The sequence below is a fragment of the Mytilus californianus genome, unplaced genomic scaffold (genome assembly GCF_021869535.1).
Source record: "Mytilus californianus isolate M0D057914Y unplaced genomic scaffold, xbMytCali1.0.p SCAF_9, whole genome shotgun sequence".
NCBI lineage: Eukaryota > Metazoa > Mollusca > Bivalvia > Mytilida > Mytilidae > Mytilus > Mytilus californianus.
In genome coordinates, this window is record NW_026262745.1 from 66,732,434 (window position 1) to 67,309,149 (window position 576,716).

At 31.8% G+C, this 576,716-nt stretch overlaps 7 protein-coding genes and 5 long non-coding RNA genes across 14 annotated transcripts; 4 read left to right on the top strand and 8 right to left on the bottom strand.

The window, feature by feature from the left end:
- Nucleotides 1-61,151: 61,151 nt before the first annotated feature.
- On the bottom strand, nucleotides 61,152-292,273 carry LOC127714687 (uncharacterized). The gene is made up of 11 exons (XM_052220754.1): nucleotides 291,758-292,273; nucleotides 281,386-281,447; nucleotides 77,102-77,164; nucleotides 75,028-75,155; nucleotides 72,111-72,162; nucleotides 70,961-71,041; nucleotides 69,848-69,941; nucleotides 67,318-67,415; nucleotides 66,607-66,691; nucleotides 62,765-62,855; nucleotides 61,152-61,619 (listed from the first exon to the last, which is right to left on the bottom strand). Exons 1-11 carry the CDS (start codon nucleotides 292,197-292,199, stop codon nucleotides 61,580-61,582), a joined length of 1,236 nt encoding a protein of 411 aa, XP_052076714.1. The 5' UTR covers nucleotides 292,200-292,273; the 3' UTR covers nucleotides 61,152-61,579.
- On the bottom strand, nucleotides 113,832-125,177 carry LOC127714682 (uncharacterized). The gene is made up of 8 exons (XM_052220745.1): nucleotides 124,876-125,177; nucleotides 122,472-122,538; nucleotides 121,495-121,562; nucleotides 119,986-120,054; nucleotides 119,602-119,658; nucleotides 119,228-119,305; nucleotides 118,095-118,199; nucleotides 113,832-117,666 (listed from the first exon to the last, which is right to left on the bottom strand). The coding sequence occupies exons 3-8, from the start codon at nucleotides 121,559-121,561 to the stop codon at nucleotides 114,803-114,805; spliced, it is 3,240 nt and encodes a 1,079-aa protein (XP_052076705.1). The 5' UTR covers nucleotide 121,562; nucleotides 122,472-122,538; nucleotides 124,876-125,177; the 3' UTR covers nucleotides 113,832-114,802.
- LOC127714696 (uncharacterized) lies at nucleotides 146,770-152,101 on the top strand. Its single transcript, XM_052220764.1, has 6 exons — nucleotides 146,770-146,934; nucleotides 148,821-148,897; nucleotides 149,125-149,233; nucleotides 150,599-150,675; nucleotides 151,118-151,183; nucleotides 151,875-152,101. Exons 1-6 carry the CDS (start codon nucleotides 146,840-146,842, stop codon nucleotides 152,054-152,056), a joined length of 606 nt encoding a protein of 201 aa, XP_052076724.1. The 5' UTR covers nucleotides 146,770-146,839; the 3' UTR covers nucleotides 152,057-152,101.
- On the bottom strand, nucleotides 195,502-210,767 carry LOC127714693 (uncharacterized). Its single transcript, XM_052220762.1, has 7 exons — nucleotides 210,627-210,767; nucleotides 205,237-205,420; nucleotides 203,136-203,441; nucleotides 201,837-201,959; nucleotides 200,635-200,706; nucleotides 197,342-197,388; nucleotides 195,502-196,851 (listed from the first exon to the last, which is right to left on the bottom strand). Exons 1-7 carry the CDS (start codon nucleotides 210,645-210,647, stop codon nucleotides 196,825-196,827), a joined length of 780 nt encoding a protein of 259 aa, XP_052076722.1. The 5' UTR covers nucleotides 210,648-210,767; the 3' UTR covers nucleotides 195,502-196,824.
- LOC127714703 (uncharacterized) lies at nucleotides 242,598-371,802 on the top strand. The gene is made up of 4 exons (XR_007987875.1): nucleotides 242,598-243,363; nucleotides 366,989-367,066; nucleotides 369,318-369,380; nucleotides 371,292-371,802. It is a non-coding gene; the product is annotated as an uncharacterized LOC127714703 (long non-coding RNA).
- LOC127714702 (uncharacterized) lies at nucleotides 255,709-268,046 on the bottom strand. Its single transcript, XR_007987874.1, has 5 exons — nucleotides 267,953-268,046; nucleotides 267,109-267,212; nucleotides 266,334-266,418; nucleotides 260,244-260,334; nucleotides 255,709-259,067 (listed from the first exon to the last, which is right to left on the bottom strand). It is a non-coding gene; the product is annotated as an uncharacterized LOC127714702 (long non-coding RNA).
- On the bottom strand, nucleotides 269,087-272,773 carry LOC127714707 (uncharacterized). The gene is made up of 3 exons (XR_007987878.1): nucleotides 272,248-272,773; nucleotides 270,017-270,097; nucleotides 269,087-269,161 (listed from the first exon to the last, which is right to left on the bottom strand). It is a non-coding gene; the product is annotated as an uncharacterized LOC127714707 (long non-coding RNA).
- Nucleotides 340,083-441,945, bottom strand: LOC127714692 (uncharacterized). Of its 3 annotated transcripts, none has more exons than XM_052220759.1 (7): nucleotides 441,838-441,945; nucleotides 437,199-437,376; nucleotides 349,079-349,381; nucleotides 345,532-345,598; nucleotides 344,023-344,078; nucleotides 342,881-342,955; nucleotides 340,083-341,814 (listed from the first exon to the last, which is right to left on the bottom strand). In XM_052220759.1, exons 1-7 carry the CDS (start codon nucleotides 441,871-441,873, stop codon nucleotides 341,738-341,740), a joined length of 792 nt encoding a protein of 263 aa, XP_052076719.1. In that variant the 5' UTR covers nucleotides 441,874-441,945; the 3' UTR covers nucleotides 340,083-341,737. The 3 variants fall into 3 exon arrangements, with proteins under 3 accessions (XP_052076719.1, XP_052076720.1, XP_052076721.1); XM_052220760.1 differs by lacking the exon at nucleotides 349,079-349,381 and adding an exon at nucleotides 435,964-436,266; XM_052220761.1 differs by lacking the exons at nucleotides 437,199-437,376; nucleotides 441,838-441,945 and adding exons at nucleotides 350,596-350,773; nucleotides 354,395-354,452.
- LOC127714697 (uncharacterized) lies at nucleotides 405,704-411,489 on the top strand. Its single transcript, XM_052220765.1, has 6 exons — nucleotides 405,704-405,856; nucleotides 406,312-406,465; nucleotides 408,017-408,073; nucleotides 408,790-408,974; nucleotides 410,036-410,187; nucleotides 410,875-411,489. Exons 1-5 carry the CDS (start codon nucleotides 405,793-405,795, stop codon nucleotides 410,161-410,163), a joined length of 588 nt encoding a protein of 195 aa, XP_052076725.1. The 5' UTR covers nucleotides 405,704-405,792; the 3' UTR covers nucleotides 410,164-410,187; nucleotides 410,875-411,489.
- A 23,112-nt stretch (nucleotides 441,946-465,057) lies between the features above and the next one.
- LOC127714701 (uncharacterized) lies at nucleotides 465,058-471,809 on the top strand. The gene is made up of 2 exons (XR_007987873.1): nucleotides 465,058-465,230; nucleotides 470,973-471,809. It is a non-coding gene; the product is annotated as an uncharacterized LOC127714701 (long non-coding RNA).
- A 20,860-nt stretch (nucleotides 471,810-492,669) lies between these two features.
- On the bottom strand, nucleotides 492,670-505,752 carry LOC127714681 (uncharacterized). Its single transcript, XM_052220744.1, has 8 exons — nucleotides 505,692-505,752; nucleotides 505,299-505,357; nucleotides 504,209-504,280; nucleotides 502,603-502,665; nucleotides 499,655-499,717; nucleotides 499,239-499,514; nucleotides 497,027-497,107; nucleotides 492,670-496,458 (listed from the first exon to the last, which is right to left on the bottom strand). The coding sequence occupies exons 2-8, from the start codon at nucleotides 505,354-505,356 to the stop codon at nucleotides 493,700-493,702; spliced, it is 3,372 nt and encodes a 1,123-aa protein (XP_052076704.1). The 5' UTR covers nucleotide 505,357; nucleotides 505,692-505,752; the 3' UTR covers nucleotides 492,670-493,699.
- A 1,162-nt stretch (nucleotides 505,753-506,914) lies between these two features.
- Nucleotides 506,915-513,713, bottom strand: LOC127714709 (uncharacterized). The gene is made up of 3 exons (XR_007987880.1): nucleotides 513,582-513,713; nucleotides 508,409-508,592; nucleotides 506,915-507,211 (listed from the first exon to the last, which is right to left on the bottom strand). It is a non-coding gene; the product is annotated as an uncharacterized LOC127714709 (long non-coding RNA).
- Nucleotides 513,714-576,716: the final 63,003 nt, after the last annotated feature.

Below are 576,716 nucleotides of genomic sequence, written 5' to 3' on the forward strand. Positions count from 1 at the left end.
ATATATATATATATATATATTATTGTTGTTATGATTTTTTTGTACAGATAATTGTTTATTACAACATAAAGAAAAGAAAAAATTTCATGCAGCGATTCCAATTACTATCCTCATTGCATTGGTTGTATCACTAGGTATAGTATTTTCAAATGTACATGAGGAGTTATCTCGGTTTAGCGTCGTGATTTGCTTAATTGTGAAACAGTGGGGTTCAGTCTAAATGACAATTATTTTGTGTAGTGTGGACATGTTCCAGTTCCAGTTCATTTTCGCAGGCAAAATCAGATAATCCCTTCATTGCTAGTGCTTAACATCAATGTACATTTTTATTCTTCTATTTGGTTTGTAAATACGACAGAAACACATGAGGGACAGAAAACTACCCTCCTTTAAGAGTAGACTAGTCCAACAGGTAACCAATCTATTTTTCTGTAGGATTAGGCTACTTCGAAAGGAGGGTAGTATACATAACTTAATAATGACTTCACGGCTCAGCTAGCAAGCAAGCTAACCAAAGATACTACCTTTGCCTACACACTCAATGCAATCGGCTGTAATTTTTTTTTCAATTATTAATTATAATAAGAACATGAAGAATAACGGTCCTGTAGTTTGCGTAGGATATATCATTTTTGTCCGTCAGTCAGTCCGTGAGTCCTTGTTTTTTTTTGGGATCGCAACTCCTCTGAAACTACATACCAGAATGTACCAGAATTTTTCAAACGTTGTAGATTATAAGGACAACCTATGTACATGTAGATGAGCATATCGACGGAAAATTGATTCAATGTTGTTAGGTTAAACGCCCTTTTAACTTATTATTTGAACTAAAAATACTACTGAAACTATTTATCAGCGCAACACTTGGAAACCACTCGACCGAATGTCAAGAGAGTTTATAGTTAATGAATAAATCACATGTAGATGTGAAATTGTTCACGAGAATTGTTTTACAGTTGACTTTTTACTTATGTAGGAGCAATGAGTATTTGAGATTTTGATTGTTCAATGAACATGTGTGTGTGGGTGTGTGTGTCTGAAATATGTGAACATGCTCACAAATGTTCTTTTATTTATAAATTCAAAATTATACATATTGTTTTTCTAAATTTCATAGGGCTACAGCATAGATTTTACTTTTGCTAACATACATTGTACAGCTTATTTATTTGCCTAACTAGTTTGCAAGTTTTGAAGTTACATTAATAATTTAGATTAAAATAACTTATGACATACATTCTCAATAATAATAACTTTTTATTAGGTACATTCTATGCATTATGTGGCGGCAAGTTATGGAGTGTGTCACGTAAGTTGATTTGATTATGTTATTTATCATTGTACGTATTGTTGAAGGAAGTACGAATTTCCGATATCCTGAGTTCATTCAATTTGTATATTCTTCACATGTTTTATTTACACTTATGCTCGATATTGTTGTAGTCGTTGAATACACGTTTAATTCCGCAAATAGTTTTTACACAATAATAAAAAAATTGGAATAGAAAACTTGCATAAGTTTTATCATAAAAAGTATCATAAAAATAAATATTTTCCTTTCCTTATTATTTCAAAACCATTAAAAAGTCAAACATCTACCAAGTAATTTTGGATCAGGGATGGCGTTATCGTTATCTGTAATCGTTATCGATTGTAATTGAGTACATGTTTTTAAGTAATCGACAACAATTTTCGATTACATGTAAGAGTAATCTAATCAATAGGGGTACAAATTGTGATATAATCATCATTTTTGTTCGATTATATTTCGATTACTTTAGCATGTTTAGTGAAATGATTTGATAACATATGACCTAGATTAAATGAAAATAGACTACCACATTGATGCATCATTTTTTTTATGAGTTGTGATTTTTATCGCAAGCATGCCTTTTACATATATTTTGTCTTAAGCAATACATTATGATCAACCATATCTTCTCACAAATTTTACTGTACATCTAGCGTTTGAAACAAATGATTTTCATATCGAAAGATTTTTAGTACAGCAAGACCTTTTACATTAAAAAAAGAAATCAGATTGAAAATAGAATAGATAATCATTTGATTCATTATAATGTTATAATTAAAAAAAAGGAAAGGGTAAAAAATTGACAATGAACAAATGCATTGGAATTTTTTATCACTTATAGATACATGAGATGTATGTATCTAATTTTGACACTTAAACTATGTATTGTTTATTAACCTGAATAGAGAATAAGGAATACCCAAATGCCATCTTGTCCTGACAAATCAGATGATCAAATACTCCTCATCAATAAGATACAGACTGTGTTTTGATTTTAAATATGTTTAATTAGGTCTTAGATTTACATTAGTTTGCCCTATGTTATACATTTTACCAAATTGTCAGTTTTAACTTGTAATTAGGAAGATTATCAAAACAAAATGATTAATTAATGCATGTTATAATATATTTTAAAATTCCATCGCTAAAATTAGCTGAACTAATCTTTCTTCAAAGAAAACTTCCAACATAGATATGACTTATATTTACATATAGTATTTGGAATGAAAACGGGGAATTTGTCAAATAGACAACAACTGATAAAAAACCAAGTCAAACGCCACCAATGTGTTTTAGACACAGCGAAGGCGAAGCACTTGGAGGCGAACTTCAGCTGGCCTCTAACCAAAAATTTGTAACAGTTCAGTAAAAATTGACTTCTTAATATCTCCTAAACATATAACATTTATAAATGAACTGAAATTATAAAAAAAAATACAAGATTTGAAAAGTGCAGAGGCTCCTGACTTAGGACAGGCGCTACAAAAAAGGCAGCGGGTTGAAACATATTTAGTGAGATCTCAACCCTCTAAAAACGTCACCATATAAAAGAGAAAAAACTCAGTATTACAACAAAAGCATTCAAAACATAGAGTGAACGACCTTTGAAAGAACATTATCATGATTATTAACCGCCCATTTAAGCTGAAAACCTAAATTTTGTGACTATTTTGATCTGAGCGTCACTGATGAGTCTCATGTAGACGAAACGCGCGTCTGGCGTATTAAATTAAAACCTGGTACCTTTGATAACTATTTACACCACTGGGTCGATGCCACTGCTGGTGGACGTTTCGTCCCCGAGGGTATCACCAGCCCAGTAGTCAGCACTTCGGTGTTGACATGAATATCAATTATATGGTCATTTTAATAAATTTCCTGTTGTCAAAACTTTAATTTTTCCGAAAAACTAAGGATTTTCTTATCCCAGGAATAGATAACCTTAGTCGTATATGGCACAACTTTTTGTAATTTTGGGTCCTCAATGCTCTTCAACTTTGTACTTGTTTGGCTTTACAACTATTTTGATCTGAGCGTCACTGATGAGTCTTATGTAGACGAAACGCGCGTCTGGCGTATTAAATTATAATCCTGGTACCTTTGATATCTATTTACACCACTGGGTCGATGCCACTGCTGGTGGACGTTTCGTCCGCGAGGGTATCACAAGCCCAGTAGTCAGCACTTCGGTGTTGACATGCATATCAATTATATGGTCATTTTAATAAATTTCCTGTTGTCAAAACTTTAATTTTTCCGAAAAACTAAGGATTTTCTTATCCCAGGAATAGATTACCTTAGTCGTATTTGGCACAACTTTTTGGAATTTTGGGTCCTCAATGCTCTTCAACTTTGTACTTGTTTGGCTTTACAACTATTTTGATCTGAGCGTCACTGATGAGACTTATGTAGACGAAACGCGCGTCTGGCGTATTAAATTATAATCCTGGTACCTTTGATAATTATTTCAAGGTTTTTTTTTAATATTCTGGATTTTCGGTAAAAGCTTCTATAAAAAACAAAACAGTTGTCAACATTGTATTAGGAAACTATGTTTTAAATGTAATTTTTGTAAAGTTGATAACTTTCAAGTAAAAATACACTAAACAACACCTTGATTTCATGTTGAATCTATTTAATTATTTTCCTCAAAAATTGTGTAGCATGTAATTGACAGTTACTGAAAAGTAATGCTATTACTTTTGATGACAAAAAGTAATTGATTACATACAAAAATCAGAATATCGATACACAGAAGTCCTTCGCATAATCAGTAATTGTGTCCATTCCTGCCATGGCTTAACATTATTTATGATTTAAAAAAATTGTCTTTCGCTCAATTGAATTTGAAATTAACAAATGTCTGAATATCTTTTTCAGGGAATTTCATCGAAACCAAGGTTACCAAGAAAGTAGATGCAATTATTACCTCCAACAAGAATGGTATGTTTTGAAAATAGAATATGCGTTAACTGGAATATATAAACATCTATCTTTTGTATCCAGATATTATATCTTGATTGATCTTATGTGTAAGTGTTACATATATTTCGAGACATTGTATCTTCGTTTTTTTTTATTAAACTTCGCGTTATATGCCAGATTTGAGGAAAACGATTGTCTCAATCCCGTGAAAACACCATGTCTACTCCGGCAAAAATGTATGGATTCAATGATATCCAATATCCGGTACGGTGACGGACGATTAACAGACAGAAAAAAATGTAGGATTTCTGTTTATTTCTTTGATATTTTTGTGTTATTGAAGAATATAAATACAAATATAACTTTTTTCGACTGTGCGTTGTAATAATATCGACAATCGTTTTAGATTAACAGAGAAATTTTGAAAAAGGCACGTCAAAATGATGATTATGTAAACCTAGTCTCAAATTTTATGAATTTTTCGTTTCTCGAATTTGCACATGGTACTGGAAGGAAGTACGAACAAAAACCAGATATCAACATGAAGACTGCAAGACTAGTCACGTTGAGCACTTCAGTATTTGTATTTCTGTGCAGGGAACGAAGAAAATGGGTCGTGTCAAAATATAAAGGCCCCAATGTTGTCATTGTGTTCGATCCGGTTTCGGGGCCTCGGTGGCCGAGTGGTCTAGGTAGTTACTACTATAATCACTAGCTCGTCAACACCGAGGTTGTGAGTTCGAACCCCGCTCGTGCGGGTGCACTCGACTCCAATCTTAATTGACTAGGATTGTCAGTTTTTCTATCGAAGGTCGGTGGTTTTCTCCGGGCACTCTGACTTCCTCCACCAATAAAAACTGGCTGCCACGAAATAGCCTAAATGTGGTGCTTAAAAGTGGCGTTAAAACACCAAAAATGTAAAAAAAAATCAATCGATACGGTTTCTTCATAACATCAAGTGCAAAGTGAGCTTTTATCATCTCTTGGCCTCCGTCGTCCCTCGGCGTGTTTTTACTTTTACAAAAATCTTCTCCTCTGAAATTACTTTGCCGAATTTAACAAAACTTGTCCACAATATTAAGTTGGTTTTTAAAGCTTTAAATATATGGAAAATACATAATTGTCTGACACAAACTGAAAAAACGAATCAGATATTTGAAAGCAAAATGAAGATTATTTTTTACGATCACTACACCAATTTGAAACGATGTATCTCTGTGCGCAATACCGATACGGGTGAGGGCAATACCAATAGGCGAAGATACAAGTTTTATCCATAACAATCATTTCAAATTTCAACATAGAGTTTCATTGCAATTTGACCTGTGGATATGATCTGGAAAAACATGCGTTAAAAGGCCCATACAATCAAATGTGCTTTACTGAAAAATGGAGAAAAGCTGTAAATCCCACAGGTATGTTAGGTGCGTGCTCAAGTGTAAAAACTCGCGTAAGGTATTAGATACAAAACAAAAGTAACAAAAAACAGGCTGGTAAAAATCGTTTCCGTTTTGTTTTTTTCTGCACGAGTAGTCAGGTTGATGTCAGTATTAAAACAAATGACAATGCACACTCAAATAAAAGAATATAAGAAACATATTTCAATGAAACAAAAACCCAAATACCCATATTCTTGAAATTGAAATAGTTTTACAACTGTATAGTATTTTCTATGAAACAAAAGTGTAATATTTTTTTCTGTTATAGAATCGGAAAGAGCTAAACTGTGTCTGCAAGTGAACTACCAAGACATTGTTACAACTGTTAAGAACGATGAGATAGTTGATGTCTTAAAAGATCAAAACAATTATTTGAAAAAAAATCAAATAGAACAAATACAGTCATGCCTTGGAAAGGTCAAGAAAAATATGAAACTTCTTGAAATCATATGGAATGATGGCATTAGAGGTTTTGATTCATTTATATCAGCTTTAGAGTATGCAGGATCGTATCAGACTTTGATAGACAAAATAAAACGAACAAAAGGTATGTCCAAATTTTCTTGATAAGTGAAAAGATCTTATTCAGTTTTAAGATAATGATACTATTTAAGCAAATGCAAATGCAGCCTTTTAAAACATTTACATTTTATTCGAAATTGATGCCTCAATAACCATCAAAAGATATAAACGTATGAGTAAGAAGACAGCATATGGTATTGCACGGATATTAGTAACCATTGATTAGAATTTATTATGATCTAGTTTGAAAATGCAATATATATTCTGCGATCATCATGATGATGGTAAACACTCCTTAACATTCATTGTTCAATTACCCTATTACTATACATCTACGTTTCAAAATTAAATGAACCTTAAGATCACTACACCAATTTGAAACGATCTATCTCTGTGTGTTACCAATAAGAGTGAGAGCCATACCAATAGGAGAAGATGCAAGTTTTTTTCTTTAACATTTCAAATGTACAACCACACATGCGCAGTAACGTTTTTTTTCTATTTCTATAATTAATTCCAGATCAAAAGGCACAAAAAAATTAAACAAAACCCATATTATGTTAAATGTGATTATGAGAATATAAAAAAGCTACATTTTTGGCGTGAATGACATGAAATAAGAAATCATGTTCATTAAATTGTGTTAAATCATGCAAAACGCTACTATTGTTTTAATGTATCGAAATAGTTGCTAAAACACGATGCAAATATGATTTTGACTGACTTATCTTATTTAATTCTACTTATCGGTAGTCGAGTGGTAAATTTAGGCAACAGTAGTATACCGCTGTTTCAAAGTCGAATTTCGATTAAGCCAAAAAAAAAAGAAAAAAATAATGCGGGTAAGAAACAAAATGCGAGGGAACACATCAATTATAACAGAAATCAACGGAGCAACAGAAAAGCCGACCTACAACAAAAACAAACGCAAAAATACATATAAATGGACTTAAGATAACATTCCTGGCTTGGTACAGGACATTTTAAGAAAAAAAATGGTGGGTTTAACCTGGTTTTATGGCTTGTCACCCCCCTTTATATGGCAATGTTAAAGATATCTCTACAATGACAATGACAACACTACGTGACAGGAATACAGAAAAAAAAACAACACAAGAGCACTCAGATACACAGATCAGAGAAATACATCAATAAATAATGCAATAGTACATTGTCACATGTGAACCGTATGTTTTGTGACGTTTATATTATCACAGGTAAATTTCTAAAATTTCTAAAATTAAATATGTTTGTCTTTTTTATAGACACGAACAAGAATATTAGATTGGGATTGAGTTTGTAAATGTGTCATTTTATGATTTTTTTAACCATGACCAAGAATACTGAAATTGAATTGTGTTTGTAATGGTGTTAATATATTTGTATTTTCAAACCATGTAAACAAAGATGTGGTATAATTGCCAACGAGACATCTTTCCACAAGAGACTAAATGTCACAGAAATTAACAAATATAGGTAACCGCACGGACTTCAACAATAAAGAAAACCGATACCATGTCGGGTTTTCTTCTAAATCAAAACTGTGTATAAACTAAAACATCCTGTGCATATAATTTAAACTTGTAAATCATATAAATAAATGATTTTTTATCTGAACTTTTACATAAATATAGAAAATAAAAATAAAATAACTGTAATATAATGTTAGATCATGTTAGACCAAACAGTAAATATACAAAAATACATACAAAATAAAGCAAAGACCCTGTAGACGAACTACGAGTAAATCGACTTTACTGACAAATGAGACATCTGTGAAATGAACCGAAAATACAGTATTCAAAACAAGAACGAAATCAACAGTAAAATGAAGTGTTTGTTGGCGCCATACCGTTTTAATAATGTATTAAGTTACTATTTTGAAAACGTGAAGAAACTCTGATGGATAACCAAAACGCGAATCAATAAATACATACATGGTATGTCAACGGGTATAATATAAGTTTGAAAACGAGATAAAAAAAATATTTTGGGAGGTCACAATTAGAAAAGTTAAAAAAGTAGTTTTATCTATACTCAACCCTAATATGAAACATAGTTTTTATGCTAGCACTATGCTATAGTCCTTATGGGTCATAGCATGGCCTTGAACAACGATCAAGTCCGATACTAAGAAATGTAAAACAAATCAATTAAATCAAAATTAAAACCAATGATATGAATCAATGATAAAACCATATATATATAAATAGACAATCGAGAACAGGCTTAAGTCCATTATGAAATGGCCAAATCAAAAGCTCAAACGCATCACACGAATGGAACACAACTGTCATATTCCTGACTTGGTACAGGTATTTCCTGATGTAGAAAATGTTTATTTCTATTATGAATAATTGTGTTGTAAAGCATTATTAGTACAACCTGTTCACAGACAAAATCAATGATTAATACCAGACTGTTTTTTTATGATTTGTTAAAGAAGTTATTGAGCTTAAATTGCAATTTTGACAAATTTGTGTAATTTCGCAAATTATGTGGAAAACATTAGAAGTGTGGAAATATTTAGCTCATTTTTTTCAGCCATACGAGATATACTAAACTAATGATTATGACAAAATATTGTATAGCTTCTTAAATATTTACTTCCTTTAAGACTGCTTGCTATGCATTTTCTGCGTTGTTGTCAAACTCTTTATTGGATAGATAAACCGTATAATAAGTTATAATCGGCGTTGACAATCAACACACATGTTCATTTTAGTCATCAAATATATTCTTATCTATACTGTTGGAGAGTGAGCAATTTTGAAGATTCACAAAGTCCGATGTGAACTACACAGGTCTTGTAAAGTCGTTACCATTTATGGATGATATACAAATTAACCATATTAAAATGGGTTCTTAAAATAAACCTCGAAGGAAAACTCGTCATCATGCAACGTAATCAAACTGTCCTTGGTCATAACATTTTTTCCCTTTACTGCTATCTTTTTAGAAGACGCGACTATAAACCTTGATGCACTTGATACTGACATTGAAGGTTTGTTTAATGAAAAAATGTCTAAAGCAAAAAGAGGTAAGTGTTCTTGTAGTTCTACCATTTCTACCTAAATATTTTATATACTTGTTGAAAACATACCAATAAGAGCATGCCCTCACATTTTTCAAACAATTATATATACGATATAATTTAACACGTTACTTTAGTTATCTGTATGCATAGCCTTTTATATTTTTGTTGCATCCCTTACTATATACATTCACGTGTTTTATAACCAAATGGGATTTCGTATAACTAAGAAGCTTAAACTGAAGCACGCTTGTATAAGTCAAAAATTTCAAATTCTACAAATACATTCTCGCAGTTCTTGTTGTAGATACTTAATCTGCGTCATCTATTACATTTTAAAATTGTACAAGTACATTCCGCAGCGCAGTATTCATTTTGGAAGCATACGTACGCAATGAGAGAAACAAGATATTGTATGATTGCCAATGAGATAACTCGACACAAGAGACCAAATGACACAAAACTTAACATCTTTAAGTCACCGTACGACCTTCAAAAAATGAGCCAAGCCCATACCCCATAGTCAGCTATAAAAAGTCCCGAAATGACAAGGGTAAAATAATTCAAACGAGAAAACTAACGGCATATTTTATGTGCAAAATAATGAACGAAAAACAAAAAGTTTACATTGGAACAAACGACAATCATTGAATAACAGGCTCTTGACTTGGGATAGGCACATACCGAATATGGCGAGGTTAAACTCTTTTGAAGACCTTAACTCACTTCCTTACCTGGAACAGTGGTGTAATAGAACAACATAAGAACAATCTACAAAAGTTAGTAGAAAACAGCTTAACTCATCTAAAAAAAATAAATAAGAAATACATCTTACAAAAACACAGAGTTGATATAGACGGGTACTTACATGTATAAATCACTACAACAAAAAGACACGAAGTACAGATCTGAAATTACAATAGCAACTGATAAAAAATCATGCATCTGTGGCTACATATCAATCAGTACAAATCCAATATTCAAATGGATTTGGTGTAAAGATGTCATAAACAGTCAGAGAAAACATGACCTTGAGCAATGCCAAGATACAGGTATCAATAGATTGTAGAGTCTTGAATGTGCATATGTATATGAAAATTATATTTAGTTTGATTTTAATTGACTGATAACTACATCAATACTAATACAACTAAAACAATCTTCAAAGATATTATCATAATGTTGAAATGGAAACCTTTTACCTTTTAGAAGTTTATTGAAATGATCGATAACAACCAAACTTCATAACCAAATCTTCATATCTATAGAGGAATTTAGTAAATGTTTAAAGCAAGTTTTGAAAACAAAATAATTTATCAATATAAGAATTGAGAATGGAAATGGGGAATGTGTCAAAGTCAAAGAGACAACAACCCGACCAATGAGCAAAAGACAGCCTAAGGTCACCAATGGATTTTCAACACAGCGAGAAAATCCAGCACCCAGAGGCAAGCTTCAGCTGGCTCCTCAAAGAAAATGTGTACTAGTTCAACAATAATGGACTTTCTAAATATAAAAATATACAAACAAAAGCCAGAGGTTCATACTAAGGTAGGCACATAAAGGCGGCGGAGTTAAACATGTTTTTATGAAATCTCAACCCTACCCCTATACCTATAGCCAATGTAGAAGAAACAAACACACAGTAATACGCCCATTAAAACTCAGTTTAAAAGAAGTCCGAGTCCGATGTTAGAATATGCAACAAAAAAAACCAAGCAAAATACCTGTGATACATCATTTCAAAAAGACTACTTTTAGTTACTGACATGCCAGCTCCAGACCTCAATTAAACTGATTGAAAGAAGATGTCTCCAACATATGAACATCAGGCGAAATCCCTCCCGTTAGCGGTTTATTATCATACCATCATAAAATATGATAGAAGAACATAACCCGTATCATGACAACTGTTATAAAAATAAAAGTGTATATTTTCAACCAGGGTTTCCCCTGGATTGATTATTTTTTTCGCCACCTCTTTCGCCAAAACAATATATTTTTCGCCACTTTTTTCGCTAAGTAACATACATATATTTGGTTTCGTTTTAAATTTTCCTTCTCTCCTCCGCCCCCGCCCCCCAAAAATAAGATTAGGTAGCCCCGTTGTTCTCTATGATCATTCTCTCAAACTTATCTGTTTGTCTACATTGTAATGCATAAACACTAAACATTTACTTTAAAAAAAAAACAAAATTCTTGGACAATGTTTTGACCATATAATACCAGATAGATGTTTCGTTCTTTGGGAAACATTTCTTCAAATAACATAAATATGTGCCTTTTGTACTAAGAAGTGGTTTTCACAACAAATTTTGTTTATCACTTGACATTGATCCCTCATTTAAGGGATAGTCATTACATTGAAAGTTAATCCCTAATTTGAGGGTTTTTCCCAACCTGTTGAATATATTTCTTCATAACGACAGTTTTCTCTTCTGGACCATCGTAAATGAAAACGTTAAGACGTAAAACTATGCTTTAAACACGTGCGTCGCCTAAACGACTTTAAAATACCTTCTCAAATCAATTTTCTATATTAAAGTCAAAGGCTAAAGTTTTAAGTTGGAGATTTTTCTTGCTGTTGAACATTTTTTGTCAAAACAACAGTTTTCCTTTCCAGACATTAGTTAAAAGAAGGAGAGGAGACGTAAAACATTTGTTTCAAACACGTGCGTCGCAAAGTGGTAAAGAAATCCTTTATGTGACATGTGACGGACGCCATTTAACCATATCATTCTTTTGTTCCCTACAGCTATAAAATGCAATCAGCTAATTATTGATTTTCTGTCAAAATCTTAACGAGTTTAAGGTAAATTCCGAGTGTCTGATAAGGAAAAGTCCGAGAAACCCGAAAAAAAAAAATAAACAGGATGGATGAAACTAAATCGTCATGTATATTTCTTTCGCCAATTTCTTTCGCAAATGATGAATTTTCTTCGCCACAATTATCTTTTTGACGCAAAATGCAACATGGCGACCGCCAGCGAAAACCCTGCTTTCAGCAAAAAGACCATATGAGGGAATCAATATTAATTCTAAAAAATGGCATCTACAATGACCTGACAACAGTTTCGTTACTATGTCCTTTATAAATAAGTCTGTCTAAATATTGTTTAGCTATTGGGGTGAATTACGACATGTGTGTGCTTTGTATAGAATATTATCATTAAAGATTGTATATGAAATACCTTAACGTATAAGATGTAAACACGTCGATTTATATTTACGAATGATGTTCTTGTACTAAAATAAAATAAATATTTTGACGAGTTTGTGATATCTTAAACTGTTGTGTAATAATTTTTCAGTAATACAGCGATTTCTTTTTTTAGAATCAAATAGGTTGTTACAAAAACGAGCCAATCGAACAAGTTGAGATACATAAACACCATACGATTGTGAAAAAGGAACCTCACCATCCAAAAATGGAAAATTACCAATAGGAAATGAACAATCATTTATTTGATCGTAAATATTGGTATGAAGCTTCCCGTTAAATATGTTACATATAGATATATTAAAATCAAGGAAAGGGGAGCGTTCATAGTTAGTATTAGCTTTGTTTAAATTCAGTTCTGCGAGATACATCGTTTAGTGTACATACTGAAGTCGTCATTACTGAGAGCCAATATATCATCCAAATATCTAAATGTATAATAATTTTTTGTATTCGATGTTTCGATGGGCTTTTGCTGATTGTAGTCATAAATTGTAACTTATAACAAAACATAAACAGGTCCGCAATAAGTGGTGTATAGTAAGTCCACTTTAAAATTCCAATAATTTGACTATACACGGAATCTCCATAGCGAAAACAAATGTTTTCTAGTACCAATTCAAGTGAAGTTATCGAATCAAAGCAGGTCAAATTGACATAGAAACCTCTGTATTCAAACATTCTTCTTTAAACGACGCATTTTCATGGTCCAAAGAAATGCCTATCCTTGCAGAACACAAACCTCAGTATTCCAACACCCTGCTTAATTCGACATTTTTTCTGGTCCGCCAGTGTGGCAGATAACAGAGGTTACACTGTTTTTGCATTCTGATATTTTTAATGACAATTACATTAGGTGTGTTCTTAATGAGATTATCAGGCAAAGTGGTATATAGGGGAGACCAATCAAAACTTAGAATAGATTCGAAATCACCAATATGAGCATGCAAGTTATCCAGTACTTATAGCAAATTTTTGTCACTCCAAAAGAAGTTAATTCCATTATTTTCAATGGCTTATTTGAACAATTTATTATCAGATTTTTGATTGTACTAAGTGTACTAGTAGGTAGAAGGAAAGTTTATTTGTAGAATAATGGCTTGAAGACGAAATATATCTATATTTGTAAGTTGTTTTGTGCTGCTTCGGAAGCCGGTACACAGTTTGAACTTTTATGTTATTCGGTTCTGCTTGTAAGGAGGTATGTAAAAGTTTATGTTTGCCTTATTTCCGAAAAAGGAGTCAGTTGGAATGTTGGTGAATTCGTGATTATCTTTTGCAGAAGCTCAATGTTAAATTCACGTCAAACAGTAATGATATATCTGGCTGCCTTATCAGCCGGGACAAAAAAAAAAAACAAATTCCTTGGCGAGTTCTTTTAATTTATGTTTGATACGAGAAATGTGACTATTATGGTTGTCATTAGGATTAAAATGTTCTTTAAAATGTTAAATACAAATATCAACTATGTTGATAACTGAATTAATAAAAAAAAATATAAGGTTTTTTGTCAGCTTTTTCTTGTTGTATCTACTGCTTGCAGTAAGTACAGAGTAAGTCGTGGATGATGATATAACACTCACTCAAATATATCAATTACTTTCTTTGAGATCCAAATTGTTACAACAGACACGGACTTTAGTTGTTATGTACACACCAGAAGATGGAGATAAAAACATCAGCGTCTAAAAACGTCAAAAAAAATAACAATAGGTTACGAAAAAACTTACCTTTTGTCGTAAATTTTGGAATTGAGTTTCTAGTGTAAAACTGAAATATATCAGCCAAGGAAAACTCTTTCAAATTGAATATCATTGGCCATGTTGAATTGGTGAAATTCTAAGATGGCGCAGGTTAAGTATTTTCAAAGTTTAAAATTTTTGAATTATACAAGCGTGCTTCTGTTTTTGCATCTTAGTAGAACGAAAATTGTGGTAAATACTAACATGCATTATCTTTGAAATTGTATAATTATACGGACTCAGGTTCAAATCGCGCAATGCTATTCATTTAAGATGCACACGTATGCAGTTTCGTTTGTAGTAACTTAACCATGATAACATTCCGCAACTTTAAAATTTTATAATTATACAAGTTAAGATTGCACAGTGCTATTTATTATTGAAGCATAAGTAGACATTTCATAAATGTCTCCCTTAAAGTTTACTGTTTGCTTCTCTCTTTGCTATTTATTGGCGGTTCTCTTTATATATAATGAATTATTTGCGATAACAAAAAACGCAATGAAACACAAATTATTACATCGGGACACACGCATTTTTAAAACTACATTTACCTTAAAGCTATATATACACATTCTTACTTCCAAACGTAATTTTTAATACAGTATCACAGTTTTTCGTTTTAATTAAAGAACCGGAATTTTTTATTGATTTTTTTTTTAAATTGAATTTATAAAACTATAAAACTTATTTTTACCAGAGACGAAGCATAGGTAGAGTTCGAATTATCTTGTTTCTAAAGTTTGTAAAACGCATAACTTCTTTTCCGACAATGAACCTGATATTTCTTCATTCCTAATAAATATTGTCCCCGTAGTATATACAATGTACATTTGAATTTGACCAATTGTTCTCATTTTTGATATGGATCTAGTCTCCTTGTGTATTTTAGAAACATAATTTATTCATAGACAAACACTATATTTGTGATATTATTTTGCAAACATGCCGTAGTTTTGCCGGATTTTGACTGATTAAAGGCGGGTATTAGACAATTTGTATTTATATCAAGCCGATGCAGCCATGACGAGGTGCAATACGACAGTATGAATATATGAGCTTTCAAAGAGCAGACGGTTCTGGTCAACAGAAGTCATCCATGTAGATACTATAGGAAAGCAATGTTTACACATATGAATTATTCGACATACTAAGGATTTTCTTATCCCAGGCATATATTACCTTAGCCGTATTTGACACAATTTTTTGAACGTTTTGGTCCTCAATGCTCTTCAACTTTGTAACTGTTTTGGCTTTCGAACTTTTTTTATCAGAACGTCACTGATGAGTCTTATGTAGACAAAACGCGCATCTGGCGTATAAAATTATAAGCCTGGTACCTTTGATAATTTATTACCATATCGAAACAACATAAAGATAGTATCTGTTATCATCTGTTAATTATTGGGTATGTTGCATGAGACATGTATGTGTCTCCATGATGTGGACACTTCAATGCAAAACTTGAAGGTTAAAACGTTTGTATCAATTCAATTCTTAAATTGTAATAACATTTTTCATAACCTGAAATAACGAAAAGTATCGTGTATTGTGAAATGTTGTCTCTTTGTATCTAGAAATGGAAAATGTTTAAAAATAAAGACTTTAGATAAAAGACCCTTTTCATCCTGTTCTCTCTTCGTTTGGAGTTTATCAAATTCCATCAATTTGTTTTGCATGTTCTCAATGATATTTGGACATCGGAAGACTGTGTAAGCCTTAGTTACATGCATTATATCACCTGATATACTATAAATTTCAGATTATTTTGAGCTGCATTTAACAGACTGGCAAGAACATGATAAAGTGTTCGTGGAGACTGAAGCTGCAAAACACACTGCAGATCTATTGAAAACTTACAATTATGTTGTTGTTTTTGGTGGTCTTGGATTTGGAAAGACTGCAATACTAAGACACATAGCGTTAACACTACTCAATGAAGAGAACTTTGATATCATTCCGAAAGTCACGAGTCCTGTAGATATACTAGAAGATTTACATCCTAACAGAAAGCAGGTTTTCGTGGTAGATGATATCAACAACGAACCGGCTAACTCTTGGTCTTTACAAACTAACGAAATACTAAAAAAACTTAAGGCCAAGAATGGAAGTACGAAACTACTTATGTCTTGCGAAAAACAGGTGTATACCCATCTTTTAAAGGATAAGTTTAAGTACTTTTGTGATTTAAGTCAGTTTCCATTGAACGAAGAGGAAATTAGAAATGTTTTAGCTGTGTACATAGGGGGACAGCAAATATCAGATGTTCATGAGTTCCAGCCGCATGGTGAGTTTGGAGTTCCATTTCTCTGTAAATTATCTAAGGGGAGGGAAATTGGTACTATTAGAGAGGTGTTTACAGATCCCTTAAAGTATATAGAACACGATTTAACGGAATTGCGTGATAAGAATAGTCTAGAATTATGTGTTATGACATTGATCACACTATGTGATAATTGTTTTTATACACAATGGTTGAACAAGAATAAAGCTTTGCCGGAAGATCTCCAAATAGCAATAGAAGAAGTTTGCGATGATTTTGACTTAGATTTCAAAAATGAATCCACGAAAGCCAATATTAAGGAAAGATTTGAACAACCAGATACAGTATATATTAATAAAACTGGTGAAAAGTATCACTTATTACATCAAAAAGTATTGGAAATCATGGCCATGTTATGTAGCAAACATTTCATGAGCACATTCATTCAGCGTGCATCAGTCTCTTTTATAAGTACTAGATGCCTTTTTGCATCTATTACAGAAACCTCAGAAAGAAAAATATTCCGTATTGACAAGAAAAATGAAAATGTTTATTTTGACCGATTGTTCCGGGACCTAAAACATGGAGAAATGTTAAGTACATTTCATAACTCTCAATTAGCTATTAAACTTTACAGACAAAAATTTATTGATTACTGTCAGCAGCCAGAAATTAATTTTAAAAACATTGTGTCAAAGTTACAAACCTTTGCAGACGAAAAAAAACGAGATTCTGAAGATGTTGTGGATGATTACGAACACCTGAAATGGAAAGCACAGGCGAAAACGTGTTATCCGCCTATAATTGAATCAGTATGGGAAGGGTTTATAGATATAGTTCAATTATTAATAGATATGAAATGTAATGTTCAGGCAACCGACAGACTTCACAGGTCAGCCTTATTTTTTGCTGCCTTATTTGGTCATTCTGAAATAGTAGAACTATTAGCCGAAAACAGTGGAGATATATCAACATGTGACGTGGTTGGTCGTTCGCCATTATATGTTGCGTGTGATAGCGGACATGCTGATGTTGTGAAATTTTTATTGAATTTGGAAGTGGACGTTTCAAAATGTGATAATGGAGGTCGCTCTCCACTTTTCATAGCTTGTGCAACAGGCCATAGAGACATTGTTGAGACACTTTTAACGAAATCTGGATGTAATATTTCTAAAGCAGATGATTTAGAGCAATCATCCTTGTTTGTTGCTTCCACGTACGGAAGAACAGATATAGTAAAGATTTTATTGGAACATCATGCGAAGATTGAACAATGCGATATAAGAGGATATACCCCACTCTTTGCTGCAACCATTAACGGGACATCTCAACATGTTAAGGTAATCAAGACCTTACTTGACAATAAGGTTAACATTTCTCATTGTGACAATAGAGGACGAACAGCATTGTTAATTGCATGCGAGAAAGGTTTTTATAAAGTTGTAGAAATATTAATGAGTCAGAGTGAAGACATTATATTAATATGTGACAAAGAAAAAAAGTCTCCTTTATTCGTTGCATGTGAAAATGGTCATGCTTACATTGTAGACATGCTCGTCAAAAAGACAAAACATGCAGGTATAGACCAATGTGACGCAAAAGGAAGATCGCCTTTATTCATCGCTTGTTTTATGGGACATAAAGAAGTTGTTGATGCTTTACTTGCGATTAATGCTAAAGTTGACCTTTGTGATAAAGACGGTCGATCTCCGTTCTATATATCAAGCAGAGGCGGAAATGTAGAAATTATGAAAAAACTTTTTAACAAAAATGCAAACATTCATATCTGCAATAGATGGGGTGGATCTGTTTTGAATGTAACATGCAGAGAAGGTCATTTGAAAGCCGTTCAATTCTTAATACAACACAAAGTAGACATATTCAAAGCTGATAATAATGGATATACAGCTTTATATGTGGCATCAGATCAAGGTCACTCAGAAATTGTAGACATTTTATTGAAAAATGGAGCGATCGTAAATGTACAGACTAATGATAAAATGACGCCACTTCATACGGCATGTGCACGCGGACATCTTGAAATTGCACGGTTGCTACTTGATTCCAAAGCCGACAAAGATTTAAGAAACAATTCCGATGCAACATCGAACGATTTAGCGAAGCAGAAAAATAATGTTGCCATAATGAATTTACTTTCCGATAGAGCATAATTTATGAACAAGAAACTCTTATCTGAATATCAATATCGGTCATTATGCTTGTGATGACGGATTATATACAGCCTAATAGGACGGTGGATAATTATCTAAATGAGTGCATCGAAGAATATCAAATTCAATATCTTAAAAAAAAAATGGTATTGCCCATCCTTTGACATTATGTTGATTAGTTATATCATGCTATGTATTGCTCTGTTATATAGATACAATGGATAAGCGTGGATTCTTGAAAAAGAAACCATGATCCCAAAGGGCGAATGGTTTGTTTTTCATGAATCTACGCTTGTCCATTGTATCTATAACTTAAACTATTGTGTTAATTTCTTTTCAAAATTAAAGCCTTTTCTTAATTAGAAGGTATTGTAAGTGAGTTCAAATAACTATGTTATCGTGTCCAACGATGCATTTATAAATCTCAGATCACAATTAATTGGTTAACAAAATACAAAGATAACACTTCTACCTTTAAAGAATTTTAAATTACCAGGCATATGAATATTATCTGTTTATACAAAATAAGACTTATTCGAAATTATTTCTAATAAAATTGAAAATGGAAATGGGGAACGTGCCAAAGAGACAACAACCCGACCAAAAAGCATATATAAAGTATATATAATAAGTATGTTATCAAAATTTTTCTAGCACTCTAGGCACATCACGATTTTCTCACATAGGAATTTGCGAACAAACCTTTGTAAAATTATGTAGTAAAACAAATGAAATCATACTATATTTATAAAACAAAAATTGACAAATAGAATGTAATCATTTTTGTTTCAAACATGTGAAATAGCCAATAATAATAAAAAAAAACCCGGTAAAACTCGCTATTATTACGAAAATATCCACTATAACTTGCAAAATTAGAAAAAAAAACTAGGATAACTTAAGAATTGGTACAACAAAGAGAATACAGGGATTCGAACCTAAACCGACAAATCCCGATCTTTAACTCATTGATTTTAACCATGCTAACCTCGCGGCTACCAACTCATACTATACGACTGCCTATTGTGTCTATATAAAGGTACAAGCCCTGTGTGTCTGATGAACCGATGTATATCAGATGTTCATTTAAATATATATAATAAACATCTATAGTGTAACCCATTGGTAGCCGAGAAGTTTCGTCGGTGTGTTGATGTCAGTCACACATAACAGATTTCAAGGAAGGGTTCGATTCCCAGTGAAGGCATATAAAAATTACAAAAATTAAAGGTAAGTTTTTAAATTAATTCCATTAGTGAACAGAAATCAGTAAATTAGCCTATTCAAACTTAATGAAATTAGGCACACAAAGGAAACAATTGAATATAATTTGGTGAGTCAATTTCAGCGGCAGATTTAGGAAGCGTTGATTCTAGAAAAAGAATCCACGGTAAATGAATAGGCTGACGTCACCACAATGGTTTAAAAAAGAGAGATTATCCGACTATAAACGAACCAAATCATTCTTGGTAATTTACTTTTCATTTTGAAGGTATTATTTTACATATATTAACGATGTTAAAAGTATTATATATTTGCATGTATTTTGATTGATAAACTTGCCAAAATAAAAAGAAGTGTTAGTAAAATACAAATATAACTAATTGAAGTGTGTGATATGCTTAACCAGTGACAATCTTTATGCCAAGAAATGTTTTTTTACATTTAGCCACAGTGCAGATCACTTCTAACCTCTCATTAGAACTGTAAGAATAATTTGTCATAGAACTTTTCTTAACTGTCCTAGAACAGTTATACCTAGAACTGTTCTTTCCTAGAACTATTCTTTCCTAGAACTATTCTAAGTAGAACTTTTCTAAGTAGAACTGTCAGAATCAGTTCTAGGTAGAACTGACAAAATCAATTCTAGGTAGAACTGTCAGGATCAGTTCTAGGTAGAACTGTCAGGATTAGTTCTCGGGTAGAACTGTCTAAAACTGTTCTAGGTAGAACTGTCCAAATTAGTTCCAGTCGTAGAACTGTCAGCAGAACTGACCAAATCAGTTCTAACAGTAGAACTGGCAGCAGAACTGACTAAATCAGTTCTAACCGTAGAACTGGCAGCAGAACTGTCTAAAACTGTTCTAGTCTTAGAACTGACCAAACCTGTCAGGATTGTAGAACAGTTCTTAATGACATCACTACAGTTGGGGCATCTCACTGGTCACCATTCAGTGTTAGTATTATCGTTGATGAAGCCATTGATGAAAATTGTTTAATATATATTATATTCTTTTGTCGTATTTATACCTAAGACGAAGAGTTCTAAAAACTGTTCTATGGGTAGAACTGACTAAATCTATTCTAACCAAATCGTAGAATTGTTCTAGTCGTAGAACTGTTCTAGCCGTGGATTTGGTCAGTTCTAGGTAAAACTGTCTAAAACTGTTCTAGGGTAGAACTGTTTTAGCTAGAACTGGTCTATGGTAGAACTGATTTAGCTAGAACTGTCTAAAAGGTTTCAGGATGAGAGTTCTATATTTTGTCCTAGAACAGTTCTCCTGACAGATTCTGACAGATTTGATGAGAGGTTAGAAATGAATTCCACTGTACATGCTTGTTTTTTAATGGATCGAAATTTCATTTCTGCAATATTTTTATGAAAAATAAGCAACTTGGTATGCTTGCAAAATAACGGCAACAGTAGTATACCGCTGTTCAAATGTCATTAATCGATTGAGATAAAAACAAATCCGAGTTACAAACTAAAACCGAGAGAAACACATCAACTATAGGAGGACAACAACAAAATAACAGAACACAGAAAGCAAACGGCAATGTAACATTCATAGATACGGTCTTTTAGATAACAACTGTCATATTCCTGATTTGGTACAGAACATTCTAAGTAAAAATGGTTGGTTGTGATGACAGATTGTATAGAGCCTAAGGGGTCGGTGGATATTCATCTAAATAAGTGCATCGGGGAATATCAATTCAATATCTTAAAAAAAAGTATTGCCCATCCTTTGACATTATGTTGATTAGTAATACCATGCTATGTATTGCTCAAAAAGAGAGATTGTCTGACCATAAATGAACAAAGTCATTATATAATCCGTCATCACAAGCAAATGAGACAACATTACACCAAAGTTTAAAAGAAGTGGATGTAAGCATATGTAGACAATCAAATGGCTTTCGTTAAAGGCAAATCGGTTTTCATTGGTGATTTGCGTATTATTGGTAAATTGTACATTTGAGGCATGATTTGACGTTTACATTGGTAACATCCTTCGGCAAAAGTATTATTTTTTTCTCCATTTTATATTACTTATTGTTATCAAATAAACCACCAAAACAGAAGTTTTCTTCATTACTTTGAATTTCAAAATTCATCAAAACTTTAAGAAATGTTTTAATCACTAATTAATCTTGTCTGGTTTTATATCAATATATTTTTTGATACCCGTCTTCGAGAAATACATTAATATTATCTATATGCTGAAATTAATTGTCCCTGAAACACAGAATATATAATTATTAATTAATTTACTGTTATACAAAATAATTGATCTACAGATGAAGACTGAATATTCAATAACACAAGACACAATAAACAAAGAACAAGAAAATGCATAGAGATAATATAAACGTACCTGCGTATAATTTAGTAAGCTATTAATACATGTAATATATTGTAAATGTTTCAGTTTCACTGTATTTTGCCTGTAATTGTGTTATTTGCTATACTATCAGAACTAAGACGTAAATCTTTTTTTATATAGATATATGAAGATAGATATATTGTAGTTGTCTCCATTCATGCATGTTAACCTGTTCTGTATTTTCCTGTTACATGTTTTTTTTTTTACTTTTACCACATACAGTAACACATAAAAAAACTTAATCATAAGTTCATTCTTCAAAAGTCTATGTTATTTTATGGTAAATGTATAAGACATGCAGGTGTGAAATAAGAGGCAACCGTGTTTTGTTTAATACATGCTTTTGTCATAGCTGAAGAGAATGAATGACGGTTGTTCATCGGTTATCATGAATCAGTCATTTACAAAGCTTGATAATGCAGACAACTTGATAGCTGAACCCGATAAATTACATCTATGGCTAGTCCTACGTGAATATTTAACATGTAATCTTGTGATTTTTTGGGCATTTAGACTTTCCTTATGCAGGTGGATACAGATGTCCGATTCGGACTCATGAGGTTTCTACAGTGTAGTTTTCAATTTGTATACTCTTGTTTTTATATTTTATTTACTTTATCCTCTGTCGAGAAAGTGCATATGTCATTAAGTTTTACTATACATAATGTACTATGAACTACAAGCACTTTGTTGTTGGCGTCTTTTTTTATAGATTTTATGCATGTTTGTTTGAACTTTAAAGTCAGTTGCGTTGTAAATCTTTAATAAGTTCACACTGATTTGGCTGCTGGATCACAATTATTGTCGTTGAATGAAGATGTCTTGTCATAGCTGAAGAGAATGAATGACGGTTGTTCATCGGTTATCATGAATCAGTTATTTACAAAGCTTGATAATGCAGACAACTTGATAGCTGAACCCGATAAATAACTTCTATGGCTAGTCCTACGTGAATATTCAACATGTAATCTTGAAATGATTATATCAATAAGTCACACCGTTTACAATTTTGTTTTTCTCTCCTAAAAATTTCTGGCGATCAAAAATTCTTGGTACGATAGATTTTCCCTGCTAACGTTTGTGATAGTTATAGTGTCCAAATGGTGTTTATCTACATTTATAATACTTCACGTCTGAAAACCGGATTTTGATTGGTAAATACGAGGGAGACAATAAACTATATCCCATGGCTCAGCGGAAGACATTTCGTAACATGTTTAACGTCACCTTCTCGTGCAGACCAACCATTAATTGTCAATCTTAGGAACAATGATTAATTTTAAATACAATGCTTAAGTTCTACGTTTCATTTTCAAACCTTTTTCATAGACTGTCCATTTGATATATTAATATCTTGATTTTCTAATCGTGATACATGAAAGGTGAATACCCCGGTATAATAAAATTTATAAAAAACGGGAATATTTTTCCTTTCTGATCATTCATTGTCCATTTGTTGATTTGATGTTCCTTTTCTTCTTCGTGTGGCGTGTACATTTTGCAGTAACATCGTTAAGCAAGTGGTGAAACTAACGACTTGTATTCAATTGAACGTAGCACGTAATAGATTTAACAAACTTTGTACATGTTGTATTTGGAGTAATTATCTCGTTTTACGAGATTCCAGAGCTTGCGTTTTCTACCATAATTTCCTTCATATTTGGTTGCTGCTTACAAGAAGGCTATTGAACCAAGGATTCAAAAAGGGTAAAGTTGAAGTTGAATCCCTTCGAAAACTTGCCAAAATTGGGCGTACGGTTGGCTGTGCGGGATCTACAAGCTTAAATTCAGAGCCATGTTTGGTCAGATTGAGGACGTTAAATATTGCCCTATCACTATAACATTGCTTTTGATTTCAACGTGGCTCGGTATATGTGTATCTAGCTCTTGATTTATTTGGCATTTAGACTTTCCTTATGCAGGTGGATACAGAGGTCCGATTCGGACCCATGAGGTTTCTACAGTGTAGTTTTCAATTTGTATACCCTTGTCTTTATATTTTATTTACTTTATCCTCTGTCGGGAAAGTGCATAATTATGTCATTAAGTTTTACTATACATAATGTACTATGAACTACAAGCACTTTGTTGTTGGCGTCTTTTTTTATAGATTTTATGCATGTTTGTTTGAACTTTAAAGTCAGTTGCGTTGTAAATCTTTGATAAGTTTACACTGATTTGGCTGCTGGATCCCAATTATTATCGTTGAATGAAGATGTCTCTTCAGGTTACTCATCAAATTATGTCAATATAAAGGAACCATACACAACTGCCAAAGAAAACAAAAAGACTTGTCAATTGATTTTTATAGGTTTGATTTAGGTTGTACTGATACAACACTCAGACACAGGTTTGGTGGAGGGTGTGGCGCCAGCTCAAATGTTAAACCCCGCTACGTACTGTATGTGCCTGTCCCAAGTCAGGAGCATCTAATCTAGTGGTTATCGTTTGTTGATGTATGTCATTTATTTTTTCGTTTATTGTTTTGCACAGACATCAGACCGTGAGTTTTCTCGTTGGAGTTGTTTTTACATTAATTTTGTCTTTATGAGCCTCTTATAGCTTACCATCTTTGCGGTACGAGTTTTGCCAACTGTTAAAGGCCTTATGGTGACCTATAGTTGTCAGCTTCTACGTCATTTGGTCTCTGGTGGAGAGGTGTCTCATTAGCGACCATAACACATCTACTTATTTTTATTTATAATAGCCCACAACATCTTCGGAAAATGCCTGTACCAAGTCAGAAATATGACTGTTGTTTTCCATTTGTTTTGATGATTGATATAGTCGAGTGTTTGATTTTGTCAGGTTTTATGGGCTTATTCTTTTTGAATTTACCGTGTAGTTCGGTACCATTCTTATGCTTCCATAATCTTCAGCTATCACACAATGTATCATGAGAGTATGCTATAAACATAATTATGATTAATTTGCTGTGAGTGTGGCAAATTGTTATAATTTTAAGTTTATTTTAAGACAGTAGTAAAATACAACACAGAACGTGGATCTTCACTGCTTCATCCTAAATTACATACAATAAACATAGGGCGGCACCACTTCTGTTAACACAATAAAACCGAGAGTAGGATTCCATGCATCATTGGTTTTGAGATATATCGAAGGCAAAAAAGTATAAACAAACATACCGAACTCCAAAGATAAACAATTAAGGAATTAAGTCCATGAAACCTGAAAAATTCAAACGCTTGACTAAATCAACCAAAGTAACGAATATAAACAAGCGTCATATTCATGAAATAAACAGGTATTTTCTTGAAAAAAGAGTAATTTTTAGTTAATGAAATCTAAAGGATTAAATGCCTTTTTTCTTTATTCTTATATTTGTTAACTAGTCCGACGGACCCGCTCTCTTCACATAATTCGGATAAATTTTCGTTTGTCCAATTTACATACAGATAAATGCAGAAACAACAACGTTTAAATAAAAAAAACAGATGGTTCTCTGCTGCAAATACTGAAAGTCCGTTGCCATCAAAATTGTAGAAAACTGATATGATACCACCAAATATTATGGATAACAGTATTTCAATGTTAGGGAAAATTTCTTTGTGTGATCATTTGTCTATAACGAGACAAAATATACTAGAATTCTTTAGATTTTCCCAATAATAAGTTTCAACAAACAAGGGCAGTATTTTCATTCATGGTGTTTTATTAGCGAAGATGATTTAAAAACAAATAGACCTGCTCAAGCAAATTTACTAAAGACTTTTAAATACCGTAAGATAAACCAATCATTGCATTCGTTGACCATTAAAGAATAATAAACCTTATAAAGCAAGAAAGGGATATACCCACCTTATAAATAAAAGACACGAAAGTCCGTTGCTGGCAATGTTCAGTCAGAAAACGGAAAGAAAATCCCAAAAATTCTGTTAACACACCGAACTGTGAAGAGATCCTTTATCAAAGAAGTTATTGTTGTATGTATAATTCGATATTTATATTTTTTTTTGGCAAAAAATGTTTGACTCGGTTGAACAATTACGCTACTGAACCTATACCTGCTTGGTAATTGAAAGGGAAGCGATAAGAAACATGAAGCGACAATTCAAAGTTAAGGAAAAAAACTCCTTTAAGAATTATATAAAATATATCAAAATGAATTGTTTTACAGAACAAATGACCTTCGTCGTGGGTTCAGTTGATACATATCCGGTCTACATCGTGCTTTTATTGTACTGTTATATTAATTAACATCTTTTGATATTAAATTATACATACTTATTATTACACGATAGCATGCTATGTTTTATTACGGGAAGTACATCGTTCCATTGTATTCGTTTGTGAAACTTGAGTAATCAGGAAACTAATGAAATATTCGTAGAAATACAATTGTACAATGAAATATTTCATTTAAGAATACTTAAATATGGCTGCCTATTCACACCTCATGCTTGTATGAATTGTTGCATGCTGTTTAAAAAATATTAAATTTTGTCAATGGAAAAAGTAAATTAAGTATTTGTAATACATGCATATTAATAATTGCGGTATGTATTTACCGGAATGCATAATATGGATTAACTGCTTTTTTCACAAATGTTGCACTGAGTGAAATATCTTCTTCTTTTTTTTTGGTAGATGAATATTTTTTTTTGTATGATATGATTTTCTTTGAATTTTACATTTGTTAGAGATACATAAAGTACCGGTACCTTATTCCGGCCTCGTTAACGTTAGTATATAGCATATCAGTGGTAAGGTTAGTACGTGTAAGAGCACAATATATATAATAATTCAGCTAATAATAATATGCAACTGAATAAAAAGAAGATAATATGATATATTATAAATATTAGTTAAACATGTTAAAGAAGATAAATTATTTTTTTCTGCAACCAAATTATGGAAGTTTTCACATTTGCCTCCTTTATTTATCAATATTTCGTAATGTTGAAGAAATTCCTTTTTGAAAATTTCAAATAAATTAAAAGAGGGACGAAAGATACCAGAGGGACAGTCAAACTCATAGATCATGTAGATCGAAAACAAACTTACAACGCCATGGCCAAAAATAAAAAGACAAACAGACAAATAATAGTACAGATGACACAACATAGAAAACTAAAGACTAAGCAACACGAACCCCACCAAAAACTGGGGGTGATCTCAGGTGCTCCGGAAGATCCTGCTCCACATGTGGCACCCGTCGTGTTGCTTATGTTATTACAAATCAGGTAAGTAGTCTAATTCGGTAGGTCACATTCCTGAAAAGGGAAGGGTATTGTAGTTACGACATAAGGAACATATCCAATATCATCTGTGAAACGGTTATTCCATAACGGTCAACCAACTCGTGATGGCGTCCGTAAAATTTACGAAGTGATGACTTCAACTTCACCATTTGGAACTCTTGGTTTAATAGCTTCCTTGTGAGCAGCAATCCTCTATCAAGGAAATCATGATTGGAAATCAAAGCCCGGGATTATCGTATCAATTAGGAGATATATAAAATTGAGAATGGAAATGGGGAATGTGTCAAAGAGACAACAACCCGACCATAGAGCAGACAACAGCCGAAGGCCACCAATGGGTCTTCAATGCAGCGAGAAACTCCCGCACCCGGAGGCGTCCTTCAGCTGGCCCCTAAACAAATATGTATACTAGTTCAGTGATAATGGAAGTCATACTAAACTCCAAATTATACACAAGAAACTAAAATTAAAAATGATACAAGACTAACAAAGGCCAGAGGCTCCTGACTTGGGACAAGCGCAAAAATGCGGCGGAGTTAAACATGTTTTTTGAGATCTCAACCCTTCCCCTATACCTCTAGCCAATGTAAAAAAACAAACGTACAACAGTACGCACGGTAAAACTCAGTTTAAGAGAAGTCCGAGTCCGATGTCAGAATAGGAAACAAAAGGAAATAAAAACAAAATGACACTAATACATAAATAACAACAGACTACTAGCAGTTACTGACATGCCACCTCCAGACCTCAATTAAACTGATTGAAAGATTATGTCTTCATCATATGAATATCAGGCACAATCCCTCCTGTTAGGGGTTTAGTATTATACCGTCATAAAATATATGAGAGGAACATAACCCGTGTCATGCCAACAACTGGTTTTAGAATAAATATGTTTTAATTCCGATGCAAAGACCCTATAAGTGAATCAATATTAAAGCCAAAATATGCAATTTTTAATGACCTGACAACAGTATCGTAACTCTATCCCTTCTTAATAAGTCTGTTTGAAGGTTTGTATGCAGGCGCTGCTGGAATGATGCTACATAGAAATGGAAAGTTCAATTAACTTGTTTTGTTTTTTGCTTGGATATATAATATCCTTTGTATACAGTGAACAGTTTAATTGTTAGTAAATCATTGATACTGTAATAATGTGTATCGTTTATCTTGTATCCATACAAAAGTAATCCAAATGATATAAAATGAAGTCCTATTTTAAGTTTATCGAGGAATAGTTTTATTATATCCCAAAATGATTTCAGAAATTTGCATGTCAAAAAATAATGTTGATACTCTTCAATGACATTACATATATTACAAAACGGAGTTTTAGTTATTTTCCAAGAAAAAAGTAATTGTTTGGCTGGTAAAATGTAGTTAAGAAATTTCCATCTGAACATTTTCAATTTATTGTCTTGTATATAGTTAAAGATAAATTACAGCATTTGTTCTCTCTTGCTTGTGTTGTTTTCTAAATTAAACATTTGGTCCCATTTTTAAAACCTATTGGTTTTTCATAATATCTATTTGGGAGGGAAATGTAAATGTGCTTGGAGGAAATTTTTTAATTCATACCATTTTCTTTTTCTATCTATAAATTTGAACAAGGTCAGTAGCAACTTTTGTTTTAATTGATTCTTCTTTAGTTAGCTCTTGTTAACACGGTTTTGGTAATGCTTTTATCAATTTAAAATATTCCGAAAACCAAATAGCATGGCAAGATAGTTTATCTAAAATCATGTTTTGATTAATTTTTTCTTTATTATCAACTATGTCATTTACAAATAACATGTTACTGTTTATCCAGTTTTTGAAAATGAGACATTTACCGTTTAATTTTATATTTTTATTGCCCCGTATAATTTGCTGTCTAATCTGTTTATATGATTGTTGATCTGGGGCCAGTTTCACGAAGCTGTCATAGGACTAACACATGTCTTAGGATGGTATTACGACATATCTTAGTCCTAAGTGGGTTTCACAAAGTGATCATAACTTAGGACATCTCTTAAAGTTGGTCATAAAGTTAGGACTACACGAGAGTTGTCATATGATGGTCTTAGGAGAGACATAAGTTTAGACATCGTTATGATGTCTTAACATGAGTTGTAAACAAATATGGCTGCTGTAGTTTTCATGCACCTCAGACGACAAGAACTAAACATACGCAAAAATAGAATATTCCCAGACCCTGACAATCCTTTGGATTACTTAGATGACGCAGAAATAGAATATTCCGAGACCCTGACAATCCTTTGGATTACTCAGATGACGCAGACATAGTAAGAAAATACAGACTATCACGTCCTATGATTATAGATATTTGCAGAATGTTTGAATTTGATCTTCAAAGACCAACGAAGAGATATCGCGCTTTCCCTGTGTCTTTACAAGTTGTGGTTGCTTTGAGATTTTTCGAAACAGGAAGTTTTCAGCTCGTCAATACCGACGTACACAACATTTCCATCTCGAGTGTTTCAAGAATTACCCGTGATATGACAGTGTGTTTGAAAAGAGTATGCAACCATTATATCAAGATGCCAACTGATCGAGCACAACTGCATAACATGATGAAAGGCTTTTATAGAATTGATGACTTCCCAAATATCGTCAGAGCAATAGACGGGACGCTCATTAGGATAAAATCTCCACTAGAAGATGAACATTTATCATGTTTATATATGAACAGAAAAAACTATCACTCTATTAATGTTCAAGGAGTTTGTGACTCTAACATGAAATTTCTGATCATTGTAGCTAAATGGCCAGGTGCAACTCACGACGCCTTCATTTAGGCTAATTTATCTTAATTGAAATGTTTGAGGACGGAACAATTGATCATGGTTGGCTGATAGAAGATAGTGGGTATCCACTTAGACCATGGCTTCTCACTTCTGTGATGAACCCAACAACGAAAAATCAACAAAGATATAATGCAACCCACATAAAGACGAGGGGAGCGTTTTCGAAAGGAGTTTTGGAGTTTTAAAATCAAGTTTTCGTTGCATAGATGCAATTGCTGGCACACTGCTTTACAAACCATTAAGATGATGTGACATTTGTATTGCTGTGGCTGTTTTACATATGTGTATAGCAAATAGAATCCCACTGCCGGCAGGACACATAAACAGACAACAGTATGTTGGCCATTTGAATGATGGTGCAAATTGTCGAAACAGGCTGATAAATTGAAGATTTGAACATTGCATACATTGTATCATCTAAATACTTTTTAATTTTGTATTTTTTACTACTTTTTGTGCAGAAAGATTATTAATGGTTCATGCAAAGGTTGACAGCTTTGAAAAAAAACTTGACTCATTAATAATTCAAAGAAATAAAGAGTAACAAACAAGGTGTATCAAATTATAATCCTGGTACATTTGATAAATAATATAACATTATGCGAGTTTTATAAAGTTTAAATCTAGCTTTAATGTTCATTTGTGCCAAATACAGTTGGCGTTTCTGTTGTTCAACGTTAAATCGCTGTCTTTCTACACCAAGTCTTTCCGACTCGATAGTCAATCTCTGATTTTTCAGCACAAAGCCTTTCTTCTGTTTTTAGTCGTCTCTCTTCGGTGGCAATCCAACTCTGTGTTGTTTTGTCCTCAAGCATGTCAAGTGTCTTGTTATATTTCATTGTCGATTTGGCGATTGGTGCCTCTCCTGTCATACACGAATCCTTTGGTGCTCTCTGTCCAGAATGAGCAGCTTGGTTCTGAAATAGAATAATTGATTAATATTCATGGTTTTTACATTGTTATAGATTGAAAGTACCAGACAAAGAGCAATGCGAGTCTGAAAGATACAATTAATTTACCGCTTGATGTTAACCAGCTATTCATCATCATTCATCCCTGTTATACATTTATAGTTTAACGAGATGATGTTAAAACAAACGAGTTATCGTACCACATGTGAAAAAGTGCACATGGTGCAGTAACTTTGACATTTGGAACACACGTCTAGTTTGTTTTTTCCATTGGAACTTTTTTCTTTAATAAGCACTTAAGGTAGAACACTTAAACTGTATTAATCATAAACATTAAGGCACCGGAATTTGTATTGCATATTAATGGAGTAAAAAAAGGGGGTGGTACTAGTGTATACGTTTAACGGTTTAAACGCTTATTTGTTATGTAGTTGTCTCAAGTCACACGTCATTTTGTGGCCCTTTATAGATTGTTGTTAAATGTGAACCTGAACTCCGCGTTAACGGTCGTACCGTAACCTATATTTGCGTACATTTTTGACATCTTGTATTGCATGGAGAGTTTTCTCATTTGCTATCCAGGGGGTGGATCCAGCCATTTTAAAAAGGGGTTGCAACACATGCAAGTCATATAAAAAGTGGGGTTACAACCATATGTCTCCATACAAAAGCATCAGGTGTCCAACAAAAGGGGGGTCCAACACCCAGAACTTTCGCCCTTTGAATTGGATCCGCCACTGTCCTCTTACCACATTTTTTATAAAGAAACTGATCGTTTTTCATAGACGAATTTGAACTCTTTCTAGAATTCGGACAGGTAGAGAAAGTGAAGTCCAAGACATCTGTTTCACTTCCATCACCAGATGTTACAGATCCTGTGTCAGTTCCTCCTTCTATGCCTTCTATTGGAGTTTCTCCAATGGTAACGACGACTTTATCTTCAAGCGGAGTCAATTCCTCTGGTGGAGGTCCGCCGCCCGTCTTCCGTGCCTCGCGACGGTTATTTAAAGCAGCCTTCTTTACTCTGATCATGTATGTCGTCCAATTCTTCCTTATCTCCTCTACCGTACGTTTATGGTCAGCGTGGTTTCAAATTGTTGCATTAATTTTACTGCATATTTTCTCCCAAATCATCTATTTAGCACTATTTGTAATTACATTTGACAGTTTACTGAATAGTACTGACTTGTTCTTTTCCACGGCATCCAGAAGAGTTTGAAGCTCCGATTCTGTGTAATTGGGACTCCTTTTCCTGCTCATAACTTAATCTTTATAGGTTGACGGATTATCAGAATGATTTATCAACAATGAACATTCGATGTATTTATAGCAAGCATGCACGATTTTATCCCTTAACCTTATTATAACCGATACAGTGACAAATTGGATTCAACTTACTTGTACAAAAAAAAATTGTCATCATTTTATTCTTTTTTTTCTCAATTTTGTATTTAAATTTTCATAGGTATATTGGTGTATTATTTTTAAACATTACACTTATTTTTTATATTAATTTTGCAAATTATCTAATTATGGAATATTAATCAATACGTTTAGTAATTTATGGGAAACACATCCTACATTTACATGAATTTTCGCATAAATCCTTGTTTATATTGAAAAATGTAAAAGAACTTGCGACAGGTTTAGGATATATTTGCTAAGATCATCATAAGACAGCTTAGAGACGAGGTCTGAGATATGTCCTAAGACAGTCAAAAGAGGATCATAAGACATTTCCTAAGATATGTCTATGACAGGTCGTAGGATAGCTTCTTGAAACCGGCCCCTGATTCTTTTTCAGATTTTGAATTTATCCATGATATTATTATTTTTAAGTAAAATTGTGGAATTATTTCTTTTAGTTTATTAATCAAATTAATATTGTTTAGGTTCATTTTAAATATAAGGGAATTCTTGCCCAAATTTATAAGACTTTCGAGTTGGGTGATTTGTCTTCGTTATCAATGAGTTTTTTTTTTACCCAATTAATATTTATCGCTTCTATATATTTATCTATATTTATCATTTTAAGCCTGCCAGCATGGTAATTTTTACTTATTATAGCTCTTTTAACTTTTTTTGGTTTATTATTCCATATAGAACTATGTATTATTATTTTTTAATATAAGTTTGCTAAGTATTCTTTATCAATTTCGGTTACTGATGAAACATAAATGATATTCGGTAGGATAAATGATTTAACAAGAGTTATCTTACCTAACATAGTTAAATTTCTTTTATTCCAGTCTTAAATTATTTTTTCAGATTTTTCGCGTTTTAATTTTTTACACTCATTTTTATTAAGTCCAAAATATAATTCCAAAACTTTTATCGGTTCTTGTGTCCACTTAATGTTTTCAACTTTATCTTTGCAGGACTATTAATTGTCGAGCCATATTCCCTCTGTTTTATTTCGATTAAGCTTTAGGTCTGAAAGTGATCCGAAAATTTTGATAATATGCAAAGTTAATGAAACTTCCTGTTTTGAATTTAAAAATAAAGTGGTGTCATCTGCAAGCTGTCTTAACTTTAAAGAATGGGTTTTGTTATCTTGGATAATTTGAAAACCTATACATTTTTTATCTTGTCTTATTCTACATGCCAAAATTTCAACAGCAATAACGAAAATTATAGAACTCGCGGGACACCCTTGACGGACCACGCGCTCAATGCTGAAGGGTCTTGAAATTCAGCCATTACTTAATATGCAACCCTTTATACACAATGTATCTGTACATAAAGTATTTATCCACATCAATAAAGATTTGTGAAAGCCAAATTTCTTTACAATACATAAATTCCCATTCTAGCGAGTCGAACCGAATGCCTTTGTGAAATCTAAAAAAAGGATTGCTCCATCTACATTGATTTTTTTCTGAATAAGCTATAGTATCTTTGATTTGTCTAATATTAAATCCAATATATCCTGTTTTTTACATACCCGTTTTGATCACTGTGAATAATTTTATGCTATATTGGTTTTAGACTTTGTGCAAAAGAATATGCTATAATTGCGGTGTCTACATTTAATAATCGGTCTATTTTTTTATCTAAATTTAATGGGTCGTTTTTCTTGCAAATAAGGGTAATTAATCCTAGTTTCTGCGTATTTGTCAATTCTTTATTCTCATAGCAATGATTAAAGGCATTTAAAGCAAAGTATTGTGAGTTGGACCAGAAAAATCTTTAAAATTCAATTGGAAGACCATCATTACCCGATGATTTATTAAGTTTCATTTTAAAGACATATTTTGTGCATTCCACTATTGTCAGCTTTCCTTCAATTGCATTACCTTCATGTGTAGTTAGTTTGTAATTCATTTTTTGTATTTTCAATATAATTTTCAATTTCTCTGAATTCTAGCTTGGTTGACGTATATAGATTTACATAATAATTTCGACCCGTTTCTAATATTTTGCTTTGATCTTCGGTTATTTCCCCTTTACTGTCCACAATAGCAGTAATGTTTGCCTTGTTTGTCTAGATTTCTCTAATCCCAAGAAATATTTTGTATTTTTTTCGCCCTCTTCTATCCATTTAACTCGTGATCTTATTTGTGTCCCTTTTATCTTATCCGAATATATAAAGTTTGTAGCATTTCTTCGGTTTTCTTATTGAATCTATTATGTTTGGCAAATTATTATTTTTCTCATCAAGGTTGTTATCCTGAATTTCATACAAAAGTTCTAGTTCTTGTTCTAATTTTTCAATTTCATCTCTTTTATGTTTAGCTTTTATTTTACAATGTTTAATAGTTTTCTCTCTCTTACCTCTATTTTAAACAGATCCCACACGATTACTAAGCTTTCTCTGTTTCATAATTTTTCATATTTATCTATTAAAATAATAGTAAAATATCTTGCGGTTACCCATGGTCCGAATTTTCAAAACAATCAGTAGATATGATTCAGTTGGGGGTTATTGCTTCTTTCTTTGCTAATAGAAAAGCACCCGCTTGGTAATCACGGATGCATTTAGAAATTACAATATCCTTCTAGGTACCAATGAGATAATAGCAATAAAAATAAAAACAACATACAGAACAGACATTTTCTTTTCAGCAACACAGAAAGACTCTATTCAATATACAATAAGGTGTACTTTTGCTGTGACAATTCTGAACGTTTAAATGCTGGATGCAGAGGTAATGCTATGATGGATTGAATCACGTTAACGGTTAAACATGTTAAAAAAAAACGAAATGTGTGGCATACATACATCACTAAATGACAAACCGAATAACAATACTAAATGTTATATGTTCGTTCTTTTTTTGGCCTGTTTGACCTTTTTTGAATCGAGCGTCACACGCTTCTTGGCGTACACAATTTTAATCTTGGTATCTTTTATGTGCCTATTTGTTCTTATATGAATGCATACAACCAACAACATCTGTATGTGTACATGCATGTAAAATCTGTTAACGGTTCAGTAAATGCACACTATTTCATACTAAATGTAATGTCATATCTTTATTGCATCTTGTTGAAAAATATTTATTTAAAAAATATAGAGATTGTACTTCTTTCTTTCAAAGAGCTAATATCGGAAAGTAGATACTTCAAATGTATGCTGTTACTTAATGCCAAACGTTTTTCAAATATTCTTGGCTTGTGTGATTTTGTTTTGCATTGAAGGACATCTGAGTCACAAATCAACTGTTACCAAAAACAATACACATGTTTACTTCCATGATTAGAATGTGATATACAGTACTAATTATGATTCTCAAACTTTGTCAAATTGCAGTTATTTACCATTTATAAGAAATTTATTTAATACGATGAAATGTCATCAGATCTTATCCTTTTTGTAGATTGTCGAACAGGTTTTTTGTCGTCGCATGGAGAACTATGTAAGCCCTGTAATTCTTATTGGTTTGGTAGGAGGTGTTCAGAATCTTGCATTTGTGAAAAGTATGAAAGGTTTCTGATCGAAATAATTTTTCACATTTGGTGACATATTGATATGCTGTTGATAAATACTACAGTTGCATTTGCTCAGAGAGCATGACTTCTTAATCTAAACTCGAAGTCTATCTATTTTAACTGGTTGTTGGTTAGTGTTATATGTTCAATCTATTATGTTTGCCAATTTCTGTTTGTTTTTCATTTTTCTGCTTTACTATCATGAAGGGACGAAAGACCAAAGTAAAATTTTGGTTTGTTGAATTTGATTCAGTTGATGCACTTCTTATGTTATTCTAAAACCCGATGAAACTAAGTCCTTTCTTTTTTTTCTTTGTTGAAATTCTGTATCACTCATTATATTCCTGAAGTGATGCTTTCCGGTCAATTCACTGTATAAAATATTTCGGCTCGGAACCCCCATAGCCGCCGATATTACAATATAAAACGAAATGATCCCGGGCTACGAGTGGCCTTCGGTTACATTTTCACATATGCGAATAATATTCCTTGACCACCATTTACTATGTATAGTCGTTTATTATTAAATGAGTGTTTGCGATTATCACCACTTGTGACTTCATTAAATGTATCGTGGCAGTCAATTGTTATTGGTGGAGGAACTGGAATACATTAAGAGAACCATTGACCATCGGAAAGAAAACTAACAATACTAGTTAATTAAAATTAGAGTCGAACATCCTGCCACGTACGGTTTTAACCTCACAACATCAGTGTTGACAGCCTAGCAATACAGTAGATGACGTACATAAACCGCTCGGCCACTGAGGTCCCTTGTATACGTCGAACAAATGAGACATATTGCTTTAGTGTTATTTCCTCTCTCTCTTCTGATTCATCTTCTTAAGCAAACGCGGTATTTTCATTATCAGTGTGCCCCCTACAGATGTAGGGAAGACATGCGTCGTGTTCAACGTAACAATTTTCTACTGCATGTAGATTAGTAAATTAAATGTTTAACTTAAGTCTGTGTCAATAATATATATATATATATATACCAATTTAAGAGAGTCCTTTGTCTGAAGCATTGTCAATTATGCTGAGATGGAGAAATCGTTTTTATATATTTTTTTTCGGATTCTGTCTTATGAAAACTAGCGTCTACTCAATTCTCCTGAAAATAATCAATGTCATATTACCCAAGAAAGTATATGATTTGAAAAACAATTAACCACATACTGCATATAAATATTCCGACATACATGTCAGAAGGAAAATGTGATTTTTTTTGGTGCAAAACACCGCGTGAGTTCTGATTAAGTTAAACAAATCAAATATTGCATATTATGAGATTTTTAAGCTATCTTTTTTGTCAAACGAATTATGGTTTAGTTGGTATATATATATATTCTTACTGAAACAATTAGCAAAGAGTACTAATATGCTTGTCCTGTTTTAAAATGAAAAATAACATCACAAAGTCTTATTCCAAAAAGATATATTTTATTGAGAAGATTCGATTCGCACATCCTTCTTGTATCAATTGTTTGTTGACCTTTTTTTATCAAATTAGTTGTGTTATTCTAAACTGATATGTATACTATCTAAGCTTTTGATGTTGAAGTGAACAAAGTTTGTTTCGACTGACAATAAGCAAAAAAAAAAAATTGATTAAAACATCATGTATAAAACAGATATTCTTTTTCCTGTGTGTAAATATAGGGAAAACTATCTGATTTTTTTTTTATTTAAAATAAAACAAAATATATGTCCCATGCGAGACCATGTCCCTCTTTTGAATGGTCTGCGGCTTTGAGAATTGACTAAAATAGTTTTAGAATTGAACTTTTTATATTAGACAATTTTGATGACACCATTTTCATACAGTATTAAAAGGATCGATAGTTTATTTTAATACTATACACACCACAATATTCCTGAAATTTAGTCTGCATTAATGACAAAATCATATATTCTTTTGATATATGAGACACAGTTGGGATTGTTTTTTAGAGTGTGAACATGTCTGTCAAAAAATCAAACCAAATCAAAAACTTATATCACTACTTTCTCTATCTTGTAATGTCAACGTCATCGTCTGTATGCTTTAAATAATAATGCGTCAAATATTTTATCCAAACGAGTGCGGCGTCACAGTTTATTCCGTAAAACAATTCTTTAAATTAACAGTTTCTTGACCTATGATAAAGTTTACGGCTTTTGATAAATATGAGATATATTTTACAAAATATTAAATTTTCCAATGTGTAAATATGAGGTTTACTGCTGAAAATTTGTAATATATTTCAGTTGCCATAACGTATTTGGATGCATTTCCGTGAGCACAATGAAAGATTAAACAGAGAAAACCGTGACAAAAATTAAAGATCAAACAGAAAAAGCTGTGACAACAATTGAAAATGTACATACAAAGATGGAATTGAAGGTTGATTTACAATCTACATGATCTATATACATGTATACAACACACCGTTTATCCATGTCCTAAGAAAAGAGAATACTCTAATCATCAAAATATATTATCTGAAACTGTATTGCAACTTGTCAGAAATCCCAACACAACTTTATATATGAAGGATTTTGACAAAAATGCCTTGCAATAAACATTAACATTTGCATATATTTAAATAAATGTTTAATCTTAAGTAAACTTACCATGAGAAAACATATAATTTTTTAGAGTAAATGAATCGTAAATAATTGAGGCAAAAACTTACGATACACCATTAGAAAACAGCAAAGAAATCAGAAATATATATACACTAGGTGTTTTGACAATAGCTGCAATGACGTCCTTATCTATATGCATGTTGTTCGATTGATATATTCTAGCACTGAATCCATTGAAAGAAAATATCAACTGAGCGTGTATACTCAGTTGAATAATAGTCGAACAGGAAATCAAATGACTGATCAATGCACATGAAGAAGGGGCAAATAGTTTTGAATGTTGCTCACATAAAGAAGTCACCCTGTCGGTTTTTTTCAAAACAGCTAATAGATCAATAGCACAAGGAAAAGTTTCTCTGATATATTATTAAAGCAAGTGCCTAATTCTAACACTTATTAAAGGGATTTTAAATGCTGAATACTCTGATCGAGTTTTTAAGGTTAGACATCTTAAATGTGATAATTTGTAACGAAAACAAATTTTACTTTTTGATATACATGATACACAATGAAATAAAAATGTAAGCCACCATAATTAAGCGTAAATACACCCGTGTATTCGTGTTATACATGTATTTATAGGAGAGTTAGTAACAATGTTGCCTGGTAAAGCTACAACGGTCAGTTGCCGAATTTGCAGTTTCTGCACACGTCTTTTTTCTATTGAATAAGTTGAAATCTTTTTAAAAGGTGATTGCGCACCTAGCTAGTAACATACAGTTTCTATGCCAATAACAACATCTGTGGCAGTCTTAAAATAGATCTAAATGTGTTGTCCTCTCAAAAAATCTATACCTAAAGACACATTTAATAGTTCATAATAAATGTATTCGTTACGTTTATATACCCAGGTAATAATCATCATGTTATACCTACATTTTATCTCTTGAGCATATGTTGTTATATTCAACCACTTGACTGTTATTGACCTCTTGAATACTCGAGTATTTTGTACAAAGGCTGTTATGCTATTGACCCTTTGAGTACTTGATGATTATTCTTATAGTGATACTTGTACCCTTTCGACGTTTTAAGTGCCTGAAGTTATTTTTACAAACACGTTCTCTCTGTCGATATTATTTCATCTACACGAGTGAACCAAAACCATCTAACGGTACAGGCAGGTAGAGTTTTGTTTATATTATTGCTTAATTGCCGTTTTCATTAGTATATTAGTATTGTAATTTATTTCATGTGGTGTTGAAGCAATGATTCAATCGAATGTCTTTTAGGAAACGATTCCTGGATAAGAATAATTGTTTATCGCATTCTTTGGGTTTTTTCCAATCATTACACTTCATGTAAAAATCAACCACAATGATCACAATAGTATACGGTAGCAAATTTGGATAACCTCCTCCTACTCTAATGAGATGATGTGGTGATATTATACTGACACTTGTGGGACCTACGATTATGCATCATACGAGAAACAATTCCAAAGTGAGAAATGATAATACCATAACTGACCAAAATTTTCCAAAAAAGACCTTGCAAAGTTGATTAGTAAATTCTTCACAACTTCATACAGCGTCAGCCATTGAGTGCTATTTTTTTCTACTTGCCATATTTCTATAAAAAATGATTATTTTGAAGAAAAAAAAAACAATATTGACGCCAATACATCCAATTAAAGTTCTTGAAATATTGATTTCTTGTTTATTTCTATGTTTCAGACAAAGTGAACAATTTTTTTCTGTACGATCTGTGCACTGGATCACTGGCACTTATTTTTGTATTGGCTTCTACATTGAAAATTTGTAGGAGAGAAAACGCAAAAGAAATACCTCACAAAAGGATATACAAGGTGGGGACAATAAAGGAAGATCAACTATTATGATTGTTAAACAATCTGTTATCGCAACACACAGGTTGCATAAAAAGTTCAATTTTGTAGAGTGACACATCATGATGATACTTCTTTATCTCTGTATCCTTTCCAGTATAAACATTAAAAAGATGAATCCGTTTATATGATACAAAATTAAAATGAGGTTTTTATTAGCATGTAACGTTGAAGTACGCCCAGATTTCAGTATTAACCAAAAGACAGTATCAATTCTAAAAAAAATATTCCAACTTGCGCGTTCCTGATGATGGGTAATCCAGAAAAGTTCATCGGACGCACACCATTTATAATGTTTTAGTTTAATTTTTTTTAGTGTAACACAGTCTGTCTAATGCCAAAATATAAGTTTTGACAGGTTGTCGGACCGTTTATGTGCATAACTGCTCAGCAATACATTTAAAGTTATAATTTAATATATCAGTAATCAAACATATGTAAGAGCCACAGACTCAATTAGTTTGGATGAATCGTATCTGAGTTTACGGCTCTATAAATAACACTACCGTAACAATAAGTATCTTTAATTACGTACGTTATAATATGTTTCTCCAGGTACGATAAACTAGTTAGGGAATACAAAACCGTAGAAAAACAAACAATTGAACATCACATTCAGAAACGGAAATATTTTAAATAAGATACACATAATCGTTTCTTTTATCATTCATGTTTGAAAATATTTTCTAGTATGAAACTGAAATAACTGATTTAGAAAAGTAGATTTATTGCAGTCTATATTAGAATTTGTGGAATTAAATTTCTATTTGCAGAGAGCTAGATTTTTTATAGCGAATATATCATCAACTTAACTGTAATAGTTGTTAACTTTGTCAATTAAAGAAGGTTTATACTGGGTTCGACTGTGATTCATAATAAAACAGCTATCAAAGAGGGACATTTCACTATTTCTTCAATGTGTAGAAAACTATAACTTATTTTTTATTCATTTGTAGTTATAGGTGTAATACCTCCAAATCATAGAACGTCACATCCGGTTGCATGTAAAAATATAGCCTTGAATTTGACAGTTGTATGAAATTATTCCTACATTTCATTGTAGTAAACAAATTCTGAGTCATAAACATATGTCTTGGGTATTTCAAAGAACAAAAGCAGAAAAAAGGGTGAAAATGTGATTGGTTAACCCCGAGTGATGGTTATTATCTTATATGCAATGACATTTTATGTAAAATTTCGTCTATAGTACAGGACAGGATAAAACTTTACTCATGCCAAGTATTTCTTTATTTGAAACAAGGATACATTCTGCACATTTTTTTTAAAAGTGCAAATTTAACAAAGACTAATAGGGGAAAATCAATGGTGGTATTAAACATATAAACAAAATGTAGGTATGACTAACATTTTTTATATATGAAAAATAAGAACATATCTTAATAAATCAAAAGTGTTTATATATATATAAAAAATACATTTACAATGCCAATTATTGAGCACATGATACAGTGTATTGTTTATTTACTGTTACATTTTATATTCATTTTATATTTAGATTCAATTTTAGAAAACGTTATTACATGTAAGCTTTTTGAACTAAAATGAACACTGTTTATAGCAATCAACACTTATAAAAAAATAACAAACAAAAAAGCCAACTTTAAAGACAATTTAAAACGGAAAGTACTATATAAAAACATTTCAATATATCAATAAATTATAAAAAAAAATGTTTATTACTTCACGGGCAAGATATAATGTATAAGTTTTCTATAAACTGTTTATTATATATGTGATACAAGTTTTGCGAATAAAGGGTTTATTATGAAATCAATACTGTTTGGTATGAAAGACCGACAGGTTATCAGAATAGGCACGTACTGATGTTTTTTGTTGTTGTACTACACCAATGCTATATGCTTTTATACATCTGTATACCAATATATCCAATCGTTGAACTAAATATCATAGAAACATGAATTAAATTCATATAAATATATATATATATATATATTAGTGTTGTCAAATCGAACAGTTTTGACTAACCGGTTACTCGGATAATCTTTCGACCGATTAACCGGTTAACCGGTAGTTAAGTTGATGTGTAAAAGCCTTATCTATACTACCCTACAAATGTACGTTTTTATAATCCTTGGGCATTATAAACCTAGGCTTTGAGCATTCCTGGTGAAGTTTTACTTTTAATAATTCGATTCTTCAGTATCTACTATGAAGTTTGTAATACTAGTAACTTCAGATTGAGAAGAAGAAAATAATGTGAAGTGTTTCAATTTGAGATGATTAAGCGTGTTACTTGTACCATCAAATATACATTATTTCCATTCACATGAAACCTTGGACGATGAAGGTGGCATATTTACTTGTAGGTCTACGCAATATTAAATAAAAAATGAAATAATGAAGTAAATCGTAAAATCACGGTAATCAACTTTTCAAAATACATGTATGCTAATTATGTTTACTTTAGATCTTGCCCCAAGCTGTCTTTGTGCTAATTATTTTTGTAAAATTAGAATGTTTTCAAGGTTATCAATAGCAATCAATAACTGGACAATTGATCTGTCAAATTAATTACCACGATGATCATTTTAAAATTCAACAAAATGTATAAATCAATACACATTTATATCAAATCTATTAAAATTGAAAAAAAAGGTCCGGTTAACCGGTTAGCGTGTTTGGTGTTCGTAATTCGGTCCTTCCGACGGTTAACTTAACCGGTTAACTTAACCGGTTAACCGTTGACAACACTAATATATATAATCATCGTCTAAAGTGTGATATATTAAAAGGTTTAAATGTTAACTTATGTTGATGCTTCCTTCAGATTGTTCTCGTTATATTTCATCTGACCTATAAGAATACATCTTAAATTAAACCAGTTGAAATCGAAAATCTATATAAAATAAAGCAGTTTAATAAAAAGAAAAGTGCTAATATTTCTCTATTTTCTGTTTATTGAATACGCAACTTCAAAAGCGTATAATCAAACATCACTAACCATTTACCTGAGAATATTTTGGGGACCATTTCTCAAATAAGTCTGCATGGGATCAAGCAAAACCGTCTTTATCGTGTTAGTGGTTGTCACAAAAAAGTGGTGACCACATTTTTTAATATCAATAATTTAATAGTTATATAAGTTCAAATTGTAAGTACATAGCGGCCACAAGATCGCTAATACACAGGAACTGGCTTCAATATCCTTCTAACAACTTACACAGTACTTTAACAATTGGTTATTTACAACATGCAACTTGATAGCAATACTTTACATGTTTAAAAAAATGAAACCAACACGTTATAATAAAGGCAACAATAGTATACCGTTGTTCGAAACTCATAAATCGATAGAGATAAAAACAAATCCGGGTTACAACTAAAATTGAGGGAAACGCATCAAATACAAGAGGAGAACAACGACACAACAAACACACAACATTAAAACGTAACACACAGAAACTAACTATAATATAACAATGGCCATTTTCCTGACTTGGTACAGGACATTTTAAGAAAAAAATTGGTGGGTTGAACCTGGTTTTGTGGCATGCCAAACCTCCCGCTTTTATGGCAACGTCAAACACAACACCAAAACGACAACATCACATGACAGGACCACAATACAAATAAATGGGAGAACATATAGGACAAAGAAACACACGAATAATAGCTAACAAAAGGTACTAGGCTTAAAATTCAATACGCCAGACGTGCGTCTCGTCCACACAAGACCAACCAGTGACGCTCAGATGAAAAATGTTTGAAAGCCAAAACAAGCACAAAGCCGAAGAGCACCGAGGACCAAAACTTCCAAAAAGTTGCACCTAACACGGCCAGGGTTTTCTGCCTGGGACAAGAACATCCTTATTATTAAGAAAAATTTATAATTTAGCAAACAGTAAATTTTATAAAATGACTATATAATAGATATACATGATAAAACCGAAGTGGGGACTAACTACAGAATAAAAATGGATACATTACATAAAACAACTTAATCCAACACATAAAAATACACAGCCGAGTTAGCCAAAGCCTTAACGCACAAAGTGACGTTACATTTGAAATTCTAAAAAAAAAACACACAAAGTGACGTCACATTTGAATTGTAAAAATATTTCCCAAAAAAAAGATAGGATAAATTTCATGCGTTCGAAGCGCTTTTCTGGATTTACCTTTATCAGGAACGCCCAAAGAAGAAATCCAAGGATGTATAAGAACCGAAACTATTGCAGAGCTATATATCAAAAGGACCGAAATCAATAGCCAATTTCTTTTAAATTTCAAAATTTATAATGGACAGTTGTAGAAATGTTTGTTATAAATCATATCAGTACCGTAGTATTGACCATGTTGACTACCGAGCTGATGATGCCGTCGTTGAATGTCTGTTTGGCATCATTCGCCTCTCTGTTACACTGGTTATTTAAAATATAACCCTAATATAATTTTTGACAAATATATAACAATTAAAAAGTAATTGAATAGAATGGCATTCAATTTTATACTGACCATTTACTCATTTTTCTAAATTCCGTCATTTGTTATCCTTTTGTCACCTGAAGAAGACTTCAGAATTAAAATCAATTGCAATACAGCAAAGATGTCGATACCCATTGACTGACTTAAATCTGGGAAACATTTGTTAGTTATTCCCGCTGATTGGGTTGTATCTACTATAGACATTCAAGTTAATGGGGTCAAAAATATAAAGGTTCATAAACGCCGATTAGCGAAAATATTTCGAAATAGGCTCTATTTATATATAACAGCAATCCTTGTGTTTTGATGAATACAAGGTTAGGTTTTGGTATAAACATAAAATAGGACGATGAATATACCCCATTTTTATAAAGAACAATATATAAAGATTTTACCACCCTTCTTTCTCCAGGAGAAGATGGCCTTCAGAAATATTGTGATGAGGTATATTCAACCAGTGATTTCAATCAGATGTGGATTCTTACAAATTCTAAACATCAATTCCAGGATCTAATACAACATTATATGTAATTTGCATTCTGACATTTTAATTTCATATATATCTCAAAAAGTTCGTACTTAGTATATAAATGAAAAACATTTTGATCAAATCAACAGAAAAAGAGAATCATGTACAACATTGTTAGCATTTGTTTAAATCAATGAAATGTTATAACATCATCTCCGTTTTTGCTAATCTCGGAACAATATAATTCGAGAGACTTAAAAATATAACTAAAATCGTATATAACAAAGCCCATTTTTAGAGCAGATTAATCTTAGGTAACAAAATATACGAAACTTCAGCTTATCATGCATTTTCTTATTTGTATTTATTCATGTATGTCCTTTACCGAGACACTGACTATAAAATAGATCACCAATATTCCTTTAGCAATGGTTCATGTACATAATGTACACGAGGAGATCATTTTACATTAAAAATTGAAATATAAGTTACCTTATTGGAGATTTAAAAAAATAAAAAAAGTACGGTTTAACAGATTATGATTATATGTTGCTATATAAGTCAGATGCAATCGTTATGGCAAAAACAAATATCTTGTTATTACATAAACATCTTAATTCAAGTGTATGTCAATGAGAGAACAACCAAAATTCATAAACGAAAACTCCAATGTTGAATAAATATTCCGTAACAATGTATAGGTTTATATATTTTATGTTTAATCTAAATCACTTACATTTGCTTGCCGATTTGAACTGAAATATCGCATGAGACCTGCCGAAATGACCAGACAAAGAAGGCCTGTAAAAAGCAATACAAAAGGCATACAAGTGCACTTTATATATATCTGTCTGATGTACAAATAAAGTATCCTGCTATGTTGATCGAATGTATTGTTAAATTATTTGATTTCACCGTAGTTATTTGTCTAGTCACATTTTATATATTGGCATTTCAGTTAATTTAATAATGGTAAAGGATTGAGATCTAAACACTAGCATAACACCGCTACACGTGGCTGTGTTTGTCCTAAGCCAGAAATCTCGTTAACGAGAGCTAAATGTTTTTGTAATTAGATAAATTTGACGTTAAACCTAATCACGTTAATGATATATCAATGATAGTCTCTATAAAATCTATTCACATATTTTGAAAACTCGGGACTATTTTGAATGGCACATCGCATAAACACTTGTCTAGTATTGCAAATGTGTTGATGACTATAGTTGACCTGTAGCAGGTTTAAGGTTTTCTCGTTTGCTAACACTTTGAAGTAAACCCTACACATGTAGTAATCTTATTAAATACGTTATTTTAATAAATACCAAATTGGATTCCAACTACAAAAATATCTTATCATTGCATTCTGTTCCCTCTGTATTGAACATAGACCTATAAAATATATTATAGGCATAGACACCATAATGTAAGAGTACAAAATCTAACAACACTGGGAATTTGCTCAAAACAGGGAAATAAACATAAGCTTTAAAAAGAATAGCGGATTTGTTTCAGAAAAACATTTTTTTTACATTTTTTTATTTTTTTCAAAGGTTCTATAAAGGATTGGAAGGTAGGAAGGCAATTCCTAATATATTACTTTTCCCTTCTATGATATATTAGTTTTTCCTTTCATAAAAAGTTTATTCGGATGAAATGTGTTTGACAAAGTCTGTAATTAGTAACGAAAATGTTTATAGTTTGCAATTAACACCTGTGTATAACAAATGTTAACATTCAATATTTTCCTCAAGAACAATTTTGTCAGATGAAAAAAGGGGAAAACAAGAAAGGAAAATCGATCAAATGCATTCCATTGGAAATTGATTTAAACTTTTGAGGTTCATAAATCCTTGCTATAGAATACGATTTTAAATTTGAACATGCACGTCATTGAAAAGTGAATCGATTTGTTAAGTAAGTATAGGGTTAGCTCTATCCATTTGTGTCTGGAGTATTATGATTACAGTGGCTTTTACGTCCATGTTCACGTGTTCGAACCTTGACCTGTAATTCCGGAATAAATGTCTGTCTAAAATTTTCATATTCTGTATAGTAGAAATATTGAAATGTTACCTTCGTCATATTTGTTAATAACTTTTTTCTCTTCGGTTTTAATTGACTTCGATTCATTCATGAATGGACACTTGAAGTGTCCTGTAATATTAGCCGGATTCATGAAAACATAGTCTAAAAAACAACAACAACAATAGCAATGATAACAATATTAATGATAAAATTCGTTCAATCTAATCAAAAAATAGAGATATAGAGATACGAGATATAACCATGATGCGTATATAGTTTCACTTCTGAGTTCTTTATTTCAATTAGATTGAAATTCAGGAACAAATAAATCAAATTGTACGGTCGACATGCAACTGCTTGTTAAATGGTATGTCAGTAATCTGCACAATGCGTATATTTCCCCGGGCACTACGGTTTCTTCTACAACTAAAACTGATCCCGTTTGATAAACTGATATGTATATAGTTAAGCTTGAAACTACCTCAATCAATGTAATGTAGTATCAATAAAACATTGTATAAATATATGGGACAAAATATATTTGACATAACGTTTTGAAAAATTTATCAAATAATATACAAATGTATTAAACATTTCCAGTAAACAAACAATCCTATGGTTCATTAAAGTTTTTAACATGAATATCAACTTAGAGTTGCCTAAGTGACATATGGAATTTGGGACCGATATTTAGCAAAAAAAGCATTTGGTTTATATAAACATAGTAAGTTTGGCATAAATTTATGACCCTTCACATCTTTAGAATTGCTATATAAATTTTAGTTCGATCTGATTCGCTTGTTTCGAAACCCTTTAATCAATAGTTAAAGCCGAACAGTAAAATACAAACAGCTTATAAAACCCACATGTTTTTAGGAAAAAAAAGAATAAGTTTATGTGTGCAAATGAAGACAAAAGAAAAGATTAATCTTTACCTGGTGACAGTACTTGATCTTTATCACACTCCTTATAATAAAAAGAACAATCTTCCTCTGAAGGCACACAGAAACACAATGTCTTTGGCTTTGATACAAAACTATAGCCAAATCTGTAATCACACTGACAAGTTCTATCCGATGTTGTCCGTCTATCAGTGCTTTCAATTTGACCTACTTCGTTGCAAACAGATTTAAGAAAAACACACGTAACTCCATAAGAAGAACTGTATTTGAACGGCTGATAATGGCTCTCGTCACATGGCACACCATCAAAACTTCCTCTGACAACAGTCAAACTAAATATTTTAGATTAATATGTCACTTTTCATATATATGCAGAACATAAACATATGTGTTATGAAGTTACGTACATACATGGGATGAATATATATTTATGGTTTGCCGAGGCACCAGTCGAATCACAATTCGAGTTCTAATAATAAATTGATCCGTGTTTCTTATATAAAATGTTAAGTTACGACATGACGATTTAATCTAAATGTTAGGCATTCCATTTACATTTACAAAACTTTGCTTAAATGGTAACCAAATACTAACATCGATAACATTCAACTTTTTACATACCGGAGCGTTTTATCGAATTTATATTTGTAATTAAAACTGTGTGTTTGATAACATTATCTCCAATCGTATCTTGATGTACATGACAATCAACTACAGAAAAAACTTTACTATGAGTATATAGTTTTCCAGCTTGAAGTTATGGTTGATCAAGTGAATAAAGGCAACAGTAGTATACCGGTGTTCGAAAGTCATACATCGATTGAGAGAAAACAAATACTGGTTACAAACTAAAACCGAAGGAAACGCATCAACTATAAAAGGAAAACAAAGGAACAACAGGAACACTGAAGTGCAACAAAACAAACTCCAACATACATAGAAACGAACTGCCATATTCCTGACTTAGTACAGGACATTTTAAGAAAAAATGGTGGATTGAACCTAGTATAATGGCTAGCCAAACCTCCAGCGAACGCGAACGCATTTATTTCCACCAATGCGTCGAAAAAATACTGTGAACAAAAAAATGTAAAAATGGCTTCACTTTACAGATTAGTCTCGAAAACACGTGAACGGAAGTATATCGTCTCGCTTGATAAAAAGACTACCAAATGAATAGTGTTAATTTTAATTAATTTCATTACATTATTTAACAGTTCATTCTAGTATTTTCAAATCATGCATTTTTTTATTACCTTCTTGTTGAATTTCATCCGTTTTGTTGCAGAATTCCGTATATGATTTTATATTTATATCAAAGAAACACATATATTTTGATGAGTCTACACACATCTTCGCCCTGAACTTCGCCTGGGAAACGTCGGGACACACATTTTCAAAACTAAAACACCGCGAGAACAGTAAGCATTACACCTGAAATGAGACATTTGTTGCAAATAATTATTCTATTTCGGTGGTCAATAATGTTGCATGTGATCCGTAGTATGTCGAAAAACATTTGACAAAGCTGAGTTCTAAATGAGTTGGCTAGTGACTTTAATATGACAATAGGACATAAGGTATGATTTTCAGTGAGACAACTTTCCAGCGGACACCAAAGACGTGCATGTCACCAAATATAGAGCACCGTACGGATTTCAACAATGAGCAGAACCCATGTTGTGTAGTAACATTAATCCTGGTTTGACAAAATGCGAAAAAGTTCAAACAAAATAACCATAAATTTAGCAGTTGAAGACAAAGAAGTAATAACTTAATATCGTCTTATACTAAAATATATGTACAGGCCTTACTTGTACTGGGATTTTTAGATGACAAACAGCAATTGCAAACTATTACATGGTGTTTAAAATGTATTATGCGCGTGAAGCTAAGATTTTGTGTCTAATGAATACTCATAATCCATCATGCAATCGTCTATTGGTATTCATAACCACAGAAAAATTAACTGCGTACCTATAATAGGAAAGATACCAGAAATTCCATTCATGGAGTAGACAAACGCGTCCCGAATTGAGACTCTAAAATTTTTAATTCAATTTGATGTTCTTCTTTGTTTGGCTTTAAATTTTCTTACATTTCTTCATAAACGACCAAAGCACCAGCGCCGACTATTATCTCACAGCAAAGTTCTCCTGGGTTTATATTTGTATATATAATCAATCTATATCTAAATAGCAAGATGAAATTGTGAAAACAAATTAAAATCAATGGCTAGTAATATTACGATTTATTATATAATCAATCATTTATAATCAAGTTTACAATGTTTTACTTGGTCCTTCGTTTTTTTTCAATAAAAAGAAAACAATTTTACTTACCCCACATACACAAATCTTCATCTTTCAACAGATGTGTTCATCTGTTTTACAATGGTGTATTAATACGTTCAATATGTAAACAAATAGTAAAAACCGTATCTATTTTTGATTTGATTCAATTACGCATAACCAGGTTTAAAAATAGCAATGATTGAAAAATTTAAATAGAAACACAATAAACAAAAGCTCGTTAAAACTGTTATATGAGGGTATGGAAAGGGGGTTCCTTCATTTCTGTATTCTTTATTTTTTTCGCTCATTATTCGTCATCTACAAAATAATGGCTATTCTGTATTATGGATATCACTTTTTTCTGATATCAGTATTGTTTTACCCAATTTTTTATTTTTTGGATTTATTCTTTATATTTTAGCACCCTATTATTCTCTTTTCTTAAACTTTTTGCCCATTTTTCTCTTTTCTTTATTTTTTTACCCATTATTCTCTATTCTGTTGACCCCATCTATACCCTCTTTTTATGAAATAATATTAATTTACCATACTATGTTCTCATTTGAACATTGCGACAGAACAAATTGATAAAAATGGACACAGAAGCTGGAAACAATCCCCACCCCTTCCCTTTTACCTACACTTAAATATATGAAAACAACACTGCAACAATTGTATGCTCTTTTCGGTATTTAACTACACAAGGAACGCGTATAGCCGAATATTTGAAATCTAATGATGTATAAAAAGCAAAACTCGCGACGAGCTATGATTAAATGAACCTTTAAATAATCGTCAGACTTTGATTGAGGGAGTTGGAACCTTATTTTCCTAAAATGTTCTAATAAAATTGAGAATGGTATTGGGGAATGTGTCAAAGAGACAACAACCTTACAAAAGAGCAGAAAAAAGCCAAAGGCCACCGGTCTTTGAATCTATACACTGACGATTTAAGAAATGTTATAACTCATGTCAGTACTAAAAAGGATGGTGAAATAAATGCGTTAAAATAATCTTTAATATCCAATATCTTAAACACAAACTCGTACCAAAATAACATCATTTGCGTTTAAAAGGTAGAATCATATAAACGTACTTTGCATGAGGCCCTATCAATGTAAAAGAACAATTGTAGATACAGCTACACAACAATGTGAGACATAACTAAAACGATAAAACTCATAAAGATACAGCACTGCGACAAAAGGAAACTGTTGAAAAGACAAACATGACAAGATGTGTTCAGAACGTACATATATTTCTACAGTGTTAAATCACCAATGCAATAGGTAGGGGCAAAATCAATTTGAGTGTGATTCTTGGGGTGGCGCTCATGATGATAGTTTGAACGATGAGGCTAGCATAGAGAAATATCATGCATGTTCATTTATCACACTCCATTTATCAATCAATCCAAAATGTTATAGGGCAAATGTCTCAATGTTTTCTCAATCAGATGATTAAAAAGACTTTCCATCTACACCAACTAATTAAGTATGCGAAAAAAAGATGCTTAAGGTAAAACATTCAAATTTGTCAAAACGGATAGTTATGAAAATCAAATCGCATTTTTAGTACATGACACGCAATTCGACACACAAGCACGGGAAATAACATCGGCATATCGATGAGCGTATAGTACAGTGATTTTGTCATAGTTTGGTTAGGTTGGACATGATAGTTATAAGTGTTTAAATGACAAACAATGACAGAATATTAACATTTAGATTTTTTGCTAAAGGAAATTCTGAACATAAATACAAGCTGGTAAGTATCCTTGTTTATAGCTTATTTGTTAGTACATTACAATTTGTATCATATAGTTTAACTTACTAATTTGACACAGAATAACGCTTGCGTTTGTCAAAATTTAAAAAGTTGCTTAATTCGTTTTTCGAGCAGTAAATAGTTATTTGTTAATTGTCTGTTACATTACATTTTTCGTTATAAAATAGAACTGCCGTCAAATATTCCGAAAAATAGCTACATTTGCACACACATTAAGATTACTGAAAATTCAGTGTCATGGTATGAACCAATAGTGACATTGGTCAGTTCTGTGATTCATATCGTGTATTACGAAAGAGTAAATTTAAGATAGTATCCTTATATAATCCTTATAGTTATAGAACACGCATGTATTAAGAAATCACGAAGAATATATATCAATGCATTTTGATGGCAATTTTCTTTAAAAGTAGTTTTATTTGGAATACAAGTAGACATAAGAAAGTACATAGTCATATAATTATAATAAGAAGACTCTGAACATGGGACAGGTACTTACAGAATATGGCGGGGTTTAACAGGTTTGCAGGTTCCAAATCCTCGCCATAACCTAGGCAGTAGTGTAACAGCACAACAAAGAACAACAACGTATAAAAATCAGTTGAACTGGACTTGCCTCATCAGATATATATATAAAGCAAACTAATCAAGTCACGTAAACACCAAAGACACTTAGAACCGACCTGTGAGTACTGGCATTTACTGGAAGTTAGTTCAAAGTGTCAATAACAAATAATTTAATTTTGGATGTAACGCGTCTTCTGATTGGCTGACGTTGTTTTGTTTATCAGCTCATAGACATAATTTTGTCATGTGACCGTGACGTCATCAACGTTTTTTTCATGGTTTACTCCGGTTTAAAATGGAATTTAGAATTAAATTATAAGAAATGACTATAATATTTTCTCTGTCTATTCGAAATAACATAAAAAATGTGGTGCACACTTTAATAACCCGCTACGCGTGTTATTCAGTGTGCACTACATTTTTGATGTTATTTCTTCATAGACAGAAAAAATATTACAGTCATTCCTTAAGTAATGAAAAAAAATATGAATCCAAGACAAAACGTTACTTTTTATTTCTTTCCGATTCGAAATTTCTGCAAATATTCATCTTCGTCCATCAGCTTATTCTTTGCTATTAAGAACGATGATTATTCTAGTCAAAAATAAGGTCGTGCACAGTTTAAATGTACTTTTACCAAACAAAATAGCATGTGTATCTTGGATTTTAAATCATATTTTTCAATCACATTTAATAATGTACAATTTCTCATAATAAATACTAGATCAACAGAGCATTTTCTGATATTATCGAAACTTTTTTGAATACAAGAAAAAAAGCTGAACATGTTTAAGTGATACTACACAATACATTTATACAATATGGCATTTTTTTACCTCGATCGTTATAATAATTGAAAAAAATGGACAGTGTACATTGTATAGACCTAATTCAAATTCGAAATTGTGATCTTTCATATATTTAAATTTGGAACTTTGTGAGTCTTCTTCATGGTAATTTTATTTTTAGTTTATTAAAAAAAATAAGTGTTATGGATGTATGCTTCTGACGTTTCAGTCTCTTTGAAACCTCGGTCTGGAATTATTTCTAAAACATGTGATACAGGTAGAAAATAACAAGGGATATAAACAATATTATTATTAAACTAAACTCTGTGAAAAAATTGTGTACTTACAAAAATCAGTTTTTGAGAAATAAAATTTTCAAATTTTATAACCAGTCCGGTCAATGTCATTAGCCAAAATGTTGAGAAAATGGGTAAGATATACAAAGAAATTATTTTACCAAAAATATGTACATCACATAACATTTTTGTTTTTTTCAAAATTCTTAGATATGTATTCTTTCATCATTTATAACAAATAAGTTGAAATAATATGCCTTTTGTTTTAAAAAAGAGAAAAATCCCAAGTTGACAAAATTGACAGCATGGTCAATTTGATACGAAAAGAAACAAAAGTTTATCAAACTTTCTTATATTAAAACCAACCTATATTTTTTTTCAGGTAAATCTTTTCAGATTGGTCCATTTCATCTCTAGTGAAAGTATGACAAAAAGTTAAATTGTGAATCTCTGATTTTTTTCATGATAATAGCCCAAAAATGGGTAAAAATTGATGAAAAATGGGGAAATCATTAAAAAATGGTACTTTCAAATGGCCGTAGCAAAAAAGAAGTGCACCCCATATGATTTTTCTTCATCAGTTACTTTCTTTCAGTGATATAAACCATAAAATCAGGTTAAGAAAAAAAGTTTAATTCTAGAAATTTTTGGCTCTTCAGAATTGTACATCATAAACTGTTGTCCATGTTAACATTTTTTTCCGTGGAGGGCTGACGACTTTATGGTGCCCTCTCGATATCGTTTCGCTAGTTTTTTATTTTCGTTACTGTTTCATGGCCGTACACCCCCACATCTTCTCATAGACATAATTTGGTTCAAAATAAAAACAACAGATGTATACTAAACGCTCCTCAAAATGATGACGTTACTACCCATGAAAAGGGTTTAACAAAAGATCCATGTACATGTAAACCACAAAATAAAACTTTATTGTAATTATTCAAACCAAAATAAAATAATTTAAATCTACTATTTCAGACAGTTTGTCATAAGATTTATCATATTGATAACTATAAATAAAGTACTTTAGGTTTTTTAACAGTCAAGATTAGCCATCAGCTGAAAATAGAATTGTATTTCATTTGTCATAACAAGGCCTTTTACAGCTGACAATGCGGCATGGGTTTTACTCATTGTTGAAGGCCATACAGATACAATATCAGACATAAAAGATAACAGCAAACTCACTATTTATAAACATGTAATACTGAATAATACAGAAGTAAAATATTTAACTTGCTCAAAATTTGAATTTAGAAAATAGATAACAAAATTTAGAATAAGTGACCACTATTTATTAATAGAAAAGGGAAGATATCATAAAATACCAAGAGAAGAATGATTATGCAAATACTGCAAACAAACTGAAGATGAAATTCATTTCTTTTTATATTGTGATAGTAACAGTACTAATAGAAAAGTTTATTTTGAATTTTGATAAATAAGAATATGCACTTTACAGTTTTAAATGATATAGATAAAATTTAATGTATACTCACCCAAAGATCACACACTTAAGCAAATCAGCTAGGACCCTTTTTAAAATAGTCAATAGAACTGAGGACATGGGACTCTTGAAATATCTACTTTTATTATGTATATTAATGATCTTGTTGATATTGTTTATTTTTATTTTGTTATGTTATGTCAAATGCTAAAAATATATAGTGGTATGGCAATAAAGATTTGATATGCATTGAATCTAACGCACAGAAAGAACAACATTCACCCTAAACGAGGCATCGGATAAGATGTTCCAATACGGACTGACATGGCTGTGTATATAGTCCGCATAGCCAAATGGACGCCCGTCTTTAGAAAAGGTTCTACACCGAAGCAGAAGAGGTCCAGGTGACCATATTTCTATACCCCAGTAAAACAGAGTTGCGTTTTAATAATAAAATATCATTACATTTTATTTGAAATAAAACTCACATAATTGGACTCTCACCTATAATTACAAATAAAACAAAAGCATGACAAACCCAAAATTTAAAATATGGGAGCACCAAATTACGAGTTTAATCAATTAAATCATTTCGTATTTTTGTGTTTTCTATGCATTGCTTGACCATTGTTAGGGATAGTATGTACAGTCATTGATGTTGCGTTTAATACGGAAATAAAATATAAGTGTGTGAATAAGAAACGAAAGATACCAGAGGGACATTCAAACTCATAAGTCGAAAATAAACTGCTAACGCCATGGCTAAAAAAGAAAAAGATCAACAGACAAACAATAGTACACAAACACAACATAGAAAACTAAAGACTGAGTTAAACGAACCCCACCATAAACTGGGGGTTATCTCATGTGCTCTGGAAGGGTAGGAAAATCCTGCTCCACATGTGGCACCCGTCGTGTTACTCACTTAGTTCAAACCCGGTACTAAGTTTAATTCGGAAGATCGCATTCGGGAAAATTTGACAGGATTGAAGTTACTACATTATGAACATATCCGCTATCATCTGTGAAACGGAACTTACATAACGGTCAACCAACGCGTGATCGCGTCCGTAAAATTTACGAAGGGATGATTTCAACTTCACCACTTTGAACTCTTGGTTTAATAGCTTCCTTGTGAGCATCAACCTCTATGAAACTTACATCTGATGTTAAAAGTACCATTGGAATGGAAACGCTTGTTTATTATTACCTTATTAAAATTAAATAACTCGAGTTATTATCAAGCGACAATCAATTTTCACTCTTTTTGAAACCATTAAATATTGTATATATTCAGAAAGAAGTCTAATTTATACTCCGCAAATCCAAGACAGCGATACATTAACAATTCAGTTTAATATTTTATGGTTGGTAACACAGATTAGTATAGGATTGAACAAATTTTTTCTAGAGGTTATAGATGTGTAAACTGGGGCGATTAACTCACAAACTAAATAAAAGTCCGAAGGACTTTTATGTAAAATTTGTGAGTCAGCGATCCAGTTTACACATCGATAACCTCTAGAAAAAATGTGTTTAATCCTTATAATTCTTAACCGAATCATTTGCAATTTTTAATTAACATTTTTCGGTACATTGGCTGCTATTTACCATCAAATGCACAATTGACATTTCGTAACTAAGGAGTAAGCCGCCATATTGACTTTCTGAAATCCACTAATATTCGATTAATGCAATAGAATCTAAAATAAAATAATACCTACCTCAAAAACTTCATTTTAATGAGATATTATTTAAGTTTGAAGCGTACAAGAAACGGAATAAATAATCTTCACCTAGTCTTGAAAGTTTTCATTCGTATGACGTCAAGTTTTCCACTGAAGATAAAGCGCAAAGCTCATTCATGATTTTTCGCGGAATTTTATTTTATTGTAAATTTATACATTTTCCAAGCTTTAATGAATTAATTATTGTCTTTTTATTATTCATTAGAATAAAAATAACAGATATGTATTTTTTTTTTTCAATCTCATTGCTTGAACCCCTTGATACATGCATCTGTTTCGTGCATGAATAAATCACAATGAAGGTTACGGATATAGTTTCGGCAACATGGTTTATCGAAGTGTAAACCAAGGGAAAAATGCTATCGGACCAATCCAATTCAAGTATTTGTAGATATGCAAATCATATAAGAATTATAAAAGGATAATTCAAAGTAAACAAAGTTAACTTGATATTGTGTTAAAATTTGTAATGCAATATTTGCAATGGTAGTATCAATCATTCAATTTTATCCTTAAATTCCGTCCTGGTAACTACACATCATATGTTCGTCCTTTCAGAAAGATCGACTTTATCTTTAATAAATAATGTAACAATAGTCAGATATTTAAATTGTTTTACTATTGTACATTGTACTTTAAAATGTTAATTTAATAAATGATTTTTTTCGAAAACAATTACGTTCATCCATACTATTTAAAATTAACGTTAACTCTTACCTAATACAATTCAACCATTACACAACTAGACAATGAAACAATAATACAATTTAAAAATAGTTAGAAGATTTTGAAATTAACCCTTGAACTTAATGCGGATAGAGACTAACTGTCTACCACGAGCGCTTCGACAAGTGCATGATTCTTTTGAGAAATACATTTTGTATTTCAAACAATTAAACATATTTGAAACTATCTGTTATATTCAACTTTCCATTGAATAAATCAATCTCTAATGATGACTACTTTCCGTACATCACTATTATTCTACAGCAAAGAATAGTACATTAAATTGTAACATGCAGCCGTACATTGTATTTCGAATTCCCAGATTTACAGATATCCTTACAGGAAAAACAATTTTGTTTTGGATTATAAAAAAAAATATATGTCCTTGTATTTGTTTATTTACTGATTCAATTAGTTAGTACACATTTACTGTCAAACTGGTAATATGAGGCTGGCATTACCTGTGAAAGGGGACGAAGTCTATATAAATTATTTTTTTTTAATTCAAACATATTTTAAGTTCTAAATCTGTTAAAAAAGAAACGGAAATACCGTAACGTTTCCGATTTTGGTTCTGTTGTTAGGGATTTTAGTTGTGACGTTATTTTAATTATGAAGTCATATTCAATGTAAACAAAGAAACGCTATCATCATGTAACGTTTTTTTCATATCAAAGATTAATTAGAAATGAAATTGTTATTGTGTTCCTTCCTATATTTTACTGGACTGATAAATATATATTTCACTCAAAGTCTCATGACAAACGAGACCGGAAGAAGGAAGTAGATTTCTGCGCAAATGCGGGAATTAAAAAAAGTTACAAAAAAAAGTTAACGATTTTTAGTTCATTAGTACAATGAAAATTTCGGGAAATTTTTCCCGTTTTTTTTTTTTTTTTTTTTTTTTTATTGATTTTTCTATTGTAATAGGGGACTTCGTCCCCTTATTAACAGAACGCTTAAATTGCAGATTTTTGTGCTTGCTTTCATTTGTTCCAAAGGTTTCTCAGATCAAGGACAGGCAATTTGTTCAACAATAAAAAGGTATGTTTAAGTTTATGTCTCAATATAACTTTGTATACATGTTCTGACCTGCTATGACATACATATTATGTATTTGGGTTGACTTGGGAATATAGAAATACGTTTAATTTTGTTTTCTTCTAAAAGGAAGTCAAACTGTTGTCATAGTAGGTCGTCCTTTTTGCAGTACGGGATGTATAAACACGGAGTTACGTCCGGTAGGAATGAGGACGTTAAATCCAATGCCTCGTTCGGAAAGGTTGTCACACTCTTTCATAAAAGAAAAACAACTAGTTGAGGAGTGTTTAGATGGCCCAAGGATTTGTAAAGAAACTTGTTATTACACAAATCCTTGGATGGCCTGTTACAAGGCACAAGTTTTACCCCAATCTAACATGGCAGTGTTTTCCAGTGACAGTCCATTTTTCCCGCCGTTCACCCTTGTCATTCTACCTTGCAGAAACCACCTTTTGTATAAATTTTTTATATAGTTTCTCGTCCTGAATATACAGTAAATAATTGCCACTTGACGTTAAGCAAGCAACAATCCCTAACATATTCTTCTATAGCAAATTTATTTGATAAAAACAATTTTAAGTAATTAACCAACTGAAATAAACGAATTGATCCCCCCCCCCCCTTTCTGCAAAACATTACGAACACAACTATACATTGATACCAGACTGCATCTTTTTTATTAAATACATTTATTTCTCTTACTTGCGGGAGATATGATGATTTGTTCTCCAAAGAAAATCAGACTTCCGGAGGGCATTACCAGGGCAAATATATATGACTTTTCAAGGTTGAACAAAAGAGGGACGAAAGATACCTGAGGGACAGTCAAACTCATAGATCGAAAACAAATCTTCATATCTCCTCGTTTCGTTTCAATATCATGGAGATTATATGTCCCCACTCCTTTAGTCATGGTTCATTGGATTTGGATTTTTGTATAGTTTACAAGTTAACGTTAGTGATTAGGTCAATTAAAGAGGAACCACTTTTGATAAGTCAATGATATTTGGTAAGAAATTTAATCAGTGTTCCAACTGTCTGTATTACTCTGCTCAGCGCTTTATAAACTTGCATATCACGGCTTTGTGGCGTCAAATACGTTAACATTGCCCTAATAATGTTGACCCGGACATATCGCCGACGTCATAACGAATGAACCTACGTTGATAAGTTTGACCCGAACTTATCAAGTCATCTTCCGGTTTGCTGGTGAATCAGAGAAAAACTCTTGTTTCTATCATGCAAAATACACAAATACAATCCGATAAATCGATTATCAGATTTCCACCATACATGTATTTGTATTGTTAAATATCAACTGCAAGTCACAATATGAAGCTTTTTGCCGAGGTTTTGGTAATTATTAAATTGAGGCAATTATTAAACCAATGCATGTATATGTATTAAACTGTCCTCTGCGCACGTTTTCAACATTTACTACAGTATAATGGACAAAAAATATGTCGTCTTGTGATTGTTGATCGAAAATTTTACTTGTAATTTAACTTTGTTAAAACACGGATTTTGGTGTTGAAGTTTACCGATCGTTTTCTATTGATAAACAATTATTACAGAATCATGGAACACGTGGAAAGTATAAAGTGAGACTATAGATCGATACATATTTGTAGTTTTGTTTTTAAACCGTTCCCATTTGTTAATTTAACTTTGTTATGACAGATCTTAAATTATTTGGTGTATTAAGTTTCTTTATTTCTGAATCGGTTAATACTATTTTCTTTCCACGTTTGTTAAACTTTTCTTTCATTACGCACTTGCGCTGTGCGATTATCGTAATTTTAACGAAAGATGGCATGGTTAAGTTCACTGCATACGTAAAAAATTTCGGCGAATTTGAGTACGGGAAGACAATAATTCAAATGCAGTACATTTATGAAGAGTTTCATAAAATATAAGATTGTCTTTAATAAAAAAGTCTTTAGTACCCGTTGTATCAAAGTGAACCTTAGTCATTAAAGAAAATAAAACATTTTAACTTTTTTTTAATTGAATTTGATGTATCATATGACTTTAAAGGTAATCAATTTAACACAGTGGTAAAATATTTAGATATTGCTTCTATCGATACTAATATTGATTCTGATTTTGAAAAAAAAATAAACATTACTGAAATAGATATTGCTATAAATGTACAGTTATGAGAACTTATGATCCTACATCCAGTCGATGTTGTTTGCTTTTATTTCGGAATTGCACAAGGTCATGCGTTTCTAAGACTGTGTATGACGTCTTTACGCTTAGTCTGTAAGTGCACACGCAGCAATGCCAATCAGTGTAACACGCAATATTTCACATCGATGCTAGGTGTCTTGTAAATCCAGCTTTGAAGCTCAGTGTGATTCTTGAGAGCTGCTCTTATCTTAAATGTGTGTTGATAATCGTCAATGGGTAACTGGGTAAAACATAAACAGCTTACAAAGTTTTCGGTCTTAGTGAAACACATCTTGGGTCACTGAAATGATAACAATGGAATAGAAAATAGAACACAAAAAAAAAAAACAAACCCGCCATACATTTGAACGGTATAAACGTTACTGCACTACTGTGAATGCAAAAAAATGAAAACAAAACTTTATAAATTCCATGCGTCCGAAGTTCTTTTCTGGATTTGTCTTCATCAGGAACGCTCAAAGCCGAATATTTGAAAACCAAGCATATATAAGAACCGAAACACTAGAAGAGCTAAATGACCAAAAGGACATAATAGTTTAGCCAATTTATTAGGTCAACTATTCCTGAGCGAGTTGAAACCTTGGTTTCTTTATAATTTATTTCTTTATAATTTATAAAATTATAAACTGCCAATATTAGAAAGGTCTTTTATAAATCATGTCAGTGTCGAGGAACTGACTACTGAGCTGATGATACTCTCGGGAATTGATTGTCCACCAGCAGCGGTATCGCCCAATTGACGAAAAATGAAAACAAAACTTTAATTTCATGCGTCCGAAGCGCTACGCCAATGGTGAAATGTTATCAGTCCAGATAGCTGATAAACTACTTAGTAACGATCAGTTTCATATCAGAAAGTATTAATCCGTTTCATATATCTTTCTGTATATTTTGACCATTAATACGAAATAACATTTTAACATGTTGTTAGCTTCAACTATTAGTAATATGAGGAATTATGAAGAGAACGTACAAAATCTCATTTGTTAAAAACGCACTGAAAAAAAATTCAAATTGATCAAAACTTTTAGCATTGTACATAATTGAAACCAGTCAAAATTGAAGGATTGAGTCGATTTGAATCACACACAGCGTAAAATTAAATATTCTAACATCGATGTAATAGCTAATCAAATAAGACTTGATTAACAAAAACAAATTTCATCTGTACTTTGAATCGGTTTTCATCAAATCATGGGAGGAGTGATGTTTAAGTAAAGGTCAATTGAAACCTGAGCTTTCTTCTATAATCACCAAAGTCACTTTTAAAGTTTAAAAAATAAGATGTATGGCTATTTATTTATTTAGCGAGTTCAACTATATAGATTTAATCATCCTTAGTTCCTAATATTTTTGGTTAGAACATTCCCGATTAGACACTATTACCAAAGTAATTCACTACCGTTTATAAAGAACACACATTACCTAATTTGCTTTAGACCCTCTTGTTTTCGTGGTCCAATATCGCTGCGGATTCGTAGATCACTTCGAACCCCTTGCATAGTCAATCCTTTGCCTAAGAAATACATGTAAAGTTATCATTCAAATTTTTAGTTTTGTGCTTTGGGGATATGTCTTACATTTTGTTTCTGGAATATCAAGTGCCTTTAATATTTGGATTAAATACGAATGAGCAAGCAATCTTGAGCCATTATTAACAAAAGAACTCTTACGTATATAAATCAACTCAACTTTGATCCAATAAGAAGTCTTAATGATAACACCGACAGTATCCACGACCAATGAGCTGATAGTATACTGATGTATTGTCATAGTACTGCAAGCACTTTAACAAGCAATTTTACGGAATGGTGAAAGTTATAAGCGCCTGTCCTAAACGTACCTGTAGGCTTTCATATCGTCAGGATTATTGGTGTATGTAATCAATCGAGAGTTCAGATGTTAAAAAAGGATTGAAGAGGTATTTTGATTGAAAATGAGAGTTTGAATCGAAATGATACCAAAATCTTCCCATGCTGTTTAAGATTGGCAACAACTTTTACTGTTAGTACTATCGTGTTGGATTTAAAGCAACCCAGTTCTTAAACTTTTTCAGGTTTAATATGTTTAATTACGTCCCCATTTGTTTTTCGGCTGTATTGTTGTCTTGCCTCGACGATACTGTAATTTAAGACACTTAAAAAAGAAACAAAAACGTAATGCAAGTTTTTCTACTGTTACATCATGTACATCTAACAAAAAAAAAAAACAAATGTTAGAAAATACACTACAGAATATTGTTCGATAAGTGCACAGGTAGTACAAAGCGAGACTTACGCCAATGTACGCCTGCCGTTTTTGTGCTCCGGCGTCGGCAGTGTCAGAGGCGCTAACAATTTATTAGTTGTTGATAAGGTCAGCTTAAGAAAACAACTAATGATATGTCAATGAATTTAACTATGCAGTTAGCGAAGAAATGGTACAACTCTATGGAAAGCAAACGAGGTCAAAATTCTTAATTCGTAAATTGTCAATTTGTAAATTGTAATGTAACTGTGTTATTTCAAAATTCTTAATTCGTAAATTGTCAATTTGTAACTTGTAACTGTGTAATTTCAAAATTCTCAATTCGTTAATTGTCAATTTGCCACTTTTTGAAACCGAAGCATGCTATGTGTATTTCGGTCATTCTGTGGTAAAATAACGCTCCCTATTCCACATCTCCTTGTTTTATACTAGTTAAACGATCATTCAAAGATCACCATTGCGAATAGGTTACCTGTTGCGATGTGTGACTGTCTGTGGCTTAACAAACTATCAATATATTTGCGGGGTCTCGATAAAAGTCGTCTAATAAATAATGGAATATTTCTAGCTGAATTTTCAAAATAAAGACTGATTGAACATTAAAGAATCAAATTAGTTTTTTTTTTTTTTTTAATTTTTCTGCCTTTATCTTTATAACGTACACATATATTATGCCAGAGAGTAGTTTTGTAGAACTTTTTTTCAACTTTTTTTCATTTATAGATATATTTTCTTATGAAATTTCCTCCACTTTTTTTCCAAAGTTTACAAATAGCGTAAGTTAACATAACATTACATTTTAAATAATATTTTTAAACAATATGTTGAGTTATATATTAAAGTAACAGGTAAAATGTATGGAAAATACCAGTTTCGTTTTTGCTGTCCTGTAAATTTAAACCTTCCCATTTCGTGACGTCACAAATATAACCTATTTTGACTCGAAGTTCAAAGAAAAAATATCAATTTCCATGGGATGATAGGACTGGAAACATATACAACGCATACGAAGACATAAAAGATCGTCTGACATTATGCTCGTTTTATCAAATTACATATCTGACTTGAATCGTTTAAAAAATTGATGGAGCCTATGCTCTGTGTTTGCTAGGCCTGAATCTGGACACTTTTGTCAACTTTTTACAAAAAACTAGATTCTTGTCCTATTTTTGGTCAACATGTCTTAATAAGAAAAGCTTGACAAGAATAGTTCTATTTCACTTTCTGTCATGTCAATTCCTCAGCTTAAGATTCGTTTTATCTTGAAACAATAAAGTAAATATTCGGGACAAACAAGGGCCCTTACCAATCTTACTCCTTAACTCATGTTAACGCGTGTGTTCTATTCCCTATAATGCGACATTTTGACTGAGTGAGGATTTGCAAGGAGGATGATGCATCCATACCAGGAGACGCTTATCCTGTCGACGTACCCGGTCTCGCTCAAGTTGAAGTTAATGTGATGTTCTTTAATGTTTTGTATATTGATATCTGAATGATATTAGGAAATTTGAACATCCATAGGTTAACTACATGTACTATAACCTCTTATTCGATTTATTTTATCATCTCGTTTCAGGTAAAACCTTTGCAATTTCACGGACATACTCATGTTTTACAATGGAATGTGAGTGTTATAGTAATGATACGTATACTTGTATCCGATTTTATCGCGTTAAACGTTGCACATTTGGCTTTTTAAAGATTTTCTTTACACTCATCATCTTTGCTTTTAAGCCTATTTGGTGGCAAAGGTATGCAGAAAATCTGTTGATGTCATCCGGAAGTTAACTTTGATATTGATTGTACTTATAATTAGATATGAATTAAACGAAACGAGGAATGTTTTACTTCATCAGCATCCAAACGACACTAAAACCAACTTAATGATACCCCAAACAGTATTCATAAATTTCTCAGCAATAGGCAAATGTATTTATATGTCAAGCTCTACACTTATTGATCATATAAAATAATCCGTCTAAGATAGAGAGTATTGATCCATCGTTATTTATTTCAACTTTTTATGAGGGGGGCAATACCTTTTTCTGTTGACCTGTTTTGGGATATTTCAAGATTTCAAGGTGTTGTTAACTGTTTTTTTAAATATATATAAACTGTTAACTGTCTGTTATCTGTTCTGTTAAAATTGGCAATGGTGTTAACTGTTTTATATGAAAATGGGATTCCTGTTATCTGTTACTTGACACTTAAAGTGTTCACTGTTTTTGACATAATCTATTCTGTTAATCGTTATTTACAAGAATTTTCAAGATTCACACTAATCACATTAATAATAATACATTTGCTGTTAATCTCTTTCTTTACGGTGCTCCCTCAAAGGAGTAACAAAAACAGCATGTATGTAAATGTCTTTAGAGATCTTTAAGTTTATTTCCGTCCCCTAATTAATTTAACCCAACTTTTTTTTAATAAATCGTTGTCAAATCCTAAACCAGCACCCCAACTCCATAGATCACAAGGTGTTTGGAACATCTTTTATTTTGTAGATTATTGGATTTTTCGTCGCATTATATGTATAATTTTTCCTTCAATATGTTTTATAACTTGTTGAACGGTTTTATGGTGTCTCACTGCCTTGAAGTCATGCTTTATTTCACATAGTCATTCAATTATTGATTGTTCTTTGAGATCAAGCAGCTGTTTACATTTCATTGTTCATGCGTGTCATATAAAGTAGACAAAAAAGAAACTGAAGATCAAGATAACTTAATTCGAAACAGATTCCAATATAATTAACTCATCATAGATACCAAGATTAAACTTGTGTACGCCAGATGCGCGTATTCTATACAAACGACCCATTAGTGACGCTCGAATAAAAAAGTTTATAAAAGGCCAAATACAATACAGAGATGTAAAGCATTGAGGACCCGAAATTCCGAAAGGTTTTGCCAACTACAACTGCCCTATTCCTTGGGTAGAAAATCTTTAGTATTTCGAAAAATTCTAATTCTATTACATATATTATTTACAAAAACACTAAATATTATTCAAACCTCTATTTTTATTCTGTTCTGGGAATTCTTGCAACTGTGACTTAGGTGACTTGGATTCTGATAATGGCGGTAGTTTTCTCCTGTACTAAAACAAAATAAAACTCTTGTATTGAACTCACATAGAAATAGTACAAACGAAAACGGGTTACTTGAATTTGCTTTTAGAAAAGATTATCGTACAGTTTTCATACTCAAGAGCTATATGCTAAAAGACGGAAAATTCATGACGGTTTATGACAGACCCGTGTTTCGTCATATGGCAACAATAAAAAATATCTCTAGTAGCACATATAAGAAATTTTTTTTGAACACCAGTAAATATCCACAGAATTAGTAGGTATTGATTCCTATTAGTGATTTCATAATTTGGTCACAAATATTAGAAGGTATTGTCATAATTACTAGGGTTTATTGCGTAAGTTGAATTGTTTTGCAGGCTTTTGACTTATTGTGTTTTAGACTTGTGACAGGCAGATGAAAATGTGACGGGGTTACAATTTATTTTTTGATCTTTGTATAATCATTCATACATAGTCACAAATTAACAATTTGTCCTTCTAATCGTTCTTTCGCACACATGAATTTCATGATAACTATTATATTTATATATCGATGTTTACACTTATGCCTAGTAAGAAGTTTTAAAATGATAGCCATTCCCGTTAACAGTTTGAAACAAATTGGTTATAGATGTGATCAGTTGCTATCTACATTTCCGATCATTCTCTGTGAGCTTGTGGTACCAGGTCTATCACCAGACAACATTTCAAAGCTTCTAGATGGTATTCTGTTTCCAACTATAAAAATGGCTACAAAATTTAAGTCAACATTTAACTTTATTTTTAACTACCTTGAAAACAACAAATCTAAAATGTTTAAATGGAAAATAATACATTAAATATTAGCCTGTAATGAATTACTTTATAAATGGAAAATAGTACCAAGTAGGTCGTGCTTCCGTTGTAAGCAACATGATGATTATAAACACATTTATTTCCCTGTTCATATAATGTTAATTATTGGCATACAATTAGCGAACTATTAGCATTTTTAAGAATTGATAAGCCTGTACTAAGTCTTGAAAGTTTAGTAACAGGCTATAAAATTGAAGATGAAGCTTGTTTTGATATGAAATATCTATTAACTAAAATTTTCTTTTCCATCTATAAAGCATAGTATATGTCTAACAAGAAGGAGAAGGTCATTGACATCTTTAAAATCTTCAAAAATGAAATCTGGGACATAATTAACATAAATAAAATCAGAAGCAAAAAACAAAAAAAAAAAACAACAAGAGAATAATACTTAAAACATGGGAATATTTTGAATTCCTTTAGTGTAATGAAGTGATAGTTTTTGGATACATGTAAATATGCGACTTCGTTCATACACGACTGCACATGTGTCCAGTCAGTTGCGTGTGCATTAACTGAAATTCGCAATTTTATTGTGGTCTCTTTTACAATTTATTACAGCTACACTGAATTAGTATTGTATTAAATATGTGTACCCGATTCACGATGGAAAATTATTATGAGCAGGAGATCAAGCAGATTACACAACATGATGCAACGCTACTGCATACATGTATAATTTGATGACCACGTGTATTTGCGATCCTTGGTCATAGAAATTAGCATTTACTAATTAAAAAATAAAGAAGCACACATAATGTGTGAAAACAAAAACATTATTACCTTTTCAACTAAGACTCCTTACAATTAAGTCGTGTAAACAAAACCAAAAAAGTTCAAAATTAGCTATTGTTGACAAAATTCAACTGATGAAGAGTCATGCTCCAAAAATCATCATCATTTTTGCGGTTCAGTGAAGCTTTGATAAAATCATATACAATATAGGTGAAGAAACGAACCGTATTCCGGTAAACATTTTATTATGTAAAACTGTCCAATGTATTAATATACCTAACTTTATTAATTATTGAATACTTTCCCTAGATATTCAATAACTTTTGTTACAGGGATACTTAATTGAAGCTGTAGATTAAGTCAATTGTTAACAGCAAAGGTGCATTAAGATTGATTAATTAAAAAAAAAAAGAAGATGTATCTTAAATGGGACTAAATGTCGATGTGATTTTATATTAGATCGTCCATTGATTTACTTATAGTTTGATCAAATCGGGCGTTTAAGACGTTTGTCAATTTTAGAATAATTTTTGATGTCGCTCCTGATTAACTTTAATGTCTCATCTCATTTTATTAACAAATTAACAAATGATAATTAAAAAAATGTGAATAAGTTCCTACTGATTTGAATTGTAGAAAAAAATCATTGATTATCCTACACTTTATTACAAATATAGAGAACTTTTGCTGTTAAAATACCTTCATGAAGTACAGCATTCATATAAAGTGTTGGAACGCATGATTTCATATGAGAAAGTTAAGCACTGTATTTCTGCTTTTAGTAACCGTGATAACTGTTTATTACTTTATTGCTGAATAACTTGTGGACTTTTTTGCTTTTTGTTATGTTAATTATTTAACCTATCTGTTTAAATTAAACAATGTAAAAATTTAATATAATGTGCTGTGTTCTTTTCATCAGGCAAGTAAAATAACATATTTGTTTTTTCAAATGAAAAATATTTAAGCTGAACATTATATATGCAATATATGCATATGTACTTGATTTTATTTCTGTGACCTTTTGTTTATTCTATAGTACAAACTTTGTGCATGGTCTTTAAACATATTAAAAAAAGAAATAATCTTGAATATATACCTGACACAACAGTTTCTAGTTGTTTGAATAATTTTCTCTCTTTATTTAAAAGTTTGTGAGAGGTTTAACTGACGAGAAAAAACACAATTTTCATATTTTAATTGTTCATAATTGTACCGATAATAACTGATAGAAATATCACCGATGTGATGATTGAGTGACAGAGTATTAACTGCAGTTCTTTATGTTTTTTTTTTTAGAATTTGACTGATTTAATCATTTCAACACATAAAGGAAAAAGATATTGGTTCATAAAATGTGCCAACGTTTTGTGTCAATGGACTGAGATAAATGTGTATTTTTCATGAACGATCAGTTTATTTGTATGACAATATATTGTATTTTGTATTTTTTTCCTCAGAAAATTATTATGCATCACGAATTGTTTTTTAGGTGCTCTTGTCATGATTTAGAGGATTTCGACGTTTACTGCTACATTTACGTCAAGTTATAAAATTCTACATGATATGTTATAATATAGATAATAACTTACGTTTAATAGGACTGTTTGAGGGTATGGGATTTAATGGTTTTCCATTAGCAGAAGCTGAACATCTAGAATTGGCGCTTCTTTTATCTGTTCTCGACTAAAACATAAACTGAACACGATAACAAAGGGTTCATAAGCCTGAATGTGTGCATTTCAAGGGATGGCATTTTTAGTTTTAATTGGTCTCTTTTGTGATCCAAAGATGTTTAAGTTGACCAATTCGAATGTTAAGCTACACATAGTCAGCCTCCGGTTCATAATGTAAATCAACGTAAAAATCAGCCAGAATGTAAAAAAAGAAGACAAGTTACAAACGTTCTATCTAACATTCACCAACAGATATTCAAAATACCATTCATTAATCAGTCAGTTCAAAATAGTCTTTCTGTCGGTTATTCCCTTCAATAAATTAACCCTTCAAGTTGGTGAACAAATCATTCTGTTACAAAAGTCCACAGAATAAATTGGATGCATTTCAAGCAGATATTAATTTTTAAGCATTTCGCAATGCCAGGTTTTCCAAATGCATGTCCAGACCAAAACATGTGAATCCATTATGAGGATTAACCATGCCTTGCACTAAAATTAACGCGCTGAGCCGGATTTTTAATCTGCTAGTTCACAAGGTAAAAGTCTACAGGAAGACATGTCTGCCTACCCTTACATAGTATTATGACTCCGAGCCGACCAGTCTTAGCTCTTAATCCTTATTTCCGCGTGCAAAACGGAGAAGTAGCTATTGTCAATCATAAAGTCTTTGATTTGACCTTGCCATGGCCGAACACACAACCTCCCTCACTCAGGTCGAACACGCTACCAAGACACCACCGATGCGGCTAACCTTGAGTAGTATTCTGTGGTGTCAGAATAACTGTTCATTGCTTGAATACATTTTTATCTCTGTTTAAATATAAGGTTTCATGAGGAATTTGGTATGTGTATTTGCTTTGATTAACCTTTCACTTCTCCATGGTATAAAGAAAACAAATGACCGCAGATTTTTTTAGAGACTTTGCTCATGTTGATATATTTAATCATTTATTTTCAAAAGGGTAAAACCCACAAAGTTTTTATTCCGAAAGTTGAAAAAAGTATCATTATTTTAATTACAATTACCGTTGGTCTAATATCATTTATAACACCAATGTTATCCCTTTTCAGTGATTTGATGCTTTTTACAGCTTGACTGTCCCTTCTCTGTTGATATGAAAAAAAACCATTATCAAGGTATACCAAAGCAAACTGTCAGACCTATACTATGACAAAAGTAAATTTTCATCTAATAGACAACATCATGCAGTATACAACGTAGTAAATAAATGAAAGACAATGCAATATTATATTCTTTATAATAAATTGTGAATGATAAACAGTTACTGCTGTTACATCGAGAAAAGGCAGCAAATTACCTGCCTACGCTTATGAGTTACTGTTAATTGCATTTATTTTTTTAAGCACAAAATAATACAAATTCCCCAAACGGCTAAATGGCATATTAAAGCATTATTCATGTTATTTCTATAGCTTATTATCAAATAAATCTTGTATATTATACGATTTTTTCAGTCTTAAACGTGAGTTTTTCAGGGTCACAGGTTTCTAGGATCAGTGAGAGATGCAGTTGTTGCTAACTAGGATTAATTAATGAATTTATCTTATCCATCAAAATTGAATTTATTAATCATCAAAGTCCACCAATAGCGTTACACTTTTAAATATTTGTATTATTGCAACTTAATCAGTAGATATATATTGCATTTGAAGAAAACATCAGGATAGGAAACACTTTTCGAGCATCTTCTCTTCCATTCGTTTTTTAAGCTTTATAAACTATGCAATTATGCATAATGTCTGAAGCTCGGCCACTGTCTGGACGGTATCCATAGGGACTAATAGCCCATAATAACGCTGCAGATATAGTAGTAGTAAAATATTTATTTTTGAAAGCTTGACATTTGTTACTGCTTTTTTTTTGGAAGTTCAAGGGTGGTCAAATTCATGTAATATGAACGTAAATCTCATTTCCAGTTTGCTCTGGTCATTTAGAGTATACGTAAAATCACAAAAAGATAATAAAAGAAACTGCATAAATTCAGAAACATTTTTGAAATAAATAAATAGACAAAAAATACATACAATTATCAAAGGGGTACGAATAAAAGAACGGTGATATTCCCTTGTTAATATATATTTGCAACGAAAACGATGAGTGTTAAATAGCAATGAAATTAAATTGACCATGGCAATTTCGTCTTTTATAAGTTACCTGTAGCAGCTTAGAACATTGTCCACAGAATACAGATTTTAAAGGAAAATTTCTACAAAATAGAATATAATGTTTTAAATGTATAAGATTCCCTTGTGATAGATCGTTTCAAACAGATGAATAACAGCTACGATATTAAACTATTCTAAAAGCACGAAGGAAAATCCCTAGAGAATGCATTATGATTAGTTTATTGGTATATACGAAGCTTGCATTGATATCAACGATTACCTTATTTGTTCATAAAATTCACTGAACATTTGAATATTCTACTGTAATATTGTTCAAACCAATAAGCAAGAGCTGTCATACATCAATGTTGACGACTAGATTGCATAACGATAGGTAAAATTGAACAAACTCTTAACAACTGTGTCAGTTCCTTCATTCGTTATTATTCATTATTGTTGTTTGAGCTTATCTTGTGTTTTAATAATCTGTTATTAATACCGTTATTAAAAGTTTTATTTCTTGCATGTTCTTTTATGTTCTTTTTGTACACTAACGGTGTCAGACCACCAATTCATCCACTCCAATTTAGAACGTATGTAAAAGTAGCCCTTCCCTAACAAAAATAGTGCTTTTGATGTTATTGTTTACTTAAATTAATCAACAAATTTGCAGAAATGAAACTTTTGTTGAAAGAGAAATATCTGTAGACCATTTTGAGTCACAAATTGCATGCCCAAGAGTTTGCATTAAAAATTGAGGATTAATGTGCTCCATTGTATACTTTTTTTAAAGATTTTTAGAAAACCAGGGGTTATTTTTAGCAGTACTTGTCTTCTGGAGGTTAGTAATTTGCTACAAGACTACAAAACATTGGTTGAAAATTGGCGTTTAGAAAGGTGATACATGTACAATTCAGGTTATACCTTGTTTCTATGAAATTAAACTTAAGGTAAAACATTTAGAAAGCTGTGAAAGTTGGAAAATTTGGTTGAATAGAAAGGGATTTTGAATTGGTGGTCTGACACCCAATGAAACTAAAAATTGCAGGGTTTATATATAGAAAAACCTCGTTAAATTGTGCCCCATCAACAATGAATCATCAAAATAAGGTCAGGATGAGCTAAACCAATAAAAGATATCAGGCTCATAATTTTGTAAAGCATATGAGCGTTTCGGATACACAGGACTTATCAAATGCGCTTGATTGAAAAGAACACTATGATAGGTGTGACTGACCGAAAATTATTGCCAAAAACCTTTTACAATTGAGAAAATGATCTAATCGTGCAAAATTACTGTTTACTAATGAAACCAGAGAATAAGATCAATGTTAGTTTTATAGATTAGATAATACTTGGTCATGTTTTATGAATATTGAAAGCACGAGGCGTAGACGAGGGTTTTAAATGACATAACAAAATTAGCCTCTCATTGTAATAATCAAACTTTGATATTAGTTCAGTTTAAGTGTTAACATGTTTAGTAAAAGGGATGTAAATCATTCAATGATTACAAATAAAATCAAAACTTAAACGCTTTTGTAGTTTTCTTTTGCTTTTCCCTTGGACATTGTCTTGGCCGGTTGTACACTTCTTAAGTGCAATTTTTAAGAGTTCACTTTCATGATTAATCTACAATGAAAAGTCACTCATGTGTAGCATTTTATAGTGCATGGAAAGCCATGTACTATGAAAAATAGAAGGGAAAATACTGATTTTCCATTGGACGAGAATGGGTGAGAATGTTCTAAGATACCTGTAAAATTGGCAATGAAAGCTTTAATCATGCAATTATAATAATAAAACGCATAAAGGGATAAGATGACATTAAATAATGAAAGGTTTGTTGCTAGATAAACCGTATCAATTTGAATTGTCCACCTTAAAACCTTTCTTTACAGAAAATATAATTGACTAATTACAAACAGTAGCGTGGAAGGTGACGTACACATAAAAAGAGAGGCGAAAGATACCAAAGAGGTATTCAAACTCATAAGTCGATCAACACGGCGGGTGCAACATGTGGAACAGGATCTGCTTATTCTTCTGGAGCACATAAGATCACACCTGATTTTTAATGAGATTCGTGTTGCTCAGTCTTTAGTTTTCTATGTTATCAAATAGCCCTTATCTGACGGATATGGCTGTTAATATTATGACCACATCCAATTGGCACATACAGTGGCATTATTAAAATACTTGTGACTCAGATGAACTCCTTTTCCTCACAGTTAACCCATATTGTATAAAACTGTGAGTTAAACACCTGACCAGCTGGCGCCTTGGTCGATTCATTTACTCCTTTACATACAAATTACTGGTTTATAAGTTTTCAATATTTGTTTAATAGGCAATATTTCAATATTCTTTCGCTTGTCAAAAAATCAGATTTCGAATTTTGATTCCTTTCAAACGTATAGTTTATGTCTAAGGATTCATTGGACTCAAACGAACTATAATCATTAATATATTAACCAACGATTATAATATAAGGTTTTGTACTACAAAACGAAAAGTTAGGAATGCAATTATGATCTTCTAACTAGCCCTCAGGAAATCACCTCCTACAAACTCTGTATGTTCACCAAAATCTGGATGTTCATCAACTAATATGGCAACAATCGTTTTATCAATAAAAAGAAAAGAAAATATTTGTAAATCACCTACCTAGAACTGTTACATTTATCAGATAAATGAAATAAAATATGTTTTTAATCGACAACCAGTCCAGTGACAATAAATTTTCCATCAAATGCACACGACTTCCGCGATAGTCACAGGGTTGAGGAAATTTAAGATATCACGGATGATATTACTATACTTATTTCATGTAGATGGGTTTGTGAGAATGTTAATTGAATCTTAAGGCTGTCACCGTCAAAAGTTCGTAATTTTGACTAATCAGAAATCTTATTTAATTGTAATGTTAAAATTATAAATCTACAATCAAATTATTGGATACTTACCTATAAAAATCGTCGATACAATATACATCGTCTTCAATCAGCATAAATGATTTACCTTCTAGACATTTGTTGCATGTACAACATCTGAAGCAGTTAGAATGATAGGACATGCTTATGCCTAGCATTAACTGAAAAAATAAAAAGTTCAGAATTTATCTCTACATCTTCCTAAAGGCAAGTCTAAATCTGACATTCATCAGTTGCCTTTAGAATTACATCATTAAACATGTTAAACATTTAAAGTTTTACCGTATAAATATGTAGATTCACAGCGAAAAGTGTTAAAAGTTGTAAATACATTTACCTAATTGTTATTGAGAGGTATAAATTATGTAAATTGATAAAAATAATTAAAAAAATACAGTTGGTAGGAAAACCAATTGTAAAGAAATGTATTTTGAAGGAATAATGACTAGAATCATGCGATAAATAAAATTATTTGCATGTAAATATCGTAAAATTCAAGTGATCTACCAAATGTGAAGCCCATCTAGCTCGTTAGCCTATAAAATTTCAAATTGTAACTGGCGGCTGATCTTTTTTTCCATTTTAATGTGCAGCATAGCGAAACAATCTATACTCTTGCCACCTTGCACCCCCATACTTGCTGATGAATTATAAGTAGATTTAATAATTGTAGATGACAACAAAAATATTGAAACCGAACTAGATATAAATTCAAGGCCCATACAATTGTACCTATAACTGAGAATTAAAGCTAATGCAATGTGATATCATCTAAAGGTTACGTTTCATACAATAGTGTATTACTTGTAAATTATATTAAGTCAGGGATTTCGTTACCACAAATTACTTTTAACTTTTACTAAATTCTTCCATAGATATAAAGATTTGGTTTTGAAGTTTGGTTGTATCTGTAGAAAACCTATTTCAAACGGGATAGACCATCCTCATCTTTACGGAGATGTTGTTTACCGAGCCCGGAAATCAGAAACAGTCCGGGTAAACTTATCGATCCTATAAATAAATTTATTCTGAAAGTTCACCCATTCAACACTGTTATTTGAATATTGTTTTTATTGGTATTTATATTGATTTTGTTATCAGTAAATCAAAATCAAACTAAATGATATTTTTATATACATATGCACATTCATGGCTCTACAATCTGTCAATACCTGTATCTTAGCGTTGAAGATGGTCATGTTTTTCACTGACTGTTTATGACGTCTTTAAACTAAATCCATTGGATGTTGGATGTGCACTGATTGATATTTTAGTCTAAGATGCATGATTTTTTCATTTACTATTTATTATTGGCTTTAAACTAGCTGTCCATAACTGCGAGTACTCTCAAATCTGAACTAAGTGTCTTTTTGCATTGGGGATGTATAATTTCCACTCCACGTCCACTCTGTTTTTGTTTTTTGTTAGATGTATTTCTATTTGTATCCATCTGATGAGTTAAGCCTTTTCGACTGATTTTTATAGTTTGATTTTATGTTACACCACTGTCCTAGGTTAGGAGGAGGGTTGGCGCCTTCAAACGAGTTTAACCCCGTTACAATCTGTATGTGCCTGTCCTAAGTCAGAAGCTTGTAATTCAGTGGTTGTTGTTTGTTGCTGTGTAACATATTTGCTTTTCGTTCATTATTTTGTACATAAATTAGGTCGTTAGTTTTCTCGTTTGAATTGTTTTACATTTTTCATTTCAGGGCCTTTTATAGCTGACTATGCGGTTAGGGCTTTGTTCATTGAAGAAGGTCGTACGGTGACCTATAGTTGTTAATTTCTGTGTCATTTGGACTCTTGTGGAGAATTGTCTCATTGGCAATCATACCACATCTTCGTATTTTTGTATTGAATGTATCGCTGAAACTAAGAGAACGTTAATTCATACTATTTATGCCACGTAAAGATGAAATCAAGTGTATGCGATAATTTGCATGTATCTGAATAATCTATTTTACGGAAATCAAAGTAGTAGTGAACTAAAACATCTATGTGGTTTGTGTTATTGAGAAATAGAGATTTTGTTACTCTAGAAAAGTAACAACTCCTTAGCACAAGGGAAATAAAAGTATAATATTTAAATGTCATCTTAAAAACTTACCCTGTTTTCTTGTATCATGTCATTACAGATGTAGCATTTAACGGGCTTTTGAATTTCAGATAACTGAAAAAAAGACCACCTTATTATAGTTCTGTAGTATAATCATAGCTAATAGTTATTCAGAAATGAATTAAAAACTTGATAAAACATAAAATATGCGATTTGTTTTTGCCCCACTGAAAACAAATGAAAAGCTGGAACAACGGCTCCCGAACTGTAAATTGATTGAGGAAAAACATTATTATTTAAATTGTTCAAATTACAAGTAAGTATGATTGGATGCTCTCAAAAAATTGTACTAGAATTGATAATTTATCTCCTGTAAAACTGTTTTAAAATGTTCATAATCGGATACTCGAACTATCATAAAAAATCAATACGACTAGTATAAGGAAGCAAAATAGGCGACATGTGCAGGGAGTATATAAAGTCAGGTATGTATCTGGAAACCAACACTGTTACCAATACTCTCTCTAGAATCTCAATATAGGTGTTGGGCTAAACATTCGAAATAAACAATTGATCAATTGATTGATTGGTGCTTAACGTTACTTTGAGCACTATTAGCTATTTCGTGGCGGTCAGGTTAAGGAAGTCGGAATGCCTGGAGAGAACCACCGACCTTAAGCAGGAAAACAAACAAACCTAGACAATTAAAAATGGAACCAAGCTCGAAACATACAAGGCAGGAGTTCCGCTGACCATAGCTTACTTGCAAGGTATGGAAATAATAGGACATAATACTTATAAGAGAGAGGTGAAAGATACCAAAGGAATATACAAACTCATTAGTCAAAAACAAACTGATAATGCCATGGCAAAAACAAAAACCGTTGAAAAGACAAACAGTACACAAAACATAACAAAGAAAACTAAAGACTGCGTAACATGAACCCCATCAACAACTGGGGATGATCTCAGGTGGTCCGGACGGATAAGCAAATTCTGCTTTACATGTGGTATTTAAACATTGCAAAAAAATAAAACAGATGTTTCTTTTGAAGAGATTTCCCTCACAGTTAAAAAACTTGGAAAGAAGTAAAAAAAAAAGTTTCATTTCCTGAGTTTTAATCAACCTTTCAAAATAGAGTAAAAAGTCCCTGAAAAAGAAAAATAGAGGTTGTTTTTAAGACATTTAATCCCTCTTTGAAAAACTGGGCACGGGGTTTCTGACCCTGGCTTCTCTGTTTGTCCAGAGGGCCAATGTCAACTAATAGTACTAAAATTAAAAAAATATATATATTTTAGCAGAATGCATATGCCAATTCTTATACAATAGAAAAGAAAAGATATGGAGTATCATTCCATGACACAAAATCATAACATGCACAGCAAAAAAAAAAAAAGTAATAATACAGCATGTTCTTCATCTCAAAGTCACAGTGAGGCCTTTAACACGGATAAAAAACTCTCACCTCACTGCAAGTTTAAGACGGCCCCTAGCATACCTGTATATAGCTGTCATATAATTTCATGCTGCAAAGGGTTGATATAAAGAAACTCTTTCTCTGTCATTGATTATTTAAGCCAGGAGGTCCCATTGACCTGTATATCCCACAAGTTCGAAAAACACATGCCCAGTATAATAAATTCGTAAAATATGAATAAATATTCAAGACATTTTCTACTTTCAATCACCAGTATACGTTTTGTTAAAATCAAATAAGTACCTATCAAACCTTTACCCAGTAGAATGAAATTAACCCTTGACCTTCTGACTTATATATTGTTATAATCAATTGGATTATGTTCCTTCCCTGGATATGTCATCTATACAAACTTCGTTTATCAACCATTAAAGGAAACCAAACTGATCATCGTAAAATCAACCAAAAAAGAATTATATTTTGATAATTTGTGATTTTGATCTTCAACTTGACCATTTAAATAAATCATTGACCCCAAAATCAATAGGCTGCTTTAACTGTTCTTGCGTATTTGTAGAGTACTTAAAAAGTGTACATATTTCTTTACATCCTACCTTTTGATTTTCTACATGGTAAAATCTTCCAATCACATCATGATGTTCTGTGAAATTTTGAACTGTAATAGAGAAATTAAAGTCAAAACTGAGCAAGAGTCACAATACTTTATCATTTGTGAATTAAATTCTTAAATATTTAACTTTTCTTGCTCTTCCTTCCACAGTATTTTGAATCAGTACCGGTTTTGTGGAAATTCGTTTGGTTAAAAAAGTTTCACTTCTTTATAAACAAATTGTATTTATATTTATTTGCCTTATTCGTTTATGTGAGGTGCTTTGGTTTCGTCTGTTCATTATTTATTGATAAAAAGGTTCTAAAGGATCTTTATCAAAACCAGCATTGAATAGTTTTTTTGTTTTTGTTTTGGATAAAGGTAACCCTGGCGTCATTGATTTTTAAAATTAAGTGGTGTATCTATGCACGTGTTAAACCATAATATTTTAGTAAAAAAAGGGAGGGAAAAGATACCCAAGGGACATTTAAACTCAAAAGTAGAAAACAAAAACTGACAACGCAGGACCAAAAGAAACAACAACAAATTACAAAACGAAACATAGAAAAAAAATGAAAAACACAAACCCCTCCAAAAACCGGGGGTGATCTCAGGTGATCTGGAAAGGTAACTAGCTCCTGCTAGCAAAGCTAGTAAAAATATACAGTAGCTGTCTTTTCTTGCAATGTTCAATTCAAAATTGAAGGTGCATTGTTTTTGAAATGGAGGAAAACAATATAAGTTCAGAGATTTTAAAGATACTCAGAATATTTAAAATAAAACAAAATATTTTTAAATTATTTTAGTTAGTTACGTTATATAACATTGTTTTATAAAGTGAACGCAAATTGATGATGAGAAACAAAGCAGACACCACCGACTTTATTGAATCCGGAATTATTTTTATCTAACTATAAATTACTAGGAAAAGGAAATTCCTACTCCACCGGCAAAGTATATATAGATAGATTTGAATATTATTCTATATTCATTTTGGTCATATATAGCGCTTTTCATGGTTTGATACGCATACATTCTTGGCTTATAAATATTTGGCTTTGAGCGTTCATAATAAAGGTAAAATAAGAATAACACATATGATATGTATGATTCGTAAAGTGCGAAAGATGGTATACCGCAAACAAAAGGGGCAAAGGTTTTTGTAAACCATATCCGGATTTTGACAATTAATGTCTCTTTAGTGATGTTAGGAATCGAAACGGTGTTTGGAAAGCCATACAATTTACCTCAATTTAGGATAGATTCTTGAATTTTGAGGAGTCAAAATAGGATGAACGGATCATATAAACCCGAAGGCAAATATAATACAAGCCCAAACGAAAAAATATAAACAAGTCTAAATTGAAAACAACGTTCAAACCTATGATTGCGTTGGATAAAAACCGCAATTTTTATACGTGTGCATGCAAAACAAATTTCTTGTAAGAGGGGTCTAAATACAGCACAAACAACATTTTCCCAAAGACCAAAAAAGTGAAAAAGTATATTTTAACAAAACGCATTTGACTAACAGGTCTAACAACAAATGTTCTTAAACCCTGCTAACTGCCATTGGTGATTGCCAAAAAAACGGATCACCGATGTAATAAATGGATCTTAATTATAAATTAAATACTAAACAAAAAACAATAAACTTGCGTAAAAGATGGTATACCGCAAACAAAAGGTGCAAAGGTTTTTGTACACCATATCCGGATATCGACAATTAATGTCTCTTCAGTGATGTTAGGAATCGAAACGGTATTTGGAAAGCCATACAATTTACCTCAATTTAGGATAGACTCTTTAGTTTTGAGGAGTCAAAATAGGATGAACGGATCATATAAACCCGAAGGCAAATATAATACAAGCCCAAACGAAAAAATATAAACAAGTCTAAATTGAAAACAACGTTCAAACCTATGCGTTGGATAAAAACCGCAATTTTTATACGTGTGCATGTAAAACAAATTTCTTGTTAGTGGGGTCTAAATACAGCACAAACAATATTTTCCAAAAGACCAAAAAAGTGAAAAAGTGTATATATATATATATATATGTATATAAAACGTCTAGATATTAATCAAGGCGCTGGACTCTGACCCTACCCATCAATTCAGCAAAGAGGTCACCACAAACTTTAAAATCATGTGTGAACAGGGTCATATTGATGAAGACACATTTAAATATCTAAAACCTGAAAAATCAAAACCAGGGCGTTTTATATCTTCTGCCCAAAATACACAAAGTCAATAATCTAGGTAGACCAATTGTTTCTGCCAATCACCACCCTACAGAGAAAACATATCAGAATTTATTGACTTTCATTCAAGACCACATGTAGAAAATTTACCATCATATATACAAGATACAACACACTATCTTTAGAACTTGGAATCTTTGAATCATCTCCCACATTAAAACAATCTTTGTCTCGCTTGATGTTACCTCTCTCTATACTTACAGCAACCATGACGATGGTATTGAAGCCTGTAGGGAAGTCTTACTCTCACAACACCTTACACCAACCGACTTAATGTCTAGTCCAGCTTATAACTTTGGTTTTGAAATGCAATAACTTCATATGAAGTGGGATAATACTGAACAAAAACTCATAGTGTTCATTCAACATGCCAACGATGCTTATCCCTCAATAAAAATAACTTATGAAATCTCTGACTCTAAGATCACATTTCTTGACACTGCTACGAAAGTAAAGGATGGAATCAAATTTACAGATCTGTATTGCAAGCCCACAGACAAACATCAATATCTTTCTCCTTTGAGTTGTCATTCCTAAACATTGCACCAAGAGCATTCCCTATAGCCAGGCCATACGAATAAAACGGATTTACTCCACCAATGATACTGCAAAAAAAGGCGACTTCAAGAACTTTGCGGTCCCCTAAATTCTCCTCTGAGTTGTCATCCTAAACATAGCACCAAGAGCATTTCCTATAGCCAGGCCATACGAATAAAACGGATTTGCTTCACCAATGATACTGCATAAAGGCGACTACAAGAACTTCGCGGTCCCCTAAAAAATCGGGTCTACTGAAGAAAAGACATTGATAAAGGTTTCTCTCGTGCTAACAACATCAGCCGAGATGAATTTTTACAATATAAAGACAAAAAGGTCAACAAAAGAGTGCCGTTTGTGCTGACTTACCATCCCAAATTTGAAAAGTTATCACACCTTATCCGCAAAATTGGAAAGAAATCGAAAAACATCATAAACTATCCAAATGAGATCAATGAAAAGATGTAGTTTTAATTCGCACAGTGCTTTTTATTTAGGTTATATTTCATATTACTACGCAGTCTCTGTTGCTATTCCTTTACCTTTGTCAACTCTAAAATTCTAGAATTATACCAGTTCAAACCGCAGGGTGCTTTTCATTCTATTCATTTGAGATGTATAAGTACGCAGCCACGTTCAATTACTAAACCTTTTTCAAAATTGTTTTTCTTTTAATCATTATCAAACTGCTATTTATTTGGGATGTGTAAATACGTAGCATATGTTGTAACTACTTTACCGTCGTCAAATTTGAAATTTGAGTACTAGACCAGCTCAAATCGGTCAGTGCTGTTCATTGGGAATGTATTTCTACGCAGTCTTTGTTTTAATATCTTAACTTTCGTCACCTGTGAAATTTTAGAAATGTACCAGTTCATATCGCACATTACTATTTTTGTTAATAGCATATCTATGCAGTCTCTGTTGTAAATACCTAACTTACGTCATTGATGATGCAATTTTAGAATTGTACAAGCGTTGTTGTGTTCGGTTTGAATTGTATAAATTTCAAGATTGTTATAGTTAAATCAGAATAGATTGATATGATTCATTTTACATCATAATCATACTGATGAAGGATATCTGTTATCCGTAATATTTATAGATAATTACGTTTAATGATTCCTTTTTTAATATTGGTGTTGGTTTGTACACTTTTTAGGCGTTTATATATATATATATGCATATATATATTTTGAAAAATATTGACATTGACGAAGGCTATTTGTTCAGTCGAAATATTTGTAAATACGATTTTATAATATCATCTTCGTATATTACCATCATATATTAGTATCGTTGCGGAAATCATAATTCATAATAATTTTTTCCTTTTTTTATCTGCGCAGTATCGCCTTTTCTAGACGATCAAGTACATATTAAATTTGCGGGTTGGTCCCGTTTACAGACTTTATGATATATATAATATATATACAAAAAATATCAAAATGTGATTGACCAAGTTTTCTTTCAATTTACACATGAAAAGTGATTAAGTCAATACAGCAAAAGCATTATTTTAACATCATGTGTTAATCAATTTTCCTATCCAAAGTTCATATTCAAAACGAAATTGTATCTTCAAATTTTGGAAATATATAAAGCATTAATATCAACCTGTGACAGTGAATTACATGGTCACCTGGATGAAAACTTGCTACTAACCCCTGGTTGTGTAATTTAATATCATCTAACTATACTTAAATTTTTACTTATACATGTATTTGCTTGTATTACTGAGACTTGTTTTCCAGGAATGTTTCCGTGTTTGCTGTAAATTGGTTCTTGTTGTCACGCTGTATTTTGCCAATCAAGCAATAAAGTTGTTATGAATACAGTTTTTATAGGTGATATTTTAAGGTAAAATCGGAAGCACTGTACACATTAAAACACAGAATTGACAATGACATATTAATAGTATTACCTTCTGTCAGTGTTTGGTAATTTGTAGGAAGAATGTCACATGAAACTTCGTTCGAACATTCTCCGTAGTTACACAATTCATCGATTTTACGACTGTGTTTATTCATTGCTTCTTTCATTGTTTTTACACCATCTTTCAGTAATATAACAGCTTGTGTTAAAATTTCTTCAGACTCTTTCAGTTGACCTTTAGCTGCAGAGATATCATTGTGAGTTTGCTCCTCAAGAATCATCACAGGCTTTACTATCAATTCTTCCATTGTGTCTTTATACATATGAAACGTTCTCTGTAGTTCTTTAACTGCGTTCCTCAACGACCGATTCCTACCTAGTATTGTATGTGTATCCGTCGAAGAAGTGTCTACAGTGCTTTTTTCACTACTTGCAGTCTCGTCATGAACATTATGTTCTACGTCTTCCTGTGAAGCTCCCCAAGCTGCCATGTTGTCAAATTGCTTCTTCCGTATTCACCTGGGGATTTTAGGCCAATTCTTAACTTCGAATAATCTACTTTCACAAGTATCATATATATCACGTATTAAGAATATCAATATTGTAAACGTTACTGTATTTTTAACGATACTAATCTACATTTTAAACAATAAATACTCAATATAGCTAAACTATAGAATTCTTTGATAATTAGAAATTTAAACACTTTACCTGTTTGTTTTTAAATAGATATAGACAGGAAAGGATCGGCAAAATATATTTTATGAATATGTTTTATTCGTACCGGATCGTCTTGGTGATACATGTACAATGCAGATAATGAAACAGTTATAAAAGTGTTTAGATTTGTGCAACGGTACTTATATAAGATGGTACTATACGAAGATGATGTTATAAAATCGTGTTGACAAATACTAAGGTTGAACAACTAGTTTTTGTCATTGTCAATATTTTTTATCAAATTAAAACAAAAGTAGTTGTTTATGTTTGAAAATTAGCTCAGTAATACAGACACATTTTTAATTATTGATAAAAGGTCATAGTTAACAAAATGAATATAGAACTGTCAATTGTATTATTCAACGACAAATGTAATACATAGTATACAGGTATACCTGAGGGCACAATGCTACATTTAAATTGTTTACTAATAATTAGGTCTTTCTACTTTTCCGTGGAAAGACGTTTTGTTTTTGTTCTGATTATTATTTGTTTTTCTTCCGCCTAAATTTTTTTTCTTGCGCAGTATTGTTTTTTCACAAGGTGTTGCTTAGATATTTGGTATAGGATATCCAACAGTTTATACGCTTTTGAAACTGACCCTGTTTAACCGAACACTTTTTCTTGTAAGAGTTATCTCCCCAAACACTGTTTTTGTTGTGTCCACTACTCCTTCGCAACCTTAAAATATTAGGATGATCATTTGGACCGAAGCTATCCGGAGACTCCATATGAGAGTTATTTCCCCTTATGCATTTGATATAAGTGATTTGCATTTGTAACTGGTAAACCATAAGTGACAGAGACCTAAGGTTTTGAGGTCCTTTGTCGAGAAAATAAGGTCAAGGTCAAATGTCAAGGTCATGTTCTAAATTTTTTTTTTAACACATATAAACGTTTTATTCCTAAATATTTCCTGCATACACTTACCTTAGTCGTCCAGGTAACAGACTAAGGGTCCCTGTTTACAAAATAAGCCATCTATCCAGGGGTAATAGAAGGCCAAGAATGTAGTCCACTTTTAGCCTTGTATTTACAATTAGTTTCAAAAATCTATTCACATGATGTTAGAAGCATCTAATTCTCTACCTGAACATAGTAAGTAATTAATGAGATATCCATACAAAAGATGTCCATTGAACGCAGCACACATACGGCTAACACTTTTAAATCATTTATATATATATGTATGTATAGATAAGATCTATAGTCTTATATAATAAAGCATAAATAACTTCGTTTAAAGCTTATAATATATTTTTTGTTGTCTAAATTTTCATTATCACTGACTTCAATTTTGTCTCATCGATGATGTCTATGCCTTTTAATTGAAGAACAAGTTTCAAATTAATTTTGAAGTTATATTTCCAAATACTATAAATATATTGTGGTTCTTTAGGCGTTTTGTTGTATTTTATTGACTTCCTTGTTTTCCATAGAGTCCATTTATAATATGTAATAATTGTGTTTAGAAAATTGTGATATTTGAATATTCCTGTGTTTATTCCTAATATCATGTCCTTTTTAACAATAGGATTATTTATTCCTATGTTTGATTGGATAAGTATTTCTTGAAGCTTGTTAACAATTAACTTTTATGTACTACAACTAAAAAATAAGTGTTGCAGGGTTTCTATGTTTCCATTTGATAGTTTCATTTTTTGTAATCTACATTCTATTTAAAAGCGTACGAATATTTTTGAGTTTTAACTTTGACAGTTTTATCATTTGGTTGTTAAAGTTCATAATCTCAAGGTCATTTGGTATCTTTAATTTCATTTCATTATGCAGATTCTGGTTTCTGCAAGATTTCAAAATTTGCACGAAATCTATAGGAAATTGCCTGTTTATTTCTAAAAAATTTGGAAATACAATTTCTCCGATCAATGAGCTTCCTATACATTTCATTGCAGCTGATAAAATCAGTATTTGCTGAATTTCAAATGGCCTTGATAGTTTTGATATCGCTTTTAAAAATAAAGGGTATAACAATGGTTTATTTTTGAACAAAACAGAAGAGTTCCCAAATATTCTCGTATTTAAAAATCTCTTTTATTGAATGGTATATCTATATTTTGTATGAAACCTGACCAAGTATTTATAATTTTCTAATAATTTGTGGTAGTTTGTTCATATTTAAACCATTCAAAGTTAAACATTTGCATACAAAAAAGGTATCATTATATTTTTCATCAAATTTCCGTAGCCAATACTTACCAATCGCATTCTAGCTTTCCAATGGTTCCTGCAGTAAGCGATATAAAAGTTTTATTTGCTTACTTTTTATGTTCTAAATTTTGATTTTGGCTTATTATCACTTCTTTTCAAAAACTATATAAGATATCGACAACATATTTTTACTAAATTGTTAGTTGCGACATTTCGTAAAACATAAATGTTGGTTGAAAGGATACGTTGACATTAAATAAGAGTTTTCTCCTCTCTTATATTTGATATTACGCGTATGATGATATAACTCATTAACCATATATAATAAAGACCTAGGGTCTTTTGATTTGAGGTCCTTGGTTGAAAACCTTCAAATTGAGGTCAAGGTCATAGGTAAATTTGATGTTTGAAGCCATGGGACTTTGTGCATTCGGTTGCAAGCCTTATGACCTATAAAAGCCAACTGGAAGTGACCATGTGTAAACCGGAAGTAGTTACTTTTTGTATTTTTCTAAAGTAGAAGTATATAGAACCATATATTTTTGGAATCAGTGTCAAGTAAACGTTCAATTAATACTGGAAGTGGCATTTTTTTAAACCAGAAGTAACAAATTATCTCCTTTATTTCAAACAAAAGTGTATAGAAACCATATATTTTTTGGAATCCGCGTACAATAAGCTAACATTTGACACTGGAAATGACATTTTAAACCGAATTTTTATATTCTTGTATCAAAATTTATCGTTTCGGGTGGAAAGACCTTCAATTGTTTTCTGAACCATTGGTTTTTAATGATCTATTTGAATTAGTTTACCTTTAAATGCACGAACGTTTTTTTTAAGCATATTTTATTTACTTAAATCTGACCGCAACTTGTCTGGTTTAAGTTCCTTATTTCCCCACTATTGAGCTTTAAATACGTAACTATACGATATTGGTTTTGCTCATCATTTAGGTCGGACTAGTATTCATAGTTGTTTTCATCATTGTTTTTTGTGCAAAGATGGATAATTATCAGGCAGTTATATAACATGTCGTTATCTTCATTCCTAACAAATAGGTTTTCTTTTACTTAGAAAAGAAATATTTTACTGGTTTATTTGTAGTTTATAATAAAACTAAGAAGTTGCACCAGTTCATACAATATATATTTCGTTTCATACATCAAAAGTTCTTAAAGGAGATCGTAACAATAAGATTTAACAGTTTAAACATGGTCAATTAAGAAGAGATTTAAACATCTGAAAACCACTGCTGTCTCTAAATTGTACGTTGTACTGAGAGTTTACGTATCACTCGAAAGTATGAAAAGCCATGACGCTATACTTTCAGCATGTTCAGGGGGTGGGTTGAGATCTCACAAAACATGTTTAAGCCCGCCGCATGTATGCGCCTGTCGGAAGTCAGGAGCCTCTGGCCTTTGTTAGTCTTGTATGTTTTTTAATTTTTGTTCATTTATATGTTTTGGAATTTAGTGTGACGTCCATATTCCCTGAACTAGTACACATATTTGTTTAGAGGCCAGCTGAAGTGCAGGATTTTCTCGCTGTGTTGAAGACCCATTGGTAGCCTTCGGCTGTTTTCTGCTCTTTGGTCGAGTTGTTGTCTCTTTGACACATTCCCAATTTCCATTCTCAATTTTATCTACTACAAAAACGTTTTTGTTGTTTACTATCAAATACAAAAAAAAAATTATTGACGTCTTTATCAAATTTATTATCAACTATAACAAGGGATTTGATGGTGTCTTTGTTATATTTATTTTTATCTTTTATACTGTGCGTGAAAAGTGATTTTATTTGTCAACAAAACGATGCCCAGCAATATAGCCTTTTTTCCAAAAATTGAGTCTATTTAGAATTTGGTTTTTCTCCAAAACTGTGTAATTTTAGGCGATTAGGTAAACCGTGGACCAATTGTTGAACACTTAATAAGACGTTTGAAACATTTAGGATTGACGAAAATTTGTGGAGACATCCAGGACACGAACTTCAAATTGTTAAATTGCGCGGGATAAGTGGAGAATTTGACAATTAAACATATTCTACTCATATCATTCAATGTATATATTTTGGCCGTAAAAAAAACGTAAAAAAAGACATTTCTAAATCATTTTTTAAACTTTTTTTGCACTCCTATATCAAACAAATACAAATCAACATAGTATGCAATGTCCATGCACGTATTAAAAGGAGTATGGCCAAGAAGGCCTTAAATTGGTCCTAAAAATAAAAACCTTGTAATACCATATGTAAAATCCCTTACCTATAATGATCTTAGATACATACAAATTTAGATAAATTATACGCTTTTGTTGTCTGCTGTTCGTTTTAACAGTGTTTGCTACTTTAAAGTTTGATATTTTATCAAAGAATTGTTGTTTTACTACTGAAGTTATATTTCACTGAATTTTAGAGCTAATACGGACCCTTTGTGAGTCGATGTTAACTGTTCAAACACATCAATAAGATAAACTATCCTGCTGGTTACTTTTCTATACAATTGTATTTTGAGAAAGTTTACACTTAAATATTGTATCGGTAGTATTATTTAACATCAGCGCAGTATTTAAAGCCCTTACCGAAATTGTTGAACTAATTCCTTTATGCACGATTTTTAAAACCTTTATTACGAATCCATAACATATAATCGACAACCATATTTCATTCAGTGAAACTTTGTTAACCATCAGCGTTTGTTTATTCTTTTCTTTCATCACGGTGTTTTTATCGCACTTGCGCTGTGCGATTGTCGAAAAACTAACGAGACGTATCGTGGTTAATGTTACTGCATACTAGAAAGCTATCTGTAAATTAAATTACATGGAGACAATAATTAGACAACAGTACATTGATAAAGATTATGATGAGATGATGGATTTGTTTTTAGAAGAAAGCTCATGAACATGTGTTGTATAATAAAACTTAGCCATTCAAGTATATAAAACATGTTAAACTTTCCAAAAATTTGAAGTATTATTTGATTTTAATGATTTCTGTATGATATAATCTTAAGAGTAATGCAACAGTATACGTTTATTATTTCAAGTACATTTGGAGATTACCTGCACCATTTGTCGTAATTCTAACCATGTTCTGTTTGTCTCGATTGTGACATTGCTAAATGGGACTTATATGCTTTCTTACAATGAGTAACACGACTTCAGCCACAGTGGAGAAGGAACGAATTCCCCTACCAGAGACTAAGATGTCATTCTTTAGTTTTGTTTTGCAATGCGTTGATAAACCTTATAATTATTTACTATTGTTGAGTGTAGTTTGGATAACTTTTCTTTCGGAGCCTAGGTATATTCTGTTTTTATTGGACAGATAATTTTTGAATGCACCCTTAGAATCTTTTCTCTCGGCCTGTCCGACAACAAAATGCCAGAAAAACCAAACACATACAATTTATAAGCATCTAAAACTTCCTAAAATATATGGATATATTTTTCAACAGTTACATGATATCTACTGTAAAACTGATCAATTTCATACCACAAGTACACACCTGACGAAATAAATTATAAACACAAAATTTCTACATTTGACTTGATATCATTTATATCACATACACTGTATTACATTCAAACCCCTATGAAGACAACTTACGATACAGTTCTTTTTGAAAATAAAGAGAAATGTCTATTTTTTGTATTTCTTTTATTCATACATATACAACTACAACAGAAAGCCGAAGCAACTAATTTTAATATTAGATATGCTTATATTTTACGCACAAGATTTTCAACATTTCCACATTTATGTATATCTGTATAATTATGCAATTATTCAACGCCTTTAATTGTTGTTTAAGAAAATGTTGATATCAAATTGGATGTTTTGTGCACTTAGGTAAAGTTTTTCAGTTAAAGGTATATGGATCCAAAAAAATATTATAATTACATTAAAAACAATAAACCACCTTATTTCCGATAACATTTTGATTCAGGTTTCTAATTTAACCACTGAAACATTGCTACATGCATTTTAATTGATGCGATGGAACATTATCAAGAATTGCCTTTAAAATAGTTTTGAGGAATTAGTTCAGGTTTTTTAGCAGCACAGAGGGGAGAACCATGTAAACCCTGTTCTACTAATAAGTATGGCGATAGGTGCGTTGACACTTGCAATATAAACTGTTCGAAAGGCTTTTTATTGATATTATTTTGAAATGCCTTTTTTAAAATGTATACTGTTGATAATATACTTACTCTTGGAATATAACTGAGAGGGCTTCGTGTAATAAATTCAAACCAAAATCCATTTGCACTAATTGGTATATGACTTTGGTATGCTCTGTCTATTACTGTATTATGTTTGGTAAATCGAATTCCAATTTACTATCACTTACAATACATTTTTTGTTAGCCTCTTTGTCAAAATTACTACGAAATACCACACCTTTTGCTTACGTCTTTGTTAGATTCATTTGTATGTGTGTTTGATTTTTAAGGCAGTTGTGTTGTATATCTGTTTTGTATGTTAACACATTTATGACTGCTGGATCCCAATTGTTGTCGCACTAACCTATTATTACTATTATTGCTCACCCAATTTTGTCAATATAACGGAAATATAAAGAAGTGTCATACAAGTTGGAGGTTTGGATAGCTATAAAACCAGGATTAATTCACCATTTTTTTCGAAAGTCAGGAATATGGCAGTTGTTTTTCACTCGCTCCGTTAGTTGATAACGTTTTATTTTGTCAGTTTTTATGGACTTCCAACTTCTGAATATACCTTGTAGTTCGGTATTTTTGATATACTTTTGTATTCGAAAGTACAAGCATGAAATGTGAAGTCTTTGGTATTTTGAAATTATTCAGAATTCCAAATTTTATTTTAAAACGCGGTGTTTTGTAAACACTACAAAACTGTTTTTTGTGTTATTGTTGTATTGTTGTATTGTATAACATATTGTTACAATTTCAATTCGGTCATCCAACAAACTGCTGTTTGCAATCTCTTCTGATATAAGAATGAAGGACGACACGATGCGTGTATCAGGTTTTAAGTAATATAAGCTTGGTGTCATTTAATGCTAGTATTAAATTGTTTTGACTACGTTTGGTATCACTACACATCCTCTTCCAAAAAGGGAGACCTATTTTTCAAAGCCATTTCTCCCTCTACCTGTTCTTCTTCTCATGCAAACTATGTCTTTACATATCAATTACAAAAGATCAATCATAGGTTGTTCTATGTTCCTTGGCTGGATTTCAATCTCTTAAATATATTTGAATAAACAGCTAGCCTTATTCAAAACCAAAGTTTGGAATTTTTGCCATCTGTACAAATATGCGAGTGATAGCAGCAAACGTATCATACCTGTATTACAGATGCCAGTTCTACAGAATCGAAATAGCACTTGATGTTCTGAATTTTCCTTTATCAGGTACGATGAAAGCTAAATTCAAATATTTGCAAGACTTATGCATAAGTACCGTAGCACATGAAGACTAACATGACAAAAATAGACCTAAAACAATAGCCAAATCCAGTCATAGTTGAAAGTTTGAATAAAGTCTAGTTGTAGTCTATAAAATCTGAAAAAAAAAACGCTACTGAAAGTTGCAAATGTATTATATATTGCAGATGCCATAACGTGATGGGATGCATTCCTTTTACTTCATCAAATTCGAAAAATCCTAACAAGAACACTTTATAATAGAATAAAGAAATATAAAAACAATAAAATTAGTAAATGTGAAATTTAGGTAAAATAAAATATTTACTTTTTAAGGTCAGTAAGAAAAACATGATATTGCCACAAATGTCAGGAAAAACACAAAGGTAAATAAATAAACTAATAACAAGCATGAACATACGCAATTATTGGTATACTAATTATAATGAAATTGGGAAATTGTCATTTTTTTAATTGGTAAAAATTTGTAATTTATCACAGAAAATGTCTTGAAATGACAAACAGCATCGTGTAAAATGTTTTGCAACTTTCAGTAAATTAGATGCTTTAATCCGTCTGTCAAATATATCTATCAATTTGAAAAGCATTAGATGATAATCTTTTTACATGTACAAGATATCAATTTCCGTAATAAAAAGGCTCACATAAGGGGCGTGACTCAACATTTGTATTTATATCAGAAATTACAACATGTACTTAGCTTGAGATTCATACATCATTATTATGTATCTAAGACTCAAATATTAATCAGTATACATTTAGGTTTTAATTTTAGTTTCGTTTTGATCATAGATTGTACTTTTACAAACTTCAAACTTGGTTCTTTGTCTATTTTCAATTGTGTGCAAGTATTAATTATCATTGTGAATATTTTAATCATCAGTTGCATTTTTTTTAATCTCTGCATCTCAGTGTGAGTTTTTTAAATGTTTAAATCTTTTAACTATGACGATCTTTTAAATGATTTTATTTGTGAATATATTTTACAATAACTATTCAGTTATATACATTTTGCACATTACCTAACAACAAGTATCGAACAATAAACCACACGTGTATTTTCAATAAATAATCCACCGTTTAACTAAATTAAATAATCTGTATTGCACTATATGCTGTGTTGTAACAATTTACTGTTGTTAAACTAATGGGCTGGTGATACCATTGGGGAGGAAACGTCCACCAGTAGTGGCATCGACCCAATGGTTGTAAATAAACTTATCATAGATTCCAGGATTAGAATTGTGTACGCCAGACGCTCGAATCAGAAAAGATAAAAAGGACAAATTGAGTACGAAGTTCAATGGCATTAAGTACCCAAAATTCCGAACTGTTTTGTTTTGACAGCTACTTCTAAGGTAACCTATTCCTGGGTTCGAAAATCCTGGGGACAATTCCTCCACTAGCATTGGCATATATGACAGTTGCTATTTATTTTATTTGCAAGAAAAAATAAAGGCAAAGAGTTGTGAATATCATTTCAAATATGTCTGTAGGTACACAGATCCACGACATTCTGAGTTATGCTATTTGTTTCGGATCAGTCACTTTGATATCATAATGGGTATCTCAATCATGATTTACTCCAGAAAACGTTTTAAGAAACACAATAACCAAAAAGAAAGACATGCCGATTTGGTGGAACAGGCTGAAATATATGTAAGAGTCATATGCCTAGCCTGAAATATGTGTCCTGTTATCAAACCAAGGTCCTATATAAGGATAAATAGCATTTATAGTTCACCGTACGGCATTCAAAATTGAACAAACCCAAACCGTATAGTCAGTTATAAGAGCTGTTAAAAATATAACAATTTAAACGTAGAACCCAAACGTAAAACAAATATAACATGCACCAACTTCTAAATTACAAGCTCCAGATTTGGAACAACCACATATACACTACAAACCAGTAAAAGTCTGAAATGGCCTATATCTGTACTCGACTGTACTGATTTGTACTCGACCAGTCTGAATTGGTCTGAATTTTACTCGACATTACTCGACCCCAGTCTTAACCATACTCGACCGTACTAATTTGTACTTGACCCTTATCTTTGCCATTGAAAATAGTCTGAACAATTACTTGACCAGTCTGAAACAGTCTTAACCCATTCTCGACCTGTACTCGACCTTTTTTTTCAGTCTAAACCATACTCGACCAAAGGTCTGAACAATACTCGACCAGTCTGAACCATACTTGACCAACAAACCTATACTTTTTTTTAAGTTTAGCTGTTAAAATTAATTTCTTTTTTCTGACATGACAACAGCCACAACAAAATAAGGATATATATAAAAACATATTTTTACATCCTTACATGATTCTCAGATTTATCAAATAGAGATAGTTAAATTAAATTATCTTGTATAATAATTTAATTATATTAATTTTAAAGTTTTAGAGTTTTGTTAAAAAAAAGATTTTCTTTTAACTAAAAACCACACCTTTATTGAGGGTAATAAAACCTTATAAAGGTGCTTCTTGTTTGGTATGTGTTTTTTTTTAAACTTAATTTTCCTAAATTCTTAAAGAAAAACTATATAAGTTTCATGGTTACATAGAATAGTTATATAACTATCGTTTTAATGAGGAAACACCAGCCAAAAAATCACTGAAATTGTTAAAACCTTATTTTAGAAATATATCTATTCTTATTATAATTTGGGATATATTATATATAATATATATCAAAAAGAGATAAAAAAAAGTTAAAGAAATAGATAAAATTTTTCTTCTGATTAGTGGTAAAGTATAAAGTAATACCTCCTGCTTGGGGCAAACTCTTTAAAAAGATCATACCTGGTCAGAGAGTATTAATTTCTAATTAGCATTCATTAAAAATTGCAACATCCTGTAAAACTTAAATCGCAAGGCCTTTTGAATTCACTAGATAAGTAACACACGAGTTAAAGAAAAAAAGGGCTTTCTTTTTACCTGTAAAACACACATGTACTGAGGTAATTAAACCTTATTAAAGTGCTTCTTGTATGCCATGTCTTTAATTTTGATAAAAGTTTTTTAAATCTAATTGAAATAAATTTTTTCTGCAACTTTGGAACACATTTCCTTTTTTAAATGTTTATCAAGGATTGCTATGGAAGTTCTATTATCATGATTATATTAAATTCTTAGTTTTACAAAACAAAAGTGTGATTTTTAAAATTTATTAAGTTGCTTTGTATACTATTTTAAATATATTATAATAAAAAAAATGTTCACTGCATTATTAACTAAACTCAACTGACACCATAAATATATACAAGGCTTAAGTAAATGGTGAAAATTGTCCAGTAACCATAAAATATATCTGAAACATTCAAAAAAATTTGAATAACATTCAAAATATTAGTCACAATTCAGTGTTGAGATTATTTGATCAGCTTGTTTTATTTTTGTTTTAAAGGTGATATCTATATATATGTAAGTGTTGATAAATATGGTGTTGAATTTATATTATGTTTATTGTGAAAATTTGGTTTCAATGCCATATTGAATACATTTTAAATTTCAAATTGTTGTTCAAATTTCTAGCCAGGGGAAATAGCTGTTAAAAACAGTTCCTAAATTGATTAAATTCAATAGATAGATACAAAAATTAGGTCTAGGTTGGTTAAGACTTAGTCGAGTATGGTTCAGACTAGGTCGAGTATGGTTCAGACTAGGTCGAGTATGGTTCAGACTAGGTCGAGCATGTTTCAGACTAGGTCAAGCATGGTTCAGACGAAAATAAAAATGGTTAAGTACTGGTCGAGTAAAGGTCGAGTACAAGTTCAGACTGTTAAGTATGGTTCAGACTACAGTCGAGTATTATCAAGTAAATCTCAGACCAATTCAGATTGGTCGAGTAAAAATCAGTACAGTCGAGTACAAATATAGGCCATTTCAGACTTTTACTGGTTTGTAGTGATAGTATATGACATAGGACAAGCACAGATGCAATTAATTGATTGGAACTGCTATATTATAACTGAGCAAAAGGAAGTGAACTGTTTAAAAATAACGAAAATATAATTTCCAATGGGACTTTATATTTTAACCTCATAAGTCATAGCAGGCTTAATATTCACACAGGTTGTCATATAATTTTGACATGTTCTTAATGGCAGATAATTTTTTGTCAAAATAGAAATAATTCATGTACGAAACTGAGATCTATACATAATACAAATCAACAGCGAACCCAGTATCTAACGTAGGTAAACGCATTGAGTGTATCAAAATTAACGTGACAAGAAATATATAATTTCAAATGAACATGGTGGTTTAAACACATTTGGCTGTAAAACAGCTATCCTTATTGTGTCATGAAACTGTTATATTAAATTTGAAGCTACGAAACACCAGAATTATCCTTTATATCTTTTTTATGACTCAATATTTTATAATTGTAATGTACACTTTTATTTCAAGTTCGTTTTTTTAAAGATAGGTGTTTCCTGTACTGATTATGTTAGCACAACGAACTTAAGAATTGATATTTCAAAAAAATATTGATGGGTTGATAGTCTCATTGAAAATCATACCACATCTCCTTTTTTTTGTATTCATATGTCAGAACTGTGTTTTATCTTTGTTATTTTTGTATTATTTGAGAATGCTTTGTTGAATGCAGATCTATGATATATACTGTTTAATTCCTTAAACATCTTTTTCCACTCGGGATACTTAAGAACTTGACATGTTGTATACACCTCAATTCCGTTTTTAAACTGTATTTTGACTTTGTACTTATTGCTTTGCTGGGTACTTGTCTAACGATATGCATCTTCTTCTATTCTAAATGGAACTACATAAAATGTTAAGCGGGTTACATTTGCCTCAGAAATAGTTTTCAAAGGATTTACCATATTTGCAATATTAGAATTCAAATTCATAAACAAAAGTTGTAACAATGAATGGGGAGCGGATTTCCTATCAATCTTGTCTAACAACAATAATAGATTGTTTTCAACATAAATTGATTATGTTTGAAATATAGCAAATGTGTATATATCGTACGTTTTAAATTGAGGAAGTTTATAATGAATTGTAAAATGAAAAATATGGATCAAACACTTAAATGATCACATATTGTTAGGTCGTTTTTTATGAAGATTGTATATTTAAGTCACTTACTTCACTCTACTGACTCCAGCATTTACATATATTTTGAAAAGCAAAACGAGACTGAAAACATCTGTAGAACTGACAATAACTAATAAATCACCCTTCAGACAAGAACTTAAGATAAAAAGAAGGAGAAAAATAACACAAACACATAGTGTATGTATGTTTGTCTTCTGTGTGCTTGTTTTCTTTGTTATTTCGTTCTAACTTCTGTTTGTTTGTCCTTAATTCTTCTGCATTCATGTGTTTCTACTTAAGTTATGGGTCATTCTCAAAACTGGTCCAAATTCATGTGCATGAAAAAATCCAATAAAAATAAACAATATATATAAGTACATGTACTGTACTAAGATTGCTGTCTCAAATGAGATTCGGAAATAAATTTAAAATATTTGTGTGTATGATTATTATAAAAATATATTCTCAAATACCTCCAGACTATTCTTATTTCACATGTGATTTCGCCATTTAAAACACTTACTGTAATGAATTCAACTTTCTTGTGCAGTAATATGCATAGTTATGAGGAGGAAATATTTAAAAATGACACTCCGTAAAGTTTACTGACACCATCACGAATTGACTGATCTATACGATGTGTCTGTGTCTAAACTAACTAACGACATTTTTACCACGTCTTAGATTGTGGATTACAATCTACGTCGTCTGGTCTGCTAAGTACCGAACGTGACCTATTCCCGAATATGACTGTTTTCCCGAGTGTGAATTCGCATTGCTATTAGACGTGTCTCGGTATTTATACATCCAACATTCATGTATTTAGTTATGATGTTTCGTTTGTAATTCTGGTTAGATATTGTGTTATGTCTTATCGTTTGTGGTTTGAAGTCTATTTTTATTTTCTACATGTATGTAAAAGTTAAGATAATTTATCAGCTAGTTCATTGATATGATTTTTAGTTTAAAGCTACTTTATGCACAAGATTAATTTGTTTTTACAGCTTTGATTTAGAAGAAAAACCAACATGGTTAGAAAATACAAATAATTACACCATTACTAACATAATTCTATATTAGTATTCTTCTCAATGAGGGTCGGTTGAAAACAAAACTTTTCGACAAAAGAGATGATTTCAGCTTCCCAATTGTAAAGTTTCCGTTTCTATGTAGCAACATTCCCACAGCGCCTGCATACGGAGTATATATCTCCCAATTGATACGATATTCCCGGGCTTGTATTTCCTATCATGATTTCCTTGATAGAGGGTTGCTGCTCACAAGGAAGCTATTAAACCAAGAGTTCCAAATGGTGAAGTTTAAATCATCCCTTCGTAAATTTTACGGACGCCATCACGAGTTGGTTGACCGTTATGGAATATCCGTTTCACAGATGATAGCGGATATGTTCCTAATGTCGTAACTACAATACCCTTCCCTTTTTCACGAATGCGACCTACCGAATTAGACTATTAACCGGGTTTGTACTAACAAGAGCAACACGACGGGTGCCACATGTGGAGCAGGATCTGCCTACCCTTCCGGAGCACCTGAGATCACCCCCAGGTTTTATTGGGGTTCGTGTTGCTTAGTCTTTAGTTTTCTATGTTGTGTTTTGTGTACTATTGTGTGTTTGTTTGTCTTTTTCTTTTGTAGCCATGGCGTTGTCAGTTTATTTTCGATTTATGAGTTTGAATGTCCCTCTGGTATCTTTCGCCCCTCTTTTGTAATGGTTAGAAAATAAGTAAAATAACACCATTACAAACTTAATCCCAATTTTATATTCTATATTTAGAAGTTTACCTGTGACGTCACTTTTTGTGTCGTTGATACATTCGTGTGACGCACAGTTCATAATTCTATTGTGGTGTAAATGAGAGGTGGCCGTTGTTATTTTGTGGTTTACATGTTGTAATGTACTATTATATTATTTATTTATGTATGTCTCTGTCCTGAGTGTTCTTGAGTTTAGTTGTAATGTAATCCTGTCACGTAATGTTGTCGTTTTAGCGGTATTTTTAACATCGCCATATAAGCGGGAGGTTTGGCTAGCCATAAAACCAGGTTCAACCCACCATTGTTTCTTAAAATGTCCTGTACCAAGTCACGAATATGGCGGTTGTTATCAAATAGTCCGTTTCTATGTATATTGGCGTATGTTTTTGTAGCAGTTTAGGGTTTATGTTGTTCCGTTGTTTTCCTCTAATAGTTGATGTGTTTCCCTCGGTTTTGGTTTGTGACCCGTATTTGTTTCAGTTAAATCGATGTATGACTATTGAACAGCGGTATACTACTGTTGCCTTTATTTATTCGAGTCTGGTAAGGAGGAACACATAAAAAATAGTAGATATTTCTTTTAAAATAGTTCCTGCGCAAACATATTGCTATGACAAAGGACAAAGTAATAAAATGGAATATTGCAATAATCTTTTTGTAATAAGATACATTCATAATGTCAGAACATCGTTTTTTGGGAGGGATGTGTTACTAATAATCCCTGTAAATCGAAAACCTGAAAAGATTACTGCGTAATTGCAAATGACAGAAAAAAGAAAATAAACATTTTAAATTACTTAGTGTTATTTTTTTTTATTTGTCTGTTGTACTATTGACCTCATCCTCTATATTTTCCGGATTTTCAATCATATCTAGCAATTAATTTTCACATCATCTATACAATATAAATGTATTGTTTTTAGTGATAAATACTTTGACTGGTTCATGGATTTCGTTCTATTTTTGTACTTCTATGCTTCTTTCGGGACATGTTTTTCTTCCAGTGTATGCAGCAAGCAAGCTAGGTATTCATTATTATTGTTATTTAATGCTATGAACATGCTACGGTGTCATTTATACAATACATTTATAAATTTTAGTTCCTTTTTTGTCATATTGTCTCCTTATATTGCAAATAATTTCAAATAAATGCACCACTTGTCTGCACTTGCTTCCAATCGCTACTGATATTCTTTCCACTTTCAGTGCATATTAAGATGTGATCAATATATATTTTAATACTTCATCGTTCTAAGTAGATCATAGATATAGGAAGATGTGGTATGAGTGCCAATGAGACAACTCTCCATCCAAGTTACAATTTATAAAAGTAAACCATTATAGGTCAAGGTACGGCCTTCAACACGGAGCATTGGCTCACACCGAACAGCAAGCTATAAAGGGCCCCAAAAAAAAATACTAGTGTAAAACCATTCAAACGGAAAAACCAACGGTCTTATCTATATAAAAACGAGAAACGAGAAACACGTATGAACTACATAAACAGACGACAACTACTGTAATCAGATTCCTCACTTAGGACAGGTGCAAACATTTGCAGCGGGATTAAACGTTTTAATGGTACCAAACTTTCTCCCTTTTCTGAAACAATAGTATAACATCACAACATAGAAAAACACACTATAAAATATCAATTGGAAGGCTTACCTCAATCAAAAAAAGTAAATCAACACACAATGAACGAATAAATCTGACGCATATATTTCAAAGACATTTACTAAGTAATCTTTACAAGGTATTGTTAGTCAGTGTCAAAGATTACGTAATTTTATTACAGTTATATAATTTTAAAGCAGGTTTCACATCTAAAAACAATAAGTTATCATTCCCCCTTGGTATCTTCTGCCTCTTTAGGGCTCACTTAGCCCAAAGGGCCAATGTGAGTTATTGCTCTATCTTGGCGTTCATCGTCTTTCGTCCGTTGTCGACTATTAACTTTTATAAAAATCTTCTCCGAAACTATTCAGCCAATCTTTACCAGAATCATCCTTGTGATATCGAGGTGAGAAAATGTGTGTCAATAATCCAGTCCAGTCTGTCGTCTAACATAGCCGATAGATCTAAAAATATAACATAGGGATAAAATTAATATATTGTTTATTGTCTTGATATGTTTTAATTTTGGCTAGACTTGCAGAAAACTTATATTTAACGAGATAGCACATCCTAATTTTTACGGAGCTGTTGTTTACCAATCCTTGAAATTTAGATATAACCCGGTTAAACTAATCGGTCCTTTAAACAAACTTATTATAAAAGGTCACCAATTCAACACTATAATTAGATCTTTAATATTGTTTTATTGGTATACATAATGATTTTGTTATCAGTAGATTAAAACAAAACTAATATTATTGTTATATCCATATACATATGCACATTCACGGCTCTACAATCTGTCAATACCTGTATTTTGAAATTGCACAATGTCATGTTTTTCCCTGACTGTTAATGACGTCTTAACACTTGAATGTGTGCTGATTGATACTTTAGTTTTAGATACATGATTTTTTCATTAGTTGTTACTGGCGTTAAACTAGCCGTCAGTAACTGCAAGTACTCACAGATCTAGGAATGTATAAATACCCTACCACGTCCGGTCTGTGTTTTTCTGCTTTGTATCGATATGACATGTATGATGAGTTTAGTTTTTATCAACTAATTTTTAAAGTTTGTTCATATGTTGTACTGTTACATCACTGTCCAAGGTTAGAGGAGGTTTAATCCCGCCACATTCTATATGTGCATGTTCTTAGTCAGGAACCTGTAAATCAGTGATTGTCGTCGTTCAATGCAGTATATCATATTTGTATTTTGTTCATTGTTTTATACTTAAATCAGGCCGTTAGTTTTCTTGTTTGATTTGTTTTACATTTGTCATTTCGGGCCCTTTTATAGCTGACTATGCAGTATGGGTTTTGCTCATTTTTGCCGTACGGTGAACTATAGTTGTTAACTTCTATGTCATTTGGTGTCTAGTGAAAGGTTGTCTCAGTGTCAATTATAACCCATCTTCTTTTTTTATAAGACACTATCTACAAATATGTAGGACATATACTTCCTGTTTGCATTTACTTTGAGTTTTTCAGCATGTTGAAAGAAAACAAATATTTTTTCTGAAAAGAAACTACTGAAGAGAATGACTTCATATTTGGTCAGCAGCTGGACAGTGATGAGTTGTAGTGTTTGAGTTCTTTTTGGATCTATCAGACATCTACTTCCTTTTAAGCTCACTTGGCCCGAACTGCCAGTGTGAGCTTTTGCCATCACTTGGCGTCTGTCTTCAACCATTAAGTTTTAACCAAACTTGGCCACAATCATCAATGGCTTATCTTGTTTAAAGAAAATTTCTGATGACCCCACCTGCCAACAAACATGGCAGACATGGCTAAAAATAGAACATATGGTAAAACGCAAGTTTTGTCTATTATTTTGAAAACTGCTATAGATAGAAAAACTTCGACAGGACAAAAATGTTCAAAATGATGAGATCTACATAATGTCTACGACATCAAAATTGTCAGATGACTTTTTAAAGGAGTTTTTGCACTTAAACAAGTTTTTCCATTTTTTTTTTCATTTTTCTCTTACAAATTATAATAGATTGACAGAAACTTTAAATAGCAATTTTTTTTGCATTCATGCCTATTATCTTGAAAACATAGTAGATAAATAGAAACTTTACTTAGCAAAAATGATCAGCAGACAAGATCTATTTATAGGTGAAATGGCCGTAATCTTATGTCAACTCGGTATTGGAGTTATTGCCCTGAAATGATAATTTTTACCATTTGTTTTGGTATTTTTTGCCTATTATCTTGAAAACTGTAAATAAATAGAAACTCTGAAAGGAAAATAGATCAGCAGGATATGATCTACAAATACGTCAACATGACTGAAATTGTCAGTTAACTCTTTATCATTTTTAATAGAGATATTCCATTTAAATGATGATTTTTACTTAAAAGGGGCTATTGTTGATGATCAAGTTGAGCGACACAGGCTCATGAGAGCCCTTAGTTTTTGATACTTTGAATTACCAGTTGTGGTATGCTTAGCACAACCGATAAGAGCATTCTTGTTTAATTACAATTACAGCTAGATTTCAGTGGTATGATAAATCTACACCACAATTAATAAACTGGGACAAAGGACAACCGTCAAGGAAAACTCAGAGAGGGAACCAGGAGAACTGATCATGGAATGGGAAATGGAATGATTTAGATTGTTCAGAGACATGTAGATACATTTGTGAAAAAATGCAAGGTATATTGAATCATAAAATGTTTTTATATTTGTGCAGCAATTGTTTTCATAGGAGTTGGAAACACATGATTCTAGAAAATAAAGGGATACAGCTGCAGAATGTAAACGATGAAAGTGCATGTATTGAAATAAGTGTGTACACAGTATTGTGCTTGATAAACTGTGATAGATGCCTTCTATCACAGAAATTATATAAGCTATAGAATATATAAGATGAAAACAAAACCAAAAAGGCTAAAGCATGATTTTCTAAATTGAATATTATGATACATATCTAATTCATGATTATACCTGGTATTATATATAGTGTGCAAGAAAAAACGTGAACCAACTTTCCAGCGATAAATGAATTGAAGTTTTGACAAATTATGTCTGAAGTAGCTAGTTAGAGACAAAATGGACACCATTTTTATGCCCCGCCTAAGCGGAGGGGGCATTAAGTGGTACCCTTGTCCGTCCGTACGTATGTCCTGAAATTAGTTTCCGTTCTTTAATTTTAGTTCGCCTCAACCAAATGTTATGAAACTTATACACAATGCTTATTACCACACATCACTGATCAAGTTTGAATTTGTCATTTTTTACCGTTCTGAAGAGTTATGCCCCTTTACAAATGGAAAAATTGCTAATTTTTCAATTCATTTCTCTAAGTGAAGTTTGCCTTAACCAAATGCCACGAAACGTATATGGTTTTTACCACAAAAACTCAGATCAAGTTCGAATTTGGGTGGCGTCACTTTTGCAGTTCTTGAGTTATGTCCCTTTATAACGTTATATCCAAGCGGGGCATCATCTGTGTCCCATTGACACATTCTGCATTTATTTACATAATAGATAATTAAGATTTCTGATTTTAATAGAATATATCTGGACAGATCATATGAAACAATGAGAGTTGTTACTGATCAAAATTAAATTTAAAAAAATCAGAAAAATTAAAAATAAAATGAACAACAAATAAAAAAACGTGGTAATTGTCTTTTATGGAATAAAAGTTCATAAAACATAACTGGCTTTTATCTTGTACACAAGAAGCACCTTTCATCTACATAATATTCACCAGCGTTGCTTAAACTAAAAACGTTTTAAGGTCAAATATATTATGATGTTGAAAATCACTGGAATCCAAAATTTTAAAAGCTTAAACAAATCTATGCCTGAGGGTAGAAAACCTGAGTGTTTTGAAGAATTCAACATTTAACAAACATGCTGTAGATTTTACAGTTAATGACCATAACAATGATATACAGATGATACAGTTGAAATTACTTTTTTTTTCAGTGGTAGAGACAGCAGACAATACCATACCAGGACCGCAGAAGTCAACGATAGCTACGCCTACAAAAACACTAACAATAGTTCCCCATCAGGGAAACATACAGCAGGAACACTTGTAAGACCAACAGGAACAACACCTGCACCACCAAGTAGACAAACTCAGAAAACAGATACTCCAATGCCAACTGTTCCTCAAATATCTCCATACACAGGCACACCTCAGTCTGTGCATCAAGGTATGGGAGTTAATTTTTTGATGCCAGGCTTATGTTATATAAGGGGAAAGGGATGCAATATTTTTTTCTGGTCTTTTTGTCTGTCCAAAAATTCATTCTTCCTGTATCAGGATTTATTTTTGTTTTAAAGTAGTTTATCATGAAACTGTTATTCATTATAATAGAAACGTTGACAAATACATTACAAATTAGGATTTTTGCATAGATTGTGTGGTTCACTGAACATGGAAATTTGATAGTGATAACAGGGCAGGGTGTCTGTTAGACAAATTCTTGTCTTCTTTTGGAAATATTTTAGTTTTACAGCTGATATCAATCAATTTTATTGCAACTGATCAATTTTTATTTAAATCTTATTAAGTCATCTTAAGGGCTTGATTAAGATTATCTAAAATAATACTAGTTCTGCAGGAGTATTTTTGGTTTCATTTATTTAGTTGTAAACAGTAAAAGGTAGCATACAAAGAGATGGATAAAATCAGAATTATTCATATTATTTTAAGTAGATCTGTCCACCTTATCCCAATCAACAATATAATTAGAACCGCAGATTGACAAAAACATAATTACAATTTAATTAAAGGATGTTCGCTACTCTTGTTTTTTACTTTTTGTCAGATTTTCAGAATCCTCTAGTTTTGTCCATGTTGTGCCAATAAAAATTTTGCCTGCTAACCCCTATTTTTCTTTTCATAATTTTATTACATTTAGTTTAAAAAGCAATTTTTGAAAATCTTATAAAATCCTTGTTTTTTTTTATTAATTTTTAAAAGAAAAAAGGTGTCAATGTTGAATGTATGAAAAGTCTAGAGATTCATTTCCAGGCAAATTTTCAGTTGATCATATCTTAAAAACAAGCACGCGGACCTGTCATTTTTTTGTCGAGCCTGCGACTTTTGTCCATTGTCATTGACCTCATTTTCATGGTTCAGTGACTACTTGAAAAAAAGTTCAGAATTTTGGTAATGTTAATTTCTCTCTTGTTATGAGTAATAGGATAACTATATTTTGTATGTGCGTACCTTGCAAGGTCCTCATGCCTGTCAGACAGTTTTCACTTGACCTCGACCTCATTTCTTGGATCAGTGAACAAGGTTTTCGTGGTCAAGTCCATATCTCAGATACTATAAACAATAGGTCTACTATATTTGGTGTATGTAATGATTGTAAGGTGTACATGTCCAATTGATAAGTGTTATCTGACCACGACCTCATTTTTTATTGTTCATTGGTAATAGTTTAGTTTTTTTGTTTTGGTCTGTTTTTTTCTAATACTGTATGCAGTTGGTCAACTATATTTGGTGTATGGAAATGTTTTACTATGTACATGTCAGTCTGGCAGGTTTTATTTTACCATGACCTCATTTTCATGGCTCATTGCTCAATGTTAAGTTTTTGTGTTTTGGTCTGTTTTTCTAATACTGTGTGCAGTAGGTCAACTATATTTGGTGTATGGAAATATTTTACGATGTACATGTCAGTCTGGCAGGTTTTATTTTACCTTGACCTCCTTTTCACGGTTCATTGCTTAATGTTTAGTTTTTGTGTTTTGGTCTGTCTTTTCTAATACTGTATGCAAAAGGTAACTATATTTGGTGTATGGAAATATTTTACGATGTACATGTCAGTCTGGCAGGTTTTATTTGACCTTGACCTCATTTGCATGGCTCATTGTTGATGTAAAGTTTTTGTGTTTTGGTCTGTTTTTTTTTAAAACTTCAAGCAATAGGTCAACTATATTTGGTGTATGGAATGATTGTAAGGTGTATATGTCTGTCTGGCAGGTATCATTTTACCTTCACCTCATTTACATGGTTCACTGGTCAATGTTCAGTTTTCCTGGTTAACTTTGTTTCTTAGATACTATAAGCAATAGGTCAACTATATTTGATACAGGGAATGATTTTAAGGTGTACATGTCAGTCTGGCAGGGTTCATCTGACTTCATTTTCATGGTTCATTGGTCAATAAAGAATTTCTAGGTTTGGTCTTTTTCTTTTATACTATAAGCAATAGGTCATCTATGTTCTGTGTATGGAATGATTGTATTAAAGATGTATATGTATTTCTGGCTTGGTTTATCTGACCTTGACCTCATTTTCTTGGATTATAAATGGTAATGTGATACTTGTAGTAAAACTTTATATGTAGGACTATCAACATAAAATCAATGGTCAGTATAGTAGGCGAGACATTTCAGCGTGTGCACTCTTGTTCTACTTTTTAAGATCCATCGTTTATATACTATCAATTTATAATAATCTGTTATACTGTTTGTTATTTTGAAACAGAGGAGCAAACATCCTTAATTTGATTTAACACTTAACTACACATAGATTTCTTGCACTAACCAGTTTAAATTGATTTACCTTTGTAGGGCCTCCTAGCAAGAATGGAATAAGTTCAGGTGCAATAATAGGAATAATCATTGGTATAATTGTGGCACTAGCGCTCCCTACAGTTGGACTTGTTTTATGGATAGACGACAGCCACATACAAACCAGAATGGGACCCCTGGTGGTTTTAAAAATTCTACATATCAACTAGACACTAAACACGAGACAGAAACCAGTGATCAAAACAGTGGAGAAACAGACTCTTAATGATATTTAGAGATTATTGATTGTTATTTTGTTACTTAGCAACAGTGTTAAATTGAGATCACTGCTGATCATAAGACTGGAAGGTTATTGAACCATTGAGTTGTTAATATTGATGAACTGTTCAGTAAGACACGATTCTATTACAAGGCCACTTTTTAGTGGGTCGCTGTTGTTGTTATTCTGCTTTTGTCCATTATGATTTCTGTACTAGTGTGGGTTCATAAATATTCATTGGATATCATTTTGTTTGGGGAGAGGGGGTATGGAATCAACAAGTTTGAAACTTTATTAAAAATGATATAACTATGAAATTAAGTACGCTCTGAAAAGGAAATTTTTCAATAACCACAGAAATTGATAACTTCTAAAATAATGAATGCATAGAATCATAATAATTGGCTTCCATTTTTATTTTTGATTAGCAAAATCATCTCTGTAAAATGATAATTTTTAGGAGTTTTATCATATGTGACAGATTTATACCAAGATTCATATATATATATATATGTGTGTGTATCTGGTATAAATGTAGAAAAATATGGAAATAATAGAATGTTACAAATTTGTTTTACCAGCAACAGACTGTGTTCAAAGCCAAATACAAGAATGGCTTAAAACAAGCCTAATGATGTATATTCTTGTCTTGTACAGTTTTCAATCATTTACAAAAACAATGTTTATTTATTTTAAGCATTATCATTTTTTCTGATGTAAATACTTCATTTTTATTTTTCATCACATTTTAGCTCACATGTTAAAAAAATGCCAAATTGAGTCATTGACACCCAAGATATTCTTTGTTTATCACTTACTTTTGCATATTTTACTATTTCTGGAAAACTGCATACCTGATAAATAAAAAAATAAAAACATTGGACAGAACTTCCGTTAAATGTCTGAATTAGCTCATTTGCTTTGATATCAGTCAGTAATTCATGATTTTACTTTTTGTCCAATTATTACAGACACGACCAAGAATTTACTTTATAGTTTATTATACAGTAGTTTTTTTTGATTTACAAAAAAATCTGATGAATTTTGTTTAAAAGAATTGTTCAACTTGAGACTTAAAGCTGTTTGATGAATTTAGTAATGATACTTGTTATCTAAATACTGGGAGTTGTTAAATTTTAGTGTTTGTTTAAGTATGACTGTAGGTGATGGAACAGAAAGGATATCAATATATGAATTAAAAAAAAGATTATCAGTAAAAAGAAGTGGGGCAAAAATCAAGCAACTTAAGTTTACTAAGCTACGACTGGAAAAGCTGAAACCAAATATAAAGAAATAATAATGCAAGTTGAAGAAAGAGGAAAACAAACAGAATGTATACACATTGCTTTACTTTAGAAAAAACTTGTCACATTTCATCATCATTCTTTAACATGTCAGCAGCTAGAAGTTCCTCAGTGATAAATCAAACAGACTACAAATTACAAATTCAACAGAGAATCTTTCACTGGAATATAATTCTTTCTTAACCTCTTCATATGCATTTGTTTAGTAACAAAATAAAATTGAAATAAATTTGCATTTGACGCATTTACTGTCATGACTGTATTAACTTTGAAATCGGTAGACCATTTCAGAATTGCATTTAAATTAGAGATAGCAATTTTTTGATAGTGTATTTATGTTGTAATAAGGATATTTATTTATGAATACATCACACAAAAACTACAAGCTGATATAATCAGTGTCTTGCCTGTGTCTAATGTATACTTGCATCTTACAATCATCACTGGCCTGTCAACACTGAGGTTACCGTTGTGATCAAATTTCATTGAGTTGTCATATGTTCATTACTAAGACATTGAACAAATTAATGTCCATATTGTGATGTAATATTTTGTTTATTCAACAAGAATTGCTAACAGCCTAAAGCTGCAAGTTACTGAGCACTCCTGCACGAACTATACTACACACACATACTAGATGTAAATTTGTAAAATACAATATATGTACTTCATTACTTTTCAATAGTAAACATTTTTCTGCAATAAATGCGTTAATGTTAGTTTACTTTTTCGGTCCTAAAAAACAATATTTCATTGAATTTGCTTAAAAGTTGGAATAAAAGCTAAAAAAGGATGCATTTTTCATTGTGTCATTTTTATTTCATCTATGAAATTGTACTATGCAACTACAAAGTAGATACTTAAATGAAAGATGTGACTTGTTTTTATTTTTATACGCCCGTTTACCGTTATTACGGTATACCGTTGTCTGGCTGTCCGTCTGTCCATCTGTCCTTTCGTTGTCAACATGTCGGACAATAACTCAAAAACGCTTTAACCAATTTGCATGAAACCTCGATGAATTGTTTATATCTATTGACCTGAGCTCCCTTTCGATTTTATAAATTTTAGATTTTACGTTTCCGAGTTATGGGGTTGTATTCATTAAAAAAGGGGGATTTTCCAGTTTTCGGACATTAAGAGCAGTTTTCATGAAACTTTGGTGAATTGTTTGTATCTATTGACGTAAGCTCCCTTCCGATTTTTATAAATTTTAGATATTTCGTTTCCGAGTTTCGGGATTTTATTCATAAAAAGGGGGGATTTTCCAGTTTTCCGACAATAACTCAAAAGTGTTTTGAGCAGTTTTCATGAAACGTTGGTGACTGGTTTATATCTATTAAAATAACCTCCCTTAAGTTTTTTTTTATAAATTTCTGTTATAACACTGAGGAGTTATGGAACTTTATTCTCTGTAAATGCGACTGGATTATCATGCGCTCATGGGGCAGCTCTTTACTGAATTACAGTACAAACATAAATGAATATTCACCTCAAGGAAAGTTATTAGGAGTATTTGAGTGTTAGTGGCGTCAATGACTGTTGTGCGTTAAACAGTCAGTTCTTAGGAATTGAAATATATATACCCGTGTTTATTGGCAGGAGGGTGTTTTTATGTTTTCTTTTAATGAAAATCAGAATATCCCTACCAACATACCGTGCCTGTTTGAATTTTAAGTTATTGTCCAACTTCAGCTTTTCATACGAAATTAAAACACAAAAATACACAAAGAACAAATATGTCAATGTGAGCTATAATGATTCAGATACTTGAATCTCTATCACATGCAGTTGAAAGATATATACCCGTGTATATTGGCAGGAGGGTGTTTTTATGTTTTCTTTTAATGAAAATCAGAATATCCTTACCAACATACCGTGCCTGTTTGAATTTTAAGTTATTATCCAACTTCAGCTTTTCATACGAAATTAAAGCACAAAAATACACAAAGAACAAATATGTCAATGTGAGCTATAATGATTCAGATACTTAAATCCCTATCACATGCAGTTGAAAGTGCACATTGTTATGCCATTACTTGTTATTTGTTGTCGTAAACCTGTTTGATATTCCTCCTCTGAAACCAACAAATCAATTTCAACCAAAGGACAAGTTATGAGGCCCCTTGAATTCAAAAATCATAAAGTATTATATAAATATATCAAATTACAACCTTCAGTCATTCAAAAGACATTTGTTTCATCTCTAATCCAGCTTGACACAAACAGGAATTTTGCTTCAAGATGTCTTATGAAAGGGTTAAAATTGTTTAATATCTTTTGAAATGCAAGTTGTTTATTTTGAGACTCACCCAAATGCATTATTAGCATAAATAAAAACCTCACAATAATTTGTGAATTAACATTAAATAATTTTACTAAAAACTATGTGTAAAATGTTAATTTAATGTCAATATGTCAATAGCAACTTGTTTAAGACAATAATTGACAACAAAACTGACTTTTCGGAAATGAAGTTATGTTCCTTATTCATTTAACGGTTAAATTGTCAAAAATTTTGAAAGAATTGAAAATGTTTACTATTTTTGCGAATACAGGGGTCATATAATGGCTCTTATCATACCTCCTCTGGGCTGAATGATCCCAAGGGTATCTAGTAAAAAGATTATTTTTTTCTGGTGTTGATAATAAAAGAATATACATGTAAGAGTAAAATAATAAATTGAGTTAAATCTTGTAACCATAATAGAAAAAATACCAATATAACCAAAACAGATTTTGAAACCCTTTTTAATAGCAATGACTCATCTCATTTCCAGGGAGATTACTTATTAGATACACCCCTTAGTCATAGTCTATTAACATCAACAATTTTGTGTATTAGTTAACATGTAAAAATTGTGATAAGGTCGGTTTAAAGTGAACCACTAATGGTTAATCAATGATATATGAGATGCAGTGGTATAAGCATTTGCACGTCTCATTTCAATAGAGATTACAAGTATATGGTAATGTTCCTTCATCATGGTGCATTGACTTTGAAATCTTTGCATGATTTACATGTTTAAGTTTGAGTTTTGGTCAGTTTAAAGGGAACTACTTATGATAAATCTATGATATTTGGTATGCAGTTGTATTTCTAGGAAGGTTACATTGTATTACGCCCTGCACCTTCAGTCATGGTAAATTTGCTGAAGATTTTGTATATAATTATAGTTGACATGTTAAAGTATTGCACTTTTTATTTCAATATTTGCCTTAAACTATCAGACTTTCATAAAGACTATACATCCCTGTATCTACAGCTTATTTACTTTGATTTGCTTTTTTTTTATGAAAATTACTAAGATCGATTACTGTTGGATTTATTACCAATTAATGACAAAACTGAAAACGGTATACATTATCAGCTAGATAAGATTTACTAAAAAGTCAAATAGTCGAAATCCTAAATCGATTCCTTTAAGCAGTTGTTTGCCCATATACATGACGATATTTCTGCGTTACCTTTAGGAAAACCTTTAGTATATAGAAAGAAGCTATTAACTGACAATTGGATCAATAATAAAGTCAACGTCACCAAAATCAACAAAAGTCTGCAGCTTTTAGGAATTACTAAAAATCTTTTTGACCAGCAAACTAATATGAAAATAAAAAGATGTGATATGATTTCCAATGAGACAACTTCTCCACCAGAGACCAAATGATGTAAAAGTAAGCAACAACTATAGTTCACCGTACGGCCTTCAACAATTAGTATAACCAATACCGCATAGCAAGCTATAAAAGAACCCGAATTGAAAAAAATGTAAAACAATTGAAACGAAACAAGTAATGACCTGGTTTATGAACAAAATCGAAAAACAGAACAGATGACAAACACTCCACTACAGGCCCCTGACTTGAAAGAACGACATATCGAATGTGGCGGGATTAAACAAGTTTACGGGTGCCCAATCATTCCCTAACTAGGGACATCACAACATAAGAACAAACTATAAAAATCAGAAGGTTTGAGTGTTCCTGATGAAGGTGAATCCAGAAAAGCGCTTCAGACTCGTGTAATTAATGCAGTATTGTTTTAATTTTTTTTAAAGGACTTTACTCATAAGATAGATACAAATAGCAAACACAAAAGACACTAAGGACACATCGCAGAGAATGCAGTTACTGACAGCAAGTTCAAAGCCGATCACAATTCATAAAAAAATATGTATCTAAGACTGAAATATCAATCAGTACACATCCAACATCTAATGGATTTAGTTTAAAGACGTCATTAAAAGTCAGAGAAAAAAACATGACCTTGTACAATGTCAAAATATATATATCGACAGAATGTAGGACCGTGAATGTACTGAAATATTTGTATAGCAATTACCATTTTTGTCTTCATTTTTAGCTATTATCTGGAAAATTATTATACACAAAGAGAAATGTACATACTAAAAATACTAGATAGACTAGATGTACAAAGTTCATTGCCATAATCTTCTGGATGTATCTTCCATTTTTGCATTTTGGCTGTTATGATATAATAAAACCAAAAATAAATATGGGAAATACATGTAGATAAAATTTGGCCCTAATAGTCCTAGAAGATATGTCCTATTTTCGGTGCAAAATATAGTTAGCATGCATTTTGTGTCCGGGGATACAGGGACACGTATGTGTGGCTGAAACAAATCAGTACTTATCTGAACACAACGTTATATTTATATATAAGAATTAAATAAATAGTGAACACAAGTGGATTCAGTGCTATTTCCTATATAAAACTTAAAGAAACAGGGGATACAGGCGGACACAACTGAACACAGTGCTATTTCTATGTGAAAATATAAAAACTGGTGATTACAGGCGGACACAGTGCTATTTTTATATAAAACTTTAAGAAACAGGGGGCTACATGCATTGTGTCCGTGTGTCCGGCTACAAAATGCATGCCAACTATTTTTTGCACCGGAACCTTGCCACTAATGAATCCAAGGTCACTCAGCGATTTGACACAACTTCAGGCTCTTGGCGATTAAGACTTTAGATCTTGTATATAGACTGTCTATTGTAGAAAACAGTATGCTGACCATTAAATGCCTATTGATGTTTGTGTCATTGAAAGGCTGTTTTATTAAAGCTCTATCCCACAACGACTTTATACTCATATAAACAGAAGGTGATGGGGAACTTACATTAATAAAACATATGGCATTTAAGAAAAATGAAAAGAAAAAAAAAAAATATAAGAGGGTTTCAATAGACAAATGTTTTGTTTTCCAAATGTCATGCTCTAAATCGTTTCTAGCCCAGGTAATATATTTAACAGATCATACCAAAGATCTCCTTTAAGAAACAAAAAAACAAAACAAAGATAAAGACACGGATAAACGCTGATGGCATTCTGACTTGCCATAGGACCATTTACGTGTAGTGGTTTGTTAGTATGCGACACTCATTCTGTTTTTTTCGATCAAGTTTAAAAACAACATGTACATACAAGATTACACAGTAAAAAACATCATCATGGTTATGTCCTTTGTATGTAAAGAACCAGTTGAATGTAATATACTGCTATACTTGGAAACTCGATGTATTCAAATGCTGGACAGGATTAAGAAATGCAAAGCCTTCAGGAATATTTGGCCATACAATTTTCATTGACGACTGTAGTGTCAAGATTTACATTATTGCAATCTTTGATTCTGACTATTATGAAAGAAGTGTGCCAATTTTGTCTGTTTTTGTCTTCCTATGGGTGCTTTTCGGGAAAAAATTCGATGTTAACCTAGTATAGTCAACGGTGGAATCCAGTAATCGTCACATCAATATCAAGTCTCAGACATGGGCTGAACTTAGTCCCTTTATTGGTATGACGATCAAAGGTAAAACTGCAGTATGACGCAAGTATTTTATTTCATATGCACCATAAAATGAAGCTCAAGTCTTGTATCCAATATATTTCATTTTCATTCCATTTGCACTTCTTTATAACAGTAAACGGTATCAATTCTATTGCACCAGATCGGAATTTCGACAAAATAACAATTTTGCTGCCATGAATGAATTATAGATAAAAACATAAGGAAAAAAAACATCATTATTGCTCAACGTGCCTTTCATTCTCAATATATACTTCAGCTGAAACAAAAATAGCTTTGAGAAGGTATGAAAAAAACACTTTTTGATCATCAAATGAAACTAAAAATAACCTTATTCCGTCTTTTAAAGTTCAGAAATCCCATGATAACCCATTTTTGTAGCTATTTCGCTAGGCGTTTGACCATAATTATCTTTTTTTTGTGCTAGACTAGGAGATTTTTCCAGCAATATTCGTATTATGTCTTTATGTCCACTCTTACAAGCAGCATGTAAAGGGGATCGTAGTTCATCATCGCAAAGAGATGTATTAGCATCGTACATTAAGAGCAACTTGACTATTTCTGTATTGCCATCTTCACTAGCAATATATAAAGATGAAGCTCCAAGATTGTCAGTTTCATCAATGTTTGCATTTTTCTGTAGAAGAAGGGATACAATTGCAATATTTCCGTCTCTACAGGCAGCGTGCAATGGCGATCTGCCCCATTTGTTACGAACTGATATATTAGCCCCATTTTCAAGAAGCATACTTACAACTTCTTTATAACCTTTAAGGCAAGAAATGTACAGGGGAGAATACTTGTTCCTGTCATTTCGCATATTGATATTCAGTTTTTTTGTTTTCAGCAATTCTTTCGCAGTCTTAGTTTGTCCCTCTTTGCAACACAGGTATAAAGCAGACCGACCATATATGTCAACACTATTTACATCGGCTTCGTTGCACAGTAAAGCACGAACAATGTTAGTATATCCATTTTCGCTTGCTACATGTAATGGTGATTTGCCATTTTCGCCGCATTGATTCACTGTTCTTTTAATTTTCAAAAGTGACTTTACTACGTCGTCGAATCCTCCTTTGCAACCCATGTACAAAGGTGACCGTCCATTCCAATCAACTTTTCCAACATCTGCGCCATTTCGCATCAAGTTTAAGACTATTGAATTATACCCTTGACTTGCAGAGATTAAAATCGGTGATCTTCCTTCATTGTCGCATTTGTTAACAAGTGCTCCCTTTTTTATTAACAACTTGACAACATTTATTTGATTAGAATCACAAGCTGCATAAAGAGGTGTCCGTCCTTGTTTATCACTTATCTCGAAGTCTGCGCCATTCTCGATTAAAATTTTCACTCCTGTCATACTACCCTTAGCGGCGGCTACGAATAAAGGAGTCCTTCCTAAATTGTCGAGCTTGTTCATTTCTTCATTTGTTTCACCCTGTTTATGTGTGTTGATATCTATTTCCAACAATTCTTTCAAAGTGCTTGTATGACGTCCTTCTGATGCAACATGAAGCGGTGTTATTCCATCCTTGTCACAAAGTGTACGGTCAATTTTTTCGCGAAGAAGTTTTATGATAGTAAAATTTCCCTCTTGACACGCGGCATGCAACGCAGAACGTCCTTTATGGTCACAAATGGATGGATCAATATTTTCATCGTCTAGAATGCGTTTAACAATCTTAACATTATCAAATAAAGCGGCCACATATAAAGCTGACCTGCCTGAAAAATCCCTTTCGTTGATATCACAGTTCATTTCAAGCAACAAATTAACTATATCATCATGACCTTCTAAAATGGATTCAATGAGTGGAATTTTCACCGACGTAATTGTATAACTATGCTTCTTTTGAAGGTTAATGTAATACATATCATCACCAGTTACTTTATCCATCAATCTATGTTCTCGTAATTCAACAATAGTTACATCTTGATCCATATTTTTGGATACTTTCGTTAAAAGATCCGTTATTTTTGGCTTTCTGTCGTTACAATATTCGATAAACAATAATCGATACTTTTCGCTGTGGAGTTGTTTGTTATGGAGGAAACTGTAAGTGTCACCTGCTTCCAAATCTTTGATTAATCTATCAAAATATCTCTTCTGTTTATCTGGGTTTATGTAGATAACGTTGCTTTGTGATTTAAATTCATCTGACTCTAACTGGTATCTGTCAGCTATAAACTCACTGGAAGCATGGTTGAGGAAACAATCAAAGAAACACTGGCCACACAATGATGCAGCTACATCATATATTTTAGGATGAATGATATTATATTTGTTCCCAGTTTTCGAAAGATATGTTCTCTCTAAAATGGAAATAGTTTCTTTAATGCGCTTTCTGGAAGAATCTTTTAGGAAGTCAATACTAAACTCAGAACAAACATTAATTACTGCCTTAGAGACTTCACCCTGGAAGTTTTCAATGTTTAAATCAAGCCAGTCTTCTTTCATGCAATTGTGTAACAAAATAAGTAAAGTCATTACGCAAAATTGTGTAGTATGTTGATCTCTCATCTTTATGAGATCGTCTCTTATGCTCTGTATTGGATCTTCAACAAATTTTAATAATTGATCTGCTGATTTCCCATGTGACAGTTTGCACATTAAAGGAAAACTAAACTCATCCGAAATTGTACTTTCAGTGTCAGGCAAAACATATTTTTTCATTATCAGACTCCTGTCTTCTTCTGATAATGGATAGTCACATAAAAAACATGAATATTTTTTATATGACTCGAGTCGTGAAAAAGAAGGCTCTTCGAAGATGTTTGCATTGCATGCCATTAATACCTTTACAGGTCCTTTTCTTGTTTTCCAATTTCTACTTTGTTTATTAGATTGAATTAATTTTTCAAAGAAATTAACATGTTCTTGCAATGACCATAAATCGATGTATGGCTGGCATATTTTATCTCTGCCGCAAAAGTCGTCAATAACAAAAACCTGGTGTTGTTTTTGACAAAATGAAGTTTTGAGGGTTGCAGGTTCTAAAACAACGGGAACAATTGTGTATCCCTCATCTTTCTTTAGCTTCAATGCAATATGTCTGATAATGGATGATTTTCCCTCACCGGTACCTCCCACTAAAAGTATACAATTTGATTTTTTAATCTTTTCCATTACATGCTTGGAAGTATTTGTTTCAACGAAATATTTGTTATCACGACTCCATTCTTGTATGTATTTGTTGATCAGGTCTGCAAAAAAAGTGTACACATTATATATTTTCATGTATATAATATAATGTCAGTACGTAAAAACTTGTGTTATAGAAATGAATTATATTTGAATAATGATGCGTGATGATAAATTAATGCACATTCAGAAATTAATTTTCACACTGTAGGCCATTATTTCAGAGACTTTTGACATACAAAACATTAGACAAGTGAAATATTTTGTTTCAATCTTTGATCTTATCGTTTGTTAGGCTTAACGTTGAATACCTACCATTTCTAATTCATAGTACTAGACATTTTATGGAAAAGAAGTTGTTATAAAATCTATCTTTTCTTTACTACTCCCTTGTTAACTTTTTGTTAATATAGTAAGCCTTAGTAAACGTACACAAAATAATTTTCAGTTGTAAAAAGTGTCAAGAAAATGAACTAAGATAAATACTTACCCTTGTCGTCTTGGGGAGTATAATCGTTGTCTGTACTTTCTGCTTTACTACTTGCAGTGGACGTTGTGTCATTTCCGTCGCGTACTGGTACCGCTAATGTCATTCCTATAAGAAAAGACACAAAATCCATTTAAGTGTAATTCAATTACAGTTCATTTGTTGTAAAAAGCTTTGATATTAGATAATGTCTAGAATCTTGATGATAACTAAACTATGACGATAAGGATAAAGATATGTGTTTACACTTTTTATTTTTATCCAAACTTTGACAGGAAAACCCAAACATTACCAAAATATCGGTTAGAAATTCGCACTAACATACTGATCTTCTTTTTTTGATATTCCTTAAGTGGCGATTTGAATCTCAAAAAATGCAATGGACACTTATATTTTATTCAATGCATTAATAAATGCTAAAATACAAATCGTTAGTGAAGATTTTGAATAATGGAGAAACTATACATAATAGTTTTCATATCTAGAAAGACGTAAGTTTACATGGTTATAGACCTGTATACATGAACAAGTCATATCGTTAACAATTTGTCAAATGGTGTAACAGTACAATATAATAAAGAACTGTAAAAGTCATCAGATCGGTTCAGAACACAAAAGCAAGAAACATAAAGACTAAAGGCACAAAGTAATGATCTAGGAGTACTCGCAGTTACTGTAAGCTAGACTTAATACGAAGTCATTAAAAACTCATAAATGAAAATTTTATCTCAGACTACAGCATCAATCAGTACCGGTACACATCCAACGTATTTAATATAAAGATGTCATAAAAGGTCTACGAAAAGCATGATTTTGTGCAATGCCAGAATGTAAGTACATAATAGCAAGTCCTTTCTTAATCTAGTAGTTTTAACATTGCTTCACGAGGTTGTGGTTACTCCTTATGCGATCTATAACAGTGATCATCTCAAATTTGTTAAGTTTCATGTGCATGACTTTTGGACATATAAAGCCCGACTGACAAAGACTTTTTTTTTTTTTTTTAATTGTGTAACACTTTCCGAATCGAAAAAAAGTATTCATTCAATCTGCAATGAACAATTTATTCGGATTCAGTTGTCACTTATTACACACTCAGTTTACATAAAGTATAATTCTATAGCCACTGAAGTCACCTTTCATTGAAGTGTCGTCACATTTTTTTTCAGTAGTGTCATCTGTTTTGTCCATCATTTCATATTCTAAAAATCTTCCTGTAAATGTAAATGAAATTAAAAACTTGTTTAAATGATATCGGAATATTATATAAAACGTATCGCTTCGTAATAAGAGAAAGAGCCCAAAAATGCCAAGTGGAAAAGATATGTGTTTTTCCATACCAACTAACAGTGACAGTAGACAGAGCTGTCTAAAATTGAATATATGAAAATAAGAATGTATTGTGTGATTGCCAATGAGACAACTCTCCACCAGTTTTCATGATACAATATTCATTTTCAAATTTCAAAAAAATCATCAAATTTATAATAAAAGGTTTACATGTACTTACTGCAATAGTCACGTAAGGTAATGCAACATTTTTCCATAAAATAGGAAATTAATGCACCTAAAACATTAAAAAAATATAAAATGATAAAATGTATATTGAAATTAATTTTAAAAGTCACATAACCATGTTTTGTCAATCCAAAACTGTTGAAAATACATAATAACAATAAAGGGTATCTTACTTTTACAGAAGGTTATCAGCACATGGTGGATGGATATAAAGAATCGTAATAAAAATATAGTTGAAACACCTTTTTACTCATCCAAAGGTGTGGCCGTGAATGGAAATAACAAACAAATCATAGGGAATGCGCAATAAATAAAATATCATTGATTGTAAAAACTATGATATGAAAATCATGTTCTTAACTGTTACAAAACATACCCAAGACACTCAGAACAATTGCCCCAACAATGAGATATGCCTTGTTTTTCATGGCATCCGCCCAAATGTCTGAAATTGAAAAAAAACGCATTCTTTCTACAAAATTTAAACCTAAATGTTTAGGCATTTGCCTTTAATATAATTTGATATAGGCATACTCCGTCTGAACAAAATATGCCTGATACGAAAAGAGAAAAAAAGTCAATGAGAATAGGAGGCTCATCATGCATAGCATATGTAACTTCTCTCCATAATAGAGATTTATAAACATAGAGCAGGACCCTGTATTATATCTGCATTTTACGAATAAAGGAACAAATCGGTCGCCCAAAACATATTGTCAATTTAAACACCAAGATGTTAGTCATTTTGAAAAAAAATTGTTAAATAAGAGGGCTGTTAAAGTAATACATGTACTATGACCTTCCCGATATCATAACAAGATGTCTTAAGAAAAAAACCGATCTAAAAATTTGATTGTCAAAAAATATACATCTACATTACTGAACACAAATACACAAATGCGTATAGCTGGGAAATGATAGTATTGATTGTAACCATTATAATTGATTTATTATATTACATGCATGTAATTTACTTAGGATTTTAATATGAAACACAATTAATAGACTGTGTTTTTTTTTAATTTGTCTCAAAGTTAAGAACAAAAAAAATAATTGTTCAAATGAAGAAGAAATACACGTTTAAATACCAAAATGATTACATTTGAGTATATGTGTTCTAACAAATTGTGCTATTTTTTAACAATGCAAATCTGATTCAAATAAGCCCTAAAATAGCTATTTTATGTTATTCGTGTTCCCGGTTTTTACGATTCATATATGTAAGGAATTTTGTTGAAAGAAGTTGCATTGTTCCTTTGATAGACTGGGCAATAAACGTTGTTTTTAAGAACACTTATACAGTTAGAAGCATTTTAGCAAGCAGTGAACAGTGAGCTATTTTTTGTGTTTAATTCTAAAAGAACATAGAAAAAGCATGCAGATAATCCGAAATTCCTTCTTTATTGCTTTTCTTTTGTTATACATAATTTCAAATGGTTGAATACCCGATTCCTTTTTCATGAAAAATCCGATTCCTTTATGCCTCTTGACATTTGAATGTCTAGTGTGTCTACTTTTAAGCTTTTACCTGATCATACTACTAGCATTAATTCTTTTAACTGACTCATTGATTTACATCGAATTATTCATTTAGTATATTTTTTCTTTCTTTGGTATCGGTATATTGTTGTTTTACGAACGTTGCAATCACTCATTGAAATAGGTCTTGATTTGAAAAGTTGCTACAACTGAAACATCTTTATATGAAAGCACATGTTAGGGACTTAAACTTTGCGTAACTAAACATCAATGTTTTTCATCAGTCAATATTTCTTATATATTTCATAGCATAATACGTTTGTCATAATGGATAGAAACTGAATACAAATAGACTCAGTTAATACTGTCTATAAACTTTTATTTCATTTTTCCCTACATTAATTACCTTTCACAGTTGTTCTTTCTTCAGACATCATTTTTATATCAAGATCCGTCCTTTGTAAATGTACCATTCTACACAAGTGTACAAAAAAGTAAAACTTAAATCATTTTAAAAACCTCTTAGATGATATGATTTGTATGCGCACATATAAAAATATCATTATGTTATGACGCACTGAAAAACTCTGTATTAGAGGGAAGTCGCTATTTTTCTGTGGCGTGGGTGTTAAGAGGCGTGGGCGTTTTATTTCTTTTTTTTTCCTTCTTTGTGTTTTCCTTTTTTCTATTATTCTTTTTATTGTCTTTTTTATTCATGTCTAATGTTTGTCGTCTTTTTATAAAAAAAACCGGATATGCAGTATCCATCCATGACACAAAATCAATATATGCACAGTAAAAATGCAAAGGAAGAGCGCTTTTATTGCTGTTCTCCATCTCCAAGTCACAGTGAGGTATTCAACACAGAGCAAAAAAAAAAAAACAACGAAAAACTCTTACCTCACTGCAAGTTTAAGACGGCCCCTAGCACTGGTTTGAGCGGAATTCTTTGCAAAATGATTCGGATAGACTTTGTAAGATTTAACAAGATTTGTTTGTTTATATCAAGTGTCGGTTTAAGACAAGCCAGATAAATATGAAGATTAAAAGCTCATGTATTCTCTTAATTGATTTTCTTCAGCTTTGTCATTGTTAAATTTCATATCATGAGAAAGCCACATAATTCGAAATTATGATATCCCCGTTTTCCCCGTCTCAAACAAAAGTTAGAAAAGCCTTAATTTCATGATATCATACCAAACACTCATTTCATTTGAGGCATGTTTGACGTAATCTTAACATGTGTTTGTAGCATGAAAAATCTCTCCAAAGCCATATAAACAAACTTACATCGCAATATAAACTGAGGAGACACGTCACAGCCCCTGACAGCGAATAAATAAAATTAACAGTATTAATAGTATTTTCGTTAGATTTGCTTACATTGACGTGTTAATCACTGGACAGTGAAAGTTTCCAGTCCAGTCAGATCTGCCAATACAATTGTAATCTGGAAAAAAAAAGACATAATTTTGATATTTTGCCTTTTGTATGTGTGAACAAAATGATAAATATTGAATTCATGTGGAGCAGGATCTGCTTACCATTCCGGAGCACATGAGATCACCCCAAGTGTTTAGTGGGGTTCGTGTTGCTCAGTCTTTTGTTTTCTATGTTGTGTTTTGTGTACTATTGTTTGCCTGTTGGTCTTTTCTTTTTAGCCATGGCGTTGTCAGTTTATTTTCGACTTATGAGTTTGAATGTCCTTCTGGTATCTTTCGCCTCTCTTTTAAAAAGAAAACCTAAATATTATAAATCAACAGTACAACTCTATCGATTAATTCCTTTTCCCTTTTTCTATAGCACTCTCCCTACTAAATAAGTACAACACATTATCCATCATACTTTATATACTCGTGAATAAAAAAAAGCATTAAAAATTGTCAAATGCATTTGAATTCCCGAAATGTTACAGACACTAATGGCACATTTTAAGAAATGTTTGAAATATCAACACATTTAAACAAACTTTAAAAACAATACATATACCATGTATACTATGAGTAACTTTAAGTAGACTGTCACATTTCAAAATTTTAACATTCTAATGCCATATAAGCGTATCTAAATTGCATGATTTTCATGCGAAAATTATGTGTTTTTTAAATAACTTGCATCAAGTACGCGCTTGGCTAAGAGTTTAGAATACCAAAAGAATAATTTTAACACGATGAAACGTTTGACGGCATAAAAACCAAAAGGGCCTAAATACAACAACCAAAATCGGATACGGTCAATTTGGGAAAAGGAGACGCGACACTAGCTTTAGGTCACGAACTGGAAATTTAGAAAGAAAAAAAAACAAACAATTTGACAATATCATAGCAATGGGTACTCGCGAAGTGTATTCTTACAGATTAAGGATCCACCCTCAGTGTAACGACCAAGTGGTATTAAAATAATTGATATGATTTCTAAACGCACAGCATATGTTTTCTAGAACAACCTTCACCACGTAATCTCGTGACTAAAGTGTAAATCACCATCAATATAAAACGTTGAAACATAAAGATCCTATTAATACCATCCTCATCCGTCCTTGTAAATGCAAAACTCTGGATTCTCTTTGATATTTACCTGAGAGATCATAAAAGACAAATCTAACAAGACTTTCAAGACTTTCAAAGGTGTTTGCGAAAAATGAAACAAAATAAAAGATTTTTTATGTAGACGAGTAACAAATTGAATTTGGAAATTTGACCGAATGAATGAAAAATCAGTGCACATCTGTCTAGTGGCGAAAAACACGCATATCGAGTTACTTAGATGAAAAAGAATAAGTATATTAATAACATGAATAATAATTATGATGTCAATTTCATAAATTCAAGGATTATAACTAGAAAACAACCTTAAACATGATTCGTGATTTCCCATGTATATAAATTAAAACAGATTTAATAATCTTTATCCTTAAATTAAATTCTTAAATACACAGACATGGCTCTGATCCTTGGCGGTTCAGCGAACAATAATACATGAAATGCACAATGCTATTAATCGAAAACAAAGGTGAAAGATTCAAATTGTAAAATCAGTCGTTGGACGTTAAATAGTAACCAATCAATAAACGACGATATAATACAATCAATGTGTTTCTATCAATCATTTAATGATAATAAAAGACTTTTGAATGTAAAAGTATGATAGAAATACCTTTAATTTATTGTAATTACATATTTTTTTTATCAAATGATAATTTTTATAAAGTGCTCCTAGTTATTAGTAACCGTCAGTTCATTGCGATATTTCATTGCTCTTTTACATATCCGAAAAAAATAATAAAGGAAAAATAAATGTTCCCATGGGAAAAATATATGTTCCCATGGGAAGAATAAATGTTCCAAGGGGAAAAAGATGTTCCCATGGGAAGAAACTATTTACTAATGTTCCCATGGGAAATTGTAGTTCCGTTGGGAACTTTAAAATTCTCATTGGAATAGAACTTTTTCCCATGGGAATTTTTTAATTTCCCATGGAAAATGTACTTTTAATCAGCCTTAGTGACAACGGTGACACCAGTGACAACAATGACATGCATATGTTGGGACATATGGGGAAATTATTTTTTTTTAATTATCTATCACTTGGCCAAAAAGTGTTTTTGTTATCTCGTAAAACAACAAAGTCAGATTTGCCAATTCTGGAATGGCAAATTTGTCCCGCACAGTGTTCTAATCAAACAAAACTTAAGTAAGCATTACTGTTTGCAGAGTTCAGTTATGAATCTATAGGATTTTTTCATTTTTAATTGTATCTATATAAACGCTTTGTGTGTTCTACATACCTGGTGATAAGTGAAACCCGATTTTACATAATTTGTAGTAACACGAACAGTCTTCGTATTCAGGGTTACATAAACACCCCTGACTTGGTTTATGTACAAAATCATAACCTTTTGTATAGTCACATCGACAACTGCTGTCAGATGTAGAGTTACCATTGAAAACAACGACTTGTCCTTCTCCATTACAACTTGATTTTACAAATACACATTCGCTACTTCCGTTTGGCCAAAACTTGAAAGGCTGAAAATATTTTGGGTCGCATGGTTTTCTATTTAGTGCTCCTTCTATTACAAACTTAAATCCTAAAATCAAAAAGGAGGAACAGTAAATACATGTTAAAGTTTTTAAAATCCTTTAAAATTAGCATATAATTTTCTCCTAGAAAACCCCGATTACAAAATATATCTTTTAAAAACGTAAACTCAATATACATGTACACATGTACAATATTGGGTATGGCCTATATATGATGTTCCTGGTACTTCTTCGTAAATAAAATTTTAAAACATCAGGATGATTGTGTTAAATCTTTGTAAATGATCAGACATGTGTATCAAAAAGGATGTAAAAGAGACGGTTGATTGATTGTTGGTTGCTTAAAGTACAGGACAAATATTTTGTGCACATTTAAGACGAAAACAAATTACCAACTAAATTACAATAGGTAGGTTCTACAAAGTGAGTACCGCAATCAAGAGCGCGGGATAGCCGTTAAAAATTATAGTATGTTAAATAGACTCACTGGCTTTTATCAGAAATTTTGCTTTCTACGAACAATCAAGGAGTTGTTCACACAACGGTTCTTAAACTGTGCAGAGCGTGGCACAATATCCGGCGCAGAGCTCACATTCGTTCATTACTTATTCGTATAACTACACTGAATTTAGCGAGTATACGAAACGGAAAAGAGCGCTGTACATAGATTGAGCGTGTCACTTACACGACACAAGACATCCGATTCAACATCCCCATTCCGGTCAGACGTTACTACATATCCATACATCCTTCAAGCTAAATGGACGCCAGACTTTAGCATAGATGTCCATATTTCTATACTCCAGTTATTCCTTGAGGTTACCAATTGAAGGAATGGTTCTTTTATAATTATCGTAAAACGTTTAATACCGATGATCGATCACATGCCACATTTATCTGGTAATATGGATGTCGGGTAAGCTCGATGCAAAATGTTTTGGGAACCATTCGTCAATAAGAAACCTGTTTTTGATTGTTAGTTTGTTTGGGTTTTTTTTTTCTTTATCATGACAAGCTTGGTTACAATTTTTGTTAAATCTGAACATATCATTTCTCTGAAAACAAAAACAAAGTTTGCTTTCATTATTAATTTTCTGTTTGCACAAATTTTGTGTAAAAAGCCAAAATAATACTAAAATAATGTGTGTTGTGTAACATTACCAATTTTTGAACACATGTTCATGTTTGAGGTTTTTGAGACGTTTAGATTCAAAAACATACAATACCGAAAATCAAATTATCATATATATGTTGGTTTGTAGCCGCCTTGGAACTCAAACCAAACATATATCATTTTAGCTAGCCTTTGCAAAGGGTAATTATTCTAAACTGAAAGTTTTATATAGATATAATAGTATCTTTCTTTGACTATAACATATATTCAATAGAACCTTAACAACCTTACATTCAATTTATTAATATTTACAAGAATGCACTAATACGTCAAATAGGATTAATATACATTAATAAGTTAATCAGTTTAATGTACAAAGTGTAATTTAGACAATTAGTTTTCTAAAATTAAATACAAAATAAACCTGGTCTTTCAGCTTCTATGTCTTCTCTGCAATTTTCCACATATTTTTTACTGTTGTCATCTAGTAGACAGTAGTAGTGTAAAGTCTTATTGCAGAACTGGTTTCCTTTGAACTTCCATTGTGATAAATGCGGGCACATCATATTGTATGACACACTACGTCTTATCATCACTAGAGTCTATGAAAATAAGGAGGGTAGTAAAACATATTGTGATACTATAAAAGATTCTTGCCTCTGATATGATAAGAGAAAAATAAATCGAAGGGCACCAAAAAAAAAATATGAAAAACAATACTGTCAAATCTTAAACAAGTTATCTTTATGTGATTTGAAAGCATTTTTGTCTTTAGAATTTCCCCTTTCCCATTAAGTTAGCCATTAATTATATCATAATGATCTTTTAGTGATGAATCTACTAAATTTTGAACTCTTAACATTTGATAACTTTTTCATTTAAATACATATATATAAGAATAAGAAGATGGGATATAATTTCTAATGAGACAACTCTCCACCAGAGACCAAATGATATGATAGTAGTGAACATCTACAGGTCACCGTATGGCCTTTAACAATGGGCAAAACCTATATCGCATTGTTAGCTATAAAAAGCCCCATAATGACCACCGTTTTTAACAATTCAAACAAGAAAATTAACGGTCTGATCGATGGACAAAACAATGAACGATATTTTAGAATTAAATTTACAGTTCCAGTCTAAAATATCAACATACCCTATATATCTCAAATAACTTACGTGTATAGATATTATCCACAGAAGCATGGTGGATAAGATAACCAAATTAATTAGCTCGACCACAAAACCGTATTTATATTTCAAATGGGTGTGTTGTAAATAGCTCTCCAATAAACTTTCAATTTAAAACTACAATGTGCGGTATACTGCTTTTGTTATTTCATTTTTATGCATGAGGACCATTGAACACATTCAAACAAAACTTAATAAATACAAATAAAACAAAAGTCATGTCAGTCAAACGCAGTGACTATGCGCCTTTCTTTTTACAATGTTATTTTTTAAAACTAAATATACTAGTTAAATACTGCATTCAATTAAAGGTCTTGCACGCAAATGTAATTAAGTGCATGTGTATATTATGTCTATAAATATGCATTATGAGAACCTTTTTAAATTAATATAAAATGAAACTTGAAATAATTTATAATTGTCATAAGGCGTGATACTTTTCCAAATAAATTGCTAGTATTCAAAAGGTTTGTAGTCTCACGTGTGGAAATAAGTATGTTGTTTGTATAACTGAAGTATTGAAATATATTAGGAAACTTATCAATAAAAACAGCTTTGCTTATGGGACATTAATTCATTGATAAATTAGATTTAATAATATGAAATTTCTCAACACTGTGAACAAGGAAACTTTTTCGTGGGTCCCATTGAAGGGAATGATTTTAATATTTGGTCTAGGAATGATCAGTTATGCTCCGGTATACATGCTGCCGCAATCAATTGCATGCAACGACGCAGGTTCAGACCCGGTATTGGTCTTGTTAAATAATATATCATGAGTCCTAATACGTTAATCTTACGGTATTGGCATTAAGCTAGCAAGTGAGTAAACCTACGGGTAGGGAACTTGGTATTCATCATCAGTGATTGTATATAAGGCACTGTAATGTATCTGGTAAAGAAAGCAATGTATGACTTTGTAATGAAGAAAATGAACGTATATAGAAAAGATGGGACACACTTATCAAAGCTTGCCAAAAAAAATATACATATATATTCAAACAATTTACAAGGTGCACACGAAAGGTTCCTGACACCCGGTGGACAACTTATTGTCCCGTTTCTAGAATTTTAAAAGCCATTGTAAACTGATAAGCAAGTGAGACTCGATAAAGGTGGTACGAATAAGTTTCAATCAGGTTTCGGGAGGAATTATTTGGCAGTGAGTGGGTGTGCCCCAGTGATTCGGTTGGATATGGCAAGATGAAAATGGAACATGTCCCCACATTGTACGCCAGCTTATATTTAGGGTTATCATCTTCTATGTTCCCACATAGATTAGCTTGGGTTTTCTTTGATTGTACCAACGAAACCGTTTCCTGAATTGGTCACTGTTCGGAGCTCATGTGTTCTCTTTAAGTTGCAAATGTAAACCAAAAAGTTCTTGGAGGAAGGGGGGGGGGGGGGGGGTGGGGGGATTACCTACGTATCATTGCTTATTTTCCATACGATCTTTTTATTATAATTTTGCAATGAACGTAGAGGATTGTAGCTTTTATTACCTACTAGTGAAGCACAAGCTTGCAAAATAAATATTGGTTCGGCGGTTTGCACGTTCATCTGACCTTATTTTGTCTGCAAATAAAATTCATACTGTGGCAATATCCGTCCATAATATTTGTTGTTTGTCTTTAGCCTTGACTTAACAAAAAAAAAACGAATATTATATTGTTCACAAACTATAAACATGGGTCAGAATATGGATTGACCGTACGTGAAACTTCTGCATAATTGACAGAACAGAATTAAATATATTGTGTATCAATAAATGACACGAAATAACTTCACGCACATGGGGAAACCTAAATCAAAGGAACTACGCCCTACTCATGTTCTTCATCTCAAAATCACATTGAGGTCTGACGATAGACATTGTGAATCTTTGATTAAATTAGATTTATACCAAATTATGATACTCAAATACACGATATGATAAGAATGCGGTTGAGGGACACGTTAGCGAAAAAATTGAGTTACTAGGGGACATTTTAGCGCAGACATTATAGCCCATTTTAGTACAGGATTAATCTGTTCACCTGTATTTTCGATAGCCCATTTTAGCGCAAACCTACAATGTACCAGCTTGAATAATACTCACCGTACTAAAACCATGAAGTTAGAACAGAAATTTATGCTGGCTTAGTGTTAAATTAAGTTGTTTGCATTTACTCTTTGCACTTGGTTCATCATGGATATTAATGTTGTTGAAAACAATCAGAGGAAAGAAAAGTATTATATGTGATGGCTACCGTTATAGGATAGACAGAATATCTGACCGAATACTATGTAACTGAAGATTCTATGTTTTCAACTTAGCTTTGGGCAGAGGTTCCATGTGATTCAAAGCGAACAAGTAATGGACCAAAGTTGTTCCATGCCCATTATAATGAGTAATTTATAGTTGTCACCTAGCATTTACGATTTTCTGGATACTATCATCAAACAGCAAACAACAACATATATCAAAATAAAGAAGTATAAATGGATGTGCACCTAAATCTAGACAAGTGAAAGAGAAGGAACAGTTCCTATTGCATTTTTTTTAGCAGTATTGCACAAGAGTATATCAAGAGCCTAATACTGGTACATACGTTCTCTAGGATATAAATTCCAGGCTGAAACGGACTTTATAGACATTTAGTGCTGTATTGTAATGGAGAAATTTTTTATATTGTGCTTTTTTGATTTTTTAAAAATTTATTAATTATTATATTTATAATTTCTGTCGCTAAAATGGGCATTGATAATTTCAGTTTTCGCAAAAAAAAGAGCTTGAAATAATACGCTAAAATGGGCATTGCTCATTTGAATTTTCGCTAATATGGGTTAAAAATCTTACGTTAACATTGGTTATACTTTGGCGCTAAAACGTCCGATTTTTTTCGCTAAAATATCCTGTCAATGCGCTAAAATGTCCTCCTCCGAAGAAGGCAGTCGAGTGAGTATCAGCGTCATAAACAGTTACTGTCATCCTTGTTATGATAAGTTTTTACTTAAATTTGATAACTAGTACCTGAAAGTTTTTGTTGTTTTTTTTTGTTTTTTGTTTTTTGTTTTTTCTATATTACGGGCCCTTAGCATAGAGGGGCGTCCTCTTTCTGAACCAATTTCTACTTCTTTTTACGTTCTTCTGAGGAGCTTGTGATAAAATCCGATGATTGAGATGCTAGTCTAGCTTGTAATAAGGTATTACTTAAAGTTGTATACTAGTACCGTTTTGGGTCGTTTGTTTGTTTGTGTGTGTGTGTGTATATAGTACCTATATTATACATTTAAGTGCTGTTTCTGAATCAATTTCTACTTCTTTTCAGGTTCTTCTGGGAAGTTTTTGATAAAAGGGGAAGGTTGAAAAAATCTAGATCAATTTCGACCATATAAAATCAACTTTTAAACGAAACAAAATTAAATAGACAATATACAATGTGTATTTGCAAAACCCCATTTACATTAAATGGTTATTGCATGATCAAATACCAACAATTAAACTGACAATTTTATAATTATATGGAATTGACAGTATAGCTTTCATATGAGAATAAAATAAAATAGATATTAATAAATTACTGCAAATATTCATATTACTATATTTAAAGAAAATAATTAATGACTACAAGAAGAATTGTTTGACCCCGCCACATGCTATTTGTGCCTTTCCAAAGCCTGGAGCCCGTATTTTAGTGGTATGTTGCCGTTGTCATTATATTTGCATATTTTTTCTAATTATTGTTTTTTTCCGATGATAAATCAGGCTGTTAGTTTTTCGTTAGTTTATTTTCATTTTTGTTCACGTCACAGCCTTTTATAGCTGACAATACGGTCATATTCCTGAAACCAATGGCAAGACTGTACATTGCCTACCTAGATACATACACAATCGTGTAAAGTGGGCACCAGGCGAGAGAAAGACTATATCTATATTCAACTACACTCATGCCAGCACATGCATGTTTCAGTTAGTTAGCTGACGTGAGTGTTTTATTATTTCATTACAAATTCCTATAAATGACTACCTTAAAAAGTGTCATTAATGTAATAAGTTACGAGCGAAGAAAAAATGATGAATACTTATATGTTTCCAATACAGAAGTTAGTCACTGTGACTCACATCTGATGCAAAATTCGAGAAACAGCGTTATATTATAATCGCTCTCTCTCTCTCTCTCTCTCTCTCTCTCTCTCTCTCTCTCTCTGGATTCAAGTGTCATTGTTTGCCAGTCAATCAGAAAAGGTATTACCGAACTACTCGCATCACTAATATAATTTCCGGTTTTTTAAATTATTTTCAATTATTCATGTTAATATTGGGATTATATATTTTTGTATTATTTCACAGTTTAGACGGATCATGGATTTCGTTTTATTTGTGTATTTACATGCTTGTTTCGGGATATGTATTTCATCCGAAGTATGCAGCAAGAAGGCAAGGTATAATTAGCTATAACTGATGTTTAGCAACAGATAAATATATGACAATTCACAAAAGATTTTTTTTTGTTTACTTGTTTGTGCCTTGTCACATTATAATGCCCACATAAAATTTCCATTTCTTTCGGCGCGGAATCACATTCATTTGATGTAAAACAAATTTTAAGTACAATGAATTCCATATAAACGTTAAAATATGTTAGAAAATATTGAATTGGTATCGATACGAACATGTTAAATAAATGGGAAAAATTCTAGTTATAAGTGGTAATTTTTCAAATAAAGATAATGACATCATGCCTATTATGCATAGTCGGTGCATACTGAACTCAGTTCCGTATGATTGTTAAGATGGAAATCGTTATCATTTTCAATTGATGCTTATATTTATATGTGCACAGGGCTACATCTCAAGCTGGGACATTTTATTATACGAAGTACTTCTGTTGTAGTCATCACAAACAGCATGGCATGGGATGTAAAAGTAAGTTTTCCGTTTAAAAAAAATATAAATCATCTTTCCAAATGCACATTGATATCAAGAAAGAGCCAATTTTCCTTGATTCGTTATTTACTAGACCAATTTTTAACAATTAACTAATATAACGGTTTCTTCTTGAGCTTGTAGTATCAATATGCCGTCGTATATCTAGGCAATATACACATCTTCTTATATCAATATAAGTACACACTATCCTGGAGGAAGTTACAAAAGGGAGAATCAAAACTCATCTGCCAAAAAGAGACCGACATCATATTATGGGAAAACAAATTAATGAAAATAAAAGACAAAACACTGCAGAAAAAACTAAAGACTAAGCAACACGAAGCTCATCAAATTCGGGGGTGATTTCAGGTGGTACGGAAGGGTAAGCATATCCTACCTCACATAGATATCATCTAAACAAGTGAATTAGAAAGAAATATCAACTATACTTGTGAAATGACTGTGCTACAAATGGCCACTGCTATGATCCACTTTTCTGTGCAACAATCCTGTCTTTTAATTATCGTTTATGCTATCACAGAATTTGACTTGTCACATGATTTTTTTTTATTTGCGCAATATGAAACACGAAGGGTGCCACTATGGGAGCAGAAACTGCTTAGCCTTTTGGATCTCCTGATTTTAACCCGTTTTCATTGTTTGTGTTGGTAATTTTTTGGTTTTCTGTTTAGTATAGTGTATTGTCTGTTTCAATTGTATGTTCGTATATTTGATCTTTTAGCCCTGGTACTATTTTTAACTTATGATGTTTTATTTTTTTTTGTAGCCCCCCCCCACCCCCCCCCACCCCCCCCCCCCCCCCCCCCCTTTTCATTTGCTGTCCACTCTCACTATTATAAGTTTTGGTTTTGGATATCCTTAATGTAAAATATTAACAAAACATGTAAACTTTGCAATACAATATAGAAACTTTCTTCAACAACAATGCAGAGCGTTGAAAAAAACACCCAACTTTCTTTCTATTTAAGATATAATGTATCTGAAATTGTTGAGAAGCTTATTAGTATATTATCTATTTAGACTATTTTCATTTTGAGCCAGGGTGTGAAACAAACTCAGGGGAATTTGATCATACAATTTTAAGAACTGTTTGAATTGTTATAATTTTTTAACGCGTAAAAATCCATGTGGTGCGGAAGGATGTTCCAATTTCACTGGCGTCAGATTAATTTGAATTGAATTTTAGGACAGGAAATACATTGGCGATTTTGAAATACGAATAGACGAAAGTCTGAATGTCAATGACAAATTTAAAAGCATCCTCTCGAAATATTTTTTGTCCAATAGTCATTCATTCATAATGAACTAATTATAATACATATATGGCAGCTTGGGACATTTATAGGAGAGAACGTGATCACAAATTAATTGAACAAATTAACACTTTTCAAATTTGCATTCACATTTATTTAATTTAGAATGTCCGGTTGGTTTCACATCTACTGCTGGGTCGCAATGTGTTCCATGTTCAGGAGGTACATTCGGAAACCGATGTGTTGATAAATGTAGTTGTAAACGAAATCAGAGGTATTATCTTTAAGATTGCCAGGCTACAACGAACATACATTATTTATACAATAAACTCAAAACATGTATCAACTAGAGGCTCCAAGGAGCCTGTATCGCTCACCTGATATTTTTGTTTACGATTTATGCATGAAATAATGCAACCATTATACTATAAGCCAAAAACTGCATTTTACTCCTATGTTCTATTTTTAGCAATGTCGGCCATGTTGGTTGGTAGGCCGAGTCATCGGGCACATGTTTTTAACTAGATATCCTAATGATGATTTTGGCCAAGTTTTGTTAAATTTGTCTCAGTAGTTTTAGGAGGAGATGTTTGTAAAAGATTACAAAAATTTACGAAAAATTGTTTAAATTGACTTTAAAGGGCAATAGCTCCTTAAGGTGTCAATAGACACGTATGGTAATGTTGACTTATTTGTAGATCTTATTTTGCTGTACATTATTGCTGTATACAGTTTATCTCTATCTATAATAATATTCAAGATAATAACCAAAAACAAAAAAGTACCAATTCAGGGGCAGCAACCAAAACTGGGTTGTCGGATTTGTCAAAAAAAATTTCAGGGCAGATAAATCTTGACCTGATGAACAATTGACCCCATGTCAGATTGGCTCTAAATGCTTTGGTTTCAGAGATATAAGCCAAAATCTACATTTTACCCCTATGTTTTTTTGTAGCCATGGCGGCCATCTTGGTTGGCGGGCCGGGTCATCGGACACATTTCTTAAACTAGATACCCCAATGATGATTGTGGCCAAGTTTGGTTAAATTTGTTCCAGTAGTTTCAGATGAGAAGATTTTTGTAAAAGTTAACGACAGACGACGAACGACGGACGCCAAGTGATGAGAAAAGCTCACTTGGTCCTGTGGGCCAGGTGAGCTAAAAATGAGCTCTGCTTTGTGAGAGTAGCTTACTTTTATTATCGAACGTATAAAAGTTCCAGAATATCAGTTCATTGTATTGCTTGAAAACATTACGGCTCATTCTCAACCGAGATATATAAAACAGTCATACATGTATATACAGTCTCAATCGCAGTCATTCAGTCAAACATACACATATACTTCAATCTACAAAACAAGAAATTTAATGTTAATATAAAGCATTATAAATAACTATTACTTTTCACATAAGAACAAAAGACTGTCTAGATGAGGGATGGTGGGTGTGGGTGTGGGTAAGAGGATGTCTTAATACAAGCAAGGCTGTTGTACATAGTATGCTTCTCAGCGTAAGGCAGAGCTTTGAATAATTACAATATGTAAATTTGATTTAATTTATAGGAAATGGAAAGCATACGAGAAACACGAGGCAAATCTTAAGATACCTAGAATATCTGTATGATTCGGAGATACATACTGTACAACTGCAATGCGACAAATTACATCAACTGGAAAACCATTAAATACGTTCAATGTATTTATTATAAAACACGTGTTGATGAAACAAACACTCGTGTTTTACCAAAACAAATACATGTGTTTAATTCCGTACTATTAATACATATATTTCTTCTTCTATTAAATATGAACAGTTTAATGGATAACAAATACGATGTAATTGTTTATTTGTTTATTATATCTTTTAATACATTTAAAGAAGGTACTACACAATGATGATTAAGGTCATTAGGTGTAGAACAAGCAAACGAGACAAGACAAAAAAGATAAACAAAGGTCGCAAAAAGCTACACATGGAAATAAAGTTAAAGAACTACCAACCCGTAACGTCCACTAAACCGGTATAAACTGAGATTTGTTTTCAACAAAATGACTAAAATCTGATCCTTGATGTTCTATTTACAAATCTAACGGAAGTGAAAGATCTGATTTTAATCAGATTGTTTTTCAAAAGTGTAACAAAAAAGAAATACTTGATTGAAGAACTGATCGGAAGATAAAACTATTACAATACAAAATACATGAATGTAAAGAGGTTTAAATTTATAAAATACAAAGTGTAATCCAAGTATTGTTCTTACTTGTGATTTGATAAAATTGAGTGTGCTTTGACTGTCTAGATATACAAACACGTATGATAATTTCTATAGAATGCACATATAGTTGGTGAAATCAGTTTTGAATATGTCTTCCATGTATTTTAAGTAATGTTACGTTCACAATTAATGTTCACCTGTTCCATGTGATGTCTTCTAAGAAACGGTTATCTGTACACCACTTTTTACAAATGTTCAGTAGCGTTTTGTGCTTATATGTAATATTTTTTTTGTAGATGCGATAATGTATATGGTTGCGTATCTATGATAAAAACTCATGTGATAAACCAAGTTACAGAAGCTAATTTTAAAAGCACTTTTAAAAGTAAGTGTATTAGACAGAGCTACAACTTTTTTGTGACATTTTGTTTCATTACAAATTTTTATACATGCAGACATGAATCGTTGATTCAAAATATTCTTCTTTTATACATGTGGACTTGCTATATATTTGTCCGTTCCTTGACAATGAGTATATATATATATATTTCAAAAAAAAGAGTACTTGGATCCCTAAACCGAGCAAAAATGCCACCTTGGAATCATTTATTGACAATTTTAAGTCGGACATTATTAGAAATACAAGAAATAACAATAAACCTTTTGACAATCTTACCAATGAAGAACGAACTGCACTGAAAAACTTACGATCTAACGACAATATCGTCATTAAACCTGCAGACAAAGGCAGTGCAGTGGTTGTCATGGATAAATCTGCCTATATTCAAGAGGCTGAACGACAACTTGGCGATGCAAGGTTCTACCAAAAACTAGACTCTGATCCTACAACATCTTTTAGCAGAGAAATAACTGATAGTTTGGTAGAAATGCACAACGATGGTTTCATCGATGAAAAGACTCTAGAATATTTGAAACCAGAAAATCCAAAACCGGGCAGATTTTATCTTTTACCTAAAATTCATAAGACCAATAACCCAGGAAGACCTATAGTTTCAGCGAACGGTCATCCGACGGAAAAAATATCGGAATTCGTTGACTTCCATCTTCGTCAACATGTTGAGGACTTACCATCTCACATCAAAGATACTACCGATTATCTTAAAAAATTCCAGGCCTTAAATCCACTCCCCTCCGACACGACACTTGTCTCTATGGACGTCACCTCCCTCTACACGAATATTCCACATGCAGATGGCATTGATGCATGTAAAGAAGTTTGAAATTCCCGACCAGTGAAATATCCACCTACTGAATGCCTGGTCAAAATGCTCACGCTGGTACTCAAAAACAACAACTTTACTTTTGATGGAGACCATTATCTGCAAGTTAATGGAACTGCTATGGGCACCGAAATGGCTCCATCATATGCCAACATATTTATGGGCAAATTAGAAAAACAACTCCTTGAATCTTCCATCGAAAAACCGCTTTCCTGGTTTAGATTTATAGATGATGTGGATATGAAATGGAATAAAAGTGACGAGGATTTAGATACATTCATCACTCATGCCAACAACATACATCCAAGTATCAAATTTACTCATGAGAAATCTAAATCCAAAATCACCTTCCTCGATACCTCCAGCTCGCTCACAGATGGCATCATATCCACTGATCTATATTCTAAGCCTACTGACACTCACCAATATCTGTCCCCTAAAAGTTGCCATCCTGCTCATTGTACTAAGAGCATCCCGTACAGTCAGGCACTCAGAGTCAAGCGAATATGTTCCAACTCAGAAACAACTAAAAAACAACTACGTCAACTCGAAACCCGCTTGAAGAGAAGGGGCTACAAACACAAAACTATCCAAAAAGGCTTTCAGAAAGCGGAAACTATCCCAAGGAGTAAACTGTTAGAATACAAATATAAAAAGAAAAATAAAAGGACTCCATGTGTTCTTACTTACCACCCATTTCTCAAAAACAGCTTCGGTGTCATTCGTGAGCATTGGAAAACAGTTGAAAAGAATTCCAAACTATCCAAGATTTTTCCCGAGCCTCCCATGATAGCTTTTAGGCAACCCAATAGTCTGCGTAACCTGCTGGTGCGGGCTGAAGTGTCTGATAATAGAAGTACTTCTGGAGAATGTCGTTCGTGTGATGAAAAACGCTGCAAATGCTGCCTACAGATGCATCACTCATCAACTTTTCACAGTAAGGCAACCGAAAATAACTATAAGATATTTTGCAATGTTAACTGCAAAAGTATGAATGTTATTTACATTCTAGAATGTTCGGTTTGTGGCCTCCAATATGTTGGTGAGTCAAAGCAGCCTTTCCACAAACGCCTCAATGGCCATAGGAGTGATATCTCTAAGAAGCCACTTCTCCCAGTTTCTCAGCATTTCAGACAGTCTGGTCACACACTTGATGACTTTAACCGCATGAAGATCCTAGTGATTGAACAGAACATTCACTGGAGTGATGCCCAGCGACAGGTTCGGGAAAGCTTTTGGATAAAGGAACTAAATGTGCATCATCCAAACGGCATCAATAAAAAATACTAAGTTTTATTTTTCACTCATTTTGGGTTGTAAATATACACAGTCACGTATATTTGAGTATTGAGTTTTGTTTTATATTATGATGTTCAGGATTTTGGATTAAATCAATAGACCAAAACTTACCTGTATTATTGAGCTATTTTTATACATATTATCAGTATTGTTAAAATAATTGACACCGAAGAAGGCTATTTGTTAAGCCGAAATATTTGTCAACACGATTTATTAACAACATCTTCGTATAATACCATCTTATATTAGTATCGTTGTGCAAATCTCTAGACTTATATATATATATATATATATATATATATATATATATATATATATATATGTATATAAAGTGCCTAGAAAATCAACCTAACAATATTAGAGATCTGATTCTTTACTTCCTCTCCGACCTGGACTAGAACCTACTAGTATACTTTTCACTTCTCATTTCTATGGCAACACCGCCTAGCATTGAGCAGACGCCTATCCCCCTCCTCCAATTAGAGCACTTTTCGGATCTGATGGATACCTACTTACTTTTTGCCGATCCTTTGAAAATTTTGATATGTTAAATGCTCATAACAAAATTTGTCACGCATTTCTCTAATACTACTGAAGAAAATGACTTTATATTTGGTCAGCAGATCAACAGTTTGGAGTGGTAGCAAGTGTTCGGATCTATAAGACACCCACACCTTTTTTTTCTGGTACTTTGGTTCACGAATTGGGTATGCTTATCATGGCAACGCTTGCATTCTTGTTGTTTAATGTTCGTTTTCTCTTTTATTCTCAATTTTCATACATAACAGGAAATCGGAAAAAAACCACTTTGTGAGTAAGGATCCTAGTATACCTGTCAATAAAACCAGAAAGACATTAAGTATATAATTTTATTCCATACAGCTAGCACACAATTATTACATGGAAGTATCACTAGGAAATATAATCTGAGACAGACAAATTAAATATCAGATTCTTAAAATCCGCAGCTAATGTTTGAAAGACATTATTTACAAGCGAAATAATCCGTATACCTGCGTTTGGAATGTGATTTTGAAACTGGATAATATCTAGTCAAATTATTTAAAAGATCATACAAAACATTGTAGCATCAACTTATATCACGTCAGCTGCAGCAACAGTATCTGGGAATTTCCTTACATCGGTTGAAGAGCAAAATGTAACAGAGTATGCGGTATTTACACAAGTTCGCCCAAAAGGTAAATTAACTGTAAAAGACCGCGAAATAATATAAAAACTCTTCATAAATTTTAAAACAGTAATAAACCCTACATGCATATGTTTTGAAAAGCCAAGAGTATTTCATTTAAAAAAAATATATATATTATTATATGTGGTTAAATATTTCGAATAATCTTATTAGTTATCATTTATTCCAGAATAACGCTTACTTTTTAAGGTAGCAAACCTTTAGATCATCACAAGAAAACATTATTCTGGATCGAAAGCTGGTAAATAAGTAAGACTTTTAAATGATCTTAAGTTGGATTTTGATTCCTGTACGTGCTTATGATTATAATAAAAAAGCAATTACTTGCCACGACATATTTGACAGCTGACATTATCATAATGTAATACTTGCTTTTATGATGTCACTATCACGTTATTTACAAATGTAACACGATTGCTATGTTCTAATGTATGATTTAAAGGAGACGCATGAACTTCAATGAATATCCAATGCTAGAGACTAATTAATTTTGGAAGCTCTAAAATTCGTCCCAAAAAATCATTGTGAATGAATTAAACAGAGTCCGTATAATCAACATCAACTTCTAAACAACAGTTTATATATATATATATATATATATATATATATATGCATGACATAAATGTTAAACAAAACGAAAGACAACCACTTACGAGGTGTATGAGAACTTTGTGAATCTCACTATGTCGTAAGTACGTGTATTACTCCTATAACTTTAATCACTTTTCTATTGTAGATGGTTCAAATCATCATATATTCAGGATTTATGTACTTGGAGTTATATTCGTAATAATATGCCTGGTCGTTCTTGGTGCATTATTGTATTGGAAACGTCTTAAAACATACAGCCAGATGATAAACAGCTCAATCCAAATGAATTCAAATTTGAATGTTCAAGCAAACAATACCGTATCTGAAAATCTTGATAATTACAATGAAGGCAACGAAATGACTGATTATGAAGAAATTGAAGAAATGCTTGATGGAAATTCTTTTGTTCTGTCATCTAATACGACAGACCGTAGTTCTAGTGAATCGTCAGAAACAAACGTCACTTCAAACGATGGTTATATTCATCCCTACCAGCAATTAATTCTGACAGTTGATGATGTCCAACCTAAGCAAAATTTCGAATATTCAAAGCTATTATTTCCAGTCTGTAATAAAACAGACAATTCAGAAGACATTTTTGTGGGTTGCAGGGAAGTAGAATATTTGGATCTGGAATATTTTTCAAAGGTTTATTCTCAGAGAAAAAGAAATTCAAAGATGACTATTGTCATTGACAAAGTTGTCAGTATACAGGATAAAAAAAGACCAAACACATTTTGAGTTAGAATTTGATATACGAGGGGACTGGCGTATTTTTTTTTCTCTCTCAGGAAATTATGTAGGCCTAACTCGTCGACTCTTAATAATCTTCTCTTGTTTTACAGGAGTGGTTGATTGTTGTTCTCTTGACGGCCAAACAACAAATATTTCATTGGCTGTCAATTTCGTGGTCACGAACTAAAGCTCTCAAATTTAATTTATAAAATACATAAACGTATCAAACGTTGCATAGATGCAATAAATAAGGCATGTGTTCGTTTTAAAGTATTAAGATTCAGTGCGTATTTTTGAATTCAATACCTTCTAACCAACCATCGATATACTAGTACATCGAATTATAGATAGACATATGGAAAACACATGCAATAGTATAATGACGATTGGCTTAGGTCTGCAATAGGTCTTGCACGATCCATTCAAAGATCAGGAATTATAGTCGTATTTCTTATAACCCATAGACAGCATGGTATTTTCTTACACAGAGCATTGAATTTAAAGTCCATATTCGTATGTGCGATTTTGGACAACCAGCTAATTTTAATGGATGACCCACACCTCAAATGTAAGCACTGGTCTAACTGTTGGATGGGACATCCAATGATTATATATTCATATTTCAATTCAAATCCTTGGTGTAAAGTCTTAGGGTATATGTGCAGACAGTATTTGATCTATCAGTGACTTTAATCTTACCACGATTTTTTACAAATAACATCATTTAGAATATAGCAAAGTGCTCTCGACCAATGAAAGTGTAGAATTTGGTGTTCCTTAATTGTGAAGAATGAATGTAAATCATGTTCTTAGTAAGGGATTATCCTTTTGTTTAGTCCTATTTACAGTTCAAAACAAAGACTTTCTATAAATGAGTTACAACTGCCCGGAGCACATTTATTAGGATTATTGCAGAGGTGGGTTATTGATTGAAGGTTGAATTTTGAAACAAAAAAAAAAAAAAAATTAAAATAAGTTTGAAGTTTACTTGTGCGGTACAATTGATACCGTTTGTGTTATTATGCGAATATTTATAACTTTCAAATTACAAAAAAATAAGCATTTGCTAAAGAGAAGAAAAAGAAAAAACTTTAAATAAATTAAACCAACTTTTGAATTTCCCATTAAAAGCATTTTCATTGAACATTTAAACTCTGACTAGTTAATTAAGTAGTATTTGATGTAAAGAGCTGGAATAAAATTGGCTGTGCAATACAATTTGATTTTGAATTTATTAAATTGAACTGTAAATAAACAAAAAGATAATTCCTCACTGAAATATTACATAATTTACACACATAGTCACAATTTCTACCATTTCATTGTAACGTTGTGTCATCTAACGTCTAAAACACAAATTATAAAAATTTCCCAATATAAAAGTTAGTCCTTACATCACTAAGATCACTACATAAATGAAATGCCTAAAAGGGAAGTCATCCATTAATTATAAACTTTGCACTGACAATGAAACAAATTCTTGAATAAAAGCAATCAGGAGATCTTTTAAGCCTTGAGCACTTTACAATATTCTAAGTTTGTAAGAGAATGATAATCCCTTTCATCATGATAAGTACTCGCTTACGCTCGTACTTAATCATGAAGAAAGGGATTATCATTCTCTTACATATACTAAGTATGCAATGAACGTCCATAATATTCATTGACAACTTGTTAAAACCACTCTCAAAAATATATACATTTAAATAAAAGATGTTACATCTTGACATGATCAATTATCTTGAGAGATTACCTTACCAGAAATGGTTTAAATGTTTTCTCTTTTACACACATTTTCAAAATGATACTTAAGATAAATATATATCTAATTTACCTATAAATGTATATCCACAGTTTGAATTATTTATTTAGTCCCTCCTATCCTCCTCAAACGAAAAAGAAAGACAATCTTTTTTATGTCAATGGAAATCACTGGAGATGTTATATGAGACAGCAACCCAAAGACACAAAAATTCAGAAGAACACCTTGTGTGTGTTGAAAATCAATCATTGACCTTTGCCCGTAATAAACATGGGGCTTCAAAAATAATTTGAATTCTAATTTTTACGTTGGTGTTGTTTATAGAGCACGTTAACTTAGATATGACCATTCATGTGAACTCATTGATCTTTCAAATAAACTTATTCTTAAAGGTTAATAGATTTAACATCGTAGTAAGATCTTTGAACATTGCATTACCTGTACTAACATTGATTTTGTTTTGCTACATTAAAGCATATTACCTAAATATGAGCATTATATTGTTATACAGTTATAAAAACTTAAGGTCCTATATCCCGTCAATACTTTTAATTTATATCTTGGCATTGCAAATGGTCATGATTTTCTAAAACTATGTTTTTGTTTTTCGTTCGAATATGTTAAGTAAAGCAATACTATCAAGTTAAATTTATTTTTACAATTTGTTCTGATGTTGTACTGTTACGCCATTGTCCAAGGTGAGATGATGTATTGAGCACTTACAAATATACTTGACCCCTACATATTCTTTATATGCCAGTCCCAAATTAGGCGTCTCTAATTGATTGGTTGTTTTTGGTTGCTATCTGTTAATTGTTCTGTCAGACTGTTGGTTATCTCGTTTGACAATTTATTTTTGAGAACTGTTCAAGTTGATCAAAATATTTATTTCTTCAAAGTTGGGAATCTTTTTATAGAAAAAAAATCATAACCCTCTCCAGAGTTAAATGGATATTTCCCTTACATCAATGTCAATTGGACTCTGGTTGATAGATGTCTTATTGGCAATCATACCGCATCTCCTATATTCATATTTAATTTATTCCTGTCCGAAAACTGAAATAGCATGTCCTTCTCCTTTTCGTTATTGAAAAATAATGCTATAAAAACTTTAGAATAGACTAAAAAGGCAAACTTGAAAAAGACTTCTAGATTACGAAATATGATGAATATTGAAATTCTGTATGTAAAATACTACAAAATGGTGATAAAAAATACACGTATTTTTAAAATTTGTTTTAATGCATTCAAATAGATATAAGAAGATGTTGTATGAGTGCATGGATAGAAACCATAAGAGTACCGAAGTAATTTTCATCATAGAAGATTACGACAATATGTGAAAATCTATAGAACGATGCAAAAACTCTACATCCGAAAAGAAGACAGACGACCCACTACAAAGCAATACATGTACATGATACAAGTCTACAAAGCGTTACATGGTATAGATGATATCAACCGGATGAACCTTTTTACTTTAGCACCATCTAATAATACTAGAGGTCACTCTTTAAAACTATTTAAGAAACAGTGTAAGACGACACATATATTAAATACTGTCTTGTTCAATTAGAGTAGTGGATCAGTGGAATAACCTGTCAGATTTAACAGTGACGGCAAAGACTTTCAATAATTTTAAGTCAGCTTTAAATGGCGAAAATTGGAACCCGTATAAATTTATATTTTCGTGTTAATTGTTAAGCTACGCACACATAAATAAGTTTTATTTTTTGATAAGTATAATATATATAAATATATTATTATGCGATGAGAAATTGCATTACGACATTCAAAGATGAAGGGGTCAGTAGAAGCAATTCGCTTATCTAAGGACCCGAAGATAAAGATATAAGGTATAGACAACAATTGAAACTATTTAAAAAAAATCATAAATGATAAAAGTATAAAAGTATAAAACGAGCATTTGTTCAGCATGTCATGTCAGGCCGTTATGTTATCAAATAAGATACTGAGGTCACGAAAACAGAATTTGAGATTAATTTGAAAGTTAAAGTTGAAAAAATGGACAGAAATAACAAAAGTTTACAAAATGAAGCTGAGACGTGATATTTTTAATTGGAAAGTCAGAATTCCTTGGGTTTCTGAATATTCAGTTTACGATGAAACTAATCCAGAAGAGCACTTCAGTAGGTTTGATTTACATATAATCGGCGGAATAGAAATAGAGCCATACATGATAACAACTAAGTATAATAGATTAGATTCCAATAAAATCGTTTGATTTCTGTGTACTATTTGTTGACTACTAGTGTAACTATTGTTCGTAATTTGGTCGATATCTTTGGTTACGAGGTAGTCTTTCTTTCCCTAATGTCTTACTTTTAATTCCTCACCAACCCGCTTTTTAATTTCTAAAAAGAAAAAATTAAAAACATAAAGTATATTTGTTTTACTACCACTGTGCCAGAACCCCTAGTAGTGAACGGTTAGTATCGTTTACCACCCCTCCCGTTTTTAAAAGGGTTCGTGTTGCTCAGTCTTTATTTTTTCTATGTGATTGTTATTGTGGTTTTCATTTCGTCGTTTTTGGTCATGGAATTGCTGTTTTTACAATATCGGACTTATGATATTTAATGCTTGCTAGGACACTTCTGTTTATTTGCATCCGATCAATACTACAGCAAATTATTCGGTACATGCAAACTTTTAAAGATGAAATTGTAATAAAATTGAGAATGGAAATGGGGAATGTGTCAAAGAGACAACAACCCGACCACAGAACAGACAACAGCAGAAGGCCACCAACAGGTCTTCAATGCAGCGAGAAATTCCCGCACCCGGAGGCGTCCTTCAGCTGGCCCCTAAACAAATATATATACTAGTTCAGTGATAATGAACGCCATACTAAACTCCAAATTGTACACAAGAAACTAAAATTAAAAATAACACAAGACTAACAAAGGCTAGAGGCTCCTGACTTGGGACAGGCGCAAAAATGCGGCGGGGTTAAACATGTTTATGAGATCTCAACCCTCCCCCTATACCTCTAGCCAATGTAGAAAAGTAAACGCATAACAATACGCACATTAAAATTCAGTTCAAGAGAAGTCCGAGTCTGATGTCAGAAGATGTAACCAAAGAAAATAAACAAAATGACAATAATACATAAATAACAACAAACTACTAGCAGTTAACTGACATGCCAGCTCCAGACTTCAATTAAACTGATTGAAAGATTATGTCTTCATCATATGAATATCAGGCACAATCCTTCCCGTTAGGGGTTAAGTATCATACCATCATAACATATATGAGAAGAACATAACCCGTGTCATGCCAACAACTGGTTTTTAAATAAATGTGTTTAGTGTCGATGCAAAGACCCTATAAGTGATTCAATATTAACGCCAAAATATGCAATCTTTAATGACCTGACAACTTTATCGTAACTATATCCCTTCTTAATAAGTCTATTTAAAGGTTTTGTTAGTTTCAGAGGTGAATACTGACATTTTTGTGCTTTATAAAGAATATTTCCATAAAAAATTGGATGTGAAATACCTGAACGTATAAGAAGTCTGCATGTTGAGCTATATTTACGAATGATGTCCTTATACCGATGATAAAATTTAGTAAATGTTTTGACTAGTTTGTGATATCGAAAACCCTGGTGTAATAATTTTTCAGTAATACATAAATTTCTCTCGTTAAAATCTAAAACATTGTTACATAATGTATATGTATATGACCCTTACCAATCATCTGTACAATTCTATACACTCAATTTCAAAACATAAACTCTTGTGTTTGACTGATAAGTCTTTGGGATTTCAACTTGGTTTTTTTTATTTGCTTTTATTCTCGGATGAATATAAAAAATTAAAAATAAGGAGATGTGGAATTATTGCCAATGAGACTTTTTACCATAGTTCAAATGATATGGATATAACAAATTATAGGTCACAAAGTCTTCAACAAATTAATTTTCACAAAACCAAATTATGTTTTTGTCGGAAATAAGTTTTATTAACTTTGTACATATTTACTGAGTTCAATTTTAATTATTCTAATTGTCCTCCATACAATGGACTGTTATGTTCCGGATTAAATAAGATACTTCCTTATACATGTAAAACATGATGGATAAAATAGAAACATAACCTTTACTTTGAAAAACTTCCTGTTAACTCTGTAATTATGGTGTTAGATAGTCGTTCGCTTTTACTTCTTTTTGATATCTTTATTTACACCGTATGTAAAGATGGTAGATGTTTCCGGGAAAACAATAAAACGTAAGTGTTTCAGGGTAATTTGTAAAATTCATAGAATCACACATTTCGATTTAAGAGTTTAATTGCTCTGTAGTTATCTGTACATTTTATATTTTTATCGTGTTGCGAAGATAGTACCAAAGAGACGAAGGTCGATCGCTAAGTCTACTATGAAACTACGTATATGTAAGAGAATGATAATCCCTTTCTTCATGATTAAGTACGAGCGTAAGCGAGTACTTATCATGATGAAAGGGATTATCATTCTCTTACAAACTTAGAATATTGTAAAGTGCTCAAGGCTTAAAAGATCTCCTGATTGCTTTTATTCAAGAATTTGTTTCATTGTCAGTGCAAAGTTTATAATTAATGGATGACTTCCCTTTTAGGCATTTCATTTATGTAGTGATCTTAGTGATGTAAGGACTAACTTTTATATTGGGAAATTTTAATAATTTGTGTTTTAGACGTTAGATGACACAACGTTACAATGAAATGGTAGAAATTGTGACTATGTGTGTAAATTATGTAATATTTCAGTGAGGAATTATCTTTTTGTTTATTTACAGTTCAATTTAATAAATTCAAAATCAAATTGTATTGCACAGCCAATTTTATTCCAGCTCTTTACATCAAATACTACTTAATTAACTAGTCAGAGTTTAAATGTTCAATGAAAATGCTTTTAATGGGAAATTCAAAAGTTGGTTTAATTTATTTAAAAGTTTTTTCTTTTTCTTCTCTTTAGCAAATGCTTATTTTTTTGTAATTTGAAAGTTATAAATATTCGCATAATAACACAAACGGTATCAATTGTACTGCACAAGTAAACTTCAAACTTATTTTATATTTTTTTTTTGTTTGTTTCAAAATTCAACCTTCAATCAATAACCCACCTCTGCAATAATCCTAATAAATGTGCTCCGGGCAGTTGTAACTCATTTATAGAAATTCTTTGTTTTGAACTGTAAATAGGACTAAACAAAAGGATAATCCCTTACTAAGAACATGATTTACATTCATTCTTCACAATTAAGGAACACCAAATTCTACACTTTCATTGGTCGAGAGCACTTTGCTATATTCTAAATGTACATATGCATGTACTTTTATGATAGTTGTTTTTTATAATTACGCTCCATTGGTCAGAACTACTTCTGACGAGTAGTTAGTAAGCAGACCATGTCACAGTCCGCGAAGTAGGTATTTATTTAGTTAATTTATTCATTATTTGTTGAATGATTTTCTACAATTGCAATTGATTAATTGATTTTGAATCGATTTGACATGTGTATTGAACATTAGAATATTTTGAATCTTATAAATTTTAGTAGGTACGCGTGAACCACAACAATGTCCAATCGTATAGATCTTTCAACGTGAAAACGGGAAATTAATAACTCCAAACAAATTTTAGCATAGAGATCAACATACGTTCTGAAAAAAAATACGAAGTTCCAATTCAGGATAATACAGCTCTAAACCTCATTGAATCTAGAAATGTTGCTATCCATTCTAATAGAGACTGAGATATCTGTCATAAGCACTTTGAAGACAACGAGATTGCTATATCTAAATAAAACCGCCTCCGATGTTCTCGATTTGTCACGAACATTGCATTATTATCATATTTATTAAATTTACTAATGAATGCTTAGATATTGTGTCTTAGAAAAATCACCAAACAATGGGAAGCCATTGGGAAAGAAACAAACTCACATCATACATGAAGAAAAGTGTTTTACAAAAAGAAGAATATTGTGAACCTAATGTAAGATGTAATCAAACGCCCTTATTTGAACAACGGAAATGTTTTATTTGTTTATCATACAGGGAGTTCAGTTTCATTGTTCTTTCAATACAGTATTTGCTGTTTCTTTTTTTTTTTAATTTCTTTTATTTTACAGAGGACACATCTCACCTATACACGATATTGATTTCTTTTGTTGTGCCAATTACGAACACAGCGACGGAAAGTGTGTGGGTAAGTTTTAAGATACACTGGTGTTTTCCCTATTTATAAACAATTCAAAAATTTGATGAAACTGTTTGTACAACATGGTAAACAACCAGAAATTGTTGGTAATTTCGCGAGGAACAGTTCAGTTTCAAGAGCATTGCATCAAGACATATTCAGATTCACTATTCATATTTTTTGTGTGCATCATTTTCTTAAATTACATTTATCGTATTATATTTTTAATTTACCAGAATGCCAAACTGGATTAACATCTACAAAAAATAAACCTTGCAAACCATGCCAAGACAATTCGTACGGACAACGATGTACAGAGAAATGCAAATGTACAGAAACACAGAGGTACATGTAACTGTATAAAACATGAAGATCAACAACAATGCATAGTACCCTTCTATAATACCTATTAGGTGGTAGCAACCACATGCTATACAATTGCAACTGTATTTACAGTTTGTACTTATGTGGTGCTGTTACGCCACTGTCCCAGGTCAATGGGAGGTTTAAACGCTTAGAACATGTTTGAACCCACTATATTCTTTATGTGCCTGCCCCAAATCAGGAGCCCGTAATTTAGTGATTGTCGTAGGTTCATGTCTGTCATATTTGTTTTTCGTAAATGAAGGATGTAGTAAGGTGAAATTAAAAAAATCTAGAATTTAAAATTGATACTATATGTCAGAAGAGGATTAGTTAAGGAACAAAATAAACTAAAAATATTGATAGGTTACGGAACTCCTTTTTGAGATATTTGATTTATTTAAAATGGCGGGAAAAGGCTGACTCGGACTTTTACCTTATATTTAGCATTGGCATTATTTGGGTCTCAAATCGTAAGATAAAAAATCTAGAATCGGCTTAAATTTTGGTAATGACCCTTTTATGAGCTGTTGAAGTCTTCTCTGAAAAGAAAAGAGGGAGATATGGGGCAAAATATTTTACCCTGTATCGTAGGAAAAAACCCAAGGAGTCCGAATATATGACAAAAATTCCTAAACCTAACCTATGTACATCCTTAAATTAATATAAATTAGTCCGTTAGTTTTCTTGTTTTCTTGTTTCCTATTTTTCATGCATGGGCCTTTTATAGCGGACTATACGGTATGGATTTTTTCTCATTGTTGCAGGCCGTAAAGAACCTAATAGTATGATTGCTGTCATCTACGTCATTTGTGGATGATATAGTTGTCTCATTGGAAATCATACCACATCTCATTTCCACAATAGTTCACACCAAGTCCTTATTTTTTCTGTGATATCAAATAGTCTATTCTATGATTGCAACTAAATTTGTCAGACGTAAGTCGGAATGATAAGATGGTTCAATGAGTTACTAAGCTCCTTGGTTAAGTGACATTAATTCAAAAACCTATACTTGTTGACAGTTTGCTTGTTATTATGATTAATAATTATTAAATGAAAAAGGGGAGATGTAGTATGCATAACATAATAAATGACATCGCAGGGGCGGATCCAGCCATTTTTAAAAGGGGGGGGGGGGGGGGGGGGTTCCCAACCCAAGATAAAAGGGGGGTTCCAACTATATGTCCCCATTCAAATGCATTGATCGTAAAAAAAAGGGGATGGGGGGGGGGGGGGGGGTTCCAACCCCCTCCCCCCTGGATCCGCCACTGCATCGTTTGTCGATATTGTATGTTTTATACAGATTTCTGTTAAAAATGTTGTGTTCTTTTCTTTTCACTAAAGGTGTGATAATGTGATAGGATGCGTGATGTATTTGAGCACATCTAGTCATATTTCTGAATATGTATACCAAAGTGAAGGTAAATTAATGCAGCTCGACATAAAATTCAAATGTCTAAAATGTATTTATAGCAGAAGAGAAACTTACACAACGCACACAAATATTTCCAAAACTCTATATTTTTATTTTTGGTTTACCAATATTAAGTTGCAATCTCATATATTATACATTTATATCACTCTCCTTTTATCGAACGTTAGAAAAGTAAAATAGGCAAATCAGGAAACAGATAATCGAATAGAATAACAAAGAACCTAAGCACTCAAACTAAAAAGCAAAAAAAAAAAAAAAAATATCAATGATAAAAAAACCCAACAATAACCACTTTTCAAAGAGATGAATTTAAAATGAACTTGAAAAAAATTTAAGCCTTAAAAAAAATTAACAATGCTAGCTATACAACTTCATGAAAATTAAAATTAACTTCTCCAAACATTAACCGATTTTTTACTTATTACTAGCAAGTTCGTTACCATTGACATACCCAAAGACAACAGTTCAAAGTCCAAAAAATGACACACTGGAAGGTAAGTTTTATTGTGTTTCTCAGAACTGTTAATTTTCACAACTTTATGTTCACAGTATTTTTTCCAATTCTTTATCTAACACCTTACGAGCACGAAGTTCTTTTTCAACAAGATCTTAATAAAAATACAATAAGATAAGGATAGAATTATATACACACATAAATCAGTATTATATATTTATTTATATTACTACCACTTGAATGGTACCGTTCCCTGTTGACTATTGTGAACGGAGGATAACAAAATAATGCTCTCGGTTTTGACAGAAATAAATGCTACGTTCATTTTGACTATATACATTTTTAGTCGATAAATTCTATTCATTTTAAATTATACTAAAACTGATTTTTTTGTCTTATGGTTGCTTCACACTGACACATACCTCAATTCTCAATTTATGCACACGATTGTTTTGTATTTTTGTCATACAAATACAAATGTAGGGTAGCCAACGTAGTTAAAACCCTACATTTTAAAACTTTGCTTTAGGTCGTGTGCAAATATTTTATACATATTCAGGATGATATCGTAATGCGTTACTTGCAAAGCTTCATAGAGAAAACTAAGATACTAAACCTTTCAATGTTATAATTTTCAAACAAATTATTTTCAGGTATAGCACATCTTTTTGTTTTCTGATTTATTAATAGATAAACTGTTTGTAAATCTTATAGAATATTCGTTATTTTAGGTATGCAGATCAAGGCTGTTCTTATTTATATTATATGTGCAGGATTAGTAACATTAATAGTGACAGTTGGTGTTGTACGTTTAATTTACCGCAGCAAAAGAAGATGCAAGAAGAATATAAGAGTCCAACAAATTCAAAACACTCAAAACTTTCAAAGCGAGCAATACATAACAGTTTTATAATCAAGATGCAAATATATGCATGCAAGAATAAATAATCTAACACTATTTGTTGATTCTTTGCCTGATAAAAGTCTGTAAATAGATGATATTATACCGTGTCAATCTTTTTCAGCGCAACAATCAAGCGGGGTTGACATCTAGCATACTCTGACGAAATTTGCGATAAGGGCTCGTTTTAGCCTTGCGTGGAGGTGTGTAGTTTTGCTTCGGGGGTCTTGATGTGACTTCGGGATAAGGATAGCAATACAAACAAAAAGTAAAATCACAAAAATACTGAACTCCGAATACAATGTTCCTTAACTTTGTATTTTTCAAGTGCATGAAGAGATTTTATGTCTTTTCCGTTACATAAAATTTTACCGAATCTCGACAATTTGCCTCTTTGAAATCCAAAAGGACTATGGGTGATCTCACCAAAATGAAAATAACGTTACGTCATTGGTTGAATTTCCATTGTTTAGTACGTTTTAAACCAATCACAATGTTTTGGTGTAATTGCTATAACAATTAGATAAAGAGCGTTCATATTGATCGATATCAAATTGTTTTTTTTTCACATTACTCCAACATTCGAAAAATCCATCTCACGTTTATCCAACAAGTGTCAAACACTTAATGGGCTTTGTTTTTAGACAGCAATTAAAATTGTTGTATTTAGGAAGTTATGGTGAGACCTTTATACAATGTATAGTACATGTTTCATATTAGACTTTTTAATAAAAGATGTAAAATAATAAATGAATTCAGAAAAATCTAAAATAAACGAGATATTTTTATAGAAATTCTTTTCATACTGTTCCACTTTTGATTAATATCAAACAAAAATATTCATGACAGCTTGAAAAAGGTTTTCGTTTGAAAATTTTAGAGTTACATTAAAAAATAACAGTATAGTTCTGCATCTCCTGTTGAACTCTATTTTCTTATTTTATAAGGTGGATCACCCATTGTTGCTTGGCCCGGTAAGGATTTCAAAGAATCCGATCTCATTTTGCCTGAGTTTGAATGTTATTTAAACATTTTTTTAGTTGAATTTCACAACCATTACCAGTTTTTAATCCAATCGAAGATAAACATTTCTGTAAGTGTATGGCTGGTTGCCCCCATCTGGTTCTTGTAAGTAATTTCATATTTAATTGTATGGAATTACTAACAAGATCCAGATGAGTCGCAACCAACCGTACTTTCAGAAAAAGTACTTAAGCACTTAGTTTGAATATGTTAATGCAAAGTTTAGTTCTAGTAAAAAATTAATCCTAAACAGATGAGGATCCAGAATTTTGACAAAGGGGGACCAGGGGTCCCAAAGGAAGCACCGATTGGAGTGGGACATCTAAAAGTCTATGCATCAACCATACATGAAGCTCCACAAGGGGAGACTGGACCACTCCCTCCCCTTGCTAAAACTATTTCCAGTATATGATTATATCAAAGTTATTAAGTTGTTACATTTTTCTTTCTCATAAATATCACAACTACAGTTTTTCTTGGAGAAATTCCCAATAACCCAATGAAGAGTGCAATTCTCAGTATGTTCAACTCTACACAATACAAGGAATGGTCTAGGAAGCCATGTATCAACTCATCTTTAGTTTACTCCCCAATTAAAGTGAGTACGACTGATTATTCAACATGATGAAGACACCAACTCCAACTAGCACCACATATTTTTTTTTAGACAGCTATCCGTTATACCACCCAAAGAGCATTCGTCACCATTACCTAGAGAAGCTGATTTTTGCACTACATTCAATAAATGTTTATCGGATACCATATTTAAGCAATAGACTAACAATATTAAGTGTATGGTATGATTGTAAAGTGTACATGTCTGTCTTGCAAGGTTTATCAGACCTTAACCTCATTTACATTTTACTTGTTGGGCTTAATTTAAAGATTATACTTTTTTCTATTGACGTATCAGCAATTTACAGCACGGTGTTGTGCATAATTTCAAGATTATGTAGTGTATTTGTCCATCATTGATGGGAATAGTAATATTAAGTCCCAGACCAGCGATAATATTGTTGATAATTTTAAACTACCGAAAACAAGTTTCGTTGTTGATCACTGTTTTGTATATTAGTGCTCTTTGGTGATTTTTTTTCTTCAAATTTTGACTCAGTTTTTTTCAATAATCAATCCGTCAAATTTTAAAAGTTAGTTTGAGCTGGACTCACTGTTACTCTATTGGTTGGTAAGTTTTATTAATCCCTATTTCCAAAAAAAATCACGTTTCTATAATTATTTACATGTATACAAAAAATCAAATGTTGTAGAAACGTGAACGAAATGAACATCGTCCTAACCTTTTAAAGTATTAAATGACCCAACGAATAGCAAATGGAAATGTCGTTATATCATCCCATGAAACTAGATAAGCTAATGAAATTATCGCATTTTTGTATCACTTTTTCGAAATATCTCTTCATGCAAGAAATAGACAACAGGTTACTACCATAAGAGACATTATTATAAAATTATAATTAACAAATGCTCCACGTTACTGACGTCTACTGTCTACTGATACAGTTTACCTTTTATAATGGATAGGTGGATGGATGGATTGTAGATATACCCGATATGTCTTTCACAGCAATAATATGTATGATTTCGTTGCACTTTGTGGCAAATTACGCCATGACGTTTACAGAGGGGCCAAGGGCTTTATTACAATCAGTTTATCGTTATAACATTTTAGATATGAATTATTCGCTTTTTTGTCCATGTTGTGCTATCTTTCATTATTTGAAAGTCATGAGCTCCCTTTTCAATGCCCCAAAACAAAATGCTGAGTCACTAAATTCGAGAAAACCTTAAAATGTGTACTTGCATAGGTCCATTAATTGTACTTGTTTTATCTTATGCATTGTGATCAAATGTTGCAAAGACAATTCATTAGCCAAACAAAATCAGTTTTTGTTATTTTTTGTGGTGATATACCAATAAGTCATCAATGACGCCTGTTCGTATAAATTTTGATATTTGGGTAATGTACATTAAATGAATTGTTATGATCAAATGATACATTCAATAAACAAATAAAGGATACAAAAAAAGGTTAATGAATAAAGTTAAGAATGTCTATGATAAAATTTTGTTTTAGGTTTATTTTGATGTTGTGTGATCAGTTAAAATATTTTATTAATATTTTCGATGCATGGTCAGTCTTACATTTAATTAAATTTCCAAATTTCCTTACAAGTGATAATACTATGATTTTCATTCTAAAATGTATAAAGATATATCGTTAAATGCATTGACGTGATATGAATATACCACTTCTAAAGATCCAATTGACTGAAAAAAATTTAGTCGAATATTACTCAAAAGATGATAACTATTTAACTGCCTTAAGTGTCCACTTAAAATGTGTGTATGTTTAAGAGGTGTTTAAAGTGAAAAGTAAGATAGGATCAAATATATGAAAATAAACTCCCGTAAATTGTTAGGATAATGTTGAAACAAAACTTTCCATTTTTAAAGTCAATGTTACAATTGTAATCGGTTTGGGACATTTAATGTGTCATGATTTGTACGAGGATATCTTACAAAATATGTTTCAACGAGTATTGAACGAGAGCTGACCAAATTAACGTGAATACAAATAAACAAATAGAAATAAGTGTCCGACAGAACTTAAATCTACAGATTAGACTTTTTATTCTAATGCGATTCGTTTAGAACGATGATGTTCATTGTACCTTGACAAATATTTTGAAGAGTTAGATTTGGTGTTCTACCAATCCATAACTAAGGAAAGCCACCATTCTGAATTCCGAATTTTTTAGGCATTTAATTTCTCAAAATATAAAAAAAAAAAGATTGTGTGCCTTAAAATCTTCTATTTGTCAAAGTTCAAACCATTGTGTAGCGTGCGAAAAGTATGAATACGTCTATTGTTTATGTTTTACATCGGAAGTATACCTATGATGTCACATTGTTTAAATGCCAAAGTTTTGCAGACTTTTTATTTCATGGCACTTTATAGCCAAATTATTTTCCAACATGGGATTTATCTTAATATGTGGCATTAGTATGGAAATAATTGTATTGTATTTTAAGCTTTGCCTTTATAACTTACGCGTCGCTAGAAAAATTCAATTTGCGACAGTAAAATGTACGTTTTACGAAGGTTAAGTTTAAATACAATACAGTTATCTTCTAATTTGAAATTTAAAGGATAAAAAAAATCGATGTCTTGATAATGATGAAAAAAAACATCCACCAGAGACGTCATGACGTAGATGAAATCAACTATAGGTCACCCTACGGCCTTTATAAATGCCTAACACCTGTACCTTATAGTAAGATATGAACTGTCACGAAATGACAAAATGTAAGATAATTCAAGTGAAAAAACAAAAATATTAAACCTGCTTTCACAGTTATTGTCCATTCGTCATGTTCGTTAATATAGTCGAGCGTTTTGTGTTGTCAGTTTATTTTTGACTTATGAGCTTGAATGTCCCTTTGGGATCCTTAGCCTCTCTTTTTTTTGTCAGGTTTATAGACTTCGTCCTTTTTGACTTTACCAAGGACATGCTGGAGTTGACTGATAATGTATATTTCAAAACCCTTTGCAATTGAGTAAAGAGATTTTTAAATTATGAATTAAACGTTTACAACCCTATGTTAACTCATTCGATGAACTGCATTTAAATGTAATTGATTTTCTCTCTTACTATACGACGTTCAGCTACATTGAATGGACAACTATCAACAAGTTTCGCTCATGAGGGTACGCTATTCTCTCAGTACAAACGCTGCGATTGTCTACTTGGTATATCTCCTTTTTATTCAATGATTAATACTCTTAAATACAAATAAAGGTGGGTAGTTGCGTTTTTTTAGTTATCATACATATAGTCTCTGATGCATGATGCTTTATTATTAATTGTTTTTGGCTTTCAACTAGCTTTCAGTTTAATATAATTGAATTTGATGCGACTCTCATACAAGTGAGAGGTTTAGCTAGCTGTAAAACCAGGTTTAATCCACCATTTTCTACATAAGAAAATGCCTGTACCAAGTCAGAAATATGACAGTTGTTATCCATTCGTTTGATGTGTTTTAGCTTTTGATTTTGCCATTTGATTAGGGACTTTCCGTTTTGAATTTTCCTCGGAGTTCAGTATTTTTGTGATTTTACTTTTTCAGTAACTGCGAGTACTCTCAAATCGTACTTTCGTGTTAATTTGATCTGTTGATACAATTTGAAATGCGTTTTTTGTATTTAATGTTTACTTATTTTGTGTTATATCTTGTATCACTATTTTCAATATATACAACCTTTGATAAGTATTTATTATGACGATAAATTTTCACTTCTGTTGTCGTATTATGAATAACAAATTTATTTATTTTGCAAAAAATATTTCCGTACTCCATGTACTCCTTAAATTTTTTTTTTATTTACCTGTATACGTTATTATATTTAACGGCATTTTGTCCAAGGTTATAGTTGGCTTTCTGATATTGTTTTACATCTCACTCCCTTCTTTATTAATTTTGTATTTACATTGTGTCACAGATCGAATTTATTCGTTCAGTGTATATCTACTTGTTTTTGTTAATATATCTATTGATTGAGTCAAGCCATTTCAATTGATATTTTATAGTGTGTCTTTCTATGTTGTGATGTTTCACTATTATTTCAGGTTAAGGTGAAGGTTGGCGCCTGTTAAAAAAAAATAAAAATGATTGCATGCTGTATTTAAATTTTGAGGTATTGAGACAATATTACATCCCAACATAGAAAGACACACTATTTACAATCAATTGAAATGGCTTAACTCAATCAAAAGACATATAGACAAAAACAAGTTAACATACACTGAACAATTAAATTTGATCTATGACAAAATGCAAATGCAATATTAATCAAAAAGGAGGTGAGAGGTAAAACAATATCAGAAAGACAAATATAACCTTGGACAAAATGGCGTTTAAAAGAATAATGTACACAGATAAATATATATATCTTTGTAAGGAGTACATGGAGTACGGAAAGATTTTTTACAAAATAAATAAAGTACGAGAAGAGAAGTGAAAAGATATCGTAATACTAAATACTTATCGATTGTGATATATGTTAAAAATAGTGATACGAGATATTACACAAAATAAGTAAACATTGAATAACAAATATGCATTACAAATTGTACCAACAGGTCAAATTAACACGAAAGTGCGATCTGAGAGTACTCGCAGTTACTGAGAGCTGTTTAAACGCCAAAAATATTAATAATAAAAAATCATGCATCAGAGATTAAAATTAACTAAGACACATCCCAGGGATTTAGTGTTTAACGTCATGGACAGTCAAAGAAAACAGGACTTGTGTAATGCCAAAATAAAAGTATCGACAGGCAGAAGAACAGTTAGTCCTTATAATAATAATGTATAATGTTATAGATAAAGCAATCTCTATATAGAAAATGAACGTGGATGTGTATTTATACAAAATCGATATTTTTGCCCATGAAAACAAGATTCAAAGATCTGATTACAACATTGATAAGATAACCTTTACTAATAAGTATGTTTAAAGGTTCGATGATTTTACACGGATCACAATATGATTTCCGCGCATTTAATACAATATTACCGTAAAATTTAGGATGTGAAATACCGTTTTTAATAAGTTTTCTACAGGTACAACCAAATTCAATAATCAAATCCTTGTATCTATGAAAGAATTTAGTAAAAATTTTAAGTAATTTATGGTAACAAAATCCCTGACTTAATAATTTACCAGTGATGCATTGATTACGTTTGTTAAAATCTATTACATCAATGAACACACGGGCATAAACAACGAGTTGGGATATATAAAATCCGTATGATGGCGACAAAGGAACATCGTCGTCTAAAAAAGGAAATTAACAATAGGGAATGAAAAATCGTCTCTTTTTACGTAAATTTTAGCATGTTTAGTATGGAGTTTCCCTTTAGAAATTGAAATGTCTAAATCTAGAAAAGGACAACTACTGCTGTTTATGTTAGATTTATTTAAAGTAAGTTCTTTTGGGGAAATTTTGGTAGTTTATTTAGAGAACTCTGGATTATTTAACGAAAAAATATCATCAAGATAACGGTAGGTGTTGTTGAATGTATCAACCAAATGCAACAATGACGTGCATTTACTGAGTTTGGTCATAAACTGAGATTCATAGCAATACAGGAATAAATCTGCTATTAAAGGGGTGCAATTAGTACCCATTGGAATAAATTCTACCTGTCGATACACTTTATCGCCGAAACGTACATATATGTTGTCCAGGAGAAAATTAAAAGCTTCAATCATATCTTCACATTTCCAGTAAGTGTATCTAGCATACTTTCCTATTTCATTACATTAAAAGGCTTTAAACGAGTTACAACAAATAAATTTGCAATGAGATTTTTCAAAAGACCATTTAATCAAATATGAAAATATGAGTGTAGTGTAGAGAGTAGAAAAATCATAACTGTCAACAGATTTAAAAGGACCCTCTAAAACACGTATTTTATATAAAACCTCTAAAGAGTTTTGCACATTCCAAAAATATTTAATACCATTATTTTCATAAGCTTTATTATAATAGTAAATAACATGTTCTTCGCTAGTAGTAAGGGAGGAAGTTTTTTATGGTTGTTTATGTAATTTAGGTAACCAGTACATAGTCGGCACTTTAAAATGTTCGGAAGGGGCTTTAAGCTGGGTAGTTGCAGTGATATGCTTGTTTACAATTTGACTCTCTGTGGAGCGTACGGACTTGAATGTAGAAAAATTGATAATTTCGTTTTGAAGATCTTCCGTGTAGCATATGCGTCATAGCACCATTACATTATTGGCTGATTTGTCTGCAGGTACGAACACAAACCGCTTTGTAAGTACTTGGAGTTTATTTTCTATTCTAGAAATGGGTAAATCATGGACCCTATTATTAATTTCAGAATTGTTTTCAAAATGAAATATAAGAATATCAACAGTATTCATAATTTTATTCAAATGACTGTCTAGAGATTTTTTATCAGATTTTTCACGTTTACACCAATTTTTAAAGTAGGCAGACAGAGCGTCTATAATGAATTAACGACACTGTTTCCAATCTATAATATATGAATGACGATATTTAGGTCCTCACAATTGAGAATGTTGATGAAGCGTACACATAAATGAAAGCTACTGGAAAATTTGAATATACTGAACATAGACTGGACAGATCTTAATTGACTAGAAGCGGATTGCCTGAACAGCACTGCATTTACTGCAGTGGTACAGTCAAAAATAAATCCAAAGGCTGAAAATGATCTAATATATTTTTTGTTAAGTATTGAAAGAGCTGTTCAGATCATAATAAGCGTTTTAGATTCAAATTGATTTACTAGTGGATGTAATAAGAAAAGTGGGTTTGCCAAAAAGTTTTATAAAAAGTGTATTTATATCAAGTTCGATAGTATGGATGTGTTAAACATAGTTTCCAAACTTTTAATACTTTAGCGAGAGGACATCATCTATATAATGGAAAGTGATGATAAAGATTAGGCTAGCATCTTCAAATTCTTCCTGGTAAGATCCTATAAGAAGTGTGCAGAAAAGCCTCATTCATCTAAGGTCAATGTTTTCTTAGAGAGTAAGCACTTAATGATTTCTTCGTATATGAACGTGGAATTTTAACGGTTAAACATTGTGGACAATCAGGTAAACATTTACGTGTAAAAGGTGTATGTTTCTCTGCGCTCAAACCGTCCTCTTTCTAAAAATTATATTTCCCCCCTTTTTGACCTATAGTATAATTGTCCATCATCTCTGAAATTGAAGGATTTCAAACAAATTGTTGTTTATCCACTAATGTATTTACGAATATAAAATAAACATTGAGTTCCGTTTTAAATGAAATAAGCAGATATTGTATGATTATAAATAAGAGAACTAGCGACTTGAAAATGTTGGTGTTAGCAGCTACAGGTTACCGTACGACCGTCAACAATCAGTCAAATTCAAACTACAATGCAAATTATAAAAGGCCCAGACATGACAAAATTAAAAGCAATTAAAGAAGGAAAAAACAAAAAGCAGATTTATGACAAAAAAAACCCATACAAACAAAATACAAATATGATTAACAGCACTGAACTACAGGCTCCTGACTATAGATAGATAGACATATGATATGGCGGTGTTAATATGCTTCTTTGCGAGAGCCCAACCCTGTCTCTAACTGGGATCAGTGGATAAACATTACAACATAAGAACAATTTATAGAAATCAGGTGTAAATGGCTGGACTCATTAGATCCATGTACAACACATAAAAAAAAAAAAACAAACAAAGACCCAAAAAGTTCCAACCTGTAAGTAATCGAAGTTACTGAAATCTTGTTCAAAGTCAACGAAAACAAATACACAATCATGTATCAAGACATGAGTCTTTTTCTTGAAAGTGATAATTAGTATATCGAAACCATAAGTGATTTAATGTTAGGGCATTTATCACGAAATTTTAGAAAAAAAACCCCAAAACATTTAAAAATATTTAAAAAAAAAAAAAAAATTGGGAACGGTAAAACTACCAAAAATCAACATCATGTTTTTGACATACCAACATATTATGTCGCATAAGAGTTAGACAGAAAGAACAACAGATACCAAAGGGACATTCGAAATCATATGCCGAAAATAAACTGGCAACACAAAAAAAAAAAAAAAAAAAAAAACAAACAAAACACCACATAGAAAACTAAAGACTGAGCAAAACATTCCTTACCAAAAACTGGGGATTATATCTGGTGCTCTAGAAGTGTAAGCAGATCCTTCTCCACACGTAACACTCGTCGTGCTGCTCATGTAAGTACAATTCCGTTGGAAAGACCAAAGGAGTTATTTTGACAACATAACTATATAAAACATGTACATCAATTTTAACCATATATATATTGTAATTATAGAGGATTACACTGTAATTTTATATCAGCTCGGAAAACTTATCAACATAAATGTATGGTTCCGTTCTAACGTCAATACATAAACAACTGCTATAAATGATAACTATGTTGTCATGTTCGTATACAATTTTCCGTTATCCTTTTTAAAACTAATATGCAATAATAAGGGATAAAAATACCATTTATACCGATAGTATACTAAACTATCTTGGAAACGTAATCATTTCGTGGTATTCATATGAGAAAAAAACATATATATTGCAACATACACCTGTGAACATAATTTGTCAGGAAGTGTTTACCCTAGTCTTAGTTTGCAAATTAATTTCGACCACATGCAGTCAATAAAAATAATGATATTCATCGAAAAAGGTTAACAAAACTTAAAAAAAACCCAAAAACATCAAAATGAAATACTTTTTTATTTCGAATTCAACATTAAATAAACTTAATGCATTATACAATTGGTCTGTTTTTGATGATTAGGTATTGGTTGATACTTGTAATTTCATAGAGAAATAATTTAATGTAAGGTCCTAATGGTATCATGAGCTCTTCTACAATTTTTTTTTCTAGATTTCAAATGTTTTGGCCTCAATGATCACTAACGAGACATAACTTGTACAAATTCGTATCTGATGCATTGTACGATAAAATTAGTTGGGATTACATTAATTATCTTTCTTTTTCAACTTGAATTTGTTAATTTTTGTACGGAAATATTGATTTAAAACAATATTGTTCGACAATTATCAGTTCCTTCCTTAATGAATTTTAAATAGCATGCTGGTACCAGGTGTTGAAAGGACAAAACTATATAATACCTGGAAATAAAACAATTAGAAAAAATTAAAATACCAGCTATTTAGAGTAATTGTGAATACATGTAAACGTTCGATTCAATATTTCATCAGTGTGTGACGAGATGAATACGCTGCGATATTTATTTTAGTGTCATGTACTTATCCTAATTATTATTACACCTTAATGATTCTTCAATATAATGCAGAAACATTTTCGTGTACTTCTAAGTGACTTAAAAGCAAATTAACGGGATATTAGCTAAATATAAGACAAACAATTAAAATATGACATTTTTTTTCAAACATTTATAAAATCTGAATATAGAAAAAATATTTCACTATTAACAGTCAGTTTTGATAAAATTATTCAAACAGCGCTGATGCATTATTGGCTTGCAAGTCAATCAGAAAAGATAGACTTCATCGAAACAATACCATATCATTTGACCTTGCAGATTATAAAAGGAAACTCAGATTTGGGCAATTCGATTTCAATGAAAAAATGTTAAAATCTTGTGAAAAGAAATAGAACACAAAAAAAAAAAATAAAACAAAAATAAAACAACGGGTAAACATTAGTTAATTAATAAAGATATCATTACGTGGCCTTGTTATTGATTGTCGGTCAGCTGCATTGGCTTTACGCTTCGCCTCAGGCCTCACAACCTATAAAGAAATAAGGGCAATGCAACAGATATTAATGAACCTAAATGTAGAAAAATAAATAAATAAATATATATATATATATATATATATATATATAAGATGCAAAGTGGAAAAGATAAACAAGAGGATCAATGAGAGAATTTAGTTTGTCTGGCCTATTAATTTTGCACCTTTCTTTCTAGACCAATTATATACCACCCTGTCTAAAAGTAATGCAAAGTATAAGGATATTTTGTTATTCATATTCCAATATAAGTCTAGATGTAGATTTGTCTATTTTTATTATTTCCAGAAAAAATATGCACAATAGTCTAGTTTGTTAAATGTATACGACCTCAATCAATGAATATGGAATGCCATCCCTCAAAAAATTTTACGAACAAACAAAACCATGACAATGAATATATATTTGATATGGCTTTTGCAAATTCTCCATACAATTCTTCAGATTAAACTCTGCACATTATATGAACACTCTTTTAGCCCAAAAATCATCTTTAGTTTGCAGATTTTGTAGAATTTAATCTTAATAAGAAGCTAAGAGGTTTGCTATTTTTGACAGGAAATGATAACTTAAAATAATACTTATCAGTTCCTTCCTGCATACATTTTAATTCTTGTACAAGGAGTGGACGTGAAAGTCCTATGCAAAATGCCATGACATGCATACAAACTGAACATCAGCATCTGTACTTTATGTCTTTTGTGTTATTGTCAGTTGTTGAAGTGCTTTATTTCGATCAGATTCAATGATTCTTATAGTTTGTTCTTATGTTATGCTGTTACACAACTGTTACAGGTTAGGGGGAGTGATGGGCGCCCGCAAAAAAATGTTTAACCCCGCAACTTTCGGCATGGGTATGTCCCTAGTCAGGAGCCAGTAGTTCAGTGGTAGTCGTTTCATGCTGTTTATCAGATTTATTTTTCGTTCATTCTTTTGTACTTTAATCAGGCCGTTAGTTTTCTCTTTTGAATTGTTTTACATTTGTCATTTCGGGGCCTTTTATAGCTTTCAATATGATGGTTTTGTTCATTGTTAGAGGGCTTATAGTGACTTCATCGTCATTTGGTCTCTGATAAAAGAGGGGAGAAAGATACCTGGACATTCTAACTCATAGGTCAAAAATAAACTGACAACTCCGTTGCGAAAAAAAAAGAAGACGAAAGGACAAACAGTTTACAAAACACAATATAGACAACTGAGCAACTAATACTTAAATTGTTATGAAATTTTGATAAAGTCCCTGAATGGTGTAAACTGTCCAATGCACAATACACCATGATAGCACGCACCATACACCATTACATTTAAACAGCATACATAATTATGCCTTTTGCAAAAATAGTAAACGAATTAAAGCCATATATCATAATTTAATTGTATTAATTAATGAACTATGAAAAATTACGTATATGACCTAAAATGACGATTTCTTGCATAGTGTTTAGTCAAGATACATACTAGTTCTACTAATAGAAAGTTTCCTAAATTGTTTTACTTTTTTTGGGGGTGAATACTACTTTCTGGTCATATGTAATCAATTACGCCATCTAACTCATTACTTCGTACATGTCATTCTTTGTATGCATTGTTATAACTAAGCCATGTGCAAAATATTGTTAAAATTGTGACTTTCAATCTTGACCCCTTCCCTCTCATTTTGCGCACAAGGCAGTTGTCTGAAATATGACCAACACGATTATAATACTTTCGAATACACAAACGGGTTACGATTAAGGAAACACAAACTTGTAAGATAAATCTATATTTTGTTTTTCTTTTTTTTTCAGGCAGAAGTTGCGTTGCTAAATGTTTCGTGTAGTATATACCATGAGAAAAAGCGGTATCCAAGAATATCTTTTACACACACCAAGATATTTGATAAAAAAAACATTATATATCATTATTTCAATTGGCTAAATCCCATACAGTTTTAAATGTTTTGAAGTAAGTGCAAGATGTTTGAAACGCCAATTTCAATACGTAATGGATACTTTAAAAATATGAACAGTCAAGTATGTCACACTAATGTTTTAAGATTATATCTGAAGAATGTAATTTACCAAGTGTTATTTTCAATGTTTAGCACTGGGTCGATACTGTCGGTGTAGACTCCCTTTTGATCATATAGCTCTTCATGTGTTTCGGAACTTTTCAATCATTGGCTTTAAATTGTTTAACTTTGACCGTTCCGGCTGAAAGCTAATTCAGAAGAGCGCTTCGGATGCATACAGGTATTATTTTCATTTAGTAGAATTAGAATCCTTTATTCATGTTTGAATTAAAGGGTCTAAAATGTAGCCTTATCAAACCTCCTCCTTATAAATTCGCGTTTTAAAATGCAGCTGAATTACGTTTTTATTTTATAAAATACAGTATCAAATTTTATGGTGTATTTACAGTATTAGCAATTAAATGAAACATGCATAAGATATATACACAATGTTATATCTGACATACATGTAGATATTAGTTAACAAAGAACAGTGCAAGTATAAGTTTCTCAAATAAATATTCAAATAAAAAAACTAACAACAGATATAAAAGATAGGATATACGGGATGCATGTACATACGAAAAACAAAACATACTGGTAAATACAAATTAAATATTTGTTTAATATAACAACTATTAGCATGGTAAATGGTAATTTAAAAAAAACTGTTCTACAAATCGGGCTTTTTGAAAACCAATATTAAACGTAAACTGTATTATGATACAGCAGCACTTTTTAGATCGCTGTTCAACATGTTTAACACAAAAACATTCCTTTTTGTCTCGTTTTCGTGAACATTCTTAAAATTTTAATTTGTCAGCCCGTTCAGGCTTGATGTTTATTTTCAGTTAGCTGGTCATTGCTTTTTTATGATATATGTGAATACGCTATTCGCCTATGACATCATATGGACCTTCAAATCTCTGCATGTTTTCACGCTGCGGGAAAATCTGTAATTCTCTATTCGATGTGCCTCTGGTTTTCATTGAATATCTTTTTGCAGTTGGATTTGTTATTTTGTTTTTGCGTTTCACACAAACAACACCAGATCCAATGACAACAGTTAATACACAACAGCACACAATATAGATCATTATATACGTGTTTCCATAATTTAGCTCGGAAATAAACACAATGATATTGTATTCTAAATTATACAACTTTCGGCATCTCATTTGCAAAACAGGCAATTTTGATAAACACTAATTTCACTTACATCAATTGGTTTTTTACATCGTGTTTCAAAGTTCTAGTTTTGTTATTCTAAAGTGCACCTATATTTCAATTGTATGTTTATTTTGTACTCAATATTAATGAAATGATAAAAGTCTCACGAAAAAAACTTTATCTGTCTATCTTGATTTTCAAATTGTGTTAATTTTCGAGAATTCACACCGTGTTTAGTAAAAATCAAAACCCAATTTATTTAACCAATTTAAATCAAAATGAACGAAACAAAGTTTGAAGATCAAATACACAATAACACTTGACGCCTTTTAAAAGATAATTAGATTTTCCCATACACTAGTAAACCAGTTTTATTCTGAAACGGTCATTTAAATCTGAACAGCTCATGAAAGAAGACTGAACAATGAATTATTATATATTTTTCAGTCTTTCAGTCAATTTTAAGACTTCCGATGCGATAGATTGAGTACAGTTCATATGAAATGCTTGCAGTCAATTAAATTATGTTCAGTCTATGTCAAGACGTTCCAGTAGTTGGTATTTACCTGTACACATCAACATTATACTGAATTATCTGAAAAGCTACTGAACAGTACTGAATTGACTGCAAGCGAATTGGTTGAACAGTACTGTATTTATCTCAGTCGATAAGTCTGAAAATTGATTGAACGACTGAACATGTCTGAATCATTTATTGGTCAGACTTTTCAAATCATATTAAAATCAAAATGACATTTATGACTAAATTTCATTTACTAGTACGATGATTTCCATTTAGCATATGTCCTTGATTAGAGACTTATGATTTGTTCTGAGATTATTCGGGGATCAATGTTTACATGACAGGAAGATACGATTACAATTTGACAAAGACATGTGTTTGTAAACGACTAATCACATTTTTATATTCTAAAATTGAATTTATTCAATCTGATTAATAATATTATAAAATAGTCTATTTTACATAATTCATTCAAATATTTCCATTGATTCAAATTGAAAATGGTTTCCAAGTCCATTTTAAAACTTAAAGTTTTTCTTGCACAGAAATAATAAAAACGAACAAAAGTTTATGGTCAATCAAAGATATACTCCGTAAACAGTTGCAATTCACAAAATCAATTTTTGATTTCTGATGATTGTTCTTGATAATTGTATCATCTATTTTAAAATTGAAAGAGACGCATCGGCAGTTATCATCATTACATGTACAAGTGTATTACAATGTTTCTATATCAATTGTGTGATTATATCTATATTCGTGCCAAAATTTGGATGCAGTTGACGGTGTTTGACAGGTTTCCATGAGTCTACAATCATGGCAATTAATTAATTAATCTGTTGGTTTTTATACTAGCTTGTTCAAGTTAGTATAAACGGTTTACTGGATCGAATTGTCGACTTACATACACCACCAATTTGAAAGATTGAGGTTCCATTAGATGCAAAAAAGTCAGATGATAAGTAAACCGAAGGGAGGCAACATAATACTATTATGTATACGGACACATGATATGCATGTGGAAATTACATAATCATACATTAGAACGAACTAAAAGTTGAAATATAATTTAAAGTGCAGAGCTCTGATGTTAATAATTAGCTGCATTTAGTAAAAATATACGTTAACTAAAATGAAAGTTGGAGCAGCATGATTATCACAGTTTATAAATGAAATTATAATACGACGTCCTTATTTCGCTTTTTAAACAAAGCCGTCTTTTAATTAGCACAAAATATATTTGACACACGAGCACAAAAACATATATTTACCCAGCAATTAGTTTTCAAACTTATCAAACATGAAAATGTAATGCACATACTTCATGTGGTGGAAAAGGGAACAGCCAAACATTTGTAAGGTATTTTTGTACGCTTCGACGTATGAAAGTATCGTTTATGTCCTATTAGAATAGAAGTAATTCCTTCATGTTATGATCTATGGTGATTTTAACATGGGTAGGCATTATATTTGACCAAATTTAATAACTCGCTAACGCTCATTTAAGTATAAACTAACGTACGTAATGGCAGTTTGTCGAAATTAACTCTGGAATTACATAACAATTGAATTCCTTCAGATGTTTTTATAACATTATTCTGCCTATCTCGTATTTTTGAATTTGCCACCCAACATATTTCATTCGAACCAAACTAATGTTCTTTATGTAGACAAAACACTCATCTGGCATACCAAACTCTTAGCCTGGTATGCCAAGCTTTATAACAGCTTGGTCGATGTCACTGCTGATAGATGTTTCGTTTCCAAGGATATCACCAACCTGGTCATGTTGGTAGTTCGCACATTTTTTTGGGAAAGTTTTTAAATGTTGAATTCATCGAAATGATAAGGTTTCTACCGCAGTCATAGTTTATCAGTCGTACATGGCACACCTTTTCTGGATTTTTAAAATTTTGAATGCTCTTTAAGTTCGTATCTAATTTGGCCTTACAATTGTCTAATTCGTTCCTCACTAATGAGTCTAATGTAGACGAAACGGTCCTCCGGCGAACTAAATTCTAAACCTGAACTCTTTTTTATATTGTGTAAAGATTTAAATGTGTATAAGCTATCTAAATATCTTTTAGATCCTGGCTCATATATATTTTTGTTACCAAAACTATGTCTCAACGGCCATTTTATGTCCAATATAACAATTATGGCATATTTTTCAATGTTTAGGATGTCATACTGACATCACATGTCGCCGTTCTATTTTTGTCAGCTTTAAATAAAGTATCAATAGTATTGATATTTCAGGTTTGATTGCAGTTTTAATTTGCTTTATTTTTTTTTCTAACACGAGCGTTGTGGTGCTGATTTAACCGAAATGTTTAGAAATGCAAAAAAAAAAATAAATCGTTCAAAACAAATTAACAATACATTAAATATTGTGATGAAAAATAATCCATCAGTGGGGTCATTCAGATGCAGTGCTTTATGTTTTTCATATTGTGCAGTGGCTTTTACATGCCATTATACAGTATATCTTCATAGTTGAAAATCACTAAACACACAGTAAATGAAAACTAGATACTACTTACTTTGACTTATAATATTTATAGTTTCAACAGCTGTTTTTTTTTTAATTTTGAAATCTAAATGTTGGATTATCTTTTTTGGATTTGTTTTCTATTAAAGTCAATTTTCATATCCTGCAGCTCCCAACGAACTGATCGAAGTCAATTGATCATGATCAATGATAAATTGTGCATATCAAGGCGAACACATATAATTGAATCTACTTTTGAATTTGTATAATCTTTCAGATAAAAAGTAAAAATTCCAGTTTATGATGATTTTTAATCAATCGTTGTCTTTTGTCAATAACTACAATTTATTTTGTGAATATCATCTGGCCTTAAACATATATTGTTTTACATCAATTACTGTAAATCAACTAATTTTCGAGAGAGAATTAATTTCTTCGAGACTTTCACAAGTAGAAAAATTAGACGAATATAAATCGTTTCAAATATGTAAAACTTGGATGTTACCTTTTATACACACACAAAGAAAATGAAAAAATTGGAAAAATAAAGCAAAGTTGGCTATCAAAGCGTTTTGTGTTCGTACCGGCCGACAAGGCAACCAACAATGTTGTAATGACATGACGTTAATACAGAAGTCCTTAAGAATGAAATTATACATTCAACTACACTCAAGGCCGTAAGCTCTACAGAGAGTCATATAGTAAATAATCATGTCACTACCACAGCTCAGCTTAATGCCTCCTCGGAACATTTGAGGGTCCCCACTTTGTATTGGTTATCTACATTACACAAAAACCCGTAATGTCGTTTAATCGGCCTCTAGTAAATGTTCTACGACTAATCTTTCGGTGCTTTTAACGAGTTCCTTAACTACTTAAAAAGAACTTATCGTTATTTTTTGTAATAAAACATATGAAAACAGTGGAATTAACCATTTTTGGAGTGTAAAAAATTCTTTGGATGGTGTAGATAAATTACGTGCATTTGATGGTCCTTTTGTTTCGGTTGACAGTTTGACTTTCCCACTATTTATACTACACTTCCACACAATCTTATCAAACAAAAGTTTTCCTATCTAATTAAATGGTCGTTTAATAAATCTGGTTTCAATTTATTTGCTGTAACTCATATAAAGCCTTTTTCTCTAATGTGAAAGGTACACATGCTAGATATACCTACTGGAGCTGTGAGGAGATGATTAAAACACTAAATTTTCTCCTTGACAACACTTATGTACGTTTCGGCAATTAAGTTTATCGACAGATTGTAGGTATTCCTATGGGCACCAATTATGCCCCTTTAATAGCAGACTTGTTCCTTTACTGTTATAAATCACAGTGAATGGCCAAACTCAGCAAAGAAACGTCTAAATTCCATTTAATTGATAAATTCAACAACATTTACCGTTATCTGGATGACATTTTTTCGTTAAAAAATCAATAATTCTCATTCTCTAACTATACTGCTGCAATTTACCAAAAATGAACTTACTTTAAGTACATCTAATATCAACAGCAATAACTGTCCTTCCCTAGATTTAGATATTTCAGTATTACACCAGAAACTGTAACAAACATTTACGACAAAAGGGATGATTGGTCTTTCCCTATTGTTAATTTTCCCTTTTTGGACGGTGATGTTCTCTTGGCACCATCTTACGGTGTCTATATATCCCAACTCGTTCGCTATGATCGTGTCTGTTGTGACGTTTTAGATTTTAATGAGCGTAATAAATGTATTACGTATAGATTATCGAGGTTTTCTACACATTGATATTGTAAAATATCAGCCGCGAGCCACAATGTGAACTTGTTGGCGAATAAGCGCAGCGAACGAGCTAAAAAGCTTCACATAGTGTCGAGCGACTGATATTTTACGATATCTATACGAAGAAAACCCGATTATCTGTTAATCGTTCTATTACTGGTCTTTTCCCCCTCCCTTTGACAGTTTTACGCTTGACGAAAGCAAGCTTGATAACGTCTCCTCACACATTGTGACGTCGCTGATAATGCCTGTTTTCGTCTTAAAGCTGTGATACGAGAATTGCGGAGCGACTGAGCAGGGTGATATAGGCGTAGGGAAGGACGATAATAGTAAATTAATAAATCAGGGATTTCGTTAACACAAATTACGTAAAACTTACTAAAGTCTTTCACAGATACAAATATACAAATATTTGGTCTGCAAGTTTGGATGTACCTATAGAAAAGTTATTTTAAACGGAATAGCACATCCTTAATTTTACGGTGATGTTGTAAGTCGAGCCCGGAAATTTAAATACTATCCGGGTAAACTTCTCAATCCTTTAAATAAACTTATTCTAAAAGGTTACCTATTCAACCCTGTTAAATCTTTCAATATAGTTTTTTTGGGGGTAAATATTGATTTTTGTTATCAATAAACTAAACCATACTAAATATTACACATATGTACTTTCACGGTACTACAATCTGTCGATACTTTTAGTTTTGCATTGCACACGGTCATGTTTTTCTCTGACTGTTAATGACGTCTTTACACTAAATCCATTGGATGTTGGATGTGCACTGATTTATGCTTTACTCTTAGATACATGATTTTTTTCAACAGTAAATATTGGCTTTGAACTAGCTGTCAGTTAGTGCGAGTATTCTCAGATCGATACTTAGTGTCTTTTTGTTTTTTGGAATGTATAAGCACCCGTCCACGTCTACTTTGTATTTCTATTTGTATCCATCTGATGATTTAAGCCTTTTTCAACTGATTTTTATAGTTTGTTCCTATGTTGTACTGTTACACCACTGTCCCAGGTTAGGGGAGGGTTGAGCGCACACAAACATCTTTAACCCCGCCACAATCTTTGTGTGCCTGTCCAAAGTCAGGAGCCTGTAGTTCAGTGGTTGTCGTTTGTTCATGTTTGTCTTATTTGTTTTTCGTAAACTGTTTTGTTATAAATTAGGCCGTTAGTTTTCTCAATTGAATTATTTCAAATTTTTACTTGTCGGGGCCTTTTATAGCCGACCATATGATATGGGTTTTTCTCATTGTTGAAGGCCGTGCGGTTGCCTAAAATTGTTAACATCCACTTAATTTGAACTTTGGTCGATAGTTGTTTCATTGGAAATCATACCACATCTCCTTATTTGTATTAAAAACAGGTGTTATGATATTGTAACAATCATGTTTATTTATTTTAGCCTTATTTGTTTTGTGTGGCCTTATAAGATGCTTATACTCATTTACAAAATAATGTTATAGGTGTGTAGTTAAGAAATCACTGGAACAATCACTGATACTGATTGGAATGATTAGAACTTTCTTTTTGACTTGCATAATAATTCCGGAATGATCATAATCTACAATTCGTAATTTAAACTTCGACAATATTCTAGAAGTTTCCCTTCTACAGTTTTCTAGGAGTTTCCCTTCTACAGTGGTCTAAAAAATTCCGTCATAACTATATATACAGACACCGAAATAAGACAGATCAGACAATAACACACCTGTATTCTCAGAAGTTCTCCGGAGTTGTTGGATTGACATTTTTATTTACGAAAAACATCATAATAGATTGTAAACTTGTTGGACATATATATTCCTTTGGATTCGGTTACAGTTTAGAGAAGAATTCCGAATAAAGAAAAGACAAAGGATCGGACATATACTTTAACAGTTAAGTTGACATTTGAATTTGTATAATATTTCCTGTAAAATTGAATAATTAATCTTGTTAAATTAATTATTGATTTTTGTCTTTTGTTTGCCACAATTTAAATGTGATTTATGGCCGTAAAACAGGGTTGACGTGAAATAAAGTGAGAATGAAAATAAATTAGTTGACAGCATGTTAACATATTTATGTGGTACACACCATAATCTCTTTTGTATGATAAATGAAATACTATTTATTTGATTTTGCTGTCGATAATTTATTTTTGTGCGCCAATGGTTTTAATAATACATGCTACATGAAAGTAAAACAAAATAACTTACCTGTTGTTGATTTTTTGTCTAAAATATATTCAATATTGATAGATAATAAGTCTGCTACAAGTTTTCATCACTCCCTTAATGTCTTTTACATTCATGTCTATATAAGTTAACATAAGTACAACTGATGAACCTAAGATTTGTTAGATATTAGCTTAGTAAAAGAAGACACTGTCATTCCACTTGCAATATATATGGAAAAGTATATTTATCCTTGCAATCAACGTATTGTTGTGTGAGCAAGGATATACACATGCCTTTAAAATGATAAAGTTTAACCATTATAATTTTTAATGCATAACTTGAAGGCACATAACTCGTCGGTGATACTTAAATCAAAACAGTTTAAAGGCTAAATCAAATACGAAGTTTAGACCATTAAAACAAAAAGATCTATGTATACAAAGCGTTTCATTTTCTGAATAATGTAATATATACTTTGGTTAGAAAATCTTATAGTTTCGATTAATTTATCATTCACGTTTATTTCTATTTATCTGGCCATATAGAAAAACAAACTATGTTAAAAGCATTTAAAATTTTTCTGGAGTACTCGATCACAAAGTATCTTTGATTGTATTGAACTATGATGGTACTTCATCAAACAACATAGATTTAAGGTTGACCCATTAATTTATACCAATTTCATTCAATTTATCAATGCATTCACTGTGCTCATCTTTGTTATGCAGACTCATATAGTTTAAGAAAGAAAATGTATTCATTTTGATTAAAAGAAAAAGGAAATCGAACAGAAGTGAATGACACCACAGTGAATGATGGAAAATATATACTGTAGTACTGTCATATCATTTTGTAAAATGTTGCGTTCCGTGTTTTATATTGAAACTTAGTTCAACTTATTAACAACAAACATTTGAAGTTTCTTAAATGTCGTTGTCATGACAAAGATGTACAAAAAAAAAAACCAAATATGTGTCGTTAATTGAACAATATTTGTCGTTATAGAAAGTCATCAAAGAGCACCATAACTCCTTTTTCATTAGAGTATTGTACTACAGATGCATTTGTAACAAAAAAAAGGTATAAATATACTAACGTTTTGAGACCATTAAGTTAGAACTCCATACTTTTTCTTTTATTGATAATCATGTGCATTATTTCGAAATGAGTCTTCTTAAAATCTCAAGAAAGAATGTGTTTTTATAAGATTGGAGACTCTGATTATTAGACCTGCCTTCCAATCCGGAACACCTAAGACCACTCCGGTTGATATGGTTCATGATGCTTAGTGTTTAGTGTTCTATATAATGTGTTGTAGACTGTTTTTTTTTTATAGCGCCCCTTCATACAAAATGTGCTTCGGTCTACGTTCGTACACTCCAATACAATTACAAAAAAAAGTTCAATTCGTTGATAAAAACATTGCATCAAAAGCCTTTATGAAGATAAACTGCAACGTATGTAACTGCTTGGACACATCGTTGAGTAATTTTACTGACCGAGTTAAATAAAAAAAAACATCGTTTTTAACCGGATTTACGAAGTCAAACTCGGTTATTGATTTGAGGATGTACAGCGGGAGGGCGGGCATCCAGGCGGGTTGGCATCCGGGCGGGCGGCTGCCAAAAAGTGTCCGTGCATTTACTCATGAACCGTTCAACCAAAGCTTTTCAAAATTTAATATGTTGTTACTGATGACAAAATGGAGGTCAAGATCAATGTTGACGATTTTCACTTTCACCGTCCTGGAGTTATTGTTCTTGAAAGATTGAAAAATGGTGTTTCCAGTCGTGTCCGTGCTGTAACTCATGAACCGTTTAACCAAAGCTTTTCAAATTTTAATATGTTGTTACTGATGACAAAATGGAGGTCAAGTTCGATATTGACGATTTTCACTTTCACCGTTTCAGAGTTATGGTTCTTGAAAGATTGAAAAATGGTGTTTTCAGTCGTGTTCGTGTTGTAACTTATGAACCGTTTAACCAAAGCTTTTCAAAATTTAATATGTTGTTACTGATGACAAAATGGAGGTCAAGTTCAATATTGACGATTTGCACTTTCACCGTCCTGGAGTTATGGTTCTTGAAAGATTGAAAAATTGTGTTTCCAGTCGTGTTCATGCTGTAACTCATGAACCGTTTAACCAAAGCTTTTCAAATTTTAATATGTTGTTACTGATGACAAAATGGAGGTCAAGTTCGATATTGACGACTTTCACTTTCATCGTTCAGGAGTTATGGTTCTTGAAAGATTGAAAATGGTGTTTCCAGTCGTGTTCGTGCTGTAACTCATGAACCGTTTAACCAAAGCTTTTCAAATTTTAATATGTTGTTACTGATGGCATAATGGAGGTCAAGTTCGATATTGACGATTTTCACTTTCACCGTTTCAGAGTTATGGTTCTTGAAAGATTGGAAAATGGTGTTTTCAGTCGTGTTCGTGCTGTAACTTATGAACCGTTTAACCAAAGCTTTTCAAAATTTAATATGTTGTTACTGATGACAAAATGGAGGTCAAGTTCAATATTGACGATTTGCACTTTCACCGTCCTGGAGTTATGGTTCTTGAAAGATTGAAAAATTGTGTTTCCAGTCGTGTTCGTGCTGTAACTCATGAACCGTTTAACCAAAGCTTTTCAAATTTTAATATGTTGTTACTGATGACAAAATGGAGGTCAAGTTCGATATTGACGACTTTCACTTTCATCGTTCAGGAGTTATGGTTCTTGAAAGATTGAAAATGGTGTTTCCAGTCGTGTTCGTGCTGTAACTTATGAATCGTTTAACCAAAGCTTTTCAAATTTTAATATGTTGTTACTGATGACAAAATGGAGGTCAAGTTTTTTCAATATTGATGATTGTCACTTTTACTTTTCAGGAGTTATGGTCCTTGTGATATTGAAAAATGCCAGGACACAAATAAATGTTAAAAAATCCGGTTTGCTGTCACTCTGACAGCCTCTTGTTTATCTATCAAATACATTTTTTTCATGCCAAAGTATTGTAGAAAATTAAAATCTGTGGATTGACTTTGAATAGTGAAACACAAAGACTTAAAAATAATGTAACTAGCTTCGATTATTCTTTCTTTATACATTTTCGTCATGCTTGTCTGTGAAAAATTTACGAGTAACGAATTTCATCTCTTGTTGAAATGCATGCTTGCGTCAGAAAATGCGGAGGAATCCCGATAGTATCACGATCAATGCAACTGAACGAAGTATATATATCAATGTGATATAAATAATGCATTTTCAAACGTAATATTGATATATCTTGTTTTAAAATGATAGAATAAAAAAAAACCGTTAATATAAAACAAAGTCGCGACGAATAGGTCTTGTATGAATGTAAAATTTCAACATCATAACCAGTAAAAGAAGGCCCATTTTCAGGACTGGTTTAAGCATATCTGGTCACAAACCTGGTCTTCCAACGATAAATTTAACCTGCTTTACTGCTCCAGATTTATCAATTCAGCAGGTAAAGCAGAAATAAATTATTAAATTGATATTGCACGGGCTATATTGTATCGTCACTTTCGAAACTGGTACGAGGAAAATTAATTTCTAGGAATACTAAGCTGAAAATAAGTAACTGACAATAATATTAAAAGACGAAATTATTTCTGACGTGTGGCGTTTGGTAAATAATTTGTAGAAACGTACAGACAGTCAAGAACACAATTTCAGCAAATAATCCTTTCAATCACACATGCAGTTAGACAACACATTGCTTATATGGAGCGATGGCATTCAAAAACAATAAAACATAAATATAGATATCTTTATGTCAGAATCCTTTGTACATGTGGAGTTTGACCTGGATTTAGCTTTCTTACAGCGCTACGAATAATGTTCAATGAATGTCGTATCATTGCAACAGATTTTGCTTGCTCAGGAAACAGAGGTAGAAGGGCAGACACTGCTAGTAATTTATTCCCATCTGGCAGTACTGCGGCATGATAGGCGGACCATGAAATATTTGTACCCACTTTAGCCTCAACACTTGAATTTTCTGCAACATGTTTCAGTCATTTGAATACCCCTTTTAATGCAGCTGGGAATGAGGACACATCAATTGAAAGTTCTCCTTCAGCTAATGGGATATCTGGTTCACTGAATCTTAGTACAGCTGGTGGAAGATTTAAATAACTCTCTGGTAGAAGAGAAACTCTCTTTGACTGGCATTTCAACATAGGTTCAGATTGGTCAAATGTTTGAACAACGCCTTGAACATCCTCTGCAATATGTTGGAATAAAGATATACCTGTACCATGGAATGAATCTTTTTACGATATACTGCTTGGATTGTGATCAATGTTGTCTACAGCATATGAAGTAAATACATTTTGTAGTAGATTGGTAGGGCAAATAATACCTTCTTGGACATAACGACGACAAGCATCATTGGCCATAGAAGTAGAAATTTCTAACACTCGGTCGTAGGAGATAGATAGTCCAGGTTTGAAGAAAGTATTCACTAGATCACGTTTTCTAGTCTTACAGTGGATCATGATTCCGAAATAAGCACAAACTAGAGGTTCATGATCTTTCATGTGACGGTTGGATAGTTTCTTTGTACAACTATACATCAGAAGCTGTGCTATTGTTAATGGCGACTAAGAATATGAACGATCCTGAATGTTGGGTCCAAACTCAATCATACTGACTAAAGAAAGCAATGACTGGGGTACAGAAGCTTCCTGACATTCCTTTTGGAAGGTTCCTTTAAGTTCTGAATTTAATGCGAAAATATCTTTAAGAACAAACGTAGCTGCTTTTGATATGTTGACAACCTCATTATCAAAGTCTTCTAAGCAGACTCTCTTCAATGCAGGACCTATGTCATCTTTGAAAGCAAGAATGTTTTCACGGCCTTGTTTTTAAGCATCTAAGTCAGGGAAATTAGATACAATTCTCTCTTTTAGTCGAGAACTATTAACTCGAGATGAAACATCTGCACCTAGACATGTTATTTTTTCCATATAAAGTTTACAAAGATCTGACAACTTGTAAACACTTATGGTCTCATCGCATGACCTTGTTTCATTTATATAAGAGACTAGTTCTGAAAATGCAAATACCATGGATTTGCCTTTCCTTCTTAGATTCAACATTATAATTTTTTATTTCAATTCGAGATGCATGATTATATAAGGAAACTAAACATATAGAGTGGTACTTTGCTTCCTGTGCAATAAGGTCACCAGCGCTTAACTTTGCAAGTAACAACGTGTCATTTAATTTTACTGCACATTCTCTCACACGTGTATCTTGTCCAAACGTTGAGGACTCATGAAGAGCTTCTTGGCCATTTCCATTACAGAAAAAGCACCAAGACGGGTTACTGGTGGACTGAACGGAAAAGCTATGTCTAGTTTTCTTTTTAGGTGTGGTTGCTTTATCATCTATTCTCTCATGTGAGGTTCGTTTTTCTGCTCTTTTCAACTTTTTCCTGTTCAGTTTTAAGTTGCAAGATTTGTACCAACATGCCTTGTGGTCAATGAAAGACTGTGCTATTCCAGATCCCTCATCTAAGTTTTCAATGCACACATTAAAGCCTTCAGGCATCAATCGTAATTCATGAAACTTCTTAATATTGTCAGCTAAAGATTGATAACCAGCCCCAACATTGAGACGTTTAGAATCAAAAGGACATATTAGTCTGTAATTTCTTGGCATAGGATGCAATTTGCCCAATCAAAGTTATTTGAATTAGTCGGTTTGTCATATTCTACACTTGATACCCTGAACGTCTTTTCAGTAGCCATGTTGTAAGAACTATGATCGTAAATTGGTTTATATATTCCTTGTGGATAACTTCTGTATGCCAGACGCGTGTTTCGTCTACAAATGACGTATTAGTGACGCTTGAATCGAAAAAGTGAAAAAGACAAACAAAAAGTATGTAATTCAAGATTTGATGACGTGAAATCCTGAAAGTTTTGCAAAGCACAAATATTTGTTGATTGTTAATAGCTTTCTAGATATACACGATATAGTTTCTGATAACAAAACTTTTGGCGGCCATTTTGAATTTGTCGGCCATGATGGAATTATTTTTTATTGTTCTATATTCAGAAAAGATTAATTAGCATCATAACTAGCAATATGCAATGTTTTGTGCTTTTATTTTTAAATGATAAATTATACCATTTTTTTTGGACTCTGCCTCATGACTGTTGGCGGCCATTTTGAATTTGTCGGCCATTATGGAATTATTTTTGATTGTTTCATATTCAGAAAAGATTAATTAGCATCATAACTAGCAATGTGCAAAGTTTTGTGCTTTTATTTTCAAATGATCTATTAATTTTTTTTGGACCCTGCCTCATGACTGTTGGCGGCCATTTTGAAATTGGCGGCCATTATGGAATTATTTTTTATTGTTCCATATTCAGAAAAGATTAATTAGCATCATCACTAGCAATATGCAAAGTTTTGTATTTTTTTTTTCAAATGATCAATTATACCATATTTTTGGACTCATGACTGTTAGCGGCCATTGTGGAATTTTTTTTTGAGGCTCCATATCCAAAAATGTTTATAAGCATCATAACTAACACTGTGCAAAGTTTCATGCTTTTACCATAAAGTGATCAATTGTCTCAAAATATTGGACTTAGCTGCTGGACTAAACGATATGTGCACTAAATAAACAAATGCAATGGGTAAAAATGTAAAAAAAAAAAACAGGGCTACAGCAGTCAAAGTTGTGTCACAATCTCAATCACCATAAACACAAACAAATATGTATTCACCACCGTCGACTTATTGTTTCATACATCAAATGAAATAAATATATAAAAAAGGTTCGCCCTAAACGTGTTGAACTTTAATGATAATTGATCGCGTATATGAAATGAATTTATACTGTTTTAGATATAAATGACTATTTTTTATATTTTAAAATGTCAATTAAGGAAGTTTCAAATGGTTGCAATTGAAAACCTGAATTGTTTGATCACAGAAGGAATAATTGAATAATAATTCACCAACTTTAATTTTGGCATTAGTCCGTGTATTTAAATGTGTGCATGGCAACACGATAGATTTGTATAGTAGAAGGCTTTTGTTATGAGTTCCATCTCTATAAAGAATAACAATCGCTTGCTATCAATTCGAGTTTTGATTTGTTTTCTGACTGAATTTACGAGAGTTGATATGCAACGACTTCTAATCGTCCTATTCTTTCAAAGATATGTTTCTCTGGATAAACATATTTGTGTCAGGCATAACCGAATTATCAAGACGGAAGTTTGAAAGATTATTTGTTTTTCTATCCTGTTATACAATTGCATATGGCCATACGGACTACGTTACGCACGTTTTCGTCCATGATATATCTGGTTTACACAATGCAGACGATAATCAACAATCTTAAAATTAATAAATGGATGACCAGAGGAAACAAAGTCCGTCGTCGCCATTGCTCTCGATCACTGACCTCTCAAACACAATGTTTTATCGAAATTTCATATTGCATTGCAGAATACTGAAACCAAAAACATGCTTAAGGTGTCATGTTTTCGTTGACTTTTAAATGTAAGACGATATTTATTAACTGACAAGAACACAACTATTTAAAATAATCGTAATACTTTTGAACATTTGCTGTCGAAGCTGAACTTCATTTTCATCGTTTACAGTTTTTGGTAAATTGATGTGTTAACTAATACTCATGCAGTTATGAAGGTTCGAATGGCATTATTAAAAGTTTTAAAAGAACAGATGATCACCATTTTTTTTACAAGTATAAAAATGTCCAGTTGGTGAAAATTTCAATGAATGTTCTAATGATAACTACCAAACATGTACAGCAATACACATATATCACAAATAGGCCAAAGTGTCTTTACAATGATTTCCTATAAAATTATTATTCTACATGCAACAATTTAATAACAAGTGGCATTTAAAATCTTGCTTTTTTTCGTTGACATATTGAAATTTATTTATAGTTCATGAAACAAACTAGTTGAATTATTTGCCCTAGCATATTTCGTTTTGGTATATACGACTTGTTGACAAAGGTTATTAATAAGCTGTTGTTGTTCAACCTCAATGTTGTTTAGCATTCGAGAATTAACGTCAGTTAGTTGTATGAATGAATGCTTAACTGTATCTTTTGTTTCAATGTTTTGACATTTTATAGAGTTTTTTCTTGGTTTTGTACAGTCTGCGCGTGAACTACGTTGTAGGACATTTTCAAGTAGCACTGCAGTTACCACGATACCAATATGGTGTAGGTAGAAATAAGTAAAATTGTTTTCTGCTAATTACTCCGTTTAATCCTGTTGCTGTTTAGAATTACTCAACTACCAGAATGATCTGAATGGTTTTATTGTGTGCGTTATAAATATCAATCATGTTCTCGTTACCGACAAAATAGATATCCAAAATTTTAAGAAGATAATAACTCCAGATAAAGATAATGGTAACTTGTGGACCAATCACTTGATAGATAATCGTAACTGCAGAACATTTCAATGATAATAGTTGCCGATTTTGATAGTGCTGCATCATTGTTTTTGTAAACCACCATACCTCAATAGACGACTAAACTATGGTATGAAATTATTAATCACACCACTTTTCCAATCTTTCCAACACAGAGTGCATCACTTTATAAGCCTGCATTTATATTGCTTACACATTTATGCATAGAAATTAATCAGAAACTAATAGTTGTGTAACTTTCAAAATAAAAATGAGAAGATGCGGTATGTTTGCCATTAAAACAACTATTATTATCCACTAGAGACCAAAAAGACGTAGATGTAAGCAGCTACAGGTCATTGAACAGCCTTCAACGATGAGTAAAACTCATAGAGAAAGCTGTCGACAACCACTAGACTACAGTTTCCTGATTCAGGACAAGCGCATACAAAATGTAGTAGGGTGAAACATGCTTGCGGGCATCCTTCTTTTTACGAAGAAGCATCTTTTTTTTTCCTAGATGTCCTATTCTTACTCTATGATCTCTTCTATGTTTTTATTAACCTACTTATATCTGCCCCTCACCATCATCACAAGGATGACTAAGGATTAGAGTTTTGACACCCTTGGTCTTCTTCCAACCGACAGTAAAAAACCCTTGCCAAAATTGGGTGTCCGTTTTGGATGCGGGATGTATAAATACGCAGCCACGTCTGATGTTTGCAAGGAAAATAGTCCCTTCCCATCTTATCACCATTTTCCAGTGACGGTCTAAATTTCGCGACCTTCATCCCGGCACCTTTTACAGGGTATAACCATTGATTATTTGTTCTAATCCTGAACGAGCATGAAATATTTGCCACTGGACTTTAAACAACCAACAATTAATCAATCTCATATGACTGTCACAGAAGGCGTACATTTTTTTCTGGTTCAGCATTTAGAGGAAATCGCATCTTTAGCAGAACAATAGTTAACGTCAATGTTATATAAACCTAAACCTTTATTACTGGACAAACAGTCCCCGAGTATATAACTTGCGCATTAGCCACAAATTAGGTACTAGCATTGAAATTAGGACATTTTGATCATTGCTCATATGAAAGTTGAGAAATCATTTAAATAAAGGAATTAACTCCTTCGTGCAAAACTCCAATTCCTTGTCCTGATTAGGGTATACTTTAGGTCCTCGATGGTTTTATCAGCTCTACAACGTTTTTGGTTTTTTTTGCCTCGAGAATTACTGAAGAAACATAATATGAGTTGTCGAATCACAATCTGTTGCAGTACAGGTACATTGGTACAGTTGATATTATAGCTACTACCGGGTCGACATCTCTGTTAGTGAGCCAAGTTGCTAGTACTTTGGGCCCGCAAAAATGGTTATTGATTCTTATAAAACATTCAAATCATTTAAATTAAGGAAAACAAGTACATGTTCTTCTTTTTTAAGTATACCAATCAATATTTACCGAAATTGTAACTTTATGAAACATATAGATTATATATCTACAAAGCAAAAAGTAAACTAGTGTAAGATAACTATTTATTCACTAATTCTGGTAGCACTATAAAACGTTAAAGCAATATTTGGATCCATTCGCCGTCCCTATGAACAGATAAACTTACGATTATCACTGATAAATTACTATTATCATGCCCAAATTACGACTATCTGATAGTCCAGTTACGATCATCATATCCAAAAACTTTCCTGGAATTACGATTATCTTCCGTGAATTTTCGATGGCTTTTAATTATGTAACGAGGCCATATATGACACTAAGAACGACACACCAAATTGAACCTTGCAACTGAGTAATACTTGTAAACAACACGTTTACACAGAGAAATTAGCAGAAAACGATGTTACTCATTTCTACCCCCGCCATATTGATATTGTTGTAATTGCAGTTATCATGATCACTTAACACAAGTGAATAGATATGTTGACATAAATAAAAATAAGCATGTAAAATATTTTTGAATTGTGTCCAGTTATTTTATATAAGATTCGTTGTGATTTTGTTTCAAGTATCTAATTTATAAAAAGTATGATAAAATTCATGGAAGGAATGACTCCAAAAATTGTAATGAAATGATGATAGCAAAACTAAGAACAGTAAGCCTTTCATGTTTAAAAATTGTACCCCTAAACAAACTGTAAGCAGAAAACAACAAATACATTTTATTTTTAATATGAAAACATTTCCTTGCACCGGTACAGAGTTTGCATAGAATAACAGAACATGCATTTGGTGTGGTTTATGTTTCTCTCGTTTGGAATTGGTCTTCAGATAAACAAGAAAAATGTATGTTTTAAAATATATAAAACAGAGTAAGTATCTAATTTTATATCATGTATTTTGAATATTTTCGTTTATGAGCACAATTTTTATTATTTCAGAGATTTATTACTTTTGAATGTCAACTTGACTACAAACGCTACTGAAATGCCTTAAGCTGTCATGCAATACACCAGTACTATTTCAAAAGACCTATCAAATAATCAAAATTGCTTATCTTTAAATCAAATGTATATTTTACTGAAAATGTAGCCCTTTATTGATAATATTAAATGCAAATAGCTGTATAAGGTTTATTCAGGTTTTCTTAACAAAAAATATTCATTTATTTTTGTTTTTTAAGTATTCAAATCCGGTGGAACAAGCTAAATGTCGAAATGGTTTATATAATAAGCTGAATGCTTGATTTTGAAAGCCTCATCTTTATCAAACAGATAAGACAAAAAAAAATAGCCATCTATCTGATTTATAATTTTCTAAATTCGTACTTCAGATTCATAGCAAAAGTTTATCAAAAGCGTTGCAGACATATTTGGCAAAATTATTTTAAGCTAGACTCAATAGAATATGTAGAGTAGAAAAAAAAGGCAACCATCGAACAATTTTCAGATCAAACCATTATTTTGGTGTCCTATGAACTAGGCCCGCATAAACGGTAAAAAATCCTTTACAGACATGAACAAGGTCATCTTCAGCCCTTGGATATTGTAAACGTCCCAACAAAAAACGTGTATGGTGTAAAGGTGTATAGCATATGGTGCAATGGCAGAAGGTGTATGGTGCTATGGTGTATGGTGTGAATGAATGGTGTACGTCACTTAAACTATGCAAAATAGCGATAAGAATTGACTTTTTTTTATTTTATTCATTAATTTACAATATTGTGATTAAATTCGTTTTTAAAATAAATAAACAATTTTGTAGTCGCACGCTTTCTTTAAAATTAAATCGCATTATGGTGTAATGTGTAAGTTGTATGGTGCAACGATGTAACGTGTATGGTGTAATGGCACAGGGTGTATGGTGTAATGGTTTATGGTTTATGGTGTAATGGTGTATGGTGTTAGTGGGAAGTTTACACCATCCAAGAACTGTAGTATACTAAAAGTCGGCCTCATTAAATATACAACATGCTAGAGCTCACGGAATGTGTGCTTTTTAGCGATAAGACATCAACAACTTAATTTTCCGTGACACGAAATAACATTACTGTATGAGACTTTACCCAAAATAAGTATTCACCATGATTACCACGACAGGGGACGCTAATGGAGTAGAATATGCTAACATTTACAGAAAACTCAGTTTTTAATGGGCTTATGTTGTTAAGTCTTTGGTCTTGTATGTAGTGTTATGTTTCTTGTTTGTTTTTTCGCAGTCTTTTGCTTTTTGCATGATGTTGTCAGTTCAATTTGACTAATTAGTCATTGACACTAATGAATGTCTCCTTGGTATCTTGTTTTACTACAATAACAACATACAGCAATTAATAGGTATGATACTTAAGATGCAGCAATTTCTGAAATAGCTACTTTTTTAATCATGTTAATAGTATAATAAAACAACAAGTCAGACTATGTTGACATATAAGTTGTATCACTCAATAGAAAAGTATGGTTTTAGATAAAGTCCCAGACAATTAAGTGTTGATTTTATAGTTAACTTTTGTGAAACTTTAAACCACTGTTTGAGGGTATTGGCGGCTTAATAGTTTTATAAAATGAATGGTGGAAACAGTTGTGAGTAAGTGACTTATGTTGTCGTGATACTTGTGCGTGTTTTTAACCTCATTTACCTTAAAACCTTACCATTAGGGGTTTCGTTCTCAGTTCAGTATATTAATGTGCAAAAAATCTAATAAAGTTGATCATACGGTATGTATTTTTCCAATCTTGAATGGCCGTTATGTGACTTGTTAAACAGTTCCGTCACGTCCCAATTTATGCCATTCGTTATTGCTATTGATAATGTCTCTGCGTTTTGTGTACAATAATGGCAAAAAAACAGCTTTAACTTAGTTAACAAAGGTTGGTTTAACAAAGTTTAATGATAAATTTTAACAAATATTCCATCTATGTGTATCAACGTAATTAAGCTTAACTATGCATTGTCTAAATTCAAATACATGTTTTAGTATTGATAAACAGTATTAGCAATAATATCGAACTCAAAAGTGTATTAAAAAAGTGGGAATTCCATAAAACCTGACCGAATCAAACGTTTGGCTTAATCAACCAACGGAAAGAAATATACCCTTTGCTGAATATAACCTGACACTTCAACCACTGTTTATAGAACCTGTGTACATGTATATGATTCTGTTAGGTCTTGTTACGTGGTTTTAATATATGCAGGTTCAACCAACAAAAAAAAAGGAACACTCGACTTTATAAGATATTTAGTGAAGCAATTACCTCAATTAACGCATCTGAACTGTTTACATATTCAGGCAGGATAAAGTAACGGCATCAAATACAAAAAGTGAAATGTAGAAATCATTATTGAACAGAAGAAATGTTTTTGAACTAAATACCATACGATATCTAATAACAATCGAAGCAAAAGGCCTTTGTCCTTGTTGAAATTCTACAATGTTCTGAACCATGTGATAACAATTTATCTACTTTTATATAAATTAAACATGTTTAACTGACCTATTATTAAACGATTAAAGTACATAATTGTTGACCGGATGTATATAGTTCCATTGTAATTATTGGAATAACACGAACTTAACATCAGGAAACTATAGAGAAATTCGTAGAATTACAACTACACAGTGATATTATTCTTTTTACATTTTGACCATGACTTTCTATTCTATCCCCATGTTGTTTGCATTGATTAGTTTATGTTGTTTTTTTAATTTGGTCGATTGGAAAATATGTTACACTTCAATTTGAAAACAGATAAACTAAGTTGCTGTTCTGCATGTATTTGATTAATCACTGTCTATATTTGCCATGACCATTCATGTGTATGTATTGAATATATACTTAATAAACTCTAAACAGTGTAAAATATAAGGTGAACATTCGTAGTGACAAATTTTATGCAAATCCATAGAGATGAATCAAGAGAGGATTATTGCTTCGATTAGCTCTCATACAAATGTTGAACAACATTCCTTCATTCATTACTGTTGAGAACAAAAATGAAAACATACTACTATGTTAATATTGATTTTGTAAATATTGCCGGTATTTTTAACGATCATTCTGTTAAAGAATAGTTCCTGGATATTTTGATAATACTGAACTCCCTCTTATTTGTTATATTTACAAGAAATCTACTAGAAAATTTTTGTTTAATTATAGCCAAGTCTGTAAAGATTTGAATATCAGTGAAAATACACCTACGTCATGTAATTGTAGTAATTCAGAATACACTTATGGCCCCATGTCCCATGTTATAACAGGATACCTTAACATCGTTCGCGACCGAGAGTTAAAATCATTCCTCAGTAAAGGACCTTAATATCGTCCCTCGTCAATTATTAATTGGTATGAGTGTCGTAATATCATCCTCGACTCACTTCGTGCTTACTGTTTGAAATGGATAAAACGGGAAAAAGCTGACAAAAAATCTTTGGACTCTTTTTTATATTCAGTAATGAAGATAGTTGAGATACGTATACAACATTTTAAAGAACATTTTACTCTTAACAACAACCATAAAAATCCTATTTCTCGTATCAAACATAAACTAAAAGAATTAGCCGAGGAATTTGTTTTTGTCCCGGCTGATAAAGCTGCTAATAATATTATTATAGCATGTTTAGTTTGACGTAAATTTTACATTGAGGTTCTACAAAAGGAAATCACGAATTCACCAACATTCCAACTGACTTCATTTTCAGAAAACGATATCTGTAACAAACATAAGCTATTAGCTACTTCTTTACAAGCAGAACCAAATACAATGAAAGTCCCAACTATGGACTGGCTTCCGAAGCTACACAAATCACCTTACAAATATAGATTTATTTCGTCTTCAAGTCATTGTTCCACTACTAAATTGTCTATTCTACTTACTAGTACACTTGGTACAGTAAAACACCTGATAATAAATTGTTCAAATAAAGCCTTTGAAAATAGTGGAATTAACTACTTTTGGAGTGTCAAAAACTCGTTGGAAGTACTTGATAAATTGCATGCATATATTGGTGATTTTGAATCTGTTCAAAGTTTTGATTTTTCTACCCTATATACCACTTTGCCTCATATTCTTATTAAGAGAAAATTCGAGATTCCGTATATCGTCAAGTTATCGGAATTCCAATGGGGACAAACTGTGCACCACTTATTGCGGACCTGTTTTTGTATTGTTATGAGTTACAATTTATGACTAAAATCAGCAAAGACCCATCGAAACAACATCTGATACAAAAATTTAACAATATTTTTAGATATTTGGATGATATATTGGCTCTCAATAATGACGACTTCAGTATGTATACTAAAGAAATTTGTCCTGTTGAACTTACTTTAAATAAAGCTAATACTAACAATGACCACTGTCCTTTCCTCGATCTTGATATCTATATAGCTTAATACAAAAATTTATGATAAAAGAGATGATTTTTCATTTCCTATCGTTAATTATCCATTTTTAGATGGTGACGTTCCCTTGTCACCAACTTATGGTATTTATATATCTCAACTTGTACGATTCGCTCGTGTATGTAACAACGTATTAGATTTTAGCGAGAGAAATTTATGTATTACTGAAAAATTATTACACCAGGGTTTTCGATATCATAAACTAGTCAAAACATTTACTAAATTTTATCATCGGTATAAGGACATCATTCGTAAATATAACTCAACATGCAGACATCTTATACGTTCGGGTATTTCACATCCAATCTTTTATGGTAATATTCTTTACAAAGCACAAAAGTGTCAGTATTCGCCTCAAAAGCTAACAAAACCTTTAAACAGACTTATTAAAAAGGGATATGTTTACGATACTGCTGTCAGGTCATTAAAGATAACATATCTTGGCTTTAGTATTGATTCACTTATAGGGTCTTTGCATCGGAATTAAACATATTTATTCTAAAACCAGTTGTTGGCATGACACGGGTTATGTTCTTCTCATATATTTTATGATGGTATAATACTAAACCCCTAACAGGAGGGATTGTGCCTGATGAAGACATAATCTTTCAATCAGTTTAATTGAGGTCTGGAGCTGGCATGTCAGTAACTGCTAGTAGTCTGTTGTTATTTATGTATTATTGTCATTTTGTTTATTTTCTTTTGTTTCCTATTCTGACATCGGACTCGGACTTCTCTTAAACTGAGTTTTACTGTGCGTACTGTTGTGTGTTTTTTTTCTACATTTTTCTACATTGGCTAGAGGTATAGGGGGAGGGTTGAGATCTCAAAAAACATGTTTAACCCCGCCGCATTTTTGCGCCTGTCCCAAGTCAGGAGCCTCTAGCCTTTGTTAGTCTTGTATCATTTTTAATTTTAGTTTCTTGTGTAAAATTTGGAGTTTAGTATGACGACCATTATCACTGAACTAGTATACATATTTGTTTAGGGGCCAGCTGAAGGAAGCCTCCGGGTGCGGGAGTTTCTCGCTGCATTGAAGACCCATTGGTGGCCTTCGGCTGTCTGCTCTATGGTCGGGTTGTTGTCTCTTTGACACATTCCCCATTTCCATTCTCAATTTTTACTAGGAGAAACTGGAATATAAAAAAACGAATTCATAAGAAAATTTAAAACGATAAGTCCCTAATCTAATGACTAAACCAAAAGCTCAAACACGAGTGGTTAACAACTCTCAAATTTCTGATTTGGTTCAGGTATTTTTTGTATATAGAAAACGGTGTATAACACCTGGTTTTATAGCAAGCTAAATTTCGAACTTGTATGACAGTCGCATACTATTCCATTATATTTATAACAATGTGTGAACAAAACAAACAGACATAATAGGTAAAAATGTCAAAAATAGGGGCATAGCATTCAGCAGATGAGTTCAATTGAACAGTGAGAATAGTCGAGCTCGTTGACATATATTCTTTGCAGTGATAGTCTTCCGAGATAAATTCAAATAACAGAAAAAAAAAAAACAACAATAGGATTTTATAGCTTTAAAAGTCACAACACTGTCTAAGGGTTTGGGGAGCGGTTGGCGCCATCAAACATATTCAACTCCGCCGCGTTCTGTATGCACTAGCTTGTAATTTAGTGCTTGTCGTCTGTTGCTGTACATGTACATCATATTTGCTTTTCGTTTATTGTCTTGCACATTAATCAGTATTCTCGTTTGAATTATTTCATATTTTGTCTTTTCGGAACAGTGTATAGCTTACTTCGCAGTATGTGTTTGTGTATTGTTGACGGCCGTACGGTGACCTTTAAATGTTTACATCTATGTCATGTTGTCTCTAGTTGAGAGTTGTATCATTGGTAATGATTCCACATAATCTAATTTTTTATTTTTTAAGGAAAGAACACACAAGATTGAATTTTCTTTTCAGCAAGGGGCACTATTCCATATACCGCAACAGGTATTATTGCTGTAATAATTCCGAGGAAAAAAGTGATGAATGCATAGGTAAGAAATGGTATAATGTAGCACTTCTTAAATGTATTTGAGGTATATGTCAAAATGACAGCTTCAAATGAATATAGGTGTAATGAGAGTAGACGACAAATATATGGAATGATAATCATAATTCGTTCAAATAAATTAAAAAAAAAACACACACACACAAGGTAAATAACGGCCAGATGCTCCTGACTTGGGACTGGCGCAAAGATGAAGCGGGGTTTAACATGTTTTGTGAGATCTCAACCCTCCACTTATACCTCTAGCCAATGTAGAATAAAGAAACACACAGCAATACGCATAGTAAAACTATTTGTACATATTGCACGTAACTATCAATTTCGATCCAAATGACTGAAGTTGTCTGGACAAAAACAATGCAATCATATAGAGAAATTTAAAAGGCTTCTTAAATGTATGAATGCGCAAATCAATCCACAACTCCATATGCAGGTAATGTTTCCTGTCAGCTCTCATACCAAAAGTACTTATTTGCATATTATAGTTATATACATAATATGAATACAACTTTTGATAATATCTATTTTGAAAAATATGGAGATATGTCTAATCTTCAGTATTTCTTTAATTCATAGAGATTTTAAGTCAGAAAGCTGCAAAAATTCTTCTTTGTGAAATAAATAACATGAAATTTAATGAACAGAATTTTGCACCAATGTTAGTTTCTTTGGGTATAAAAGCAACATTGTTTTAGCCATTTTTAGGTGTAATACCACTATTGATTTCCCCTATTAGTCTTTGTTAAATTTGTACTTTTAAAAAAAATTGCGCAGCATTTATCTTTGTTACAAATATAAAAAAAATCTTAGCATGAGTAAAGTTTTATCCTGTCCAGTACTTTAGAAAATATTTCACGTAACATTTCATTGCATATAAAAAAAAAAAATAACCATCACTGGAAGTTAACCAATCAAATGTTTACCTCTTTTTACCTGTGTGCAAGCTTTAGTAACCATGCAACCTCAAGTTTCCAAAATATTCTATAGAAACACAAAATAAAAATGTAATGGTGAATAGAAACACCTAAGATATATGTTTATGACCCAGAAATATTTTACTGCAATGAAATGTAAGATTAATTTCCTACAACTGTCAAATCCGACCCTTGTTCGTAGTCAACCGGATGTGACGATCTATGGTTTGGTGGTATTACACCTCTATGCAAGTACATGTAAATTAATATAAAAACACTATCTATCAACGAAATAATTGTTGTTTGATAAAACTTTCCATAACAAAGATTTTCTGTTTATACAAGGAAAATCAAAAGCCGATAACTGGGTCCTCGGAACAGGATTTCTTTTGCATTTATCCATTTAAAATGTATCAACACTGCAGTGATTATTTATTAATCGGGAAATTAAGCAATACGATGTAACTCTATAGAATCGTTTATCTTTTCGTAGAATGTAAAACAGGTTTTTTATCAGGACATGGAGAACCATGTAAGCACTGTCCAACTGGTAGTTTTGGTAGGAAATGTTCTGTATATTGCAAGTCTAAAATGTATGAAAGGTTTGTAATTAATAATTTTGTGAATGTATTTGTTGAAACTATGATAAATACATTAGTGCCATTGGCTAAGACAACAGTATTCACTAATATCAAACACAACGCCATCATTTGGAACTTGTTTTATGTTGTTTTGCCTATAACATGTATAATGCTTGCTGATTCTTGTGTTTACTTTTGTGTTCAATTATAATGAAAGGACGAACGTGCACAGTAAAATCTTTCTTGCACAATGTATAGTTAAGTCAATTATATCTGTGACGACGACGAGGGGAGATTTTAACGACCTTTTCTACTCATGAAAGACTCGTATGGTTGAATATGTCTTTGTCAATATTACAAGTGACTTTTATTTAATTCTTTTTCGTTCAGTTGCTGTCTAATGGACACTGACGTCTACTCTAAATGCCACATGTGAGTGTGAGAAGAAAAATGCGATTACTTTAGTGCAAAAAAAAAAAAAAAAAAAAAAAAAACCCAACAACATGGCATTTGAATAAATTAAACAAATTAAATTTTGCATGAATTAATAATTTTACCTTGAAGTCTCAAATGAATTCGGTTTTGTTTGGTTAATTGGTACAGTACAAATTGAAATCCAGTATTCATTAAGTACAAATCGGAACTTCAATATCTACTAGCAGAAACTAGAGTTCTGATTTTATACTCATCAAAATTTAGTACAAATGATCAGAAGTCCAATATCCACGGGTAGAAAATTCAATCGGCGAATCATCTATACACAAAGAAAAGAATTGTTTTTCTTTATAATGAAATAAGCTTTTATAATAACACTTGTAATATAAAGTACTTTAAGGTTTGATTAACTATTTAGTGTACATGTATTACAGAACGCAACTTTTTAAGACATTCTTAACCAAAATCAAAATTGTATTTGAAGTATTCAGATTAAGAATAGTTCATTTATGTTAATGATGTCTTTCTTACAAAATTTTACAAAACCATGTATCAAAATTAATAGTCAAGACAACTTTGTTATTTATGCAGAACTATGTTCATATTGTTAAGTCAAAATAGATTCGTATCAGAATATAATAAATTAAATTATGGAAAATATAATTATAACTGAAAAGAATTTCACGAAGGTTTATATATTTTACCATATTTTGTTTGCAACAAGGTATTGAAAGTTGCGTTATTCACTAATCAAAATGTTTTTTTTGGGGTTATTTTTCATGGTAAAAATAATAAGAGGTAATCTAAAAAATCCAGTAGAATCCATAATAATACTATCTATATTTCAATAATATCATGTATTCTACTTTAAATACAGAATCATCACATTACAAGTCTGAGTATCCCAGTTTTGCTAGACACTATTGGAGTTCTGATTTAAACTGCTTCGCCCTTGATAACGTACATTTTTATTTGGTTAACATCCGTGTTTGTAAACATAAAATAGGGTTGACGGCTTTCGATAAATATAGAACACACTTTCTTCAAAAGCGATAAAAAGTAACACCTGTTAAAATGTGGTTTACATGTGAGAAAATATTATATGTTTCAGTTAACGTATGGTGATGCATTCCTGTAAACATGAATGACCAAACAGAGAAAATCGTGACAAAAATAAAAGATCACACAGAAAAAGTCGTGACAACAATTCAAAATGGTACACACAAAGATGCGGTTGAAGGTAAATACAATATCTAGCACACTGTAACTAAGTCCATATCCTGGGGGTACTTAAATATCAAAATATGTCTATTTAACTGTATCGAAATATGCATTAGCAATGTTTTCTGGACTTATCTGAAATCCAAACACTCCTTAAGAAAATGCAGTTATTCATACCACATGAATGACTCAAAATAAATGAAAAGACTTGCATTATATTTATTCGTTTGATTTCAAATTTACTAGCAGACAACGGATTAGATAAAAAATTGAGATAGTTTTGACCGTCATTAAACAGAATATAGCATTCAGGAATGAATATTTGTTCATATACTATCTGGACTTAGTTTTTGATTCAGAGTGACTTTAAATCAAAGTCTTCATGTATCAGTCCAATTTCTCATATTGAATGCATGATAGTCAAAATAAGAAAAAAAGATATTGTTATACTTTAGATGTTTTTTTTTAATTTCATAATCTACGGAATACTGAAGTCCATTACCCAATTTTAAAAGTTGTAAAGGGCAAACCTAAACAATTGCCCTTTCAGAACTTGATGCTTATTCTATAGTGACCCTTGAACCATTTAAACGCCGTGTTTATTCATACAAACAATTGGCCTCTGTTGACCTATTTTTAAAGTACTGAGATTATTGTTTGACTGACGCTTACATTGAATATTAAAACTGTTTTGTTTTCATGCGGTGTTGAAACACTATTTTACATGGACTGTTCTCTGAAAATCTCGTATTGATATTCAATTTGTCAGATCTTTATTATTTCCAGGATAATTGCCTATCTTATTCCTCTGTGTTCTAAGCATCATTGAATGTAACAATCTACCACACTTAAATACCACAGCAAAATTATATCAACCCTTTTTATAACGTGATGATGTTCTCGTTTTATACTGACACGATTATGCGTTATACGAGTAATTCCAAAGAGAGAAATGTTGTTACCATAACTGACCAAAATTTTCTAACAAGTTCCTTGCTAAGCGAATAAGTTAATGATTCACAACTTCATACAACGTCAGTTCATGAGTACTATTTTTTCTACTTGTCATATTTCAAAAAAATGAATGACACCAAAACATCCAATTATAGTTCTTGTAAAACTTCATTTCTGGTTTATGTCTTTGTTTCAGACAAAGTGAACAATGTTTTTCTGTATACTGTGTGCACTGGATCACTGGCACTTATTATGGTATTGGCTTCGTCTACATTGATATATTATAGGAGAGAAATAAGCAAAGGAAATAACTCACAAAAGGATATACACGGCGGGCACAATCAAGGAAGATCAACACATATTATAATTGTTTAAAAATCTGTAATCGCAACGTAAAGGTTGCATACAAACTTGAATTGTGTAGTTCGAAACAGCATGTTTATACTTGTTTATTTTTGGATAAGTTCCAATAAATTCATTAAAGAGATAACTCCAACTTTTTAATGTTTTATTATTCAAAACAGAAAACACTTTTTATTGACAAGTAACGTTATAGTACAACTAGAATACCAGTATCAATTCTAAAAAATACGCCGAAATATGCGTTCCTGGTGATGGTTAATTTAGAAAGATCATCGGACGCACATAATGTATAATGTCTTATCTTAATTCTCTTAGTATAACCAAGTCTATGCAATGCAAAATATAACTTATGAGAGGTAGTCGACCCATTCGTGTTCTTAGCTGCTGAGGAATGCACATAGAGTTATGATTTAATATATCCGTTACCAAACCAATGTAAGTGACGACGAATATTTATTATTAAAAACCAAACTACAATCTTTTATTGATAACCTCTAAGATTATACATTGAATCAATTAGTTTAAAAGAATTGTATCTGAGTTCACGACTCTATAACATTATGCTATTACTTTTGTGATAATATATTTCTGCAGGAACTATTAAACTAATTAGTTTATTTAAAAACCGTAAAGAATCATCACAATCCGAAAAGGAAATAATAACAATAACATACATAATCGTCTCTTTCATCGTTCATGCCTGAAAATAGTTTCTTTTATAAAACTGAAATAACTGATTTAAAAAAAGGAGATTTATTGCAGTATATATTAGATTTTGTGAAAGTACATTTACAATTGTCGAGAGCTAGATGATTGAAAGCAAAAAAATCAACAACTTAATTGTACTAGTTGTTAACTTTGTCAATTAAATGAATAAGAAAGTTTTTACTGATTTTGACTGACTCATAATAAAACAGCTTTCAAAGAGAGACATTTTATTAATTTTTTCTAAACTATTTTTTCAGTCTTGAATGTGTAGCAAACCATAACTTATTTTTGAAATAATTGTAGTAATAAACACAATACAGGTACATGTATGACTAACATTTACATATATAAAAAAATAATAACATATCTCAATAAATCAAAGGTGTTTATAGATAAAAAAGAATACATTTGTTATGCCAACTATTTGAGAACATGATACAGCGTATTGTTTATTAATTATTAAATTTCACATTTAAACAATACATGTTTGAGTACTAAAATATATCAATAAACTATAAAAAAACAAAAAACAAAAAGAAACAACACAATTGTTTATTACTTCACAGGCAAAATACAATTGTTTACGTTTCCTATAAGGTGTTTAACGAGTACATAGCGGCCACAAAAGCGGTTTAGCCAAAACATATTTTATTTCGTCCGTTTTAAGTCAGTTTTACTTGGCGGCATATTCAACGTCCATTTACAACAGTACTTGAACAATTGGTTATTTACACAGCACATGATTAGGTAACTGCACACATACATTTAAACTAAAAAAAAAGATAAACAAGTTATTCTTTTTGCTGATAGTAAATCAAAAAGAGCACTCATATAACACGAAGGAAAATGATAGCTATACTTTAAATGTTAAAAACAAAATGAAACATCGCATTTTAAATTTCATGCGTTTAAACCACTTTTTTGGATTTACTTTAATCAGGAACACCCAAAAAGGAAAGGTTAGGATGTATAAAAACCGAAAATATTGAAGAGTTCTACAACCAAAAGGACCTCAAACACTTGTCAATTAGTTTAAATTTATAAATTCATAAACGGAAAAATAAGAAAGGTTTGTTCTAGGTCATATCAGTACCGTGGTATTGACTACTGAGCTGATGGAACGATCTTTTGAATGTCGATTGTCGGTATAATTTGCCTCTCTTTAACAGTACCCATTCAAAACATAACCCTAATACATTTTTGACAAATAATTAAAAATTAACGAGTAATTGAATAGAATGACATACTATTTATACTGACCATTTCCTCATTTTTCTGACTTCCGCCATTTGTTATCCTTTTTTTATCTGAAGAAGAAATTAAAATTATAATCAATTGCAGTAAAGCATAGATACATACTGACCGACTTAAAGAAGTGAAACACTTGTTAGTTGTGTCTGCTAATTAATTTATATTCAAGATATATATTCAAGTTAATGGGATCACAAATATGAAGCCTCATAGACGACTTTTAGCGAAAATATCACAAAATATGCTCTCTATATATATAACATCAATCCTTGCGTTTTGATGTATAGTTGTCTCAGTTGGAAACAACTGTGACGGTCTGACTCTTCTGTTCATTGTTCTTAGTTAGGTTATGGTAATAACATAAAATGGGACAATGAATATATCCCATATTAATAAAGAACAGCATATACAATTTTTACCACTCTTTGTTCTTCAATAGGAGATGGCTTTCAGGGATATTGTGATCAGGTATGTTCAATCAGTGATTCCAATCAGATGTGAATTCTTACACATTCTAAAGATCAATCATTATTACATATCTTATACAAATAACATGTTATTTGCATTACGACATTTTCATACCATATATTTCTCAAGTTCGTAGTGAAAATATAAAAACATACAAGACTAACAAAGGCCAAGATCGAGATTTAAAATTATTCAGAAGTTCTTAAAGTTTTTTAAGAATCCACATATGATTAATACCACTACGCGAGTAAACAGTTGCGTAGTATTCTGAAGACCCTCTTTCACTGAGGACAAAATTTTGGCAATCTCATGGAAACTTTATTAGTCGAACATGCAGATGAGCCGGCAATGTACCGTTGTTTTTACAATAATTGTGAAGTTTAGGAATACAATACAAACAAGGTAAGTCCTCCGATTTGTTGTTCAATGAATGTTCATTTACATGTAAGCCATGAAGGATAAAATGTCTGCATATTGATTTATATTTCCAAATGAAGTCATTGTACCGATGATACAATTTAATCGATGTTTTAACTAGTTTGTGATATCAAAAACTCTGGTGTACTAAGCTTTCAGTAATACAGACGTTTGTTTCTGCGTTAAAATCTAATACGTTGTTTCATACACGAGCAAATCGAACAAGTTGAGATATATAAACACCATAAGATGGTGACAAGGGAACAACACCATCTAAAAATGGAACATTTATAGTAGAAAATTCGAAATCATCTCTTTTTTTCATGAATTGTGGTATTAAGCTTCCCTTTAAAGATATAGATATCAAGATCAAGGACAGGCGGTGTTCATTGTTAGTATTAGTTTTATTTAAAGTCAGTTCAGCAGGATAACTGTCTTAAGTGTACATACTGAAGTCGTCATTACTGAGAGCAAATATATCATCCAAATATCTAGAAGTGTTTTTTACATTTTTGTATCATATATTGTTTTGATGGGTCTTTGTTAATTTTGGTCATAAATTATAACTCATAACAAAACAGAACAAGGTCTCAATAAGTGGTGCACAGTTATTCTGCATTGGAATTCCGATAACTTGACGAAGCAATATTCATAGCGAACAAAAAATTTACGTAGTAAAAATTCAAGGGCAGTTATAGTATCAAAGCAGGTCCAATTGCATGTGGCTCATAAATATGTACTAGTTCAATGAAAATATACTAAACACAAAAACATATAAATGAACTAAAAGTAAAAAAAAAACAAAACATACAAGACTACATACTAGGCTTAAGGCGAAAGGATGCGGTAGGTTCAAACATGTTTTGTGAGATCTCCACCCTCTCCCCTATACATGTACCTCTAGCCAATGTAGAATAAATAAACACACAGCATACGCACAGTGAAACTCAATTTAAAAAAAAGGCCGAGTCAACTGTCAATACATGTAACAAAAGAAATTAAGCAAAATGACAATGATAAATAAATTAACAAGCGACTACTAGCAGTTACTGACAAACCAGTTACAGACATCATCTATACTGATTGAAATATTGTGTCTTCATGATATGTCAGCATGCAATTTATCAAGTACTTCCAACGAATTTTTGACACTCAAAAAGTTTAATTCCCCTATTTTCATTGGCCTCATTTAAGCAGTTTATTACCAGGTTTTTGATTGTACCAAGTGAACTAGTAAGTAGAATAGACACTTTAGTTTATTAATGGCTTGAAGACAAAGTAATCTATATTTGTAAGGTGTTTTATGCAGCTTCGGAAGCCAGTACATAGTGTATGCCAATTACTGAAACACTTACTATAAAACAGATGACCCATTTAACGTTTAGCATGCTGCGTGTTTCAGTGTACACGTGATAATATCTTAAATATAAAAAAGATGCCTAGTCCATTGGAGATTTTACGAAATAAACAAATACGGTTTAACAAATGAAGCATCAGTTAGTCAAATGCAATTATCTTGTTATCACAGACAAACAGATTAATGCGAGTATATGTCGATGAGAGAACACCCAATCTACACAAACAAACAATAAATACTTAATAAATATCCCGTAACAGTTGATTAGTTAAATATACATTTTGTCAAATCTATATGTCTTATATTTTCTTGCCGATTAGAATTAAAATATCTATCGTATGAGACCTACCGAAAGACAGAGTATGCCTAAAAAAACAGCAGAAAAAGGAGGCATTCAAGTACACTTTATATATACCTCTATGTTTTTATGATGTACAAATAAAATTTTCTGAGAACTCCCTTCTAAGATGGAGAATGTAAATTCATTTCGGGTCATCTTCGTGGTCAGTGTTTGAGGAAATCGATTTTTATATTTTGAAAAAGCAATGTCTACGGTTGGTAATTTAAAAACAAAGTATTAAAGCCCCACAACTAAATTGTTGGATAAAACAATTGTATACAACGTAGGACAATAGAAAAACGCGACAGCCTTGGTATCATTCAACATCTTTCATATATTGCCATTCCAATTAATCTAACAATTGATTGGGGTTGATATCTAACTATATGCCACATTTGCTTATCCACATCTTCAAAATCTCGTTATTGGTTGTTTTGTTTTGATATCTTAATATTTTTGAAATGAGGTAAAATTGAATTAACCTAAACGATAGATTCGTGATAGTCTGTACTTAATATATTCACATGCCTTCACGACATGGGGATTCGTATTTGCTATAATAAATAACCACTTGTATACAATTGATTGAAAATGTATTGATTACTATCAGCTATATATAGTTGACCTGTACATGTGTTTTGGTTTTCCCCGTTTTTTACTTTGTGACGTAAAACTTATACCTGAAATGGTCATATTAAAGTGCCTTATTGAAATACATACCAAATAGGATTCCAACTACAAACATCAATACTATGATCAATGCATTCTGTTCTTTCTGTCGTTGACATATATCTAAAGAAATACAGTTATATGTACAGACACCATAATGTAAGAGTACAAAATCACTAGAATATGTATAGAGAAATAACACAACTTTACAAAAAAAAAAAAAAAAAAAAACAGCTTTGTTCGAGGCAAGGTCCTGTTTCCTTTCCGCTTTCTTTTTGAACGTTTTTTGTAGGGTTATAAGATAGGAATATAATTCACATTATATTAGTTTTCACAAACATGAAATATTTACTTTTTCTTTCATAAAACTTTATTGACAATGTATTTTGCATGAAATAATAAGCAGGGGGACGAAATAACATGTTAAAACATGTGGGTGCTGAATCTTTATGTTAAGTTTTTGCATTCTCAATTTTATTTAATTCTTTGTCAATGAGGATTTCTTTTCTTGCCTGCGACTTTTGTCGCAGTAAAAAAAAAGTCACAGTATATAAAACAGAGGTACTACTATCTTGTGGCGTAAACTATGATTAAAGCTTTATATTTCAGAAGGTAGAAGACCTTGATGCCTCATATCATTTATGCAGATACCATATGTTATGAAGTTTCCGTCTGCCATATGTCAAAAAATAAGTATGTCTGAAACTGTCAAAATGAATTTAAGACTCCCTTAATATAGAATTGGCAATATTTTGAGTTAGACCTGGAAGATTGTTCTATCATTTTGATATTATTTGTCCCAATAGTAGTACACTACACTATAAAAATCTTTTAGAGCAGATTTTTCTATTTTGAATTTATTGTCTAATAGAAATGCACTTCGAAATAGCTGTGTTCTCGGGTCAAGCGTTAACATGAAATTGTTTCCTTAAGAACAAACAAAAGGGGAAACAGCAAAGGAAAAATTGTTCAAATGCATGCCATTGGAAACTGATTGAACCTTATTAGTTTTATTTTGGTTTAAATATCCGTTGCGATTGAAGAGGACTTTCAATGTGAATATGCACAACAAGAACAGGTGAATCTATAAATAAAGATATGGTAAGCTCTATCAACTGTTCGTTGTTAATGTGTTATAGCCTTTTGTGTACCTTTACTTCCAGGTTTGCCTATTTGAACCTGGACATGTAATTCCTCCAAATGTGTCGGTCTAAACCTTTCACATTTGAATATTAGAAATATTGAAATCTTACCTTCGTCAGATTTATTGATAACGTAATTCTTTTTGGTTTTAGTTGACTTCGATTCATTTATCAATGGACACTCGAACATGTTAAAGTGTGCTGTAATGTTATCTGGATGCATGCAAACATAATCTAAAACAACAAAAAACTACAATAATATTATTGATACACATTTTCATAATAAAATTCGTTCATTTGTGCACAATAAAAAAAAATGTAAGCTTGACTGTCATGTGCATAATCTTTAGTATGTCAATAATTTGTGCAATGCGTCGATTTCTGTAATGCACTCCGGCTCAACTAAAATGGTTCCCATGATTTACTAGCATGAAAGAAAATGTATTCGAAAAACAAATGAATTAAATCAATGTAATTTAGTATTAACAAAACATTGTATCAATATATGACACAATATACATTTGACACATTTGTTTTTAATAAGGCGTTAGTTAATTTCTTTTCGATTAGTAACTTAAAATCGATTAACAAATTTTGCATCAATCATTTACATTAATTAAACAATCATATTGCCCTTTACGTTTTTACCATGACTAGCAACATAAAACTGACAAAGAAACCTATGGCATTTAGAACAACGTATTTAGCAAAAAAGTATGTATACAATAACAATTTTCTTGTGAATATTTTCAGTTATTACTCGCTGAATTTTCGTCAGAAAAATGATAATAAAAAAAAGATGTAACTACATGTAATGCAATTTAACGTATTGACCATAATCATAATAATTTCTTATTCTAAAATCTCTAGAAATTCTATTTCATTTCTATTTCAATCTAATTAACTAGATTTTAAAGCCGTAGGTCATAGGTGGGTCCATATGACAATAACTAAAACTGATCAGTCAAATGTCTTTTAACATGTTTAGTGATATCTAAAATACTGCAATGTTGATATTTTACGTATCATTATCAATAAATAATCTTTATTATCTATTTTTAGAAAACAAGCTACATTGTATGTCTTATATTTATATTAATTTTATAATTAGTGTATTAAAAAATTTTGACTGCTGTTACTTGATCTTTATTTTTTAATTTAATCATGTATATTTATGGGTCAGGACGATCCCGACCTGTGTACAACATTGCTAGATATGTAGCATTCGGGTACAGGCATTGTTATTAGCCTGTACACATTAAATATAATTGGCAGTACTTTCCACCAATTGCTTCAAATCTAAAAACATGTGCTCATTATACATACAGATAATTTAACCGCCACAGTTTCAGAACACCATAATTGTTTGATTCGTATATAAATGAAAAAAAAAGTCTGATTTATCTTTACCTGGTGTAAGTACTTGATCTTTACCACAATCGTTATAATAACAAGAACAATCTTCTTCATAAGGCACACATACACATGGTTTATTTGGCTGTGATACGAAACTATAACCAAATCTGTAATCACAACGACAAGTTATATCTGATGTCGTCGGCCATCTGTCAGTGCTTTCAATCTGACCTTCTTCGTTGCAAACAGATTTGAGAAAAACACACGAGTCTCCATTAACAGAACTGTATTTGAACGGCTGGTAATGGTTCTTATCACACGGTACACCATCGAAACTTCCTCTTACAACAGTCTTTAAACCTTAAAAATTATTAACTGTTATGTATATATAAAGACGATACAATAACAAATAAAACATATTTTAGTGTAGGAATCAACAGTTAGTATACGGTCATGTATTATATTTCCATAGAAAAACAAATATGTTATCGAGATAACAATCTTAAAAATACATTAACACTTTTTTATCGAATGTATGTAATTATGCAAACGATACTGTGTTTTAAATATATTATCTGAAATCTTAATGCACATGTACAATATTTATCAAATACAGAAAAAATACTATATGGAAAGTTAGGTTTAATGTTTTAAATGTAAAATATCAAATATGGAGATGCTGCCAATGACACAACTAATCAAAAGAGTACGAATTTAAAGGAAAACTGCAGGAAATAGTGCGGACTTAAACAACGATAATAAGCAATACATACACTCAGATATAAAAAGCTTCGAAATGATAAAAAAAAAAATATGAAACAAGCCAAACAAATAAAAACAAAACGGCCTGATATATGACAAAACAAAAAACGACAAGCTGCTTTGACAAACAACAACCAGTGTCTGGACACTTCGCACTCGCCATTAAACTGGACAGTGATTTCAAAGCATAGCAAAGAACCCAAAAAGCTCTAAAGATCCTGTGTCTCTCCGCTATGCCTTTCTGTATTTTCATCAATGGACACTGTAGGCGGACAGAATAAAACATTTTGTAAGCCTTGTATTACTATTACATTTGTTTCTATTTACAATTTCTGTCTATTTTCTTTGGCTTTTTGTTCAAAACACAAAAACAGGTGAAACTCGTCATGTAACTGCAATTACTGACCTATAATGAGACAACTGACAATTTCATCTTTGATGACATACAAATAGAGGTTGTCTTGTTGGTATTTTTGCTTTCTAAAGTCTTTTTAAAGATAATAGGCAAAACACACAAATTTGAAAGATATTGTTTTAAATAGCAATTTGTCCAAATTATAATCGACTGACGATTTTTGCCTTGTTGGTTTATTTGCAGTTCATGATGTATTGATCGTTATTGCAATGTATTCCGATTGCAATCTGTAACATTAGTTGTATTCTTTAAATCAGTTTTCAAAATAATAGACAAAACTTGCATTTTATTATCATAATTTATTCAATGCCACGTCGACTATATTATATGGTACGGTGGGTTGTCGGACAATTTTTTTTAAACTCAAAACCCATTGATTATTTCGGCCAAGTATGGTTAAATTCTGTACAGTAGTATTTTTGTAAAAGTAAACGAACGATGATCATGACGATGAATGTCTACCGACGATTGATACCAAGTGATGCCAATAGGTCACAATGGTCATTGGCGCAAAGTGAGCTAGAATATGTCTGAAATAGCTCGACTCACATGGTACCGAATTTTAATTCATAGCCAATATCAACAAATAATAAACAAATCATGATCTCTAAGACAAAAGCTTATATTATCCGCTCCCTGTTCCAAAAGTTAGTGTACGCAAGTTTAAGAAAAAAGGATAACACTCAAACCATGAAAAGAAATTTAGTTACATAACTTACATTCTAACATTTTGTCAGTAAACTGTTGAGTTAAGAAGCACATTCTTACTTAATAACAAAAACATTAACGTTTGAGTACATTAATCAAGGGGAAGTCTATAGATCCTGACACAAACGAACGCTCCTCTACATTAACCAACATACAAAAACAAATATAGCTTCTCCTTTTGAAAAGAGAATTTCAAATGTATAGTATGTATTTTAATTGTTTTCATTTACATTAAATATTTTCAAAGCATTACGTTAAAGTTACACGTACCTTCTTGTTGAATTTCGTCTGTTTTGTTGCAAAATTCTGTATACGTTTGTTTATTCATATCATAGAAACACATATACTTTGATGAGTTTTTACAGATCTCCGCTCTTAATGTCATCTGAGAAACGTCTTTAGGACAAAGAAATTCAAAACTAGAACAATGTGAAAACAGTAAACTTATTGACATCTGAAATGAAACATGTATTCTAGTTATTTTTTGTGGTTTTGATCGTCAGCATAATTGATGTATGTTACTTACTTTCGACAAGATTTACTTTAATATGAACCAACGAAAATGTTGAGACTTTTTTTCAACAAACGTCGTGTATTCAAAAACTAAAGGTCAACATATAAGCAAAACCAATAACGAATAGTTTGGTAGTAAATTATTATCGGATGTAAACAAAGTACAAACGAGAAAGACCTGAGTTTTGTTAAAATATGTAACACAAACAAATATGACAAACATTAGCCGATTAAAATAACTAAGAAATACCGGAACTCAAAGGTAAATTCAAAAAGGGGATACATATATCCATACAAACTGACAAAATCAAATGTTATCAGAACGAGTGAAAATTCCTGTCATATAGATGACTTGGGAGAGGCATTTACTTTTGAAAACAGTGAGTAAACCTGTTTTTTTTTATCTATTTAAACGGTATTAAATACAAATTGGTAAGCAATTTAAACAGATATATTAAGAAAATGTTTCAATAATTGGGATATAGTAGCCACAATTGTGTAAACATACATCGCAAATGGCTGATAAAATCAGACAAACATACAAAAAAGACGCAAACAAAAAAGGTGTCGTAGTATAAGTAAATTTGACACATATGGCAACATAATTGTAGTTTATTGTATATTGACAAGGGCGCTGATAAAACCATTTTTTGTAGTTCTCGCATGCAAATCGCTCTTCAGGACCCAGCTGCATCAATCACGTCCTCATTGTAAAACCCCGAAATGTCGATTTACCTCAAAAGAAACCAAAAAACCACGAAGACAAACTAAGGGAAACTGTAAAGCAAATAAAGTGACACATAATTTTAGCACACAAGATCTATAACTTTTGGCCATTAGGTAGTTGTTGAGCATTAGCCACTAAATATATACCTATCATGTCTTGCTACTTTCTGATATGTATTTGGAAAAAAAGGACGAGACGTTCATTGGTAAAACCCTGTCTGATTAATGTTTTGTTTAGACACCGTTGACGTTTTAAAAAGTGAGAGTTACAGCTGTAAGCTCTTGAATATCTTATGAGTTGCGAATGTTATACTCCATATGTAAGTGATGTTGATATATTGCTACTAAGGTGAGGAAATTTTCAATTTCAAAATTGAAATCGAAGGTCTTCGATTTTTGTACTGACAGTTGTTGTTCGAGGTCAATGTTTAGAATTGAAGCGACGGAAACTGAATCAACGTGTAAAATTTTTAATATATACATCTTAAATATATACATTTTTAATATATACATGACGACTTCAGTATGTATACTAAAGAAATTTATCCTGTTGAACTTACTTTAAATAAAGCTATTACTAACAATTACCACTGCCCTTTCCTCGCTCTTGATATCTATATCATTAACGGAAAGCTTAATACTAAAATATATGATAAAAGAGATGATTTTTCATTTCCTATCGTTAATTATCCATTTTTAGATGGTGACGTTCCCTTGTCACCATCTTACGGTGTTTATATATCTCAACTTGTACGATTCGCTCGTGTATGTAACAATGTTTTAGATTTTAACGAAAGAAATTTATGTATTACTGAAAAATTATTACACCAGGGTTTTCGATATCACAAACTAGTCAAAACATTTACTAAATTTTATCATCGGTATAAGGACACCATTCGTAAATATAGCTCAACATGCAGACTTCTTATACGTTCAGGTATTTCACATCCAATTTTTTATGGAAATATTCTTTATAAAGCACAAAAATGTCAGTATTCACCTCTGAAGCTAACAAAACCTTTAAATAGACTTATTAAGAAGGGATATAGTTACGATACTGTTGTCAGGTCATTAAAGATTGCATATTTTGGCGTTAATATTGATTCACTTATAGGGTCTTTGCATCGGCACTTAACACATTTATTTAAAAACCAGTTGTTGGCATGACACGGGTTATGTTCTTCTCATATATGTTATGATGGTATGATACTAAACCCCTAACGGGAAGGATTGTGCCTGATATTCATATGATGAAGACATAATCGTTCAATCAGTTTAATTGAAGTCTGGAGCTGGCATGTCAGTTAACTGCTAGTAGTCTGTTGTTATTTATGTATTATTGTTATTTTGTTTATTTTCTTTGGTTACATCTTCTGACATCAGACTCGGACTTCTCTTGAACTGAATTTTAATATGCGTATTGTTATGCGTTTACTTTTCTACATTGGCTAGAGGTATAGGGGGAGGGTTGAGATCTCATAAACATGTTTTACCCCGCCGCATTGTTGCGCCTGTCCCAAGTCAGGAGCCTCTAGCCTTTGTAAGTCTTGTATTATTTTTAATTTTAGTTTCTTGTGTACAATTTGGAGTTTAGTATGGCGTTCATTATCACTGAACTAGTATATATATTTGTTTAGGGGCCAGCTGAAGGACGCCTCCGGGTGCGGGAATTTCTCGCTGCATTGAAGACCTGTTGGTGACCTTCTGCTGTTGTCTGTTCTATGGTCGGGTTGTTGTCTCTTTGACACATTCCCCATTTCCATTCTCAATTTTATGTATATAATAAAACCGAGGAAATTAGTCAAACGTCGTCTGTACGGTCAATAATGCGTTAGGGAGTTCTCTGCCATATACAAATATTTGTGATCTTGCATAAATGTGTAGCTTATTATTTTGCTAAAAACTGTTTGGACCATTCTAATATAGTTTTTGATTAAATAGGAAAACACATCGGCATAAGCTAAAAGTCGTATAAGGGTCTTATCCCTTTAAGAGTAACTTGGTTACTTTGGTGCAAACAGATTGTAGATTGTGAAAACGTAAGTAGTTTAGCGCCAGTCTATATCATTTTTATAAACTCTAAGATATGCATGTAAAACAATTGAGAATGGAAATGGAAAATGTGTCAAAGAGACAACAACTTGACCAAAGAACTAGTACATAGAACTAGTACATGCATCATTATCAACAAACAATTCAGATCTTTGCAATTACGCCAACAAAAGACAAGCTTTTACAGCGATTCATATTGCCATACAAAAGCAGTGATCAGGCATTATTTTGATCGTAAAGAGAAAAGATTGACCAAAAGTTTTATTTCCAATTCATAACTATAAAATCTCTTCTAAATCATTTTAAATGTTACAACATCTGCAAAATTTGAGATAATGACACTTTTCCTATTTTATCAAAACAAGTTGCTCTTTTTAGAACTAGAGAAACGAATAACATATTTATTTTTTCATCTATGTAAACAGGAGTTTTCATCTCAGATGTAAGAAGATTAATCTGATACATAGTATAAACCAAATACTAGTGTTTAAGTCAGTGTTTTTTAAACTTATACCAATTTTAACCTTAACTTTTTCTTAATATATCTTTAATTCATGAACATAATTTCTATTTTTATCTTCTTATTGAAGGATGACGCAAAGTAGATTGGAGACTTCATACGTTATTCCAACACTTTTAAATTGAGAATGGAAATGTGAAATATGTCAATGAGACAACAACCCGACCAAAGAGCAGACAACAGCCGAAGGCCACCAATGGCAGCGAGAAAATCCCTAACCCGGAGATGGTCCTCATCTGGCCCCTAAACAAATTATGTACTAGTTCAGTGAAAATCGATGTCACACTAAACTCCAAAACATATAAATGAACTAAAAATGGGGAAAAAAAACATGCAAGACTTACAAAGGCCAGAGGCTCCTGACTTGGGACAGGCACAAAAAAGCGGCGGGGTTAAACATGTTTTGTGAGATCTCAATCCTCCCCCTTTACCTCAAACCAATGTAAAATAAAACAAAACACTTTGTTTTCATGTCATTGACTAACAATAACAATTATTAAATCAATGTATATATCGAAAACGATCATTTAAACTGTTAAGTCATAATAGTGACTAATATATCCATGAAAAGTGACTAAACACTAAATAAAACTTCGTAAACATAATGATAAAATAGATTGACTTTAAAATCTCTATTTTTCTTATCAGTTTCACGTCTAACATACATATAAGTTTAAACATGTGAATCTCATACATCAATGTGATGGGATAACTACATAATTCATTGTTAATCTTGTTCATTGATTAAAATCATGATGAAAATACCTAAATATAAATAAGAAGATGTGATTTGATTGCTAATGAGACAACTCTCCACAAGAGAATAAATGACACAGAAATTAACAACTATAGGTCACAATACGGTCTTCAACAATGAACAAAGCCCATAGCGCATAATCAGTTATAAAACGCCCCGAAATGACACATGTAAAACAATTACGCATATTTTTATACTAAGTTAACTCATCTAATTAATCTGTTCACGCAAAGATTTTTAAAGAAAATATCCTAAGTAAGGAGGACATTACTAATTGAAATAATATAAAAAGAAATAAAATATATTATGGAGCAAGTAAAAAAAGATTGTAAGGAAAACAGCACCAAAACAAGTGTATGAATTATCGCAAATAAAGACTTTGAACACTTTATTGAAAATATAAACGACCTTATATTAGCAAGATAATTAACATTAACAGATAACGCATAATTCCGCCACTCCACCAACAAGGAGAAAAATAGAAAATAAAACTGGAGGAAATTACGATTGGTATCTTTGGTTATCATTCATAACATGTACCACAACACTATCAAACTCCGAATGGAATATCAAAATATTGAATTTAAAAACAAATTTAAAAATGAAGTTTAGCTGATTAATTACTTTTAATTAATTGATTTTGTTTTGAAAGATGTGGAAAGGGGGAGGGGTGAATATTAGGGGAATACTATAGGAACTTTTAATTTCCTCAATATTTTACTAACCCTTGATAACACTTAAATCACATTGTGTTGGATTTAATCAAACACGTCTCGGTGTAACAAAAATCAGTTTTGAAATCGTTTGATATCATGTGTTTTTTGGACGGCCTTATCATTATTCAAAGAGATTTGTTTTTACAGACATTTTTACTCATTGTAACGTACGTCAAAATCTTGAGCTCATAGGTGTGTAATACATATATTCAAAGGAAAACTGCAATCATTTTTAAATTAAAAGAACAGTTGAGATAACACAATTAATTTGAACAATCAATGAAATGACGGATATATATATTTTTTAAGTTGTCAAGATCAATTCAAACAAATATCTTTTATATTAGTTTGAATTATTTTTTTTTATTATACTTACTCCGAAGACGAAGGTTTCCATCTTTTCCAAATTAATTATTTACCTTCGCCCGTCACATCATATTATATCTCGAATAATGAAAACAACATTGTAGCTATGATATAGACAATAGACTGATTTAAAAATTCCTGCCTGAAATAAATTAGGGAAAAATCATGACTAAAATTAGAAATAGTGTCAGGGGTCATTTAAGACCCTCTTCCATCGTATTGTAAAAATGTATGTAAATTCCATGTGTAGTACTCAAAGTGCAATCTCACACAACAACGTGTTTGAAAAAAAGGTTCATGAACTAGTAAACAACAAAATAAAACATCACTGTTTACTTAAAATACATTACTTTTAAATCATCTATTTCATATAGTTTGTAATAAACAAAGGCTAATGACATATTGTATTTAAATAACTTGAATATTTTCCCGTCCAAATTAATCACCAGATGAAAATAGAAAACAAAAATAGACCAATAAAGAAAAAAGAACAATATGATGTGTACAAAGTAAAAAGCACGGGAGTATAGAAACTATGATTTTTATGATTTTTCTTAATTGACAAGTGTATTCATCAAATTATTATAACAGTGTACATATAGACGGTTCGAAATCATTGATTGTTTTAATATATATATTATATTTTAATGTATATTGCTGGAAATTTAAGAATGATTGTTATTGGCCTTTCATCAAATGACAAACATTTCAAGCATACGCAAGACGAGGACAAATATAATGTATGTCAAAAGAGATGAATGGCAGCCACTTAAAGTACGTAAATTATGTTAGGAGAATACATGTTTCAGCCTGGGCTTGCATAATGCCTGCTAAATTATGATGCTTTCTTGTTAGTGTTCTTTACGTGCACAGAGAGTTGTACTCACCAAAAACGGTTCATCGAATGATATGTCCCAATATTTACTGACATGGCTGCGTATATATATAGTCCACATAGCCAACTGCTCATCTTTCTTTAGCAAGTGTTTTACAGCCAGACCAGAAGAAGTCCAGCTGAACATATGTCTACAAGAACATCCCAGTCAATCACCGAACATAAATTATAAGGACATGTATTATGTTTCCATGTATGAGTTGTATTTACCCTTAAGTATTAAAATACCTTGATTAAGTAGTTGAAATGAAACTCATATAAATGGACTTTCCCAAATTACAAATAGAACAAAAGCACGAGCAACCCAAAATTAAATTATTTGGTGACATATAAAGACAGAAATCAATACAAAGAAATTTATTTCGACAACCATTATTACAAATCATGACTGAAATTAATCTTATTTGTTTGTTTTTTTATAATTAACCAGCCATATTTATTGGTGTATTCAGGATGGATGTAAATTGAGGTTTAGACTAATCAAAGCCGAGAATTAGTGTTCTTACTACATATATTGGTAGTTTTACTGCCGCCCTTCCTGGTTAAGCATGTCATTTCCGGTGGGCACTTTTGTCCCGTTTTGGAAACCCATGATCCGCCACTGTGATTTTATGAATATTGAATTTCATTGTATGATTATTATGGACGGATAATTTATGGACGGATAATTAGGGTCCCGCCGAATGGCGGACGCCCTATAGTGATCAGTCTGTCCGTCCGTCCGTCCGTCTGTCCGTCCGTCTGTCCGTCCGACTGTCCGTCCGACCGTCCGTCTTATATCTGTTTTTTTCACAAAGTCTAGATTAAGGCCCACTTTATCCTAAAAAGAGACAATTTAAAACATATGGTAATAACGAAAAGAGTAGGGATGGACTTATAGTTGGAAAGACGATATGGATTATATAATTTCATATATTGACGGAAGAAAATAAACACAAATAAAAAGTAAAAACAAATCCTCAAAACCAAAAGAAAAAACTGGTCAACGATTTGAAAAATCTAATAAAAAAAAAAAAAAAAAAAAAAAATGGATAGACAATTTGAATCGTAAAGAGAGACATTTTGCTTTAACAAACTATATGTATTTGACATTTTGCTTTTAGTATGTTCTTCTCCTTTGTGGTTGTAGCCTGTTGTATATTTCCCTCATGAGGAGATATTTCTTTGATCACACTGAATAAATGAAACGAAAAAAGGCGTTAAGTTGGTCATGTAGGTTGGCTTGTACTGCATTGTGTACCGACGTATAGATATTTCAATTGGGTATTCGCTAGGTCAATGATAACTTGCAAAGTTTAGATCGAACTCGTTTTATTGCCGTGACAACGGAGATTTATGATGTCATCAATAGAAATTGTGTGTCTTAGGAGATAACTGGGGTTCTATAAAGAAACAGACTAATCCATTAGTTGTAAAGAGACTATATTTTTATACTTTAATGGTGTTAACTATTTAAGCTAGTTCACAACTTAGTTTAGGGGCTAGCTGAAGTCCCTGATGAAGGATTTTCTCGCTGTGTTGAAGACCCATTGGTGGTCTTAGACTGTGTTATGACTGTTTATTTTGTTCACACATTGTTGTCAATATAAAGGAATTTGATGCGAATGTCATACAAGTGAGAGGTTTAGCTAGCTATAAAATCAGGTTTAATCCACCATGTTCTACATAAGACAATTCCTTTACCATGTCTGGAATATGACAGTTGTTATCCATTCGTTTGATGTGTTTGAGCTTTTAATTTTGCAATTTGATTAGGGACTTTTCGTTTTGAGTTTTCCTTGGAGTTCAGTATTTATGTGATATTACTTTCTACTTATTGGTCGTTGTATTTTTTATTTTTACACAACCCCCATGTCTATTCTCAATTTTATTTATCATTTATTTCTCATCATGTGATATCAGTTTGATCATTACAAAAATATCTTAAAATTAACTGCGGTTTTCAAACAAGAGTATCACTCTCTGAATATTCAAAGAAAATTAAAGAAATAAATAAAATAAATAATTATTTTTAGTCGTATCTAAAAAAAAGAAATTGTCAAAGGTGAAATCACAAAACAAAAATCAGTAAAAGATCAGTAGTTATCAATTACATTTTTCAGTCAAAACCAATATTATGATTATTTCCTTGGAAATTATATAAATCCTTTTCAGCCAATAGTAAAATTTAAGTACATGAGTTTCTGTAAATTTAGGAAACGGAAACACAGTAAAAAAACCAAAATGTTCCCTCTAAACAAAATTAATATAAAGTTCAAAATATTACGCTTAATACATAGATAATAACATGTCAACAAAGTACAGCAAGTTTTCCACATGAGACGTCTAAACACGTACTATATTCATGATATATGTAAATATATGTAAAGATTACACTACGTACGCTGGTTATTCCTGTGTCTAAAAATAACACAGGGTTTTTCTATACTAATCACCGATGATTCAAACATGTAAACAACAATAAAATAAAAATACAAACAATTAATTATGTTTTAACTTCTACGATCAGTAAATATGTTTTGAGGCATCTTATATACATATTGTTGACATTTTTCATTCAAATATTGATACTCTATGCCAGAATTATTTGTAGAGTCAAAATAAGATAATTCACTTGCTAATACCAAATAAATCTAAATTTGTTCTATCTTATTAAAACTTTTCATAACTACTTTCATTCTGAGGGGTATGAATTCAAGACACATTATTCACACCCTGGGGTATTTCAATACATCAACCAAAGTAGGAGGGGTCTTCGTAGCATATATAGGGCTCTGTGGCATCTACATTCGGGGGAGGTTCATTGACCTATGGCCACCATGCCATCAAACGTGATGTTTCAAACGGTTGACATAAATATCGTTCTAGAATAGATTTCCATCTAATTTACAACGGATTTTAAAATGCACATGATACATTTTTGACAATTTTTTATATAACATAGAGCGGTCCAATCTACAGTCGCATGAATTGTCGATGCTTCCTTGGAGTTCTGGTCGATACATGTACACAGAATCACCGACGGTTTCGTTACAGTTTGTTGATTTCTTTCTTTGAGAATTTCACGGCTACTTTGCGGATTTTCTAAGATTTCCCAATAAACGAATTATATTATTTGGGCAAGTAACGGGTAAATAAAAATAATCAAAAGCAATATCTAACAATGATCCCGGATAGCGTTCGTGTAAGAGAAAACAAGGTGTTTATTGATGCACGAACATTAAAAAAACGGGGTAAATCTTTCCCAATTGTTTTCGTCATCATCAATACGCTTAGCAATATAATTAACTACAGTTGACACCATTCGCTCTCTTTGACCGTTACACTGTTGATAAAATCTAGTTGTCTTTACATCTAAAATACGACAACTTTTGCAAACAATGTTCGATAGACAGTTTGTTCCGCTGTCAGTGTGTTTGGTTTTACAAATACCATGACGGTAAATTACATTTTTTTAAAAAGGCGTCTGCTTCAGACAAAGCGGCAATGTCTTTATCAAATTTAAAAATAGAGGTAAACTGACAACACTACGTGACAGAAAAACAGCACAAAAAAACGCAAGAACACCCAGCACAGAGAAACGCACACATAAATAATATAATAGTCGTTACAAGAAGTAAACTGTAGAATAACAAGAAACATCTGCCGTTAACGATAGCACAGATCATCACACACAGTGACCTATTTTTTTAACGAATATTTACTCTTGAAATACATTCAATTATACTGACCGACTTTAGAAACGCAACACTAGATTATTCTTTTTAGTTTCCATTTTCAAATATTCATTTTTTTATAAACAAACTTATGAACAGAAATTTCTTTCATTTCTTCATTGTTTAAAAAAAATAGGCAGTTCGAAAGTTGAATTTATTACGTCATTTTCAATGTTCAAATCATGTGATATACACTAAAATCCTGGCTTTATCCCTAACAATGAATGTGTCACCGTTAAAAACAATGAATGCCTGTAACAAACACCAAAATGATTGTCAGAACGGTCAACCAACTCTTATCGGTGGGTTTTTGGTTCTTTTTTGCACCGTCTGATTTTGCCGGTGTTCCATCCATTAGGGCTTTAAATGTTTTTATACAGTCGCTCCTTAGGCAATTCAGTTTATGAGAAACATTTATGGCATGAATCTGGTCGCAATGGCATTCGGCAATTTGATTAGCAGTTGACGTTGCGGCCGCAAACATGTCTCGCAAATGACGTTTCGTAATCAAGTTCTATTGACCTTGCATAGTCACTACTTGTTGATCTGGCCAGATGGTCTTCAACAAATCCCGTCTACCGGTATCGTTGTCGAAAGGACAGCATGACGAGTTTCTGACGTCAAATTGTCTGGTTGCAGCACGTTCACGTTTTCCTGCTTGCAATATTCTTATGGGCTGATTCTGTTTTTATTCCTCAGTCTTGGCAATAAAGATATGCAACATTTTGTAACTGCTTAAGTGTGGCCAAGGATTATAAAAACTGTTTCACAAAGAAAAAACACCGAAAAAATCTTTTATGGGTTCCAAATTTCGCTTTCAGAATTTAGTTCGACTTCAATAACCCGGTATGTTCAATAACCAGAGGTAAGTCAGATGTTGATTTTTTCTTAAAAGTAAAGAAGTATGATAAGCTTGAATAGTAGTTGTATGAGGATCAAACTTGATTTGGTAAAAAAAATCTACAAAATGAGTGTTGCGTTTTTAAAGTCAGTATGTATATTTTCACAATACTAGTCCAAACAATTATCATGATTATGACGTTGTTGAAAGTTTATTTTAAAGAAATGATGTGACGACGTCAAAATAAAATGGACTTACACAATACTTTATCCATTGAAAATGGAAATTATTTCGACTATACTGACACAAATGACATATGAGAAATATATCGAAAATATAGGATGCAAACCACAAACGATAAGACACAAGATAAAATCGAACCAAAAGAAGAACTGAGACTAACTTAATAAAAATATGAACTTTTGATGCACAAACAACGAGAAACGTCGTATAGCAATGCAAATGCACACTCGGAAAAAGGTATATTCGAGAATAGGTCAAGTTCAGTACATGGAAAACAGAAAACATACTAGCAGATGTTAAACCGCAATATAAGACGTGGTTAAAATGTCATTAGTTAGTTTACACATAGACACATCTTATGGATTAACCAATTCGTGATGGTGTCCATAAATTTAAGGAGTGTCATTATTAATCTTTTCTCTTGATAATTCTGTTGAGCACACTCCTTTATATAAAGTCCGCATACTGTGAATATGCACAAGCATAACGTATCAATTGAGATATGTAAACACCATACGACGGGACATTTTGAACTTCCATTAACACAGCTCCAAGCGTAAACAAATTAGCATCGGTATAGAGACGGGACGGGTGGTCGTAATAAGGGTATCAACAGCTGTTAAGGACTTCCAGTCCACACACACATCCTATATCTTTTCTCGTTAACGGATGAAAAGGTGACGAAATGTCCGAAAGGTTCTTAATCAAACGGCAATAATAGTAGAAGATTGCTGTAAATAGTTATTGTTGCAGAAGTTCTAAGGGCGGTTACTTTTTTCGGGATCTGTTAAGAGTCTTTTAACTTAAATTAGCTATTGAAAATTTGTCCAAGAAAGCGTATCTCCCGTTTTCAATATTGAAATAATCAATTTCCCCCATCTTAGTAGTAATATACCAACATCACCTGCATATGGGATATACATTTCCCAACTCATTCGATATTCAAGAACTTACAACTGCTACTTAAGACTTCTAAACGTCATCAATGACTGAGCAGAATTTAATGAACCAGGGTCATGTCAAAAGGACGGCTCATTCTTTTAAAGTATATTCATTGCACGATGTTTTATCGATATTGCCAGCATAACGATGTCTACTAAATCGTGGCATTAGTGTGCTTACATTGCTTTGTATCTTTACTTTATGTTTAAATGTATACATGGGAGACATTGCAATATTGAAAATAGCGAGTCGACATCATTTTTATTTCTTATAAGTCTAGACCTTTGTGTTAACATCATGCACATCGCAGACATCTGGATGTTGACAATAGCGAAGCATTATCGTGTTTATATATTATAACGAGTCTTTACCCTTTTGTTGATATGGTTGACATCGTAAACATCGAGATGTTGACAATATCGTGTCAACACCGTGTTTATATTGTATATCGAGTCTTAACCTTCGTGTTTACATTGTAGACATCACGATGTTGTCAATATTGTGTCAACATCATGTTGATCTGAGCGTCACTGATGAGTATTACGTAGACGAAACGCGCGTCTGGCGTATTAAATTATAAATCTTGTACCTTTGATAACTAATTATATTGTATACCGAGTCTTTACTTTTGTGTTTACATCGTTCAAATCGTAGACATCGATCGCGATGTTGACGATATCGTGTCAATATCGTGTTTTTGCTACTGCGTTCTTACATCATTCACATAGCAAACATCGCATTGTTTACAATATTGTGTCAACATACTGTTGTCTGATATTTGGGCGGGTTGTTATCATTTTGACATATTCCCCATTTCCATTCTCAATTTTATACTGGTTACGTTGTTAACCGAATTTTTACCTTTGTGTTTACATGGAAGACATAGCGATTTAGAAACTATCGCGTCAATCTCATTTCCATATTGTATACCTTTGTGTTTATATCTTTAACATCGTCATCATCGATATGTTGACAAAATCATGTTAACATCGTTCATATTGTATACCGATTCAATACATTTTTGTTTACATAGTTCACATCGTCAACATTGTGTTTATAATGCAAACTGAATATTTAGTTTTGTTGTTACATCGTTTACATCGTCAGCATTGCAATCAGAAATTATGTGTCGGCATCGTGTACATATTTGATACCGAGTCTTTACCTTTGTGTTTACATCGTTTGGAAACCAACTTGTAAAAAAAAGAAAGAAAGTCCAAGTTTTAGTCCCCTGTTGAAGCTTATGTTAATGACAATACCTTAAAAAATAATGAGTAACTAAAAAATATATATATATAATTATTATTAATTTTGCTTGTAGTGTAGTACTTATTCATTTGCTATTTATCTGTAAAATTTTATGAATACAAAATACTAAAACAAGAAGTGCATTTGATTAAGATACTTATATTCCTGTACTTACTATGTTAGCAACATTGATAAAAAACGCAATGCTACCACATTTATTCTAAAACCAGTTGTTGGCATGACACGGGTTCTATTCTTCTCACCTATGTTATGATGATATGATCATTATCCACTAACGTGAGGGATTGTGCTTGATTTTAATATGTTGAAGACATAATCTTTCAATTTGTTTAGTTGATGTCTGAAGCTGGCATGTCAGTAACTGCTAGTAGCTCTTTGTTAATTTGTGTATCATTCTCATTTTGCTTAGTTTCTTGTGTTACCTATTCTGACATCTGACTTTACACTTAGCATTTGGCCTTCAGGTGTACGGTTTTATTTGGGTAGAATTTTAACGGACGTGTGTACTTATCTAGCCGTTCAAAATTATTCCTGCAAATCTCGATGATTCCTTTAAATGACAAAAGTTGCTGCTATTCCACAAATAAAGCACATCATTTTGTTATTTCACTTTTCTGTAGCAGGATACAACGTTTTTCTATGTCGTTTTGCATAGTCTTCGAGATTCTTATCTTCAGGCACATTCGTTGATCGTATAATTTCTGTTCTAAACGCAATAATCGATTAATGTTCTGACTCCACATTTTCTGTATAGCTAACATTCGGTTATTTAACCCATCAAAGAGAGCTCCCAACAGCCGGCAAGGCTCTATCTCATTGCATGTAATATCTATGTAGGGTCCTACCGATTCATGTCTACCAAGGCGCGCAAACGGTTTTGATATATAATATTGGATTTTCTGTTATCTGCAAAAAAGGGATATAATAACCTGTATATATAACTAGAACTCCCACTTTTTTTTGGTTACTTTTTAGGTATCATATAACGGATTGAATCATGGTAAAATGTTTCATTCATTTGAACTGTTTCTTAGTTCTTAGTACGATACATGAAACATCCGCCAAATTTTTGGTCATTAAATTATTTTGGCATTCCTGTAATAACACTTAGAAATCGTTCACTTTTGGTTGATCAATGTCCAAATCCACCACCAGATATTGCGTGGCAAATTTACGAGTAAACTTGGTACACGACAATGGTTCCAAAAGAAACCTTAAATAAAACCAGACTTTGTATAGAGACTTCAATTTATTAATTTTAACTATTCAAGTCAAATATTATAACTAAACTACATGTCATTGAAAACAACAGGTGCAATGATACAACGGGTTGAAAATGTTGACATATTCATATTGCTCACGAATAACGTAAACAGATACCGGAATCATAAATACTTGTGTTCAAGCCTCTCACTAGCTTTAATTTCAATTCCAAATGTCTGATAGAGACAGTAGCCTTTGTAATTTCTCAAACTATGATATCAATTGTACGTGAAATAGATGATCTTAACATTTATATTAAATTTTTACCTGAAATTGTTGATTTTATCAAATGTGACATCAATCGGAATCAAACACAAGCTTCTGGTTTTAAAATGTCTAACATCAAAGGCGAATATGTCTTTTTTTACATAAGGGTTATATGTACAAAAAGAGAAAATGTTTCATTGTTATTTTATTACGGTGTAAACACATTGATCGAATCGCTTCATACCTAAAATTTGCACACGAAATTACGAGTTAAATTTATCCTTTCGCCTGTATTTTCTATGCATTGTTTGATCATTGTTTTGAGTAGCACGTGCAATCATTGATGTTGAATTTAATGCGGACATAAAATGCAAGTGCATGAAACTTACATGTGATGTTATATTTAAAATGGAAAGGTTTGTTTATTTTCAATACATGTATACAAATTAAATAACTCGATTTAATATCAAGCGACATTCAATATTCACTTTTTTTAAACCTATAAATATTGTATATATTGTATATAGATAGAAAGAAGTTTATTTTCTACAATGAAAATACCAGACAGCAATTCATTCACGATTCAGTTAAAGATTTTTGTGTTTTCAAAAAGTGTGTTACCGTATTTTAAAACAGGATAATTCATAGTAAACAAAGTTAACATAAGATTGTGCTAAAAGTTTTAAAGCGATCTTAAAAAAATGGAAGTGTAAATCATTCAAACTGTCCGTATATTCTGTCCCGGTAAATACACACCATTTTTCCCGTTCTTTTAGAAGGATAAACAACATCTTTAATAAATGTAAAACTAATCAGGTATTCAAATTGCTATACTATTGCAAATTATACTTTGAAATGTTTATTTATTCATTATTTTAGAATTATTCTCGGAGCGTTATGTCCTATAAATTAATTCTCGCATGAACAAATATTTTTCGTGTCACACTCCTAGGAGTTATGACATTTACACCAAAAACGATCACGTTGGAACTTCATTCATTCCTAAAATAACATTAAACTCTTAACTAATACAATGGAACAATTGAACAACTAAACAATGTAGCAAATAAATAATTAAAACAAAATTGGAATTCCGAAATAAACCCTTGGACTTGATGCGGATATAGACTAACTGTCTACCACGAGCGATTTGGCAAGTGCATGCTTCTTTTTTAGAAATATTTTATTTTTTGGTATTTTAAACTATTAAACATATTTGAAACTATCTGTTATATTCGCCATTCCATTGAATAACTAAATCTCTAATGATGACTACTTTCCGTACATCACGATTATTCTACAGCAAAGAATAATACATTAAATTATAACATGCAGCCGTATATTGTATTTCGAATTCCCAGATTTACAGACATCCTTTCGGGAAAAACAGTTTTGTTTTGGATGATCAAAATATATTTCCTTATATTTCTCCATTTGCTCGCTCTATAAATTAGTAAGTACACATTCACTGTCAAACTGGTATTAACAAAATGCGTAAATTGCAGATTTTTGTGCTTGCTGTAATTAGTTCCAAAGGTTTCTGAGATCCAGGACAGCCAATTTGTTCAACAATAAAAATGTATGATTAAGTTTATGTCTCTATATAACTTTGTATGCATGTTCTGACCTGCTATAACATACATATTATGCATTTGGGTTGTCTTGGGTATATAAAAATACGTTAAATTTGGTTTTCTTCAAATAGGAAGTCAAACTGTTGTCATAGTGGGTCGTCCGTTTTGCAGTACGGGATGTATAAATACGGAGTTACGTCCGGTAGGAATGAGGACGTTAAATCCAATGCCTCGCTCGGAAAGGTTGTCACACTCTTTCGTAATAGAAAAACAACTATGTAAGGAGTGTTTAGATGGTCCAAAGATTTTTATAGTAAGTTCTTAATATACAAATCCTTGGATGGCCTGTTGCAAGGCACAAGTTTTACCCCAATCTAACATGGCAGCGTTTGCAGAGACAGTATATTTTTCCCGTCGTTACTTCTACAGCAAGATTATTTGAAAAAAACAATTTTAAGTAATCAACCAACTGAAATAATCGAATTTATGTCCCCCTTTTTCTGCTAATCATTACGAACACAACTATACATTGATATTAGACTGCGTTTGATTAAATACACTTATTTCTATTACCTGCGGGAGATATGACGATTTGTTCTCCCAAGAAAATCAGAGTTCTTGAGGGCATTACCCGGGGGAAATATGACTTTTCAAGATTGAACAAATCTTCGCATCTCCTAAAGCAGAACGGAAATAAATGTATTATTTCACTGCCTATAATTTTTGTACTTCATAAACATAAAATACCATTTTTTTTTTTATTACAATTTGTCATATCGGCTTGGTTTTATAATTAAACATGGCATCAACATTGATAAACAATACCAAACATAAGTTACTTATCTATTTTATGACAATTATTTTTTTCTACTTTGTTTAATTTGAAAACGATGATGACTATTGGTGAATATGAAGTTTTGTTTAATGTCATCTTGGATAGTCTCAATCAGTCATATGTTGATATTTCGCTATCAGTAAAATAACAAAAATTCTAAACGGAAAGCCCCTAAGCAAATGGCAAAATCAAAAGCTCAAACACATCAAACGAATGGATAACAACTGACTTGGTATTTGCATTTTTCTTATGTAGAAAATGGTGGATTAAACCTGGTTTTATAAATAGCTAAACCTCTCACGTGTATGATAGTCAGTGGAAAAATAACAACCTTATTTCGGTATTACAAACAATTTTCAGACATGTATGCTTTATGATCAACATGCCGTAAAAATTTGGATGTCACACTTAGTTTCAATTTTTATTTCAAATGGACATTAGCTTTATTAGAACCTCATGAAATAGATACAATTGTGGAAAAAACGTTTTGATAAACGAATCAGATAACCAAGATGAGCACATTATGAATTACGCGTGCAAAGATGCACATGTAATCACTATGTCATTTGAACAGAACAAAATGAAAAATGGCGTATGGAAGCCTGAAGCGGCCAGTTTCTCGTTTTTGTGTTATCGAATTGAAAATACAAAGGATAAAACGAGAAAATCGGAAAACGCGAAATTGGCCACATTCGGCTTCCATAAAAAAGTTAATGATTTGTAAAATTTTCTTTCAAAAAAATTATTTATAACACATTTTTATTATCTTTTAAAGTGCATCGTTTTTTTTTTAAAACAACATATATGGAACATTTCTGTTGCTGAAATTTCGGAAAGAAGAATGGGAAATGCTTTGGTGCTTACACAGTAGGAAACTATGTGTAAAAAATAATTTGATATTTTTTATAGATTCAGATTCAATATTTTATTATAGTTTCACCACATACAAACAAAAAATGAGATTCACAGAAATAAACATAAAACATTAAAACATTTGCATTGTATGCATCAATCTTAAACAGACGTATGAGAGACTTTTAAGACACAATAAACATGATATATACATATAAACATATTTTTACACATTTACATTTAAAATTTACAGTGTCCATCTTTACTGAATGAAAGTAAAACATTTGTTTCGTTAAGAAATAGTGAAATAAAATACTGTTTCTTCTCAATAAAATATTGTTGCAGGTTTTGGCAACTATAGCAGCAACATTGTCGTTATTAAACATGTTAAATAAAAATATTAATTTTTCGCTATCTGATCATAGGTTAAAACATTCATTAAAACGTATAGCTTCATATATCATGATTTGTCTTAAATCTACATATAATGGGCATTTTTAAAATGGCATGAACCTCATCTTCAATAGTAGGGCTACAGTGAAAACATGTCCTCTCGTTTCCTCTCTTTTCTTTCATACCTTCCAGTTTCTATTTTAGTGGAGTTACCCCACATCGAAATCTTGCAAAAGCACTTCGGTTTTTAATTGACATAATATTTTTCAAATCATTTTCAGTACAAAAATTATGTTTAAACAATTTGTAAGTCCTCCGTTTACTTCCCTCTGCAAACGCAGCAACTCTTGTACACCAGTTTGGTTTAAACTTATTAAATCATCTTTCTCAATTTGTTTAATACTATTTTTGTTCAATACATTTAATTCAAAATTACAATATTGTTCATACTTATACAATTGTAACATCTCTATAACTCTAAAGCTTCAATTCTTAATTTTAGTATTGCATTTTCGTGTGAACCATTTCAAAATTTAAAAATTTATCCTGTGTGGGTCCATTATGGAACACCTAGCCCAATGTCTCACGACACTAGACCATTCTTTAACGCATGGTGGTTTTCAGCCCATATCACCAGCTATGGCATCACTTGGTCGATTTGCCAACTCCCATGAAAAATCTCATGGCCCTGTTTTGGACTGCATTTATGCAGGAAAAGTCCCTGGTTCCCCAAATACCTGCACCATAACTAATAACCGACCATACCATGGTATCGTACAGTTTTGAAAAAAAAAATTGTGCTGGAAACCACCGAGTGTTTTACTCTCACAATTAACAATCCTAATGCTCTACTGGCTGACTTTGTTACTGCTTTAGCTATTAACTGATAATCTAAAAATTCCGTCAGTAGCAAGCCTAAGTATTGATAACTTTTTACACATTATATGAGTACGCTGTTACTACGGAACAATAACATTGTGCATGCTTATTATTTTGTATTTGCTGTCGGGTGCAGTGAATAAGAATATTTATTATAAATATGACTCGGGACATATGGTATAATTGTCAATGAAACAACTATTCACAAGTGCTAAAATGATATGGTTGTATTGTTTATGTTGCAAGAATATATGTACAGTGTATTTAATGTGCGAATCCTGAAATGTCATTTTTACTGTATCCGTCATGAATTTCTGATGTAGAATGATAAATAAACAGACGATAAATTCATGATTTTTGAATAAAATAAGAAATAATATATAATGTGTACTTTTTTTATAAACTCATGACATAGGTATGAGATGCGGACGGGTTTTCATCGCGCCTACACCCATCCAGGTGCAAAATTGATACACAAATAGATAAATATTAAGAATAGTTCACGAACAGAGCGTGCAAGAGATTTGATAGTAGGAGTTAAGTTTCATTTGCAGAAAAATGTAACTTTTAACATAATGATTAATGTTGTATAACTTAAAACAGGTTTTGTTATTCAGCTTTTTTGATATTGAACCAAATTCCACTATGCGTTTTCGTTATGCGATTCATGTTTACTGTCGAATAATGATAACTAGACTTTCATTTTCACTGTGGGGCAATTCATTTCTATTGTAAATGAGATTCATTTTCACAGAAAAAAATTAATTAATTTTCATTATATAAAGTCTTAATTCAGCCGAAACTCTAACAAAATTATGAAGTCAGAAGGATTGATTATATATGCATACTTAGTGAGTGAAAGTCTGAGGTAATATATCAATAAATTCCTTAAAAATGGCGTGTATTGCTAATATAGTCAATTCTATTGTCTCTAATAACTTGTTCAGATCCAGATCTATATGTAGGATAAAATTTATCTTTTCCTATGACACGCCATCATTGAATACATATATCTTGGACAGTTAAGCCAATCCACGTCACCGAAAAAGCAAAGTTTCTGTTTCGGTCTAAATCTACATAGCATACTAATGAATTAAACGTTATTAAAGGTATTTTCTTAATGCTTGTAGTTTAAAGGTGTGGTTGGCTTGCTTGCTTCGTTTGTATAACTGTTTGCTTATGTATTGTAATTAAGATTCAGCAAACATTTATACGAACAAAGCAAGCCAACCAACCAAACCATTAAACTACAAGCATTAGGAAAAAAGCTCTAATGGATGCATTTTAGATAACAAAGAGCATTCACAAAACGATCTTCATTTCACGATTGATTAATTGGAAACGTTTTCATCTTGCACAAACAATTGACGCTTGGATAACTGGATAATTTATATTTATCATGCCATTGTGTATACATCTAATTCAGTAAAGAAAGATCGAGCAACAGTCGAGTCACCTTAATTTATGTTTTAGTTTCTTATAAGTCGGTGTTACAAATAAGCAAATACGCAATTGTAAGAATACAAGGAAATATTGAAAACAGTTTATTGTTACATGTTTAAATGGTTCTATACCACGGGGTATAACCACCGTAGAGTTGATTCCGGACGTGAATCGCTACACCGCGAAGCGATGTTGGTAGATAAACCGTTCTTATATGTTCACCAAAGACTTATTGACGCACTGTTCAGTTAAGTATTCAATGTTTAAGAAAACAAGGTTTACTGCATTGTATATCATTTATATTACATGAACACCATGTGACTATTGTAAATAGACAGGTCTGTGAATTACTTGTAAACATCGCGAAACAAACACTCTGTGTAACTCAAACTTGATTAAACTACAAATAGAGCATATTTGGTTGGCTCTTACACTAAATGCGAGCGTGTATTTTGTGATTTGTTGTTGTAAAAAATACATAATGCGAATGAGAAACCCGTTGGTTTAATTATTTTTTAAGACATTTACTTAAAAAAACTGACCTCATAATTTTGGAACTGTACGATTCATTTTTTTTTGTAGTTTGTTTACTTTCTTTAGTACCGTTCGTTGTACATTCCTGTACTGTTCATTGTGCCAAAGCCTATCAATATGGTAGAAATATGTATGACACGGCGTGACAAATTTTCAAAGCTTTTTTAAGCGAGTTCTTAAACTTTTAAAGGAAAATTCGCCGTAGAAATACGTTATATTCATGGATGTTCTACTCCAGTAAATTTTCGGATCCATGACAAGCTAAAAGCAAACTCACCAACAATATTTGAATATAAATGATATGAACGTGGTTATACCCGTGTATATTCAAGTAGACATCTACAACTAGCTTGCATTTCAATTTGTAGATATCATCAATATCAACGTCATTAAACAACTATTTTCAGATGTTGCATGTCGAATTAACATATAAAACAACAATGAAAATTCATTGCATCTCCAAAAATTCCACATCAGAAATGATTGCACCTACAATGATAATTCATCGCATTTATAGTTAAAATGAATCGCAGTCAGTAATTAATATTATGGATTCTGCTGCTTTAATTACACTTTTTGGACTTTAATCCTGTGATTTTCATTAAAAAGTAATATTCATATGAAATTTTGTTAAAACATTCATTCAAATCAATTATTTCGTATTTTCAAAAAGTATATAAACAAAGTTATTCATATTCGCAAGAAATTTTCCGACGACTGAAATTCTAATGGATGGTTGCCATATTCCTAAATAAATGTGTGTCTAATCCTTTATGAGTAAACCTAGTGATAACAGCTTATAATATTGATAAAAAACCAGTTGTTTAAATAGTCGCGTTCGTCTTCAAACACAACTGCTTTAGACGATATTAAGAATCAGATTTGATCACTTTACATGTACTTTATTGAATGATATTTTGTCTCAGTTCGGGAAGCCTTACATTTAAAAGTTTGAAAATAAAATGGCATGTGAATCACTATCTATTCTTAACATAGGAATAAAATCGCGATTAAAGGTCAAAAACTCAGATATGGAGTCTACTGATGACTTGCTATAACAGTTTCTCTCCACTATCGTTTCAAAAAAAAAGCAAAATAGTGTAAAAACCGTCATCCAAGACCAATAACTACTTTAGGCAGTCGACGATACTGTTTGCCATGTTGACTTATTTATAGATTATATTTTGTTGACAAATTTTACTATTGAAATGTTTGTCTATTTACTAAAATGAAATAAATGTCAATGTGTCTATGGGACACAGTTGATGCCCCCGATTGCATATAACGTTATAAAGGGACATACCTCAAGAACAGTACAAGTAACGCTACCCAAATTCGTACTTGATCTGAGTTTTGTGGTAATAAGCATTGTGCATAATTTTCATAACATTTGGTTGAGGCAAACTTAAGTTAGAGAATGGAAACGAAAAATTCAGCAATTTTCAATTTGTAAAGGGGGCATAACTCTAAAAATATAAAAGTGACGTCACCAAAATTCAAACGTGATCTGTGTTGTGTGGTAATAATCATTATGTATAAGTTTCATAACATTTGGTTGAGGCAAACTACAGTTAGAGAACGGAAACCAGATTCGGGACGTACGGACGGACGGACGGGCGTACAGACGGACAAGGGTTAAACTTAATGCCCCCTCCGCTACGGCACATTCTAAACATTTCTGCATCTGCCAGATCATCTTTATCAAAACCATTTTAAATAAAAGACATGCATTTTCCCAAAGTTATGTTCCTTGCAGTTAGTTAAGTTGTTTGGCTGGTGGATCATTTGGTACATCACTTAAATAAGATTTCCTAGGAAAGATTGTGACCAAGTAGGATCTAAATTGGGATGTGGTTTAAAGGAGAAAATTTATGTAAAAGTCAACGGACGACACACGCCAACTGACGATAATAGCTCACATGATCCTTTCGAGTAGGTAACTAGTAAACGGGTTGTCGTGTCTAGGTAGTAATTAATATCGATCCTTACATACTTATTGGGATTCATCTATCAATGGACATTTAAAATTTCCTGGTTTATTAGCCTGATGCATGCAAACGTAGTCTTAAATAAAACAAAATGTAAGAACAAAAGCAGCAACAACAACGAAAACAACAGCAGAAGTACCACAATACTAATTAGTTTTTATTTGCAAAAATCCCAAAACGGATCGTTCGACTTGCACTTGCACGTTTTATGTATGTCAGTAGTCAATGCGGGGATTTACACCGGTCGTTCAAGCGTCTACCACAACTAAAACTGAAGTTCTTATTTTTGAAAAGTAACAATCTGATTTAAATACAGATTCTGTGCCCACGCTTCGCTTACAATGACCTGACAATGCTCTTCTGTCTGTTCTGAATCTCATTACATCAGCAAATTTCATTTCAATCTTTAAACTTTTTATGGTATATATCATAACGACACAACCCGAAGTTCCCAAAAGGTCGTTTCAACATAAATCTATATGGAGACTTGTCAGATCCTTGTAAGCGAATCGTTGAAAACAGAACAGTATTTTAATCAGATTGTGAAATTGAAGTTAAAAAAAACAACCCTCGATTAGTATTTTAATCGTACACATGTATCTATATATTTCTGAGTTGCGTATGGCACACAGTTACTGTAATTAATAGCAAAATTCGTCATTTATACCTAAAATCTATGCTAAACTTGATATTAAATATAAATATATTATTTTAATTTAGAAAATGATGGGAAGTATTTTGATTTATTGATACTTAAAAAATCATGAAAGATTTAATGCTGAACAGAACACTGACACGTATGCTTTATTCTCATGCATTTACGAATGCATAAACCAAAATTAATTGTATTTCAGTCATTTCTATCTAATATGAACATTCATCTGAAAGTTTCAATTCTATGTTTGTTTTTACATTAATTTCATTATCAATTTCTAAAATTTGTAAGAAGTCGATTGGTATTGAACTTTTAACTCTTGAAAATTCCGATATACAGTTTCTTTTATCCACAAGTTTTTCAAATATAGAACAACAACTGTAAAATTCGTTGGTTTCTTCATTCCATATGTCTTTGATATATTTCATGTTACTTTTTAGAAAGGAAGAAAAAAACAATGGCTTATTTTGGAATAAAATTTTTGAATTACCAAATAGTCTCATATTAAGTACCTCGTGCTTTGTTTTGGGATTATCTCCAATTTTTAGAAAATTAGACCATGTATAGACCATTTTCTGATAAAATAAAGGAATATTTTTAAGATTTAGTCCATTAATATTTGAACATTTACATAAAAAATATTGATCATTATACTTATTGTCAAATTGTCGAAGCCAATACTTGCCAATCGCATTCCAGCTTTCTAATGGTTCATGAAGAATGCGATAAAGAGACTTTATATGCTTACTTCTAATGAATAATTCTATACTAATCATGCCCATTCCACCCTTTTTTATATCAAGACAACAAACCTGTCTTTCTATTTGGTTAACTTTCCCATCCCATATAAAATTCCAAATAATATTGTTTATTTCTTTTGAATATTTTTCAAGAATTCCCCGCATTTCAATTTCATAACTGCACATGGGCAATATGAAATTTTTTACTATTAAGGTTTTACCACTAAATGAAAGTTTCCTGCTTTTCCACACGTGGACAGTTTTTAATCTTTTCTATAATGCTTTGCCATATAGCATCATTATCAATTTCATATCCGTGATTTACTCCGAGGGTTTTTACATTACCTGTAATCCATTTGATTTTATTAAATTTTAGTTTTTTCCTTCTAAGAGATCCTATAAGTAAACCTTTGGTTTTATCATAATTAATTTTAGATCCCGAAGCTTTTTCATATAGCGTTAGGACATCAAAAGATTTTTCTACTGATTTCTCATTTTTGTTAAAAAGCTGAGTGTCGTCAGCAAACATGCATAATTTAGTTTCTATACTTTTACCCCCCTCACCAGGTATCTTAATCCCTTCAATTTCCTTGTTACCTCGTATTGCACATGCCATTGGTTCTGCTTGCAAAATGTATATAAGGGGTGCTATTGGACAGCCCTGTCTGGCCGAACGAGTTATCGAAAAAATATTTTGAAACATGTCCATTTGTTTTTATACAAGTTATAGCATCATAAAGTAACATTTTGATCCATTGTCTAAATTTTCCCCCAAAATTAAACTTTTCTAATACAAAATCCACCCAATCCCATTCAACTCTATCAAAGGCTTTTTGTTGATCAAGAAATATTATTATTCCATCTTCGTCTTCGTTGTCAATATAGTCTATTATATCTTGAATTAATCTGTTAGCATCACTAATGTTTCTTCCTTTAACAAATCCTTTTTGATCTGGATGTATTATTTTTGGTAAGACTTTTTTCAATCTCATTGCAAGAAGTTTTGCTATGATTTTATAATCGGTGTTAAGTAATGTAAGAGGTCTCCAGTTTTTAATATTTTCTCTTTCACCACCCTTATGTAATAACGTAAGAACCCCTTTATGTTGTGATTTACTTAAGGCATTTTTATCAAATATTTCTTGAAGGAGTGTAAAAAAATCATATTTTATTATATCCCAATAAAAAATGTAAAATTCAGATATAATGCCATCCTCACCTGGCGATTTGTTAGTCTTTAGATCTTTGAGCACTTTTTCTAGTTCTTCCATATTTATTTTACTTTCAAGCACCTCCTTAACGTCGGAACTTACCTTATTTTCAATAAATTGGCAAAGCTTTTCACCGCACAGTTTGTCCCACCCTTCAGAAGTAAAAAGTGTGGAATAAAATTGTACTTGTTCTGTTAATATCGAATCAATATCATATTTATACTCACCCGTTTTTGTTTTTATACGATTCCACAATTTGTTTTGACCATTTTTCTTTTCTAAATTAAAAAAATACTTCGTAGATTTTTCACCTTCCTCTGCCCATTTAATTTTTGCTCTAATTTTCGCAGATTCTGTCAAATTTGTATAAATATCCTTAATTTCGCGTTCAATTTCGGTTATTCTAGAATTGATGATATTTTTTTTTCTCTACCAATTTTAATGCTTCAAGTCGTTTTTCTAGTTGTTTAATGTGATTGTTATTATATAAGCGATTTAGTGTTTTACTAACATCAATTGTTAGAAATTTTATTTTACTTTTGGTTATATCCCACCATTCTTGTATATCATTATATTTGTCTTTACTATTTTTCCATCCTTCCCAAAAGACTTTAAAGGCATTTGAAAACTGTTCAGATTTAATTGTATTTAAATTCATAATCCACATACCCGGCCCTCTTTCTATATCATCTAGCTTAATTTTTGATGTAACTATTTCGTGATCACTAAACGGGAAATGTGATATACGAGTGTTAAATATTTTACTATTCAAAGATTTGCTGCAGAAAATAAAATCAATACGAGACTTCGAGTTTCCTCTCTGAAACGTATAACGTTTTGTATCTGGAAATCGAGATCTCCATACATCATCTAATTCATATCTCAACAAAAGATTTTTTAATTCTGTTGTACCGACGTCATTATTTTGATGTGATGGCAAAAAAATCAAACCTAAAGAATTGAAACTCAAATATATTCGAGACACGATTAATCAGAAAATATATCCAAAATGTCAAAACAAATGGCAAGAAATTTTTGGGCACGAAATTAATTGGAAAATAGTATGGGACAATTTGAAAAAAGTTAATATCACCAATAAAATAAAAGAATTTCATTGGAAATGCATTCACAATATCATATATACGGAAAGTAGACTTAAAAAAATGCAATTGTCAAACGGAAAATGTCATATTTGCCAAACGGTCAATAATACTGAAAATTTGCAACATTTATTTTTCGATTGCAATACAACCAAAATAATCATTAGTAAAATCAAAGATATTTTCACATTTTGGAATGTTCAATTAGATGATGAAAATTTAAAACATTTTATGCTTTTGGGAGATAGCAGTGGTCAATCGAACCACACTTTACTTGTAAATCTCTTTTTTATTTTGACAAAATGGTCCTTGTGGAAAATAAGAAACAAAATCAAATATGATGGGATAAAAATGTCATCTACAGATATTTTGAATCTTTGGAAATCATACATGATAACCCATCTGAAATCTGTACCCTGTTATTTATCTAATAATACAATAGACAAAGAAAAAATAAACACATTAATTAATTTTATATGATGTTACAAACCTTGTAGGAGATAACAGTCACGATGTTATGTGGTCTGCCTTTTATGTCTCTTTAATTTGTATTAGGTAATCCATGGTTTAGAGGTGCACTCGATTATGTTATAATGTTATATTATTTATTACTAGTATTACATTCTAGAAAGATGTTCTTTTTCATTCATTGTCATATAATAGAATAATAAGTATTATTATGCATGTACTACTTTTTCTGGTAATACAGTGCACTTTTTTCAGCCTCCTGCTTCCCGGACAGTTGGTTTTAAATGTAAACGGGAATCCCCAGTTTGCATCCTGGGCAACTGAGGAAAATGTAAACAGGAAATGTTTTGGAATAAACAAGTATCTATTTAAAAAAAAAAAAAAAAAAAACATTGTCAACATGGCTAAATAGAACATGAGAGTAAAAAAAAAAAAAAATTGTATTTCAGTAAAACATTCGCATATCAATATATGGAACAATTATTCAAAATGTCATAAATTGAGTTCTGGGTGATTTGGGAGTCTTGGTATGATACCAGGACCTACATGGAAAAGAAGCCTGGAACAGATATTTGTCAAGGAATGACGAAGTTTGGTTATAATAAGAATGACAAAATACAAAATTACAAAAACAATGACAAACAGAACCCCAAACACACACACACCAAACGTTGTTTCAGCAATATGAAATATAAAAAATCCCATAAAAAACCTGAAAGATTCTTGCCTTTCATATGTATATGCAACATCCATCGAATTGATCATGTCTGTAAATCTGATCAATATAAAATTCAGAATTAGTTGCAATAAACGAACAAACTTGAAGCTCATCCTTGTGAGATATACATTGCGTATTTGCTTGAGTATAGCTTTCGATAATTCTTAAAGGTCTTTCTAAGTAAGACATGTATAATGAGAAAATATTTTTTATTACTGAAAACAAAAAAGATATGATAAAGAACTTCAATGATGTTTTTTTTTCAAAAATCAAACAAGTATTTGGTCCAACAAAGTTCTTAATTTAAAAACATGAATCATCATCAAATTGTCAAATTAACCTCCTTGCATGCTATTTTGGGACATAGAATTCGGCAGATGAAGCAAAGGGTGTATATTTACATAATTAGGAATATCGTCTTGTTTATATACATTTTCTCAGTTGTTTATTTGCTGAATTTTCTGTTTCTATAAGAAAACAAAAATTTGAACAGATTTTGAATTAACAAAAAAGAAAGAAAGGAATGGCATGATAAAGTAAAGAGTAGGGATCTAATAGTGGGGAAGATGATATGGAATAAATGATTTCATACTTTGACAGGACAAAACCTAACATAAATAAAAAGTTGAAACAGAAAAAAAAAACTGGTCAACAATTTGAAAAATATAGCCGAAACACAAAATTTGATAGACAATTGGAAACGTTATGAGAGACGGACATTTTGCTTTACAAAAAAATAGTTATATGTATGGGACATTTTTTTATTGAGTACGTTCTTTTCTCCTATGGTTAATTGTTGACGTTTGTTGTCTAGTTTCCTCATGATGAGACATTACTCGGATCACACTGAACGGGGTGTTATATGAATAAGTGAAACGAAAAATTCGTTAATGTGGTTGGCCTATTCTGCATTGTGTACCGAATGTGCTATTCGTTAGGCCAATGATGACTAACAACCAAAGTTTACAACGGACTCCTATTATTGCCGTGACAACGGAGATTTGTGATATCTTCAATTATATACAAAACACCCATGTATTTCACCTGAAAGTATTAATGTTATCAAATTTGAGTGCAATCCGAAGCATTCACAAGCTTCTGATGTTTTAAAATATTTGACATCGAAAGCGGATATTTTTTTTTACACAAGGATTAATTTTACCAAAAGAGAAAAGTTTAAAAAACTCGTTCACAATTTGGTATCCTTTTTTGTTGTTGTTTTATTAGGGTGTACAAGCGCTTTAACCTAAAATGTGGAATCGAAATAACAAGTTAGATTAAGCCTTTCGTTTTTTTTCTGTGCATTGTCTCATCATTGTCATGGATAGCACGTGCATTCATTTTGATGTTAAATTTTATACGGAAATACAATATAAGCGTATGAAACTAAGATGTATTCTTATTAATGAAATGGAAAGGCTTGATTATTGTTCATTTTGAAATTAAATAACTCGAGTTGATATCAAGCGATATCTAATTTTCACTCTTTTTGAAACCTATAAATATTGTATATATATATTCAGAAAATAGTCTAATTTACAGTGGAGATAATTTCTAACCTCTCATTAAATCTGTCAGAATCTGTCAGGAGAACTGTTCTGGGACAGTATGTGGAACTGTCAGCCTGACACCTTTTAGACAGTTCTAGCTAGAACAGTTCTAACCTAGAACTGATTTGGAAAATTCTACCTAGAACTGATCCTGACAGTTCTACCATAGAACAGTTTTAGACAGTTCTACCTAGAACTAGAACAGTTGTACTTCTAGAACAGTTCTACGACTAGAACAGTTCTACGGTTAGAATTGATTTATAAATTCTACGACTAGAAATGATTTATAAATTCTACGGCTAGAATTGATTTATAAATTCTACGGCTAGAATTGAGTTATAAATTCTACGGCTAGAATTGATTTATAAATTCTACGGCTAGAATTGATTTATAAGTTTAAGAACTCTTTGTTTTAAATATAAGGCTTCGGCAAAATAGCGATTTATATAGAGTTTTGCTATTTTGCCGGTCTTATTTCAGATTTTTAATCAAGACAACATATTTAAACCCGCCATATTCTGCATGAATGTGCCTATTCCAAGTCAGGAGTCTGTAATTCAGTGATTTTCTTTTGTTGATGTGTTACATAAATTATTTGTTTTTCGTTCATTTTTTGTACATAAATTAGGCCGTTAGTTTTATCATTTGAATTGTTTTACATTTGTCATTCCGGGAGTCAGGATGACTCGTATAACAAAATTATTTGACCTCATTAACCAAATGTAATAACTTGTTTCCCAATCCACTATTATAAATAAATATGTTTTTAACTTAAACTTAAACTGACCATATTTGCTCTTTATCATGTAAATTTATATACATGTAGCTGCACACTGCAGAAATAGTTATATTTTTAGGCAAGGATGGATTGTACAAATGACAGCATTTATATTGGAAAACAATGACTTCAAATTTTGTTTCATCAATTTATAGTACCAGCATGTCCTCTTTTTATTCAAAATATTGAATCGTAAACAAATATGATATCTGTTTACGAGTAGTTTTCATACCTTGGACGGACCCGTTTAACAAAAATCTTTTGACCGCATCAAACTAAACTGACATTATTTGCTCTTTTTTTTTCTGCAAATCTATATAGCTGCACAGTAATTCAGTTCTAATTTTAGGTCAAGAGGGACTGTAATATACAAGTTACAGCAATATCGGAAAACAATGACCACAACATTTTGTTTGCATAAATTTATAGTGCCAGCATGTCCTCTTTTTATTCAAAATATTGAATCGTAAACAAATATCAGTAGTTTTCATACCTCAGACTGACTCGTGTAATAAAATCTTTTGACCGCATCAACCAAAACTGACCATATTTGATTTTTTTTATGTAAATCTATGTAGCTGCACAGTAATTCAGTTATAATTTTAGGTCAAGAGGGAGTGTAGTATAAAAATAACCGCAATATTGGAAATCAATGACCACACCTTTTTTTTCGCATCAATTGAGAGTGCCAGCATTTCCTCTTTTTATTCAAAATATTGCATCGGAAACAAATACCAGTACTCAGACTGACTCGTGTAACAAAATTATTTGTCCGCATCAACCAAAACTGACCATATGTGACAGCATCAACCAAAACTGACCATATTTAACCGAATCAACCAAAACTAACCATATTTGCTCTTTTTTATGTGATATCTTTATGTAAGGATGGATTGTATAATACAAATGATAGCAATATTGGAACACAATGACTACCACATTTTGTTTGCATCAATTTAAAGTGCCAGCATGTCCTCTTTTTATTCAAAATATTGCATCATAAACAAATATCAGCAGTTTTCATACCTCAGACAGACTGGTATAACAAAATTATTTGTCCGCATCAACCAAAACTGACCATATTTGCACGTTATTATGTAAATCTTAATAGCCGCAAAGTAAATCACCTATATTTTTATATCAGGATTGATTGTATAATACAAATGACATAATATTGGAAAACACTGACTACAAAATTATGCTTGCATCAGTTTATAGTGCCAGCATGTCCTCTTTTTATTCAAAATTTTGAATCGTAAACTAATTTCAGTAATTTCGATATCTCAGACTGAGACTGACTCATATAGCAAAATTATTTGTCCGCATCAACCAAAACTGACCATATTTGACAGCATCAACCAAAACTAACCATATTTGCACTTTATTATGTAAATCTTAATATATTTATATATAGCCGCATAGTAAATCACTTATAGTTACATATCACGATGAATTGTATAATTCAAATGACAGCAATATTGGAACACATTGACTACAAAAAAAATTCCACATCAATTTAGAGTACCAGCATGTCCAATTTTTATTCAAAGTATTGAATCGTAAACACATTACAGTACTTTCGATATATCAGACTGAGTCGTTTTAACAAAAGTATTTGACCGCATCAACCAAAACTGAACATGTTTACACTTTATCATGTAAATATATATGGCCTCATTGTAAACCAATAATATTTCTATGTCAGGACGGATCGTATGATAAAGATGACACCAACTTTGGAACACAATGACTACCATGACTACAAAAGTTTGTCCACATCAATTTAGAGTGCCATTATTTCCTCTCTGTACATGCTGTATCCATAATAATGAACCGTCACTAAAGTCAGTGGTTCGTGATGGTTTTTTGTTTTAAACAAAATTATTTAACGGCATCATCCAACACTCACATGACTCTGGGAACAGTATATATGTTCCTGCATGACTGATTCATATACTTTAAAATGAAAAGTACATGTATGAGAAGTTTTCTTCTTGGAATAGTATACTGTTAATATATTTTGAAGAAGGCAAAGAAGAATGATTGATTTTGTGTGTAGCCTATTTTCGTCCAGGGGCAAATGTTTCATTCATGTTCAGATCGAGTATATTTTTCTGACGTCCCAGACTCACAGATATCATTTATAATCGTTATGGATTAGTCTGTCTAAATTGACGAGATGGTGCAAATGTACATACTTATACAACACGTATTACATTAATATCCCATAATTCATCCACTGTACAATTTTCGTTTGAACATTTGTCAAAAAAGAATCTTAAATCATGAATGTAAATCCAAGGCAAACAAGGTAAATCACGATTAAAAATCCGTGAATTAAATGCAGAGTTATATTTAGGAAGAGACTGTTAAAAACGGGGAACGAAGTAAGGTAAACCATGATGTTTATATGCAATCATATAAAAATATTTCTCCGATGAGTTGAATAACCTTTCTATCCGCTTCGATATTTGTAACGTTACATGTAACGTTTGATCAGTAAAAATACAGAAAATCTGATATTATACAGTGAAGTAATTGGAACTGATTTTTTGTTCTAAATTCTAAGATGCCCTTACTGCAGTGACGTCATTTAGAACTGTTTTAGGTAGAACTGTTCTAGGACAGTTTAGAACAGTTCTATGACAGATTATTCTGACAGTTCTAATGAGAGGTTAGAAGTGATCTTCACTGTATACTCCGGATACACCAGGCAGAAATCCATCAACAATTCAGTTTACGATTGTTTTTTTTTTAAAGCTTGGCTACGCATTTTTTAACAGGATAATTTAGAGTAAACAAAGTTAACTTGAGACTGTGTTAAAAGATTTAATGCGATTTTGGCAATGACAGTCTAAATCATTCAATTGTGTCCGTCATGTGTCCGTCCTTTCAGAAAGATATATCTCATCTTTACTAAATGTAACAATAGTCTGATATCTAAATTGCTATACTATTATAAATTGTACTGTAAAATGTTTATTTATACATAATTTAAGATTCATTCTCTTGATGTTGTGGTCTCTTATTAATTTCTCGCACGAAGAGCTATTTCTCGTGTCACACTGCTGGAAGTGTGATATGTACTCCAAAACAATCACGTTCATCCATACTTAAATTAACATTAAACTCTGAACTAATACAATTAAACAATTGAACAACTAGACAATGAAACAATCAAACAAATTAAAAAAAAAATGAATATTTCTAAATTAACCCTTGAACTTGATGCGGATAGAGACTAGCTGTCTACCACGAGCGATTCGGCAAGTGCATAATTCTTTTTTAGAAATAAATTTTTTTTACAACAAACTATTAAACATATTTGAAACTGTTGAATCTGTTATATATAACTTTCCTTCGGATAAATAAATCTTTAATGATGTTCTTTTTTCCGTAAATCACGATTATTCTACATCAAAGACTAGACTAAGCACATTAAATTGTATGATGCAGCCGTACATTGTATTATGAATCCCCAGATTTACAGACATCCTTCCGGGAAAAACAGTTCTTTTCGGATTATAAAAAAAAACATTTCCTTGTATTTGATCACTTGATCTATCAGTTAATTAATAATTATACATTCACTGTCAAACTGGTGTTAACAGAATGCTTAAATTGCAGATTTCTGTGCTTGCTGTCTTTTGTTCAAAAGGTTTTTCAGAACCAGGACAGACAAAGTGTTCAACAGTAAAAAGGTATGATCAAGTTTGCGCCTCAAAATAATTTTGTATACATGTACTGGCCTGTTATAATAAACAAATTCTGTATATTACTGTTTTAACATAGGGTTGACTTGGGTCAATTTAGTCAATTTGGTTTTCTTTCGACAGGAGGTAAAACCATTGTTAAGTGTGACGTTCGTTTGACATTGCGAGATGCATAGATACGCAGTTACGTTCGGTCCGAAATGGTACTTAAAATCCGATGCCTCAAGTGGAAAGATTGTCACACTGTTTTCACGTTAATGAAAACCTAGCAACAACTCTCTGAGGGATGCTTTGGTAATCTATTACAAGGGACAATTACTGTACCTATTTAACATACCAGTGTTTTCAGTGACAGTCCATATCTACCGTCCTTCATCCTTGTCGTTTCACCTTATAAAACCTACCTATTGTATTTATTGTAAAATATAGTTTCTCGTCTTGAATATACATTAAATAATTGCTACTGGGCGTTATACAAACAACAATCAATAAAATATTACTTCTATAGCACAAATTTTTCCTTTTAGAACTTTACCAGCCGAAATAAAATCCCGCCTATCGTGATATTGAGCAATACACAAATACTCCTGATCTTGACCAATGTCAACAAAAATAGCATACAAATTCATACATTAACACGAAAAAAAAACCCCAACTTTACTATTGCTTCAAACTTTTAATTAACAAATTAATGTTTACCCCCCAACCCCTTTTTTCTAAAAATAAATGAAAAATACACGACACAGAGATTGATTTATATAAGACTACATTTGATTAATACGTTTATCCATAACCATGTTTTGCTATATAATAAAAGAATTGAAAAAAAAAATCTTCAACATGTAATTTTTATAAATTTCATGCTGTGAAATGCTGAACAATGCTGAATGTGAGATACACTAAGTTTTTTTAATTTATTTTCTTCAAATTATTATTAAGTTAATTAAAGCCTTATAAATGAGGTAAGAGTGTGGAAAACACGTTTTGATGATCGAATAAGAGAGCCACGATGAGCATTTTGGCATTTTGGCAATGGTGCACAGGGTATCACTAATCTTGTAATTTGATTAGAAGAAAATAAATCAAAATTTTATGGAAGCCAGATTCTGCCAAATTCGTGTTATCTTTTTTAACGCGTTGTCGCCTTAAATAAAAAGACGACATTGCAAAATTGGCCGTATCCGGCTTCAATACAATGCATATGGAAATGATTTGTTAAAATATTTTTTGAACATTTAATAATGATTCAATTTATATCTCTTTTTAAGTGCACAGTTTTATGGGAAAACAACATATTATATGAACTATTTCTGTTGCCGGAATTTTGAAGAGAAAAATAAAAAATGCGTTGGTACGTTCAAATAAAATTAAGAATGGAAACGGGAAATGGGTCAAAGGGACATCAACCCAAGACTACCAAGGGGTCTTCAACACACCGAGAAAAACTCGCACCCGGAGTTTGGCACAAACAAAGTATCTAATGAAAATAATTCACTTTTTTAGGTCAAAGCATTTTAAATAAAGGCAATAGTAGTATACCGCTGTTCAATAGTCAAAAATCGATTTAGCTGAAACAAATCCGGGTCACAAATCAAAACTGAGGTAAACACATCAACTATAAAAAGAAAGAAAACGGAACAACAGAAACACTGAACTGCTATAAAAACAAACGCCAACATACATAGAAACGGACTATGTGATAACAATTGCCATATTCCTGACTTGGTACAGGACATTTTAAGAAAAAATGGTGGGTTGAACCTGGTTTTATGGATAGCCAAACCTCCAGCTTATATGGCAATGTTAAAAATACCGCTAAAATGACAACATTACGTGACAGGAATACAATACAAATAAATGCAAGAACATTCCGGACAGAGAAATACATAAATAAATAATATAATAGTACATTTCAACATGTAAACCACAGAATAACAACGAACACCTTACATTAAATAAACATTGTTTATGCAATTACAAGGGAAAATAATCCAGTGCATGCTAATTATTTTGTATTTCCTTTCGGTTGCAGTGAACATGTTTATGTTTTTTGACGAAATATTTATGGCGAAACAATAACAGAAATGATGTTTAAACTGTTTTAATCCTTTTCGTAGATATACATGTATATATGACCATATACAAGTCGATAACTCAGAAATCATCATTCGGCATATATGTTTTACATGCCTAAAACTCGATCAGTGTTTGAGTTTATCGTTAAATTATGCGAAACTTCTTAAAGAAAATAAGAAAAAAAACCTGTTCGTAGTATCAATCATTTGTTTTCTGGATTTGAATCGTTTATTGTCTATTTGAATAATAAGGAAAAAGCCATGATTATGATTATATATAAAGTAAAAAACTTAGACGAGTACAAACAAAATCATATTGGAGATCCTGATTAGTTACCATCAACAATATACTACTATAGTATTTGAACCGAATGCTTCTTTGTGTAATGTTATTGAAGTTGGTAAAGCGTTGAATGATGCACATGTTGTACAAGACTTAGTGTGAAACGCGGAAGATCTTCATACTACAACTGAGTGCACGATCAGCCCCATTACAACCCTATAAAATTACGAAAATAATCATGCAATTCTTATAAGTACATGTCTTCTTATGCTTCGAGTTATATCAAGCTTTTGATTTGTTTACTTATGCATTGTTGTGACGTTGTCGTGAGAATCACGTATATGTAATTTTGGAAAGCGTCGCGATTTTCATGATTGTTGTCTACTTATCAAAATAAAAGTTTTAATGAAACAAACATGTCCATAAAACAACATCTAAAGGGATATAAGTAGTATGCATAGTTAATCTTTATAGAATGTCAAAGAGGGTTTACAACTTCAAATGGAAAACCTTGTAAACCATGTACGGCAAATAAATTCGGGAACAAATGTGCGCATACATGTCACTGTACAGAAGATGAAAGGTATGTACTATATTCAAATATTACTTACTATTTTTCAAACGCCTTCTTTTTTCAGAAAAAAAAAAAAAAAATGAACTGTTTCTTTTTTAGGACTGATATAAAACACGGCGAAATAGATAAAACTTAGACGAGTACAACAAAAAATGATATTGGAGATCCTGACTAGTTACTATCAGCAATATACTATTTAGAACTGAATGCTTCTTTGTGTAATGTTACTGGAGTTGGCAAAGCGTTGACTGATGTACATTTTGTACATGTATGAAACGCAGAAGATCTTCATACAAGTGCATGATTCTTTTTTAGAAATACATTTTCTTTACATCAAACTATTAAAAATGTTCACAATCGTAATAAGAATCCAAGGGACAATCAAAAACTCAAAATCGCAGAAAGCGACAAATACATATTATTTCTTAGAATTTCAAATGTAATGGTTTAAAATAGAGTAAATCCATGGACAAACAGTTAAAAGTAACGTGTACAATGTGTTTACACAAAACTAAAATAATTCGAACTACATGTACATAATATATTATATAGTCAGTAACGTGGTGAACATTGAAGTCCATTGGCTTCAAAATTTTATTACCGTTTAGTTAACGTTCACATCCTTATTTTGTACCGCCTTGGTTGTCTTGTGGTGGCGTGCTCGAGGTGAGCACGGCAGGTCATAGGTTCTATTCTATGTCATGGTCAAACAAAATAGTTTGCAAGTAGTATATGCTGCTTCTCCGCTCAGCATGTGCATTAAAAAGTTTGAGCAAATATTGGTCAGCTCGGAGTCCAGAAAGGATTACATGTCTTCATGTGGACTGCTGCTTTGTAATATAGTACGTTAAAAAATCCGGCTCAGCATGTCGGTCTTGTACAAAGTACGGTGTGAAACCAAGTGTGTTTAAATGTTGACGAACTACATTGTTATATGTGTCGTGCGTTTCAGGTGTGATAGTAGACAAGGATGCGTGCCATTGCACCCAGAAATGTCGACTGAAAAACGTAGGTATTGTTTTTATATGTATACTCATCATTGTAAATGTTATAACTGCATATAGTTTTTGCACTTTTAGTTTTAAAAAAATATCACATTTATTTCAGAAATTGAAAAGAATAAAACTATAAATCCGTACATTTTGTAGAACACTTAACTGAATAAGACGGTTCCTGGGACAAGTCGAAAGTACTCACATAAACAAACACAATCAAACTGAGATGACTGTGTGAAATCAGCATGCAGTTCATAGAAGACGTCATCATTGAAAATGTATTAAATTTGATTGTCAACCATTCTAACAGAGTTAATTAAAATCAACAAAATATTGAGGGAGAGTGACAAGGTCCCGGCACATTAACGAATGATTAAAACAATTGATTGGGGAGTCAGTAGACGGTCTATTGCAAGGCAAACGTTCTAATCATATCCAAGCTACCTCAATTTACCAATGAAAGCGACGAAATTCCTTATTTCATCCTGCTAGACCTACCTGCAGATTTATTCGCTGAATTAAATGTGTATGTAATATAAACCTTAATATGTATACACTATTTGCCACTGGACGTTGAGTAAAAAAACAATCAATCAAGCAGTTAGTTATAACATATTATTGAACCTTTCATCTAATGATACGACAGTTGCTCAAGTTCATATTTATTCGTAAATTGAATGATCAATTGCAGAAAAAAATATCATGCTTGTGGATTAGAATCTGCTCCTTGAGTATGACACTCACATGAGAACACAATACCGTAAATTGCAGGAAATTTAATATAAAAATCATCCCTTATATCTCTGGAGCCGGTTTCACAAAAAAAAAAACTTACGACTAGGATTGATCGTAATTATACTGAATTGACTTACAATCAATCTTAGTCGTAACTTTTTTTTGAAACCGACTCCTGATTGTTAATTTCTTATGTATTTGAAGACAAACAAAAATCATTTGAAACTTTTTTTCATTTATACATGTACGCATTGTGTTCTTTGTTTTAAGTTTCTACATTGATGTATGACAACCAGCAAACAACCTTTCCCATGAATGTTTCGGGGCATACTATGAATATTGTTTACAGTAAGCTATATTGTTCATATATATATATATAATTTCTTATTTATGCAATTCGAAATATCAGGTTTACGATTCTGATGTCTTGAAATCTGCTAGATGATATAATTTCTGGAGCTACAATACACACGATTGTGCTATGAACAATAAATACTTTTTTTTAATTTATAATTTTTCTGGTTTGATAGCGTTCTGTCGGTCAAAAGTAGTGAGGTCTTGCACAAGTACGAACATGGCATCAGTTACATTGTTTAATTTTGTGAATGTTGTATTGTTCAAGTAAATGAAAGTTCGATTGTTTCTTTATTTAACGATTTGTATAACTGTAAACAAATATTCTACAGAAAAATATATTACACTATTAGGTATTGAACGTAAGTTTGGTAAGTCTCGTATGTATATATGTGTCACTTAAAACTATTTCACAATTGATTGCATATATATACATGTACATATCTGTCCCACAGAGTTAAGTTAGTTGCACTGTAACGTCTTATTCACAAAATATAGTTCGTAATGCTTATAAATCTAGTTGAATTGCTATGATCTCAAAGCAAACTAATTAAACAATAACAATGTTGCTAATCCTTCCTTGTAACTGCCAAGGACAATGTGGATAAAATATATTGCAAATTGTTCATGCTTTTGTAAAATATTGTTTAAATGGGCATACATCTACGCGTTTAGCATTAATTGATTTTTCTCTAAATTACAATACGACATTTGTAGTGTGCTAAAAAGCCCTCTTCTGATTTAAAAAAACCCAAACTTTTACGAACTTTATATGGGCGAATTAAATATGTTCCCCTTTGAGTAGTGATCGGTATCAAACATTGGAATTTCCAGGTTCATTCCTAAAGAACTGTCAAAGAGACTCGTTTAAATTGCAAATCAATTGTCGAAAATCGGTAGGCAATAATTTAAATCAAGCTTTTTTAACCTCATAAATCGATTAAGAATACAAATAATAATCATTCCGTCACCAACAAACAGCTCCTTACATGCAGAGAATACACACGATTTCAGATTTGAAAAAAAGTTTTTCACACTGAAAAAAAAAAACGTGAAAGAAGCGGTATTGCGCATGAACTAACAACGCAAAACTTTTTATGAACTTGACTATAAACACATATCATAGAAACCGCGCTGTTACTAGTCTTCGTCTCAAAAGATGTCATGAGGTGTTTCAACTTGGAAAAAGCTCACACATCAGTGCAAATTTAAAACAGCCATTAGTACTTTTATGTTATTTATATAACGGCCAGTTGAACTTCTCCCATTGACAGTAAAATGTAGGCCAAAGAGGACATGCATCTCATTCGCTGTTCGGGATGTATAAATATACAGGCACGTCAAGTCATAATACAGAAATACATATGATTCCTCGTGTCAGGAGTGTGCCACAATCTCTGCAAGTTAAGATACAGTGAGACCACTAGAAGTCCGTAATGTGGTCATTTTAGCCTTAGGCAAAATATCCACCCTATCCAACATATCCTATGGTGTAAAAGTAGTCTAACAATGTCAGCACCTCTTTATAATGGAGCAATTTTGCAGAGCCTGCATGATATATTATGTGTTAACAACAAAACAATTTCAAAATCAATCAATGAATCTTCCTATTTTGATTAATATCTAAATTTGAACAAGATTTTTGCCTACTCCTTATACACCACTGATGTGTCAGATTTTAAGTTTGATACATTTGTATATTGTATCTCAAATACTTCGATTGGTGTTTGTTGCTGGCTGTTATTTTCAGTTCGTTGTTTTCCTTTTCTGCAATTGTATTGTTTGTTTGTTTTTACTATGTTTTGTGTTTACCGCATTGGTATAACACCTCCCGTATGCTGCACATAAATATAAACAGTAAATACAATTGTAAAGTTTCATACTTCAGATCAGTACAATTTGGGTTAATCCCTTGATAGCATGTTAGATCCGTTAAATTGAAATTGTGCGTATATCATCTCACGAAGAAACGAAGAAGGAGTTCGTATAAATATTTGAAATGTAAATTATAACGAGTGTTACAAAACATTTCTACGCCTAACTACGTGTATGATATGAAGACATGCAGTTACTTAAAAAAATTATACCAAAAAAAAAAAAAAATAAAAAACAAATACAAAAATTATAAAAACATAAAATTTTATAAGTCCTGTTGTAGTATTACGTTTTCTTATAACTGTAAATACCGTTTTATATTATATCACGTTACTGTTTTAGACGAAAGCCATCACACACCAACTGATGTATATGAAAATAAAACGAATAGTACAGAAGGAAATGGTAAGAAGAATAGTTATCATTTAGATGATATCAACATGATCAAGGTCGATGTTGTACCATTTTGTCATTTGTAGTACAAATTTCCATCTTACCATATATGATCTTATAAAGAATAAAGTTATTTACTCATCAATGTACTTATTGAATAATTTCAGAACTTACATGAAAAATCTGCTTTAGGTTTCTGCTTTGCCTATATAGAATAATATTCCCAGCGTAGTGTAATTGTTTTCAAAACATTAATATTATAAGGGAAACACATTCTGTTGAAATATGTATAATATAGAAAATCAATATTTCCGGAAAAGCGTGCCATTGCCTGGAAGTCAGGACAGCTGTTGTTTATTATATGCATAAAATCGTATAATATAAGCATTCGTCTTTGTTACATTTGTTTGTTTTTATAGTGATTAAGATGATAACACAATGTTGACTGCTGTACCCCTATTTTAGACATTTATACCTATTATGTCTGTTTGTTTTGTTCACGCATCGTTGTCAATATAATGGAATTTGATGCAACTGTCATGCAAGTGAGAGGTTAAGCTAGCTATAAAACCAGTTTCAATCCACTATTTTCTACATAAGAAAATGCCTGTACCAAGTCAGGAATATGACAGTTGTTATCCGTTCGTTTGGTGTGTTTGAGCTTTTGATTTTGCCATTTAATTAGGGACTTTCCTTTTTGAATTTTCCTCGGAGTTCAGTATTTTTGTGATTTTTCTTTCTAATGAGTTTAAACGCCATACGATGGCCCAGAATGTATGCCATAACTGAAAATTGGAAGTTGATAATTTAAAGGTTGATATCATTAAGTTTGTCATAGATTTTAGTTTGAGGTCGTCAATCTTTGTCAATTTGAATACGATATAACCAACATATGTAGGATCAATGCACGTTTGCTAGAAAATAATGGTTATATACATTTAAGTGGAATTATTGATTTTTTTCATGGTGATATGACTACACAAACAAAATCTGTTAAAGAAGTAATCCTCATTTTGATATATGTTGTGTGACCGAGATACAAATGGACAATTAAACTCATAAGACGAAGACAAAATGACATCACCATGACCAATCAAAGACAAAAAGACGAAAAAGTTCACAGAACACTAGATAGAAAACAAAAGGGTAAGCGGCTGTAAACTATTTTAAAATTGTATGTTTAGTATTACAAAGGTTTATGATCTGTTCTTGTATGAAGTCGTGTTTTTCTTTGTTCTTACTTGTTAAACACTCTGTGTAAATGTTCTTTGTTGTAGGCGAACGTATAAATGACAGTGATTATATAAACTACGTCATCTGGACTGGATGTATTCTATTCATAATCCTGATTGTCGTAAGCAGTAGTATATGCTATATCTTGAATAACAATCTACTACTGAAACATTCCGCAAATGTTAATAGTATACTACAAGAAAAAGGAATAACTGCAGGTGTTCATAATCGGCCTGAAAGCGTCAAAGGACCTTGTGACACAATAAATGAGCAAACTTTGTCTCTAGATCATGCAATTGAGATACAAGTGGTAACCGGAGAAGCTTAAGGCAAAAATAGCAACGAGGATTGATATCTAAAATCGCAACATTCCGCAATAATAAAAAAAATAACAGGTGGTTCAACAAATGACCAGAAAACTATGCTGTGCATGGGTATTACACGGTTGCACTACCTCAACTAGCGACTGCACACAGTATTAGATACTGTGAGCCCCTAGACCAACGATCAATAAGACAGATGGTGTTAATTCTCATGAGACTTAATGTTTTACTTTGCAGTTGCAGTTTTTTCATTATATAGTTTTTTGCAAAATGTTTAATTATTTAGCTTACAAAGTAAAGTGAATATTATATATATATATATATATATATATATATATATATATATATATATATATATATATATATGTGTCTATAGTTTGTATAGAATCGCTTATAGTAGTAAGTCAATGCTATCTTGTATATAGTTGTATCTTGGAGATAATATGCCCCAACTCCTTCAGTCATGGTTCATTCAAGTCAAGTGAACGTTAGTGATTAGTCAATTAAATTGACGTTAGTGATAAGTAAATTAAATTTTAACTTTTGATAAGTCAATAAAGTTTGGTATGCAGTTTAATCAGTGTTCCAACTGTCTTTTTTACTCTACTTAGCACTTTATAAACTTGATGATATCACGGCTTTATGGCGTCAAAACGTTAACCCAGCCCTAATAATGTCGACCTGGACTCTGCGCCGACGTCACAACGATAGACCGACATTGATAAGTTTGACAACTTATCAAGTCATCTTCCGGTTTGTTGGTGAATCAGAGAAAAACTTTTGTCCTCATCTTTCATGCAATGTACACAAATATAATCTGATAAATCGATTATCAGATTTCAAGCATACACTCGGGTATTTATATGGTGAAATAGCAGCTGTATGTCACAATATGAAGCTTTTTGTCGAGTTTTTGAAAAATATTCAACTAAGGCATTTAATTATTGAATTAATGCATGCATATATATTAAACTGTCATTTGCACACGTTTTAAACATTTATTATGTTCAAATGCTTGACATACATAATTATCAACAACAAAAATGTCGTCTTGTGATTGTTGATCGAAAATTTTACTTGCAATTTATCTTTGTTAAAACACGGGTTTTGGTGTCGAAGTTTACCGATCGTTGTCTATTGATAAACAATCATCACAGAATCACTGGACACGTGGAAAGTATAAAGTGAGACTATGGATCGATACATATTTGTTGTTTTGTTTTTGATTCGTACCCATTTGTTAATTAAATGGAATAAAAAATGAATGGAGTAGACTGCATATATTAAAATTCACCACCCTTTGTACTCATTGCAAAGTTATATGCTTTCAGTGTTTAGTACAAAAAAAAGTCATATTATGAGATAATAAAGAGCCGGATAATACATGTTTATATATATTACAAAGAAAATAGATTAAAATGAAGTTATACCGACAAAAAAAAAAATACCCTGCTAATGTAGCCAAATTTGAATATACTTCCAAAGTAAGCGCTCGTTTGTGCATTGTGCAAGATTGGTTAGATTCAAACAAGCTACCCTTTTCCAGTAAATGTATAAGATTGAGATGTTTTATTATTATGATTATGTTCTCTGCATTCAAATTGCTACCCTAGATTAAAATTCATGACTTTTCATCAAAGAATCTTTATCATTTTCTGAGATTTCAACAAACGATTTCTTACATCAAAATTTAAAAATATAAAATTGTTTTTTTATTCTGAATAACTCATTATAAAGCTTTCATTCATTCATTCATATCTTTAATTCCTCATAAATGAGATTCAATGAACATATAATTAATGAATATAAGTAAACGTCATAATTACACACAAAATATTAGTATAAGAGCAAAATATAAAGTAAATACACAAAAGATAAATGTCTGTTTATACAGGCAATATTTAAAATACTGATGCAGTGACACATCATGTATTGGCACATCTAATAACACTGTCTAAGAGATCGACTATATTCTGCTACACACTGGATAACATGTGCATGATACAGCTTGAGAAACTGAACCGATTCATCTATGTTTGAAAAAATTGTCAGTGGTTTTCGGCCGAGTAACATTTGAAACAGGATTTCGTCGTCATACATGCTTAATTCATAGTAGAGCTGCACTGGAAAATTGTCACCTAAAATGTCCCACCAGACTTCGCGCTGTGCATTAGTACTTCCCAATGGGCAATTGCAACAAGCGTGTACATAAACATCTTTAAAATTTCTTGTACATATATCACATGTATTATTTGTTGTATTTGGTATTTCAGTTAGTAATTTAGTGATTAAAAAGGAATTTTTAATCTCCTTAAAAGAATTTGAGTGTTTCCAAAATTCCGTAATAGTCACTGCCGTGTGAATATTCCTGAAACGTGTGAAATTGTCATCGAACACGGTTTAACCAATTATTTAACTGTATACTATCAACTGCGCTATAAACGATAGATTTCCAAATTTGTTTTGATGGGAATGTTCCATCTTCAGTATAGTCAAGAAGGTAACTAATAAGTCCATACTGTTTTAAAATGTCAATGATTTCAGGAATAAATCCGTAGTGTTTCCTTTGAGAGTCTACAAAGAAAGTTAACAATCTGGTGAGAAATATTCTCTTACAAAGAGAGAAAATGTCTAAGATACACAGTTTTTGTAGGAATATGAGTTTTCTTTTGTCAATATATCCTGTTATTGGATGAATACCAAGAATACTTTCGCACATATCAGATCGAGTCGACGTTTTCAAGTTGAGAATATGTTTCACTATAAAATGTTGAAACCGGTTTAAAGTAGCTTTGTCATAAGATTTCATGTTATTCCACATCACACACCCGTATAAAACACTGGGTAGTATCACAGTTTTATATAGTTTGAGTAATACACACGGATTCGTTGCGTTTGTCTTTATACCATTCAACGCAAAGTATGCGTTTCTGCCTTTCCAGCATGAACTTTCAGTTCTTTGATTTTATTTAAATCGAGAGTTTAGTTCTATGCCTAAGTGCAGATAGTTATTTGCTATCGGGATACGTTCATTACCAATAAACCATGGAAAATTGACATTAATCTCTATGGTATTTACAGAAAATTGAATAATACACGACTTATTTGCATTGAAACGAAAACGCCATTTCTTTGAATATTGGTTACACACATTAAGCATACGTTGTAAGGATACTGGAGATGTGGCAATACATGATATGTCATCTGCAAGAGCTGGTGCACAACAATTGATATTGAAAATACCTGTTTTTGGATTAAATTTTTCCAAATCACAAATTAAATCATTTATAAAAACTAAATAGTTTACAATAAACCTGAGAGCAGATCTCCTTGTCGTACACCTTCTAATACAGAGAAAAAATATGATTGACATTGATTGATAACAACTGCACTTTTCGTATTATAATGGCATTCATTAATTATTAACCATAGCTTGCCATTTACACCAAGTTTAAACAGTTTGTACATTAAACCTAGCCTCCATACCGTATCAAATGCTTTCCTGCTATCCAGGAATGCTACAAAAATTTTACTAAATAATTCATTATTATGAAATATAGTTTCATGTAAATTAAAGGATGCAGTAAGACATCCGAGATATTTCAAAAAACCTTGCTGCTGAGGGTTCGGAAAGACACTTTCATCAAAGACATATAACAACAATCTTGACTTAATAACATGCTCAAACACTTTGAGTACACATGGGAGTAAGGTGATTGGTCGGTAACTGTCTGGTGAAGTCTTAGGTTTATTGTTGCCTTTACATAATGGAACAAGAAGACCTAGTTTCCAGCCATTAGGGACACGACCTTTACTCACAACTAGATTGAATAACGATGTTAAGCATCGAACTAAAGTATTTCCACCATACAACAGATGTTCATGTTGAATTTGTCATGACCACTAGCTTTTCTACGCTTTGAGAGTTTAATTATACCATCGTCCTCACTTTCTTGGATAATACCACCTGGTAAATACTCGTTTTGTTCATAACAAGATTTTAATATTTTATTGTAATCAAGTTCAATCTGTTGTTTCGTGTCATTATCATACACTTCATCACTGTCAGGATGGTAGCGTTTCGAAAAGTAGTTCATAAACGCATTAGCGATGCTTTTGGGAGTGTTGCATATATTGCCATCTTGGATTATTTCAGGATAAATTGTGGACGAGACAGTTTTATTACGTTTAATGAGTTTCCAAAAAAGACGGATATCGCATACAGCTGCCTTATTAATGTCATCGTTAGTTTGTTGTATATATTGTTTATACGCAGCCTGTTGTATATTTCGGAATTCATGTTTTGCTCTCTTGTATCACCTATATGAATCGTGATGCATACCTCTAGGGCGACCAACAATAACCCAGGCTTTTCGTAATGATCGTTCCTTCTCGTGGGCAATCTTAACACCATATGTCCAATACGGTTTAGTAAAAGGATTAAATCCACACTTCGGGACTGTTTTATCTGCTGCAAAATGTAAAATAGTCACCATATCGTTGTATATAGTATCAATATCTGCATCATCCGAATCCATTTTCTTTATCAAAATCTGTAAAGGTTCGTGTAAAAATTGTTTATACAGTTCGATTTGATCGTCCGTTATTTTGTGCCATGCTGGTAGCTTACTAAATGAATTCAATATTTGATGAGGATTTTTTTGCAACACTATTTCGGCTAAAACTGGTAAATGATCGGATGTACTACTAACCAAATCCTCGCTAAGTATTTCATAAGACTTAAGCTGCCTATATATACTATCATTCATAAGAATATAATTAATCATTGATGTCTTATTAATAAATGGATAATCTGGCCCTTTATGTTTAATTTTTCCACCTGAAAACAGCAATTGATATCTTTTAACAAATTTCGTTAGCTCCGCAGATTTGTACCTGTTTGAACATAATTTATCTTTCTCAGGACAGCTGGCATTTTCATCAGACGGTAAATATGCACCAAAAATAAATAATGACCCCTTAGATGGGGTTTTGATCTCAACACCAACTATTCTTTCTGAGTTCGTATCATGAATTTCATTAATAGAAAATTGTAGTGTGCTCGTATACAGGGTGGCAATACCACCTTTACCATGATATACGTTATAACAATTAGGCAAGGAATCAGCTTTACATACACATTTATATCCTTGTTCGATACTTGACAACTAATTTGAGGATCTGGTTTTAGGTTTATGTTCAGAGATAATACAAACATCGCAGTCAGTACTTCTTAATAAATTACTCAAACATACAGTAGAAGACATAATACCTCTTACATTCCATGCTAAAAGTTTAAGACTAGACATTATAAGAACCAAGGTAACCAAGGTAACAAGGGAAAATGATATTTTACACTGCATTTTGATTGTTTATTATGAGTCTGGTTCTTGTTGAGCATCATCCGTAAGGCGTTGATTCCATTCACGGTTGCTTAACTATTTTCTACATAACACGCCTTTCGGCAAAAGTTTTCTGTTTCGACAATTTCTGCACAATTTTCTGCGATGTTAAGCTTTGCAGATATCCGACGATCATTGTTCCTTGTGCTAAACAAACGTAAGTATGTCACATGCACATTTTTATTTTCTAAGTAATTTAAAATTCCAGCTCGCGTAGATTTTGAGTCAATTCCTGACAGGTAATACCTAGCCGTTCTGTTCTTTATAACACCCGTAAAAAAAAGTTTTCATTTGTCGTTTCCACATTGCTAGTGAATCCTTTAAGTCGAACAGGAATTTTATAAGTAATGTCATTGTTTTCCGTTTTTGATTTCGAAATGTCTCTGTTTTCTTCGCTTTGCGTTTTGTGCGTCCTGTACGGCAAACCTGTAACATTATCATTATCGTTATTACCGTTAGATTTTTTTTCTATGTTTTGTTTACAAGTTACGGGTGATCGCCTGTCTGGTATTTCTATAGGTGATAACTGACCACTTCTCGTACTAGAGTTCATCTGTATACCGGTAGTATGCGGACTATCTGAGGTTCTCGGTGGGGTTGCTTTAGAGGCATAAGATTGTTTTGAATTCCATTTTAAATCGCTAATATTCTTTTGTAGACTAAAGCATAATTTACTATGTCGCTCAAGTTCGGAGTCAAATCGTTTTACATTAGCTATATACGAATTAAAGTCAAATTCCCCAATAGCTTTGGATTGTTGGTTTATTAGCTTGTTGTTTGCGTCATACTGTGTAAATTTGCGTTCGCAATTGATTAGGTGTTGGTTTAATCGCTCATTCGTGCTCGAAAGTTATGTTTTTAATTTGTCGTTTTCAGTTTTTATGTTTTTGATAATTCTTTTATTTTCGATTTCGTTTTTCTCTTATAGTACTACTCTTTCAAGGAGAGTTCGTACAGTTACCCTCATTTCGATTATATTACATTCTTGGGTCACAGTTTTACTTTGGTCACTAATTGATTTATGGTCATCTTTTCTGAAAATATCATCAATGCTCGAATCATCACCGTTGATGAACATATATATTATGTAGCAGTCTTTTGCATATTTTTGTGTAGAGGAACTTTTGTTAGTGCTTTTTCGGGTAGAAAGATTTCCCGTCGGACACCTCTGAATGGATGTCGCTCTGCTCGCTAAGATAGTACGATACCAAGTTATCGTATTCTCAGAATCATAGGTCAAATCAATGAGTTTTAATACATATAAATCTCTTGGAAGATCAGAGAGTTCTTGTTCTAACAAGGAAATAAATTCTTGATCCGGTACAAAATCGGCTATCTGAGTTTCTGAGTATCCGTCATTGGCGTCATTGTTGTTTACTTATGAACGACTTGGGGTGTTTATCTCGGTCAAAATTTGGAAAATTTGGCTGTTTTGGTGTAAATACTCCCTGAAAGTATCATCGTGTACTTCTTGTAAACTATCGGGCTCATTTTCAATGTTTGTAGTTTGATTTAACTCAGATAATTCACTGTTGAAATCACTAGACGATACAACACGACCATAAACGTCGGCAGCCATCATTTTTTTTTATGTAAAATGTAAATCAAATATAGTTTTTGATCATAATATATACAAAACTTGATGAATGATTGAAATCAAAAAGTTTGCGTTATGACGCAAAACGCAAAGGTTTACGTTATATCCCGCAAAACGCAAAATATTGCGTTATTTCGCAAAGGTTTGCGTTATAATAATAATAATAAAAACAATAAAAATATCTTTATTTAGAGAGAGTAACTCATTTGGAATACACCAATTTTCCATAAAGCTCTCTTATACACTAATAATTGCATTAAAAAACCCAATACAAATTCAATAATAATGATAAAAATGCAGTACAATTTAAATACAAAAAAAACCTATTATATGGCAGATTCAAATTCAATATTTTATTAAAGTCTAACTACTTGTATAACATTATACATTCCAATATATATACAAAACATTGTGTTTAACATAAAACATTGGAATACATATAAAACATATTGTATATTAAAACTCAGTAACAGTAAAATATCATTAGCTTAAATACTAAAACATATACAAGCGCCATTATATTAAGAATTATGAGAGACTATTAAATGATTAATTATATACAATATTTTACATAATTTTAAACTATAGATTTAAAGTACATCATTAGCTATATACAAATAAGAAATTTGTTCTTCTACATAAAATATTAAAGCAGGTTTCAGCAATTATCTGACATAGTTCTTCATTTCTGAATAAAAATATAAACTTTTCGTCAATAGACAATTTATAAAATTTATCATTAATCTTTTACTGCTTCACTATACAATATCCTTCGAAGGTCTGCATATAAAGGACATACAGTAAATACATGTTTTTCATCTTCAATTTCATTTTTACACATAAAACAAGAACTTTCATGTATTGGTTTATTCTCATATCGTCCTGTTTCTATTCTAAGTGGCGCAACGCCACATCTTAATTTTGCATAAGCACGTCTAAATTTAATAGACATATTTTGTTTCAAATATAACTCTGTACAATATTGTGATTTATATAGCTTATAAGTACGAAGCTTGTTACCATTACTCTGTGACAAAATTTACGTTTGCCATTCTGCAATATATTTATTAAATAAAACATTTTCAAGTAATAGAACAATATTCTTATGTAGCACACTATTAATACTAGTATACAAATCAAAATCACAATCTTTAAGTTTTTTCATGACTCTATTACACCAGTTTTTCATATTATTTACAGTAATTTTATGTGACCATTTGAAATAATTTATTCTGTCATTATTCATGAGACTACATCTTGCCCAGTGCCTAAAGACACATATCCATTGTTTTACACTAGATGGTCTTCAGCTCATGTCACCGTTAACAGTATCATTTGGCGTATACTTGCGAACATGAATAACAAACCTGATAGCTCTGTTCTGGACAGCGTTTATACAAGAAAAAAAAACGAGTGCCCTAAATGAATTTACCATAGCTTATGATTGACCAGACCAGAGTATCAAATAATGTTGTAAAGGTACAGTGGTTGAAACCACCATGTGCTTTACTTTTAACAATAAAAAAACTTAGAGCTCGACTTGCAGACCTTACTACAGCTTTAGCCATCTCATTATAATCGAGATATTCTGTCGAAAGTAGACCCAGATATTGGTAACAAGATACTATTTGTACTGTATTTTTATTTAACAAAAATGGTTTAGATGTTTGTTGAACCGAAGGGTTCCTAAAATGAACAATTTTAGTTTTATCTAAGTTCACATTCATACAATTGGTAACACACCAACCACCTCATACATCTAATAGAGCCTGTACATTATTTTCATTTTTAGGAATAAATACAATGTCATCAGCATATAAAAGTATACCAACTTTTTCACCACCAATGTCTTCACCAATGTCTAGTGCTTTTATTACATCAACTAAACTATTAATAAAATTATTGAACATAACAGACGATAATACACATCCTTGTTTTAAACCTGAATTAACGCTAAACCAGTCTGTCATATTGCCATTAAGTTTGATACAATATTCTACATGTGAATGTATAGCTTCCAATGTACATATAAAATGTGTACTAATTCCTAAATCATCCAATTTAGTAAACAATAATTTTCTACTAACAGTAACATACGCTTTTTTAAAATCTATGAAAGCTGCGAATATTGATAACTTTTTCAGTTTTCTAGTTTCAATAATGGAAGTTAATGTACTTAGATGATCAATGGTACTTCTACCTTTACGGAAGCCAATTTGCTCATCATGAATCATATCTCTTTGTTCTAACCAATACACTAACCTATCATTTAGTATACTGCAATATAATTTATATGCACAGGGGGCTAAAGTTATGCCCCTGTATGATAAAGGATCTCGTGGATCTGAAGTTGAAGACCTAGGAATTGGAGTTATAATACTTTTACCCCATACAGAAGGAATTTTTCCATACTTGAAACATATATTAAATAACTTCTGCAAAATTAACATCAATGCATTATTTCTAAGTTATTCTACTGACAACTGATCAATACCTGGTGACTTGCCATTTTTACTTTTAGCAACAGCATTTACTACTTCTTCAAACAATATTTCCCTATCTAAAAAATCATCTGGTTTATAAATATTAACAGTAGTGTCAATGGTCTGATTATTACAATTCAATAATTTATCAAAACAGATTTCCATTTATTTAACACAGTGTTTGTATCTGTACTAGTTGTCCCATCGTCTAGTGTCACTTCCTTCGGTATAGATTTCCGGCATTACAGTGCAAATATCATGGTAATGTCCAAGGTACATAGATTTGTATTTATGTTTAAATTCTAAAACTGTGTTTGATGATTTTTCAATTGTATTGTGTAGAGCATTCCATACTTTTGGTCCACTGTACGAGAAACTAAACTTACACAACTCTGTATTAGTATTTCGAATTATAAGATTATCTGAAGGCGAAAATCTCGTATTGTATTTTTGGTTTGTTGAAGCTGATAAAATAATGTTTGCGTTATTTTGCAACGTTTTGCGTTATAACGCAAAGGTTAGCGTTATTTCGCAAAAGTTAAATAACGCAAACCTTGGAAGGAATATAAATAAAAAAAAATGTGTGGCGTTAATACGCTTCCGTAACTATTTGCTTTCCAGGTTTGTTTAATTTTTCTTTCATCACGCCTTAATATTAACGATAGACGGCATGGTTTAGGTAACTGTACGTAAAAGAATTTGAGTACGGGAAAACATTAATTAAATAGCAGTACATTTATAAATAGTTTGATAAAATATAAGAATGTTTTTTATAAGGAAGTCTTTAGTACCAGTTTTTTTTCTTCAAGTGAACCTTAGTTATTAAAGAACACACTTTAAGATTAAAAACACATTTGAATATGATATATCATATGATCATGATGACTTTAAAGGAAATCAATTTAACAGAGTGGTAAACTATTTAGATATAGCTTATATCGATACAAACATTGATTCGGATTTTTAAAAAAAAATACACATAACTGAAATAAATATTGGTATAAATGTACAGCTATGAGAACTCATGATTCTACAACCAGTCGATGCTGTTTACTTTTAGTTCGGCATTGCACAAGGTCACGCGTTACTAAGACTATTACAGTGTTTACACTTAGTAGGTAAGCACACATGCAGTAATGTCAAGCAGTGTAACACTATATTCCACATAGATGATTGATGTTTTGTAAATCCAGTTTGAAGTCTCAATATGAGTTGATAGCTACTCTAATCTTAAATGTGTGTTGATAATCGTCAATGGGTAACAGGGTTAGTCTTCAATAGCTTACAAAGTTTTCTGCCGTCGTGAAAAACATCTTGGCTCACTGAAATGATTAAAAAGGAAATAGAAAATTAATACACAAAAAAAAAAACCCAAACCACCCATACATTTGAACGTTATAAACGTTACCGCACAATGTTGAAAATCCCCTACTTTTTATGAACGAAATCCCAAAACTCAGAAACGTAAAATAAAATTTAAAAAGATCGAAAGGGATCTTACGCCATTAGATATAAAAATATAAAAACAAAACCATATAAATTCCATGCGTGCCTGCATCAAGAACGCTCAAAGCCGAATATTTAAAAACCAAGGATGTATAAGAACCGATACACTAAAATTTATAGCCAAATTATAAGGTCAACTATTCCTGAGCGAGTTGAAATCTTAGTTTCTTTATAATTTATAAATTTATAAACTGCCAATGTTAGAAAGGCCTTTTGTAAATCATGTCAGTGTCGAGAAACTCACTACTGTAATACCTCGGAAATTGGTAGTCCATCAGAAGCGGTATCGCCCAAGTGATGTAAAAATAAAAAACAAAACTTAAATTTTATGCGACCGAAGCGCTACGCCAATGGTGAAATGTTATCAGTTCAGATAGCTAATAAACCACTTACTTCATTAAGTAATTATCAGTTTCATATCAGAAAGTATTTATCCGTTTCATATAACTGTCTGTATATTTTGACCGTTTGCACGAAATAATATTTTAACATGTTGTTAGCTTCAGCTGTTAGAATTATGAGAAATAATTCAAAGAACGTACAAAATATAATTTCTATAATACACATTAAAAAACAAATAATTTCAAATCGATCAAAATTTTTAGGATTGCAAATACAGGGACCAGCCAAAAGAGAAAGATTGAGTCAATTTGACTCACATACAGCGTAAAATTAAATCTTTTAACATCGATGCAATAGCAAATAGAAAGCGAACCGATTAACAAAAACAAATTTAATTTTTACTTTTAATTGGTTTTCATCAAATCATTATAGGAGTGATGTATAAGTTAAGGTCAATTGAAACCTGAGCTTTTTTCATTTAATCACCAAAGTCAGTTTTAAAGTTAAAATATTAGATTTATGGCTATTTATTTAGAGTTCAACGTTATGGATTTAATAATACTTGGTTCATAATATTTTGGTTAGAACATTCCCGATTAGACAGTATTCCCAACAGTAATTCACTACTGTTGATCAAGAACACACATTACCTTATTTGCTTTATATCCTCTTGTTTTCGTGGTCCAGTATCGCTGCGGGATCGAAGATCACTTCGAACCCCTTGCATAATCATGCCTTTGCCTAAGGAATACATGTAAAGTTATCATTAAGATTTTTAGTTTTGTGATTTGGGGATATGTCGTACATTTCGTTTATGTAATATCAAGTGGCTATAATATTTGGATTGACAACGAATGAGCAAGCAATCTTTAGCCATTATTCACAAACAACTCGTACGTACATGAATCAACTCAATTTTGATCCTATAAGAAGTCTTAATGATAGCACCAACATATTCACGACCAATAAGTTGATAGTATACTGATGTATTGTTACAGTAATGCAAACACTTAAACAAGTGATTTTACGGAATGGTGAAAATTATATGCTCCTGCCCAAAACGTACGTGTAGGCTTTCATGTCGTAACGATTATTGGTGTATGTAATCAATCGAGAGCTCAGATGTTAGAAAGGGATTCAAGAGGTAGTATGCGTTAGCTTATATGCTGATTGAAAATGAAAAGGTGATTCGAAATGATACCAAAATCTTCCTTTGCTCTTTGAAATTGACAACAACTGTTAGTACTTTCGTGTTGATTTAAAGCACCTCAGTTCTTATACTTTTTCATGTTAAATATGTTTAATTACGTCCTCGGCTTGCCTCTACGATAATTTAATGTAAGGTACTTTCAAAAAACAAACTAGTTATGCAAGTTTTTCTGCTATAACATCATGTTCATAAAAAAAATAAAAGAAAGATGAGAGAAAATACACTACAGAAGTACATAGACAGTACAAACCGAGATTTACACCAATGTAGGCCTGCCAATTTAGTGCTTTTTCGTCGGCGGTGCCAGAGGCGCTATGAATTTATTAGTTTGTGATAAGTAAAGGCAACAGTAGGATACCGCAGTTCGAAAGTCATCAATCGATTGAGAGAATTAGCGCTTACTTTCTACTTTTCTCAAAATTCAAAGAAAAAAGGTCAATTTCCTTGGGATTTTAGGACCGGAAACATATAACGCATACATCGACATAAAAGATCGTTTGACATTATGCTTATTTTATCAAATTACATATTTATCTGAATTGTATATTTTTAAAACATTGTTGAAGGCTGTGCTCCGTGTTTGTTGGGCCTGAATCTGGACACTATTGTCAACATTTGACAAAAACCTCGATTCTTGGCCTATTTCAATGAGAAAAGCTTGACAACAAGTATAGTCTTATTTCACTTTCTTTCATGTCAAAGTCATCAGCTTATAACTCGTTTTATCTTGAAACAATGAAGTAAAAAAGGGCCTTCACCGAAGTTACTACTCCATCCATGTTGACGCGTGTGTCCTATTCTCTAATTGCGACATTTTGATTGAATGGGGATTTTCATGGCGGTTTATGCATCCATAGCAGGAGACGCTTACCCTGTCGACATACCCGGTCTCGCTCCTGTTGAAGTTAATGTGACGTTCTTGTATGTTTTGCATATTGATTTGTATGTCTGAATTATATTACAGATTTCCAATAAAATGACATTACCAACCTATCTAACCGTTTCTCGGCCTATTACATTGAAAGATGACGGAGGGGAGCATACTAAGACGGCATGAATTTTTGATGATATTTTTATTTTGATCTATACGTTATAAAATTAAAACATGAGTTTCGAACGGAATGTACTAGGTGTACACGACTTGCTTCTTCTATAATTTATTTCAAGATATTTTTGTCAGAGGTCAAAATTCAGATCACTGTTGCATCTTTCTGCTAGTACTTTGTCACCTTTCCGTAGAATTTTGTCAAATGGAATTTGGAGGACGCATCTTTAAGAAAAAAATATGATTACACTTCACTGAATCAATTAAAGTTTTTACTTTTCGTTTTTTCTAAAAAAATGGCGTTTAAATTGTGCAAATATGTACATGTATTAAAACAAACATGTACGGAACTTGATTTAAGTTATGTAAAGTTAGATGATCATTTTAGTTAACATTAGGATATAATATTAACTGGTCTGTGCATCCGACCGTTCTTCCGTTCCGTTCCAAAAATAAAACCTTTGAAATTATATACCAAATTAGATAACTATGAAAATATGATCACGTGAAGGGGCACTGTGTCTGAAGGTCACATATTCTTTTTGTAAATGTTTTAACTAATACATGTACATGTATATGTATCTTCCATATTCATAACTGTCTCTTTAGTCTTATGGTAGTGTGGTCGATTTGACAGTTATCTCTCAAGGGTGACCTTGGATAGAAATATGTTAACTATTGGTCTTGTTCCGAACGGCAGTTAAACCATTGCCAAAGTGGGGCGTCATTTTGGATGTGCAAGATGTACAAGTACGCAGTCATGTACGGTCATAGTATGCCTCTTGTAGGTTGCATTTCTGTAAATATAGACAATGCAATTTTCCATAGGCACTCCTTATGCGGCTAAAACACTTGTACTATGAAGTTCCGTGAAAAATTATATCCTAGAATGGAAAGTTGATATGTACTATTATTACATTGGTAGCATTGAATTACATTGATTTCCCAGTCAAATAAAAACCGATAATTTCACATGTGAAATAAACGTGGTTATTTCACTCTCTGACGTCATACAACAGTAGGCGTTGTCAAGACGTCGATAACGTCGGATCAAAACAAATTGTGAATGCGTAGAAAAAAGATTAATTCCTTACATTTTCTACATTAATTTCATTAAAAAAGCCATTTGCCAATGTAATAAAAAGAATAACTAATCAAAGAATTCAAATATCGAAAAATACTCAACTCGTGACCGAACAACACTGATAATTAACTCATGCGCTACGCGCATTCGTGAATTAATGTGTTGTTCGGTCACTCGTTGACTATTTTTCTCTATTTGAATTGTTCGATTAGTTATTGTATAACTGTTTTATTTAAAGGTCAAAATATAGGGCTGTGCGGCATATTTTCAACATTTATATGCCCTGAACTTCCAAGAGTTTAAACTTAAACTAAAACTCTATACTACCCCAAACTTTACTTTTTGCCTACTTCAGAATTCATTTTTCATCGCAATAGTATATTTTTATACTGGTAACAGTCCCAAGTTATGTCTCTATGAGATGAAACATAGATATCATATCTAGGAACCAGGATGTCAACAAATCAAATTATCAATGAATATTATATATCTCCCCAAAAGAGGCGTGGTTTGAGAAAGAGCTGTATTTACAAAGTGCAACCTGTAGAGAGCATGCTGCTCTCTCTGCGTTCGTTAAATATGCATGAAATATTAGTTATTTAACGTTAAACAACCAATCAATCGTCAGTAGAATAACATGAATTGTATTTTAGGTGAAGCAAATGATTTGCATCTTGACTGTAGAAAGTAAACAGTTGATTGAAAATCTGAATTGAAAACTAGTTTTCAGCATTTACAAATGCAAGAAAAAATCACGCTTTATTGATTAAGTAATTGATTGTTGTTGCCTGACATTAAAATACGAAAACTGCATGCGTATTTAGGTCAAGTAAAACAAAATAATACCATAGATATGTATACTTGGTCGACCATATTAACAGCACAAAATTCAATCGTACCAGGAAAGAGAGAGCAGGTTACAAAGTTTGTCTTTCAACAGCCCCCCCCCCTTTTTCATCGATCTCGGGTTCTGTTCTGTGTAGAACAAATGGAACCACCTATATTAGATTTAATTAGAGTGCTAACGCTCCCACTCCTACTCGGCGTGGTTGTGTATAATTATATACCGCGGACAACAAAACGGCCCACCCTTCTAAGCATTTTATATACAATATTGTATAGAGTACATACTGGTACATCCCGCAACGCCAAGGAAACATCTAAAAAGGGGGATGCATGATGGGTGACCATACTCTTGATAAGTCACACACTAGAACAAAGATCTTGTCTATGAAATATAAATCCAGATTTGAGGAATTTTAACATGAAATAATAATTTGAATGCGCATTAATCAATATATTTCAATGAAATTGTTGGTTAAAGGTTTTATTCTTAGTATTAATTAAAAACAGGTCCTGATCAAAATAAAAATGATTGACAGAGTTATATGTATGACCTCCTCTTAAACGCTTTTTTACAGATTTGGGGATATTAAAGTTTACGTTCCACTATGTCTTTTAACTTTACATGTTTAGAGTTGCGTAAAAGGGTAATATTCTACACTGCATTGGAAATTAAACGTCAAAAGAGAGCAGATTTGACAGCATAGCGAAGTCAATGGGAGAATTGAGGTGAGGGTGGCGTGTCCCTTTTTTAACGTTGTCTAGATCCCACCCTTTTCAAAATTCAATCTGGATCCGCATCTAGCAACAAAATCTTGTAATCTTATGTTGTTCTATGTTTTTTACCAAGTATATTTTAGTTAATGATGTATGCCGTAAAACGAATTTGGTGACCCCCCATTAATTGTTTATTAATAACAAGGATAAAATACTATAGTTTAATTTACTCCAATTGATATTAACAAAAATTGCCTGGAAATGTCTCCGATAGCTTTTTCGTGAAACAAAACAGCACACCTTCTAAAATACAACCTATGTAAGGTTTTATTTATCAATGCATTTTATAATAAAAGAAAAATACATTTCTTTAGAAATTAAATGAAAGCGATAGTTTCATCTGAATTTTCAACACTTTTAAAGAGACAGATTCGGACAAACACTTTTTGCGATATTTCTGAAATTGTGAGAAAAATATCCTGCTTAATGTTTTCCCCGCAACAAATATAATCGAATGATGGATAAAATAAAAGAAAAGAAAGAAAGAAAGAAAAAACATCGGATAACGAAAAAGAGGCATAAAGGGTCTTCTGCAAAAAATATTAAGAAATGATTGTCATTTTCAAACACAATAAAAGATAACTCAAATCGATCGTATAAAAGGTATGGGATACGTGTTTTTAGACTTGGTCTTATGTCAGTGAAAAAAAGGCGGGAATCTGTAGAACCCTGTGATAAATGCAAGATTCCTATCATTTTTCGTCATGAAAAAATGGTTTTATATGGACCAAAATTCCTGTGTGTGATTTCAAAACTCTTGGAAATTTTCGTATACACTTGGGCGATGTATTCAATTAAATTCTATGATTGTCAATAACCAGCCCCATTAGGCCCATTCGTCGAGTTTCGCACGTATGTCATTTTATTTGAAATCTCTGTTAGGTGATTTTTAAATCATCACTAGGCAACTTACATGTTATATTATCTCATATTTGATTTATTTTATCATCTCGTTTCAGATAAAACATTTGCAATTTTGTGTACATACTAATGTTTTACAATAAACTCATCATGAATACAAGGATTGAAATTTTGTTTTGACGCCAGACGTTTATTTTTTCTACATAAGACTCATCAGTGACGCTCGAATAGAAAAAAAGTTAAAAAGGCCAAAAAAAGTACGAAGTTGAAGAGCATTGGGGACCAAAATTTCTAAAGGTTTTGACAAATACAGCTAAGGTAATATATTCCTGAAGAATGCAAGTGTTATAGTAATAATGCATACACTTGTATTCGATTTTATAGCATTAAACATTGCACATTTGGCTTTTTAACCTTTCTCTTTCTCTTTGGTTTTAAGCCTATTGGATGGCAAAGATATGCAGACAATCTATTGATTCCATCTGAAAGTTTCCTTTGATATTTATTGGACTTGTGTGATTAGATATGAATAACATGATACGAGGAATGTTTCACTCCATCGCCATCCAAACGACATTAAAAACCTACAAAATGATACCCCAGACAGTATTCATACATTTTTTTTCAGCAATAGGCAGATGTATTTATATGTCAAGAAACTCATTATAGATACCAAGACTAAACATGTGTACGTCAGGCGAGAGTTCTGTATACAAACGACCCACTACTGACGCTCGAATAAAACAAGTTTAAAAGATCAAATACAATAGAGAGATGTAAAGCATTTAGGATTCCGAAAGGTTTTGCCAACTACAACTGCCCTATTCCTTGGGTAGAAAATCCTTAGTATTTTGAAAAATTCGAATTTTATTACATATATTATCATGATTAAATGCAAAAACACTAAATATTATTCAAACCTCTTTTTTTATTCTGTACTCCGAATTCTTGCAACTGGGACTTCGATGATTTGGATTTTGATAATGGCGAAAGCTGTCTCCTGTACTAAAACAAATTAAACTCTTGTATTGAACATACATAAAGATAGTGAAAACAAAAACGGGTTACTTGAATTTGTTTTTAGAAAAGATAGAGCAGTTATCGTACCGTTTGCATACTCAGAAGCTATGTGCTAAACGATGGAAAGGTTATAACGGTTTTTGACAGGCTTGTGTTTCATCATATGGCCATGGTATAAAATATGTGCAGTAGCACGTATAAGAAATTTGTTGAACACCAGAAAATATCCATAGGTATTGATACCCATTAGTAAATTCATAATTAGATCTCATATATAAGAAGGTATTATAAAACAAACTTGGGTTTATTGCGTATGTTGCATGGTTTTCAATTAAGGATATATAAAGATGTGACACAAGCCATACACTTATTTTGTTCTAGACTTTTGACAGGCACATGCATATGTGACGGGGCTAAAATCTATTGTTTGGTCTTCCCATTTAATATTTGCACAAAAACGTTGCTTCCAATTGTCTTTCTATAATCAATCATACATAAACACACATTAACAAGTTGTCCTTCTAATCGTTATTCATCACACATGATCCTCATGATAACTATTATACTTATATATTGATGTATAAACTTATGCCTAGTAAGAAGTTTTAAAATGACAACCATTCCCGTTAACAGTTTTAAACAAATGGGTTATAGATGTGAGCAGTTGTTATCTACATTTCCGATCATTTTCTGTGAGCTAGTGGTACCAGGTCTATCATCAGAGAACATTACAAAGCTGCTAGATTGCATTCTTTTTCCAACCATAAACCTAATCGAACCTGAAAATAAAAAAAGCGTTAGCAAAATTCTGTCGCATATTTAGAAATATAATTGAAAAAATAGTTAATGTGACTTCATGGTAAATAAATCATCATCATTCACAGTAAACAAAAACAGCTGATCTCTTCGATATATTATCTATTTGCCAAAATACATCATATACTGCATTATAACGGTAGATAAAGCTAATAAGGAAAAGTATTACGGAACTGACGAAAAATATCCTTTTTTGAGTCTAGTTTGCCAACATTTGTAGGTCAGAAAAAGTTGTGGTAAATTTCAGACAAAAATTTAATAAATTAGTGGAGACAGAAATGTTGTCGTTAAGTTGTCATATATGTAGACGTAAATGATACGTTTACATAAATAACAACGATATTTCCCCTTAGAACTTTAATTGGAACTGAATTTATAGTTTGAATTTGAGTCAAATCGATGAACATGAATTTGACAGCTAGTGCCCCTTTAAATCATTTAAACACATGAAGGAAAATATATTGGTTTATAAAATGTGCCAATGGTTTTTGTCAATGGACTGAGATAAATGTGTATTTTTCATGAACCTTCAGTATATTTGTATGGCAGTATTTTGCATTTTTTCCACAGAAAAAAAATTATGCATTACGAATTGTTTCTTTGGGGCTCTTGTCTTGTTTTAGAGTATTTCGCCGTTGACTGTTACAATTACATCAAGTTATAACATTTTACATGATGTATTATACTATAGATAATAACTTACTTTTATTAGGACTGTCTGAGGGTATGGGATTTAATGGTTTTCCATTAGCAGAAGCTGAACATCTCGAATTGGTGCTTCTTTTAACTGCTCTCGACTAAAACATAAACTGAACACGATAACAAAGGGTTCATAAGCCTGATGAATGTATATCAAGGGATGGCATTTTCAGTTTTATTTTGATCTCTTTTGTGATCCAAAGATGTTTCATTTGACCAATAATTCGAATGTTTAGTAACACATATACAGCTTCTGGGTTATAATGTTGATCAACGCAAAAATCAGCTAGAATTTGAAAGAAGAAGACAAGTTACAAATGTTCTTTTAAACGTTCACCAACAGACATTCAAATAACCATCTATCAATCAATCAGTCCTATTTGATTTTCTGTCAGTTTTCCCGTCAAGAAATTAACACTTCAATTTGGTGAACAAATCACGATTACAGGCAATTACTGTTACACAAGTCCACTGAATGAATTTGATGTATTTATAGTAGATTTGTAAGCATTTCTCAATGCCAGGTTTTTCAAATGCATATCAAGACCAAACATGTTAATCCATAATGAAAATTGTCCCTGCCTTGCACTAGATGGACACTCTTAGCCGGATTTTAAACCTGCTAGTTTACAAGGTAACAATCTGCAGGAAGACATGCCCCTCCTACCCGAACATTGTATAATGACTCCGAGCCTATCAATCTTTGCTCTTTATCGTTATTGCCGCGTGCAAGGAGGAGAAGTAGCTATTGTCAATCTTAAAATCTTAGATTTGGCCTTGCCGGGGCAGACATCACAACCTCCCGCTCTCGGGTCAAACACGCTACCTAGACACCATCAATGCAGCTAACCTAGAGTAGTATTCTGTGTTGTTAGATTAACTGTTCATTGTATGAATACATGTTTATCTCTGTATAAATATAAGATTTCCATGAAGAAGTTGGTGTGTGTATTTTTTTTTATTAACCTTTCTCTTTTCTGTTGTAAAAAGAAAACAAATGATCGTAGATTTTTAGAGACTTCTTTGCTCATGTTCATGTTGATATATCAATTTTTCTATAATTGAAAGAGGAAAACCCAAAAAGTTTTTATTCCGGAAGTTAACATAGTATCTTTATTCTAATTATACTTGCAGTTGGTCTAATATCATTTATAGTACCAATGTCTTCCCTTTTCAGTGCATTGTTGTTTTTTACAGATTGACTGTTCTTTCTCTGTTGATATAAAAACAACAATACTTAGGTATACCAGAGCAAACTGTCAGACCTGTACTGTGACAAAAAGGAAATTTTCATATAATAGTCAGCATCAATGTACAACGCTTTGACTTTCTGTCGGTTTTTCCCGTCAAGAAATTAACACTTCAAGTTGGTGAACAAATCATGATTACAAGCAATTACTGTTACACAAGTCCACTGAAAGAATTTGATGTATTTATAGTAGATTTGTAAGCATTTCTCAATGCCAGATTTTTCAAATGCATATCAAGACCAAACATGTGAGTCCATAATGAATATTAACCCTGCCTTGCACTAGATTGACATGCTGAGCCGGAATTCAAATCTGCTTGTTTACAAGGTAACAATCTGCAGGAAGACATGTCCCCCTACCCAAACATAGTATTATGACTTAGAGCCTACCAGTCTTTGCTCTTAATCCTTATTTCCGCGTGCAAAGAGGAGAAATAGCTACTGTTAATCATAGAGTCTTTGATTTGACCTTGCCGGGCCCGAAATAACAACCTCTCGCACTCGAGTCAAACACGCTACCAAGACACATTCAATGCAGCTAACCTAGACTAGTATTCTGTGTTGTTAGAATAACTGTTCATTGCATGAATACATGTTTATCTCTGTATAACTATAAGGTCTCCATGAAGAAGTTGGTGTGTGTATTTGTTTTGATTAACCTTTCCCTTCTCTGTGGTTAAAAGAAAACAAAGGATCGCAGATTTCTTAGAGACTTCTTTGCTGATTTGATATACTATTTTTCTTATTATTAATAGAGGAAAACCCACAAAGTTTTTAATCCGACATTTAACAAAGTATCTTTATTCTAATTACACTTACCGTTGGTCGAATATCATTTATAATACCAATGTCTTCCCTGTTCAGTGCATTGATGTTTTTTACAGCTCGACGGTTCCTTCTCTGTTGGTATAAAAAAAAACACATTATTTAGATATACCAGTGCAAACTGTCACACTGTGACAAAAAGTAAATGTTCATATAAAAGACATCATCAGTGTACAACACAGTAAAGATACAATACAAAAACCGATAACGGCTTAATGATCTGTTTTTGCATTATTTATGTTATTTCTATCGCATACCATTAAATAACGCAAGTATATACGGATTTGTTAGTCTTAAATGTGAATTTTTCAGGGGAAACAGGTTTCTAAGATCAGTGAGAGACATGCACTTGTTACTTACAATGATTGTTTAGTGAATTTATCTTATCAATCAAAATTAAATTCGTTAATCACCCATACCATCGATAGCGTTGCACTTTTAAATATTTGAATTTTTGCAACTTAATCAGTAGATATATATTGCATATGAAGAAAACATCAAGATAGGAAACACTCTTCGAGCATCTTCTCTTCCATTTGTTTTAAGCTTTATAAACCTTGCAATTATGCATAATGTTTGAAGCTCGGCTACTGTGTGCACGGTATGCATATGGACTCATAGCCCAAAATAACGGTGCAGATATATTTATGTGTGTAAGCTTGACATTTGTATCGGCTTTTTTTTTAATTTTAAGGGTAGTCAAATTCATGAAATATGAACGTAAATCTCATTTCCAATTTGCTGCGGTCATTTAGAGTAGACGTAAAATTACAAAAAGATAATAAATGGAACTGCATAAATTCAGAAACAGTTTTGGAATAAATAGATAGACAAAAACAATTACCAAAGAGGTACGAATAAAAGAACGGGGATATTCCCTTGTAAATATAGCTGTATTTGGCAAAACATTTAGGGAATTTTGGTCCTTAATGCTCTTCAACTACGTACTTTATTTGGCTTTTTTTACATTTTTTAATTCGAGTGTCACTGATGAGTCTTTTGTAGACGAAACGAGCGTCTGGCGCAAATATAAAATTTCAATCCTTATATCTATGATGAGTTTATTAACAACCACTGGGTCGATGCCAATGCTGGTGGAGTTTTAATTCCCCGAGGGTATCACCAGCCCAGTAGTCAGCACTTCTGTGTTGACTTGAGTTATCATTGATATGTTCATAATTATAAATCAACTGTTAACAAAACTTTGAATTTTTGAAATACAAAGGCTTTTCTACCTCAGGAATAGATTACCTTAGCTGTGTTTGGCAAAACTTTTAGGAGTTTTGGTCCTTAATGCTCCTCAACTTCGTACTTTATTTGGCCTTTTTAACATTTTTTTATTCGAGCGTCACTGTAGAGCTTTTTGTAGACGAAACGTGCATCTTGCGCAAATATAAAATTTCAATCCTGGTATCTTTGATGAGTCAATTTACAACCACTGGGTCGATGCAAATGCTGGTGGAGTTTTAATTCCCCGAGGGTATCACCAGCTCAGTGGTCAGCACTTCTGTGTTGACTTGAGTTATCATTGATATGTTCATAATTATAAATTAACTGTTTACAAAACTTTGAATTTTTGAAATACTAAGGCTCTTCTACCTCAGGAATATATTACCTTAGCTGTTTTTGGCAAAACTTTTTGGAAATTTTGGTCCTTGATGCTCTTCAACTTCGTACTTTAACTTTATTTGGCCTTTTAAACATTTTTTTATTCGAGCATCATTGATGAGTCTTTTGTAGACTAGCGCAAATATAAAATTTCAATCCTGGTATCTATAATGAGTTTATTTACAACCACCGGGTCGATGCCACTGCTGGTGGAGTTTTAATTCCCCGAGGGTATCACCAGCACAGTAGTCAGCACTTTTGTGTTGACTTGTGTTCATAATTATAAATTAACTGTTTACAAAATTTAGAATTTTGAAATACTAATAAAGGCTTTTCTACCTCAGGAATAAATTACCTTAGCTGTATTTCACAAAACCTTTAGGAAAGTATGGTCCTTAAAGTGCTTCAACTGCGTACTTTATTTGGCCCTTTTAACATCTTTTTATTCGAGCGTCACTGATGAGTCTTTTTTAGACGAAACGCGCGTCTGGCGAAAATATAAAATGTCAATCCTGGTATCTTTGATGAGTTCATTTATCTATTTTCTACGAAAATGATGAGTGTTAAGTAGCAATGAAATTACATTGACCATGGCAATTTAGTCTTTTATAAGTTACCTGTAGTAGCTTTGAACCTTGTCCACAGAAAACAGATTTTAAAGGAAAATTTCTACAAAAAAGAATAAAGTGTGTTAAATGCGTAAGATTTCCTTTTGATAGATCGTTTCAAACACATTTATAACAGTTTCGATATTGAACTATTCTGAAAGTACAAACTTGAAGGAAAATCAATAGAGAATGCATTATAATTTAGGCTATTAGTACATACGAAGCTTGGATTTATATCTGACCGATTTAATTATTTGTTCATAACATTCAAATAACATTTGAACATTCTACTGTAACATTGTTCATGCTGTTCAAGAGTTGTCATACAGAAATGTTCTGTGTGCTTTATCGATTTCGATTTATCAAATTCGGACAATACATTTACCTACCAACGCAATGTATAGACCATGAATACACAAGAGTCATTCTGACAACCGGTGATTAATGAAATTATCAGATTATAACGTGGCATTTTTCTTATCAGATATATTATCAGCCCAAGAGCCGAAGGCTCGAGGGCTGATACTGACCGTGGGCTGATAATACATCTGATATAAAAAATGACATGTTATGATTTTTTCATCATATGCTAAAACAATGGAGAAAAATAACAGTGTAATATCCTTTAAAGTGGTTCTCAAGTATACGTAGAAGTTCAAAGAGTGAAAAGTTTACAGACGTCGGATGTCAAATGTAATACATTCAATATGAAATCTTTCTATCATATGCATCAACAGAGGCGAAAAACAACAGTATAATATTATAAGTTATCTACGTTTTTATCCATATACGTATATGAACGTAGATAGCGAATGTATCCCCGGTCTTAGTCTAAGTCTGGCGAATTATAGAGAAATACGACCACAAAGTGTAACGTGAAAGCAACGTTTATTTATTATCTAAAAGAATTTTATTGAAATTTGTGAATTTGATATATTTTTAACGGGATGTACAAACGATGTAGGGTACTACCTTTGGAAAAACCCTACAGGTAGTCACATATAAGAAGTTTTTAATCCAGAGACAGAGAAACGTGAAATGGTCGAATTTAGCGCTCAGTGTTGTGAGAGTTACATCATAGACGGTGTAACGTCAACGTGGGTCGTTTGCATAGCTAGGTCAGTGGTCCCATTCATCAGTATGAGTGAGTTTACTAAAATGAGTGCAATTTATCGACATAATAATGATAAGATAAAATCGTTGGTGGATTAAATATTTTAAATTTCAGACATCATGGATAAACTATAGAACTCAATATTTCACAAGGAACAACGATGAAACTAAGGGAAACGCGCGTGAAGTTCCCCAATGTAATGGGTAGCAACGTACAAGTATATTGATTAGCAATAATCATGGGCTATGTGTTGTGTAACGACGTGCGTAAACCAACCAAAATCCTAGAAATATACTAAGCCGGGGATAAATTTTTATATTGACAATAAAAAAAAAAACATTATGTACACTCTTTTGAAAAGACATCATTTGTAAAGTAACTTTCCAATTTATGCTTGAAACTTTGAAAAATCCATTTATTTGATCATTATTTTGTTTTTTGATTTTGAATATTTAGTACATTTTCCTGTTGCCCAATAATTGTTTTGTATCCTACTTTGTTATGTATTTCACGTCTGAAATAGTACTATTGAGATGTATTTTACGAAATTTGCCGAGTAACTCCGGAAAGCAATGTGATAACGTTACGGAAAGGCATGTGATAGCTGGAGGCATGTGATAAATTTTTCATATTAGTTCGCTAAACACTATTTCCGGAAATATGGAATTCACGTCAATTTAGTGCTATTATCATACTGTAAAAATTGTAAGTTATTTGCTCTAGGTATATAATAAATTACATTTAGGTCATAGTCAAATGCACCCCATCACACCTGAAGGTATATCTTACTCTGATTTATCTACAACATGCACAGTTGCCCTTCAAGCGATATTAACTGATATGTCAAAACCCACTGTTAATTTATTAACAACACAAATCTTCAAAGTCCATATGGATCATGTCAGTCAGATATTTGTTTCAGTTCCTTTATTCATTATTTTTTATTATTGTTTTTTGAGCTTATCTTTTGTTTTAATAATCTGTTATTAATACCGTTATAAGTTTTATTTCTTGCATGGTCTCTTATATTTTTTTGGTACACTAATGGTATCAGACCATCAATTCACCGAAATCCAATTTAGAACGTATGTACAAAAAAACCTTCCCTTACAAAAAATAGTGCTTTTGGTGTCATTGATCACTTAAACTAATCAACAAATGTACAGAAATGAAACTTTTGTTGAAAGAGAAATATATGCAGACCTTTTGGAGTCAAAAATTTCAAGTCCATGAGTTTGCATTATAAATTAAGGAATAATGCGCTCCTTTGTATACTTTTTTCCATAAAACCAAGGATGAGTTTTTTTAGTACTTGTTTTCTGAAGGTTAGTAACTCGCTATTAGACTTTAAACGATGTTTCAAAATTGGCGTGTGGAAAGGTGATATATGTACAGTTCTGGATATATCTGGTTTCGATGAAGTTAAACTTAAGGTTAAATATTTAGAAAGCTGTGAATATTGCAAACTTTGGTTGAATAGAATACGATTTTGAAATGGTGGTCTGACATGTAATGAAACTAAAATTTGCATAGTTTATATATAGAAAAACCTCCTTTAATCATTGAAATAAGGCCAAGATGAGCTTAACACATAAAAGGTACCAGGCTAATAGTTTGGTAAAGGAAACGAGCGATTCGGCTACAAAGGTCACATTAGTTGCGGTTGATTCAAAACAAAACTATGTTTGATGTGATTGACCGAAAAAATATTGGTATACAACCTATTACAATTGAGAAAATGACATCGTCCTGCAAAATGACCGTTCACAAATTAACCAGAAAATAAGATCAATGTTAGTTGAAACCTGTAAAATTGGCATTGAAAGCAAAGAATCATTCAATTATAATACATTGTAATGAAACGGATCGAAAAAGAAAAAAATGACGTTAAATAATGAAAGGTTTGTTGCTATATGAACCGTATAAATTTGAATTGTCCACCTAATAACCTTTCTAAACACAACACATAATTGACTAATAACACTTAGTAGCGTAAGAAAAAGAGGCGAACGTTACCAAAGAGATATTTAAACTCATAAATGAAAACAAACTGACAATACTGTGGCAAAAACATAAAACGATCAAAAGACAAACAATAGAATACAAAATATTATATAGAAAACATACGATTGAGTAACACAACCCACGCTAAAATCTAGGGATGATCTCAAGCTTCAAGTTGATCAATTAAATCATGAAGAAATTCACGCCTTATGCCCATTCACGTTTCTGTACACTTAACTGAATATAATTGAGATATTACACACAGAAGCAAGAAGGGTGACATACACATAACGTTTCAAGTTGATCCGTTATAACAATGAAGAGGCCAAAACGAACTATGTAAGGAGGATATGTACGCGACAAATTTTTAGATTCAACATATAATTGTCTAGTTAACCTTTTGCTTGACAATTAGAAATTCACCTTATCCAGACATAATAGCATTGTTTATGAAAATAAAAAGGTTTAACGTTTAAAAAATCTCGTAAGATAATACCGTTTATCCCGTCTTCTTTCCTCCAAATGTGACCTACCAAATGAGATTTACCACCGAACTGGTACATTCATGATAAACACGACGGATGTACAATGTGAATCAGGATCTGTTTATTCTTCTGGAACACATGAGACCACACCGGATATTTTGGTGAGGTTGGTGTTGCTCAGTCATCAATTTTATATGTTCTGTGTTTTGTATAATGTTTTTTGTCTTTGGTCCTTTTCCTTTTGGTAAAGTCGTTGTCAGTATATTTTCTACTTACGAGTTTAACAAATGTCCCTTCGGTATCTTTCGCCTCTCTTTTCATTTTCAGTTAGTCATTGAACAACGAAATGTTGCCATGATCAAATAGCCCTTATCTGATAAATATGTCTGTTAATGTTATGACCACATCTAATTGGAACATACAATGGCATTATTAAAATACTTGTCACTCAGATGAACTACTTCTTCTTTCATTTGACTCATGAATATATTGAATAAAACTGTGATTTAAACGCCTAACCAGCTGTTGCCTGAGTCAATTCATTTACTCCTAATATACGAATTACCTGGCTTATAAGTCGATAATATTTGTATAATACACAATATTTCAATATTCATTTCGTTGTCAACATTTCAGATCTCGAATTTGAATTCATTTGACTCAAACAAACTGTATATTAATTAATATATTAAACAAAGATTTTGTTCTAAAAAACGATAAATTAGGAATGATGGCCTTATGCAATTATGATCTTCTAACTAACTTCGGGAAAGCACTTCCTACAAACTCAAAGCCTGGATGTCCATCAACTAATTTTGCACTAATTGTTTTATAAATAGAATATAAAAAGAAAATAGTTCAAAACAATCTAGAAATGTGACATTTATTAGACAAATGAAATTAAATGATTTGTTTTGAATCGACAAGCTATCCAGAGACAATACGACTTCCGCGATAGTCACAGGGTTGAGGAAATTTAAGATATCAGGGATGATAATAATATGCAAATACCATGTAAATGGGTATGTAATAATGTTAATTGAATCTTAAGGCTGTCAACGTCGAAGGTTCGTAATTTTGATTGTTTAGAAATCTTCTTTTATTGTAATGTTTTTAAAATTGTAAATCTACTTATGGATTCTTACCTAAAAAAATCGTCGATACAATATACATCGCCTTCAAACAGCGTAAATGGTTTACCGTCCAGACATTTATTGCATGTACAACATCTGAAGCAGTTAGAATGATAAGACATGCTTATACCTAGCGTTAACTGAAAAAAAGTTCAGAATTAATCACTACATCTTCCTGAAGGTAATAGGTCTATATCTGAAATTCATCAACTGCCAATAAAACATTTTAAAGCGTCGTATAGTTATGTAGAATGACAGAGAAAGTGTTAAACATTGTATATGCATACCTATTTGTTATTGAGAAGTATAAATTATTTAGATTGATAAATGTAATAAAAAATACGGTAGGTAGGTCAACTAATTGTAAAGAATTTGATTTTGAAGGAATAATGACAGGAATCAAACGACAATTATATTATTTGCATGAACATGTTGTAGAATATCAAGTGTCTATCAAATGTTGAGCCCGACTAGATCGGTAGCCGACAAAATTTGACATTGTAACTGGCGGCTGGTCTTTTTATCCATTTCAATGTGCAGCATACCGAAACAATCTATACTCGTGCCTCCTTGTACCGCCATTTTTGCTAAAGAATTTCATTAAATTTAATAATTCTAGATGACAAACAAAATATTAAAACCGAACCAGATATGCATTCGGTGGCCATACACTTGTACCTATAACTGAGAATAAAAGCTAATTCAGTGTGATATCATTTGAAGGTTACGTTTGAAGAAATAGTGTAAAACTGGTAAATTATTAATTAAAGGATTTTGTTACCATAAATTACTTAAAACCTTTATTAATTTGTCCATAGATATTGAAATTTTGGTTTTGAATAGCACATCCATATTTTATTTATGGATAGCTCCGATATTTAGAAATGATCTGGGTAAACTTATCGATCCTTAAAATAAACTTCTTCTAAAAGGTTACCTATTCAACAGTATTTGAATATTAATTATATTGGGATTAGTATGGATTTTGTTATCAATAAATAAAAATCAAACTGAGTATTATGTTTATATGTATATGCACATGCATGTCTCTACAATCTGTCTATACTTGTATCTCGGCAATACACAAGGTCGTGTTGTTCTCTGACTGTTTATGACATCTTTAAACTAAATCCATTGGAAGTTGCATGTCTACTGATTGATATCTAAGTTTTAGATGCAAGATTTTTATTTTAGTTGTTTTTTACTTTAAACTAGCTGTCAGTGTCCGCGAGTTAATCTTTTAGAATGAGTTTATTAAAAGGATCCACAAGTTTATCCGGATCGTTTCTAAATTTCCGGGCTCGGTAAACAACATCTCCGTAAAAATGAGGATGTGCTATCCCGTTTGAAATAGGGTTTCTACATGAACAACAAATCGTCAAATTTTTTTTGTATCTATGGGAGAATTTAGTAAAGGTTTAAGTAATTTGTGGTAACGGAATTCTTGACTTAATAATTTACTGGTTATACATAGATTACGTTCGTTAAAATCTAAAACGTCACAACAGACACAGCCATAGCAAACACATTGTGATATATACATGATATAAACACCGTAAGAAGGTGCCAAAGGAACATCACCATCCAAAAAAAGAAAATTAACAATAGAGAACAAAAAATCGTCCTTTTTTGTAAATGAAAGCCCGTAAACAATTGTTACCACACAAGCTTGGTTTCACCAAGAAAGGAACACGGAACTTACAAATAATGATTTCTTGACAAGTTACAACCTCAATGCAAAGTTTGGTGGCCTTAAAACCTGTATATCCCCAATTTTGTTATCTATCTGTTTTGACACAAGGTATACAAGAGATTGATGATCATAATTGAACGTATTAATTTCAATCAAAACCATGGGCTGTAAGAAATTGTATCTTTATTCAGACTTTCCGATAACGTTTATTTTCTACTAACATTTGCATTATCCAAATAAATTAAAGCATTTTGAATACTTCGGTATTTCAGTAGCATCATACATACAGGCTAATTTTATATACTACATCGAATGGATAACATCAACGGTACTAACTTGTATTGCATAAAATGTAAAACATTACATGTTTAACCCACGTCAAATTCTGTATGTGCCTTTCCCAAGTCATGAGTCTGTTATTTAGTTGGTGTCGTTTGTTGATGTACACAATGTATATCATATTTGTTTTTCGTTCGTTTTTTTTTCTTCATATAAATCAAGCCTTTAGTTTTCTCGTTGGACTTGTTTTATAGTAAGTGTTGTCATTTCAAAGCCAATTTATAGCTGACTATGTCAGTATGAGTTTCACTCATAGCTGAAAGCCGTAATGTGACTAATAGTTGTTAAACTCTATTTGTTATCAGATTGAAAGTTGTCTCATTGGCAATCGTTTTACATAAGGGTAAATAAGATTTTTTTATCAACTGCAAGTTACTACTGATTTGAAGCATGATTAAAAGAAAAAAGACATATGGTAAAATTCAATTATTAATTATACTATGTATGCTACGTAAACGTGAAATCAAGTGTTCGATGATTTGCATGTATCTGAATAATCTATTTTATGAAAATCAAAGTAAGTAGTGAACTAAAACATCTAGTGGTTTGTGTGAGTTCGAAATAAAGATTTTGTTACTCTAGAAAAGTAACATTTCTCTAGACGCAAGGGCAATACAAGTGTAATATATAAATTTTATCTTAAAAACTTACCCTGTTTTCCCGTATTATTCCATTACAAATGTAGCATTTAACGGGCTTTTGAATTCCAAAAAACTGAAACAAAGACCACCTCATTTTAGTTATGTAGTGTAATCATAACTAATAGCTATTCAAAAATTAAATACAAACTTGATAAACCACAAAAAAAATTTTTTTGGGACAATCTTAAAATTAAATTTATTGATGGAAAACATTCTTATTTAAATTGTTCAACATACAAGTTAGTATGCTTGAATGCTCTCATAAAATTTGTACTAGAATTGTAAATTCATCTTATGTAAAACATTTTTACAAATGTTCATAATCTTATACTAGAACTATTATAAAAAATCAATACGACTAATATAGGGAACCACAAAAAGTGACATGTGCAGGGAGTATTTAAAGTGAAGTATGTATCTGGATACCAACACTGTTAACAATACTCTCTCTAGAATCTCAATATATATAACAATGTTGTTAAGCTAAACATTCGAAAAAAAAAAGGCAGTCGATCAATTGATTTATTGGTGCTTAAAGCTACCTTCAACACTATTAACTGTTTTGTGGCGGTCAGGTTAAGGAAGTCGGAGTGCCCGGAGAGAATCACCGACTTTAAGCAGGAAAACAAACTAACAAACCTGGACAATTAAGAGAGGAATCAAGGCAGGGGTTCCGCTGACCATAGCTCACTTGCAAGGTATGTATATATCAACGGACAATAAAGACTGCGCAACATGAACTTCGCCAAAAACTGGGGATGATCTTAGGTACTCCGGAAGGATAAGCAAATTCTGCTCCACATGTTGTATTTAAACAATGCAAAAAATAAAACAGATGTTTAATTTGAAGAGATTTCATTCACAATTGAAACATTTGGAAAGGAGTCTCTACCAAAAGATGTTTAATTTCCTGAGGTTTAATCAACCTTTTAATCTGGAATAAGGGGTCCCTGAAAAAAAAAAATAGAGGTTGCTATTAAAATTATTAATCCCTCTATGAGAAACTTGGATCGGGTTTTCTAAACCAGGTTTCCTGTTTGTCCAGAGGGGCTTATGTCAACAAATAGAACAATGCTTTTTGAAATATGTTTTAACAGAATGTATATACCAATTATTTTTCAATAGAAAAGAAAAGATATGAAGTATGACATGACACAAAATCATAACATGCACAGCAAAAAAAAATTCTTCCATTAATCTTTCATCTATACAAACATCATTATTAACCATAAACCAAACTTATCAACTTAAAATCAACTCAAAAAGAATGATACTACAATAATTGTGATTTTGATTTTCAACTTGACCCTTTAACCAAATTGTGGTCCCCAAAATCAAAAGGCTGCTTTAATTTCCCTTTATATTACATCTGTACATGTTTATTCTAGCGAATCCAGAACAAAATCAAGTTAACATCATGATTACAGTTTTAGACACACAAATGAAAGGACAGACGGACGACATGACCTGTAGACAAAGAGATGACAAAATGCTTCAAAAATATTTTCATTGTGCTTATACCATGAATAAACAAAGTAACTATATGTATTTGGTACAGTAAATAGAGGAAAAAGCGTAAACAAATATACCAGGTCTGCAGTTATATTGACTATAAAACTTACTTAAACAAACATGTATTTCACATCTTAAACGCTATAACTATTTAATTCCAATGCTAAATACCTGTTCTTGCTTATTTGTATTACTTAAAAAGTGTACATTTTTCTTAACATCCTACCTTTTGATTTTCTACATGGTAAAATCTTCCAATCTCATTATGATGATCTGTGAAATTTTGAACTGAAATAGAGAAATTAAACTCAAAACTAAGGAAAAGTCACAATACTTTATCATTTGTAAAATGAATACTAAAAAATGTAACATTTTTTTTGCTCATCCGCCCAGAGTACTTAAAATCACTACCATTTTTGTGGAGATTCGTTTGGATTAGAAATGTCTCACTCCTTTATAATCCATTTGTATTTATATCGATTTGCCTTGTTCATGTTATTCGTTTATTTGAGGTGCTTTGGGTTCGTGTGTTCCTAATTTTTTTTTATAAAAAGGTGTTAAAAGAATCCTAATCAAAACCAGTATTGAGGTTTTTTTTATAAAGGTACCCCTGACGTCACTGATTTTTGAAATTAAGTGGTGTATCAATGCACATGTAAAACCCTGATATATTTGATATATTTGTAAAAACAGACGGAAAAAGAAACAAAGGGACATTCAAACTTAAAAGTAGAAAACAAAAACTGACAAAGCTATGACAAAAAAAAGGAAAGGACAAACAGACAAAAACAACAAATTTCAGAACGAAACATAGAAATCAAAAAGAATGAGAAACACAAAGCCCACCAAAAACTGGAGGTCATCTCAGGTGATCCGAAAAGGTAACTAGATCCTGCTAACAAACCAGTTAAAATATGCAGCAGCTGTTTTTTCTTGCAAAGTTCAGCAATTTGAAATTGAAGGTGCATTGTTTTTGAAATAGAGAAAAACAATATAAGTTCAGAGATTTTAAAGATATTCAAAATATTTAAAAAAAAGAATAAATGTTTTCAAATAATTTAGTTAGTTCCGTTCTATACCATTGTTTAGCTAAACTATAAATTACTAGGAAACCGAGATTCCAACAACACCGTCAAAGTTTATATAGATAGATTTGAATATTATTCTATATTTATTTTGGTCACATAACAAGATGTATAGCTCTTTTCGTGTTTTGATACGTATACAGTCTTGGCTTATAAATATTCGGCTTTGAGCGTTCATGATAAAGGTAAACTAAGAATAACACACATGGCATGTATGATTGGTAAAGTGTTTTCCCCCATTTTTATAGCAAATTACATGTGTTGATACGGCTGCTGTTGGAAAATTAATCCCCGAGGAACCATAGGTTCATAAGTTGGTGTTTCGGCTTAAAACAGTTCTTGCTATTCAAAATTTAGTTATATAATTATGTACAATGTTTCATAAACATTTTAGTATACATATATATATATATACAAGTCTAAATTGAAAACAACGTTCAAACCTATGATTGCGTTGGATAAAAACCGCAATTTTTATACGTGTGCATGCAAAACAAATTTTGTTGTTAGAGGGGTCTAAAACAGCACAAACAACATTTTCAAAAAGACCAAAAAAGTGAAAAAGTATATTTTAACAAAACGCATTTGACTAACAGGGCGAACAACAAATGTTCTTAAACCCTGCTGACTGCCATTGGCGATTGCCAAATAAACGGATCACCGATGTAATAAATGGATCTTAATTATAAATTTAATACTAAACGGAAAACAATAAACTTGCGGAAAAGATGGTATACCGCACACAAAAGGTGCAAAGGTTTTTGTACACCATATCCGGATTTCAACAATTAATGTCTCTTCAGTGATGTTAGGAATCGAAACGGTATTTGGAAAGCCATACAATTTACCTCAATTTAGGATAGACTCTTGAATTTTTGAGGAGTCAAAATAGGATGAACGGATCATATAAACCCGAAGGCAAATATAATACAAGCCCAAACGAAAAAATATAAACAAGTCTAAAGTATATATATAATGTATATAAAACGTCTAGAGATTAGTCAACGATCTTTCTTGCGAGGGCTCTGAACTCTGACCCAACCCCTCAATTCAACAACGAGGTCACCACAAACTTTATAATCATGTGTGAACAGTGTCATATTGATGAAGACACATTAACATGAAAAATCAAAACCGGGGCTTTTCTATCTTTTGCCAAAAACACACAAAGTCAATAATCCAGGGAGACCAATTGTTTCTGCCAATGACCACCCTACAGAGAAAATATCAGAATTTATTGACTTTCATTTAAGACCACATGTAGACAATCTACCATCATATACAAGATACAACACATTATCTTAAGAAAATAGGATCTTTGAACCCTCCCTCACCTGAAACAATCCTTGTATCGCTTGATGTTACCTCTCTCTATACTTACATCCCCAATGACGATGGTATTGCCTGTAAGGAAGTCTGGAACTTTCGCAACTCCTTTCACCAACCAATTAAATGTTTAGTTCCGCTTCTAACTTTGGGTGTGATTGCAATAACTGCACATTCAATGGTGAACATTTTCTCCAGGTTAATGGAACAGCAACGGGAACAAAGATGGCCACGTCGTATGCCAATATTTTTCTGTTTGTCTTTATCTTCTTTAACAATGGCGTGGTCAGTTTATGTTTGATCTATGAATTTGAATGTCCCTGTGGTATCTTTCGCCCCTCTTTCATGGGAAAATTAGAACAGCAAATTCTTTATCAACCTCTCTCTTAGTTCCGATTCATCGACGATATTGACATGTAGTGGGATGATACTGACAAGAACTCAATGTGTTCATTCAGTGAAAGATGGAATCATATTTACAGATCTGTATTGCAATCCCAAAGACAAACATCAATATCTTTTTCCTATGAGTTGTCATTCTAAACATTTTTTTTAACATACAAATAAATATTCTTTATTCTTCAGATTGCTTGTTACAATAGATATAAGAAGATGTGGTATGAGTGCCAATGAGACAACTCTCCATCCAAGTCAAAATTTATAAAAGTAAACCATTATAGGTCACAGTACGGTCTTCAACACGGAGCCTTGGCTCACACCGAACAGTAAGCTATAAAGGGCCTAAAAAAACTACTAGTGTAAAACCATTCAAACGGGAAAACCAACGGTCTAATCTATATAAAAAACGAGAAACGAAAAACACTTATGAACCACATTAACACATTAACAAACGACAACTACTGAACATCAGATTCCTGACTTAGGACAGGTGCAAACAAATGCAGCGGGTTTAAACGTTTTAATGGTGCCAAACCTTCACCCTTTTTCTGAAACAATAGTGTAACATCACAACATAGAAAGACACACTATAAAATATCAACTGAAATAGCTTAATTCAATCAAAGGAATAATGAACACCATTGAACATACACTGAACAAATAAATTTGATCTATGACACAATGTAAACAAGTTTACTTCACTGACCAAGCTCCAATAAAGTATCCCTGTGAAATACTTTCTGAGTATCTAGGAAAATATTCAGAATATAATAAAATATATTTTTTTTTCTATTATATCAGTCTTTTTAAATTAATGCAAAAAACATTTTGAGATACTGTTTTGTTCTCATGCATGACCCTTCGTATTTCTTTTATAAACATATTGTACACATCTAAGAATTTCAATTTTTGCTCGGAGACATAATATGACTAGTAAATACAAAACATAAAACTGTCATAAATTGTTAAAACCATAATACCCCTGATCTGATATTTTGTATCCAAATACTATATGTTTTGTTCATACATTGTAATGAAAAGATAATGTACCTTCTCACAAAAAACTTTAAAAAAAAATGAACATTAAAAAAAAAAAATGCAAGTAATCTTCTTCTTCTGTTTTACTAAAATTGCATTTATCATTCTCAGATATTTTCCATCTTAATAGTAACTGTAGGAATAATATACTGAAATAGTTTCCATCTGAAAAAAATTCAACTTGTTTTCTATTAACATTTTAAATATAAAATCGTATACAAATGGCATATGTGGTGTTTATTCGAAGTTTAAATATCTTGTCCAAATATTAAAACTGATTGGCTTTGTATATTTTTGATCTACTAAAGTATTATAGAGTACGTTTTGATATTTTTTGCTTCAATTTGTTTATTTCGTCATCTTTATTTATTCTTACATATATTGGTTTTACTCTTAACGGAGTTTTCTTTTCTTTTTTCAATTTGCAGCCATTCTTTTGGAATGCAAGAGTTTAACACCTTAAACTCTGCAATCCAGTTTGATTTATAAATTAACTTTTCTAGAATAAATCTTTCGGATATTTTTCCCTCACTTTCCAATATGTCGTTAATATACACCAATCCACATTAATCCAGTTCGGGAAGATCAAGCGATTTTTAATATATTTTTTTCTCCAAATAATCTGTTTTCCGATACCCGAAAAGTGGTCAGAACATTTTGCTAAATCTCCTCTTGTTTTCAACCAACTTAAAATAACTTGTAAATAAAAATGAGGTGTGTTGCCAAGTTCATTTAGTGATTTTATGTTAAAGACAAGAAAGTTTTTACCAAGAGTGTTACAATATATAGTAGGAATAATCTTCCAGTTCGGCAGATCGGTTGTTGCTAATTTTGAGACCCATGAAGCTTTCAGTGCTGTAAAAATAACTGTTAAAATTAATCATTCTTAATCCCCCTTTTTGGTATTCGCCGATAAGTATGTTTCTTTTTCCTTTCACATGTTTTCCCTCCAAAATACATTTGAAACAGCAGCTTTCAATTTCTTTTAGGTAAATATCTGGAACATTGAACGAAGTAGCCAAACATGTAAATTTTGGTAATATTAAAGATTTTATGATCAATATTTTCCCAACCATTGTTAATTTTCTTTTTTCCCACGTTTTACTTAATGATTTCATATCATCTATTTTAGGTTCCCAATTTAACTTTACACATTGGTGTTTGTCGTGACCAAAATTAATGCATAAAGCTTTAACGGGTTTGTCTGTCCAGCGTTTGTCTTCAATTTCATCTATGCTATTTTTAACCGCTCCAATCCAAATTCCTTCTGATGTATTACGGTTTAACTTCAGACCTAAGAAAGAACCAAATGTTTCAATTATATTCATAGCTTTCTTCCGTCATTATAAACTAATAAATGACCTCAATTTCTGCATATTTGTTAATACCGACACCCCCCCCCCCCCCCCCCCTCCACACACACACACACACACACACACACACATTTGCCGTAGTTCCGTTATTGCAGTAAACAATTTAATCAGTATCCTTTTCAAGACTAGCCTTTGATTCTTCATTGAGATGTGTTTCTTGTAAAAGGGCAATGGAACACATATTGCGTTTAACCTAATCTATAACTCTTAATCCTTTTTCTTTATTTTGCATACCATTAACATTAAGTGTACATAAATTAATACTTATAAAGCATTAAATTTTGCTAAATAAATCTACTGCTATTGATTTAGTTGGAATATATAGCAGTTCACTAAAAACTAGGTGTAATACAAATAATGTGTATATTAGACTTTCTAAACAAATGAATTAAGTATTTTCGCAATTGAAAAGTGCACTTGTATATGTGGCAGACTATAGTTAAGTTTAAATGTAGAAAGGATTTAAAAACTAATTTAGAATTCATACGTAAATGGATTTTTGGAATACTTTTACGATTTTCTGAAGGAGAATACATTTCTAAAAAGGTAAGTCATTTTGGATATCTGTTCAATATTGTTTTTACTTGTTTGTTTATAAATTTCTTTGTTATCACTTACAACAAGCGATTTGTTTTTGTAATCAACTAACGGTAAGTTCCTAAAAGCATCTCCTTTATAATGTACATGCATATTTGAATCACATTCACTCCTAATAACATTATAAAAATACGTGTACACTGTAAGTAATGACTGCCTCATATACATACGTTTACAGGTTTTAAAAATGACAATATGTAATCTACCTTTTTTGTTTGTTTACAGGTAGTGTCACAATTTTATACGCTATAACATTTTTCTAAAAATAGCCCTGGGAAAAACCAGTATCGCAAATAAGCACAACATTGCTTAAAATTAATATATAACGTCATCGACAATGTACATGTAATCATCTGTATACAATAGAATTTGATTAAGTACTCATCCACTATCTTATAGCAACTGTGTATAGTCTCAACGTCACATGTTGATCTTTGTGTTATAAAACCATAATTGTTGTTCATTGTTTTCACTTTAGATATAAACATTTCAAATGTAATTAATACATGGCAAATAAAAGAAAGATAGGTATGCATACCCATGTCCATAATAATATTGGTGCAGAACTAACAGCTAAATAAATTTGATTAAAATTTATAAAGCGACAAAACAGTGTATACTATCAACTATGGTTTTCGGTCAATGAATAACTGTTAGTATCCGATAGATTTTCACTGTGGTGTGAAGTTGCTTAATATAGCATAGGGAAAACCAAGTTTTATAAAAACAGCTGATTAATTTTTTTTCTAAACAATGATAGTTCGTAAACAAATGTTTATACAAAATCTGATTGTTCATGATTTTGAAAATTTATATAGCTTTTGACCTGCTTAATCGTATATATAATACACCATATCTTTGTTTCTAATATCATCAATTGACATTTGATAACGACAAACCTTTGTATAGTAATACATATGTACATAGTACATATTAAGAGCGTTTTCAACACCATATTAACCTTTATCTACCATATCTTTTTTGAAAACATTCCAATATTTTTAAATATTTCATTATTTCTTAGATTAAACTCTATATTTCAGCTTGATTTTTTTTTCATTTATATGCTGTTTTTTTTTTTTTGTTTTTTTTTTTAGATAATATAAAAATATATTTGAAAATATTTAGTACAATTTGTCTTCAAATGTCTTTTTTTTTGTTGATAAGTTATCTAAATACAATATTTGAAGTATGATACAGATACAACAGTAATTTTGACAAGATAGTGATAAAATATTCTATGTTTTTGATTTCTTAGGTCCAATGTTTTCAGTAGGAGGTTGAGTATGACTTCTTGCTGTTGTTCTTCTTGGATTTTTTTGTGTTTTATCAATTGATTGTTGTGATTTGCCATTACCTGTGTTGCTGAATTCGGTATTTGCACATTCTTTGCTGAACCTGTTCTTGTATCACTAGATTTTCTGGATATGTTGCTATGATGTGATGGTTTCAGTATTGGTGTATTAGATGTTTTGTCAGATTTTTCAGAAATGTGTTCTTTTGTCTGAGCTTCAATGGACTGTAGATTTACATCTGCACTTTCATTTTCATTGACATTAACCTCTGAGTTCTTTTCATTCATATGTTTACTTTGGAAGTCAGTAGGGCAATTCATCATTTGGTGCCCACTTTTGTTGCATGTTTTACAAACCCAGTCATTTGGGCATTCATATATCAAGTGTTTATGGCAAGTTTTTACATTGTTTTCACAATTAATGTTTCTGTTGAACTCTGGTTGTCCAGCATGGAAAACCCTAGTCATGTATTTACCTATCTGCATAATTCTTGGTATGGTCTTGTCTAGTACCTTTCTGATTATCACTCTGTCAAAAGTCTTTGCCATTGACTCTCAAACATTCTCGGGAAAGGCTTTGAATCTCACACCCTTGTAGAGTTAGAGCTCTGGTGATTTGTCCATCGTCAGCGAAAGAGGGACATTTTTCACCTTAATACGAATGGTATTCTCTTGCAGCCTTCCAGGAGTTCGAGGATTTTGCAAGTACATGGGCACCTGCCCGCCAGGCAGGTAAAGCCCTGTCCCTAACAAAGACAGTATGTCCTCCTCGTTGTCCATATAAAGGCGCCACATTTCTCTTATCCGTTGAATACATTTTGTACATTCCGCAAGGTCTTTGGTACCTATAGCATTGTATATCTCTACATTTGTGATCCAAGAGATCTTTGGGGTTTCACCGAACAACGTACATCTTCGTCCTTAAGAAAAAAAGGTTTAACGAAGTTTCCGGGATCATTTACATTGCTTTGAGGTGTCTCAGTTTGATGGTGTTGAGTTTTACCAGTTACTACTTCAGAAAAAGATATCTTTTTACTTTGTTTTGATTTTGTTCACTTACTACATCTCTGTCAGATTCACTTTCTTCATTTTGTAGAACACTCAGGAGGCGTTTCATTCGATCAGCCGTCATACGCGTACATCTTACCATGTTACCTTTTTTTACTAATTATTAATTTTTTGAACGGAGTGCTATCTTAACAAGCCGTAGCAACAAAGGACATCACATCCTAAACATTGCATCAAGAGCATTCCCTATAACCAGGCCATACGAATAAAACGGATTTGCTACACCAATGATACTGCAAAAAAGCACCTACAAGAACTTTGCGGTTCCATAACAATTAAGACTACAGAAGAAAAGACATTGATAAAGGTTTCTCTCTTGCTAACAACATATGCCGAGATGAACGTTTACAATATAAAGACAAAAAAGTCAACAAAAAGGTGCTGTTTGTGCTGACTTACCATCCCAAATTTGACAAGTTATCATACCCTTTCCGTGAAAATTGGAAAAAAATCGAAAAACATCATTAACTATCCCAATGGGATCAATGAAAAGTAGTTGTTCGAATTGACGCAGTGCTTTTCATTTGGGTTATATTTAATATTAGTACGCAGTCTCTGTTGCTTTTCATTTACCTATGTCAACTCTACAATTCTAGAATTATACCTGTTTAACTAAAGTACGCAAACACATTCAATTACTAAGCCCTTTTCAATTAAAAAAAAATCATAATCAAATTGGTATTTATTTAGGATGTATAAAAAATAGCCTATTTTGTACATGTTGTAATCACTTTACCGTCGTCAAATTTGAAATTTGAGTACTAGACAAGCTCAAATCGGTCAGTTCTGTACATTGGGAAAGTATTTCTCTGCAGTCTTTGCTTGAATATCTTAACTTTCGTCATCTGTGAAATGTACCAGTTTATACCGTACATTACTATTGTAGTTAGAAACATATCTATGTAGTCTCTGTTCTGAATATCTAACCTACGTCATTTTTGAAGTTTTAGAATTGAACAAGAGTTGTTGTGTACGGTTTTAATAGTATAAATTTGAAGATTGTTATAGTTGAATCAGAATAGATTGATAAGATTCATTTTACATCATAAACATACCAATGAAGGATATCTGTTTATTACAGATAATAACATTTAAAGTTTCCTTTCTTTTAATATTGGTGTTGTTTTGTACACTTTCTAGGCGTTTATATATATATGTATATATATTGTAAAAAATATCGACGAAGGCTATTTGTTCAGTCGAAATATTTGTTAATTCGATTTTACAACATAATCTTCGTATATTACTATCTTATAGTAGTATCGTTGCCCAAATCATAATTCATAATTATATTTTTTTTCTTATCTGCGCAGTATCGCTTGTTCGAGTCGATCGAGTACATATCAAATTTGAGTGTTGGTCCCTTTTACCGACTTCTATGATATATACATAATATATATACATAATATACATACAACATATATAAAAATATGATTGACCAAGTTTACCCTTATTTTATACATGAAAAGTGAATTAGTCAATACACCAAAACATTATTTCAACATCCTGTGTTATTCAATTTTCCTATACAAAGTTCATATTCAAAGCAAAATTGTATCTTTAAATTTTGAAAATATATAGCATTAATATCAACCTGTGACAGTGAATAATATGGTCATCTTAAGGAACACTTGCTTATAACCCCTGTGTTGTGTAATTTAATATCATCTTACTATACTTATATTTTTACTTATAGATATAAGAAGATGTGGTATGAGTGCCAATGAGACAGCACTCCATCCAAGTCACAATTCATAAAAGTAAATCATTAAAGGGCAAAGTACGGTCTTCAACACGGAGCATTGGCTTACACAGAACAGCAAGCTATAAAGGGCCTCAAAAAAATACTAGTATAAAACTATTCAAACTGGAAAACCAACGGTCTAATCTATATAAAAAACAAGAAACGAGAAACACTTATAAAACCACAACAACAAACGACAACTGCTGAACATCAGATTCCTGACTTAGGACAGGTGCAAACAATTGCAGGGGGTATTAACGTTTTAATGGTACCAAATTTGCACCCTTATCTGAAACAATAGTGTAACATCATAACAAAAAAAGACACACTATAAAATATCAATTGAAATGGCTTAACTCAATCAAAAGACATATTAACACAAGTGGACATACACTGAACGAAGAAATTAGATCTATGATACAATGTAAATACAAAATCAATAAAATAAGGGATGAATAATTAAAGTAGCAGTAGGTGCTTGTATTATTGAGACTTGTTTTCCATGAATGTTTCCGTGTTTGCTGTAAATTGGTTCTTGTTGTCACGCTGTATTTAGCCAATCAAGCAATACAGTTGTTATAAACACAGATTTTAGAGGTGCTATTTTAGGTAAAAGCGGGAACACTATACACATTAAAACACAGAATTGACAATGACATATTTATAGTATTTACCTTCTGTCGGTATTTGGAAGTCTGTAGGAAGAATGTCACATGAAAATTCGCTCGAACATTCTTCATAGTTACACAATTCATCGATTTTACGGCTGTGTTTATTCATTGCTTCCTTCATTGTTTCAACACCATCTTTCAGTAATATAACAGCTTGTGTTAAAAATTTTTCAGACTCTTTCAGTTGACCTTTGGCTGCAGAGATATCATTGTGAGTTTGCTCCTCAAGAATCATCACAGGCTTTACTATCAATTCTTCCATTGTGTCTTTATACATATGAAATGTTCTCTGTAGTTCTTTAACTACGTTCCTCAACGACCGATTCCTACCTAGTATTGTATGTGTATCCGTCGAAGAAGTGTCCACAGTGCTTTTTTCACTACTTGCAGTATCGTCATGAACATTATGTTCTACGTCTTCCTGTGAAGCTCCCCAAGCTGCCATGTTGTCAAATGGCTACTTCCGTATTCACCCGTGGATTTTAGGCTTATTTATAACTTCCAGTAATCTACTTTCACAAGTACCATATGGCTAACTTATGAAAAATATCAATATTGTACACGTAACTGTAATTTTAACGATAAGAATCTGCATTTCAAACAATAAATACTCGATATTGATAAACTATCTAATTCCTTTATTTACAAATTAGAAATTTAAACACCTTACCTGAGTGTTTTTTCAATAGATATAGACAGGAACGGATCTGCAAAAAATCTTTTATGAATGTGTTTTATTCGTACCGGATCGTTATGGATAGGTGACATATGTAAAGTACAGATAATGAAATAGTTATAGAGATATTGAGATTTATGCAACAGTACTTATATAAGATGTAAATATACGAAGATGATGTTATTAAATCGTGTTGACAATTATTTCGGTTGAGCAAAAAGTCTTTGTTGTGTCAATATTTTTTATCAAATTAAAACAAAACTAGTTGTTCATGTTTAAAAACTAGATCATTAATACAGGTATTTTTTTTACTATTGATTAAACGTCATAGTTAGCAAAATAAATATAGAACTGTCAATTGTATTATTCAACGACGAATGTTGTACATGTAGATCTGACGGTGCAATGCTACATTTTATTTTACTAAAATTAATCTATTTGAATTCGTTCACATTTAAATGAACGAACATCTTTATTAACCATATCTTATTTACTTAAATCCGATCGTAACTTGTCTGGTTTAAATTCCTTGTTTTCCTACTATGGCGATTGTTAAACGTAACTCACGGTATTGGTTTTACTCAATATTATGGTCGAACTATCATTCTAGTTGTTTTCGTCATTGTTGTGCAAAGCTGAATAACTCTCTGGCAATCATATATCATGCCCTTATCATCATTCTGAATAAATCGTTTTTCTATCAATTATTATAGACGTTTATTCTTTTACTGGTTTATTTGTAGTTTATAATACAACTAACAATTTGCACCTGATCATACAATATGAATTTTGTTTCAGCCATCAAAATGGCTTAACAGGAATTATAACAATAATATTTAACTGTTTAAACTTTGTCAATTTAGAAGAGATTTAAACATTAACAAGAAAGTGGAATTCTTTGCGTGATAAATATAATGCACACATAAAAAACAGTATTTTTAAAGCAAATAGTGGATTTAAATTTTTAAAAATAATAGTAGTAGCACAATCATGTATACACTCGTTAGATTAAATTCAGCCGGCCGGATATCGCTTAGCGTTAAGCGTTTTAAAAGTTATATTGTTTTAAAAGATAAAATACTTTCACTGAGAACTGTTTGTCGACAGTTTTGCTAATACGGTTATCACAGTGAACCTAAATAAAAGATAACACAATTTGATAAACACAACAGATTCCATCTATAAAACAGGCTGCTACATTTTGTTCAAATATCCTAAAAACAAGTATTCATGTTGCAGTATTTCAGTACCACATCGCTCAGTTGATATTATATTCCATATCTCTAACAATAGGTGAAACTTGTATACGAGTTTAATGCAGTAATTTTAGTTATGACGTATCATGCGTGCAGTCAATCTCAATTGAATTCTGGTACGTGCAAATATATGAAAATGAAAACAAGTACTACTAGGTAAAAATGCATTCAAACAAACGTCTGTAATACATATCGAAATCTGATTATGATATGTCGCTCTTCGATAGTTTTAAATTGTTCCAGATCCAATACAATACGGGGTAATGGTTTATACATTTAAATTTGTCTAACGACCCCGGACATCAGAATCGACATTTATCTTGATATTAATCGACGGGGAATCTATTTAAATCATTAACAAGTAAGTCTACGTGTATTGGTACACGTTAAAGAATATTTAGTTTTCTTAAGCGCCATTGTGTCCTCAATGAACATTGCGCTGTGTAAAGATAATGACATATATATCGTACACGTATTTTCAATATTGCCATATTAGCGAGAGGTTTCTCTAGGCATTAAAACAGGTTCAACGCACCATTTTTCTTCATATGACTCTACAAAATTTGTAATAAAGCATACAACAGTTGTTATCACATTTTCCGTTTCTATCTACGTTGACATTAGATTTTGTAGTAGTTCAGTGTTTCTGTTGTTCTTTTATTTTTCTCCAATAGTTGATTTGTTTCCCTCGGTTTTGGTTTGTGACCCGGATTTGTTTTCGCTTAATCGGTTAATCACTATTGAACAGCAGTATTCTACTGTTGCCTATATTTAGGAAAACCTGATATTGCCACAAGTGTCAGTAAAAACACAAAGGAAAAAAAGTAAAAACAAGCATTAACAAACGCAATTATTAATATAAGGACACGAATGAAATTGTCTTTTTTACATTGGGAAAATTTGAAATTTTCACAAAAAAATGTTTTGACATACACGTAACATACAGCTTAGTGTAAAACATTTAGCAACTGATTTACTTTCAATATACATGTACTTGATGTCACAACATCTTTTTTTTTACTCAATATTTTATAATTGTCAATGCACATTTTTTTCATTTTTTAGCGCACCGATCTAGAGAATAAAGATTATAAAAAAAATATTTAAACCCTGCAAATATTTATATGCCAGGATAATCATCAGTGCTTTTCCCGTGTTTTAACTTTGTTTTTTTTTGTACTATTTGAGAATTATTTGTTGAATGCAGATCTTTGATATCTACTTTTGATTCAGTTTGTAGACTCGGTATGAATTAGAACTGGACATTTTCATATTTCATGCGTTTTTTCGACTGTATTTGACTTCATTGTTATTGTCTTGTAAGGTTCTTATCTAACAATGAGCATCTGCCTTTATTTTCAAAGGAACTACAAAAAAGGTTCAGCGGGATAACGTTTGCGTTAGAAATTGTTTTCAAAGGGTATATCATATTTCCAATATTGCAAAGTATGTATCTGTAAAACCATAATAGTTTTTAAATTTATAAAACAATACTCGTAACAATGAATGGGAATCGGATTTCCTATTGATCTTGACTAACAACAATAATCGATCGCTTTTATCGTAAATTGATTATGTTTGAAATATAACAAAAGTATTCATATCGTATATTTTCAATTGAGGAAGTTTTTAATGAATTGCAAAATGAAAAACAATAATGACTTAAATGATGACATATTGCTAGGTCGTTCTTCATGAAGACAAACTCTATATGTGTGTCACTTACTACATACTTCTAACTCCAGCATTCACATGTATTTAGAAAAAAAACAAACAGAGAATGAAAACATCTGTAAATTCAGCATAAATAAAGAATCACACAAAGGACAAAAACTTAAGACCAAAAAGTAAGAAAATAAAATCAAACTGATGGTGCATGTATGTCTGTCGGCCTTTTCTCAGTTTAATATCTGAAGTCCTGTCTGTTTGTATATCACAAATTCTTCTTCATTCTCGTATCCCCAAGTTATATGACCCCTTTTTCGAGTCTGGTAAGGAGGAGTATCTACAAAGTAGTAGACTTTGTTTTTCAATAAATCTCCTACGCATACATGTTGTTGTGATAAAGGAAAAAGTAATGAAATGTTGTATTGACATCATTGCAATCAGATACATTTATAGTGTCCAGACATCGTTATGTTAGTGGATGTTTTTACGATTGATTTTAGTAAATTGAAAATACAAAAAGATTACAACGTATATGGAAAAGACAGAAAAAAGAAATTAATAATTCAGATTACTTTAAGTATCATTTTTGTATCGACTTATCTGCTATACTGAGGACCTCATCCTATATAATTTCCGGTTTTTAAAATTATATTCATCAAAAATTATCCACGTCATCTGTACACTAATATTGTAATGTTTATATTGAACAATACTTTGACTGCATCATGGATTTCATTCAATTTTTGTCCTTATGTGCTTCCTTCGGGATATGCATTTCTTCTGGAGTATGCAGCAATCAAGCTATGTATTCATTGTTATTGGTATTCAATGTTATGAAAATGTTACGCTGTCATTTATACAAAACATTTATAAATTTGTGTCTCCTTATATCGCAACTAATTTCAATTAAATAAGTATTTTTTCTGCACATGCTGCAAATCATTATTGGTTAAAGAAAATATTAAAACTTCATCGTTCTAAGTATATCATGCATATGTTTTCAAATACATTATCTAAGTAATCTTTACAAGGTTCGTTATTTAAATACATTTCAATGATCTTACGAACACAATTCACATAGAATATGAATTAGTTATCATTCCCCTTTGATATCTTTCGCCCCTTTAGGCCAAACTTTCTCCCAATTGATACGATATTCCCGGGCTTGTATTTCCTATCATGATTTCCTTGATAGAGGGTTGCTGCTCACAAGAAAGCTATTAAACCCAGAGGTCCAAATGGTGAAGTTAAAATCATCCCTTTGTAGATTTTACGGACGCCATCACGAGTTTAGTTGACCGTTATGGAATAACCGTTTCACAGATGATATAGGATATGTTCCTTATGTTCGAACTACAATCCCCTTCCCTTTTCACGAATGTGACCTATCGAATAAGACTATTTACCGAATTTGTAATAACATGAGCAACACGACGGGTGCCACATATGGAGCAGGATCTGCTTACCCTTCCAGAGCACTTGAGATCACCCCCAGTTTTTGTTGGGGTTGGTGTTGCTCAGTCTTTAGTTTTCTATGTTGTTTCCTCTGTACTATTATTTGTCTGTTTGTCTTATTCTTTTTTTAAGCCATGGCTTTGTCAGTTTATTTTCGATCTATGAGCTTGATTGTCCCTCTGGTATCTTTCGCCCCTCTTTAAGGAACGATTTTCATCATTGTTTTCGTTTTGCCTTTCAACTTGGAAACTATATAGGACAGAGAATAAATAGTAAAATAAGCAAGACACAATCTATAAATATTTTACACGGACAATATTAGTTGTTAATGAAACAACTATTAATCAAAGCTCAAATGAAGTGGATGTAAGCAAATAAAAACAACAATACGGCCTTCAACAATGACAAAACCGGTACCATATAGTCGGTTATTAAGGCCCCGACATGAAAAACCTGAAACAGAAAGCAACCGCCTAAGTTATAATTATACAATATACGAAAACAAAATTGGAGAGACATGAACAAACGACAACCTCGAAACTACATATCCAAGCTTGGGACAGGCTCATTGATTACCGTAGCCGTATTTTGTCAACTTCATACTTGCTTGGCTTTCTAACTATTTTGATTTGAGCGTCACTGATGAGTCTTATGAGGACGAAGCGCGAATCTGGCGTATCAAATTTTAAGCCTGGTACCTTTGATAACTATTTACACCACTGGGTCGATGCGACTGCTGGTTGACGTTTCGTCTCCGAGAGTATCACCAGCCCAGTAGTCAGCACTCCGGTGTTGACATGAATATCAATTATATGGTCATTTATATAAAGGTACTGTTTGCAAAAGAACAAAATAATCAAAATACTAAGGATTTTCTTATCCCAGGCATAGATTAATTTAGCCGTATTTGGCACAACTTTTTGGAATTTTTGGTCTCAATGCTCTTCAACTTTATACTTGCTTGGCTTTCTAACTATTTTGATCTGAGCGTCACTGATGAGTCATATGAATACGAAAAGCGCGTCTGGCGTATCAAATTATAAGCCTGGTACCTTTGATAACTATCAAAAAGAATGTGAACCCAAGATCTGCGTGTTTTGCCTATGTAAATCATGTTTACCAATATTTACATTTTCCGGTCTCACTAATTAGTGATAAGGAGACGTTTATCGACGAGAAGCGACAAAGCGTCACAAGAAGCAACTAGAAAAAATAATTTTTTGTGATTTTACTTTTTAGGTCTTATTGTCCTTACATGACAATATTTAGGTTTTTGACGTTTTGTTCATAATTTATAGAAGATAGAGAGAAACAGTAAACTTCGAAAATAATACTTAAGATAAAACCTATGAACAGCCAGACAATATCTCAACATAAATCAACATGCCAGAAGTTTTCAGTCGATTCCTCATATCAAATTTATTGTATCTGATACAGTGATACATGGTACAATCCGAATCCTAGGATTTTTGATATAGTACAAATCAAAATTTTACTAAATTTTAATATCAACATTTTAGGGTTCTATGAAAGTTAAAGATAAAATATATAAAATATGGTGGTCCTACTGTAAATTCCTTCATTTCGGATCTAAGATGCAAAATGTTAAACCTCATAAAAATGGACCAAGATTTTAGAAAAAAAAAAAAAATTCTTCAAAAAATGTTAGTGTGGGAATATACAACTAGTACTGGAACCCCTCTGCATAGGTCACTGATAAGTGGTAATGGTGTAAAGCCGTGTACATATGTGTGTATATTTTATGTGTTTATGTTTATTTGAATGTAAATGTGTTTTTGCACTTTAAATGTCATTGCAATTGTATTTATGGAAATGTTATCATCATTCTTAATCAAGGGATTTGATACCGTTTTACCATATCGTGCTTATTTATTTCACTTGTTTGATTATTGTGCCACATGGTAAACGTATCAAAAATCTCTGTAAATTTACGTATAAATGAAAAATATTGTTTCCATCTTTTTGTTCTTGCCGTAAAAAAAAACCACATTAGACGTATCAGCAATACAAGATCAAACAAAATATAATATTTATGATGCATTAAACTCTTGTCTGCAATATTTGAAAATGACCATTGAGGAAGATTTATATAATTCCAGTTGAGAGACACATGCTTTTTCGAGCCTCTACCTTAAATCATAATAACTGGTTACAAATCACCGTTATTAAATTGATGTAACCTGTATAGACTTATTGTGTTATCGGCACACACGAATACACAATGTAATATATAATCATTTGAATTTAAATTCAGAATACATTAAATGTGATGCAAGCATTAGTACATTGACATTGGCAGACATGTTGTAAACATGCATGTTTTCAATTTGTTTTGTTTTGTTTTGTCTTTTCTTAATTGATTAATTGAAATAGGAAGATGTGGTATGAGTGCCAATAAGACAACTCTCCATCCAAGTCAAAATTTATAAAAGTAAACCATTTTAGGTCAAGGTACGGACTTCAACACGGAGCCTAGGCTCACACCGAACAGTAAGCTATAAAGGGTTCCAAAAATTACTAGTGTAAAACCATTCAAACGGGAAAACCAACGGTCTAATCTATATAAAAAACGAGAAACGAGAAACACTTATGAACCACATAAACAGACGACAACCACTGAACATCAGATTCCTGACTAAGGACAGGTGCAAACAATTGCAGCAAGTACGAATTCAGTGCAATGACTGAGGGCAGAGTTTTTGAAATTTAATCTCTCTACCGGAAACACACCTATACAACATATCATTTGAAAGAGGAAACCTTGTTCTATAACAATATGCCTGTCTTGGACCTGATTTTATCATATTTTTTTCAAATTGAGATCGAAGGTCATCTTTACAAATCTGAAAATTTTGAATGGGTTCAATTTTGACATTTTTTTCGATTTATATTCTATACCTAAATACAAACGGTACTCATTCGGCTTTAGTTATTTTTGTTTTGACCTTAATCATAAATATGTTGTCATGAAACATTTCTCAGAACGCCGTTTTACAAACAAAACTATATAAGTCAAGTATTTAGACCGAAAAATGTTTAGAGCTCCATAACCATATAAATGGTTTTAATTTCAGGTAAAGATTAAGTGGCATGAAGGACAATACTTCATAATTATTTTTTAAAGTATCATATATTGGGTGAGGTATCAAGCCAGAAGCAGAAGTACACTACAGTCAAATATTACCTAAAATTGAATTTTTTGAATTTTATGTTTTATAGACTACTCGTTGCTTCAGGTATTTTCTTTTTCACAATATTGCTGCTTCCATAGCATTATCTACTGTTGTGTATTTAACCCTGGTTAATATATGTATTACATGATGAGTTTTACACCCATATCCCCCTTTATTTCCCTTGCAACGTACACATACTTCAAAAGGTATGCACTTTAAAGATAAGAAGATGTAATATAATTGATGACGAGACAACTCTCCACAAGAGACCATCTGACACAGAACTTATCAACTATAGGTCATGTTACGACCTTCAACAATGAGGAAAAGCCATACCGCATAATCAGCTCTAAAAGTCCTCAAAATGAAAAAAAATAGTGTATAAACAATTCAAACAAAAAATTTAAAGGCCTGAATAAAATAATGAACTAAAACACATATGATATAGGATGATCTTGTCCAATAGACTTGGTAATGTCTAAGCACTGTTTATGTTATAAATCGTGATGACATATCAATTGGCCTCGAGTAAATGATGGGTAGGAATGAAACAACTGAAGATTCTGGTCTGACATCTGAAAGAGTGCTTTTGTACCTGTTCCAGACCATATGAGTATTAGGACCGTATGCGTACTTTTTTCAATATACCATACGGTCGGAATGTACGCGCACAGTCTGCCTGATTTTACGAAGTTGGTCAAGTTTAGTAGATACAAATGTATATTACAGATCAACATAACTGAAATCTTACATTAATTCAAAAAGTTCAATTGTAATTGAAATAAAAAGATAAAATTCTTACTATTTTAAAAAGTCACGTTAATTTAATATATACAATGTAATCTCCTGTATTTAGCATGTCAGTAATACATGAAATTAAATTATGCTCGCTGAAATTGAAGTTATTGGAAGTAACAACAAAGTGCAAATAGAAAGGAATATGCATGAAGAAAACATGTAAGTGTAAAAAATCTGATGTTCCTTGATGGCGAGATTGCCAAAAAGAATTCATATAGACAATACATAATTCATTTTAATTGATTGAATGTTCGCCTATACACTTTATTCATCTATAATTGTAGATTATAATAATATTAATTTAAGATTTTGATAAATGCCTGTTAGTGCGGTGACAGAGGGCAGATATTTTTGAATTTAATCTCCCGACCGAACACACTTATATAATATATCATTCGAAAGAGGCAACCTTGTACTTTAACAATATGCCTGTCGTAAGGACCTTATATGGTCACATTTTTTAATTGAAGTCAAGTGTCATCTTAACAAATCTGCGAAAATTTTAAAGGGTTTCAATTTTGATACTATACTGCCTATATTTCTTCAAATTCACAACTATCAAATGAAACAAATTCATCTATAACTTACATTGATATGCATTTCATTCAACATTTTATTCATTCCAAATACAAAAGTTGACTTCCTTTAACAAGTGAATTGATTCAAACTTTCAGTTGATTGTTTGGGGCATATTATGCAATGCATAGAATAAACAACTGTCGTGTTTTCTTTGGACTTGAATGAGCATGTTTCAACGGACTTGAAGAATCGTACATATCGCAGAATTTTAACTAAAACTATCCACCAATTAGTTTGATTTTATGCAATAAGACTTTTCTAACAAAGTGTATTTGATGGATTATAACCAAAAAAGAAAATATAAACACACACAATTTTTGTACATATTTTAGTGCACTAAATTGAAACAATTGTCCATAATAGCGAATAAGATAGTAATTTCATATACATGATATAGGTTTAATACTATACAAAATTTGATAAAAGGGAAGTGATTCTGTTCCGTGATGAAATTGTAGTTTACATTATTCTTGTTCCATTGATATTTTCGGGTTTTTCTATATTTAGGTTCTGAAATTTTTATCAGTAACAAATTTTATGAAGTACTATATGCTTAAACTATTATGGGATAGATTTGACTACTACTATGAAAGAGAAACTTAAGTGTATGTCTGAATTTGCTCCCCAAAAAATGACTTCGCTTTTAAACAATCAAAAATTTGCTAATTTCATAGATTAGAATAAAATAGAATACCGAATTAAATATTTTGACAATTAATAATAGCTAGTTAAAAATACATTTATTAAATTTTCATTGTGAAAAAGGGGGTTGTAAACATTAAAATATATATATAACTAGTCATTAAAACGATTTTTTAGAAAAATATGACCATACGAAATTCTTACGACAATGTGGAAAATAAAGAAGATATATTTGTCTTCAAGAAAATATTTAGCAGTGTGTTATTAAAGAAGATTATACTGAATTTAGCCGACTTTTTACACTTCTGTCACCGCACTATATTGAAACACGAGAGAGATTTAAAAAAAAACCCATCCCAATGAATTGACAAGGTCTCAAGGTCTCAAATTTATCCAACGAATATTCAAACGTATTTTATTGATTGTGTATAATGTTGACCTTCAGACGTATTTTGTATATCACTGTGTTGCTGTTAAATTACCGTAGTAGAGGATTATTCTATTTACATGATTTAGCCATATTTCAGTCTCTCGGGTTCGAACAATATTTCAGTAAAATGTATCCACAATCTATTACACACAGTACTTCTGTTGCAGTCATTATGAACAGCATTCCATTGGATGTAAAAGTAAGCTTTTTTATTTGTCAATTCAAATTGTAAATATTAATCAAAAATTACTTTATCTATTGTGCTATTTCCAATATGAATCACCTGAATATATACAGTTGTGTTTATTTTTTCGTATATGGAAATAAATTAAGCGTACATGTCGGAAACCTTAAGATATCCGGTACAAATATTTTTTGAAGTAAAAAGACCTTATTTTGTATTGCAATGACAAGACGCATTTCCTATTCTGATCTATAAATACATCACATTTTACTGCTTCTAAATGGTCAAATTTTATTTTTCAAATGCAACGATGAAATGCATGTAACCTCTCGTTAAACAAACCATCTAAAAAATGTTTTGGTTGTGATTTACATTGATACAATTCGGATAGAAAATATTTTTTAACATTGATATGTTTGTTCAGAAACTAAATATGCCTTCAAATTATTGCTGTTATGGAAAGGACACAAAGCGCGTCTCTAACTGATGGTTTCCATGATTTTTATATTGGTATGCTAAGATATTGTGTAGGATTTGTACCATCGATTTAGCAAAACGGTAACTTAAACTTAATACCGATAGAAATGTACTATTAAAAGTGAAATATTACCCCCCCCCCCCCCCCCCCCCTACCGAATGTATGAAAGCATTTTGTCTATATATTTACGGAAATATTTTTTACAAAGCTATATATATATATATATATATATATATGAAGTTGAGGAATTGTCGTAAATGAAACGTGAAAAAAACAAAGCGACATTGAAACTATTAAGTCGAGAAACACTTATGAATAACAACCAAGCACAACAAAAATATTTCTCTGCCTAAAACAACCAAAACAAACATAATTACCTGTGTATGATATGAAGTAATTTTTTTTTCAAAGTTAATATTTTTCTAAAAATTGTTTAACATTTCACAGCGGTTTTATACTTTTACATTAGATTAAACCTATTTATTTACTTTTTACCTTAATTATTCATCTCTTATTTGTATTAACTACATGTATGTATTTGCATTATATCACAGTTCAAATTTAATCGTTCATTGTGTGTAAATTTGTGTTACTACGTTTTTTGATTGCGTTAAGCCTTCCAATTGATATTTTATAGTGTGTCTTTCTATGTTGTGATGTTATACTATTGTTTCAGAAAAGGGAGAAGGTTTGGTACCATTAAAACGTTTAATCCCGCTGCAATTGTTTGCACCTGTCCTAAGTCAGGAATCTGATGTTCAGTGGTTGTCGTCTGTTTATGTGGTTCATAAGTGTTTCTCGTTTCTCGTTTTTTATATAGATTAGACCGTTGGTTTTCCCGTTTGAATGGTTTTACACTAGTAATTTTTGGAACCCTTTATAGCTTGCTGTTCGGTGTGAGCCAAGGCTCCGTGTTGAAGGCCATACCTTGACCTATAATGGTTTGATTTTATAAATTGTGTCTTGGATGGAGAGTTGTCTCATTGGCACTCATACCACATCTTCCTATATCTATATAAAATAATTGTCATATATTGGTGAATCTGGTGATTTACTTCGTCGTAGAATGTCCAACTGGTTTCTTCTCTGCTGCTGGATCGTCATGTGTTCCATGTTTAGAAGGTACATTCGGTAAACGATGTGCAGAAATATATGCTTGTTAACCAGACCAATGGTATATTTTAAATTAAAGTACAAATTAAAAAAAATACAAGCACTTACACATGTTACATTTTATTTAGAACAAAAAGTAATACGAAAAAACAAAATATTACAAATGAAACTAAAGAGTAAAAGTACGCACATCATGCAGAAAAAAAAAGTGTGTGTTGATGACCACGAATGATACGTTGTTCCTTTCCTTTGTAGTCCCCGTTGTGTTTTTCATTAAACTAATCTGATATATGTATGGATGGTTGCTAAGTCGTGTAAATCATAAATAATGACAGATAAGTATTGGATAGATGTATATACACTGACTACTAGTATGTGAATGATGTGTGCCTTCATAAGTTTTAATGAAAACGACAGTGTGCAACTATGCCGAGTGTTTTGCTAGAAAGCTAGATAACCAAATATTTGTACGATTCGATCGTGTATGTAACAATGTTTTAGATTTTAACGAGAGAAATTTATGTATTACTGAAAAATTATTACACCAGGGTTTTCGATATCACAAACTAGTCAAAACATTTACTAAATTTTATCATCGGTATAAGGACATCATTCGTAAATATAGCTCAACATGCAGACTTCTTATACGTTCAGGTATTTCACATCCAATTTTTTATGGAAATACACTGAACTGCGGTCAAGCTTAACGAAAGGTCGTGCAACATAATCAGTCAAACAAACTTTATTAGATTAACTCGTTAAGGAACGATCGTTTTCATTGGTCAATTCAAACCTTCGACCTCACACCTGCGAAAATAGAACACGCGTACTATAAAGCTGAATGAACTGATCAGTATTCACGTAGCCGGTCAAGGTCGTTAAAAACTTCCATCGTCGTATTCCCGAACATGATTGTGTTCTTGATTATCGCATGGCAATTCTAGCTTTTATACATGTGCATGTAAAATTTTAAACTTTAATCTCAACAGTCACGTCGAAATATTTAATTCAACTGTCTCCTCTCAATTGGTCCTGGATTAAGGGAGCTACCATTTTATTTTGATTGGGGGTGAAGGACTTGGATGAAACATTTTGTCCTGCATTTTTTTTAGTTGTTATCTCTGTCCTGTCTTTCTATTTTTCAGTCTGTTAGGTCCTGACTATATTTATTCGTTTATCCTGATTTTTTACATAAATCGTCATCCTGCCTTTTTTTGTCAAGTTGCTCACCCTGCCTTATCTTTTATTCAATGGACTTGATGAATTAACGTTGTACTTGAAATGAAACCGTACTTAACTACAAAAATAACCAAATTACATACTAAAGATATTGCTCGATTTTTATAGTAAATGGGTTTGTGTTATAAACTGTCATGTTCATTATTCATATTCTTTCATAAGTTTTAGGATAGTGTGATTTTTTTTCTGATTTAGTTTACTTGATTTTGAAAAAAAAATCCCGAAATTCTAAGTAAATTCAGAACATGTAACCAGCCATGCTTTGTTTAGAGAAAAAAATGGAGATGGCAAACCATGGCACAGTGGAAGGAAATGTACTTTATAAACTCTAGCGATATACTTTCTTAATTTATAATTAACTGTTTTGCTATCCTCGGTTGAAAATTATATATTGTAAATATTTAAATAGTTGCATAGAAAACAATCAGTTTTAAAAAGTGTGGTTATTCACTAAATGTATTGATAAAAGGTGACTCCATTTTTGTACATACTTTTACAGTAGTCATCCTTAATTTCTTAATATTTCGTTTATAAGTTTATCATACATGTATGATTTTGTATTTCATTTTAATACGCACGCACGCCACACTTTACTTTGGCGGATTGTTCAACAGTGTTATGCAAAGCTCTATTCTTACGGTATGAAATTAAAGGATAAATTTTCAACCAATCAAAATCGAAAACAGTACATTTATATAGTTCCTTATAAACTACGACATTTCTCACAAGTATTTATTTATTTTTTAGTTCCACACATGCAAAAATAAAATCTTCGCCGATGAAACATTTCAAACCTTTTTACACCAACATGCCTTCACTGAATTCATTTGAATTTCGTGGTGACCATGATAGTACATTGCATAGTACATCTATATTCACGTGCACACATGGTACGATCTTTCGGGGACAATTTGCTCGTTTATGACACGTCATTTCTGAATGACCAAACGCTTAGCTTCTTTATTTTCGTTTTATAGCATGAAAACAATAAAAGAGGAATGTGCAACCCATCATAAATTTGAAATGGATCAGTATTATGAGATCCTTATTATAAGTAACTACGACATTGTCAGGATAATAACCTAGCGTCAATATGAAAGAAATTAAAGTGGTTCATACATTCATCCGTATAAAAGCGGCACATGTATTTTATTTTATCCTTATATTTTTCATAGTGCGGTACAAGTGCTGCATGCATAAAGAATATTACTTAACACAAATTATTAGTATAATATTTCGACCCCACTATTTGAAATTCACAAAATACTTATTTAATTATTTCGACCAAAATTCATTGTTTTTTACGTTCGTAGTAACGTAGTACATTCCATTGTCGGTCACCTGTGTCAATTCACGTGCACACAACAATTGTTGTTGTATTTAAATCTTTCGGCCAATGAAGTGAGACGTTACAAGTTGTTTGTTTGTGATACGCTAGAATGTTGTCAATGAATTATCAATCGCTAAACTTGACTGCATTTCAGTGTATTCTTTATAAAGCACAAAAATGTCAGTATTCACCTCTGAAGCTAACAAAACCTTTAAATAGACTTATTAAGAAGGGATATAGTTACGATACTGTTGTCAGGTCATTAAAGATTGCATATTTTGGCGTTAATATTGATTCACTTATAGGGTCTTTGCATCGGCACTAAACACATTTATTTAAAAACCAGTTGTTGGCATGACACGGATTATGTTCTTCCCATATATGTTATGATGGTATGATACTAAACCCCTAACGGGAAGGATTGTGCCTGATATTCATATGATGAAGACATAATCTTTCAATCAGTTTAATTGAAGTCTGGAGCTGGCATGTCAGTTAACTGCTAGTAGTCTGTTGTTATTTATGTATTATTGTCATTTTGTTTATTTTCTTTGGTTACATCTTCTGACATCAGACTCGGACTTCTCTTGAACTGAATTTTAATGTGCGTATTGTTATGCGTTTACTTTTCTACATTGGCTAGAGGTATAGGGGGAGGGTTGAGATCTCATAAACATGTTTAACCCCGCCGCATTTTTGCGCCTGTCCCAAGTCAGGAGCCTCTAGCCTTTGTTAGTCTTGTATTATTTATAATTTTAGTTTCTTGTGTACAATTTGGAGTTTAGTATGGCGTTCATTATCACTGAACTAGTATATATATTTGTTTAGGGGCCAGCTGAAGGACGCCTCCGGGTGCGGGAATTTCTCGCTGCATTGAAGACCTGTTGACGACCTTCTGCTGTTGTCTGTTCTATGGTCGGGTTGTTGTCTCTTTGACACATTCCCCATTTCCATTCTCAATTTTATTTATATTTATTTTGAATCAGGCCATCAAACTTATTATAACTATGATTACATGTATATATTTGCGTTAGAATTAATACATCATATTCATACATTTAAACAAACAATTGCTAGAAAAAAGAGGCGGAAGATACCGAAGGTATCTCGTAAGTCGGAAACAAACTAACAACGTAATTGCCAACAACCAAAAACGATCAAAAGACCAACAACAGAATACAAAAGACAACATAGAAAACTAAGTACTGAGCAAAACAAACCCCGGTGATCTCATGTGCTCCGGTGGGTAATCGGATCCTATTCTACATGTCACCCATTGTGTTGACCATTAAGTTACACATTCGATGATATGTGTTAATCGATCATGTCAAATTCTACGAAAAAGAAACGGATATTGTTTACAACAAATTTAATATATTCGCCGTCGCTGGTGTTTCATGAAAGGAAGTTGATACGGATAATCTTTATTCCTTCATTCATATTACATTTTGTTTCACATTTCATGAAAGGGGTAGCCAAAAAAGTATTACGCCGGCAGTGCGTCGATCGGTCTATTGTTGAATATCTTACAGTTTGGTTAATTGAATGTGTGTATTTCAGATATATAATTCAAACTTCTCGGTTAATATTTGTATATAATTGTAAAGGGAATAAAACATGTAAAACACCTTATTCTTCTTTTATGCCGACATCTAAAAATGTTTGTTTTATTAGCTCCTGAGGATTATTCGCTGCTATAGATAGTGTGTAACTAAGAGGTATAAAGTTAACAGAACCTATAGTTGAAAAATAATTTAGTCACTAAAATACAGACTGATCTGCCCTTATTTATTGATTGAATTTTGTTTGGTTAATGCTAAAAAGCTTCATTTTCGGGTAAAAAAAATGTTGATCTGTTAACAATCTTTTTCAAACTATTTTGTTTTTTTTATTTACCGTGGGACCGGTGTGATCACGTAAAAGGATGCATGATGTCAATTAATATTTCCAGCATTAGCCATGTTAGTCCTGCATATCCATTTGAAAAAGAAGGTAACAGTTTTTTTACTTTGGAGTTTTGTGTTTTAGTAATTGCAAACATGAATTGTAGTACGCTACCATTTTACACTGGTTTATTTCTACTCATAGTTATTTATCTAGATCGGTTTTAATAGTTGTAATATAATAATAACTATCTTACATTGTATGAAAACATAAACGTTATTTGTTTTCGGTTCGAAACAGGATACACAGTTTAATATCCAGAACCACTTTGCTTTCTACCTGTTTTCAAGTCTTGTGCACCAGTATAATATATTTTTTTACCAATGTATCGAATCATCTACTTAATAGAATACACAGTTACATATCTTATACACTATATTGTGAACAGATATACACAAATTTGTATGATTACCAAAAGCATATTCGTCATTACTCAAATTCTTAATACTTAATATATAAATATATATAATCTTATCATTAGCAAACTGGACTTTAATATCGAACTGAAACTCAACAAATAGTACGCCAAGACAGACAAAGCTTAATGGTGAGGTTTTTTAAATTCATGTTTCTGCATGTCGTTATATTCAGAAAAAAGTACAAAATTTTACAAACTGGTTTTTTGGCTCTTCGATAATAGAGTGATGTATAAAGTAATAATCATAGGACTGCATCGGTATTTATATGAGTTGTTAAAATAACGCACCCTCAGATAGTGTGCCTTACATTTTATCACCATGGATTCGATTGTGTTGCTCGATTGCAGTCGTCTGGATTGTAATACCGGATATTGCATTTTAATACTGCAATGAAAAGAAAGAAAAAAAAAACGGCTGACAATTATTAATTGATACATTTTAATATACTAGATATATGTTTTATCGTTAACAAATGCATTAGTTAGTACATGTTTTGCTGCATTCTGCTTATTAATTTTGAATTCAACTATACCATTGAAAATTACTAAAGCAGCACTAATTGATCAAACGATATTTTTCAATTTGGAGGTAGAAAGATCCGAGCGATAATGATTTATGTTATATGTACAGCAACAATTAAAATTGAGAATGGAAATGGGGAATGTGTCAAAGAGACAACAACCCAACCATAGAACAGACAACAGCAGAAGGTCACCAACAGGTCTTCAATGCAGCGAGAAATTCCCGCACCCGGAGGCGTCCTTCAGCTGGCCCCTAAACAAATATATATACTAGTTCAGTGATAGTGACAATAGGGATATTTCTTTTAATCGGCCGTAAGGAATGAAGTTTCAAGAAAAACTCTAAAAGACAAAAGAAAGATCGGAGAAAGCTGTTCGAATGAAAGGTATACCACAATTTTATGAATATCACCAGGACAAGCAGGCTGACAGCGCACACCTTTTCATGATATGTCAGTATATCTTTTTTGTATCTAAGCAAACCACAACATGAGCTGAATATGCTTAACATGGATAATATGGACAATATGCTATTAAACATGTCAAACTATATATATATATATATATATATAAACAAGTCTAAATTGAAAACAACGTTCAAACCTATGATTGCGTTGGATAAAACCCCCAATTTTTATACGTGTGCATGCAAAACAAATTTCTTGGTAGAGGAGTCTAAATACAGCACAAACAACATTTTCCAAAAGACCAAAAAAGTGAAAAAGTATATTTTAACAAAACGCATTTGACTAGCAGGTCGAACAATTGATGTTCTTAAACCCTGCTGACTGCCATTGGCGATTGCCAAATAAACGGATCACCAGATGTAACAAAATGGATCTTAAAATAATTTATTACCAAACAGAAAACAATAAACTTGCGGAAAAGATGGTATACCGCAACATGAGGTGCAAAAATGTGTACACCATATCAGGATTTCGACAATTAATGTCTCTTCAGTGATGTTAGGAATTGAAACGGTATTTGGAAGGCCATATAATTTACCTCAATTTAGGATAGACTCTTGAATTTTGAAAGAGTCGAAATAGGATGAACGGATCATATAAACCCGAAGGCAAATATAATACAAGCCCAAACGAACAATTATAAACAAGTCTAAATTGAAAACAACGTTCAAACCTATGATTGTGTTGGATAAAAACCGCAATTTTTTATACGTGTGCATGCAAAACAAATTTCTTGGTAGAGGAGTCTAAATACAGCACAAACAACATTTTCCAAAAAATGAAAAAGTATATTTTAACAATACGCATTTGACTAGCAGGTCGAACAACTGATAATCTTAAACCCTGCTGACTGCCATTGGCGATTGCCAAATAAACAGATCACCAGATGTAACAAAATGGATCTTATAATAATTTATTACCAAACAGAAAACAATAAATTTGCGGAAAAGATGGTATACCGCAAACATGAGGTGCAAAAAATTGTACACCATATCAGGATTTCGACAATTAATGTCTCTTCAGTGATGTTAGGAATTGAAACGGTATTTGGAAGGCCAAATAATTTACCTAAATTTAGGATAGACTCTTGAATTTTGAAAGAGTCGAAATAGGATAAACGAATCATATAAACCCGAAGGCAAATATAATACAAGCCCAAACGAAAAAATAGAAACAAGTCTAAATTGAAAACAACGTTCAAACCTATGATTGCGTTGGATAAAAACCGCACTTTTTATACGTGTTCATGCAAAACAAATTTCTTGGTAGAGGAGTCTAAATACAGCACAAACAACATTTTCCAAAAGACCAAAAAAGTGAAAAAGTATATTTTACCAAAACGCATTTGACTAGCAGGTCGAACAACTGATGTTCTTAAACCCTGCTGACTGCCATTGACGATTTCCAAATAAACGGATCACCAGATGTAACAAAATGGATCTTATAATGATTTATTACCAAACAGAAAACAATAAACTTGCGGAAAAGATGGTATACCGCAAACATGAGGTGCAAAAAATTGTACACCATATCCGGATTTCGAAAATTAATGTCTCTTCAGTGATGTTAGGAATCGAAACGGTATTTGGAAGTCTATTTAATTTACCTCAATTTAGGATAGACTCTTGAATTTTGAAAGAGTCGAAATAGGATGAACGGATCATATAAACCCGAAGGCAAATATAATACAAGCCAAAACAAAAAAATATAAACAAGTCTAAATTGAAGACAACGTTCAAACCTATGATTGCGTTGGATAAAAACCGCAATTTTTATACGTGTGCATGCAAAACAAATTTCTTGGTAGATGAGTCTTAATACAGCACAAACAACATTTTCCAAAAGACCAAAAAAGTGAAAAAGTATATTTTAACAAAACGCATTTGACTAGCAGGTCGAACAACTGATGTTTTTAAACCCTGGTGACTCCCATTGGCGATTGCCAAATAAACGGATCACCAGATGTAACAAAATGGATCTTATAACAATTTATTACCAAACAGAAAACACTAAACTTGCGGAAAAGATGGTATACCGCAAACATGAGGTGCAAATAATTGTACACCATATCCGGATTTCGACAATTAATGTCTCTTCAGTGATGTTAGGAATCGAAACGGTATTTGGAAGGCCATATAATTTACCTCAGTTTAGGATAGACTCTTAAATTTTGAAAGAGTCGAAATAGGATGAACGGATCATATAAACCCGAAGGCAAATATAATACAAGCCCAAACGAACAATTATAAACAAGTCTAAATTGAAAACAACGTTCAAACCTATGATTGTGTTGGATAAAAACCGCAATTTTTATACGTGTGCATGCAAAACAAATTTCTTGGTAGAGGAGTCTAAATACAGCACAAACAACATTTTCCAAGAGACCAAAAAGTGAAAAAGTATATTTTAACAAAACGCATTTGACTAGCAGGTCGAACAACTGATGTTCTTAAACCCTGCTGACTGCCATTGGCGATTGCCGAATAAACGGATCACCAGATGTAACAAAATGGATCTTATAATAATTTATTACCAAACAGAAAACAATAAACTTGCGGAAAAGATGGTATACCGCAAACATGAGGTGCAAAAATTTGTACACCATATCCGGATTTCGACAATTAAATGTCTCTTCAGTGATGTTAGGAATCGAAACGGTATTTGGAAGGCCATATAATTTACCTCAATTTAGGATAGACTCTTGAATTTTGAAAGAGTCGAAATAGGATAAACGGATCATATAAACCCGAAGGCAAATATAATACAAGCCCAAACGAAAAAATATAAACAAGTCTAAATTGAAAACAACGTTCAAACCTATGATTGCGTTGGATAAAAACCGCAATTTTTATACGTGTGCATGCAAAACAAATTTCTTGGTAGAGGAGTCTAAATACAGCACAAACAACATTTCCAAAAGACCAAAAAAAGTGAAAAAGTATATTTTAACAAAACGCATTTGACTAGCAGGTCGAACAACTGATGTTCTTAAACCTTGCTGACTGCCATTGGCGATTGCCAAATAAACGGATCACCAGATGTAACAAAATGGATCTTATAACAATTTATTACCAAACAGAAAACACTAAACTTGCGGAAAAGATGGTATACCGCAAACATGAGGTGCAAATAATTGTACACCATATCCGGATTTCGACAATTAATGTCTCTTCAGTGATGTTAGGAATCGAAACGGTATTTGGAAGGCCATATAATTTACCTCAGTTTAGGATAGACTCTTAAATTTTGAAAGAGTCGAAATAGGATGAACGGATCATATAAACCCGAAGGCAAATATAATACAAGCCCAAACGAACAATTATAAACAAGTCTAAATTGAAAACAACGTTCAAACCTATGATTGTGTTGGATAAAAACCGCAATTTTTATACGTGTGCATGCAAAACAAATTTCTTGGTAGAGGAGTCTAAATACAGCACAAACAACATTTTCCAAGAGACCAAAAAGTGAAAAAGTATATTTTAACAAAACGCATTTGACTAGCAGGTCGAACAACTGATGTTCTTAAACCCTGCTGACTGCCATTGGCGATTGCCGAATAAACGGATCACCAGGTGTAACAAAATGGATCTTATAATAATTTATTACCAAACAGAAAACAATAAACTTGCGGAAAAGATGGTATACCGCAAACATGAGGTGCAAAAATTTGTACACCATATCCGGATTTCGACAATTAAATGTCTCTTCAGTGATGTTAGGAATCGAAACGGTATTTGGAAGGCCATATAATTTACCTCAATTTAGGATAGACTCTTGAATTTTGAAAGAGTCGAAATAGGATAAACGGATCATATAAACCCGAAGGCAAATATAATACAAGCCCAAACGAAAAAATATAAACAAGTCTAAATTGAAAACAACGTTCAAACCTATGATTGCGTTGGATAAAAACCGCAATTTTTATACGTGTGCATGCAAAACAAATTTCTTGGTAGAGGAGTCTAAATACAGCACAAACAACATTTTCCAAAAGACCAAAAAAAGTGAAAAAGTATATTTTAACAAAACGCATTTGACTAGCAGGTCGAACAACTGATGTTCTTAAACCTTGCTGACTGCCATTGGCGATTGCCAAATAAACGGATCACCAGATGTAACAAAATGGATCTTATAATAATTTATTACCAAACAGAAAACAATAAATATAAATATATATATCACTATCTATTTACACGCCCACATCACCTGATATCACACTTGTTTGTGCTGTTCTCATAGATTGTTCTTGGCATGCAGATTTCATAAAAACTGTTGTTTGTCATTTGGTCATTTTTTATTTCCCCATAGTTTTGTCGGTTTCTCTTCTATGTTTGATTGTCTCAACTCTTTTGAGAAATAATAAAACACGCCTTTTATAAATGCAATTATAAACATTATTTCTGATATTATTTTGACTTATATTAAAAAAAAGAAGATGTGGTAAGATTGTCAATGATACAACTCTCCACAAGAGACCAAATGACACAGAAATTAACAACTATAGGTCACCGTACGGCTTGAACAATGATCAAAGCCCATACCGCATAGTCAGCCATAAACGGCCCCGAAATGAAAAATGTAAAACAATTCAAACGAGAAAACTAACGGCCTAATTTATATACAAAAAATGAACGAACAACAAATATGTAACACACTAACAAACGACAACCACTGAATTACAGGCTCCTGAATTGGGACAGGCACATACATACAGAATGTGGCGGGGTTAAACATGTTAGCGGGATCCCAACCCTCCCCTCACTTGGGACAGTTGTGTAACAGTACAACATAAGAACGAACGATAAAAATCAGTTGAAAAAGGTTTAACTCATCAGATGGATACAAATAACATACATCTAAAATACACACATAGTGGACGTGGCCGGGTACTTGTATATCCTAACAACAAAAAGACACTGAAGTACAGATCTGAGAGTACTCGAAGCTACTGACAGCTAGTTGAAAGCCCCTAACAACTAATCAAAATAATCATGTATCAAAGACTAAATTATCAATCAGTACACATCCAACATCCAATGAATTTAGTGTAAAGACGTCATAAGTATATATAAGTATATTAAAAGAGCATCGCTTCAAGTGCTATTCTTTATCAGAGCGATTTTAATTTAAAACACCCACCACCCCACTCCTCAAAAATCCATTGCAATAATTTTGTTTTCGGTGACGTATACTAGTTTTATTGATTTATATGTTGTAATGAAAACGTCCTCGTCTATAATATAAGGATGTTTTGATCATATTTGATAATATGTATCAACATGGTTTTTACCTCCCCAAAAATGCAGTTTGTTTTATTTATTCATTGTTATTAACACTTCGACCGATTTTGTTAGTTTTTCTTTTCTATGCTTGTTTCTGAATAAAATAATGTTTTTCTGTCGCAGTGAGAATGAAAGATAGTTTTTATTTTGGTTAATGATTTGCCATTAACAATGATTAATACAATCAATTTATCTTTTGTGTTCTCTTTTTTGCAAATCGCATTCTTCAATCGCACTTAGTCTCAAATATATCACGCACTCTTCAAATCGTTATTAAAGTGCATTTCAAAATAAATTTAAAAAGAATAATAACAGTGCTGCATAATCCAGATTATTATCAGACTTCAAACTGTAAAAACTATTTAGTTATTATCTCACCTTGCTCAAAAGCCTTGTGTAAGAATTTACCATCAAATGGTGTGTAGTCGTTGTCGTCGGTCATCTGCTATGAATAATAGTTTCGAAAATATGAAACTACTGAATGCATTTCAAACCAATTACAACCAAACGTTGTCACACTTTTTCAATAGAGTATGTCATTATAGAACAACGTACAAGCTACACTATATGGCAGTTATGGATAAATATATCACATGATAAAAAAACCAAATGAAAATCTGATTTTCATAAACCCATTATAGATGCAGAAAATGACGGCGCATTAATTTTCAGAAAGCTATAAGTAAAATATTCTAAGATTGTAATACCGGATATTGTATTTTTATACTGCAATGTCTTAATTCGACTAAAGTGGTCAAATGTCTCCTGATAGGAGATATAGGACATAATGAACGTTTATATCAAAAATGAACAAACGAAATTTCGCAAAAACATAACTCGAATATATATCATCAATAATATGTAAATCATGGCATCTCCTTGTAGATAAGACTAATCAAGAAATTTAGAAAATATCGAAAATAAATAGGGATGAAGTAGTTAGAAAGGGCAAAGTGCAAAAAAGTGTGCGCAATTTATGGTTGGTTTACAATATTAACTTGCTTTAAGGTCACCATTTTGAAAGTTATAGAACACGTCGAAGAAGGAGAAACAGTTTGAATTGCGACAACGATCAGCAAAATTCGATCTTAAAACAGGTCAAAATGGGTGAAATGATCCGTCGAGTCCTTAAAGAAAATATTGCCCTAAAAAAAGGTACCCATTTTGCGTTCTTTTACTTTAACTTTTTTTTAGAAGAATCAGTAAATATTGTCCCTTTTTGTGCCTAATACATAATATCCAGCTAACTATGTAAAAAAAAAACATGGACTTCTTAAAAGCGGTGTAATTCTTAGTAAGTCATAACAACGATGGACGCATTCATAATGACGTCAAATAACGTTTCCGATGAAAATCAAAGATTAAGATGTTCTCGATATGTCGTTCGATAAGGAAGCTGATATTAGCCTTATACCAGTATTTGAGAATTTTAATATAAGATAAAGATCTAATTCATGATGATGACAAGGAACATTGCATACTATCGAAGATTGCAACCAATTACTGTTTTTGATATCGAATTCGATTTGTCTTTTTCCGATTTTGAAAACTTTAATTATTGGGACAATTTTATATGGATAGGATACTTTATATGACCAACTATAGTCAAATTCCTTTATGTCGAAATATTACATTGTGGTATAAAGGAACAATCATAGGGCTGTGTCTGTAGTGTAAGGGGTTGTAGAAAGCAAGGGATAATGGCTAACGATGATGTTCGAAAATGATTCCTTTGTATACAATTTTTAAAAAAATGACGTGTAAACTTTGTTTTGTAGTATTGCCTTATGAGTTAAAACACTGGCATGTTATAAAATGAAATTTAGAAATATTGATGTTTTGTCGACTCTGAATCCTTTCATTTAATCGCAAGCAAAAGGACACACGGTCTATGCTTCAATTCTCTCCATGATCGATCTGGTTGAATAGGTAGAGACGACATCTCAACGTCCAGCCGACGCAACGGAGAAAATGTGGTTCGTCGTTATTGTTGCCAATCATCATTGATCTTACGAAAGTAAGATTCTTAATGTATCAACATTTTATTTTGTTTTACATAATAAGGCAACCACATTTATGTTTTGGAGTATTACGTGTTACATGTAATTGACTACTCTGTGTAATTTGATACTAAAAACATCCTTTCACATGGTAATTAGATAAAAGGATACCATCATAGGACAACATTGTTTCATTGATAGGAAATAGACGTTAACGTTAGCACCAACAACACACTATATTGTGTTGCTCCCATTCTTTATTAACAGTTCCGGTTTATTCGTATTTCCGAAGAATTTTCGAATTTCATCACTAAAATATTTTAAAGCAAAGAACTATATATCATAAACTGATCCATTGGTTTATTAAGTGTATTGCCAATGTGTATGTTTACTGACAAGTACACATTCCACCTACAGCAACTTCAGTTTTTTACGTTATTATTCATAAAACTAAAAAAAGACCATTTTTCATTTAATAATTCTGTTTTGGTTTATTAGACTGTTTGGTAAAGGTTATGACTTTGAGTTCACTCAATTGTTTTGTGAATATAAAAGAAAAACGTCAATGTGCTGTCTGAAAAAGAACTAATATTTCTCTTTTGTTACAATGCATTCGTAGTTTGTAATACATTGTTAAAACCTATGGCAAACTAAAACGATGATGTTCGAACATGATTGCCTTCGGCTGATGTCTGGTCCTTGGTCGGATTGTTGTCTCTTTGACATGTTCCCCAATTCCATTCTCAAATTTATTTAACGTCTGTAGAATTTTCTTCTTTGTTTTGTATACGATCGTGCCATCGTCCAATACATTTGTCATTATGACGTGTAAAAGTGAAATTATGTTTGAAGCACATCTTTCAATATTGTTACGGCCAGAAATCACCTTAACATTGTAGCCAACAAAAGATAAAAACCTCTGAAAAAAGTTAGATCATACAATTTTCATCTACCGTGTGCAGAAAAAAAACTACCAAATTATATTGGCAAATTGGAAAAGATTAACAAAAGTTTTATATCCGTACTAAAAATCTTCTGCAATTATTTGAAATCAAACAAAAATATGTTTCTCTCCGCCTGAATGCAATCGAAAACAAATTTTCATTTTATTCTTCATCTATTTGTAAAAGACGAAGAGTGCTCCTTGAAACTGTAAATTATTGAAAGACAGACTAACATTTTACCTGAGAGATAAATGTTTCTTTTTGTAGACAAGTAGCAAATTGAATAAGGAAATTTTGTTGAAAGAAAAATTAAATTACATGCACATCTTTCTAAGTAAAGTGGCAAACACACGCATATAGTGTAACGTAGATGCGAAAGAATAATTATATTAATGGTAATTTACCACTATTTTATAGATGAAAAGATTATCGGTCGAACACTTCACACCGTATTCATAATTTCCAATGTACATAATCTAATACAAGGTTTATTTATTTTTTTCTATAGACTGCATTCCGATCGAAGTGCACATGATTTGCTATGACCGTTGAATGTTCAGCGAACAATATTACATGATATGCAGGATGTTATCAATCGAAAGCAAAAGAGAAAGATTTAATTTTTTAAATCAGAGCATTCATTAAATTCAACATTTAAAACAGTTTTTTTTAGGCACCAGCATGTATATTTTGATAATATAAATATAAAATTGAGAATGACTGGTGTACTTATTATTCTATCTAACAATTAGCATTGGTAGTACCGGCAGCTTTCTCTCCCTGAGTGTTCCCCAAGGGTGACTTGGGAATAGAAATATGGTCACTACAGGTCTTCTTCCGACCGGCAGTAAAACCCTTGCCAAAGTGGGGCGTCCGTTTGGCTGTGCGGGATGTTTCAAGTACGCAGCCACGTCCGGGACATTAAATCCAATGCCTCATGTAGAGAGAGTGTCACGCTCTCTGCACTTTAAAACATGTGAGGGGTTCTTAGGTGGCCTGTTACAAGGCTAAATTTTTGTCCCTATCCAATATACCCTCATTTTCACGTGGCAGTCCAAATTTTCCCGACCTGAAACCAAGTTGATCCCTATTACCGGATCTACCTATTGTATTTATTGTTAATTTGTTCTCGTCCTGAACATGCATGAAATATTTGCCACTGGACGTTACGCAACCATCAATCAATCAATCTCCCTGAGTGCGGGAAGTCCTGTTTTAACGGCAAGCGGTAGGAAGTCACAGGACATAAAAGTCACATGATAGAAAGTCACAAATTTGATAGGACAAAAAATCACTAATAATTTGTTGACAAATGTTTGAATATATAAGAGAAAGATCTTGAAGTAATTACTTTTTATTACATATATAGTTTTTTACAATTTAGGAACTTGTTCATGAGCCTTGATAATTAAATATTTATTAAATTGTAATCATGCAAAAGGATATATTTTTTAGCACCATGAAGCCGTTTAGGTTCCAAGCCACTTTTTTTTTTAAATAAGTATTTTCCTATTCAAAGAAAATAATCTCAAAAATTGAATTGTGACTTTTTGTCCTGTGACTATTTGTCCGTGACTTATTGTCCTGTGACCTTCTGTTCTACATTCGTTCCAACTTTATTCATACATAATGCGTGCTTGTGGAAAAGAAGTAAATATCAATCTCGAATGAGTATGTTGGGTTGTTGAACAGAATGTAGGACAGAAAGTCACGGGACAAAAAGTCACAGACAAAAAGTCACGGACAAAAAGTCACAGGAAAAAGGGTTGTTGAACAGAATGTAGGACAAAAAGTCACGGACAAAACGTCAAAGAACAAAAAGTCAAAATTCATTTTTTATGATTATTTTCCACAATGTCATCTGTGTCTTTTTCTCGACATGAATGTTTAAAGAATATAAATAATGGAATCAATTGTAGCGTAATGAACTGCATTTGAACCTAACTTTAATTTTCTGTTGAATCAGTTGAACATCTAAGTGGTCATCGAAGTGTAATACTGGACATTACTTTTACGATCGATACAATACAATCAATGCATTTCTATCAATCATTTACTTTAGTTAAAGACTTTTGAATGTAACAATATGGTATACATTTACTTAATTTGTGTATTTTTTTATCGAAATGAAATGTTATAAACTACTGCCGGTTATTAGTACACATCAGTTCGTTACGTACGTTTTTTCATAGCTTTTTGGTCGATTGCGAAAAATAAAGTAAGCGTCTCACTGTTTTAAAAATGAGAAGTTTAAAACACTGCTGCTATGAAAAAGACAAATCTGCTACGTAACAGAAATATATACCGTATACTAGATTTATAATTATGTACATTTTCTTTTTACCAATCGTTTCTTAACTTGTGCCATTTTATATTTGTCTGTAATATAATTTATTCTTTTATTAGTTCTTGCTAAAAAAACTTGATGGAAAAAATGTCAGAGAAGTATCAAAATCGGGCTTTATAAGTACCTAATGGTAAATATAAACTGTAAACTAATTGATTAAAATATGCTTGTATTCTTGTTGCATTTATTTTGAAAAAAAAATGTTTTATAATTTTACCCTGTATATCCTTATATATGATAAAACATGGAAACATATTTCATTTTACTTTCATGGATAAAACAGCCACAGCGTTTCATGGGTATTTATAATTATTTAGATAGTGTGTGACAATCCGTTTCGGTTGACTGCTCAGATAATCCGTTTATTGAAATGTAAATAACTTTCACCAAACATCTGTCATCTGTCAAAAATTTAAAAAAAAATAAAGTAAATCAGATGGTAGTACTCAGACTATATCTTCCCTGACAAATTTTGTAAGGCTAAGAACAATTATTTTACATTACAGACGAAAATTTGTTTAAGAACAATTTTGAGATATATTGCTAATCATTATATCTTTACAGACGGAATGAATAAATACAGGATTACTTAATGCCAGAAAGCACGACTGCAAAGTTTTTATTACTTGCACACTTTTCCGGTTACAACAATTTTTCTTTCCTTAAATAACCAATTAAATGTGAAAAATTCTATCGGAAAAAAAATGAATTATAAGTTTGTATACGTTATTTAATGAAATAGACATACAATATTACATTAAAAGACCGCAAAAGAATATCCTCCAAGCTTTTCCGATTTTATTCATAAAGGGGGAGCAACCCCTGATAAACATAGAGAACGTGTCGCCCGTTTTACATCCGAATATTTAAAATCTTAACACGACTAACACGATCTTACAAAATCTAAACAGCATTTTTACCTTTGGTCTGATTTGATCTGAACGGGTGTTTTATAATAACAAAAGGTACAACGCTTATGCTGCTGTTCGTCTTTACAAAGTCACAGTTAGCGATTATTCACGACAATATATTTCATTGGTATGATATGAAGTCACCCAGATTTGTAAGGACCGACACTTTATCAGTAATTCACGTACTTCTTAAACTTTAACCTGGTCATGTTAGACATGTCGAAAAAAAACCCTTCACAGATACACAAATCGACGTTCATACCGTACTCTAACTAAATGATCAAGGGGCGTATCAAAAGGTCAAAATATTCTGAACTTTTATTGTAAAAATAAATGGATTGCATCTCGTTTTATATCTTGTCAGAAAAGAAAAAGTTGCAAAAAACTGGTCTTATATATTCAAAACCTACTTTTCTATTGCGTGAGTGAAAACGGCTACTTTGAAATGGTAAAATGGTTGATTCCGTATTTGAAATTGAATTCTTTTTAAATACGGCATCACTTTGTTTTCAGGTTTATTATTATTTTCTTACAAGTATCGTCTTATATATTTTCTTTCTTTTTTCTGCCTGCTTATACCGAAACAATTTAATCGCAATTGATACTAGTAACTAACAGCCTGCCGTACAAGTTTTTGATAAACCACGGATTTTTTAACCATGGCTTTACTACGTTCAAACATGCAACACATGTTGGTAGAAAATTAAGAAAACCGTCTTGTATGTTTGTGTGAAAACCAATAAGATCATTGCGTTCAACCTTCAAATAAAGTTTATTGATAAGAATGTATATTGTTGTCAAGTTGCATTTCCCTATTTAAAGGGGAGAAGTGTGAATTCTTCAAAAAGAGACTATAAACCCCTAAAACGTAAATGTTTACACATGTTGTATTGGTCATGAACAATGAGATTGTCGGGCAATTTATTACAGTAATTATAAGATTGCTTTGCCAAATATATTTCATAATTTTATGATATTATCTTTATTACCCGGGACCTTAGTAGCTTGTTTGACATCTAGCAGAAAACAAAACTTAACTTACGTAGAGCTAACATGTGAAAAATACTTGCTTACATTGACAATAAGGATCTTTATTTTTTGAATATTATCTTTCAGAGAACTGCCTTCTATCATGTAACATTCGGTCGGTCATGCTACCTTTGTAATAGTATAATAAAAAAAAAAGCAGAATAATATAAATGACGTATCACTCAAATCAAAAGTAAGTTTGACAAGAAACGACAAACAATTAAGCTTTTGCATAAACATGATATATCGAAAAGCATTAATACAGAATTTTTAAAGTTAATTTCAGGAAATTTTACATTTTGCTCTTGTTTTGCTGTTACATGTTTAAGATGGCTGACGCGCTCACAAGCTCATTTGACCTTGCAAATTTCCGGATGCACCTGTTGACCAGATTTAAATGAATAGTTGTGAGTGCAGGTGTCAGTGATAGTTATAGGTTGTTTTCTGTCATATTTGCGTTTCTTGTCAAATTATTTTTGTTTTATTTTTTAGTTGATCCAAATTTGTTTCATGAGAAAGAATGGCCAACGTAGATATAATTATATTTTTTTTAGGGAGGGATAAATCGTATTTTGTAAAAAAAAAAATACTCTGATTCAAACTAAACGATTCCTGAAACTGACATTATCAAGATGCTTGATTTTTCGTTTGGAGAACGTGTTTTTCAACAAACAATCGGCATTCCCATTGGAATCAACTGTGCTCCTCTTCTTACCGACTTGTTTCTGTATTTATTTGAGGCTGAATTCACACAAAAGGAAGAAATTAAGAATTAAGCATTATCCTTTAACTTCATTTTCCATCATATATATGGTGTTCTCTCACTAAATAATTCAATGTTAGGTGACCATGTTCCCATCGAACCTGGGGTAAAGGAAACAACAGATACAGTTAAATTTGCCTCATATTTTGACTTGTATTAAGAAATGGACTATGAGGGTCGGTTGAAAATAAAGAAATGATTTCAGCTTCCCAATTGTAAATTTTCCATTTCTATGTAGTAACATTTCAGCAGCGCCTGTCTACAAAGGAAATGTCTCCCAGTAGATACGATATTACAGGGCTTGCATTTCCTATCATGAGAGTTGCTGCTCACAAGAGTAAACTAGTAAATCAAGAGTTTGAAGTGGTAAAGTTGAAATCATTCTTTCGTAAATTTTACGGATGCCATCACGAGTTGGTTGATCATTATTGAATAACGATTTACAGATGACGACGCATATGTCCCAATTGTCGTAACCACAATCCCGTCCTCTTTTCCCCGAATGTGAATTACCGAATTATACTTTTCACTAGGTTTGTACTTGCATTAGCACACAACGGGTGCCACACGTGGTGCAGGATCTGTTAAGCCTTCCGGAGCACCTGAGGTTTACCCCAATTGTTTTTTTTTGGGGGGTGGGGGGGCTTGTTTCTTAGTCTTTAGTTTTCTATGTACTATGTGTTTTGTTTTAAGTAACATTACAAAATTACCGAACTCCAAGGAAAATTCAAAACGGAAAGTCCTTTATCAAATGGCAAAATCCAAAGCTCAAACACATCAAACGAATAAAAAACAACTGTCATATTCCTGACTTGGTACAGGCACTTCCTTAGTAGAACATGGTGTATTAAACCTGGCTGTATAGCTAGCTAAACCTCACACTTGTATGACAGTCGCAGAGAATTCCTTTGTATGCTGTTGTTTGTCTTTTGGTCTTTTTCTGTTTCTGTCATTGCGTTGTTAGTTTATTTTCGACTTATGAGTTTGAATGTCACTTTCGCCGTAAATCCCACTGTCAGTTATTCTTTTTTAATTTTTCTCATTAAGCTTGTGTTTGATTCGATAGACTTGTAAAGCTAACCATACGGTATGGACTTGGCTAAGTATTGAAGGAGGTAAGATTACTTTTAATCATTTACGTAGGAGTTCTTGATTTAAAGGTTTAAAGTGCCAATTATATTCTTATTCCGATATTCAATTTTTTGTTTACTTTCTTCTTCGTCATTATAAAGTACACGTATGACTGGTTAACTTAATTTTTGACTAAATAATCATTAATGATAGGAGTGAAATAATAAGGATTGATTCCGTTTAGAGTTATGTTTCAAATGGGAAAGCATGAAAGAGTTCGTAAAATGTTACACAGGTCGAGGCATTAAACATTATATTCGTTTCGAACCGTATTAAAGTCTGCACGAAAGGGCTCTTGAACAAAACATATACATGTTTAAAGGAAACCACAACTCAAACATTTATGCAATATATAATGCATATTTTAAGGTTTGTATTGTCGTATAACACACCGAGGGGTGTCAGGGGAAATCCTGACATCCCGAGGTGTGTTATACGACAAGAATAACCTTAAAATATATATATATGCATTATCTGACTTATATACCGCTAAAATAATATCATTTCTGCAAAGATTTGCAGGATTTGCATCCTATTGTACCAACCACACTAAAGTGGGATATTCTTTTTTGATGCGTTCAGGTTTTAAAACGCCGTACGGCTTATTCATAATGTGAACATACAACTCACTAATTTTAACCAGATATAAACTTTATAAATCATTATCTAGTTACAATAACAATATTACTGTAACTGCATGAAGCAATACACATATAAATTGTTATGGTGTATGAAAAATACAAGTCACTTTGAAAGTAATTTATTGTATCAACTTAATTTATGAAAGGGGGATGGTATTATTTTTTTTCATAACGTTTTATCGCGCAAAGCAGATTATTTTTTCAACAATTTTCAAACGAACTATTGCAAATAATTGTTTTCTATCTTTTGTTTGGCAATACATTTGTATAAATTGAGAATCATGATTAAATCGTATACCCCCACACTCCCAATTAAAAAGTACGTGGTTGTATTTCTATAGGAAATAAGAATATTTGGCCATTTGATCATTTGATGGAGTAAAAGGTATTATGGAAAGATATAAAAAGTTAAGAACTGCGGCTTGAAGATAGCACGAAATTGGGATATGTGTACATATAACAAGAAAAATGAAAATCCATAGGTTACAGTATGATTTTCAATACATTGTGAATCAATAACATTTCAAAAACCTTCACAGGAATGTTTTGAATATGGCTTGTTTTAAAGGTGTAATGAACAGTTTTGCATTTTTTTTTTTAATTTATCTCGCATAATGTTCCTTTACTGTAGTAATAAATTAACAAAACTTCGCATAATTTATTTCAAAAGTTAAAATGTGCGTCAACGACGATTTTGGTTATTTCAGTCTAATAAACACTGGAAAATTAAGGATTGTTTCTAGCTTAAACCTGTCAAAGTTGGAAAATTAAAAAGTAAAACCCCAATTGGCAACAACACACAATACCAATCAAACGAATTACATGTTTAGTACATTATAGTTTGCATTTTAATCAGGGAAAATAATGACCTAACACAGGTCATTATTGTATGCCTTGAAGCAAATTTCTTTAAAACTTGGTATCGTCCGGGTTGATTCTTCAAAAGAAAGACCCATCGTTCTGAAAGAAAATAACTCCATATAGGTATATAAATTTTAATATTAAACTCCGAATAAAATAGTGATAGTTACAGGATCAACTTTCACTGTTAATTCCTTATTTCAATGTACCAATCTCATTGCTAAGTATTATGTCAAAATGCATAGACCGATAAGCTATGAACATGCACTCACATTCTTAATTAAAAAATTGGATAAACGACCCCAAATCAATCAGGTGTCATCAAAGGTGATTCTGTCATTATTCAATTCTGTAGCGCTTTAGAAAGGACTTTAATTCAAACTTTAACAATATTAAATTTCTTGAAATTTATTTAATTAGTTTTGTGATTATCTTATTTATTTTATTAGTTTTGTGATTATCTAATTTATTTAATTAGTTTTGTGATTATCTAATTATTGTATCAGTTTTGTGATTATCTAATTTATTTAATTAGTTTTGTGATTATGAAACAACTCGACGGTTGGTTTAAAATGGAGGGGAATTCAGCAAAGAGTGAGATACATATACATGCAAAGGCATTGCTCAATTGTATGTTCTCTACCTGTAACAACGACACGATCACTGATTTTAAATCAGATTTAATCAGACGTGTATACTAAAACATGTAAAAGATCTGTAAGATACATTAGATTGATATTTCCTCTCGCAATAAAATTAAAACATTTGACTTTTCTTCCCTTAATAAACATATTCCTGATACCAAACTAAAAGACAAATTGAAAGTATAGGTCATGTTTATTTTTACATAAAAAAGAATGGCCAACGTAGATAAAAATATCATGTTTTTGGAAGAGATAAGTCGTACTTTGTAAAAAAAAAACAAAAACAAAACAAAAACAAACCCTAGCTTGTTTTTCCTGTCATGATTTCCTTAGTAGAGGGTTCCTGTTTACAATGAAGTTATTAAACCAAGAGTTTCGAGTAGTGAAGTTAGATCGACATTTACATTATTCTGTACAAACTAAGTATAAGTTTACAGAGAAGCAACCAATATCAATAAACAAAAAATACAACAAATGCAGTGTTCTAATGTAAAATGAAGTATAACATAATGTTGTATATACATGTATAATCAACTGTTAAAGAAATATAAAGAAAATTAAGAATGACAATAAACATTTTCAAGGAGATACTTATCTTTTCATTAATACACTTTATGATTAAACATAATTTTCTTCAATCTGATGTTTTTCATTTCTAAACAATGAACTAATTGACATAATGTTTGGTATATGTAAACATTTGATTTGAAAATATATTTTCCGTTCTTTTTTCAATTGAAAACAACAAAACCAATATTGGAATTCATCATCTACTTTTGTATATCGCCGGAGTAACTTTAAATACATTTCCCTTTCCTGTGGAAAATTTTCTATAGGCACAGTAATGTTACCTGCTGTGAATTAGTTTACAATTAAAATATTTTTGTCATCGAGAATATTTAGGTGAGTCATTCCTACGAAAACTGTATGGATACCATCGCGAGTTGGTTGACCGTTGTTTAACATATGACGACTGATATGTTCGAATCGTCGTAACTACAAACATGTCCTCCTTTTTCCCGAATGTGACATACCGAATTAGACTTATCACCGGGTTCGTACTTACATGAGTAACACGACTGTTACCACATATGAAGCAGGATCTACTTACTCTTCCGGAGCACCCAAGATCACCTCCGGTTTTGGGAGGGGATCGTGTTGCTCAGTCTTTAGTTTTCTATGCAATATTTTGTATACTGTTGTTTGTCTGTTTGGTCCTAGCAAATTGTTAGTTTAAACATTCTTATTCGTCACCATAACAAATATAATGACATACAACAATAATGTTATGTAATTTTTGAAGGGATGATTTCAAATTAACCAGTTGGAACTCTTGGTTTAATAGCTTCATTGTGAGCAGCAACCCTGTATGTTGCTACAAAGAATTCAAAGTTCACAGTTTGGAAGCTGAAATCATCTTTTGTATCGTACAGTTTATGTCTCAACATAAGAATACAGTGTAGTAGTTGTTTGTTACAACGGTACAACAAATCATAAATAATCAATTTTAACAAAAAGGTAAATACTAACAAATTGACCTTACTGATGATGTTGTACATTGTATCTAGTATATTTCTATATACAATGTATACATTTTCTTCGGACAAAATAGTAAGGCAGTTGTCTGGACGGAAATATCACGCTACTGAACGAACCTATACCCTCAGGATACTTTGAAGGCAAGCAAATATGGAAAATGAAATGCGAAATTAAAAGAAAATTTGAGAGAAAATTATTTGAGAAATGAAATGTGTGTGCAGATAAAATGACCTCTGTTGTTGATTGAATTGATATATTACTGGTCTGTACCATGTTTTCAAAGCAATATTATATAGATTGATCTACATTGATATGAGATTAAAACGACTTATACAACAAGAATAACATTATATGTTTTATTACCGGACGGACATCGTTTAATAGTATTCGATTGTGTAAATGGCCTTTACATCAGGAAACTAATGGAAAATTCCTAGAAATACAATTGCACAGTGACATATTTCCTTTTAGAAAATTAACTATGGCTGCCTATGCATACCTCATGTTGCTTGTATGGATTAGTGTTTGCTGCTTTAACATATTAAATTTGGTCAATGGAAAGATATGTTTTACAGCAAGAAAAGAAGGGTAAACTGAGTAACTGTTTTGCGTGTATACGATCAATAACTGTAGGTATTTTTCATGGTAATCAATATGTATGTATTTACTACACACTTCATAAATGTTGCACAGAAGAAAATATAAAACGAAAACCCGTAGTCTGTAATTCAATGGAACCAATAGAGAGGATTTGGTTTAAGTTCATTATAGTGTCAATGGTTTTTTAATTGAAAAATATTTACTTGGTAATCACTTTTTTTATGAAAGGAACAAAACATACTACTAGGAATAAATGAGTTTATTTGAATAATGATAACAGATAAAAAAAAATCGTTGAAACGTTTCTTTGCAATAATAGTATTCCAAGATCAATGCGTTTAAGAATAACTTCGGATAACACAAAAACAACATACACATGTAATGTTCTTTTCTTAAATACAAACAACATAGTACACAATTTTAATGTTCTTTTCAGCAAAGGACACCATTCCGTATACAATAAAATGTTTTTTTGCTGTGATAATTTTGAGAATAAAAATGGTGAATGTATAGGTAAGAACTGATGAAGTGTATCACTGCCAAAGTGTAAAACAAAAGTGGATTTGAGATAAATGTCAAAAAGACAGCTTTAAATAAATATTTTTTGCTACCATAACTTGTGTTGTTGTATACATTATACGTATAATATCGATTTCAATGCATTCGACAAAAGGGTTCTGGAGAAGCTCCTCTCTACTTTAGAGAGTTTTTGAGACGCTTCTAAAATTTACGAAATCGTACATTTATCCACAGCTGTATGTACATGTAAGATCTTCTAACGACTTTCGAACCAAAAGCACATTCTACTGGGTATAGGTATATCCATTACATTTCAACATTGCCAAACATGCATTCAACTTTTGATGATAGCTCCTTTGAAAACATATAGATATGTGTAATCTTATTGTATTTCTTTATAACAGTTATATCGGACAGCAATTTTTATACACTGAATATGCTGATATTTAATGCAGACTATAATGCAACGTTTTTAGTTTATTTGCAAATGTATCGCACAATTGTTTCAACAATTCCACATGTTCCATATGCATGGATATGTATATAAGAATACTATTTCTAAACGACATTATTGTATACTAGTTATTTGATATACAGATTGATACAATGTTGTAACATGTATGACATTTTGTAAAGTGTTCACTGAAGGACACCTGTATCCCAAATGAAATTTTGATTATATCAATAATAATACACATCTTTAATTCCAATAAATGTATTTCAATTGAAGTTGTTAGCAATTCATAAGAAAATTAATAAATACGATGTAACGTTCTCAATTCTTATCGTTTTGTAGAATGTAAGACAGGGTTTTTATCAGCTCAAGGAAAACCATGTAGTCCCTGTTCTTCTAATATGTTTGGCAGGAAGTGTTCTGAAATTTGCAATTGTCAAATGAATGAAAGGTTTGTAATTATTATTAATTTGAATGCATGTGGTGACACTTGCATATGCAGTTGATAAGTAAAATGTCATTGGCCAAAAGATCACCATATCCTAATTTCAAACCAAAATTTTCCCATTTGAAGTATTTGTTGTGCATTCTTTCTTTGTTTTTTTATGCAGTACTCTAATAAAAGCATGAGCGACCAAAGTTCAACGTTGGTTTGTTGAATTTAAAAAAAGTCTCGAACATCATTTGTAATTTTATAGCACTGATTATACTTAAAACACCACTAGTCCTTTCTTTTTTATATTAAAAATTGGGCATTGTTGGAGTCGTGCTCTTCCTAGAACTACAACCGTCGATATAATAAGTTCTACGTTCATATACTTATATATGGCTATTTAAACACATCCTGTGGTTAAATCAAAGGGTGTATAGGGTACCAAAAAGTGTTAAAATACCCATTTTGACGGATAGGAACGTAGATAACGAATGAATTCTCGGTTTCAGTATGAATTGGCCAATATTCCAGGGAAAAGCGACGCACAGTGTCTCGTGAAAGTAATGTTTTTTTTATTACTTAAAAACGTTTTTCTGAAATTTGGAAATTTGACATATTTGCGTTTAATGATAAAAGCGTTACGTCGTAGACGGTATGACGTCACCGAGAGCCATTTGCAAAACTTTGTCAGTAGTCCCGTTCTTTGAAGAACTGGTAGCTAACAGTAAAATAACGAAAATACCGAACTCAAAGCGAAATTCAAAACGGAAAGTCATGAACAAATGGCAAAATCAAAAGCTCAAACACATCAAACGAATAGAAAACAACTGTCATATTCATGGTTTGGTACAGGCATTTCCTTATGAAGAAAATAGTAGATTAACCCTGGTTTAATACCTAGCTAAGCCTATCACTTGTATGACAACAATGTGTGAGCTAAACAAACAGACATAATAGGTAAAAATGTGAAAGATTGGGGTACAGCAGTCAACATTGTGTTATAATCTTAATCACTGTAAAAACAAAACAAAAAACTATGTCAACAAAGAAAATCAATAGGATTTAATCGTTATTAGATTACATATTTTAATTAGAGGCATCATGGAAAATCTACAGAATTAAATTTTCACTGGTAAATGGCAAATAGCGTAGAAACGCGCGTGAAGTTTCCCGGGGTAATTGTAAGCAACAAACGGGTATATGGGTTAGCAAAACCGAGGGCTATGGTTTTTTTTAACGACCTGCTATTAGCCGATCGAAATCCGAGAAATATACTAAGCCGGGGGTAATAGAACGTATGACGACATGAGTTTGAGATACCAATCGACTTTCACTTACTGAGAACAAATTTTTTGATTACCTTGTATTACATGTATGTATATCCTAAGAACAAAGAAGGCATATTGTAACAGTGTTATTTCCTATCTCTATATTCTAGTTAATCGGAGGCAAATTTACTTTCCATTACCACGATGACTTCTTAGATGTAGAGAAGACATGTGTTTTATTTTATGCAACATGTCCATACTAGTCTAGTAAATTTGAACTTATGTCTTTGTAAATAGTACCTTTTATATACAAATTAGAGAGTGGTTAATCAGAACTGATTTATATTGAAAGTTCTCATGCAATTCTATTGAATTTAAAATACTGCTTTAAATCCGACCCCATCACATGTCTGTCTCAAGTGATGTGCATCATACGTGATCGTAAGTGCCAGTCTTAAGATGCATTTTTTAACATTTGTTTGGCAATGTTTTGTTGGAAACAGACTTTATTAATTGCTTTCTTTTTTGTCTAGCGGCGGATAAGAGCTTGATATAAATATTACATTGACAATTGTGCATAGTCAGTAAATTGTGCTGACCTCAAGATGGCTTTTATATTTAAGTTTAGTCCGGTTCTGTCTAATGAACACTGACATCTACTCTAAATATCCTTTTAATTATGCTTTATTTGATATAACCAATGAAAATATATGAATTAAAAAATAATTTAACCACATACTATACATAAATTATTGACATACTTGTATCATTATTTCGATGTGAACCAACACATTGTTTTTCACTTAATTGAACGAATTATATCTTGCATATTTATACATTTCATTTTTTTATGGCAAATGAATTCAACTGGTAAACATATATATAGTTATATGACACAAAAAGCACATACGTGTTTACTCAAGAAAACACATAAGGCTATGAACATGTACAGTGCATCATTTTATTCATTTTACCATTTTAGGATTTGACATTTTTTCCAAGCTTGACTTAACATTTTAATGGTTTAAATGACATTCAAAGAACAAAAGTTTGCATGGCCTATTTGCATACCTTAATTAAGGAATGAATACTAAAGAAAAGTCATTACTCAGATATTATTTTTGGAGTGATAAACAAAGTTAAACAGACGAATTGCTAATTTACAGTTTTATTTAATTTTTTCTTGACGAAATTCTATTATCAAATGATACATAATTTATCGTTTGTTTATAGATCTTATTTCTTTAAATGTACCAAAATATTAGATCCTTAAATTCTTGGAATCATATATTTTTTTAAGGAGGGATTCGAAATAAACAAATATTGTTGCTTATAAAAAAAAAAGGCTAACACACAAAAAAAATAAAATGTATTTTATAGCAACACTTATTTTAAAGACATTTCTCTATCTATTTCATGTGTTTATGTTACTAAAACAAAAATACTTGGTTTTATATATCATGTATATGTTAAAACAAAGAAATGTGGAACAAATTTCGAAAAAAAGTGACAAATTTTACCAAACCTTAAATATGCAGTTTATAGCTTTGAATGTATCATATATTTCAGTTGCAATAATGTATTAGGGTGCATCTCTATGAACAAAATGCAAGATCAAACAGAGAAAGCCGTGACCACAATAACAGAGCATGCAGAAACATATAAGGTGGAAGGTAAATTTATATTATTATCAAAAATAACTGAATCGTAGTCTACATCTTCGAAAAACAACATACTTCAAACATCAAAATATATATATGAAGTAAAGTATTGAAATGCCCACTGCTTTTCTGGACTTGTCAAATGACCGAACACAACTATCTCTGATAAATGTAATATTGTTAACCAACAAAAGCCTAAAAACAACATTACAATCTAAATGCATTAGTTTGAAATCAAATTTACCAGAACACACCAATTCTTGTTAGGGCTAACATTGTGATCGATTGATATTTACTTGCATTGGATCAATAAATAGAAAATATTAACTGACAGTCTGCAATCAGTTATCATAAAGTCGAACAAGAAATAACATGACCAACATAAGTCATTTCTAGAATGGACAGATCGTTTTAACTGTCGCTAAAAAAAGAATATAACATTCAGAATTATAACAATATATATTAGCACGTTTTTAAACAGGACATCGACTAGTCATTCACCGAAGAAATTCTTTGGTATTCCAAAAAATAAGTACCCAATAGTCTGTCGTGATTAAGTCTTTGGATAAGTTGGAGAATTCGCTACGAAAACGTTTTCAAGGATTTTTGTTTATACAAAAAAGACATGTTATCTAATATAGTTAAGCGTAAATACACTTATAAATGTTATACATATATTTATAGGTGAGTTACTAACACTGTTGTCTGATAATGCTACAACAGCCAGTGGAATAAACAAATGTGAATGCAAGTATCAAATGCATGGAAAAATGAAACTATTGATTTAATAGTAATTAAACAAATCATAATGTGAAATGTTTACATTTTGTCTTTGTATACTGCAAAAAGGATACACAGAAGTTCTGGTCAATCATAAACGAAATGACAAAACAAAAATGCAGCTTTTTGATAAAGTTTTTTTTTGTTGACAAAATTGCATTTAAATTATACATGTTACATGTCGGGTTTAAAGGACTACGATTGCATTCAGTTCCATATTGCTGCTGAAGAAATTGAATTCAAATTTGGATTTTGTTATTAAAATATTGTTTGTCATTTGAATCTTTACAACACTTTCTTTCTTGCGACACGTTTGGTTTTGCGTGAAGCTGTGGGATATTAACAGGATGTTTTACTAAAACATTGATCGGCATTGAACAGCTGATGCAGAGACACAATCCAGGTAATTACGAAGGGTAGAAAAAGATGGTCTCTAGGTTACAAGTAGGCCATTTCCGTGACATAAGAGGGTCAATACAAAAAACGAATTCAGCTATTTGGGTTGTATCCTTTTTAATCAGACTTAAGTATTTGCTTCAGATCAAATTAAATTAAATTCTTCCTATATCTGTTCAATTTGTCATATTGATTGCATGATACTCAGAATAAAAAAAGATATTGTTATATTTCAGATATTTGTTTATTTCATACCATAAATAATATTGATTGACACACAACACAACCGTAAGATTATTCCTTTACCCATAATAAATATCAAATGTTGAAAAGGGCAAACATGAATACCTTTAAAGATTTTGCCTTAAGCTGTGTTATTCGGAAGTCTGTTCTGTGATCAGTGATGTAATTACTTGCCTCTAACTAATAAAGTTTTACCGACTCTTTTTCCGAATGAATTTAATATTTGTATTCCTCTTTTATGTCATAAAGATCATCGTTGGCTGTCTTAACATTTTTTTGTCCTCTAAAAATATATATAACTGCAATAATTATTGGAAAACTCATGTTTTGTGTAAACACTACTTAAGTAGACAGGTAATTAATAACTCAGGTTATGTGTAAACGCTACTTAAGTAGACAGGTAATTAATAACCTATTATCATAATCATGCTGTACCTACATTTGATCTCTTGAGAATATGCAGTTTTATGAAACCACTTGACTGTTGTTGAACTCTTGAGTACTTGAATAGTTTATACATACTTATCTGTGATTGACATTTTAGTAATTGATATTTATTGTATAATGTTATCGTTACACTTGTACCTTCCTGAAGTTTTAAGTGCCTGATATTTTATTTTTAGACACTTGGCCTTTGTCGACCTTTTGAGTACTTGAGATTATTGTTTGATTGGCGTTTGTATTTGTACATTGGTATTGTAATTCATTTCGTGTCTTGTTGAAGCAGTGTTTCAATGGAATTGTCTCTAGAAATTTAATATTCGAATAGAATTTGTCAAACCTTTACCGTTTCTGAGATATGAACAAATATTTCTGGAATTTGTCTATGTTCAAAGAATTACGGCTTATACCAAATTACAAAGAAAACACTCATCCAATATGACAACGATTTGAATAACCTTTGCTCCTTCGTTGGGATCATGTGGTAGTATGATGCTGACATTGCCAGAACCTTTGATCATGCGTCATAAAAGAAATGTTTTCACAACTGGCCCCAAAATTTACCAGGTTTATCGAAAACTTGATTTGTTAAATCATCTACAACACCAAACGTCTGCCCCTGAGTACTATCTTTCAGCTTGTTTCGTTTCCGAAAAAATGATTTTTTTTAGAAAAAAAGTAATGACGACAAAAAAAGGCAACACTAGTATAACGCTATTCAATAGTCATAAATAGATTAAGCGAAAATACATCTGGGTTAAAACTAAAACCGAGGGAAACACTTCAACTATAAGAGGAAAATAACGGAACAACAGACTCAAAAACAAACACCAACAAACATAGAAACGGATTATTTAAAAACTGCCATATTCCTGACTTGGTACAGGACATTTTAGGGAAAAGTGGTGGGTTGAACCTGGTTTTATGGCTAGCCAAAGCTCCAGCTCATATGGCAATGTTAAAAATACCGCTAAAATGACAACACTTCGTGACGGGAATACAGTACAAATAAACACAAGAACACTCAGGACAGAGAAGTAAATAAATAAATAATAGTACATTACAACATGTAAACCGCAGGAAAACAACGGACAATACACCCGACTACCGCTTTTGTAATTTTATTGTTTCTATATTTCAGACACAGTGAACAGTGTTTTTCTGTATACTGTTTGCACTGGATCACTGGCATTTGTTATGGTATTGATCTCGGCTACATTGTCATATTGTAGAAGAGAAAAATACAGAAGAAACAAGTCAAAAAAGGATATCCAAGGAACGTACAATATAGAAACAGACAGAACAACGATAATAATTGTATAAACAATTTGTTTTCGCAAGACAGATACTGCATACATAGATTGATTATGTAAATTGACATATCATGCTGATGCTTCTTTATCTCTATTTCCTTTCAATATACATTGTGGTTATTAAAGAAAATAATATATTGTCTAGAAAAATAAAATTAGCTTTTATTGGTACGTAAAGTTTACATACAATTTATGAGGCAATTGAGTAGTCATTTTTTGATTTCAGTGATATAAACAATACATGTTTTAAAGTCCGTGTAGCAATTCAGTTTATCATTCAAACAATTATATTTAAGAACCGAATGTTGTGGATTTCCTAAGTATAGATGAACCACAAATTGCATTGTTCAAATAAATATAATTGGGCGACCGCTTACATGTTTAACCCCACCCCATTATGTATGTGCCTGTCCCTGGTCAAGAGCCTGTAACTCAGTGGTTGTCGTTTGTTTATGTGTATCATATTTGTTTTTCGTTCATTATTTTGTACATAAATTAGCCGTTAGATTTCTCGTTTGAATTGTTTTACATTTGTCATTTCGAGGCCTGTTATAGCTGGCTATGGTTTTTCACATTGTTGAAGTCCGTACGGTGGTCACTTTCTGTGTCGTTTGGTCTCTTGTGGAGAGTTGTCTCATTGGCAATTATACCACATCTTCTCATTTTTATATAAAAATGCAATAGGCTTGTATACAGATTTTGGCAATACCACGAAAATAAAATATCATCAACAATGCATTTTTTAATCCGGTATTATTCGAAGGACAATATCAATTATCACTGAAATACAAAACAGTATATAAATTGTGTATTAAATGTTTATTATGCAAAGGAACGCGATATTTCAATCAAATAGTTTGTAAGAACATTCACCCTCAACTTTGTAATAGGTTTCGTATTATTAAGTCTTTAGTTTTCTATGCAGTAATTTGTTAAATTTTCGTCGTTATTTATTGCCATGGTGTTGTCATTATCTTAACTTTTGCGTTTTAAATGTCACGTTGTCCTCAGATGTAAAACAGATTTGTAGCAATGTATATATTTAGGTCGCGCCATACAAACATGTACATAGTCAACAGATCAAGATAACGTAATCTCCAAATATATAAAAACAATTCAAAAATAGCAATTGTAATTAAAAATATGTCCTTTATAGTGAAGCAGCATACAGAGAAAAAAAAATAAAATAAAACAAAACATTAAACATACACAGTTCCACATATTACTAGAATTAATGTGAAACATATTTTCGCATGAAATGCAGGAAAACAAAGGTAGTCATATAAAATATGTTTAAAATAAAATCAAGCGTAATAGTATGCATACAATACTCATAATTTATACGTTAACACCATGCGTTTTGTACCATTTGTAAACCAATGTTGACCTGAAACTTAGTGACGTGTAGAGGGAGAATATGAAATAGAAAGAATTGATCGCAGTTATCGAACAAAAAATGAATAGAGGTTTATCTTTTACTCGATGATAATTTCCTAATACGCGTACAGCCAGTTGATTCACAAACAATCGTCAAATTAGGTGTAAGACAAAATCGTTAAAGAACCTGTTAACAATAACAGACAAAAGACCAGGGTTTACTAATGGGTTCTGTACGCTTTCATCATAATGCTAGAACCAAGACATATGTATCGAGTTTTATCTATTGTGGTTGTTTTGCTTTAAACCGACAGCTTTACTTGTTCATGATCTTGATTCACCAACTGTGATCCAATTGTATTAGATGTCCAGTACTTGTCGTCAAGTCATTCAGATGCCACCTTATTTAGATGTTGCTTTGCATTCCAGTAACCATGTTGAAGTTATGTAATTCAGTCAATTCCTTCCCACGGAAAATAAGGACAAAACGTTACGTAAATGAATTGTTTACAGAGGTAGATGGATAATAAGTAGTACATAAGGAGTAAAACATCTTGTAGATGCTACTAACTACATTTTGCTCTGTGGTAACTACGTTTAAGTTTTTGTTTGTCATTCAATGGTACCGGTGTAAACAAAGACAATAATTCAATTGTTTTGGGCTGTGAATGCATTGCATATATACATGTCAGTCAATTTGTATGACGGGAGCTATTTGAACTTAACATCAATTAATGTGGATTTTATGTTTGCAAATAACAGCACAAATTGTATTAAGATTTAAGTGTGTGGTGTGCATTTCTAAACTCATACGAAAGTCGAGAGCTTGCAGCTGCTACTTACACTTTGTTAAACGCCGTCGTTCAAATAATGAAAATAATAAGCCAGAGTTTTTGTCAAAGAACGTCACCGTCCTTTTTCTCGAAAAATTCATGGAAAATTTTCAAGACCTATTCGATAAATAGTCAGTGTCTCCTTCGCAAAAATTACTAGAAGGCCTTGAGTTATGGATTCGAGGCACTGATGTCGTGTATCTTTTTATTTTACTTTAGTTTCCCCGTTATTTGTCTTCATGCTATTTAATTTCTTTTGCTTGTATGACTTTTGACGTTACTCGGTATTTAAACATCCCGTCATTGGGTTTTTGACTTTTTAACTTTGGGCATTCCTGGTGCTGGTGTGTTCTGATGTACGATTCGTACACAGAGGGTTTTTAAAGTGTTGTTTCTATTTTGTTTATCCTCGTATTTATATTTTCTTTATTTTCACTTCATCCAGAAAGTCAGTATACTATACACGGTATATGCTGACGTCATTGGCAAATTTGAAATTTACTATATACTACACTTTTTTTGTATGCGTCTTTGTAAGATTAATTTGGATGATTGAAATTTTTTTGGTAGGTTGTGTTATATGCCTGTGATGTGTGTTTACACACATTTGGCTGCTGGGTCCAAACAATTATTATGTTAACCTATTATGTCTATTTGGGTTACCTGGCCAATTTGGTCAATATAACTAAACTATAAACAACTCTCATACAACTGTGATGTTTAGCCAGCTTTACAACCAGGTTTAACACACCATTTCCTTTGGTAAATGCCTGTACCAAGTCAGGAATATGGCAGTTGTATTAACTTGTTCCATTGAATGATAGCCTTTAGTTTTGTCAGTTTTTTTTAATTTTCCTTGGTAGTTCGGTATTTTTTTATACTTTTTTTTTATGTGAAAGTTGATTTATGGAAAATATTCACCTGTATGAGGGAAATGAAACAATGCATACACCTTGTATTGACAATTATCTAAACTAAGTTATCATATTAGTTAAAATAATGGTAGGATGGTTGAAAAAAATATTATCTTTTTAAAGATCAAACAACAAGATCATATTAACCACAATTTAAATTCATTTTTTTCAAGAACATAGATAAACACGTGTTTCTTAATGGAATCACAAAAAAACAATCTTTATTTTCGCTTTATCAAGAATTATAAACAATGTTTTTTAAAAACAGCAAATTCCAACAGCATGATTGTTAGCAATTTGATTGTCTATCTTTTACTATTTCCTTTTTGATAAAAATACGTCAAAGAAATTTGTTTACATGAACAAAATCAGCTTATATATGCCTAGTGTTTGAATTCGTTTGCATAATGTTAACGAATTGACCAATGAGTAACTTAATGTCAGTAACTCCTATTTGATTTATTAATTATGCTATACCCTCATCATCGCCGCGATATAGCCTTTTTGTGCAAATGCGGCGTAAAACAAACATTAATTAATATACCCTCATCTTTTCTTTTCTTAAATAACTTAAGGGTTTTGGGATAGAATTTTCACAAGCAAAAACATTTAATAAAAAAATATATATTACATTTGTTCAATCAATCGCATAAGAGATATGTATCTAACTCGGGTAAATTATAATAATGAAACATGTTTTTTTGATCATTTAACATGTTTAGGTAGGAAGGATTATGGAAATTTGTATAATTTGACTATAATTTTCTGTTGATCATAATATCTTAACTTGAATATTTACAAAATAAACAGATCCAATTTATAATCTGATATTTTTTTATTGGTATAAAAAATGAAAGACAATATTAAAACAACGTGCATGTATAATTCACATTCATGCTTTAGGTTTCCCTAAATGCCCTCTCATGATAAATACTTGAATTAGTAAAGTACAAAACCATATATTTGTATAAACAAAAACACACATAAAACATTTATTTTTAATGTGGACCCTACACAAAATGAGGATAGGCATTATAAGTTTTTATAATATAAATCAATCAAAAAATGTTAACTCATTGAATATCAGCCAAATAACCTGAGAGGGAAAATGTGAATTACTGCAACTGGGTAGAGCATGAGAGTACAGTAAAGACCACAACATAAATATAATGAACATGAATCAATCAATATTTCATTTTGACAATTATTGAACTTTATGTCATAACAATAGACTAATAAGGCTATCATAATAGTATTTCATATGAAAATCGGACAGATACAAGTTCAATAATTTATAAACATGGTAATATATAGCCTATGAGATTCTGCAATAATGTGACACTAAATAACCAAAAAAATATATCAGTTACGATACCAAGACAATTTAACAATTTTATTGGCAAGAGTTTACATGAGATCACAAATTACCTTGTTTATAAATTCAATACAACTATTCTGAATAAGACAGAACATTTCAATACATCAAATGCCGTTACCCCTAACATACACACTAAATTATATCTTTCTACAAGTTAAACATATTGTACTGTGATCTATTGCTCATGAGTGATACATACTCTGCCGCTTTTTTGAGAATAAAGAGGTTAAAAACGATAAATGGAAATGCATCCCGCGGTAATAAATGCTCTATAAAGCTCGATACCAAATTGTAGGAATCTTTCAACAAATGTCAATGGCAAACGGGCATGCGGACGAATTGACAGAAGTTAAGTAGTATATCGCCTCCCTTGGGGCGAGGTTACATAAAGATAAATACAATGATTTTAGCTTAATGTTTACAAAAATATGTGTTATACTTAATGGTCATTACCAAACATTGACTCTCTTACATATTTATCCAGTGATTTGTATATATACGTGTCAAAATATTGCTAACCTGGTAGTAAGGGTTACGTGTTCGCTGTACGAAATGACAAATGCAGGAAATCAAAAGGAGAAAATAGAGGGTAAAGACGTTAAACGTATATAATTAAGTCAATTGTAAATAAAAGTGATTAAGTGCTTTTTTGAGTTTAGGTCAAAACAAATATTTTCAGTAAGAATAAAAAAAAAGGAATGCAGTATTTGTCATAATGCAACAGGATCCTAATTATAAAAAAATTGTACCAAGAGGTAAATAAGTAGTTTTTAACCATTGATAGTGTATATGTATATATTGTATGTCAACTCTATTAATGTAACAGTTATAAGTAACTTATAACTTATCAATTATAAATTACTTATACATTAATGTATAAGTAACTTATAACTTACATTTTGAACTACAAGTACGACTGAGGTGTCGCACAAGACAACTGAGTATAACCAGATAGATCAATCCTGCAAAAGACGTACTTGATTACATTATTAAAATTAAATACCGCCTGAAAATAAGAACAACATGATATTTAGAATGTTTCATTTATAGAACCATGACTACATTTATAAACTGACGCGAGTGTTTCTTTTGAGAAATCATATCCTCCTAGGCAATTTGAAAATCCTTCTCAAGAGAATACACGACTAGTATATGAAATGGGGTTTGAAAATACGCCAAGCTCGTGTCCATTTTGATAGATATTAACATAGATATTGCCATTGTAGGCAATCTCTTGTGATTCCTTGATTCAAATGCTGCATATTCATATAATCAAGCTGTTCATGTGTAAGATCATTAATTCAATATAATAGTATTTATAATATGCAAGTCATCACTTAAAATTATCCGGCTTTGGCTGTAATTTTTATCCTTCTTGGTTTAAAAGTTCTTTATCATTTGAATATTTTGGAATTTCAAATATTTTGGCTTCGAGCATGACTGAAGATACATTTATTGTCGAAGTGCGCATCTGGTGCAGAAAAATTGGTTCCGTTAATGTTATTTAAATCAGCTTTCAGGTAAGTCAATTATCGTTTACTAGCACGGTTGCTGGTGGAATGCTAAAGTATCATCAGTTCAGTAGTCCATGCCTAGGCATAAGACGATTTAAAAATATTTTCCGTTGATAAATTCAGAAAATAATAAAAAAAAAAAATCAAAGGTCTGAACTCCAGCAGGCAAAGTCGACCTTATATGAATTGACTATTTCTTGTTGGTTATATATAGCTCCCAAAGTGCGTCCGAAACGCTTTTACTGAATTTACCTTCGTTTAGTACACTGAAGCAAATAAAACGAAAGCTCATAATGTAAAAATACGTTATAAGTTAATTTATCCATATCTGTTTAGACTCGGGCCGATTTAAATCCTGACATATTGTAGAGACGCTTGTCTATTTCTGAAGACCTAAAGTTGTATTCTAAAAGTTTTTTTTTTTATTTTTTGTCGTGAAGTTAGTGTCTCTTTTGCTTATACTATACTCTTAGCTTTTTTTCTTATTCTCAAGTGACCATATTTAAATAAGTACCTATTGGAGTTCCAATAACAACCATCAATACGCTTGTTTTAATTACATCCAGTTCTATCTGTTGATGACAGGAATCTGGGAAAGTGCGTTATAGAGGTTATATTAAAAAAACAACAATGTAAGAGGTCCTTATTCAATACATTATAAAAAAAGGAAAGGAAATATAAAGACGTTTTGGAAAAGTCAACAGATTTATTCGATACGAGTTTCATTCTCTTCCTCTTTGTAATGTTTAAATCTTTTAGGGAAGGTCAGGATAACTATAACGTGCTATGCATTCCTCCCTCACTTTAATGAGTACCAATGCTCATCAAATGCGTATTGTTGATACTTGTTTTTGTATATTTAAACACATTCTACTACATATACCAGCATATAGGAAACATGTATTTAATTAAAAATTTGAAAGTCCAACTTTGTCCTCAAAACCTGCGCAAACTATAACCCAGCAGATGAAAACAAATCAAAGTTATGTTATTTCAATGCCAAGCACTTCTCACTATCCTTTTATACAAGGTTTATTCAATTGAATAGTTGATCTGTTAAAAATTTTGTTTTCCAAATTAATGAATTATCTTGTTTGTGTAACATGTGTTTTGAAGGAAAATATAACGTCAAATTCGTTTGAATTGAAAACAAACTTGATAACTAAATTGACTGAATTTCGTTAATTTGGATAACATCGTATTATTTTTTTTAAGATACATTGAACAGACTGGAGAATGTTTACATCTGTCAGTTAACCAAATAATTGTATATCAACATTTCTATACACCAAATTGTCTTGCTTTTGTTCTGCATATCGGACATCTGGTTTTACCTATTTTCAAAACTCTGTCATACATATCTATTCTCCATGTCTCGCATTTTATTTAGTTTTCAAGTTTGGGTCTGTAGCATTTTGATTGCAGTCGTTATTAATTCAGTCTTTGCCTTTTTGTATCTGAACATGTGATGCTTAAACGGATGTCAGTCTAATATTCTTATGTTTTGTATTTAGAAATAACACTTTATAAAGTATATGTGTCCAAAGCGCTTTTGTGAATTAACCTTCATTGGGAACGCTCAAAGTAAAATAAAATGAAAGTCTAGCTTATATAAGAAACGAAACATTTGAAAAAAATGTATGACCAATAAGTTACCTTCTTCATACGTTTTGGCGACTTTCTCCTCGTTGATTTTAGTTAACGTCTCTAAACTAAAGCAATATAACAAATCATATTATCTACGAAACTATGAATTGAGCTATATAATTGGAAACTTAAATCAACCTACTGATGTCAGTGGTTAGTATCTAAGTTACTCGTTACTCTTTCTTTTTCGTGTTATAAATCTTGAAGTGTCTGTCTACAGTTATTTATATACTTTATTAATCTATTTTTGTATTGAAACCTTAGGGTTGATTGCCTGATTTCGACCTGTAATCTTGATTGGATAATTCATGTTTTATTTCTACTAGATGTTACAACTCTGGCTTTTATAATGGCACTCGTGTACGTGTCTCTCATTCGTTCATTTAAAAACAATAGCCATATCCAGTTTACTAAGGCTCATATAGTGGGCTGATCATTCTGATGTTCGTTTTTTCGAAATTGTCGGTACACTAAAGCCTGTAAAACTGTAAGATACCTATGTGTTGAGTTTTTTTTTTTTTTTTTTTTTTTTTTTTTTTTGTGTTTTATGGCTTTAGTTTATCTTACAACATTTTATTTTCAAATATTTGTGTTAATTGTAAACCAATATTTTATCATTTGTGTATGGAGCGCACTAGATATAAAAAATGTAAAGTATATATCAATATTCCGACAACTGAAATTCGAATAGATGGCTATCATATTTCTAAACAACGTTTGTCTAATTCCTGATGACTGAAAACCAGTACTAACCATATGTTGATTAAAAAGTCGCTTTCGTCTTCACACATTATTTCGCTAGAAGATATATAAAATCAAATTTGATCACTTTACGTGTACTTTATTAAATGATATTTTGTTCTGTTTCGGGAAGCCTTGCATTTGGAGTTTTGAAATCAACGACATGTGGATCAATATCTTATCATTCGAGTGGATTAAAATCGCCATGAAAGGCCAATAACTCATATTCGGAGCCTATTGATGACTGATCATATTCGCTGTCACAGTTTCTCTGTTATTGTTTTTACAACAAACGTAAACATGGGTAAACAATCGTCATCCTAGAACAATAACTTCATTAAGCAGTAGACTGATAATTTCAGTCATATTGACTTATTTGTAGATCCTTTTTGTTGATTATTTTTATCTGTCTATTTTCTAAAATAAATGAAAAAAAACATATTCTGAACATTTCTGTATCTGACAGATTATCTTTACCAATAACTATTTTCAAACAACAGAAAATGCATGCATTTTTTTCCAATGTCTTTTCTCTGAAATTACAGTAAAGTTGGCCAGATCATTTCACACATTGTAAGATAAAAGATTCCGCCTGGAAGATTGTGGCCAAGAAGGTTCCAAATGGGTATGTGGTTCAAAGGAGAAGATTTATGTAAAAGTTTACGAACGACGGACGCCAACTGACGACAATAGGTCAGAATAGCCTTTATGGAAGGCAACTAATAAACGAGTTATCGTGGATAGGTAATAATCTAATATCAATTATAACATACTTACTTAGATTCGTCTATCAATGGACACCTAAACTTTCCTGTTATATTAGCCTGATTCATGCAAACATAGTCTATAATAAAACTAAATGTAACATCAAAATACACAACAAAAACGAGAACAACAACAGCAATACCAAAACAATAATTCGTTTTTATTTGCAGAAATCCCGTAAACGAAGAGTTCGACATGCACGTGCACGTTTTAAGTATATCAGTAGTTAATGCAGGGATTAACTCCGGGCACACAGGCGTCTACCACAACTAAAACTGATTTTTATGACTACCTGACTAATTAAAAAAAAAGTAACACTCTGATTAAAATACAGATTATGTGCCCAAGCTTCGCTTATAATGAACTGACAATGCTCCATACTACTGTCTGTTCTGATAATTATAACATCAGCTAATAGCATTTCAGCATTTAAAGCATTGATTGTATGTATTATAACGACAAAACCCGAGTATCCCGAAATGTTGTTTAAAGAGAAAGAAATATGGAGCGTTGTCAGATCCTTGTAAGCGAAGCGTGGACACCGGATAATTAATTTGAATCAGATTGTGAATTTGACGTTCAGAAAACAACCCTCGATTAGCACTTTAATCATGTTAATCGTACGTACGTATATATATTTTTTTAAGTTGCGTATGACACACAGTTACTGTAATTTATAGCAAATTTCGTTTATGATACATAAAATCTTTATTAAACTTAATTTTTAATATAAATATATATCAGTTTTAATTTAGAACATGACGGGAAGTATTTCGATTTATGTATAACTAAAAAACATGAAAGATTTAATACTGAACAGAAAACTGACACGTATGTTTTATTCTTATGCATTTTCAAATGCAAACATCGAATTTTAAAAAAAAAGAGAGACGGAAGATACCAGAGGGACATTCAAACTCATAAGTCGAAAATAAACTGACAACGCCATGGCTAAGAAAGAAAAAGACCAACAGACAAACAGACAAACAATAGTACACAACACACAACATAGAAAACTAAAGACTGAGCAACACGAACCCCACCAAAAGCTGGGGTGATCTCAGGTGCTCCGGAAGGTGAGCAGATCCTGCTCCACATGTGGCACCCGTCGTGTTGCTCATGTTAGTACAAACCCGATAATAAGTCTTATTCGGTAGGGCACGTTCGGGAAAAGGGGACAGGATTGTAGTTACGACATTAGGAACATATTCGCTATCATCTGTGAAACGGATATTCTATAACGGTCAACCAACTCGTGATGGCGTTCGTAAACCTTACGAAGGGATGATTTCAACTTCAACACTTGGAACTCATGGTTTTAAAGATTCCTTGTGAGTAGCACCCCTTTCTGAAGGAAATCATGATAGGAAAAACAAGCCCTGGAATATCGTATCAACTTGGAGATATATACGCTGTAGGCAGGCGCTGCTCGAATGTTGCTACATAGAAATGGAAAGTTAACAATTGGGAAGCTAAAATCATCTCTTTTGTCGTAAAGTTTTGTTTTCAACCGACCCTCATTGTCAATTTCTAGATTTAAATCAAGATATGAGGCAGACTTAACTGTATCTGTTGTATCCTTTATCATAAGTTCGATGGGACAGATGCGTTCAACATAGTCACCAAATTTTACATTACTTTTAGTGAGAGAACATCATCTATATAGCGGAAAGTAAAGTTAAAGGATACTGCTAACTTCTTTTCTTTCTTCCTAAGAAGTTCCTGTATGAAGTCAGCCTCATATGAATAAAGGAACAATTCGGCAAGAAGAGAGGCACAGTTTGTTCCCATGAGAATGCCGATTGTTTGTTGAAAAACACGTCCTCCAAATATAACAAATATGTTGTCAATCAAGAAATCAAGCATCTCGATAATGTCAGTTTCAGGGATTTTTTAGTTTGAATCAGAGTGATTTTTTACAAAGCAGGATTTATCCCTCCCTAAGACAAGATACTTGTATCTACGTTGGCCATTCTTTTATATGAAACAAAGCAGGACAAACTCTTTCAGATTGTTTTTTAGTGTGGAATAGGGAATACTTGTGTAAAGTGTAGAAAAGTCAAATGTTTTAATATTATAAGTAAATGTGTTTTCAGTAAAACATTCGCATACCAATATATGAAACAATTATGTAAAGTGTCATAAATTGCGTTCTGGGTGATTTTGGAGTCTCGGGATGATACCAAAGAGGACAAATATTGGTAAAGGGATGACAAAGCATGGTTAAAATAAGAATGGCAAAATACAAAATTACAAAAAATGTTAAAATGCAAATAACGATAAGGAAACGACTAATCAATTATGTTGAAAGGAATTGAAATATCTATACACGAACAGCACCAACCAAAATGACAAAAAATATGTAAAAATAATAAAAACAAACAATTACAAACAGAACCCCCCCCCCCCCCCCCCCCCCCACACACACACCCTCAAACACACACACACCTTGGGTTGTTTCAGCAATATGAAATTAAAAAAAAATGAGAATCATCCGATCAAAAACCTAAAAGATTCTTGCCTTTCATATGTATATGCAACATCCATTGCATTGATCATGCCTTTAAATCTGATTATGATTCAAATTCAGTAATGGTTTCAATAAACGAACACACTTGAAGCTCGTCCTTGTGAGATATACATTGCGTATCTGCTTGAGTATAACTTGCTAGAATTCTTAGAGGTCTTTCTAAGTAAGACATGTATGATGTGAAAATACTTTCCATTACTTTTAAAAAGAAAACAAATGATGTGATAAAGAACTTCAATGATGTTTTTCAAAAATCAAACAAGTATTTGGTCCAACAAAGTTCTTAATTTGAAAACATGAATCATCATAAAATTGTCAAATTAACCTACTTGCATGCTATTTGGGACATATAATTCGGCAGATGAAGCCAAGGATTTATATTTACATAATTAGGATATATCATCTTGTTTATATACATTTTCTCAGTTGTTTATTTGCTGAATTTTCTGTAGAAAAAAAAAAAAAAAAAAAAAAAAATTTGAAAGCAAATTTTGAATTAAAAAAAAAGAGGAAAGGAATGGCATTAAGGAAGAACTATAACTTATGCAATAAAACGTATCAGACCTAGCATTCTGACTTTAACCATATTTGGAAATATATTATATTATGTTTATTAAGAAAGTTGGGTTGTTATTGCAAAAAAGGTCGCCATATAGACTCTTGTTCAATCTAGGCCGCAAGATGCAAACCCTTTTATTCACAGGTAAGTCCATAATAAAATCAAATTAAGTTTGATCTTATTTTTCAACAATTGTATAACTCGAAATGTATGTTTTATTTAATTAATGTTTTTAAGTATGTTTCACATTAGGAATTGGTTTTGTATCATATATTGATCTTATTTAACATGTTTATCAAAAGATACGATTATCCTATAGACAAGTGTATGATATATAGCCGGCTTTAGATAGCTATAAATCTAGAAACACGTTCTCAAACTACACACAGCTCATATAACCCATCAAGTTTTAAGGGTTACATTACTGTTTATTTATGTGCAAATGAAGACAAAAAATGATTAATCTTTACCTGGTGTGAGTACTTGATCTTTACCGCACTCCTTATAATAACAAGAACAATCTTCTTCAGAAGGCACACAGAAACAAAATTTATTCGGATTTGATACGAAACTAAAGCCATATCTGTAATCACAGCGACAAGTTCTATCCGTTGTTGTTTGCCTATCAGTGCTTTCAATTTGACCCTCTTCATTGCAAGCAGATTTGAGAAAAACACACGTGTCTCCATTGGAAGAACTGTATTTGAACGGCTGATAATGGTTCTCGTCACAAGGTACACCATCAAAACTTCCTCTAAAAACAGTCTTGAAACCTTAAAAATGTTATTCAATCATTATATTTGTGTATATAGTTTTACATATACAGTATATAAAGTCAAAAAATATGTGTTATGAAGTTACTTACAGGAAGTATACGGTCATGCATAGGGTTAATATATTTATTTGTTTGCCGAGGCACTAGTTGAGTTTCCATCACAGTTTTACCCTTATTTCCAGTATATAACCTTTAAATCACTACATGCCGAATGTAGCGAAATGATTAATTTTTTGGGCCATTCCGATTTTTATTTTATTAATTTTCCTGATATTGTAATTCGGCAAGCTAGGTAATGTCATTGACAATATTCAACTTTTAAAATTACTGACCTTTTTATCTAATGTACATTTGCAAAGACAATCAATCAAAAAAATAAAACCCATGTGTAAATGGTTTTGGACTTTAAAGATGCATCCTCGAAAATTGCGGAAAGGTAGGATTAATCAAGTAAGCGTAAACTATAAAAAAGAAGATATGGTGTGATTGCCAATGAAAAAACTCTTCACAAGAGACCAAATGACACAGAAATTAACAACTATAGGTCACCGTACGGCCTTCAACAATGAGCAAATCCCATACCGCAGAGTCAGCTATAAAAGGCCCCGAAATGACAAATGTAAAACAATTTAAACGAGAAAACTAATGGCCTAATTTATGTACTAAAAAATAAACGAAAAACAAATATGTAACACAGCAACAAACGACAACCCCTGAATTGCAGGCTCCTGACTTGGGATAGGCACATACATACAGAATGTGGCGGGGTTAAACATGTAAGCGGGATCCCAACCCTCCCCCTAACCTGGAACAGTGGTGTAACAGTACAACATAAGAACGAATTATAAAAATCAGTTGAAAAAGGCTTAGCTCATCAGATGGATTCAAATAGAAATACATCTAACAAAAACACTCAGTAGACGTGGCCGGGTAAAGCATATATTTCCATCTTTATGTCGAAATAGTACTGTAAACAAAAACAGTAAAACAGTAAAAATGGGTAATAATTCAACCATGAAGAGGAAATAAAGGTACATCTTCATTATTCAGTTGTCTTTTAGTTTACTGTTTAGTCCTGAAAACTCGTTAAAGGGAGTTAACCATCTCGCTTGATAAAACGACTACTAAATTAATAGTGGTAAGTTTAATTAATTTCATTTAATTCATTGGCTGTTAATACTAGTAGTTTCAAAGCATGTACTTTTACATTACCTTCTTGTTGAATTTCATCAGTTGTTTTGCAGTATTCCGTATACGTTTGTTTATTTATATCAAGGAAGCACATATACTTTGATGAGTCTTTACAGATCTTCGCCCTAAAATTCGCCTGAGAAATGTGGGGACATACATTGTCAAAACTAGAACACTGCGTGAACAGTAAGTACAACACCTGAAATGAGACGTTAAATGCAATGAATTATTCTTTTTCACTTGTCAGTAGTGCTGTATGTGATCCGAAGTATGTCCATTACCTCTGACAAAACTGAGTTTAAAAGGATTTGGCTATTACGTTTAATATAACAGTACGGATATCAGGTTGGATTGTCAATAAGACAACCTTCCAATGGTGTAACAGTGCATACAAACACACTATACAGATCTGTTTGAAAGGTTTTGAATCGTCAGATCGACAGAGATACAAATCACAAATGATTTTTATCTAAGAGTACTCGCAGTTTCTGAAAGCTAGTTCAAAGCCAATTACAACTAATGAATAATTTTCAAGACTAAACCTTTTCTGATTCTACAAGATTTATACACTTCACTCCCTAACTTTCGTATTTCCATTAACATAGAAGTTTACTCAATATAATCGATAGTTTTGACTTTACTTTTTGAATAAATATAAATTTAGCATAGCATCTTATAATGAGGTATCTATACAAGCCTCACTTGTATTGTGACTTTGAGATGACAAACATCAATGGCAGTCTGTTTCTTTGCTTTGAAATATAATATGAAACATGACCTAGGATTTTGTGTCTCATAAATTCACATAATCAAGCCATAGATGCAATCGTTTAAAAGTATTTACTACCACGGCGTACCTACGAGACCAGTAGTTTCATTCATAGAGTAGACAAACGAGTCCCGAATCGAGACATCAGTGTGCCATGTCTTAAAAGTAGTACGGGTGCGATATCAAACTAAAGACTCAACCATGGACACTCTCCAACATTGTAGACAAGAATATAATTCATTACACAAATTTTAGTTTTTGCTCAAAACACAAAAGAGGGTAAATAAATCCTCATTTATAGGCAATCACTCCTATGAAGAGTGAAAGTCTACTAACTAAATCGGCAAAATTTGACCTGTTTGTGGATCTTGCCTTGCTGGTCATTTTTTTATTCAAAGTTTCTGTTTATCTTTTATAATTTTTATAATATAAGGCAAAACGCAAAAAATGGTAAATATCGTCATTAAAGGGCAATAACTCCAATAAGGAGTCGTCGGAAAATTTCCTCCAAATTGTCTTAAATGTAGATCTTGTCTTGCTAATTATTTTGCTTAGTTAAGTTTCTATCTATGATCTATTATAATGTTTAAGATATTAGGCAAAAACGCAAAAAATTGGTTAAAATCGTCATTAAATGGCAATAACTCTAATAAGGAGTCGTCGACTAATGATCTCGACCATCATCTTTATTCGTAGATCTTGCCTTGCTGATCATTTTTGCAACTTAAAGTTTCTCTCTATCTATTATACTTTCAAGATTATAGGTAAAATTGAAAAAAGGTAAATTTTGTCATTTATGTGCAATAACTCCTATAAGAAGTCGCCTGACAGGGTTGACGTCAATGAACAATTGGTGAGGCTCAACATTCGTTACATAATTGTTTTGTCAGATTTTCTCTTTTCGTAACGGTTTTCAAAATAATGGACATTTCCATTTTACCCCTATGCTCTATTATTAGCCATGTCGGCCATCTTGTTTGACAGGCTGGGTCATCGGACACAAAGTTTTAACTAGATATCCCAATGATGATTGTGGCCAACTTTGGTTAAATTTGGTCCTATATTTTCGGAGTAGAAAGTTTTTGTAAAAGTTAATGGACGACGACGACGAACGAAAGACGCAAAGTGATGAGAAAAGCTCATTTGGCCCTTTGGGCCAGGTGAGCTAAAAAAAAACCCGGTCGTGGTCTTAAATGAATGGCAAGTGTAGAGGATACCACTTTTCGAGTCCGTTCAAGAATCGTTTGTTTGTGTTCTAGAATACGCAAAATGTATAGGCGAATGTTGCCGTTTTACATTTTGACCTTACCTAGCTCTCCATATATTGTTTGTTACAGTCACAAACTATGCCATGCTCCTGTCACAACTTATATATCTCCTTTTTTGTTAATTTGATTTAATGTTCTTCCTTGTATGGCTTTCCTTTTATCATTGTTTTCATTTGAGTGCAAACTCTTTCAGTGATCCGTATGTGGCCTGTCGAAAGGTAAAATTACTTTCTATGTCCAATCTACCCTCTGTTTCCAATCGCTGTGCAAATTTCGAGACCTTCATCCCGGGCGATCCTTTGAATGGACATACCTATTGTATCTATTGTCAATTCACTGTCGTCCTGAACATGCATGAAATATTAGACACTAGACTTTAAGCAAACAACATATATGCTTATACATTTACTGCATTTGAACTCTGGCGGATAGTTGTCTCATTGACGATCATACCACATCTCCTTATGTTTATAACAAGAAATCAACAAGAGACCTCGCCAGTAGTTGTTGTATGTCATATTTTTTTTATTCGAAGAAATAATTGCCTATTTTATTCCTAATGGCCAATCTTGCAATGTTTCTGTTATATATATGTATACAGCATTTTCAGACTCAAGAAGATTTAAGGCTTGACAAACTGTATCGACACCTGTCTATTTCTGAAGATTGATTGTTGCTCTTAATACATTTATTTTTTTATATTTGTTTGTGCTGTATTTAGACCCCTCTAACAAGAAATTTATTTTGCATGCACACGTATAAAAAATTGCGGTTTTTATCCAACGCAATCATAGGTTTGAACGTTGTTTTCAATTTAGACCCCTCTAACAAGAAATTTGTTTTGCAAGCACACGTATAAAAATTGCGGTTTTTATCCAACGCAATCATAGGTTTGAACGTTGTTTTCAATTTAGACCCCTCTAACAAGAAATTTGTTTTGCAAGCACACGTATAAAAATTGCGGTTTTTAACCAACGCAATCATAGGTTTGAACGTTGTTTTCAATTTAGACTTGTATATATATACATATATATGTCATTACGATACGTTAAGATATCTATAAATAGTTAAGAGGATTTAATGAGGACATATATATACACACGTCACTGAGTCACAATAACATGTATAATTGACAACATGCTGTATATAAAAATTCAGTAAAACTGATATCATAATCTTGATATCATAGATCAGGTTTCCTTATACACAAAACAGCAATATAAAGTCATTACGATACAATCACGGCAATAGCAAGATCAGTATTTAAATGTTGATCAGTTTTACACATAACATACATGTATAATTAAAAAAAAATCTTAATTCATCAAGGTCGTAGAGTAACCGATTCATTGTTGTCTGATAAAAGTCAAGTTGCGAAAACATATTCCAAGTGTGTATTTTTCTAACATAACATCTCAAGTAACCTCACGCTTATAATGTAATGAAAACAGCACAGCCGGAAATAATTTACCACCTCGAGTTACTACTATGATGACCAACCTACTTGTAAAATAACAATTCAAACTAAATTCCTTTACAAAGCCCCACATTAAAGTTCTCGCTAGTTTTTATTATATATATCAAGCAATCTTTATTATAAATCTCAAGATGTATTCATTGACAAATTAAGATCAAACAAAAAATAGTGTAAGTATTGAAGTACTATATATTTATATTACATTTATATTATATTATAAAATTAATTACATAATCAAGTTTGCAATGTAAACGTGGTCCACCGTTTCTTCTCAATATTGATAACAATAATACTAATTATACTTACTACACAGACACTAATCTTCATTTATAAGCTACAGGTTTACAGTCATTGTTAACCATTTCGTCATATGTTAATATAAAATCGACAGAATGTTGGTAAAACCGTACCTATTTTTATTTTGAAAGATTCAATTATATATTTTTAAACATTATCTGGTTTAAAATAGCAAGGATAAATCAATCTTACCTTACCAGGAAATCTTTCTCCGTCCACTTTGGGACAACCTCATCTAGAGCAGTTAAATGTAGATCCACCACCATATATTATATGTATATACATTATATTACAGGTATAATAATTATTCTGGGCAAATCACTGAAATACGGGAATAGCAATGTTCCATATATCAATATATCACATATCACTGAATTAACCACATTTTTATTCATCTTGCTAAATGTAACGCATACGACTATATACATTATATTACAGGTATATTCTCGGCAATTAACCGGAATACGGGAATATCAATGTTCCATATATATATCAACATATCACATCACTGTGTTTGCTGAAGTTTTGTAACATTAGATAGACGTTAGGGGTCTCATTGCTACAGCGAATTGCATGTGTTTAAGCTCAAACAAATAGTTAATTGAATTTTCTAGAAAAATGTTTATGTGCTAGCTTTAAAAGTGTTGACACCTTTAGTAAATATAAATCGTATAGAAATACTGATACAAAACCAACATGGGGGGACACTTGTGAACAGAGTAAGCACTATTTTTCTCTTTTATCATATATTATTAAACTTTTAATTGTACACCTACGATTTTACAAACACCAAATACAAACAACAATTATGATGGTGATGATGGTTAGCCTGTTGTTATACTTGAAATGGGTCTTCTGGTATTTGATTACACTTTAAAAAATATATGTCCGGGTATAGTGATTTGAAAGGTTAAATCATTATGATGAATGGCTGCTTAACGCCCAGCGGCAAATTAATATGCATATTCAGGACGGGAAAATGTTATTGTAATACGACTTTTAACCTTAATTTGTACTAGACCGAAACACTGATTCGGATTCTTAACTTGCTAGTTTACAGGGTAACAGTCTTTGCTCTTACTCCTAAATGCTGCGTGCTTAGCGGAGAAGCAGCATATAACCATTTTAAAGTCTTTGGTTTCATCCGGTCGGGGTTCGAACAAATGTCATCCCGCATCCCGCACTCAAGGCGAACACGCTACCACAAGACCACCGAGGCGGTTGGAAAGGGTAGAGGGGTAAGGGGTAATTTAAAGATTGATATCGATACAAAGACAGAGTAAGAATCATTCATAACATCTGGGGTTATAATTTGAAATCAATGCATTTGTATATATATTTGAAATTAAAGGTACGTGTTAAAAAAAAAAAACTTTTATCGCTTTAATATCATAATGTGAAATATGTACAATACTTTTTGGAGAATGTGATCCAATTGCCAAATTAATGATTGCTTCATTAAAACCTTACCAGGTCAATCTTGTATAATACATTTATTTCTACAGTGTTATATCTCCAAAGAAATAAGTAGGAGTCAAAGGTAATTTGAGCGTGATTCTGAGGGTGTCGTACACAACGATTGTTTAAACGGCGAAGTTAACATTATATAAATAACACATAGCTGAGAGGGTGATAGAGCAGATTGTTACCCCGAGAAAACATTGTCAACTGAGGCGAAGCCAAGGTTGACAATGTCTTTTCGGGGGGTAACAATCTGCTCTATCACCCTCTCAGATATGTGTTATTTAATTTATTATGCTGAATGCTCTGTTATTACTGTCGATTAAATTTCAAATTCAAAGTAATAAACTATGACGTCTTGTACATAACAACCATCCGTATTTAATAAAGCGCACACTTGATCAAGCGTCTTCGTGAAGGGTAATAGAGTATTTGCCATAGGATAGAGTCGTATTTAATAAAGCGCACACTTGAACAAGCGTCTCCGTGAAGGGTAATAGAGTATTTACCATAGAATAGAGTAAATTGTCTCCCTCGTATTAACCAATCAAAATCTGGCATTTTGACATGAAGTATGATAAAAAGGAATATCACGTATAGGCAGAAATCACACTTCATAAATCAAACGACCAAAAATTGAAATTGGCCTTATATCCCTCTATTCTCAACTAGACAAAGTTTGTAATTGAATAAATAAAAAATCTAGATAAACCATACATGTAGCTCCACAATATATATGTTGTGTTCAAAGTAAAATGCACCTTAATGTATAATATAATGCATAGGAACTATCTATTTAACCATTAATGTTACTTAATTGACAAGTTTGTTTACAATATGTTTTATAACAATGTATATATATTGGCGGTTCGAGAAAATTTATTTTTAATATATGTAACTATGTTATATTTTAATGTATATTGAGGGAGATTTAAGCATGATAATTGTTGTTGGCGTAACATCAAGTGACAAATATTTCATGCATATTTTTTAGGACCAAAACAAATTCAAAATTGGTCGAAAGAGATGAATGGCAGGTTTCGGCTGCCACTTGAAAAGGAGTGAATTATGTTAGGAGCAAAAATTCTGCCTTTGCATTACATCCTGTCTGCTAAAGATCCTGATGCTTTGCTATAAGAGTTTTATAACGTGCAGAGATAGTGGCACTCACGGTGAACGATTCATCGGATGAAATGTCCCAATATTGACTGATATTGATGGATAAAAATACGTACAGAAAGAAAAGCACTCACTCTAATCGAGACTTCGGATAAAGTGTCCCAATACTATACTGACCACCTATACGGTATGGGTTTTTCTCATTGCTGAAGGCCGTACGGTTGCCTATAATTGCTTACATCCACTTTATTTGAACTTTGGTGGATAGTTGTCTCATTGGCAATCTAACCACATCTCCTTTTTTTATATGGCTGTGTATATAGTCTGCACAGACAACTAGACGCCTATCTTTAAAAAAGGTAATTCAGTGGTTGTCGTTTGTTTATGTGTTACATATTTGTTTTTCGTTCATTTTTGTACATAAATTAGGCCGTTTGTTTTCTCGTTTGAATTGTTTTACATTGTCATTTCGGGGCGTTTTATAGCTGACTGTGCGGTATGGGCTTTGCTCATTGTTGAAGGCCGTACGGTGACCTATAGTTATTAATTTCTGTGTCATTTGGTCTCTTGTGGAGAGTTGTCTCATTGGCAATCATACTACATCTTCTTTTTTATATTAACATCTATATTATGAAGACATGTATTATGTTTACATGTCTGAGTTGCATTAACTCTTAAATAATATAATACCTTTAAATTTTAAGTAAAATAAAACTCACATAATTGGGTTATCAACAGTTGCAAACATAAGCAACACAAAATTTAAATACATTGGTGACATATAAAGAAAAAAAAGAATACTTAGAAAGTGTATTTGGATATAAATTATTACAAATCATGACTGAAATTATTCTTATTTTTTTATAATTGAACAACTAAAATTAATTTTGATCGATGGATTCAGGATGGATGCACATGGAAGTTGGGGTCATTATTGTGTACACTCAGTGTTCTTACTACATATTTGGTAGTTTAACTGCTGCCCTTCGCCTTTCAGCGTACCATTTCCGGTCTGCCCCTTTGCGCCATTGTGAAAATTCCATGATCCACCACTGTAATTGTTATGATAACTATGGGCGGATGATTTAAATAGCTGAAGCCTTTGCACATAGATAAGATGTAATCCCAAATTTATCATAACACAGAAATTTCAAAGATATAATGATAAAGTAAAGAGTAGGGATTGTCTAATAGTGGGGAAGACGATATGGAATACATGATTTCATACTTTGACAGGAAAAAACCTAACACAAATAAAAAGTTGAAAAAGAAAAAAAAAAACTGGTCAACAATTTGAAAAATATAGCCAAAACACAAAATGTGATAGACAATTGGAAACGTTATGAGAGACGGACATTTTGCTTTAAAAAGAAATAGTAATATGTATGGGACATTTTTTTATTGAGTACGTTCTTTTCTCTTATGGTTAATTGTTGACGCCTGTTATCTAGTTTCCTCATGATGAGACATTTCTCGGATCACACTGAACGGGGTGTTATATGAATAAGTGAAACGAAAAATTCGTTAATTTGGTTGGCCTATTCTGCATTGTGTACCGAATATGCTATTCGTTAGGCCAATGATGACTTTCAAAGTTTACAACGGACTCCTATGTTTGCCGTGTCTACAGAGATTTGTGATGTTTTCAATTATATACAAAACACTCATGTGTTTCACCTGAAAGTATTAATGCTATCAAATTTGAGGTAGGGCCATTTTCCCATAAGTTTTTTTTCATTTGATTAACTAGATAAATCATATTTTTAAATAGCCCGATAGATACTAATTATAGTATATGAAAACACGTCACATCATCTTTTTTCATACCTTGAACAGGTCTTCCTACAATAATCAAGGCCAAGACTATTGATTGTTTTTGTTTATCAAAACCAATATTGATTTTGTTTGTAAATGCCCCTGAGGAGCATTAAAATATGAATTATCAACTAATAGATATTTAAAATTAGTTTTGTATTAAAAAAAAACATGGTGCTTCAGTTAGCGTGTTAATGTTGGTAGGTGTTTTGTAGCGTACATGTATTTCACAGCTTTGTTTAACTTAAAACTAACAAAATATTAAACAAGAATGTGTCCATAGTACACGGATGCCCCACTCGTACTATCATTTTCTATGTTCAGTGAACCGTGAAATTGGGATAAAAACTGTAATTTAGCATTAAAATGAGAAAGATCATATCATAGGGATCATGTGTACCAAGTTTCAAGTTGGTTGGACTTCCACTTCATCAAAAACTACCTTGACCAAAAACTTTAACCTGAAACGGGACAGACGGATAAACGAACAGACGTACGAACGAAGGGACGGACGGACGGACGGACGGACGGACGAACGAACGAACGGACGGACGCACAGACCAAAAAACTGTATGCCCCTAAGTGGCGCCTAAAAAAGGGGGTTAAATATAAATACAAGAAACATTTAATAATCTAATTATATGATATAAATCAGCTAATCTGATTCAAGATCGGTCTCTGTTTTAATGCCAAGAAGCCAAAAAATATCGGACGCAATTAACTGGGATGTTGTTTTCCTCAACATGGATGTATCTATATCTGTACACTGTTCCAGCTTTTAAGGTTTACCGTCTATATGAACCGGACAACAGCTTACACCAGTTGGTACTAGGACGGCTTGCGTAACAAACACTTGCAATCTGGTCTTTTCTGCATGGCATTGTACCAAATGGATCGACCCTATGTTGTGATACAGATTCAACACTTTCTTGATGTTTTACCTACAGTCACGATTGGTAGTGTAATTGATTTTTTCTGTGGTGTTTTTTTTTTTCATTTTCTAATGACTTAGGTTCCGATGTAGGGACAATGAAATAATGCCAGTAGTAGTATCTACACAGTTGGTGGATTGGCGATAAAATTACTGTCTGCATTTGTTACATATCATACCATTTTCTAAAACGTTCTTGTTCAAGATTTAGAAAAACAAATTTTGTTGTTTTGAAATTTTTCTGCTATGGCCTTTTTTCGTTATGTGTATAACACACACAACATTTGGGCTTCATTGCAATATAATCAATTCTCGTGTTATTGATTATGTACAAGCAACTACTTCAGTGTGACTCTTTGAATTAAACAAACATCCGAAAAAATGTGATAGAAACATAACACTTTAATATTTCAACATAAAAAATCAGAAAAATTAGCGTGAGATTTGAACCCCATCTTAAAAACAATCCAGTATTTACAGTTTTAAGCGCTACCGATGGAGCCACGGCGACTCTTGAAAACATAGTCGATATTAAGCAGCTGTATAGATAAAATTTAGTGATGTTCCACTTTTTATTAAATGAGATGTTTTTTAGGTATTAACGACACACTAAACCAATTTCATTTTTGAGGGGAAAAGTTGTATAAATTACAACAACAACAAAAAACATAACTTTGTTTTGGTTTGAAATGTCCTTCTCGGGGGGTTCCCTGTTTTTCCAACCTAAAAACACGGTAAATTCCGCATATTTGACTTGAATCCTCCTTTTTTGGAGGTTAAATTAACTATTTTCCAGTCATAACATAATACATAAAAATCGAGATATTGACCAAAAAAACATTTTTAAATTTGGCCCTACCTCTTTAAGTGCAATCCGAAGCATTCACAAGCTTCTGATGTTTTAAAATATTTGACATCGGAAGCGGATATTTTTTTTTTTACACAAGGATTAATTTTACCAAAAGAGAAAAGTTTTAAAAACTCGTTAACAATTTGATATCGTTTTTTTTGTTGTTGTTTTATTAGGGTGTACAAGCGCTTCATACCTAAAATGTGGAATCAAAATAACAAGTTAGATTAAGCCTTTCGTTTTTTTTTCTGTGCATTGTCTCATCATTGTCATGGATAGCACGTGCATTCATTGATGTTGAATTTTATACGGAAATACAATATAAGCGTATGAAACTTAGATGTATAATTCTTATTATTGAAATGGAAAGGCTTGTTTATTGTTTATTTTGGAATTAAATAACTCGATTTAATATCAAGCGATACCTAATTTTCACTCTTTTTGAAACCTATAAATATTGTATATATATGCAGAAAATAGTCTAATTTATACTCCGCATACATCAGGCAGAAATCTATCAACGATTCAGTTAAAGATTGTTTTTTTGAAAAAGCTTGGCTACGTATTTTATAACAGGATAATTTAGAGTAAACAAAGTTAACTTGAGATTGTGTTAAAAGTTTTAATGCGATTTTGGCAATGATAGTCTAAATCATTCAATTGTGTCCGTCATGTGTCCGGCCTTTCAGAAAGATATACCTCATCTTTACTAAATGTAACAATAGTCAGATATTGAAATTGCTTTACTATTGTAAATTGTACTGTAAAATGTTTATTTATAAATAATTTAAGATTCATTCTCTTGATGTTGTGGTCTCTTATTAATTTCTCGCATGAAGAGATATTTCTCGAGTCAATATGCTAGAAGTGTGATATGTACTCCAAAACAATCACCTTCATCCATACTTAAACTAACATTAAACTCTGAAATAATACAATTAAACAATTGAACAACTAGACAATGAAACAATCAAACAATTAAAAAAAAAAATGAAAATTTCTAAATTAACACTTGAACTTGATGCGGATAGAGACTAATTGTCTGCCACGAGCGATTCGGCAAGTGCATAATTCTTTTTTAGAAATGCATTTTCTTTACAACAAACTTTTAAACATATTTGAAACTGTTGAATCTGTTATATATAACTTTCCTTTGGATAGATAAATCTTTAATGCTGGTTACTTTCCGTAAATCACGATTATTCTACATCAAAAACTAGACTAAGTACATTAAATGGTATGATGCAGCCGTACATTGTATTATGAATTCCCAGATTTACAGACATCCTTCCGGGAAAAACAATTCTTTTCGGATTATAAAAAAAAACCATTTCCTTGTATTTGATCATGTGCTCTATCAGTTTATTAATAATTATACATTCACTGTCAAACTGGTGTTAACCGAATGCTTAATTTGCAGATGTTTGTGCTTGCTGTCTTTTGTTCAAAAGGTTTTTCAGAACCAGGACAGGCAAGGTGTTCAACAGTTAAAAGGTATGATCAAGTTTGCGTCGTAAAATAATTTTATATACATGTACTGACCTGTTATAATATACAAATTCTGTATATTACTGTTTTAACATAGTGTTGACTTGGGTCAATGTAGTCAATATGGTTTTGTTCCGACAGGAGGTAAATCCATTGACAAGTGTGACGTTCGTTTGACATTGCGAGATGTATAGATACGCAGTTACGTTCGGCCTGAAAGGGTACTTAAAATCCGATGCCTCAAGTGGAAAGATTGTCACACTGTTTTCACGTTAATGAAAGCCTATCAACAACTCTCTGAGGGATGCTTTGGTAATCTATTGCAAGGGACAATTACTGTACCTATCTAACATACCAGTGTTTTCAGTGACAGTCCATATCTCCCGCCCTTCATCCTTGTCGTTTCACCTTATAGAACATACCTCTTGTATTTATTGTAAAATATAGTTTCTCGTCTTGAATATACATTAAGTAATTGCTACTTGGCGTTATACAAACAAAAATCAATAAAATATTACTTCTATAGCACAAATTTTTCCTTTTAGAACTTTACCAGCCGAAATAAAATCCCGCCTATCGTGATATTGAGCAATACACAAATACTCCTGATCTTGACCAATGTCAACAAAAATAGTATACAAATTCATACATTAACACGAAAAAAAAAACCCACTTTACTATTGCTTCAATCTTTTAATTAACGAATTGATATTTACCCCCCAACCCCTTTTTTCTAAAAATAAATGAAAAATACACGACACAGAGATTGAATTATATTAGACTACATTTGATTAATACGTTTATCCATAACCCTGTTTTGCTATAAAATAAAAGAATGGAAAAAAAAATCTTCAATATGTAATTTTTATAAATTACATGCTCTAAAATGCTGAACACTGCTGAATGCGAGTTACACTAAGTTTTTAAACTTATTTTCTTCAAATTAATATTAGGTTTATTAAAGCCTTAACAAGGAGGCAAGAGTGTGGAAAACACGTTTTGGTGATCAAATAAGAGAGCCACGATGAGCATTTTGGCGTTTTGGCAATGGTGCAGAGGGTATCACTAATCTTGTAATTTGATTAGAAGATAATAAATCAAAATTTTTTGGAAGCCAGATTCTGCCTAACTCGTGTTATCTATTTAACCGCGTTGTCTCCTTTAAAAAAATAAAGACGACATTGCAAAATTGGCCGCATCCGGCTTCAATACAATGCATATGGAAATGATTTGTAAAATATTTTTTGGACACTTAATTATGATTCAGTTTATATCTCTTTTTAAGTGCACAGTTTTATGGGAAAACAACATATTATATGAACTATTTCTGTTGCCGGAATTTCGAAGAGAGAAATAGGAAATGCATTGGTACGTACAAATAAAATTGAGAATGGAAACGGGAAATGGGTAAAAAAAAACAGCAACCCAAGGCCACCAAGGGGTCTTCAACACATCGAGAAAAACCCGCACCCGGAGTTTGGCACATACAAAGTATCTAATGAAAATAATTCATACTTTTAGGTAAAAACATTTTAAATAAAGGCAATAGTAGTATAGCGCTGTTCAATAGTCATACATCGATTTAACTGAAACAAATCCGGGTCACAAATCAAAACTGAGGGAAACACATCAACTATAAGAAGAAAGAAAACGGAACATCAGAAACATTGAACTGCTACAAAAACAAACGCCAACATACATCGAAACGGACTATGTGATTACAACTACCATATTCCTGACTTGGTACAGGACATTTTAAGAAAAAAATGGTGGGTTGAACCTGGTTTTATGGCTAGCCAAACCTCCCGCTCATATGGCAATGTTAAAAATACCGCTAAAATGACAACATTACGTGACAGGAATACAGCACAAATAAATGCAAGAACATTCAGGACAGAGAAATACATAAATAAATAATATAATAGTACATTTCAACATGTAAACCACAGAATAACAACGAACACCTTACATTAAATAAACATTGTTTATGCAATTACAAGGGAAAATAATCCAGTGCATTCTAATTATTTTGTTTTCTGTTGATGGTAAAACCGTTTTAATCCTTTTCGTAGATGTACATGTATATATGACAATATACAAGTCGATAACGCAGTAATCATCATTCGGCATATATGTTTTACAGGCTTAAAACTCGATCAGTGTTTGAGTTTATCGTTAAATTATGCGAATGTGTTAGCGAAAGCTGGAAACATAGCGTCTATGGTTTAAACAACGCTTTAGAGATCCCTTAGAATATATAAAACTTCTTCAAAGAAAATAAGGAAAAAAGACAGTTCTTAGTATTATTCATTTGTTTTCTGGATGTAAATCATTTAATGTCTATTTGAATAATAAGGAAAAAGCCATGATTATGATTATATATAAAGTAAAAAACTTAGACGAGTACAAACAAAATCATATTGGAGATCCTGATTAGTTACCATCAACAATATACTATTTAGAACTGAATGCTTCTTTGTGTAATGTTACTGGAGTTGGTAAAGCGCTGACTGATGTACATGTTGTACAAGTGTGAAACGCGGAAGATCTTCATACTACAACTGAGTGCACGATCAGCGCCTTTACAACCCTATAAAATTACGAAAATAATCATGCAATTCTTATAAGTACATGTATTCTTATGCTTCGAGTTATATCAAGCTTTTGATTTGTTTACTTATGCATTGTTGTGACTTTGTCGTGAGAATCACGTATATATAATATTGGAAAGTTTCGTGATTGTTGTCTACTAATCAATATTAAAGATTCTAATGAAACAAACATGTCCATAAAACAACATCTAAAGGGAAATAAGTAGTATGCATAGTTAATCTTTATAGAATGTCAAAGAGGGTTTACAACTTCAAATGGAGAACCTTGTAAACCATGTACGACAAATAAATTCGGGAACAAATGTGCGCATACATGTCACTGTACAAAAAAGGAAAGGTATGTACTGAATTCAATCTTTCTAACGCCTTCTTTTTCAGATCTTCTTTTTCAGAGAAAAAGAAACTGAACTGTTTCTTTTTTTAGGACTGATATAAATCACAGCGAAATGAATAAAATATTTGAGGCTCATGTGTCTGCCTATTTCAATGGCGTTCACATAACATCTAGTTTTTGCCATTCTTAAAACATGTAAATTTAATCGCTGATATTTTTATCATTATTACGTGAAAGTAAAACAGTTTTTTTGTCATTGTTCTGGCTAATAACTTAAATTTTGTATTGTCTCTCTTTAATATGCATACCCAGCAGATATACCGTACACAAATGTAAACAGAATCCAAGGGACAATCAAAACCTACAAATCGAGGAAAAACGACAAATACATATTATTTCATATAATGTCAAATGTAATGGTTTAAAATAGAGTAAATCCATGGACAGACAGTTAACAATAACGTGTACAATGTGTTTACACAAAACTAAAATAATTCGAAATACATGTTCATAATATATTATATAGTCAGTAATACTTTACGTGGTGAACAATGAAGTCCATTGGCTTCAAAATTTTATAACCGTTTAGTTAACGTTCACATCCTTATTTTGTACCGCCTTGGTTGTCTTGTGGTGGCGAGCTCGAGGTGAGCACGGCAAGTCATAGGTTCTATTCCATGTCATGGTCAAACAAAATAGTTTGCAAGTAGTATTTGCTGCTTCTCCGCTCAGCATGTGCATTAAAAAGTTTGAGCAAATATTGGTCAGCTCGGAGTCCAGAAAGGATTATATGTCTTTATGTGGACTGTTGCCCTGTAATATAGTACGTTAAAAAATCCGGCTCAGCGTGTCGGTCTTGTACACAGTAGGGTGTGAAACCAAGTGTGTTTAAATGTTGACGAACTACATTGTAATTTGTTTCGTACGTTTTAGGTGTGATAGTAGACAAGGATGCGTGCCATTGCACCCAGAAATTTCGACTAAAAAATGAAGGTATTGTTTTATGTGTATACTCATCATTGTTAATGTTATAATTGCATATAGTTTTTGCACATTTTGTTTTTAAAAGAATGTCACATTTATTTCAGAAATTGAAAAGAATAAAACTATAAATCCATACATTTTGTAGAACACTTACAAGTAACTGAATAAGACAGATTCCTGGGACAAGTCGAAAGTACTTACATAAACAAACAAAATCAAACTAAGATGAATGTGTGAAATCAGCATGCAGTTCATAGAAGACGTCATCATTGAAAATGTATTAAATTTGATTGTCAACCACTCTAACAGAGTTAATTCAAATCAATAACAAATTTAGGGAGAGTGACAAGGTCCCGGCACATTAACGAATGATTAAAACAATTTATTGGGGAGTCAGTAGACGGTCTATTGCAAGGCAAACGTTCTAATCATATCCAAGCTACCTCAATTTACCAATGAAAGCGACGAAATTCCTTATTTCATCCTGCTAGACCTACCTGCAGATTTATTCGCTGAATTAAATGTGTATGTAATATAAACCTTAATATGTATATAATATTTGCCACTGGACGTTGAGTAAAAAAACAATCAATCAAGCAGTTAGTTATAACATATTATTGAACCTTTCATCTAATGATACGACAGTTGCACAAGTTCATATTTATTCGTAAATTGAATGGTCAATTGCAGAAAAAAATATCATGCTTGTGGATTAGAATCTGCTCCTTGAGTATGACACTCACATGAGAACACAATACCGTAAATTGCAGGAAAGTTAATATGGAAATCATCCCTTATATCTTTGGAGTCGGTTCCACAAAAAAAAACTTACGACTAAGATTGATCGTAATTATACTGAATTGTTCATCACTTACAATCAATCTTAGTCGTAAGTTTTTTTGTGAAACCGACTCCTGATTGTTAATTTCTTATGTATTTAAAGACAAACAAAAATCATTTTGAACTTTTTTTCATTTATACATGTATGCATTGTGTTCTTTGTTTTAAGTTTCTACATTGATGTATGATAACCAGCAAACAACCTTACCCATAAATGTTTCGGGATATACTATGAATATTGTTTACAGTAAGCTATATTGTTCAAATATATATAATTTCTTATTTATGCAATTCGGTATATCAGGTGTAGGATTCTAATGCTTTGAAATCTGCTAGATGATATAATTTCTTGAGCTATAATACACACGATTGTGCTATGAACTATAAATATATTTCTTTAATTTTTAATTTTTCTGGTTTGATAGCGTTCTGTCGGTCAAAAGTAGTGAGGTCTTGCACAAGTACGAACATGGCATCAGTTACATTGTTTAATTTTGTGAATGTTGTATTCTTCAAGTAAATGAAAGTTCGATTGTTTCTTTATTTAACGATTTGTATAACTGTAAACAAATATTCTACAGAAAAATATATTACACTATTAGGTATTGAACGTAAGTTTGGTAAGTCTCGTATGTATATATGTGTCACTTAAAACTATTTCACAATTGAATGCATATATATACATGTACATATCTGTCCCACAGAGTTAAGTTAGTTGCACTGTAATGTCTTATTCACAAAATATAGTTCGTAATGCTTATAAATCTAGTTGAATTGCTATGATCTCAAAACAAACTAATTAAACAATAACAATGTTGCTAATCCTTCCTTGTAACTGCCAAGGACAATGTGGATAAAATATATTGCAAATTGTTCATGCTTTTGTAAAATATTGTTTAAATGGACATACATCTACGCGTTTAGCATTAATTGATTTTTCTCTAAATTACAATACGACATTTGTAGTGTGCTAAAAAGCCCTCTTCTGATTTAAAAAAAAACAAACTTTTACGAACTTTATATGGCGAATTAAATATGTTCCCCTTTAAGTAGTGATCGGTGTCAAACATTGGAATTTCCAGATTCATCCCTCAAGAACTGTCAAAGCGACTCGTTTAAATTGCAAATCAATTGTCGAAAATCGGTAGGCAATAATTTAAATCAAGTTTTTTTAACCTCATAAATTGATTAAGAATACAAATAATAATAATTCCGTCACCAACAAACAGCTCCTTAATGCAGAGAAAACACACGACTTCAGATTTGAAAAAAAGTTGTTCACACTGAAAAAAAACGTGAAAGAAGCGGTATTGCGCATGAACTAACAACGCAAAACTTTCTATGAACTTGACTAAACACATATCATAGAAACCGCGCTGTTACTAGTCTTCGTCTCAAAAGATGTCATGAGGTGTTTCAACTTGGAAAAAGCTCACACATCAGTGCAAATTTAAGACAGCCATTAGTACTTTTGTGTTATTTATATAACGGCCAGTTGAACTTCTCCCATTGACAGTAAAATGTAGGCCAAAGAGGACATGCATCTCATTCGCTGTTCGGGATGTATAAATATACAGGCACGTCAAGTCATAATACAGAAATACATATGATTCCTCGTGTCAGGAGTGTGCCACAATCTCTGCAAGTTAAGATACAGTGAGACCACTAGAGGTCCGTAATGTGGTCATTTTAGCCTTAGGCAAAATATCCACCCTATCCAACATATCCTATGGTGTAAAAGTAGTCTAACAATGTCAGCACCTCTTTATAATGGAGCAATTGTGCAGAGCCTGCATGATATATTATGTGTTATTTTTTTTTAATATGAACTATTTGCTACTGGCTGTTATCAAAACAATTTCAAAATCAATCAATCAATCTTCCTATTTTTATATCTAAATTTGAACAAGATTTTTGTCCGCCTACTCCTTATACACCACTGATGTGTCAGATTTTAAGTTTGATACATTTGTATATTGTATCTCAAATACTTCGATTGGTGTTTGTTGTTGGCTGTTATTTTCAGTTCGTTGTTTTCATTTTCTGCAATTGTATTGTTTGTTTGTTTTTTTACTATGTTTTGTTTTTACCGCATTGGTATAACACCTCCCTTATGCTGCACATAAATATAAACAGTAAATACAATTGTAAAGTTTCATACTTCAGATCAGTCCAATTTGGGTTAATCCCTTGATAGCATGTTAGATCCGTTAAATTGAAATTGTGCGTATAGCATCTCACGAAGAAACGAAGAAGGAGTTCGTATAAATGTTTGAAATGTAAAATATAACGAGTGTTACAAAACATTTCTACGCCTAACTACGTGTATGATATGAGGACATGCAGTAACTTAAAATAAATATACAAAAAAAAAAAAAAACAAACAAACAAACAAATACAAAAATTGTAAAAACATAAGATTTTAAAGTCCTGTTGTAGTATTACGTTTTCTTATAACTGTAAATACCGTTTTATACTATATAACATTACTCTTTTAGACGAAAGCCATCACACACCAACTGATGTATATGAAAATAAAACGGATAGTACAGAGGGAAATGGTAAGAAGAATAGTTATCATTTAGATGATATCAACATGATCAAGGTCGATGTTGTACCATTTTTGTCATTTGTAGTACAAATTTCCATCTTACCATATATGATCTTATAAAGAATAAAGTTATTTACTCATCAATGTACTTATTGAATAATTTCAGAACTTACATGAAAAATCTGCTTTAGGTTTCTGCTTTGCCTATATAGAATAATATTCCCAGCGTAGTGTAATTGTTTTCAAAACATTAATATTATAAGGGAAACACGTTCTGTTGAAATATGTATAATATAGAAAATCAATATTTCCGGAAAAGCGTGCCATTGCCTGGAAGTCAGGACAGCTGTTGTTTATTATATGCATAAAATCGTATAATATAAGCATTCGTCTTTGTTACATTTGTTTGTTTTTATAGTGATTAAGATGATAACACAATGTTGACTGCTGTACCCCTATTTTAGACATTTATACCTATTATGTCTGTTTGTTTTGTTCACGCATCGTTGTCAATATAATGGAATTTGATGCAACTGTCATACAAGTGAGAGGTTAAGCTAGCTATAAAACCAGGTTCAATCCACTATTTTCTACATAAGAAAATACCTGTACCAAGTCAGGAATATGACAGTTGTTATCCATTCGTTTGATGTGTTTGTGCTTTTGATTTTGCCATTTGATTAGGGACTTTCCTTTTTGAATTTTCCTCGGAGTTCAGTAGTTTTGTGATTTTACATTTGACCCATAGGTAAAATAATGATCACTATATTGTGCAAACAATGATTACTCATACATCAAATCGCGTAAACTGCAAATACAAATACATTGGTAACAAAAAATAACCTATTATACTTGATTAAGTTTTCTCCAGTATGATTTTTATTTTTCATTTTGTGTAGTGTCTCTCAAAAACTTCACACGGAAACCTCACAATCTAGACTTTTTCCCGAGAATCAAGTACAAAATTTCGTCTAAAGTTATCTTAGAAACGGTTAAAAAAATATCTGTGAATTTGGAGTCATGAACACTCCATAAAAAATCAAGTTCATCAGGAACAATTATTTTAGTAATCATTCAATTTCTATAACCATCGAATTTTGTACTTCAACTTCAAGCCATAACTATTTCTCTGGAAGGTAGATGTTAAAATGACAAAAATCATATTTAACTGCTGAAAAAAAATCAAATTAATTATCAGACCAGTTTGTCTAATAGTTCTATACTTATCACACGCAAAACAGAAAATCTTATTTTCTGCAATGATCAAAGACCAACACTTAGGAATGGCTAGAACGAAAATTTAAATTGTGTTGGGTCAGTTTTTGTGTACCCCAGCACATATAGTATGAACATGCACGAGCGTTACGTATACGTATCAATTGAGATACTAGTATGTAAACGCCATACGATGGTCCAGAAGGTATGCCATAACTAAAAATTGGAAGTTGACAATTTAAAGGTTGATATCATTAAGTTTGTCATAGATTTTAGTTTAAGGTCGTCAATCTTTATCAATTTCGTTGAATACGATATAACCAGCATATGTAGGATCAATGCACGTTTGCTAGAAAATAATGGTTATATACATTTTAGTGGAATTATTGATTTTTTTTCATGGTGATATGTCTACACAAACAAAATCTGTTATAGAAGTAATCCTCATTTTGATATATGTTGTGTGACCGAGATACAAATGGACAATTCAACTCATAAGACGAAGACAAAATGACATCACCATGACCATGACCAATCAAAGACAAAAAGACGAAAAAGTTCAAAGAACACTAGATAGAAAACAAAAGGGTAAGCGGCTGTAAACTATTTTATAATTGTATGCTTGGTATTACAAAGGTTTATGATCTGTTCTTGTATGAAGTTGTGTTTTCTTTGTTTTTACTTGTGTAAATGTTCTTTGTTGTAGGTGAACGTATAAATGACAGTGATTATATAAACTACGTGATCTGGATTGGATGTATTCTATTCATAATCCTGATTGTCGTAAGCAGTAGTATATGCTATATCTTGAATAACAATCTACTACTGAAACATTCCGCAAATGTCAAAAGTATACTACAAGACAAAGAAACAACTGCAGGTGTTCTTAATCGGCCTGAAAGCGTCACAGGACCATGTGACATAATAAATGAGCAAACTTTGTATCTAGATCATGCAATTGAGATACAAGTGGTAACCGGAGAAGCTTTAGGCAAAAATAGCAATGAGGATTGATATAAAAAATTGCAACATTCCACAATAATAAAAAAATAACAGGTGGTTCAACAAATGACCAGAAAACTATGATGTGCATGGGTATTACACGGTTGCACTACCTCAACCAGCGACTGCACACATTATCAGATACTGTGAGCCCCTAGACCAACGATCAATAAGACAGATGGTGTTAATTCTCATGAGACTTAATGTTTTACTTTATGCAGTTGTAGTCTTTTCATTATATAGTTTTGTGCAAAATGTTTAATTATTTAGCTTACAAATTAAAGTGAATATTATAGATATATATATATATATCTTTAATAATAAAATATTGAATTCCACATTGAAGCTATGATGATAAAGGTTACTCACACAGCACAGGATAAGAGTTATAGTGTATGAAATTGAGTATTAGTAAATTAGAAGACCATTACCAAATCTTTAGTTCCGTGTATATAAAAAAGAAGATGTGGTATGATTGCCAATGAGACAACTCTCCACAAGAGACCAAATGACACAGAAATTAACAACTATAGGTCACCGTACGGCCTTCAACAATGAGCAAAGCCCATACCGCATAGTCAGCTAAAAAAGGCACCGAAATAACAAATGTAAAATAACTCAAACGAGAAAACTAACGGTCTAATTTATGTACAAAAAATGAACGAAAAACAAATATGTAACACATCAACAAACGACAACCACTGAATTACAGGCTCCTGACTTGGGACAGGCACATACATACAGAATGTGGCGGGATTTAACATGTTAGGGGGTCCCAACCCTCCCCTAACCTGGGACAGTGGTGTAACAGTACAACATACGAACGAACTATAAAAATCAGTTGAAAAAGGCTTAACTCATCAGATTGCTACAAATAGAAATACATCTAACAAAAACACAGAGTGGACGTGGCCGGGTACTTGTATATCCGAACAACAAAATGACACTAAGTACTGATCTGAGAGTACTCGCAGTTACTTACAGCTAGTTCAAAGCCACTAACAACTAATACAAAAAAATCATGCATCAAAGACTAGATTATCAATCAGTACACATCCAACTTCCAATGGATTTAGTGTAAAGACGTCTTAAACAGTCCGAGAAAAACATGACCTTGTGCAATGCCAAGATACAGGTATCGACAGATTGTAGGTCCACGAATGTGTATATGTATATAACAATAATATTTAGTTTGCTTTTAATTTACTGATAACAAAACTAATATTAATACCAATAAAACAATATTCAATGATCTAATTACAGTGTTGAATTGGTAACCTTTTAGAATAATTTTATTTCAAGGATCGATAAGTTTACCAGGATCGTTTCTAAATTTCCGGGCACGGTAAACACCATTTTCGTAAAAATGAGAATGTGCTATCCCGTTTGAAATAAGTTTTCTACAGGTACAACCAAACTTCAAAACCAAATCTGTATATCTATGGAAGAATTTAGTAAAGGTTTTAAGTAATTTGTGGTAACGAAATCCCTGGCTTATGTCTGTTGTGACGTTGAAATAAAAAAACGTCACAACAGACACGAGCATAGCGAACTAGTTTTGAAATATAAACACAGTAAGATGGTGCCAGAGGAACATCACCATCCAAAAAGGTTAAATTAACAATAAGGAACGAAAAATCTTCCCTTTTGTCGTAAATTTTAGTGTGGAATTTCCTGTGTAAAACCCAAATATTTAAATCTAGGAAAGGACAGTTATTACCGTTTAAATTTGATTATTTTAAGTAAGTACCTTTTGGGTAAATTTCGGCAGTATATTTAGAAAATTCTTGATTATTTAACAAAAAAATATCATCAAGATACTTTTTTGCCTTGTGATTTGTTGTGTGAACTGTTTTTGTGTATATCCGTTACCTTTTACCATGACATTGGCTGTCTTTCATCATCATAATATTATTATGTTGCCATGGATGGTACTGCTCATTTGAGTTTATTCTAGTTATTTTCAGTTTTCCTAATATAACTACATTTGTAATTCCATTGAACATTATAAAAGAGAAGCGAAATATCTCAAAGGGACTTTCAAACTCACATGGGAATAAACAAGCATTGCCATGGCAAAAACGAAAAAAAGACCAACAGTAAACGGATAATTAACTAAACTAAATATTAGGACCTTATGTCATGTATGTCGAGCATTTTGTGATAAATTGTGCAACGGTTAGATTGAATAACAGAACCGTATTTAGTTGTACAGATATTGTTAAGACGAGAATCGCAGCATTTAATGGACTCGTAATTTAATTTGGCGTATATTACATTACATACGGAACATCAATAAAAAAAAAAATTATTATTTACATTTAAACCATACATAAAAAGACACATACTATTATTAGTTAAATGCTTACATCGATCATGTATACTAACTGTAAACATAAAGAATACCGATAAGTATGGGACATTTCTTGTTTCGTAGTTTTTTTGTTGATAAACCATGATAAGAACTCATAACGTATCAAAAAAAAAAACAAAAAAAAAAAACATGCTGATTTGAATTCTCCTTATCTTATGACATGTAACAATTTAGAGTTAAAAGTACACTTTTAATAATTTTTTGTTGTTGTTTGGACTGTTCATTTGTACTTGGTTCATCTACACTTAACCTAAGGATGTTTGCTTTTTCTGTTTTTTGACCTTTTGTCAGATATTCGTAATCCTCCAGTTTTATCCGTGCAGTGCCAATATAAATTTTATCCGCTAGCCCCAACAAGTCTTTTAATAATCTTATAACATATAATTTAAATAGCCATTTGTGAAAATCTTACAAAATCCTTGTTATTTTTTCATAGTTTTTGAAAGAAAAAAAGGTGACAATGTTAAATGAGAATCATTTCCTGTCAAATTTTAATTGAATATATCTCAAAACAAATGACGCTGACCTGTCATTTCTGTGTGTTTTTAATTCCGTTATTTATATGAAACCAGTTTGGAATAGTCTTTTAAAAGGCTAGTTATTTTGAAACAGAGGTGCGAACATCCTTACCTCCAGCTGAGGTAAAATTTAAAATGAGGTATACGAGACTGTATTGTATCTTCATAATCCAGTGGTGTCAATGCCTGTAATGATGAAGTTACATGTTGACGAATTTCCACATTTCATTTTCCAAAACAGTAAATCGTAGGAACAGAAACACTACAGGAAAAAAAACATATTCACAATCAATACTTGACCATGACCATGGATTACCCAGGTACTTGATTCCTTTATTGTTTACATCAATAAATGAGTTGTAACAATACTCAGTCATTTCCTTAATCAATTTGAAATGAATTTTAATTGAGACATGTTGGAACCAGGAGGGAAAAATGACGACCCTATTTCAAATGACAGGAAATACATATTAAGTTAACCATACAGGAAGTGATAGGGCAATGTACCATCAATTTGATGCAAAAATCAATAATAAGTCAATTATCGATCAATTTAAATATTTTATCAGATTCAGTAATCACAAAATATATGTTTAGGTCTGTAGCGTATGTTCAAGTATCAGGTTTAACCTTTATTGCGGCCTTTAAAATCTCAAATTTTAAACGCAAATTAGTGTTTTGTTATCTGTATATTTGCTGAAATTATATTGAGCAAACCGACATAAATGTTATATAAAGTATTTATAAAAATACACCGAATTTACAAAAAATAATGTGTGAGGAGCAGGTGTGAATAAGTGAGAGGAGAAACCTACAAATGTAGGTGCAAAATACATGTTTAATCCATACGTTGATTCTCGTTCATTGGGTGTGAATTCGCAATCGATGATGACAAACCAAGGAAGTTAAGTCGATATAGTATATACTAATGTACAAAACATGGAACCTTTTCGTGGTCATCTTAGACAAAAAATACTATAAGGTATAACCATTTGATGATTGCTTCAGTAAACTTTCGAATGGTGAACTTCATCGTTAAAAACCAATGCCGTAAAAGCTTCATTGTAGGCCACACTTAACTGTCATGGAGGATCGAGCCCTGGAATATTGTTTCAACTGTGGTTTATATACATGATATACTCGATGTGCCGGTTTTAAAATAAGACTTGTCCCTTCAGAGAACAATATGTTAATAACTGCGTTGATCATTGTGTTAATGAAACTAATTAAAAAAATAACGTCTCAATATTTGTAAAAAGTAAAATCGCAAAAAAACTGAACTCCGAGGAAAATTCAAAAAGTTTATAATGATAAATAAGTTTGTAAATTAACACAAATAATGCTATGCTGCTGTACATTGAAAACATAAGGTCATTAGCTGATTCAAATTGTAACCCGTGTTGGTAATGTTTCTTTTACGTGTAGTGTGTGCTGATTTTAAAGAATTATGTAGTTCCAATCCAATTTACTGCTCTTAAATTATTGTGTTCCCGTACCAACATTTACCAACAACTTTTTCATATGCAGTACCCCAAACATGACACATATTGTATAAATTCATTAATCACATTTCATAATAGGGAGAACCCGTGCAGGAATAAAAGTAAACTAACGTCTAATGAAGGCAGTATTATCCAATCCTTTTAGATATAATTCAAATATCCAATTCTGTATCAAATGTTAACAACTTAAATCATCAAATCATCAAAGCTATAGGAATACGTAAGAAAAAAAAAACATCGTTCATATTATTGTCCTTTCATTTGCCTGGACTCAGCAGTAAGGATTCTTACATGTATAAACTTTCAAAAATTATAATTTATCAAGGTTACTGATACAACATGTGGCTTTAGTAAGGTACACCGTTTAGGTCAAAAGGTCATGTTTAAATTCTTTTTAGTTCATCAGGTAACATTCAGCAGACTTGGAAGTTTATTTTTCTAAAAATAAACCTTTGCTAAATGACACAAAAAGAGTCACCAAGTTGCCTTACGAACCCTTTTGACATTTGCCAAGGTCATGAGGTCCCATTTTAAACAATTTGGAATGGTCTATTTTAACAATAAACCTGTGCAAAAGGCTAAAACCCTTTAAATCGAGTGGTCCGGTCACAAGGTCCCCCGACAAACCCAATTAGGGAAATTCTTTCAGGTCATCAGGTCATTTTAAAGCTAATTTTACAGGTTTATGTTGAACAGCATCAGTAAAATAGAGTACTTTAGCGTTTCACTCCAGTACAAATGTTTTATATGTCATGTATAATTAACCTCAAGGTCACTTAATAAAGAAACTAATTATATGTCGAAATTCCGCGTACTTCCTGGTATCATGCAATGTTTGCCGTGAAAATAATATAATAAGAAAACAACCTCATTGGTCATGACTATTGTTTTCAATCTTTGTTTTATATAGATCTGTGATGTAGGTCGATATTAAATATGCCGAATTAATTGAATTGGTGTTTAACATGCTCAATGAGGTGAATGCAGTAAATATGGGAAAGTAACAATAACAGCTGTATCAATTTTAATACTGATCTCTATTAAAACTGTGTGTACGTGTAAAATAATAATAACTAAATGAAAACATAAATATAATACCTAGTCATTAGATGTTTATATGACACTCCATCAAAGGGATTGAAACACATCAAGGAAGACAAAACAAAAAAAGATACACCTTATTTCTAAATATAGGCATTTACGCAATGTGGATTTTGTAAATAGTTTAGCTAGTTTTGCTCTTTTGTCATAATTCTATGAAGATGCAATCATAGTACGTGGAAAGCAGTGCTAGACTAAATTTTAAAGAGTATTCAACAAGGAGTCATTGAACATATCACCTTCGATATCCAATTTCAATAGTTGTCACGTTTCGAACCATAGTTAGGGTTAAAAGAAAACCATAAGTAAACAATCTTAACAGAATGAAGCAGCTGCGATTAGTTTTCGGATGTCTTTTAATCTGTGCTTTATTTAATGAATTGAAGTGTAGGTATATTTTATTCATTTAAGAAATCAATATGTGTTTAAGGCGAAGTTTACGTAATTAACTACTCCACATATTTATTTTCTTAATTTTACATGTGGATTCTGCTTGTAAAAATACATCAGAAAATGAAATAATAAAGGGTGTAACCGTTTTCGTTTTTCAGATACAAGCTGTTGAAATTAACAGCTTGATACTCCAGAAATACAAAGGATATATAGGGAAAATCATAAAAAACGGCAGATATTCTTACTTTATCAAGATTTTCTAATTCGTTGGTCTACAGAATTTTTTTAAAAATCGGAATACGATTCAAAAATGAACGACGAATCCATTGGTGCAAAGACATTCCTTAGCAATCGTGCTAGTTTTCAAGCTATATCCTCTCGAAATTTGATTTTTAGCGGAAAATTGGAAAATATTCGGAGACGTTATTGGTGTCTATCGTAACGTCACCACAAATTCTTCTCTGTAACGCTATTATACCGTACAGTATCGTAACACAAATGTGAGTGTGTGTATCACAATTTCCTAAGCATTACAAATGATAAATCGTAATCGATTGATAAGGAAATAAGCTGACTAATTTCTAAGGTTTTTCTGCTGTGAAAAAAAAAATGCAAATTGGCAAATAAATTTACTGCAAGTGAAAGAAAGTTACTGTATATAGACTTTAACTCCATCTTTTCTAAATTAAACAGGGTTCCACATATTTTTTTTAAATGTTTGTATTGTTCTTATAATTATGAATCAAATATCGAATTTAAATTGTCCAGATTAGCACAGCGTTGACAGCATAATTCTACACATTTAAAAATTCGGTTATAATTATTGGGATCGCGTTTGCATGTCTTATTTCTGCGTGTTTGTATTTTCTGATAAATATCCACATGTATATGATTTACGACTCCCCAAAATAAAAGAAATCTGCATATTCATATTATCCTGAGATTTGTTCTAGCTCTAAGGTCAAAAGAAGAACCCACATATGAATTTCAGAAGAACAAAATTGATCGGAGTTTTTTTTTATATAACTTCCAGTTGCACAGATCGTTGCCTGTGTTATGCCTTAGCATTGTGTATATTGTAGTGCTACAGCCGTATTGTATAATGTAATTCTTAAGCTTTGTGTATAGTTATATGCTATAAATGTACTGATGTAATGCTAGAAAATGTATGGATGTAATGCTATAATAATGTACCAACGGCGATGTTATGAGAATGTATCCATCCAGTATGATGCTAAAAAGTGTACCTAGTGTAATTTTATTTGAATGTATCCAATGTAATTATTGCAAAGAGACAACTTATTAGCAAGGATCGAAGCTCATTAAGTCAGTAATAAACTCGGAAAGTTCGGAGAGCCGACGACCTTGCTTCGGAAGTTGGCAAGGAGACTGTTTATTATGTAATGCTATACGAGTTTACCTTGTGGATAGGGCCATACAAATTATGCCTGTATCGAATGCAAATGAATTGAATTTTTAATATAATATAAGAATAAGGAGATGTAGTACGATGGCAAATGAGACAACTATCTGCCACAGTTTACGGTAGATCTTTTTTTTTTTATCTGAACGTCCGTTCTGGTCATGTTGCAAAAATACTTTTTTGTTTTTAAAATATTTTACCAAGTATCATTCAATATGAAACAACATGCCTAAATACTTGAAATTTAATAAGATTGAACTATCAATAATGATTTGGTTTTTCAAGGAAAATATGGCCCGTGACACCTATTTTTTTTTTTTGGGGGGGGTTTTGTTTAAGTATTAATTAAAAGCAATTCACTCATCGAATTTTTGCCAATTCTATCGTGAAATATTTCCTCAATAAGGAAAACTTTAGTTTCCACTAAGTAAACAAAATAAAATACCACAAATGTCGTTAATTTCAATGTATTATTACGAAAAAAACAAGGTCCGAGATCCTCAGTTTTTATATTGAAATTTGAAATTACATTGACCGATAAGTCTTATGGGGAAGTTTACGAATGACCTATCGTCGAACATTTAGACACCTCAGCTACCTTACTGAACGTAGCAGATGTAAGCAATTATATTAGGCAACCATACATATACTGCTTTCAACAATGACAAAAATCCATAACGTTGAGTCGGTCATAAAAGGCCCCGACATTGTTACATTATTTTCTTCATTCTCCCCCCTCTTCCCTACCTTATACTCTTATACATGTACGCATTATCTTCCATTTTTAAAATTGAGAAGAAAATATTTACTTCAAAATTGTATTCAAACCTTATGAATGCCATATGAAAGGACAACGAAAGAATACACATTTCGCTGTCCCTTCGAAATTGGAATTTGATAAAGAAAAAAACAACATGTTCTATTTTTATAGTACGTGTGTATATTTCAATTTCAACCATGGTTCTAAATTTAGATTTTACTTTCCCTAAAAATTGCGGTCGGAATAGAAGACACCTGTTTATGTTCTGCACCTTTTAGAACTGAGATTTGGATGACATAGATTTTACTTATTCTGAGGTAAATGTCATAGTGCTCTCTCTATTCTTAGTTTCTGTGTAATGTTTTGCAGAATCTGGTGTTTTCTTTTTTTTACTGTTACACATGCAGCTTTGTTCTTCGACTTATACATACTATGAATGTTGCACTACTGGTCGATTCGCCCGTAGTATCTTTTAAACTTTTCACATCAATATTTATCATCCTAAAATTTTCAATTGCATAAAAAACGAGACATGCAAACTTTTTTCAAGATCAACAAACAAATTCACATGAAATATACCGGTAATTATTCGTTAATTTTACGCGACACTGTGAACATTTAATTCAAAACTATGATATTTCAAATTATATTGTGGGTCAACTCTGATTTAGTTTTAACGAGTTTGATACGACTTGAAGGAGAATTGTCACAGGTTTTTTTTTGTTATAATTTTGCTGTTTAAGCGTTTTTACTTTCTGTTGAAATAAACACGAGTCGTATTGTGTACCTCATTGCCTGCTCCTCCCGGCTGCGTGTCTAAAACATGAACAGTTGTAATCCAGTTAGACTAACTCACATTAGAATACTCATATATTTGATTGGAGTCATTCTATAATTTCTTTGAAGTTTTGAGATAGCACAGTAATAATTGTTTGGATTCATGATAGACCGCACGAAGTCATTTCTCTTTCATGTGCCCATTTCCCGTTCTTAGGTAAGGGAGATAACTCGCGTAACTAACGACGCACGTTTTTTATCCCAAATTCCGCCAGAGGCGTGCAATTACGTATACTTCGCCTTAAGAAATATGTTCAAGAAAATAAAAATAAAAAGTGAATTAACATTAACATCATCAACCGCATCATTATTATTATTATTATAATTATGATGAAATAAAAAAAAATAATTACAGTTATAATTATAGTGACATTATTTTTTTTTCTTATAAAGATAACCAATATTATATACTTAATGTCAAGATGACAGATTTTTATTGGATAATACGAACAAATACGCATAGTCGTTATGTAAAAGACGTCATAGTTTATTACTTGGAATTTGAATCAAAATAGACAGTACTAACAGAATATTTAGTATAGTGAATTAATTAACATGATCAACATATATCTGAGAGGAATATATATAGAACAGATTGTTAACTCTCGAAAAGACATTGTTGTTTCATCGTTTTCTTTTGCAATGACGTTGTCAATCTTGGCTTTGCCTCAGATGAGTGACAATGTTTTCTAAGTTAACTATCTGTTCTATCACTCTCTCAGCCATGAGTTGTTTATATATTGTTATTATTTATTCATATATTTTAATATACGGTTATTTTGTCTATGTGTTGTTTCATCGTTTTCTTTTGCCATGACGTTGTCAACAACTCTATGCGTTCTGAAATTTGAAGTATTCGACAACATCATTTATTTCTATCTCAGTAATAAATGGTATTACCCATACATATCACAAACTTTGGAAATTTATTTACCTCATTTTTGATAAGCCTTTACTATTTCTTTATTCGAGCTCTATTGGTGACTTTTGTGTAGACAAAACGTATAGAAGTGACACTTTAAAAGCAAGTTATCTTTGAAGGTTTCTTTATTTCCAAAACCAAACATAAATATGCGAACAGCACCTACAACAACGACTAAAAACAAAAACCAGACTTTGAACAGAAAGTTTGTTGTATTAAAAAAAGTCTCAACCATCCAAATTACCTTGACCAGTGATTTAGCAGCACAAAATAAGCTAGAACGGGGTTCACTCATCAGATCGCCACAAAATAATGTAATATACAAAAGCTAAAAAGCAGACAAAGCACAAAAACTATCAATATTTCAGTAGCCAGAACTTTTAATCTCTAGCTTCAAGCAAACGTGAACATGATAAAATAATAATTCATTTTGTTCAAACAGAATATATGAATGAGTGGTGAACAATTTTACTTTGTTATAAACCACACTGATCTCCCCCACAAGGTAGTATCATCGAAATGATGCACGATTTCATCGATAACATATTTGTTATGTGTCATGAGTTTGGTGAAATTGTATGGCAGCAGACAGTTGGTATTTCGATGGATACTAATTCTGCATTAATAGCTGGTTTGTGTTTTCCTAATATAAAGCAGATCTCATACAGAACATTTTCGAAGACAAACAGACAAACATTGCAAGAATCTTGCACAGATTCTTAATTCCACATTCAGATATATTGATGATGTCCTATCACTCTTTAACCCACATGTCGTTGAGTTGTAACATCTAATGTATCCAAGTAAATCTTGGATTAAATACCCTACCAAAAGTAAAAGGTTTAGTTCGAATTGTGGTCTTTTCGTCGATATTGGTACAGAAGCATGACTTCAAACTTCTTCAAATAACGTATTTATTTCAATATCCAAACTTTCAAATTCCCATTTCTAAGCAGTAACATAACCTCTACACCATCGTTTGGTGTTTAGATATTATGATTAATACACTATTGCCTGTTTCACTTCATGGACTCACCATTAATATACTCCTTACAACACCAACATGACAAACAAAGGAAAACGACGAAAAGACAAAGAAACACAGACTAAACATGAAACTCATGTGCCCTGTATTTGACATCCTTAGTGTTGTTTAGGTATGTACAAAATTGAGGATAAGTGTCGTTCGATGACATCACATACACAGAAAAGAGAACGGGATGGTGATTACGTTAACCGGACTCTCTTTGCACATGATAGAATATTTAAATTAAAAGCGTACTAAATCACTCGAGTATGGCAAATTTACCCAATAACATTTTTTCACATTGAAGGTTCTACCAATTCTTATTTAATGTAAAATGTGATTCAAAAATATTTCCAAAATTTTAAAATTGTTTAAGTGAAAACATGTGTTCATAAATCCGCAGAACTGACAAAATCGGTGTTTATTGATGGCTGATCGTTAGGATTAACTGTTAGCTAGTCAGGAAAACGATCCGTGATCAAATGTTGCCGGACTAGTATCTTTATTAATGTACGTTATATCTTGAAAAATAGTCAGGAAATATATCATTTTAAGATGCAACAAATAGGTGTACTGACTTTTTTATTTCTGTTTGCATTTTCTGTAGGTGAAGTTTGTGAGACTGACTACTTTCACACTTACCACTGTTCGGATTTGTGCATTGGTTCAGTTTGGCAATTCTGTGATTAGTGTTGTAAATTGAATGGTGTTTGGATATGCGTATATTGCACTTTATATTATTCATGCGAAAAAAAAATATAATACCTAAATAACACTCCGGAAGTAATTTAGCGTGAATAGATATAAGAAGATGTGATATGAGTGCCAATGAGACAATTCTCCATCCAAGTCACAATTTGTAAAAGTAAACCATTATAAATCAAAGTACAGTCTTTAACACGGAGCCTTGGCTCACACCAAACAACAAGCAATAAAGGGCCCCAAAATGACCAGTGTAAAACCATTCAAACGGGAAAACCAACAATCTAATCTATTAAAAAACGAGAAACGAGAAACACATATGAACTGCATCAACAAACGCCTAACACTGAACATCAGGTTCCTGAATTAAGACAGGTGCAAACAAATGCAGCGGGTTTAAATGTTTCATTTGGTACCAATCTCACCCTTACCGGAAATAATAGTGTAACATCACAACATAGAAAGACACACTATAAAATCCCAATTGAAATTGGTTAACTCAATCAAAAGGCATATTAACACAAAAAGTGTATATACACTGAACGAACAAATTTGATCTATGACACAATGTAAATACAAAATAAATAAAACAAGGGTTGAGATATTAAACAATTTCAGAAAGACACCCATAACCTTGAACAAAATGCCGCCAAATAAAATAATGTACACAGGTAGATGAAAAAAAATTTGTACAGTAATGGAAAACAGAAATATTTTTACAAAACAAATAATTTTGTTGTTCATAGTACGAGAACAGAAGTGAAAATTTATAGTCATACCACACAATTATCATAGCTGGTATATATTTAAAAAAAGAGAGACAAGATATAACTTTAAATAAGTAAACATTAAATAACAAATTTTGTACAGTAATGGAAAACAGAAATATTTTTACAAAACAAATAATTTTGTTGTTCATAGTACGAGAACAGAAGTGAAAATTTATAGTCATACCACACAATTATCATAGCTGGTATATATTTAAAAAAAAGAGAGACAAGATATAACTTTAAATAAGTAAACATTAAATAACAAAAAAGCATTACAAATTGTATCATCAGGTCAAATTAACACGAACGTGCGATTTGAGAGTACTCACAGCTACTGAAAGCTAGTTAAAAGCCAAAAGACAAGTAATAATACAAAATCATGCATCATAGACTAAAATCAACTATAAATGACAAAGTCATGTTTTTCTCTGACTGTTTATGACGTCTTTACACTAAATCCATTGGATGTTGGATAAGATAATTTAGTCTTAGATGCATGAATTTTTTTTAATTGTAAGTGGCTTTGAATACGCTGTCAGTAACTGCGAGTACTCTCAGATCAGTACTTAGTGTCTTTTTGTTGTTGGAATATACAAGTACCCGGCCACGTCCACTCTGTGTTTTTGTTAGATGTATTTCTATTTGTAGCAATCTGATGAGCTAATAGATATAAGAAGATGTGGTATGAGTGCCAATGAGACAACTCTCCATCCAAGTCAAAATTTATAAAAGTAAACCATTAAAGGTCACAGTACGGTCTTCAACACGGAGCCTTGGCTCACACCGAACAGTAAGCTATAAAGGGCCCCAAAAATTATTAGTGTAAACCATTCAAACGGGAAAACCAACGGTCTAATCTATATAAAAAACGAGAAACGAGAAACACTTATGAACCACATCAACAAACAACAACTAATGAACATCAGATTCCTGACTTAGGACAATTGCAAACAAATGCAGCGGGTTTAAAAGTTTTAATGGTACCAAACCTTCACCCTTTTTCTGAAACAATAGTGTAACATCACAGCATAGAAAGACACACTATATAATATCAACTGAAATAGCTTAACTCAATCAAAGGACATATTAACACCATTGAACATACACTGAACAAATAAATTTGACCTATGATACAATGTAAATACAAAATAAATAAACTAAGGGAAGAATAATAAAAGTAACATGTTATATCGGCATGAAATGTTAAACAATTAAAGAAAAACAATATGCTCGAACAAAAATATCAGCCATTTGCAATAACTTTAAACAAAGGTAAATGAAAATAATTTTGTTGTTAGGTATACGTGTACAGTTCCAATAGAGAAAGGAAATATTTTTACAAAATAAATAATTTTGATGTTCATAGTACGAAGTAAGCCTTTTTCAACTGATTTTTATAGTTCTTTCTTATGTTGTACTGTTACACCACTGTTCCAGGTTAGAGGAGGGTTGGGATCCCGCTAACATGTTTAACCCCGCCACATTCTGAATGTATGTGCATGTCCCAAGTCAGGAGCCTGTAATTCAGAGGTTGTCGTCTGTTAGTGTGTTACGTGTTTGTTTTTCGTTCATTTTTTTGACATAAATTAGACCGTTAATTTTCTCGTTTAAAATGTTTTACATTCGTCATATCGGGGCTATTTATAGCTGACTATGCGGTATGGGCTTTGCTCATTGTTGAAGGCCGTACGGGTACCTATAGTTTTTATTTCTGTGTCATTTGGTCTCTTGTTGAGAGTTTAGTTATGTTTTAATTTGCTGATGACAAAATCGATATTTTTGTCAAAGTAAACTATATTCAAAAATCTATTATCAACATTGGTAAGGTAACTTTTACTAATGAGTTCGTTTAAAGGTTCGATGAGTTTACACGGATCACAAAGTGATTTCCGCGTTTTAAGTACAACATTACCGTAAAATTTAGGATGTGAAATACCGCTTTTAATAAGTTTCCTACAGGTACAGCCAAATTTACTAACCAAATCTTTGTATGCATGTATGCATTGATTACGTTGTTAAAATCTATGACATCACTACACACACGGTCATGATGAACGAGTTGGGATATAAAAAACACCGCATGATGGAGCAAAAGGAACATCGCCGTCTAAAAAAGGAAAATTAACAATAGGGAATGAAAAATCGTCTCTTTTGTCGTAAATTTTAGCATGGAGTTTCCTATTAGAATTTGAAATGTCTAAATATAGAAAAGGACAACTACTGCTGTTTATGTTAGATTTAGTTAGACAAAATGATAAAGTAAGTTCCTTTGGGTAAATGTCGAGAACTCTGGATTATTTAACTACATAAATTGAAGTCAAACAAAACCATAACATTTCTACTTTGAATAGGTTTAACATGTGTCAACAGTAAAATATGCATCACTTCGAGTGTTTAAAACAATCAGTTAATAAAGATATAAAAAGCAAAAGCCGAAAAAAAAAATTTCTTACTTAATTGAATCAAAATGTTTTGCATTGTCCTATGAGATTTACGAGTATTTTTTTTCCAGTCAGATGCTTTTGATAACAAAAGCCCATGCATATAACATGATAAATTCATCATAGATACCAGGATTAAAATTGTGTTCACCAGACTCTCGTTTTGTTTTTCTTAGAATCAGTGGTGACGCCGTCACAAAATAATTTTAAAAAGTCGATTAAAATAATAATGTGATGACCATTTAGTAACACAAAAAACCTAAAGGCTTTAATTGAATACAAATACGTGAATTTTGTGTTTAAATATGACTAATTTATAAAAGTATACATTTTTTTAAGGTAATAGATTTTTAATATTCTTTTCGAGTTATTGTGTTTTGATTTTAAAAAGATAAAATTTCAAATAATTTGCTCCTGCTCACGAAGTCGTTGCCGAAGCCGCAAAGACTACAAAAAACTCAAATGACGGTCATACGATTGCTTAAGATGCCCTCACAAATGATCCGATGTGTATAATCAATAGAAATTTTACAATTGACTTTATCGTATGTTCATCTAGTGTCAAGATTTCAAACTAATTTAATTTTCAAATACGATAAAACTATAGAAACTGAACGTAAAAAGTAAAACAGATCAACAAACTACAAGGGAACAATGTACGTTAGATACATGAGCAGTTGTCTTCTAATAGCAGTTATTTGCTGTTTTGACGACTATTTTCTAATATTTTTTGTGTGGTTTTTTGTTGTTGCTACACATGCTAAAGCTAGAGATGATAGAGAGTAACTGTTAATAACAAAAATGAGTCAAAACGATCGAAATCATCTGTCGACTGCCTTTCTGATTATTGTCCTCCAAAACCTCGACTAACTCTTTCTGTGTTGAACGAAATGTTCATCCTTTTAATAAGATTACTGGTTGTATTGATTATGTTGATTTTATTAAATTGCATTCATGACCTAAAATATGGTCCATTGTTTCAGATGATTTAGGTATTTTCTTTTCTTTTACATATATAGAACACATTGTAATGGATAAACAAGATTAAAACCATACATCCGAGTTTATGTCCATTTGAATTGTGAATGACTTTAAAAACATAGATTATGCTCTTTAGATATCATACAGACAGGTTATTTATTGAACAGTCCCATAGAACAAACCAGCACGAAAACATCCGAAAAAATAACATAGAAGCAAAGATCAGCAAAAACGAACTCATGGTATGTATGATTCCTATAATATCATGACTTGGGCCAGATATTCAACATTGTATTGTTAACCTCATTCAAAAATGACACTGTAGTCCCATTTAGCAACATGATTTGTACAACTGTTTAAAGTAATTTAATTTTTTTGTCTGTTTAAAGATTACACATTGCTAATGTTAAAATTGAAATTTCTGTTAAGTACATTACCAACTGGAGCAGATCGGTTACTATTGTGTTTTATTTTTTGGTAGTACTATTTGTTTACAAAAGACGTAAGCAACTTCATACATGTATCGATACCAGGGGTTTGCCAAATAGTACCCCAGAAATTAACAACAGTATTGGACATAATTTACCTCAACCGACCGGGAATCCAATTTAATTCGTTAACTATAATTATAAGTTTTCTAACAATTGTTGTTTTGTTTTATTGATTGGTATGGGCAAATAGAAATAATACGATATTAAAGCATTGCAATTTCTCTTTACAACCATTGTTTTGCGTTGACCTGTTGTGATTTTGGTTCACTTTTGTTTAGTTCTAATACTAAGAAAACTGTGTTACGTAATTATTATAACTGTTATTCAACAATTGCTTCACAGATGACCAGAATGGGTGCAATCAGTGGATCAGAACGGTCTGCTTTTTAAATAGGAACTCTTCAGTCTGGGCTCTTTTTGTAATGTTTTGTAGACTGTTGTTTATCTTTTGTCATGATTTATTCATTGTTTTTAACTCATGACTTGATTCTCAATGTATGTTCTGTGTATTTTATTTAAATCCAATTTTAAACATATATACACACATTTGACTTATCTCACTTCGGTCAAATGGAAGGTTTAACTAAAAATGGATCACTTTGGGATTTAGTATTTAATGAAAACGTCTTTGATAGGACATTCAGATTCACGCTCGGTCTGATAGTCTGAAAACTTCGACGAAAACGCCATACATCCGTTAATGTAGACAGTATCCACTAAGTAATGTAGGTAAACATTAAAACATCATTTCACTCAATTCTTTGTTAATGTATCTTCTTCCAGATAAAATTAAAAATGGAAATGGGGACTCTGTGAAAGAGACAACATCCCGACTAAAGAGCAGATAACAGCCGAAGGCCACCAATGGGTCTTCAATGCAGCGGGAAAATCCCGATCCTTTTTTGTTTTATAACATGTGGTTCGTGTGAATTCAGTTCTTCGTCGATTAAACATTTAAATAATGACGATGACCTATGACGTCGCATAGAATCAATACATCTGTTTGCTCGTCACTTGCATAGAAGAATCGATTTCATCAACATATATTCATAAATCTTTAGAGAATCAGATTACACCACCAAATATCGTCCATATTTCATCACTCTCGACAGTTAATTTCTAAACATTCGAAACGCTTAGCAAGACTCGTGTTTAAAGTTTGAAAATTCTACTATTTCGAATGAAGAGAAAGAGTATCACACTTGATGAAGTGGTGAAATATACATTTATGTATATGTAACCAATACATATGTGAGTATAGGTGTAAACAATTTGAAGTAAAGATGTTGATATTAAAACCTGTCATTTAATGTAAAAAGAAAGGTAAATCAAACACGCTGTGAACAATAGTGTCAAACGAATAAAGGACACAACAAAGTGTTAAGTACAACTCAACATTTGGCTTAGTAAGTATACATTTTACGTGTTAACTTAAATTATTGACTGTAGATTCATATCAGTATATTATTTGAATGAACAGTTTCAAGTCAGTGTATTGAACTTGCCGAAATCAGTCATCTTACTCCCGTTAACGGTCAGTATGTAACTCGGTTAGGTATAAAATGTTTCTGTTTCCATCTTAGAAAAAATATATAAATGTATTTGAATGAGAACAGACATAGTTAGATATATTTATTTCTTGTAGGTTCTAATAGCAGAGCTGTAATATTTTTTTTCTCCAAGTTTTCCAATGTCCAACAAACCGAACAAAATTCACCATCACCTTACTCGTTTGCAAATGTGCAACAGCTGATGGATACTGTACCGCAGTAAATTATTGACATATAAACATTTGATATCGGTTAGGTTTTATGAATTATAACGCTTGTCAAAGGTTTATTGGTAATACGAAATATTGATATTCAAATGTAGAACGATTTAAACATGCAATTAACATAATTTTAAGTGAATCTGAATTGCAATGCTGAATCTGATATTGTCTACAATGTATAACTTAATTTCATCCCAAAAATTACTTCCGAATTGCATACAACTTGAAATTGAAAAACCAAAGTACAAAAGACTTTTTGTCTAATTATCACTCAAAACAAAACATACAACACTAACAAAATTGAAGTAGTATGTTTATCTAAATCATTGTGTATAATGCATTAATAATTAAACAACTGTAGTTCTCAATATTATTGAAAATAAAAATAAAACATAAAACAAAATGTAGGAAACCATTACACATATAATGCTGAATTATATGCAGAATAAAATATAAACGCATAAGCTTATTTAGTAGCACTAATATCAAATTCATGTCGTGCTATCATTGACATCTGTTTCATATCAACAGTTGATGATATCGTTTTTTTTCTTCTTTATAAATGTTTGCCATGTTTGCATCTTGTGTTATATGTGTGTTTGTTGTTTCGTGTGGATTTGTTTCAAACATTACACATTCCTCGTCCCTCGTGTTATAATTTGCATTAAAATGGTTTTGCTCTTTCACGATCAAAATTATCAAGAATCTTCTCACATTGTTTCGACCACAAAGGAAACAATGCATTTAAGAAAACAATTTAAGATTTGTTTTATCCACAAAACTGCAATTCACAGGCAGTCATGTGCCATTGCTTCTTATGATCTATGAATGTGTAACATGTTGAGATGCCTCCCTACCGCATCGTTTTAACATACTGTGTTTGTGGTCCTAACACTGTAATATGAGCTCATGTGTAACTCGTACGTGTTACCATTTTTATTTGTCTTCCCTTTTTTGATTTCATGTTCAACTAACATCAGAGTCTATATGTATGATTTAGATTTTGGTTTTATTGGTGTGTGAATGTGCAAACTATTAAAAAATTATAACGATATTTTCGTGCGGTAAATTCATTGTGGATTGGCTTGCAGTCAATGCAGATCTGTCAAAATACTAAATTAAGGAATCATAGTTGAAATGGAGCATTTTTCTACTGTAAGGGAAGCAAACGACAGTAACATAAACATTATTGAGATCGACATAAGTCTTCAATCATAAGCAATAGGTATACAAAATAACTATATACATGTATATAGATAAAATGCCTGAATAAAATGAACTTATGTCAAGTCCTTCTTTTGTAAAATATTTTTTTTGAAGAGCTGTATGACCAAAATGGACCAGAAATTCAAATATATTCAAGATAAACCTTGCTTGATGCAGTTGGAATCATAACTTCTGAAATAAAAATTTATTTACAAAAAAATGTTTAAAAAGGAATATAAATGGCTATTGTAAATCTTGTTTGTAACGCGCCGTTATTATTTAACTGACAGTCTTGCGGACAAGCAGACCACCAGCAACGGTATAGACCCAGCGCAAGGATATGAAAATAACGTTTTATAAATTTTTAGTTACAGGCGTAATCAAAACTGATTCTAAAGCTGACATGAGAACTACGATACCATTACAGTGTAGATGCTAAGCATACTTTTTTCCGTTTCGTTAGTAAATATCAAAATAGACCATATTTCAAATTTAATAGAAATATTTTATCGACATAATTATATTAGACATTACCTTAAAATGCCTAAAAAAATGAACTTATGTCAAGTCCTTCTTTTGAATCAGTCTACATATCATGCACTTACTCATTAGAAAACGTTTTGCTATACATTTCCAATAACACGCATTATACATGTATATTAACACTTCAAAATAAACGTGTACGACATAGAAAGTAGATACCTGGGGATACCAAAAAATCATAACTAAAGAAAAAAAAAGGGAAATGACAAACACGAGTATAAAGAACATTTCATGAATACCGAAAAACCAAGGCAAAACATGGGAAAATATCAAACTCTTCGGAAGTGTAAGCAGATGCTGCACCCCAATTGGTAATATAATGCTGGTAATGATACAATCGAAAAAACAAAAAAGAAATTAAGTAAAAGAATTGAAACATATTGGTCATATCACGCTTCAACATCGACTTTAATAATCATTGGTTCAATAACGACTTTATAATCTGAAACCCTCTTCCAAGAAAAGCATTTAAATATTGCACAAACTGGCATATATGAACTCCATATGCAAGAAGAATGGTGTTACAGAGAAACGACAGGTTCAACATCGGAAAGCTAAAGTAATAACAAGTTGCGTAAATTAAGTTTTTCAGCCGACTGTCTTTGCCGATTTCTAGATATACATTTGTAAATCAATATGTTGATATTATTACCTGTGATGCTCTTATTCCTTAATGAGTCTTTTCGCAGCTTTGTTCCAAACACATTCTCTTTTCTCTTTTCTTGATTGATGTTTTAGAATCCAATGAACGTCAATGTATAACCGATAAACTATATAATTTGAGTAATTGTTAATTTGAAAGTGCAGAAATGATTCTAATTCACTAAAATCTTTTAAATAAAATTGAAACAAAATAGTTTGAATCCTTCCATTGATTTGTGTTCGACAGGAATGCTCACACAAACAAATAGACTTCAAAATAAAAAGTTGAATATCTTTTTTTAAATATTTTTTTGTTGAGAGCTATATGACCAAAATGGACCAGAAATTCAAATGTTTTCAAGGTGAAGCTTGCTTGATGCAGTTGGAATCATAACTTCTGAAATAAAGATTTATTTACAAAAATGTTAAAAAAAGAAAATACATGGCTATTGTAAATCTTGTTTGTATCGAAGCCGTTATTATATAACTGACAGTCTTGCAGATAGGCAGACCACCAGCAACGGTATACACCCAGTGTAAGGATATGAACATAACGCTTTATCAATTTTTAATTACAGGAGTAATCAAATCTGACACATAAAACTGACATGAGAACTACGATACCATTACAGTGTAGATGATAAGAATATTTTTTTTCCGTTTCGTTAGTAAATATCAAAATAGACCATATGTCAAAATTAATAGAAATATTGTACCGACATGATTATATTAGGCATTACCCTATGCTCGCTGTAATTGCATGATTTCCCGCATGTTGAACGGATAATATTAACTAGTGTTCAGCATTTCGTCTTACTAAACTTCAATGCATTTCTTGTGTAAGCAATTACTCACTAGTATTGCAATGCAGTTTTGCTCATTTAAGAAATTAACGAGCCAGGGTTTTGTCATTTGTCTCGTCATTTGTCTTTGAAAATTCATGCGATATTCAATGTCTAGTTGTGTATAATTTTATGTACTTAACTCTATATTTATTTGCACTTTTCTGTTGCTTGTGGTCTTATGACATGGCTCGGTATTTGTACATGCTGCTTTCGGGTTTCTGGATTTAGGCGTTCCTGGGGTTAGTGCAATTCCGACGTATGATATTTTTATGGTGTTGTTTTTATTTTCTGTATCCTTTTAATTACGATTTACTTAATGTGAACCTTATCCGGAAATTATGTTTGATTAACTATATGCACTATCAATTCAACAAATATATGTGTTGGCTTCTTAGCTTAACTACGAAAAGGATTCTAGAACTTACCAGGAATTTATTCACAAATGAATATTTTGTATAAATGAATAGACAAAAACTGCCTGAAAAAACTGCCTTCATGCAGTTCACGTATACAAAAATATTTATAAAAATACACCTTGAAAAAAGGTATGCTTTAGTAATCAAATTTTGCGTATCAAATTTTTGTAAGTTAAATTTGCTTAAATTCATATATCTATAAAGCCCAGATGGAATCACACAAGTATTTCAAATAAAGTCCTATGGTTCATTCTATAACTGAACGGGTTGTTCTCATTAGGTAAGCAGGCAATATCCTCAAATACAACCACCAATTCCTCAACAAATGGACCCCAGTCTATAAAAACGTGTCTGATTTTTTCACCATTTACTGACATACAATCTTCGAAAGACGCATGATAGATTTCAGTGAAAACAAGTTATGTTGGTACATCAGATATTGATGAACACATTATTGTACTTGTGTCAAAGTCATTTGTGTATTCGAATTCTGAACAAGTGAAATAATCATCGATACTTTCATCAGTACTAGCATCACTGGCTCCTGCCTCAATACAACAATCAATGGCACTTTCGTCTGAACTAAAATTAGTACATTTCCATTGATGTCCACGTGGTTGACGTTTCAAACGTAGATATACATCATGTTAGCAAGTAACCTCAGTATAAGATGACGCTATACTACTAGTGTTTTCCAAACCATACATTTCAGAACTGACTTCATTTTCTGTAAACATGGAAAACACCATTGACATTATTAGACAGCTTTTATTTATCTATAATCACGTTTCTAAAAACATGAAGTTTAACATTACTGTTGTTTCGTTTAGACTTTTAAAACATGGTAAAAGATATATGTCACCATGGAACTTCTTCCAAGGCTTATCATCTTTACGTCCAGCAACATAATTATTTTTTAAGACATTTAACAAAACATTTTCCAACAGTGTTTGCAATATGATATATTGCTCGAATTTGATGATAAATTTTCCTTTATTTTAACGGTTATTTTACTTTCAGGATTAAAATAGTTGTATGCCTTTTCAGAATAATTGTAAAATATGTGATCATGACGGGTTCTTACTATTAAATGATGTAAGAAAAATTAACGAATAACAAATTTGGTTTAAATCGTGTCTACACTCAAACGCACTTTATTATCATTCAGAGTTCGAGAGTTTCAGTCCAGCTTACCCAACCACCGTGAATGATAATGTGTTTAAATTATTCGTATGGTACACATTTGGTGTTGTCTTTGTAGATTGTTAAACTCGACAATGTACTTTGATCTTCATTATCATAAAATAATCAATCGTACTTTAATATTTTGTGACCTGATACCATAATTATATTTTTTTTGTGTTTAGTTGTATAAGCGTTTTTATTACGATTGAATGTTTAAATAATATATAATCGCTTACGGAACGTTCTTTATTATTATGGTGCATAACATTTGTATTTGTTCAATACAAACCATGTGAACCTGTGAAACGTAAATAATGTGTAGTTATCACTGTAATAACGACTATCAAAAGACAAATGATTTCTTTTACAAAACATTTTTAAAGTTTTTCATGTATTGAATTCAATATTTAATTCAATTGCGCAATATATAAATTTGTCGCATTTATTAGAATAAAAATAACTAAAATTAGTAGCATTTTTGTAAATTTAAAATGTCTTTTTTTTGGGGGGGGGGGAGGGGGGTGGGGAGGGATGCGAAATAGATTAGATGATGATGTCTGCTTGATCGTAGTATCTTTTTTGTGGCATTTGTTAGTTATATATATGTATATTATAATTTAATCTGACAGACCTTGTTTCACTTATTCAAAAAGAAAATCGAGATACATCAACTAGTTTGTAGTATGGGTCTGTATTTCTGTCAGATCAGCGGTTTGATTATTAATATATTCATAAAATTGTTTAGGCTATATTTTCATTTTTACAAAGATTACTGTACGACAATTAAGATATAAGTACTGACAAAAAAAAATAATGTTTCATATATGCGATAGATTATACGTACATGTATAAGTATACGATGTTGCATGTCAATGAACAAGGATAGAAACAACATGAATATCAATAGACATGCAAACTTTGTCAATGCTAAACAAACAAAGCGTAGTTCATATTATTACCTTTTGCTGTTTTACAATTTTCGAAATGTTGCAATTATAATAAGTAAATATGTTTTCAAAATACAATTCGATTGATAAAGAACTTATACAAAAATCTCTTCAGTTACTATACATTTTAGCAAAGGTAAGATGGATAGGTAAATAATCAGAAACAAGACGAAGCAACTCAAAGATGTTAAAGGAGACATTTACCCTGTCGACGATCCCGGCCTCACTCCGTTGTTCATGCATGAGCAGTTTGTTCGTTGCCATGATTAGTACCCTCTTAACCGAGTCATGAACTTAAATATCAGTTAACTACTAGTGCTTAAAGTATAAATCTAAGTAAACATCTAATATAATAAGTTTTGTATAAAACTTTATTCGTAATACCTCGCCGCTGTGGTTTTCAATGCACAAATTTAGTGGATTGATATTCAGCCAAGATTTACCCAAAAGTGGTTTCATGATTAAATCTTAAAATTGCACAAAAGTCAGAGTTCCTGATTCTTTTGGATGGCTTCCTCGGTATTTTTGAATGAACAGCACTTAACACTGGATGTTAAGCAACCAACGATCTACCAATCAATCATGTTCCATGATATGACGTGGATTTCCCTTGGTTTGTAGCCCATATAAATATTCGCGTACTTTTAGTGTGTTTCCTTTTTTAATTACCATGATGGCTATTTCATTTTAGAAATAACAGGTAGGCTCTACATTCCCCCCCCCCCCCCCCCTCCACACACACACACACACACATTTCGGTATACCCTTTTAAGGGATTTGGTATACGTCATCCGAATAATTTGCCCTGTTCATTTCAAAATTAACTCCTGAGCATGATGCGAGTAGAGACTAATTGTATACCACGAGCGATTCGGCAAGTGCATGATTCCTTTATAGAATACATTTTTTTACGTCAAATAATATTTGAAACAGTTGAATATATTTTGCTATCAATTAAAAAAATCAAACTTAAGTGATGACAATCGCATTTATCAATAACCCTTTATAGTTTTTCCGTCCTTAATATTCATTGATTAATTGTCACTAAACGCTAAACAAAAAACAACTAATAATCTATTTCTTCTATAGCACATATCTGTAATTGAAAAAAAACTTAACTCGTCGATATCAAATGATGCCTTTATATGATTGGCTATAACGTATTGAAGGTTAATACAGCGGGATATTGAGCAATACACAAAAAATACTGAAATTGACCAATGTCAAGAAAAATATGCATAAAATTTATACATTTACACGATAAAAAAAACCTAATTCTATTATTGCGTCAAACATTATTTTTACGAATTGATGTAAACAACAACCCCTTTTTTCTAAAAATAAAATAAAAATACTCATCACAGAGATTGATAAATATATGAGTACATTTTATGAATACGTTTCTCTAATTCTGAGCCGATTTATCCTTTCCCTGACCTGTTGATTATTTTAATTTAATGAACGTGTGGTTAGTTTGATATCAGTTCTTCATTGGTGAAAATTGGATTATAACTTACAATTTTCTTGCCTGCCTTATGAAAAAAGCGACCATGTCTGATGACGTCACATAAAAAGAACACATTGCTTTGCAGATCTTTCGAAAAGAAGAATTAAATTGGTCTGCATATCGTTTGAAAATCATTACAGAAACAGATTATACCACAAAATCTCGTTTAATACGATATTTATCCACTCTCGACACTTACATTTTAAATATTTAAAAAGCACGGCAAGCCTTGCGTTTAAAGTAGAAAATGTTACTGTCTCAATTGGATTAATATTGTATCACATTCGATGCAGTGGTATAGTCTATATTTTTCTATTTCTTAATCGATTTATACTTTTCCCTACCTCTCGATATGTTTAATCTAAACAACGCATGGTTCATTTAATCTGAGTTTGCCATTGGTCAAAATTCGATTATGACGTCTAATTTTCTTGGTTTGCTCTAAAATTCCCAGTGTGACGTCATGAAAACAGGCGACCTTGCCCCATGACGTCACATAGAAAGAACATCTGTTTGCAGATAATTCCAAAAGAAGGACTATGATTGTCTGCGTGCATGCATTGTTTACTTGTTTTTTATTGATGTTAATTGACATCCAGAAAGCAACCTGTTTCCGGGATAGTTTTGGAACATACTAATGTTTACAGTAAGTTAATTTGTTCATTTATATAATATCTTATTTACTCAATGTTGGAATATCAGGTTAACGATTTTTTTTTGTAATTTTCTAGATCTTATAGTGTCTAAAGCTACACCACACAAACACAGTTACATCGTTTAATCGCAATGTTGTATTGCTCAAGGGAATAAAAGTTAGATCCATTCTTTATCGAAATTTTTTTAACTACCGTAAACAAATTTTCCACAGAACTGGTCTCCTCTGTATCTGGAAGCTATTGAACGTAGACTATGAAAGTCTGGTATATATTTTTGGGATAAATAAATACGCAGTCACGTCTGGTCATCATACTAACAAAATACATATAATGCCTCGTGTCGGGAGTGTGGCACGATCTCTGAACGTTGAGATACATTGAGACAACCAGAGGTCCGGAAATGCTTTTTTTTAATTAAGCCCTTATAAAAAATTCCACCCTACCCAACATTTTTCATCATGGTGTAGGTGACGTCTAGAATTGCTATCACTTCATTGTAGTGAACACACTTTATAGAACCTACATGATATGAAGTATTTGCGAATGGCCCACGCTAAAAAACAATAAAAAAATAAAACAACCTTTTCAATTTACGTTTATAAACATCTGCATTTGAACAAGATGTTAGTCCGTTGACTCGGTACCCCATTGAAGTGTCGGGCTCTATGTGTCATACATTTCTATATTGTATGTCAAATATATTTGAACGGTGTGCGTTGCTTGCTGTTATTTTCAGTGCATTGGTTTTCAACTGTATCAATTGAGATATGCAAACGGTATCCGATGGACTAGGAATTGGAAGTTGATAATTTTATAAAAAAGTTGTTATCCATTTGTTTGATGTGTTTGAGCTTTTGATATTGCCATTTGATTAGTGACTTTTTGAATTTTCCTCGGAGTTCAGTATTTTTGTAATTTTACTTTTAAAGGTTCATATCATTATACTTGTCCTAGATTTCAGTGTGAAGGCGTCAATCTGTAAATTTCATGTGAAAATATTAAGACCTAGCCAACAAACGAAGGTCAATACATGTTTGATAGAAAAATAATGATCATATACATTTTAGTGGAATTATTGATTTTTTTCATGGTGATATGTCTACACATACAACAACTGTTAAAGAAGTTCTCATCTTGATTTATGTTATGAGGAGAAGATACACATGGATTTTAAACTCATAAGTCGAAGACAAAATGACACCACCATGACAAAACAAGAACGAAAAAAAAGGAAACATTCACAGAACACCAGACAGAAAATATAAAGGTAAGCGGTTGTACAAAGCTTTAAAATTGTATGTTCAGTATTACAAAGCTTTACAATCTGTTTTTATATGAATTTGTGTTTTCCTTTTCATCACTTGTTTAACACTCTGTGTAAATTTTCTTTGTTATAGGCGAACGTATAAATGACCTTGATTATACAAACTACGTCATCTGGACTGGGTGTATTCTATTCATAATTATGATAGTCGTAAGCAGTAGTATGTGCTATATTTTGAATAACAATCTACTACTGAAAATTCCACAAATGTCAATAGTGAAAGAAAAAACAACAGCTGCAGCTGTTTTTAATCGGTCAAAAAGCGTCCAAAGACCATGTGACAACATAAATGAGCAAACAATGTGTTTAGATTATGACATTGAAATTAAGGTAGTCACCAAGGCAGCTTTAGAACAAAATAGCAAAACGGATTGATATATGAAATTGCAACATTTCCTCATAAACACAACAACAGGTGCTTAATTCACAGTGTCAACATACACAATGAAGTTAGAACTTGACAAATCATCTAATAACCAGAAAGATATGATGTTCACGTGTATTACACGGTTTCACTACCTTAACCAGCCACTGCACACACAGTATCAGATAATTGGAGACGCTAAACTAACGACCAATACGACGTATGATATGATATTAGTTCTCATGAGCCTTAATATTTGTTTTTTGCCATTCAGTCTTTTCATAACATATTTTTTGCAAAATGTTTAATTTGTTATCTTACAAATTAAAGTGAATATTAGCTATATATAATATGTCTATAATTAGAAATAGGGAATTTCATATTGAAGCTTTTATAATAAAGGTAACTCACAAAGAATATGATAAGAGTTATTGGATGACATTGAGTATTTGTATATAAGACCATTACCGATTATATAGTTCCGTTTACTTGTTTTCCTATTTGATTTATTATGGGAACTGTGTTTTGTGTATGTCTGTCTTTAATCATAAAATTTTCAATATGCTGTCATAGTTGATACTGCTAATATGAGTGAATTGATTTTATTTTCAGTTTCGAAATATAACTAATTCTATTGAACATTATAAAAGATATATGTGAAAGATATCAAAGGGACTTTCGTAAATATAAATCAACATGCAGACATCTTATACGTTCAGGTATTTCACATCCAATATGTTATGGTTACATTCTTTACAAAGCACAAATGTCGGCATTCACTTCAAAAGCTAATCAAACCTTTAAACAAACTTATTCGGAAAGGATTTAGTTACGATACTGTTGTCAGGTTATCAAGGATTGCTAATTTTGGTATTAATATTGATTCACTCATAGGGTCTTTGAATCGGAAATAAAAACATTTATTCTAAAACCAGTTGTTGGCATGATACGGATTATGTTCTTTTCATATATTTTATGGTGGTATGATACTAAACACCTGACAGGAGGGATTGTACTTGATTTTCATATGATGAAGACAAAATCTTTCAATCAGTTTAATTGAGGTCTGGAGCTGGCATGTCAGTAACTGCTAGTAGTCCTTTGTTAAGTTAATTTATGTATCATTGTCATTTTGCTTAGTTTCTTTTGTTACCTATTCTTACATCGAACTCTGACTTCTTTTAAACTGAGTTTTGATGTGCGCATTGCTATGTGTTTCTTTTTTCTACATTGGCTAGAGGTATAGTGAGGGGGGGGGGGAGATCTCACAAAACATGTTTAACCCCGCTGCATTTTTGCGCCTGTCCAACGTCAGGAGCCTCTGGTCTTTGCTAGTCTTGTAATTTTTTTAATTTTAGTTCATTTATATGTTTTTGAGTTTAGTGTGACGTTCATTTTCACTGATATAGTACACAATTTTATTTTGAGGCCAGCTGAGGACCACCTCCGGATGCGCGATTTTCTTACTGCGTTGAAGACCCATTGGTGGCCTTCGGTTGTTGTCTGTTCTTTGGTGGGGTTGTTGTCTCTTTTACATATTCCCCATTTCCATTCTCGAATTTATTTCAAACTCATATGGAAATAAACTGTCAACGCCATGACAAAAACGAAAAAATACCAACAGTATACGGATAAACATCTAAGCTAAATGTTAAAACCTTATTGCTAGATCAATTTTGCAACGGTTAGATTGAATAACAGAACCGTATTAGGTTGTACAGATATTGCTTAGACGGTAATCGCAACAGTTAATAGACTTGACATTTGATTTGCCATACTGTGGATTCATTTATTTTCGTTACCGTTATTTATATACCATAAGTTTGGAACAATCCTTTACAACGCTTGCTATTTTGAAACATAGGTGTGGACATCCTAAATTCTGGCTGATGTAAAGCTTAAAATGAAGTACATGTACAAGAGATGGAGATACATGTTGACGAATTCCCACATTCCTTCTAAAAAACGGTAAATCGTAGGAACAGAAATATGATGACTACAGAAAATACATCCATTTTATAATCATTTCTTGACCATGACCATGGGTAAGCCTAGGTACTTGATTCCTTTATTGTTAACATCAACAATTGTCTTGAAATAATAATCAGGGAAAATGACAAACCTATTTCAATTGCCAGGACATACAGATGAAGTTAATAATAAAGGAAGTGATACTATAATGTGCCATCTATTTTTGGGGAAACATATGGTCAATAATCGATAGATTTATGTATTTTAAAGAGATCAGGAATCACAAAAGCATATTTTAAAAATCATTGAGTATTGACATTAACTTTATTTGATGCCTTATTTTTTCTTAAATATTTAACATTATTTTATATAAAGTGTTTTCTGTAAAATACTTATTCAGCCGGGGTACATCATGTATAAATAAAGGTAACGCTAGTTCATTCTTCTATAGAAACATCTATACAAATTCTACCTGATGGTAGCACAGAGGAAAACAACACTAGAAATCCGACGATAGAGCGTACTCAAAAAAATGATGTAACTAATAAAAAATTAGTTAAAAATAAACCGCCTGGCTGACATTAGTTTCATAAAATATTATATTTAGTAAATAGTAAAATAACAAAAATACTGAACTTCGAGGAAAATTCAAAACGTTATTCAAATGGCAAATAATAATTACATGTTTAAATCTGTTACAATGTGTTATTGGTGCTATTCTAAAACAAGATGTTTGTTGGCCATTAGTTTTATAAAACAAAATAACAAATTAACTAGCAGTCGTTGTTACAGTTTTGTGCAATTAAATAGTGACACAGTGAATTCAATTTGAAAGTTCTGTTCGAGTAATTTATTATGCACATCTGATTTATCCTTAAGATGACATTTCATGTAGAAATGCCGCAAGGAAAAATACATTAAGGAACAAATTGTAAACGTAAATGAAACGAAATGAGTGATTGCCGATCAATAATGATATAATGTAATTCACCAAAGCAGGTATGACATAGTTTAATCGTCGAATAGGAACGCATAAAAAAACAAATAACATTGCTTTATCATCTATATTATATATTTTTTCACTCTTTTGGTCTTTTGGAAAATGTTGTTTGTGCTCTATTTAGTTATAATCCGTTCATCCTATTTTGACTTTTTAAAATTCAAGAGTCTATCCTAAATTGAGGTATATTAAATGGCCTTCCAAATACTTTTCGATCCCTAACATCACTGAAGAGACAATAATTGTCGAAATCCGGATATGGTGTAAAACATTTAGCACCTCATGTTGTGGTTTACCATCTTTGCCGCAAGTTTATTGTTTTCTACTTGGTATTAAATTAATATAGAGATCCATTTTGTTACACCTTGTGATCAATTTATTTTGCAATCGTCAATGGCAGTCAGCAGGGTTTAAGAACATCAGTTGTTCGACCTGTTAGTCAAATGCGTTTTGTTAAAATATATTTTTTCACTCTTTTGGTCTTTTGGAAAATGTTGTTTATGCTGTACTGAGACCCCTCTACAAAGTTACTCATTATATATACACGCACTTACTTTATGGTGTATATTGTTAACTTCCGTTATTCTTCAGCTTTTAAACCCAAAAGGAAAGTTAATTGGAAGCAATTTGTTACGATTAAAAACTTGTCGAAAATAGAATGTTCTGTCTTTTATCCGTTTTGAACTCGTGAAAAGAGAAATTAGTTTACAATATACAATGATATTCCAATTGTGAATTTTCCATTTCTTTGTATACAACATTAAAGCAGCAGCTTCATACGGAGTATATATCTCTCAGCTGATACAATCCAAGTGTTGTATTCCCATCACGATTTCCTTGAAATAGGATTGCTGCTCACAAGATAGATATCAAACCAAGAATTCCAAGAGGGGAAGCTGAAAAAGTCCCTTCGTAAATTTTTCGTACGCCATCACAAGTCGATTGACCGTTATTGAATATCAGTTTCACAGATCTTCTAACTGTCGTAACTAAAAATCCGTCACCTTATATCCGAAAAATATCTACCGAATTATACTTATCACCGGGTTTGTACTAACTTCAACAACACAGCGGTTGCCACATGTGATGCAGGGCTTACCCTTCCGTATCACCTGAGACCCCCCTTCCCCCGTTGTACGGGATGAAAACACACGCAGCCACGATGATTAAAATTTGGACGTTTACTTCGATGCCTCATGTAGAGAAAATGCCATGCTCTCTGTACTTAGTTTTTCAACCCCAATCAATTGGAATATTTTTTTTTAAAATTTAACACTATAAGGTATGGCGATATTTGCATTCAGCATTTTTTTTTTTCATCTGATTGACTAGATTATTTTTTTTTTATCACATTGGGGATATTGAAAAACCATACCCCATCCGGTAACCAGCAACAAGATAACACAATTAGGATGTGGTATGATTGCAAATAAGACAACTCTCCATTCAAGAGTCTAGCCTATATAAAAATCTAGAAATGAGATACATATATGAACCACACAAACAAAAGACAACCACGGAACAGCAGGTTCAGGCCTGAGGACAGGTGTACAAAACTTATAAAAAAAAAGTTTTTAAAATAATTGTGTTGTAATAACAGCAGTATACATAAGCAAGAAACGTATTAACTAAATCTTTTCTAGTAATTAAGTTGACGTTTCAACACTCGTCTAGGCACAAAATAAAGGCGAAAGATACCAAAGTGATATTTATACTCATGAGTAAAAAACAAAAGACTGAGCAACATGAATTCGATTAAAACCAAACTTTCTAACTGATTAATATTTTAGTCTTGGGAAACAGGATTTGTTCGTAGTAACTGCTACAATTATCTGTTAACTACTACGTCTAATATTAGATAGACAGCGTATGTCTTTTGTCTTTTCTATAGTTTTAAACTACACTTGTCAATCTTGTCCTTTCTAACTTATTATCACAGTGTGTACTTACGTTTGGTGTTATACCTCTGTTAACGGTTATGACTGTGTAGGAATGACCGCGCATACACATGTTCATCCCGCCACATTAATAATCCTGTGATTCATTTGCATTAGTTTGTGTATGTTTGTTTTGCTTTGTTTACATCATGTTCTGTATTTCGTACAAATGATAATTGATTTGCTGAGTTGACTATTTTCTCTTATTCTTTATTGCATGAACTTGTAGTTTTTTTCCATAACACGTAAGTCAATGATGACATTTATCCTTTAAAGAAAACACATTCGTTCGCGTCGTGAAATTACGTTTGAGTATTATACCTATTCTTATTCTCATTTCACTTAAATTCTTACATTACAACTTTTACAATTGAACTTGTTTGGGAAATCAAAGTGTGGGTATAATGGTAAGTGGTATTTTTAAGTACTTTATTTTGTGTTTTGGTAGGGGAAAAATGAACGTTAAAACACAAATTAAAGTTCCGAATCTTGTACTTTTTGTTTTCATGATATTCTTCTAGATCATTCATCATTTACTTCACGGTCACTTCCTGAATAAAAAACAATAATTACATGTTGAAAATCCTCACACTTCCTGGTTGCACACAATATGCGCAGTTGAAGTAATGTGATATGAAAACAGTATTACTGATGATGACGTAGTTTTTGATTTTGCGTTTCATGTATTTGTATGAAGGGTAGGTCGATAGTGAAAAGAATATGTTAGTGGTTTATGAGGTGACAAAAGGACTTCATAAGGAAGTAGAAAGCACCTGTTGGAAAACCGAGCTCTATTAATACTTTTTACTTATAAGAGGGTAACTACACACCGAATACGTCAATACAATACCTATCCATGAGATGTTTTATGAGATTAACCTTCATCCAAAGGATTGGAACAAATTTAGAAAGGACACATAATTCACCTTGTGTTTATATAAATGCACGTTTATAATGTTGATTTAGGTTTTTATCTACAATTTAAAAAAGATGATTAGTTGTTGCCTTGTTAAAATGCTTCTTATGATCATATACGATTATTCTTATAACAATAGATTTAAAAAGATGAGGTATGACTGCCAATGAGACAACTATTAATCCAAGTCACAATTTATTAAAGTAAACCAAATCCATTATAGGTGAAAGTACGGACTTTAACACCAAGTCTTGGCTCACAACTAACAGCAAGCTATGAAGAGCCCGAAAAGTGTTTTAATTGCATAATTTGCAAACCATAGAGGACAATTAAGGCTATTATAAATACGACTCAAATGGATAAAAACCAAGGAAAAAAATGAAAAAAAAAGAAAAAAAAAGAAATACGGATCATTTACCAGCTTCGACAACACTTTTATTTACCAAAAAAAGCTTTTATTTACATTAAACAGTTCTTTGATTATATATTTTATATGTTAAAGTTGAGATACGAATACCACCACTATAAGCCTAATATATATTTTGTGTGCAAATACCATTATGCTAAAATTTATTTAAAAAAAAAGTAAAACGTAAATTATTCGACGCAGTGGTTGAGTACTTTTTACACGAAGTCAATGAACACGTCAATTTTGATATCCAATTTCAATATTTGTCACGTTTCGAACCACTGTAGATTAACACGAAGATCATTATTATAAAACACTTACACAATGAAGCAATACAAATTAATCTGTGGATGTTTCTTAATTTGTGCCTTATGTTATGGATTGAAATGTAGGTATATTTTAATAACTTAAGGAATCAAAATGTTCTTCAGAAATAATTTTTGTCTATAACTAGGGTTTAGAAAAAAATAAAAAAATATATATTAAAGTGTTTTAATACAAAGTTTACAAAACGAAGCGAAAAGTTTAATAAAATCAATAACATAAACGTCAGGTTTTTGTGTATGTTTTAGTATCATGACATATTTTTCGTCTTATTTTTAAAAACTGCATCTTGTTTAGATATTCTAAGTAACTCTCGCTGCAATATATATTCTTTTTGCACTGATTTCGCGTAAAGCAAACACAAATTAATCAATCATATTTTTTAAGTGTCAGTATTGCTATTGTTTTACTTTAAGTTTATTGCATGAGTATTCATTTGGTGAATCGTCACGCTACAAGTAATTTAAAAAATTGACAGTCAATCTCATAAATTTTTATTTTTGTTTTATTTTTCTTTAGGTGAAGTTTGTAAAAGAGATGGTATTTTTTCTTACCACTGTGAGGGTTTGTGCAATGGTTCAGTTACGATATTCTGTGATGAGTGTTGTAAATTAAATGGTACTTGGCGCTGTGTAGTAAGCACCAGATATCATCAATGCGAGACTTCTTCCAGGTATGCAAATTAAATAAAATAAAAAAAATGCACTTAAATATAACTATGAATATATTCACACTTGACTCGAAACTAGTCTTTCGAACAGTACAATGTAAAACATGTAAAATTTGTTTTATGTGACGGCGGTTAAACTAGTTTGTATGCGCCGACCCTCCCGTAACCCAGGACAGGGGTGTAATTACACAACATAATAACAAACAATACAAATCAGTCGGAAAAGGCTTTACTTATCTGATCGATACTTAGCAAAAATATATTTAACAAAAAAAACTTAGACTAGACTCGGAAGGGTACTTGAGAATATCCCATCACAAAAGAGACAGTTAGTACAGATCTGAAAGTACTAGCAGTAACTGTCAGCTACATTTAGTTTGATGCCAATACCAACTTATAAAATAATCATGCATACAAGGCTTAAAGTGACTGTTTATATATAAAAAAAACGTGAATTACTTTGTTCGTACTTTTGTCGGTATGTTTGCATTGTGTAACTAGTGTATCAACCGATTTCATCCTGAAAGTAATCTTAGGGGACGCCACACATATCATATGTTCTACTCGGTTAATGTGTACAAATTTCACGAGTAAAGATAATATTCCTAATGCAAAATCGTTTTCACCTCTCAATCCTTTACTGACCTATCACATGATTCTATTCGTGGTCTGTCATAATCATTATAATCGTGAGTAATATTTACTTGCAATTACACCAGTTCGATTGTTGACAATATCTAGGAGTATCAACACCTGAAGCCGAAAAAAGTAACCTATTGTTGTAATTTCTGTGTCATTTGGTCTCATACTGCATCTTCTTTTTAATCTTTACTTATTTGTATCACATTTTCCTACCTTATCTACAGAACATTGTAATAAATGTTGTTGTATGTAGTTAATTGCTCCTGTATAGTAAAAACCTTTACTTAGTGATATTACAGTTGATTATCGTTTTAAACGTTGGTTGATATAGTATACCGTTTGATTTTGTCATGTTGTTTCTACATCCCACTTTTTGAATTAACCGATAAGTTGGTTATATCTTATATATCATGTTATGTTCGAATTTCATAAAGTGAGATTCCTGATTGATTTTATACATATAATAATAAAGTCCTCTATCGAAGTTGGTTTAGTTATTTCCATTTTCCTTTGCATGTACATGTACACAAAACTAAATTTAAAGGGACAAAAGGTTAAATGAACGTTCATTCAATCTCCTGCACATTTATTTTGTTTTCGTTGTTTATGCTAATTTAATGATTTAGTTTTCGTATTTTCATCGATAATATTCTTATTATTAAATTTGAATTCAAATTTTTAGCTAATGTGGGTTTGAAAGGTTATAACCTTTGTAGTAATTTTTTGACATTTAAGAAAACAGGCATACTTTTTCCCGCGTCGTTTTTTTTTATTTTTCATTTTGATGTTGAATTATTCCAGTGACTGTCTAATACACGTACTGCTATCGTACAAAAAAAAACAACAAAAGGAAACCAAAAATGTATTCGTGCTTGCAAAATGATAATTGATAATATTTTTTCCCTATTTTAGAACCACTACGACACGTGCCTACAACAGGTCGATTTCAGAAAAGAATAAAGCCAGTGGGTGAGTTATATACCATATTCGATCGCATTGTGAAATAAACGATGTATTATAATTTCATATTATTTGATTGTTTTACTGGTTTAGAATATGAAAATAAAATAAAACTTAATGATATTTGGTTCCATTGTAGATGTCCGACTATTTTGATCTGATCTTCACTGATGAGTCTTCTGTAATCGAAACGCGCGTCTAGCGTATCAAATTATAAGCCTGGTACCTTTGATAACTATTAAACAGGCATGTCCATCCTCTGAAAAAACTTCATCATTTTTTGTAAAACAAACTTCATAAGGATAATGCAAAACAACAATTTTTTTTGGGAATAGTCCAATAGACCAAACTAACAACAAAAAGAAACCAGATTAACAATTAAAGACAAGCAGCAAAGAACAACATCTTGTCTGCATGATCCTTAAAGCAAGTATAGGGGCATCTACAGAACATGATGGTGTTAAGCGCATTAACGTTGACACTGCAAATAATTATGACTGTAATATGACATATCATGCAAATGATTTTCGTCTAATGTAAACATCTTTTTATAAGTTGTTTTTAATTTTGGCAAACCAGGGCTATATTTTCGATTTGAAATTAAATTTGTGTTGTTATTATGTGTACCTTTTAACATTTAAATCTACTCTGTATATATTGACATCTTTTAAATATGTTTTAACCTTAAATACTGTTGTTGACGCCAACATTGCAATTTATTTTAGAACATTATCAACTGGAGCAGCAATTGCACTAGGAGCAGGAGCAGTTGTTATTGTTATATTTGTAATACTGTATGTATTGAAAAGACGTTTGCGTCTGACTTTACCTAATAATAACACAAGAACTAACAACGGCGTTGGTCACAATTTACAACAACCGACTGGAAATCCAATTGTGTTCATTAGCGGTAAGCTAAATCAATTAGTAATAGTTGTTTTGATTTACTTGTTTACATCAAAGAATATATATGATACACTTTTCATTCTTTTGATTTGCTCTGTCATGATTTCGATTTATTACTCAGAGTTATGATATCATGACCTAAGTGTTTGAAGAAATTATACAGAAGTTATGAAAACTGTTATGCACTATCCGTTTCACTGATAACTACGAATATGTGCAAACTGACAATAATTTGCTATTGGCAATACGACAGATCCCGACAATGGAACATGATCTGCTTTCCACACATGAGCTCCTTACTTCATGGTCACTTGTATTGGATAATCGGAATCTCATTTGTTCTCAGATTTCCAAAAACTTTGACATCAATACAACAAAAATTGCTTTTACAAGCAATAGACATACAGGTCTATGTAGTATTAAATGCTTAATTTCAATTATTAAAGCGTGGTTATCATATATGTAAAATTGAGAATGGAAATGGGGAATGTGTCAAAGAGGTTGCAACCTGACCAAAGAGCAGAAAACAGCACAACGCCATTGATGGGTCCTCAACACAGCGAGAAAAATCCTGCATCCGGAAGCGGGCTTCACCTTGCATCTATGTAACCGATATATGTTTGAGTTAAGTGTAAATTTTTCAGCAATGGTGTTGATAACACAAACTGTCATCTAATGAAACTCGCTGCAAACACCGATAAAATAATTGGATAGTTAATAATTTTTGACATCAGTTATATGGACACAACAAACTGATACTATATATATAAAGTGATACGTTACATTTGTCTCGCTAACAATTGACCTAAGTTGTTTACTTAAATTAGCTTTTAGCCAATTCTCATAAAGAATCGATATCATTTCTTTAATCAAATACTATAAAGCCTTTATCAGATGATTCTTAGACTGTAAATGTTCAGGTTTAGTGTATTCAATCCGGCAATATCAATACACGATTGCGATTTGACTGTCAATATACATCTCGGTTACACATGTCACATATCAAATGTTTCTGTTAAATCCCAAAAAGCTGCATTTGAATACAAAAATGCAAATTTATTGTAGGATCGGATGGGAAGAGTGTCGTTATAGCTTCTACAAATCTGTCTTATGCTCAACAATCTTCGCATAACTTGCCACCTTCCTACTCATGTGCAAATGTCCAACAGCCGATGCATACTGTATCGCAGTAAAGGACTACATACATTAACATTCTGGTAAGTTTTTTAAACTATTACAATTGGTGAAAAATTATTTGTAGTTTTAAATGTTAATACAGTGGTTCTTTATATTTTCGAGGGCACACATTTTAGCAGATTGAGAAAACTATGTATTTTCGTTGATACATTATTTCATGGCATTGTCTAAATTTCCATACAAGTCTATGTAATGTGTGTGTTACGTTCAATATTGAAATTCGTGGTTCATCTCAGCTTATGATACCCACAACAATTAGTTTGTAAGGTTGATGTTTTCAAAATTTCCAAATAAAACTCGTTACCAAAAGTAACTCGTCAATTGAATAAGACTTATAATTGAACAGACTTGTCTTGCAATTTACTCCAAAATTTCAGAAGATCTTGAATTGCAATGAACAAACAACACCGGAAAAGGCTTTTAGTCAAATCAACATTCAAAATGAAAAAGGCCACATACTGAATTATCATTAAACATGTAAATGCTAAAGTAGATCAATTGTTTTATTTAAATGCATATGATTCAATTTACTGTCACAGTAGTCACTAAAAGCAGTAGAAATTACAGCACATAATCAAAGAAAAAAGCAATCAAACCAACAGAAAAAGTTTCTTTAAAAAACTGGTACATACAGTATTACTGATAGTAGCTAATATGTAGTCCCTTATACATTTAAAACTGAATCATATGATTTGTTTTCCTTTCAGGATACTATTTACACATATTGATGAGTTCCTGCAAACTAGTGATTGCTCGCTTGACAAGAATTTGAATATTATTATCAAAAGAAGTACTGACATACTCGTATTATTGTGCAATTATAAAGTAAAATGTAACGACAGAGGTTTAATCAGTAGTACTCATTTTAAACCAACAACCTTGTTATCTATTCCTATTAATTAAACCTTTTCATCAGGTAAACACACATGCTTTATCATTGTACTGATTTTTTTAACAATCCCATATTGTTTATTTTGTTTTGTTTTGTTTTTGTTTTCTTTCCATTTCTTAGTGTTTTTCATGTGTTACATTGTATGTGGTCGTTGCAAGTCATACCACGAATCTCTATTTTTTATAAGTGCAACATTCCTTACTAAATTGTCTTTATTAACTGCACATAACATACGTATTTATTAATTAACATGAATAATGCATATCCATACTGCTGTTGTTCGTTGAAGTTTTAAAAGAAGTATGAGGTCGACAAAATTTTCAAATACTAGCATGTTTGTGTTGACGCGATAAACACAAATACAGATATGTATGACAAGCATTTTTTTCATGCTTTGAAATTTTAATAAATGAACAAATAAACAAATAAAGGTGTCTTTTTATTTATTATACCAGTAATGAAATCAATCATGATTAACAAAGATAGAAAATGCTAAGCGGGGCAACGACAATTCATAAGCTAAAACAAAAATTAAAAAGACCACAATAAACATGATATCAGACGACGTAAAGACAGGAAATACTAACTAAATGTTCCAGAAGAGTTACCTGATCAGTTCATGGTATTCGGTGTTGTCTTTTTTGAAGAAGAAAAACCCAAGAAATGGGGTTATAATTATTCTTCATAGCCCTTTACAGGTAGTCCAAAAAATTTGATCAAATTGTTAAGCTTTCCAACTGATAGACATCTGCTTTACCATTTTGAACCTTTAATGCAAGAACCTTCCATTTATTTATCATTTGATAATGAATCATATTAATTAAGTTTACGAATGGGAAAGCTTGTGATACAGACATACGAATCTATTAAATAACATGGAAAATTTCTGTTCGACTTATGCGTTTTGAACTTCGCTTTGGTTTCTGTTCCTTTTATTTGGCAATTATTCTATGTAACATATAATTTAAACAATTGAAACCTACAAGTACAAAGGAATAGCATTTTAAAACAAATCAAGTTATTTTTCGCGTTTGTAAATTTAGAAGCATATTCGGTGAATGAATGTAATTATCAACTGATTCTTATACAAAACAATCATATAATTTTACTTGCATATTTGATAGTAGTGGTCACTTTATCAATGAAATACAAGCAGAGTCCAATTGTAATGCAGCAAGGTTTGTCTCTCACTTTTTTTTTTTGTTACAGATCTTGGTCGATTTTTTGGACTAAAATGAATATTGGTAAGCTGTACATGTGCTATATAGTGAAATTATCTTGTTTAGGCAACGAAAATTTTTTTTGAAGGTACTCGACATCGTTAACTTTGCAACGTCATAGCCAAAATTACATTTTACCGCATCTAGGCCCCTTTTGTCAGACGTCGTCACATATGAGTTTGAAGTTCCCTTCTGGTATCTCCGCCCCTCTTTTAAGGGACATTCTATTTTACATTTCCTTTGGGGTTTGTTAGTTTTGTTATTTTACTTTTCTTTATTTATATATATATATAAGATTTAATTGTACCTGAAGCAGAAGACATCTCAATTTTTTAATAATTTATAATTATTCGTTTTCACTATCTTATTGCTCTCTCATGTATGTCATTCACATATTTCGACCACTGAAAAGACTGCAAATATACATGACCAAATAAGGATGTTAACTTCCTATACACAAATCCGTTTAAGGGCATATCGTTTGCTTAATCATATTATAATGACGAGAAGCCTTCCGTATATTTGACCAAGAAATCTGCTGCATATGAATATAACGTTAAAAGGATTTAAGTCATCGGTCTGTAGGCGATAAAGAATCCATGATAGGAGAATTAAATATCGTTCTACATATTGTACACAAATTAATGCTTTGTTGAATATGCTTAATTTACAAAATTGAAATAGCTCAGACTTCCTGGTCAGAGGGATAACAATTATTGAGACAATAGAAAGTTATTCAACATCGAATTGCTTTACATTACGTAGTAATCATAGGTATTCTTATTGAAAGCCCAGCAAACAACACAAGTCATGATGAAAGTAATAATGATTACGACTATGCATCGGAAGTCGGGGACATAAGATTTAAATTTTCTAAAACTCTGCAATGTATTCACCTAAACGCAATGTCGTTTCAACCTTAAATATCAGAACTTAAAATAGTGGCTACGAAAATAAACACAGCAGTCACATTCGTCGCGGAGACATAGCTAGATTCATCTGTTTCAGACGGCGAAATATAAACTGATGGATATTCCGTCCTCATGAAAGGCCGAATAAGAACAGGAGGTCTGAGGAGTGTGCCTTTTCATTAACAATCGATTTGCATTCATTATAGGGAACGACATTGATAATAAAGACAAAGAGAAAATTTGTATTGAATGTCTGTTTCCCAAGACGAAACCAATTATTGTCGACATAGTTGATCGCCTACCGAACCAAGCAAATTCTGTTTTTAAGAAACAATGAGCAATTTGCAAAAAAGAATTAAGAGACAATTATTCTGGGAGATTTAAATATATGTGTATTAGATAAAAATACATCATTATCTAAATCTTTTTAAAATGTACTTAAATTGTTTGATTTTGAACAATTAATCACTGAGCTTACACGAATAGTCAACAATGGTTCTTCTGAAATGGATCATATTTAATGTAGCAGATCTGAAAATATTGTTAAATTTGGAACTTTTTTGTCTATAATAAGTGATCACAATATTATTTACTGTAGCAGAAAAATGTGTAAAGAAAATTGGGAAATACAAAAAGTTAAGATAAGTTCTATGAAAAATTATGACCCTCAAGTACATATTGAAGAACTTAAAAATGTTAATTGAAATGAGTGTCAAACATCTAGTTTAGTAGATGAAAGTTGGAATTGTTTTAGAAAATTATTTAAAAATTAGCTAAACAAAGTGGCTCCTTTTAAGTAAGAGTAAAACAAAGAACCTAGCTCTAGATGACATAAGAGATTTTAAAATTAATTTATGACAGAGATAGTCTTTTATAATAAAAATAAAGTTAGAAGTGATTACAAATATTTTTGTTAACTAAGAAATTCAATTCATTGAAAAACTAAAAAGGTTATTTTATGTGATAAATTGAAGAAAGTAAAGATGATCCAAAGCACATTTTTAGTAATTTGAAAGATCTTGGATATACAGAAAAGTTCACGAAACTAGTATTGTACTTAAACATCAATAATGAATCTTGTCATGATTCATAGACCATTGTTGACCATTTTAATACTTTTAGTACAACTGTAGCAGCAGAATTGGTAAAAAAAATAACCAAATGCCAAAGGCATATTTAGCGTTGTATCATCTAATTTTTATTTTTTTTCATAGAAGCAGAAATCTTAATGATATGAAATTGTTATTGACACATGTAACTGAAGAGTTTGTGAATAAGGAATCAATATTACAAAGAGCACAGATTTAAATGAAATACCTGAAAAATATATCAAGGATTCTGCTGGTATATTACAAAAGCAAATTACAGCAATTATTAATTAATCAATTTTGACATTTTGCATTGTTCCAAATAGTATGAAATATGCAAGATCAAAACCTTTTTTCAAATAGAATAGTGCTCTTGATGTTGGTAATTGAAGAACTGTCAGTATATTTGGCACTGTATCGAAAGTTCTTAAAAGGAATGTTTTTAACCAATTATCAGTGTTTTTAAGAAAGAACACATTCTTATGTGAATTTCAATCATGTTTCAGAGGAAAATACTCTATTAATACATTACAGGCATGTCTTATACATCTATTAGATTATATAAGAAAAAATAATTCAAATGGTACTTATACAGTAAAGATTATGTTACTTCTACAAAAAGCGTTCGACAAATGATATGTCAATCAGTATTGATGAAGACGGTAAATTAGTTTTATATCCTGATGATAACGCTTTTTTATATATCCATGAAACATGTAAAAAACCAGATATTGTTTCTACAAAATTTGACACACAACAAAAATATCCGCTGCGTAGAATTGATTGATATCTCAACTATCACGGAACAGTTCAACTTCTATATATTAGTCAAAGTCTAATGAGTAAGGTTTGCATTTCTACTTTTCTAGAGATTGCGTTATAGCTATCATTAGAACATGTAGAAATTGATGACCTCAGCTGTATTTATCAAAACATTTCGGAAATGTTGCTCCTTAATGTTCTTCACCTTCGTACTTTTTAGGCTTTGTTAACTTTTTTTATTCGAGCGTAACTGATGAGTTTCTAATGTCATTTACTTGTGTATAAATGCGTTGCGTAAGATATTATACAACTTTGTCAAAATTATTTAAATAATTCCGCCTTCATTGCAACGAACACCAAATGATTACTAAATTATGTATGATAAAATGGTAACTGGTGTAAATTTAGTTTTGTATGGTTTATGATGCAAGGCGCATAATGGTGTCTGTTGGATAAGAAATAGTGTCTTTGATTGTGGAATGTTTGTTTGATTTTAAATTTGGGGTCGTTTTATAAAAAGAAATATTGACATTTACAATACCTTCAATCACGTGAAATTGTGGATACTTTTTTTTTTTGCTGTGTATGTTCTGATTAATATCATGGATGAATACCCGTATCTTTGATTATCTGTATTAGATGATTTGAATATCGGTAAACCACTGTTGTAATTTGCATATTGAGGAATTTGGAATATTGTATCTTTTTATAAAAAAAAACAGTGAGTTGGAATTAAACTAGGACATTATAAGTTTCGAACTCTAAATATATGTAAATTGGTTATCATACACTTTCTTTGCCAACAAATCACAAAACTATAATAAAATTTCGCAGTTTACAAAATATAATGATACAATAAATCGACTGTAGAAATAGTTCAACTTTTACAGACTACTCAAATACAGGAGTACCTAGAAATTTGCCAGATGTTCCTTATGTTGAACTCATACCCCACCTTCATACACAGAGCACATTTAAGCACAACAGTTGATGATTTCTAACTAGGTATTTAGTTTCAGCTTTTCCAATTTAGTCACCAGAACTAAGGATAGCGGTATAGAGAGTAAATGACCTGTCGACGGTAGGATTAATCTATCCATTATATTGGGGGTGCTGTATAAAGCGTCATTATTTTCATCTTATGGTATGTTAGTTATTTCAGCATTGAATGAACGTAGGTATAGAATGTATATACATGTATTATAAGTATATGATATATATCAACGGCGTGTACTTACAGAAGTAAGTAGACGGGTGCCATACGTAGATCAGGACAGTAATACGAGGACAGGAGTCACATGTCATTTTGCATGTGGAACAGCATCAGTTTACTCAATCGGAGCACCTGAGATTACCTACGGGTTTTTGGAGGGGTTCGTGTTGCTTAGTTTTCAGTTTTCTATGTTGTGTTTTGTAACCTGTTGTTCGATATTATTGGTTGCTTTTTTTTAGTTTTTACCAGACATTAGCGGCTCTTTTGGGACATATGAGTTTAATAATTCTTTTGGTTTTTGTCGCTCTCTTGAATAAAGAGCCGACTTTTTACAAAATTTAATATTTTAATGACTTGCAGATTTGAATTAAAAAACAAAATAAAACATCACATTTATCCCATCTTTTATTGCAAAAACAAACGAATCATTCCCATAGCAATTGATGTTAACATATACCCATGTATATCCCTAGAATGTAACATGAAATAAAATTAAACCAAATCATAAAGTAAATGTCTGCAACGATTATAGCTTAATGAATGTATGATATGAATTAACAAAACAAAACAATAAAATATAAAAGTTATTCCTTCTGTTATTGCAAAAACCCTAGACATGATTCCCATGGAAATAAATGTCAACATGAACCCATGTATATCCCTACATTGTAACATACTATATAGTCCAACAAAATGCTAATGTATTTGTCAGCAACGATTATAGCTAAATGAATGTAGATGTATGTATTTGAAAGCTACGAATGAACATTTTTAGCCACAATTTTTCCCTTTATAAAAGTAAAATAGTAGATAAATTGAATAAGTAAAACTACAACAAATGAAAACAATTATCCTTCAAGGAAAAGAAGAAAATAAAGTCAGCATTTATTCATACACCTTCTTGTTAAACCATCCCTCTTCTTTTATTTGTAGTCGTCTAATCAAAATCACTGATGAGGATTCCTTTTCCATGTCCTTATATTCTTCAATCTTTATCTGAAGAAAATTAAATATTGGACAACTGTACTTAATTACTTTCGTGTCTTTTTGTCAAAACTATATTACGAAAACTAAATCACCTTTCAACTGCTTTCCCAAAATGACACATTTCAATTGCGTATGCTTCATCCTCAAATTTTACCAGCTTGTTTTGAGAAATATAATAGAGAATGGAAGTATAATATATATTATATACACTGATCACTATATCTTATTGATAATAGGACTACTTAGATTAATAATTACACCTGTGGTTCTGTTGAAGCATGTACCGGTTATTTAGATTTGTAAAACTATTGACTTAAAAAACTAAAACTATGGACATCCTCGGTTTTAAAATATTCGGCTTTGATCGGTGCTATTGATGGTAAATCCAGAAAGCGCTTCGGACGCATGACATCATTTAACGTGTTGTTTTTATTTTCAAACTCATTAAACTGCTCCCTCTTCATGTGAGGCTGTTTCAAAAAATCCAGAGGTCCCTAAGAATACAACCTAGACTACTTAGGTAATAATGTATCTTGAATTCATGTTTGATAAACATATATGTTTTCGTAAGAAAGAAAAACCTTCAGTAAGAAGACATTAACAGGTAAAAGAATCAAAAGTTATGTTTCTACACAAAACATCCAAACCAAATAGTTGTATCTATGAAAGAATTTAGTTAACATTTTACGTAAGTTGTGTTTAGTAATACGAAAAACCTGAATTTCTTTTAATTTTACAAGTTAAACATAACGTAACGTTCATTGAAATCTAAATTGTCTATGCAGACAGGAGGAAAACAAAGTGTAAGGAAATACTAATATCAAGTGCTGGGACAAACGAACATCACCGCCTAAAAATAAAAATCAGCAATATGGAGTGAAAAAAAATGAATATATCGTGATTTTTATTATGTACGTTTTCTTGCAAAAGTTAAATATTTAGATGTGGACCAAAACAGATATTGCTCTTTATATTAGACTTATTTAAAGAAAGTTCCTTCAATTAAGATCTCCGCAGTATGATAAGAGAGTTCTTGATCATTTAACACATACATATCATCACGGTAAAGTTTAGAGGTATGTATTGTATATTTTAAACAACATACATGATTTATTGTGTTTTGGTCATGTTTGCAGGATTCTGTATAAACAATAACAAGGGTGAATTCAACGAATAATGAATACACACACATAACTTACTTGACATTTGGCTTTTAAAAAACACTTTATATTGACCATGTTGACAGTCTTAAGAAATGTTAGTGAACAATATGAAAACATAACTGTTACAATGGTTGAGATCAATTTGTAACGATATTTCCCTATTTTCATTCAAATTGTTTGATACATTGTTTTAATGATATTGTTTTAACAATTTCCTACTTATATTGTGAACTGGCAATTAAAATAATAGTATATACTTTTTAGTTATGTAGATGTTTAATATATCGAATTTATAAATACAATGTTACAATAATTATTAGCCTATCATAATAATCAACATTCAATCTATCTTAACGTGGTTTTTTGAAAAAAAATTGATGCATACATAGATATTTAAAAAAATTTGCAAACAAAAACATTAAAAAATTAAATAAATATAAAAATTAATAAATATTTTGGAAAAAAAAATGTCCGTCGTCAGTGCTATAGACGGGTTACACACCAAATATTTTTTCCCGATTGAATATCTCCTCTATCGACCAAGCTGTCTTGTAGTCAATTTAGGAAGTTGTCGATTAACATTTGCCTATAATGTCCTAATTCGATCATGGTTCAATTTCTGGATGTATACATACGCAGCCCATCGATTTTAAATACCTATTTAAATTTGCATGCTCATTCAGATCTCAGAATTATCAAATTACTTTTCTACAAGGTTTGTACAGTTTGTAATTTTTAACAAACATGATAGAGTTCACGATTTCTTACAATCAGAATACATTAAGACCTTGTATTACAGCTAACTGTTCATACTTAAAGAAAATCATAATAGTAAGTAATTCTGAGTAATGGTTTGTATTTTTCTGTATTCTTCTTTTGCATTCATTCAAAATTGATTCATTTTTTTTGTATTGTGTCTGGTATTTTGTTTCATAAGGATAAGAAGATTTAGTATGAATCACTGTTAAAGAGAGAGGCGGAAGATATCAAAGGGATATTCAAACTCATTAATCTATAACTGACAAAAAGCATAACAACGAAAAACAACCGAAATGCAAACCAAAGTCCACAAAAGAAACAAAGAAAGCTAAAGAATGAGCACCATGAACCCCGTTAACCCCACCAACCCATTACCTATTATTTATACGTTCTAAATATGAAGATCTGTATAATCAAAATGCTAAAAACAGGATTATCACTGTCTTTCGTTTAGTATAAATTTTCAAAAACAACATTGAGAATCTTATTGTTGATTGCGGTTAAATCTTTTTGAAAACCATAGCTTCAGGTCATTTACCCCTAAAGTGAACGTATCTGTACAATCTTTAAAGTTACATCGTGATAGTTCGGTGTCTTTACCAACACAATATTATCCCCCGTCAGAAGGAGAGGGGTTATTGCAAATTCGATTCCTATACTCTTTGCCTAACCAGCAGGTCACTGAACATGATGTTGTTGACCAAGATCCCCACTGACCATCCACTCAAATGCAAATATCATAAAAAAGGATTTAAGAAACATTTGTAACACAGATGATATCGGATATGTTCCTTATGTCGTAACTTCAATACCTTTCCCTTTTCACGAATGTGACCTACCGAATTAGACTATTTACCGGATTTGTAATAACATAAGCAACACGACGGGTGCCACATGTGGAGCAGGATCTGCTTACCCTTCCGGAGCACCTGAGATCACCCCCAGTTTTTGGTGGGGTTCGTGTTGCTTAGTCTTTAGTTTTCTATGTTGTGTCATCTGTACTATTATTTGTCTGTTTTTCTTTTTATCTTTGGCCATGGCGTTGTCAGTTTGTTTTCGATCTGTGAGTTTGACTGTCCCTCTGGTATCTTTCGTCCCTCTTTTGTAAAGTGTCTGCAAAGAGATTCATATGATACGTTCTTATTAACAATATTTTTTTAATATCAAATTCCTAATAAGAACTGACTATCTTAAATCAAAGGTTCATCAACATGTTAATTTCGTTCAAATTATTTTATCAACATTGATTCATGTTTGATTGCTACCGTGAACTTATACATCCAACTTCGTGTTTATTTTAGTTTTCCTTGTTGTGTTTGTGTTTTGTCTTATCGTCGTTTTTCGTATCATGCCATTGCATTGCCAGTTTGTTTTCGACTTTGGAGTTTAACATTTCTTCGGTATCGTTCCCCTTTTTGTAACAACACATGATGAGCATTAACACATGGAGTGCAAATATACAGATATAATAACAAAGATCTTCAAATCGTATATGCGAGAAACTTTCTTGGCACATCGAATTGTAACTATAATGTGGATGTGTATTTTAGATGCATCTTATTATTGATGTGAAACTACTTGTGTCGACAATATTTTTAATTAACAATGTATTGTATTGATAATAAGGACTAGTTAGAATAGTTTAATTGTTATACAAGAAAGTTCTTGGTGTTCCTAAACGTAAGGTTATACAGACAAAAGAAGAAGTATACTTATCTACAACATTATTTTCATTTACCTGTGTTTAATTTTGATATTACAAATGGCGTGATTTTTTTCAAAGCTGATGTTTTTCTGAAATTGTTTAGCATTTCACAGCAGTATAATACTTTTACTATAATTATTCATCCCTTATATATATTAACTTTGTATTTATATGGTAGACCGTTGGTTTTCCGATTGAATGGTTTTACACTAGTAATTTTTTGGGGCCCTTTATAGCTTGTTGTTCGATGTGAGCCAAGGCTCCGTGTTGAAGACCGTACCTTGACCTATAATGGTTTACTTTTATACATTTTGACTTGGATGGAGTGTTGTCTCATTGGCAGTCATACAACATCTTCCTATATCTATATAGGTAGGTATTGATAATAAAACTTTCTTGTAAACACTAGTAATTTGAGATTTATTTTGCATTTTGTAGTATAATGGTCTTTCAGTTGACACGATAGTGATAGTGCAGATGTTATGTTTCTATTAGATATTTGATTTAAAATTCAGCTTACACATAGTATTAACGATTTCGTCATAACCGCCACGACACCCAACATGTTACGTAAATGTTACAATGTCCTGTACCATGTAAAAAATATGGCAGTTGTTATAAAATATTTCGTTTCCATGTATATAGGCGTTTGTTTTTGTTGCAATTCTGTTTCTGTTGTTTCTTTTGTTTTTACTGTTTTAGTTGATGTGTTTCTCTCTTTTAGATTGTAACCCGGATTTGTTTTCTCTCAGTCGATTCATAACTATTGAACAGCGGTATACTACTGATGCCTTTATTTATTCGCTACAAACAATCGATAATTAGAACAGAAATTTTATGTGTTATAAGGGACATTATAAGTGCCACTACTAATGCATTGACAACATACTATGCTTTAGAACTCGACTTTATTCCTTCCAAACTGGTGTCTTTAATTTTATAGCTTGTTTCTTATTCTATGAACTTTCTCTAACTGATCATACGTATGAAGGAACTATTATATATGTTTTCTTATAGTTATTATCTTTTCGAGATGATTGACCGTACAGTCAAGGTTTTGATCCGCAAAGACATTAAAGATTATATAATGACTTACCCTGAATTGTACAGTTAGATACGTTAAAGTCAGTGATTTCCGTGATTGCATCAAAGTCAAAGCATGTTCCTAAAACATCATTTAGTTCAGTTTAGAAGCTATCCATTCGATCAAGTCGGTCATATTGCAACATATTAAAGGATTTCTATTCATATAGGTGAAAAATAAAAGTTGAGTGCACTATACAATTTCTTTCAAATGGTGTTTCACTTGCTGTTTCCACGCCAATATATTGGCGGATATTGTTGTCAAGGCGTTGTTATTTAAATATCTGCAATGAAAACATTTAAAAAATATAAATATAACAACGATGTAATATCAAATTGAATGATGTAATATCTGAGATTTTTCAAAGATTTCAATTTCGTAGCAGTAGTTAAGTTAACCATCCTTTAATCTGGCGGAACATTCTTTTACTAACTAGTTTTTAATAACAGTGAATTTATTGAATCGGTACATTGTGTGTTATATCACTATTTTTCTTGTTTCTTTTTTGTGCTTCGTTCCAATCTTAGGAGTCAAGTAATTTCTAACTGATTCTTTAATCTGATATTATGTTGTGTCTTTACACGACTATTACAGGTAAACGGGATGATTATAGCTCCGCCAGATGCTATATGTACATGTATCTGTCCAAAGTAATGAGCCTGTAGTTTAGTGGCTGACTGTCGTTTGATGTCTGTCATATTTTATTTTCATTTATTGTTTTGTCATAAATCGGACCTTTGAAATTTTGCCTTTGAATTGTGTCTAATGTTGTGATGACTGGCATTGTATAGAAGACTAAATGACATGGGTTATGCTCATTATTGAAGGTCAAACGATTACCCACAGCTGCGTAAACCCATTTCATGTTGGCTCTGTTGAATAGTTTTATCATTATCAATCACATTACATATCCTTATTGTATATTAATCAACACGTTTTGCTTTGTGTTTGTTTATTCTACATTGGCTAGAGGTAACGGGGAGGGTTGAGATTTTCGCATTGTTGCGCCTGTCCCAAGTCAGTAGCCTCTGGCCTTTCTTAGTCTTGTATGTTTTCTTTTCTAATTTCTTTTTAAGGTCCAGCTGAAGCCCACCTCCGGGTGCGGGATTTTCTTGCTGTGTTGAAGACCCATTAGTAGCCTTGGGCCGTTTTCTTCTCTTTTTTCGGGTTGTTGTCTTTTTGACATTTCCCACATTTCCATTCTCATTTTTACATACTTTTCCCCAGATTGATTTACTAGTGATGAGTGTTATACAAAGGACAACATTGAAAAAAGATGAAAACATAGAAGAGATTCATAGACAGATTGATAAATGTCTCGCGTCTTGGTATGATTATGTCATGAATGTGCAGAACGTTATTGGGAAAGTAATGCGACGACACTCTTAGTACTAAACCGACCACTTTAGTCGATAAGTCGAACGCACTGGTTTAAAATGTAACAATCGGAAGACCTTGAGTCGATTTGTTAATGCTTTAACTTTTGAATATCATGCCTTAAGGGAGATAAATCAAGTAACAACTACATATTCATTAGAAACGACAATAATACGACCAAATTAACATTATTCGCGACTTGTTACAGGCACGCAACAACAACATTCCAATTCAGAAGTATCTTTTGTTTCTTTTGAATCAATGACAAGACGGATTAGTCGTTGATTGGAGATGTTCGACGTTGTTCTGCGGTTGGCATGTTGTAATGCTTATTATATTATTTGTTTGTGCGTTTCTCTGTAATAAGTGTTTTTTCGTGTTTTTGTGCTGTATTTATGGCAGTTAGTGTTGTCATTTTAGCTAAACAAATTTACATTGCCTTATAAGCAGTAGGTTTGGCTAGCCATAAAACCAGGTTCAACCTGACATTTTTTTTTTAAAATGTCCTGTACCAAGTCAGAAATATGGCAGTGGTTATCAAATACATTTTGGGTGCAGACCAAGCATAACACAAAGTAAACGCACGTTAACGATTTTACATCTTTACCTGTGTACGTGCACTTAGAAAACAGTAAGATCACAAAAATACTGAACTTTGAGGAAAACTCAAAACGGAATGTCTCTAATCAAATGGCAAAATCAAAAGCTCAAACACATCAAACGAATGGACAACAACTGTCATATTCCTGACTTGGTACAGGCATTTTCTTAGGTAGACAATGGTGGATTAAACCTGGTTTTGTAGCTAGCTAAAACTGTCACTTGTATTACAGTCGCATAAAATCCCTTTATATTGACAACGATGTGTGAACAAACAAACTACATAATAGTTAAAATTGTAAAAAATAGGGGTACAGCAGAACACACGCGTTTACTATTCCCGTTAACTATTTGTGGAAATTTAAATATACCTTTGTCTGGCTTATTAATAAATTACAAATGATGAATAAATAAAGTATTGCTTATCAAATATTTTCATAAATTAATTGGATAAGTAAATGCTCAAAAACCTCAAAAAAAAGTTGTATATGGTAACAACAATTAATATTCATTAAAGTAGATTTAGCTAGACAATGTTTCAAGACTTGAAATAAAACAGACGACATCAAATGATCTATAATATTTTGCTTTCAGACAATATTCTAATTTCAAAATATTTGCCGTAGTTCATGGTTGAATAAATTTAAAAATCAACTTCTCCTGGTATAAACCACCCATCAATGTAGACATTAAACTAATACTTGTACCAATTATCCAAGTATAACCAATACTTGTACCAAATATCCAAGTATAACCAATATTTGTACCAAATATTCAAGTATAACCAATACTTGTACCAAATATCCAAGTATTATATAAACACTCTGAATATGCACGCCTTAAAAGTCTATAATAAATACCAAAGACTTTGTAAAGTGGATAGTCGCACGGCAACGCCGATACTGAACCCAAAGAACGGGAAGCTATTTGTTACTATATAATAATATATGGAGAATTGTATAGTCCAAAATGTAAATAAAACAAAAAAGAAATTCATTAAATTCCCAACTTCTGAGAAACGATCATACGTTCTGATAAATCGTCTTCCAACGTCCATGACATTTAAAAAGTCTATCTGGAACATCAAACCTTGCAGCGGCCGTAGCACCACAAGATCGTAAACTATGTAATCTGTATGATTTTATATCGGGAACAAATGGAGAAATGGCATCAATGAAAATTTCCCTCATCCTTGTATAGAGCTTAAAGGCTTTTTGTTGAATGAAAAACAAATTTTCCTTTCACTTGTGACAAATTCCTGAATAAATACAAATTTGAATCAGATTGAATGCCACTCCATTGCATATATAATTTCAAATTTGGACTGGACGCAAAGTTGTGCCGTTCTTTACAATAATCAACCAGTTTCCATCTCTGTAAATATTCGTTTTTTTCGATACAAATTGAAATGTGTGACGACTTGCAATTAATATCATAATAACGCAAATTCAACAATTCTGATACACTCATAAAAGCCTGGATATCCCAATATACACGCACAAATGGTACGTAGTGTAAAACAATTATATGCACAAAATAACTTATTTTACATATACTGTAATAGCTCAGAAGTTATCTGTTCTTTCTTCCTGATCTGTGAACCTAATCTCCTTTTAGCATCTTCAAAAACACATTTCACTAATTGAGAATCTGTTGGAGAATCTTCACCAGTAATCGAGTGCGCCCCTTTATACTGTAGTATGCATCACATACAGGACTAGATGTAGCAGAAAAATTGTACCACAGAAATATAAAGCTTTGAATAAGATTTTGTCTGTAAAATATCGACATCAGAAATGTTGTTGTCATTTCGCCCAATTTTTCCATTGCAAAAATCCAAAGTAGTATTTCTTCACTATGTTGTCCGATTTACTATATGCGAACGAATCAGGCATAAAGCCTAATTGACTGTCAATATCATTTGGTAACTCTGCAATATCGTTTCTGAACACCTGGAAAACATATTCAATAACATAACTTTAAATAAATATGTGGTTCCTTTCAAGTTTTCTCATAGTTAATCAATATACCATAGCAATACATAATAGACCAATAAATTTTAAAAATACAATATGCGATAAAAATGTCACCAATACATGAAAACTACCACCGAGTTAATATTAATTGTTAATTTAATGTCTCCTTAAACTCCATTCTAAGAGCCAACACCTTAAATGGTAAATCAATATGCCAAAAACCGAGTTACTCCCTCTACCAGGTAAAAAGTTAGCTTTGTTAGTAGGTAGGTAATGTAAACCCATCACCTGGTCAATAAATGTATCTCCTTTGGGACATAAAATCGGCCAGTAATACGCCGATCTCCACAAAGGTAAAATAACAGTACCATATGCCTTGCACTGCTGCATGTATACATAATGACTTTCAATAATAGGCAAACTGGGGGAACATACCACCCATTTTAATAACTTGCCAATGCCAATTGACAATGAACGCAAACAATACCCATTGAATGTACATTCCAATACCTGGAGTAAAATACAGGTAATCGATGGTTATGATCACTAGCAAACCAATCAATTTCATGAGGACCTCAACAGGGAATCCAAATATTCAAAAATATGTACTGCAGTACGGCAGTCATCAGTATTTATGATACGACTTATATGGTCTGCAATTTCATTCTTTGCCCTAGGTATCCATTCAACTTTAAAGAACACGTTGTGCTTCAAACAAGTCACAAAAATATCATATGCAATGTCTTGCAAATAAGGCTTCATACTGCCCTTTAATATACAATAATAGAAACAACGTTTTGGTTATCCGTAAACCATTTAATGCGTTTATCTCTCATAAAATCTATCAAAGAAAGCAATACACATTTAACAGCCGTAAGTTCTTTTCAAGTAGACTGTGGAGCACATCGTTTTCATGCCACATGCCATGAGCAATATTCTAAGGATTTTCTACTGAACATCCATCATATCCAGTACCACTAGCATCACTACAAACAATAGTGCGACACAAAAAAATGGATACAAAATGTTTAGAATTAACACATTTAAGATTTTCCAGCCAGAATTTAAGCTGCTCTTTACTTCGAACCGAAAGTCCAACATTAGATTTCGAAGAATAAGCTGACTTAACATCAATACTAAGGTATTCAGTCATAATTAATATAAGCCACATTCCTATGACATACGACATGGATATAATCTGACCAACGGAAGCTACAGTTCTCACATAAACTTAACCTAAATATTCTGAAGATAGTTTAACTTGTATTATGGTATCAAACAGTTTTGTCAGTCTCTTAACTGGTATGCTTAGGATAGCTTTGTCTGTACATGTATCAATGAACTAATATTAAATATTTCAATGTTTTACTGGGAGACCACATCGACAAAACCACTTTGAAACAATAAGGTCTTGTTTAACTTATGTGGCAATATCTGTACACGTGCTAATATCAGAATGGGTGCCAAATCCATCACCTATACATGAGAATTTGTTTACCTTCACCTCTAAATTTCTAGACTAAATTAGTGGTCAGGTAACTTTAGTAAATATGTATTTCAGGCAGAACTTTATCCAAAAGGGAGAACAAGAATAAAATACTTTGTACTTTCATCATATGTCCAGTAAAAAAACCCAAGATAATCAGAATGCGACTCGTATATGTCTATATGGTGATAAGCTGAATGTCAATCTTAAAACAATAACAATCTGTTTAATAGATTGCATAGTTACAATGATATCTTCAAATTTCACAAAGGTGTCTCCCATAGATGTAAATTGACATGACGTATATCTAAAATTAAACTTTATATTACCATTGTTTTGAACAGAGATAGCAATTGAATTTACAACCAATGGTTTATCATCAGTAGATTCAATAATAAGTCCTCTAATCAAAAGATCTTGAGACTTCAATAGCTTCTAAAAACAAAATCACTGTGTGAAATAGCAGAACGATTGTTTTGTAAACAAACGGAACGCCGTGTAGTATAAAAATGTATTTTATATGTGTGTAAAGTAAAATGGTATCAGTAATGAAATCATAACAACCAATGTTATACCAAAAATCAATGTTTTTTTAATCTACCTCTGACGATAATTTGAGACTGACCTTGTTCATATTCAGAATAGTCGTGTGAAAGAAAGTGTGCACTCGATTGGCTATCAATAGAAATATTTAAATACTCATCTTATACGGATTTATTCCGTATATTTGGCCTATCGACTGCTTTCTGGTTGAATGGGCATCTATAATTCCTCAAATGTTGGTTAGATCCACAACCATAGCAGGCTCCTTGCTGAAACTTAGGCTGGCTTCCGCCCGTAATAGGCATGTTGGAATATAACGGGAAACCGGCATACCAACCGGGATGAGATTCTCGAAAGGGCTGCTGTTGGAATTTTATTTGTTGTTTAACAGCTCTGAAAATGTCCTGTGGTGAAACATCAGGAGATTCCTCAAGTGATGTTGGAGAATCTGTGTTCATTGTAAATTCAAGATAGGCAGCGTACCAAGAAAATTCGACTGCTCAGATTGACGATGTCGTGCTGAATGATTACAAAGGCAATAATATACCGCGAAAATAATTTTGAAGCGGGAAAACCTAACGCCCTCTATGCTACATATGATGAAAACACCCAGGAGAAATTAATTTCATTCTAATGCACTGCCCGTTTAAACTTACAACATAATTACCTTTCGGGTCATCATCGCGGTCTTTGTTGAAGGAAACCGCTTTCTATATTTAAACAAAAAATAATGGCAACGGTTTGTAATTAAACGTGGTCTATGTGCATATTCAGCAAAGGAAACTAGTCTGATTAGTTTATCTAATCTTCTTTAGTTTTTGCTCAAAACACAAAAGAGGTTAAACAAATCCTCATTGAAGGGCAATTTATCCTATAAATAGTGACAGTCTACCTACTATATCGGAAAAAAATGACTTGTTAGTAGATCTGGCCTTGCTGATTATTTTGGTGAATAAAAATCCATTTATCTTTTATGATTTTTACTATATAAGACAAAACACAAAAAATGCTAAAAAAAAATCGTCATTTAAGGGCAATAACTCCAATAAGGAGTCTTTGGACGATTTCTTTTATAATGACTTAATTGTAGATCTTGGGTTTCTATATATCAAAGATAATCTTTATCATCATCAGACGATTTCCTTCATATAAACCAAATTGTAGATCTTGTCTGGCTGATCATTTGTGCAATTTAATGTTTCTTTCCATCAATTATAGTTTTCAAAATAATAGGCAAAAATGAAAAAAAAAGGATCAAATTTGTCATTTAAGGGAGATAACTCCAATAAGAAGTCGTCTGACAGTTTTGACGTATAAGGACAATTGTTAGATCTAAACATTCTAAAGATTTGAGCTTTAATAGATTGTCTCTATTCATAACGATTTTCAAAATAATAGACCAAACATGCATTTTACCACTAAGATCTATTGTTAGCAATGTTGTCTTACTGGTTGAAAGGCGGGGTCATCGGACATATTTTTTTTAAACTAAATATCCTAATGATAATTGTGACCAAGTTTGGATTAATTCAGCCATGTAGTTTCATAGGAAAATATTTTTGTAAAAGTTAACAGACAACGACGAACGACGGATGCCAAGTGATGAGAAAAGCTCACTTGACCCTGTGGGCTAGGTGAGCTAAAACAAAGCATTATAGCCCCGAGGCTAAATTGCTATAGTGAATAAGATTATAACAAAAAAATTGACTGCTGTACCCCTATTTTTGACATTTTTACCTATTATTTCTGTTTGTTTTGTTCACACATTGTTGTCAATATAATGGAATTGTATGTGACTGTCATACAAGTGAGAGGTTTAGCTAGCTATAAAATCAGGTATAATCCACAATTTTCTACATAAGAAAATGCCTGTACCAAGTCAAAATATGACAGTTGTTATCCATTCGTTTAATGTGTTTGAGCTTTGGTTTTGCCATTTGTTTAGAGACTTTCCGTTTTGAATTTTCCTCGGAGTTCGGTATTTTTGTTATTTTACTTTTTGCTGGATGAAGAAAATTGTATAAATTGTAGTACAAGATACAACAATACTTGTACTCGCCACGAAACAATAGAAAAATGCGGCAGCTTTGCTATAACTCAACACGTTTCATATATTGCCATTTCAATCAATCTAACAATGGTGAAGGGTTGATATATTACCCCGCCACATGCTCATGTGCTTATCCACAGCCAACAATATCGTTATATGTTGTCTTTTGAGATATCTTAATGTTTTTTAATTAGGTAAAATTGACATTTAACTTAAGGACAGATTCCGGATAGTATCGAGCTATTTTTATTCACATCTTTTAACAACTCAGGGTTTTTTGAAATGCTATATTGCATAAACACTTGTATATTAATTTATTGATTGTAAAACCTCCTTGAGGTAAAACCTACACATGTAATGATCATATTAAATTGGCTCATTTGAATACATACCAAATTGGATTCCGATTACAAACACCAATACTACTATCAATGCAGTCTGTTCTTTCTGTCGTGGACATAAATCTACAAAATACAGTTATAGGCATAGACACCATAATGTAGGAGTACAAATTCACTTGAATATGTTATTCAAATAGGGAAATAAAACCTTTTTTGAAAAAGTAGCTTCGAAACAAGGTGCTGTTTCTTTTTCTCTTTTTGTCATGTTTTATGTAGGTTTGAAAGGTATTATGATAATTCGCATTATATTAGTTTTCACCAGCATGATATATTCACTATTTCTTTCATAACAAGTTTATTCAGATGAAAATGTGTTTTGCAAATATATAATTTGTAACGAAAATGTCAACTGTGTAACTAAAACCTGTGTTAAATAAGTTTTAACATTAATAACATTAATGACAATTTCGTCAGACTTAAAAAAAAGGATTATAGCAAAGGAAAAAACTATCAAATGCATTCCATCGGAAATGGTTAAACCTTTGTTTTTTTGCTATCGAAGAGGATTTTGAAACATGCACACCAAGAAAAAGTAAATATAGGGTAAGCTCTATCCACTTTTTGATCCATTTCTACAGTTTTGTTTGCTTCCATATTTGCCTGATCGAACCTGGACATGTAATCCCTGAAAAGATGTCGGTCTAACACTTTCATGTTTCGTATATTAAAAATATTGAAATCTTACCTGCGTCAGATTTGTTAATAACTTTTTTATCTTCGGTTTTAGTTGACTTCGATTCATTTATCAATGGTCACTTGAACATGTTAAAATGTGCTGTAATATTAGCCGGATGCATGCAAACATAGTCTAAAACAACAACGACAACAATAATATCATAAATAACAATTTTTATAATAAAATTCGTTGTCTAGTGCACAATTAAACCTAAAGGTACGCTCGACTTGCACATGCATAACTATATCGTATATTAGTAATCTGCACATTGTGTCGATTTCCCCAGAACACCCCGGCTCAACTCAAATTGATTCCTTTGATAAACTGACATGAAGCGAGACGCATTAAAAGCAACCTGAATCAAATCAATGCTCTGTAGTATTGATATAGCATTGTATCAATATATGAGATAATATATATTTGACACAATTTTTCGAAAAACGAGGCGTTAACTCATTTCTTTTCGTTTAGTTATATAAGAGCGATAAACAACTTTTTTTGATTTTGTCCAATAACGTTTTTAACATGAATAGCAACATAAAATTGCCAATGTGACCTAAGGTATTTGGGACAAGGTATTTAGGAAAAAAAGTATTTGGTGTTGATATGTACATACTAATAATATTCTCCTTGTGTTACTCGCAGAATTTTCTTCATGAAAAATGCGAATACACAACGAAAATGTAACTAAATCCAATTTAACGTTTTGACCATAATTTTTTACCCTAAAATCTCTAGAAATGCTGTATTAATTATAGTTCGATCTAATTCAATAGATTCAAAACCTTTATGTCATAAGTGAGTCCATATAACAATAATTAAAACTGAACAGTTAAATGTCTTTTGATTTTATTACTCTAGATATAAACGTTTCATCATGTTTCAATATTGAAGATTATTGGTATTTTACATTGGATTTTTTTTGTATTAATAATCTTTATAAATAGCGCTGTTTTCCAGAAATTCTATTGAAAATGACAAAAATGCATGAAAATCAAATTTTATGTATGTGATTCAATTGTTATTCACCATAAAACCAAATAACATATTTTAGTTTGTGCTATGGATGTTTTTGACATCATAAAATTACTGCAATTATGCTTCTTGTTAATTAAACAGCCAATTATAACAACCATGCAGTTACCTAAAATACTGCCATCTGCAAGAAAATAGCTTTTTAGCTGTTCTTTGTTAAAACAATTTGTATGTTGTCGATAATATGTTGAAAAACACAAATTTTACAAATGAAAAAATGTTAAAGGATGGAATACACAGAAAATTCGTGCATTTCGGAAAAAGTTTGGGAGCTAGCCACTGAAATGTTCTGCATGCCTGGCCAATATATTTAATCCTATCCAACTACGTAATTTTTTGTAAATAAATTGAGGCCCTCAAATTATATTAACTTACATTAATTTTTGAATTGGGAAATCTAGCAATTCGCAATAACAATATATACATTTCCAATAATCAAATTTACTCCCTGACTAGTTTACAAATACATACATTTTAATATAAAGATGATTGATTGATTGTTGGTGTTTGACGCAATTTTGGGTTTAGCACTTTTGGCTTCTAAAGTATTTTGCGGCGATCAGTTTTAAATGGTTTAGGCCAATGGAATGCCCAAGGAACCTCCGACCGTCGGAAGGAAAACTGGCAATCCCCATCAACAATACATTAGTTATAGGTATAGAAGTTACTGTGTAGGTGTCACAACACAAATATACCAATCAGCATTGATCACCTTTTGTAAAAGTAGGCAACCTCTAACCAAACACAGCAGTGTTAAAGTTGATGTTTTCTTCAGCTAAATGTTACAAGTAAAGTTTCTTAATAGAAACAAAAATATAAATGCATTTGAACCACTTTTATTTCAAATTTTATGCTTTTGCATTAAAATTTCAATGTAGATTTGCCACATAATACTTCATTTTAGGCATTTGAAAAGAAAGATCACGATCTACTATTTTAGTAGATCATCTATAAAGCTTTGGTTGATCATTTGGCATATTAAAGATAGTACATGTATATTAAGATTACATATGGTTAATATGAAGTTATTTTATTCTAAAATATCTACTATAGATACAATTGTGAGAAATGAAAAATATTGTGGTTGAATTTATCAAGTTTTTTTAATTGGTTTTAAGTCATCTGATCTAAAATTATGTTCGTGGATATTAATTGTGCACTGAGCCCTCTGTTATTGATCTGACAGCGACTTTTTGCGATTTTCTCACTTTATTTTCATATTTTTCGGTTCAAGTTTCTAATGGTGCGAAGATCTTACAACAATAATAAGTGATATAAGTTGACATAAAAAAAACCAGTACAAAATGTTATGTATACGTGTTAAAAACATGGGTTAAAACAATCTGACTTAAATTAGGATCAATCACGACTCATATATCGCATGAGAATAACGAAATCAGAGAACTATATTTTAATAAGATTAGGGTTAACTTAATGAGATAGCTTGAAAGCAAGTATGTTCTGGTAAATTTAAAGCGATTACAGTTTTTAGCGCTATTTGAATATGTCTATTATGAAACAAATCCCTTCACGTAAAACCTCCATATGTGCACTTTGAACTTTCATAGTTCTGCCAAGGAATATTGCTCATTACAATTTTGAGACTAACATATGGATATGTGAATGGAACGAACAAAAGAAAAAAAGTACGTAAGGACAAGATGATTCCTACATTTCCGCTATATCATATAAAGATAGAGATGGAGAGAGAATTACGAGGTATATCACAACAGTTTTCCAATCGTTTGATGTGTTTCAGCTTTTGGTTTTGATATGTGATAAGAGACTTTCTGTTTTGAAATTTCACTTGGAGTTCGGTAATTTTATGTTGTTTTACTAACTTATTTTTTGCAACAATTTCTGAGTTTTAAGTTTTGTTGTCTTTTTTCGCTCAGCTTTGAAAATTACGGTTTTCTTTTCTTTGATTGAAAGAAGGGATAAAATAATATGGAGGCAGTCTCAAACCATGGTCGAAGAAAAACAGATGACAGCATGACCATGGCGAAAAAGTAAGACAGACAAACAAATCTTCTTAAAACACTATACCGAATTGTGTGAACAATACATAAACCAGTATGGTGATTACAGTTGTTCATGAAGGTTATTCAATCTTAATTAATCTGAATTTTTAATTTTCAGTCATATTCAATTAAACAACTAACAAAGTATATTATAATGGGTTAATATTAAAAGGAATTCGCCGGATTTGACATTGAAAAGCACATGGTACAGACAGTTTTTCTTTTGAACATTAAACGAGCATAATCTTCGTAACATGTCTTTCCACATCGGGAAACTAATTTTTACCAAATATACTTCTTTTGTTCCTTAAAGTTCTTCCATAACCTTTTTTTAAATATGGTTGATCATTATCTGCCGATGTTAGCAATATTATCTAGCAAAAACAAAGCTAAATGATCCTCATTTACAGATGGTGTTTTTTGGGGCAACTACAAAAGCTTCATTAGAAGGCTCCAGCTGGACATACATCATATTAATTGCAGTTTAAAGTGATGAAAAAATTCTCTCGGTACATACACAATAAATCTATTCTATTTTTGACATACAAATATTCAAATGTCAGAAAACATTTAGATTTTATTGCAATTTTATCATTTTTGGAAGTTTTTACAAGAAATGCATTTTTTTGTTAATATAGTGCAATCAAGATTTAAGTTTGCACATGATTAGAAATCATGGTAATTTGTTTTATAAGGTTTAGATAAATTTTAGGGAATAAAATGCCATACAAGTACCTGAAAATGGCATTTTGTGTAATTATAGCAATCATTTGGAATGCTCAGTTTAGACCTTTGACCTTGATTTAACGAAAATTGCACCGTACGAATTATTGACAACCGGGCAAACATGAAAGTACAGGTAATAAGCTTTCGAATGATATATAATATAGCCGTATGTTAGGTGGGTGCATTACAGTCGTTAACTAAGAGTCTTTTTGAAAATTGTCACTCGCCTATAATTTGTGTCATCAAAAAAGTTGTATATTATCTTAAACTGCTCTTACTTGATTTTGTTTTTTAAAGATTTGATCATGTCTATGTAGAGGTGTCAGGACGATCCCGACCTGCATGCAATATAGCCAACAATGAAGCATACGACTACTGACATTGCTCTTAGCCAGTACATTCTAAATGTAAAAGAGAGGCGAAAGACACCAGATGACATTCAAACTCATAAGTCGAAAATAAACTGACAACGCCATGGATAAAAAAGAAAAAGACCAACAGACAGACAATAGTACACAAAACACAACATAGAAAACCAAAGACTGAGAAATACAAACCCCACTACGAACAGCTACTCTACCCGTCGTGTTGCTCATGTTAGTACAAACCCGGTAACAAGTCTAATTCGGTAGTTCACATTAGAAAAAAAAAGGACGGGCTTGTAATTACGACTTTAGGAAACTATTCACTATCATCTGTGAAACTAACATTCAACTAACTCGTGATGGTGTCTGTAAAACGTACGAAGGGATGATTTCAACTCACCACTTGGAACTTTTGGTTTAATATCTTCCTTGTGAGCAGCAATCCTCTATCAAGGAAATCATGATAGGAAATAAAACCCCCGGAATATCGTATCAACTGCGAGATATATACTTCGTATGAAGCGCTGCTAGAATGTTGCTACATAGAAATGGAAGGTTCACAATTAGGAAGCTGAAATCATCTCTTTTGTCGTAAATGTTGTTTTCAACCGAAAGTGACAGTACTTACCATTAATCGCTAGGAATCTTGAAACACGTTCTCATTATACATACAGCTAATTTACCTACCACAGTTTTAGAATATCATAATGGTTTGATTCGTATATAAATGAAGACAAAAGAAATATTTATCTTTACCTGGTGTCAGTACTTGATCTTTATCACAATCTTTATAATAACAAGAACAATCTTCTTCAGAAGGCACACAGAAACAAGGTTCATTTGGCTCTAATACGAAATTATAACCAAATCTGTAATCACAACGACAAGTTCTATCCGATGTAGTCCGTTTATTAGTGCTTTCAATCTGACCTTTTTCATTGCAAACAGATTTACGAAAAACGCACGTATCTCCATTAGAAGAACTGTATTTGAACGGCTGGTAATGGTTCTCATCACATGGTACACCATCAAAACTTCCTCTTACAACAGTCTTTAAACCTTCAAAAAATATTGATTTGTATGTATATATGAAGACCATAACAATTAAAACATATTGTTAATGAAGGTATTCACAGTTAGTATACGGTCATGTATTATATTTCCACAGACATACACATATTTTGTGGAGATAACAATTAAGTCACAAAAGTTTCCATTGTTCTTATTTTCAGTTCATGTAGTATATTACTATTAAATAAATATGACGAATATATTCAAATAAAATTAATGAAGGGGCCATTGCATTATGCAGTTTTTAAACATTTTTTTTGCCTTAATTATAATTGGACAAATCAAGTTCTAAAATTGACCATTTTGAATTGTTAAAATAAACTAACATTTTTTTATCGAATGTATATAATTCAAAACACAACTTGCATTTTACCATTATATTCTATTGTAAGCCACGTCGGCCATACAGACGACAATCACCAAGTGATGTGTGAACATCACACTGGCTCTTTGTGTCAAGATAGCTCAAATAAGTACGAAACTGCTCGACAGTGCCGATCTAAAATGACTCTCAGTTAAAAAAAGATAGTTCAAAGCCAATAACAACAAATAATAAACAAATCATGATCTCAACGACTAATGCTTATATTGCCCTCGAGTTGACCCCAAAAAATTGGTACCATTCAAACCATGGAGAAGAAATTAGGGTACATATTTTAAATTAAGACTTTTATCAGTTTACTGTTGAGTTCGGAATCACATTTAAATTGAAATAAAAAAAACTGACCTGCAAGGTTAATTAACAAATGGGACGTCCATGAAATTTGACATAACCACACGCTCGACTATGTCAACCAACAAAAAAAGCAAAGAAATGAAACACTTCATAAAGAGAATACTGATTCGATAAAGTGCACTTAAATTAACCGCATTCTATTCGTTAACATTTGATTTTTTCAAAGCATTTACTTTAACGTTACCTTCTTGTTGAATTTCATCTGTTTCGTTGCAATATTCTTTAAATGTTTGTTTATTCATATCACAGAAACACATATACTTTGATGAGTCTTTACAGATCTCCGCTCTTAATTTCATCTGAGAAACATTAGGACACACCAATTCAAAACAGGAACACTGCGAGCACAGTAGGCATAACATCTGAAATGAAATATGTATTGCATATTATTTTTTCATTTGATCGTCAACATTGTTGCATATGCTAGGACGTATGCCACATTTTAGCTTTAATATAACAATACGGCATTGTTGTATCTTCGCCGAATAGATTTTGTTCCAGCACAGTACATTTATACAAGAAAAAAAGGGTCACCGTACAGACGTCAACAATTAGCAAAACCCATACTGCATAGTAAGCTATATTAGACACTGTTTGATATTTTCAAATAAAATTCAAACGAAAAAGACCTTGCAAGCTAATTGTATTATAAAGTTTGTAAATATAATACAAAATTACAATACCAGTATCCATATCCTTTATACTAGATGTAACTATTTTTGTATGTATGTTTGTTTTGTTAATCTACTGTTCGAAATCTAAGTAAGGAGAGGGTGTTTTTTTACATTAGCCTCCGAAGAACCTGAATCGCACACCTGGTAAACATATGCAATGTTGGTATTAATTTTATTTATTTATTTGCAATCAGTTTATTTATTTGCGTAGATCTCGTATTGCTGATAATTTATTCCATTGCACAGTCTTTTCTTTCTTTTATACGAATACTAGAGATAAGTGAAACAATATTGTCATTTACCTACACTATCATTTTTGTAATTATTATTTTACTGAAGATGTTTGCCTATAAAGGTTTCTACCTATTTATTACAAATTTTAAGTTTAAAGATACAAACAAAATACTGAACCTCAAGGTAAATAAATTAAAAATGACAAAATCAAATAGTAGACTTCACCAATTAAAAGAACGAATGGAAAACAACTATCATACTCCTGAGTTGGTACAAGAATTTTCCGAAAAAAAATGTGGGTTCAGCCAGGAATAATAGCTTGCCTAACCAGAAGCACGTAGCAAAAGACATCTTAGGGTTTATGTAACAGGTGATTATAACTAGAATATGTTTAAAATTAAAATAAAAAAGAACAGTTTTCTTAACCTCAAACTTGAATGACAGCTGATTATGGTTCCGTTATAGTCAGTTATGGTTGAGGAACCTAAACTAACATAACATATTGATATAAAAATAATTGGGATCCAGCAGCCAAAACCGTGCAAACATACATCACAGACATAAGACAAAGTGACAAATAAATCTATCAAAGACAATTACAAAAACAATAGTTTCAATGGTTGATGGTATTCTCTTTCTCGATGAGGTAAAAGTTAAATAAAATATAAAGACATGGGTAAACATAATGAAAACAACACTGTCAAACCCTCTGTCTCCTAATTGCACTGGTATGAACCATCTGCAACGGAAACAAACAAAGCCTTACCCCCGCCCCCACCCCCACCTCCCAAACAAAATAAAAACAAAAGCTAGATGCATAAATACCGAGTCACGTCACAGGTATTACGATTAAAAGCAATATAATAGCAAACACAGAAATACAGGGAAGACTGTTAAGTAAATAAAAATATACACAAATTAAGAAACTAGTAACTCTAGATCGAGACAATCTTGTATTATTTGTAAGGTAGAAACTGAATATTAACCTAGTTGATCGTGGTACTTTCCGGTGACTTTTGGAGAAAACGAGACGCTCTTTGACAACACTCTGGGCTATTAATCTTTTTGCACATACACCAATGACGTTCTACAAAGTCTGATTAGCAGCTTTAAGCTCTATGATATCGTATGAGTTGAGAAATGTTTTACCATACGCAAGTGAATTTGGTACATTACTGTTTAGGTAAAGAACATAAATAATTGCAAAATACAAGATCGTCTCATGTGTCATAGATGCTGGTACTGAGATGACTGATGTAGTAAAATTCGAGGTACATGTATAGAAGTAAGACGGAGGAAGTTGCATCTGTGGTTTAATAAATCTCTAGTTTAGGAGGATATATCAACGGGACCCAATCAATGCAATTTGAATTTTTAAAGAAAGGAACATCATCCATATATCTGTATTTGAAATTAAATGATCTAGCTTCTACGATATTTTTGTTTAAAACAAGTTTCTGAAGGAATTCCGACTTATATGAAAATAATAAAAAGTCGCAAGGAGAGATGTACAATTGGTTCCCATAGGAATGCCGACAAGTTCAACAAATATGTTGTCACTGAGAAACACGAGCACACTGATCACTTGTTCCTCGGTTAAGCATGATTGTATATTTTTTAAAATTTTAACAATGAATGCCGAATTATATCTCACAACAATATATTTTTAGCGTATTTTACCATTTGTAATTGCATTGATGAAACCATTGTGGATTAAATCTTTCAGGCGAGTTTTTAATGTTCATGTGGTATGATGGTAGAAAGCGTTTGATAAACCGAAGGTTTGATAGATTCATTTCAGAGAATGACGAAAATTTTAAATTTTCCAGAATTTCTTCTTAGTTCTTGACAATCCACAAAAAGTTAATGTCACTATACGATTAAATAGTGCCACACTATGTCTGCAATCTGTCTTTCGCTGCGAACACAATTGAATTAGCACCAACATCGTCGTCAAGTGCAATAACTCTTTGATATTTTTAACTTTAGTCATTTTATTTAATTTTGTTTTTGCAAATAGGATGTAAGTGGATATTGAGATTCTGATATTTAGTAAATGTATCCCTCTTCGGTCAGATTTTTCCTATCTATTATAGTTTTCAAGATAATACAATTAATAACTGATGATTTTTACCCTTAGTTTCTTTTTGATAGATTCCACACGGGTTCATTGACGACAGAAATCAACTGTATACTGCATGCCATAGAGATCAATCACCCTACGTTTGGATGACATTGATTTAGTAGTTTCAGAGGAGAAGATCTTTGAAAAAGTATACAAAGGACACTAACAATGAAAAACAATGTTTGATTATTTGACATCTAAAGTGGTCATTAAATTGTTCCGATTGTATTCATCAACTTGCTGTTAACAGTATATACATGTATAATGTTGGTATACTAAGCACAATCACACAAATAAGTCAAAATTCGTCATGTACGGTCAGTAACGCTTTTAAGGTCATTCAATGGTTTCCGCCATATCAACAATTTGTAGATCTGGTATGACTAATTTTTTGTTTAATATAGTTTCGAAATATTCTAGACCAAACATTTAAGTAAGTGCTATTTTACCTTACCGCAAAGGTTTTATATATATATGTATTTATATAATTGTATCGATGATATCGATGATCATTGTTTCTATGTTATCATCTTATCAAGAGGATGGTACAAAGAATATTTCAGACGCCATACGCAATTAAAACACTTTGTTTACATGTCATTGAGTAACAATACATATTATGAAAATCAATTTATATATACTGAAAACAATCATTTAAACTGTTAAGTCATACTCGTGAGTTATACTCGTGATAAATATACCTTCATAAAAAAATCAAAAACAAACACGAAATGAAACTTCGGAGACATGACGATAAAATAGATTGACATCAAAAGCTATTTTTGTTATTAGTTTTACATCTAACATAATTGTAGAAATGTTATTCTTATACAACTATGTGATGGAGTATCTACATACTCCATTTTTAATCTTTCTGATTTATTTAAGTCAAGTTAAACATATCTGAAGCATACTTGTGTCTTAAATAGCTTCATTGTTATAATCTGTTCACGTGGGGATTTTTAAGGAAATGTCCTAAATAAGGAGGGAATGACCTGTTGGAATAGTATAAAAAAGCAATAAAATATACCAACGGAGCAATTAATGAAATACAAGATTGATGGGAAAATAGCATCAAAAAAAGTGTATGAAAAATTGAGAATGAAGTCTTGAAACACTTTTATGAAAATATCAATGACATTATACTAGTAGGATAAGTTAAACAAACAGAAAACGCATATTACCACTTCTCCACCAACAAATAGAAATTAGGAAATATATTTGGAGGAGATTATGATTGGTATCTATGGTTATAATGTATGACATGTACATTAACCAAATCAAATACCGACAGGAATATAAGGTCATATTAAAAATCTTTAAATAAAATGAACAAACAAAAAAAATTGTTTAGTTGATATATTTGAGTTGGGGACTTGAATATCAGAGGATCATATGTGAACTTTTATTTTCCTTAATGTTGTCGTAACCTTCGACTATAAGGAAATTGAGAAGTTACTACCACATTTGGTTAGATTTCATCAAAAGCTTATCGATGTTAAAACGAAAACAAGTAACACATCGTTATATATATATATGTGTTTTATAGAAGTTGAATATACATTTTTTGTTTCTACTAAACTAACGTCAAAATATTGATCTTAAATGTGTGTAATACATATAATTGAAAGGAAGCAATAGTCTCATTTTACATTTAAAGAAAAAGTTTTATAACATGATTTATTTTGAACAATCATTTCGATGACGGATATGTTTTTCAATAGTTATCAAACTAAATTTGAATGATTATTTTCCATATTAGACTGAGGAAAAAAATTTATTTTACTTACTCCGAAAGCCCAACTTTTTATCTTTTCTGGATACATTGATTGCTTTTAACCATCACATCATCATGATCATATCAATACACAAATAACATGCTTGTTCAACGGAAATAGTGACGTCTTAATATATTCTAAATATATACATGTTTAAATAGTGTTAATTAGAAATACCTTTTGCTTATAATAGATCATAACAACCACTTACAAATAAACCCTAAGGGCATTAAAGGGCATACGTTACAGTTTTGAATTTTTGACGAAATTGACATGCAAGTTATTTTTAAGCTAGTCAATTCAAATAATGTAATAAAACATTTACCGTCATGTGCTACTTTTAATGATAAATGGGGTAGAAACTATAGACATTTACTGAATATTTGATTCCAGTGGAAAGACATACTTAACTTTCTTGTTTCAAAAGATAAATGCAAGAAAATTTTTGTAAAAAACATCTGGAATATGGTTTCTACATAAGAGTGTTTTGAGTTTTTTTAACAATTCTTTGAACATTTTTTTTTACATGATTTTAGTAAAAAAAAATGGCATTGTTGAATGTATATTTATCACAAAAGGATAATAGGTACGTTGAAATGAGCCCACAGGTAACCTCTATGAATAGTATTATTCTTTGCAGTAATATTATAAGGTTCTAAAAATAAACCAATGTTTTGAATAAAATTAAATGCACCTATTTACGTCGGAGAGCTCGCGTAACTTTACTTAAGTACAATAACGACATGGGCAACTGGATTTTACCATGAATTACAAAAAATTAATAAATTTAATATGGTAGGTATTTGCTTCATACATTTGTGATAGTGACCTATACTTATTTAAGTGAAACTTCACTTGAACAGCGAAATATTTTAAATGACCATAATGGCATTTAATCTTACAGAACAAAACCGAAACTTCAAAAATCTAAAATTATAAGAACAAAAGTTTGGATGATAGACTCATAAGAATAAAACTATATATAGAAATAGTAATTAGAAAATATTTTTTTCACCAATGGCATTCGTTCAATATAGTATATGCTATGAACATGTAGTCGATAATGTTATGATAGTTTGAACACTTTTGTTGGTTCTTACGTGTAATGTGTTTTTCGAACTTTCAATTTGCTTTTATATCCGAGAAAGGTCCGAGTATATTTGCATCCATTCGTTTTTCGTGTATTCTTCTTTTTTTTTTTTTGCATTTACAATGTTTTTTCTATATGATATTTCAAAGTCATCGGAATTAAAATATGTCAACGTAGTTCGATTTTATCAACATGTAATTTAATGTAGACAAAAAGGGACCGCCAGACTTATTAATTGAAATAAAATTAGCAATGAAACTATACTTTTACGTTTTGAAGGCTGATTAGAATTGATGACTAATGTTCATCAGCCAATATTACACGAACATTCGGGACGATAAAAGATCATAATATATATACATTATTTAGTTAAATGAAAAACCAAAGTCAGATTTATCTCCTCATCAATCCAGATGGCGCATAGCTTAATGCGGTCCTTATCAGCTTCCTGTTGATCATCTTAAGCGTTTGTTTACAGTAATTTATATCAAGTCTACACACATATAATAAATTTATTTCATAAACAATTACCCACTATTTGCTGATGTAAACATAATTATCAAGTTATTATGTAACCATTTTTTAAAAATTTTCATCGCAATGTCTAATTATGGATCATGGAGTCTCCCCCAATTAAAAGAAGAATTAAGAAATAGGAAAGCAAGGATTTCTGGACGTAAACATGAATTGATAGAAAGGTGATTATCAGATTGTATCCTTTGATTTTTTTTGATAAACAGAAATATTATCAGATTTAATCCTTGAATTTTTATTTTGTAAATAGAAGTATCTACTCTTTTTATCTAATTAGACATTTATAATTGTTTCATTTCTTTATATTTAAATTTACATTAAATCTTTTGAATACTAAACTCTCATCAAAAATCCGAATCATAAAAATCATCATAAGAGATATATTACGGTAACAAAAACAAAAAAAAAACAATGAAATAAATTAAAAAATTTCTGAACCAAAATGTTAAATGTTTTTGTTAAGGCTTGATGCATACGATAGAAACAAAGATTTTGAAAATTTGGAGGAAGTTGGGGAGTGGTACTCAATGACACTTTCAGATTCTTTCCTTTACAAAGATTTCAACAGTGGAACTGAATTTGTTGACTTTAAAATGGAAACTATAGAAGTGTATTTAAAACCTATGGACAAGGTTATAGCTTCAGATGCAAAAAATTTGTACAAGGAAAAGTTTTTAAAATTTATTCGTCTTGCCAAATATGCTAATACATTCTTTGTTAAAGCTGAATGCCGATCTCAAATGAAAAGGACAGTGTCCTATAGAATAGATGTTGCCATTGATGAAAATGGGAGTATCGATGAGTGTCAATGTGATTGTGCAGTGGGAATGGGACCTAGTGCACATTTCAAGCATGAATGCTGCCTACTTTTATCACTGCATAATGTTTCAAGCAACGGTGAAATTGTATCTGAGGAAACATGCACACAGAGGCTACAGACATTCCACCACAGTAAACCGTATAACGGATCCCCGATAAAAGCAGTCTACCCCTTGCAAATAAAAAAGGGAAGTGAAGTTCAGTTTGATCAACGGCCAGCAAAATAACAGAGATTGTGCTAATTACAATGATTACATTCGAAATGTTTGTTTAAATTATGGAGGTGTTTCAAAATTTTCAATTTCCCAACTGTATCCTCCTGCATATGTTATGCTGTAGTATTAGATCATGACTATTTTGAAGGACATCCAGAAGATAGATGGTTAAAAGATGCTAATATTTCGCACATCTCAAAAGATAACATTAAATATATTGAAACTTCAACAACAGGTCAGTCTAAAAATACGATTTGAAAACAGGAGAGATGCAAACGACTTCAAGCTTCAAATTTCGGACGTATTTGTAAAGCAACAAACAGAACTAACTTCAATAATCTAGCTGATTCATTGACAGTTATGAAGAACATTAAAACTTCTGCTATATTGCATGGGCAAAAATATGAATCAATTGCACTGGCAAAATATGAATATGAATGTGGCCGTTGAACCAGACAGAGTGGTATTTTTGTCAGTTCAAGTCATCCATAGATTGGGGCATCACTAGATGCAGTCATGGATGACCAAACCCTTCTTGAAATTAAATGTCCATTTGTAGTAAGAAACCATGTGATTACAACAAAAACCGTGCCATTCTTAAAGGAGAAAGATGGACATTTAATACTAGATAACAACCATGATTATTTTACCAAATACAGGGACAATTATTCTGTACTAATGCCAAAAATGCATCTTGGTTATATATACATTTTGTGACTTTAAAAGTATTTGTATTGAACGTGATGATTTCTTTATTGACAACATGGTGAAGAAATTAAAAAAATTCTATGAAAATTATTTCAAAAGTGATGTTCTACAAAGGTTTTTTTACAAGGAATATAACAAATACACATTTGATTGATTGATATATATATATGTATGTTATGTATGATACAATAATAATATTTCACTATTTAGTACTTTGTTTATCATGTTTATAAATCCTGAGATTCAAACTGCAATACTGAATAAGGCTTGGAATGGAAATTAAAAAAGTTGGTTAGAATACAAATGTTCTTGAAGTTTACACATTCCAGCTGTTTCTGTGATGATGCAGGTTTTGAAATTACACAACATAAAGCATACAAATGAATCTCACTGGCTAGTTTGATTTCAGTTATATTCAACGGTGCTTTTAGAATTTTATAAGTTTTTGCCAGCCCTATTATTCTTTCAATATGAACCCTTTTGCTTGAAATAGCACGGTCTTTCAAAACTGTTTTGCCAGTCATTCTGTTTTTTTTTCGAAAAAAAGTTGGAATATTAATCGATACATCATATGGTGCAAATAAATCTTGTACATTAAATCCTTTGTCTGCCATTATCGAATCACCTTTATCACATATTGAGGAAAAAATTACTTCTTTCACATATTTGCCTATCACTTATTGAACCACCGTATGCTGGAGAAACATAATTTACCAAACCACCAGGAGTTGCACCAACCAACAGTTTGATAGTATCCCTATTCTTATACGTTGAAAATGTGGACTGCTGAGCTATTGGGGACTTTGGTTTCATCACTGGGCATTCAGTCCCATCAATTATTATTCTAGTTGTTGGAACTTTTGTTTTGTTTTAAAATCACGTGGACTGAAAAATCAAACAATGTCTCGGTCAGGGAATGTTTTTATTTCTCGCCACTCTCTTGACATGAAATTAACCCAGGTGACCCAAATGTTGACAACTGCTGTTTCAGAAACATTAAAAAGACGACTGAGTTCAAAATTAGTTTTGTGTTGCCGAAGTTTAATCCATGTTAAGAAAAACTGGTTTTCTACTGACAGCTGTTCACTTCTATAATATAAATAATTTAGTTCATAAGTAGCATTTCCTAAAGTTGCAAGGACAAATGTAAAACGTCATATGTCTGCAGTCCTGTATAAAACATAATCCCAGACGAGTCAAACATAAACTTTTAATTCCACACAAAGGGATGGCCATGTCAAAGTTTGTGTAATTGAAGAGTCAATAGATGGAACATTTATATTTTCATTTGGTGCAGTCATTTTTACATCTACACATGGTTCGGCTGTGTAATAAATTTCATTTCCGACATTAGCATCATCACATGGAAATTTTGCCTGCATGTCCTCACTTCTTTCAGAACTATCAGAGTCAACAATGCCTTTTGCCTCACATCGTTTGGCCCGTCGTAGTGTTCTGTTATTAGAAGTAGAAGTGCTAATCCATGGAAAGACGTTTGAAGAAGCATCACTTTTCAATCTTTTTACAAGTGCAACAGTACCTGTAAACAACAGTTTCATATTAAACAAATAACAAATTTAAAAAAAAATTAAATATTTTATTTTCAGATAGACATGAATGGATATTTTTGATTTTCTATTCAATTTTATCAAAAAGGGGGAGGGGTCTTGTAATTTAGAAAGAATATTATTCACATATATCATTTTTAATTCCATTCCAAGGAGAATTAAAATCGATTTTTCAAGATTATCATGATTATTTAATAAGCAAGTGTCTGAATACATTTTTTTACATGCTTTAACAAAATTTATTTGAATATTGATGATTTGTTTACATATTTCTGATAAAAAAAAATTATCCTGCAATATGATAATAATGTACAAAGAATTGATGCATGTTAAAAATCTAATTATAAACAAGATTATCTAGACAGATAAATATTACTTCCACATGTGGTCTCTGACTTGTAATCTGATGGAAGAAAATGAAGTTTACACACAACACTTGTTTTTGATGGTTTCCAAAGTCTATACACAACACTTGTTTTTGATGGTTTCCAAAGTCTATACACAACACTTGTTTTTGATGGTTTCCAAAGTCTATATCTATTTCCATCCATGTTTCTTTTGATTGCTTTGATCCATTTCTTCTTTGTTTTTTTATTTTTTTGGAAAAAACAAGACCTCCTCTATTGGAACAATTTGGAACACACCAGCAAGTTGATGGCATTGTTTATATCTATATTTAATTTTCTAATAAATTATGTTTATCAGTAGAGAATCTCTAGGACCGTATTATAGTGTGCTGCCATCTGGAATTCATATCAGGGGTAATAACTGACTTTGGTTTCTCATTACGACTAGCAAATAAAAGCTATGTGTTAATAATGAGATATTTTGTGTTCATTGTATTACTACGATCCCAATTTGAAAAAAATCCAGTATCAGCCGTTTTAGTAAGTTTTTGTCTTCATTCAATAACGCGTTTCGTCCTTTAGAACTTTTTTAATGGGTGAACATTTTTTAAGAAAGTGCCCATGGAAATATCCGAAGGGCAAAACGTGCGGATGAATGAAAATGAACAATAGAAAATAACTCTCCATTCCTGAAAAATAATGTAGAGTTTGAACAAAAGATTTACCTCACAAGCGATTTCAATTAGTATTAAATACAAACTACGCTTTCGATAAAAAAAAATAATTCAAAAGCAGTCAGGATATTTGAATAATTATTCAGGAAAGAAATGAACAAATTACAACTCTTGATAAAAAAAAATATAAAAGAAGTTTGCAGACCAAAAAATACCATTTTAATCACTTCACAGACAATACAATACCATGCATACAACACGAGCAAGTCCCTGTAAAGCTGAGTTTACAAGTCATTAGTAAGAAAGACTTATACAATCAAACGTTTTTAGTTTTTAGTATCACATGTTTATCAATAGCATGCTTTTTAAAGCTTCAAAAAAGTTTACAAATAGCTAAATTCGCGCGTGAATGCAGCGTCTTTTATGTAAAGTTTGAAATCTCCTGCTACCTTTACCATTACTGTGAGACTCTGAATGCAAATGACTACATATCATAAAGGTAACCATCAATATAATGTTAAATATAAAGAAAGCCAAATCAAAGTTTCGTCTTGCTATGACCTCGTTGGAGTAAAATGAACGTCCTTATTTAAGAATAGGAATCTGTTTGTCTAAAAGGTTTAAAATAATGGGATAAGGGAAACGTTATTTCGTAGACAAAAATATTTTCCAATAGTTCACAATGAAAAACCTATATGGGATACACTTCCAGATTATTTTTTGTCGACAACATGTTTAAACTCTCCTTCTCATGTTAGCAGATCCTTTCCTAATTGATGTATATTCTAAATATTGAAAAGTGACTAGGTGATTATAATAAATTTTTTAAACGATCTGGAACATTTTCATTGGATTAATTGTCAGTTATATCGAACTCTTTTTGGGTTCACGAAGTTTTGTACATGTAGCTGAAAGTGTACTTTTGACTTTTGTCTTTTTGTACTTCTTTAAATAAATCATTCAGTTAGACGACGTCTTGAACTTTAAAACTATAAACAAAAACAATGTGTATGGCACAGACTACATGTGTTTTTGTTTCGTAATATAGGAACATTTACAAAAGAGGGACACAAGATACTAAAGGACATTCAAACCCATAAGTCGAAAATAAACTGACAACGCCATGGCTAAAAAAAAAAGACAAACAGACAAATAATAGTACACAACACACAACATAGAAAACTAAAGACTGGGCTAGGGGAGGGTTCAGCGCTCACAAACATGATTAACCCCCCACATTCTTTATGGGCCTGTCCCAAATCAGGAGCCTGTAGTTCAGTGGTTGTCGTTGGTTCATATCTGTCATATTTGTTGTTTGTAAATTGTTTTGTTATAAATTAGGCCGTTAAATTTGTCAATTAAATTGTTTCATATTTTCGTGTCGGGGCTTTTATAGCTGCCTATACAGTATGGTTTTTTCTAACTGTTGAAGGACGTACGGTTGCCTATAATTGCTTCCATCCACTTCCTTTGAACTTTTATGTATTGTTGTTTCATTGGCAATCACATAACATCTCATTGTTTTTATAATGATCCGTAGCAAGTAATAGAAACAACGACTGGTGGAAAGAGATGACAAAAGCGCATACGATATCTAGAACGAAATGCTTTAAAAACTAAAGTCACACGAAAAACGAGAATACAATTATTGATGGAACGGACAGCTTCAACGGAAGGCAATAGGAGGATGTGTGTGGTTCGTTGGAAGTGGTTTAGGATGGGGTCGATGGGTTTGGTAAGGTGGAATTGGTTTTGGAGAAAAACATTTTTTACAGTACTTAAACATACATGTCGACATTCAAAAAGTAACTGATATGGTGTTAAAAAAATCTGACCCTTCAATAGCTTAATGTTTCAATATGTACAGGAATATATTTTTTAATCCAAATAGGTTTTAGCTATGGTTTATGGGCATTTAGTGATTTTATCTATTGTTTTATTTCAGGTTTAATATGGTGGTTTTATAGAAAGTATTCTTCCTGCCATTTGCTTCATATATTTTAAGGCTATGACATCTACAGGAAATGTATGCAAAAACAATGGTATGCCTTTCCATTTTTTTAGCTCACCTGGCCCAAAAACCTATTGAGCTTGTCTCATCACTTGGCGTCCGTCGTCTGTCGTTCGTCGTATGTCGTCGTCAAAAATGATCAGCAAGACAAGATCTACAAATAAGTCTGCATGATCCAAATCGTCAGTCGACTCCTTATTAGAGTTATTGCCCTTTGAAGACTTTTTACTATTTTTTTTTCTTTTTGCCTAATATCTTAAAAATTATAATAGATAGATGGAAATATAAATGGGCAAAAATGATCAGCAAGAGAAGATCTACAATTAAGATAAATGGAGAAAATTGTCCGACGATTCCTTATTGGAGTTATTGCTCTTTAATATAAATTTTTATCATTTATTTTGCGATTTGCTTTTACGATAGAAATGATCAGCAAGAAAAAAGATCTCAAACAAGTCAAATTTTGCCGATATAGTTACTAGACTGCCATCTTTATTGGTGTGATTTCCCTTAAATGAGGATTTGTTTACCCTCTTTTGTGTTTTGAGCAAAAACTAAAGAAGATAGAGAGAAACAAAACAGACAAAACGATCAGCAAAACAAGATCAACATAAAAGAGATTTTTGTCATGAATTATATCCTCGTCTACAATGAGTGTGTCCTTTGTTGAATATGTAAATAGACCTAGATGAGCTACAAAGGCTCTTTAGAACCTCTAGTTGTTTCATGTAGGCAGTATAATCTTCTGTTTTACTTGTACATATTGATAGAGATTCTCTGTTTATGTTTTAGAGTCATATAGCACTATACACCAGAAAATATACCGAATCCCTGCTCTTCTGGTTACCTGTCTTATAGCTGCCATTCTTTAACTAAATATTATGAAGTGCCCTACTACGCTTTAGTAGCTCAAGTATCCGTGGTGACGCCTTTCATGTAGGGTCTTGTAGTCAATTTTCATAGTTGGAATAGCCTTTTTTGCTGCATTTATTATTCTTTTGTGGATACAGTTATCATATTCTGTTATTTGCTACCTGTGTGGAGATCAGATCATACAATGGGAGGGGGAATGATTTAGATTTAGAAGTGGATACATCTTTGAACAAATGCCAGGTATATTGAATCATGACAATATTTGCGAGTTTTTTCTTAAGTCTCAAAGTATTTATGTGCAGAAAGTGTTTTTTTAGGTGTCAAAGTTAATATGTGCAGCAAATATTTTCTTAGGTGTCAAAGTATATATGTGCAGCAAATGTTTTCTTAGGTGTCAAAGTATATATGTTTAGCAAGTGTTTTCTCAGTAGTCAAAGTATATCTGTGCAACAAACAGTTGAATAATAAAAATATTGAACTCCAATGAAAATTCAAAACGGAAAGTCCATTATCAAATGGTAAAATTAAAAGCTCAGACACATCAAACGAATGGAAAACTACTGTCATATTCCTGACTTGGTATAGGCATTTCTTTGTGTAGACAATGGTGGATGAAACCTGGTTTCATAGCTAGCTAAACCTTTCACTTGTATAACATTCGCATACAATTCCATTATATTGAAATCAATGTGTGAGTAAATCAAACAGACATAATAGGCAAAACTGTCAAACATTGGGGTACATAGTCAACATTGTGTTATAATCCTAATCACTATAACACAAAAAACTACGTCAACAAAGAAAAACAAAATAGGATATAGACTCTTTATGACAAAGCACATAAGCAAAACTAAAAGGCCAGAATAAAACAAATGACAAGAAGGACGAGATGTTCTTTGACATGACCCTAGTTCGTCAGCTTTCTGCTCAGACACTGGTGACGTTTCATAAAGTCTGAGTCGGAGCTGCAAGCTTTTGAATAATGCATATCCCCATATGCAGGTGGAGTTGGTATATTGCTGCTAAGGTGGAGGAAATTTATAATTTCAAAATTAAAATCGTCTCGTTTGTTAAAATATGCGTAATATTGGTCAGTGCTGCTTTAATCAAAATAGTTTGAAGTCCAAATCAAATACGAAGTTGAAAAACACTGGAAACCTACAATTAGGCCATTTTGCCGAGTCCGATGTCAGAATGGGAAACAAAAGAAAATAAACAATATGACAATAATACATAAATAATAACAGATTACTAGCAGTTACTGACATGCCAGCTCCAGACTCAATTAAACTGATTGAAAGATTATGTCTTCATCATATGAATATAAGGCACAATCCCTCCTGTTAGGGGTTTAGTATTATACCATCATAAAATATATGAGAAGAACATAACCCGTGTCATGCCAACAACTGGTTTTAGAATAAATATGTTTAAATTCCGATGCAAAGACCCTATAAGTGAATCAATATTAAAGCCAAAATATGCAATCTTTAATGACCTGACAACAGTATCATAACTATATCCCTTCTTAATAAGTCTGTTTAAAGGTTTTGTTAGCTTGTGAGGTGAATACTGACATTTTTGTGCTTTGTAAAGAATATTACCATAAAAGATTGTATGTGAAATACCCGAACGTATAAGATGTCTGTATGTTGAGTTATATTTACGAATGATGTCTTTATACCGATGATAAAATATAGTAAATGTTTTGACTGGTTTATGATATCGAAAACCCTGGTGTAATAATTTTTCAGTAATACATAAATTTCTCTCGCTAAAATCTAATACGTTGTTACATACACGAGCAAATCGTACACGTTGAGATATATAAACACCATAAGATGGTGACAAGGGAACGTCACCATCTAAAAACATACATTTGTTTTCAAGTGGTAGTTACAGCAAGCAATTCCACACCATGACCACAGAAGTCAAATGTTAGCACGCCTACCAAAAAACCAACAATAGTTTCACCAACTATCACGCGACCATTACCTGGAAAACAGACACCAGGAACTCCTGGAAGACCATCAAGGTATGGGAGTACGTTTTGTATGCCTGGCTAAAGATATTAGTAAAAGGGGTGGGGTAATAATATTTTTTAATCTTTGTTTCCGTCTATTATAATTCATCCATTTTGTATGGAGTTTAATTTTTGTTTAAAGATAGTTTTTCAAGTAATTGTGAACTAGAATACTAAAACGCATATTAATTATATACCAAATTATGTATTATAATATATGTTTGGTTCACTAATCATTGGAATTTGATAGTGTTAGCAGGATGTCTGCAAGATATATTGTGTTCTCTGTTATGAATGTTTTAAGTAAATTTTGCAGCTGATATCAATTTTCTTGCGACTAATCAGTTTCAATTTAAATCTTATAATGAGCCATTGAAAGAAGTGAATAATTTTTTAAGTCTTCTTAATGGCTAAGATAAAGCAGCTTGATTCATATTATCGCAATAGATGTGAGTTCTACATGAGTAATTTTGGTTTCATCTTTGTAGAACTATTTGAGTTGTAAACCCTAAGATTTATCAAACATACATATGGACAAAATTAGTCTTTTCCATAAGTTGATTTTTTTTAAAAAGTAAACATGTCCACATATCCCAATCAACAATATAATTCAGTTAATATAATTTGAATCCAAGATTGTCAACAACAAAAAGATAATTACAATGTAATTTAATTCAACACCCCCAAAAAAGTAAAATAACAAAAATACCGAACTCCAAGGGAAATTCCAAAAACGGGAAGTCCCTTATCAAATTGCAAAATCAAAAGCTCAAACACATAAAACTAATGGAAATCAGCAAATAATTGTGTGTGCACTAAAAAGTTTGAATTGAGTTTGTAGGACCTCCAAGCAAGAATGGCCTTGTTCAGGAACAATAATAGGAAAGCTGATAGGTATTATTATGGCACTGACACTCCCAACAGTTGGAATCGTTTTTGGAAAAGGCTAGCCACTTACAAAAAAGAATGGAAATACTAGTAAATTTTGAAAATTCTACATATCAACTGTACTCAAAATACGAGACAGAAACCAGTGATCAAAACAGTGGTGAAACACTCTTAATGATGTTGAGAGATTTTTGATTGTTACTTTGTTACCTAGAAACAGTTTTAAATTGAGGTCAATGCTGATCATAAGTCTGGAAAGTTATTGAACCATTGAATTGTGAATATCTATGTACTTAGTAAACTGAAATATAATGTTTGTTTGTACTATATTCCTGTCACGTAGTGTTGTAATTGTAGCGGTATTTGTTTACATTGCAATATAAGCGGGAGGTTTGGCTAGTCATAAAACTAAGTTCAACCCACCATTTTTTCTTAAAATGTCCTGTACCGAGTCAGGAATATGGCATTTGTTATCTACAGTCCAATACTATGTATGTTGGCGTTTGCTACTGTTGTAGTTCAGTGTTTCTGTTGTTCCGTTGTTTTCCTCTTATAGTTGATGTGTTTCCCTCGGTTTTTGTTTGTTACCCGTATTTGTTTTTGCTTAATCGAATTACTGTTAATTAAGAAATTATTGCGTGCATTTATTATTGCGATTTTGTCATTTTAGACTAAAATGTTATTTTAATTTTTTACGATATTGAGAAACATCCTGTTTATTCATATAAAAAACTTCAAAATGCGAGTTTAAATTATTGCGATCATAACCCAGTCGGATTTTTCTCAATAATAAAAACATCGCAATAATTTCTGAATTTACAGTATGACTATTAAACAACAGCATACTACTGTTCCCTTTATTTGAATACTAAATTTTTAAGTTTGAATTGTTCACAATTGATCATGTCAGAGCCTTTGGTAGCTCGCAAAACTGAATGGGTTTTGCTCGAAGTTGAAGGTGGAACGGTGACCTATAGTTCCGGAAATCCGCTTCACTTTGACTCTGTTTTGTAGTTGTCTCAATGGCAATCCAACACATCTTACTTTGTTTTTATTATACATGACATGATAACATTAATATGTTACTTATCATTGAAGATATACAAATTTTAAAACTAAAATTATATACTAAATATAGCAATTAGCTGTGCACATTTGACTTATGTATGACATATTTTCAAGCATTATGCACAAGCTGTCGAATACAATATCGCTCTCCCATAAAAAGCAACATCTATTATAGAGAGGTATAGTACCGTTTGTTAAGACAATCAGGAGGATAATTGCTAAAATCAGTAATTATAAATACATGTTGGTTTACAGTTTTGTTTTTTAATGAAGCACATTATTAGACAATTGTTTTCTGAACCAAAAACACCTTCTTTATCTCAATATTGAAGACTTTAAGACTAAACCTTTTGATTGCACATGTGCTAGTTCCCATTCATAAAGAGTCCAACTGACTACAATATTACTGGTGACCTGAACATTGTCAGCAACAATTCTCTGAGAAATATGTTATCCAAAGGTTCAAACAATCATGAGCCTATATCCATCAATTGGAAATTCAACTTCACAATACTGATGAATTCAATCGAGGATTATGCCAAGCAGTGGGTTAAACGCGAGATAGAAGACTGCAGTACTCTTTCTTAATTGATTAAGGCTGTGGGGTCGTTGATACAAATCAGAATTTAATAACTGATTTGATCAATAAATACACATGATATATCAATCTTTAAATAAAGCACCTTTCCTACCTTACTGACAAATATGCTGTTGTCCCAGCAGATAAAGCCCAGAATAACATCGTTTTGTGTGTAAATCACTTTACATAAACTGCTTGATAATTGAAAATTCACCTGGAAAATGGGAAATTAAAATATCAACCAAAAAGGAAGAAGTCTATCTTCCTTCATTGTATTGGATACCTAAGTTACACAAGTGTCCTTACAGACAACGTTATATTGCTAGGTCTTCCAAGTGCTCCATGAAACATCTTTCTAAATTATTAGCATCGATTTCAACAGCAATCAGAGCCGGGCTTGAAAGTTATTGCGAAACTACCTAGTATTCTAGAGGCGGCGTGAATCAGATGAGATGTGAATACCACAAAATTCCAAAGATCTGTTAGAGTATACACAATCTACGACTCTTTCATCTTACAACAGTATTAAAACAATTGACACTTTTACACTTTACACCAGTATCCCCCATTCCAAACTAAAAGACAAATTGAAAGAGTTGGTACTGCTTTGTTTCATTAAAAATAATAGCCAACGTAGATACAAGTATCTTGTTTAAGGGAGTGATAAATCATACTTTGTAAAAAATCGTTCTAATTCAAAAATTTTTTTTTCTGAAAGTGACATTATCAAAATCACTTTTCGCTATAAAGATGATGTCCTCTTACTAAACAATTCAAAGTTTGGTGACTATGCTGAACGCATCTATCCCATTGAACTTTAAATAAAGGATGCAACAGATACAGTTAAGTTTGCCTTATATCTAAACGTAAATCTAGAAATTGACCATGAGGGTCGGTTGAGAACAAAACTTTACAACAAAAGTGATGATTTCCGCTCCCAATTGTGAACTTTCGAGTTTTATTGAGAAACATTCCAGCATCGCCTGTTTATGAGTTATATATCTCCCATTTGATACTATATATCAGGGCTTGCAATTTCGATCATGATTTCCCTAATACAAGAACGCTGCCAACAAGGCATCTATTAAACCAAGAGATTCAAGTGGTGAAGTTGTAATCATCTCTTCGAAAATGTTATAGACGCCATCATGAGTTAGTTGACAGTTACGGAATATCTATTTGACAATCCCGTCTTTCTTTTCCCCAAATGTGACCTACCGAATGAGAATAATCACTGAATTTGCCTCTGAGATCACACTCGGTTTTTGATGGGGTTTGTATTGCTCTGTCTTTAGTTTTCTATGTTGTATTTTGCTTGTCTTTTGGTCTTTTTTTTGCCATAGCGTTGTCAGTTCATTTTCGACTTTTGAGTTTGAATGCCCTTTGATATCTTTCGCCTCTCATTGTGTATATCAACCGATTTATCATAGTTTTGATAGTAGCTGAAACATAAAATACCAAATAGAGATCAATCTTTCTAAGTCTCTAGTTAAACAGTTATATGACTTATATCTGTTTGTGTCTGTGAACAATATTTAAATGTCAAATTCTTTTTCGGCAAGACATTCCATAAGTACTTAATTGGCGTGTTGAACAGAGTATTTTTTTTTTGTGAATTGCATTCTGTAGATTTAAATTATTGAATTCAAAATTATCATACATAATACCCTTTTTTCCATTTCTTTAACTTATACATATTTTTTTTATCAGTAACGAGCATGACACGAGATGTGTAAAAAGAACGCTCATACTACATGTACTACTAAAACAAAAGGTCTCACAGACTATGCAAAAGTGAAGGACTCGTTACGATAAATCGACAAAAAAGCACTAATAATTATAAAAAACTTATAATTGAGGAAATAGGGCGAAGTATGAATACGCTAAATAAATCAATGAATAAAGGAAAACATAGTATTTTATTTGAAATATTTCCTTGTTAAAACTACATTCACTAGATACATAAGTTATGTAAATCATGTTGTTACTTTTTATCATTTATATTCCAATGATACTGTTCTTTAGCTGGATAGATATTTGCAGTGGACGGGTGTGCAAACAACAAAGAGACAGTGGGTAAATATATCTTAAATTAAGTTTTTGCTACAATTGATTTGATTTATTGGTATTTTTCTTTTTCAGTTGATGTTGTCTGTGTATTTTTCTTTCAATGACATGAAAATGTGTGAATTGATTTCATAGATACAGGGTTGATATGAAGGCAGACAAGATAAAACCACTTTATATGCAAAAAGCATAAAAACTTTGTATGCAATTGCATGTGGGAATTACAGGTTGATGGAAAATTGTCATCACGTATTTAAAGCAAAACTGATTCATATACACCATTGAAATGGAAACATTCTATGAATATAGTATCTTTATAGATTCCTGTCTGTATATTTGAGCTAAAAAAAGAAATTTTAAATATGAATGAAAAACATACTAAACAATATCCAATGATAACAACTTCTGATACATGTTTTACAGATATGAATACTTTTGCTGTGAGAATTTTGAAAAAAAGCAGGGAAAGTGTGTAGGTAAGAGATGTCATGAAATCGCAATCCGCTTATTGTAGATTTATGTAACTGTCAGTTAATTTATCAAGCAATTATTTCTTAATATGTTTATTCACAAAAAAAATGTATCTACAGAAATCGCATTCGACTTAGTGGCATATCAATATCTTTGTGTAACTTAATGGACATCGGTAAACTACTGTTGCTAATACTTTCTTATAAATGTTATAATAGTAAAGTTTGCATAAAACTCTACACCTTACATATTAATGTTGTTTGAAATTATGGCTTCCTAAACTTAGCAATTAAGTTAGTTTTCTTTCAATACCGGAACGTCAAGTTTGTGGATAAAACGGCATATTAAGGGGAGTTAAATTACTATTTTTTTAGTAACTTTCAGAAATGATAACACATTAGTTATTACTGTACATTTTGGTTGAAGTAATAGAATGAAAAAAAACCAACAAAACAAAACGTGATAACAAATGTCAGTTCACGATTTAGAATATATAACAACAATAGACCCTGAAATCCGTGACGAAAAGGAGAGAAAATCATGTCGGTTCGACCGATGTTTAAAAACACGTAATGGAAATTTCAACCATGGCGAATACAAAAGCTTACGTCAAATCCAGTCTGATTCGAAATAATCTAAAGTGACAATACAATACAAAAGGAGATGTGGTTTGATTACCAATGAGACAACCATTCACCAAGTTCAAATGAAGTGGATGTAAGTAATTATAGGTCAGTCAATTCATCGTTCTTTGCACGTACAGTTTTGACGTCGTATCGAGCATCCGAGGAAGTGAAAGACAGACATTCAATCATATATTTCAATGAAAAAAAAAGAAGAAAAAAACACTTTCATTTTGGTCATAGCAATTCTCTGCTGTTCTTAAGCAGATATATTTAGCTTGATAGATTTTATATCAACTGAAAGAAGGAACAATGTATATATTCTGCTCGGAAATAGTGACATCTTAATCTTGAATAACATACATGTATTTAGAGAAAACTACAACATATCAACTGCATTTAACGGTGAATACGTCATAAATGAAGGGTATGATTTGTCTTTAAGATTTGAACCAATTGAAACAGAAATGTAAATGTATGTGTGTTTGTATGCATTTTATTATTATTATTATTGTTATTATTATTATTATTATTATTATTAATATTATTATTATTGAAGAATGTGAAAATGGCTACCTATCAATCGGTTTCGGTACACCATGCAAACAATGTAAACGTGATATGTATGGATCTCGATGTGCAGAATCTTGTAAATGCAAACACAATCAAAGGTTCGTATAAATAATGACAAAGGGCATAGACTCATTTCAATTTTGGATAAATACATAATTTTCTGTGCATATATTATGCCGTCTTCCCACCAAACGTCGCGTACTCTAAACCTGTTTACAATGAGTATCATGTAACAGACACCTGTTTCACATTAAATTTGTTCTCGTCTATTCATCCGTACAAGAAGTAAATTAAGAAAATCGCTCTATTGATTTGGAGAAGTTGGAAAATGATTGATTGATTTATTGTTGGTTGCTTATCGTCCAGTGGCAAAAATTTCATACATGTTAGGAACGAGATCAAAGTCACAATAAATATATAAGGTATGTCTTGTAATAGAAGCTATCAGGAATGAAGAACGGGAAAATTTGAACTGCCATTGGAAAATTAGAGTATAGATATGGACAGAAATATTGCCATTTAACATCCTACGGACGCCTCAAAGAGTAGTTGCAAGGGTTCTTAACGTTTAAAAAGCATTGCATTCTCTCTACACGAAACATTTGATTAAACGTCCCCATACTGACCAGACATGGCTGCGTACTTGTTCATCCCGCACAGCGAAATGGACGCCCCATTTTGGCAAGGGTTTTCTGTCGAAGAACTAAGTGACCATATTTCTATTCCCCAGTCACCTTTGGAGCTATTTTGGAAATTAATATTTTGGACTGGTACTAACTGTAAAAAATAACCTTGTCCAAGACAGAATAACAATGAATATGTTGGCCTAACAATTTCAGGACTTGCAAAAAATAGTTGTATACCAAAAGTGAAAATAAATTTCGCCCTAAATAAAAAAGCCGTACTATCAACATATATACAGGTGTAAAATGAATATTCCGTCAGCAGAAAATCCCTTTTCCCATTCCACTAAGGCTCTTTAAATTAAATCATGTTTTAACCGATCTTTTTTTTTTGGGGTCATATATGTCATATAAATAGCTTAATTCGTCATGTTAAAAAAATAATTCTTAATTCAATTTATGTAACTTCCGTAAATATTCATAATAAAATCCACGTTCTTAATATCTAGTTTTATGTACACTTAATCCACACAATAAAATTGAGAATGGAAATGGGAAATGTGTCAAAGAGACAACAACCCGACCATAGAGCAGACAACAGCCGAAGGCCATCAATGGGTCTTCAATGCAGCGAGAAACTCCCGCACCCGGAGGCGTCCTTCAGCTGGCCCCTAAACAAATATGTATACTAGTTTAGTGATAATGCCTACATTAACTGTAAACATAAACCTGATTTAAACTACATGTAAACATTGACTTTTATCAATGGGAACGTAATGGAGTTAGTTTAAGTGTTGAGTACACTTACACCACACCGAGTTTAGTTCAATGTAAACACGGCTTTATACTAATATGTATCCATATGTTCTGGAACGGACAAGGTGTTCTTCAGCCACTTGTACATTTGGACAACAATTGTTTCTCCAAACAAAACAAGGTTATTCATATGCTAAGAGTATGACTGAAATATTTGGCAAAATATGCCATCAAGAAACAATTTAATTATATCAAAATTTTCAATATGGGATTTCACAGTCATTAAACATATGCACTGTGGACGAAGAAAAGAGCAACGATGTCAACTATTCAATCACTTAAAGATATGATATTCCGTATAAGATGCAACATTAGTCAAAAGAGGCAGAATACATTCAAAATTCGAAGGGAAACTTACATACGAAAGGTGACAAAAAGACAATAAGGCAATAAATCAATAAATAAATAAGAAGTTTAAGACTGAGTAACATGAACCCGTCATGTTAATAATTTACCATATGTTGATAAGTTTTATTCATTTACTAGGCATTGCACAATATCGGATGGTGATTGACTCTATCTAACCCTAATACATTTACAAATTTGTAAACAAAACTTTACGACAAAAGAGATGATTTCAGCTTCCCAATTGTGAACTTTCCATTTCTATGTAGCAACATTCCAGCAGCGCCCTGCATACGGAGTATATATCTCCCAATTGATACGATATTCCCGGGCTTGTTATTTCCTATCATGATTTCCTTGCTAGATGGTTGCTGCTCACAAGGAAGCTATTAAACCAAGAGTTCCAAATGGTGAAGTTGAAATCATCCCTTCGTAAAATTTACGGACGCCATCTCGAGTTGGTTGACCGTTATGGAAAAAATTGTATTTTAATGGATAATTGATTTTGTGTTTTTCCAGAGTCTGCATACAAACGTATACAAAAATTGTTTTCTTTTAACTTTTGAATCCATGGTTCAACTTTTTCCACGAAATACACGAAAACTATTATTTCATGAATATCAATGAACCCTCAGTACTTTTAGTTACTGTTTTAAACAAGAAGCCACTTTCTTATAGTATTTTCACCTAACCGTTGAACCCAAGTTCTACAAAAACATTTTGTAAACCTTTGGTGTACTTAACTTAGAATATAATTTTGTGACGTTTTGTCATTTCGAAATGTAAATCAGTGAAGTAAGTGATAACTTGAAATTAATTAATTGTCATGTCATCTTTCACAGGGACACCTGTTTCGTATTAAGTAAATGTTTGCATGTCTCTTTCAGATGTGACCATGTTATTGGATGTGTTAATGTATCTAGTACACATTCAAATGATACAGAGAACTTATATACAGAAGGTAAATGTTCGGAACACATGTGTCTCTTATAATTTTATTTATAATATATATATATATATCTAATTAAGACATAATCGAACTAAAAGCATGTATACTTTCAAAATCAATATAAAATGGCCATTTCGATGGAAATAAAAAATGTAAAAAATGTAGATACCACTAGTTTACACATGTTTATCTTTACTTTTTTGTTTCGAGCGTCACTGATGAGTCTTTTGTAGACGTCACGCCCGTCTGACGTACAAAATTCTAATCCTGGTATCTACGATGAGTTTTTCGAATCTGAACAGCTCCTTAAAGACTGAACAATAAATTATTAGGTCATGATAAGTCTTTCAGTCAATTTCAGAATAATCCATTGCAATAATTAAGTATCGTTTAGACAATTTGCTTGCAGTCAATTAAGATATGTTAAATCTATGCTAGGACGATTCAGTAGTTGTTATTTACCTGTACCCATCAACATCATACTGAATTGTTAAAAAAACTACTGAACAGTACTGAATTCACTGCAAACGAAATGTCTAATCAGTACTGATCTCACCGCAGCGGATACATATGAAAATTCACTGAAAGACTTAACATGGTTATATAATTTTTTGTTAAGACTTTTCAGATGATATTATGACCGCTTAAGACTAAAATTTATTAACACGTGTATAGAAATGTGTTTATGCAATAACGTATCAAGCATACTAGGTGTATAATTTGGTATGAACGACGCGCGTGCGGTTTACATTAAACTGTTTTGTGGCGCCAAAGTCTAAATTGCTGGAAGGTCAAATATAATACGACGTTGAAGAACATTTAAAGCTAGAATCTTCGAACGGTTGTGACTAATACGGCTACCTCTATCTAATCATGTTGGTAGAAATCCGACGTTTTTTGGATGAACAAACCATATTTCATATATATTCTAATGACTAGTCTAATTGCACTTTTTGCACGATTGCATTATATTTGCAGATACATCGATGCTTCATGTCATTCGTGCGACAGCAGATTTCACGGACAACACAGGTAATGTATTTATTTGAAACTGTGTTTGCTTGCCAACAAGCAAGGTAATTGCATTTTGAAAATGACAACTTTTCCACATGCGCTGTCCGGATTTCAGACTTTACTAAATAATTTACGAAAAAGACGTATAATAAAGACGACTTAAAAGGATGACATACCGATCAGAATCAGTTAAGTTTGTTTGAGTGATATACATTTTGATCATCTACCCTGCGTTTGATCAGGAATATCTACTTATGGAATGTTATAATTTTTTTTAATGCATGAATATTAAAAGAGGATTTGTATCGATATAAAAACATTTCACACATAATGCCTTTGGAAAATATAAGTTACTATTCGTTGCATTTCCGTCAAAAACTGGTTTTGATGAACATCATTCATGCGTTTAGGGGCATCGTCACTTCCTTTCCATGTGGAGCGAGCGGTTGAAAACATATGATGCTATATTGCACGAATTATTCGGGAAATTGAGTTTTTATTATTGATAATCAGCATCGAATTGTGATAAAGTACCTACGGAACAAACATTATTTCAGGTTTATCCTGCATAATGACGATAACTAAGGCATGCAAGGCGCTTAATCAACTTTGATCATCTTCTTGTTTTCGTTTGAGTCGGGGTTCCTTCGGACACTTGTCGGAGGCAGGCGAATCGGAGAGGCCGGATCATTTAATTACACATTCAGATATATTGATGATATTCTTTCCGTTGACAATCCAGGCTTTTCTGATTCGGTTCCATTGGTATATCCTCCGGAACTGGAGATTGAAAAGACTGCGGACATGGCTTCCTCTGCTTCATTTTTGTACTTGTGACTTCAGTTTGGCATAAGCGGTCGTCTCAGTACCAGCATCTATGACAAACGAGACAATTTTGATTTTGAAATCATCAATTTCCCCACCTTGGTAGCAATGTACGAACTTCACCTGCGTATGGGATGAACGTTTCTCAACTCATTCGGTATTCACGAATTTACGAGTGCTGCTCAGACTTTGTAAAACGTCACCGCTGTCTGAGCGCAAGGTTGATGAACTAGGGTTGTGTCGGAGAACGTCTCGTCCTTTTTCTGGAATAGTTCGTCGGATGGTACTGGCGCCATGTTGGTAGGTGTTTCGTGTCGGCTTCGCAGGTATGGCACGATGTTCTTGAAGTATAGATTCAGGTACTGACGTTGTTTGTCATCTGGATTACGTGTTGTAGTGTTTTTTATTTGTCTATGTAATTATTACTTTTACTGTTTAGTCTTTTTTTGGTAATATCCATTTGACGTGGCTCGGTGCTTGTGCGTCACATCCACTACTGGACGAAAAAACAACTGTCCATACCAGTAACAGTCGTTCTACGACTGTCTTAGTCTGTGGAAGACTGAAGATGACTGTCAAAGAAACTGATACAGTTGATTAATGTCTGTTCCAACACTTTTATGGGTTGTGAAAATCAAAATATGTTATCAACAGTCATTTAAGGACTGTTGCAGTGGTCTATGGGGTTGTCACAGTCAAATACTATTTATTACAGTCTTTCCAAAAGTTGTGGCAGTTGTATAATGTTTGTCCCAACCTTTTAATAGTTAGGACAGTTGAAATTTGTTTGTGTCAACTTTTTAGACGTTGATGCAGTCAAAAAATGTTTGTTACAACGTTTTTAGAGTTGGGACAGTTGTAAAATGTTTGTTAAATTTTTTTAAAGGTTGTTACAGTCATAAAATGTTTATTACAAATTTTAAAAGGTTGCTACAGTCGTTAAATGTTTAAAACAAACATTTCATAGGTTGTTGCAGTCGACAAATATTTTAGCGTCACTGTAGCAACTCAGTGTATAGAAAAAATTTACGTTTCACCCGGCTCTCAAGATTTGATATAGTTGTGAAATAGCCCATAATTTATACTATTGTCATCTATTGTGCGGTTGTTGACTTGTTTTGTTTTTTATTTATTTATTTTGCGATCGTTGTTTATCTTTTGTCATTTTCCGTTTATTGCCATAGCATTGTCCGTTCATTTTTGACATGTGCGTTTTACTTTCCTTTAGGTATCTTTACTTTTTATTTTATCTATTCAGATTCGTTCATAACTGGTTTTACACACCAGAAGCCTTCGTTTAAAAATGGAGTTTTAATATTATTGCAGAAGATGCTAATGAATTCATTCAAATTTATATTTGAAAAAGTTTTGATAAATTCTGAGGAATAGAAAATGTACCGTCGGTGTACCTGAAGTAAATTTAAAGAATATGACTAAGTTATCAATATTGTACAGCATAATAAAACATTTTTAATTTGAATTACTCTCCATGAGGAATATTTTCCGATGATTAAAACAATAATTAATTAAATCTGTCAAGTTTCTTTAAAAACGGAAAACAATTCTTCACCGTGGACGATTTACCCTCTTTATTTTCTTGTCGGCAAACTGGACCTGGAGGTCGGCAAACTATATTTTACACAGGAAACTACAGTTGTTAGACCACATGTACAATATAAGCGGAGCTGGAAATTACAATCGGTGAGTAGAAATGAATAATATTTTAAAGCATGTCTATCGAATAATCATGGATCCAAGATTTTGAAGGGAAAATGTGCATATTTGTTCTTCCTACAGACAGGCTATGAATCGACGATCTATATCACCACACTCGTGCATAGTTGCATGTTCCAAGGCAAAGTTAGGATTTGGGCTTGGAAAAGTTGTGCATCATTGAAATTCATGTTTGACACCATTCCCCCTCCCCCTTTTATCATGTGTATTTCATTTAATCCCTTATTTACTTTGCATACATCACCCCAAGGGTGACAAGGTCAAGGGAATAAAAAAAGGTTACTCTTGATCTTCATCGTCTTACTGTTAAACTCTAACATGTGGGGCATTGGTTAACTTTTGTTGTGCGGGATGACCTTTTACAGGACCTATACATAATGTACATATTGTATGTTAATGTATTGTTAACTCTGGTCTTAAATTTGCATGAAATACTTGTCACTGGACTTCTTATAACCAACAACCAACCAATCTTTACATGTACATATCCATATAATTGTGTTACTAATGCTGGATTACAAGTATTTCCCTGGTTTTGCTTTATCAGCTGATAGTTTTCGTTCTATTAAGAATGCATTGTGACGTCACAATTTCCATTGAAAAAACATGCATAGTACAAATTAATATGACGGTGTATGAAAACATATGATCTGACCATAAAATTTTATGAAAAGTATAAATTTTAGTGACTTATTTAGCAAGTATGCATTTCATTCAATTTTTAAATAATTCCCAAATCATGGACAACAAAACATGAATATATTTGATAATATAAGGCATTGAAAGTGAATATGTATTAGCATTTATTAGATGGTTCAAAATAACATTAATCATCAAAATAAAACAATATTATTCAATTAATGTTCCTGAAACCTTGCACAGATTCAAAACAGTTGCCATTTAAACACAGTTGATTAAACAAAATGTGCTAATTCAATTAGTAATTCTTTCATCATGTACTTAAAGATTCATATTGAACAAGGGTTGTGGAGGTTGTTGCATCTTTTCTCAAAATGAATAATTACAATGAATAAAATATCTATAAATATGTCATCATGTTAATTGCTACATGTACATGATTTTAAGTTAAAAAGAAATAAAAAACATATTAAAAGAGCAAAGTGAGCATCATAATTATATTCTTTTTAGATTTAACATAGAATATTAAATCACTATAAATTTGTAAATACTTTGAACCTAAACTATATATTTTCATGTGAAATTTTTATATAAATTGTGCCCTCTGGTTAGTCAAAATTCATTTATGCCATAACTGTTATCTAGTAGTAACATTCAAGGGTCTTTTTATTTATTCCACCATTAAAATGATTAAAGGACTTTCTATTCATGAGTCAAATTTGTGTGTTAAATTGTGTTTTGGTTACTTTATTGTTGCCTTACTGTTGGGTTGATGCATCATTGATATATAATTATATCCCACATCTCCTTTCATCATGTGCATTCACATCTGACTGCAGATTTTTTGCCTTTTCTACATAATTATTTTATAATAATTAAAATTGACAACAACACTTCAAAAGATCTGCAATTTTATTATCTATGTCTACATGTTTCGCCTGCAAGGCAGGCTTCATCAGGACAATTTTTATACAGAATTTAATCCCTGAAGTACTCAAAGTGGTGCATGAAATTTGACGTCGTCATGGTGAGAGAAACAATGAAAAGTGAAAGTAGCAATACAGAGTTATAAATAGATAAGATAAATATAGAAAATTAAAGTTTGTTTACAATGTAACTTGAGTTTGTTTTACTATTATATGATACATGAAATTGTTCTAATGGCTTGGTATCTAATTGGACGAACTTCCCATGGTTCCTACCACTTCGCAAGGCTTCTCTTCCAACCTGGCCATTGTTGGAGGTTACTACTTCCTGGCGCGTCGGCAACACATAGGAAGATTATGGTCGCCGCTATGTAAAATAAAATTGTCAAAAAATGTTCCCTTGTTAATTATTTGGTGACTCTCTATAATTTTTGGATCGTCTGCAGTAGTTGTTCTGTTTAATAGCATGGTTGTGAATTCCTAGTTCATTTAAGATCGGCGCCCGTGGTACGTTTTTTCTGCTAACAGTTATATATATATGTTAAGGTGGTATCGGATTTCTTGGTCATCTTGGTTCAGTTGTTATTTCGTCGCAAGTATGGAATATTCCTTGGTCCATGTATATGCTGGTGGCCTGTAGATTGGCGCGTGTAGCAAGGCGGTTCCTTTCGGATGCAGGGGTTCACGATTAAATAATAAATTAAATTCCGTGTGGTGAACCAACGCCTGTGAAATCGTTTTGGTAGAGTCCCTGAAGTGGATACCTTGGTATGCCGGGTTGTCAAATCATGCAAATGAATGCAATCCTTAAATAATAATTAAAATTGACAACAACACTTCAAAAGATCTGCAATTTTATTATCTATGTCTACATGTTTCGCCTGCAAGGCAGGCTTCATCAGGACAATTTTTTATACAGAATTTAATCCCTGAAGTACTCAAAGTGGTGCATGAAATTTGACGTCGTCATGGTGAGAGAAACAATGAAAAGTGAAAGTAGCAATACAGAGTTATAAATAGATAAGATAAATATAGAAAATTAAAGTTTGTTTACAATGTAACTTGAGTTTGTTTTACTATTATATGATACATGAAATTGTTCTAATGGCTTGGTATCTAATTGGACGAACTTCCCATGGTTCCTACCACTTCGCAAGGCTTCTCTTCCAACCTGGCCATTGTTGGAGGTTACTACTTCCTGGCGCGTCGGCAACACATAGGAAGATTATGGTCGCCGCTATGTAAAATAAAATTGTCAAAAAATGTTCCCTTGTTAATTATTTGGTGACTCTCTATAATTTTTGGATCGTCTGCAGTAGTTGTTCTGTTTAATAGCATGGTATTAAACAGAACAACTACTGCAGACGATCCAAAATTTATAGAGAGTCACCAAATAATTAACAAGGGAACATTTTTTGACAATTTTATTTTACATAGCGGCGACCATAATCTTCCTATGTGTTGCCGACGCGCCAGGAAGTAGTAACCTCCAACAATGGCCAGGTTGGAAGAGAAGCCTTGCGAAGTGGTAGGAACCATGGGAAGTTCGTCCAATTAGATACCAAGCCATTAGAACAATTTCATGTATCATATAATAGTAAAACAAACTCAAGTTACATTGTAAACAAACTTTAATTTTCTATATTTATCTTATCTATTTATAACTCTGTATTGCTACTTTCACTTTTCATTGTTTCTCTCACCATGACGACGTCAAATTTCATGCACCACTTTGAGTACTTCAGGGATTAAATTCTGTATAAAAATTGTCCTGATGAAGCCTGCCTTGCAGGCGAAACATGTAGACATAGATAATAAAATTGCAGATCTTTTGAAGTGTTGTTGTCAATTTTAATTATTATTTAAGGATTGCATTCATTTGCATGATTTGACAACCCGGCATACCAAGGTATCCACTTCAGGGACTCTACCAAAACGATTTCACAGGCGTTGGTTCACCACACGGAATTTAATAATTATTTTATGTTTAACATTCAATATGTGGGGAAAACATAACAAAAATATCTATCTGTAAGCATATTTTTTTTTTATCTAAACATGGTATAAACTTTTTTAAAGTATTTTATGAAGCTCAAAATATTTTTATAGATATTGTAGTATCAAGTAAGTTGTCATAAAATTTACTGTGTTAACTGCATTGTATGTCCAATAATTTAGTTTAAAAATACCTTTTATTCAAATTCAAAATAAATAATTAAAATTTATGTATTTACTGAACATGAATTCATGACCATGCAAATGTGACATTAAAATAGGTAATAATCAGGATGTTAACACTGGATAGGTAATAATCAGGAATTCTTATATACATGTTATAGCTAATATACAGATTAAGACACACAATAGTTTATTGCCTTGGGGAGGAATTTTAAACTGTCATGGGTATATATTGAAGATGATTTTATAATGATGTTCACAAATTATAATTGTCCTCTTCAAAATTTTGATAAATATTTCAAAATAAATTGTAATTTAAGAAAAATATGAATCAGCAGGATATAATATTATTTTGGTTACAAAAAATGCATATTTTAAAAGTTATCTGAGTATTGATTTATCAAAATAAAATTGGGTAAATAACTAAAATAAAATAAAGAAAGTGTTGTCTGAGCTGCAAAGCATTATTTAATACAAGCTGTAATAAGGAAAAAGTATACAGGGTAACACAAAAGATGTAAAATTAAACTCAAGGATTTAAAACATTAACCAGTCAGGGGACTTTTTGAAATAAGTGATTTTTAAGTCACTTATTTAAGTAGCAAATTGGAAGGTTTGTCACAAATTGTGATTTTGTAGTTTTACCAAAATTTTAAACACATAGGTTTACATAATATCTTTTCATTAGTAAAATTGAAAAAAAAATGAACTTTTTGCTTCTTTTAAGCAGCAAGGTTTATGCCTTTGATGCAATCATTTAGCTGCAAATTCTATTTTAGTTGAAAAAATGCTATAAAAATGGCTTTACATAATGAACTGATACTTTCTTAACAGATTTTTCTCAGCAGTGCCACTGTGGGAGTATTTGCCCTGTAAAATTCAAGGTTTCATCTTATAGATTAAGAAAAAAAATTCTACTGTTCACGATAAAAATTTCACTGTTCGGGGTGTTGAAATTAGTGGGGGTTATTAAAATAATGATACTTATTAAAAGAAATGATTTTTTGGAAGGAAATTGAGGTATGATACTTAAACAAGTGATTTTTATGTCATTATCCTAGATTTAGTACAAGGTCATCACCTGACATGACCGGGTCATCCTATCAACACAGATGTTGGTTTTGATAAATTTAGCAACATAATTAGCCCCTGGATCAATAGTATTCTATATTTAAAGCTACAATAAAATTAAATCACTTAGGCTAGTGATTAATTTGTACTACATGTACTTAAATAGGTGATTATTAAAGAAAAACAACTCTTACTTCCAACCTTTATGGTCATAATGTTACTTGAATCAGTGATTTAGAAAAGCGCTCATTTAAGTAAGTCCCCTGACTGTTAACAGGGAGGGTTAAGCCTTGGAACAGTATATATATCATCCTGATTAACCTTAGGACAAAGATTCTACATTTACATCACAAAGGTTTATTCATTATATGCACTTGACAAAGGGAAAGTCAATAGCATCTATATAGTAACAGTGCATTTATTTATTTAATTATTTTTTTCATTCTTTAAACTTTTCTCTGTAGTATCAATTTATTTCATATTAACATGAACAAAAGCAATAACCTGTTGTGTTTTAGAGAGGAATAACTATGTCCATGATGTCTGACTTTAAAGAATTGATGAAATAAAGTATGGTGTGAGCCTCAATAAGACAGTAACCCTTCAATGAAAGTACACAGTCACACATAAAAAATCATTAATGTAGAAAAAAGACCATACATAGAATTTAGACCCACTAAAAAGATTTATTCTTCTTGTTTAAAACTGGGACTTAAAAATATAATTGTATAAGTCCTAGAAATTTTTTCGTCAATCAAATGAGGATTGCTAGTTTTCATCTAGGTAGATACAGTTATTGTAATTGACTTTCTTCTAAGTACCGTACAATGTATATAGTATTATGTTAGCTAAAATTTTACTGTACTTTAGTCTCAATGTATATTTTTTTTTGTAGATTCATATTGGCTTGAGCATGATTCCCACTTAGAATATGAAGCCTGCTACATGTGCACTTTGATGCATAGGAAATATAGATGTCACTGAGTCACTCTTATAGCTGCAAATTGTGAAACAGTGGATTAATTCATTATTTTGTGCTAGTTATTTATTGTTTTTGGAAATAATGAATAGCACTTGCAGCATTATTCCATGATGATGATGACTTGTGATGTTAGGATTAAATTGGACAAGAAAAAAAATTGTGCATTGTACAAATAGGAAACTTACAAATTGTATTAAAGGAGGACCACAGTACTGGATGACTAAATAACTTGGATAATCATGATAATTATTCATTTGGTATATCAATAATGAATTTGGAATAACAAGATTTCATAGTTTCAGTGCATATTAATAGTGAAATCATACATTGTATCTGAATTCCATGAATACTTTGGATAATTATTCATTTGAAATAGCCATTTGGAATAATGAAAATTCCTAGTTTCAGTGAATATTAATAATAATAGTGCATAATATCTGAATTCATGAATACTTTAGTGGATAATCAGTCATTTTAATATAATAACAATTTGGATATAATGTGAATTTCTAGTTTCAGTGAAATTTACAACACAGTGCATGTATAAATCGCATCCGAAGTTTATGTTGGCATTGCAATTGTTAACTACCACCAGGGTGTGTAAAAAGACCTTAACCACCCATGAGGGTCTCTCGTAGTCGGTCACAGTTGTTAAGTGTCAAATGACTGCTTGCTGTACTTAAAGTCTGAATTAGAATTAAATAAAAATCTAAATTAGTGCCCAAGCATATTAAACAAATAAACCATGTACTTCAAAGTATAATTTTATAGTCCCGCCTACAACAAAAGTTGATGTATGCAAGAAATAGGTATTACAATCTGGCAGCGGCTACAGCCAGTCAGGGGTACTACTTGTACAAGTAATTTTTATTTACTTGAAGAAGTAATATTAATATACTTATATAAGTAAATTTGTAGGATACTTATACAAGTGTATTTTATTTACTTGTATAGGTAAAAAAAAATTGCCTTAGTTATGTCCCTTAGACATTCAGATTTTTTTACTTATATAAGTGAAAAAGTCATCCTATCTTCTTTTCTTGAATTCTTAGGACTTCTTTGCTCTAATAGAATTTTAAATTGTCTGTCTTTTGCAGATGTCTTAACTAATCATTTAAGTGTAATTTCATGAACAATGAAAATCTCATTTGTCTGTTATCTTCAGAACACTGCTCATTTACAAGCCCCCAAGGAGCAATTTTTGAAGGACTTGTGCAAATACTTAAGATCTTTGTGCAATCAGTTTCTTTGTTGAATTAATGAGATGAAACATTGAGCTCTAATAAAAAATTATGAGCTATCCTGGGAAAAATCATTAAAGGCATGTTTTTACATCTCAAACTTGAGAATTTTTGTGGGGTTGTAAAAAAAAATTACTTATACAAGTGAATTTTTGAGAAAATTAAGGGGAGATTATTCAAACATTATAGTTAACTTATATCATGTATAAAAGTATATTTTTTTACCTCTTCAAGTAAATAAAGATTACTTGTACAAGTAGTATCCCTGACTGACAGCGTAACCTATTTGTATAAAGCTTCACTAGGTACATTTTAGAAGCTTAAAGACCTGGATACTTCTTTATGTTATGAAGTTTCTGTTAGTAACTTGTTCATTGCACTTTACCTTGTTTTCATGGTTCACTGACTGTTTGAAAAAAAATATTACTGTTTGAACAGTCATACAGTGAAATACTCTCTTACATGTATAACATGTACATGTATAATGAGTAATTGGATAAATTTATATGGTATATATATATATAGGTATCTTGAAAGGTCTACATGTCTCATTGTCTGTCAGGCAGGGTTAACCTGACCTTGACTTCATTCCATGGATCAGTGATTAAGGTTATTTCAGTTACTTTGTCAAGTTTGTTTCTCAGAGGAATAATAGGTCAACTATATTTGGTGTATGAAATGATTGTAAGGTGAATATATCTGACTGCAAGACCTGCATCAGACTTTGACCTCAATGAAAATGTCATGGTTCATTGAACAATTTAGTTTTTGTGGTTTGGTCTATTTCCCAATGTTTCTCAGATGCTATAAACTACATGTACATGTACATGCATGACATGTATAGGATCACTATTTTTGGCGTATTGGATATCTTCGTAAGTTGTACATGTTTGATTGGGAGGTTTTAAATCTGACCATGACCTCATTTTCATGTTTCATTGGGCAATGTTTAGTTTTCATGGTTTGGATGTTAAGTCTATTTCACAGATACTATAAACCACTAAATTTTGGGTATGGAATGTCAGTTTGTAGGGTGTACATCATCTGTTTGGCATGGTTAATTTGACCATGACTTCATTTTCAAAGGTAATTGATAATGGAAAGTTTATGTGATACTTGTACATGTAGTAAAACCTTCATATATACATGTATTACATTTTTTACATTCAACATAAATTCAATTTTACATGTAGGCAAAGCAGACTTGACATTTCAGTGTGTGCACAGTCACTCTTGTTACATCACCATTGATCATGTCTACCATGTTGATTATAGCTGCTTTTTGTTAACAAAAGTCGGACAAGTATTAACAATTGTTATAATTCATTTGATAATAGTCTTGTATAACATGTACAATGTCATGAATGTACAATAACAAAAATTAAGGAGATGTGGTATGATTTTCAATGAGACAACCATCAATGAGACCAAGTGATGTAATTGTTAGTAACTGCACATCCTTCAACAATGAGCAAAATCAGTACCACATAATCATGATAATGAAAAACCTATAACAGGCCTAGCCATATTGAATGATGTTACACAATGTAAACAAGTTGAGATGAGAAACCCAAGTTTGATTTATATACAAAAGCAACAAACAATCTGTTGGCGATAAAATTGGGTCAGTTAATAGATATAAGAAGATGTGGTATGATTGCCAATGAGACAACTTTGCATCGAAGTCAAAAATTTTGAAAAAGTAAACCATTATAGGTCAAAGTACAGTCTTCAACACAGAGCCTTGGCTCACACTGAACAGCAAGTTATATAGGGCCTCAAAATTACAGTTAAGCATGTTTAGAATTTGAAAAAATAGTTCCTGGATGATAATTTCTGATGTCTCCCATTTTTATCATGTTTACAGACCCATTGAAACATGAGTGATGACAAATGTATCATGGTTTACCAAAGGCTTATCATGCATATAGGTGATCCAATATTAACAGGCTTCTGCCCTTATTCATGTTTTTTCTACCAATCCATTATATCTGCTTTTGAATAAATGCCTTCTAAATATATATCCCAAGATGTTTAGCAACATTTTCAATATACACAATAAGCATTACAAAGGCATACATGTATTATGCACTATTGGTGAGCTGTTTGTTATAATTTACATATACATTATACATACATTGACATATATATATAGCATGGTGTGAAAAGCCTATGCAATACAAACATGACAAATAGACTAAAACATATGATAACAAATTGGTGAAATTGAGTAAACTGCTACTATAACATCAACCCAACAACAACTAAATAACAATCTAGAGGTCAACATATATCTATACGTCTAAACACGTGAAAACTTTACGTCGACAACAATGTTAAATAGAACTGCATTTTTTTTAATAAGATCATTATTTGATTAATAAAATGATGTGGTACTTGTTTACAAATTAGACAATTTTTCACCTAAAATCCAATGACATAGAAGTTAGCAACTGAATTGGCAAATTTGATATGGGCAGAATATTAATTTCCAACATATAGGCAGCCAGATTATATATTTTCACTCAGACCAGGGCCAGAATACTTATTTTCAGTCCATCCTTCTATTAAAGTGAGTCAAAACAATTTGTGTGATTTAATTAATCAATGATTTTTTTTTTCTAAGGGGCGCCCAAATAAGTTCTGCTGGTAATACATATGTACTGTTTTCATCACTGATTGAAGATGAATATAATTAGAATATTGGACCCATTTGGTTTCTTTACTATTTGAATTATATATCAATATTGGACAAGCATTTATATGATTAAATAAATTGAATTTAAAAAATGGAAATTGGAAAATATTTTAGATAAATGTTAGCATGGTTAGTACGACATCTCATCAACTGAAACCACAAAGGAGAATCCGATGTCAGTCTGTAGAATTTAACAAGACCGGAGTCTAAAGAATACAAGAAGTTCTAAACCGTTATGTGAATAAATAAAAGAAGATTTGATTTCCTTGTCTGAAACAATGCGAGTTTTCTTGTTTTGAACATTTCAACTTTCACTGGCGCTAGTTATTTTGTCGGTCTTGTACAGTACGCCCATCTGTTTATAAATACTTTTGGTAAATTGGTTGAGAAAAATCCGGTGAAAATATGAATGATCTCGAGTGATAATATTTTTACCTCAATCAATCATGAATGAATGCCGAAGTGCTATTTATCAAGGACATTTGAACTTCAAATAGACCACTCGTTACAATATACAGTTCAAAGTCGAGTCAATATTGAACTATTCAAAAATAAAATACAGTAAAATAAATTAAATTTAGATAGATTTAAGATTATTTTTGTTTTTCCATAGCTGCAAAAGATGCGTTAAATGTTCATCATAGCTTTGATTTTTTTTATATGTATAGAAATCAAAATGGTTAATACGGCAATATTTATAATTTTGCAAGAAAAAAAATGTAGCCAGAAATAAAAGCTCAAAATAAGTGTGTGAAATAAACCCTCGGGGAAAAAATTAAGCAGTTTAATATGGGGATAAGTTTGACAAGGGTGTATATTCGGAGTTTCCCGCTGTGTTTACAGTATATCGTGTATATTGACCGTTATGATGAAGTAATGTGATTCGTAAAACTACGGGTATTGAAGACAACCTTGTATGCATGAATGATTTCACACCTAACTAATTTTAAAAAATTAAAAAGTTTTTATTTAGATAATATTGAAATGAAAATTGTCAACTGTTAATACAGTTAAAGATACATTTGGTTAGTTTTAAATGCGAATAAAACCGTCCTGTGTGAAATTGCAGGTATTTAGTGCTGGTTCCGATTTTGTTCGATGAGATGATAGGCGAGGGAGTGTTAATAATTATATATATTTAGCTCATTCACTAAATAAGCGGGGAATACCAAAATGTTCAGTGGCAAATATTTCAAAATATTTTTTTTTTAAATCAATTTCTATCTAAAATTAATGTATTAAATGGGTTTGATAGTTGTGTCTCTTTGTCACAACCTTATATTGCACACGGTAAAATTGTTTTACAAATAATTTAACCTATCCCTGACTGTCAGAAATTTTGTATCCGTGACTTTTAAGTCTTAATGACGATCAATGTTTGGAAGCTGCTTCACTTATAAATTAGCTATGACTATGTAATGGTTGTAGCAATCATATTTTTACTGTTACAACCTTTTCAGCGTTTAAACAGTTTATTTATGACTGTTTCAACGTTTTCCGTGTTGGGACAGTTATTAAATAAGTGTTACAACTTTCAAATGGTTGCAGCAGTCTTATTATGACTGTGACAACCTTTTAGGCGTTTAATCAGTTTATTTATGACTGTTGCAACGTTTTTCGAGTTGGGACAGATGTAAATCAACTGTTACAACTTTGAAATAGTTGTATCAGTCCTTTAATGACTGTGACAGTTATTTCTAGCGTTGTTGCAGTCGATTTATGTTTTAGACAAACACTTTTAAAGTTGGGACAGTTACAAAATAACTGCAGCAGTGAAATTTAACAACTGTTACAACTTTAACAAACATTATCAGTCTTAGAACGACTGTTACTGGTATGGACAGTTGTTTTTTTGTCCAGTAGTGATCGTTGTGTTATTGTGTTGTGGTAAATTTTTATATTCTTGTCTTTCGTTTTTACTGGTGTGCTTTGTCTATATGCCTTTCAGTTTTTGTTGGCATATATGTTTGTTTTTATAGTGATTAGAATTATAGCACAATGTTGACTGCTGTATCCCTATTTTTGACATTTTTACCTATTGTGTCTGTTTGTTTTGTTTGCACATTGTTGTCGGTATTGTTGAATTGTATGCGACTGTCATACAAGTGAGAGGTTTGGCTGGCTATGAGGCCGGGTTTGGTACACCATTTTCTACATAAGAAAATGTCTGTGCCAAGTCAGGAATATGACAGTTGTCATCCATTCGTTTGATGTGTTTGGGCTTTTGATTTTGCCATTTGATTGGGGACTTTCCGTTTTGGGTTTTCCTCGGAGTTCGGTATTTTTCGTTATTTTACTCTTTGATAGTGCAGGAATACAGGCGCCCCCTCTATCTGGTAAATGACGCCATAAAGGCGCCTACAATTGAAGAACTTTCCCGGTGAAGGACATAACTCGAAAGTGGTCTATTAAAAGCAGTGTACTTTTTTATGGTCCAAGGTAGACCCCTATATCTTTTGAAACCTTATTCTTCGTGCATGGATAAAAGAAATACATGCATTTCGTTTACATATCGTACTTATAAAGCGCCAGTAACACTGATAATGATGTTTTAACACATGTAAGATCAATATAAAATGTATTTTCATATCAATAGTCCAAGCTGACATATTGTAAATAAAAATACGTAGTGATCATATTTGAAAGGATGAACACATTTAAATGAACGAAACTTATTAGAGTCAAAAATAGTTCAGCGTTGTTCAAATTTTAAAAATCTAGTAAAAAGATACAAATCGAGTTTTTTTCTAAGGGATTGTTAACAGATGTATCGACAGTGTAGGCATTCGATGATGTAAATGCATCAACAGCCATGCGAACGGACATAGGGCACAAACGGTAAAAAGTGAAGTCAGTATAATTTGACTTACTACCTAAAATATTGAAACTCATCACGATGGAGCACAATGTTTCTTTTACTGATGCTAGACAGCAATTGATTAAATGAAATCACTAAGTGTGCCATATATTCTAGTATGAAGTCCTCTATAATGGGTATAACTTATTACTTACTATTTGAATACCGCCTGTCTGTTGTAAAATATATTCACCAAAATCAACAATTATGCTGTCGACAAGAAAGATAGTACTTTAATTACATCATCCTCGGTGTATCTGTTGTTGGAATCAGTATGTTTCTAAACCATGTTCACAAAAATAAGTATTTTAATTACACGAAACAAGAAATTGGTATCTATCATTTCAGTTTTTGTAGAAACAAGGACTCTGTGTTATGAGACTATGTAATCGATCTTTCAATTGAGCATAGGGAAAAGTACTGTAAAACGTAGAGAAATAAAACGTTTTGATGTTACTGAAAATTGTTAGGATTGTGATTGAAGATTTTTTAATAGGGCTTAATAATTTTAACGATTCCACGTCTAATTGACAACACTGGTTGAATCGACTTCTTCAAAAACATTTCTTAAGTCTTCCTTAACTGTTAAAAAGAACTATAGGGAGAACTTTACAAATATTCTTCGTCGAATATCTAGACGACCTGGCTGTACATCATTTTATCAGGCTTTTTGTGAGGTTAAGGTATCTAGTATAACGACGGGATATTTTTATAGTCTTTTGATTATGATTATTCCGAAGACGAAAAACTCTATTATAAATTATGTACGGTTATTTGTGGAATTTCGAAATATGCTGCCAATTTCAAGTTCTCAAGTAAACGTTCCAAGTAATGATTTTCGAATATGTTAACAATATTGTTGAGGCTTTGTATCTTGGACTAAAACAATATTTGCCGTGAAGTGATTATACAACATCCACAAACTCGGACCTATTTAATGGGCAAGAAACCCATGTGCTCAAGTTGCATAAAAGTTTTCTAGTGCACATTTGAATGCATGACCAAACTACTTAGATTCATTTAAATATAATATCTAGTTAGCCTCATTTTGCTCGCGCTATACCCATTTTCTGGCATAGTTCTGAACTGCATCTATCAGTAATTATAACATGAAGTTTTTCTTCCAGTTGATTAACCGGTTAATCAATATTTTGGGTCTCAGCGGACACCTCTATAAGTTGTTAATTGGCAACGATGCCATGTTCCCGGTTATAACATCACCAGCGGGAATATATGGTATGATAAACAAGAGAAATCAGGAGGTTTGAATTTATTATCTTTAACGATCAAGGTCTCTACTACCTTCTTGTTGTTGAACATCTTAGATGCAATGTTTTTGGTGTAGAAATATGAATTGACATGTGTATTTTATCATTGAAGTATTAATTATTGTTTTTATACAGATTTTTGATGGAGAATATTACTGATAATGCTATAAGTCGCATCCGAACTCTTATCATGCTTATTAAGGAACATTTTATCATCTTTTGAAGTAGTTTTCATTGATTGTAATAGTCTGTGGTTAGCAATGCCAATATGTTTTGCAACCACTATATACTTAGTATAATATGTATTAACAACTGTTATAGTGAACAACACTTTGATAATGTATTACAAATAGTTATGTACGTATATGGTAAATTCCAAAAGTTATTTTAACAGATGATAACACACCATCTATAAACGGTGTAAACTGTTGATGGTACTGATCTGCAATGACCGTGACTCATTTTGCGTTTACGTTGGTGTTGAATCATTCTAACGTGTTAATATCACTATACCTGGGACAAGACAAAACAAGTACACAATCGATTTTGTTGTTGTAGCCGCAAGTAAAAGCTGTTGTCAAATTCTCAAATGCAGACATTTTCTCTTTAACTGTAAGCTATATGATGTCTTCAATATTAAGTACTTGTTAATTGATAAATTTTCTCTTCAATCCTGACTATTTTAGGACCAATAGAATGATCAAGCTGGATATGGCTGATAGAGATGTGATTGCTAAATAAACCCTTTGTTAAAAACGAATAAAGAATTAGACGTTCAGAAGTCTATTTCCTGTAACATACTGAGATGTTAATCTTATTAATAGTATTTTTGAAATTGGAAAATAACATATACAATTCTATATTTTTATTAATCCCTTTAGACATGCATGTGCAGACAGTTTACATTTACACCGGAAGTGTTGCAGTATTTACAGTTGCTGTAATTCTTGGATTAGTTTTAATGGTTCACTACAGAAAGAAATCGGGAATTCAAAAGAAAAAAACAAACGTCCACAGTCAGGAATTACAACAAAAAACCATCAATCATAATCTTGAAGATACTGATCCTGAAATACAGCATTAATTTAGCAGCTTGGGAAATAAGGTTGAGAAATAGTTTTGTAAATAGAAGTAAAATTGATATGATACAATACAGTTTTTCAGTTGAGCTTGTTTTCCATGTAGTTATAATTTGTCATTTTTTGATGATTTGTTCCACTAATGGATGTTTTTGATGCTTTTAAATCAAAATTGATGTGTATTTTTTTTTTAAATTCAATTACGTGTGTTACTATTTCATCAAGTGTTTATCTTTGAATAGAGTACTAAATAATTAATACACTGAAAGATTTTTGACGAAATTCACTAACCAATCAAGAAAATAAGGACATGAACAGTTGTTTCTATTTTTCACACACATTTTAATTTAGTTTATTCTTCTAAATACCATTCTTGAATCACATTCAAAACAGAGTTGTTAGCATTTTATGTGAAATTTTAAAGACCTTCGCATGTTGCTTTGTTATGATTTTTTCATCTTCTGCTGTTGATGTGGTTTCCTTTACTATATTTTAACGAACGCCTACAAATATTCCTTTATATCGTTTTTGTTTTTTGTTTTCTGTCATTGCTTTATTTCTTTGTTTGTGATTTTGTTTAAGATCAAGTATATGAAAAAAAAAACAACAATAATACAATTCCGTCTCTCGTCTTGGAACAGATTTCTTTGAAAGCGTTTGCTCCAAGTACACTTTTTTGTTATCGCTACTTCTTCGAAACCGTCGACAATTTGTTCGAAGTTTGTGTTTCAAATTGGTCAATTAACATGATTAAGGTGGTATGGGAGTTTAAATTTTCGCGCCTTCTGTGCAGTATGTTGCGCAATGATATCGTAAGTGATTCTCATTGTCGTAAATAGCCACTTCTATTAATTTGGAATATTACAATGATCAATTTTAATTGAATACATTGAAGATGAGTGGAATAATAGAAAACTGCAGTTTTATAACTTTATAAAATTTATTGTTGCAATTTTCATAGTTGCAAATGCACTTCCGTTTTGGATATAGGAGCATGTTTTTCGTCGGCGGAGAAAATACATAGACAAGATAATTTATAAGAATCGATCACGTGAACTGCTTTTCATGAATACTGTAATGCAGCTCGAAAATTATAGAAAACGATCTTCATTTTGGAAGCTTATGAAGCAGTTTCACACTTGATTTACACTCGAAAGGACCAACAAATATGCGACAAATGTATGTAAACAAAAGGTGATATGGCTGTAAAGTAAGTATTTTACATCGTCCGCTAACTGTCAGAGCAATTCACGACACAAAATCATTTGATAGCGTACGATTTATTGTCAACGGGAATAATTCCAACGCATTATCTGTGAAAAAAAAATACGAAATGCACCCCCCTTCCTTTTACAGTCAGAAATTATATAAACATAGTTCATGGTACTTTTCATAACTGTTGTGACAATATGTGCACCTTATCTTTTTTCCCGGGGGAAACATGGACTTTTTATGTAAACAGAATATTTATTTTGCATTGTTGTAAGAAAACCTGGTTTTATTAATCTCGAGACTCACCATGCTCTTCAAAATGGCCTTCATAAGAAAAGGTCGTCCAATACCACCCAAACAACTGTCAAGAAATATGCACGAAAAATACTTCCAGTTACCTGTATTCGTGATTACTGCAAACACTCATTCTTCCCAAGAATCATCTGGGTGATTAAATTCAAATATTTTGAGAGAAGGAGGTGGTTCTGTATGTGCACGTAATTCATTGCAGTATAATCAGCTTTACAAGGAGGGCACGAATAACTTTTGTTAACAAAGTTGCTTTTTTATATAAGAGTTCAAGAAAAATTATCACAAAACTTTATCACAAAACATAGTTTTATCACAAAACATTGTGACTTTTTGTCCTGCGACTCTTTGTCCTAAATTCTAATTTTTACACTTATTTGGTAATTTTGCCCAGAATTTATATAATAAAATTATGTTATTTTGTCAACATATGGTCAAGAACATGAACTCTTTAATACAGTTTTTGTAATGCACTATTTAGTCCAGCCTTTTATGGTTAAACACCTGTAAAATCCTATGTAGTCTTACAATCGTTTCAAAATTAAATCATTTCACAAAACTTGTTACTGTCCGATAAGTTTTGTTTTGTGGCTTATGCTGTAGGGCATGTGGTTTTAATGTTTTAACATGACAATACAAGTTTATAAATATTGTTAATTGGCATTTTAAAACTTTCCATATATAAATGGCTGTTGTGAATATTGAATCATGAGGTGAAGTTTCATAGCGATACATTTAAAACAATTAACTAATACAGATGAAAATTGTATTTCCTTTGCCGAATCTTAATTATAATTAATACAGTTATACTGTCATTCGATAGTGTTTTACTAGCACAGTGCACTATCACGGACAGAATGGCTCAAACAGTTCAGGTTGCACTTTGTAAATACAGCTGTTTCACAAGCCACGCCTCTTTTGGGGAGATATATAATATTCATAGATTTTTAATTTTGTTTACGTACTGGTTCCCAGATATGATCTCTATATTTCATCTCATAAAGAAATAACTTGGAAATGTTACCAGTATAAAAAACAGATGATAGCGGACACCACAAGTGGAGGTAGGGATATTACAAAATGTTAGTATAAGTTTAAACTCATAGAAGTTCGGGCATATACATGTTGAAAATATGCAGCACAGCCCTATGTTTTGATCTTTGAATAAAAAAGTAGTGCATATCAACTTTCTGATCTAGGATATACTTTTCTTCAACACTTCATAGTTAAAGTGGCACAGCTTTAGCCGCAGAGGGAGTTCCTATGGGAAATTGCATTGTGTATATTTACAGAGGTGCAACCTTCAGCATGGGCAGATTGACAAAAAATTATCTTTTAAAAGTTTTATTTTTATAATTTCAAAATGAAAAAGGTTATTCATGTTATTTGGTACTATTATTTCTTAATCAACTATGAAATGTATTTTTAACTTTCAAAATAGTCAATTTGAGCATGAGAGAAAATATGTGTTAAACCAGTCAATCAAGACAATTATCATGATTATACTGACTTCATAATATGGAAATAAGGAGATGTGGTAAAATTGCCAATGAGACAAATACACGTATCCACCAAAGTTCAAATGAAATGGATGTTATCAAATATAGACAATCGTACAACCTTCAACAATGAGAAAATCCATACTATATAGTCGGCTATAACAGGCCCAGGCATGAAAAATATGAAATAATTCAATTAGGAAAACTAAAAGCCTAATTTATAAAAAAACAATTTAAGAAAAACAAATATGACAGACATGAACCAACAACAACCACTTAACAACAGGTTCCTGACTTGGGACAGGCAAATAAAGAATGTGGCAGGGTTAAACTTGTTTGAAGGCACCAACACTCCCCTAACATAAGACAGTGGTGTATCGGCACAACACAAGATCAAACTTGACAAAACAATAAACAAAAAACAAATATGAGAAACAGTAATAAACGACAGGCACTTTAATGTGGTGGGGATAAACACGTTTGAAGGTGACAACCCCCACTGGGACAGTGATGAAACAGTACAGTATAAGAACAAACTATCAAAATCAGTTGAAAAGGGCTTAACCTATTTTACCTATTGATACAAAGCAAAAAAAAACAAAGACCGGATGTGGCATAGTTTTTATACATTCCTAAAAGCAAAAGACAAAAAGTACAGATCTGAGTGAACTTGAAGTTACAGACAGCAAGTTCATAGCCAATAACAACTAACAAGAACATCATGTATCTAAGACTAAAAACATCAACATGTTGGAAATACATATAAACAAACGTATCCGTCCACGTCCACTCTGTGTTTTTGTTAGATGTTTTTCTATTTGTATCCATCTGATGAGTTTAGCCTTTTCAACTGATTTGTATAGTTTATTCTTATTTTGTACTGTTTCACCACTGTTCTAGGTAAGGGGAGGATTGGCGCTTCAAACTAGTTTAACCCCGCCACATTCTATATGTGCCTGTCCCAAGTCTGGAGCCTTTAATTGAGTGGTTGTTTTGTGCTGTTTCTCATATTTGTTTTTTGTTTATTGTTTTGCATTGTTTGTTTTTAAAGTGTGTCGTTACACCACTGTCCCAGGTTAGGGGGAGGGTTTGGCGCCAATAAACTAGTTTAACCCCGCCACATTATGTATGTTCCTGTCTCAAGTCAGGAGCCTGTAATTCAGTGGTAGTCGTTTGTTGCTTTGTTACATATTTGTTATTCGTTCATTATTTTGGACATAAATTTGGCCGTTAGTTTTCTCGTTTGAATTGTTTTACATTTGTCATTTCGGGGCCTTTTATAGTTGACTATGCGGTATGGTTTTGCTCATTTTTGAAGGCTGTACAGTGACCAACAGTTGTTAATTTCTGTGTCATTTGCTTTCTTGTGGAGGGTTGTCTCATTGGCAATCATACCACATCTTCTTTTTATACGCCCGTTTACGTGACGTACGTATTATGGTATACCGTTGTCCATCTGTCCGTCCGTCGTCAACATATCGGACAATAACTCAAAAACGCTTTAACCAATTTGCATGAAACTTTTTTAGTTATTTCTATCTATTGACGTGAGCCATCTTCCGATTTTTATAAATTTAAGATTTTACGTACCGAGTTATGGGGTTTAATTCATTTAAACAGTTTTTTATTACAGTTTTCGGACAATAACTCTAAAATGCTTTAACCAGTTTTCATGAAACTTTGGTGAATTGTTTATATTTATTGACATGAGCTCCCATTCGATTTTTATAAATTTTAGATATTACGTTTTCGAGTTATGGGGTTTTATTCCTTCAAAAAGGAGGTTTTCCAGTTTTCGGACAATAACTCAAAAACGCTTTGCACAGTTTTAATGAAACTTTGGTGAATTGTTTATATCTATTGAAATAACCTCTCTTAAGTTTTTTATAAATTTATGAAATGAAATTGAGGAGTTATGGAAATTTGTTCTTTGAAAAAGCGACGGGCGTATCATGCGCTCATGGTGCAGCTCTTTATTTATACATACATCATGGGACTTGAAAGTTTTTGTCAGATATTTCCCCATTTCTATATGTAAAGGGCATTTCACAATGGATCTGCAAAATATATGACCCTTACATTTGTAACTCACTAATGTAGCAAACGCAAGCAGTATAATACAGAACATAACTTTATCTTTTTGCATGATAGATTGATGTTTAAATTATATAAAACATTAAAACCTGGTCAATCATCTACTTTCTAGGCAGATTATAACACTTTAATATATAATAAGGGTGTGAAATTTACAAGCAATATATGACTCAGTTGTTGTTTATATTATAAGTATCTGAAACTTATTAGATTTCGTATTTTTCAAAGATGCATTTAAAACCAATGTTATCAATGCATCAGATATGAGTCTATTTGAAATCTATTTATCTCTCTCTTTAAATCATCATAGCTTTAGTTCTACCTTAGTTAAAAATTATATGATAGGGTATGTTTTTTTGTATATCAAAAAAATATACAAAGGGTATGTGTACTGGATGTAGCAGCTGTTCATTCATATCTTAAAAAAAGATTTAACACCCCCCCCCCCCTCCTCACCAAACCCTGCATACACCCCTACAGAGTTCTACAGAGTTAACTAGCCTAGCTAGGGAACTAGATAGGTAAATGCTCAAATTAATATGTGCCTATCCTGTGTGATAAATGTCTCCATTACACCATATATCATGGTGGTGCTACTCAGAAAGGAGACTTATATAGGGCACTCATAAATAGCTAAGTCCCTGTTTCACCATTAAAAGCCCCAAAGTCTGTTTGATAAAGCAAACTTCGGCTATTTGCACATCTGCACATGCTACTCAATAATCATGCAAAGTTTTGTTTGGAAATCTAATGGAAATTGTAAGAGATATATTGGTGCTATTTAAAATTGAGAAATGGATAAGTCCCTGTTTCACAATGGGAAATCCCTAAAATCAACTTTCTAATCTGTATATAGTACTTTATTACCCTTCCAAATCTATTAAATTTTCATGGAAAATCCTCAAGATTTGTTGATAACAAACTTCTCCAATGTAAAAATTGTTTTTTTTTTCTGAATTATAACATTTAAATTCCGTTTTCATGGTAAACTAATCATTAGAAGTAGAATAATTCTCTTATATTGCCTGTGACCCCAAAATTTTATTCCAATTTTAAAAAATACAAAAGACTTCTGTCATTTGTTTGCTGTGAATATTCAACCAACGAAGGTGTTTGCCTATTTCTCTCATCGAGAAGTTAGCCTATTTGCACCTGTTTTTCAGTCAGTGAAAAAATCTCTTGGAAGGCCGTTGACCTCAAATATTATTGTATTTTTTAAACACCCATGTAATAAGGTGTAAGTCCACAAAGTTTCATTTTTGTTTACCACCATTTGAGTCGATAGCTATCTCTGAATTAAATATTTGCAAGAAATATTGCTAATAAGTTTCCATGGTAACAACAAAAAATGATGTTTTTCTTTCTTATATGCACGGTGACCTATATATTGTTTTCCGTTTTTTTTTTCTGAAAATACGACTTCAAGCTAAAAAGGTGACTATTTTCCCTATATATCTATACAAAGTATGATTTTTTGAGTTTCATATAATTCTCTTACAAATGTATATGGCCAGTGATTCCCTAACTTTTTATTGTTATTTTCGATGTACATATTGTAGGAATCAACTGTGCAAAGTTTGAGAAAAATCTATCATTTTTATTTTAGACACCCATACCACCTTAACTTACTAAATTCCACAATCAATAACTATTATAGTGGAGTGACAAATCAAGAAAAGGGTCCTTATTTTACGACTTTAATGGACCGGCATAACTGCAGGCTGGAAATAATTTTTTTTGCAAAGCAAATACATTAATCTTACTTTTTGACCCGGTCGTTGTCATTTCATACGGTGCAGTTTTTCATAAAATGGAAATAAAAAGACTTGATGATTTTTTCATTCAAAATGCAAAAAAATATTTTATCGTGTTTTTCCTAAAAGTTGAAAATGTTTTTCTAACAATAAAAGTCAAATTGCATCGGATAAGTGTTTTTCCGGGAATATATTTACTTATTGTAGTCCACTAATGCTGACATCTTCGCTAGCTTTTTTTTTATTGTATATCCTAGTCTGTTATTACCATATAAATGCCCATGCCTTTTGCCTGGACTGTTAGTATGTTCTGCAAGCACAAATCGTAGAAATGCGATAAACATCTGCGTTTCACTGAATCTGACGTAGGGCTCCACAAAATAATAAAATTATCTAAACGACATTAAGAAATAAAGTCACTCTTACTTTTTTTTTTGTCAACAAAGAAGATTTAACGATGATTTGAATGTTTTACATGTACGAGAAGGCTTCTCGTTGCCTACTTACGGAAACAAAAAGGGCTTGGAGAATCAAATGTTGGGTTCAGTATTTCACTGCTTTCGGAAGCCTTTCAATTAGGCAACTAACCATGTAAATTATAGATAAATGTTGACAGAAATGGAGTCTGAAAATAAGACACTAACTAGCAATGAAGACCAAATATTACATGCAGGAGCTTCACTAGTTCCAACTAAAAGATACCAGAGGGACAGTCAAACTCATAAATCGAAAACAAACTGACAACGCCATGGCCAAAAAAAAAGACAAACAGACAAATAATAGTACAGATGACACAGATGACACAATATAGAAATCCAAAGACTAAGCAACACGAACCCCACCAAAAACTGGGGGTAATATCAGGTGCTCCGGAAGGGTAAGCAGATCCTGCTCCACATGTGACAGCAGTAGCGTGTGGCTACTAAAATGTAGTCCTTAGAATCAACATGAGTTTGGATAAAAATAATGTAAAAGGCAATCTAAATTCGCATAACTTTCGTGCATGATACTCGGAATTACGAAATATCTTATTAGCTTAGAAAATTAGGTAATAAGTAAAATCGAAACATGTCATATTTACCTTATGGTTCTGCTGCATTTGAAGAGGGTGTTTTTATAATATAAGCGGGAGCTTATTATATTGACATCAATTCTGAGACAATTGATGGTAAAAAAAAATACTTTTCACTCCAAACTTATGGCTGTCTTTCAGTATAAAACAGACACGTCAAACGCTATGATAAGTCCCTTTAGAATTTAGCTTGAACTAGACAGATCTTTGACGTTTAGTGATTCAAATAACTAACTTATGATAAAATACACAATTGACAAGCTAAAAACAAATTATTTACCTTGTTTTCCCTATGCTAATGGGGAGATTCGGTTTTGTTTTAAGGAAAAAAGTCGATACTTCGGACAAGTCTTTGATATTTATTCAACTTATTTCAAACAAAACTTAGATCCAATACCTATTTCTGCAGAAAAATCTGACAAAATTTCCCCAATTCGGACCAACTTTTACAAAGGGCTATAAGAATTCAAATTTGTATATACGTTTCTACCTTATGCTCCAGTCATATACACCAAACATTGCAACAGTTTATTATATATACCCCTATGAAATAATGTTATGATATGTTCAGCAAAATGCTGTCTAAACGTTAGACCAGCAATTGCATGCTGATGCCCAATAAGAAATATCTCCTTTGGGAGACGTTTTATAGTCCCACATTATTTTAATATGAGAATATCATGGGCTTTCATCTTTCTTTTATAGCAACCGTTATTAACTTTATCTAGGCTAGATGACATATGAGTTGACTGGTGTTTATGCTCGAAATACAGTAGACGTATTCTTATTTGCAAACAGTTTAATAGTAGTGTCCCAGAATTAATACTGCCCTATAATGCACTCATGGCTCCTTTATTTAAAGCACTTTTTGATAGAGAAACATAAACTGTTTTAAAAGCATTGAACCAAAAGTATGGAAAGCGTTCCTTCATCCTTTACTGTTGAAGTTCATGTTTTGACTTGTCCAAAAGCACTAAAATCATTGACGATTTCTTTACTGTTTATAAAGATCACACATTTGCCTGAAGAATTAAACACAGATACCGGTTTTCTGCGAGAGACCTATGTCATAATATTTCTTTCAAGACCTTGTTTTAACATGCAAGGATACAGAGCTTGAAATAAAAGTTGTGTATGCAACATAAAGAGTTCGGCTTGTCCAAGTATTTGATCGTTCGGAGGGTCTGAGGGATGTAGGAATCATCTTCCTCTTGAAGCAATTTCTGAAGAAGACGACGATGAAAACTGTGCCTAAACAAATTATGTAAAGTCAGAAATATTGGAAAATTATACACATCTCACAGTAGAACTCATGGATGGTGGTTAGATCTTTGACTATGTTTAAAGTTAAACCCAGGGGAAAGCAATGAGAATTAAGGCCAGATTTCTGAAAATGTTTTGCATCTAAAAGAACCTTTTAGAAACTCTTTCTGAGAGGTATTTAGTATGCTGCTGATGTTAAATACAATCTCAATGTTCACAACAGAAAAATATATGTTTACCTATCAGTACTTCATTTAAACCATTTTATTCGGTTACTTATTGAAATATTTGCCGCTTGCAACCGGTATATAAATGAACAAAAACAAAATAAACTTCAATGCTTTCTTAAGAAACCGCGTGAAAACCAGAAATAGATCTTTAAATGAACATGTAATACACAAAATATCAAATGAAATCCATTTCCTGTTTGTCTATACCTTTTTCTTGTTGCCCACCTGAATTTCCCTAAAAATGCGCATTTGGTGATTAAATTTTTTTTTTCAAATTGACTCGAAAGTGAACTGCTATTGTTTATTCTTTCGTTAAAGGAGTAATGTCTTTCCTATTTCACAATTCATATATTATTTCCTGACTTTTTATAACCCCTTGTGATTTTTTTACACTATTGAAAAACTCAACTTCCGAACTTTGACCTCAAATTTTACAAATTTGCACCATTCAACGATTCTACGACCAGACAAAATTTAAAGTTTGAACATTTCTCTAAACGAAAATTTATAATTTAGCCTGCAGTTAGGGTGGTCCATTAAAGTTGAAAATTTGTTGGCTTGGTCACTTCACTATAAGACTAATTGACCAATTTCAATGGAATAATTCCTTTTCATATTTTACATATATGACAAGCAAATGTAACTGATGACCCATGAGTGGTAGAGAACTATGGTCTCTTTATACGAGTCTCTCGGTTATTGAGAGGGAAACTATGGTCAATATCACCAACTTAAGCTATGTTTTACATAGAATGAATGTTGCTTTCGGTTTAAATTCAACTGAACGATAGACAAAAAAGTCGGGAAAAACTATTTGGCATATTAAGAAAAAGACTTGTTTGATTTGGTTCGAAACAAGCACATGACTTTTGGAAGAAATTATTACCTTTGGTACATCAACCATGATTTAGGATCTAGTAAATGTCTGGTATGAGGGAGAAGGTTTTATTAGTATGTCGTTACGTTTTGTGTTATATGTATTTTTTGGACACTTGTACTTATGTATTTCTTTTCATCAGATTAAAATGAAAAAATAATGATGTGTTTTACCTTTTTTGTCGCTAAATAACTAATAATTGTAAAGCGTTGTTTCAGGATTTTAGGAATAGTGCAAAAAAAAAAAAAAAAAAAAAAAAATAATGATTAAGTTGTGTTGTCGGGATTTTTCAAGGATAGAATGAAAATTCAAAAAGGGTCAAATGGTTCTGATTCAAAAAAATAATCTTATGTCACACCTTGTAACCGACTCGATCATTAAACAAGTTAGGTATATGTATTTGCGATGGAGACTCTGAAGTGCGATGATCACGATGGTTTGCGATATTCACGCTGAAGTGCAATGGGCCGTTTGCTGATGTTCGATGGTCTATATTACGCACGATATTAGTTAAATATCTACAGATGTTCAATTATTATGCGAAGTAGATTTTTGTAATGGTTAGTACAAACATTTGCATTCGTCATTGTCTATGTATATCCTTAGTTACAGTTACATACTTAATGAGAGATCGTCTTCTTTGATTTCATACATGAACATTATTCTTGGTTCCTCTCTTGCGTTCTCCGTCTACCGTAATATTATAATACGGAGAGTATGTCTGCCATTGCGTATGTATTTAAAGAATGTCACGCTCCAGTGTATGTAAACAAGAGAACCTTTTGTAGAATTAAAAAAACAAATTCTCAACAGGAGGTTCACTGTTCCTTCTCCGCCAATCACTGCCCATGTACCGTAGTATGAAAAATTTATAAACCCCTTATTTACTTAAAAACCATAAAAACTGCTTCTGACAAACAAATAAACATCGGCGTCGACATGAACAGCATTGAAAATAAAGTTTCTGCAGTCCATCGCACTTCGGATAGCGTCACAATGCTACCATCGGATTTCTACGTGATTTAAAACAAACTTCAGGAATATGACAGTTGTTTTCTTTTGGTTTGATGTGTTGAACTTTTGATTTTGCCATTTGATAAGGAACTTTACGTTTTGAATTTTCCTTGGAGTTCGGTATTTTTTTATTATTTTAACTTTTTTGAACACTGACAAGGGGCAAGGGAATTGCAGAAAGGAAATGAATGCTAAAGGAAGGAGATATTGGAAGCCGAGAAAATAAAAGTTGAAGTACATCTTGGCCGACCGTAGAAAATTAAGCCAAGCTACGCGGCTAGTGTCATTAAAAGTCCAACACAGTCGAGGATAAGAATCATATAAGATTCATACACAGTGGATTTCTAGAAAGATGCTCAACAATTTTAATTCATTGCCTTTGACTGAACCAGGTATGAAGATTTCTCCTAGGATTTTGTCATGTTAGCTGATAAAATATACTCATATCCTTCTCCGCTCAGTACCCTGTTAGCCGTTATAAACCAAGAACAGAACAAAGAAGTAAAAAATTAACTTGCGATTATCGGTATATGTGGAACTTGGGTTAATAAAAAAAATCAAATTGGTGTACTTAATATTTTGTTTCAACTAGTAGTGCATCAACAGCCCTACCCAAACCCAATTTACGCACACAAGTACACCTTTCCCGTCATTTAAGCACAAACAATACAATGAATAAAATAATTAACATATTCGATATGTTACACTAAGACGTTCAAAATTAATACAGTTCAAGTTAATTTCAGGCATACGATTTGAATTCGACATTCAATGATTTGACACAGTCCTTTCTTTAAAAGTCTAATTTATACACCTTAGCGTCGAGAATATACCTTTTCATAACACGTCTACTTCAAATAACCTTTAAACATCAAATATATGTAATTTTTACTATTTTTAATCATATTTCATATTGTGTTTCTCAGATTTTTAGAAAATTTTATCGACCTTCCTAAAGTCATCGCTAAGGAAGCCAGAAAAATTACGAAACCAATTATATATAAAAGATAATCAAGAAAGCAGTTAAAATGCAGAAGTGGACTTCCTTTCTAGTGAGTTATATATATTTCAGTATAATTGCTACCGTTAATTACTGCTATAGGTCTGGAAACCATTTAATACCCGAAGTAATTTATAAAACAGTTGAAATTAGCAACTTTATTATACTAATGTATCATACAGTTTAGCATTCAGCGTGTCCAGCAATCCTTTAAATAAACTTTCTGTTTAAGACTACCAATCCTACACTGAAATTATATATCTGAATATTGGTTTATCGGTATACATTTTGTATTTATTATCAATAATTTAAAACAACACTAGATATTAGTATTATTGTTATGGGCATATGTACATTCACGGTTATTCAAAATGTCGATGTCTATATTTTGGCATCGCACAAGGTTATGTTTTTCTTTGATTGATAATGGCGTTTTTACACTTAATCCATCGGATGTTGTATTTGTACTAATTGATGTTTTAGTTTTAGATACATTATTTTATTAGTTATTGGCTTTGAAGTAGCTTTCAGTTACTGCGAGTACTTTCGGATTAGTTCTTTTGTGTGTCTTTTGTGTGTTTGTAAGTTGTTTTATATGCTTTGTATTAATCTGATAAGTTAATCCCTTTTCAACGGTATACACCGCCACATTCTGTATATGCCTGTCTAAAAAAATGAAAAGAACATCTCAAGTCAGGAGCCTTTAATTTGATTGGTGTGTATTGCTGTATATCTCATCTTTGGTTTTGGTTTATTATATGGTATATAAATCAGGCCGTTGGTTTTGTCGTTAGAATGGTTCTACATTTGTTATTTGGTGGACTTTTATAGCTTACTGTGTGGTGTTGGTTATGCTCATTACTGAAGGCCGTGCTGTGACCTATAGATGGTAACTTCTATGTCATTTGGTCTCCGTTGGAGAGTTGCCTCATTGGCAACATACCGCGTCTTCTTATTTTCATGTCTCACTTTTAAATATGTAGTCATGATAATCAACATTCCCTACAAAATAAAAACAAAACAGTACTAATCTTGATACACCAATCCATAAAAAAACAGTACAGTAAATATGGTTAACTAAATTACAAAAAAAGAGAATATCATGCATATGTAAGACGGATTGCAAAAGATAACAGACTAAAACAGTTCAAAAGATTAACCATACATTGCTACTCATTTGCCTTCTTGAATACGTTCAAAAATAGCCAAAATATTTGAATACCCTCGTTGTTTAGCTTTATCATAAGGTGTTTCTCCATTTGCATCTTTTGGATTACGTTTTGCTTTCTTCCTGAATAGTAATTCTACCACGTTTTCCTGACCTCTTGTGCATGCTGCATGTAAAGGAGTTTTGCCTTCTTTATTTGATATATTGATGTCCGCATTATTTTTTAGAAGAATATCAACAACTGAGGCATAACCCTCCTCTGAAGCAATATAAATAGGCGTATTACCAATTGAATCTGCTTTGGACACGTCTGCGTTATTCAGAAGTAATAGTTTAACTGCATCTACATGACCTTCCCTGCAGGTAATATTAAGCACTGATCCATCCCACTTATTGCAATGCAATGGATTGGCACCTTTCAAAAGCAATTCTTCCATAATCTCTACGAATCCACCTCTACTTGCAATATAAAATGGTGATCTTCCGTCCCTATCAAAGTTCTTAATATGAGCATTGTTTTCTAATAGCTTTTTGACAATATCGAGGTTGCCTTTTTCACAAGAAACATATAATGGCGACTTTCTGTTTTCATCACACTGATTCACATCGGCACTTGATTCAATCAAAGTTTCCACGACCTCTAAATGTCCTTGCTCACAAGCGACAAAGAGTGACGATTTACCACACCAGTTACACTTCGATATCAAGCTCTTGTCATACTCTATGAATAGTTTAATAATTTTATTATACCCCTCTTGGCTTGCAATATATAATACTGAACGGCCATCATGGTCAGTTTGAGTAATGTCACATTTTCGTTCAAGTAATAACTTAACAACCTTGTAATGCCCATTCGTTGCTGCAATGAAAAGAGGTGAGCACCCTCTTTGATCAACTTGACGTTTATCAGCACCGTTTTCTAAAAGAATTTCTACAATATCTTTTCGCCCTCGCGCAGAAGCAATAAAAAGCGGTGTTTCGTGTAAAATATCCGGTTTTGAAATATTTTGTTTATTTTTCCTCAACAGAAATTCCACTATACTTTTATGACCAGTAGCACACGCAATGAAAAGGGGGGAGCGTTCATAGTGATTACAAATTAGTATATTTGCTCCTTTTTCAAATAAATATTCTACCACATTGTTGTGACCCTCTTCACATGCGGCAAACATTGGAGATCGCCCTTGATTATCACATACGGACATTTTAGCACCATTTTCAAACAATAATTTTACTATTTCCATATAACCTAAAAAAGAGGCTACGAGTATCGCTGACCTTTCAAATCGATCTATTTCATTTACGTTGCAATTCATTTTTATAACTTGTCTTACTAATTCGGAATGTCCTAACCATACCGATTCAATAATAGGCACACTACTTCTTTGGGTGTACGAATACATTCTTGAACCTAGCTGTATAAAGCTGCTTCTTTTATTAGAAGGGTTCAAATTTGTAATGTTATCTACACCATGCACACTTTCCTTTTCAATTCTATTTAAATTGAGGAAAACCTCTGTTATCTTTGAATGTCTTTGATCAAAGTATTTACATAACTCTATTCTGTAAATATTGTTTGCTAATTGAGAGTTATGAAATGTGCTGTAGGTTATCCCGTTTTCCAGATCCTTCAGTATTCGGTCAAAATACCATTTTTTATTCTCCGCTTTCTCAACTACGATCTTTTGTAATTGGTATGAACGATCAAAAGTATATCGTTCGCTGATAAATTCACTAGACGCATGGTTTATGAATGTACGCAAGGACATTTGACCACAAAGTTTTGCAGCTATATCAAATATTCTCACGTTTTCAATGTGATATACATTTCCTAATTTCGTAATATAAACATGTAATCTAGTCATCTCTAATTGTTCCAACTCTTCTTTAATACGCTTTGATATGTAATCTGTTTTCAAATCCAAACTTATTTCGGAATAGAATTCTGCAAGAGCTAATTTTATGTTAAAAGGGCTACTCTCTTCACCCAACCATTCTGGCTTCAACTCATTGTCAAAGAGTACACATAATGCTATCCCGCAATACCAAAAGATGTTACTCTCCTTTATTCTTATTAAATCAGTATTGATAAAATTTAGTGGACTTTGAAATAACTGACGCATTTCTGCTGCAGTTTTTCCTTCAGAAAGTTTTACAAGTAGGCGAAATTCGAAGTCTTCAACAGGACACTCTTTATGAAGTCCGGACTCTATTTTAATATTTTCAGCATGATACATTTGCAACATTTGCTGTCTCTCATCATTGGTCAGCTTCCACTGTGAAATGTCACATTTATATTGATCAGGTATATCTAAGTGTTGAAAAATTCTGTCCTGACAAATAATTAACCGGGAAGAAAATAAAAACTTAACTCGATTGTTTCCAGAATCCTTTATTGAATGAGTGTCTTTTTCAATTAGTTTTAAAATTTGGTTGATCTTTATCTTCCAAATTTCTACAAACTGAATGTTGATATGTTCCTTACCACACATATCATCAACAACAAAAACTTGTCTCCTACTAGAGTTGTAAAACTCTAGAATATTAGATTGTCCTGACTCTACTGGAACTACATCAAAACCAAACTCGTTACACAAATACAGTGCTAAGTGTCTCATAATTGAAGATTTACCAGTGCCCGGTCCTCCGACAAGTAATACACAATGGTCATCAAGCAGCTTGTTTTTTACCTGCTGTACGACAGTCGTTATGATAAACTTGCGATCATCTTTCTGCCAGGCGAGGAGATATTTTTCGTGAAGATCTGCAATAGTATATATGAAGATTATCGATGGGTTTTACAACGAGAGGGTGTTCCTCAGCTACAATATCATCAAAGGGCAACATCCCTGAAATGACATGTGGTCAAGAAACAACCTGGAATTTAAAAACCATTGATAATCTGTGTATGGCTATTTTCCCTATGAGGTTAATGTTTACATTGACAAATGTACGTGCGCCTTTAGTTTCTGATGATAATTTTTAATCTCAAGCGAGTAGCGGATAGGAAAAATTGTCACAAAAAAGATAAAATGAAAACTATAAAAAAAAAACGATAACTACTTATAAAAAGTTATAAACTAAATCATGTAAATTGCTTTTAGTCAGATATTAAATCATACATAAAATATAAGCTCGTCGTCAAAAATGACGCTATTTTAATTCAACGTTTTGTAGTTTAATAAAATATTTTACAATTGAAGAGAAAATACAAACAGTGACGAATTCACAAAATATTCTTCAGAATGTTGAAATTATACCTGTTCCTTTTGTCTTACCAAACATCAAACATCTCTATAAATGATAAATTAAAGTTAGATAAGTCTAATTACCACTAATTTCCTTAGGAACTTTGACATTCCTAAGGCCATCAAACTCAATGTCCAGTTCTTCAATATAATCATCAATACCGCCTACAATTACAGCAGAGGAACAATGGAGTTTGGTAGAAACTATTGTCATTGATACATGTAAAATACTATAATTTGTGCAACGTATACTTTTCAAATAACTTAACAACCCTTTAAATAACTTGACAACCTCTTTAAATAACTTGAGGATGCAACCCATGCAGTAGGTATTTTATACCACTATTATGTTCGGGAAAATGAAAGCACAATATCGATAAATAGACTGACGATAAAGACGATCAAGAAAGTATTTGCGCCTGCAAATAATGAGGTAAAATTCAATAAAACAAATATAAATGTCAATCAAATTCTGCAACTACACATGTTATTGCATAATGTGTTGGTTACTTCGTTTATCAACACATCAACCCTATGTTAAATCTAAATATATATTTGTAAAAGAATGTCTTATTGTTTAAAGAGAGGCGAAGGACAACAAAACGACAGTCAATCCCAAACGTCGAAAATAAGCTGACAACGTCATGGCTAAAATAAAGACAAACAGACAAACAACAGTACAGAAAACACAACATAGAAAACCAAAAACTGAGCAACTCAAACTCCACCAATAACTGGGGTGATATCAGGTGCTCCGGAAGGGAAAGTAGATCCTGCGCCACATGTGGCACTCGTCGTGTTGCTTATGTTATTACAAACCCGATGAAAAAAGTCGTATTGGAAAGGTCACATTCAGGGAAAAGGGAACAGGATTGTTGTTACTGTGAAACAGATATACCATAACGGGCAATCATCTCGTGATGGCGTCCGTACAATTAACATGATCAACGAAGGGGCGATTTCAACTTTACCACTTGGAACTCTTGGTTTAATAGCTTCCTTGTGAGCAGCACCCCTCTATCAAGGAAATCATGATTTGAAATACAAGCCCTAGAATATAGTGTCAACTTGGAGATGTATACTCCGTATGCAAGCGCTGCTGAAATGTTGCTACACAGAAATAGATAATATAAAAAATTGGAAGCTGAAATCATCTTTTTTGGTCGTAAAGTTTTGTTTTTAACTGACTCTCATTGTTAATTTTTAGATCTAAGTCAATATATGAGGCAGACTTAACTGTATATGTTGTATCCGTTATCTCAAGTTCGATGGGAAAGATTCGTTCAACATAGTCACCAAATATTGAATTATGTAGCATGTTTAGTGAGAGAACACTATCTATATAGCTAAAATTGAAGTAAAATAATACTGGTAACTTCTTTTGTTCCTTCATAAAAAGTTCCTGTATGAATAAAGGAACAAGTCGGCAGGAAGAGGAGTACAAAAAGAAACGTCATTTGAACGTAAGAAATGTGTTGTCAATCAAGAAATCAAGCATCTTGATAATGTCAGTTTTAAAGATTTTTTGTTTGAATCAGAGTAATTGTTTTTTAACAAAATACAATTAATCCCTGCCGAAGACAAGAAACTTGAAGAGGCGTATCGTGATTGAGCAATTTCCTCCTGTAATATTAATATGACCAGTGATTATTTTAATTGATGTAGAATTTGGTTTCTGTTACTCTAACATATTGCAGCTTACAAGTCCCGCAAGAAAAAACACAATGACTATTTTCCATTTTTTAACTTATATGTTTACATATATGCTGTAAAGCTGATTAGTTACTTTGATAATGACAGTGCTTTCAGTGTTGGTGACTATACAGCACTTTCAAATCTTAAGAACAGGACATTCCTTTGAAAATATCATCTTTAAAATAAGAGAGACTATCCCAAAATTGGGACACACAAGGTGGAAAATAGGGTGAGAGAGAGAGAGAGAGAGAGAGAGAGAGAGAGAGAGAGAGAGAGAGAGAGAGAGAAATAGAAAGTTTGCACAATACAATTATATCTGTTTAAACGAACTGTACAAGATGCTGCAATTTGTTTTATCACCATCCTATTACACCTGGATTGCTGATGTAGCTAGTTAATCCAGCGTAATGTAACGTAAATCTTAAGAATATATAATAACTACTTTCATTACAATGATTAACGTGTTAAAAATACATTCTTATTGTTTTTTATTAGAACAATACTAGCTTCATAGATTATATATGCACACACGTTCTAACGAAGAAAATATTCACATAAATGTGAATCAACAATTATTGATATATAAGTAAGATATTGTTACCTTTAGTTTTCTTGATCTGGTTAACAAGATGCCGATAACTTGGGTCACTGTTTAACTCTGCTAGAAATGCTTTGCACGCCTCTATACCACTTTGCCAGACAATTTCTAAAAGTTTCTTATTCTTTTTTTGTGGACCTAGACACAAAAAGATCTGTTCTTTATCTTGATCAGTCAGTATCCTTTTTGATAAAAGATGGCCCACAATCGGTTCACATTTTATTGTATTAATAATATCCTTAATATTGACCTTAATGCAACGTTTAACTGTACCAGCCTCTACAAATATAACATAAAGAATAATAATAATAAAAAAAAACCATGTGCAACCATATCGTAATAATGTGATTGTTTAAATGGAATCATAACTTTATAAGGAACATAATAACTATTTACATGTGTTGTTATCTGATGCTTACCTTTGGTATATTGAATTTCATCCTGTACTCTCTCGGTCTGGTCTTTAATGTCTTGAAGATTTCCTGTAATATTTGTTTAAGTATGAATAATGCATCAGATTCGCAGGATATGATTAATATCATCCAACTAGCAAATAACCTTTCAGATTGATTTTATGACTTAAACCTAAATTTTGGGGAAACAAATTAAGAAAGCAACGAAATACCATAATTTGATGAAAAACAGACAAATGATAAGGGCTTTACTTTAATACTTAATATATATATAAAAAAGGAAAGTAGCTATTCCTGTGCATTTGCATTTGTTTTTAGCGTGTAAATATTTTGGAGCATGAATTGTTATTCCAAAGCTTTTCTGGTGATTGAAAAGACAATTAATAGTATAAAAAACACTTCAAATGAAACGATTGAAACTGCGAGGGGTATGGAAAAAACATATGGTTAAAGGGTTTATTTGAATTGCGCTCTTTTGAATTTTTCATTGCTACGAATCAAACATATAAACAGAATCCCAACATGGAATCAATTGCGCTAAATATATACAATATTCGAAGGATTGTGTTTCTCATTATGTTTTCGTGATAAAGGGTTAATACCTACAAACTAAAAGTAATATCTATAATATTACTTTAGATTTTTGTTTGTTTGATCAGCTCTTCAAAATTTGTATTAGGTTTTGGATTTCAAATAGTGTTGCCGCGAGCAAATTTAAAGAGACAATATTATTAAAATGCGCATTTGGTGTTGTATAACTGGTATTATTAATGTCATTACTACTATTCGATACTTCTGCTGGTAAATCGTAAGCTCCCGCTGGTATCGCCAGCTTAATAGCCAGTACTTGGGTTCTTACATGAAAATATGGGTATTATGCAATTTAAACTTGCGGTATAGATACTTTGAAATTTTTTGAAATTCATGAATATTTCTCCTTCATGCAAAGCTCTGAATCCTTATTCGGTTTTTTGGTCATACTTTAGGTTTTGTTTCTAATTGCCAGCTCTTAGTTATTAATATGTTCTATATTTTAAATATTCTTCCGTCCAGAACCACGTGAGAGACATAAATTGTCGAAAAGCGCATCTGGTGTAGTAAAATTGTAATCGGAAATGTTATTATATATTTCGTACGTCCAATGCATTTGTCTGGATTAACTTGATCATGAACGATTAACTTTTGAAACCTAGGGATAAATGAATAAATAGAAATATTAAGGTATATGACCAAAAGTGACCGAACACATAACAGCTAAATTTATTTAAAGTCACCAAATTCATCCAAGAAGGTTCGTGAACATAGTAAACACTCTGCATATCCCTATGTGTATCTTTGATGACTATTTTCGTGTTGAATATGACAATCACCAAGTTCACATTGTCGTTTCTATACTATGGTCCTCCTGTTCCGGTTTTCGACATCACCGAATGCGATTCATCCGGTTTACTTGCAATGTACAACACGACAGGCGTCACGATTGGTTCACAAACTGCTATCTCTTCCGAAACACCTGTTTTCAATCTCGATTTTAATGCTGATTTCTCATTGATGGATTTGTGTCATATGATGTATTCATTAGCTTTTTATCGTTTGACGTTTTACTTTTTCTTTTTGAGACGGTGTTGTGAGTTATCGTTGACTTACTTATGTGCTAAATCCCCTCTTGATACATCATTTGTTCTGACGATTTTATCCTTAATATAGATTGACATAAATTGTGTAAACTACCATATACATATTATTACATTTACATGTAATATGTATAGTTAGACCATGTCCTCATACGATACACAACGTCAACAGGCAATAGTTGTTTAGACAATAGACGGAATTTGAGTAGGTATCGAAGAAGAAAAACAAAAAAAAGAAAACATATCAGATCTCTTTGATTGGAAGTTTTGCTTGAAATGATATTTTAACTCGCGTCTTCCCTGTTGTCTATTGTACTGTCTAAGTGTTTAGTATTTGCAACTGTACATCATAAGATGAAGGGATTAAAAACTTTTTATAAAAACAACTATGATTCAAAGACCACGTATTGATTTCGGAATTTATTTTGATTCATTTCAATATTTACTTGACTATAGGTATTATAATACGAACACGGCATACTCAAAGAACAATATTACATATATACTAATTGTACATGAATAATGATTTAAATTGAATATAATCAGCAATGTGATCAACTGATATTTAAACTAATTATGAAGCGGGCACAGATGTAGGTACATGTGTCATTGAAACACAAAAAAAGTGGCGGAGTGAAGATCACCAAAAGTAAACTTTATAACAATTAAAATCATTCTGTAATAAAATAGTGGTCAAGGTGTATAAAACTCCAATATTCAAGCGAAAAATATAAGTATGCGAACAAAATGTTTTGCGAACAAGGTGAATGTCTCCAAAAAATATGCAATAATTCATTCCTATACTCATTTATACAAATTAACTGAGCACACATAACAATGGCGGACATGATCATGCATTTAGAGTCTTTTTTGTGAAAGGTTTTTAATCCCTTCATCTTATGATGTACAGTTGCAAATACTAAACATTTAGACAGTACAAGAGACAACAGGAAAGACGCGAGTTAAAAGTTAAAATTATGTATTATAAACATGATCGTGATTGTGGCGAATTGTCGATTGACATATTGCTGTGTAATATTGAACATTTAGGTAAAAGTGATTATCTTCAGAAGACCATCAATGGACGAAGTAAAAAGTAATAGCCTAACAAGATATGTTTTTTTATTGAAGCAACTGTGCACTTGCTAGATAACTACAAAGGGATTTTATACAACCAAATTCTATTTACTTTTACATTAATTTATTAACCTTTTCATTTTGATGTATTTCCATAGTTAGCTATTACTATGAGACTTGTAAGGGCCGAACATTGCATGTACAATAATTTGTTTTGAAATACAAGATTTATGTTATACTTACTGACATTTTTTGAAAATGTTCTATACTTTGTACCACACTTCAACATACATATTATGAAAAAACCTGAAAATTGAAACACATTAAGGTTTAAAGCAATAGTGTTTTTTTGTTATTAGACTCGTCTATTAGTATTTGAACGAAATGAAGTTGATGTGATAGTATATTTTATGTTGTTTATGCATATAACATTTGTGATAATAAAAAAATGAATAAACGAAAATTACTTTTGAAAGAACAACCAGGTTTAAATGCCATAGATATGTCAGTTTATATTTCCACAAAATAAATTGTCTTTACATTAAAATGCTATATTTTGGCCACATGAAATACACACGCAACTTGTTAAATCCCAGTTCTGTTGCGTGTATGACTCGACACATTGCTCTTTATGTTAAATGTTCGTTAAATAAAACGTTGGACTCTTAAAGTTTTGTACATTTACACTGCACATTGCAATTCATTACATTCCTTTAATAAGAACACCTACTATGTTTTGAAATATAAGGTATCATCGATGTATTAGGTGAATGTGTGTATGAATTATTAAAGGCGAATAGTTCTACTAGTGGAGCAGAAAAAAAATTGTCTACTCGTTGTAAGCACCAATATCCAACCCTTTTAAGCATACACAAATGCAGAGTGTTTTATGGTATGTATTGAGCAATATCTAATTTTCTATACAGTGTACTGTGAAATGTTCTGTGCCTTCTCGTCTTGTTGCTCTTCGGTCCTTTTGTTGCCTGGTTTTACTGAATGTTGTATGATATATGTTGTATTGGTGTAATGGTTTTTGATTGTTTACTTGGTTTTTCTTCCCTTTTCCTATCTCTTCATTTTATAGAGATGATATTCAGTTCTAAGTGTGTTTGCCCCTTGGTTATGGACAACTTGAAAAATCTGCAGATTGCATATTGCTTAATTTGTACACTAACAAATTGTGAGAATATCATAGACACTAAGTGTACTTTAAAGATATCGTTTGTTGACCAAACAAAAGAAATGTATTGGCATTATTATTATTGGATTTACCATAGCAGACCATTGCACTTTTTTTTGTTTATCATTTTGCTATGAGAGATTCAATTACATTATATGGAAAACATCAAATGATATTATTTCACCTTCGTATATTGCCTCATGCAATAATGTTTTCACAAGACAAATATCATGCCTAAAATCCTATCATATCGTTTAAGAATATATAAGTAAATCCCGTTCATCATTGGTCGTACCGAGAAAAATCAATTATAACAATTATGAATGGCCTGTGAAGATTGCCAATGTTGTTTTTGTTTTGTCGTATGCTACTGAAATGGTAATAAGTTGTGCATAAAACGTGCGTATCTCAATTGAGGAAAACTATACTTAAGTTTCATTTTTGCACCTAAATCAGTTTGTTTAATGCAATTATAGTCGTCGTCTCACTTTATATCATTGTATATTTGTATAAGGGATAACTATGTCTTGTCTTTATTCTTGAATCAATGGACTGAACACAAACAATACTAGAGCAGAATTGTTTTTGGGAATATCCAATCTGTGGTACCTGATCGGTATGGCAATGCATAATTCTACGTAATTACTGAAAAACAGATGAAGCATTTACTTGTAATAATCAAAGAAAGAACTGCAATGCATGCTTTTCCCTTCCAATTGAGGTCTTCTTGTTCCTTTTCATCTGAAAGTAATGAACTCTTATGAAGTATCCAGTATTTGTTGTTCTTTATACTGTAACTGTTTTGCTACTTGATAAAATACATGAACTGAATAAAAAGGTTAAGTTGCCAATTTTATTTCAAATATCATAAAACACTCTTTATGCAATGGAAAGCCATAGTTCTGACATCGAAGTTTTAAGTATCGATGTTAATCAGTACTTGCTGCTTGCAATATTTAATTTTGGTTTATTGTTTAAGCATAATTACTTTAACTTGTTTAAAATCCCTGTTTACCATGTATTGGGGTTTCTTGTTTATGAAGACCGAACGGAGTGAATTGTCTCTATTTATTTTTCTCATTCGTGTTCATAGAATGGTGACTATTGTTTTCAATATATCTCTTCATATCTATCAATTATTAAACCATCCATTATCTGTAGGACGGTCCAAAGGTCTCTGTGATAGAAGACTCGACATGTTTCTATAGGCAATCTGTTAGTTTCCATAGACATTCGTATTTGTCTTTTTTTAGACGGTCTTGTAGGTCTTCGAGCTTCATTGCTTTGATCTCGGATTCCAGTTAGGATTAATAATCGTAACAGTACCAATTGTCTGCACCGGATGCGCATGTTGACAATTTATGTCTCTTCAGTGGTGCCCGTGGCCAAAATATTTGAAAATGGAAAATGTATTTGGATGAAGAAATAAAGTAACTTGTTGCAAGATGTTCTTTTATAATGTGAAAAGAGTTGAGGTTTGATGAATTTATTCATGTAATTTTAAGGACAACTCCCGCAAGATTTCAATTTGATAGTTTGTAGAAGGTGTTGTAGCTATTTGAAAGATATTTAGTAGACAAACAACAAAACTAACATCGCTAAAATAACATAAGCGCTCATTCCACTTGAATGAACAGTTAAAAATAGTAAGGCAAATACGACAGAGGGAATCAGAGCAATAAGTTAGTTGGATAAATGTCTTAAATCAAACGAAATATTTACCACAAAAGGCGTATTTTAATGGTAATAACAATCTAACCTTGTGTCCCTGCAGCAAAAGGACATGCTGTGGATCTAGTGATTGCTTGACTTGTCATACTGTTTTATATTAAAGAAAATTTAAAGATATTATAAGAAATAATAAGAAATGATAAAACTGTTGTAAATTGATATTTAGGAAACATCGTATCTAACATTGTAATAAGTGTTCCACCAATGCAAGACTTATTTAATTATACAGAAATTTATATCTCGAAACAAATATATAGAAACCAAAATCATGAAAAACTGATTGATTAGAAACTAATGAAATATTCCAAATAAACGGCAAAGACACTCTAACTGTTCAACTACTGAATCAAACATGGGTAAATTCCAATATTTAACGTGCATGCCAAAACTGAAATATTGATTACATTTGTAGATATCTAACCTCTGGTAGTCTATGAGTGGACATCTAAAATTACCATCCCAGTTAATTTTGTTAATGCATTCATAATCTGAAAATATAAATTTTGCTCATCAACTGTAATTAAACCTTTTTGTGACATTATTTCATAAACATATACTTAATGGTATTCACATACTTTAACTATATATAAACCGCCAAATACTATGGATTCATTTAATTTGGTGTTAACTAATTTTTGTACATTGAGATAAAAATTAATTAAAACTGATTTTCGATGTCCTGGTTTTGCTAAAGTCTACATACAATTATATCTTCACGCGCGACTAAGAATGGATAGTAGTTCTTTAAACTGTCACTTGTTTCCAAGAAACTTTGTTTCTTCCCCTAAATGTCGCTGTTTTGACTTAGAAACTAGTTCACATTTTTTATTATTTTGCCCACTATATTCAGACATAAGACAAGAACTGATAATATCATTTGGAAGCCTAAAATTAACAGTACCAATAGACACCGAATTTCTATTAAATGGCTCAAATACGATTTCAAATGAAGAAAACATTAGTTTATTTCTCATGGTACAAAGGTTCATTATTAAATCTAAAAGGTTTACAAATTAATAATTCACACAATAAACCTGTAAGCATTTCGTCTTATCAGTTGCATTTTTCTTTACTTTTCAGTTCATTATGTAACTCAACTGACATTATCAATATTTTTATTATGTAACAGAGCATGTAGTTTTGATTTATTTATGTATAATGTATTTAATTTATCAAGGAGACGGATTAATATAAGCTTTTGTTGCTTGTTTCCGAATCCTAACTGTGAATGTGTTTATAATTATACTTGTATTATTCATAATGAAATATTGTTTACACCAACATGACCAATTATATAAAAAAAAAAGCCTGCTTCATTATACATTTGAAGTCGTGGTTTACCAAGTAATTGCAAACATATCAATTATAATAGAAATTTTCAACACTCACCGTCGACCTATTATCCCTACAACTAATAGGTGAAATGGAGGGGTCTTATCTTTTCTTAAAAAATGGAGGACATACACGATGTGGGTTCCTTGCTTTCAAAATAGTTTACAATCGTTTTTTCTTAACTTTTCATAGACCTGAAAGATAAATCCTACTTTTCTTTACATTACGGATAGCTATGTTTCCATGGTGTATGAACTTTGCTTGTAAGTATATTAGTATATCATATTTATAATCAAATTCAGTTACCAGGTGAAAGAACTCCAATAGACAAGCATGATATCAAATAGCACGAACAATCTTCTCTTGCCGGGTCACAGTGACAACCATTCCTTGGTTTGGCAACGAATGTGTAGCCTTTTGTGTAGTCACATTGACACATCTTATTTGACGTGACATTGCCATTGTTTGATACAGTCTGACCTTTACCGTTGCAATCCGACTTCTTAAATATGCATGCACTACTTCCATTTGTCCAAAACTTAATTGGCTGGTAATGCTCGTCATCACAGGGTTTTCCATCAATGTCACCTCGTATAACAAATTTGTAACCTAAAGACATTGTACAAATAAGATACCTTTACATAGTTAACAAATGTTCATAACACATAACTATCTTTTTTTTTATTACGGTTCACTTCACCATCCGAATATATTTGCGATATAATAGCAACGTATTGTCTATCTGCTGAACAATTCTTTACGATGTAGTTCATATACCTGTAGTTTTGTACAGGTATATAACGACAAGTGATGTCAATGATGACAATATGTCCAAAAAAGAAGGAGGTGATAAGAACTATTTGGTTCAATAGCTTCCTTGTAAGCAGCAACCCATTATCGTGACAATATGATAGACAACGCAAAGTCTGAAATATCGGATCAACTAGGAGATATTTTTTCTACAGGCAGGAAGAGATTGAATATGGCTTCATAAAGACGAAACGTCCACAATAAGGATATAGCCATCGTCTCTATTGGTACAAAGTTGAAGTTTTTCTTTCAATTTGTCTTCACTATTCAAAATGAGTTATATTAGTATATCTTATATTAATTTATTCTCCGGGACGACATTATTTATAGTATGGGTACCAGAATATGTATTGTTCATTGGGTATAGAAAAATGTTGACGTGCCTATTTAAGATAATGGGAGTGCCTATAACATGCATAAGGTTTGTTCTATAGTTTCTTCAGATTATATTACATGTATCCGAATATAATCATCCACTTAAGACATTGCTATATAAAACGTTAGTTTGTCATTGGGTATTACATGTGTACAGAGAGACGTCAAAATTATGCGATATTTTTGGGGGGATATTATTTTTAGAATCAATATCATTGATTTATATTGTTCTTTCTGGTATATTTTGAAGACAAAAATGGGTATCTGTTTATATAATTTGTCATTGTCCTTACGGAAGGAACTTATTTGGGACATACTTATTTGTTGTTTTATGTCTAATGTTTCAGTTATGTGTTCTATGATGAGAACTTAAACAAATTGTTAACTTCGTCTGGAAGTTTAGAAAAAAAAATACCCGTGTAAAAGGCCTGGCAGTTGTTATAACATTGCTTAACAAATGTTTGTGTGTTACTGGAATTGTTTTGAACTAATTTTCACATGTTTTGTTTGTAAATTCATTATGCTTCAGATTCTTTTCAATAGAATGTATTTGAAATTTGAACCACAATAAGAATATGAATCAAATTAGAATGAGATTTAAGAATCACAATAAATAGTCACCTGGACGTTGAAAATCTGGACTTGGTTTGCAGAATTCTTTATAAGTCATGCTATTTTCGTCATATAGGCAACTGTACCATGGATGACTGCTGTTACAATATCCCCTTGCTCTCAATTTCCATTGGGAAACATGCGGGCATAGCATACAAGTAGCCATTCCTATATACGTCACATACGATGAAATCTGATAAATAGAAAGCTTAAAATTCATACAGTAGCAAGTATATGACCAATAAATGTGTTTCAAATATCAAAAATATTAATTTCAATTACCAAACATAACAAAACTAAGGTTGTGAGTAAAATAATAACCAAACAGCATATTAATTGCTGCTAAGATTCTTCAACATACCCGTTTTTGTAATTTTGCTTGAAATACTTCGAAAAAAAAAATATTACTTTGATAAAAGAGATAATTGATTTTCTTTCTCCAAGCGGAAAAATATTGAAATATTGTAACTTGAAAAAACATCAGCATATTATATGAACAAAAGCAAAACTAACACATTAAACTAGAATTATGTTTTCTATATGTAAATGCGTCAACTGTCCACCATCACTGTTAGATCTGCAGGAAAAGACCTTTTAAAACAAAATAAATGTTGCACATCCGGAAAAAAATAACTTGCTTGAGAAAAGTTGTTATCGTTCATTTCTAGTGTTGTCAATTACCTGCTAATTTCAAGACGTTTCAATATGTTTTTATTAATTTGGTGGCATATATATATATATATATATATATATATATATATATAAAATCCAATCGTTTCACATGTGAAATAAATTCGATTAAGTCCCTCCTCAGACGTCAAACAACAATGTTTGTTGTCCAGACGTTGTCGGTGATATTGCATTATAACAAATTCAGAATGCATAGGAAAAGATATAGTTCCTGGCAGTTTCTTGTTTATTTCCCAAAAGCCAACGTTATGAAACGAACAATTAAAACAAGACTTCCAATATTGAAAAATATTTAAGTCGTGACCGAACAACACAGATAACTTAATCATTGGCAACGCGTCACTCATTGATTTTTTTTTATATTTGATTATTGTGTTTAGCTATTCTAGAAAATATCAGTTAAGTGATAAACATTTTTAGGTGTTACTCAGACTGTTTTGCATTGGTAAAATCTAGATGTGTCAGTTTTCCACCCAACGACAGTATTTTTACAAAAGCTGCTGAACCAGATCTAAATAGTGTATCCCATACAAAATGTTATAATCCACAAATAAAACAACCAGCTGACAACTGCAGGTATTACAGAAAAGTTCAGAGAAGTTAATTTTATAAGTCAACGGTCATTGTGATCGTAAAAATTCCAAGAACAAAGAACAGTTAATCCACCAGAATTAATGCAACCGGTCGCAAGGTCGATCTAAATTAATGCAAATATAGTTACGTATCCAGAACCTTGCTGCAATCTGTTAGAAACTTGAATTAAATACCGGTTATTTTTTTATAGTGAAAGGGTGAAATACTACCACTTTATAGTAATGCCGACACCGTTTTCTGCAACGTACAAAATGTAACTTTTCACTTGTTTTAAATTTTACGTAATTAAAGGCAACAGTAGTATACCGCTGTTCGAAACTCATAAATCGTTAGAGATAAAAACAAATCCGGGTTACACACTAAAACTGAGGGAAATGCATCAAATATAAGAGGAGAACAACGACACAACAAAAACACAACATTAAAATGAAACACACACAGAAACGAACTATAATAGAGCAATGGCTATTTTCCTGACTTGGTACAGGATATTTTAAGAAAAGAATGGTGGGTTGAACCTGGTTTTGTGGCATGCCAAACCTCCCGCTTTTATGGCAATGTTAAATATAACATTAAAATGACAACATTACATGACAGGATTACAATACAAATAAATAGGAGAAGATATAGGACAAAGAAACACACGAATAATAGCTAACAAAAGGCACCAGGTTTTAAATCCAATACGCCAGACGTGCGTCTCGTCCACACAAGACTAACCAGTGACGCTCAGATAAAAAAAAGTTTGAAAGCCAAAACAAGTACAAAGCTGAAGAGCACCGAGGACCAAAACTTCCAAAAAGTTGCGCCCAACACGGCCAGGGTTTTCTGCCTGGGACAAGAACATCCTTATTAATTAGAATAATTTATAATTTTGCAAACAGTAAATTTTATAAAATGACTATATAATAGATATACATGATGAAACCTAAGTGGGGACTAACTACAGAATAAAACGGATACATTACATAAAACAACTTAATCCAACACATAAAATTACACAGCCGAGTTAGCCAAAGCCTCAACGCACAAAGTGACGTTACATTTGAAATTCTGAAAAAACACACAAAGTGACGTCACATTTGGATTTGTAAAAATATTTCCCAAAAATAAGATAGGATTAGGATTGATTCAAGATTAGATTTGTAATACTGACATTACATTTATTAATAACAATGAAAATTACAATACTTAAAACACTTCTTGATTCCAATACGTTATACAATTTATGCTAAGGCACTGCGACTGCTAATTTCCCATATTGGCAAATGCATTCACAATGTATACATATCGCACTATATATTATTGCATGCAATAATGCATAACCTGCAACTAAAGATTTACATTGTAGGTAACCCATCCCAAGGTTCCAAAAGTATTGCTTTCCAAATAAGGCGGAAATGTTTGCAATCTTAATTATAGCCAACATTATGTGTAGTTTGATTTTGTGTTGCGATTTTACAGCACTGTCCAAGCTCATAAGGAAAACTCATCTCATATATGTCCGTATAAATTCGGTTTATACCTGTTCAAAGGCAGACTTATGTGCCTATGTTTATTATTTTCATTAATTTTAGTTAACTTCCATTTGGTAACTGGAATGTGCAGGTTTTGTTATTGCATCTTAAAATGATATAACATATGGTCTGTTTAGACAAAACAGGATAATAGTTTGAAGGTAAATCTGGGTTTAACACCCATAAAATGTCATATACTTGGTGATTTTCTAGTCACTAGATGTCATGCGAATGATTATTGTAGCTTCTAACGGTTAAGGACTATATTTTATAGCTGCCATTAATTCACAGAATCATACTATTCTTTATTTATTTATTTGGCATATTTTGTGGTAAAAAAAATCGTCAGGAGATTTAAAAGTAATGATTTCGAACCTCGACACAATGTTTAAAGCAAACATAATATTTATGGCCATATAAAAGAGAGACAAAATATACCAAAGGGATATCCAAACTCATCAATAAAAAAATATGACAAGCTATGGCAATAGACGAAAAACCACGAAAGGTATCAACAATACACAAAACACAAGACACAACATAGAATGACATCAAAAGTAACTGAAGTTTATATTGCTAACTTTGAACGAAACACAATCTATGCAGATGGACGAAATACAGGCACTGAACTCATTAGAAAAAAAAATCCAGCATAAAAACCCAGACTGAAACTAATATACGTGCAAAAATTATCATATCAAATGTGGAATAGGAAACTCCTGCTTGCTTATATTCTCAGTTATTGTGTTCATTTGAATATGTATATTTGATAAAACAATATCATTTCCATTAAAATAACCGTTTGCAAATGTGGAAGAATAAAAAAGTAATACTTACTGCAATTCAAAAGTGAAAATTGATATTGACAAACTGTACATCAAAATAACATCCTTCCTTGCATATTCTTGCATTAAATATGAACAACGGCCTAGTCCGAATGCTAAGTTAAATTTTTTTTTTAATATAGATGTTGCCATTCGTAGAATATTTCTTTTTATTAGCAATATTTTTCCCCCAACCTATGAAGAGAGAGTGACATACTCTAAGGATTTTAGTTCATCTGCATTATATCGTACACAAGATTTGCGATAAAGGTAATTTATTCATTAACCTCAATACAACTGACAATTAAAAACAATTATGTTATAAACCAAAACTGGAGAAATGAAAATAATTTGAAAATGTGGGGAATAAATGTTGCAACCATCAATGAACAAGCAGAAAAAAAATTAAAATCTTCACTTTTCTTAACAAAACACAATTATCGTCGGATAGCATTAAATGAAATTTCGAGAATGCCGGGTAATCTAAACACATATGTGGAGATAACATGCACGTTATTCTCATTGGTCAATTAAATAATTAAAAACAAAAGATAATTCATCTTGACCCTGATCACGAGATGACCATACTGACTTAATCTGCCTGTAACCAAAAACTTATATAATTCACAAAGAAACCCCGTTCAAATTTACAGTTTCAAATTACAATGTTGATCAGAGTCAAATCCTATACTATTTAAACAATAACATAGTGTATACAAATTTCCTGCCAAGAATGGTTTTATGTATCATAAACTGCTTTTCTGGATAATATTTTGGCTGATATCAAATTTTCCTCAAAACTATGTAAAATTGTTTTGTTTCGAAATGTATGCCTGCAGTAATAGGCGTAAGTTTGCATCAAAATATGTAGAATGTGGAATCGTATTCGTTTGGCTATCGATTAAGCAAACGTGTGAAAGGACTGGTTAACTTTACTTTTGTATATTAAGTTCCAACTAATACATTAGTACCCTAATTAAAATGTTGCCCAATTTACCTCTCAAATACAACAAATGTGCATTGTACGCGCCTCATATGAACCCGCACATATGCGTACTTTCAAAGACATGTGAAGCAATCATTTCCCAACAAACACCATTAATATGCTACCAGTAACCATTTACCATATAGTTGTTTGGCATTACCAACTGTAGCATCGCCATTGTCATTGCTTACGACTATTTTAGTATATAGATTTTATTTATAAAGTTAAATCATGTTCGTTGCTTTATCATATTGCACGCAAAAGTCATGCTAAACTTTTAAAATCAATTTTAAAATTGTCCTTCATGAATTGTATATTTTTTAAGTATTTTCATTATCACAACTAGCTATTATTATTATTATCATTATTATTATTATTATTATTATTATTATTATTATTATTATTATTATAATACTATTATTATTATTATTATTATTAAGATAAACTCATCATATATACCAGTTATAAATGCGAATGCCTGACTCGAGTTTCGCCTACAAAAAATCATCAGTGACTGTCGAACAGAATTTTATTTATATTTTACGTAGCAAAGTAAAACAAAATGTACTCACATAGATAATAACCGACATTCCTATAGATTATATCAGATATAGAAACCCGATTCACTGATATAAAATCTGTATTGGTGTCTTTGGTGGATCTAAAAAGACATGTGTTCTGTTATCCTCATTTCGTGAACGTAAGGTGGATTGAAGTAAGCTACAACCATCTACTATTAATTATAAATTGTTCGCTGTAATCTGTTTTATCCGTTATTTTATCATTTCAATTAGATTTGTTTAATTGTATCTTTTAAAAGTGAAAACATAGTCGCTGTTAAAATAGTTACATACATTAATGCGAATGCAAAATAAAAGAAATACCAAATTAACAAAACATAAAAGTTGCGCGGACAGTATTTTAGTTAATATTGTCTGCATTGTTTTCATTCGTTGATTGAATCACCTTCATCTTTAAAGACTGTAATCAATTTTAGTTTGTAACAAAATAATAACGTTCGGAGCAATTTCACTTTAGTATGACATATAAGACATAGACAAATAATACTTTATAGAAACCGGATGCGGACTGACAATAAAAGTAACAGAGAGGCGAAAGATACCAAATGGACACTTAAACTCATAAGTTGAAAATAAACTGACAATGCCTTGGCTGAAAATGAAAAAGACAAACAGACAAACTATAGTACATAAAAAACAACATAGAAAACTAAAGACAGAGCAACACAAACCCTTACAGAAACTGGAGGTGATATCAGGTGATCCGGAAGGGTATTAACATGTTAAGTATTGTTTATTTTGTTCATTTATATATCAATCGTTAAAGTTTACCTGTATAAGTAAGGCTATCTTGTCCGTCTTTTGGTCCTTTTCTAGTTCTTAAATCAAAGGACATGTATTGTCTTAAGAGAGTTTGTTAATGGGTTCTGTAGTTGCGATGGTCTGATGTCATGTCCAACAATTGAATGTAAAAAGTACTGTCTGTTATATTTTTTTATCACGTCGACATATGTTTATTGTAAGTCAAAAAGATATCCTCACTATTCTGAACATCTTGCATTCAGTACCGTAAATAAAAGAAATAGTTTCGTCCTGTGAAACTGTTGAACTGTATTTAATGTAATTGTGTCACGGACTATAACGGATACGTTCCACCTGTCGTTTGCCACAATCTCTATAATTACATCAACAAAGGCGACCGAATCACCAAAAGTTTGATTAAAATAAGAACAACACTATGGCCGCAAATAGTAGGTATCGAACTGTCTACTGTTCATTCCGAATAGTTTGGTGAGGTTCTTGTTGCTGACATTCAGGGGTCAGTGTATGGTTTACGAAAATATGCAGTGGCAAAAATAAATTTCAACTTCTACTCCTAAATGAATGAGGACAAATATATAAACTTACGACTACTGACCAAGTGCCTGGATTTGGAAAGTCACACAAACATGTTGGAGTAGAACATTTTTCTTTATCTTAACATCGCATTATTTAACATTGTCAATTAACGTGCAAACATAAATGGCAGAAATGAACACAAAAAAAGATATTCCAGGGCTTTAACCTACAATCTTTTGTTCACCACAATTTTCTCACATGATCCTGTCCATTATTTAAGTTAAAATATATCTGTAAGTGCATAATTTGTTTAAAAGGATAAAAATAAAACATGTCAAACAAAGAAGTAAATTGTACACAAACTATTTTAAGATCAATGTAATCGTCACGAAATTTGATCGAGACAATTTCATTACGCAAACATATGTAAAATTCAATTTGTTACCAGGGCTATATAATTGTTTATTTTTTGACAATGGTCACATACTCGTAAATGACAATTCGTAAATATCTTTTATATCAAATTTAGTTAATAAGCAATTATATGCACGAACAATTGCTTTTAATGTAGCATATTAAAGCTATGTAGTAAATTTACAAACAATTTTTTTTTGTTGCGATTTTACAGCACTGTCCAAGCTCATAAGGAAAACTCATCTCATATATGTCCGTATAAATTCGGTTTGTACCTGTTCAAAGGCAGACTTATGTGCCTATGTTTATTATTTTCATTAATTTTAGTTAACTTCCATTTGGTAACTGGAATGTACAGGTTTTGTTGTTGCATCTTAAAATGATACCACATATGGTCTGTTTAGACAAAACAGGATTATAGTTTGAAGGTAAATCTGGGTTTAACACCCATTAAATGTCATATACTTGGTGATTTTCTAGTCACTAGATGTCATGCGAATGATTATTGTAGCTTCTAACGGTTAAGGACTATATTTTATAGCTGCCATTAATTCACAGAATCATACTTTTCTTTATTTATTTATTTGGCATATTTTGTGGTAAAAAAAATCGTCAGGAGATTTAAAAGTAATGATTTCGAACCTCGACACAATGTTTAAAGCAAACATAATATTTATGGCCATATAAAAGAGAGACAAAATATACCAAAGGGATATCCAAACTCATCAATAAAAAAAATGACAAGCTATGGCAATAGACGAAAAACCACGAAAGGTATCAACAATACACAAAACACAAGACACAACATAGAATGACATCAAAAATAACTGAAGTTTATATTGCTAACTTTGAACGAAACACAATCTATGCAGATGGACGAAATACAGGCACTGAACTCATTAGAAAAAAAATCCAGCATAAAAACCCAGACTGAAACTAATATACGTGCAAAAATTATCATATCAAATGTGGAATAGGAAACTCCTGCTTGCTTATATCTCCGTTATTGTGTTCATTTGAATATGTATATTTGATAAAACAATATCATATCCGTTAAAATAACCGTTTGCAAATGTGGAAGAATAAAAAAGTAATACTAACTGCAATTCAAAAGTGAAAATTGATATTGACAAACTGTACATCAAAATAACATCCTTCCTTGCATATTCTTGCATTAAATATGAACAACGGCCTAGTCCGAATGCTAAGTTAAATTTTTTTTTTAATATAAATGTTGCCATTCGTAAAATATTTCTTTTTATTAGCAATATTTTTTCCCCCAACCTATGAAGAGAGAGTGACATACTCTAAGGATTTTAGTTCATCTGCATTATATCGTACACAAGATTTGCGATAAAGGTAATTTATTCATTAACCTCAATACAACTGACTATTAAAAACAATTATGTTATAAACCAAAACTGGAGAAATGAAAATAATTTGAAAATGTGGGGAATAAATGTTGCAACCATCAATGAACAAGCAGAAAAAAAATTAAAATCTTCACTTTTCTTGACAATACACAATTATCGTCGGATAGCATTAAATGAAATTTCGAGAATGCCGGGTAATCTAAACACATATGTGGAGATAACATGCACGTTATTCTCATTGGTCAATTAAATAATTAAAAACAAAAGATAATTCATCTTGACCCTGATCACGAGATGACCATACTGACTTAATCTGCCTGTAACCAAAAACTTATATAATTCACAAAGAAACCCCGTTCAAATTTACAGTTTCAAATTACAATGTTGATCAGAGTCAAATCCTATACTATTTAAACAATAACATAGTGTATACAAATTTCCTGCCAAGAATGGTTTTATGTATCATAAACTGCTTTTCTGGATACTATTTTGGCTGATATCAAATTTTCCTCAAAACTATGTAAAATTGTTTTGTTTCGAAATGTATGACTGCAGTAATAGGCGTAAGTTTGCATCAAAATATGTAGAATGTGGAATCGTATTCGTTTGGCTATCGATTAAGCAAACGTGTGAAAGGACTGGTTAACTTTACTTTTGTATATCAAGTACCAACTAATACATTAGTACCCTAATTAAAATGTTGCCCAATTTACCTCTCAAATACAACAAATGTGCATTGTACGCGCCTCATATGAACCCGCACATATGCGTACTTTCAAAGACATGTGAAGCAATCATTTCCCAACAAACACCATTAATATGCTACCAGTAACCATTTACCATATAGTTGTTTGGCATTACCAACTGTAGCATCGCCATTGTCATTGCTTACGACTATTTTAGTATATAGATTTTATTTATAAAGTTAAATCATGTTCGTTGCTTTATCATATTGCACGCAAAAGTCATGCTAAACTTTTAAAATCAATTTTAAAATTGTCCTTCATGAATTGTATATTTTTTAAGTATTTTCATTATCACAACTAACTATTATTATTATTATCATTATTATTATTATTATTATTATTATTATTACTATTATTATTATTATAATACTATTATTATTATTATTATTATTAAGATAAACTCATCATATATACCAGTTATTAATGCGAATGCCTGACTCGAGTTTCGCCTACAAAAAATCATCAGTGACTGTCGAACAGAATTTTATTTATATTTTACGTAGCAAAGTAAAACAAAATGTACTCACATAGATAATAACTGACATGCCTATAGATTATATCAGATATAGAAACTCGATTCACTGATATAAAATCTGTATTGGTGTCTTTGGTGGATCTAAAAAGACATGTGTTCTGTTATCCTCATTTCGTGAACGTAAGGTGGATTGAAGTAAACTACAACCATCTACTATTAATTATATAAATTATTATGTTCGCTGTAATCTGTTTTATCCGTTATTTTATCATTTCAATTATATTTGTTTAATTGTATCTTTTAAAAGTGAAAACATAGTCGCTGTTAAAATAGTTACTTACATTAATGAGAATGCAAAATAAAAGAAATACCAAATTAACAAAACATAAAAGTTGCGCGGACAGTATTTTAGTTAATATTGTCTGCATTGTTTTCATTCGTTGATTGAATCACCTTCATCTTTAAAGACTGTAATCTATTTTAGTTTTGTAACAAAATAATAACGTTCGGAGCAATTTCACTTTAGTATGACATATAAGACATAGAAAAATAATACTTTATAGAAACCGGATGCGGACTGACAATAAAAGTAACAGAGAGGCGAAAGATACCAAATGGACACTTAAACTCATAAGTTGAAAATAAACTGACAATGCCTTGGCTGAAAATGAAAAAGACAAACAGACAAACTATAGTACATAAAAAACAACATAGAAAACTAAAGACAGAGCAACACAAACCCTTACAGAAACTGGAGGTGATATCAGGTGATCCGGAAGGGTATTAACATGTTAAGTATTGTTTATTTTGTTCATTTATATATCAATCGTTAAAGTTTACCTGTATAAGTAAGGCTATCTTGTCCGTCTTTTGGTCCTTTTCTAGTTCTTAAATCAAAGGACATGTATTGTCTTAAGAGAGTTTGTTAATGGGTTCTGTAGTTGCGATGGTCTGATGTTATGTCCAACAATTGAATGTAAAAAGTACTGTCTGTTATATTTTTTTATCACGTCGACATATGTTTATTGTAAGTCAAAAAGATATCCTCACTATTCTGAACATCTTGCATTCAGTACCGTAAATAAAAGAAATAGTTTCGTCCTGTGAAACTGTTAAACTGTATTTAATGTAATTGTGTCACGGACTATAACGGATACGTTCCACCTGTCGTTTGCCACAATCTCTATAATTACATCAACAAAGGCGACCGAATCACCAAAAGTTTGATTAAAATAAGAACAACACTATGGCCGCAAATAGTAGGTATCGAACTGTCTACTCTTTTGTACCATAGGAATTCATTCCGAATAGTTTGGTGAGGTTCTTGTTGCTGACATTCAGGGGTCAGTGTATGGTTTACGAAAATATGCAGTGGCAAAAATAAATTTCAACTTCTACTCCTAAATGAATGAGGACAAATATATAAACTTACGACTACTGACCAAGTGCCTGGATGTGGAAAGTCACACAAACATGTAGGAGTTGAACATTTTTCTTTATCTTAACATCGCATTATTTAACATTGTCAATTAACGTGCAAACATAAATGGCAGAAATGAACACAAAAAAAAAATATTCCAGGGCTTTAACCTACAATCTTTTGTTCACCACAATTTTCTCACATGATCCTGTCCATTATTTAAGTTAAAATATATCTGTAAGTGCATAATTTGTTTAAAAGGATAAAAATAAAACATGTCAAACAAAGAAGTAAATTGTACACAAACTATTTTAAGATCAATGTAATCGTCACGAAATTTGATCGAGACAATTTCATTACGCAAACATATGTAAAATTCAATTTGTTACCAGGGCTATATAATTGTTTATTTTTTGACAATGGTCACATACTCGTAAATGACGATTCGTAAATATCTTTTATATCAAATTTAGTTAATAAGCAATTATATGCACGAACAATTGCTTTTAATGTAGCATATTAAAGCTATGTAGTAAATTTACAAACAAGGTACAAAACACACATCAGACATATATAACCAGATTACATAAACTTGTTAAAGCTTCACTTACCCTCATAAATGTAGTTATCAGATGCTCCAGAGAAGAACGAAAGAATACATTGAATACAAATGATGAACATCACCACCGCAAGAGTTAATTTGTACCTAACGCGAAACGAGTTGCAAAATTTTTGTTCTTGTACCATTTTATAAAAACAAATTTGATCGAGTCTACTTTCTTTGTAACAATTGATTTTCTTATTTGCAATTTCCCTCTCAACCAAAACCACTAAAAGTAACGTGAGTAAAACAGGTAAGATTGATTTATTATATATATATATATATATAGAGAGAGATATATAGATATCGGTTAACAAATCTAATATAATTGAATAAAGTGTTAAGAGTGTATTCATAACAATTGTTTCGCATGATCTTGGTCATCAATTAAAATAGTTGAACTAGTACATAGTTTCTTCAAAACGATTAAAATAAAAACATGTCAAACCAGGAGGTCAATTGTATGCAAACTAATTTTAGGTCTGTGTAATCTTCACGTAGTATTTAAACTAAATGCGATCGAGAACAATTTTATAACACACATATATTTAGTATATACACTTAGGTCTTCATTGTTTTTGACAAATGTGACAGATTTCATATAGGCATGAATAACGATTCATATATATTAAAAAAAAAAAGTTTTGTCCCGTTTCTCTGGATACTTTTAATATAGAGTTATAAACACGATAAACACGAATGCATATTCAAAATTAATATCAATGTACAACATGTTAAAGTTATACAATAACATTAAATCAATAATATAACCACAAATAATCATACACCGATCAAAATGATACATGTGGTAAGATCAATCTAAAGTTATGAATAAAAGAAAATTAGGCAATACTTTTGTCAGTAGATAAACGATTGCTAGATTGAGAACAAAGAACACTAAAGATTGGGCCTTGTACATTCTTTATTTACACCTTAGGCTAACTCTAGAAGATCTCTATTCAATGTTTATGCATTGTGACTATTTATAGTAAACCTGTGATTTTCTTAAAAAAATTGTTTTCACTGGCTAGACTTTTATGTAGATGGCAAAAGTAACAGAATTGCACATATGTTTGAAACAATATCATATCAGTTGAAATCAGATTAAATTCTCCAAGTAAGATGTAGAAAAAGAGTAAACATGTATGTGGAAGGGTTTCTTTTACTTCCTACACGCTGATACGGTTGTAAAATTGTGAATTATTTAAATCTTATTTTTTCGCGTTAAATAAAAACGCTGCATCAGTAAATTTCCCATGCGTCTGAAAGTTTGTACGATTTCAATGAAATAACGCATCCGTATAACAAACCAGCCAGATACATAAATACCTACCTCTCACTTCACTTAGAAGGAGAAACCAACACAACAAAGCAAACATTAAAATTGATCATATAAACCCAAATTAAAACCCATAAATAAAGAACCGTAGTGATTTGAAAACACTACAAATAAACAAATTAGATATAAAATACACACCATATAACACGATTGATTTAACTAATTAAACAGTTTTGTACCTTTATAGATGTAGTTGAAATCATTGAAATCAATGACTCAACAGTTCTTTCACCCCGTTATCAAATTACACAATGACATAATAATAACTTGCGAATAAATCGATTTCAATACTTAAGGAAGAGGTATTACAGCAATTTGGCCTTATCTAAAGTTAAAGTAAGTATTAATGTATCAATGTACTACAGGAATAAACACATCAACTATAAACTGATATTTTTCGATAACTATTTAATAATTGACTAAGATGTGAGATATGCGTGAACAGAAAAATACTCCTGACAAAACAATAACAAAGGATGTCTTGTTGTTAAAATACAGTGTGCGATTATTGGCATGTGTCTATAAACATTTCAATCTATATCATGTGTATATCGCCATGTGTTGAATAAATAAACTAAATAAAAAGCTTCAAAATAGTATGAAAAGTACCATTTAGTATGCACCAGATGCACATTTAGACTACAACCGTTTCTTTCCTGATGCTCAGGGCCAAATTGATTTAAAATCCTTAACTTTATAAAAACGTTATGAGGTAATCAAATTCAAAACGTATAAAAAAAAATGAATAGCTTAAAAACCATTTGTAAACTGAAAAGGACAAAATGAAGCAACTGAGAAAATGGGACAATTGGGCAATTTTTTTAATTTGATTCTTTTATATCAGTTATTCGTTTGAGACTTAGAAAACGAAAAGAAGCTTCAAATTTATATGAACGTGTCAAGAGCATTTATACCAGACAATAAACCTACAGATGGGTGCATCCTTACCTGAACAGCAAGTTTTCATTTTTGCTGACAAAAATTTGTCAAATTGATATTTCTTTTATGTATCAGGTTCAGTGAACATCATGTGTAACCTCATGGGCTCATAAATCACTAAAATATATGGCGGAAAACTTTATTTATATTTGATTGTTACAGATGGGTGCAGTCCTAACCTTTACAGCAAGTTAACTTGCTAACCAGACATTATGACTGGTCAAAGTTAATTTACGACAGGATTTAGGACTGCTCTGACTAGTTCTAGGACCACAATCAAGTTAACTTGAAAATCGTACTTGGTCTAGGACTGTTTTTATGACTGCCGAAAAAGTTAACTTTGATACAGGTCTGCTAATATTATAAGTTAACTTCGAATTTTGACAACTCCGATCGAACCAGACCTGATCTCAAGTTAACTTTCGGCTTGTCTGCTCAACACTCAGTAAACTTATAACCAGGACTGCACTACATCGATTTATAAAATATCTTTAAATGTCCTTGTTTCTTGATATAAACAATACAGATTAAATGAATTTGTAAATAAAGTACGCATAAAACTTTGCTTGTTATACATATTTTTCCGTGCTCGGCCTTTTTATAAATTGAAAACTATATTGGTTACACTGTTAACGTGCATTGAATATAGATTTCAATAAATATCAAATTCTTTAAGTCGTATACGTATATCTATGTCTTCTATATAAAATATTTAAGTTCTGATCTGCTTTCAAATGTAGCATTATTCTTAAAAAACTATAAGATCGATAAAAGCATGATTAACGCATAGTCCATAGTTGATATAAAATAATTCTGATAAATAAAAGCAATATTGGTGTACAGTTACTAATATATATCATTTTTATGGTCGGTTATAGTTCAGAGTGCAGAGTTCAGAGTTTTTTTTTCTGTATTAATTAACAGTCCTAGCATGTCCTCTTTTTATTCAAATAATTGAATCATCACCAAAAATCAGCAGTTTTCATATCTCAGACTGGCTTGTTTACCAATATTATTTGTTCATAACAACCAAAACTGACCATATTTGCACTTTATTATGTAAATGTATATAGCCGCAAAATAAATCTTGGAACAAAATGACAACAAAATGTTGTATCAATTTAGAGTGCCAGGACATCCTCTTTTTATTCAAAATATTGCACTTTATTATGTAAATTTATATGGCCGCATAATGAATACTACTTTTTTATGAATCAGTTTGTTTATGTCAGGATGGATTGTATAATACAAATGACACCAATATTCAATGATATTGGAACACAAATTACAAAATCTGGTGCGCATCAATTTAAAGTGCCAGCATGTCCCCTTTTTAATCAAAATATTGACTCGTAACAAAATTTCAGTAGTGTTGATACCTCAGGCTGACTCGTATAACAAAATTATTTGACCGCATCAACCAAAACTGACCATACATTGTATTTACACTTTATTATGTAAATTTATATGGCCGCAAAATAAATCAGTATTTGTGTTATCTCAGGATTGATTCTGTAATACCAATGACGACAATATTGGAACACAATGACTACACAATTTTGTCCGCATCAATTTAGAGTGCCAGCATATCCTCTTTTTATTCAAAATATCGACTCGCCACACAACATCAGTAGTTTTGATATCTCAGACTGGCTCGTATAGCAAAATCATTTGACTGCATCAACCAAAACTGACCGTTTTTGCACTTTATTATGTAATTGTATATGGCCGCATAATGAATTACTATTTTTTTATGTCAAGATGGAATGCATGTAACAAATGACAGCAATATTGGAACACAATGACTACAAAAATTTGTCCGCATCATGTTGAAAAAATGTCTACGAAAAGTCTGTAACTGTTTGAAAATTTAGAACCTTACAAAACAGACCAACAGTCATCTTTCATTTTGTATCTTAATGTTCCAAAATTAATCAGTCTTCTACATGACTTTGTCTATGTATACTGTGAAACTAAAAAAAATCGATTTCTATCCATCGCAGCTCATATATTGCATTGATTGTACAGGAGGAATACTATTCTACATCATTCCTGATAGAAAAAAAAAGTCTACTGATGCTTTTGGTCCCCATAAATACCAACAAAAGTATATAGCATGACTTATACTACACTAAAATTTAACCTTTTTTGTTCAGTATAGATTGTACCTGCTCTAGGTTGTACGCTAAGGTCAACTTTATGTATATGCTTTATCATCACCATGCACATATGCTCTGAAAAATAAACCCGTTAATTTAGCTACTTGATAGTAATTGTAATATTGCCCTACTTGAATCAATTTATCTAAATATTGGATATGCTGTATTAACACGTTATTATTAATATAAAACTGCAGGTATAGAAAATATTTTGGGCTGTAGGTAATTTCATCTGAACGCAAATATATATCATATTTAGATGTCCTAAATTAGAAGTACTTCCTTGATGTAAACTAAATTTATCAAACACCGCAAACATGTACAATTGCGTTTATATTTCCTTATCATGAAAGGATCACATATTGGCACGCTGAAGTTTCTTGCGATAGTCGTACATAGTATAGGTAAAAGTCAAACCCTTGGAACATGCAGTCGTACCGAACGGTAATGTTTTTATGCTTCAATTATTTTGAGTCCACAATTATGACATGAGCTTTTAAATGGTTAAACATTGTAATTTGAAATGTCTTATTGAAATGCACACTCGTGAGCAGATGAATATTGTTTTAAATCAGAAGAACATCTAAATTGGGACTTACACGTAACACAGCTGTCACTTAACTGTTAACATATGCTTATAAAACATGCAGAGACAGTCATTTGCTATTATCATCTACAGAAATATATTAATAAATAACTTGCAAGGAAATCATTATTCTATGTGAAATTTTAATTCTCTTCTTTCAGAAGGTTAATTTCAATTAAAAACATATTTTCTCTTGATTTTTCTCTTCAAACAACTCCGGACATGTTAAATATTCAAAAATATTTGTCTCAAATTTAATCGCTTATAAATTTGTTGAACATCTGCATTTTTATAACACCTAGATAAAACGTACCAATGAAAAATCATCATTACTTTTAATGAATCCATGGTTTGAACGCTCTCAGTAACTTGCACAGGAAGCCTTTACTGTGTCCCTTTCATATCCTTAAAATTGTATTGCATTGATACGATCAATTGTTTTGTATGTTAATGTCTTAACATATATCTAATTATTTTTCAGTGCTAGGTCTAATATTGGTGTTGTGTACTACACTAAGTACTTTTGCTGTGATAATTTTGAACCACAAGAAGGAAAATGTCGTGGTATGTAATTATTTCTGATAATTTTTTGTATGAATACCATTTCACATAATATCATATCTGCAATTGTTGATACTACATTTTGACAGCAAACTTAATTACGATGTTTACCCTTGAAAAGAGATCAAATGCTTAAAGGATGTATATGTCTTACTGATACCTCTTTTCGTCAATCATGCTGACGTAGTAACTTTGTTTGCTGGTTGTCATTTGTTTAACCGGATAAAAATCGTATCATTTTAGCATGTTTAGCGTACGAAAAACATGTTTAAAATTAAAAGACGGTAAGACAAACAACAGTTTTCAAAACACAAGATATTTTCCAGCTGTAATCCAGTAGCATTTCAGACAATCCAGTATGGTGTTCTTTTTTACAAAATAATGAAACCTTACCGAACACATGAACATCTGGATATATTTATGGACTGCTGCGGATATCTCTCAAAATTGACCGTAAAACTTAACCTGCATCAATAATTTATTGTTCCGTATTTTATGAGCTGTTCAGATCAAAATTGATTTTCTACATACATCACCCGGTTTTTTTTTTCTCAATGTAAGTGCAAATTCGTTAATAAGTCTTATTTGTCGATTGCATAATCCTACGAAAGAGGATTGAATCAAGGCGCTATGACAATTATAAGATATCCGTTGAAATTCGTCACACAGATATTTTGTAATCAATCAAATCATGATGGCGTTCGTAATTCTTTCAAATGAATGACTACAACGTTACGAATATAAACCATTGGTTCCATAGCTTTTTTTAAGCAAAAAACCTCTACTAAGGACATTATGGTATATTACGCAACTTTGTAATATTTATGTGCTGGGACATATTGAATATATATATTATATATGCAGGCGCTACTGGAATAAATTGACATCGAAATTGAAAACTTTGTATTGTGAAGGTGAAATCATCTCTTTGTTTTGCATTTCTTTATCAAAAGCTTAACCTTTGAAATTTTGTAACACAAAGGTAAAACCAAATGTTATACTGATTTAAGGATGATATTTGATGTATTTAAGATACTGTGTTCCTCCTTTATCAAATCACCTTCCATATGAAAGCTAACAAACGTAAGAATGATATTCCTTTTTTCATTAAGAACACTTGGCAATCTTCTAGATATACATGACGTAACAATCTAAAAAATATCTTAAACAAAATGCAACCAACAAATTCGTATCTTAGTTTTCCATATGTATTTACATAAAGTAACAAACAAGAACTATATAGATTATGACGAATTATATATATATTATGATGTTAGTCTTGTACAATCAAGTGTAATCCTATGGGGAATATCTGTTATAAAGTTGTCACATGTTAAAACGTGTATGAAAGAATAAAACTTTGGTGTGGCAATATTGTAAATAACATTATCATCCTTTACGGCAGACACACATAGATGATCTGAAAGGTACACCATCTACTTGCCACTATAAATCATGTACTGTGTTACAACCCTAGATAAAACCGAATTTGCTATCTCAAATTTGAAGATCTTACAATGTTGGGCTAAATTTGAGACGAATTATATATATATATTATGGCGTTAGCCCTGTATAACTGGTTATAAGTTTTCAGAACTATTCGTTGCGTTTATTGTCTGTATCATCTAAATTAAAAAAAAAAATGTGGAGCATACTAATTGGCAACGTTGTTCAGTTAAATTCATCTTCACATAACAAACAGGAAAACATGTATTTTCAATGAAATGACTCATTTCCTAAATTGAATTTATACTATAAAAATAAAAAAATCTAACCGATATTTTGGAAATTGAAGTTCAGAACAATTGACCAACATTTTTTGTTAACATTGATTAGGTTTAAAATGTTTTCAAATATTGTCCTGTTTCACTGTTATTTTGCAAATTGAAGTTTCTAACAATTAACCGACATTTTTTTTAACATCGATTTAGGTTTAAAATGTTTTAAAAATTGTTCTGTTTCACTGTCATTATAGCAGTTTTTATGTGTTCATTGCTTGTGTGTGTTATGTTCTCTTAATTTATAGTATCGCATAATATCATCTTAATTTTCGGAATTAGATAAAGCAGTATATAATAACTCCTCAAAAATTCCCCTTCCTTAAATTGCAAAGAAACATGACAATGACCTCAATCCTATGTAGTGTTAAAGATAATTTTGGGCTAAGATTTGCTCATGGTTGGTAAGTAATACAATGCATCGATGTGTCACATAAGCCATAACTATATTGACATACATTAAGATGTTTTACGTTTATGGTTGATAATCCCATACAAGTTATATCTCTGTTGTTTTATAGAATGCGATATTGGGTTCACTTCAAAAGTAGGTCGTAGATGCAATCCTTGTCCAGAAAACAGTTATGGGTTGAAATGTGCTGGAAATTGTTATTGTCAGAGAAATGAAAGGTAATTAAAAAAAATAATAAAGATGTTTATTGCGCTTTTTAACTTTTTTAAAAAGTTTAAGAAGTCGCATTATAATTTGTTTTTAATGATTCACATCTTTGAAAAGACATGTGAAACAGCAACATAGCAGTTGTTCATAAAATTGTCTTGAACAAAACTCTATAAAGGTTATCGTTTTTCTTGTTTTACATTTGAAGTAGCCCTTAGGTGTAACAAAGTGTGTATGATTTGATAACTGTTTAAAGTTGAAGCAATCAATTGTATTTGAAGAAAAATCACCTCATTATTCATTTTCTTTGTACTTTGAACTTCATTAAGAACAAGTTATTACAGATGCCAATATCACTTTTAAATTAGTTTAATCAAAATAGATGATGGGGTTTCCTATAACTATTATAGACTTAGTCATATTAACTAAAGTAGGAACGCATCATATACCCTTTTATATATAAATTCAGGTTGGTAGTATTTGCAAATTTCCCATAGCAAAAAAGTAAGATGTTAAAACAAAGAAAGTCAACCGAAAAATATATGTCGAGGATCAAACAACCACTGCTTAAGGAAAACAAAGAGTACAAATGGTTAACAATTTCTTCTTTTTGTACCACTGAGAACAGTATATAAACAGTGTGCAACATTAAACAACCTAAATCTAGGTTTCTGAGCTTATCTAGGATAAGCACTGCCCGACCTACATGTGCTCGTTGACTTGACAAAAACAGAATATTTGTACTTGTCTAGAGAGAAAGATATTGGATTTGTTAGTTTCGTTGTTCATCATTGCCTTGCACTTCTTGCTTTCGTTTAACATGCCTAACTGTTGATAGTTTTCTTTGTAGCTGTAATCACGTGAAAGGATGTGTACATTTTAGTTCCAAATCATTTGCTGGTGATAACACAGGTATGTATAATTAAGGTATGTATAATCAGGTACACGATAACAATCTATTTTTCTTACTTAATCTAAAAAAAATTCGGTTGCTTTTGAATTATAGATTTATTGTGTGCTTTACTGGATATACTTGATGTGTAATGCAGATTTTTAAATGATGCGTAAATAGACCAATCTTAATTTAGATGAACCCAGCTATGCAATACAATAATAAAATTGAAAAATCCTGTTCCAAGGATAATTTGTAGTTTATAAAGTATATATTTCAGAAATTTCGAAAAAAAATGTTATATAGTAGGGGTAAAATAAAAAAACTTGAGATATTTAATTGAAACAATAGATATTAGATTTTTTCGTCCTATTGGTCGTAATGATTTGCTAAAAATTAAACACATCTGAGGTTTTTTTTTTATTTCAGCGTTGTTGTGTGTTAAATCCAGATAAAGTGCGTTTGTTAATTTAACTTTAACAGATTGTAGATATATAAGCTATTTAATGCTACAAAATTGAAAGCTTATGAAATCGTAGCAGTTTTAACATCCTTTCTCAATGTAAAAGGTGTTTTAGTAACAACAAATTTCCTATGTTTTTTATCACTATTCAATACATAAAAAATCATAGTCTTCTCTACTTTCAAATATTGTAGGCATTCAGACTCCTTCAAATGATACAGTTCTAAGAGAAAGTAAAGATGCAGAACAAGGTATTAACAATGTATATTTTTTTTTATATTTATTGTCCAAAAAACATACAAAGAGGAGTAGGCACCTCTTACAACAACAGTATACACATTATCTACATTTACATGCACTTAACTTAATTATTAGGCTACCACTCATCTCTGAATTAAAAACTTGTAACTACAAAATGAGCCATATGACTCAAATAAGAACAAACATTGCGATAACAAAAAGTAACAAACACTTGAAAATTACCAATGTTTAAGGTAATACAACCAACATAAGCGAGGAAAAGTGACATGAGTGGTTCTTGCTCTATAACATGACTAAGTCGTCCTCAACGATCGTGATATTGCTTGGTGATGAAAGTTTTCTGAAAATATAAATGGTAAGAAATATTTTATTATAGATATATGTATGTATCAAGTACATGTTATTGTATTATAGTGTTGTCTTTTTTTAGGAAAAACCACACAAATCGCATTCATTGGTTTGACGAGTGGGAGTATGGTATTATTTCTTTTAATTTGTCTTTTCATTATCTGCTGGAAATATCAGCTGTCAAGAAGAAACAATGATTCAATGATCATGGCGGACCCACATATACTACGCAGTGAAGGAGTCAATCAGTCTGAACAAGTTGAAATGCATGAATACGAGGAAATTATCGATGACATCATTAGTCAGGTTTCTTCAATAACCAGCGGGCAAGACAAGAGTGGCAATGACAGCAGTAATGAAAGTAACGTTAAATGTGGAACAGACAGTGATGGTTATCTACAACCGTGCCATTTAGTTAATGACGACGAAATAAGAGTTGCTACTGGCTCCTGGCATAATTGATTTAGTTAAACAAACATAAAATTGTCTCATTGATAATCTGAAAATATTGAAAAAGCAGCATAACATAGAATTTAGTTATATGAACAAACGTTTTTGTTTATTTAGAATTAGACTAAAGTTTAGAATAAAAAACACTGGAAAGCTATTTTGTTTTGTGTTACAATTTGAAAGACTTATTCAAAATTATGTGGAATGGACGACGACTCACTTTCTATACTCTTTATTTTCTTCCATGTTTATTTATTTAACAAACATAGTATGGAATATTTTTCCGTAATTTTCAACATGTTAATTACAAAAAGTTGCAGATGTTACTGTGTCTTTCAAGTGTGTATGCCTACGGAAAGCGAAAAGAGGTCTTTTATGAAATACAAGTTTTGCCTCTTCGTCATCTTTCAATTGATCCCAATTGCTGGTTGTCATTTGTTTAACCGGATAAAAATCGTATCATTTTAGCATGTTTAGCGTACGAAAAACATGTTTAAAATTAAAAGACGGTAAGACAAACAACAGTTTTCAAAACACAAGATATTTTCCAGCTGTAATCCAGTAGCATTTCAGACAATCCAGTATGATGTTCTTCTTTACAAAATAATGAAACCTTACCGAACACATGAACATCTGGATATATTTATGGACTGCTGCGGATATCTCTCAAAATTGACCGTAAAACTTAACCTGCATCAATAATTTATTGTTCCGTATTTTATGATCAAAATTGATTTTCTACATACATCACCCGGTTTTTTTTTCTCAATGTAAGTGCAAATTCGTTAATAAGTCTTATTTGTCGATTGCATAATCCTACGAAAGAGGATTGAATCAAGGCGCTATGACAATTATAAGATATCCGTTGAAATTCGTCACACAAATATTTTGTAATCAATCAAATCATGATGGCGTTCGTAATTCTTTCAAATGAATGACTACAACGTTACGAATAGAAACCATTGGTTCCATAGCTTTTTTTAAGCAAAAAACCTCTACTAAGGACATTATGGTATATTACGCAACTTTGTAATATTTATGTGCTGGGACATATTGAATATATATATTATATATGCAGGCGCTACTGGAATAAATTGACATCGAAATTGAAAACTTTGTATTGTGAAGGTGAAATCATCTCTTTGTTTTGCATTTCTTTATCAAAAGCTTAACCTTTGAAATTTTGTAACACAAAGGTAAAACCAAATGTTATACTGATTTAAGGATGATATTTGATGTATTTAAGATACTGTGTTCCTCCTTTATCAAATCACCTTCCATATGAAAGCTAACAAACGTAAGAATGATATTCCTTTTTTCATTAAGAACACTTGGCAATCTTCTAGATATACATGACGTAACAATCTAAAAAATATCTTAAACAAAATGCAACCAACAAATTCGTATCTTAGTTTTCCATATTTATTTACATAAAGTAACAAACAAGAACTATATAGATTATGACGAATTATATATATATTATGATGTTAGTCTTGTACAATCAAGTGTAATCCTATGGGGAATATCTGTTATAAAGTTGTCACATGTTAAAACGTGTATGAAAGAATAAAACTTTGGTGTGGCAATATTGTAAATAACATTATCATCCTTTACGGCAGACACACATAGATGATCTGAAAGGTACACCATCTACTTGCCACTATAAATCATGTACTGTGTTACAACCCTAGATAAAACCGAATTTGCTATCTCAAATTTGAAGATCTTACAATGTTGGGCTAAATTTGAGACGAATTATATATATATATTATGGCGTTAGCCCTGTATAACTGGTTATAAGTTTTCAGAACTATTCGTTGCGTTTATTGTCTGTATCATCTAAATTAAAAAAAAAAAATGTGGAGCATACTAATTGGCAACGTTGTTCAGTTAAATTCATCTTCACATAACAAACAGGAAAACATGTATTTTCAATGAAATGACTCATTTCCTAAATTGAATTTATACTATAAAAATAAAAAAATCTAACCGATATTTTGGAAATTGAAGTTCAGAACAATTGACCAACATTTTTTGTTAACATTGATTAGGTTTAAAATGTTTTCAAATATTGTCCTGTTTCACTGTTATTTTGCAAATTGAAGTTTCTAACAATTAACCGACATTTTTTTTAACATCGATTTAGGTTTAAAATGTTTTAAAAATTGTTCTGTTTCACTGTCATTATAGCAGTTTTTATGTGTTCATTGCTTGTGTGTGTTATGTTCTCTTAATTTATAGTATCGCATAATATCATCTTAATTTCGGAATTAGATAAAGCAGTATATAATAACTCCTCAAAAATTCCCCTTCCTTAAATTGCAAAGAAACATGACAATGACCTCAATCCTATGTAGTGTTAAAGATAATTTTGGGCTAAGATTTGCTCATGGTTGGTAAGTAATACAATGCATCGATGTGTCACATAAGCCATAACTATATTGACATACATTAAGATGTTTTACGTTTATGGTTGATAATCCCATACAAGTTATATCTCTGTTGTTTTATAGAATGCGATATTGGGTTCACTTCAAAAAATAAAGATGTTTATTGCGCTTATTCATTTTTTTAAAAAGTTTAAGAAGTCGCATTATAATTTGTTTTTAATGATTCACATCTTTGAAAAGACATGTGAAACAGCAACATAGCAGTTGTTCATAAAATTGTCTTGAACAAAACTCTATAAAGGTTATCGTTTTTCTTGTTTTACATTTGAAGTAGCCCTTAGGTGTAACAAAGTGTGTATGCTTTGATAACTGTTTAAAGTTGAAGCAATCAATTGTATTTGAAGAAAAATCACCTCATTATTCATTTTCTTTGTACTTTGAACTTCATTAAGAACAAGTTATTACAGATGCCAATATCACTTTTAAATTAGTTTAATCAAAATAGATGATGGGGTTTCCTATAACTATTATAGACTTAGTCATATTAACTAAAGTAGGAACGCATCATATACCCTTTTATATATAAATTCAGGTTGGTAGTATTTGCAAATTTCCCATAGCAAAAAAGTAAGATGTTAAAACAAAGAAAGTCAACCGAAAAATATATGTCGAGGATCAAACAACCACTGCTTAAGGAAAACAAAGAGTACAAATGGTTAACAATTTCTTCTTTTTGTACCACTGAGAACAGTATATAAACAGTGTGCAACATTAAACAACCTAAATCTAGGTTTCTGAGCTTATCTAGGATAAGCACTGCCCGACCTACATGTGCTCGTTGACTTGACAAAAACAGAATATTTGTACTTGTCTAGAGAGAAAGATATTGGATTTGTTAGTTTCGTTGTTCATCATTGCCTTGCACTTCTTGCTTTCGTTTAACATGCCTAACTGTTGATAGTTTTCTTTGTAGCTGTAATCACGTGAAAGGATGTGTACATTTTAGTTCCAAATCATTTGCTGGTGATAACACAGGTATGTATAATTAAGGTATGTATAATCAGGTACACGATAACAATCTATTTTTCTTACTTAATCTAAAAAAAATTCGGTTGCTTTTGAATTATAGATTTATTGTGTGCTTTACTGGATATACTTGATGTGTAATGCAGATTTTTAAATGATGCGTAAATAGACCAATCTTAATTTAGATGAACCCAGCTATGCAATACAATAATAAAATTGAAAAATCCTGTTCCAAGGATAATTTGTAGTTTATAAAGTATATATTTCAGAAATTTCGAAAAAAAATGTTATATAGTAGGGGTAAAATAAAAAAACTTGAGATATTTAATTGAAACAATAGATATTAGATTTTTTCGTCCTATTGGTCGTAATGATTTGCTAAAAATTAAACACATCTGAGGTTTTTTTTTTATTTCAGCGTTGTTGTGTGTTAAATCCAGATAAAGTGCGTTTGTTAATTTAACTTTAACAGATTGTAGATATATAAGCTATTTAATGCTACAAAATTGAAAGCTTATGAAATCGTAGCAGTTTTAACATCCTTTCTCAATGTAAAAGGTGTTTTAGTAACAACAAATTTCCTATGTTTTTTATCACTATTCAATACATAAAAAATCATAGTCTTCTCTACTTTCAAATATTGTAGGCATTCAGACTCCTTCAAATGATACAGTTCTAAGAGAAAGTAAAGATGCAGAACAAGGTATTAACAATGTATATTTTTTTTTATATTTATTGTCCAAAAAACATACAAAGAGGAGTAGGCACCTCTTACAACAACAGTATACACATTATCTACATTTACATGCACTTAACTTAATTATTAGGCTACCACTCATCTCTGAATTAAAAACTTGTAACTACAAAATGAGCCATATGACTCAAATAAGAACAAACATTGCGATAACAAAAAGTAACAAACACTTGAAAATTACCAATGTTTAAGGTAATACAACCAACATAAGCGAGGAAAAGTGACATGAGTGGTTCTTGCTCTATAACATGACTAAGTCGTCCTCAACGATCGTGATATTGCTTGGTGATGAAAGTTTTCTGAAAATATAAATGGTAAGAAATATTTTATTATAGATATATGTATGTATCAAGTACATGTTATTGTATTATAGTGTTGTCTTTTTTTAGGAAAAACCACACAAATCGCATTCATTGGTTTGACGAGTGGGAGTATGGTATTATTTCTTTTAATTTGTCTTTTCATTATCTGCTGGAAATATCAGCTGTCAAGAAGAAACAATGATTCAATGATCATGGCGGACCCACATATACTACGCAGTGAAGGAGTCAATCAGTCTGAACAAGTTGAAATGCATGAATACGAGGAAATTATCGATGACATCATTAGTCAGGTTTCTTCAATAACCAGCGGGCAAGACAAGAGTGGCAATGACAGCAGTAATGAAAGTAACGTTAAATGTGGAACAGACAGTGATGGTTATCTACAACCGTGCCATTTAGTTAATGACGACGAAATAAGAGTTGCTACTGGCTCCTGGCATAATTGATTTAGTTAAACAAACATAAAATTGTCTCATTGATAATCTGAAAATATTGAAAAAGCAGCATAACATAGAATTTAGTTATATGAACAAACGTTTTTGTTTATTTAGAATTAGACTAAAGTTTAGAATAAAAAACACTGGAAAGCTATTTTGTTTTGTGTTACAATTTGAAAGACTTATTCAAAATTATGTGGAATGGACGACGACTCACTTTCTATACTCTTTATTTTCTTCCATGTTTATTTATTTAACAAACATAGTATGGAATATTTTTCCGTAATTTTCAACATGTTAATTACAAAAAGTTGCAGATGTTACTGTGTCTTTCAAGTGTGTATGCCTACGGAAAGCGAAAAGAGGTCTTTTATGAAATACAAGTTTTGCCTCTTCGTCATCTTTCAATTGATCCCAATTGCTGGTTGTCATTTGTTTAACCGGATAAAAATCGTATCATTTTAGCATGTTTAGCGTACGAAAAACATGTTTAAAATTAAAAGACGGTAAGACAAACAACAGTTTTCAAAACACAAGATATTTTCCAGCTGTAATCCAGTAGCATTTCAGACAATCCAGTATGATGTTCTTCTTTACAAAATAATGAAACCTTACCGAACACATGAACATCTGGATATATTTATGGACTGCTGCGGATATCTCTCAAAATTGACCGTAAAACTTAACCTGCATCAATAATTTATTGTTCCGTATTTTATGATCAAAATTGATTTTCTACATACATCACCCGGTTTTTTTTTCTCAATGTAAGTGCAAATTCGTTAATAAGTCTTATTTGTCGATTGCATAATCCTACGAAAGAGGATTGAATCAAGGCGCTATGACAATTATAAGATATCCGTTGAAATTCGTCACACAAATATTTTGTAATCAATCAAATCATGATGGCGTTCGTAATTCTTTCAAATGAATGACTACAACGTTACGAATAGAAACCATTGGTTCCATAGCTTTTTTTAAGCAAAAAACCTCTACTAAGGACATTATGGTATATTACGCAACTTTGTAATATTTATGTGCTGGGACATATTGAATATATATATTATATATGCAGGCGCTACTGGAATAAATTGACATCGAAATTGAAAACTTTGTATTGTGAAGGTGAAATCATCTCTTTGTTTTGCATTTCTTTATCAAAAGCTTAACCTTTGAAATTTTGTAACACAAAGGTAAAACCAAATGTTATACTGATTTAAGGATGATATTTGATGTATTTAAGATACTGTGTTCCTCCTTTATCAAATCACCTTCCATATGAAAGCTAACAAACGTAAGAATGATATTCCTTTTTTCATTAAGAACACTTGGCAATCTTCTAGATATACATGACGTAACAATCTAAAAAATATCTTAAACAAAATGCAACCAACAAATTCGTATCTTAGTTTTCCATATTTATTTACATAAAGTAACAAACAAGAACTATATAGATTATGACGAATTATATATATATTATGATGTTAGTCTTGTACAATCAAGTGTAATCCTATGGGGAATATCTGTTATAAAGTTGTCACATGTTAAAACGTGTATGAAAGAATAAAACTTTGGTGTGGCAATATTGTAAATAACATTATCATCCTTTACGGCAGACACACATAGATGATCTGAAAGGTACACCATCTACTTGCCACTATAAATCATGTACTGTGTTACAACCCTAGATAAAACCGAATTTGCTATCTCAAATTTGAAGATCTTACAATGTTGGGCTAAATTTGAGACGAATTATATATATATATTATGGCGTTAGCCCTGTATAACTGGTTATAAGTTTTCAGAACTATTCGTTGCGTTTATTGTCTGTATCATCTAAATTAAAAAAAAAAAATGTGGAGCATACTAATTGGCAACGTTGTTCAGTTAAATTCATCTTCACATAACAAACAGGAAAACATGTATTTTCAATGAAATGACTCATTTCCTAAATTGAATTTATACTATAAAAATAAAAAAATCTAACCGATATTTTGGAAATTGAAGTTCAGAACAATTGACCAACATTTTTTGTTAACATTGATTAGGTTTAAAATGTTTTCAAATATTGTCCTGTTTCACTGTTATTTTGCAAATTGAAGTTTCTAACAATTAACCGACATTTTTTTTAACATCGATTTAGGTTTAAAATGTTTTAAAAATTGTTCTGTTTCACTGTCATTATAGCAGTTTTTATGTGTTCATTGCTTGTGTGTGTTATGTTCTCTTAATTTATAGTATCGCATAATATCATCTTAATTTCGGAATTAGATAAAGCAGTATATAATAACTCCTCAAAAATTCCCCTTCCTTAAATTGCAAAGAAACATGACAATGACCTCAATCCTATGTAGTGTTAAAGATAATTTTGGGCTAAGATTTGCTCATGGTTGGTAAGTAATACAATGCATCGATGTGTCACATAAGCCATAACTATATTGACATACATTAAGATGTTTTACGTTTATGGTTGATAATCCCATACAAGTTATATCTCTGTTGTTTTATAGAATGCGATATTGGGTTCACTTCAAAAAATAAAGATGTTTATTGCGCTTATTCATTTTTTTAAAAAGTTTAAGAAGTCGCATTATAATTTGTTTTTAATGATTCACATCTTTGAAAAGACATGTGAAACAGCAACATAGCAGTTGTTCATAAAATTGTCTTGAACAAAACTCTATAAAGGTTATCGTTTTTCTTGTTTTACATTTGAAGTAGCCCTTAGGTGTAACAAAGTGTGTATGCTTTGATAACTGTTTAAAGTTGAAGCAATCAATTGTATTTGAAGAAAAATCACCTCATTATTCATTTTCTTTGTACTTTGAACTTCATTAAGAACAAGTTATTACAGATGCCAATATCACTTTTAAATTAGTTTAATCAAAATAGATGATGGGGTTTCCTATAACTATTATAGACTTAGTCATATTAACTAAAGTAGGAACGCATCATATACCCTTTTATATATAAATTCAGGTTGGTAGTATTTGCAAATTTCCCATAGCAAAAAAGTAAGATGTTAAAACAAAGAAAGTCAACCGAAAAATATATGTCGAGGATCAAACAACCACTGCTTAAGGAAAACAAAGAGTACAAATGGTTAACAATTTCTTCTTTTTGTACCACTGAGAACAGTATATAAACAGTGTGCAACATTAAACAACCTAAATCTAGGTTTCTGAGCTTATCTAGGATAAGCACTGCCCGACCTACATGTGCTCGTTGACTTGACAAAAACAGAATATTTGTACTTGTCTAGAGAGAAAGATATTGGATTTGTTAGTTTCGTTGTTCATCATTGCCTTGCACTTCTTGCTTTCGTTTAACATGCCTAACTGTTGATAGTTTTCTTTGTAGCTGTAATCACGTGAAAGGATGTGTACATTTTAGTTCCAAATCATTTGCTGGTGATAACACAGGTATGTATAATTAAGGTATGTATAATCAGGTACACGATAACAATCTATTTTTCTTACTTAATCTAAAAAAAATTCGGTTGCTTTTGAATTATAGATTTATTGTGTGCTTTACTGGATATACTTGATGTGTAATGCAGATTTTTAAATGATGCGTAAATAGACCAATCTTAATTTAGATGAACCCAGCTATGCAATACAATAATAAAATTGAAAAATCCTGTTCCAAGGATAATTTGTAGTTTATAAAGTATATATTTCAGAAATTTCGAAAAAAAATGTTATATAGTAGGGGTAAAATAAAAAAACTTGAGATATTTAATTGAAACAATAGATATTAGATTTTTTCGTCCTATTGGTCGTAATGATTTGCTAAAAATTAAACACATCTGAGGTTTTTTTTTTATTTCAGCGTTGTTGTGTGTTAAATCCAGATAAAGTGCGTTTGTTAATTTAACTTTAACAGATTGTAGATATATAAGCTATTTAATGCTACAAAATTGAAAGCTTATGAAATCGTAGCAGTTTTAACATCCTTTCTCAATGTAAAAGGTGTTTTAGTAACAACAAATTTCCTATGTTTTTTATCACTATTCAATACATAAAAAATCATAGTCTTCTCTACTTTCAAATATTGTAGGCATTCAGACTCCTTCAAATGATACAGTTCTAAGAGAAAGTAAAGATGCAGAACAAGGTATTAACAATGTATATTTTTTTTTATATTTATTGTCCAAAAAACATACAAAGAGGAGTATGCACCTCTTACAACAACAGTATACACATTATCTACATTTACATGCACTTAACTTAATTATTAGGCTACCACTCATCTCTGAATTAAAAACTTGTAACTACAAAATGAGCCATATGACTCAAATAAGAACAAACATTGCGATAACAAAAAGTAACAAACACTTGAAAATTACCAATGTTTAAGGTAATACAACCAACATAAGCGAGGAAAAGTGACATGAGTGGTTCTTGCTCTATAACATGACTAAGTCGTCCTCAACGATCGTGATATTGCTTGGTGATGAAAGCTTTCTGAAAATATAAATGGTAAGAAATATTTTATTATAGATATATGTATGTATCAAGTACATGTTATTGTATTATAGTATTGTCTTTTTTTAGGAAAAACCACACAAATCGCATTCATTGGTTTGACGAGTGGGAGTATGGTATTATTTCTTTTAATTTGTCTTTTCATTATCTGCTGGAAATATCAGCTGTCAAGAAGAAACAATGATTCAATGATCATGGCGGACCCACATATACTACGCAGTGAAGGAGTCAATCAGTCTGAACAAGTTGAAATGCATGAATACGAGGAAATTATCGATGACTTCATTAGTCAGGTTTCTTCAATAACCAGCGGGCAAGACAAGAGTGGCAATGACAGCAGTAATGAAAGTAACGTTAAATGTGGAACAGACAGTGATGGTTATCTACAACCGTGCCATTTAGTTAATGACGACGAAATAAGAGTTGCTACTGGCTCCTGGCATAATTGATTTAGTTAAACAAACATAAAATTGTCTCATTGATAATCTGAAAATATTGAAAAAGCAGCATAACATAGAATTTAGTTATATGAACAAACGTTTTTGTTTATTTAGAATTAGACTAAAGTTTAGAATAAAAAACACTGGAAAGCTATTTTGTTTTGTGTTACAATTTGAAAGACTTATTCAAAATTATGTGGAATGGACGACGACTCACTTTCTATACTCTTTATTTTCTTCCATGTTTATTTATTTAACAAACATAGTATGGAATATTTTTCCGTAATTTTCAACATGTTAATTACAAAAAGTTGCAGATGTTACTGTGTCTTTCAAGTGTGTATGCCTACGGAAAGCGAAAAGAGGTCTTTTATGAAATACAAGTTTTGCCTCTTCGTCATCTTTCAATTGATCCCAGTGTTTTAAAATATTGTTCTTCAAGTGTGTTTTCTGTCTTTAAACCACTGTAGAGAATACTAAGTGAGGCGACTGTAATGCAGATTTTAGTTAACCATTTATGTGTCATTTCCTTGTTTTTGCAGTCACCGTCCTGCATAACAATTTCAATTTCATTTTCTTTATATCCCCATTTAATAAGGCGTTCAGAAAATAACGCATATTGTGTTTGCAAATCTACTGGATCGTTTGTACATCTCTTAAAGCGAAGCATTTCTCCTTTAATTGTGCCTCTGAAAGTAGAAGAAATGCCCTCTGTGATTATCTTATCATTGAAATAATCAGAAATAAAAATAAAAAAGAACTAAAGCAACTTTAAACATGGCTTATGATTCTATCTTTTCATTCTCTTCTGAATTTTTCTAAATGTGGCTTAATTTTCTGAAAAGTATTTATAATGTTTGACTTTGTCTCAACATATTTTTGACATTCTGAATTGGTTTCATCAAATTCTTAACCATCCAAATTTGTCTCGGCAGATTCTCAACATATTCTTTACATTCTATATTTATCTTAACAGATTTGTAGCATTCTGAATTTTCTAGACAAGTTTTAATCTGTGTTATACATTTATTTTGAATAAATCACAGCTTTGATAATAATAAAAAAAATGTTTGCAATAACATTCATGAATTTTATGAACTGAATGTTGTATTTATAGTCTTCTTTGATATTTCATTAAAACATATTTTTTCTCTTTATATTTGAAAAAAAACAAATCTATGTTCAATAATTTCTTAATCAAACAAATTCCCCAAAATAACCTATGTTGTAACGTTTCGAATTATCTGATTTTTTAATTTATTTAATGCAATATCTATATGATATGCAGAAATGTAAATGTTCATGATAAATTAATTATGGTCTTGCTATGGAAATTGTAATAAATAAAGATGTTAACATTGATAAGAGTTAATACTAAAAGTTATAATCATAGATAATATTATAAGTTATAAACAAAATTTAGATTATAGTTTATAAACATAGCTAAGTTTATAAGTTATAAAAATAGTCATAAAAGATATTATATTATAAGTTATAAACTGAGTTTTTAGTATCTATAATACACAGTTGTAGAAAAAAGAACAGCAATCTGGTTCATTGTTCCATTTAGTTAAGTTTGAAACTTTGAAAGGTTTTTATAATAAGGTTAGAATTAGTCATGACATAATTAACTCTTCAAAGTCCCCGGCACAGCAAAAAATACCCTTTTGACTACATTATACATTCAGAAATGTCAACACATACCGTTCTAGTTCTTTTTCAGACAAAGTAAAGGCTGAATAGAGTGTGTGCAGACAATATCAAACTGCTTTCATACTATAAGACTATTAAGAATGTGTTGAGATATATAACGAGAGGGTTCCGACAGTTTAGACACAAAGTTATCAGAGAAAAACAAAGAATATGGGGTATCCTTCCATGACACAAAATAAGTACATAAACAGGGAAAAAAACACATAAAAAGCAAAGAAACAGCACTTTTTTTGCTGTTCTTCATCTCAAAGTCACAGTGGAGCCTTCTACACGGGGAAAACAAACCTCTCACCTCACTCCAAGTGTAAGACTACCCTTAGTACCGGTTTGAGCGGAATTCTTTGCAAAATAATTCGGATAGACTTTGTAAGATGTAACACTACCAAATTGGACACGGTCAAAAAGAACATACTGGAAAGTAGTACAAATTTAAAACAAAAAAGTTCCTACGCATAGGTGTAAATATCAAACTATGTAAAATATTTTGGTGATTTGGTATCAAATGAAAGGTGAAAAACTGGTGATCCTTTTAGAACACATTGTGACTGATAATTCTGAATAGTTAAAAAACGTATGAAAGAATGAATTCTTAAACTGAGGGCATATATTGGTGACCTGCAAATAAATCCAAGAAATAATCATTTTTGGACACGTATTTATATTAGTTGCTTGCCTTGGTGTTCATTTTTATGAACCTAAACAGTGCATATAGGAACGGAATACAAGGTTCTTATACTTTTTTGTATGTCATATTTGTTTTAGGTCAATGTATTTGGCATACATTAGACATTTTGGATATTGTTTTGTTGGTTTTCTGTCTTACGATGTACATCTTTGTTTCATAAATAATGAAAAAAGTTAAAAGCTGATAACAATAAAATGTAGTCGTAAATTTTATTTTTTAAAAATAGATAATAATGCAATATGGGAAATTATTCATTTTAAAATCAAATTAGTTTCATTTCCAGAACAATACATTAAATGGGGTGCGGATTTCCTGTTAACCTTGACTAATAACAATTATGGGTCGTGTTTCAAAACAAATTGATTATGTTCGAAAAATAGCAAATGGGTTTTCCATTGTAAATTTTCAATTGAGGAAGTTTTTGATGTATTGAATAGGGGAAAAAATGGATCAAAGGTTTCAATACGGTCGTGTTGTGTAGAATGTGTCAAAAAACAATGGACAATATATATGAAAATATAACATGGAAAAAAAAATGAATTCATTTGGAAGATTCCATCATGGGGATGTGCTCTACTCTAATAGGTGCCCAGAATTTCTATCAAATTTGAAGGATCTGGTTTAAAACTGAAGGAGGAGTTGATTACAAAAGAATTAAACCGTAAATGTATGTCTTTTGTAAATGTTCAGAAAAGTCCCTTCTCTGGAAAATATAACAGTTAATACCATAATCAGAAGCACCACTTTAATAAACGTTGAATATTTCTATGAAGTGTCTGGCTACTTGGCAGTTGATACCTTATTGGACTTAAAGTTCTCCAGCAGAGGTACCAACTTAGGTGTAGTAATAACATTAAAGGTCCTAATTTCTCTGAAGCAGATGCGCATTTCGACAACTGATGTCTCTTAAGTGATACTCGAGGCCAACATATTTGAAAGTCCACCTTAACACAACCGCCGGAGACCAACTTTACATCCTTAATTGACTCAACTCTTCTTACCCGTTCATCATTATTCTGGATGGGTTCATGTTGTTCAGTTTATAGTTTTTATGAAGTATTTTTATTGTCTCCTTGTCGTCATGCATTTTTGTTGTGGTGTTGTCATTTTCTCTTCGACGTGTATTCTGCATATCCTAGTCATATATTCATCATTTGTTTTGTTTCTTAAATATACCATATTCTTTGTTTTTGTATTTTTTGGGAATGTTAGATTATACTTACTGGAATTTGAAAACAAGTTTTATTTTAAGTATTGCAGCAAATAATATTACATCGTATAGGCTGTTTAACGAGTTATTTGTTCTATCTGTATTTGTTTGTGAATGTTATATATATATAAATGATGATGATAATACCACATTTATATTTTACTCATTAACAGAGATACTGGCGTTTCACAGGCGTTAGTATTTAAATTACATTAAATGATATTCACGCTATTATTAACCATTATATACCATTTACACCAGTCAATATAAAAGAAGTAGTCTCGGTAAGACCCCTTTTTGTCCCAAAATATAGCATTTTTACAAATCGTTCAAATTTAAACTTTTAGCTATTTATTGGAAAGTAGAATACTTTTGTTCAATAAATGTGGGATGTTTTTGACAATACAATGCATATGCATCAGGTACTGACAATATACATTCATGCAAAATTACTAAAATCTTCACAATTTTAGCATTTGCGCTGATTTTAAGACGGTTTTTGGCTAAATTGGAAGTGGCCGCATTTGTAGTCAGTCTTATCATTTAAATATATTTTGTATTTGATGATAATACAAAGCGACGTTTAATGGCATATTTGATATATTTTTCACATTTAAGCTTGAATTTGAGCTTCTGTAATGACAATTCAGTTCAAATCTTTTACCTAAACTAATTGAAGTAGGCACTTAAGTGTATAAAACAAAATCTTTCATCAGTTGCATTCGAGTTATAGGCCAAAATAAGCTCTTACCGGACCGTCACCTTTGCTTTTTTTTTAGATTGACAACTTGAATCAATAATGACAAGCCTAAAAGGATTGATAACCGTTCAATCAATGGATATACATTGTACATGTATACAGGAAATAATAAAAACAAACTCCCTTTTTGACTGATTTTTAAAGTTTTTAACATCACTGTCGTTTAAACTCTGGTGGATATTGTCTCCTTGACATTCATACCATATTTCTTTTTTTTTTTTATGGATTTATCAGATAGGCACAAATAACACATAACCCTTGACTGCAAGACAATTGTCTGTACAGTACTGATGTTCACCGCAGTGGATAAGTCCGAACATTGACCGAGAGAATGAACATTACTGAATAATCTATTTCAGACGATGTTAAGATCAAAATGACTGTTTTCGACTGACATTAATTGTCATTTACTAGTGTTTGAGTAGAAAAAAATACTTGTGTTCTAAAATGATTATATAGAAGTGTAGTGCAGGGAGTCGAAATGTAATAACTGTCAACCGAGCTAATATGACCATCAAAAGAACATAATTTATATACAACATCCACAGATTTTTACAGTTCCAAGCACAACCTATATCATTATTATTATATGCTTTATTACATACTTTGATAATACATTCTCAAATTGAGGGTTATATAAATTAGTTACATTAGTAGAACACTAAATAAAGAGACTTAACACTGAATTTGTACTTACCATGGGCAACACGAGTGTTGCCACATGTTAAACAAAATATGTGTACCCTTCCAGAGTACCTAATAACAAACCTTGGTTTTTGGTAGAGTTAGTGTTACATGGTTTGTTTTTAGTTTCTAATGAATTGTTTTGTAGAATGGTGTTTGCTTTTTACGGCTTTTTTTTTATATACGTTGATATTGTCATTAAATTGTTTAAAAGAGGGATTAAAGACAACAAAGGGATATCCAAACTCGTTTGACGATCAAAAGCTGACAGTTGATTACACCCTTTAATATTCTAAACGCGCATGTTTGTATTATTCTTTTTTGAATTGGGTGACATCAAATACTAGAACAAATTATTTAATAAAGTATTCCTTCTTTAAATAGTATGAACAGCGTGGCATTGGATGTTAGCATGAGTTTCCTACTTTTTATCTTTATCATTATAGGTATTTGTAAATAACTATTAATATCAATTAAAAATTGTTATACTTATTATCTTGTTTTCAATAGAACTCACCTTTGCATATGTGTCTATGTCTTGAAAATATAAACTGAGAATAAGACTTTATAAACATGATAAATCTTATGTATTCGATACACTTATCTAGGTGAACCCTCATGACAAACGCTCAAAACCCAAATTTTGAAGCTGATGAAACGTGAGGAGCTGTGTGACTAAAAGGCAAATTAACAGATTAGTCAACTTTGCCCGATAAAAAAACAAAATAAATAACAAAAGCAAATTTTAATGTTTAAAAAAGCATTGAGGATGTTCGTTCCTTTGTTTAAAAACAACAAGCTTTTAAAAAGATTGTTATAAAGTTATAGTATACAAAAAAGAAACTTAAAAGTAGAAAAAAAAAACATTTTGAGATATAATCAATTGAAATTTGGCTGGAAATGATTCTTTTTAGATTTTTCTTGCAGTCAACATAGGCATCTTTTATTTTTAAAAAGCGATAAAAAAAAAAAAAAAAAACAACCCAAAAAAGCAAGGATTTTAAAAGATTTTCGAAAAACAACTTTTTAAACTACATGTCATAAAATCTTAAAAAGAAAAGTAGGGATTAGTGGGCTAAATTGTTGATGGCTCTACATGGATAAAACCAGAGAATTCCGAATATCTGAAAAAGTCAAAAACAAGACTCGTGAACATCCTTGAATAACCTACAATTGTAAAAGGGAAGGCATACATGTATCATAGTAGTGTATTGTATTGATGCCAGTACAGGAAAACATTTCAACTTACGTTGTTTTTATTGGATACCTAAGCTACGTACAAACACCAGTATATTGTCGGCTCAACTCCATATTCTACACTGGAATCGTCTATTAGATTGACCAAAAATCTGTCTGCAGTGAAAGAAGGTCTTCAGAAATACTGTGAAACTGTTTACTTGCGTAGTGATATTATCCATATATAGATCCATAAAAAAATCTAAAAGCTTTCTAGATAATTTTAAATCTCGATCTTTCTCTGAAATTCAATCTATCTAAACCTTCTTTTTTTAAACCCTTTATACTATCATTCCCTATGTGAAATAAAAAAATCGTTTCTTAGAAATAATGCACAATGCTTTCCAATATAAAAATGGTAAACGCTATTATCTTTTTTGCTTTGGGATACCATACGTCATATTCAGATAATAGTGAACATAAAGATATAACATGCTTCACCGAGGAACAATTGATCAGTATGCTGGAGTTTCTTATTGACAACATAATTGTTAAATTTAGAGGTAAACCTTTTCCACAAATTGTCAGGAATCCTATAGGAACGAACTGTGTGACTCTCCTTGCCGACCTCTTCTTATTTTCATATGAGTTCGAGTTTCTTCAGACACTTTTTAAAAACTAGAAGTTCAAAGAAGCCAAACATTTGATTACACATTCAGATATGTCGATGATGTTTTTTACATTAACAAACCAAACTTTTCCAATTGAGTTCCATTTTATACCTAACTAAACCTCTCACTTGTATGACAGTCATAGAGCATTCCATTATAATTGACAACAATGTGTGAGTAAAACAAACAGACATAATAGGTATAAATTTAAAAAATTGGGGTATAGCAGACAACATTGTTTTATAATCTTAATCACTTTAAAAACAAATAACTATTTAAACAAAGAAAAATAAAATCATGAAAATGGCATATAGACACTCTATAGACATGGTGCATAAGCAAAAATGAAAGACAAGAATACAAAAAATGACCTAAAACGAGACGATTTTAATTCTGAAATTATGAATTTCCCCCATCTTAGCAGCAATATACCAACTTCACCTGCATATGGGATACACATTTCTCAATTTATTCGATATTAACGAGCTTACAGCTGCTACTTAGACTTTATAGAATGTCATCAGTGTCCGAGCAGAAAGTTGATGTACCAGGGTTATGTCAAATAATGTCCCGTCCTTTTTCTAAAAAAGTACATCGGAAGATACCTAGACCGTATTAATAAATCTTCCGTATCAACTTCACACATTATACATGATGATCTTGAAGTACATTTGTATATATTCTACGTAGTGACGTTGATTATCGTCTTAATTACATGTTAAAGTATACTTTGTACATGTATTTGACTCTGTATATTTTAACATTTACTCTTTTTGTTTTGTTATATCCTTTTGGCGGGGCTCGGTATTAATACATCCCGCCATATGCATTGTGTTTTTGTGCTATGATCATTTTTGGTATTCTTGTCTTTCATCTTTGCTTATGTGCTTTGTCTATAGAGTGTGTAAATGCTATTTTATTTTTCTTTGTTGACATACTTGTTTGTTTTTATAGTGATTAAGATTATAACACAATGTTGACTGCTGTACCCTAATTTTTGACATGTTTACCTATTATGTCTTGTTTGTTGTGCTCACACATTGTTGTCAATATAATGACATTTTTGCGACTGCCATACGAGTGAGAGATTTAGCTAGCTATAAAACAAGGTTTAATACACAATTTTCTACATAAGGAAATACCTGTACCAAGTCAGGAACATGACAGTTGTTTTCCATTCGTTTGATGTGTTTAAGCTTTTGATTTAGCAACTTGTTAAGGGACCTTCAAGTTTTAATTTTCCTTAAAGTTCGGTATTTTTGTTATTTTACTTTTTTTCACGCTGTCTGATCGTTGACGTACGTTATAAATGTATGATTGTCTACCATCAAAAACCAAATCACAGTGATTAACAATGATTTAATTGTGTTTATTAAAAGCAAACGACAGTGTGCTCGTAGTAATACACAACATGTTAGAAACACATGGTGGTGGAATTTTTATGATCGCAAACTTGGTGACAAAATTGCTCCCCACTAAATAGAAAAAAAATGATAAATTTGATAATAAGTTTTGTCTAATAAAGATATGCATTTTGAAAAAAAAAACAAATACATAAATGACAATTGGGATTTTCGAGAATAAAATGAAAGATGTATTATTTCATTTTTAATCAAATTTTAAGTTGGTTCTGAACTCATTCTTATTCAGATTTTAAGATATAAAATAAAACGATCAAAATGACAGTTTCGAACGTTAACAATTTGTTTTCAACTGAAATTTTACATGGCATAACATGATATTGTGAAATATAGAAACTTGATGTTCACACCTTTAATTGTGCGATTAAGCAAAGATTAAAAAACGCTCTAAAAATGGATTTAAATCTAAATTGCAAAAGTTCAGAAGAATAAACTTAGTGTGTCATTTGGTCTCTTGTGGAGAGTTGTCTCATTGGCAATCACACCACATCTTTTTTTTATAATTAGCGGTTTGTTTTCGGTAAATTGATACAGGTTAGATAACCCGCTCGTAAATAGTTTTCTGTTCAGATATAGCATATTTGTATAATGCCCATCAAAAAAAAAATTATTTCTGAAGGAGGGATTTTATTTTGGTCAAATGCCCATCCTGGACATTTCATTATGGTTTTGCTGTCATGACTTTGTCAAAAAACAGTCACATTTAATTAAAAAAAAAAAACAAAGCGTCTGTTTGAAGGGTGAAAATGAAATACATGGCAAATAACATGGAGTAGAATCTAATTAAAGATACCATTGTGTAAATAACCATGCCATTGTGAAATATGATCGAAAACCAACTTAAAAATTAAAAATGCAGGAAAAATAAACTGTTACTCAATCAGAATCCAGGATACCTATATAAGATATTACAAAGCTTGTTTCTTAATTTGTTATTTGTTCTTAGAAACATAACAGATTTTTGGAGTAGAATATAATGTAAAAAAAAATGCTTACCATAGTTATAACATTTAATCAAAATAGTTGAGTTTTTTCATCAGATCGATATAACACGACAAGTTTTGTCGCGTTTGTCTGAAATATAAGTTCTCGAGAGTTTATAGTTGTCAATTTCTATCTGTAATATCTTTTATTTAAAACAAAACTTATAAATATGCAACAACATAGAGAACATCATTTTCATAACGGTAGGTGAAGTTGAAGAAACAAGTCAGGAAGAATTGTCTTTCGTTAGTTCATTAATAACAAATCTTGAACAAACGAAGTGATGAGGTATACGCAATGAGACAAGAACTTCACGATAAATATAAACAGATTCATTCAACAGACTACATACAGTACTTGAAAAAGCCAGATGTCTACCCAATTTGTCAAGCATTTAAACGCCATGAGTCTTTATAGACGTTATAAACAAATTTAAAAGAAACCAAAAAAGATCTGCCATCAAAATTCAATACTCCAACAGATTACAATATGATATGCCATAATACAAAAAATTATTAGGTTCCTGATATGGAACAGGTATGTGAACATTTGGCGTAGTCAAACAAGTTTATTTGAAAAACAACCCTCTCAATTTGTAATTTGGATCAGTAGATTATCTTAGATAAAATGGTATACCATAAAATCAATACAGGAAAAGTCCTTAACTCATACATAACGATATAATTGGTAACAAAACCCACAACACATAACACATTCTACTGTATTTAACAATGATTGACGTTCTTGAAAGCATGTCCAATCTAACTTACCTGCTGACAGTTAATTATGACATCCTTCATCTAATGTCGATTGTTGTATTCCCCCAAAATGATATCATACAGAAACGGCATAGACAGTAAAATGAGAATCTTATGCAATCCAAAAAATCAAACTATACAGAATAGGACAAGAAACATTTTAGTATTGCTTCAAACAATAAACTGGCAGATTGCTATCAATTCCAAAAAAAAAAAGAGTTATACCACAACAGTATAATTATAACCTCTTAACATAAATCCATTTAGCGAAGGAGACAACAGTTAATAGACCTGCTATGTATTTGCTTCATATATAAAAGTATCATCTATTACTAGAACACTTAATACAAAATTATATGCATTATTAGAACCATTTTGTATCTGCTCATTGTATCCTATTTTATGTTTTTTATTTGCCTCTTGTACAGATTAAATCTTGAAAGTTTGGAATATAAAGCAACTACTTGTAAATATTTTAGCTATACACCTATAAACATTATCGGTTCTACAAAATTTCAATGCTTATATTTTGGCATTGAAAAAGATCATGTTTTCTCTCATATTAGATGACATCTTTCCACTTAATCCATTGTATGTTGGATGTGTACTGACTGATATTGTTGTCCCAGATACATGCATATTTAATCAGTTGTAATTGGCTTTTAACTAGCTTCCATTATTAACAGCGAGTACTCTTAGATCTGTACGTTGTGTCTTTAGTGTTTTTGCTAGCTGTTGTGTGCTTTGTATCGATCTAATGAGTAATGCCATTGTTATCAGATTTTTATCGTTTCTTCTTATTTTGTGCTGTTTCATCACCACTGTCGCAGGTTAGAAGGGATTGAGCACCCGCAAAAATGTTTACCCCTACACATTCAATATTTATCCGCTCAGGTCAGGGGCCTGTTACTAAGTGGTTATCATTTCATGTTGTTGATCACATTGGTTTCGGTTATTGTTTTGTACAGTTTGTTCTTGTGCTGTGCTGTTGCACCACTCTCCTCGGTGAGGGAAGTATTTGTCGTCTGCTTACATGTTGAACATCGCCGTATTATGTATGTTCCTGTCCCAAGTGAGGAACATGTAGTTCAGTGGTTGATTTGTTTATAATTATGCAGATACAATTAACAATACCCTGTCAGAACCTAAACAATCAACTGGTATTATGCCAATTTTAAATGATGATTCAAAGCAATCTACGAACGGCCATGGTATGAAATAATTTCCGGTAAAGATTGCCATATCACTTTTTTGTAGAATGTCCGACAGGTTATACATCACAGCAGGAAGAACCATGCAAGCCGTGTGCAAGGCATAAGTATGACAGAAAATGTTCAGAAACCTGTTTTTGTGAATTGAACCATAGGTGGGTAAATTGGATTACATCTATATTTGATTTCGAAAACATTTGGTATATTTTGTTACATGTTTTACGGTTACACTGGTATAGAAAGCGTTATATGTCAAAGCACCCACTTAAACACACACATTCTTCCTAATCTTTATACCAACATTGATGTCAATCAACTTTTTTCTTCCAATCGTAAGAATTTATTTAATCCTTCGTATGGTATGTACACTTCTTATGTGATAGAAATTGTTCGTATTGCAATATCGTCTCAGATTTACACAAACAAAAATTGCATTACTAAAACTTTTTCAACAAGAATACACATTATATTTATTTTTATCACAAATATAAGGATATACTGTGGAATTAAAATTCTGCTCTAAGAAAATATGATAAAAAGAAAAGTTAATTACATATTGTTCTGTATGGTTAGATTGTGTTGATGGCAACGAATGATTTTATTCTTCTTGTTATTCAATTAAAGTGTTAATTGTCTGTAATTATTTGATTGGCCGTTTTGATTCTTAAGCTTGATTTCAGATGATCTGTCAGCCAATCACACGGATGCAAGTGCAATTTCGTATTATTAATCAATATCTTGATAATGAACTTTTGGTGGTTTTTGAAAAGGACAAATTAAAAAATTATTTGTTTTATTTTTGTTTAATTTATTGAAGTTCTTTACAATTTTTTATTAAAATATTTGCACTGAATCGTGCGGTCGTTGAAGATGCTGTTCAATAAAAACTGATTACCTTCGATATTAGAATACAATACATGAATTAAGTATGATTTGGTAGGTGACATTCGGGGAAAAAAGACTGGATTGTGTTTACGACAATTGGAACATATCCCCGTCGTCATCTGTGAAACAGATATTCCTTAACGATCAACTAACTCGTGATTGCGTTCGAATTTTTTTTTTTTCGAAAGGATGGTTTGAACTTCACTCTTAGTGTAATATCTTCCTTGTGAGCGGCAAACTTCTATCAGAAAAATCATGATATGAAAGGCAATGTCTGGAAAATTGTATCAACTGGAAGAAATATACTCCATATACTCGATGTACCACGATCTCAAAGCCTTAACCAATTCGGAAAGAGTGTCTACGTCTTGTCGAAATAAGACTATATAAAGCTTTAAGTTGAAAGATAACTGGAGACTTTTATTTATGGCAACCTGTAATAATGCAAAAAAATATTTTTTGGACAAATATATTTACATTATAGATGCAATAACGTGTTGGGATGCATTCCAGTGACCTTGGTAACAGTAAAAGAGGGTGTTGAAGGTTGGTTTATTAATAAGAACATAGTGCAATTCAGCTAAAGTCTTTTAAAGCGAAATACCCCTAATGTTCCAGTTACTATTTACCGCACTGCATTCAAGCGCAATTCCGTGTGAAGTTTTCCCAGAAACCATTAACCATCACTACGCGATAACACACAATCATTAAAGAAAAGTCCTTTTTAAGGTCAAGGTACCGATTTTGAAAATTTTTAATATAACTTTGACTAAGTTAACTTATAACTTAAAATCGAAAAAAAATAATGCTTTCATCATTTTATTTTTGAAAATATGACTGAATCCAGTCTTTGAAAAAGTTTAACACTTGTATAGAAAGCTCATAAAATCAGCGAAATACGTTCGTACATTTTATCTAAACACCAGCAAATACAGATAGTGTCCTTAAAAATTGATTTGTCGTCAAAAAATATTAATTCTATTTGTAACGTTTTACGGTTTACAAAGCGATAACCTAACTCTTATTCCGACGTTTTGGGGTATGTTGTCACCTAGAACACCACTTTGTATTATGTTAACCGTAAACATATCTTCAAATATCAACCGAGCGACACAAATCTAGATCGCTGCAGGCACTTGCCAGAAAATGCATATGTAACACTCAGTTGATATTTCAAAATATCCTATACTATATACCAATGTATAATCAATGACGTTTTGAACAAAGGATTTAAAAAAAAACACATGTACTTCGTCTCTAAAGTCTCTAAGTTGGCTGAAACTAATGAAATATTCGATATTCTTAAGCTTCAATTACAATTTTGATTAAATGAATTTGCCACAAGTGAAAGTAAGTTTTTTCTTTTGTGATGATAAGAAGTCTTCAAGGCGAACAAACTTGACAAATATAAAAATCACATATCATTTTTTTTTAGATAGACAATTAGCAAAAAATGGAAAGAAAAGTTTATTCATAACGAGAATAAAGGGAAATTGGTAAAAGACATCAAAACAGAAATTTCAGTTCACCATAAAAATTAAGCATTGAACCACCTGTATAAGTTATTCTTTAATTATAGGCGAATCAATAATACTATTGCCTGACATTACAACACAGATCGATGAAATAGATACAGGTAATATTCAATTATTATCATTATCAGCTGCTCTAAGTACAGTTGCTTATATTATAATTTAGGACTTCATGATTTCTAGATCATCAGGTTAAGCACTGTAAACTTGCTTCAGTAACTGCAGGAAATCTTTGATACGGTATAATTAAATGATGCGTTCTTATATTTAGATTTTTGTTGTCCACTGTATCATTAAAGTAGCTGAAAAGAGGGTTTCTAAAATGTCAAAATGCCATTTATAAGATCATGCTGTTTTACGAGACTATAATAAGGAAGTATGTGCCACTGTATTTAGGTTATTAAAAAGTGTCCGATTTTATAACAATTATGCATGGAAAACCCAATCTTGTGTGTAAAAAAAATTGTCGAAACGATAGCATTTTTGAACAAAATATCAGAACATAGCTCATTTATTGTGCTCTTAACAAATCTAATGAACAATTGGGATCACGAAACATGTGTTGTTGCTACGGAACAAAAATATATAAATTTACTATAATCTCCTTTGTACAGTTATATTATCTCCCCTTATATCATGTATATGGTTAAGTTGATTTTGTAAAAGTCTAACAAAAGATATTCTGTTTATTTTTTCTACAGAAATCAGTTATAATTTTAACATAAAGCGCATAACTGTCTTCCTTGAGATATATTATCTTACAAATGTATTCCTATCTCTGAAAATTTTGTCCTCCAGCTAGTTCGTTATTGATGAATTGAATATCTTAACTGTGTGTCTTTATTCAGGACGACTTTAAACTGGAGATATTGTACACATACTAGTCTGTCATTGACATCCATATGTTTTTTTTATATTGCTACGTTGTTTGTTTTGGCGTATAACGCCCATTTCCTTTAACTCACAATTTTATATTTCAGCCAAATTCGAATGAAGTTATTTTTAAATGGAAATTCTTATTAAAGTCCTAGATTTTATGTACGAATTGCGTCAGCTTTTATCGGTTCCAGGATGTAAAAATATATTCCTGATATGTCTGTTCAAAACGTAAATCTGCCATATAAAAAACATTAAGTGGACAGTAGTTAACCATGTTTACCGATGCTCGAATCTCGCACATTGTTTAAGAAAAGACAAATCAAGGCAACAACAACCACTGATGGAACGCATGAACTAAAGAAAGAGCAGGACCGGATTAGCGTTTTCTGATATGTATGCATCACCTTTGTTGCGAATATACCTTGATGTACGCAGTATTTAATATTGGTTTGTTTTTGAATATATACTAGTAGCATCCTGCTGTTAGTAGCGTAAAACTTAGCCAAATTCTTCGTCATATGAATTAATAAATAAATCCAAAGGAATCTAAAACGCTAACAGTTTGTCAATCATTCGGAAAATATTAGACTCTTATTAGTTTTGTTCCAACCCCAGTTGTTCGGGATAGTTTGGTATCTAGTGAAATACATCGACTATAATTATGCAATCATTTTTTTTTTTTTTTTGCATTTTATTTCCAGATACCAGAACAACAGTATTTGTGTATTCTGTTTGCACTGGAGCACTAGCACTTGTATTACTTTTGGTGAAATTCACATTTTCAATGTGTACAAGGACATATGGAAAAAAATAAGTCTAAAGTGAAATACAACATGAACAAGGAGTGATGGAAACTTTTTCTGTGTATTTAAGGAATGACTGTAATATTTTTTCTGTCTATGAAGAAATAACATCAAAAATGTGGTGCACACTGAATAACCCGCGTAGCGGGTTATTTTAAAGTGTGCACCACATTTTTTATGTTATTTCGAATAGACAGAAAACATATTACAGTCATTTCTTATAATTTAATTCTAAATTCCAGTTTAACCGGAGTAAACCATGAAAAAACGTTGATGACGTCACGGTCACATGACAAAATTATGTCTATGAGCTGATAAACAAAACAACGTCAGCCAATCAGAAGACGCATTACATCGAAAATTAAATTATTTTTCGTTTTACTCAAAATAAAAACATATATTCTATGTTGAATACTCCACAGTAATCTTGTCTATATACCAGCTTTGATTATTTGGTATTTAATTTACTACAAAGTTTCATTTCTTCGTACTATGAGCATCAAAATTATTTCATTTGTCCTTAGATGCTGTTCTTGGACATGTACAGGAAGTTTTATCTAGCACTAATTGTATATTTTAATTGTTGATATTCACCCCATATGTACCGAGTGTTAGATTAGTTTTATGGATATTAAAGAAGTTTCTTGGTATTCCTAAACGGAAGATTTTATACACACAGAAGAAGAAGTATACTTAACAACAAAATTATTTTCATTTACCTGTGTATAATATGACGCAGGTTTCTTCAAAAGAGATGATTTTCTAAAAAATGTTTGAAATTTCACAGTGATATCATACTTTAACTTTGTTTAAACCTGTTTATTCACTTTTGACTTTAATTATTTATCCCTTGTAATTTTTTATTAACTGTGTATTTGCATTCAGGTGTCACAGGTCAAATTTATTCGTTCATTGTGCGTTAATTTACGTTTTTTGATTAAGTTAATCCTTCCAATTGATATTTTATAGTGTGTTTTTCTATGTTGTGATGTTATACTATTGTTTCAGAAAATGGAGAAGGTTTGGTACCATTAAAACCTTTATTTTTGCAGTTTGCACCTGTCCTAAGTCAGGAATCTGATTACAGTAGTTGTCGTCTGTTTATGTAGTTCATACGTGTTTCTCGTTTCCCTTTTTTTATAGATTAGACCGTTGGTTTTTCCGTTTGAATGTTTTTACACTAGTAATTTTTTGAAGCCCTTTATAGTTTGCTGTTCGGTGTGAGCCAATGCTCCGTGTTGAAGGCCGTACCTTGACCTATAATGGTTTACTTTTATAAATTGTAACTTGGATGGAGAGTTGTCTCATTGGCACTCATACCACATCTTCCTATATCTATATAATAAGCGATTGTATATTAACATTATATATTCAGTGTGTTGAAAATTAATTTTAAAGTGCAGTCATTCTTCAATATAAAGAACAGTATATTATCATAGGTAAACTCTGACGTTATGGGTATAGTATGTTTTTTGTGTATTCAAAAACGTTGTCATAAATGAGAAAGCAGTATATTTCATCATCTGTTTCAAAAATTTCATTTGCCGAATTACTATGTTTTGATCGCATATATCCCATGAAACTGAAAATAAAAGTACTACAGTTACAGCATACCTAAATAGTTCTAATTTTAAATTATATTTTACGACAAATAACGTTCTTTAAATTCTGTTTGTGAACTTTTCTTTTATATGTTAGAATTTGCGAACAGTACATTCGTATCAACTATATATCATTGATATATTCTTAACGTGTGTTTTCTATCGTAAATTTTCTGGTCTAGATTCATGGTTACTGAGATGCTACATGGTAATGTACAAGTAGACACTTCAAAAAGTTTTTTGGGACTGATAAGCAGGTCATAGTTTTGTCCAAGATGACCTTAGCCTAGTTATTATATTCACAACCAAATCCTACTTTCCACGTTTATGACTCTCATCTAATATCATCCATCTTGTCATTAAGAAGAGACTTACAATATAACTTATACTTGAATTAAAATCTGACCTATACCACAAACATATGATATTTCATGTGATAAAGACTTTTTCTTTTAAAAGGGAGATAATCCAATTTGAATTATATCCCATCGCCAATTACAAATGCATAATACAACCGATGTTCTCGTTAAGAATATATCATATTGTTTCGAAAGTTGGGACGTCGCTTATTGCACCTATCTTTTCCTGTCGTTAGCAGCAAGACTGGTACAATGTTCAGTAAGAAGAACCTGCACGGAAATTACCGTGCTGATTGATTTGGTTAACAGAAATGTAAAAAATCGAGGTAATAAACTAGTAGCTTGCTAGCGTTCTTTAATATTTTGACTGAAAACCAAACAAACAAAGACTAAAATTATGTGGTACAGAAACTCTCTGTTATCATCACCTTATATCAGCAAACAGTCCTCAAAAAGGTACAAAATGCAAGGTTTATAATTTGTTGGGCCAACGCGCGTTTCATCTTCGTTAGACTCATCAGTGGCACGTTAGTACTCAAAAAGTATAAAAAAAAAATACCGAACTCCAAGGTAAATTCAACAAGAGGCTCTCAAGAGCCTGAATCGCTCACCTGTATTTCAGAGGAGAAGATTTTTAAATGTTAGCAAACTTGATGAACAAATTGTGTAAAATTGTCTTTAAAGGGCAATAACTCCTTAAGGGGTCAATTGACAATTTTGGTCATATTAACTTTTTTGTAGATCTTACTTTGCTGAACAATATTGCTCCTTACAGTTTATATATATCTATAATAATATTCATCATAATAGCAAAAAACTGCAAACTTTTGTTAAAACTACCAATTCGGTGGCAGCAACCCAACAATGGGTTGTTCGATTCGTCTGAAAATTTCAGAGCTGATAAATCTTGACCAATTGTACAATTTTACCCCATGTCAGATTTGCTCTAAAAGATTTAGTTTTTGAGATATAAGCCAAAAACTGCATTTGACCCTTATGTTCTATTTTTAGCCATGGCGGCCATGTTTGTCGATGGATGTAAACTTCGGATAAAATTTATAAACAAGATACCATAAGGAACATTTAGTTAAAGTTTGAAGGTAATTGGCCCAGTAGTTTCAGAGGAGAAGATTTTTAAATGTTAGCAAACTTCATGAACAAATTGTGTAAATTTGTCTTTGAAGGGCAATAACTCCTTAAGGGGTCAATTGACAATTATGGTCATATAAACTTTTTTGTAGATCTTACTTTGCTGAGCATTATTGCTGCTTACAGTTTATATATATCTATAATAATATTCAAAATAATAACAAAAACTGCAAAATTTTGTTAAAACTACCAATTCGGTGGCAGCAACCCAACAATGGGTTGTTCGATTCGTCTGAAAATTTCAGAGCTGATAAATCTTGACCAATTGTACAATTTTACCCCATGTCAGATTTGCTCTAAAAGATTTAGTTTTTGAGATATAAGCCAAAAACTGCATTTGACCCTTATGTTCTATTTTTAGCCATGGCGGCCATGTTTGTCGATAGATGTAAACTTCGGATACAATTTATAAACAAGATACCCTAAGGAACATTTAGTTAAAGTTTGAAGGTAATTGGCCCAGTAGTTTCAGAGGAGAAGATTTTTAAATGTTAGCAAACTTCATGAACAAATTGTGTAAAATTGTCATTGAAGGGCAATAACTCCTTAAGGGGTCAATTGACAATTATGTTCATATAAACTTTTTTGTAGATCTTACTTTGCTGAACAATATTGCTTACAGTTTATATATATCTATAATAATATTCAAAATAATAGCAAAAAGCTGCAAACTTATAAACTAGATACCCTAAGGAACATTTTTTTAAAGTTTGAAAGTATTTGGCCTAGTAGTTTCAGATGAGAAGATTATTGAATTAGTTTACGACGACAGACGACAACAGACGACGTCGACGACAGACGACGACGACGGACGACGACGGACGCCAAGTGATGGCATAAGCTCACATGGGGCCCTTCGGTCCCCGGTGAGCTAAAAAGGGAAGTCCATCAAAACTGACAAAATCAAATGTTATCAACCACCGTTTGGAATCAGATGGACAGACAAATTAAAGGAAGTTGAAGAACATTTGAAACCTAAAGTTGGGAGAAGTTGTGCCAAAAACGTAAAAGGAAGTAAGAAAACCTTTGTGTTTCGAGTCCTTCAAGTTTAGATAAACGGAACAGTTATAGAAAATAACGTTCAATAGATTTAATGTCAACATATCCCGAAATGTATACAGATTTCCACTAAAATCAGTGTAAGAGTCTCTGTTCTATGTTGAATACTTCACAGTAGTTTGGAAATGCAAAACAGCATTAACAATTATTTTTCCTAACTTTGGTTTTTTGTATGTGTGCGTTTTGAATTTTTGTCTCCTTTACTTTCGATGATATAAACATAAGTGTATGGTATAGAATTGTGATAGTGATGAGGTATGTGTTCTTACGACACATTATAGTATGTGTGCTTCTTCATTATTTTCGCTGTTGTTCAATTTATTTATTGCAATTACCTTCCAGTTGAAATTAATTACTTGCTATATCCATACTGTTGATAGCCTTACATACATCCTAGTGTTGTATAAATGTTTGTATTGTATTTGTAGTTAACAGATAATTTGTCGTACAAGAATTTGTAGATTTACTTGCCAAATATATATTCCCCATTTCCATTCTCAAATTTATTCTTAATTTGTTGATATTAACAGGACCCCTTCGTAGCGTGATCGACATCTAGCAAAGAATTCCAACATTCCAGCATTGTTTCTTTTCTTTTGTCCTTTTCATGTGCGCGTATGGTTTTATGTCATGCATTGATCCATCATATCCTCTCTTTACCAGTTATTTACTAGGTATATTTTTAAAAATCGGTAAACTTATGTCGCCTTAATGTGAACTGGCAATACAGTTTTTATGCTGAAAAAATAGATTAGCTCAATGCCTTATCACTCCATCAAAAGTCTGACAAGAAGTGACAAACAATTAAGATTTTACACATATTGGAAGGCAATAATATTCAAATCTTCAGGTGATTTTACCTTTACTCTTGTTGTTACATCATGCTTTAAGTAAGGGATGTGTTACGCGCTAGCAAACACGCTAAACTCTGCCAATTGCTAAACGTTCTAGAGTTAAAAGGATGGTTGTAATCATAATTTTTAGTCATTGTCGAAGGTTGCTTTCTGTCATATCTGGATTAGTTTCAAGATATTTGCTTATAAATCTAACCGTCATTTATTATTTTTTTAGTTTTTCACTAAACTTCATTTCGATTCAAAGGCCTTCTATAGCTAACCATACAATAAGTGTTTTACTAATCATTGAAGGCTGTTAGGTGACTTACGTCGTTACGGTAGTTATTACTTTAAAGGTGGACAGTTGTGTCATTGCAAATTATATTCTTATTTGGATATTTTTGTTATTTATATTTTTACTGCATCCTATGACAGTTTCGATTAACTTGGTTTCTTTATTGTTGATCAAATAATCATTTATGATAGGAATGAAAAAAATAATTTGGATTGATTCCGTTTAGAGCAATGTATAAAATGTCAAAACTATAAAAAGTTCATTAAAAGTTGCACTGTCGATCCAATAAAAGTTTCGTTTTAAAACAGTTTATTATCCAACAAGACATGGCATTGGAACGAGAACTACACATATTTATAAGAAACCACATTAAAAAATATTGAATTTTAACCATTAAACTTTTAATAAAGTAAGGGTCACTAATGTAAAAAAAAACCGGGTACCTCCTTATTTTAATAATGGTCAGTGTGCCATCATGTTGTTTATGTAGGAGATGATTTTTATTCGTGTAAATATGTACCTGCGCTTAACGTATTAAACAATTAACATTCATTTTTGATTTGCAAAGATATTCATTCGTAGATTTTTTTTAAAATTTGGTAGAATCACCATTTGTATCAGCTTGAAAAGCGAGACCAATGTTCTTATAAAAAATATGTTCTGTGGTTTTGTGATATTCATAGTTCGACTAAGTAGTCATCGGGATTTCGAAACTGGATAGCCAGTTTAGTTTTACAATTAACTGTACAACGAAGGGCAAAAAAATCAATATTGACACAAATGTAGATACAAAAAAATGAACTTTTACTGACAAGTTTTCACTTTTCATCTATATTTTGTTATACCATGTATATATTCTCTTGGGAAAACAACTAGTGTTAGTCAGTTAGGTTAACGAAAAAAAAAATGTCTGCTGGTTCGTGAACGTATACCTTCAGACCTTCAAGATAATTAAGGGTAGTCCAAAAGGAATAATTAAAAAAAAAAACAAAGTAAAATTTGAGAACTATAAATAAGATACCAAATGAAATTTGCGACACCACACGACCTTTGTCTTTGCTGAATTGATATACTATTGGTCTGTATCCTGTTTTCAAAGCACACATGTACTATTATATTAAGAAATCTACTTTAATATGACCTTTAAACAAACTAATTATTACAGGATTACATTATATGTTTTATTGCCGGAAAGTACATCGTTCCATTTTATTCGTTTGTTTAACATGCACTCAACTTTAGAAATAATGAAAAATTCGTAGGAATACAATTGTACAATACAATATTTCCTGTACAATACTTGATTGATCATGGCTGCCTATTCAAACCTCACATTGCTTTTATGGATTAGTGTATGCCGTTTGAACATATTCAATTTGGTTAACGGAAAAATATGTTACACAACTATGAAAAAAGTAAAAATATATTGCATGCATCTGATATATAATGGTAGGTATTTTTCATCGGAATTAATGTGTATTCTATTCACTACATACCTCACAAATGTATATGTTTATAAAATATAAAGCGAATACCCGCAGTCTTCAATTTTAATCAGACCAATAGAAAGGATTCGGTTTAGAGTCATGATAACTTCATTGGGTTTCTAATACAATAACATTTCCTTGGTCATCACTATTGCGAATAGGAATGAAAAAATACTACCAGGAACAAAGTTTTTTAAAAAGTTATAACAGAAAAAAGTCGTTGAAATATATTCTTTGCAATGATAGTCTTCCAGATCACTGCGTATCGACATAACTTGATATAACACAAAGCTACAGGTACTGTTCTTTTCTCTTAAATGGAAACGACAAATTCAATTTGAAATTTTCTATTCAGAAAAGAACACCATTCCATATACAATAAAAAGATGTGTTGCTGTGACAATTTTGAGACAAGAAATGACGACTGTATAGGTAAGAAATAGTGTACTTAATTACAGTTTAATACGCTGTCGTAAGTTTTGTGTGATTTTGTGAGTTTTTCACTGGAAAATTGAAATGTTGGTTATATCAACAACAATACACAGTTGTACTTCCCATAGTATGTGATATATGTGATAAAAAACTTAATAATCATTTTTTTTTCAAATGTATTAACATTAGGTTGTTTGCTATTTATAAGAAATTTGTATTAAATTGATAAGATGTATCGTTATCAGATCTTATCCCTTTTAGAATGTAAAATAGGTTTTGTATCGGAACGTGGAGAACCATGTACGCCCTGTCCTACTAATAGTTTTGGAAGGAAGTGTTCCGAGTTTTGCAATTGTAAAATGCATGAAATGTTTGCAATTTATAATTTTGTTAATGCATTTGGTGACATTTATTTATGTCGTTGAAAGTGAATTAAGTTTCATTAGCCCATTACTCCTTACTTTGCAAACGAAATCCACCCAATTGAACTAGTTATTAGATAGTGTGATATGAATTTTCTGTGTATTTGGTTTGTTCATTTATGCATTCTTTTTTTATGTATTACATGTTTAATGATTAGAACGAGCATACAAAGTAACATTTTGGTTTGTTGAGTTTTAATCAGATCATGAAATTCTATTTGTAAATGTGAACGCAATTAAACTTAAAACTCGATTCATCCCTTTGTTTTTGGTAAGTCGAAATGCATTTCGGGCATTGTTTCTGTAAAATTATAATTCGCTGTATGAAATCTGCCCTGAACTACAGCCGCCGATATTAGAATGTTTCACGAAATGCGACCAATATATGAGCTAGGTTTCATTCTGTGCACATATTATTTGATTACCTGATTATTAATATCCTTCGGTACCATATTGTTTAAGTTGAAGTTTTCCTCATCTCCTGGTTCATTGTCTCATGCAAATTCAATCTTCCAATTACAAAAGTGACTTTAAAAGTGTTTCTACTAGTTTAGTAATGTTAATATAATATATTTGTCAAGTGCATTTCATGTTAAAAAAACTGCCTTAAATCCGACATTAGATCATGTCTGTCTAGTGTCATGAGTATTATAAAGGGGCAGTCGTAAGATGCATTTATTTTTCGTTTATTTGTTTGGAAATGTTGTGTTTTACACAGACCTTTTAAGTTGCCTCACAACGTTTTAAGGTTAACGGCAGATAAGGGGTTGATACATAACATTGACGGTTTTGCATAGTCAATAACTATGTTGACCTCAAGATGTGATTTGTTTGGCTACTATCTAATGAAAACTGACGTCTACTCTGAATCTAAGTTTGAATATAATTTTGATATTACGCAAGAAAATATATAAGAAAAATGGAAAGAAGAAAAAGGTTGATTATAGCTGATACAAATGCAAAATTCTCACAGTTATTTTTTTTTATTTATTGGTTAGAATAAATCTCTTTCCTAGATTACTTATGTTTCTGGACGAGATTAGATTGTTACATTATGATCCATATAATTTCATTTATCGTTTGTTTGTTAGGTTTTTTTCTCTTTCAATCAAATAAATTGTATAATTTAAATGTGTTTGAAATAATATCTTGTTTCGGGAGGGAAGTTGAAAAGTATGTTTAATTGAAAAAGACAACACACGCAATAATTATGATTGCATAATGTTTATAAACTTTTTTTCCTGTATGCAGTTGAAACACAAAGATTGATTTTGATAATATTTGAAAAATGTGTGTTGAAGAAAGACTATGCTCCGGCGCTAGATGGTCAGTGGCTAAAATGATTTCGATTAAAGTCCTTTCAAAATGTATAGGCTTATATAAAACATTTATTGTTGACACCATTTTAAATGAAATATTAAATGAATAAATTAATTTTAGTAGTGTCTCTACTTCATAATTGACCACAAATAACACATTCTTCCAAAACACGAAATTAAATGTCCGTTTCATATCTGAGAAACTGTTAAAATGTCCTTTTCGAGTTTGAATAGATTTATCTTAAAATCTTACCGAACTTTATTTTCAATATCAGCGCCAGTGTCTGCGTGCTTTCAAATTTATAATTCAAATGAATGCGGCGTCAACATTTTTTGCTCGCTTGAAGAATTCATTTTAAAATCAACATCCGTGTTTCTCAACCAAATAATACAGTTTACCGCTTTTGATAGATATGGAACAAATTTTAAATATAACCATCTGTAACTATTCGGTTTACATTTATTAATGTATCAAATATTTCAGCTGCAATAACGTATTCGGATGCATTACCCTAAACACTATGAAAGATCAAACAGAAAAAGTCGTCACAAAAACAACAGGTTATATAGAAAATGATGTGACCACAATACAAGATCATACAGAAAAAGATGGGGTTGAAGGTAGATTAATTATCAAGAACAAACTGTAACTACGTCAAGGTCCACAGAAAACCTTATAATCTTATTTAAAAAAATGTTTATTTAAAATTGTATTGAAATGCCCTCTGCTTAACAATACACCACTGACAAATGCAGTAAGGTTTTCAAAAAAGTGCCTAAAATAAAATAAACATTTATACTATTATCAAATAAATTCCTTTGATATCATTTTTAGCAGGAAACATCCCAATTTCTAAAGCAAACGAATATAAAATAATTGAGATAATAAAATAAAACAGACAAACAGATAAACTTTTCTTTTTAACAATAGCAATATAGCAAAGAACAAACTAACTACACAAATGTATACACACAAGTAAGATTTCGCTTAGCATGTTTAGGTACGTAGAATTATCAGGAAAGTTTTTAATAGTTGGGCATTATGTTTTAAAATACTATTAACGACAAAAACTTTTTTGTTGGCGTTTTGTCAGATTTACTGTCAGTAACAATAACTTTTTTGTTGGCGTTTTTGTCAGATCTTTTTAGTTTGTATGAAATTTCTAGTTAGGTTTGATGCATGCCTGTGATGAATGTTTACATATTTTTGGGTGCTTGCTCCCAATTATTGTAACATTGACCAATTATGTCTGTGTAGGTTGCTCACCTATTTTGGTCAATAAAACGGAACTATAAACAAGTCTTATGCAAGTGATATGTTTAGGTAGCTATTAAACCAGGTTTAATCCATCATTTTTTCAGGAAAATGCCTGTAACAAGTCAGGAATATAACAGTTGCTTTCCATTTGTTCTGCTGGTTAATGTAGTACAATGTAAAATTTTGTGACTTTTAATGAACTTCCCCTTTTTAAATTTACCTAGGAGTTTGGTACTTTTGTTGATACTTTTGTGCATATTGGTAACCATAGTGAACCTCAGATATATCAAAACTCATTATAAGTCTACTAGCTACATATAGGTATGTGCGCAAAAATTGCGGTGTGTTTTGGTTTTGATTCCCAGTGGTTGTTTATCATTTTAAATTTCAGGTTTTAATTTCAATCCCGAACTTGGTTCTGTTTGTATATAATGACAGCATGAAGGTTTTAAATAAAGGCAACAGTAGTATACAGCTGTTGGAAACTCATAAATCGATAGAGATAAAAACAAATCCGGGTTACAAACTAAAACTGAGGGAAACGCATCAAATATAAGAGGAGAACAACGACACAACAAAAACACAATATTAAAATGTAACACACACAGAAACGAACTATAATATAACAATGGCCATTTACCTGACTTGGTACAGGACATTTTAAGAAACAAATGGTGGGTTGAACCTGGTTTTGTGGCATGCCAAACCTCCCGCTTTAATGGCAACGTCAAACACAACACCAAAACGACAACATCACATGACAAAACCACAATACAAATAAATGGGAGAACATATAGGACAAAGAAACACACGAATAATAGCTAACAAAAGGTACTAGGCTTAAAATTCAATACGCCAGACGTGCGTCTCGTCCACACAAGACAATCCAGTGACGCCCAGATGAAAAAAGCTTGAAAGCCAAAACAAGTACAAAGCCGAAGAGCACCGAGGACCAAAACTTCCAAAATGTTGCGCCTAACACGGCCAGGTTTTTCTGCCTGGGACAAGAACATCCTGATTATTTAGAATAATTTATAATTTTGCAAACAGTAAATTTTATAAAATGACTATATAATAGATATACATGATAAAACCGAAGTGGGGACTAACTACAGAAAAAAAAACGGATACATTACATAAAACAACTTAATCCAACATATAAAAATACACAGCCGAGTTAGCCAAAGTATCAACACACAAAGTGACGTCACATTTGAAATTCTAAAAAAACACACAAAGTGACGTCACATTTGAATTTGTAAAAATATTTCACAAAAATAAGATAGGATCAGGATTGATTCAAGATTAGATTTGTAATACTGACATTACATTTATTAATAACAATGAAAATTACAATACTTATTAATATCAAATTGTGGTAGTAATTAGATAATGAATTGTATTATCTAGCTATGTCGGTGTTTCTTCTGAATCAAACTGTAAACCAAATATATCGTATAAATTTCGTTGAACCAAACTTAAATCTAATAAATGAAGGGGGTGATTAATTATCTTTACCATAACACACGAATATAACAGAAAAGACGTTAAGACATTTGACAAAATCCGACGAGAATAACAAATATAACATCAAAATTAAATACATGAATTTGGGATAGAAAGATACCGGGACACATCTTATAGCAATGCGGTTTCACACTCAGCAAAACAGTCACAATCGGGAATAAGTCACGTTCGGTAATTAAAAGATCAGACGACGTAGTGAAAAACCACAATCTAACACGTGGTAAAAATGTCCTTAGTTAGTTTGGACAAAGACACATCGTATGGACTAACCAATTCGTGATGGTGTCCGTAAAATTTACGGAGTGTCATTTTTAATCTGTCCTCCTCATAACTTTGTTGGAGCAGTTTCTGTGTAAGGAGCACACTCCTGTATATGAAGTCCGTATAGTGTGAACAAGCACGAGAATAACGTATCAATTGAGATATGTAAACACCATACGAAGGGGCAGAGGGTATGTTACTGCTGAGAAATGGGAAATTGATAATTGGGAAGTTGGAATCGTCCCGTTTATCATAGATTTTCGTGTGAAGTCGTCCATCTGTGTCAATATTGAGGAAAATATCAAGGTATGAAGCAGTCCTTCTAGTATCAGTAGTATCCTTAATTTCAAGTTCACTGGGATATATGAGATGTAAGTATTGGCTGAAATATGGGTTATTCAATGATAGAACATCATCAATATATCGGAAAGTAAAATTAAAATATTTCGCAAGGTGCTTTTTTTTTGTCTTTTAGAAGGTTCTGAATGAATTCTGCTTCATACGAAAACAAAAACAAATCGGCCAGTAGGGGTGCACAATTAGTTCCCATTGGAATACCGACTGTCTGTTGAAATATAAATCCTCCAAACTTAACAAATATATTGTCGATCAAAAAGTCCAGCATTTTGATAATATAATCTTCAGTATATTTTTTGGTAGATTCAGTGTGGTTTTTCACAAAATATGAATTATTGTAACCCAAAACAAGAAATTTGTATCTACGATTCCCATTTTTATAGAAAAAGCTCTGTTCAATGAGATGGTGAAGTCGATCTTTCAACTGAGAATAGGGGGAATAGTAGTGTAAAGCGTAGAAAAATCAAAAGTCTTTATGTTGCTGCAAAATTGCAAAGATTGTGATCGACGATTAAGCAGTAGATCTTTCGAATTTTTGAGGATCCACATCTGGTTTACACCACTGGTAGAATATATCTCATCACAATATTGTTGAGCCCATCTTTAGCTGTAGAAAGAATAGTAGTCAGAACTTTAGAAAGATGTTAAGTCGAACATTTTGATGACCCAGCTATGTATCGTTTTTTTATATGGAGTTTTATGTAGTTTTGGTATCCAGTATAATGATGGTAAATTTTCTTCGTTTTCTTTGATGTTGATACCAAAAGAAAGAAGGACAGATTTGTGATTTTGTAAATTTCGTCTTTGGTAAATGATGTTAAAGAATATGTAGCCTAAGGGTTACTAGTAGTTCTATTTATTCCAAGCTCGGTTGTGAGACATTGCAAATAATGGTTTTTACATATGAAGACAATATTATTGGAGGCTTTATCTGCTGGAACAACGACATTTTTGTCATGCAAAGAGGATAAAGCATCCACAACATCCTGATTTTTGAAAGGGTTAGTAGCTCTTGTGCTCATATTGCATCGTAGTTTTTGAATGCGCTTCTGAATGCATGATCGAATAGCTTTGATCCATTCAGACAAAGTGTCCAGTTCTGGTTCGTCTGGTTCGCGCTTTACCCATTGTTTTGCATAGTCCTCAACTGCATTCATCAGTAACTTGAAATTCTTTTTCCAGTTGATGGTTTGGGGAATTCTATATTTTGGTCCCTTGGCTAACAACTCTCTTAGTTGTTCATTGGTAATGATGCCAAGGTCACCAGTAATAACATGACCAGCTGGACTATACTTTTATTGTGACGATGCACATGAGCAATCCGGAGGTTTGGATTTCACATCTTTGAGGTTAAAGGCCTCCAAAACTCTCTTGTGGTTGAAAATTTTGGATGCAATAGACTTGGTGTAAGTATAAGAAATAACAGGTGTAGCTTTATTTTGAAGTAATCAGGTATAGTTTTTTGTACAGATTTCTGATGGAAAATATTGCTAATATTTACAGCATCTAAACCTTCATTGGCGAATTCTACCTTAAAAAAATTACGTTTTTCCTCTTTTTTGGATGTAGTCGATACGGATTTGAATAGTCTATGGTTAGCAACGTCCATGATTATTGCAACTAATCTATACAAAACAGAACGAGAATCAGTAACGGAAGTATTTTAATTTTAATTTAATTGTGGATATTATAATCCTCATTGTATATGTTTTAACTTTTTGAATCTTTTGTGTTTTGTTTTCAAATTCCGATATATAAAGTAAAATGGCTCAATCGAAGTCTTGGAGAGAGCAACTTGCCATAGCAGACACTTATCATGTGGCCATTTATGTTTTCTTATGTTTCGACAAATAACATTCAATTGTAAACATCGCTGTCATCAGTATATATACTCTACTTTAATCATTTGGTTATATACATTATATATCACGTGAAAATGCCAGTTTTGATTGGTTCATACGAGGGTGATGATTTACTCTAACCCATGGCTCATCGGGAGATAATTTTTTCAATATCATCTTCTCGCGTAGACCAATGAAAAATTGATCATGTAAAGGACAATGAATTGAACTTACAGCAATAACTTCAATGACAATGCTCAAGTTATACGCTTCATTTTTCATAGACAGTTGAATGTTTTTTTCGATGGGTATGTTGTTATTTATATTGTGTACATTACAGTCAATATCGAACATTAGAATTACACGTGTATATGAAATGAAATTGTCTACTGTAAATGGTGTTGTTGAATATATTTTATTAACTCAATTAAACAAGTCTATATATGATGTGTAACAATTTACTGCTGTTGAATATGATAGTCACTATTTATTTTACTGTACCCTAAAAATAAAGGCAATGCGATGTGAGTAACAATTCAAATATGCCTGTAGGTACACAGATCCATGACATACTAATTTATGCCATTTGTTCATAATCAGTCACTTTGATTATCATAATGGCTATCTCAGGCATGATATACTACAGAAAACGTTTTAAGAACACCAACCAACATGAAAGACATGACAATGTGGTGAAACATGTCGAAACTAATTTCGATATACAATACACCTTATCGCTATTTGTCCGCCATTACTGGACATCACACAGACTCCCGTAAAATTTTGACGTCATAATACAAAATATCTGACGCCACAATGGAAAAGTGATTGTTGTATGACGTCAATAGTTCAAGCGGGACAGATTCTAGGGTCAGCCGGGAATAGCGATAAGGTGTATACGAAACATTTTTATTGTAACTGGTTACATGACAGAACGCAGTATCCGAATCTGTCTTTTGGACATTAACGGTAACATTTGTTGATAGTACTGAAAAGTAAATATAAATAAGTGAAGCAAATTTGTATGCCCAGACACACATATGTGTCACTATTTAAAATCCAATGTCCTATCGTTTACCGCGTTATAGATGTCACAAATCTAAGACCTTTCTTTTCTGAAATTTGTGTGCTTTTTTGTGTTATCATGATTCCTTTATTGTATCAACGATATTCGTCTTGTGTTGCCATGTGAATAATCAGCATCAAATGTTTTCCTTAGTCATATTTATGAATGTTTGTTAGGAGTATAAAGATTGCTTAATCAGTAATTGTCAAGGGTTTGTATACTTCCAAAAGAGTTCGTATCGGGTAACTTCTACAAGACAGAAGACACCGATTTAAAACGCACGAAATAAAAATATTATAGAGATACAAGTACGTCATTGCATGGCCTGTAATGATAGGTATGGTAACGGATACCATTAAGACAGATGTAAATGGAAATGTTCGTCAAGAAAGTTACAAATCTTTAAGGCACAAATGGTCAAATAACTTTCAGGTGAAACCAGACGAATGGAAACAGAAGTAAGGTTACATATACATTTGAATCTTACAAATTTGTATATCTGACTTGACATTTGTCAGCAAACATGTTTTTTTTTAATCTAAGAATTGCATACGAATCAAATTGTGTGATTCAAACACACCTACACATTATTTAAAAGCAGAAAAAGTAGATTTTCGATAATTGTCAGTGTCACATTCAAATGGCGACATATGTCTTACACAATAAAGAACTTCCTATACTAACTGCTTTTAAAGAAGAGGGACGAAAGATACCAGAGGGACAGTCAAACTCATAGATCGAAAACAAACTGACAACGCCATGGCCAAAAAAAAAAAAGACAAACAGACAAATAATAGTACAGATGAAACAACATAGAAAACTAAAGACTAAGCAACACGAACCCCACCAAAAACTGGGGGTGATCTCAGGTGCACCGGAAGGATAAGCAGATCCTGCTCCACATGTGGCACCCGTCGTGTTGCTTATGTTATTACAAATCAGGTAAATAGTCTAATTCGGTAAATCACATTCGTGAAAAGGGAAGGGTATTGTAGTTACGATATAGGGAACATATCCGATATCATCTTTGAAACGGGTATTCCATAACGGTCAACCAACTCGTGATGGCGTCCGTAAAATTTACGAAGGGATGATTTCAACTTCACCATTTGGAACTCTTGGCTTAATAGCTTCCTTGTGAGCAGCAATCCTCTATCAAGAAAATCATGATAGGAAACACAAGCCCGGAAATATCGTATCAATTGGGAGATATATACTCCGTATGCAGGCGCTGCTGGAATGTTGCTACATAGAAATGAAAAGTTCACAATTGGGAAGCTGAAATCATCTCTTTCGTCGTAAAGTTTTGTTTTCAACCGACCCTCATTGACAATTTCTAGGTAGACTTAACTGCATCTGTAGTATCCTTTATCTCTAGTTCGAGGGGATAGATTCGTTCAACATAGTCACCAAATGTTGTATTATTTAGTGAGAGAACATCATCTATATAGCGGAACGTAGAGTTATTGCTAACTTCTTATCTTTCTTCCTAAGAAGTTCCTGTATGAAGTCATCCTCATAATAATAAAGAAACAAGTCGGCAAGAAGAGGGGCACAATTGGTTCCCATTGGAATTCCGACAGTCTGTTGAAAAACACGTCCTCCAAACGTAACAAATATGTTGTCAATCAAGAAATCAAGCATCTTGATAATGTCAGCTTCAGAGAATTTTTTGTTTGAATCAGAGTGGTTCTTTACAAAGTAGAATTTATCCCTCCCCAAGACAAGATACTTGTATCTACATTCGCCATTGTTTTTAATGAAACAATGTAATACCAACTCTTTCAATTTGTCTTTTAGTTTGGAATGGGGAATACTTGTGTAAAGTGTAGAAAAGTTAAATGTTTTAATACTATTGCAAGATGAGAGAGTCTTAGATTGTATGTACTCTAAAAGATCTTTGGAATTTTTTAGTATCCACTTCTGATTCACGCCACATCTAGAATAGGCAGTTCCACAATAACTTTGGAGCCCGGCTTTGATTGCTGATAAAATCGATGTTAATAATTTAGAAAGAGGTTTCGTGGAGCACTTGGAAGACCCAGCAATATACCGTTGTTTGTAAGGACACTCATGTAGTTTAGGTATCCAATACAGTGATGGAAGATCCAGTTCTTCATCTTTGGTTGAAATTCCAAAGGAACATAGAACATGGAATCTTGGAAGTAAAATCTCACATTAAAAGACAGAAACTTATCAATATGTACCACCTAATAGCTCTCATCCACAGAGTACCTTTAAAAGTATTACTGTGGGAGAAACTATACGGCACATTAGAAATAATAATAATGAAATTGATTTGAACAAGCACCTATTTAACCTTGAACTAAAATGAGTAGCCAGAAGATATAATAAACACATTACTAGAGATCTGATTTCAGATACTTGCAACAAAGTTAAACGTTGCAATAAATTAACTAGAAAGACCACTAAGAATGATATACCTTTGACTCTTTGACTAAATATAACCAGGCAGTTAAAGGGCTGGGTAGCGCATTAAGAAAGTCCTGGAATAATTTACAGGCAGATGAGGTATGCAGGCAGATATTTCAACAAGCGCCTACCATTGCGTATAAACGCAGCAGAAATCTTAAGGAATATTTTGCCGAAACCCGGCATTAGTTGGGAGACTTTTGAAAAGGGAACCAAGGTAGGCCACTCTTAAAATCTCAAAACACCATTATTTAAAAAGAATTCATACATTAGGCGATCAGAAACAAAGAAAAATGGTGTAAAGTCTTGGGTTTAGCTATGCATGTTGATTGAGGGAACTCTTGTTTATAAGGAAATATCTGGTATACGTCAATGAGACATTAATGCAACGACAAACATAACCAAAAGACATCAAGAGGGCAATTATGAAAGTTGTGAAAAAATTTAACAAAATCAGTCATAGATCAGCCATTCAGTGCAAAATATGTGTTTTTTGTAATCAAAGGTATAGATTTATTGCAAGTTAAATATGATTATGCTCCCAGATAACAGATCATCAGAGAGAAAGTTCTGGTTTGTTTTCTGTATTGTCGAGCCTTGCATTCACATACATACTAGTATACGCTTTGTCCTCAAGCTAAAACAGTAACCAAAATGAATTGTGAAAAATATTCTTCAGTTATAATGTACTATAATAATTGTAAATACGTATGCTATAATAGATTAAACGCCCACATTGACTGATACTCGATTAACATAGATGTAAAAAGTCTTTTTTACAGATACACAATTCGTTGATAAGAAACAGAACCAGGACTACAAAAAAAAAAGAAAAACAACAACCATAAGACAAAATGCAGTGTAAAAAACTCAACATATATTACGAAAGACTGGACAACATGAACCCCACCAAACTAAATGATATCAGACGCTCTGGAAGGCAATGTTTTGCCACAGTAAAAATCTGCTCTATCAGCTATGTGTTATTTTTACAATAGTGTTTTGTTTACTTCAATACCGCATTTCACCTTACACCTTGTCGTTTGTTTGTGTGTTACATATTTGTTTTTCGTTCATTTTTTGTACATAAATTAGGCCGTTAGTTTTCTCGTTTGAATTGTTTTACATTGTCATTTCGGGGTCTTTTATAGCTGACTGTACGGTATGGGCTTTGCTCATTGTTGAAGGCCGTACGGTGACCTATAGTTTTTAATTTCTGTGTCATTTGGTCTCTTGTGGAGAGTTGTCTCATTGGCAATCATACCACATCTTCTTTTTTATATGATTTATGATATTGTTCACTTCGAATCGTATCAAAAAGAGTGGTCCGATACAATCAAATATAGTTTGATATATCTGATTTTTTTTAAGTCCATGCATAACAAAACCAAATGGGTCATAACAATTTGTATCCACATGTAGCTCAAACTATAACTCAGATGTTACTCGTATCTTAACCTTTTGATTCCAGTGGAAAATGGTACTATAACTAGAACAGGCGGTAAATTCTTATGTTTCTATTCTAATTTAGAACTAATAATCTGGTTGCAGTTCAAATAAAACTTGAACATATATATGAACTTTATCTATTACACAATCTCGAACTTAGCTCATTTTACACTGAAACGTGAACTCGAACTTTATTCAAACTGAAACAGAAACTGAAATCAAGCTATAGAAAACAATTGTATATTTTTTTTTTGAAATTTTCTACAGTTTAAAGTTTGTGATAGCATGAATTAATTAACATTTAAAAAAATATGCAACACGTTTTTATATTTTCATTTTACCTTAATCGTTCGACTTTTTAGGCAATTTTGTCAACAACAACTAAATAAACAAGCAAAAACACACCATTGCCATTTAACATTTTCATTAACGTTTCAGCAAGGGAAACCACAACCACCGATGATATATCTTCATTATTTAAAAATTACAAAAACGTTAGAAAAAAAAATGTTCACAGGAACACTTTTTAAGGTGACAAAAGTCGTTTAGGATATTTCAAAAGTTTTATTTTATCTATATCGAATGAAATGGCGATGGCTACTCAAGCAAGTTTATTATCACTATTATAAAGATCTAATGGACATATGTAGGTGTATTTATTTTCTTTGATGTACAAATGGTTACAGATTATTTTAAACAGTTTTATAATATTTGAATGTAAAATGTGCTCGACTGCTACAAGGTTTAAGAGTTAATACAAACATGTTACTCCTTGTTGCTGTTTGTATAGAAAATTATAAATATTAAATAATTTGTATAATGTCGGACCCATAGTTGGTGTCTGGTGCAGAAAACAAAATCAATCTCGAGGTTTTTGTTAGTTTATTTAGAAATAGCTGTGTCAGCTCTCCGCTATTCTATTTACTTACGTTATTAACATTGACTTGTATCCTGTTTTATCTTAAAGAGTTTACCAAGTATACTAGTTCATAACATATAACCATGTCTTCAATGCTTCACTTTTCTATTTTTATTCTGTACGCGATATCAATATATTTATTAATCTTTATAGTCATTATCATTTCTATTTTGCAGGAAACTGTCGTTCTGATGTCAAAGTTGTTGTTTCTGGTGCAGTCGGTGTATTAATGGGCGTTGGTGTCAGCGTTATATTTATGTTCTTCCTGAAAAATATACAGAGAAATAAAAGAAGAAATCCAACGATTGCGGAAACACATGCCTCTTTTGAAATACAAGCAGAAACAGTAAATGCATATGAAGAAATTGAGGAAATCATACTGATACCTCAAGATGCTTACATTAATCAAAGCGGAGAAAACAGTGACACGTCTAGTACTTCCATTAACACAGAACAGAGAAGCCAAAACAATCGTAATACTGATTATCTAAATCCTTACCAACCAATCATACCAACAACTAAACATCATCTGTATATGACTACAGTAACTAGTGAAGATAGTAGTAACACTGCCCAACTGGATGCTGTTGGAGATTCTCCATAATTTTGTGACGACGATAAAACGGATGGTTCGGGGAAGAGTGACTCCGGTTCTCGAATTTCTCGACAGCTTAACTATGTTGAATTGGACATGAATGTTACAATGTCTGAGGACAGCAAGGTGTCAGACAAATATGTAAACACCCGTATATATGCGAATCAATCGACTGAAAACAAAGCCTCGATACAGAAAACACAATATGCTGAAATAGTGCATACGGTATAGGCGTTCCAAATTATTCTCTGTATGCTTTTGATGGTTAATATTTGTATTTATCATAATAAAACTTTTTTTTCAAACAGGTTTCTTAGTATACGTTTAAGTTTGCAGATTTTATACACTGATGCAAATCGCGAGGTTTCAGGTATTATGTTCTTTCTACAAAGCAATTTGTTTGTCGCCTAATTATTGTTTACCTGTAGTTTAACATAAAGAAGTCAAACAAATTTGTTTAAATGCAAATGTCAATTCATTATTTCCCTCAATAAACATACACCACAAATCACAATATTGCAGTGATTTCA

What these genes read in the sequence shown, in the direction of transcription:
- LOC127714687 (XM_052220754.1), bottom strand. Translation starts at nt 292,199, where the DNA reads ATGGCAGCTTGGGGAGCTTCACAGGAAGACGTAGAACATAATGTTCAT. An exon ending in CTTCCAAATACCGACAGAAG is followed by an intron (nt 281,448 to 291,757) that starts GTAAATACTATA and finishes TCTCTATTTCAG; the next exon opens with TTCAAAATTTCACAGATCAT. An exon ending in CACAGAGAATGATCGGAAAT is followed by an intron (nt 66,692 to 67,317) that starts GTAGATAGCAAC and finishes ATTTTGTTTTAG; the next exon opens with TACAGGAGAAAACTACCGCC.
- LOC127714696 (XM_052220764.1), top strand. Translation starts at nt 146,840, where the DNA reads ATGGTGTTAGATAGTCGTTCGCTTTTACTTCTTTTTGATATCTTTATT. An exon ending in TTCCGGGAAAACAATAAAAC is followed by an intron (nt 146,935 to 148,820) that starts GTAAGTGTTTCA and finishes TTTATTTTACAG; the next exon opens with AGGACACATCTCACCTATAC. An exon ending in AAATGTACAGAAACACAGAG is followed by an intron (nt 149,234 to 150,598) that starts GTACATGTAACT and finishes TTTTCACTAAAG; the next exon opens with GTGTGATAATGTGATAGGAT.
- LOC127714682 (XM_052220745.1), bottom strand. Translation starts at nt 121,561, where the DNA reads ATGGTACATTTACAAAGGACGGATCTTGATATAAAAATGATGTCTGAA. An exon ending in TGACGACACTTCAATGAAAG is followed by an intron (nt 118,200 to 119,227) that starts GTGACTTCAGTG and finishes CTTTTCTTATAG; the next exon opens with GAATGACATTAGCGGTACCA. An exon ending in TACTCCCCAAGACGACAAGG is followed by an intron (nt 117,667 to 118,094) that starts GTAAGTATTTAT and finishes CTTTTTTTGCAG; the next exon opens with ACCTGATCAACAAATACATA.
- LOC127714692 (XM_052220759.1), bottom strand. Translation starts at nt 441,873, where the DNA reads ATGTATCCAGAAAAGATAAAAAGTTGGGCTTTCGGA. An exon ending in CCATTGATAGACGAATCTAA is followed by an intron (nt 344,079 to 345,531) that starts GTAAGTATGTTA and finishes ATATTGCTTTAG; the next exon opens with TTTAGAGACGTTAACTAAAA. An exon ending in TGTTATTGGAACTCCAATAG is followed by an intron (nt 341,815 to 342,880) that starts GTACTTATTTAA and finishes CGTCTTTTGCAG; the next exon opens with GATTGATCTATCTGGTTATA.
- LOC127714697 (XM_052220765.1), top strand. Translation starts at nt 405,793, where the DNA reads ATGAAGCAATACAAATTAATCTGTGGATGTTTCTTAATTTGTGCCTTA. An exon ending in CAATGCGAGACTTCTTCCAG is followed by an intron (nt 406,466 to 408,016) that starts GTATGCAAATTA and finishes TCCCTATTTTAG; the next exon opens with AACCACTACGACACGTGCCT. An exon ending in TCCAATTGTGTTCATTAGCG is followed by an intron (nt 408,975 to 410,035) that starts GTAAGCTAAATC and finishes AATTTATTGTAG; the next exon opens with GATCGGATGGGAAGAGTGTC.
- LOC127714681 (XM_052220744.1), bottom strand. Translation starts at nt 505,356, where the DNA reads ATGACAAGTCAAGCAATCACTAGATCCACAGCATGTCCTTTTGCTGCA. An exon ending in TGAAATTCAATATACCAAAG is followed by an intron (nt 499,515 to 499,654) that starts GTAAGCATCAGA and finishes TTATATTTGTAG; the next exon opens with AGGCTGGTACAGTTAAACGT. An exon ending in CCAGATCAAGAAAACTAAAG is followed by an intron (nt 497,108 to 499,238) that starts GTAACAATATCT and finishes CTGTAATTGTAG; the next exon opens with GCGGTATTGATGATTATATT.
- LOC127714693 (XM_052220762.1), bottom strand. Translation starts at nt 210,647, where the DNA reads ATGGAAACCTTCGTCTTCGGA. An exon ending in TATCAATAAATCTGACGAAG is followed by an intron (nt 200,707 to 201,836) that starts GTAAGATTTCAA and finishes GTATTTCTTTAG; the next exon opens with ATATATGTCAACGACAGAAA. An exon ending in GTCAGAAAAATGAGGAAATG is followed by an intron (nt 196,852 to 197,341) that starts GTCAGTATAAAT and finishes CTTTTTTTTTAG; the next exon opens with TTTAAATGTATGTGTGCAGT.